Source organism: Argiope bruennichi, chromosome 9 (assembly GCF_947563725.1).
Source record: "Argiope bruennichi chromosome 9, qqArgBrue1.1, whole genome shotgun sequence".
In the NCBI taxonomy this organism is placed as follows: domain Eukaryota; kingdom Metazoa; phylum Arthropoda; class Arachnida; order Araneae; family Araneidae; genus Argiope; species Argiope bruennichi.
Genome location: NC_079159.1, coordinates 67,518,476 through 68,095,191, shown reverse-complemented (window position 1 = coordinate 68,095,191; position 576,716 = coordinate 67,518,476). Strand labels below are relative to the sequence as shown.

The 576,716-nt window shown below is 27.7% G+C and overlaps 7 protein-coding genes and 1 non-coding gene across 15 annotated transcripts; 3 read left to right on the top strand and 5 right to left on the bottom strand.

The window, feature by feature from the left end:
• Positions 1–8,240: 8,240 nt before the first annotated feature.
• LOC129983701 (ribosomal protein S6 kinase 2 beta-like) lies at positions 8,241–49,392 on the bottom strand. 4 transcript variants are annotated; one of them, XM_056093290.1, is made up of 21 exons: positions 49,033–49,392; positions 48,715–48,834; positions 45,250–45,312; positions 43,365–43,418; positions 42,764–42,910; positions 41,231–41,312; positions 39,790–39,870; positions 37,617–37,696; positions 36,914–37,020; positions 36,023–36,200; positions 34,458–34,528; positions 32,580–32,668; positions 32,173–32,340; positions 31,210–31,334; positions 28,218–28,352; positions 27,365–27,454; positions 26,223–26,381; positions 21,090–21,328; positions 17,277–17,394; positions 16,875–17,015; positions 8,241–13,027 (listed from the first exon to the last, which is right to left on the bottom strand). In XM_056093290.1, the coding sequence occupies exons 2-21, from the start codon at positions 48,715–48,717 to the stop codon at positions 12,902–12,904; spliced, it is 2,256 nt and encodes a 751-aa protein (XP_055949265.1). In that variant the 5' UTR covers positions 48,718–48,834; positions 49,033–49,392; the 3' UTR covers positions 8,241–12,901. The 4 variants fall into 4 exon arrangements, with proteins under 4 accessions (XP_055949265.1, XP_055949266.1, XP_055949263.1 ...); XM_056093291.1 differs by lacking the exon at positions 48,715–48,834 and adding an exon at positions 43,569–43,606; XM_056093288.1 differs by lacking the exon at positions 48,715–48,834.
• A 9,448-nt stretch (positions 49,393–58,840) lies between these two features.
• LOC129984574 (ubiquinol-cytochrome-c reductase complex assembly factor 2-like) lies at positions 58,841–59,558 on the bottom strand. Its single transcript, XM_056094489.1, has one exon. It carries the CDS (start codon positions 59,501–59,503, stop codon positions 59,141–59,143), a length of 363 nt encoding a protein of 120 aa, XP_055950464.1. The 5' UTR covers positions 59,504–59,558; the 3' UTR covers positions 58,841–59,140.
• Positions 59,559–59,938: 380 nt separating this feature from the next.
• On the top strand, positions 59,939–60,010 carry Trnah-gug (transfer RNA histidin (anticodon GUG)). The gene has a single exon. It is a non-coding gene; the product is annotated as a tRNA-His (tRNA).
• Positions 60,011–200,472: 140,462 nt separating this feature from the next.
• LOC129984204 (protein lin-28 homolog) lies at positions 200,473–441,481 on the top strand. 3 transcript variants are annotated; one of them, XM_056094027.1, is made up of 4 exons: positions 200,473–200,911; positions 298,944–299,059; positions 423,580–423,752; positions 439,724–441,481. In XM_056094027.1, the coding sequence occupies exons 1-4, from the start codon at positions 200,896–200,898 to the stop codon at positions 440,103–440,105; spliced, it is 687 nt and encodes a 228-aa protein (XP_055950002.1). In that variant the 5' UTR covers positions 200,473–200,895; the 3' UTR covers positions 440,106–441,481. The 3 variants fall into 3 exon arrangements, with proteins under 3 accessions (XP_055950002.1, XP_055950000.1, XP_055950001.1); XM_056094025.1 differs by lacking the exon at positions 200,473–200,911 and adding an exon at positions 277,939–278,060; XM_056094026.1 differs by lacking the exon at positions 200,473–200,911 and adding an exon at positions 291,496–291,550.
• Positions 441,482–481,496: 40,015 nt separating this feature from the next.
• On the bottom strand, positions 481,497–485,326 carry LOC129984433 (40S ribosomal protein S19-like). Its single transcript, XM_056094312.1, has 5 exons — positions 485,189–485,326; positions 484,797–484,867; positions 483,538–483,638; positions 482,406–482,589; positions 481,497–481,605 (listed from the first exon to the last, which is right to left on the bottom strand). The coding sequence occupies exons 2-5, from the start codon at positions 484,865–484,867 to the stop codon at positions 481,536–481,538; spliced, it is 426 nt and encodes a 141-aa protein (XP_055950287.1). The 5' UTR covers positions 485,189–485,326; the 3' UTR covers positions 481,497–481,535.
• A 338-nt stretch (positions 485,327–485,664) lies between these two features.
• LOC129984669 (uncharacterized) lies at positions 485,665–503,841 on the top strand. 2 transcript variants are annotated; one of them, XM_056094596.1, is made up of 8 exons: positions 485,665–485,744; positions 488,368–488,546; positions 491,139–491,312; positions 493,625–493,858; positions 495,210–495,354; positions 495,674–495,906; positions 498,996–499,137; positions 500,371–503,841. In XM_056094596.1, exons 2-8 carry the CDS (start codon positions 488,371–488,373, stop codon positions 500,665–500,667), a joined length of 1,401 nt encoding a protein of 466 aa, XP_055950571.1. In that variant the 5' UTR covers positions 485,665–485,744; positions 488,368–488,370; the 3' UTR covers positions 500,668–503,841. The 2 variants fall into 2 exon arrangements, with proteins under 2 accessions (XP_055950571.1, XP_055950570.1); XM_056094595.1 differs by lacking the exon at positions 485,665–485,744 and adding an exon at positions 485,788–486,053.
• Positions 503,842–504,783: 942 nt separating this feature from the next.
• Positions 504,784–528,398, bottom strand: LOC129984100 (tRNA dimethylallyltransferase-like). The gene is made up of 11 exons (XM_056093881.1): positions 528,208–528,398; positions 527,183–527,320; positions 526,535–526,633; positions 524,386–524,609; positions 513,544–513,686; positions 512,365–512,473; positions 509,304–509,422; positions 508,520–508,597; positions 505,683–505,792; positions 505,242–505,356; positions 504,784–504,926 (listed from the first exon to the last, which is right to left on the bottom strand). The coding sequence occupies exons 1-11, from the start codon at positions 528,361–528,363 to the stop codon at positions 504,832–504,834; spliced, it is 1,386 nt and encodes a 461-aa protein (XP_055949856.1). The 5' UTR covers positions 528,364–528,398; the 3' UTR covers positions 504,784–504,831.
• A 6,787-nt stretch (positions 528,399–535,185) lies between these two features.
• Positions 535,186–556,347, bottom strand: LOC129985248 (uncharacterized). Of its 2 annotated transcripts, none has more exons than XM_056095207.1 (7): positions 556,150–556,347; positions 548,032–548,130; positions 546,270–546,483; positions 541,671–541,884; positions 537,934–537,999; positions 536,022–536,198; positions 535,186–535,570 (listed from the first exon to the last, which is right to left on the bottom strand). In XM_056095207.1, the coding sequence occupies exons 1-7, from the start codon at positions 556,197–556,199 to the stop codon at positions 535,563–535,565; spliced, it is 828 nt and encodes a 275-aa protein (XP_055951182.1). In that variant the 5' UTR covers positions 556,200–556,347; the 3' UTR covers positions 535,186–535,562. The 2 variants fall into 2 exon arrangements, with proteins under 2 accessions (XP_055951182.1, XP_055951183.1); XM_056095208.1 differs by lacking the exon at positions 535,186–535,570 and adding an exon at positions 535,577–535,945.
• Between the last annotated feature and the right edge of the window lie 20,369 nt (positions 556,348–576,716).

The following is a 576,716-nucleotide window of genomic DNA, read 5'->3' as shown; positions in this document are numbered from 1 at the left end:
GTTTTTCTTGAACACTAAAAAACAAATTACTCGATTACAATATTCGAAGATTTATAATAATGCCAGTTGCGTGAAGAAACTTACATAAAACAAATAAATTATATCGTTTGCATTTGATTAACTAATGTAGATGACATGCTGAAAAAATAAATAAATCGTTTGAAATACAGTTTATCGTCTGTTATAACAACGTAAAGATACAAAAAAAAATTAATGATATATTAACTGATATGAAATTTAAAAAGCTATGAGAATAGATAATACAAATAAATGAAAAAATAGCTTATTAACTAATATCATGATTACGTAGCTTTTTTATCGCCTACTAACCGCCTTTGATAACGAACTGGTACACCAATTTCATGGTCGTTAATTTTTTTTTTTTTTAAATATTTTATGTAACTTGTTTTTAAAGGTTTCTTCAGCAAAATATTTTAAGCTTCAATTTTTGATAAATATATAATTCGTATTGTTTTATAAGTATTACGCCACTCTGTTCATTTTATCAATAACTTTTGTGCTCTCCGAAAGCTTTATGTTTTTGTATTTTTCGTTCGTAATATATTAATATTCGGTTAGAATTCTTATATATATTTATATTCTTGTTAGAAAATATATTTAAAATATTATTTAAAAATTGTTATTTAAATATAAATTAATTATTAAAATAAATAATTATGTAATAATATAAAAATAAAATAAATATAAATAATTTTATAATAATATAAATTTATTATTAAAAATATTTTTTAAAAACTTATTAAAAATCTAAAAAATTATATAGCAAAAAATTGATAACATTGAAGAGATATTTTTTCGCAATTTTGCAATATAAATCGTATTATAGAAATATTAATATATTGCGAACGAATAATACAAAAACATAAGGCTTTCTAACAATTTCTAATTTAAGATTCAAAAGTGATAATTTTTTTATATGTTCAAAACTAAGATTTTATTTAATGTTCAAAATATAGTCAAGTCTACTTTCTCGTATACATAGTATAGAGAAAATATAGTTATCGTCAAAAAATTCGAACTCGAGATTTTGACAAATTTCCACCTTTCAGATCACCCCGAGTTCGAAATACACATTATTGGAAAATATCCGTTTATCTGTTTGTAACAAACACAAAAATGCTTTGAGTTAGTCGGCCGAAATTTGGTATTCCTTTTTTTAACCATATTTGCGGATTTCAATAAATTTTGTGCAAAATCCATTCAAAGCAAGTTGGTCTGGCCAGCTACTTGAATATAAATTAACACAATAAACAAAGGGGTTGATGGTCTGTCGGCATAAACTTTTAGAAATATGCAACCGTGATATCTCAAAAACACATCAACTTAATTATATAAAATTTGGTAAGGTATTTTGTGACTACATGTGTAGTTCTGCGTCAAATTTTAATTTTAATCGGTTGGGAAAAAACAGTTATAAAACACAAATTCGATTTTCGAATCCTCATACCACAGATTAATCTAGAAAAAAAATCACTAAGGATGGCCAGACGGATTTAATAAAAATGCTAAATTCATGCCAAAAGTTAATATTTCGTAATTATTAAACGCCAGTTGACAAGGCTTTCTCTGGGATAGTTTTGGGAAGACTGGTTAAAATATTCTTTATCAGTAAATAAACCTTATCTGGCTTGAAAAGCAATCATAATTTAAATTCAACTCAGAATAAACTTTCTCGCATTCATATTTCAATATCCTAAAATTATTTCTTTCTGTCGCTTTTATCATAGATGAAAATATTTATTGAAATAAACTATTATCTCTTTTTTTTTTTAATAAGTCTCTACATTTACATCTGTAAATGTACCACACTGATTAACATTGTAGCTCTTTTATCATTCAAATGAATGGTCCTTTCAGACAAAATATAAATATTTTTAGACGATAGATTATCATAATTTCATCACTTTATTTCATATCAGGCGACATTGGTATAAAAATAGGCATCTTTAGAGAGATTTTGGTAATGATTTTCCTTGATATCTTAAAGAGCTTAACTTTTTGTCTGTGAATGACGTTTCTGTTGCGTCAAATAGAATATCGTATGCTGTAAATAGACAAAATTACGTTAAATAAATATCATCTGGAAAACAACTGTGTGTGAAAAGACTTGCAAAACTTGTCAGAGTATTTCATAATCCCTATATTGCCTACTTATGAAATCATATTTATTCATCTTCTGGTATAAAAATGTTTATCCAAATTTCTATCAATACGGTTATAATGCCAAAGCTCACCTCACAGATTTAACTGAATATAAGTATAAATAAAAGAATAAACTAGCTTAACTCTGACGTCAACAAATGTCTTGGGATTATAAATGGAAAAGATAGCAATTGGATAAGGTAAAGGAGGCTATATATTGCTTGCAAATCTAAGCCGAGAATTTTTTTTATAGAAGTAAATGCTGAATCAACAGATGCAAAGAAGATGAGAAAATAATACAGTGAAATCAAATCATGCATGGATGGGAATTAGGGCTTATTGCACAGAGGAGGAATTAAAATATGACATTCAAGATTATTTCCTTAAAATAGATCCTTTTGAATTTCAAAACAGGTAAAAGCTGTATTTGTTTCGTTTTCTGATAATAATCTCCAAATGTCAAAATATTTTGGTCGATTTAAAATAAAAGAAATAGTTTATATTGCACAGCTGAATTTGAATCTAATGCAATTTTTAAAATGTTGAAGTTCCTAAGTGCTATTGGAAGAATATATGCTATTAGCTGCGTTAATCATGGCTCTGTGCATTTATAAGACATCGTAATGCTAATAAAATGGAATTTTTAGAACTATAAATCGTCGAATCTGCTTCTAGATTTGCCTAAAGATTGAAAAAAATGTCGCGAACTTGCTGATAGTATCCCATTAGTTCTTAAGTATAATCAATTATTCAACTTAATTGTTTAAAAATTTAATCATTCTATTTAATATCAAAATATTACTTTTAATTTAACATTTTTATCATGTGAGAACATGATGTCGTTTTGGTTAAGGAGTTTGAAGCTCGAAATCGAGTAGGCAATGAATATTGAACCTCAAAATCGTGTAGGTAATGAATAAAGCATAGATGACAATTTTCATCATCATCTTTTAATCGCATATATTTTTTACCTGCTTTTACCAGTATTGCATTATTATTATGAATGCTTCTTTGAAAGCAGATGCGTTGTCATAGCTGTTATTTCATCTCAAAATCGGTTGAGATCCAAAATTTTGTTTGACAGCTAGAAAAATTGAAAATGGAAGTTTAAAAAAATTATCATTATATATATAGAGAGAGAGGGGGAGAGGGATAGAGACGGATAGAGAAGACTTGTGATTGTTTCAAACCATGGTTAATGACTTAAATGAATTAAGACAAACAATGACATAAAAAATAATAATGTTCTCACATGATAATTTGAAATTTGCGATTGTAAATTTAATTTTAATTTTTATGCTTTCTCTATATTACGTACACGAGAAAGTTAAAAGGACAAACTGAAGATCGAGAGAAAGTAGAGGTTATTAATCCTTGTTTTAGAATACCCTATATCAGTCAATCAAAAAGTCCAAACACTAAATCTACCATGCTAAATAAAATAATAATAATAATCTTAATATATATAAATTACGTGTCACGTTGTTTGTCCGCGATGGACTCCTAAACTACTTAACCGATTTTAAACCGTCAAATTTATTTGTGTTAGCTAAAGACAGGTTAACCAAAAATATTGTGCATCGATTAATGCTAAATTACATTGAAATTAAAAGTATTTATGATTCAAAATAATAAACATTATTGTCAAAGATTTAAAACTATCTGCTCTACCTACCTCATTTATAAGTTTAAATGTTACGTGTTTTTTACTAACAACTTTGTAATGTACTCATTTATTACCAACTTGAATACAAAAAATAAAGAAATGTATATTTATTTTTTTTTGTATTGATTTTTGCTCCATATCAACGGTACTAGAAAATCAATCATGGAGGTCCCCATGTTTTTTTACAAATGGCATCTGTGTAAAAAAGCATGGTGGCCCCATGACCGTGTTCTCCTACTGTTTCCCTTGAATAGTTTACTACTATTTAATATAACAAAAACCTTAGCCACAGCAACGAGTGGCCGGGTCTGCTAGTAATAATAATAAAAATTAAGCATTATCATCGATAAATTCAATTTTATTTTTTAAGGAAATTTTCAGCTTTTTTATGGATTTTCTATTCATTTTCATAATAGCTGAGTTCTTAGCACTTTTTTTAGTTTCTCTCACTCTATCTATCTTCTGCCTTCATAAGAGGAACGTTGTCCAAAACTTTTTTAAATCTAATTTCTACTCAGGCTTGTTCATAATCCTTCCTCTTCAGTACCCAAGAATTTCTTCATTTGGTGGACAGATATTTTGGACGGACTTTTCAGATCTTCAATGGCGTTTACAATCCATCTGCGAATTTTTTTGGCTTTTCGTTTGATTGCTTATTAACTACCGTTGTTTCAATGATTCATTTTTTCTAAATGAAATTTAGAATGTGTTTAAGATAAATAGTAATTATATTCTACTGAAGATAATGGGAAAATGTTAGATTAAGATTGTAATGCCGCATGGAAAAATATTTGAACTAAAGTTGTTTCCAGGTGTTTATGAGTATTGAAACGTGTTTCATTTATATATGCAGCGCAAAAATGGATCATCTAAATATTTAAAATAATTAATGAAACGAAAGGAACCAATTATCCAACTCCAAAAACTAGCTTGCTTCGCAATTTTTTTTAAATTTTTTATTTGAGAGTTCAAAACACCTTGAAATGCCATGAACGATCTCGCAACTTTTAATATATCTCCCCTCCATTTTCAAGAGATTTCGAGAAAATATATTACTTATGGGGGAAAATGCCGACAGAGTACATTAATCAATATCACTGTACGGATTTTTATTTCGTTCATAAATTCATCACCCCTAAATATATTATTAATGGACATCTGTCCCGATGTCTCCATTTTTTAGGAAAATCTCAAAAGCACTATTTCTCTACACATTCTCTATCAAAAACAAACCTCGACAGAAACTGAAGTTCCTCAGTTTTTATTTCATATTACTAGCCTTTGGCGACCAGCTGGTTTGCAGGAATTAACTATCGCAAAAATTTTCAATGAATTATTTTATGTCGCTTGGCAATTATAGCTTCTTCAGCAAAATGTTTTTAAGCTTCAAATTTTAATAGTCCAGTAAACTTATAATTGATCGTTCATCATATAAATCGTTCTGTTCATTGATTTATGTACTTCTCTATGTACTGTTTTATGTATTAGTTTTTTGAAATCTGCCCTAAAATTTGAACTTAGATTTGAAATGGAAGTGGTTAAACTTTAAATAATGAAAATATTTTTTCCTGAAAATAATTTTATTATTATTATTATTATGAGCGCTGAAAATAGAAATATTCAGGATTGAGATCTTACAGTATTACAGAATTTTTTTTTTTCTTTAAATTTATGCAATTTCTTAAAGGCGTACGGTTTCAATACAAAAAATCATAAATGTCTATCTCATCGTACTATTCTGTTTTCAATTTTACTTTCAAAAGGATTCAAATGAACATATGCAATAATTCATTTTGTTTCAGTCAATAAATGTACTGAAAAAAGAATAAAGGTTAAATTTTATGTAGTCCATTATATTATGAATCATATTCAGCAATAAATTCTCGACACTCGTTTTTAAATTAAAAAATGTTTCAATATTTTTTGAACAAATCTGATCATGTTAAGAGAAATATCATTATCTTATTTCATTATTTTAGACTTGTCAAACTGGATAAACCCTGGCCATTGATTATTCTATATTTTCAAGCACGGTCAATGGAGTGGTTTTAAATTTGCGTTTTTATAAAATAGTGATAATCATAACTCAAATTAATTTTTGTCGCAAAAGAGTGGACTTTTTTTTATTTAAGTCTCAAGAATATACTATTAAATATGACTCAAAGGACGAGAATCTCTATAAGAAATTGAAATACTTTAATTCATCAGAGCTTTTATTGAATCAAACTGCACAAAATAGTATTCTTTACATCATTTAAACCATTTTTCTTATTAGATGTTTCTCTATTATTAAAGGTTCAGAAACTAGTTATTAAGCCGTAATTAACATAGATTTCCAGTATTAATCAAACCATGTTAACCTTTAATAACAACGCATTACTCAATTATAATACAGATATATTAGTTAAAAATTTTCTCGAATTTATTTTTCTCGAAAATATATTCATATTTATTTTATTCCACATAAAATATAGAAAAATTAGACTTTTAATTAATTAGTTTGCAGTTCAATCTTTTAATTTCAACTTTTGTAAACGTCACGTTTTTCTGCTTTAGGTCAAACGGTCTAACTTGTAGAACGCCAACATACATATATACAAAAATACCCATTATGAAGCAAATAAAGATGATAGCTTGTATTCGGTGGTCACTTTCTCAGCATTTCGTTTTTGTATATGTGCAGAGAAGTCATTTCATATTTTCAGGGAAATAAGTTTTCCCATGTTGCATGCACAGACAATTAAAAAAAAACCCGCACCTGAACGCTGCTCTTTACTCAAAAGCGCGTTTTGACTTTCTCTCGTCCTAGTTAAATACAAGGCCGCTACCAGATTGCTGTTTGAAACTTTTTTTACAAATTATAATGCCCAATTTAGAATGCAAATTCACAATTTCTAGATTTAATTAACAGGATTGCTTTTTTTTTGTGTGCCATTTTAAAGAAACAGATTTTAAAAAATGAAATTTGAAAGCTAATTTTTTTTTTTTTTTACTTCATGGCGTCAGGTTGTAGAAAAAACGTTACTTAGTAAGGCTCCAGAGCGTAACAGTAATCGAAAAATGAGTTCAGGCTTAATAAATCAAATGAAGTATTGTTTTCAAAATTAATTTTCAGCCCTATTTCTGAAAATCCACCATTTTAATACCTCCTAAAATCGCTGAAAAACCCTTTTCGAAAAAAAATTTTTTTCCCTCCCAATATCACTGAATTTGAACAAATAAGTACTTACAGACATATGTCTCGAAAAATAATAGATATCGATGTGAAATTTTTAATAGCATTTTTTTTCTGTGCAATAGGTATTTAAATATATACAAAAATTTCTCTCCAATTAAAAAAAAAATCTTTTTTTTTTATTTACTCTTTAAACTACCTTCGTTTTTTATGTATGCTCTTTTTAATTATAAAAAATTTTTATTTCAAATTTTCCTCTTAGAATAATAGTTTTTCATTTAAATGAAAAGAAATAAATATAAAAAAAAATTAAAACATTCACTCCTTTATATGGTCTCACATACAAAGAGCAAACATATTGGCTTCTTTAGAGTGGCCAACCCAATAAGTAAAAACTAATTAAATCGCTGTTATGCATTTTTTTTTCACATCAAATACAGTTGAACTACTTCATGAGCAACACTTGTACATGAGACTGCTTCATTTTACCAATCCTAACAAAAAATTTACAAAGCATACAAGCATAATACAGTGAAAAAAAATGCCATGAATGTTTTAACATTTTTAGTATTAGTAATTAATTTATTGATTTAATTAATGGTTAATACCCCAATATTTAAAATTATGAATTGTAAATTAAAGATTACAAAAAAAAAGTAATTTAAATAAAAAAATTTAAATTTTAGCACAAAAATAAAAGCATGTTTAAAAAAAACAGGACTTATTAAATTTATTTCCAAATCAATGAAAAATAAAGTATTTTCCTATTTAATTAATTTTGCTGATACAGAATGTAATGTAACAAGCCTCCACGTGGTGCATCCTGGTTAATGCTAAATCTGCTATGGCTTTGCCTCCTTCCTTGTGTCTATGACATTTTACCAAGAAATGCTATTCATCTTGACTTGTGCTCTGCAACTGCTTTTTTAAATTGTAAAGTTCAGAAATATTAGAAGGCAAGAGATCTAATGGCCTCATAGCCAATCTTCTGAGCAGTATTTGTAATAAATAAATAAATTTTGCTGATACGGTAATCTTTGCAATTTAAAACTGCACAATATTAGTAAAATAATTTTGATTGTTTACTTATATATTTTACATAATAAATGGTAATCTTATTTCAATTTTAAAAAATTACAAAATATTCTTTCCTTTCTCTTTAATTGTTTTGCATAAAAATAGGAGAAACAAAAGAATATAAATATTTGATGTAGAGTAAAAAAAGAAAGAACACAATTTGTATTCAATATTTTATAATACTTTCAATCAAAAGCATAAATATACAGATTTATGAAAACTGCAACAGCAAGAAAATATTAACATGAAATGCACACTTCGAATTTTTAGTCTTTACAACTATTTAACACTCTTTGAACATTACATAAACAGGGTGACAGATAAAACAAGGGAGATACTAGCAAGTAAAAATTAAAGTACAATTATATCATAAATATATTAGAGTAATTTTTTAATTTAAATATATAGCTTTTTAAAAAACTACTTAATATTAATAATTAACTTATTTTCATCATCAGAAGTGCATAACTGGGCCCTATACTATCCTAAATCATATCAAAATAATTTTACTGAAAAAATTTATTAAAATATAATTTATATTATATGAATATAAAAAAGAAGAAAATCCTGTAATTCAAAAAATTCAGCAAAAAAAAAAAAATTTAATTTGTGCAGTTGCAGGATAAATGCAAATGTAAATGCAATTTTCAAAAACATATGTTTAATTAATAAAATAAAAAGAAAGTCAATAAATTAATTCCTTTTTAAAAATATAATGAAATGAAAATAGCCTTATAGCATTATTATGGCCTTAAATATTATCATTAAAATTTTCTCATAATATAATTATTAACTGTTCTGCAACAAACATATCAGAATCAGAGTTTCATATATAATGCACTACAAGAAAACAAGAGCTTTAACTTCGCATTTGTATTCCCTTCATCAGATTAAGTTAATATAAAAATATTTGTCCACATTAAAGAACTGTGAAGGGCTAATTAGCAATTTTTAGACATTTCTATGCTGAATAATCCCCCCCCCAAAAAAAAACTGAGCATACTGAGGTTAGAAGGACAATGATTGAAAATGAATATATGATTTATTTCATGTAAGTAATTAATATATCTATGATGATCAAAATTATTAAATAGTCACATTGAAGCTGTTAAATTCTGAAAATGCACCAAATGCTCGTCATCAATTGATGTAATTTCCTGGCAGTATGATACCAAAAGTTAGCATTGAAGCATATTGTACTCTTCAATATACTATAATAATGCAATTATTCCTCTGTATAATAACCTATGAATCATGTATGAATAAATGAAATTTCATTAATATATTTTGATTCAATTGAGAGAACAAAAACTGAACAAGAAAGAGATAAGCCTATAAATGCATTAATTACATCTTAAAAATTTTGATATTTAAAGATATCTAACAACTATTTTACTTAGAGAAATAATTAACTTTGAGAAATAGATACTTAGAGATTAAAAAGAATAATAGAGCTATCTGGACCCTATTTATATAATCTTGGCAGTGATTTAAATTAATTCACACACTTATCAGCAGCACACATCACACTTTAAAATTAATACACTAAATTCAAAGTGTTCTCAAACATTTAAATGCAATATTTATTTACATCATGAATATAGAATATCAATATATTGCAGGTATCACATTTAGATTTAAAACAATAAAATATAAATATACAATTTAGAGCTGCTACATTACAGAACATGTAAAAATGACTACATGACTTTATTCTCAAAATCCAATGAATCATAGGTTAAGAATTTGTTCAATAAAATAGAAATTTGATTACATATATGTACAGAATCAGGAAATACACATAACTCCTACTAGCTAAGCATAAAGAATTGACTATAGAAATGCAAATAATACTTCTACTATGTATTCTAAAATTTGAAAGTGCAATACAAGTATAAGTAATGTATTTAAATTTGACTTGAAAGTACTATAAGTGATATAAACTAATTGGATGTATAAAGAGTACCTCTGAGCTGCCATTATTAATGAACAAAATTGAAAGAATAAAAGAAATACTCAAAATAAAAAACTTGCATGTAAAATGGTTCATAAAACAAAATATAACATACCTTTAAATGCCAATATTTTTTTTTTTTTTTAATCTAGAAGGTCTTTTAGTTTCAATGTTAAAAATTAATTTAAAATATAAAAAAATACAGTAGTTAAAATTCCTTCGATGTTCATATGAATAAATAAAACCTACGAGCTTTACCACAAGTTATTTATATATCAAAAAATTTATTGCTTCTTGAAAATAAATAAAAAAGAAATAGTATAGAATTTATATTTTGTTAAAAGAAACAGGCAATAAAATTTTTATATTAGATTTTTCCCATAATTTCAGGGTAACAGAAGTTATTAAGTTCAAACTGATTATTGGAATTTGGGAATTGCCACATTATAATTATATTAACTTTAAATTTGTGGTTGGCATGTTGCTGACATAAATTTCAGGTTTTCCATGGCCATTTATTCTATCACTATTTATTATTTTTTTTTTTCTTATCTAAGTGTTCTATAAAAGGAATTTAATTCTGCAAATTAGGAATAATATTTTACCATTAGAATAGATATATCATTAAAATAGCTTTCTTTAACTATGGATTAAAATAGCTTTTATTTAACTTCATTAGAAAACTAATAGCTTCAATTATTACCTGCATCTTACAACATTAGTCCCTCAATTAGTATTTCATAAAAATAATACAATTACTGCATATTTAAAAAATTAACTTTTTAATTAAGTAATCAAAAAGTAAAATGTAATAGTAATCAAAAGTAGATGACATAATTATATTTTTAAAAAAACATTTTGTATACATTAGAGTTCAACAGTGAAAATAAATTAATTTAATAATGCTTTAGTCAATTATTCTATACTTAAACAGATAATTTTAAAAATTAACATTCCCAGTGAAAAAACCTTTACAAAGAAACAGACAAATTAACAGAATCTTTTCAAATTCTCAGATATGAACAAAATAGTTCACCTTTCAAGTTTAACAAGATTTATCTTGCACTACACAAAGAATCTTTAATTATTTTACCACTATTTTCTTTAATATTATAAGCATGTTTCCAACTAAGCTTTAACAAAACAAATATTGTATTTAAACAAGGATTCGATCATACTTAGCAACAGAAGGCTATGCACCAATTCAAAACATGTTCAATTATTTTACAAGCCATTTAATTATTATTTATGAAATGAAAAATTATATTCCCAAGTTCAATTTGTAAGAAACGACTTTTTATCAATATTAAAACAAAAAATAAGTTAGTTCTTTTGTTAAACGAAATTGTTATTCATTTCTAGACAATCCACGAATGAATACAAAAATCATAAAATTAATAACAAAAATATTTTAACAGTTTATATGTAAACAACATTTAAATTAATGCATTTTGCTGTGTCTCAAAACAGGTTATACTTAATTTTCTTAAAAAATAAGAATAGTATATTTCTTTAAAGAACAAAATAATGCTTCTTTATAAGGCACTTAAATATTAATTTGTCACAAATTAATACTGGAAACTTAGTTCTATGGCTGCAAATATTTTGAATAAAGTCAATCACACACAAATATTTACTGAATAAGTAAATGTTTTTATTGATGCTAAACTGACCAATTAAAAATTATTTTAAAAATATTTGGAAATTTGTTATTTTCATTTTTTACCAAATTATTTCAGTGCCATTTCCAAAATATGTTCCAAACCTACACTATTTCACTTTTTATCAAATATAACATTATTTAAAGTATACCCTTAAACATGGAAGTTTTACATATAAATACACAGCCCAGTGCATTATCAATCATAACCGATTGAATTCCATATTGCTTAAGTTTGAATAACCCAATATTGAAATTACTGAAAAGCATGATATGTTTTATTTTTAAAGTAAATATTAAGATATTTATATTCAAAATCTTCCATAACTTTGCAATTGTTCATTTCAGTAATTAATGGGAACCAAGTTGCTTTCATTTCATTTTCTTGTTGCATAAAACAATACAAAAAAAATCTGAAGAGTTACACTTTTTAAAATGTAGTAAAGCTAAGACCCAGTGTGAAACATCTTAATTAACTGTAACTTTAACTTATTAAATATATTACTTGCAGGTAACTTTCAAGAAGAAATTCTTCCAATTCAAAACTTTCCTGGTTATACATTCATGTATAAAAAGAATAATAAACACACATTAGTAAATAAATTGTATATAAAATATCCCTGTAGTTGCATAAATATCCTAAATTAACAAAAACTAATTTTGATTATTTTTAAAAAATTGTAAGTCACCTCAAAAGCAACAAAATAAATTCTTTAAAAATTAATAAAAATTTCCATTTTAAAAGCATGATAAAAAAAACAAGATAATCATTAAAAGTTAAACAGTTGTTTAAAAAATTAAAATCACTCCAAACATTTTCAAGAAAAATGTGTCAACTTCTAAATGCATACCTTGTTCAAATGAAACAAATTCAAGAATAAATGAAAGTACTGATTATTCACATCCATAAATAATACTTGAAATTCTGATCTTGCCAGCATGGATATTGAGATGAAGAAGTCTGAATCAATGAGATAAGCTATTTCGAGCAGAATAGTAAGTAAATTGATGGGGAAGAAAGGGAATGATTATTCTAAATCAAAAATAAATTAGAATGATTTCAAAATCAAGTTCTGAATGAAAGCCACGAATATCAAATGTTTCTTGTCCAGGACCAAATATAAATCTGCTTTGAAATGAAAGCCCTGCATGTTGGCTTATGTCACACATTTTATAAAGGTTTGGATTTTTGAGAGAGGTTTTTCATCAATCTGTAGAGGATTTGGGGCGACTTCTCTGCCGCCGGCGAGCCAACTTTGAAGCTTCTACTGGTTGTAGAGTAGGTGAGCTTGGAATAGTGTTAATGGCACGGAATGTAGCTGCCATGGCACCCTATTTACAAATAAACAAAATTTTTATAAAAAGCATTTATATATTTGCTAAATACTACAACAAAATTCAACGGACAAAAATTCTTCAAAGAAATATTTCATTCCTTTTATATTAATTTTCAAAATCAATTTTTAAAAAGTATATTATCATTCAATTAAATAACAAATACTAAAAGAACTAGAAAAAATTTTTGGCTCACTTTTAGAAAAATTAAATTTCCAACAGGTTAATATGAATAATTTTACAAAATAATAGCTTTACTTCACTGATTTTATATCCTTACATGACTAAGTAATTGTGCTTGTGATACTTTTAAATGAAGATAATAGTGTATAAAGATAATTATTAATAATGATTTAACTTAATGCTGACCAAATTATCAAATATATTATTTCCAAAAATTTCTTAGAAGAAATTTTTATTTTGAACAGAAAATATAATCTTCGTCTTTTAAATGCCCATAAGTAACCCAATTTCCATTTCAATTTAACTTAATCATCATTTTACCCAAAGTAAAACCAGGGGTTTTTGTGGGACCCCAAAAAATCCCCTGAAACTTTTACGGTCTTACTACCGACATTTTGGAGTTTCGAGAAGGGGGGGGGGGAGAGAAATGAAAAATTACAATTATGAAGTATTGAATGACCTAATTATAAAAGTTCAATGAATTACTTTTTTTGCAAAATTAATAACCATAAATTTTGAAACATATAAACTACTACATTTTATGTAAATATTTTAAATTACCTGAATTAATTCTTTTAAAAAAAATTATCTAATTTCTGCTACTTTTTTTTTATTTTCTGATGTTTGTGGGCTTGTCTTTCTTTTGTGGTGAACTTCATAATTGCAGGAAGGTTGACTTTTATTTTCCTCATTTACAGTTGAAGAAATTTCCTCGAGAACTGCACATGCAGAGGTAGAAGCAGTTTGCTTTTCTGCTAATGTAGAAGGTTTTTCAGAGACTTTTATAGGTGATTCATCTGAAATACATGTTTTTAAGTCCTCTTGATATGTTTTCCAACTTCTGTTCATATTGAGTAAGAGATCTTTGTGAATTGGATCAGTCATTGGATTTTTTTAGCCATATTTTTCACATGAGGTTTCTTTAGAAGCCATTAAATCATAATTAATAGTCTGCACTGCATCTAGGGAATCAACTTTAAGAGAGGTTCTATAGTCAGTGACAAGTGTATCCATTAAGTTGAATGCACTTTCCACTAATGGGCCATGGAAGCAGCTAAGGCAGGCTTTGACCAATTTAGCCAATGTAGGATACTTATAATCATTTGTGAAATCATCTTTTAAATTAAAAACTTTAGACCAATATTTATCAATTGTACACTTGACTTGATTTCCACTTTCATCAGATGTGTAGAGCATTTCTTTGGTGATATCAATATCATTCTGGTATAACCTTATTTCAGCTTCTACTTTTGACTTTTCATCATCACTAAAAATATGGGACAAAAAAGATGATAATTTTTCAAAAGCTAATATTGTACTGGTTTTACCTCTTAGCTCTGGATCTAATGCTGTAAAACTAATTAGATATGAATTTTTAAGGGGTAATTTCTGTTTCATATGCTTTGCTGTATTAGTATAAGCTTTCATCAGAGAAATTTGGAATTCTTTTGCTATTGGATGATTTTTTGATAATTTCTTCAGGAGAGTGGAAGCTTCTGCACCAGTAAATATTACTTTGCTAGGTAGATGGAATTCTGGATTTGTGACATCAACCTTTAATAAATCATCATAAGATGTGAACTCTATATTTTCTGGCTTCATAAAAAAAAGAGAAAAATTTTGCCATCAATTTATAAATACTGGAATGTATTAAATGAAGCATTGATTTTATTTGTTTCAAATAATTACATATATGTGTTGAACTCTGGTAATACTGCTGAATATAATGCCATATGCAATAAAGTTTTGTTTTGCATAACAAATAACCCATTTAATATTCTTTTTATCCGAGCTAAAGCATCCTTTGTGAGTTGTTGGGAATGCAAGCAAGAATACACCCCTTCAACAATTTTTTTTGAGCTGCAGAAATATTTCTTTTATTGTATACAGTTTCAACATAAGAAAAATAATCCCCTTTATCAGTTTTATCCAAGTAATGAAAATACAATGCAATAAGAGCATCCCACAGATCTTTGATTCTTTCTAAAACACATAAAATGTACACCCACCTATGGTCTGGTCTCTTCAAGGGCTTAAGTTTTTTAATGGCAAGGGATTCACAGATTTTGAAAAAATCTTTTACTGCAGCTTTTCATATCAAAATAGATGTCATCAAACAAATCTTCTAAGTATCTGTCAAAACATGAAGCAAATTTTTTTGCACAGTTATTAGCTGTGTGACATGTGTCACCATCAATATCTAATAAGTGGGGTGCTTTGTTTGATTGTAGTCTGGTTTCAACACCCTTTTTTTTTCCCACGCATGGTGTTACATGAGTCCATTAATACAATAATTAAGTTTGCCCATGGAATATTATTATCTTCAACAGTATTAACAACTGCTTTAAAAACAGCTTCTGAATTGCAAGATTCCATCTTTAGAGATGCAAAATGATGAACTACAACTTCATTTTGATTGTTGTCATAAAACTGCACCAATATTGCCAGTATACTTTCTTGAGCATTGCTAGTACTTTCATCCAAATTTAGAGAAAATGGAGTCTCCTTTAAAATTTTAATGATATTTTCCTTAATAGTTTTTGCAAGCCCATATTTCATCTTATAACATGCAGTAGTCCTGGACATTTCCAACGAGTTTAGTGCCGTCTGATCGCGCCTCAACTGTTTGCAGAGTTCAATTAAATTGGGAGCTACATTGACAGAAAGAGAATTCTCGGCGATAAACGAAGTTATTAATACCTCTTGGCGTGCTTTTCTTGTCACTATATCCAATGGCCGAGCATCAGTCTCCAGTAAGTCATCAGTATTTTTTGAATTAGCATAATTACTTAAAGTCATTGAATGTCTAATGCACTTTGAATATTTTATGTGCGTCACAGTTTTAGAATGATTTGTGAAAGCCTTGAATCCTTCCCTACCATACTTCAGCAGTGAGTTACAAAAAACACAATATGCTTGTCCAGCAACATTTATTTTCTTGCACCATGTGCCGATGGTATCCCCATTACCATCTCTCCGTTTAATCCAATTCCACCTAAATGCATTCCGGACACCTTCTTCTAATTGTATAATATCACTATTTATATCGAGAAATTTTATCGTGAAATTCTCTTGCGTACATAAATAAAAAAATATTTCAATAAACGAAACGAAAAATTTACATGTGCATCAATAAATGAAACGAAAATTTTACACAGCGGAGAAAAAAAAGTTGCGAAGCGATCAATGACAAATAGCTAATATGGCGAAAAATCCCCCTTCTCTACTTATTGGCGCCACGCCAGGAGAGATAAGACATTTGAACCCACTTGCCGAAAAGAATCCAGAAGAGAATGTCCGAGAACCGGGGGAATGAGTCATAACTCGCAATAAGGAAAGAACAAAAAAGAAGTTTTTTCCCCCTTTTCACGCATTATCACTGCCTTTGGAGAAAGAAAGGAAAAGTTTTCACCACCACACACTGACCTTGCGTTTTCTGCTTTCAAAGCAAACAAAATTACCCAGATCAAAATAAATAATTTATTATTATTCCTACTTCCTTTTGAACGACGATCCCCGGAATTTCCGGGTATCGAAGTTCAAAATCCCCGGAGCACAAACACCCCTGTAAAACCCAAATTATAGAGCTAACCAAGAATGAAATCAAAACTTCAAACCAAGCTAGAAACAAATGAGAACAAAAAATCTGAAATATGTGTACCTTTACAACAGAAGGTTCTTCTTGTAGTGCTAACTGGCAGTCAGGAAGTTGGTCTTTATTTACTATCCAAGCATGATTCAGAACATCAGCAGCTCTGTACCTTTGCTTTGGATCCACATGCAACATTTTTTGTACTAGATGCTAAATATGAAAATTGTACATAACAATATTAGTCTATGCTTAAAATTATTAATAAGAAATGAATTTAACATAAAGACACAAATATAAAATTCAATAATTAATTCCTTATGTCAACATTTTAAGCATTAAAAAAAATTTTAAATGCATCAAACATATATGCTAAAACTAAAGATAATATGCCATGAAAGCACTGAACATTCTTAAGTAATTTAAGATATAACAAAGAGTTATCAAGAATATATATAAGAAAAATAAGCATACTTTTGCAGCTGCAGTGATATTAACCCAGTTTCCAGATGTTAGGTCGAAACGAGCTTCACCAATTCTTGATAATATATCACTTGTCTTATCTGCTGGACCATATGCAAATGGAGTATGTCTAAAATAAGAGATTTAAAATATAATAAAAGTCATAACAAATCAACATTGAGAAATTCAATTACACCAAGACATCAAAAAAATTACTTTTTATAACTGAGCAACTGACAGAAAGATTCATAATATTAAAAAAAAAAAAAAAAGGATCCAATTGCTTAAGTTAGAGTACACTCCCCAATTAATAAAGCATAGATAAATTTCTTGATTGAGGTTAGTAAATACATACATAAGTCTTGTGTTCATTTTATAAAACAGAATTCTTGACTAATTGAACAAAAGTCATTCAAGAAAATAAGATAAAAACTCAAAATTGAGATTTTATTTTATGTCCAATACAAAAATTACAATAAATCAATATCATTGCATTAATAAACAAATATTTTCAGCAATATAAAGACCCATAACTGTGGCACTTAGCTAAATAATTTTGAAGCTAATTTCAACTCTGCCTTAATAAAAACACTTTAATCATTTGTTACATAGCATTATTCAATTGATTACCATCAATAATTCAGGCTATTTTTTAAGGTAATTATCGGATAATTTTAGATAATAAATAGAAAAAAAGTGAATAAATATTTTTCCGTAAAAGAAAAATACAACAGAATTTTAAACAAAGATAAATATTTTTCATGTGAAAATCATTTATAAATCTAAATTAAAATCTAATATGTAAAAATCTCATGTTGCGGTGTTTGTGTTCATACTCCTCCGAAACGGCTTGACCGATTTTTATGAAATTTTTTATGTGTATTTGGTAAAAGGTTCAATCAGTCTAAGAGTGACCAGTGCAGTTGTGGTGGGATAGGCACCGCACTTCATTATGCTATGGAATGCATCTTTACAATCTCCTGGCATATGAAAAAACCATCACCAAGCCATGAACAGGAATGGCTGAAAAGAGTTGCCAACAACTTCATTTCCAGGCAAAAAATCCACAGTATAATCAAATTTATAAGTGAAAATAGAGACCTATTCTTGCCTCCATAGCTCTCAACATCAAGTCTCATACCAAAAAAGACTAAGGGAGAAAACAAGCACCGCAGTCTCCTGTCACACATTTCAATCAATCAGAGATTGTCTTCGTTTCCATTTCTCAATTTATTTTCTATCTGATTTTTTTAACTGCATCCTGATCTACTATATCATAAACAATAAGTAAACACAGATTATATGTATATTTTTACACATTTTATCTCTCAGCACTATATTCCTAAGTTTATTACTACAAATTATATTTCAAAGTTGAAAAATTATGTAAACGGTCTCATTATAATAAAATTTCTTACATAATTGTAAAATCTGTATATAGTTATTTTTGTTTCATTTTCCTACTGTAAATATTTTGTTAATTAAATAAAATTCCCGTAACATGCCCACCAAACCGTTCAGTGACCAGAATGGTCATGGTTACAGGGGCATGAGACGGCGTTCTGTTCTGTGTATTTGGTAGGTATGAGAGCAGGTCGTAAAGTATATTTCATAACGCTAGGTAATTAAGGTGTCCCTATCCAGAATTTTTTTTCTATTTTTTTGACAATTTTTATTTTTATTTGGCATCAAAAAATATCTATAGCTCCAAATTTTCACCCTCCCATTTTTTTATCGCAATTTTAGTATTTTTGTATGAACTATATCCAAATAATTAACCCATCGTTAATAAAGCTCAATGTATTTGTGTGTGTGTTGGCGCTCTACCGACCATACCGTTTTACCAACAGCTGAAAAATTTGGCATGTTTATACCTTGAAGGCAGGATATGTGTATCTTGGAGCAATTTTTAAAATTTTTAATTAGAATTTTAATTAATTAATAATCAATCGAAAGTTCGGCACTTTTTTGCTATAAGTTCCAAAAATATTACAGCACAAAATTGTTTTTTGCATCAAGTTAAAGTTCAAAAAATTGTCTTTTTAATGATACCAAAGTTTTAATCTATAAATTAAGTTCTTATTTTTAACGAATTTTTAAAAATATATTTTAACCATATTACCAACCAACACTATAAAATTTAACTTGCACAAGCACGTTATGTGTGCATAAGAAAAATTATCTAATTTTTAGCTTTTATCAACATGTTGCCATCATATTGACAAAAGCTTAAATTAAAAAAAAAAAAAATGTTATTGTAAATTAAACATACAAAAATGTAATTTCGAGCATGTGTCCATATGAAATGAAATAGGATATTTTATAAAAAGTAAATGCAAAGTGAAGATTTGTATGACCTTTTACAATACCTACATTATTAATTCCATAAATCAGTTATACTTAAGGCAAACATGGTTTAATATATATATCTTTTCAATTCTATGCCCAACGGCTAATTTATAAACCTTTAATAATAGAAATGCATGTAGTAAAATTGTCAAAATGAAGTAAACAATTATATTTTATATAAGTTGAATCTATAAATACTCTAATAAATGACGAATGTTTATCTAGATCCTCTGTTCTGCAAATCATATTTAACAAAATATTCTTGAGATACCAATATTTATAATAAAAGCAGTTGCTTTCCAATCAACTAAATTAGTCTCTAAAACTGACTTATTTATGAATATTTAAATAACACTATTTAATAAAAATGGGTGATTTTAGATCACTTCATTGACAGTCTCAAAGATGATATCTCAATCAGCACCCAGGGTTTCTCAAGACCTATTGGCCTAGGATTATGATAATGTTGATTGTTCTAAACTATTCTATTCAAAAGTTCATAAATTGATCATATCTGACAGCAAACGCTAGATCAATTACTTATTTAAAAGTTGCAGTGCCAAGAATATTTCGAGATCTCTTAGGACCAAAGGACTGTATAAAATTTAGATTTCATAACTTTTATAAGTATATTTATGGATAAAAACAAAATAAAATATATATATATATATAACATTTAAATCCTTTTGAAAATAAAACTAAAAACTGAATTTTATGATGAATCTTTGTAGAATAATTCTTAAGATACTACATAAATTATGAAAATTATTCTGTAGTGCACACATGATTTAAATACTGAACAATTCTATTTATGAGTACTCATATTTTTAAAGAAATGTGTGGTTTCAGTACTCATATTTTTAAAGAAATGTGTGGTTTTAGTAAAAAATGTTTTTTATATTGATTGCAATTTAATCATTGACACTGTAATTTTATGAGTACTGATTGAAAATTAGAGAGATAGATAGAACATTATGGCTTAAGGTCGTTTTAAAAGTATGAGTGAATTAAATGACTATCAAAATGTGAAGCTTAAATATTTTGATGAAGAAGCAATTGAAAACACAAATATTTGTATAATATTGTATAATTTGTAAAATATTTGTATTTAACTTGAAATTTTAAGGAGCATTAAGATCGGTGAAGCGGCTGGTTGCCAAAGGGGGCTAGTTAAATTTATGGAATTTTTATCAAGCATTATGCAAAAAAATAGCATTTCTATACCCAGATATAGTTTATATTGTGAAAGTAAATAGTACCTTTTTTTCTCTCTTGAGCAAATGCATAAAGCGTTTCCATTTTATTATTAATATTCCATGATATTTAAAAAGAGAAGGGAAAAAAATGCTTCTTCAAAAGAATAATTTTTAGATCAAATGTAACAATTTTGTAACATTGTGGCATGTCCTTTTAAAATAATAGACAAAAGTATCAACAGAACATATATCAACTACAATTTAAATTAAAATTATTTACCCTGCAAGCATAGTATAGAGCAAAACACCCATACTCCATATGTCACATGCTTCATCATAACCTTGTTTCTTTAAAACTTCAGGAGCAACAAAGTTTGCTGTGTAACATGGGGTCATCAACAGACCATTTTCAGCACGGATCTGTTTTGCAAATCCAAAGTCACAAATTCGTAAAGATTCTGCACTGCCAGATTGATCTGCATACATTATGTTAGATGGCTTTAAATCTCTGTGGACTACCTGAAGATGTTAAACAAGTTTTAATTAGCGAGCAAAACGGAATCTTTAAACTATGAATGTTAATATTACCATTATAAAAATAAAAACTTGAATCAATAATTAGGATGAATTACAATTTTGTTACAATTTAAATGTTTTTCATGTTTAATATTCAAAGACAAAACACTTTAAAAAATCTCAATCTTTAAATATCTGAAAGTTATTTGTATATATTTTCACAGAAAAGTTCCAGAATCAGGAAATTAATGATCCTACATGTTCATATTTTATTATGCAAGACATTAATTTTAAACGTGGTACAACAGCCAATTTTTAAATTGCCAGATAGGTATATATTTTCAATTAGAAAAAATGTTCTAAAAGATTGCATTTCATGCTGTTTGAGAATATAACTGTACTGCGGAAAAAATTATTTTTAAATTTGTATGCAGTCTTTCAGCCCTATTTGACAAATTTAGTAAAATATCCTTGACTAATTAGTATGTTAAAAAACTTTCATCTGGCCCAAATTGACTAGGTTCTGAAACTTTGAATTCTATTATTTTTAGGTCAGACCAATCAATAATTGTCTCCAGAAAGCACCATGAATTGCCAGGCAGATCTTCCACAAAGTACTTATAATGATTTAAAATCAAATATCTATTCAAAGCGATATAAATAAATTTTGGATTGCAGAAAGTGTGAACTTTTTTTTTGTTTTGTTTAAAATTATAAGACTAGAAAAAATATAAAAACTTAGGCTTAGTTCTTCTCAAAAGATTTTTCGCCTCATACAGCATAAAATACAATTCTTTATATTATTCTGCAATTTATTCCAAATAGATAAATGCTCTATCTCTAATGGTTTAAAAATTAACTATAGAAAAAAAATTAAAGTATTCGCTTCATACATATCTTATAATTTTGCATTTCATTCTTTAATTATATTTTAAATTTTGATATGTTAGTAAATATACTGAGGAATACTTCATCAAGAAGAGACTACATGCTTTAATATCTGTTTCCTTGAATGCTTGTAGGAAATAAAAGAAATTATTTAATACTACTTCAATTCAATACTTTCCCCCCATTTGCATGTGGCTTACAGCTTTTAACATGCAACTTCAGCATACAGCTTCTAATACTTATATTATGAAAATAGGCGCAGTTAATCAAAATCAAATATGAATATCTTTCAAACAGTAATCTTTATTGCATGTTATCACTGATGTGTATTATGATAATTGGTTGTTTTAAATTTTTAAAAAATGCAAATCCGAACTATTATTCAACTCAACCTACACCTTCAAACATGACATAAACAATGCTTGCTTTTTTTTTCTTGTATTTTTCAGTTTAATGAAGTTTATTTAAAACATATTAACTAAAAACTTTGAAAGAATGTATACCATAATTCATTTTCATTAAAATAAAAGCTGCAAGATATATTCAATTTAATAGCAATTCAAAGCAAAAAAAAAAAAAAAATAACCTTCAAATATTAGTTAAATAGATATTTGAGTTAATGCTCAAATAAACTGGTAAAAACTGTCAAATCATTTTTTTAATCATTTTTACTTTTGAAAAACAAAACACAGAGCAGTTACAAGGGAATTTCTACAAAATTCATTAGTTGCTTTGATTTACACACACAATACTTGTCACTAAATATTATATAACCAAATCAGTAAAAATACCAAGTCAATATTAGCAAAAAGAATAAATATAGAATCAAAAAGGAAGAAATTAAGAATCTGGCCTGAAGACTTTCTCAAGGGTCAGGCAGGGTTTCAAAGAAGGGATTTTTTTTTCTATGAGGGATCTGACTTATTCCAACAATATTGACACCTCATGACCCGAAAATCCTCTGAAATAAAGGCCTTAAGAGAAAAACCATTTTTCACAGAAATAAAACAACTAATTACAATCTCCAATTTAAGCGGAAATTATAATATAAACTATAAAAGAACACCCACAACCAATTATAGAAACCAAAAAGGAAAGAACATACCAGTAGCAGGTAAAATCTCTACAAAAATGGCTTTTATCATGTTTTCTGCATCCTTACTGCATAAAAACTCCTGTCATTCAAAGCAATAAACAATTGGAGGTTCTCAACGCCATCTATTGAATTAGTTGACATGTAACCGAAAATCTATTTTTAGCTGTGCCAAAAGGTTAGCAATATGTCAATTCTTCTCTTATTAGAACTTCTATATTGCAATACTTTCTGGAAAATTCATTAGTAGTTAAATTTTTAATAAGATTATTTATTGCTTCAATATAAGAAATTTTTTATTACAAACTCTTTTAATCCTGTTAAATTGTGAGAAATTTAGATTTTTGAAAATTTTAGAGTTCAGATTAGAATGGTAATTACTAAGCTTAATTATTTTAAATTTGAATTCATCCTTTTTATCATAGATACCAACCAATGTTTTACCATTAGAAATTTCGATTTTTAAATCCAAGTAAGTAGCTTCAAGTTAATTTTTGTTTGTTTCAGTTAGCGCTAAATCATTTGGATAACAATTAGTAACAATATTAGTATTATCTAAGTTAAACAAAAGCAAGTCATCAATATATCTCCAACCAATTATTAAATTGTATGTAATTATTTTTTTTTCTCATAGTAATGTAGGAAAATATTGGCTAATGCAATTGTAGCTGTAATAAAGAAATCTATAAAGATTATATAGATGCTGATAAAGGCCATGTTATAACAGGAAATTATTGATTCCAGCTCTTTAGCAGATTTAATGGAAACAGGAACCAAATTTAGATTGAGAGAAAAAATAAACAATAAAAAAAAATCTTAATTTCTATTGGACAAAATTTGGATATTTTTATTTCTAAAATTTCTAGAAAATACCATTACCACCAGAAGGTTTTGGAAATGGAAATTGAGAATTTCAGAGGAAATTAAGACATTAATGAATATAGATATTTGCAGAACAAAAAAAACGAGGGATTTACTTTAGCAAAACATAAAATGTAATTTCATGAAAAAAGAAAAAATAAATTTTATAAAAAAATAATTTTAAAAAATTTAAAAGAGAAATTTGTTATTACAGTAATAGATAAATCAACAAATAATTTCTGTTTAATGTGTAGATATTATTATAGAGAACTATTAATTAATGAATATAACTCTAATGCAACTTACATTTTAAAGAATAACGGAAAAAAGGAATTACATAAAAAAATGCTAGCTTTTGAAAAAAAAACTAAAATTTTAAGACTTGCTCTTTAAATTATCAATATTAGTTTCCAAAAATAAAATCTCATAAAAAATCGTTAAAATTTAGATTTGTGACTTGTAGCACTGGCAGTTATAATTACTATACGGGAAAATATTTCTTTAAATACTTGAAAATTATCCTAAATAAAATAGAAGATGAAGACAACTTTATAACTAATAGTAACAAAGAAGTTTTGGATTTTATAAAAGATAACAACATTAATAAACTTAATACTTACGATTTTGAAAATTTCTACACTAATCTGCCTCATGAAAATTAATACATGTCCGTACCTTTATATAAGACGAATATTTAAATGAAGGTATTATTACAAAAAATAACCGACTAGAATTGTGTAGATTTAATATTACAGAAAATTAAGTTTTTAATGGAATTATTTTTTATAAACAAGTAAAGAGCATTTGGAAACAGCTTTCTCAAGTGTATTAGCCAATATTTGCCTACATTACTACGAGAAAAAAATTATTAAACATAATTTAATAAATGGTTCGAGATATATTGATGACTTGCTTTTGTTTAACTTAGATAATACTTATATTGTTACTAACTGTTATCCAAAAGATTTAGTACTAACTGAAACAAACAAAAATCTACTTGAGGCTACCTATCTAGATTTAAAAATGAAAGTTTCTAATGGTAAAACATTAGTTGGTATCTACGATAAAAGGGATTAATTCAACTTGAAAATAATTAAGCTTAGTAATTACCATTCTAATCTAAACTCAAATTTTCAAAAATTTAATTTTCTCACAATTTAATAGGATTAAACGAGTTTGTAATAACAAAATTTCTTATATTGAAGCAACAAATAATCTCATTAAAAACTTAACTACTAATGAATTTTCCAGAAACTATCGCAATATAGAAGTTCTAATAAGAGAAGAATTGACATCTTACTAATATTTTGGCATGGCTAAAAATAGATTTTCGGTTACATGTCAACTAACTCGATAGATGGCGCTAAGAACCTCCAATTGTTTATTGCTTTGAATGACAAGGCGTTTTTATGCAGTAAGGATGCAGGAAATATGATAAAAGCCTTTTTTGTAGAGATTTTACCTGCTGCTGGTGTGTTCTTTCATAGTTTATATTATATTATCATAATTTTTGCTTAAATTGGAAATTGTAATTAGTTGTTTTATTTCTGTGAAGAATGGTTTATCTCTGAGGCCTCAATCTCAGGGGATTTTTGGATCACAACAAATTGTTGGACAAAGTCAGAACCCTTACAGAAAAAAATCCCTTCTTTGAATCCCTGCCTGAGGGTGACTCTTGAGAAAGTCTACAGGGCGGATTCTTAATTTCTTCCTTTTTGATTCTATATTTATTCTTTTTGCTATTATTAATTTGGTATTTTTACTGATTTGATTAAGTTCATCTGTGTTTTGGTAGTAGCAGCATTAGCACCCTCTAAATACAATTGTATCTTTTTTAGTTTATTCAGAAATAATTTTATTTTAGTTTAGTTTGTTTTCAGAAATAAATTTTAATTGAAATTTTATGATGCATATATTTTTGATTTTCTTATATATATATTTACAAAAGCAAAAATTTGTTTTTTCTCCATACAGTTGAAGGTGAAGTAGATTCTTTCTAAGCATAACATCTCAGTATTAATAAATAAATAAAAGTATCATTTCTAAAATACTTACCCCATTATCATGAAGATATTTAACAGTGCTAGCAACTACTTCCAATACAGAACTTGCTTCTCTTTCATTGAAGTACTTTTTACTTAGAATTTTATCTAACAACTCGCCTCCATGTAATAGTTCCATGATGAGGTATACTGAATTTGAATCTTCATATACCTGTTTACAAAAATATATTTAAAAATCTCTAAACCTGAAATATTTTGTAAAGTAGTCAATTTTTTTAAGAATATTATATTAAATGCAAATGATTAATTCAGATAACTAAACAAATTAATATTAAACTAACTATATGTAATGTTCTCAAATAAGAAAGAAAATCTAGAATAGTTACTTGAAAAGAAACTTCTGTTTTTAATATTTGTTTAATCAAGTTATCTTTCAATTTTTAATCACATCATGAGTGAAAAAAAACATACAAAAGACAGTCCATATAATGATAATTGATAAGGTAATGGAAAAAAATGTTCTATACAGGCACATGTTTTTTCTTTTTCAGCATAATTCTGCCAACATTAAGATCATCTCTCTATTTGTATTATTTTGATAAAAATTGACTGCAATGTTTTTACAGTGTTATTTTTGTAACCGAATGTTAATAATTTAATCTGAATTTCCAAAATTATACACAAATTGTCTTCAAACCTCTGAATTCTGCATTTATATATATTGCATTCAGCGCTTATTTTTTTTTTTTTATTACAAATGTTTCATTTTAAAAATGAAACCAGTCTGTCAACTATAGAGAAACAAGAAATACAGCTTGAAGTTTTATTTTCCAATAATGCTCAAATCAGACAGACACAGGTTATAATCTTCAAAACTAAATAGTAACAAATATTCTTAGTATTAAAATATTACAAAAATTAAATCTTAATAATTACAACTATTATTTTTGAGCAATATATTTTTAAATTTTTGCTTAATTTCTTGCATTTTTCAAAATGCAAAAAATCTTTTAGTAATATGAAATTATGCATTAAACAAAATATATTAATTCCATGTAAAAAACCTTGCAATATTTTATCTATTTCAATGCAAAGTCTACAACAAACGAATGCATATTAGGAATGTTATATGAATATAAAAAAAGAAAGATTGAAAAAAAAGGAAATTAATTAATTATAAGAATTATAACTTACATCATATAACGTAACTATATTTGGATGCTGTCCATATCTCAGTAAAATTTCTACTTCTTCATCACAGTCTCTTTTAGATTTGTCAACTATCTAAAATAATTCAAAATTCATATATAATTACTACTTTTATATTTAAATTACCACACAAAATACTTTATTTTGCTAAATTATCACATAAAATCAAAACAGCAACTGAAATGAATAAAAAGATGCTATAAGTAATTTAAATATACTATAAGTTGTATTAGAAACTAATAGCACAAATCAAAATATTCCAAAATTTCAAGAGGCTTCTGGCATTATATAATATAAATTCTTAACAGCATAATATATTCAATTTATCCACATTTGTAATCCACTTAATGGATCTCAGATAGCAAATACCTCAATCAAAATGTGACTTAAGGTGATTCATTGTTTTTTTAAATAGATAGTTGTTACATGAGAATATACGTAATTTTATGCAGATTTTAAAACGCTATATTGACCATTCCTGAAAAAAGTGAATGTAATTAAATGTTGAACTTTTTAAGTATTTCATGGATTTTAAGAATAGGTTTTGCTCACTTTTATTAATTTTAGAATGAAATTCAACCATTATAAAACTGGCTCAAACAACAATTATCATCAATCAAATATTCGAATTGAGTTCAACCATCAATTAAGCCATTTCAAACAAAAAAGTTCATATTAGGTGCAAAATTGTAGTATTTAATACAGCACTTGTAAAAAAGAAATATTTTAAACACAAATGATACTAGAAAAATAGCAGGAAAAAAATTGGATAAAAAACTTTTTTAAAATTAAAACTTTGGAGATATTAACTAGCTGGCAATGCATAGTCAATTCTTACTTTAACAGCATATTCTTTTCCATTTTCTTTATATATACACCTTTTACACAAAGAATAAGATCCTTTGCCCAAATCTTCTTTGAATTCATATTCATTAGCAATAGATTTTTTCACTTTGAAACTTCTTTCAGGTTTCTACAAGAAAAGGAAAAAGATATATAATAAAAACTAATTAATAAATGCAAAAATAGTTTATTCAGTGAAGATTACTACTTACACATTGCACTTCAACAACCTGTTTATGGTGTGGTTAATACTTCTGTTTGTCATATAATTATTAGTTATTATTTAGTATATTCTTTCATATATTCAATGATAAATGTAAAAGAAATTTATAAAAATTGAGGAAATTATAATAAGTTAAAATATTTATAAATAATTTTACTACAATTTTTTATATACGTAAAAGCACGAGTTTCCTTTCTATTATTACATTCAACATTTGTCTATTTTTTTTTTCTAAAATTAATTTTTATTTACAAATATTTCTTCAATTAAGAAACTTTAAAATTATTACATTTTTCTAAGCTAGCAATTAAAATTTTACCTTATACAATACAATTCATTATTTATTCTCTGCAAATTATTTTTCTGTGATAACTATAAAAATTCTTATATGAATCCACAAAAATTAGAAATTTTGATTCAATAATTTGTTACAATAAATGAAACTTCATACATAGTTAGTTACTTGTTTCTTAAATAGCAGATAAATATCACTAACCCTACTATATGATGGGTCAAATAATCCTTTTTGAACTTTTTGTTAAAAATTCTTGGAATAACAATAGCACTATCATTTGAATTCACCTTTACTAAAAAATATATGAAATGTGTTTTTCAATATTCTCACCTGTCTTATTATTATTAACAAGAAATATATGTAATTTGTCTTTACTACAATAGGTCATTTGACCCATAAAAGTATTTATATGAAATGCACATTTGAATGAATAATTATATCCCAAACCTATTGGATATACATTTTTGTTACTGTTTATATAAGTTAGAAGAAAAATATTTATAAATTCCAAGGAAAGAGAATCAGGGAAAAAGAAGTCAAAAAAGCATTACCATACAAATCTGTAGCATTTAGGAATACATCACCAGCTTCAAAATTACTGCAAAAGAAAACTTTTATTGGAATTATCCAAGCAAATAAAAGAGAACTGCCAACATCTACCAAGCAGGTGAAAGATAATATCCCACATTTTTCATCAAAATTATATAAATTGACCACTGTGTGCTGTGGTATTGTATTTACAGATGCTTGTGATAAACACAAAGCATAAAACTATAAACACTGAAAAAAGTAACAGCATACGTGAAACTATCAGATTCTATAATGGAACAAAATTTGGTGCAGATATGATAGATCAGATGATAAATTACTCTGTGAAATTAAATCTTTGAATTGTCCCCCCCCCCTCCCTCCAATATACTTCATCTGGCTGGAATAAATTCATCAGTGTTGTACAGAGAAGTGACAGGAGAAAATCTTATAAACAGTTTTTATTTAAATTGGCTGAAAAACTTGCCGAAGAATATCAACCTTTTGAACGAAATGATATCCAGAAAACTTCAGCTACTTCCAATTGAAATAAAGGTGAATGAAGAGAAATAAAGAGTCAAATAAGGTATTGCAAAGAAGAAAATTGTTTTTTTGCATCTGTTGCAAATGCAAAATAATATGTAAACAGAAAATGTGTATTACAAAGTCCCATAATTTGCAAAAAAATATGGTGAACATGAATAAGCTTCATATATTATTTATTCCAAAATTTTGAGATTTTTATGTTTCTTTCAATTTCATAAGGAGGATGGAATTGTTATTCATAAAAATGTTTTATATAAGTTATACACTATAAAATACATTTTTTAAACATGGATCCTTTGAACCTCTTGTGGTAGGAATAAGTATATATATGAGATGTAGACAGATTAATAAATATATAATAGTAATTAAATGATTTGGTACTAATGCTGTTTGACTTATTTATCAATGATATTAAGAGTGTGTGCTACGTAACGTAATTACAAAATAATGCAGTTTCATGTTTTAAAGATTTTACTAAACATTTAGAATAAAATAAAGCGTTTGAGATTCATGACCAAATACCTTCAAAGTATGGTTGGATTTTAATGCCCCAATAGTCTTATTTTAAGTAAGAAGTACAGAATAAATAAAATAGCATTTATATTAAAATCTTTCAAAACTGAAATCTAAGTAACCAACATTATTAATATAAATACAACTGTTCGATTTAGATCTACAATAATATATGGTACTTCGAAATTATCCCATCGACCTGCCAATGCTTGCAAAAATGCGCCAATCCTTTCGCTATCTTTTCACTGCCTTTAGGCGACAATATCGGGTTTGGCAAAAATGGTTGACGGGATAATCCGTAAGTACCTAATATATATTATGAGTCAGTGAAACGCAAGTTCAGATTTGAGTGAATGTAAACAAATTCTATTTCCATTATAGTTCTTTTTGATGATGACAAAACAAACATTAAATATGAAAAAATGATGAACATGGAAGGAGATGTAGAAATTTATGAAGATTTCAACCAAAAGATTGCACTTTCAAGAAATTTGCTAAACATGAATCAAAAACATCAAATCAATTTTTATAATTTCTGCTCTATCAAGTAAATAGGCACCAATGTCATTACATTTAAAAAGTACTTAAATTTTATGTAAAAACACATATGATAGTTTTAAAACTATATTAATTTTTTTTAAAAATAAAATTTTATATACTTTAATTTTAAGAAATATGCATGTTTTGAATATTTATTCAATTCTGGTTTAATGGAGAAATAAACAATCAAAAGACATTGCAATATAAATTTCTAAAGATAAGACATTACAAAACATGAACAAATAAATTCCAGTGATATATTCAGCTACCTGGGGAAAAAAAATCTAACACATCATCAGTGAGATCTTATTGTTGCTAATTAAGATATTCCATTATTCTTACCTGATTCTGATTCTTTTGATTATTTTCAGTGTTCTTGGCACTATTTTCATCTAGACTAGGAGCAATGAAACTGAATCCTCTAAAGAGTTCATGAGCAGTGGCACTAGGTGGGCAACCAGGGGAATCTATAAGAAGCATATATTTGAATATGTATATATTTGAAATTGATATTGTCTTATCATTGCTTCAGTACACATAAAAAATATCATACCCATGAAGAATGTTGTCAAAAATTAAAATTGTATATTATATACATTTGTAATTTTAGCTTAATTTAAAAAATACACAATGTTTAAACCTCAATTATATCTAATTGGATCAACAAGTTCCAATATGTTTGTGATACCAGTTGTATATCAAATAATTTTGTAGCTCCTTGACATTTTTGTTGTTGATGTTGTTCAAATTTATTTACAACAAATTTTATTTTAAAAACTTTTTTTTTGGGGGGGGGAGGATTGTGAACAATGTTTAAGTGATGCTATATGCTATATGAATACAAATATTAAGTTAAATAATAAACCCAGGTCGTTTTTTTTTTTTTTTAATTTTCTGGTTATTTGACAAAGAAGTTACTTCAACTAATGACCCTCCCCCCCTTTTTTTAAGTACAAAAAAAATCAATTACATATGGCATTGTTCATTTTTTATACATAGCTCAAATCTCAGGAACACTTAGAGATTCTAATACTTCAATTGCATACAAAAAGCAAATGGTGTCAAAAATATTTTCTTTGACCACTAGACATTTTATTTTAATAATATAAAAAATATCAATGAAGCAATCAAATTATACTTATCTTCTAAGCCATTAAATTATTTTTTTAAAATATATAACACTTTGCTAACGCATTCATTTTTAAATTTGAAAAATAGAAGTCTGGAATTTTTACTCAACACAATATTATTTAAATAAAATTTATTTCATAAATACCAACTATATAGTTGCTGAAATATAAATACCTTCTGGAGTTCGAGTTGTGAATTCTTTGTCAAAATGAGCAGTATGATCTGATCTTGAAACCGCAGGGATGAACGGAGGTTTTATTTCTCGATTATAAAGCTTCACCCAGTCTATTGTTCCAAAGAAGGGATGAGCTTTCATTTCTTCAATACCATTAGGACCAGAAGCTGTTAAAAAGAAATTTTATCATTTTCATCCATTATATCAGTTTTAATTTGATAATCTCATCAGAATTAAGTAAAAAAAATTTAAATTCTTAGTCAAAAATATTCAAATAACAAAAAAACTACAATAATAATTTTAAATCATTAACAAAAAATAATTTAACATATGAATTATCATTAGCATGTAATTTATTATTTAATAAAAATAAGGATTTTCAAAGAAAGTCTAGAAATTTATTTACCCAATCTGTTTGCAGGATTCCTTTTGAAAAGAGCTCGCAACAAACTCTGTGCTTCAGGGCTTAAAAACTGGGGCATCCCTAATTTTGCTCTGCAAATAAAAACCACAATAACAAAATATCTCTTAAGTTAATAGATAATTAATCCCAATATCACTTCTAATTAATGGAACTAATTATTCAAATCTCTTTCGAAATGAAGATAGTTTAAGTTTTATTTTAAAATATTTTAAACTTTCTATGTGTAATTCAGATTTGTCTGATAAATATTATTCCTTCATAAGAATTTTATATAAACTAGAAAATAATACACTATGTAAATAAGGTCAAGCTTCCCAAATTCTTCATTTTTCCTTTTATGTATGTAGCCCTAAGAATATATATATATATATGATTGGAATAGGACAATAATACTAAATTTTTGCAATGAATATTTTACCACTTATATTTTCAATCACTCTGTATTCAGATCAACAATTAGGGATAACGTTAAAAAAAATGCAATAATTTCTAAAATCATGAGCTTCATGATGATATAAATTCTTTAAAATTACCCTGCAATCATTTACGGATATATGAAACGATAATGATATATGGATGCTTTCTAGAGATATGTCTATTATATATAAAAAAATTATGGTGTTATATTCACTTTATTATTGGTATATAGTGAGTCACCTGAGGCATTTGAGGTTTGTTTTGCCAGTATTGTTTGAAATATTTAATGAAAATTTTTATTACATCATCATTGCACTTGATTGCAATATGGTGGTAAAAAAGGAAAACAAAGATTTAACTAACATCATATTATAAACAATAAAATTAAACAATATTATTTGTTAATTTTACTTTAAGATACACAGTTTATGACAACATTAATGAATAGCTGCCAGGTTTGTTTACCTTTTTTGATTAAGGGAAATTTTTTGCCTCTCAGCTAGAAATCGTCTGAATATCTACGCAATAATGTTTTACCCTGCATTGTTTTTGTTTTTTTTTTGTTTGTTTGTTCGTTTTTTTTAAAAGCAATGGGACACTCAGTGACGACAGAAGAAAAAAGTCCAAAGAAAAAGTTAATAGTTTTAAAAAGTTATTATTTGCTTTTTTTTTTTTTTTCATGTTTTAATTCATTCCAGCTGAAAAAGTTAAAATTATGCTGCAATTTCTTCATAATAAATAACTAATACTAAAATATCTCTAAAACAGTTTCTTTCTGTTTACTTTTGTTGCTTGGAGAGACGGAATCAATCCCACAGGAAACTCCACTAACCTGAGGACATGCATGAATCTAAGACAACATAGGGGTTGGTGAGCAAAAGCAAGCAGGGGGCGAAGCTTTCTAGTCTTTTAATAAGAAGAATATGAGAAGCACAATTTTGTTTTTCAAAGTAGTTACTACTTATTCACCACTCAAATAGTATTTAGTGTAATGTAAATGAAGTGAATGAAACTTGAAATATGTCCTTCATTAGTTTTCACAGTTCAAACATTAGCCAAATACTAAAAAGTGCTTATAATTTCTTCTAAAGCAAATAAAATGCAATTTTAATAACAGGTGCTCATGAAAAATGCTTTCCCTTATGCAAGAGTCTGGAGATTTTAGAAGATGTTTCCATTCACAATTTAACAATTGCTTAGTCACAACTGAAAATCTCTAGTAAAATACCTTGCATTGAAACTAACCACTCATTAACAAATAGTATAAAAATCATTTCCATTATTAAAGGCACTTATTTATCATCAAAGATTCAATAAAAATGCATCCACAATTAATGTCTAAATAAAATTGAGTATGCAATTAAATACAATAAGAAATGGCAATTATACAAACATCTGTTTAATATTTGAAATTCAAATTTAAAAACATTCCAAATTATTTACTTCAAAATTTGCATCATTGTTTCTTTCCTATTTGCCCCTTGGAATGGCAATGCTCCTGTCAGCATTTCAAACTGTAAATAAAAATATTATATAATGTTGAAAATTTTAATAACAAAAGGCACATAAGTAATTGCATAAAATATAATTAACATAAAATTATATTCTAACAATTCTCATCTCATGCAATAAACCCACAGATATGCAGAAATTTTTAGATTTAGACTAAGGAGCTCTACTCTCAAAATCTATAATATGCATGGATCAAGCATTGTGTTAAATAAAAATACAGTAAAAATTATTCACGGGGGAAAAAAACAAAAAAACTGAGACACAATATAAAAAATAATAATATTTTTAAACAAACTAAATCAATGATTTTGAAAAGATCTCTAGACTATTGTTACTCTGCTAAGACAAAATAAATCATTAAATAATACACAGATCTAAATCAAAAGTATGTCCAGCATGAATAAAGCCCGTTTTAAATGCAATGCTCATTATACAAAAACTATTTACAACTCATCTAAGAAATAATTTAATACAATGTAAAATCATTTAAAAATTTTAAAAATTCTGAGAAAAAATAGGCTGTTCTTATGATCAATTATTTAAAGTGCCATTAACAAATACATGATGATTGAAAAATCAATCACTAAGAGAACAGGATACAGTATTTTTTTTCTTTTTAAATTTATAACTAATATCAGAAATTTAACAAAAGATTCATTGCTTATTTACCTTGCATAAATTTTTTTTTTTGTTATTGTTGTTATTAATAATTTACATCATAAGAAGACAAAAAGAAGAAATTTTAAAAATAACAATAATTACAAAAATTTCTGGTATCTTGACATCAGCCAAAACAAATTTTAAATTGAAATATTTTCATATAAATTTTATTAAAAGCAAAAAGTTATTTTTAACTGTTCCTGTTTTTGGTACCAAATTATTTAAAGACAAAATTTATTAATGATCAATGTGGTTCTTATTATCTCAAATATATTTTTTTAAAGTAGTCAATTTAAAATGTATAAAAAAACAGTGGTTATGATTTTCCTAACTTTACATGAATCTCAGTTTTAACTCAAATAAAAGTTAAATAATAAATCTCACTTTAATCTATCGTTAATTCAATATAATTTCTTAATACTAAATTGTGATAAATAGCTACAACAATTTTATATTACAAGATTGTATATTGTTTTTAATTTTAAATTTCAGCTCATTGTTGTAATCTTTACAAAATTTTAAAACAAAAATAAACTTCATGAATGATATTAAAAAAATCTCAACTAATAATAAAGGGAAAAAATCATGTGTCTGTAAGCATGATGACACTCTACAAAACAGATTCAACCTAGATATATTAAATTTGGGATAGATAAGTCTTGGATAGTCAAAAAGTACATTTTGGAGTGATTTAAAAAAAGCATTAAGAATGTTAATGAAAAATTAAGTGAGATTTAAGTTTTTCTTGCAATAACTTCTCTCCCATTATTATTGCACAAAATAATGTTTACATGTTTTTAAAATGCTAAAAAAAAAGTTTAAAGCAAAATATGTACCATTAGGACTCCAAAAGACCACCAGTCAGCAGCTGTTGTATGCCCTTTTCTGTTGATAACTTCAGGAGCCATATATTCAACTGTACCACAAAAGGAATAAGCTTTCTGATCACTTAGCGCTTCCTTACATAAACCAAAATCAGTAAGACTTATGTGACCATCTGCATCCAGAAGAATGCTGCACAAAACAAATTCACATTATTTAATGCTTAAAATTTACAATTTTGAAAAAATTCAAAATGAAAATTGTTGTATTTTAAAAGCAGCCTATAATTAACGAAGGAAAATATTTGCATAAGATGATTTTATACAATTAAGTGTGGTGGAATGTAAATATTCAAGAATTATAACAATTAATTTTGGACTTTTTATATGAATGCAAATAGCTTGCAGAACAGCTAGAGCAAACAGTAAATCCAATTTTAAGTTATTAATTTTCATAATATGGCATTATTTAAAGAAACTGATAATCTATTTAGATTATTGAATCTTTTATTTTACTTTGTACACTTTGCAGTTATGCATTATGAGAGGGATTCCTACAACTTGAGAAGATAAGGTAGAATGAATTCAAGTTGCTTCATTCTCATTTTCAAGAAAAAAAGAAAAATGTCAATATTGTCCAACTACATCTGCAAATACTTAATTTACTTAAATTCACAAATACAATTATTTTGCTTCCTTGAAATGTTTTTTCACCCTTTTTTGCAGCAAAAAATTGTCAATTTAAATAAAATGTATTCTAAAGTAACAATTAAAAATAGAAATACTGACTTATATAGTACACTTTTTTAAAAAACTGAATTTTCATCACTATACCTCAATATTATAATGCTCTTTAGAAGAATATTCACACCAGTGAAACCCATTACTTTTAAATATTAGACTTACTTTTCTGGCTTCAAATCCCTATATATAATACCAAGACTATGCAAATGATCAAGTGCAAGTGCCAGTTCTGCTAAATAAAATTTTACATCTTCTTCTGTGAACATTACCTGCAAATATAGCATTCTGAATTAAGAAAATAATATGGGCAGAAAATAAGCTGAGAGAAAGAAAAAAAAAATCCATCATTTTTTAAATGATAAGTTTTGAATCAAATGCATTTTCAAAAAATAGAAGTATTAATTTCAAATAATTTTTCAATTTTCAAATATACAGTTTTACCATATACAGAACAATGACTTGTTAGATTCATTTAAAAATTACATAAAGACTACTGGGAAATTAAAATAATTTGGAATTGTAATTAAAGATGTGAAAATGTAAGCCAATATCCTCTGATATTCTAAATGGCCAGTGAAAATCAAGAAATAAGCACCAATATACAATTTGATGTAATATAAAAAATAAAACTATCATAGTAATACAACATATTCAAATCAACAGATGCAAAAATTGGCAATTTGATTAGAAGGAACTGGAATATAAAAATTGAGAAATGAGAGAAACATATATAGTTAACTTTCAAGCATAGTTTTTATATTAATCTTGAATAAAAAAAATTAATTTGTATGATTTAAAAACGTGCAACAATTTGTAAAATAGACATAAGATGAAGTAATTATATGATATTGTAAAAACTACTTACTTCTTTACTCAGTCGAGTAAAGAGGTCTCCACCTTTTAAGAAATCTAATATTAAATATAATTTACCCTCTGTCTGAAAAGCTGAAAAAATTCAACAAGATGTTAAATAATTATAAAATTTAAAAATCTTTTGTTACATATCGATCAGCAATTTTATATAAATCAATACATTAAAATCAAGATACTACCAACTAAAAATATTAATGGATTAATAAAATAATTTGAAACTGCAATCTTATCATGTTTACATCATAAAACAAGCACATTTGCTTACAATAAATAAGAAGGCATATGTGTCTGTATGTGTGTTGACACTCTACAAAGCCAGACTATTTGACCTAGAGCTACCAGAATTGGTACATACATGCTTTGAAACATTATTCTTGAGAGATTAACATTTTAACTAAAAAGAAAGGTCTATTCTATTATAACTAAAATTGAGTAAGTTAAAGAAATATGGATATTACTATTTTATAAAATAAAAAAAAATGTGATTTTCAGATGGTTCTGTTGGTTATCTCAAAAGAGATAAGCCAAACAGCACCCAGAGTTACAGCAAAGCTGATTAGTTAATCATTATGAAATCGTTGATTGTCCTAAAATAATGAATTCAAAATTTCATAATTGAGTCTGATTTGGTTGTAGAGAGTAGAAGAGATTTGTTTAAAAAAATTTATTTGTAAGTTGGATGTCAAGAATATTTCAATAATATGACTCAACAGAACCCAAAAAACAATAAAATTCAGACTTCATAATTTTTTCAGAAGTACATTTATTGGCAAACAAAATAAAATATTAAAGTATACTTAAAGTAAATATTAAAGTATTATTAATAAACTAAACTTTATGATGAATTAGAAATTTTTTTATTGAACAATTCTTTGAATTATTATTACATAAATTATAAAAAAATATCTTGTAGTGCACATAAAACTTCAATGCTCAACAATTCTATTTCTTGTACTTATATTTTTAAAAATCAAGCATGTTTTTTTACAAAAGAATCTTGTTTTGATTGAAGTTTAATCACTTAAGCTTCAATTAAAAATTCAAATTCGATGGAAGTTGACAGAAAATTAGCGAGATACATAATACAATTAATAGAATTTGCTAATTTCTCTGAGGAATTTTCTCTCTAATTTTCTGTCAGCTCCTGAAAATTTGAATGTTACATTGAAACAGGAACAACTAAAAGTTCAAATTTGATGGGAGGAATTAGTGAGATACATATTAAAATGAATAGAGCAGCATAATATTCTCTATAATAATGAGTAATATGACTAATAAAATTTGAAGCTTAAAAACATTTTGCTGAAGAAACTATTAAGAGATCAAGTCACATAAAATAATGAAAAATAATTGAAAATTTAAACAAGTATTAATCTCCACAAACTTGCTGATTACCAAAGGTGGTTAATTTTGAAAATAAGTATTAGCTATACAAAATAATAATTTTAAAAAATACAGCAAATATAATGCAACTGTTAACTTTATGTAAAAAGTATTATATTTTATTTGAAAATATTTTTAAAAATTGGATTTGCTTAGTTATTAATTAAAGTTTTTTATAATTATAATTATTTAAAATTATTTTTAAGAGTTTTCAAAAATGGCAGATTCTTTATTATACTCCAAAGGGGTGATTATTTTTCAGAATATTTTAGGCAAACGAATGTGTTTATTTGCATTGAATCATTTTGACTCGGTACATTTTCAATATGATAGAAAGAGAAAATATTCATAAAGGTAATTAGTCACTTAAAATACAGATCTATAATATGAAACTTTTAAATAAACTGGAAATTTAGTAAAATACTTGGAGTATTCAAACATCATTTGCCATATGTAGTTTGTTGATAAGTTAAACTAAAATTAAAACATTAACAAAAATTTACATTTTACATTAATAAAAAAAAATACATTTTTCTCATTATGAGCCACTGAGAAGTTTCTTTAAATATAGGACTGGCTATCAGCCTTCTAGAATGAAAATCTGTTCAAATTTGTTAAAAAAAAAAATTGTATTTATATTCAATATGCTCAACATATTTATTATATTATTTTTTGGAAAAACATTTTTATTATTCATACATTACTATATAACTCCCCCCCCCCAACCAGAAATTTTTTGAAAGATTCTGATGAATAAAAAAATAAGAAATTGTGTGAATTACCATAATGTAATTTCACAATAAAAGGATGCCTGATGTCCGCCAAAATGTCCCTTTCCATCTTTGTCCGCATTCTGTCTCTGACTATATTGATAAGATAAGGAGAAAAAAAATTGATGAAGAAAATACATAAAATTAATAGCTAAATTATTCATACATTTTATATTAGGAAACTTTAAAATAAAAACATATATATACATATTTTCAATTAAACTATTATATTTATTCATGGATAGAATTCCACCTATTTGAACTCCATTTACCCATCCAGATTAATAAGAAGAAAAAAAAAAATCTCCAGACAAATCTTCCAAAATAAAAACAACAAAACCAGAAATTAATATGTTCAAGCAGGAATTTTAATAGACAATGTAAGCACACAAATTGCAAACAAACGGTTTAAGCAATCTTCAAATTAATACCTTATTCAGAATTTTTTTCCCGAGATATTTTAACAAATTTATAAAGATATTAAATTCTCAGATTACAGCAGATTCTATTAATCCCTCAAAATTCAATTCTGTTTAAAATTATTATCAATAAAATGATGAATTATTGATTATCACATCAATAATGGATTTATCAATGATTATATTAATGTTTATCTTAAACAATACTTATTACAAAAACAAAACATATTAAAGTTGATTCCAACAAATTCAGAAATTCTGTAGGTTATCAATGAGTAAAAGGTCGGCAATTTGAAATAACTATGATTATTCAAAATGCAGCTTCAAACAATATATATATATATATAAATGTTCATACATATATTTTAAATTATAAGTTAAACAATAAGTATAATTTCAAAATATTAGTTAAAAATTGTTTAATTATATAAATTTTTCAAAGTTATTAGTCTTTTTTGAATTATAAACATTAAAAAAAATAATTTTTGATTTTTTTTTTTTTTTTCCTGGGGTTTTAGAACATTAATGTGCTTTTACCTTTAAGTTATTCTAACACTTTGAAGTTATTCAATAATTCATAAAGTTGTAAATATTAGACTAGAGTCTGAAGAATACAATTTGCAAAATGTTGAAGATAAGGAGGAGTTGCTAGCAATAAATATGCAAAATTTCATGGAATATTACACTTCTGGTAAAAAGGCAAATTTTCATTAAATCATTTTTTTTTCCTTTTTATTTTTAATCAACAGAATCTTGAAATGGATTTTCAGGTTCCAAAAAATGCATTTCAGTTTTTAAAAAATAAGTTTTCACAATTAGTACAATGCTTAGACTATCAAAATCAAAAAATGACTGACTGAATTCTGTTTTGTCAAATTTTATGATTCATCTATGTATGATTATTTTGGACTAAAACATTGCAATGTGAAAAAGATAAGTCATAAATCCAGAAAATTTGTATCTCAAAATGAAAAAAAAAGTAAATCTGGAATTTAAGCTTATCTCTGCATTCCTATCTTAATTTGCATACACACCTTTTAATGTTGCTTTCTTTAGAACTTTCATAGCATAAAGAGCACCAGCATCAGGACCCACAACTTTCTTTACAAGAAATACCTGCAAGTAATGATTGAATAACAAAATATTTTAATAAAGAATAAAGATGAGTTAAATATAAGTAAAAATAAAAATTTTAGAATGTTTAAATTAGAAAAAGATGAAATTTCGCAATTTATTCTTTAAGTAACAAATTTTGATGAGCGATCTCTAGCTCCTTGGGATTATCTATTTTTAAAGGTCAATAAATTTGGCAATCAACGAAAGATCAAGAGATTAAAATTATCTCAACAAATGATTAGAAGAACAGAATACTTGCTTTACATAGGGAATGAAATTTAAATGGATTAATAGTACAGCATCACAACCAATCCCATGGGCAAAAGAAAAATATTCATTGTTACAACATTTATACCATTAATAGCAACAAAAAAAAAAAAGAAATTTGTAAAAGAAAAGCATTTTATATTTACCTAGAAATATATCACAAATATTGATATTCTCATTATATGAATTTATTAATGAATACAGTATATTTATAGCTTGGTTCGGTTAAGGTGAAAAGCAGAATTATAAAAAATTGAAGAAATGAAAGCCAATAAAAATATTCTCACTTTTTCATATATTTGCATAATTTAATGTATTTAATGTTTTGTAGCAAAAGAAGAAAAGCACTTACACATTTTATATTTCTTCCCTTTGATCAATTATCTCTGGAATTTGATAAAAATTTACATTGTTGGTAATAAGATTATATACTGAATATCATTTTGAAATTATGACTAATTTTGTTATTTTCATGATATCGATGGTAATATGTTATTGATTCAGATAAATTTTATTTGGATAATTCATTCCATCACGACTTTGATTTTTATCTGATTTAATGATGCATGTTGACTTCAAAATGAAAGTACACACACTTACAGTTTATTAGCACACATAATTAAGTGCAACTTAATATATTTGTCACATAAGAAAGAACAACTTGTCAAAACACAAAAGGTACTGATTGAATATATGAAAATTATTTTAGAATAAAATCTGTCATTACAAACCTACTCATTTTAGAACAAAAGAAGTATATTTATCAATTATATGGTATGAACCAGAACCTACATAGGAAAATTAGTTCTCTCAGATTACCTACTTAATCATCTTATATTGAATCTATAGATAAAAACAATTCTAAGAGGGAAAATATTTTATGGTTGCATCAAAATCAAACATTAAAATAAGAGAGCGGAGAAAGCATTTCAAACATTATAAAATGATTTGATGTTATTTATCTTCAACTATACAAACATAAAAACCAATTCAGAACAAAAGAGAGAAGAAAAAGAAGAGAAAGAGTAAATTTACTGAAAAAAATAGTTGGGATACAAAAATTTAAATTAAATTTAATTAAATTAAAACCAAAAAAAAAAACCTACTAAACAAAAATAATTTTTTTTTATTTAATATAGCCATTTCCATTACTTAACACAAGCATTTTAACAAAAAATAAATACCTTTCCAAATGATCCTTGTCCAAGCACTTGAAGAAGTTTAAATTGATCTGGAGCACCTTTAGGATGCCCTTCCTTAGTTATATCTCTCAATTCTATTTCATGCAATCCCTCTACTACTTCGTTTGTATCCATATCTTCTTCAGTTTGCTAAAAAAAGAAGTCAACATTTATCAAAAAGTTATAACACAGAAATATTGTATAGAAAAGAAAGTTATGGCACCTAAATTAACAAAAAATTATAGTCTATGCCATTAAACTTCAAAATGACATATGCTCAAAGGCATTAAAAAGACATTTATTATTATTATTATTTTATTTTATTTTTGGCTTATATACCAGGAGTAAAACACTTCATTAAAAATTGGCATATACCAATATTAAAGTAAATTTATTTTTATATTTAATTTCTAACTTATTCATTTTATATTTCTTTTCCTAATTTTAAAATCATAAAAAATTTCAATAAAAATAAGATTCTAATAATTATTCGAACTTGAAAAAAATATAAAAAATTTATCATATCCAAAAATGTTATCTTCATGATTGTTATATATTCAATAACAATATTCCAATAAACAAATAACTAATTTTTAAAGAATACCTGTGGCATCTCTTCCAAATTCTCCTCTGCAGCCATAGTTTCTGTTTGAGGAGTCTAAAACGAAACAAATTAAATAGCTAACATAACTGAAAAAGGCCTTGCTGAAAAATATAAAAGCCTAAAGTTTGAATTTCATAAATGGTTGCTTTTATTAACATCACACACAAAAAAATGAAGAAAATAAACCATTTTTCTCATTCATACTTTAGGAGACTTGGTAGCTGTCAGATCACGTCTCATTTCTGTAAAAATAGAGTAATCAAAATCCTCAGTATTCAATTCAAAATAAAGCAAAAAAAAAAAAAATTAAACTTGTAAGAAGGGGTGACTATCATATTTGATCTAAAAAGGTTGTTGCAAAATCATGCATTATTTTAACCTAATATATCTATCATACAACTAATAAGTATTCAGCATAAATTGCATAGAGATATTCATTTAAATAGCTTTCTTACATTCTGTTACTTCCACAATAGTTTCAAAGTGATTATAAGTGCCCCCAATTAAACATTGAATATCTTATAAAATATAAGTGGAGATAATTTAAATAGTCATATAAATGATAATATAAATTATTATTAAAAATAATGATAAAGGTCACTGGAAATATACTTCTAAAGAATTAATCCAAAGAGATGAGATCGGTCATTCATTCAAATCATGCAAGTGCAGCAATTAAACAAAAATTGCTTTATCCGTTGAAATCTAATGTATTTAACCTTTTCCGATTCGCTTTACAACAAAGGATGTATTAGTGTATCTTAACTTATGACTGAATTCTGTTTAAACTGACTAAAGCATGATTTATAATTTTTATGGTGATTCAAACAGATTATTAAAATTATATATAAAACATAAAATCCAACTTGTATAGCTATTATACATAAATACAATATGTATTTTATTGTAGGCATTATAAATAAAAATACAGCCTGATGATAAGTTGTGTTTTTAAATCTAAATTTATTTTTAATCAAAATTGAGGTTGCTTACATGAAAAAGATAAATTGTATTATATAATATTATATAATACTGAAAAGCAGTATTCTGTAATTCTAATAAGTAATCCTACTTATCAAGAAAATGCATAACAAAGTAATAATTCACTAACATGGTCTATGGCAAAATAATACGCAAATGCAAAAGTTTTAGTGACACTACTAGTTAAATAGGAATACAATGTAGTAACAAATTTGCTTTGAAAAGAGAGTAATAAGTGTTTAAATGCATTATTACAAGAGAGAATTATATATTATGAATAACACAGTACTTCTAAACTATGGCATTATTCTGAGTGTCTCAAGGAAGCATTTAAGAGACAAAAGCAAAATTCTTAATTTAAAGCAAAATTCTTATATACAGATTTCATCTAATGAATTTCATGAAATACAAATAATTATATAATATGCACAAATCATTAAAAAAAATGTGTATTTTCATTATATCTATTTTTCATTTACAATATGTATTTTTCATTTTAAAAACTATTTCTCATCATTGTATATAAATAAGTAGAAATGTGGAATGCTTATTATTTCCTAGTGCTATCTCAGTTATGAACTAATATTATTAATGGATCAAATCAATTTATTTGCATAGAATTGTTATTCAGTGGATTTACAGAGAAAAATACATTGTAAGATATATAGGCAGTTTTAATTAATCAATTAATAAGTTTAAATTGTATTTCATCATAGCTGCAATGTTTAAATTCTTGTTAAAGCAAAATTCTTGTATATGGATTTCAACTAATGAATTTCATGAAATACAAATAATTATATAATATGTACAAATCATTCAAAAAAAAAAAAGTAGGAACAGCAAAATATATTAAACGCAAAGAAAAATCAAAATCTTAAGCAACAAAAACAAAAAGATTTCTTACACAAGATTTTTCATCAATAGATGGAGGACCACAAATTGCAGGGTTCTGGTTATTCATAAAAAACTGAAATATAGCATCATTCAAATTTAGCTACTGGCATGCTTTAGTAATGTTGCATAGCTAAGCATTATTTCATATAAAAGAAACAGCTTATTTATGCACATATTTAAAAAAAAAAATGCAACAACAAAAATTAAAATTTTAACAAAATATAAAATAAAATTTGCTTTAAAACAAAATTAAAGTGCATGGCCAATATATAAACATAAAAAGTAAAGAAAAATATACATTTCATACAGCATTCTTGCAGTTATTTAGCTTTTTTTAAACATTTATATAGCTTCTATAAAGGAAAAGAAAAAAAAAATTGCTTTCAAAAACAAAGCTTGAAATAAATGAAAAAAGACCAATAAAAAAACACTGGCAACCTGACAAAAATATACAGCTGATTATACTTTAGATAATTTTGTAATGAATTTATTTCAAAGTTTCTACTTCTAGAAACTATTTAATAAAAAAGTACCAAGTCAAATATTAACAAATGTATATTTGGGAAATTAAATAAAATTTGATTTAATTAAGAACAACTTTTTAAAAAAAATTGAAAATATTTAGTATTTTAAAGATTATATATCTTTAAAATACTAAATATTTTCAAATTTTAGTAGCCCAATAGAAAGCCCAACAGAAAATAATATTAATTTATTAATTAATATTCACACATCTACTAATAATACTTAATGCTCTGAATATATAGAGGGCTTTCAACTGACTTATATTAAGTATAATAAAATAAGTAGAACTGAGTATCTAAATGATGCAAAATTGTTTCATACACAATATATATCTTTATTCATCTTGAACATTCTAAAAAGTCAGTCTAATGTTTTCACAAGAAAAATCATTACTTCAAATAACATTAAATGAACAAAGGGAAAAATTGTTGTGGTTTCTTAAGAATTTTTTTTTTTTTTTTACCCTTACATGAAATTTAAGTGGGTGCTTGATATCAAACAGTTATGTTTATAAAATAACACATTGGGCCAATTCATTTCAATTAATATCTAGGAACCATTGTAAGATTATTCTAACCCCAAATTATAATTATCAAAGACAGATTGCATTTTTAAAGTCTATCTTATATTTCCAGGAAAAAGCAATTAATACAGTAGAGTATAGTATACAGAAGGGGAGAAAAAAATATATTAAAATATATAAAATCTACTCAGAATGCTTAAATACAGCATTATAAATTAAAGTTCCTGTCTAATTAACAAAATTTCTCTACAACACTGTATAAGAACCTCCAGCAAGTTTCTAATTTATTCTTCCTTATCTTTAATTTCAAACACTAGAGTAATTATTGAATTTACAAATTGTAGGGGACAATTTTAAAAATAAAGAATATCTTTTAGACAATTTCACTGAAGATTATATAATGAGCTGTAGAAGACTTCGCTAATGAGACATGAAGATTCATTCTGCATTCAGGTATAAAAATTCATGTAATGCCATGAAAGATTAAATTTTATATTAAATCTTTCAAAAAGTATGAATGAAATACATTTTTATACCTAAACTGACTTGAATAAATAGACTGATGATAAAAATAGTCAACGAAGAATTTCTTTACAGATATGAACAAAAGTAAGTATTTTATAAAAGAAATCTGAGACAAAATCTTAAAATGAATAAAGGTAAAAAAAAATAAAAAATCATAGGATTTTTTTTATTCTTAAAAAAACTTTACTAAAATTTAAATATGGCTTTTTTTTATCATACATACCAGCAAATGCCTTTAAAAAAGCAAATAATTTCAACCAGATATTAAAGAAAAAATCTAAATAAGATATCACAGTAAAATGAATATAAATAGTACTAGTTCATTATTAAAGATCAGTTCATTATAAAGATAATCATACAAGAAAAAGGAAAAAACATGTACCATTTTACAGGGAGAATAACAAAATGAAAAATGATTGCTGAACTATCTTGAATCAAAAAGATATATAATATTCTTGTAATCAACAAAGGCTATTCAATCCCTCACCAGGTGTTTCTTATTAAAAATCAGCCTCAACTGTAATTGTTTTCATAACATTTAATTACAATGGAAGAAAATATATTGAGCTTTCTCAAATATAAATAAATCAATGTTGTTGTTGTTTTATAATTAATCAATCAAGCCACATAAAATTTTTAATAAAGAATTTGTTTATTAAAAGTTTACAGTTTCTTAATTTAAGAACTTCAGAAAAATTCCAAAAAGCAAAAATTGCTCATTTATAAAAATTTAAATCAATGAAGATTAAAAATTATCTATAACTAAAAAAGAGAGAAAAGATTATACCTTATTAAGAGATATTTAGTTTAATATAATTTAAAACACACAGAAAAAGTTATATATAATAAATTCTACACCACTTTTGAAAAGCACTTTTTCCCCCCTTCATAAAAATTTATGTGCAGAATGACACAAGCTTGTTAAACATTCTTTGTGGGTTTCTTATTTGTTTTTTTAACCCTTAATAACTTTTTTTTATTAAATAAATAGCATCTTTAAAAAACAGTTTGAATATTTATATCCAATCAATACAAATTTTGAAACAATTATTATAACAAACTTTCATTTTAAACTTAAATCAAGCATACAATCCAGGAATAAAAAAAGATAATCAAGCTGGGGAAAAAAGTCGCATTAAGCCTGTAATTTCATTTGTTTGAAATAAGATGTTCAATTCCAAAAAAAAAAACAAAATTCATAGGAATAACTCACAAGATACATCACATAATTCTTTATAAATGCTACACTTTTACACATAATTCTTTATAACATCACATAATTCTTTATAAATGCTACTATAAAAAATATAATTTATTCAAATAAGTTTTGCCTGATTAATTTTTTTAAATAAAATTTTATATAGCTGATGCCAAATTAATAATTAATACAATAACTATAATTTTTAACTGGAAAAGTATGAAAAAATTAAAAGTATAAAGGAAAAGTATTTATGAGTTTATGACTTTCAGTATTTTAGAAGCCAACAAAGATAAAAAAAAAAATTATTGAATTTCATTAAAACTACAACTGTTTGTTGTATTTAAAAAAAAAAAAAACAGCATTTGTACCTACCATAATGATACTATTTTAAATATAAAAATCTTAGCGACCTTTAAGTGTGAAATACTACAATATACTTCAGCAGAGAAAATATAAATTAAATTTTAAATATTATGATGAATAATTATTTACAAATTAAAAATACAGACAACTTTTTCAGAAATTCATCTTTTTAATGGATGTTTGTAAGATTTTAACTATCATTTCTTTTTATACTTTGACACTGTAAAGCACAAAAATGATAACATCATGAGTATTTTTGTTGAAGTCTTTGACAGATAAATGATATCACACAGAGGAAGTAGATATATATTATGTGGAAATCAGGAAGAAATATTTACCATCCTGTAGATCTACTATTATGAAATAACTCCTAATCAGAACAAACGACAACCTAATTTCTAAAAGATTCTTTTCGCTTCACCGTTCTTCATCTGCTAACCATACGCACATATGGACCACTAAAATTTAAAGACCATTCATTTTAATACTCAGAAATGTATCTTTCGAAGAAATGTTTGTATATGAAAGACAGAAAAGGGTCCTATAATTCTATGACATTAATAATGTATGGCTCATCAAAGCTTTACGGTAATGAAAAACGCGAATGATATAAGAAGTTACAATGATTGGCAGTTTAAAGAAAGGTTTTTACAAACCTTGGCTCCAGTTTCAGCATCTTGAATTTGCATACGTTGCCAAGGATCAGATATCAATGCGAGAGGCATACTCTGTTTTTCTGCGATTTTATTACCAGATCTCCTGCCTCGCGAAAGAATTCTATGCCCATATTCTGGGCGCTGTTTTTCCTTTCGCCAAACTTTCATATACTTTCTAGTCTAACGATCAAAAACTATTTCACCTAGCTAACTCTAACGCCTACAACAGCATTGGTTTGAAAAGGAGTAAACCAGAAATCAATCTCAATATGTTTGACAGTATTCAGAGATGGTCATTCAGAAATACGAGCGATTGATAACCGTACACAATTTCCCCCATTCAAGATTTCGGATCGGATTCTGCTGTTGAAAGACACGATATCGATTTTCTAATCGATGCGCGCGCTTGTCTGATTCATCCTAGCGCTTCACAATGAAACGTAAACCAAAACCATTCGGAAAATAATCTTCTATGTTAATTCTGACTTTGTCAAATTCATTCTAAAAATACTTGCTTTCTTCCACTAATCCATATGAAATTACATTGAACGATGCAAATCCTTCAAATTGTACTGGTGTCCCTTGAATTTAAAAATTCATCATAATTCAAGATAAATCAAATTGATTTCGAAACGAACTTTTAATTTGATTGAGCTGAACCATATGAAACAATCACGATAAATAAATGAATACAAATAGAATACAATATTATACGTGAGAGATACAGTTGTTGATCAAAATTACACTAAAAATATTTCAAAAGGAATGTGCAAAATTCGAGGTATTATTTTTCAGCTTCACATCAAAATGACAAAGATAATTTTAGTGGTGGTACAGTTTTACCCACATTTTAAGTTTCTGCCTTAAAAATTATCACAACGTTTAAAATGCTTTCTGATGATCTACTGAGATTGTCATAATTATTGTAAGAGATTTCAAGCAATTTAAGCCCCATCCCACTTCAAACACACACCACTTACATTAGTACTCCTTCGGTCCCTTTAAAAACGTAAAATATAGTATTTTACGAAAACCAAACTGCCAATGAATATAAATTTAATGTGAATATATATGTAATAAATTTATATTGTAATAATTAAGACTTAAGGAAAGGGTTGGTTTCTTGCTAACAGTCCAAAACTAGCAAAAATTGCAAACTTAATTTACTACAAGATTGTCGGGATTACCCCATTTGACTTAAAATTGTAAATAAATTTGGAAGCAATTGAACTCAAGACCTTATTTTTTTTAAAGCAGACAGTTTAAATAAGACATATGGAGAAAATTGTGGCACATAAAAATAAAATGTATCTTTTCTCTTCACGAAAATTAATGGATTCCAAAAAAAAAAAAAAATTATATTGCAGCAAGAAATGAAATCCTAAAAGTAATGAAATTCCATTATACGGATGAAAATAATAAAATTGTAATGAAAATGATTGAATGAGTAATCCTTTTGAAAATCAAACTAAGAATCTAATATATCTTTCACCTGAGAAACAAGCATTTTTCATTTATGTCAGAGATGAAAAGGATGCCCCAAAATTAACACAAGATTTGAATTTGCTACCATTTGAACAGTAAAGTTTAGAATCTCTATTTTAAAAAACCATTTGATAGTTAATAGTTTAGGGTTATTAAAAATAGAGTGTTACACGATAAAACAAAGTGTTAACACAAAATTTGAATTATTATTGCTTTTTTTTATTGAATTGTAAAGTACACAGGATAGGGGTATGGAATAACACATCGGGCAAATGGCTTCCATGGCTTTGCTGACTTATACAGACTATTTTGTCAAAATTTTCCATGACCATTTTGGATAAATGCGGCTGAATTTCGTTGATGCAGCGTTTCCTCCTTCAATGCAGGCTTGGTTGTGGGCTTGTTGGTATAGATCTTTGAGTTCAAATAACCCTATAAAAAGAAATCCAATGGTGTTAAAACACACGATCTAGGGGGCCAATTCTTAAATTTACTTATTACTTTCTTTCCTCTTCATTTTCATTATCGCGCAACAAACGAAGCATTTTAGTATTTAATGTGCTCCTGCCAAGGTTAAATTTCCTTCTTTTGGGGATAAGGAGCTTTGAATAGCTGTTTAAGATCAGACGTAAACAAATGTATAGCATATGAATATCACAGCTCTTGCTATTTGCAGATGCGAAGTTTGAGATTTCGCGCGTATAAGTGCAAAGTACAGATACTGCTGCTTTACGCATGCGCAAATCGTAGTAGGAAATAATTAAAATCGCAATTATAAAACTCCTTTTTTTTTTTTTTTTTTTGATATGACTTCAATATACCAAAACCTTCCCCAATAAATGCCCTACAAAATGGTACAAATATCTCCAAAATTAGTTAAGTATTTCTCAAGTTTTTAAGGTTTTAACATATAGACGCTTTCAGAAGACTTCATTTTATACTATGTATAGATATAATGTAAGAACTTCAAAAAGTAGAAACACATTTTACAATATTCGAAACAAAATTCATTGCCATTGATCAGCATATGGCACTGACTCTTTTTTATTGCAAATAACTAAATCAATTTAGATTCAACATTGCTTTCAACCAAGAATGAATAAAAGTTTCCAATACTTTTGTATAATTTCAATTTCAATAATGAGCAGATAACATTATACAAGTAGGAAAATATTTTCATCACCAATAATCCCTTGTAGAATTCGGTGTTGTTTTACACTGTCAGTCGGAAGTATTAGTTTCCTATTTAGTGTTTCGATTTTTAATGCGATTTCCTATTGCGCATCAAAACAGGAATTCTTTTTTATTGGATTTTCAACACAGGATGTATTCTTTATTCATTCCACAAAACCATTGCTAATATTTAGGAGGGGATGTCTATGTTAAAATATCCGTTTTTCTGTTAGTTCATTCATTTACAACAGGAATTGTTAAACTTCTTTGGATTGCATTTCAAATATATTTCAAAGATATAATTACCATACTTTAAAAGTTATCAGATCATAGAAAAAAAACTTTCTGTTTATAAAATAAAATGCCATATATTACTCCTCTATATTGTAATCTTCTTATAGGAAAATACAGACTATATGCTAAGATAAAACTAGCCAAATTATATAATAATCATGATCATTGAGTAAAATGGAATATAATGATGCCTAAAAAATATAAAAGATTATATTATATATACACACACAAATTTTATAAAGCTTTTCTGCTTCTATGAGGTTTTTAAAAATTCGATTTGAAGAGCAGCTGAGTTCTTGATCCCTTATTCTGTAGAAAAATATTTCATCTTTCTTGATGAGAGATCCCTATCTAAAAACTTTTTCAAATTTAATTTCAACTTTGATTTCTCGAAAGCACTTCTTATGTAAAATCTAAGAGCTTGTGGATCTAGTGCCCAATGGTTGTTTTTCTGCAGCCTTTTAATCAAATCAGAAATTATCTTTCGTATCTGGTTGTTTTGACAACAATTTTGAATAGCTGAATAAAGTTGAAAATGCTCTTTAGACAGTTAAATTGGGTTTGTAACAAAAATAACTTGACTATCATGTTTGACTTGCTATATATCAGTAGAAAATTCTGGTTTTGCGGTGGTACTGTATCTTTCAGTTCCGCCATTTTATCAACTTGTATTGATATTTTAAATGTTGAAAGTTTTCAAATTTAAAATGTTGCAATGATAAATAGTCATAACATTGTTCGAAAATTGACAAAATTTAGTATATGGTATCAGTATATGGCACCTCATAATTTTATATTCTGGCATTGTCCTTCAAAATTTTTATCAAAAACCTAATTTTATACTTGTTTGCAAACCAAAGAAATTCAACTTTCATCAAACGGAAAAAAAGTTGGAACATACTATTAATATCTGAAGTAATACAAGCACTCGCGTCAGAATTTAAACTGTAAATCTATCTTTGAACACGAAAATTCAAAAGCTCTTTGAACTTAATAGATAAAATTCGATATATGGTATTTATACCAAAATTCAGGATTTTTTTTTTTTTTTTTTTTTTTTCAAATTTTGAATGAAATCCATTCAGAAGTTTGTCTGGCTGGCTGTTCTCATAGAAGAGAACGCAATAATTACAAAACATAAAGAGTTAGATAAAATTTCATACACAGGTTTAGTATCGAAAATATGAATTTTGAACCAAATCTGTTAGCGCCTGTTGCTTTATATTTTAGCATGCATGTAAACGCAATGGCTTAAATAAACGAAATTCGGAATAAAAGAAAACGAATATCTTAAATAAACGAAATGATCTTGTAACTATAACTGTAGTACAGTGTCAAATTTTGGCCCCAATTCTTCTGGTAAAAAAAAAAAAAAAGAAAAAGCATCTAGAATACTTATTCGCATGATCGATTCAGTTAATATGCTAAATTCATGTAAAAATCTATATTTCGTTCTCTATAGAATCTATAGTTCGCTAATTTCAAGACCTTACTCAAGGTCTGTAATTCTTTGCTGGTGGGAAGCGGGATAAGGCCTTTATTAGAGAGTATACGCGAAAGTTTCGGAGAGACACTACCGCTGGCTTAATAAAAAAAATTTAGAGATTAAAAACAAAAACTTTAAAATTATGAGGTTCTGAGAACAATACGATTAGCAAATTCACCTTCAATAAATATCACAAAATAATTTTCTTTTTTGAAAAATGGCCTTTCAATAAAAATAAAATATTCTATAAATGCGATTAAAATTCCAATCTACTCACACTTTTTCGATTTTTCTTAAATAAAAAGAGTAATTTATTACATTTCAGTTTTCTTATAAAAGCTGCCTCTTAAAAGGTTTTTCTTTTTTTAATTTCAATAATTTCAAATTTTATAATTATTACACTTAAAAAAAATCAGATACTTTTCATGTATCATATAGCTTTACGCCAAACGATTTGCTTATTTTATATTAATTCATTGGCATTCAAAAAGGTCGTGCATGCAAAAAAAAAAAAAAAAAAAAAATGTAATTATTATTTAAATGATTATTTTTTACATTAAGTCTGGAAATATAAATAATCTGGATGCAAAGGAAAACACAATTCTAAATTTTGTCTAGGTCTCCGAAGAAGATAAATCTGAGAAAAAGATCTATATTATAGCTATTATATTAAAATTTTATAAAGCAAAAACGACATTCAGCATAACACGCAGAATTTTGATAAACCAGCTGGAACAACAAATGTCCCTCAATGGACTGGTGAATAATGACTACAGGGCGAGATATAAAAGCACCAGGCACCAATTTTAGGACTCGACATGAGAAGAGAATGTATTTACATAGTTTTTTTTTTTTTTTAATAATTATCATAAGGGGGGGGGGTGGCGAATAAATATCGCTATGCTTCGGATGTCATTTACTGTTGCTACGCCACTGCAAGTGGCGAATGTTGTGACAATGACAACAGGACAATGTGTTTAATGAAAATCTTATCAAATTACAACGTTTTTCGTATTTTCCACTATAGCGTAAATCTATGTTTAATTCCTTGTATCTAAACTTCGGTAGTTTCTTCTACCAATCTCATGCTTACGTATTTCATTTTGGTTTTGGTTTTAGCAAAAAGAACATTTCCATCATCCCTATGACAAAAATCTTTGAACTTTGAATCAACAGAAAACATTCCGATGGGAAGGAGGGGGGGGGGGGGAGGGGGAGATATCAATTAAAAATATATCTTCCAAAAAAAATGTAAAAAAAAAAAAAGAGAATGGAATTAAAAAACTAGATGCAGGAATTTTTATTTCAATACTTAAAATTTCTGTTAAAAATTAAATATATTTGAAAATTCAGCAAATAAAATAAGAGGTACAAAACAAATTTCTTTAGAATGACAATTATATGTTCTCTTCCGACGGTGAAGTAATTTTTTTAGAGTTGACGGAAAAGCTATTCAGATTAAAAAGGAAAAGAATCCCCACAAATAACACAAAATATTAAATAAAAACATTTTCTACAAAAATTTTTAAAATGTATGCTTCGAAACACATTGAATATCCATAACCTTGAAATCGGCCAAGCAATTATTTGTGTGCCAAATTTTAAGAATGTAATGTGCGATAGAATTTTCTAGACATACCTGATACAGATGTGTATACACAACTCTTCCTTTTATAAGTATAGATTATAAATCAATAATCAGTAAACAGAAAATTATTGAAATAATTTTTTTTCCATTCAAGTATTAGAATTTGCTTTCCAAAATTATTAAAATTAAATTCATATTTATTAACTGCGATGAAATCTATCTAAGATAATAATTTTAAAGAAGAACAACCTCTTTAAAAAAGATTATATTAAATTCATATACGTCACACTTAACAATATCACTATTTTCTAAGAACAAAAATAATATGAGATTTCAACATCATGACAATATCTAAACAATAAATAGCATTAACTTTCGTATTCACATGAAAAATAATGAGATAAATTTTTGTTCGAATCTTTAAATAAACAGCGGTGCGATTTGAAGGCAATTTGCGACGAGTAACTATTCAACAACTATCTATCATCACAAAATAAAACGGAAATCTTACATGACAAAAATGCTTACACGGAAGTTTTTAAAAACATCAATCCTTATTTCGTCAGTTAAGATAGAAAAAAAAGCGGAAAGTTTATGGCAATTGTTCGATAACGGAAATTTATTCTAAATGCCTCACAAATAAGAATATTTTAATTTTGTTTTTATTTTCTCGTATTTGAAGAGGAAGCATTGAAATAAAAAATAAAAATCGACCTAGAAATTTTGACGAATCATTAAGTTTAACGCGTTCCCTTGACTCAAACTAATGTTTTATATCATACTTTAAATAAGTAAATAAACAAATAGAAGGATTCGACAAAACAATAGAATTTCGAATAAACAATAGAACCTTCGACTTTTTGTATACTCAGACAATATACTTAATTTCCTATCTACCATTTTATACCATCTTCTTTTCAAATTTTTAAAAAAATAAAATCTTTTCCGGGTATTATGAAGGGAGGAAAAAGGTGGCAAATCCAAGGTCACATTAAATCCACAAAAGATACAGTATTTTGTATTTCATAGCATACTGAACAAAATCGAGTATGAAGTTTAGACGACGCCTACCTTTTGATCAATTTTTGAAATTTTTTTATACAAATATAAATTTTGGCCCTAAAACAGCATACCAAATTGCTGTTATCTAAGTGGCTGCATTTTTGAGTTGTGTTTATACATAAGTGAATACATAATCACACAAACAGACGCTCTGTTGGCAGACTGGGTACAAAATTTCATATATATCTATATTTCTGATCATAAAATTATACACAGAATTTTCCACGTGTCTTTCAAAATTTCACACTTCAATGTATTTCATCCCAAATTTGATAGAAATCTGAACATTTGATGTTAAAATTCACTTATTGAATTTCATTCGTCTAATTCAGTGCATTGTTAAGTTAATGAGCCTACAGACAGACATAGACATTTTTAAAAAATGAATCTGTTTATTATTTTACATATCAAATATAAAATTATTCAATTTGATTTCAAGAAAAATTATCCTAAACATGAAAAAAATGCCCACCCAAACTAAAAACAGGTACGTTTTCAGTATGGAAAAAATATTTATATTATATATAAATTCTTAGTGCAATGAAATTTAGCAGAAATTCTTCTGAAAATGAGCATTTTTCAATTTTTTTCTATAAGAATAAAGCTTCAATATTAAATGTACAAAGATAGTTTAGATAGCAAGTTTGATTTTTATTTTAATGCTTTGCAATTTTTATTAAGGTTTCTTCCATGTTTTTGAATATTTATTAATATATAAAGTAATCAGCTACTTTTGAATAATATGAAAAGTAAATGTATCATGACTTCTCTATACCTCTTTTCCTACAGATGGCTTTTGAAATCTTTGGTGCTGATGGCATATTATTGTATTACGGCACAGTGATTAAGCAGTAGAATTCAACTAGCAAGATAATGTTATTAAAAAAAAATTAAATATTTCTAGTGCATTCATAAAAATCAAGAAGCATTTTAATTATGCTTTAATAGATTTTATCTGTAATATTGTTCAGAAATCATCCATCTTAAAACAAATTAATTTTTATATGCCTGTAATATAGACCCATTTGAGTTCTTTAAATTATTAAATTGATAAAATAAATTAAAATACCCTGCATTGAATATTAAATGAAGTCAGAAATAATTTTAACACTGCAGTTATTCGAAGTAAAAATTCAAATTAAATTTTTTCTTTAAAAATTAATTTACTAATACTGTTCAGAATTTAACTAAGCCCAACATTCAATGTTTCATACTCATCTGGTTTCTTAATATTTAACTAATGGCATGATGAAAAATAATGAATTAATATGTCTTTCAATAACTGTACACATCAAGGGTATCAAACTCGCTGCCAACAATGAATATCTTTGAGATTCAGTAAGCCTAATAATAAGTAACAAAATTTTTTAATTTATAAATTTAGTATTTAAAATTCTAAATTATACATAATTAGTAACAAATCATGGCATTTGAAACAATAATTAATTTCTAGTCATATTACATTAATGCACTATTTCCCCTACATATAGCAGCAATCAACTCCTGCAAATGGAGGTTAATTGAGATCCAAGGTTGTTCAGATTAAAAGGAAAAATTTAGTGAAATCGGGAACCCTGTTTTGAAAATATTTGCCAATCATTCTTGAAAAACCTCAAAACCTGACAAATATATTTATTGCTTTAAGCATGTTTTTTTTTTTTTTTTTTTTTTTTTCAAATATGAAAATAAATAAATCTGTCAGTTCAGAGTGCCTGACATTCACTTTAAGCAAGTTTCGAAATTAACAACAAAACAATTGGACAAAATATCATTCCAAGTAAGAAAAATAATAGAGATAAAGGAAGAAAATATTAATTTTGCCACTGCCCTTGTTCTTTTCCATATTTTGTTTTTGAAATAAACCTTATGCAGCTATTTGTTTTCTTTATATTTTAAATGGTTATACAATCTTATTAGGCATAATAAATTTACAAATTTTATTTAAATTATAATTACTATTCTTTTTAAGCATAATTTTTTAAATATGAAAACTATAACATTAAATAATATAATAATTAAATATTTTAAAATGTTTCTTTCTTTCTCTCTCTCTCTCTCTATATATATATACACCTACTTGACAAAATCATGTATTCAAATTCAAGGTATATGCATTATTATTACTAGTTATATAACACTCCTTTACAATTCTTATTACTCTTATTCCAGTATTATAATTTGAAATTATTTAATATAGATACATACTTATAAAAATGAAGCATATTTACTAAAGTTTAGAAATTTCAAAGATAATGGTTGATAACTTTCTACAATATATATCAATCTTATTTAGCACACAGTTTGGTTATATTTTTTATATATGAACATCATTATTAGAAAAAAGATAAAGTTGGAAATTAATCAAAGGAATTTTCCAAGCTTATTAATAACTAAACTACTGTAATAGCATGATAAGAACAACTGTTTCCGTTAAAAAGAAGAAGAAAAAAATTACAGAATCATTAAATATTCCCAAACTGCCAAAGTACTACATATTTTATAATATAGAATGCATTACACTGAATGAAAAAAATCAAATTGCTTTACATTAATTAATAAATTCACCAATTAGTTTTTCATACATTAATTATCTTGTTTTTAGAAAATTAAAAAAGAGCATAATGTTTTTTTTATTATTGAATATCACAAAAAATTCTATATATTTAATTTTTTAAATAATTAAAAAATATTAAATTTTGATATGTTAGAAAAACACAAAATTTTCTGAATATTCCTTTATTGTCATGTTTTCAAAGCCACACTGCAAGAAAAATAGCAATAAATATATTGTTTTCTACATAGAAATAATGCAAGCTCTCCAAATTTCAAATATAATTGTAAATTCTACATCAACAAACTTAATGCCTTCTCTTAAAAAATATAACAATCCATGTAAAAGGTTTCATTAGCGATGATGAAAAGAACAGTTCTAATGAACTTTAGTAATGAATATATCCATTGCAATCGATCCAATCGGCGAATCTATTAGTTTAGCTTTTAAACTATTCTTTTACAAGCAATTACACAGGCTTTTTTTCTAATAATATCTTGACTCTCTCCAAAAATGAGAGCTTAGATCGATTAATTTTTTGCAAACCTTCTGTAGAAAGTACTTGCTTACATTCCTCTAAAGTAAGACCAGTTGCAGTAGCATATTTAGATCTTTGGAACTGTTTTCCATAATAATTAGAAGCTATTCGATTAAGACTTTCAAGTTTCTTTTCACATTCTTTCAAATTTTGAATATTTGAAGCTTCGCCCCGATTGAATTCCTTGGCAACTTGTTGTCGGATGAATTCACCAAGGTCTCGACCCTTCTTCGTAGGATCTACACCCCATTTTTCACAAACTCGTAAATAATTTTTATATAACGCGCCAGCCATGATACTTTTGCACTGCAGAAATAAACAAATCAATCCGTTGCGGTTGGAGTGTAAAAAGGAAATCATGCAAATTGTTAAACACATTTCTATGGGAAAAAGATAGCTTATACGACATAAAGAATTAAATTCCGAAATAAATAAATTTAATTTTTAAACTAATCAATACAAAATTCTCTCGATATTCAACCTATTTTTTCAAGAGAACAGGAAAGGCGTAATAGCTAAAGACATGCAACATAATCAGTAATGTTGGAGGATAAAAATACTTTCAACCGAAAATAAATTCAGGCTCTCTTTATGAATACTAATGTATTAGTATCTTATACACAAATGATATATAGTTAAAGCACAATTAATAACCACATAAAAATAAATTCATGAAATTTCGTAATTTTCAACAAAAGTTTTAACTTTAATTTTGTAAAATTTTCCGTGGCCGTGATCGTATAGTGGTTAGTACATTGCGTTGTGGCCGCAATAACCCAGGTTCGAATCCTGGTCACGGCATTTTTTGCAAATATTGAATATAATTCTATTATTTGACACGAAAACTTAATTTACATTCCTAAGGGGGTGAATACTTTTGAAAATTTTTTGTAGTATTTCGTTATCCACAAATAATCATAATTTTAATCTAATAAGGATATTTTAAGTCAGCATTCAACTGTTTTATATTTCATGAAATAATCTATCTAGTCTATTAATGTTAATTAAAATAATCAAAATTTTTAATAATATATTATTATAATTATTTATGATGTCATACCATTATGCACAGCTATTATTACATACTGTATAATTAAAACGAAATAATTAAATAAAAAAAATCACGCAACTTTTTACATGACTTTAAAAATTTATTTTTGCTGCGAAAGTTTTCTAATTTTTTTTTTTTTTTTTTTTCCTTCTGTAAGTTGGAAAACAAAATCAATTTTGCTTCGTTAGAAATTAAACTAAAAATCTTTAAAAAAAAAATAAATTTCCTCTTTTTTTTCTTTAAAAACAACAACAACAACATGTTTAGAAGAAAACATTGATTTACTTTAAACAATATAGGCGCTGAGCAGTCCCCCCCCCCTTAAATCTATAAACTATCTCGATATTGAGTTATTTTTTATCTCCCAGTTACTATTGACATATTAGTATATGGTTTAATTTCCAGGTATTTAATTTCCCTAGAATCAAAGATAATGATGTGCACATTTATCTTTTAATATCAATTTTTCAGAGTTAACGTAGTATTTGTTCTATATCGTATACTTATATAATGTAAACAATTTGTAACAGAAAATTTTAAATTGAGATATAAAATTTACTAACGTTGATTTATTTTCTCTGTAGCCATTTTCAAAATAAATGCTTAATGTAAAATAAATAAATAATTGTATGAAAAATAGAAAAATTTATTTCGATTACTAAGAAAGAATTAAAATCACCAATCTCTATTAAAATTTACTCATTTACTTTTTTATTCTAATCAATTTTTTTATGCTCCTGAGATAATTTTAAAAAATGAATTAAAAATGAATAAGAAATGAATAAAAAAATGAATTAAATCAACTAGAATCAACTTAAGAATGAATTAATCAATTTTTAATGCAGCATAATTCTTCGTTTGAGCATATTTACTTACATGTGAATGAAAAAAAGATATAATTATCTAAAAATAGAAGCTATCAATTTTTTGATCATATTGTTACCAAAACATTTCTATACACATTTGAAAAGTGGACATTGAGGGGAATTATTTATTTGATCGAATACAGTTCGTACTATAATTAAACATAGATGGCAGCATCAGCGTCAGAGAGCCATCTTTCGTGATGATTTTCAAACGGAAAAATTAGAAGACGGATCTCAGCTGAAGTATTTAAATCATGTCGTCATATTAGTTTTAGGTGAAATGTATGAAATGATCACAAATGATAAAATAAGAATTCATAATTTCTTATTTCATTATAATACTATATTTATGAAACTTTTAAAACAGAAATGTCATGTGAAATTTATTTTGTAGGTAATTTGAAATTGAGTTTGCTTTTCTTAAAAAAATTTAAGAAATAACAAAAACTGGACAAAAGGCTGGGCCCAGAACATAATATGATTTTTTTTTGTTCTTATCATCAAATCACATCACACCATCCATATCCGTTTTTTTTTTTTTTTTTTTTTTTTTTTTTTTTTGTATTAGAGCCAAAAGGTTCCCTTCCAGTGGATGGATGGAAAATAATTTTCTTTTGTAAGTGAATAGACAAATTGCAAGGAAAAATAACAAATTGAAAGACATCTAAAAAATATAGTACGTGTATTTGTATTAAATTTACGATTTTTTTTACTGATTTCAAAGCTTAAAAGAAATCCATTCAGAGGAAGTCTATATTTCAGATGTTCGAGTGGAGTGAAAATGACAACTAAAAAACGTCAAGAGCTTATAGATAAAATTTGGCACACATTAACATCTAAAATGTAGATTCTTATCAAATTTTGAGACAAATTTTTCAAAGATTTGACCTTCTGTCTGTTTGCATTTTCATATGCATGTGAAAATGCAATGCCTTAAATTAATGAAATTCGATATGTGATCTTGTTACTACAACTGTATCAAATCTTGGTTTCAGTCGGTCTGAAAAAAATAAGTTCAAAATAATATTCGCGCAATAGATTCATTAAAAATACTAAATTCAGACCGAAGATATTTTGGAACAATTATTCTCTAATGCCATATAAGGCTCTTGTGGCCCTACTCATAGTCCACAACTTCATACCGGGCGGGGGCTGCAAGATTTTTATTGGCGTATATTTTAGAAAGCATTTAAGGGATCACTTCCATTGATTTTTAGAGTATCAGTTTCTGAAAATATAAAAATTAGAAAATCAAAGCTTAACTGCATCTATTTTCATCGTAGTGGAAGAATTAGTTTTAGATACTTTTTCAACATACTTTTTTTGAATACCAATTAAGATGAAATCTGGTTGCACAGCAATAATTTTTGTGCCAATAACATATTATAATAACATTCATATTTGGAAATATACGAGAAAATAGAGGAAAAAAAAAAAGACAAAAGAGTGCTGTTTTACAGCCAAACAAATAGATTCAAGAGATAATAAGTAGTTTGGGGCTCTAGAGACCATGATCGGTGAAGAATTGAAGAAATTTTCCCTAAGTCTTACCATGAGAACCATTGCAATAGGTAATCTTCTTATATGAATCTACCTAAAAGCGAGTTATTGAGTTACGTATACATTCCAAAATTGCGGGCAATCATGAAATGTGGTAAGATTTTTACGTCCATATAAATTTTTTTTATCCATTAATTTTCATGATTTAATAATTTTGGCACATGCCAAAACAATACAGGAACAAAATTTTACCGGCGACAGTTGTGAAAAAAGTTATTTAATTCATCGTGAAAATAATTAAAAAATCAATCCATAGAGGTATTTTAGTCGATGTCTTAAATTAGAAAGAAATGTTTGAATAATTACCTCGAAAATTTTTGGAAAAGATCCTAGAAATAGAACGTCAGATTCATCGTGGAAATAGAACATCAGATGTAGAAATTTCAGTTTTAAATTTTAAAATTTTATCGGGAATACCGATTATTTTCGAAAATTTATTAAAATACAAAACAAATTTCGTTAAAGGACAATTAATTGGTTGCTTATTTTGTTGGTACAAGGAATTTTTTTTCCGCCATGATAATTAGAATCCATATAACGGCGAGATATGCGCAAAAAATCATTCAAAATTTTTTTACATTGTATTTTAAAATTTGGAATTCGAGATGCATTTAATCACTATTACTACTATTTGGGTGTCAAATCTCATGGCTGTAAATGCGATGGATATTTTTTGGACATCGCCGACAGACACATACACAAACAAATACTTCTTTTTATATGTATAGATTATATTGTTTTAAGATATATCAAATGAATGAAAAGTTTAATATTATCATTGTTTTCGTTTCATAGATAAATTTAAATTTTAATAGAACTACTCTGCTTTATTAAGCTACTAACAATACCCTCACAGCCTTGCTCTTGGCATAATATTCAAGAGAGAAAATAAGCTTTAAACTTAAGTGTGATTCATTCTGTCTAGGTAATTCAATTGCAGTGCGATTTAAAGAGAGACGGTTACTTCGCTAAACAAAAGATTATCCATCCCTAAGTATGGACGTTCTTTCTCTGATATTCGCTAACCGAACGTTTCTTTGATCTACATTTTCATTATCGCGCAACAAACGAATCGTTTTGGCATTTAATGTGCTCCGGCCAAGGTTGGATTTCTTTTTTTTTGGGCTTAATGAGTTTTGAATCGCTGTTAAAAGTCAAACATAAACAAAGAAATGTATGGCATATGCAAACTACAGCTTTTGCTATTTGCGCCTGCGCAAATTGAGGTTTCAGCACATGCGCGTATTAGTGCAAAGCACAGATACTGCTGTTTTACGCATGCGCGAATCGTAGTAGAAAAATAATTAAAATCGCAATTATAAAACTCCTATTTTTATTTTGATATGACTTCAACATACTAAACCTTCCCCAATAAATGCCCTACAAAATGGTGCAAATACCTCCTATGTCAATTAAGTATTTCTCGGGATTTTCTCTTTCAAACATACAGACGGTTACAGGAGATTTCATTTTCTATGCTACGTATTGATTAATTCAATATATTATCTGTCGCGTTCTTTGTGTCTTTGTAGAATTTTTTTAATGCATATTCTCCTTTTTCTTTCGAGAGATAACCACTGTCCAATAACTATTTCGAAATTAAATTGAATGAAATTCTATTTAGAATTTCTCCCTGTTTGGAGACTGAGAACTTCTGAATCTGTTGGGTGATTGTGCTATTTTTAAAATCGTCATGACAAAGGTTCCCAGACTTTTAAACATTGCGATCCACTTTTTAGTAGTAGAATCTATAACTGCCCACCTCATTCTCAGCACAATAAAATTCTATTTTTGAGGTTAATAACACCCGTTTTTTCCGAAAGAGATTTTAAGATCTATGGTTCAAAAGGAAATGTTTGTTAAGAAAAAAAAATTACAATTGAATGTAACAAATTTTTTCATACATGATAATCTAGCTCTTGTGTACGCAATTGAAATAAATGTTCATAAACAAAAGGTGGTTGTCGTGGCTGGTTCGTGAGTGCTTTGAAAAAAATAGGCAAATAGAAAACTTAACAAATTTATTGCAGATTCGTTCGAGTTACTCTGCTCAGTAACTCCTTCTCCTCCAAGAGCCAACACTCGAATGACATCACTCTTTGAATTACACTCGCGCTAGTTGCCTAGCGCCATCTATGAACGTTTATTTTCTTAACGCTTCAAAATCCAATCACTACAGTGGTATTGACTAAGAGGGAGAAGCCTAAGTTAACACTTGTCGATTGTTGCACCTTTTGCATGTCACGTTTTTCTTTTCTTTTTTTTTTTTTTTTTTTTTTTGTCTGCTTGCTGTTATTTGGCTGGATGAAGATTTTAAGCCCTCATCACATTTTTGCAAATTGTGGAAAGATACATATAAATTCAAGGTCTTGCCATGATCCAGCGAAATATTGACTAATGACTCATCAGTGAGTCTGGGAATCCTTGTTCCATGGCTTTTGAAATCCATCCGCTAATGTTTACTTTTATATTAAAGTTGGTTATTATATATAACATTGTTTAAAAAATAAAATTTAGAAAGCGCCCTGTTTAGGATGTGTGAAATGATAAATAATATAGATATATGCTTGCAATTTAATGCTATAGGGGGAATTTGTAAATTCCAGCCCCTAACCCGAAGCTATGTAGAATTATAATATTTTAAAACTTAATTTAACTGTTTTTGTTTTATTTTTGAAATTTACTTTTAATTGCATAGCAGCGGCAGCATGTGCACATACACAAAAATGTATTTAATGTTATTGGAACACATGTAAGTATAAATCAAGTAACTATGCAAATGAATAAAAGTTATTATAACACATCACATGGTAGCAGCTCAACATAAAACATAATTAAAAATATTTCTAAAAATATATTCAATAATAAATTGAGCATAATTGAAATTGAAAATCCATTTTTCTGATTTTTAGAGCGGCTTAAAAATGATTTCTGTGCAATAGTATACTTCAAAGTTTACTTTAATAACTTTTTAAAAAATGTTATTAATTTTTAATTTAAAAAAAAATAAAAAAATATTTTTAAGTGTATAAATGTATAACAAATATATTTTAATAAAACATTTTATTTTATAAAAATTACAATTTTAATAAATGTATAAATAATGTCAGTTTTTTTTATCAAGCACTTTGCACTTTTTTTTTATCAAGCACTTTGCACTTTTTTTTTATCAAGCACTTTGCACTTTTTTTTTATCAAGCACTTTGCACTTTTTTTTTATCAAGCACTTTGCACTTTTTTTTTATCAAGCACTTTGCACTTTTTTTTTATCAAGCACTTTGCACTTTTTTTTTATCAAGCACTTTGCACTTTTTTTTTATCAAGCACTTTGCACTTTTTTTTTTATCAAGCACTTTGCACTTTTTTTTATCAAGCACTTTGCACTTTTTTTTTATCAAGCACTTTGCACTTTTTTTTTATCAAGCACTTTGCACTTTTTTTTATCAAGCACTTTGCACTTAAGAAGTATCTACGTGCTAAATTTAGTTGAGCTAAAGTATTAGGCTTTGGTAGGCCTAGCGATCTGTTCCTGTACAGGATTTCGAAGCGATTATTTTAACATGGATATCATATCATGTATGATGACAGTTACATGCAGTCTTAGCATTCTCATACTAATATGTGAGCAAAAGTTGTAGTTCAAGTGCTTATGTCTTCAATATGTTTCATTTATATAGGTAGTAAAGAACGAATTAAATCTTAATTTTACATCAAAATTAAAGCTTAGTTCACATTATGGCAGACAACTGATTGAATAATAACGGTGACGTTCTATTACACATTTCTAGTCTATTCAAAGTGTCATTGCGTCTTCACAATTTTGATTATGTCAGTTACTAGCAGAAAACAAAGCATTTCCCGTTTATATTATATTATATTATAATATATTATATATATATATATGTAATGATATTTTAACTCTAATTTCAATTTAATTAATTTTCAAGATTTTATCTTAATTTAGCCCATAGTAACTTCATTCTAAAAATATTCTCTTATTTCGTGATCCAATTCCACAGTCTCTACTTAATTAATTCAAGAGAAGCTTTGTTAAATTGTTGAATCAGCTAAAATCTAAGTTTCCCACACCGCGCGTGAAGAGATAAAATACCGCTGATCATGCAAATTCTTTTTTAAAATCTCCCTGTGTTTCCCCTACCTTCTCCGCGCCTGTAATGAAAATCCCTATCGAAATCTCATAATACATTAGCACTGTGAAGAAGTATTTTCCCTATCAAAATCATAGGTTATATAAGACCAGGGATAAAATGTCCAAGAGCTTTTTCCTCATTCCTTTCTGTGTCGTTCTGTGTGCTCGTCGCTTGTACATATGCTTGCTTCTTCATAATGAAATAAAACGACGTCACAAAATTAAAAGTATCTTCACTGTCTTCAAACTGCATCATGCTTCACAACAAATAATATTACATATATATATATTGTGTGTAGGGGTGTGGAGAAAATAGAACAAAAGCAATGTTTTGTAAATACCGTAATAGTCACAATTATCTTATTAAGAGAATAATTCTCAAGTTACAATGAATTGATTTATGAGCTAATTCTATGAAGACTCTGTAATTTTCATACATAGTAGTAGAAATATCCGGACCAGGGCCCGACTTAGCCTAACTGGGGCCTGGGGCAAAAACGTCGTTGCCCCCTCCCCGCCTCTGCTTCATTACTTCAGTGATGAAGAACCGTGCATAGAAGTGCATAGAACTTGCCTACTGTATTTTTCGTTAATTAATTCAAAATGCTATTTAAACTTAAAACTAAAAACACTCAACTTGCAGTACTATATTTAACCATTGAATTTAAAATGCAATCTGACAAAATGCAAAGGCAGGATTTATATTAGAATGCTTTCTACAACTATACTAAGCATCTGTCTATAAGAAAAAGTCCCAAATCTCATAAACTAAATATTAGTACAATTTTAAATGAAAAATATGCAAATTTCTCAACAGTTATTTTCATGTGTAGGGGCATTTAATTATTTCTTGCATTTATCGCATACAACCAAAACAAACTTCATTATTTAAGAAAGGTAATTATTTTATCAGTCGCATTATTCAAATTCCAGTAAAAAGATCATTTTAATGCGCATGCGTTAAAGATAAATTTTACATCCAAGGTGGATATATATTTATATTCAATTAATTATTGTATGCAAAACTTAAAAGAAAAGGTGGGAGGGGAAAGATCGTATTTTCATAAATATATCGCATTTTGCGATGTAAAAATACAGGCTTTGATTGATCAAATTTGACCACCGTAATTGCGAAAATTTAACTGAATTCCACCCTAGAACGCTATGGATTTACAAATTATAGATTTTTTTTGTGTTCATACGATAGATTATTGAAGAAGCTATCATAAAATTGACGGATTTTACACTGCACTGATATTTTGTTTAAAAAAAGTTCATCAAAGAACGAAAGTTAAAAAAAAATTCTATTCGATTTGGGTGTCCCCCTCTGAGGTGCGGGCCCGAGACAACTGCCAAGTATGCCCCTGCCTTAGTCAGGCTCTGATACGGACAATACTCTAGGCGGCTTGGTGAATATCCGTGAAACCAACGGAATTCTGTCTCTCTGTCTTTCTGAATCTGTCTCGAAAACTCCTTAATAGACGTGGAGTTCATCCATTACATAATATTGGACCTTGCAAAAAGTCGTAAACAACTATTACTCAAATTTTTACTTTTTCGTAAAGGAAATATTCAAAATGTTGCATCAAAAAATATCGAAGAATTATAAAATAATTAAATAAATAAAATAAAATTGGTGAATCTTTACATTTCAACCCATACCGAATTTGAAAAACATTTTTGGAGTTATATCTGTCTGTCTGTCTGTGAATACGATAACTAAAAAATCTCTTGAATTAGACGTCAAATTTGGCCTACACCAAATTTGCAGATGTCAAATTTTAAATGAAATCCATTCAGAGGAAGTACTGTTCTGTTGTCCGAGTATAAGCGAAAACGATAATTATAAAATGTAAAAAGTTAGACTGGCAAAGTTTATTACATCTACTTAGAACGTGCAATGCAAAGGCTCCTCAAACTTGTCACTAAGTTCGTTAAGGGACTGACCATCGGTCGGTCTGTACTCTTGCATGCATGCAAACGGAATATCTATGGAGATCGCGAACCTGCGGACCAAACCCGTTACGTTAGGTTCCGCGGTCACATAACATAACCACTAGACAAAAGCGATCACCTCAGTCCGGAGGCTGTTAACTGGCTTATGAAGCTACCACCACATATTTCAAAAGCTTAAGAACTTAAGTAAACGAAATTTGGTCCAGAGTTTTAGCATTTAAAGTATCAATTTCAAATTTTGAGCCGAATATTTCAAAGGGTTGACTATACTTTCTGATGCATGATAACGCAATAACTCAAAATCGCCATCTCTTAATAAAATTTGGTATACGATTTTTTGTTATTACAATTACAGTTCTGTGGCAAATTTTGACTTCAGTCGGTCATGAAAACGGCGCCCAAACTACATACTCGATTTTCTCGAATTAGTGAATTAACAGCCTGTCAGTGATCATTGCCCCCCAAAATTAGTAAAATTATTTAGTTAGATCAAGCCAAAGAACGATATTTCTTAACTATTATTCACAATGACATACAATTAATGCACAAGTACGGTTTTTTTAAACTTTATTACGAAGCACACAACCCTCATATGTAGGGCTATGAAAAGAAAAATCTGAGCACTAGTGGAATTCATTGCCTTGACCAAAGACCATAATTGTATGTGTAGGAGGACAAAGACCGTATCTTTATTAGAAGGTTGCTTTGGGAATACCATTCCCAATGGTTATTTTCAGTTTAGTTTAGTTTAATTAACGTTTCGTTTTTAAAGCAACACTATGGCTATTTTGGAACAGACCTCGTAATTTTGAACCGTGGTCAGATGACAAGGACGAACGCTTGGGTTGGCACACCCATCTGAAATCACACCTTTCACACCACACCAGCGGGAGGGCGTTTGGCCCCCATGGATTTAGTGTGCACCAAACCGACGGTTATACGACGATTCTTGGGTAGAATCGGGTCTCGAATCTGAAGCTCTCTCTTTCCGAGGCCTTACCACCAAAGCACCGCTGCGTTTGGTTATTTTCAGAATTTCACAGATTTGTCCCGTATTTTATACTATGACAAAGAAAATGGATTATTCATTTTGAAAGCTTTTTTCATTACGGAATGAAGCCAAAATAAGAAATACATCTACAATTTTAGTACTAAGATAGTATATCAAATTTCTTTTACTTATGTCGTCGTATTTTTGAATAAATTCGTTTATATGCTTATGAATGTATAGACCGATACCGAATGTATAGACAGATTCTTTTGTCGGGTGAATCAAAATCTGATCTACGGATCTACGCTCTAGATGTTAAACCTGTGAACAAACTTTTAACCGGTTATCATGTTTTCCTACTCTATGGCAGAGAAATAGACTATCTGCAAATGAATTTCGCTCAAAATTAGAAATCTGCGTTTAACATAGTCTATATAATCAGTGCAAAAACAACGTGCCAAGTTTCCTTCGCGTAACTTAAAGTGTTTGAGTTCTAGTGCTCGCAAAAAGATAAGCGTAATTAAAATATGTTTTATGACTGAGAAAGCTTTTCCATCTGGCTCGCATATTGTTTTTAAGATTTATTAAATATTACCTGCGTAGTTGATTCGTCAGGATTAATAGTTTTAAAAGTTTCAATTAAATATTTAAATAAATTGGTTTTAATGCTTTCCTGTTGGTCATAAATTGATTTATACGTTTTTAAATCTCAAATTTTGATAGACCTCAAATTTTTGGTAGAACAGATCATTCTGTGCATTATGTTACCCATATTATTAATTTTCTCTTTGTAGGTTCTTACATCCAAATATAAGTGCTTATCAAAATAATGGAAACACCTTAGATTTATAAAGAATCCTTTATTAGTATGGTGTAGGACCGCCTTTGGCATGCAATACAGCTTGGATTCGCTTAGGAATCGATTCATACAAGTTTTAAATAGTGTTTAGAGGAATATTGTCCCATTCTTCTGGAGATATTGTGAAAGTTCTGTGAGAGATGCCGGTGGAGGATATTGATTTCGTATTGAACGCTCTAAAATGGATCATAACTGTTCAATTATATTGAGGTCGTGTGACTATGCGGGCCAAGGCGAATGTTTAACCTTCATCAAACCATGATTGGACAAGTCTCCCTGCATGAATAGGTGCATTATCATCCTGGAAAATTCCATCTCTTGCAGGAGACAAAGTTTGCACCATAGGATGGACCTGGTCAGATAAAATTTCTCTATACTTCTCCCCAGTGATCCTTCCTTTTAGGGTTACGATGGGTCCAGCAGAAAGCAACGACATGGCTGCCTATATCGTGACAGATCAACCTTTATGCTTGGCAGTTGGAAGGAGACAATCACGATCACGCTTGAGCAGGTGTCCTCCAAACGTGCACTTGTCCTGTTGTAGGGAAAAGTGTGAAACACGATATGTAAGACCATATTACTTTCTTCCGTTTATCAATCGATCAGGTTTCAGGTTTGTGTGACACCACTGTAGACGATGTTTACCATTAATTTCTGTGGCAAGTGGCTTGGGAACTGCTGCTCAGCCATAAATGTTCTGTTTATGAAGGTATCTTCTGTAATCACTGACGCTTGAGAATCCAGATGGGTATTAAGCTCTGCGGTCACTTTTGCTGCAGTTGTTCGCCTTTTAGCCATTACAATTCGCTTCAATACCCGTTTATCTCTTTTCACTGAGCTTCTCTTTCCACCCACTATTTTTCTTTGCCGAGCTTGTCTTACCGCGCTGTGTGTTTGCTGTCATGACTTTAGACACCATACCTCTAGAAACGCTTAAAAATTGAGATGTTTCGGTCACACTTGCTCCAGATAGACGGTCTTCGACAATTTGGCCTCTTTGAAAATCTGAGAGGTCCGACATTTTATGCGTTTGAAAAGAATCCAAGAATTATAAAACTTCAATAAAACTAACACTTATTACCAGAATATATACATAGCAATTTATAAAAAAACCTGATGACTTTTATTATATTTTAATGTCAGTTTTATTCACAGGTGTTTTCATTATTTTGATAACAACCTGTATATCACAGGAAAGTTGCAGTACTTTCAAATGAGTGCAATTTTTCAAAAATTTACAATTCTTAGTTATGAATTTAATTCTTAGTTAAAGTATAATAAAATTCAAAATATTTGTCAAAATCATGCTTTTAATTCCGCTAGTAAAAATCAGAAATCTGAAACTTACTCATGCTGGAAGCATAAGCTGAATATTCTTATATTAATCAATAATGGAAAAAAAGCTAGTTGATATATTAGTAGCAATAACAAAAACTATTAGAGTTTTATTTCAGCAATGAAATGCATTGTTATAAAATATGCTTAAAATATTCAAAATTGATTCAAAATTAATTAAAGTTATACGGCAAAAACGTTAGTATTATATAAAAAAAAATGTTTTGAATTTTAAGATTATGTAAAAATTATTCTTGTACTGTAATATTTTCGGAAGTTATTGTGAAACAAGCCCAAAATTTCACTTCATTTTTAATTAATTAAATTTTTGAAAAATCGCCTCGAGGTACCGATTTTTATCTTCTGAAGAAAATACTGCTCCATGTTCGAAATTCTAAATCAAATAGTTTAACCTGCAAACACATAGAAATGCAGAAACACATTCATCTTTATTATTAATAGAAATATTTTCGTTTTCAGGTATGCGTTCACATGTCTCATCCAGATCAAAAAGTTATGAAAGGCAATGGACAAAGCTCGCCCCAAAATATCTTTGGTTTGTAGGTAAGTAATAATATTAAGCGAATCGAATTCATATCTGCGACATTGAATAATTCAAGAGAAAAATATTGTAAATCACAGAGTTGAAGATAAACTTCAAGCCTCCATTTAATTTTCTCCCGACCATGAGGCGATGACAGTATCAGTAGAACAAACTGTCATTTCCTCCGAACAATTAAATTGCTTAATTAACTTATATTAACGGCCCGTTGTAAAGCCACATCATGTGCATTGTGGGACGGTTCTCGTAATTTGGAGCTACAGTCAGATGACGAGGACAACATCACAGCTGGTACCACCTCTCCAAACTTCTGCACCACACCAGCGGAAGGATGTTTGGACCCCATGTATTTAATGTGCCCCAGGCCATCTAACTCGATGGTTCTTCGGTGGAATCGTGGTCCGAACCTGGAACTGTCCGGTTCTGAAATTCAAGACCAGGCCATCACAACCCTTCAATAGTATTGCAATGGAAAACTTTATTTCTTTCAAACCCAGTGGGAATGCAAATATTAAGTTCTCCTAATCTAGATAGCAACGTTAATAAAATGGTTAATTTTCAATATTTGTAAAATCTGATTACAAATTCATTTCGCGAAAATTTAGGAATGGTGCATTTACATTTGTAGCTGAGTATCAATTTAATTTTTTTAGAGCCAGTTTTACAAAAACAACAATTATTAGAATAACTGACAGGTGTATGCAAGCCTCGATTCTCTCTTATACTTAGACAATTTAACACTTTTTTTTTTGTTCTTATTTTACCCCTTCTCTGTATCCTCTGAGCGTTTAGTGGGGCAAGGGCATTATAGAAAAAGAGGAAGAAGATCCAGAAAGGGCAGACGGGGTCGCAAGAGTGAGCCCTTCCTTTGGACTTCTGCGAGTAGTGCTGCAGTATGACGCATTTTTTTGCTTCTTGGTAAAATAAAGAAAATTGAGTAATTATTTTAGGTGCTTCTTTATTATCGATTGGATCTAAAACTGGACACAGATCTACAATACCGAGTATCAAATATTATTTATCTAAATTTTTGCGATTTTGAATTATCACATTCACATACCCTTGAATAAATAGAGAAAAAAAGTGATCCCTATGGGCAGTTACTTTTGGTTTAGTTTAGTTATATTAACGCTCCGTTTTAAAGCCACACTAGGACTAGTTTGGGACAATGTCGTCATTTTCAACTGCGGTCAGACACTTGGGCGACGACGACGACAGCACTTGGGCTGGCATCCACCTCCTCAAGTTTCCACATCACGCAAGCGAGAAGATGTTTAGCTCCGACGGATTTAACGTGCACCAGACCCGCTTACAAGACGGTTCTTCGGTGGAATTGTGTCTCAAACCTGAAATTCTCCCGTTTCGAATGCGAGACCTAGCCACCAGGCCACCGCGGCCCGCTTTGCAGATTTGATTCAAACTTCTTATACTTTTCATGATTAGTCCGTACACTAAATTTTATCCATATAACGTCTTGCTTTTCCGAGTTATTGTATTCACATGGATACCGACAAACCGACACACTTTTCTTCTTCGGATTTCATATGAAACTTGACCAGCCTATTTGGTGTTGAAACTATGCATAAAATTTTATTGTTCTAGCTCAATGCCTTTTTGAGTTATGATTTTAATAGACAAGCATAGATCATTCTAAAAATGTATTTTTTCGATTGAGAAGGGGAGGGGGTGAGATTTAAAACATGATGATTCGTAAAATTCTAAGGGATAAATTTTTGACAATCATAATATTTTCTCGCAGCCTTTCTCGCAGAAATTAAAAACAGTTACAGATGTTCACTGTATGTCAGGCCCTATTTTCATTTCGGCTCCGAATAATTTCAAACACAAATTTTAAATTCTTGAAAACTATTTTTTGCTCGATAAAAGATGAGAAATCGAAATGTATCATTGATAAATTTTCTTCAGGTTTTTGTTTGAAAGTCATTCTGAAATGCTGTTAACTGAAATATTTCGGTATACATTGGTACATTGCAGATCTATAATACTATGATTGGTACAAGCCTATCGTATTTGATTTTACAAACTGAGGAAATTAAATAAAAGTAACTTAATTAAAATGCAATTAAATTACAATTAATACAATAAAAGGCACTACTTACTTTCATCAGAATTATTCTTATATTCTATTTTATTAAAATCTTTCTTTATTTGTGGAAAATCTTGACGTTTCTGATATAATAAATATCTCAAATAGAATGTGCCATCTAACTAGGATATTAAATAAATTTGTCTGTCAAGGAACCAAGATTACATAGTCAGTTTCAGAAAGTTGTTTATATTTCCAAGAATTAATATTACCTATAAGATAAATAACATTACATATATTCGGCTGATTAACTCAGTTTGTAATAAAGAAATTTTAGCTTTATTACAAACCTTAAAATAAAGAAATTTAGTTTTGTAATAAAGAAATTTCTTTGTAATGAAGAAATTTTAGTTTTTATTTCAGAACCTTAGAAGTTGATTTGAATTAAAAGTTGAGAAGCCATGGGGGTGGAAAAGGCTCAATTGCGGGTTTCAAACTCAAGCAAACTCATCATTTTCAAACAGCAAGCACCTTTTGGAAATGTACCAGGTATCACAATTATCTCATACGCAAGGTGACATTAAAATGAGATAAATTCATGACCACATACATAATCTAGTCCATTGCGCTTCACCGATGTGATTTTGGAATTGCATTTACTAATGGAAGTATCACATGATATTGCAACGTAAACCGGGTATTGTTCATTTCAGAAATTTGAGCTTATCACTATTGAGCGATTTTATGCAAGAAAGGAGCGATAAGCAGCAAATAAGATGGAGGCATTTCCAGATTGCTTTGGTAGATTTTTTTTTTTTTTTTTTTTAACATTTGCTTGTTTTGAGCTGCATTTATTTTATTTTAAATCAAAATTTCTGCATTTATTGCTGGTTTGGCTAGTTGAATTTTATGGATTACCCACGTTAGATTTACCATCTGATTCATCTGTTAATAGAAGTATGCTGCATTGCTAAATGATACGCAAACATCTTCCCCTCCATCTTTCCTTTCACATCTATTTTGATGAAACCAATGCCTCTTGGCGCATGCGCACAAGCACAAAAGTTTTCAGTACCTGAGAATCGACAGTAATTAGATAACATGGCTGCGTCGCTTGATATTTCTGTATTATGTCAGAAAATTAATCCTATTACTAAAGTAGGAAATAAAGGGATATACAACCGTTGCATCATTACAAATTTACTTATTTAAATAAATGCAGAAGACGAAGCGGTTTTTACATACAGTTGTATAGATTTCATATTTATTTAATATGCATAAAATATTAAGCAACAAAAAAAAATCGGAGAAAAGGAAAAAATATACAAGTGCAAACCTTCCTCCCATTAAATCAGCTAATATTACTAGAAACTTGAAAAAATTTATTAGGCAAAGTTTTGAAATATTCTGATATTTATTTTATATGGGGTGATTGCAATTACCCCTCTGCCGAGGATTAAATCTATTTTGGCGCTTTATAAACTTTCTGTTGGAGCATATTTCTTGATTTCCATTATATTTTGTTTCCTTTGATTTAATGGAGTCATTTTTAGAACATTTCTAATAAAATTTTGCGAGCTTTGGTAATTAGCGAAAAATTAAATTATATGCAGCTGTAAAAACTTTGTAGCTGCCATAAAAGTTCATATGGCGCTTTACATTTAACTGTTGCCATTTTGTCATAAATAATAGGAGGGAATTCTATACCACATATGTTAACGCTTCTCTCTCTCTCTCTCTCTCTCTCTCTCTATATATATATATATATATATATATATATATATATACAGGGTGATCAAAAAAAAAAAAAACTTCCCCTATATATGAAACCCTAGCGGCCTATCCGCTCAACCAATCGAATCAAAATTTCAGACATGGTTGTTTGAGGGTATGCGCTGGAGATTGTGATGATTCTGAACAACTCAGAGCTCACGGTTACGGTTACAGTGCAAGAATTTGGAAATTTTCGAATGGCAACACCCACTTTTTCCTTGCGCAAATTGATCAGCGTATTGAAAAATCACAAATGGCTTTGGAACGATTAGCGTGTGACGAAAATTGCCGGCGTAAAGCATTTGTAAAGAAGAACTTTATAAAGGACTAATGAGAACACAGAGAGGAGGAGCTTTGACGCACTTTGCATAATTCACAGGGTTAGACACAGGGTAAAAGCACCAGTCACAGAACACCACGTGCAAAGCAGTGTGGGAAGAGTGTTTCTTCAGTCAGATGTTCAATTGTGCCAACAAGATGGCGCTTACAAAGAAACAATGAGGTGAATTGATAAAGCTGTTTTATCTGAACGGGAAAAATGCTGCCGAAGCAATTTCGAATTTATCGACGGAATCATAAGCTAAGACGAGGCCCATGTATGGTGAAAAGTGTACGTGATTTGATAAGAAAATTTGAAGAAACTGGATGCACTTGCGATCGACCTCGATCCAGGCGACCATCTGTTCCAGTTGAAGTTGTTGCGGAAGTGCATAACACGATTACTGCAAGTCCATCGCATACTGCAAGAAGCGTTGCTCGCAATTTGGATTTACGAAAAACCACAGTTCTCAGGATTCTGCGCTCTGTTCTGTGGATGTTTCCTCATGGGTTTCAGTGCGTCCAGATGTTGCAGTCTGGAGATGAGGAACTGCGTGTGGACTTCGCAAATTGTTTTTTCATCAGATATGATGAAGATGACAGACGGCCGCTGCAGATAATATGGACGGATGAGACACACTTCTCTTTAACTGAAAGCGTTAACACCAAGAACTGTGTTCACTGGGCTGACAAAACCCCCCACGATGTGGCACCAGTGCCTTTACACGAAAACAAAGTGACTGTGTGGTACTGCATTGTTAGCACATTTGTACTCGGTTCGTACTTCTTCGAAGAGGTCACTACCACAGGTTTGAAATCGTGCGCTGTCACAAATGCTCGGTATAAATCAATGTTGCAGAATTACGTTATTCCTGAATTGCAACAACGAAATGTCATTAGTAACATTGTATGGATGCAAGATGGGGCTCCTCCACACGTCTCCCAATGTGTTCGACCAGTGCTGCAACAACACTTTGGTGATAGAGTCATATCTCGTAACTTTGCAGTTTCGTGGCTACTGCGATCTCCCGACCCACTTCTATGGATTTCTGGTTCTGGGGTTATCTGAAATCTAAGGCGTACATGCCTGGTCCACGAGATGTGTCAGAATTGCAAGATGCCATAACACGTGAAGATATGCAGATTCCCCCTTTCATGTTACGTTCGACATTGTTGTCCACAATCTCCCGAATGCAATGCCTTGTCGCCTGTGAAGGTGAACACGTTGAAAACCTGTAATTATAACTTTCCATTCCAATAAAAGCTTTTTTTTCTCTTTCCTCTCTGTGCTGTCATTAGTCTTTTATAATGCTCTCCTTTGCAAATGCTTTACGCCGGCAATTTTCGTCCACGCTAATCATTCCAAAGCCATTTGTGGTTTTTCAATACACTGATCAATTTGCGCAAGGGAAAAATGGGTGTTGCCATTCGAAAATTTCGAAATTCTCTCACTGTAACCGTAACCGTGAGCTCTGAGTTGTTTAGAATCATCACAATCTCCAGCGCATACCTTCAAACAACCATGTCTGAAATTTTGATTCGATTGGTTGAGCGGATAGGCCGCTAGGGTTTCATATATAGGGGAAGTTTTTTTTTGACGACCCTATATATATATATATATATATATATATATATATATATATATATATATATATATATATATGTAATGATATTTTAACTCTAATTTCAATTTAATTAATTTTCAAGATTTTATCTTAATTTAGCCCATAGTAACATTATTATAAAATATTCTTTTATTTCGTGATCCAATTCCACTGTCTCTACTTAATTAATTCAAGAGAAGCTTTGTTAAATTGTTGAATCAGCTAAAATCTAACTTTCCCACACTACGCGTGAAGAGATAACATACCGCTGATCAAGCAAATTCTTTTTTAAAATCTCCCTGTGTTTCCCCTACCTTGTCCACCCGTGTAATGAAAATCCCTATCGAAATCTCATAATACATTAGCACTGTAAAGAAATATTTTCCCTATCAAAATCATAGGTTATATAAGACCAGGGATAAAATGTCCAAGAGCTCTTCCCTCATTCCTTTCTGTGTCGTTCTGTGTGCTCGTCGCTTGTACATATGCTTGCTTCTTCAAAATGAAATAAAGCGACGTCACGAAATTAAAAGTATCTTCATTGTCTTCAAACTGCATCATGCTTCACAACAAATAATATTATATATATATATATAAGAAAGTTACACGTTACACGAAGAATAAGATCTTGAAGTGATATTACCTTAAAATATAATATGCAAAAAAATTGCCTAGGCTCTTAAAATTTTAATATTTTTTATGATGCCATGAGCCTTGATTTCACTCAAAAACTCATGTACACAATAAACTGAATCGCGTAATGACTTTTAAAATAACTCGGTTTAAATGCCTAAATTTGCTATTTAACAAATTCTTTGTTGGTGGATTCATGGACATCAAGTTGCATAGGAGATTTAACTGAATTTAAACACAGCTAATATTCCAGGCGAAACAACTGATTATCATGTGCGATTTGTTAGACCTAAATCAGACTTCTATCTCAAATAGTACCCTGCATTCCAGAGTCGCTTTGGCAACAGATGAACTCTTGGAGAGTGGTAACCATTGAATATGCTCAGCTGCAGTAATATGGAGTAAATATTTACGTATTAGGATTATTTATTACATATCTAAAATATGATTTAACAATTCCTATTTAAAATTCGCGTCCAATCCATATAACTAATTTTGTATGGCAAACCATCTGATCAAATGTCCAGTTGGTTCTCTGGTTAGAGACAAGAAGGAGCAATTCAGGAACTTCATCATAATTTCTCCTAGTGACTATCACAAACTACATCCGGTTATTTGATCACCAGTGCCCCCCCCCTCCCCCTTCAAAAGTGACTGTATCAGGAAACTATTCGAATAAATAGCAAAAATCAGATATTTTAATTTAAAAACTTGCTTTCTTATCTGTCTGTTTGTTTATCTGTTCGGTATAAATTTTGAAATGGATTTTGAACTTATCTGATATTTGGGCGTATAAAAACTTTTTGGGGGGGGGGAATTAATTTTAAAACATTTTTATTAACTTGTTTTCTTGTCTGCCTGTTAATTCGGCATGAATTTTGCAATCGATTTTAAACTAACTTCCCTATAAGCCAGATACTGAAAACTTTAAAAATAGCTCAGAACTGGATTACAATGCAATATTAATTAATTTTCTTGTCTCTTCTCTACTCATTTTGTCATTGGGTGCAGTTTATTGGAAAGTTAGTTTAAAATCAATTGTAAAATTTCTCATACACGAGAATAAAAAGAATGAAGATTATTGTTTAATTACTTTTAATAACTACGTTTTTAAAACAGTATAAATAATTAGGAATTTTAGTGTTACAGTAAATAAAATCTCTGTGATTGTGAATTCTTAAAATTCACAATCACAGAGATTTTATTGTGAATTGTGATTGTGAATTCTTAAAATTCACAATCACAAATTTTCAGCACAATCTATATGGGGTGTTAAATCTGTATAGGACTAGGGGAAATTATTTTAAACTTTTTAGTCCATTTTAAAAACGTAATATATTAATTATTTTTTTAAATTTAAATAATTATTTTGGAAAAACTTGGACAAAATGATTATCATGCAGTCAAGAAAATGCCTTAGTTTTGTGATTGGAAATCACTATTTCTACTACTAATAAAAAATGAACGTGTTTAAGTGTTAGCATTCTACAAGTGAGACTATCTGACTTGGAGCTATAAAACGTGGCACATATATATTTCAAAGGGTAGAAAGGTGCACATCAGAACAGTCTTTTAATATTTTAATTGTAATTTAATTGATTAAAAGTTAAGAAAGATTTTGACGATTTTCACTATAACTTCTGAAAATATTACAGGAAAAATATCATATTTGTATCAACTTAAAATTCAAAATAGATATTTAGTCCAGTCTAGTTTTTTAACGCATGATTTTTTTTTTTATTTTTAATTGTATTTTAAAAAAGAACTCAGCGTTTTTACAATAATATATTTTATTATTCAATTGAAATTTAGATCGTTTTGCATTGTTACTAAAATTTCACTCTGCCTTTTTTTTTCTATTTTTGAGAACCAAGATATAAAGATTCGTCTTATTTTTATTATGGTAAGTAAGTTTCAGAATGAGGCAAGCTTTAAATAAATCTTATGAAATTTTATTGTACTTATAATTAAGATTTGATTTCAAAATCAAGCAATTTTTAAAGTGAATCCATTTTTTTTTAACTCAACTACTATCTCCTTTCATATAATTGGATTTATAGAGATATCGACAGAAAATGAGAGAAATGAACACAATGAACACAAAAATGCAATTTTTTTCAAAAAATAGTATGTGTTAAATGTCAAACAAAATTTGAAATTTGAAAAGACCAAGTTATTCAAAATATTTAATTTTTAACACATAAATCCCGGCAAACCAACTAAAGGTGTCTAATTTGTAATATTTTATATCAATTTTTGAAAAAAAAAAAAAAAACCCATCAAGATACGTATTATTTCATATAATGGATGAGTGCCAGAAAATTAATCCATCTCAACTCTTCGTGCAATCAAAAATGACATCACATTTAGTTTAGTATGGCTTCCCACCATTGTCTGCACACGATTCTATTTGCGAAACTGCAGTTTAAAAGAATCCCCTCATTTTTTCCTACTTACCCTGCCTCATTGTTTGTTGCCAACCCCACCTTCCATTCTTTTTCCCTCCATGTCGTTTGCTGTTTGCCTAGAACCAAAAGCAATTATTTGCACGTTTCTCTTCTCCTTTGCCCGCATTTTTTTTTTGTCGCATTTCGTATCGGTGGGTTTCGGGGAAGAGAAAAGGGGGGTTGGCAGCTGAGATATTCGTGTCACAGTTTTTGATTGGTCTGTTTGCTGCATGCTTTCCGCGCCTTCCTCTGTGACAATAGCAGGCCGCATGCCTTTTTGTCGAATCAACTCGCGGGGGAATTATCATACGAAGAACTAATTTTCAAGCGTTAATGGTGGAGTTTAGTTTGGGGTAGAGGGGTGGAAAGAAAAAAAAAAGTATACACATAATTCTCTCTCCTCCCAGGGAGGGTTCGATTCCCATAATGTTCGGAGCCACCCCTCTGTCGGTGTGAGAATTAATTTTGTGGAATGATTCAAAAGACTAAAATTTATTGCTTTTGTTCGGTTTGGTTTCAATTGTGTTCAAAGTTTCTTTCCATTCTCACAGTGAATAAACACAATTTGCTAAGGAAAAATTTGCTGATAAGAATAGGGACACGTGCCAATGTATAGCATACAAGCGATAGTATATATTTCATTTTACTATTTCCTCTGGCGTAAAAGCGCACAATGAGCTTGTTCTCGAAAATTCTTCTCTGAGAATTCGATGAATCCTAACTTTTTCCCCTTCCTGACTCAGGAACAGACCTTTTGGAATTATTTTGTCTGTGAATATGATAAAGAAAAACGCAAAGAGTAATTTGGATAAAACCGAACCGAACATATAATTTTATAATTAAAAATGTAGATTATTGTGACACGTGTCAATGTATAGCATACAGATGGTAATATTTATTTCATTTTACTTTTTGTTTTGGCGTAAAAGCACACAAAGAAATTGTTCGCTAAAATTTGTTCTTGAGAATTCGATGAATCCTCACGTTTTCGTCTCTCTGAGTCCGAAGGGCCGCGGTGGCCTGGTGGTAAGGCCTCGGCTTATGAGCCATAGGGTTTCAAGTTCGTGTTCTGATTCCACAGAATAACTGTCGTGTAAGGGGGTCTGTTGCACGTTAAATCCGTCAAACCAAACGTCCTCCTGCTGGTGTGGTGCGGTGTGGAGAGGGGGATGCCGGCTCAGGTGTCGTCATCGTCAACTGACCGCGGTTCAGAATTACGAGGTCCATCCCAAAATAGCCCTAGTGTTGCTTTACAACGGGACGTTAATATAACTACATAACCCTGAGTCCGAAACGCACTTTTTGGAATGATCGAGTTTGATAACTCAAAAACGCAAAGAGCAATTGGGATGAAATTGGACATATAATTTTATGATGAAAAATGTAGATGATTGTAAATTTTTAAACAAATTCGTCAACAGAACGACCATCTGTTTGAATTCATGCATGTCAAGAAAATTACTCACAAAAAAACAACAATTGAGATGAATGAAATTTGTTTGTAACCAAAATTATGGACGTTTATTCAAAGATGGATCCAATCATTCGGAAGAGAGGTGTCGAACAGTCATACTCAGTTTTTTTCATTATGTTTCTAAACACAACATTGTATATTGAATCACAGGGCGAAAAGCATATGAACTTGGAAGCTTGCGGACTTGGAGGGTTTGCAACCCATCTATACATCGCATTTCCATGATATATTCAGGGGATGCAGACGAAAAGAAGGTGCTATACGAGAAAATCGAGGGAAGAATTCTCCCACCTATTTATTTATTTACTTTCTTACATGCGAAATATATAAAAACATCGGGGGGTGGTCTTCACAAAACTTCCTCTCATACACTCTAATAAACTTGTCATGTCAGAGAACGCCTTAGATGGCATTGGCGTACAATAGTTACGGAATATTAACTTTTAGCACGAATTTAACATTTTTACTGAATCTATCGTGTCGTCTTAGGCGGGGTACTTGGCGCTTAATCCCTGGCACGCGATTAATAGTATTCGAAAATCAAATTTGTGTTTTACACCATTCTTTTCAACCGATTGAAAGAAAAATTTCAGGGAAAGTTACACGTGGAGTCACAAAATCCCATACCAAATTTGATATATTTAAATCATTGCTTGTTTGAGTTTTCGCGCTTACATGTTTAAAGGAGCTATTAAAAATTATGTACCTATTTTCCTGCACTTCTTAATAAAATAACCATAATATTTCGTATTTCTGTGTAGTTAACATTTTAAAAACTCCAATGATTCTTTGTATAACTGTAACTGTTGGGAGGAATCCCAATAGTTTTGTGTTCAGAAGTACAAAGATTGCTCACGCTGGAGATATTCTGGCAATCATAGTCTGGGGAAAAGAGACAGTAAACTTATTCTATTGAGGATTTACTTCGTTTGACGCTTGATTGACGACTAGTTGAGAAGTATATTATCGCAATTTTATAAAGAAAGAAACACTATTAGAATTGGTTATAATGAGAATTTTAAAAGTAAAAGAATGGGTTTACTCTTACAAACGGAGCAAAAATGATTATAAAGTCAAGGTAAAAACCCTCTGGATTATTCGCTTCCAAAAAAAATGGCAAAAAAATTTGCAAATTTTTAAACAATTCTGCCTATTTTACCATGTTTTTAGCTCACATTTTAGAAACTACTGTTGATATTTTGGCATTTGATGTCTTTGATTTTAATTTTTGACCATATGCATGGCGCAGTTTAGCCAATTATGGCTCTTGCGCCAAAAAACCCCCAAAATACCAATACCATATCCTCCAAAAAATGGCAATTTTTTCGAAATTTGTCCTTAAAAAGACTGATATAGTACTTTTGAATCATATGAAACACTAGTTTCCTGTCAATAATATGGTGTGAAGTTCTTTTAGAGGTAAAGGAAAAAAGAATCAAGTATTTTCCATCACTTCTTGCATTGGAGGAATTGATTCGTCTGTTCCCAAGACAGATCGAAAGCAAACGTGGAAGGAAAAAGAATGCATTTCTTGAATTGATTCTCAGGAATAAATTTATTTAGTGAATTGATGGGTACAGTGAATTTATTACATGAATCAATGCTTAGGCGACATTTTATTTACCATTAATCATACTAGGAAGAAAAATCCTTTCTTATTTTCTTACTGACTAAATATCAATTGTATGTGGAATATACGACTACAGTAATAATTATTGATTAAAATTAGAATAAGATTAAGTCATTTCCTTCTGTGTTAAATTATAGAATGTAATATCATTTTGTCATTTCAAATTTTGCTATAATTTGTTGTCAGGTTAGGATATATATATTCTCCAAAGATAGTATTTTTCCTATCAAGTTATACGTTTTCTTTTAAATGTGCAGCAACATTTATAATTAAATCATCTGAAGAATTTCACATTTATATCACACACAAAAAATTTGCAATAAGTGCTAATTTTACTTTGCATATTCATCAACAAAAAGAATGGGACATCCCTGTAACTTTGCATATTATAAAATCACATCTTCACAAAACAGCTGTAGAAGGAAATGGCTTAAGTGGACAGGTCTGTTTGGATATATATATTGATTAACTTAGCTAATTAAAGTAGTTAATAATTAGTATCTTGAAAATTTTCCATTAAGCCTATATTTCTTTTTTCGCTGAATCGATTACTTGTCTTGGAAATAGCCTCCAAATTTTTCTGTAAGTTCATGATGAAAATTTCGTAAGTTATAAAGTTTTGAGAAAATGGTCTTTTTATTTTGAATGAATCATGCAATCTTTTGGTGACATATCGAAAAACTATAAAATAATTCTCAATTTTTTTTTGGTTCATTTAAAGAATATGATTTTGCGACACAAATGGATAAAATTTATTAAATTAATATAACAAAAAAATATTAAAAATTAAAATTTAATATTTCAAATATAAATAAATATATATATATATATATTTGCTAATTTTAAAACACGTCTGTAATAAAAAAATGAATTGTAGCATAATAAAATTTTTATATGGAAGTAAGTCTGGGATACAAAAACATTGGAATCCAAAAAATCACATTCATATCTATAATATTTTCTGAAATATTTCCAAAAAAATTTCAACATTCCCACTGTCGATTGGAAACGTCTTGACACGTGCACTTCTTCAAGGACTGTATATTATTTCTAATTATTCCTTTCTATCTTCTCGTTGTAATATACAAGACTTTTAACTACTATTATAAAATCGCCGTTGAATAATTTCCAGATCAGACGATTTTTGTATCAAGTGGAATTTTCTATCCAAAATAAATATATAATAAACGATAAAAAAATTTCTTTTAAGAAGAAAAAATACTAATTTTGCTGGATTGTGATTTATATTGTATTATCTTTTTTCCTAAGATTTATTGATCGATGGCTATTTGTGCAAGTAATGCATATTTATAAAGTTTTACGCAAAATTCAAGCAGCAATCCTATAGTTTAAATACTTTCAACTTTGTTTGACATAAGGATTTCAAATAAATCCGATAAAAACTGTCTTATATGTATATATAGTGATAAATAGTTACAAATCGTCGAATTGTCCTACCTACTTGGCCCCCACCTCTTGAACTCTGCGATTTCAAGCAGCTGCCAAATCGGAAATCCTCATCTAAGAGAAGCGAATTCTTAAAACTTCCGAAAGGAACTATTTAATACTTGCCTCCTAAAGTGTTTAAGATGCGTTGAAAATAGCACAGAAGGTGTTTTGCTTAATATTTCTGATAACCCTGCAATGAGGTTATTGAAAAACAGGGTAGAGGAGGGGTCCAAGTCCATGTCCTCAATAGTATTTATCTGATAAATATGGATTAACCTTCTCACACAGGGATTGGATGGCATCAGCTCTTAATAGCAACAGACATTAGCTTTTTTTTGAGAATATGGTGGTTGGTTGGATGGAGTTTATTTGATAATTCATTGTAAGCATATTTACAATATTTGTTTGGAAAAATGAATTCTTGATAATAAAAATATTGATAAATTGGACTATTCTATGTTTAAAGAAATAAGATTGTCCAATAAAAGCATGTATTTGTTCAGAAAGTCATGATACAAAAATCGTTTTGGAAACGAAATATTTTGCCTTAAATTATAAAGATATTAGCAATTTATATCTATAATATAAAAAAAATTCAAATACAACAAGAATATGTTTAATCAAAAAATTGGATTAATTCGAACTAACTTTTGGAATTGCATTATAAAAACGTTTTTGTTTTATGATTAGTGCGGAATCTAATTTTAAAATTTTTGTGTTGTTATCACATAAGGAGTTATTTCATAAAAACAGATTTTTTTTTTTTTTTTTTTGCACTAAGATACATAAACTGCCCTTAAGAACTGATTCCTAACTGCAAATATAATCTTACAGTAAAAGTCGACAAATTAAGAATTTGATAATATTTGATTTTTCATATTGTTGTGTTTCGAGGTTTGAATTTTAATATATGCCAGTGGCGTAACAGTTTAGAGAAGATTGACGGACCCACCATACTTTATTTGATACAGAAACTTATGAGAAGCACTTACCACCTACATCTATACCAAACCAGAAAGGGGCCACATGAGCTCTAGAAATGGAAGTTTGGTGAGGTGTTAAGATGAAGAGCACTCAGTTTAATTGGACATGAAGTAGTCAAATCATTAACGTGAATATATATGATTGGGTTGATGGATGACACTTGTTTCTTCCTTATTTGATAAACCCTTTTCTTAGCAAACAACTTTAGTAGTGGCACATTTTTTCATGAAAAATGCTAATATTACTGGCATGGACCCCCGCTCCCCAAGGACTTCTTAGGTATGGAGACGAGAAACTTCTGATATGGTGGTTGGTTCTGGCCGAATTGATGGGTATAATAACGATGCAAGATGACTCCTGACGATGACGAAAAGTACCTCCCGCTGGAGGGATTGTTGGCCCTTAGGACTCAATCATAGTTGCGTTTATCGTTTTGGTGGCATCATGATCATTTAATATTTCCCTGTGCCTTCGCGTAGGGGTAGGGTAGCTCTATTATACTTACTATTGTTGTGAGATTAAATTGAACTGAGCATCATTTGACGTTAGTTTTCTCTTCACTTTTTTTCATTCAAATTATTCAACACTTGCTTATTCCGGCGTCCTGGCTTAGGGGTAGCGCGTCTTCCCTGTGATTTGGGCGTCCTGTTTTCATAGCGGTTTGGGCATGGTTGTTCTTCCGTGAATCTGTGAGGTGTGTGCATGTGCCCTCCTGTAAAAAGGGGTTGTACAAGCGAATGGGTGATGCGTGAGTAGCAAAGGCGTATTCTTGGCCCTAGTTGGCACTACTTAAAAAGCAAGAGACGTTCCCCCCACAGGCTTAAATCGCTGCCTTCGTAACAGCGGGCTTGTCCATGGCAAGTGCCATAAGAAACAACACCATTTGCTTATAATTTGAGATAACTGTTCAGCACTTGTGTATAATTCAAATCTCTCCGTTGCGGCGAACATTAAGTCATGGTTGCACCGTCACATGGCACAAGTTCACAAACATGTCAAATTTCCTCTGAACACATCACAATCCCATACTTTCACAACCTCATTTTACCCCAATCTCGTTAGTGAGATTTTTTTTTTTTTTTTTTTTTTCATGTAAGTAACTTGCTTGAAGGAAACAATTCTCAAGTTCTAAAAAAGTGCTTCAACGAAAGAAAAAAAGTCTGGTAATCTGCATCTGCATATATGAACAATGGCGAAGATTCATAGCTACACAAACAAATGACTTTGTAAGAAACGCTAAATAAAGAAAATTTATGTGTATTAATTTTTTCTCAATAAAATAATTTACGAAACATTTGAAATTCAACAGTATTTAGATGCGCAAAATTTCAGCAAGATAAGATAATTAAAATGAAGCCTAAATCACTAACAATAGGAAAAGAAACATATTAAAAATACATTTGCTACAGAAATCGGCAATAATTTTCATCTTCTAACCCTCAATGATATTTTGTCTCGAGCACTATTCATCAAAATTACGTCGAATCGTATAACAACGCGCAAACGATAACTGAACCGAAAAACTTATTACTCAGCTTGGAGGGAAAAAAAGGAACGATGGCTTGCCGATAATTTATAAATGAAAAACGAGATTGTCACATGGAAGAAAATGGTCTGGAACACAGCGCAAAATGAGAATGTTCTTAAGGGAAAGACCATCCCCCATTTTTTTCGTCTCCCTCCCTCCATTACGGAATGGTAGATTGAAAGTATTGATTCATGGCGAAAGGAGAGACAACAAATCACAAAAGAAGACCTGTTATCGATTTTTTTTTTCTATGTCGGGTTCTTAAAGCGCTCCTGATTGGTTGTGAAATCGCTCTTTCCATTACCCCTCGCGGACATTATGACAACCAATCAAATACTTTTTTCGTCCGAGAAAGATCTATGTAGGTCGAACCGAAACACGAATACCCTGAAACAATGCGTTGGATGGGAATTCATTTTTGGTCGGATCAGAAAGTTAAGCTGGAAATAATCCCCAGGAGACAATTAAAAAAAAAAAAAAGGAAGCAACAAAATGTTCTTTTAAAGGGTCATCGAGAAAGGTTGAAATCATCAGATGTGGTTATATTTCCTACAGAGTTATTCGATCTCGAATTAGTTTTTTTAAAACAGCAGAGCCTTGAAAAGAATTTTTACTGTACATTTTATTCATTTGTTATAACAATAGAACAAAATGAAAAGGCAGTCTATATTAAAATTAAATTAGAGCGTAGGTCAATGTTTCCGTGCGTTAGAGTGTTTGAGCGTTAGAGTGTACAGGACAGGCTACTTGACCAAAATTTACTCAATTTGGAATAGATATAATTTGGAAGATTTAAACCTCGGAGTTATTTCTTAATTTTAATTACTTAAAAATTAAGCGAGATTTTGGCTTTTTTCCACGACAACTCTTGAAAATTTTGTTTGATTTCAATTAATTAAAATTAATTACACTTTAAACTTAAAAAAACTATCTTTTAATGATGCCAATTTATTGTTTTTCTGAAATTTGGCAATTAATTATTATTTTTTTTCTTAATTGTGTAAAAATAGACTTTAACCCTTTCTAAGGCCGTAGGAAGTATGCTTCCTACCAAATTTATCAATCTTTGTATGAAATTATTTAGGTCGGCATAAGTTCTGACAAATTTTTTTAGAAAGAACTTAGATGCTTCTTTATCTCACACAAAATGATGTGTCTTGGTTTGTCACTTAATTATTAATTAACCAAATTAATTAATTAATCAAATTAAATTTATATAATAAGCTAAATGAATCCCTTTTCTTATTTTAATTTCAAGCCTAAAAATATTTTAACATAATATGACTAAAAAAAATGTCCCTTTAAAGGGTTAAAATAGTACTGAAATTGAGACCATTTTCGTTGTTATCAAATATGTGATCATAAGATTTAGTTCCATTGTTGAAAATTAAAGAAGAAAGTTTCTAATTAATATCTTTGTATTCTATATGAGGATTAAGAAAGTGATATTACATCACCGTAAAGATAGAACATAGACTTCCCGGGAACTTATCATAGACTTTCTGGGAGGATACTTGAATATTAAGCCATGCATAAAATATTTAAAATAAAATTATTTCCCGAGAACCAGGTTATTACAAAACACAGTCATTTTCAGGAAGATAACACAATGAGTTCAAAGATATATTTAGAATAAAACTTTTGTAGGATTTTTTAGGAGCCTTTATAAATAATATTTTACCGATTCACCACCTCTGACGACCAGCTGGATCGAAAGGAATATTAGTTGTTTTTATATACGTTAAATCTCCCATTCATAAAATTGATGCTGATGTGTTCCATCAACAAAACATTTTTAATCATCAAATTGATAGATATTAGAAAAGTGCTATTTCAGTACCTTTACACTTGCTCAGTTTATTGTCAATTGAAACGTCCTAATGGAATAAAGTACCACAATATCATAGCGCCAATGAATATGAAATTGCCCACCAAATTTATTTTTTAATTGAAAATTGTTTTTCCTAATCCTGTAATTACTTTCTTATTCTTTATATAAACTGTGCAAAAAATAAACAAATTCTTTTTCTAGCTTTCACCGATAAAAAAAATAATGAATATTTGATGAAACAATGAAAACTGTTTCATTGCCATAATGAAATACATCGTTAATAGCTATGCAAAATTGTTTAAAAAAATGCCTAAATTCAGAAATAAAAGTACGAAAACTAAATTCCCATCATCAAAAAGGTGATTTTATTTTAAAAATTAAAAATGGTGTAAAATTATTTTTGTAAAACAATGCTTTTAGAAATTATGGCAGATAAACGCCAAAATCCCACTTATTTTTTATTAACTAAAATTTCGAAGTAAAAGTTTATTCTAATAAACCAAAGTATATTTTCATCAAATTTGGAAGCTCTAGATGAAACAATCTAGAACTCTAATGGACACATACAAGCGATTTCGTCTTTATTATTAAGGAAAGATATATTGCTGTAAATTTTCTATGTGGAAATTTCTGTGAAAAAATTAAATTAATTTACCATTGAAAATGCTTTAAAAATTATAATTTAATAATAAAAAAAAACAATGTCAGATTTCAAACTTTTCTACCGTCTGATATAACTAATACCAATTTAATAATCATATTTTTTCTAATATATAAATATTGAAATTATTAGTATTTGTCATCTCTTATGCATTATGATTCGATTTTGGAACAAAACAGTTACACTATCATTAATGTTAAATACAGGGTGTCCCAAAAAATGTATACATACTTTAAATAATTGTAAATTTGGGGTTTATTATAATTCGAATAATTTTCAACATGTAAAAGATTCTACAAATATCACTCTATTATCTTGTTATCGCTGATTGCATATATCTATTGTCTTGTTCTCAAACTGATGTCCGTTCTGCTCCAGACACTGCTGACAACGCGAAGCGATGGAATAGCACACATGATGGAACAATTCCCTTGGGATATTCGTACATTCATGTTCAATGTTTTCCCTCAATTGAACAACTGTTGCAGGTTTATGGACGTCCTGAACAGTTCCATCAGCTTCAAACTTATCACTAATTCGAGTGATGGTAACTCGTGTAGGTGGTTCTTTGTTAAACTCCCTCTTAAATTGTCTTTGCACTTCTACTGCATTTTCATACTTCCAGTAGCATTTTAGAATAAATTTCCTTTCTTCAAATTTAAGTCTGTCTGCCATCACTCGGTTCAATGGGTTCAGTATGTAAAGAAAGAAGAAATAACTTAGTTATCAGCTGCTAAAATGTGTATACATTTTTTGGGACACCCTGTATAATACCAAATTTGGCTAGTTTCCGTTTTAAAAAAAATCTGAAATCTGACATATCATGTTATAGGGTTGGCAATTTTAAGAAACTTTGGCTAACTATATATAAGTGTCAAATCTATACATAGTATAAAATGAAGTCTTCTGAAAAATGTCTGCATGTTTGAAACAGAAAAACTCTAAAAATACTTAACTGATATAGGAGATATTTGTACCATTTATAAGGCATTTATTGGGGAAGGTTTCAGTATACTGAAGTCATATCAAAATAAAAAAAAAGAGTTTTATAATTGCGATTTTATTTTTGTACTACGATTCGCGCATGTGTAAAACAACAATATCTGTGCTTCGCACTGTGCTTTGCTCATGTGCGAAAACCTCAAACTGCACATGCGCAAATAGAAAGCGCTGTGGTGTGCATATGCGACACATTTCTTTATTTATATTTGATTTTAAACAGCAATTCAAAACTCGTTATTCCCAAAAAAAAAAAAAAAAAAAAAGGAAATCCAACTTTGGCGGTAGCACATTAAATACCAAAACGCTTCGTTTTTGTTGCGTAATAATGAAAATGTAGAGGAAAGAAACGTTCGGTTAGCGAATATCAGAGAAGGAATGTCCACACTTAGGGAAGGAGAGTCTTCTTTCAGCAAAGTAACCGTCTGTCTTTAAATCGCACTGCAACTGAATTACAAAGACCGAATGAATCTCATGAGGAGCGAAGTGATTGCCCAGCCAATATAGTTTACAACGAAATCTTGTAAAGTAAGCTGAATTTTATTTTCATATCAGATTAAACAGAGTTGATAAACAAGTGTGGAACAGTGGGTACAACGACTTATTTATATATCTTTAAATTTTAAAACAGCTTTTCTATTGTATATTTTCAGTGAATTGTTTTGTCTGTGAACATGCCATATTTTTACCTTTTTAACGGTCTAAATATTTCTCAATGTGTGCTATAAAAATTGGTTTGTAGTTATTTTTGATGATTTCTAAATATATCATTATGTTTGTTTGATGCTGCGTGTCATGCCCATGTCATATAGGGTAGAGGCTAGATTTAAATTTAAAACTAATTTTCCCTCTTGGATTTTATGCCACGAGCAACGCTGTGCGGGTACTACTAGTTTATTACTATATTTGGTCAGTTACTGCTTGAATAAGAAATCACGTTTGATGAATTTATCGTGATTTCAAGTGAAACCAAAAAATTACATTAACCACCATATAATATTTTCATTCCTTAAAAATTAGAACTGATCTTTCCTCTAATTCACGTACAATTCCAAATAAGAACCTCTTTCACTTTATGCTATGAAAAAGAACTGAGCTGAAATCAAATCAAAGTTCTCATCAATAAAAATATTCTAAACTGGAACTGTTTCTTTAGATAGGAAATTGCCATCTTCAGGTTTGAGTTTTGGCACTATCCTATTAGTGACAATTAACATGAACCAAATTATTGGGTTTTCTGCTTTTATCAACGGGAATATCAACATTAGTGTAAGTAAATACAATAACTGTTCTCGCCTTACTCCCTGAATTTCTCATACGCTTACACAATATAGCAAATTTTTGTATTTAATTCATAGCCACTTGAAAAGAATTGAATATATATGTTGGAGTTTTTCTTTTGAATACAAATCCACAATTTTGATGTGAAGAACGCATATCATATTTCTCCTATTTGCGTTTTTAAGTATCGTGTTTATATTGACAGAATAGGTAGGAAAGCAGAAAGTGGTTTGAATTTGGGAGAAGATCACATATGGATATAATAGTATAGCAATTAAAATATCTGCTCAAATTTCACTTATCATTGAGTTTTTGATATTAGTGTTCGTTTTGCTCTCAGCAATACAATTACTGCAATACAGCGATAGACTTTTCGTTGATAATATCCAGTTTTGGATATAAATATTCAATTTAGGCATAAAACAATGCATCAAATGTCATGCGTCTAATTGATCTTTTTTTTGAGTGTGTGAACGCATTCACTATCAGGCATTCCAATGTGGCCCATAGCATCAAAAATGACCCTGATTTTTTATTATTTGGGAAGATTAAAAATAGGATAAAAATATTCTTCATAATCTTGAAGTCGAATTTTTGGATTAATTATAATTTTTGACGGTTTGCTCGGTGTATATATGATCGTACAATAAAAAGAAGAAAAACTGCTATATTCTTGCTTAAATGTCTACAAAAACTTGTTTTATGAATTTTAAACTTTTCTACGATATTTTCGATCTGAATTAAAATATCAAAATATATACTAAAATGAAAAGATTTAGACAATGTTTTAAAGACAAAATTATCATTAAAGAATATCAGGCGGTAAAAAAAAAGGCGTTTTTTTTAAATCAAAGTTTAACAAATAAAACATTCATAAATGTTCTTCAATACTTGCTAGAAATATTTCATAATTTCAAATTCTACATATCTTTGTTCAAAGCATCGGTGTACCTGTGTATAATACTTAACGGTACAGTTCTAGGGACGGGCACTATTTGGCGATTTTCCGCCAAATGATTATTATGACTATTTTTGCGACTTTATCTTTAAAGTTTGGAGCCAAATTTGGCGGTACCCGTCCCTAGGATTTAGCCATACTTAACTATAATACTTCTAAAATTGCATTTCGCCCCAGCATTTATGTGACTCTAAGTAATGGAAAAATGCTTGCGAACGAAACAGAGAAAATAGTTCTTACGACTGCGCTAACATCGGAAAAGTTACATGTATTTGACCATAATAAATCGCATGTTGAAAATTCTTATGCTAAGAATTAAATTTTGCAAAGTTTTCATATTTGGTATAATGAAGACGATTTAGTACTTCCTTTAATGCCAAAAAGGCAGCCGTGGTTATTTTATCCTAAGTCAAACATCGTTACCCTATAATATTACAACGAATATGCTGTAAACAATACTGTAGACGCAGTTAAAGAGTAAATTTAACTTTGAATATCTACTCTAATCAGAATTTCTTTATTTCCTATTTTCTCATTTTATAATCCTTTTACAAATTTTTAAATAGCTTGTATGATTCTATTGACTACTGGATGCACACTAGAATTTTTTTAAAAGCATATTTTTATAACATTTATTTCTTTGTTTTTACATTTGTATTATTTCCAAAATTTTGAGTAAATCATGTATCTCTTCGTAAACGCGTTCAATCAACACGAGATCTGAAATCACAAAGTTAAAATATGTCAGGATTTTATATCAAATCTATTATATTTAAATCGAATTCCATCGCTACATCAATAATCTGCTCCAAGTACTCTAAATTAATCTACTTACGAATCATTGCCCCAACTTTATTTATTTGCAAGTCCTATTCAAAACCATGACATTATCCACTGCTGACAAATCCAATATGCGTAAATGGATTTTGATGGTTGTTGCAAGTGTCAAAAGTAGTACTGGAGTGACCATCCAACGCATCAAGAAATTCTTGGACTCCAAGCAAGTTGGAATATCCAGCAAACCTGAAATGAAACTCACTTTGAAAAAACTTCTGGAAACTGGCCATTTGGGCAAAAAAGATGGGAAATTTGTTATAAAAAAATCCAGAAAAAAGATTCCTATCAAAGAAAAGAAAAGGCCGAAGTTATCGCCAAAAAAGAGCGGAAGGAATTTAAATTATTCCAAGTCTGTCACCAAAAAACCCATACAAACTGAGAAAAACGAGAACTAAAGTTGTATTTAATTAATAAGTAAAAATACTACTTGGATAAAATACTACTTGGATGTAATAGGAAAGTCCGTGTATGCTAATATTATATTAAATAAAGCTGTCATTCGCTCTTTGTTTACTATCTGTTTTCTTAATTACTTTTAATATCCTTAAATTTTTTAAAATAAGCTATCTCCATTGTTTGTTTTTTTGGTAAGACTTAAGGCTACGATATAAGGTTTTTTTGCTAATTTCTTTGATAAAAAAACCTTGTTGAATGTCTTTCAGGTACAATTATTTGATTTAAGACATTTCGAGAATTATCTGGTACAAGTGAATTTTAGTGTGCCTCTTGCTGCGCCAGCAATGCCAAATCGCCAATAAAGATGACAGACAAAATAAAAAAAAAAAAAATACTTCCGCGGAATAGTTACGGTTACCATTTCCCGCCATATAATTAGGACTTTACTGATAAGTACTTTTTTTTTCAGACTGCCCGGTGCCTTCTACAGATGCCGAAGGCATCGGGCTGCATTTTTTAACTTAAAAAAACATTCTACGGCTTCGCTAGCAGCGGGAGCAGGAACCTAGTAGCTTCACTAGCACATTGAACATAAGGACTGTGTGTATAATAGAAACAGTACATAACCAAAAGAAAAAGAACGGAGAAAGAAGCAATCGGAACATTCTCCATACAAAATTTCAAACAAACATCCTTTTCCCAAATTCATCAACTCGTAAAAAAATATATTCCACTCACCCTTCATCCATTCTACCGGTTCGATATCAAACCATTCTCAATACAAAATTTCAAACAAGCATCCTTTCCTAACTTTATCAACTCGTAATATATATATATATATATATATATATATATATATATATATATATATATATATATATATATATATATATATATATATATATATATATATATATATATATATATATAACTCACCCTTCATCCATTCAATAAGTTCGAAACACTGCCGACATAACAAATTATGAAGGGAACCAACCGTTTGAACACAAAAAGAATTACGAGAACTGCGAAGAATTCCATTGCAGCTGTCTTTTAAAGTTAGAATGCAGACGATTTTTTAAAGCGCATTCTGACAGTTAAAAATTGCAAAAGAATAAATATTTTCTGTTCGTATTCACATTAAAAAAAAGAAAGAAGAAAAGAACATTTAATTATAAGCTTAACTTTCTTTATTTAATAAACTTTTAATTATAATAAAGAGCAAAATTAAAATCTTTAATCGATATTTTTTTTAAATATTTTTAATTTAACACTTTTCATAATATAGTTGTAGTTCAACTCGATCATTGCAAAAAGTAGTAAACAAAACAGCATTTGGGTTGCTAGAAGAGCGTTTCGAAGGGTTGCCATATTGGCGACAAACTCGGGGGCACACTGTTCTTCACTTTATCCAATTGTTGTACAGTCCCACCGGACATTTTTTTCTTTGCTAGAATATATTGAACTATATAGTTAAAAATGAAGAATGCGGTACATATTTTCTTTTTTTTATTTGGCACTTTTTGCCAAAGCGTGCCAAACAATAGAAAATTGCAAAATACTAAAGAAAATAGGTTACTGTATTTTGTAATTTATCACAGTAAAAATTTACAGTTTTGCGATTCTAAGGTATTCTTTAGTTGATATATATTAGATTAATAGGCACATAATACAACTGGGTTTTAACTGAGCATCTCATTACTTTTTGCAATTATCGAGAATTTAAGATCAAATCATTAAAAAAATAAAAACAAGAATGTCAGCTGAAATGTAAGATGGAAGCAACTTTTATGTTTAAAGATAAGAGAATCTGCATGTGTAAGGTCACCGAAGAGATATAAACTGATGAATTATTTTAGCACTTTCATTACCTGTATTCCGGATGGAAAAAGGTTAAACAGAAGTAACTTGAAAGTGGGTGAAATTTTGGGGATTGTAATCATTCTAGAAAGAAGTGTAATTTATTTAACGAACCTCTTTTCTGACACTATTGCTAGAGACTTTATTACAAATGGTCTCACTCGAAGGAATTTTATTACAAGATCTTGATGGAAACTAGGACACTAATCACCAAATTAGAAGAAAAAAAAAGTTGGCAAGCAAAGTACTAACATATTCAAACATATTTCTGTCCTTTATTATTAACTGAGATAAAACACATTCTATAGATGTTTTAGAATTTTAATTTCTTATTAATAAAGATTAAATTTTTCTCTTTTTTTCTGTCAAATCGATAGACTAGTACAAATGACAGCCTAAGAGAATTTGCTTCCATCAGAATGTCTCTTTTAAAAGATAATTTAATAAAAATATTCACTGAAATTGATAAATTCATTATTAATCTCATTTAAAAAAAATTAATTTAAAAGTTCTAAACGCAAGACTTTAAAATTTTTTCATTTAAAAAGGAATAAAGGCACAATTCGGTTATAACAGCAACCAAAAACAGCAAGAAAAAATTTCGCGAAATTATAAAAATATACTGAAGTGTATTATTATTTATTATGAAAAATTTTGAGCCTGCGAATCTCATGCTATACAGTTTCCGATTGAAATCGCCAAATTGGCGACATTTTTCCTTGGCTCTTTTTGGTCGCCGTTACAACCGATAAGTACTGGAACAAAATATTAAATGTCCTACACAAAAGATTTACTTTATTTTCTGAAAAGTATTTCGCCGTATTTTACACTCATAATTAAAAATATTTCCATCACTGAAATTAAGAGCCAGTTTTTTTAAAAAAGAATCTATATAATTGATATTATTATGAGTATGATATAGATGGAAGTCAAAAACCAATTGAAGCACAGTTTATGTTTAATATTGCCTGGAAAAATTTATAAGTTACAACTATTCGAATATTTTTTATTAACTCACAATTAACTCTCAATTTAGTTTTTAATAAAAAAAAGGTTAAATCCAACAAATAAAAATGAGCCAGCAATATGTATTTAAATATTATATTCAATAAAAAATAATTTATCACACGCATATATAAATGTCTACAAGAATTCTTACTACATGAGAATACTTTGTATTTATAATAATTCACATTTAAGTATTTAAGTAACATGAAGGCTGCTTTGGGGCAAATATTGTAATTTTAAACTCTATTAATATGACGAGGACGGCGGGTGAGACGGCCCCAATTTCCCTCACCATATCCATGAGTGGCCATTTAATCTTCAACGTCACATTTCACTAGCCCCAAGCCCACATACACTTTGGATCTTTGAAGAAAAAGGTTTCTAACTTGGTGCCCTCTGGTTCCCAGGTTGAGACTTTATCACCAACTAATTCATGGCGGTTTTGAATTCTGTTTCTATGGTATCCACTTTAGCAGATAAAAGTGGCGTTCATTGTGCTGCGTAAATATTATTCAATAAATAGCAGAATTATACAGAATGACGAAATTTTGAATATGTTATTTAATTTTTTTGACATATTAAAACATTGGCGGTATTTGATTTATCTTATGGGAACCATTTTTCATCGCAAAAAGAGCCTGTCAGTTTTTTCTGTATATCTTTCACGGTTATAAAGATTTCTCTTTAAAAAAAAGCTCCACTTGATATGCTACTAGCAATTTTCCTTCGAGTTAAAAAGTGCTTAATTTTGCGAATTTGATCTAAAATGACGGATGAAATAACATAAATACATTTTAAAAACAAGTTGTAATGACAGTCGGGAAAGCGATCAATTACTCGCCGGCTTCCACGGTAAGGCAAAAAAGGCCCACCCCGAACAAAATAACAATATTTGACTGCGCTGTGTAAATGGGTGTTGGCGCCACTTGGGCGGCACGAAGCGCCAACTGCCTAAAACCGCCAAAGTATGTTCACGCTCTGTCACACTCCAGAGCCGAAAACCACAATGAAAAATTATCATTCCGTGAGCTATTTATGGCAGCAAAGCGAATACAAACCGCATAACAAATGACCGTGGCTTGGTTCCATTTTTAAGAAATTATTCTTCCCGACTCTTTTTTCTTTTAAAGATTTAACTGAAGGCATTTATTTCCGTAAATATTGGAAGTTTAGGTTTGCAAACCGTGACGTTGGCTTGCGCTACTTATAACTTGTCTATAAATAAATTTAGAATAATAAAAGGAAACTGAACTCTTTTTTTTGTGTTGTTTTAAAAATGTTATTAATAAAATGTAACCTCGAAATGATGTCGGTTGCATTCATACAAAGAAATTAAAGTAATTGCAAACATAAACAAATTAAAGTAAAATTTTGATAATTTTTAAAAATATTTTTGTCATTGTCATAGGAATGAGAGAATGGTTTTGTTAAGTGAAAATCATTTTTCAATTAATCATATCTGACAACGTACTCATTTTTATCCTTTCTTTTCTTATAAAATCCTAACAAAAGAGCAGAAATATATAAAAAAAATCCACTTTATAATTATAAAAGAAAATTGTAGACAAATATCATCGAAGGTATTTTATTTATTTACTAGCCGTCTTTGGCAACCAACTGGCTCGCCAGTATTAATGCTCGCTAAAATGCTCAGTTAATATTTTATGTAACTTGTTCTCATAATAGGTTTTTCAGAAAAATATTTTTAAGCTTCAAATTTTGATAGTCGTATTATTCATTTATACTATTACGGAGGCCTTTCTACTAGCGGCCATAAATTTCAGTTTTAAATTAAAGTGGAAATAATATAACTGCAATTAATAAAGACGTATTGTAGAGAATACCAGCATGTCTTTAAAAAAATGTGAGAAGTGAAAGCAGAGTCGTTCGGCATTGAAGTCTTATGTGCACTACAGAAAAATTTCACAACTTATAATATCTCAAAGAATTATTCAACAAAAATTTCTCTAATTCAATGAAAAATTCAGTTTTTGGTATTTTTGGTTTATTTTTAAAAATATATAAACGCTGTCAATAAAAATATTTTACTGTTTTCGATTTATAAATAAATTAAAAAAATCATGAAGTTTAAATTTTAAACAGTCCTTTGTGTCCTAAGGAATCATATTCTGCAAAATGTTCTTGACTTTCCAACTTTTAAATAAATAAATAAACGTTTATATATTCCGCATTCAAAACTGACCGATTTATTAAATTTTGAATTTTACAATATTGGAACAATCAGCATTTTCCTAACCAAGGCCAATCACTCTTGAGAAATTCTGGGAGATGATTGGCTTCTTTGAGCCGGCCGATGAAGTAATCTATAATCATCCGTTTTTATTAGAATAGTGATGTTGAAATTTTCATAAGTCGGTCAGTTTTAGTGATTGATTAAGTTGATTGAAGTGTAACTCTTTTTTATTTAAAATGTTAGCATCTCAAGAATATTTTATTAAATGTAATTCACAGGGCAGAGAATATATGTAAAAATTTAAAATTCATAATTCATTAGCATTTATTAATTCAGTTTACATAAAATAAAATTATTTATTTCATTTAAACCGTTTGTTAACAGCTGTGTGTCTGTTACTAAAGGATTACAAATTAGCTTTTAGGCTCCAATTAGAGTAGATATCTGATACATATTAAACCATATTTGCCTTAAATAAAACTGTTTAATTGAATTAGTAATATAGGTATTCTGAAAGATCATAGAAAATGTTTTCTTGCATTTACTTTTCAAAAAATATCATAATTCATATTTATTTAATTTCATACAGACACGTTCTGAAAATTACATTTTTATATATTTAATTTGGAATGACAGTTAACTTATTTTTTTAATTTGAGCTTTTGTCAATATGATGGCAACACGTTGATAAAAGTTAATTTTTTTCTCCTATTAACGAGCAACCTGCTCGTGCAGCTTACATTTTATTTTTATTTTTCGTGAAATAAATTGTTGAAAAATATAATTAAACTATTTTTTAAAAATTCATTAAAAGTAAAAATTTAAGTTATATGTTAGTATCATTGAAAAGATAATTTTTTGTTCTTTAATATGATGTAAAAATCAATTCTGTGCTGTAATATTTTCGGAAGTTATAAAGAAATAACGCCAAAATTGCGCTTAATTTTTAATTAATTAAAATTCTAATTAAAAATTCAAATAAATTGCTCCCAGTTGCAGATTCCCGACCCCTCAAGAGATGCACGTGCCAAATTTAGTAGCTGTAGGTAGAACGGTCTGGCCTGTAGAGCGCCAAAATACACTCACAGACACATACACACACACATTGAGCTTTATTATAAGAATAGATTTTTTGCTTTCAATAATATAAAAATATAAAAATAATATTATTAAATGAATAATAAAAATAAAACGATATTATTTTGTGATATAAAAATCGTCTGCTAAAGAATTAATTCTGATCTTCCATATTTTTAACTTTAATTTCTCTCTGGTAGGAATTTTCACCAGTCAATGTATGCATTTATTTTTTTGCTACGAAATAAAATTTAATATTTTTTTATATCTACATTATTGACTTCTGACACAAATGTATTGATCGCATGGTTCTAAGATGAACTTTGAAAAGTGAGTTTTATTTTAATACCTATTGGTGGCAGCTAATATACAAGCAGACGATTTTGTCAACCAACTAAACAGAAAAATTCGATGTTATCAGTTTATGTGAGTTGTGTTTATTCCAGCAGCTGAAATGTGATATTTTGTTTTATCCACTATGGTAAGTCAATTTAAATGAAATAATTTTAATATAAAGATTAACTGCTAATATATTTTCAGATAGAGCTACTAACATATTTTATGACTCGCTGAGCCATAAAATATGTTAGCAGTTCTATCTGAAAATGAATTTAATTTAAATATGACTCATTCCATAGTTCTTAAAGATATGGAATAAGTTATTTCTCGTTTGTTGTTTGTGATTACAAATTAATTCTAATCACATTAAAGAAATTATAGAGAGAATTATCAAGATTTGGGTAAAAAAAATAGTTTTTTTTAAAAAAGAAATGAGAATTATTTCAGGAATTGTTTATGATCGCATTTGTTATTATGACTTGTTTGCAGTTGTAAATAATTTTGTCTATAATGTTTTGGCAAATAAAAATTGTTTTTAGGAAAAATTCTTATTTTAATATTTTACATTTGGCATTCGAGGTAAGAAGTTTTTAATGTAAAGGATAAGTATTAAAGGAGATAAATAAAAGACATAAAACTGTGAAGATTATGATAGTTAAAAGAATTTTATTCCACTATTTTAGATAATTTTTTTACCTACTAATTTGAATGAAAAGTATTGCTATAAAATATAAAAATAAGTTTAAATGATTTCTAATTCACATTATAATTATTAAATATTAAATCTATAATTATTAAATATTAAATCTAAAACTCATTGTTTATCAATTTAAATTAAGCAAAGATGCACTTACGCTTGAAATGTCTTCGAAAAGTTGTGTTTTAAAATAACATTCTGATTTTTAATCGACTCTTTAAAGTTAAAAATCAATAGATAATTTTTTGAATATTATGGCGGATTAATAATGAAAAAAATCCTTTTATAATGAAACATTATGTTACTATAATTCTGTTACATGTATTCAACTGTAAAAATTAAATGAAATAGGAATGAAATCATTGTACTATTCATAACATCATTAAAATTAAAAAAATAAATTCTGACAGCAAAATTAAAGAAATTGAACAAAAATTTGAACTAAATAAAATGAAGACATTTTAAAAGTTTGTTGCAAGACCTAGATAAACATTTGGAAACACTGACAATAATCAAGGTCTAAATCAAATCATTTATAAAAAATAATGGGAAAAAATTATGTTTTACATTGCACGTTGAAATTAAATTATTGATATATATAGAAAACAAAAAATAGACATTTTGCCATAAAAATAGCTATTAAATTTTTAAAAAATAAATAAATTAAATAATTATAATTAAAGTCACATTTCACTATAGATTTTGAATAAAAGAAAATTAGTTTTTTGTTTTGTTTATTCCATTACGTTAATATCTACTTTAAAAGCTGTTTAGGAAGTGGTTTTCTTTCTTTTTTTTTTCAGCAGCTGATTGAAGGAAAAAATGAATTATTTCCTTCTATATTGTTATTGCTTACTTTATAATTCAACGGTTTTTGGCAATATCCATATCAACAAAACTTCGAAGTAGGTAAATAATAAATACGCATGTAAACAACCGTAACCTACATCTTGTGTCCTATTTCACCAACTGAATTCTATTAAGTACAATGCCTTATTTGTCACATCCCGAACTTGTAAATTGCGAACAAAAAGAAAAAGAAAAGACTTAACGGCACTGAAAACGGAAATACAAGGAAGGAGGTGGGGGGCAGTGAATAAAAAGAGCAGCTGGAGGCTAACCCAACTTTACTTCCTTACGAAAGTTAGGGGGTTCAAGATGTGAGAAAAAAATAATGCGAAAAAAATGTGTAACATGACGCTAGACGCGTGTGGTGCGGTGTTGGGCACGTGGCAACACTGCACCTGTGCTTCACGCGACGTATGTTCGCAAGCGATAAACAACATGGGAAGCATGCGTTACGCGATTTATATTTGTATTTGCTTATTCTACAAACAATTTAAAGTCACCACATAACAGTGACATCTCATATCTGGTCTGACTCTTTTGTAAACATTTTCGTTAATTAAATTCAAAGAAATTAAACGACGAATTTGTGTTACAATTACTTTTAAAATTCATTTTTTAATTAAGTAGATTTAAAAATATTTTTTATTCACTCTATAAAAGTCCACATCATCAAATATCCAAACGCATCCTCCTTTTCTTTGCTTTCACTTTTTTATGCTTATTGAAATGGAAGGATTTCATAACTTGTTCTGAAGAGTTAGTTTCAAAGTAAAAAAGTCATTTTATAATTATGTATTTAAAAAAACACAAAATGAGCTTACAGTTTCGAAATTATTTGATTTTGGACATTTTGTTTTGACTATATCTTACAACATTTATTTTTTTAATGTTCGTTTCCATTAACTTCTATAATCTCAGATACATCAAATACGAGCTTTCTTTTATTTTCATCACAGATTATCTCCGAATTTGGATTCTTGGTCCGCATATACGTGAAAAGATTAATTGAAAAAAAACAACATGTAAAAGTTTACATATAGCTTACAAAATAACACTACAGCAACTTAAACAACATATAACTAAGAAAAAAACAAAATTGGTGGGGAATATGAGTTTATGGATTTTGATGAAAGGTTATAATTGTTTGGAGAAGGGCTTGATTGAGGAAGTCTATGAAACAAATTATTCTCAGTTTCATATTTTCATTATGCTGCAGAAAATCCACAAGATTTTTAAAAATTTTATTTTGGACATTTTGTTTGTCATCAGGTTACTCCACCAGATTCGTTAGAAGTCATAGGAGGGTTTGCTAAGGTGAAAAGACGACGATAGGATAGTCAGTAGCGTAATGAAGAGGATCGCTCACACTCCGACAGCCACAGTGGCTCGAAGTTTTGATGTGGAATCGCTGGGGCTATGACATGTTGCAAAGATTATCTCTTTTTAGTTCTATGGTTCTGGGTTAGAAGCGACTTTGTTTATGATTTGGTAAATATTTCTTCAAGTTGAGCTGTTGTCCCATTCTTCTTGCCATTGTTGTATGCACGATTTATTTAGTATACTTTTAAGGAAGCTTCTCAAAATCGGATATTATAAAGGGAATCTTTAATAATGGCCTGTTTGATAAAGGAATCTGCAACTTCTTTGCTGGCGTGGCCCACATGTGCTTTCATCCATTCCAACTCAATAGATGGTTGGCTGAGTAGATTTATTTGTATTTCCAGCGCTATTTGGCTTGAAGATGAAGATGAGTAGATCGCCTTTAAGTTGGATTTGTTGTCGCTCCATGTCTTAGCGTTGTTGTCGAATTCGTCAACCTATTTACATGCTTCTTTAATGACTATCAACTCAGCCCGAAAGACATAATTTTTTTTCATTTAGTTTCCCAAGGGGTAAGTTGGCTGAAGACAATTTGTTCCTCAATTATGAACCCATCTGTAAAAATATCAATCTTATTTGAGGGAGATTCTGTTTCCAGGAAAGAAGTCTGAAGGATGAAATTTCGAGTGGGAACATTTGATCTTAAAGTTCTCAACATGGAATGTTATATTCTTGAAATGATTAAGCAATTTAAAACGATTTATTCTAACACAGATTGTTTCTATTTGCACTTTATTGTGGAATGGGAGAATTTCTCCGATGACTAGGAATGCTGTCATAGATGTGCAGAAGGTACCAGAAATACTGTAAAGAAACTTTCCTTGTAGAGAGTTTAGGATTCTTAATTGTCGAGAGGAGAGAGAATAAGCAAAGACTGATGTTCTATGAATTATCATTTTTTTGAGCAACGGTCAAATAAAGATGACACCTGAATTGCTTTTTCTGCCTCTACGTGGACTCAGGAATTCTGCTGAGATTTTGATATAAGAGAGCTTTGGTTTCTTTGTTTTTGATGTTGAGGTAGTGATGTAATTTTTTTTAAAAAAACTGACTAATTAATAGTTATTATTTTATATGAGAATGAAGTGCCTTTTTAGAAGACTTTGCAAGTGAAAAACACATATTCATGGTTTGTAAGATTGAAAACTTGCAAACACAAGTGCAAACAAATCAACACTACTAATAACATTGCCGTCTATGAATGTTTGTAATTAAAAATTTCATGAATGTTGCAGACTTGTATTTTTTGCCTCAAAGATTAGTGGGATGCATCCTGCTATGTCTTGATGTACCAAGCTATAAATTATTTCTAATTGGGGATCAATTTTATGCTATGAACATAACTCAAAATTGAAATCCGTTAGAAGAAAACGTATCTCGTTTTTTTCCCTCCCAAAAATTAACTATCCCCGTAATGCAATAAATTCTTCAACTTCTACCTTATTTAATCGATAACATCAAAATGATGTATAATAAAGACATTGAGTGCCTGAATCTGTGATTTTGTTCATGAGATTAAAAGTTTTATCTATTATATTGGTAATCTAACTATATTCCTGATCGTAAACTTTTCTGAATGTCAAAAACATAATATAGAAAATGCTTCATTGTAAATGTAATGAATTTTCAAAACTTCCGGCGGCGATCTTTAAGCTTGCAGACATCTGAAGTTTCATGCTATTCGACTGATAATTCTGTGACTTTTATAGGATAAAATATTTTGTAATTTTAAAATGTTATTTTTTTAAATATAAAATCTTGCAAAAATATCCTGTATAAATATTATGGCTTTTTATAATCCGTACCATTTTAGGCATTTATTTATTCAAATATGTTCAATAGATTAAAGAATGCTATCAATGAACTTTGAATAATGCCACAACTTTTATAGTTACCAGTTACCAATGCAAAACAAGATCAGGGAAAATCTAGAAATATGTATTGAATTTTTCACAAAAATTTCCTTTCTGGGATTTACGAAATTCCACCATTGCCGTTTAAGGAAGGTTCCTTATTTTTGATGAAATTCAGATCGCATAAATAATGGAATTTTCTTGCGTGTTTGCCTCGTGCATGATTATTTTTGGTTATCAGTATTGTGAATTCTAAGATTCCATTGATTTGAACTCATCTTTCAGAACAATGCAATTAAATGCTACTTCAGTTTAAAATCTTGAAGTTCATGATTCTTCTGTGTAATATAACTGATGTCCGTTTTATATAGCGTTATTTTAATTTTTATTGTAACTAATATTTTCCTCCAATTTTTTTATCGATCTAAAAAATGCTTTGTATATATAAATAAACAAATTGTAAGTTCTGTCACTAAAGGCAGATAAATTTCTTAGACCCCGTCAAAATTTTGAAATTCAAATGGGTCGAAAATCTAATGTAGATTTCTAAACCGCTAAGCAAGACTAAACTCTCTAAACATTAACAAGGTTAATGTTTATGGAATCAATTCATTATATTTTTTGATGGCGTTTGTATTGTATAGAGAATATTTTTGCTTTAAAGTCAGTTTTCTACCTTTTAAGTGTTTCAGTTTTGAGAGCAGAGTTGTGTTTTACGGCATTTTTAGGCATTTCTCACCTTATAAACTTTATGTTTCATTTAAAATAAATTTTCCTCAGTATGTTATTTACATTTTTGTATTTCATTTCTTCTTTCGTTTATCCTAATTTGCATGCATTTTAATACATCGTTTCACACCAGAATGATGTTTTTACAATTTCATTCCGGTGTTAAAGAATCGTATTGAATTAGATTTATTAAATAATTATTTCTGTTGAACACTGTTTTGCCCAACTCGATATAAAATTTCCCCCTTCCTTATATTATTTGAGTTTAAAGTGAGACCAGCAGACATTGAGCGATCCCTTTGGTCTTTTCCGCCCCATATCCTCAACATGGTTTAAATAATCATAAATATTACTATCAATGGGGAATGGATTAATGTTATGTGTGTGCGTCTAGTAAAGAATTCTAGTTCGCTTAAATTTTAACTCTTAGGGAGATTTTAAAAAACATTCCTTTACATTTTTTTCTGCATTTCTTAAGCAGGGCGGATTAAGTTTATTGAATCTCCTCTGAAAAACATCATGGAGTATAAATTTTGATTTGTTGTCCAATGCTTTTAAAAATAATATAATTTAGCATGCCTTTAGTCATATTTTGATTATTATTCATTTCATTTTGTAATTCTGTATCGTTTAATTTTTTAATTCACCTAGCTTAATTTTGTTTATAACTAAAATGATTTGGTAATAATTTTATGTTTATTATTAAGTTTATGAATATTTACAATGGTATTATTTATAGAATATAATGATTCAATGGCGGTTCCAAGATACATTTTAAAAATAATGATCATTTCAAAGTACATTTTCAGCAAACTATATTCTATTGCTGTAATGTAAGAATTTAAACTGACCATTAATTTCCTATTTTTTTTCTTTAATACTCGATTGTTAATATTGCCATAATATGCTTTTACAGAAACATCTGATATACGTTTTTGTAAAAGAAAATATAGGCAAGGGATTTATATCTTCCTTTATTTAATAAAATATAGGGGAATAATTCAACAATCGAGTACTATGATTATGAAAAAATTTGGATGGAATGTTGATAAAATGGTCTGTAATTAAATTTCAATTACATTCAATTTCAATTCTAATTCAATTCAATTTCAATTCTCGATTACAAAGAAAAATTAAGTTGGAAAACTAAATTTTTAATAAATGTAATAATATCACTTTGAAATTAAAATCAAACAATGATATTTGAATGTCACATTTTATTTAGTAACTGTGTCTGAAAGAACGGCAAACTTCTTATATATAAAAATATTCAAATGTTTCGGAATTTATACGACTTTACACAAATTAGAATTTCCTTTCTTAAGCCAAGCCAGTTGATAAAATTGTTGAAAAGCAGTTTCATGAAATATTTGCTAACGAATATAATATATTAATGAAATAATAAAAATAAATTATTTGGTTATAAAATTTTTCAGGTTGAACCAGTTTGTTCAGTAAAAAAACTGACGATTCCCCACATGTAAAAAAAGTTCGAACAGTTATGTAAAATGCAAAAGATATTCTGGAAGAGGAAAAATAGTATATCAGGATTTCTATAACCTATTTCTGTATTAGCCATGATACTGTTTGAATTTCGAATAGTTTTGAATGGTGTCATTTCTCAAATATTTTTAGTAAGCCATAACTTCTCCCATTTGAACACAACCTAAAGCCTTTCAGATAATTGCTTATATAATGAGATATCTTACGTTCAGAGATTTATTTCAATATTCTGATTATTATAAAAAGTATTTATAAATAATATTGAAGAATATTTCCAAATGGCAAGCTATATGTTTCAACAGTGGCGTAAAGATGGAATGGATGAAAATAGGTAGTAATGTTTGTTTTTTTCTTACTCGACTAGTCAATTTTTCGAATAGGTAAAGGGGACTTTCTTATCTGCTGAATAAATTCATTACTACAACTAAGTACCGAAGTATTTGATCATTGTTATAAATTAAACTCCACATTCATTTTAATATTTAAAATTACTGTTCCAAAGGATCTGTGGACTTTCGAAAAGATTCGAAACTAGAGCAATATTCAAAATAAAAATACGATCTTTTTCATTCCATTTTTCAGATTAGGCCTTTTGGAGCCTTGGATCTTAAACTGCTCCGTCTCTTCAGACTATGGTTTAAAAAAAGAAAAACGTGGAAAAAATAAAATGAAATAAATAGTGTTTTTAAACTTTTAAGTAGAGAAAGATAATTCAGTATATTGAAACTGTCGGAAGGATTTGTCATGTATCTTGTTCATTTTTCTCTTCAATTGATGCCAAGTATTTTTCTTGTATTTGTAGATTCTATCACTTCAATTTTCTTCAAACTGAAATATTCGTGTTTTTATGGTTTGTTCTTTCCGACATATACTTTTTTTAAGTACCTATCTGTGTTTTCTTTTTGTACTCCACAGCGTTTAAATTTGTTATTTTATATAACGACAAGAGTATTTTTAACAAACGTTTTACTTTCTCGAATACAGAGATAATACTGCATTCATCTGTAAATTCGTCCTTGAATTTAATGAACTAGTCTCTTCAAGACTTACTGAAAAAAAAATCGAAAATAAGGAATACATCAGCACATGTTAACTTTAAAATGTTACTTGACCAATTTATTTTATTTACATTTTCTGTTTGTCTGGTTAATTAGATATCAGTAAATTCAAAAAACAATGAGACATTTTCTACTTAAAAAAATATCCACAAAAATTATATTATTTTCTAGATAATTTTCCTGTACCTTTTTTTGTTATGGATTTTTTTTTTAATTTTACCTTTTGCGAAAATTATTTACTTTTTTTCGTAATAGAAAAGTTTTCAAAAAAAGCAGAATGAGAAAATTTCAATGTAATTCTAAAATGCCCAGTTTCGTTTCTAAAACGCAGTAATAATTGAAAAAAAAATCTAGAATTGAATCTATAAGATATCAAATCAATCATAAAATACAGCTTTTCATAGATTCGTTTTTATTGCTCTATGGTATAATAAATTTGACATATATTTCATTCAAACCTTATACTGGTACTCAGAGGTACTTGAAATCTTATACTGGTGCACTCAAAGTACTGCTGAAATTCACTTTTCAATAAAATTATTGGATAATGCAAGAGTTGCAATTTTGACATCAAAGAAAAACCATTTATGTTCAATGAGACGAAAATACTATTATTTCTGTAAATCTGTTTGAATAGTATTTTTAACTATACTGTAATCAACAAATGATCTTAAATTCTTAGCAGAAATGTATTAAAAATCTAAGAACATTGTTTCTACTTTGATCATTCAAGAATTAAACGGAAATAAAAAAATGAATAGGCCAGAAGATATTCCTTCCTTCCATCACAATTTGTTTGTCCATACGTAGAGTATCTCATTGCTATATTAAACAGTAAAATTTCCTTTTCACTGTAGTCCCAATTATAGTTAAAATACCATATGTTAATTTTTTACTGTGTTTACAAACTTTTGAGAAGGATAGGTAATCCAAAGATGAAATAAAGGCAATTGTATTGAAGAGTTCCTTTTTTTTTGTTTTAAAATATTTTTTATTCATTGAAGGACCAAAATGTTAGGTATACCATTAATTCAAACTTTGCAGCATGTGTACTAACATTACAAATTAAATTTGGAACTTAAATATCCATCCCTTAGTCAGTAATGACTTATCGTCTGTTCATGAGGACGACCCGATTGCTGAAACAAAAAAGACCAGTTCCAATTATTTTCGAAACTTACCCCACAGATGAATACCTCAGATATTAGAATGAGACTCTTGGTTGGTATTCACTTCCTAATGGATTTAATAATGGTGTGGGGTATGTTGACCCCACTCCACTAACGGATCGTACTTCTGGGTGAGGATTAACGCATGAGGGCAGTGGGATTTAAAATGCACTCAGCACAGTTCCCATTTTGATTTTTAATAGACGCGGTCGTTCAGATTACGTAGGCGCTAGAGGAAGAAGAGAGTAGTTCCTTATGGTTATAGCTATCTCCAAAAACTTCCATTCTTTTCTTGCTCTTTTTTGTTCTTAAAACTGAGTGACTTGGGCCTTCAAAGAATGTCAACTAAGGAAAAGTAGGCGGAAATCTCTTGTGAATGAAAGAGATACCAGATTATTGGCATACATTGCGGTCAACTATAAGAAAGCTGCAATATAACCAATTACAGAGAAATAAAATAGAGAATTTCCTTTAAAAAAAATTTCATCTACAAAGCGGATTTTACATCGAATAAATTTTTAAGATTGAATAGTTTAACGAGAGCTTTTATTTTTCAATTTTTTTTACGAATCCAATAAAAAAAAGATATTAGTGACTGGAAAATACTATAACTGGAAATTTCATGAATGGGAAAATAATGTCTTATCTGATAGATTGTATTTCTTCCCCATTACATTGATAATAAAGGACTGTGCATGTAGTATTTGTGGAATGAAATGGAAGGAGAATTAGTGGAGTAAATTGAGATCACCAGTATCCAATCTGAGGAAATTAAGATTTGTCATTTTATTATTCATCTAACATTTTTTTCAAGCAGTTTCAGTAACTTTTAGAATTCCTGCAAATATCAGTATCAGAAAATTATTTGTTGCTACGCCTGGCGAATATTTTAAATCCAATTTAAATAACTCATTTAAAATATCTTTAATATGCTGTAAATATTTTCATTGCAAATAACTCAAAAGTCTTAATATATCTTAAATGAATTAAGTTTATTCCTTTTAAAATTATCCGATATTTCACAAATAGGTTTACTTATTAAGAGAAGACGATGAATTTAATTTAGTGTTATTAGCATACCATTTTCAAGTGAAGCGAAGGTTATTTTATGACGAATTTTGTAAGTTTAAATCGTGACAAGGAGGATGCTTGAGTTGGGAGCCTCTTTCAAAGCTCCAGTACCACGATGCCAGATTTGACATGCACCTGGCACCTTGATTCCAAAAATATCAGCAACTTGTTGAATCCATAAAAAGAAGAATATCGGCTGTGGTTTGAGCTAACGGTGAATCAAATCGTTTTTTCGAAGATGTTTGTAATTTTTCAATCACTTAGTGTATGTCTGTGTAATAAAGGAGTTAAAATATAGATATATTGCTATTAATAAAAGCATATTTTTCAATTATAAAAGATAATAATATTGTTTATTTATAAGAAATCAGGATTTTTCCCACTTTTATATTATTAATCAAAACTTCACCACTGCCTACCTTTATTTTGAGAAGGAAAGGGAAGTAAATAGAAATTTTTATGATAATTAACGAATTTGTCAAAGTTTCGGCCCATTTGGTATAAATATGAGAATGCCTCTATGAAAATGTCCCATATAACATTTCATTATTATTTACAAAAAAGGATTTTTTTTTCATTCTCTTGTAATATTTGGAAAACTGAAATAGTTGATGTCCCTTTTACATAATCATTTTGTACTTTGGAGCGAGCACTGATTTTTTTAATAATTCACAATTTATTAGATGAGACGCTTATAAAAAATTTACAAAAATATATTTACTAAAAAAAAATCTTAATCTAGACTACCATGATATTGTGAATCAGAAATGTGGAAAAGGAACTTTTTTTGATAAACATTAAGAGTTTGTTGGTGCAATGATATGATGATGAATTTTGCATTAAAAATAAATAGCATCATATTTAATATTGTAAGCAATTAATTTCATACCACGGTATTTATGACGAAATTTCCTTCTCTAAAATCTTGAATTTAACTATGAATTTATTTTTCAAAATATTTTAAGTATTTTATTATGTGTATTAAAATATTATATAAATATATTTTCAAAATATTTTAAGTATTTTATTATGTGTATTAAAATATTATATAAATATATCTATTTTCAAAATATTTTAAGTATTATTACTTATTATGTGTACTCATAATGAACCTAATAAAATAATATTCTCTGAAAAATTTTTTCTCTTTTACGTCAAACCATAAATCAGCTTGTTTTCTTCTTTGACAAAATTTTGAAATTTTTCCTATTTTAAAACATACATTTCCCTTGCCTAATTTTCTGAACCACTTACGTAGATGGTACAAATTTTAATGAAATATATCTATTGAATTTTATTTTCTCAAATGTATATACGAGTTCTTCATAGTTTTCAATGAAGATTATCGGAAATTTTATTTACTTAAATGAAGATAAAATTCTAGAATGTGTACTTTTTATACATGTATTAGGGGAAAATTTTGTGATTTCTCATTGTCTTGAATTGAACCTCGAAAATTAAATTGTTTCTATATATATGATTTAAGAACCTTACAGAAAAAAAAATTTAGATGCTATATTTTCCAACGGTAATTATTAAAATTAGAGTAGAACTTTTTAAACTAGAAGTAGCATAAACGCTCACGTGATCTTATTAAACAATTTTATTTGTTTTTAAGAAGTATAATAAATAATAAGGATTTTAAATAAAGAAGGAATTCTGTGATCGAAGTTTTATTCCCTTCCTGTATATCAGATTTAAGAAATTCTATAAAAATATGTGTTATGAATAACAATACATTTTTTTATTATTTTCATATTCTAATTATCAAATAACTGCTAAATTTATTAGCATTTCAATTTATATAAGATGGCGCACATAATAATGAAAAAAAAAGGGTTTCAAGATACCATAATGGTTAAAAGAGAAATTATATATTCAACATAAAATGTATAAAAATAATTAATATAAAGAAATTTTGTAACTTCTCGATCAAAAGTAGGTTTTTAAAAACTCCTGAGATAAAATCTGCTTAAGATTTTGCAGCATTTGTAATCAAAAACATCATGAAAAAGATGTCTTGTTTGACAAAACTTTATTTAATTTCACTTATCAATTATTTTTAAAATCAATTTCGTTTTTCAAATTTTTCCAATTTTGTTTCATTAAATGGTTTATTTACTTATTAATGGTTTTCAAACTTCGAGTTCGAGAATTTTTTTTTGCTATGAAAATGGTATTTTCATCATGATAAATGTAATTTTTTTACAGGGAAAGGTTGTCCCCCCCCCCTGTTTTTAAAGTAGTATATTGTGCATAGATTTTCCTTTTGCTAAATTTTGCTTAGTAATTTTTAATACATTAATAATTAATATGATATTCACAAAAGGCTTCTGGATTTATATAAATTCCTGATAACTAGTACTATAGTTCTGGTTTAATAATTCTAATTTAAAAGCTGAAATCTTTGAACACAGAATTTTTCATTCCTCTTTGGAAAATTTCATTTACTATTTCATACTTCGTCGCAATATTCTGCAACATTTTTTCACTTTTCAAATCATCCAGTTTTCGCAACCAAATTTTTGCCTGTCAACCTGTCTTCCGGAGAAGGACAGAAACACAAACAAGGCAAGCTTCCAAACACCTAGGTGGGTGTCGCCTACAGAAAGCGACGTGTTAATAACTCAAAATGGCGCGACGAAAATAATAAGAACGACGATGACATTTTGGCTGCGAGGAATATGAAGTTTTGTGACATAGGATTGAACAAACGCCTGGTCACAGTTCCAGTGTCACTGACAGTCATTCGTTCATGTCGCTCAACGTGCAGCAACCCCCCTGCTTCCCCCCTTCCAAAAGAAAGTTCTATTTTTGGGGGTCCCTCTTCTTCTCTTGGCTTTTTCGAAGATAATGAGGTCATCAGGAGGATATGTCCGCCGGCTCATCTTTTTTTTTTCTTTGAATGAAATGGCGACAGAGGGCGCCTACAGTAATAATAGGTTGTTCAAAGCATTGTCTCCGTTTTTGTTTTGTCTTTGCCTCCTCCCCAGTAATTGATGGTTTCTTGGGACTCAGAGGGCAACGAATTAGCGGCGGTTGGTGGAGGAGGTCGGATAAAGATGAAATCGGTTCACCATGCTTTTAGACCTGGGGAGCCATATGAGGTATCCAGGTTGAAATTTGTTCTGATTTTCTGGGCAATTCATCTCGAACAGAACGAAATTTTAAGAAAGGTCCAACCTTCGTATCTTACTCTATGACAAGTTCAAACTATTCTTGGATTAAAAAAAGACAGTACCGACGTTTCCCATAAATTAAAAAAAAAAAAAAAAAAAAAAAAAGGGAATGCAATAAATAAGATCATTTTATTTTAAATTTATTTGAAGAAATTTCTGCATCTGTAAAGAATATATTATTTAATTCTATGGAAGTTGCAGCAAAATGTAATCTTACCTTTCCGGTAAAATATCTTTATTCTGCCATTTTATTTTATATATATGGCTACACTTCAATTTATAAAAAAACAAGATTATAAATATTCTTTAATGTCTTATAGATTAAAAATATTATCTAACTCTATATTATGACTGAATAATTGTATTTAAATATCTATTGAAATGAATGTATGCGATTATATTATATACTACTTTCTTTTGTTGTTTAGTTGGATCCACCGGATATCAATTATCTAGTGTTAATTATTAGGGACCATCATCATCCATATTTCTAGCTGAAATTAATAAGCAAGTGAACAATTGATGAAACAAACAACAATTTTCTAACAAAAGAAGATAACCTTACAAGTTTCATTTAAGAATTAATTTTAAAAAATAAACAGCCAGATTTCCTTTTCGTCACTTAAACCCCAATATAAAATTGCGAAGTTCGTCCCAAAATAGACATCTTCAAGCTACACGCCAATTTAACTAAATCTAACCCAATAATTATACAATAACAGAATCAATATCTAAGAAGTTTATAAGCATTTTATTGTATCTCGAATTAAAAATCGCATATTAGAAACAGCAGAAATTAATGATCGGACCATTGTATTTAATTTGTACCAATATTATATGCACGTCAAGTGTTCCTATTATACATCATATAAACTTTTATCATATATACTTTTAAACTCAATTTGAAAAATAAAAATTCAGTATTTGTCTTAAAAACTTCCATCTTACTATTTCTCCTTTTCAAAATGACAGGCTTTATTTCTAGTCCTTTTTTTAATCAAAAATTTTTCTTGATACCTAATCAGATTGAAAAACAAGATTTAAACCTTATGCGAATAAAGAAATTATCAGATTTTTCTTTTATGAATTTGAAAAATTGCGGTCAGCTAAGACAGTGGTAATGGAATGAAATAAGAACTAAAGGCTGAGAAATTTTCTGCAAATTCAGAAATAATAGTAACTTGTTTTAAAATGATAGCATGCACATTTAAAACACCACCATAATAGTATAATCAATATAACCAGTCTAATATTAGATAATAAAGAACTTCTAGAAACGTAACCCCAATTTTTTTCATCAAATTAATCTCGAAATTTTTTTTAAATAAGGCTTTGAAGTTTTTATTGAGCTTCATAATAAATTACGTTGATTAGTCAATTTTAAACATAAAAACTTCTCTTATCATTTTGATAATGCTATAATTTTTTCTCACATAAAAGTAGTATCTTTGTTTGAGAGAGCATAAAATGGAAATCCAAATAAATGATTGAAATTCAATATGCTCTCATTTCAATGATTACAATGAACAAGAGAAATCATTTATTTGTGAGACGCATTCCTGCTTGAAAAAAAAATAGAAGTTGAAACTTTGATATCTACTGGTACACGCACATATTCCAAAAATGTACTCAAAATCCCAATCATGCTATAAAAAATTTGAAATTCAATACTGGCCCGAAAACTTTTGTCTCAATATGAACATGATATAAGAAAAAAAAAAACTTCTGAATTACCTTGGACATTTTATTTAGAAACTAGAAAAGAATTTTTCTATACGTAGAAAAACAACATTTACCAATAAAGCTTTTTATGTGTACTCATTAACATGTGTACTCAAATATAAAGCATTTCTAATTGCATGTTTATCTATATCAATTAAGAGGGGAGGTATTTAGAAATAAACCGACCAAATAAACTTGTCAAAACTGTATTGAAAATTATGCTATATGATTAATTTCTGAAATAATCATTTAAAATTTGTTTTTAAACTATGAATTTTAAAAAAATTGGTCATAATTAAAAATTAATTAGAAATTTAATTAATGGTTTAATTAATACTGGTTCTAAATAAAAATTAGTTTCTGTTAAAAATGTTTTATTTATCTAAAAATAAAAAGGAATAATTGAAAATTTGAATTCGAAGATCATTTTCTACGTGATTAAGCGGTACATTAATAGTAAGATTCGCTATTAACTACTCTAATTCTATCAACTATTCAAATTATTTTTAACGTTAATCAATTATAAGATTTATTAAAATTTCTTTTCAAATTATCATTTAAAACGATTGCTAAAATAATAGAAACAGTTTTATTGATCTTTGTACGACCCTTCCTGCCTGTTTTGAGAAATTAATTCATGTTTCATTTGCTAATTATTTTTAAAAGATATTTTGTGAGAATACGATTAGGATTCATTACAGTTAGAATTCAAGCGTTTTTTTATTATTGCAGAATTTTTTTTTATTTAATTTATTTTCAGTTCAAAATAGGAATAAAAGTGATTTTTCCCATCCACAAAAAATAATTTTTTTAAAAAAGTAATTTGTATCATGTTTAAGTAAAGAAGAAATAAATTTGATAATTGATGGATTTTTAAGAGTTTTTTTTTACTATTATTAAATTGATTTCTCTTATTTGTCTTTACATTATTCTTTTGAAAGTGCAATTTTTTGAAAATTTTTGTTCCAGATTATTTTCTAAGTATTTTTTTTTAAATTTGAAATTGAAGTTTTTAAACTTTTAAACTTTTATTTGTAAATACTTCATATGGTCATGTGAAACTGAATCAAAATTGGAACAGACGAGTTTTCTTAATTTGATCTTTTGTGGTCAGGAACGTGTTAAAAATTTTAAGAGCTTTGAACTAAAATAATTTGGCGCTCTTTCAACATCTTGACTAGGAATTTGAATACACATGATCTGATGAAAATAATTGTCAAATAAAATAATTCTGGAGCAGCAAAAGCTACCTATTCCTTAATTATCGGCAAATAAATTTTTTAAAAATCAGCGTGGCTTCAATGTAAGATTTTGCAAATGAGATATTTTTTCCACGAACCTCGATTGTATACTTGATTTTAATTAGTTTTAATGACCGCATTATAAAATTTTTTAAATTCTATTTTATATAATTATTCAACATTAATAATATAATAAACTTTGATTTAATGTAACATAACATATATCAATAATTTTTATTTTATGAAATCTTTTTTAAAATTATTTATTTCATTGGTACAAAATTAAGCATTTTAATTCTTAGTATAAATAACAATTATTAAAGTGAAAAAGAATTTTTAAATTTAATATATAAATTAATATAACAATAATTTTATATGTATAAACAGTACACAGTTTGTTTAATACTTTTACAATTATTTATACGATTAATACAAATACATTCATACGTACGTATTCATTGATAATTTTAATTTGGTCTCTGTTTTCCTATACATTATTTTCCATGCATGAAATGTTTAAAAATTCTTCATTTAGATTCCCTAAAGATAACTAATTTGACTCAAAATTAAAATGAAGTTAGTAATGGAAATTTTTACTCTTCCTTAGATCAATGGCGCCTCTTGTCCTCAGGTTTATTACTTATTGGATAATACATTCCTTTTGTGATGCAAATACAGAATCTTTGACTATAAAGCTATTTAAATAATACTTACCATTTTGAATGCTTACATTTCTTTCTAAAGAAATTAGGTGAGAAGATTTTGATATATTTTTACATTTTAGACCTTTATGAATTTAGAAAAAACTTTTGCATTTTCTTATACAAATATAGAATCTTTATTTATAGCTAATCAAATAATACCAATCATATTGAATACTAGCTACATCCACTTCTAAAGAAATTAGACCATGAGGTATTCCAACATTTTAAGCTTCTTTGAATTTGAAAAAAAAAAAAAAACATTTTCAGAAGTGAATATAATCACAATTTAAAAATACAAAGAGTTAGAATGAGGAAATTTAATATATACTCCTTCCATTAGAAATAGATCTGGTATGCCAAATTGTTTTATTTGATATTCGTGTAAACTATCTAGAACTGATCTGGAATTCTAATAAATGTGTTCACATGATACACGTAAATTGTATTGCTCCAATAATTTATGAGGAATAATAAAGTTAACATATAAGTTAAGAAAAATTATATGAGAAAAATTAATATAAAATAAGTTATACAGTCATTACGATTTTTATGATTCATTCTTTGTTACGAATTTTGTATCTGACTTTATTCCATTTTTATTTTTATTTAAAATCAAAAATACTTTGTTGAAGGGGCTATGGATATTAAATAATGTATTAAAAATTAACTGAAATCAAACAAAACATTCCGGATTAATTAATTTATTTTCAAAGGCAATTGGCGCAGAAAAGAAGTTGATTTTTATTAGTTATTTAGTGACAATTCAGACTGTAGTTACAAAATATAATTATTATTGGAATTATTGTTTCATTTTTATAGACAGTTAGTTACAACTTACTGCATTCCCATTAAATTTAATTCATTCACTCATTCATAGTCAATTTTCTATTTTCTTAAATTTTCCATTGCTTCTGTTAAATTTAGATAGCTTCTCGAATTTTGTTCACAGTTTTGTCATTTCTATTGAAATAAAATTTCTCTACCCAATAAATTTTGGTTTTAGCTATAAATACGGTTCGTATAGTCTTTAATTACGGTCGTATTAAGCAAACTTTAAATTTAACTTCAAAAATTAATGATTATTTTCTCCTAATAGCGTAATTTTGATTCATTTTCAGACAATTTGGACTTATTTAAAAAAAATTATTTGATTCGTTTCATAACACGAAAGTTAAAATTATAAATCAATTTTTCATTTGCGTCTTGATATGCAAGAGAATTTAAATTTTATATAAATGTATATTTTATTTAATGATACATTATTTGAATGTTTTCCGTAATTAATTATCAATTAATAATTAATTAAATCACATTTTGCTTAAGTGCGAGTAGCGGTATCATATAATGAGTTTGAGCAAAAATAAATTTAAAAAAAAAAAAAGAAAATAATTTTTAGATAAGAAAATTTCTTCCTTTCAGTACACTAAAAAAGAGCATTTTAAACCTTTTTAAATAAAATTAAAAAATATTTCATTTTCAATTCAGTCAGGTGATTTCTGGTACATTGACTATCTGTAAAGTTTTGGACTCGTATAAAGTATTTTGATTTCTTATATTATGACTTTCATTTGCTTCATGATATTTATGAATATTAAATTAAAGGAGCGCTCTTCTCACATTTCATTCTTTTAGCTTTTTATCTATTGCTCTCTTCTTCAGTTTAATTGAATTTTTCTAATTAACATTGAATTTGTATAGTTTTGTATAAGATTTTATCTTTTGCTATTTTAATTGTAAAATTTTAAGGTCATTTACAATTCTTTATTCAAGTTTAGGGAGAACAAGCTAATCGCTTAGGTGGCTCATTGTTTTAATCACAAAATTACTAGTAAGAGTTGTTATTGAGATTTTAAATAGATATATCATGGAATTCTTAGGTAAATACTTTAAAAGCATAGCTAAATGACCTTCTCAACTTATTTATTTATTTTCAAAGAAATGCTTTAATTTATTTAAGGTGAATTAATTTGAAATAATGAACATAAAAGAAAGCTGTATTAGTGTAAAAATCGAAATCTAAAAAGGTATTCGTAATGAATTAAAATTAAAATATTAAAGTTTTAGTAATAATTTTTAAATTAAGGTTACAATTTTATTTTTATTTTTTGAATTGACAAACTAGAAATTAAGTTTTCTCAATCTTAATGTTTGATTAACATTGAAAGGTCTTTTTGCCAAAATTTTCCGATATAAAGCTAAATCTTTTTTAATAAAACTTCAACGAGTGTTTTCTGATGTAGAATGTGCTTTATTATGCTTCCTCCCAAGAACAATAAGTGAAAAATTTGAAAGTAGTTTCTTCAGGTAATTTCCAGTTAGGCAATGTAACTTGAATGGTGTCAAATCACCTGATACCACAGTAATATGGCAAATGTTTTAAAATTAAAAAAAAAAGTGAAATTTACATAATAAATAATGTACATAAGTTTAAAGAAATAATTTATAAAAGATTAGTCAATAAAAAATATCAATAAAATTTAAAATAGATCTACTGTAATAATTCTTAAATACACGAATGAAATATGAATTCGAATATAAATAGAAAACTTTATTCGATAAATCAAACAAGTAAAAGGGCAGAAAAACAACCACTCAATTATTTAGGTTGTAATTTAAGAAATAGAATTATATTAACAAAGAAAATATTAAGAAGAATAAACAATTTTTAAAAAGTGAATAAATAAATAATAATGTTTGAAACGTTAAATGCAATTACTTCACAATGTGAGTTGATTCCGAATTCGAAGTGACTAGGATCATTTTGTACTGATCAAGTGAGGGAGAATTAAATCAATAGAACGAATTTAAATTCTTCTGAGATCTTTCATTTATTCGTTTAAAAACAATGTATGCAACAAAACAACTTTGGTAAATGGGATCAACAGACACAAGAGAACAATTTTCGTCTTATACTGATGGGAAAAAATTATATAGGTTTTGGTGAAAGAGTAAATGAATACAACTAACTAAATGAAAGAAATTATTCTGGTATTCATTAATCATTAAGGTCAAATGTATTTTTTACAATTCTGTTACAAAGTACAAATTTTATCGTTAGCTTTATCTTTTGCATCGAAGTATATTCTTTATTTTCTCTTTCTTAAACTCGTAAAGTTTAAGAAGGAAAATATTGAAGCAATCAAAAGTTTAATTACGTTATATTGATAAGCTTAACGATTTAGATCTTCAACTTGCATTGAAGTATATTCTTTATTTTCTCTTTCTTAAATTCGCAAAGTTTAAGAAGGAAAATATTGAAGTAATCAAAAGTTTAACTACGTTATATTGATGAGGCAGGGCAATTAAAAAAATCAAGGAACTTGATTAATAAGATTTTTTAAGTAGATATTAAATCAAACTTGCAATACTGTAACAATTTTTTAATGATTGGTTCTGCATTAAGATTGTTTGATTATTTGCCTATTTATTTCAATGTGATGATTAAAAATACATGTCAGACTTGATGAACAATCTTTTAACATCGTATGATAACTTGATGACGATCTTAATTTCTTGTAATATTAACATCGAAGCAACCAATTTGTATAAATTTTAAAACAAATTATTTATTTTTCTAACTATTAATGTATTTGTGTTAAATAATGTTCAACGGATGAAAGTTAACATTGCAAATTTGATATGCAACAATTGGAATCGAAAATTTTTGCTTAATTTTGGATTAAACTTATCTAATAGTTGATTTTCTCTTTATTCGGGTGCATGTCTGTTTTTAATAGTTTCTTAATTCACAAATTGGGATTAAAAATGATATCGATGGCGAATAACAATGTCTCAAAACTTTTCACTTAAGATTCTTTACCACCTCTAAAGAAAAATACTTAAAATTAGAGCTTTAATTAAAAATTTTCAGTAAAACTTTAAATAATTTTTTGAATTTTCTATTAGTTAACGACGATTAAAACTTTTCTGACATTCATAAGAAAATTTTAGATTAGTGTCTACAAATACAGCTAAAGTGGAGAAAATTAAGAAGATCTGTAATAATATGCAATCTCAGGAACTGTTGTAAGTTAAATCTAAATTGATAAAACTCTGAAGTCATTTTTAGAGAAACACACGTTCTTTAATCTTGGATTTATTTGAAATCCTGGGTGAATTGTGATTTTGGACTAGTTAAATTAATATTTAATTAAAAAATATATATTCTCTTTATCCGAACATGGATGAATTACGGTAAAGCCGATGATAGGCAGCGTGATTTGATATTATATAAAATAATATAATATTATATAATATCATTAAATATTAAATTATATCAAAATATTTAAGATTTTCAAAGCAAACTGCTGCAAAATCGCATTTTTCATTTCATTTATTGCCACATTCAGTGGTTTAAATAAAGATGCGGTAAGACAAGGAGACAATGGACTCTTTAATCAATGTCTTTGAAATCTATGGCAAGGACGCGAGGATGATTAATTCATTTCACAGCTTTTGTGTTTACATTCTATTCTACAACCTGAGTAATATATATAGAACTAACTCTGGACTCTATAGATATTTAATTTAATTCTAATAATTTCAAATGAAAATTTTCATTGATAATTTTAATATAAAAATTAATATCTTGGTTTTAATATAATTTGAAGTTTACAGAGATTTATCAGTCGGAAATAAATGAGATTTAAGTTAATATATTTCTATTTCGTGGTATAATTCTTTATTATTTCTAAGGATGTGAAGTTGTAAATAACTGTTTAATAATCAAATTTGGAAAGTTAAAAATATTTTGACTAGTGTAAAGCCAATTATTCATTATTAAATGCTAATATTGATGTGGAGATTTAATACATTCAATTCTAACAATTTATCTGAGGTTATTATAGATATGAATATGTGCATATTTGATTATTGATACTTTACAAGCCTGACCATTGTATTTAAATGATCAATTTTCAAATATCAGTTATCAATTTTCATCTAATCATATTTTTAAAGTTCATAATGTATGCTTTTAATTAAAAGTGAAGAAAGAAAATCTTGCATTTTTGTGCAATATATTCCCAAGTTGTTATTGCACAAATTGATTTTTACAGCATTTTTAGATTTAAAACATTATGATTCTAATGTCACACCTATTTTGTTGAAACTTCGCATTTTTGCTGGTAATTAGGGCCAAACCGGGATTTTGCGTTTTTATAATACCCTCCCCTCCCCCCATAAATACGCTTTTCATCGTTGTGGTAATTTGAAAGTACAGTCTATTAAAAGTAATTTCTCAAATAGTGCAATGATACTATTTTTTTTCCTGTTGTTAAAGCAATGGATAACTAAGTTTATATTCTTTGATATATTAACATCTGAGCAGCTTTTGACTACAGTTACCGTCATTCAATTTTTTTTAATTTTGTTTTTCGATTGAAAGATGAGGTTCTAATTTCATTTGATACATTTTGCTAAGTAAATATTTTTCGCATCAAATTGACGCTTGCAATATTTGCATAATTTAATAGATTGCATGTAATTTTCTTTTTGTTTTCTAATTTATTTTTAATTTCATTTCTATTTTTTTCACAACCGGACTAAAAATTATCAAAGAAATGTTTTATTTTTGATAATATTTAACATTTGGAAGATTTGCCCTTCTTTAACTTAAAAAAAATAATATGTTTATTCATTTGCTATTATTAAATATGATTTTGGATTATTATTAAAATTATTTAAAGAATATTTTGACAATATAATTTCGTCTTCAGCCATTTCGCTTTGTTTTTCAAATTATTTCTTTATTAAATGTACATAAAAATGCGAATATTTTGAAAATTTTTTAAACAATTACTTTTTTGCTGTTAAATTTAGCATTAAGTTGAAATAAGTTTCAAAAAGCTATAATTAAAATGCTTATATTTTGGAAGCAAGACTAAAATTAATTTAATATTTTTCATCAATTTTCATTAGATTAATTTTTTTTATCATGTTAAATGATTTAAGAAGAGTTTTAGATATATATTCCATTATTATTAATGGACAGAAAAGCAAACAATTCGGCTAAGAATACTAGGTAGCTAATATAAATAAAAGCTTTATATCTCAATGATTAAATAATCAATACGCCTTTTCTATAAAATTTCAAAAATGAGAAAAAAATCACTTTTGCTATCTCTCTACCCCAAATAAAAAAGGTTCAAAATGTACATCTCCTGAAATATAAATTAATGCCTTTTTAATTATGGGGGCTTAAATCTGGATGTAAAAAGTTATAGAAACGAACTCTCTAAAAAAGATTTCGAACTTTAAAAAGATTACAACTGAATAATTTCTAAGGAAGTATTACATTGTTAATTATTGATTTCATTCTTGAATATAAATGATAACTGAAAATATTAAATGCAATAAAATATAAACTATAGTTAAATATCAGGATGCTGAATGTGCATAAACAAGTTTATTCCTTATGAAATTATATAAGGTAATGCACTTAACTTTAAAAATGTCAAGTGTATTGCAATTGTTGAATGGAATGAGGCAAATATAAGATACGAGTAATATTATGAGAAACAATGTTCGAAATATAATGTAAGAGACTAAAATTGTTTTGTGTAACAAGAGAAAATGTAAGAAACGATAAAATAAAAATAATTACATTCCATTAAATTGTATATTCAGTGTATTCAATTGTATAGAAAGTGTATATAGAGTCCAGAAAAATTTAAATTGCTTTGAAATTGTAGCAGTTATCCTGAGTTCACTTTCAAATGTGTTTCAAAATTTATGAAAAGTTTCGATTTCCTTTTATGATACGTTTTTGTTTAAATAAACGCAAAATTTCATGCTTTTGAAATGTCAAAACAACAAAACATTCAATATTCAGTTCTTTGCTGAAACAGGCCTTTACCTTTCAATGTGCCTTCCTAATGAAAAATATATTTTTGTATGCATATTTAATAAATAATATAAATGTTAGCTTTAATGTGAAAGCGAATATTTATGTTTAATGAATCTCACTAATCACAAGCTAGTAGTAATGAAATTTACTCATGAAAATTAGAAAAGAAATAATCAAATCATTTAGTATCAAAATTGTTATCGCATTAAAAGTTTATTTTACTCTCATTTTAAAATTTTAGAAGAATTTTGTTAAAAGACTTAATATAAAACACATTGCACTAGAATAAGAACCTGAAATTTCAAATTAACACAATGAAATTAAATTAATTTTAAAATAAATGATTATTAATGAATCAAATTATATTGCAAGAAAAAACAACAGCGATTTGTATCGGGTTAATAGAAAAAATATTATCATTACATTTTAAAGTTAATCCTTAATCAGTTCAAAATTAAAAAAAAGACTTACGAAATTAATTCAAGACATTTTGTTATGAAGCCCATTTTTTAGTAATAATGGATGTCAGTATTTTTTTGTCTGGTTTTAACCATGGATGAAAAATACGCGATTAAATATTTTTAAAAAGAATAAAATCGTTTTCATTTTCATGACGATACTTAAAAACGTTATTGTTAATTATATTAAAAACTATTTTTGGTTATTTTTCTAAAATTGGAAGTAAAATTGCCAGAACAATTAAACTTATTTCATTGATAAGAGAATTTTTAAATTTAAAAATTCAATTAAAATTGCTTTTTAGGAACAAAACTATATTCAACGATAGCCGAACGTCTTGATATTCATGTGTGGGATTTTAAATTAAATTTTGCTCGCCATTGATGAAGAAAATTTCAAAGCATCTGAAAAGTAAGCAAAGCAATCTGATATTCAAGTTAATTAGTCATTTTAGTAAGATTTTAGAAATTAATGTTACATTTTCTTAAATGATGTAGTTGGCAGTTTTTTTGAAAATGGTACTAAAATTTTGAAACAAAAAAACCGAAGCATAAAATGAAAAAAGAAAATGCATTTTTAGAACTCGAAATTTTTCATTTAAATATCTTTTGCCTATTTGGCTATTAATTTAATAATTGCAATCCATCATATCGAAATTAAGCGATATTTGAGATTTTAAGGAAGATTCTGTATAAAATCTTCATAGCCATCACATGATCTTGCATAAATGATTCGATAAAAAAGTATCTAAATTGCTTAGAAAATCAATTTTGTGAAAAAATTAATTGAGAAAATAATTGAGAAAAAATAGATTTTTTCATAAAATTATTCAAATTTTTGCATTAAGATCATTTAAAAGAAGTTATTAAAATTAATGAAATTTTTTCAGTGAATTTTATCTCAATAAAATCAATGGTGAAGCGATCTTAAGCATTTAAAACCCGTTCGTATAACTATCTTAAGAGTTATTAGGAAAAATTATTCAAAAATATGATCCTATTTTATAAATCATATTTCGAACAAGAAATTTAAAAGAATTCGAATACATATTTTAATATTTCATCTGTTAAAATTATACTGCCTACTCTCAGCTTTTGAAAAGGATAATATATTCGGATAATCGTTCATTTGGCTTATCGTTCATTTACCTTTTGGAATTAATTTTTTTCTGCTATATTTAGCAGAAATAAGGTTTAATTAAGGTGCCTGAATAATTATTTTGCCATTGTTTATAATTAATTTTACGTATCTAAAGTTTGATAGAATTTAAAGATTGCTTGGAGTGCACGTGCTTTTCTACTTAATTAAAAAAATGTCATATATAATCCTTCCATTAGTAAATGAATATACAACTAATTTCTAATATGAAATAAAAATTGTCACTTCCATTTTTAATCAGCAGTTCATTAGATTTCTAATTGTTTAAATATTTGTTAACTTTAGTGCAAAGGATTTTATAAATGCGATTAACATTAAATTTAAGATTTTATAAAATATGCGATTTAATTATTAAGTATAACAAATGTAAATTGTTATGTAAAAAATAAGATTTAGAACAATAGTCTCGTTAGATTATATTTCACTTGGTAAGTATTCCGTTATTTTGCAATCTCTTTACATGACTCATTTCAGATTTCCATAAAATACTATAAAGTATATTTGGTGATATGAATTTTATGTTTACAGTAATTTAAATTACTTCATTATCACTGGTTCACATTTGCTAAGTATAGAAACCGATATAATAACTGCCTCCTTACAAATCTTGTTTATTTATTAACACAATCATACATACAGTAAATAAAATAGGAAGGGAAATTATTAGCCATTAATATATGAAAAGGAAATCTTAAAATAGATTTAATATAAAAATTTGGTCAAATTTAAGAAGTCATTATTTTTCTCGACTCCAGTAATTTCATATGTATCTACTGTTTAAGATGTTGGAAACTGAAAACAAATTAATATTTAAAATTACGATAAAAATTAATAAACTGTCTTTTATTACAACAAATTTGCTTTATGTAGTACTATATGCGCTTATATTTTTTATTTACTGTACTGCCCAGAAATTCGTAGCTGTATATTACCCAGAAAAATACATTAATTTTTTTTCATATTTTAAGTTTTTTAATACATTTTTTTTATCTAATGTGATTATTTCATGTTTGTAACAATAGAATTCCAAAACAAATTTTTCACTGACTTAATTATGTGCTTAAAAAAATTATGTACATTATTGTTACTGTTTTATGAATTTAATTATTAGATAAAAGGTAAATTGAAACTTATCCTCACTATTATTACTATTTTAAAAACTTATTTGCTAAATAATCGACTAATTAAGTTTAATAACACCACTTTAATAACCACACGAAGTCAATAACACCACTTGATAGAGAGTTTAAAAAAAAACTGATTTTAAGATTCCATAATATTAATAAATTATAGATTAAAAATAAAAATAATTAAAGTAAAACATTTTACTTAATGAAACAATAAAAATGTAACTTAAAAAAACATTTTTGTTTGAGTTTGCATAAACATCTATTTTCTTTTGATGAAATAAAGAAGATTTAATTCGGTCTGCCGACTGACACAGATAAATTTTTTATCATCGGGATGCGCGTCAACACTCTCCGTCTCCAATCCGCGGCCGGGCACATCAAACAAACCCCCTCCTCAAAACGCAATCGTCCCGATGACGCTCAGTGCATTCCGTCGGCGGCTCCTGCGTAAACTGCCGATTCATCAGACGAAAAAGCGTGGCGAAGAATGCAAGGGTCAGAATCGTTAGGAACATCTCTATTTCCGAAATGGAAGGACAAACAGACGATTGGTTCCTCCCTACTACCGATGACGCAGGCATTCCCTTAATTCTTTCTTCCGTTTGACTGACTTGACTCGATTTTAGGAGACCAAGAGATTTGGTTGTTTTGGAATGATTGTTAAGATCGCAGTGTTGTTTGTGGAAAGATCTAGTGCTCTCTTGAAGTTCTGAAGCATGTAGCATTAAAGGGTTGAACAGAAAATTAACTTTTTTTTTTGTACAATTAGTAACTTAATTTAGAAACTGTATTGAGATCTAATAAAAATGGGCAAAAGCTTTTAATGCGTATACGATTACTTATAATAATTAAAAAGAGATGGAATCTATTTAGAACCAATTAGAGTATTTTCCTCAGGAATTTCTCGCAATTTTCATAATTAGTTTATTTTTGAACTTAATTTCAGGGCATAATAAATCCCTATATAAATTTTGGATCCCTTCTTTTTATTCGATTGAGTCAAAATTTTGATAAAACCTGTAATTTGGTTTGGAGGCAATGTCCAATTTAGAATTCAAATCGTTCCTCTTTTCCTTTCTGCTGTATCATGAATATATATTAAGTTGAAAAAAAATGTTTGTTGGAATCTTATGGACTGATTCAAACGAAATTTGGTACACACTTTTCTTAACATCTAGAAAGATTTATTGCGCTATTAAAAAGTTTCTACCAGCCTCGAAAGGATTTAAAATAGGGATTTAAAGATTTTAAGTTTTTCTCCCACAACTTCTGAGTAAATCATTGCACTAAATCTCTTTCACACAATTTGAAGACTAAGAAAAATTATTTCGTTAGTTTAATTAGCGTACTATTTTGTCTGATTTTTTTCAAAGTTAATTTAAGCACATTTTTTTTTTCAGTTCCATGTTTTAGTCGAAACATCAAACCTATTTCATTATTTAATACATACAATCAAATCTCGCTGAACCAAACATCTGTCATAACTTGTGAATTACATAATGAACAAGTTAAAATGTTAAAAAACGGTGGGAGGATTAATGACGAATGAAATGATGAAAAAAAGTCCCATTTCAGGAACTTTTAAAATTTTTAAGGATTTCAGCTGTCATGTCATTTACTTTTCTTTACTGTTTTTCAACTAGAGTTCGTAGTATAAGATTTTATTTTTAATTTGATAAGTTTGCTAGTTTTTATTAAATAACTATATGTCAAATGACGAAACTAAAATTTTCGTTATTTCCAATGCTTTAGAACAGTAATCAATTAATTATTATTAATTAGAGTTAAGGTTCCTAAAAACCCTTAAGAGATTAAATATAAGAATCAAAAAGCATAAGAGAATGTATTTTTTTTATTTTTCTTACAAACAAATAAAATAAATAAAGGAAGGTGAAGTCGAGGATCTGCAATTAGTTGCAGATAAAATCCTACAAACATTTCCGTTGTAATAGTCTTCAAAATCTTGATAGAGAATTTTTCGATGACAATGCTTTGGGTATGAGAAACGAAAACAATTTAAATCAAGGATGTAAATCTCATTGGGTTAAGGAGTTCAAACAAAGTTCTTTAACTTATGGCTTAAAAAAATAACAGCTTAACAGTATTTTCCTGGAAATGGAACCAATTCATTTGATATTATAATCATATGATAAACAAAATTGCGCGCATCATTTGCGTGAAGTGTACATTATTCCGTGGCCTCTTATCAAGTACACGTGAGCTGTTATTTGGCACGTGTAACGGACTGCGTCCTTTTTTGAAATCATTGTGTTGTGCAGATAATTATTTTCTTTTTTACAGAAATGAAACTCAGGTGAATAACTAATTTCTATGAACAGAATTAAATATATTTCAAATCTAAATGGAAGTACTTAAAATTTAGATTAGATTAATAATACGAACTTGACTAAATAATATAGAAATAATTCAAGACCTGATAAAAAAATACAAAAATAAATCATTTAAAAGCTTCGAAAAAAGAACAAATATCTACAATATTTGAAAAAAAATATATAAATATAAATTGGAGAGCGAATGTTGCGGTTATTACACAAGCATGAGATGCATTTTAATCCTTTTTCCATCTTCTATTTTAACGGAATTTCGCACTGAATATTTACATCCGAAATTGGCCTTGAATGAATTTATTTTATTACTTCTTGCAAATCCAAGAAATACTCGAATTTCTTCTAAATACATCAGAAACAAATTAACCCTCTTACTCCTAAGATCTTTCGAGTTCAGGCACCTCAGAATGTTGAAATGCTCGCATTTTTCTTTCATTTCTCTCTCTCACCTCAAATACCGAAATAACAATCAATGATTAAGCAGTTGATATACAAAAGAGAAACTTGCTTAGCTGTTGGCTACTAAACAATTATATGATCGGACGTGCTTTCAGAATTCTCAGAAAACTCCCTATTCTCCCAAATCCATCTGGACTAAGGATCTAACGAACAAAGTTCCGGCCATGGGTATTCACTCAATCATATTTCAGTTAGTTTATGTGATTTACTGTATTTTCTAATGCCCTCTAGAAAGTTGCCAAACCTGTCTTTCCCATCCCTGTCTTTCCCTGCCAAATGTATCCCATCTTCCTCAAAATTTTCTTTATCTTAGATTCGGATTTATTAGAAATTCTAGGAATTGAAGAAACAAACATTTAAAGTTTAACACATTTCTTTAGTTAATTGATTTAGATCAATATGATTAGAGATGAGGTGCTAGAAAATAAAATCTGAAAAATAAAATTTAAGAATATTTTTCTCAGACACTTTTACTAATTTAATCACAAATATACTTGCTTGGATTAAATATTTCCCATGGACCACAATGGATTTATTACTGAAGCTAAGTTTTGGAAAATTTCTTATTTGAAGATAATATCCGGATGGATACTGAAAGCAAGATATTTATTGTTTAAAATAATAATAATAACAATAATAAATATTTGAGATTGCCAAGATTTGAGATTGAGACATGATTCTGAAGACCAATGACAGAATGGGACATTGTCGAGAAATATTATTTTGAGGCTAAAGAAACTGTGAACTCTTTATAAGTACTATTAAATAAGATTGTTGCCCAGATGTCCCCTTTAGCACCAATTGACTGCTATAGGGTTAAATCTTAACAAAAGTGGACTCAGACCAGCATTTTAGGAGGACTCGTGGTCAAGAATATAATCTTGGGCATGGAATTTTTTTGGAGGGGTTTGGGAGTCAAAATAAAGCACCAAAGGTGCTTGGGATTAAACAGTGGCATTGTAAGCCGTATTAGTGCTGATATTTTAAAACTCTAATTAATTCATTCCATTGAAAATAAATTGAAATATTAGTATAAATCTTTACTTAATGTTTCTGTAATTGCCAATCGTCGACTATAAATTCACCCTAGGCTTCGACCGTACTATACTTTATATCCATATATATTTTATATATAAAGTATATTACAGTTTCTTTGATAATAAATAATGCTCTTTTATAGACATGTCGTCTTGAATGTATTTCATCTAACGCTTAAAACAGTGATTTTACATGAGAGCTTCAAGCGGCGAATTGACTGTTCATCAATGAAATTTTATTTTTTTATACAACGGTTGGAAATGTAAGACCACAAAAAAGATACATCCTGTCTCTACGATACAGATATCCCCCCAAAACTGTCACCCTAAGCTAAAATATCTTTTACAAATTTTTAGAAGTTATTCAGATGTATTTTTAAATCAATTTATTTGGTTTGGCTAAAAATTATCTGAAAATAAATAAAAAATGTGTAAAAATTTAAAAAAAAAATTAAAAATCGCCTGACTTTATTTAGAAATATTAAGTTTATATATTATATATATTTTTTCAGCAGTTGGTGATCTATTTATATTTCTTAAAAACATTTATCCTCTGCAGTTTTTTTATTTGTTTCGGCTTATTGCATGATTCTTCGGTTTTTCGATTTTTCTACAAACAAATTGATGTGTTTTTTTTTTATAAATTCAACAAAATATCTAGAGGTAAAGAGATTTCGAAAAAACAGATCATCAATATCTTGGATATAAAGATAATGACCGAAAGATTTACCCAGGATTTTAAGAAGATCTTTAAAAAGTGTTTACAAGATTTTGCATAAGAGCGACAAGTGGTTTAGTAAGAAAAGTTCTTGTCTGCAAAGAATATCATCTATTCGCGGAGACAGAATCATTCTAAGCTTGGATTTTAGAAAAATATATATTACTACAAATTGCATCCAAATTTGGAGTATCAAAAAATAACATTTACAGAAGAAAAATGAAATCATGAATAACTACCAAGAAACGGTTAATGAAACCACACTCAAAAGTATACCACAAAACTGGATGTTTAAACTGGGAAAAATAACAATAAAAAGATATAAATTTTACTAGCATGATTTAAGAAATGAATCAAGAACCATTAATTGGATAGCAAGGTAGAGGAGCAGAAATGACTGGGATGGTTTTAGATTTAATGGACAAACATTTTTAATAGTTTGTAGGAAGAAAATAAACTCCCAGGACTATTAATAAATACTCGAGGATCATTTTATTCCATTACAGGATTTGCTGGATTCATCAAACTGTGTGTTTCAAGAAGACAAGGCACCTACCTATTCATACGTCTAATTCGACAAATATGTGGTTCAACATGAATAATACCATGTCATGGATTGACCATCGCTTCATCCAAACTGAAACCCAATTGAAAAAGTGTTGGGACTTCTAGAACGAAAAGTATATGAAAATGGAATCCAATGTTTTCCGACCAAAAACCTCAAAGCAGTGTCACCAGAGATAATGAAAATTTCTTTCGATAAAAATACTCTACATTTGAAAAGATGAAAGGCAATGGAAATACTATTAAATATTAACATTCATAAATGTGTTACTGAACCTTAAATATAATCTATAAAATAAATATTGTTTATAATTATGGAACACCCTATTTTCTGCTTATCTAAATAAATTCAGCATTTGCATTTTTTACTAATAAATTAACTCTAACTTGTTTTCATGTAGGTTTATAATTATATACATATGAAAAATATTTAATCCATTTCTTACTTTTATCGAGAATTGTATTTTATGCTTTTGTCTATATTTTTGGGACAAAGAGTAGATTATAAAGATACATCATTTTATTTGATTCTTTTAGCTAATCGGTTTCGATCAAAGTTTTGAAGGTTAATTATCGCTTCTACCTTAGGTGGTAATTAACCAGTTGCGGAATTTTTTTCAAGCCCTTCATGTCCCTGCTTTTAAAATAAAAGGATGACGCAAATACACGTCAGACGCAATAGTTACGTAGTATATTTTACAAAAAATCATAATAAAATGAATTCGATTTCCTTTTTATTAGATAAGAAAACATGAACGGCGTCAAAATGATTTTGTTTAACGTGTATACGCATCGAACGCACTTTAGTTTAATGCTACACAATTGCTTAGACCAATAAAAATTGCCATTCCTTATTTTTTTCTCCTGAGTGTTTGACTTATGCATTTAGTTATATCAAGTAGGATCAAACAAAACCCATGCAAATTTCTAACTTAGAAAATATTTCACAAAAATCGTAACTGATCTTATAATTGAAAGCTGTCTTGTTTTTTGAAATTCTGTTCGGTACACTGGTCTTATCAATACAAAATAAGTATTATAATATGAACATGGAACCAATATCTACAAGGTAGTTTCAGTTAGACGAATCTCATATAGATAGTGGATATTTTACATATAATGCAAATTGGATGTTTAATGGTGCTTTGTCCTATTTGTTTCATAATGTAACTTTTTTGTAGTAGCAAAAGTAAAAATAAAATAAATGAAAACTAATAAATTATAATTGGTATATTTTCTTCATAATATTTTCTTTAAAAGGTCAAAAACGATATAACAATTCGAGTATGGAAATTAGCTTACCACTTCTCTTAATTCTGAAAAAAAATAAATAAAAGCCTCAAAGAGAAAATTCATTTCATCTTTAAAAAAATAATTCATTTTATTATAGAAAATATACAAAATAATATTACTTTATGTTGGAACAATACTTTTTTATATGAAATTATAAACTATATTATAGGTTATATAAATTATATTATAGGTTAATGTGATTAATCAGTTAGTACTAATTACCCGTTAATGTAATAAATCAATAAATATTGGAAATTATTTATATTAAATGACCAATTATAATGATCTTAGCATAGATATTGTTTAAAATAAATAGCACACTATTGGGGGAAACTAACCTTACATTGACATTACACTATGAAATAAAAAAAAAACATTTTCGGTGTTGTGTTATCGTTTTGACTGGAAATGTAACCCCCGAATTTAAATATTGAAGCTAGTAATGAAGTCAGTACGTGTTCTTAAACAGCAAGAATGTGAAAGATAAAAATGTTATTGCAATCAAAATAAAGTAAAATATTTTCTAAATGTTTGCCAGTAAAATCATTTCAATGAGGAATTTCAGTTTAAATTAGTGGTACAGCGTTGTTCAAGTGGATCATAGGAGGTACAGATGTCCCGATTACATGCCATACAGGATAATAAGGAATCAAAATATTGCAGGCTATGTTAAAGGCTATTTACAATGAAATACAAAGAGGAAGAGAAAAAATTATTCTCTTTACGCTACTATTTTAAATATCCTTAAAATGTCTTTGTTCTACTTCAAGCTGATATAAGGACACTTATATTTCAGTGTCAACAAATAACTACGGTTTAGGATACCGAACCTGATAACCGTTTTACCATCGGAAATCTAGCAAGACAGAGAAACCTAAGGGAAAGGGATTTATTTTTTCTTTTGAAAAAAAAAGGGAGGAGGGGGCAGCATGGAACGTGAGGTCGTATGGCCGTCGCGTGACTCATGTGCGAAAACGGTAAACACTTTTGCCCTTTCCTCCCTTTTCCGTGTGCAGCGGGTAAATAAGCCTGTTTTTGAATCGGAAATCAACATCCTCTGTTGCAGAAGGTTCCAGGGAGGAGAAGATTGAAAATAACGGTCGATTTCCTCCCCATTCTCATGAAATAAATGACGGCTTTACACTTCCACTACAAATTTTTCCCACACTAACTCACTTTGAAGAATAAAAAGGAGATTTTTTTTTTGTTCTGTTCAAGCATTGTAGTTATTTTATAATGCTTGAATGCTTCTGAAGAAATGATTTTTATTCATGTATTATTCAATTAGCTTGAATCGCAGAAATTGTTTAAACTATTCTAGTATTTTCACTTCTGTAATAAAAAAATGGTTCAGTATCTTTTTGAAATTTTGAAAATTAAGAAATATCTATGTGAAACAAAAAAAAATTATCACAAAAACAATTAAAAAGCATTCTGTATAAAAAATTTATTTAAAAGTGAAAACTTTTTATATTTTAATAAATTAAAAATATACACTAGAAGCTACTATAATTTAAAAATTCGATAATGAAATTTAAAGAATTCTCCGTATTTTAGCTCTTTCATCATGCGAACAAACTTTTTGGAATTATGATTGTCTATCAATATCAACTCATAAATATTACAAACTTAACAAATGAAATTTATTCTGCATTTTTTACATCAGATTTGCTGAGAGTTGCAAAATTTTGGACGAAGTTTTTTGTGGAAAGTTTGTCTGTTCTTCCATATGCATAGAAACACAATAATTCAAAATTATAACAAATTAAACTGATGGAAAAAGTATGTCTATATAGATAAGATGCTAATGTATGTGGCGCAGAAATCCTTCTTATTACTTATCATCGAATGGCAATAGTCAAATGTAAACAAATGTCATGTGTTACTGTTTGTATGTTTCAGGTTGCTTCATTGAGCGCTTTTACATTGCACTTAATTCAACTCTTCGTGTAGTTAATTAATGGATCTTCAAAGTATTATTACGAATGTTCGGGAAAACCTGCGCCGAATTCAGTCATAGAATTCAGAACATAGATTCAGTCACCGAAACCTAGATGCTGTCAGAGGAAAGAACTTGCGAAAGAAATCAAAAGCCGTCAAATAGAAAGTTTAATAGAGCATTAAAATATGCTTAGTCGTCACCAGATAGATAATCGTTATGACTTACATTTTCAGAGACTATTGTCTCACAAAAACTGCTTTCGCATTATCTTAAAATTCTAAAAAATACCGTTTTAATAATACCAGTTTAATTTTCTTGCATTTTTTCTCTGCTTTTAAAAATTTAATTTGATACATACTCTGTAACAATGGTTTTACTATTAGGATAAAATTTAATATCATCCATAAAAACATTCAGACCAATGCTTTCGAAAAAGAAAAAAAACACCTGTTTCTTTGAACTTTAATTCTAAAGTAGGATTTCCACTTCAGCTTATATTTCACTTATATACACTTCAATATTAATTCTACCATAATGAATTCTGTATAATAGTTTAGCGACCTAAAATTCAACAATATGAACGAACAAACTGGTCGTCAAAGGTGACTAGTTATGTTTATTATCTGAATTGCATATTTGTATCAAATTTTGAATTAAATCTATCAAAGGGATGACCTTCTATCATTTTGTATACGTGTTTATGCGAACGCGATAATATAAAAATTCTAAATGATGTAGATGCATGAATTTTTGTGTATTGTTTTGCTCTCAAAATTGGTGAAACATGAGGAATTTTGGACATATTAAATCATTCTGCGCATTTAATCCTGTACATTAAATCTTTCTGCACATTTAATCCTGTACATTAAATCATTCTGCACATTTAATCCTGTACATTAAATCATTTAACTTTTTTTCTGATTTTTTTTTTAAATTGCTGTTTTAAATTCATGCCATATCTTGCATGTTTGATATCACTGAAATTTCTGTTTTTGTTTCCAGTATTTTGCTTGAATTTTATCTAAGAACTAGATGATATATCCGGCATTGACCAGAATAAAAAGCTTTTCAAATACAGTTTTAATATAAAAACTACTTTTTTAGAAAATGTTATAATATATTAAATCCTTTTATCATTTGAAATATCTTTTGATTAAAATTAAAAGATCATTTGAAGTAGATGGTTTTAAAAATCCTCTATAACTGCTTTTCTCTATAAGTTAGTAATATTTGTTATATATTAGCACTACAAATTTTGTTCAAAATATGCTAAAATATATGAACAATTTAAAGAATATTTTGAGATAATCAGTTAGATAAATATCTTTCCATTATTAAGGGATATAAAAATAAATTAAATCTATAGTTTTTTGGATACAAGTTGGTATTAATCTGTCTTTAAAGTTTTCTCTTAGAATTTTGCTGGGCTCTGACAACAGTTCTTCGGACGTATTCTTGCTCATTCACATTAAAAATATTTCATTTATTCACGAAAGATCTAATTCCTAGCCCTCGTTTGAATTTGAGTTGTGCACTAAAGTTTTCTTTTGATCATTTTAAAATTACTATTTAAAACAAATAAAAAACTTTGCCTACAAATATGTATTGAAATAAAAGAGAAATTAAAAAAATAGGGATAGAATAGCTCAAAGGCCTCAATTGCTTAGCAAAGCAACGATATATTCCATTATTTCAGAATCATCTGCGTTAAATTAAAAAAAAAAAGATACTAACAATTGAAAAGAAATGTACACAAATAAAACTGTTATATTAAAAATTTAACATTTTGAATTTTAAGATGATATAAAAATATAGTTTCTGAGGTAATTTTCACCAAAGTTATTATAGAAAAAGAGTAAAAATGTTGATTCATTTCTCATAACCTGGAGCCACTGCAGCAACTAATTCATTTACTGGCAAAGGCTATTCTTTTCTTGACTAATTTTTAAAGAGAAAATATTTTCCCTTTTAGGCAACATTAAATCACTATTTCAAGGTCTTCATTAGCAACATCGAAAGAAAGGTATGTAAAGAATAAAAGAAGAATTAAAAGAATAGTGGTAGAGATCAGAGTCTTATTTATGCTTAACAAAAATGCACCTATCTATAAATTTTACTTATTTTCATAGCTCTTGTGTGCCAATTTTTTTTTGAAAAATATTATACAAAAATAAAATCTGTATCTTTCAAAAGTTAAAATTTTGATTTTCAAGATAACGCAAAAATATTATTTCGAAAATATTTCCTTAGAAGTTACTTTTAAAAAAGAGTAAAATTTTAATTAATTTTTTTTAACTTGATTTATTTCTGCTTCGAAGAATTGATAGCATTATTTTCTCTTCCCTTTAATAATAAGTGCGCCAAATTCGATTGAATTTGGCTCTTTTGCTTAGGAGGAGACAAAGAACATGCATACATATACAGCCAAATGACTTTCCTATATCAAATTAACAATAAAAAAAATCTCGTCGCATTTAATACGCATAATAGTATGTTAAAGAGAAATTTAAAGTAAATTACAGAAATATTTAACACTTTTTCACATTCTTTCAATAAAACAAATGATCTCAAAAGTGTTATTATTAATATTATTTTATAAAGAAAATCATAAAATTACTCCTGATTCCACGATAGCTTTAAACTTTGCGCAACCTAAAATTTTTAATGAAAGAAAATTTTTCATATAAATGAATTTCAATACTGTTTTATCACCACTTCCAACTGTTAGATTAATCCATATTGGACACTATTATAAATATAGGTAACAGTTTACTCATGTATTTTTGAAGTATTTAAAGGATGTATGAACGAAGAACGAATGGAATGAAATAGGGGTTCTTCAGTGGGTGAGCATCGATATTTGGAGTAAAGAGTAGTAACAGCTGGGGATGAATTGTATATAGTTAAAAAAAACATTGCGCATGTTCATAGATACGTCGAAGCAAGACTAAAAAATAGCCTATGTCGATCTAATATTTTTTACCAGGTTGATATAATATCACCCGATAGAAAATGAACGAGATCGAAGATATTTCCACTTGGATCTAAAAATATTTTTTAATTATTGCAATTAGAAATTTTTTTTAATTGGTTACAAAATTATTACCATTAGTAAAATGATGTTTTGGGTTTTAAAATTGCGTAAAAATAATTTTTCATGCAACAATAATTCGAAATGATTGCAGAAAAATGCCTCAGTTAATTTCCGTTTATTAAATAAAATTCTAATTAAAATTCCAAAAGATATCTTCGAGATGCTCATCTCATATCTAAAGTATAATGTTGTTAAATTTCGTAGCTCTAATATCACTACATATACACATGCATGCCTATACTTTTACGTTTATTATTAGTAGAGTTTGGAGTTAATTACAGAATAAAATCATACAATTTACATTGACAAATAACATATTTTTTTATAGTAATACAATTTTTGTAAATAATTTTAGAAATATGATGAAATTTTTTAATTTTATTTTATCCTGATTAAAAATCATCATCAAGGGTGTTATTTTTCATTATTTCATTGGAATGTTAAGAGCATATTTGACGGAGATATGATATTGTTTTAATCAATCCCCTAACCTCGAATTGCATCTAAAATTAAAAAAAAACTAATAAAAGTATTCCTGATAATTTTTTTATATTTGAATAAATTTTAAAGATATTGTAAACGATACCTTACGATATTTATCTATTTCTTTTTGTTAACGCATGCACATGCAATGTATCACAAGTTTACATAAAAAATATCAAGTACAACAAAATCTGATCTTTTTTATAAGGATATTAAACAACAGTTTGAAAAGAAAAGATTTTAAATTTTTAAATTGTGAACTTTATTGAATGATTTCGTTGGGTATATGCTTGCTTTATATAAGTAATTGCTCTAATTTATTACAGTTTTGCAAAAAATTTCTTGATTTTTGTAGTTTTACAGATGGAATTTAAATATTTTTAGAACAATTTTGATAAATAATTTTAAAAACCCAAATGCATTGAAATAAGAATTTCTAGAAGCAACTTATTATATAAAATTGGAAATACTCTTTTACTACTTTCAAATTTTTTCTCTTTCCAAAATGTAGCATGCAAATAAGTTGTGGATTGAAGAATATGTTTTTGAGCTTACTGAAGATAAATATTCCTATTCAATGATTCAAAATCATTGTAAAATGCTTGGCATTAAAATTTCTAACTGCAAAGTAATCAACATTATTAATAGGAAATAGAAAGATGCATTAATCATTATTTCTATATGGAAAGAAGACTTCGAACGAATACTCGTAAAAAAGTATGTGCGGTTTCAAATATTTCTGAAGTAAAATTGCTGATAACAGGAGAAAGTTCTATAACGTAGAAGTCAATTGCAAAATCTTTATTTTTATAAAACAATAAATAATGTTTTAAAAAATGAAATTTTTTTTACTATTTAAAAGAGTTTAAAAACAGGATATTTCTCAAGTTTTTACCGAGGCATGTGATTCAAAATCGAATAATTAATTTGTAGACTATAATTTATAGAAGAAATCTAATTAATAGGAAATGAATTAAAATACATTATGACTGTTGAAATATGGGTTTATCTAAGTGATTGCAATAAAAATAGGGTTATTTACAATAAAAAAATGAAGAGAAAAATTTGTGCAAATCAAGCTCCAAAAGACAGAGAAAATTTTAATAAGTTTTTTTTGCAATTCTTGCTGGGTTCATCTACAATGGAAAATTAAAAGTAAGAAGGGAGCGGGGGTAAAAATGTTGAAATAAACTCTATGTACGATCAAGGGAAAGGTTTACATCCGATATTTGCTTAAGAAATTTTATTTCACTATTCCTTTGATTTTCAGAGTGATACTTTTCAAGACGAAGCAACAAATCATACTTTTAAAAGTATCCTGTATTCCTTAAAAATGAAGACTAATCCATGTATGTGCATTTTTAACGCATTCGTAAGAAGTCCATTGATGCTTCAATTATGGATTATTGTGTCTTTGATTTGCTGAAAAGTGTTCTTCAATGCTATCTTGATTAGAAGACTCTGGAAAGTAATAGAAGATGAATAGAAATTAATACCCTTTGAAGCTTTAAAAGAACTCTTAGAAAACTCCGGGAAATCACGATGCAGACTTATAGCCCAGAAAAAAGGCTATGATATCGAAAATTAAAAATATAGTGTTTACATTTTAAACATTGATAAAAATGGTTCTAAAGACGTTCTAAAAATAAGTAAAAATATTTTTAATTCCTGATTCTTAAATTTATTTCCTAATGAAAAATATTCAGAATTTCTGTAGGAATTGCTATTAATCTAATTCATCTTGTAATCAATATTTTTTGCAAAAGTTTAATAAAAAAAAGTTACCTGAAATAAGCAGATTAATTGTTGAAAAAAAAAGAATGATTTTAAGAATTTTTTTCAGAAAAAAGCCTATTTCATAAAAATATTGTTAATAATCTTTTGATAATTTCTTAAGAATCATTTACTTCATTTCTGTTTATGAAAAGAAACAATACATGTTTATTTAACTCAAACAAAATATCTTCAACTAATACGATTCAAATAAAAAGTTACTTATTATTCAATCAAAGCCATTATAGTTGATATAAAAATGTTAGGAAAAAGGATTCTAGAAATGTAGAAATTCTAAAATATAGATAGCTATAGCATCAACCATAAGGCCATAGAGCTGAAAAGCATGGTTGTGTAACTTTTGAAAACGTAATATGAAGAGGGCTTGAAAAATGCACGTCTCCAATACTGTTGAATAATTGATGAAAGCCTTGAACAGATATCTATCAAACTCCACAAATGAAATACCCCAAAATGTCGTTCTCAGCCCTAGTGAACGTTAATTAAGCTTTGATCGACTGCCTTTCCCTCAGGAATGTTTATGGAAATATGGGAGGGAGACTCCCAATTCAGGTGTAATCCTAATCGTTTTACCGAGGAACAAATTCATAAAGTCCGTTATGTATACGTCCTCGTATAATCTCAAAATAGTATGAAGAACATAAACAGTTAAACTTTCATTCCTTCTACAATCAAGCACCAACTAATTCATATCTGCCCAATTTAGATGAATAATCTTTTGTTATAAATTAAAAAACATTTTACTGAAAAATTGAAATGAATCAGAATTTTGTACTTGCGACAAAGTTTTTCATTTTAAGTTGCTATTTTCTTATGTTGATTATGTATTTTCTTGCAATATATTTTGATTAAAAGAACTAAAATCCAGAGAAGTCAATACAGGTTCTCAAAAATCTTAAGCTTTCAGCTCTTTTCTGTTATAGAACTTGAATCTGACACACCTAATTTATTCTCTGCGATTCAAATTTTCTAAACTGGAAGTCGTAACTCACACTGAGTCTACGACTTTTTGAGCGCCTTCTTCATTTGTAGCATTTGTAAGGAAAAAAAAATTATTAACGAAATCTTTTGACTTAAAAATTTCTTTAAAGATAGTTAAAAAATCTATTTTTACTTCTTCATTTTCTTTATTAATCAATGACTTTTATTAAGCATTAATTTTGAAATTTTGAATTTTTTTTCATCGAAAAAGGATGAACATTCAAATGAAATCCTGTTTCACAACAAAACGAAGTATTTTTGTTAATATTTCGTTTGATTATTTTAATGTCCTATTTTAAAAGAGCGAGGTTGCTTTGCAAAGAGAATTTTAATATTGAGTGTCTAACTTAATAAAGAGAGAGACATTTAAACTATCCTCTCTCTTTCCAAATTACACTCGTGAGAGGACAATATATTTTGCACAAATTTGGAGCACTACATCAGATCATGTGAACAGTAGATATTTCATCTGATTGGATTTAGACTCGTGCCCTTTTGTGAAATTCATTGCGCTGTTTTCTATTATACAGTGGCGATTCTCAAGTCTGATACTATTTTCAAATCTTTTTATATAAAACGCTTTTGTGGACTCAAAATCAGGCTGAATTAGTTAACTGTCATTGGGCAACAGCTCGCACTTTCGGCTTGTTTAAATACATATAGAAAGTTTAAGGTAACGCTATTGTTTCGTATTTGGATAATACGAAAAAAAAATGAATTTCAGTCGAGTAGTTTAGATTATAAATCGAAATCTTCAGTCAAAGCAGTTAATTGCAATGTTAAGTCAATTATAAAAGGATCCCGTAGGAATTAAGGAAACAGAAGTGTAAAGCGTTTTTGTGTGCGTAGAAAAATTTTCATACTGAAGCATCATTAATTTTTGTTGCCAATTAATTTCGATACTTTAAAGTGTAGCTAACTACACAGAATGCTTTTATTTATATTCGCCATCTTGACCGATTAATTCGGCGTTATTAACATTATGATGTTTATTTTGAAGAAATACATCTTGTCGAAAGATGGAAAAAGAAATAAATTCAATTTTGAATTCTAAATATCACAGAATTACAAATTTGTCTTTAAGCATTTACAAATACCTTTCATTGTTACCAAAAATTTCATTTTAAAAAACCACTAATTTAATTTTTATTAATTGATGAATTAATAAAATTATTTAATTAATTGTTAGTAGCTCATGCAATTTAAATAATCTAATTTTATTTTTTTATTCTTATTTATAAACGCATTTATAAATTCTTATTACTAACATAAATACATAACTAATGAAAGGACTATGATTATACAGTAATCCCAAGATTCACAGCGTTATTCTTCGGGTTGCTAAGCGGAACGAGATGGAGGTATAACTTTACATGAGAAAATTTTGTAATAAATAATTTCTAAGTTCTCTCACCTGATAATTGCCTGAATATCTGACCTGATAGAAGCTATTATTTTGAATTATTATTTGAATGGATAATGTACTCGTAGAACCAAGAATTATACGGGAAAGCTTTTCCTAATCTCTTAAATATTAGATTAATTTGCATGACGATTTTTTGCTTGCCAATAATTTTATGAATTTTGAAATTTTGATTAATTTTAATCAAAAGAATATTTATGTAACTGCATTTATTTATTTATTTTTAAGATGGTATTATATTTTTATTTTAACGCAATGCTATCCTTGAGAGGTATTTTTTTGGTAACGGAATGCTTTCCTATGTCAATCCTTGAGAGGTATTTTTTTGGTAACGGAATGCTTTCCTATATCAATACTTGAAAGGTATTTTTTTTCAGCCATTTGTCCTTAAATTTTTTTTCCTGAGTCTCAGAAATTGGAAGTCCCCCTTTAAAGGAAACAATAATCTGTTCTTACATTGTTGAATCAAATTGTTTTTTTATCGTCTGATAAAATTATTATTCATCAAATATTCAACTCAACGCATTATCATGACGAAATAACCACAATCACTTTATTTACTTTCTGCTAATATTCTTCTGGAACTGAAATTCATTATGTTAATATTTTTCTAAAGCTAATATTCTTCTAAAGCCATAAAACTGACTTCTAACAGTGTGTGTGTGTGTTTCCTGGCTGAAAATCAGCTTCACGAAAGAATTATTATTTTTTTCTACTGATCCAGAACTTAAGATTATTTCTTTCTTTCCTGAAACTGCAAATTGACTCTTTAGTCTCGTTACAGAAGTTTTCCTGCTGTAATAGATGAATGACCACATATATTGTCAAAATAAGGCTATCCGAAGAGAAAAACATGCGTGATTTCCACCCTTATATCGTTGACTAATTATAGTAAGCTCTGAAATATATGAGTGGCGGGAACGGTAGGAACTTTGTATACCTTTTAAGAAGCTTCGAATGTATCTTTAACGATTTTCCACCTCCCTTTTCTGTGAGTAAACAAACAACAGATCGTCAGAAATTCACGCTTAGCTGACGACGGGAGAGTTATTTTTGGCAAAAAAATTCCTCGCCCCCATCCATAGGTACCAGCTGCCCAGAGTCCGTCTTAACGAGCGTGACAGACGATTACGGAATCAGAAGATTTTGGAGGGATCCTTTTTCCCCGAATATCCTTGTTTTTGCGCAACTCATGCCCCCATGTGTCTGTCTGTCTGTCTGTCCCATCTGGTCGCGGCGGATGTGGTGACCTTTCAGCTTTTGCTGTCGCCTGGTGTTATTCAAGCCTTTGAGGGTAGGCTAATATTTATGAATCAAACGATAATTTGGCTACTTCCGTATCTAAATGTTACGGAGGGCTTGAGATAGAAGCGGTTCAACACCCATGGGGATTCTACGCTCAGGGAATGAAGAATGGTTGGAGTGAGAGGGGTAGGGGTGATGGTTGAATGAAATGTGTGTGGTCGTGGTTGCTTTTTTTTATACGCTTTCATTTAATGTGTTTCTGGTTTGCAAAAACTTAGATTTTTTAATAGATTGTTTAATCACTTTTAATATGCTAGAACTTTGAAATATATTATACATTATGTGTTTTAAATAATATTGCACTGTTTTATTATTTTCAAAGTTCAATAATCAGCTAATAGATTAATTTAATTTAATTTCAATTCGATATGAATAGCACCACAACGCAATTTATTTAGGAACTAATTTCTAGATTCCGTTATATATATAATAGTGAGTTATAAACGAATGAGTAAAAATCAGTAAATAATTAAATAATAAATTTCTACTTTTCAGTGTAATGAAAGTTTGCAGTTATTATCTGGTTAAATTTATTAATAGAAATTTTTTAGCTTGAAGCTTTTTTTTTTGTAAATTTCAAATTAATAATGGCATAAATGCAGAAGAATAAATATTAAGTTCCATGTTCTAGTTTGAATTCTGTAATGAAATAATTTTACTTTTTAGTGCTGCAATGGTAAGGAAATAATTTTTGGATTTTTTTTTTTTTTTTTTTTTTTGTAAATTTCAAATTAATAATGGCATAAATGCAGAAGAATAAAAATTAAGTTCCATGTTCTAGTTTTAATTCTGTAATGAAATAATTTTACTTTTTAGTGCTGCAATGGTAAGGAAATAATTAGGATGAAAAATGTTGCTCTTTGTTTCATTTAAGTATGTATTAAATAAATAAAAAAAAAACCTCCCAAAATTGTTAGGTTTTGAATGATTAAAGTATTTTTTTTATATTTTATCACTTTATGCAATAGAAATGTAACTGTATAACAAAATCTTGTCCAAGAAATTGATTTATCACATCCACTTAAAGCAATAATTAAGGGTTTTTTTTTTTTTTAAAATTTTCGGATGATACATGAAAATAATCTTTTTAAATTGAGAACATTGAAGGAATAAGTGTGATTAATTTTTTATATGGCTTTATTTTGAATGAGTATCTCATTATGGTTAAACTAATTTACATTTGATTTTAAAATAGGAGTTCTTAAGATAGGAGCTTCTTTTTGTATATAAAGCATGACATTTTTTGATTAAGTATAATCGTTGAAACATTTTTAGATAAAAGTGTGATATAAATTACTCACTTAATAAAAATTGAAATCCAAAATGGTTTTCTTTTATGGTTGCTCATCGAGCAGAACTATAGAAGATATTTTCAGAACAATAAAAATATTGTGGTTAAAAAATATTTTTTTTTTCATACAGTCGCTAATTTCGATTTTTTTTTTAATTAGCTAAAAATTTCCTTGTACAAAATAATTCTGATTCATTTCTGTCTCATTTACACAATTGTAGAGTCATATTCCGTTTAATACTGATATATTGTTGCATACAAATTTATCATTAGATATTTAACAAGCACATCCTATTATCGTGTGAGCAATGCAATCAGAAGATTTGCGACTGAGGTTCGAGCGAGGATCCTGATATGACTGTGCCGAGTCAAGATAAATAAATGATTGCAGTTAAGAAAAATTCTAGTCACTCATTAATGGTGGTATGCAAAAAGAGAATAAGATTTGGTAAGTAATCTTGTTGACAAATAAAATGCATTATAAAATTGAAACGCACAAGACTAAAGTAATCAAGTAATAAAAATATCATAAAATGAATATAATATCATTGCGGATAAAAAGTCTAAAAGAAGATCCAATTATGTATATTAAAGTCAATAAAATATCACTTAACCTGCTTATATTTTATTGAAATTACGATATGAGATTACCTACATTTAATACCCAGGTGGCGTAACAAAGGATAAAAGGTTATTAAGATGTCATAGCGCCAGCATTTAAAGGATAATCGTAGAAAACGCTTTTGAATTTCTTTATTTTTTAATTCATGAAGTTGAAAGACGTGATTGGAATGGGAATTTAAACATCCGAAGTGTTATTGATTCGCGCAACACCATTGCTCAAGCCAATCATAATGCCTTTCATTTTAATTCGTTCACAGGGGTATCTGGTTGATACATGTCTATTGATGTGTTCATATTTTTGAATAAATCTTCCAATCCGCTAATATAGCACATTTTCTAGTAATTGCTAAGTACAGCAGAATTATAATAGTTACAATACAAATAACTGGTAAATATTTATTCATTTGCAAAATGCAAATGTTATTGCTGCAGTATTTTTTTATCTCTTTTTTTCTTAACGAGGTTAAAATTCAAACTGTTTTCATCAACCTCCAACATAACTACAAACGAAAAACTTACATCTATGGGATATCAATACATAAAACAAATTAACTACTCTGATCAAGGATATTCTGGCGATAAAATGAAACTATCTTTCAGGACTATCATGTCCCGACATATTAGATAATAGGGATTCTATTTTTAACACAATGATTCTGGTTTTAGCCACATAAGAAGATAGTAGAACTTTAGTTATTCGAACAACTATACCAACATTTTTTTAAAATTATATTTCTTTTTAAAGGCGCTTACCTTTATTCGTTGTTTAAATAAAAATTATTTCCATGAATATTAAGGAACTTTCTTTGATTGAGATATACGACATTCTGTTTTAAATGTATTCTGGACATACATAATGCATTTCATGTTGGAACATTTTTTCTAGAATAAACCATCATAAAAGACGAAATTTTATTGTTAGTTTTATTGAGTAGGAGTTATCTGAAGAAGAAACCGATTCTTTGAATTTTAATGAATGGGGATAGATGATCCATACCGCAATTGCTGCAGTGTTATTAAATCTAAAGTAAATTTTCGCTTCTTTTTTTAGAAAAGGCACACCCTAATCAGACAAATATGTTTCATAAGTGTGACCTTTAAATTTCATTCAAACCCATCTGTGCCTGCCGAAAAGAAGCTGGTTTGTGAATTGCGAAAAACTATGCCCATTAATGAAGTTACTTTTCTTTGTCTTTTAACTTTTTTTAAGGTGTTTCTGTATAGGGTTTAAAATGCCCTTATATTTATTTCTTAAGCCTCATGTTGTATATTATGGTTATGAGAAGTATTTTATGTTGTATATTGTGGTTAGAATATTTCATGTTGTATATTGTGGTCATGAGAATATTTTATGTTGTATATTGTGGTTATGAGAATATTTTATGTTGTATATTGTGGTATGTGAGAAGTATTTTATTTTGTATATCGTAGTATATGAGGAATATTTAATGTTGTATATTGTGGTATATGAGGAGTATTTTATGTTATATATTGTAGTACATAGGGAGTACTTGTATATCGTGGTATATGATGAATATTTTGTATATTTATGTTCAACCATAAATAAATTAAATGTTGTAGGATGACATCAAAAGACGAGAGCTTAGTATATAACCATATATGGGTAGCATTTTGAACAATTTATTTATTGACTGTCTTTGTCTCACACTTTTTTGGCGTTCTTTTTTCAGTGAAATGAATTTATTTAACCCACTTGTTCTTTTGCATGAGTATAACAAATCACAGCATATGTGATTAAAATACAATGTTATTTTTAGAATAAATGATTATACACCATATCTTTTATCGCAAATATCTTTTTTATATAAATCAGATTTGCCTTGACATTGTGGTTAGACCTTGCTCGCAAAAAGTAACAAGACACAAATGGAAAAGCCTCTTTGCATTCTCATTCTTCTATCCAGATCCACTCTTCAGCACTCTCCCTGGGTTTCCTTCATGTGGTTTCTTCCTCCCCAGCTGTGGTGTAATTCCATCCCTTTGGGGGAGGCAGGATGTCAGAAGCGTGCCTTTCACGCGCCGGCCACGCGCTCTTTCTCTTCTTTTTCTATTTCCTTCTTTTTCCTTTTTCTCTGAAATCATCTGGAACTCCTTCTTTTTAAGATTGCGGTTCATAAACGGATTACGGTGTCGTACCGATGTGGCAGAAAAAAAATTGTGAGGAATCAGCCTGGTGTTTCATGGCTGGTGGGTTTGTGGAGAGTGCGGGTTTGATGTGAGACGTTGAGAAAAAGAAGAAATCTGAAGAGGAATCTACTGTCAGGTATTTCTTTCTTGATTCATTTTTTTCGGTGGTTTCTCTTATATGACAGATTGAGTAACATGGACAGATGTCTGTTTCTTTAAATATTATGATAAGGGTAAATGGCAATATTATGTAAATTCGCTTTTGGCATGAAAGTAGAATCAAATTAGTGCGCTCAAGTCAAATCATAAACTAAATTTAACTCCAAGTTCTAATTACCTGTTTTCCTGTCCATTTTCCTGGTACAAGAAAATACAGTTGGTTTGGCGTATTTGAAATACTTGTAATAATTATTTATTTACAAGTTTCTGAAATTTCCATCTGCAAATTGCTATATTAGCAATTCTTAATGTAAGACAATTACCTTCTAGTTCTAAGGGTTCTTAGAACTAGAATGTCCGTCGGTATTGATTGGACACCGGAGGCTGTTTAGTTTGTTTTCCTTTCCTCATTTAGCAGGGAATTTGAAAATTTTTTCGTGACTTTTAATCATTTTCTATCGTGATTTCATAGAAAAAGTTTTGTGGTTCTAGGTTAATTAGGAGAGATTTTATTACTAAATATACCTAGAACGTCCGCTGGTGTCGTTTCGACACCAAGGCAATTTATTATTATAAATAAATGTCGTTCAACAAACAATTGTTCACAAAGTAAAACAAACTTTTCAAAGTACTATCGCATATTTTTTTTGCCTTGAATGCAGTGTTATTAGGTTCACAGCGAAAATGTACCTGATGAATTATTATGAATCTAATGAATTATTTTAAAATGTTTGAGTCTAAGTGTTTCATTACACAGCATTTGCTTATCTGCTCATAAAAAAAAATCATTCGATTTTCGAACCTTGTGCATAGCAGACACCCTGATACCATGGCTCGTAGAAAAAGTCTAAGTCCTGATGAAATTTCTAATTTGTTTCGAGAGCTTTCTGAGAAGGAATCGGATGGCGGTGGGCTGTCTTGTTCTAATTTAGATTCCAATGAAGATATAAGATTACATGAAAGTCAGTAACTTGTTTTGTTACAGTTTTTTTATGATAATATATGATAAATACATGAAATAATATTAAAAAGACTTAAGGAGTACGTACACACTTGAAGATTTTTTTTAATTTTAACTTTAAAAATCCAGTTTTTTCACAGTAGGTTATTAATATATATTCAACTCATTTCAGTGAGAAAAAACCATATTACACAAATTATTAATTAATTAAATAATATTTAATGAGCTAATTAGCCTATTTTTTGAAACACGATATCTTAAATTCTAATTTGTACAGACACACAATTCTAGTTGGAAATGATGCCTAATATTAGTCTTCATGTTGTCTGCCACAAGCAAGTTATAAAAAATGTATTGTTTTTTGTAAACAATTTTTTCATCAACGATGAATAGAAAAAGCGAGATTTTTTCTGTAATTTGAACTTTTAAACAACTATTAAAAATTTATTTCTGTAAATATAAATTTGATTGAGGCGCAAAACATCCGCAATTTTATACAGATTATTTTGATATATAAATAACTGTATTTGGTTCATTTCTTGTTGAGTTATAATTGTTTGAATGAAGCAACATAGTGGAAAAATATCATTCTTCATAAAACGAGTTTTAAAAACACCGTAACTAGAGTTTTAAAGAAAGCACCTCAAGAAAAATAATTATAACTCGAGAAATTTTTCGAATAATTACAACATCTTGGTATCATTTGAAAGCTAAAGGATCAGAGAACATTATTAAGCAATACAAAAAATATTCGATATTTTGAACGATTTTCGAAGTTTCAAGTGTGTACCTTAAAACTAAACACTATTGAACAATTATTTAGTTATTACAATTATTTTATGCATTTTATATCGCAGTGTGGAAAACGACACCGGCGGACGATTAAGGGTAATCGAAATCCTGGCCATTCGAGTGTTAGTTTGGGAGACATGGTCCCAATTAGGCTGGGAAAATCTTGAAAATCCCCAAATAGGCTTGAGTCTGGAAATTTTGAAACAAATGTTTTTTCCTTCAAAAAAGAGACATGAGTGCGAAAAACTTGCTAATTCCTAATCTGTGTCATTCTTTCTCTACGTCAAAAGATGATCACATTTTGTGGTTCTGTCTTTTTTTTAACGTTATTTCCGTGCTACATTCCACTTTTTGTAACTTTTTCCACAGCGACATGCAATTCTTTCCTCGCGCATAGCGCAAGAATCGTCTTGAAGGAATGCTCCACTTGAAATCACCGGTTTTACAAATGACAAGAAGACAATTTTTCATCTTGTCTGCGAACAGAAAATGTCAACTGACTTGTGAAAAATGGTTTTCTTCATTGCAAATAAGTATAGCTTAAATCTCAATTCAATTTTAAATTTTATTGGCAAAAACAAAGAAGAACTACATTAAAATAATATAAAAACTTTTGAAAATGTATAATATTTTATTTATTCGTTGTAACTGATATTATATCTATGTGAAATAATTAATAATAAATTATTTTTCTGCAAAAACTTTAATAATTATGTTATATAAAGGCCGTAAAAGGCCTTCCAAGTTATATGGGATTTATAACATTTGGTGGTTCTAATCTAATGCCTATAACTAATAGTGTATGTCTGTATATGTGTGTTTACACACTTAAGGACAAGCCATTTGATTTAGAGATTTCAAATTTTACCAAGATATAATTTGGAAGGTGTAAAAATAAATCTCGGGACAAATTTTCTGAAATTATTATTGATTAAAATTAAATCCAGGTTTTTGCGTTTTTGCGCGATAACTTCCTAAATACTTTATTGCATAAAATCGATGTTTACTGCACAAACAATAATAATACACACAATAACATTATTTTACTATACTAAAATAACTATTTAGAAATATAACTAATATTAACTATTTACAAATAATAGTAATATTATTTTGTGCAATAAATATTTTATTGCAGTAATGATTTATAATTTAAAAACATTTCTTTAATGAGGATAATTTAGTTCAGGAATTTTTTCTGAAAATTTAAGAGAATTCTTTTGTATAATTTTCAACAGTACATTTCAATACTGCAATAAGACAACCATTTTCATTACTTTATTAAGTATTCATTATAAGAAAGGTTGATGAAAGTGGAAAAATATCAAGCAAAGTTAGAAAAAAATGCTTCTTCTTATTTACTGTATAGTTTACAATAGGGAATAAAAAGCAAGATTACATTATTTGAAATGAAAATATGAAATTTGATATAAATTACAAAGTTATTTAGACTTTTATGAGCGTATGATACAATGTGTCTATTATCTAATTAATTAAAGTCTATTATTTAAAATAGGTACACAATAAACCTAATAGAGGAAGTCTATTATAATAACGTGATTTTAATTGCTGTCATACTTCAATGTTTCAAAGCAATTTATTGAGTGAATAATGAACATGAATTGATGCATAAGAAATTTAATTGAAACCAAGAGCAATCAATATCGAACTGGATGGTTTCCTACTAGTTACAAAGGTAACTAGTAGGAAATAAGAATATGTAAACAATTTGATAAATAAACAAAAAAAAAATATTATATCAATTCAACGAAAAATATGGAATTATAATAATTTTTTACCTATTAATGAAGGAAATTAACTTAAAATTTCTCTGAATTAACTTAAACATTTATAATAACGCTTTTGCTATGAATACACAGAATTTCCCCATATAAATCTTCCCGGAATGATGGAAAAAAATGCAGAATATATTTCGGAAAGTTGTATGTTAAATAGGATTGAAATTAAGTTGTTATTCAAGAAAGATTTTGTGAGCTGAATATAAAATAATGTAAATATATTAATTTTCTAATATTTTTTAATTCAAAGAACCGTAAATGATTAAATTGAAATTGAACTTAAATTGAATGAAATGCCATTTGGAAGAGCAAATATTTTGTGAAAATGCAAAGCTGATATGAAACATTCTATGAGAAAACAATACTTAATTTAATAAATTAGAAATTACGAATTATTTAAAGAGAAAACTAAAAAAAATAAATTGTAATTCCGCATGCTGATTAAGAGAATTGATCTTGCAATGTTTCTCAAATTTAATATTAGGGTTTTTCAACAAAAAAAAAATTAAGCATTACCGTTTAATTTTATTCTCAATTCTAGACTAATTTTTTCTGAAAATTTTTCTAAGGAACAACTTTTTATTATTATGCATTAAATAGAGGAATTCTGATAGGCGTTTACAGTGTCGTCTTTCAGAATTCGTCACTAATGTATATTAAAAAACTATAGTAAAACGTTTGTCTTTGATATTTGTTTCAAAACTTCCATGAAAGATCTTCAAAGCCATGAATTTTCTTTAGAGGTAATCTCTTATTTAGATATGAGAATATGGAGATTAGTATCTGAGCTTTTATTCGTTGCACAATTAACCTTTTTTATAACAAAAGGGTAGAATTTAATTTTAATTTTTGGCTTATTATTCTGATAAACAAATATTATTGTGCTCAAAACAGGATAAAAAGTATACCCTAACAACTTTTTACAGCTAAAAATTCCATATATGATTTTGAAAATTTTCAGTCTATTAAAATATCTTAATATAACATAGATTTTCATACTATCAACTGAAAAATCATCCTATCAATTTTTTGCAACTCAAAAATTCATAAATGAGTTTGAAATTTGAATCTAAGAAAAAAACCATTTCATAGTAGCGCTTTTTAAACTATCATTAAGAAATTGAACTATGAGATTTAAGAAATTGAAAAATTATTTTGAAATTTCAATCTGTGGAAAAATTATTTAAGTACAATGTTTTTTAAAACATTTTGCTTTGCAACACTTTTGTGTTAGAAAAAAATAATATTCGTGCATCCATTTTCATTCCAAAAAAACTTACTGGAATTTCAAAATTAATCAATAAATAGAGAACTGCTTGTTAAAAAAGCAATTAATAATAATTAAAAGATTTTTTTATTCTTATTCAATAAATTTTAATAAAAATCCTTACATCGAATTTTTCAACCATTTTTTTTGCAATTATTGCAGAAAGTAAATAAAACTGTAAGAAATTGAGTGCAATGCTGAACTGTGAAACAGAATTATGTGGACAAAATGGGATAGTAAAAAAACCTCTTAGAATTTTGCATTTTTTCCAAATTAATCATTTTATTTGATGAAGAGTGCTATAAAATGGACTAGAAGTGACGTTTTTACATGCCATATACACACATAGGTACAATTTCAAATTTTTAATTAAAAACAGAATAAACTTCTGCATGACGCTAGATTACATAACTCCAGTCAATTTTTATCTCTTCTCTTTAAGTCTCAAATCTGTGTCTTTGAATCCATATTCTATGAAAATTCTTCAACTAATTAAATTTCCTCTATGATTTCTCTATCACAACAAGAGCTGTTCGTTGGATTGCACAACTTGGCTACGCATTCCTGGTCTGATTGCAAAACCGCAGGCTCCAGTATTCTGCAAGTGATGTCGTAATTCGGAGCGCGCGATTTGGCGGAAAAAAGGCGATGCCCACAAAGAGAGCGTTGAGGTCGGTGTCTTTGTGAGTCAGGTGCGTGAAGCCTCCCCTGCCAGCCGACAATTGTATTGGGTGACGGCACCAGGAACTATCTGCTGCCGACCCGTCTTCTCACCTTCCCCAGGTAGTGCTCAAGAGATCTTTGCAGGTCGGAATGCCTCGAAATGTTTAAGAGACAGCTTTAATTGATTTTGGGGTCTCCAGTCAAGGTCATCGTGGGTTAAGCTTGAGAATCGAGAATTCCACCTGCAACGAAGCATTTCTTTGAGTTTGGCTGAACTGAGGGAAAATCCAAAATATTTCCATCCTATTGTATGAACTAAAGTTTCATTTTCAGTATTTTGTGTGAATGTGATCGATAATAAATTTTTATTGCTAAATTAGAGACGCATTTAAGACTAAGTGAACAAATGTACTACAAACGAATGTAAAAATGAACATATCTATCAATTTGAATTTATTTTTAACCTAGTGTTCTTGTCATAAAATAAAAATAGAGTTCTTAAAATGAAAGAAATATCAAAGGAATATAGGATTTTTCTTAGATCAGATCCGGAAAAGAATAATGAATGTATTATTTCTTTTTGATTCAAAATATAAAATAATCGAATAGTAATATTTTTAACATATTATTTAGAAAAAGAATTAAGCCTAATGTGATTAAAATTACAAGGAATAATTTCTAAATGTCACCAGTCAGAAAATATTATTTATTAAAAAGATAAATGAATAAATGCACAAAAATGTACAAATTTTGATGTAACAAATTTTTTCCCGATAATTCAAGCAAGAGAAAAATGCAGATATTTCTTAATTTTTTTAAAATTTAATTTTTATAACTCTTTTTAAGTTTAAAGAAAAATATTGGATTGAATTTATTTTCAATCCATTGCTTTTCTGATAAAATAAAAATGTGTTCCATAAAATGGGAGAAATATCAAAGAAATATAACATCAATATTTTTTACATCTGCTAGATTTACCTTTAGGATAGGGGAATTAATTATTATTTCTTTTTGATTCATAATGTAAATTGGTACAATAGTAATTTTTTTTACATATTTTTTTAAAAAAAGAGTTGCGCCTTATATGGTTAAAAATACAGAAAATAATTTCTAAATGTTGCCAGTTAGAAAATATTATTTATTAAAAGGATTTTTCTCTGTGTTCAGAATAATGAAATTTCAATATTCTGTGAAATTAGATTTTCTAAAAACAATCTGAATCTTTAGATTTGAATAAATGATCTAAATGAAAGTTTTAAAAATCCAGTGAAATAAAATTATGTTCCAACTTAAGTTATTTCTAAGTAAGTTAAGTCTTAGACTTTCTTAAAAGTTATTTCATAGCAATTATTTCAGCAGTTTCGCATTTAAAAATTGTATTTCAAATTTTATTTTTAATATAATGATATGATTATTCTTTCTCAAACAGTTATAATATCACAATTAAATAACGCCAAGCAAAAACAGAATTTCCCTAATGAAAAAATGTGTATTTCTGGAAAAAAGTACCTTTGAAATTCGTTGGAAACATGTACACACTCAACTTAAGTATTACAAAATAATATGAACAGTTGTCTAAATATGTAAGTGTTTACTCCAGTAGTAATGAATACTATCTGAAATTAAAATTAGACACTAGGCTTGGAGATGACCGAAATTTATATATATCATGCTACATATATCAATATTTCTCGATATATTGGGATTTCATTATTTATTGATTGCTATTATAAATTATAAGTATTATTTCTTAACTTACCGACTAATTAGAATGACACCAAATAAAAAGAATTTTTATTATATATAATTAAATTATTAGTGTTTTTTTTCTATAAAAATATTTAAAAAATAAACGAATGTTGAAACTCCTCCAATAAAGTGAGTCAGTGTCAAAATAATGTTTGCATTTTACAATTTAACATGTTCCGTTTTCTCTATAATGAAGTAATTTTTAAAATTTGACCTTTTTTACTACTGATTTCGAAAAAGTCATTTTTTTTTTCATTCATCATAAAAAAAAAGGAAAAAGACATAATAATAATTTAAAAAATAAAATTAGGACGTTTCAATAAAATTCGAATTTGAAATCTGAAGTCTAATGTCTTGAAAAATAAATTCTTTATATGTATTACATTAATTTTTATTCTTATTTTGAAACTGTAATTGGCAGATTTAATTGAAATATACATCAGAGTTTTAAATGTAGGTTGATTAGATAATTAAAATTAAAGAGTCTTTTATACAAGTTACTTTTTCAAAATTAAAAAAAAGAGACAAAAAAAGTAATTCCGAAATGAGTAAAACATTAATAAAAATGTTATGGTGCGTAAATTTATTTACGGAAGAATGATATAATAAATTTAAAAAAAATGTATATGTTTTCCAATTTTCGTTCAATTATGAAATAACATGATCAAATATAAGCAAAATATACCATCATGCATTATCATTATTATAAACTCAACATTATATGCCATTATTAAGCATTCTATTTTGGAATATATAGCATGTTTAAAGTACATATTTTTGCATGATACAACATGAAAATATTTATAGAAAAATTATGCGCAAAGATGATCCCTAAGCGAAAACCAAAATTAATTGCGAGTATCAATTTACATCGGATTTTAATCGTACCATGATTCATAATTATGATGCCGATAATTCGATATTTTTCAAAAACTGATATAAAAAGATGGATTTTTAAAAAATATTGATTTTTTTCTCAATAAATCGGAAATCGGTAAAGATCTATTAGATACCACGAAAATAGTTAGAATAAAACACAAAGAAAATATCAGCAGAATTGAGCAATTCATTGCTGTTGAAAGCCTAGTGGTAAGGTCCCAACATAATCAAAAAATCTGGAGTTTGAATTCACCCGCCGCCCTTGTAGGTTCCAGATCACAAAAAATTTGACGCATGATTAAATTAAATCTACCGTCAAAGGGAAAGATATCTCACATTTGAACGGAATTTGGAGAATATTATGCAAAATCAGTTGGAAGATCTTACTATGCAATGAACCTTTAACATTATGAATCCATTCTAAAGTAACTTCCGTGTGACCACTTTAAGGAAAATTAACTTATCATTAGATAACATGGAAAATTCTACAATATCTGAGCAGTTGAAGAGAATTTCTCTTATTTTAATGGAATTTAAATGGAAACGGATTTTTTAATTAAGAGCGTTGCATTCTTTTGTCTACACATGTTAAGGATGTCGCATCTATAGCTTCGTCTAATAAGTGCTAGTTCCATAAGTTAAACAAATCTCCAAATTCGGTTTTAAATTGAAGATTCTTTATTCACTATATCGGAATTCTATAGTCAAAATATAAATATTAATTGTTTCTTGTAAATTATTATAAGTTGTTTTCAATTTCAGATATTTGATATAATTTCAGAAATTGAAATATTTCTTTCTCACTATGAATTTTCATAGGATTGAATAAATTTATATTTTCCTGCCTATCAATATAAGTAGTTGAGAAAAATAAATAAATCTGACTCATCTGATTTCTCTTTCGTAGACTAAGTGAAATTCAAGTATTCATTAATTTAAGTTTTAAGTTAGTTGATTTTAGTTATTGGTTAAATTAACACAAATGGAAACAATTAAGTTAAGAATGATAACCGAAAAAAACAAAACATGCTCTTTGCCAGTCGTGTATAGGTTGTTTACCAACTTCATTCTAGATTATAAGATTCTATGAAAACAAATTTGTAATCAATTTATAGAAATATAGAACATTTATAGAATATCTGTAGAATTTATATTATTATAGAATTTTATAGAATTGGTTCTCCTATAAACACTATTGGTGTTATAGAATCTATGGTTTATAATTCATAGAATTGTAATTTATAGAATTATCTATCGAATATTTAAAGAAATATTTTTTTGAACACAAACCGAAATTGAATTCAAAACACGTTTCAACAGTTATTATAATCGCAGTTAACAAAACCATATTTAAAACACTTTATGCATAGTCAGGAAAGTTCACAGGTTAATTACTCTCATTAAAAGGACGAAAAATAAAGCAGCATCTTTATTATATGATTTTGATTTTCTCTAGCGCAATGTAGTAATAATTTTTCATCTAGAGCAGAATTTTCTTTTATTTTACCTTTCAAACTTTGATTATGAAATATAAAATTGAGAGTTGATATTTAAAAACTAACTTGCCTTCTAATGTTAATTTTTGGTAAAAAATTTGTTTAGAAACAATGATCGAAAACAGGTATTTAAGTGCAACAAAAAAAAGTAATTTTTTTTTTAATTTTAATTATAGATTATTTTTTAGTTTTTAACTTAAAATTCGTTATTGAAAATATTAGGGAATCTAGAAATCTATTTTTTTCTTATATTGATGACAACGGAACCAATTTTCTTATATTTTCCAAACTTTAATTAAATTAATCAATAGATAATAAAGTTCTGAATTTCTTAAAAAAGAGTATTTATTGCTATCAAGAACACACTCATGTACAAAATTTCAAAATTCTAGCACATCAGGAACAAATGTAAAAATTAAGTGCAATATTTTATCTTTACAAACTTGAAATAAGTTTTAAAAAAGTTTTTAAAAATAGCCATTTTTGATTATTAATTTGTTACGAGAATATTTATACCAGGTTTTTTTCACAGTTAATTGAAAATGTCCCCCACAACCTTTTATATTTATCAGAAAAATAAAAAATAGCGGAAAAATATATAATTTCAAGTATTCCCATCAAAGGCAATAATCTCTATCTCTATTTCTACTACTAATAAAAATGAATATGTGCGTGTGTTTTGGCTCACCATAAGCACCATTTGACTTACAGCTACAAAATTTGGCATATATGTACCTTGGAAGGTGGGAATGTGCACTTCTGAGTGATTTAAAAAAGTAATTAGAATTTTAATAAATTAAAAATTAAGAAAAAGGGCCTTTTTCAGCGGTAATGTTCAAATATAGAATAAAATTTTCAATTAAAAATAAATTCCACACTGTTTTAAAATTTAAAAAAATCTTTTTTTATGATATTAATTTAATAGTCATGCAAATATTTACCTAATTTTTTTTCAATTAATTCATTTTTTTCAATTCGTTTTCATTTTTTTCATCCAGTATTAAATCGTTTGATTTTCTTCCATTGTTGAAAGAGAGAGAAGAAGGATTGGGCTTAATATCTGCAAAGTTTACAAGACGGATAAAAAACTGAAGTTAGATTACATGAAATTCAGAAGAGAGACGAACTTATATTAAGTTTTTAATAATGCTATAGGTTATGGGACTGCCCTCCATTAGAAAATTTTATGACATAGTAAACAGAAGATAAGTAAGACAATTAAATTAAAATGGCTTTAATTTCTGGTAGTTTGACCAAATCATAGACATGAAGTTTTATCTAAAAGATTTAAATAACTTGAAATACCAACGATAAAAGCCCAAATGAGCCGGCAGTCAAAGACAATTAGTAATTAATAAACTACATAGTGTTGTGTTTTAACATTAAATCAAAATCCTTTCAAGACGACATCCACCGTCAAAATTTTTTCTGCTCAAAAGGGGTAAATTCACAGTTAAGTAACAATCAAGTGATGTGAAATGCAATTTTATTTATCTATCGAAATTTAATTCAAGCTTTTGCTTTTCTTATTTGTTACTAAGCAAAGAATTATTCCAGTTCAGACTGTAAAAATGAATACACCTAACATAGCAAAAGTGGCGGCTTCATAAAAACTTGTCCAATATACATCACCTTTTGAGATTGAACGGATCGTCCGAGCTCATTTAGTACTTATTGTAATAATTAGTACTTCAATACATATTACGATGTGACATTTGCAGGACTAATTGACTGCCAAATATATTTTGGAGAAATCATAGTAATCATAGAATCATAGTAATTACCTGACTTAAAGACTGTCTTCAAAGGTTTTAACAGTATCGAAACTTTGAGAATGAATAAGAGGTACATTGATGTTCCGTAAGTTAGTCTTAAAGATACCGGGAAAGGAAAGAAAGAAACATTTTTTTTCACCTTACAACAATAATTTTATTAATGAAACAAGAATACTAAGTCCCAGACGCGCCTGATTTTTCCTGGTTATGCAGCTATTTTCTAGAGCTTGCAGGGATAAAAAAGCGTAATACTCTAGCAGATGTGATGTTGTAGTTTTTGAGACTGAAGTAGGGAATTACAGCTTTATTAAACTCTGAATTCTTCTCACTAAACTCTGAAATTGCAGAAATAAATTATCAAGGATATCTGCATTGTGATGCTGTATTTCGGCGTTTGAACAGGATCGATTTGAAAAGTGAGAATAGAAAATTAAGTAACAGAAAATTATGAATACATATTTGCTTAAATGCTATATAATAAATGATATTTTAAAGGAGATATTTACTACAGAAATATGAACTGGTTTTTTAAAGGCTGAATTTTATAAGGCTGCTACAATGAGGAAATTAAGTTTTTACTCTCGTAGAGATCACAATTCTAAAAAATTAAGAAAGCTTTCAGTCTTAACTTAGAGTTCAAGGGGAAAAAGAATTTAAAGTTAAGCAAATTTCATATTAATAATAAAATTTATTTTTTTCTCATTGCTATGGTCAAAATTAAAGGACTTTGGGTCAACACAAAATCAATGTACATTTTGATTTTTATCATCAGTGTAAAAGAATACAAAATTTTCCTCTAAAATATCTACTCACAATAGAATATCTACTCAAAATTTTATTTTGAGGAAAGAACCAGTAATTATTAATGCATTAAAAATCAAAAGAAAATGATTTTTGTGAATGCAAAATTTTATTATTATTATTAATATGATGCAACAACATTTGAATATTACTTATTTTTTTATTAATCATAATTTGCGATGCTACGGTGTAGTTTCACATGCCAATTTGTAGCAAAGATATAGTATTTAAATCTATATTCAGGGTAATTTTTTAAAATTTTACTTCATAACAGTTTTAATTTATTATGAAAATTTTAATGATAATCATGATTTTGGAAAAAGTTGTATGTATTTCAGAGAAAAAAAAAAATCCATGGGTTTTTTAAAAATATATAACATTTTGAAAATATATGAATATTCAATAAATATAAAATATATAAAAATTATTATTCAAAATATATAATATATAAGAGCATTCCTTTAGTTACTGATATAAAATTTTGAAAGAAATTGTCGCCAGTGATGATGAGTGTTTTATGTATTAAAACTTTTCTTAACTTCATTTCTGATCGGTTTTTAATTTTTTTTCTTTATATTTGCATACAAAATTTCGTTTGAATGGAAAATCAAAACAAACAACGACAAAAACACATGCAAAATAACGTAACATTTGTTTTATTTATTTGTGAAAGATCGTGAATAAAGAAAGATATTTAAGAAACACAGCTCAATGACGGATGGAGTGACAATTGTACTGAGCAGACAGCCCCCCTTTTCGCAGAAGAAAACAATAATAGAATGTCTTTCTTTCTCTGCTTGAGAAAAACAACCGAAGAAAGATACTTAAAATCCTCTTTTTACCTCACTTTCATTCAAGTGAGACTTTTCTTCACACCGAACTCATCCAAACCTCTCCTTTTATTCCTCATGCAGGATTTTCAGAGAAGAAGCATGAATTCCAGTTGCAGAAGTTGCACGAATCTGAATGGAAACTCGAAAATTTTCTTTCTGCTTCACGTCTACTGGAACTATGATTCAAGGAAAGAGAAGAAGTTCTATTCTAAAGAAGAAAAATGTTTCATACAATGGCTAATTTTATTTGGGTAAGTGTATTTAATCTTTGATTTGATAACTTTCCTTCTGTTTGTTAAGTAAAGCAATTTTGATTTTTATATAACCAAATTGGAAATATTAATTACATTTCTCCTAGATGTTTTAATATATAGATAGCTTTTTAATTAGCACTTGCCTCATTAAAACACACATCCAACATAGATGTTTAAAAAATATTTATACAGATATAGTTGGTATATTTTTTATCATTACTTTATCGCAGTTACTATTAAAACTCTGTTAACTAGAAAACCAGCTTATTGCAAAAATAAATTATATTGGAATCAATTCAAATAAACACAAAAGTTGTAGAGAATAAATCTTTTTTACATATATAACTAACAAATATTAAAAACAATAAAAAATTTGCAATTTCCAATATTTATTTTTGATTGATTAAAATAATCTTTGAAAAAGAAGACGCACTTATATTTGAGCTCTAATGCCATATATGTAGAAAAATTTATACAAAATAGTGCTGTGAATTACATATTCTCATCCAAAACTAAATATTTAATCACGGCCTTTCATTTTGCATTAGACAAGGGGTCACTATCTGGTCCATGAAATAATCAGCTATTTGATTCTGAAATAACTTGATATTTCCAATCCTGCCAACAAAATAAATATTATAAGAAATCTGTCATTTCGAATTTTGAAACACATATGCCTATAAGATCTAAACACTTAATGTCTCACTTAATTCCGAATTAATTCTGATTTAGTTCATAAACGCTTAAAAAATTACGAATTAATAAATAAATAAGGATTTGAATAGAAAGAAAGGAATATAAAAAGTATGCCTTTAAGATGAGATAAAGAGGCAAAAATATTTTTCTAAAACAGCCGTATAAAAGTCAAGCAGGTATCTTAGTTAACGTTGTATATCTCAAGACAATAAACCATTTTCCCTTGCGCTGCGACAGGAGACAGTGATATCTCACTTTATAAGCTCTGTTAAGTTCTCAGTTTAAAGAATAAAACTGAGTAATTAAGTAAGAGAAGTATGTCGTAAGACCATTTAGACAACATTAATTGTTCTTAACAACGTATTTTAAATACAAAAGGGCTTTATATACTAGACTTCTTACGCACAAAGAGTTGAATCAAGTTACATCAAAAATAGTTGAATCTGCTATTGCGAAAGGTTCTACTTGTATTTTTCGAAAACACATACTTAAGGTGTCTAGTCTTAGAAGCATTTAAAGCCAATTTTATTTGCATTGTCTTAACTAGGAAGAATGCCAAATCTTTTAATTCACTGAAACGAAAGAAATGAAGGGTTTTAATAAAAAGGTTATAACCAGAAAAGTATTTGCTAAATAATTTATCGCCTATTTAGATAAATCATGCGAATTAAAGCCTAATAGTGCAAGTATCCAAGGTTAAGATCCATTAGAACAGGAGCGGTCAAAACTTCTTATATAATAATTAAGAAGTTTAGACCTATAGTCATTTCTCTTTGAAAATAATAAACACAAAATTAAATTTAACTACAATAATAATACACAGTATTTAAAAAATGTTAATTTTAAATGCATTTCTATGATATTAAAAAATGACAGGATAGTGTAATAGTGATAAAGGGTATAAAATATTTTGATGATATTATAGAGCCTGGATTATTCTGAGCTTCATTGGAAAAGGTTCTTTGTCAGTTAAATTATTAGCAAAAAATCGAAATGTATTTTGCTTTTTTTTTCTAAATTCGTCAACAAATTTTTTCAGAATAGGTCCAAAATTAACAATGGACCAAATTTTTCAAATACCATAAGTTCTAAAAAATGTTATCTAGAAGTGAATTTTCGTAATTCAGTAAGTTATTTAAAGAAAATAGAGTTGCAAAAAAGTTTTAAAACCCTTAAGAGAGTAAACTCGCATTTCTTTTTTATATATACTTTTTTGCAACTCTGTGGGTTCACTAAGCCGAATCGAAACCTCTTTTTATTTTTATAGGACAAGTAGAAATGTTTGGGGACAAATAGAAATGTTTATGGGCTTGGAATGTAAATTCTGGAAAGGAGAAATAAACACTCGATTAATATGAATCTAGCCATAGATTGTATTGGGATACGTATTTGCACCACTGTCATTTTTCAGGTTTTTTTTCAATTACTTTTTGAATTTTTAATATGAAATATTTAATAATAAGATACTTGTTCAATTGTTTAATTTAACTTATAAGGGGAAACAATATACAGAGAATATCATCCCAACAATATACAGAGATAATGGAAAATTTTTCATTATATTACATTTATAGGTACGCATTATATTGATAAATGATATATATTGAAATATTTAAAGCTCTGTACTCTCTTGTCACCGACTTTGTTATAACTCAAAGCTTCAAAGACAAAATGATGTATTTTTATTAGCTAAATAATTCTCATATAAATCTTTGCTATTAATAAATTTGAATGTATGTGTTGGCGCTCTACAGGCCTTATGATTAAAACAATATGATTTAAACAATATCCCAGCAACACAAATCACATTATAACAATCCTGCAATAAAAATAAAAGTGCCTTTTTTACCAATATACATTTTCCAATGCAAAAAATATTTTATGGTATTTTTAAGGTAGATCTCTTTATACAACAGCAATCTTGATATTTTTCTAAGTTTCCAGTTTAAATCTGATTCTAGTACAGCTATTGCCATATATCTGTCTTTTCTATAAATGTTTATCAAAAATCATTTAAAAAATTATTTCCAAACACTCATTGTTGCTCTTGCGAACAGTCCTGCGAAGCTTATAAATAGAAACAAAACGTGTAGTGTTTGAATATTTGATTGATTCATGGACATGAAGTTACATCTAAGCGATTTACTGATATTCATTCCCCTGGTAAATCATCAACATATAATAGTAAAATAAAAGGGAATTGTAAATATATAAAATGAAATTATGAAAGTACTTGTAATGAGAATATACTAAAAAATGCAGTTAATCCAAAAATGAGTAAGTATAACATGTAACCATTTTTATCTAATATTGCCTTTGAATATTGAGAAAGAAGTAAATCTTAAAAATATAATTTCTAGCGAGTTAATATTCCATAGGGGCATTTGCAACTTCCACTAACATTAGAAGGATGGACTTTATCTTATTTTATTTTAATCCGAAGTATAGAATAGTTTTAAATATTTTTTTCTAATAAACAAAATCCCTAATTTATAATATTTTAAATGCCTAATTCTAATTTAAACAGTTTTTTTTCTAAAAAAAAAGACTCGTATTCATCTTACATCAACAAGAAATACCAATAATTTGAGGGTCGGGTAAGATTATGGTGCTAATATCAAAATTTGCATTATTGAAAATTAATTAAATTTTTCCCCTGCATGTTATTTTTCATATAAATCTCAGAAGATATCGCATAAAAATTGAAAATAAGCTAGCTTTCTGATGTGTTTTTGTTTAATGTTTCATTGCTATTTAAACAAAGCAAACTTAGGGCAAATGATGCTTTAAAAATGTAGTTTTAAACAAGTGTAGTTTTTTTTTTTGTTATACCCAAATAAATAAATTAAGACTAAGAAAATAAAATATTTGAAGTTTAAGGACATGCTTTGTGAAGAACAAAATGAATGGTAGCAAAAAATAAAATTTTAAAACCAAGTTTGTGGCTAAAATACTACCTTTTCCCGATCTAAAAGTACTTAAAGTATAAAAAAAAGTATATAAAGTACTTAAAGTAAAAGTATAAAAATTAATGCTTAGAAATATATAAGTATATCTTATATATTTTTAAGCGAAACATTTAAAATTGTTTGTAGAAATAGTTACGTTTAAGATGAAAATCGATTACATTTTTTGAGTTCGATTATCATTAAAAATGTGAACAAAATTAAAAAATAAAGTTTCTAGACACATGAGTGTGTAAATTTTTATTACAAAAATATAATATATTGAGCAACAAGATTTTAAAACACCGAAATTGAACAATTTTTAACAGATTATTACATTTGGGTAACTATCTCGTATTCCGGCCACTGCTCGGAATTAAAATATTTTAATGTTTAATTCCTTTGTAATGCGCAAACTCATAAAATAAATGAATTTATATTTATCCGTTAGATAATCAAAAAATTCCAGATGGTGCAAAATAATTTTAAAAAATTACCTAAAAGTATTTTTTTTTAAATTTTTAAAGAATGATACAAAATTTAACTAAATATTGATAGTGATACAAGGAAGCAAATAAATAATTGAAAATATTCATGATATTTTTATTTAATGAGGATGGCGATATTAAAGATAAGATAATCTTTTCTTTTCACAAAAATATATCTTTTGATTATTAAAAAAATGAAACAATTATTTAAATTGGCAATACTGTTCACTAAAATTCACTGAATTCATATTCTTCATAGTATTTATGATCAAAATTTTAAGAAACTATTTAGAAATTTTCCTTGTTTATAAAATAGATTTCTTTTATTCTGTCATCATATGAAAAAAAAAAAAAAAAAGGAATTTCTAATATATTCTTAATCACAAAAAATCTCTACGCAACGAAATTCTTCTTGCGTTATTTTCTGCCTTATCCCTACATTTTTGTTCAATCTTTTTTTTTAATAATAGCATTGATTTACTACTGATATAAATGTCAAATATTTAAATGCTCGCTTTATAAGAGAAAATAATCCATTTCCTTTATGCACAATTTAAATATTGTTATCTTATATTATGAAATGTTTTTAGTACAAAAAAATTTTTTTCCTCAGACAATTAAGAGTTGTTTTTTTTTACAAGATGTGGTTTTTCTGAATGGAGGATTATTTTTACTGTTTGTTAGAAATGAGTAACTTTTAAAGGAAAGAAATATTTAAAATAAAATAAATTTAAGTAATTCTCTGAATTTTTAAAATTTTTTTTTAAATAATCAGCAATTTTAAATTATTTTGTAATAAATTTATCACTATTTATGCATTATTATTAGTGGCATTGAAAAATGATGAATCCAGATTGACGTTTTTAATTTAAATAACTTTAAAATTTAAACTAGTCAAATATTTAAAAAATGGTAAAAAAAATTACTTTTTTATTCAAATTAAAAAAAAATTACCATCTTTTGCTAAAAATTACGAAAAATATCGTATATGAATGGAGCAGATATTAGTATCAAACTTTTAAGGTGTACGTACACACTTGAAGATTTTTAAAAAAAATTTTTACTTTAAAAGTCCAGTTTTTTCATAGTAGTTCATTAATATATGTTTAATCTCATTTCAGTGAGAAAAATCCATATTACACAAGTTATTAATTAATTAATTAATATTTAATGAGCTAATTAGCCTATTTTTTGAAACATGATATCTTTAATTCTAATTTGCACAGACACATAATTCTAGTTGTAAATTATTCCTAATATTAGTCTTCATGTTGTCCGCCTCAATCAAGTTATAAAAATGTATAGTTTTTTTTAAACAATTTTTTCATCAACAATGAATAGAAAAAACGAGATTTTTTCTGTCATTTTAACTTTCAAATAGCTATAAAAATTTATTTCTATAAATATAACTTTTATTGAGGCACAAAACATCCGTTATTTCATACAGATTATTTTGATATATAAATAACTGTATTTGGTTCATTTCTTGTTGAGTTATGATTGTTTGAATGAAGCAACAAAGTGGAAAAATAACATTCTTCATAAAATGAGTTTTAAAAACACCGTAACTAGAGTTTTTAATGAAAGCTCCCCAAGAAAAATAATTATAACTCGAGAAACATTTCGAATATTGACAACTTCTTGGTATCGTTTGAAAGCTAAAGGATCAGACAACATTATTAAGCAATAAAAAAATATTCGATATTTTGAACCATTTTCGAAGTTTTAAGTGTGTACATACACCTTAAGACAAAAAAAAAAAATTACCGGTGTTTCACCTATAAGTATGATACATGTAAGAATGTTTCCTTAATTTCTGGAGAATCGATGAAATCAAAAGAAACATTTAGAATACTAAACTGGGATTTATTCAAGATCATTGAATATCTCCTTTATCAAGATCATTGAAGTATATAAAAATTCGGTATATTACAATAAAAGAACTGATGCTTTTAGTTTAGAAAATATACAATGAGTAGAATGTTCATGCATTGAAAAATGGGATGGCATATAGTATTTAATCTATGTTGGAAAGGGACTACAATTTGCTGATTTTCATAAATCAATGAGATAAGTTAATACGGTTAGCAAGTTTCATATTTTTAAAAATCTACTTATGTATTTTCAAAATAATATAAGATATAATCTTTTCAATGTCAGACAACCTGCCTGTATAGCATTGGAAAAAAGTTCTAGCTCTTTTCCCTCTGCTTAAGATGAATCGATTAAGAAAGATTAATCGATGCACTAGAAATGATCATGATCGCCAATTTTAAATTTTACACATCGTATTTTTTTTAGAGAATGAAGAATAATATATTTTTTAATTAATTCTTTTAAATCGCACGTTTTTTCTATGCCAGCCTAAGATACAGATAATTAATCTTTAATTCACTTTGTCAAACTTATTTTCAATTTTTTAATAGCAAAAACATTACAAAGAATTGTATTTATTTCTGCATAAACAAAATAGAACCAACAAAATTATATGTAATATAATTTCAAAGTTTTCGAAACATAGCATTCATTTAAAGTTAAAAATAGAAAGAAAGAATTCACCATAAAAAGTTCAAATGAAAAGCTTTTTGCATATTGTAGCACAATTTTGCTAAAAAATACAAAATAGAATTTTAAAAACTATGAAATCTATTTTTTTTTTAAATTCAGACAAATCTACAATTTTTGCCAGATGATTACATTCTGAATTTCATTTATTGTGCTCACTGAATCTCAGTTCAACGTGCTTGAAAATACAAAGGAAAATATTCTGTCCTTCAATCGATTTCATATAAAGTTTTTTTTCACGTAATAAACAATAGGGTCAAAAAACAACATGCCGACTTTCACCGCTCTAGCTTGCGGCATTATTTAATATCTTTTCACATGCATGTGAAAGAACGGATAGATTTTTATCTACACCGGAATTCCACCCACAATTAAAAGAAATCTAAAATTTATATGTAAAATCAGCATGCAAAACTTCATCCATCTAGCTTATAGCTTTTTTAAGTTAAATAGTGTATTCACAGAGTGACATATAGTTATAGCATGCCGAAAAATCATTGTATCTAAAGAATATCAAATTTAAAATTTGGTATCCAGTGGATATAAAGAATGAATCCTCAGTGGATATAAGAGTCAGTACTGTAAATTTGAGGTATTTGGCCAAACAAAATGGATTCGATCTATTTGAAATATTATTGGATATGAGAGTTTTTCTTTTCGGTGAGTCCACTCTCTAGTAATAATAAAAGAATATGTGTGTGTGTGTTTGTATCTGTGTGTTGCAATGGCACTCTCTATGACATATTTTATGTCACTTAGAGCTACCAAATTTGGCAGAAATATAATTTGGAAGGTATAAATTTGCATCCTTGAGCGAATTTTTTAAAATTGTAATTAATTAAAATCTAAGTCAAATTTTAGCATTTTTTAACAATAATTCACGAAAAAGATATTACTCAAAATTATTTTTTATACCTTTTTAAAATTAAAAAAAAATTACTTTTTAAGTGATAGCAATTTACTTGTCATTAAAACTGTTCCTAATTTAAGGAAGATATTAAAAATATTTTGTGTATTAATTTTCAGGACTAGATTTCATTAAGGAAATGAAGTTGAAACCGCTATCCTTGATTTATTCAATATTTAAATAGAGGGATTTTCTTCTATTGTTGAAAGCTAAGGAAGAATGACTGCTTATTATTTTTTGGCATGACAGTTACGTTAGGAGTCGGAAATAAAATAACAGCATAAAGCATAAAATAAACCATAACCTCTACTAATAATAAAGATGAAAGTGCGTGTTTGTCTGCTTATGTATGTATTGAAGCTCTTAAATTTTTCGCTTAAATATTAATTTCGCTTAAATATTATTCGCTTAAATTTTTCGCTCATTTTCGCTTAAATATTTCGCTCATAAATTTTTTGTAATGTGTATCTCAGAGCAATTGCTATTGAAATTTTAAATAGAATATTTGTTAATTAAAAATAAGCCGAATTTTGTCATTTCACCGGGATAACTTCTGAAACTATAATCACACAAAAAATTTTTACACCGTTTCAAAAGATTAAAAATTGTCTTTTTAATGGTACCATGTTAATAATCATACGAATTTTTCTTAAATTTGACATTTTTTAAAGTATTGACAGTATTCTTTTTGCCTAGTTTCTAGCAATAAATTACATTATTGCCCTAAAGTTCAAACTGTTTTGATTGTTTCTTCAACTATCTGATCGTGTAATTTTCTTTCTTTAGTGACTGTTAAAGAAAGGTTTTGTCTAACTCTATGCAGTTTGCGAGACAGATAAAAAAATTGGAGATACAATGTTGAGAAATTTTGAAGATAGATGAACCGGCCTTTACGTTTTTAATAACGCTATCATGTAGTAGCTTGGTTTTCATTAGAAAGCTTTCTAATTTCCAATAGAAATTTTCATGTACACAATGAGAAAGTAATATGAAGGAAACTGAAGTAACTATCCGCCTGGCAATTTCATGGTATCATAGATATGAAGTTATATCTAAACAATTTAATTGAAAATGAAGAAAACCAGCGAACCAGCTGGTAGCACATATATATTGTACAATATAGTAGCACATATATATTGTACAATATTGTTTGATATTAAACAATATTCACAATATTATATAATATTGTAAAATATTGAATAATGTGATATAATATCGCAAAACATTGTCAATATTGTGCCACAACTTGTGCTATCCGGGGGGCTGGTTCGAATACATTACCTAGACATTAAAGTTTTTAATACCATTATGATACCATTAGGTTCGTCTCAATTATAAAAGCCCATGAGAAGAATGAACAAAACAGGTGTATGGCTCTTAAAATAACAAGTCCTTAATGTCCACCACAATTCGATGCTTAAAAATTCTTTCTCGAAGAAATAGTGAATGAGGATGAGATGTTTCCGGCATGGTGGTTGGATCTCGCCACCCTGGAGGGTACACTAGTGGCCCTTAGGACTGAACCACCAATGTTGCTGTTGCGTCGGTCCGGTCATTCAGTTTTATGGTTTAAACCGTCAAAGAGTTAGATGGTTGACTTGACTTTTCGCATGTATACTGTGTAAGGAGAAAATATCGTTAAAAAATTCGAACTCGAGGTTTAGATTTTAGACGAATTTTAAACCCCCTTAAGTTCAAAAAACATATTTCTGGAATTCTGACTGATTGTAAACATGATAACCCAAAAATGCTTAGAGTAAGATGGATGAAATTTGGTATATGGATTTGATATTAAATTTCTATATTTCTATATAATTTTGATCAAAATCCTTTCATAAGAAGTCTGTCTGTCCAGGTGTCTGAATGCAAGTTAATACAATTACTACAGAAAGAACAGATCTAGGTAACTAAAATTCATTCACATTTTCAGTATTGATTTAAAGTATTTAGAGTATTAATTTTTTTTAAACTTTTTGAATCAGATTTTTTAGAAGATTGACAGTCTATACTTTTACCTGCATGCAAGAGCATTAACTCAAAAACGTGATAAATGAATGAAATTTGGTATGTCACCTTGTAATATCGATTATAGTTGCAGTGCAGATTTCGATTACAATCAGTCGGAAAAATGGCTTTCAAAATAGAAATTTAACCTTCCAGTACTTATGTTACTAGATATTTATCACCCTCAAGAAACACCAATGATAGCATTCTAGATTCAGTAAAGATACTAGATTCTCGCCAAAGATCGGCATTTCGTAACTATTATTTGCCAAGTCAGTTCCAATGATCTTACTAAACTATGAAACACATATTTCTCATAAATGGAAATTTGAAAAGAAAAATCTAAGTACACGTAGTTCTCACGGCTTTATTTAAGTTTTTTGCAATTTTATGTGGGAGGAAAGTATTATCAGAAAATCTGTTAAAAACTCTTGGGGAAACCAGGCTCTTTAGTTAAATGCTAAAATTCCCTCATCCTTTAAAAACATTTAAAAAAAACTTTTTCACTTAAATTTATTTCACGTACCATATTGGAAAAGAATGCCTTTTATAATTGTCTTTTCATTGATTTCTTGAGATTCTAGAGTTTTTAAATTTTCATTAAATTTCTTTAAAGTTATGCATTTTCGATGACAATGAATTAGTTTAATGTTTTCAGTCCAATTATTCGTTAATATAATAATTTAATTACATTATAATTCCATATCAGAAGCATCAAGTAACTGTGAATTTAAGGAAAAATATTTCATAATTTCACGACATTAATGATACCGTATTAAATTAGAAATGAAAAAAAAATGGAAAATAATAAATTAAAAAATAATGGAGGCTTTCTATAACACTCTATATGTGTGTATGAGAGAGAGAGAAAGGTCTTTAAAACGATACTCAAGATTCTAAAAATTTTCCAGTCACTTATTTTATTTTTATTGTATATTTGTAGCTTTTTAAAAACTTTCATGTTAATTCTCTTGACTCGAATGGCAATGATTAATTAAATTCTTTTAAAGATTCTTCCATGTTTTAAAGGTGTAACGTGAAATCACTTAAATAGCTTTAAGATTATTGTTAGTACCTCTTAATAAGTTTGTGGATTACATCAAAAATTTTCCTGAACTTCTTTTCTTAATTAAAAATAGTAGATTTCAGATATTATGAAATAAAAAGAAAAAGGAAATCCCTATAGCTGAAAAAAAATCAAAATATAATTTTAATTTATAGGTATGCAATTCCTCTATGGTTTCATCTATATATAATATATCTGTGTGTATAAATTCAAACATTGATTGGCTGACTATTTTAAACAGCATTCTATGATAAAAAGCTCCCAAAACTTTAAGCCTTATGATTCATATATTTTAATACATAAAATTAAATGTTGCTGCATTACAAGAGTAGAAATTTTATAAATTTTAAACATACTTGAAGAATTATTTTCATTTTGATCATTTCTATGTATTACATAAAATATTGCTCTATCTAAATATAGTTATTAATCTTAAACTTGCATTTTGCTTAAGATGGAATTTTTAAAATGATCTTTTAGAACTTGAATTTGTAAGTACCTTGTAATTTTTGATGCTACAACAATTCATCTCCCTATTAATAAACATTTAGATCATTTTTAAGATATTTTATTTTTTATTAGCTTTAATTTATTGAAAGAATTTTTTTTCAAAATTTCTGAAGGTTATTGTCGACAAAATTAATCCAAATTAATTTCAACAAAGTTAATTTCAAAATTGCTTTAGATTAAAATTATTCCTATAATTTGAGTAAATGATAAAAAATGTTACAAGAAAAGTTCAAAAGGCAAGTTTAAACATTTTTTTAGAGAAATAATAGAATTTTTAAAGAGTGTGTTTCCATTTTTCGTATTAATATTTCCTTCAATTTCTTTTCTATGCTATTTTCAAAAATTGAGTTTATGCATATTGAAGCTGTGTAATGTTTTATCATTGCATAGATAATCGAATAATGAACGATATTTAATATTTTTCATTTATTTATTAATCCATACTCATTTAAAGTACAAGTAAAAAAGATTAAATATATGACTTCTTATATTCCGCATTTAAAAATAAACAAGTTGTAATAATAAATCTTATTAGAAAAAAAACATATATTTTGGGTAATATTTCCATGAACTTTATATTGATCGGCTTGTATCAGCAATAAAAATCCATAACTTTCTTTATTTTGAATAATATTTTCACAATTACGAAAGAAAGAGTTAAAAATATCTGAAAAATAAATGCAATTATATTTTTCTAATCTTAAATTGCCCAAAAATAAGATTTTATTATTTTTATTTTTCAAACTTTAACTTAATTAATTTAATTCAAATATTTGCTTTTTTATTTATGTTGACAAGATTATCATGTATGCAATTAATTAATTGCAACTAATCTTATATGTATGCATTTTACATTAATCATTGAACTATGTTCATTTAAAATCGTCTGATGTGTTAATCTATATCTTCTATATCTATACTTATAATAAAGCTCAATGTGTGTGTGTGTGTGTGTGTGTGTGTTGGCGCTCTACAGGCCAGGTCATTTGACATACAGCTATCAAATTTGGTACATGTATACCTTAGAGGTCGGGAATGTGCACCTGGGGTCCCTTTTTTTGAAATTTTAATTAGAATTTTAATTATTAATTAAAAACTAACTTTCCCGCCAAAAAAATCTTTCATTTTCCCCACCGCCAACTTTTCCGCCAAAAAAATCTTCCATTTTCGCCATCGCCAAATGAGTAAGGCTTCCGGGGTTTTTTTCTCCCAACAGTAATGAGGCTAGGGTTAGTATTTTTCGGCGGATTATTTCAAACGATTCTGTTTATTTTCTTAATGTTTGATGCATTTAAAATTAAACATTGTTAATTAATCGATCCTGCAGATTCATTCTGAAGAACTTTTGAATAAAAATAAAACAGAATAAAGGAAATTAAAAATTTCTAATCCGCATAGCGTTACCCCAACTGGCGTAGAAAAAAAATCACGTATTTGCGTTACGTAACTGGCGTTGAAAATTCACGCATGCGCTTTGTGTTCTGAATTTCGCATTGTGTTGACGAATTATTATCAACCGATGCGGACTGGATTTAAATTTTTTTTAGGTTCGTTGCATGTTTTTGTAATTAAAATGTATTTATGTTAGTTATATATTTTTTGTATATGCTTATAGTTTTAAGTGCATAGTTTTTTAAGTAGTTTTTTTAAAACCTGTTTTAAACCGTCTATTTTAAACGATTCGTTTCATTTTCTTAGTGTTTGATGCATTTAAAAGTAAACATTGTTAATGAATCGATCTGCTCATGATGAATCTAAGAAAATTTTGTTGACAAATTCCTGAGATAATACGTAAATTGAAAAGGATATTCTTTAGTGCCCATAAAGTTTAAACGCTGAGTGACTCTATTTTCATTAATCAGATTATAAAAAAATTCTTTGTTTCAGTAAAAAATATTATTATATTAATTGCAGATTAATTCTTTCCACTTTAATTTAAAACATAAATTCTACGGGTGTTAACAGAAAATTAGAGAGATACATATTACGTTATGACTGAAGGCCTTTATAATATTATTAGTGAATTATATGACTATCAAAATTTGAAGTTTTAAAATATTTTGATGAAGCTATTAAAGTAGGAATTGCATAAAATATTTAAATATAAAAATTTTAACGAGCATTAAGATTGGCGAACCGGTTGGTCGACAAATTCTTGAGATATTACATAAATTAAGAAAGATATTTTTTAGTTCCCATAAGGTTTAAATGCTCAGTGACTCTGTTTTCGTTAATCATGTTATTAAAAAAATTAACATTTATTGACGAACACGAACACACTGATATTCACCGTTACTCTGATTAGATATTATAAAATCTGAATGGATAAACATAAACGTGTAAACAGCTGTGCGCCGGTTTCTATGGCAACACAGCTGGAAAGGGAAAAGAAGTTTCCGAAGAAAATTCACGCATGCGCATTGTTCTGATTGTTGTCATGACAACCACTTTCAACAGACGATTTAAATTATTTTTAGGTGAGTTACATGCTTTTGTAAGTAAATTGTATTTATGTTAGTTATATATTTTTTGTATATGCTTATAGTTTTAAGTACATCGTTTTTAAGTAGTTTTTTTTAAACCTGTTTTCAATGATTTAAATTATTTTTAGGTTAGTTGCATGCTTTTGTAATTAAATTGTATTTATGTTAGTTATATATTTTTTTGTATATGCTTATAGTTTTAATTACATCGTTTTTTAAGTAGTTTTTTTAAATCCGTTTTAGACCGATTATTTTAAACGATTCATTTTATTTTCTTAGTGTTTGATGCATTTAAAAGTAAACATTGTTCATTAATCGATCTGTTCATGATGAATCTGCGAAAATTTTGTTGACAAATTCTTGAGATATTACATAAATTAAGAAAGATATTCTTTAGTGCCCATAAAGTTTAAACGCTCAGTGACTCTATTATCAGTAATCATATTATTAAAAAAAATGCTTTGTTTCAGTAAAAAATATTATTATATTAATTGCAGATGAATCATTTACACTTTAATTTAAAGCATAAATTCTACGAGGGGTAACAGAAAATTAGAGAGATACATATCACGTTATCACTGAAGGCCTTTATAATATTATGAGTGAATTATATGACTATCAAAATTTGAAGTTTTAAAATATTTTGCTGAAGAATCTATTAAAGTTGGAATTGCATAAAATATTTAATTATTAAAATTTTAACGAACATTAAGATTGGCGAACCGGCTGGTCGCCAAAGGCGGCTAGTGCATAATAAACTCATAAATTTGAAATACGTATGGAGAGAAAAGATTTGAATCATTAATTACTGATTTTTACCCCGCGGAATGTTATTTCTATTTCTAGCATATTAAGAATATTTTATAAAGATGATAATAGTTTTAATATTGCATTTCTCATGGGAGACATATTACTTTCAATATATTACTTACTTCATATTACTTTTTCCACATATTACTTGACAAATGTTTTTAAATAAATATTCCAGAGTGATTGATACCAATTAATTGATTTGATTAAATTTAGGTACCAGTTAATTCGTATGTTTCTCTAACAATTGTTTTGTCTTTATCATTTCTACATGATGTGAGATAGATTTGAAATTTATATTGATTTTAAGTATTACATACGATCATAGACTGAATTATATTCCTTTCTACACTTAGGATTTCAATTTTCTCAAAATCATTTTGACAAATAATACTTATTATTACTTATGTTTGAATTCCAAACAAACCGTTTTTAATCATCTAAAAATATTTTCAAATTTTCATCTACATCTAAAAAGGCCAGAGATTAATGACATTACTTCTTTATCAAATATGAGAGTATATTCATTTTTGCATGTTGAAATAAATAAATTCTAACAAACTGATAGCTTTTTTTTTTCTTCTCAAAGCTGATTTTTCTAATAATATAGCAGAAATTAGTCTCCAAATTTGCAAATTATTTTAACTAATGGTTGTCTTAAAACGCACTTTTTGATTCTGGAAATTCCATGAGAATTCTGTTGGACCAACTTTGTTATTAACATGGATGGGTTACGTGTAAGTTTAGTTGCATATTAAACAAATCATTATCATAAATTTTAATTCACATAAGCAGAAAATATTAGTATCTTATTAAATTATATATAAATTTATGAATATTATTCATTAGTTTTCTGTGTTATTTTTTGCATAAACGTTGTGATATGATACAAAATAAAGATATATTAATATTACGATTAAAAATTGCATTTAATAAATAATCATAAGTAACTAAGTGCCATTAGATATTATCTTTTCCACAAAATAAAATTTGGCTGAATTTTATGTACCATAAATTACAGATAAACCTAAGTTTAAATAAATAATTTGATTTTTTTTTTTTGCTTATTTAATAAAAAAAATTTCGCAATATTTTGTGTCTGCTATTGTATTTTCCCTGAGTTTCACCATACATGTAAAAGTTAACTGGAAACTGATTAAAAAGCTAGGTTTATTTTAATTATATTAACTTCCCGCAATTTGAACATTAGTGCTATTTTCGAACCTCAGTCAGATGACGAGGACGGCACTTGAGCTGGCACCCCTTTCTCCGCACCACATCAGCGGAAAGATGTTTGGCTCGGACGGATTTAACGTTCACCAAACTCGCTTACACGTCGGTTCTTCGGTGGTATCGGGTCACAAACCTAAAACCCTCCGGTTACCACCAGACCACCGCGGCCATCTTAAAAATCTAGGAATAAATGGAGAGCTATTTAATTCTTATTTATGAAAATCCCTTTCAAAGATAACATTCAAATCCTTCTTTGTTGAAAAGAAAATATCTTTAATCAAAAATGGTGCAAATGAAAAATATTTCCATTTGTAAATGTTAAAAATTCGTGACATCTCAGATTTATTATGATGCATCTTTTTTCTTGTTATCTATTAAATTACTTAGTGCTTCCAAAATAACGTTTTTGATATAATTAAGAATAAAAACTGCATCATTTTTAACTATTTATTTTTCCTCCATTTTTAAATAGAAAAGTATTTGTTTGTTTTTTTGTTTATTTTCCCTCTTTTATCATTTAAAAAATAAATTCAATTTTTTACATTAGTGCAATAAATTATAGCCTGTTAAGAAGTATCTCTGAGTAAATTTTAAGATCAAACGTTTTATATTATTCCTTGTATTTGATGTTCCGTTCCCTTTTTGGGGGGATTTCTAAGTTATAGAGTTTATTTCGGAAATTCCACCCTGATCCATTAATTTATAATTGTAATAGTAAGTTCAAAAAACTTAAGAGTTGAGAAGAATTTCACAATTAACCATTTTAAATTCAAATTAATTATTTTATATTTCATGTTTTAATCATAAAATAAAGATAATTTAATCTATATAAATAAAAGCGACAAATCTTTTAATAGTCTGTGCGCAATAGAAACAGAAAATAGTGTGCAGATTTCTTTTCATGAACATTTATTCAAAAATATTCAGGAAAAAATATTGAAGAAATATTGAATATATTCCTTAAATGTAAATCTTAGTTGCTATTTCTATTAAATGTAAATATTATAGTTATTTTAAATTTGTTTTATTACTTATCTCTGATTTGCCTTTTTTCGCAAGCTTAAATTGAATTTTATACCATTCTTTGAAAACTAATAAGTACTTATGAGAAATTTTAATTCTTAATTTACTTACATTTTTCAGCAAATAGTTAAAAGCTGTTTCTAACAAGTGATATTCCTATTATAATTAAATGTGAAGCATGAGATGATTAAACAATTTTGTGTATTATAACTTTTATAATACTCAGAATATCTATATAAAATCGTAATAATTTTTAAGTCTTTCATAATACTTCAAGTCTATATAAAGGGCGTATAAACTCTTTTTATAGACAAGAAGGAATTTTCAATTAGAACAACACCGAGTATATCAATTGTTTTATATTACATATAACTTTGTAAGAACTGCATTTTATTAAATATATTACGTTAAATAAATCTAATATTTATGCTAAATTAAAATAAATAACAACGAAATATCCCATATCTACATGAAAATAGACAACATTGAAACTAAATAGAATCTACGCTAGAATCTAATCTAGTTTTTGTTATTAAAAACGAAATGATATTTTAATTATAAATATTTTGTCAAGGATTCTTTTTTCTTTATTGAACAAATTTTTAAAAAATAGAATTTTGTGCATGCATTGCTATCTGCACATCTATAGATCTGTATCTCACTGGAATTTTTTTTATCAATGTTACGCGGATTTAGTATACAAAATCTTAAATTATGATTTAAGAAAAAGGTTAAATAACCATACATTGTGCCAGATTCAGCATTGTAAAAATCAGAAAGTAACAAACTGTGAACAAAGTTCTTTTTTTCCTGCTACTTGAGTAAGCATTTGGCTTGCACCATGACAAGTTGTCACTCAAAGTGTAAAGCGAAAACTAAATCTTCAAGTCGGGTTACTTTCATTCTATTTGAATCTTTCCCGCCTCATAAACTGAGCAATGAAATAAAAGGATGTACTTCTAAATACATAATTTATGAGACTATTCTGGGGGAAATTTCGTTCTGATTTCAGCCAATGTCGGATGGCAATTTTCTCTCTCTTTTCTGTGCTTCACTAGAAAAGGTGACTTATATTGAAAGGAGAAAGATTATTTTATTTCTGCATTTGAATATTCATAGAGCACCCCTCTATACCGCATATCTGGAATCATAATATATCCTTTTATAAGTGATTGGGTAGATACGGAGAGAATTTTTGTTTTTGAGTTGAAAAAATTATACATTTTACATTACAAATTTCCGAAAAGCACAAACTTGTATGTAAAACCTTATAAGTTATCTACACAATACGCTGATTCATACATGTTCATTCAAAAAAAGTTCATGATGTCCATAAAATATTGCAGAAAAAGAATATTTTTACAAGTATTGTAATGAAATTTAAAAGTAGTACAGGGTGTTCATTAATTATTGTTGGGGTTTCCGTACCTCATAATTTTCGAATAAAAAATATCACGCAAAAACCGATTACGTATTCGTAAATTACAACTCAAAGAATTTTATTAATGATATTAAAGTGTAAAGCTTGCACAATTTGCACTTTGTAGGCATTCAGCTGAAGGCGATTATGTATTCGTAAATTCGCTGAACAAATTTTGACTCGAATTGAGGATGATGAAAATTACCTTCGGAAATGGTTCTTCAGTGACGAATCCACTTTTCATGTGTCAGAAAAAGTAAATAAACATAACTGTAGAATATGGGACTAGGAGAACCCTCACGATTATCAAAAGTCAAAATTTGTTCAGCGAATTTACGAATACATAATCGCCTTCAGCTGAATGCCTACAAAATGCAAATTGAGCAAAATTTACACTTTAATATCATTAATAAAATTCTTTGAGTTGTAATTTACGAATACGTAATCGGTTTTTGCGTAATATTTTTTATTCGAAAGTTATGAGGTACGGAAACCCCGACAATAATTAATGAACACCCTATATATTGAAAATACCAAACCCGTTTTAAGAAGTTTAGCCTCACGAGAAGTCATTACTGGTCTTTACATGTTAAATTTTCCTTTTTTAATAAAAAATGATGAAATATAATTAAAAAAATTTCAAAAAAATCTGCTGTTATCAAATTTAAATTGAGTGCCAAAGATAATTGCTGAACCTTCAAAATTTTCTTATTAAATTATAACATGCTTTATAATCTATAAACTGAGGTCATTATGCTTCAAGTCTGTGCAATTATATTTTATATAAATAACTATTATATTTGTATATTTAAAAGAAACATTTTTGAATGTTTCTTTACAAACAAGCAATTCATTCTAAATCTTAATTCAGGAAAACTGAATTTGTTTATAGTAATTACATTATGACACTTAAAAGTAAGAAATTAATACGATATTGAGTATAAGAGATATTCATTAGCACAAAATTAGCATCTGATGCTTCAAGATTAGTTTTTTAAACAATGTAATGTTAAAATTAAATGTTTCTCATAAAAGTGAAGGAAATTTTAAAGATTTTTTTCCGAGCTTATTTATACTAAGATCATGTTGAATCACCTTTTATACTTTGGAATAAATCGAGAGAATTAAACTGAAATTAAACTGTTTATACATTATTTAATACGTATCTTTTAATTAATTAATTCAATAATAGCTAGATACAAAAATAAATTATTTAAACAAAATTTCAATATTAGATATTTGGATTTGGATTTTAAATGTAAGCGTTCTGCTAGCAGTATTATTGATTTAGTTTAGTCATATCAGCATCCTATTTTGAAGCGATATGATGGCTTTTTTCAGAACGGACCTCGGAATTTTGAACAGTGGTCAGATGACGAAACTAGCAAATTATCTTTTCAAATTTCGGTTCAATATCAAACGGCGCCAGATTTAATGTGAAACAGGTTAGCTTCTTATTACCTAGGCATCACTTTCCTATCAAAATAATTGCAGGAAAATTTCTAAAGAAACCAACTATTTATAATTTCTTCCTTTCTTTTATATTTAAGCCCACCGGATTTATTTCTTCTCAATTTCCTTTAATCTGTTTTATATGCTTTTGAGATGTGAATAAACAGAAATTGGAGTTCAATTTATTTCTACTCAATTTCCTTTAATCTGTTTTATATGGTTTTGAGGTGTCAATAAACAGAAATTGGAAAGTATTTATACGTTCTGAATAATATTTATTTACATCCGAACTTTCTTAAATAAAACATCATTTTGTATATCTTATGCACGATAAAGTTAGAAACACATGAGGAATTGTGAAATGATTTATTATGTCACAGTTTCATGTTTTTCGCTTTGAATCCAAACAGTAGAATTTTCTTGTTGCAAAAATGTATTTTTTTAGGAATTTCCTTGCAGCATATGAAACGCATCACTCATCAGTTTAAGAGAGTAAAAATCCCCGATACATGATCTTCATTTCCTTCGAGGCAATGGAAAATATAAACAACACAATAATTTCTTTTACTCTTAATATTTTAAAATAAACAGAATCCCAGTAATCGATTTTCTTCAAAATAAAATTATCGTTTAAATGGATAATAAAGAAAAATTTGACTTTTAAGTTAGGGATGATGAAATAATGTACAAGTTAAAGCAATATTTTGAGCTGAAAGAGAAACGTTGAATTTTTACAGAATTTGAGGGGGAGGGGATGTTTCATAGGGCAAAAAGTATAAGAAAAAATTTAAAATGTATAATAAATAATAAAATACATAGACTGCTCATAATGCAACTAAAAACGAGACATAAAGCAACAGATAAATAAGAGATAGCGAATGAATCAGGGAATAAACAGAGATATATCGTGATAAGTTGCAATGAGATTACGTTTTCTGATAAGGTTTCATTGCAAACAATCAAATCCTAAAGAAATATAGACTCTTTCAGTTACATGTTTCGTTGCAGCTGACATTATGCAAAATTTTTAAACTTTATAAATAGGATCAAGATTTAAATAGATATTATGTGAATGTTAAAAATTATTTTGAAAGAAAAGATAAAATTATTAATAAACAGATACCTATTAATAAAATATCTATTTTGAAAAATTCAATGAGACTAGATTTTTGCAATAAAAAGTGGATTAAAGGAAGTAAATTATGCAAAAACGACATTTAATAAAAACGATATGTTATTACTGAACGCTGCTACTAATGGTTTATTCGTTGAAATATAAATCAGTATTATTTATAATTACAAAAAAAGGCTTAGTTCCATTTCTATCGAATTTTTAAATCATTATATAGCAGTTTTATGCTTTTACGATGGATAGATTAGGATAGATTAAATAGGTAATACAATTTCAACTTTCTTAGATGAAAAGTATGAATTTATACCCACATCATAATAAGTTTACTAATAATATTTTAAATATTTTCTCTTATCTCTCATATTCAAATTTAAAACAATAAAGATGAGTATTTATTAAACAATTGATATTATTAAAACAATAATTGTAAGATTCATTTTATAAAACTGAGATATTAGATCTTAAGAAAATATAAGAGTAAGAAATAAGAGAATAAAAGAATATAGAATAAAATTGAGATATAAACTCTAAAGAAAATATAAAAGAAAGAAATAAAAGAATAGAATAAAAGAATATATAGAACTGAGATATAAACTTTAAAGGAAATATAAAAGAAAGTAATAAAAGAATAGAATAAACGAAAATAGAATAAAATACTGGAATAAAAAAAAGAAAAGAATAAAAGAAAAGAAAAAATATAACTTTAAAGGAAATATAAAAGAAAGTAATAAAAGAATAGAATAAACGAAAATAGAATAAAATACTAGAATAAAAAAAATGAAAGAATAAAAGAAAAGAAAAAACAAAACTTTAAAGAAAAATATTAATAATTTAATAACTGTTTCATTCTCTCTGAACTAAAGACATTTTTTGTAGCTTCTCTAACAATTAAAAAAAAACTTTTTTTTTTGTAATTTAAAAAAAAATTCTTTGATAAAATTTCTTTGATTGTAATCACAATTTTTGTTTCTTTTTAAGATAATGTGCACAAATTTTACTTTAGCAAATCCTGAAACATTTGGGGTAAAACAAATAATGTATAAAATGATATATATTCACTATATGGTTTTATCTATCACAGCAATAGTAAAATAGTGTATCTGCACACACATATGGATGTGTGACTGTAATCTACAAAATACGCCGCTTGACCTACGGTTAAAAAATTTGGTAGATGTTTGGGAGATATTAACATCTACATCGTAGTGTTTTTTTAAAATTTGAATTAACTAAAAATTAAACAAGATTTTGTCGTTTTCCGCAGTAACTTTCGAAAATATTGTTGCACAAAATTCATTTTTATGGTATTTTAAAATTTATAAAATTGTCCCTTTCATTATAATAATTTATTTATTAATTTTTTTTTATAAATTTTGCTATTTTTCAAAATTATTATTTTTGCATAATTTTCAACGACAGATTTATTTTTTACATTGAAATTCAAAGTTTTTATTGTTTTCTAAACGAAATATATTTTATCGTGTTATTTTCTTCCATTATTGGAAACCAAAGGAGGATTCTATTGAATAGTTGAGTCTTTTATATAAGGAATGCAAGTAGAAATTACTGTATAATAAGAGTAAGAAGGTAGATGGACCAATCAGTTATGCTTTTAATAGACATTTAAATATATTAGGATGGTTCATATCTATAATGAGCAAAACAAGTGCAAGGCTATTGGAATAATAGCGGTTTAATATCTATTAGAATTTTATACTTAAAAATATTTTCTTAAGGAAATCATGAATATCAAATTATGCATCAAAAATTTAATTGCAAATAGGCAAGTTAATATTCCCTTTGAACTAGATGATCAGAAAAGTTTGCTAATTTTAAAAATGAAAAAAAAAAATGTTGTAATGAACCAATTTTTGAAGCTAAATAGATGATCATTAGTGAGTAAAAAAAAGAAATCTAAGTTATTAAATTCATTAGATACGCATTTATTAATAGAAATTTGTTTTCACGAAAAATCTAAATAGTGAAATTTAGTTTAATAGATCATTAAAATAATTTAAAAATTATAAATTAATTAAATCTCTTTTTGGTCAGAAGTTTAATTCATAAATTTCAACTATTAAAATATCACCTGAAACCGTATAACTATATTGAAAAAATTGTATTGAATATGATATAACTGTTTAAATTTTTACATGTTCGGGAATCAGTTTTGAATCACAGCTTTATAACTGAATGTTTATGTAAAAATATGTCAGATAGATTATTTCATTCAGTTAGACATTTCTATTTTCTTTCATTTTAGCATTTATTATTTCATTCAGTTAGACATTTCTATTTTCTTTCATTTTAGCATTTATTATTTCATTCAGTTAGACATTTCTATTTTCTTTCATTTTAGCATTTATTATTTCATTCAGTTAGACATTTCTATTTTCTTTCATTTTAGCATTTATTATTTCATTCAGTTAGACATTTCTATTTTCTTTCATTTTAGCATTTATTATTTCATTCAGTTAGACATTTCTATTTTCTTTCATTTTAGCATTTATTATTTCATTCAGTTAGACATTTCTATTTTCTTTCATTTTAGCATTTATTATTTCATTCAGTTATTCATTTAGACATTATTATTACAAATGTAAAAGTAACTGCATTACGTACAGAATATTCAAACTAGTTATGTTGTGCATCTAAAACGTTTTTCCTTAAAAAAAAGTATCGCTTTTTTTAAAATTTCTTTTTACAATTTTGTTAAACGACACAATGACATTAATTTATTTTGACATTTTGTGAAAATTAGAGCTGTTAAATTGTTGAATATGCTATTTAATTTGATCTAATATGCGTATTATTCAATTGAAAATGAAATTTATAATGGTATTGTAATTCAATGCAATGAATTTCAATAAACTAATACTAAAAGTCAGAATTCAGCTTTTTTAATGATAGTCATGTTTTATAGTATGAAGCATAGAAAACACTGTATGAACAAAACAACAAATGTGAAAATATAAACAATTTTAAGAAATACCGCTGAACATTTCATCAATAAAGGCGCGAAATTATTTCCCTAAGAATTTGAAATGATTATAATAAACAAGTATTAATAACATATCAGACACTGAATTAATTATTTATTTAAGTTTTCTATAATAAGTGGCGTAAAAAACTTTAAAATGAAATACTATTATCTGTACTAATAATAAAGATGAATTTGTATGTGTGAGCGCAGGGTTGTATGTTGACGCTCTACAGACCAGATCGTTTGATTTATAGCTACCATATTTAGTACATATATATATTTATAGAGTAGCAATGCATGTATCCATGCTATTATTTTGAAATTTTAAATTACGAATTAATTCAAATTTAAGCTAAATTTAGGCATTTTTCTGCATTAACTTCCGAAAATATCAAACAAATAATAATTTTTATGTCATCGCAAAATTCAAAAATTTATATAAAATAATTAAAAAGAAGGATTACATTTAGAATATGTGGGGATTACAATACTAATAAACCAGTAAAGTTATAAAAAAGGTGAAAATAGAAGAGAAAATTTCCTTTTTAATCTCGTTGTAATGTCATGGGACTGATCTCCACTATATAAATGCATTATTGATATAAAAAATGTATAGTATAAAAAATGCATTTATTGATGTAAAATAATAAAATAACATGATTTGAATGTTTGATAAAATTTTACAAAATACTGGAAATGACATTATGACTAAACAGTTGGACTGAAATTAGATAGAAATAATATCCCTGGAGAACCGGCTAATCCCCAAAAATGACAGTATTAAATAAACAAAAGTAATTGTAAAAAATTGTATGAAATTATATCTCATTGGATCTACAATATTTCTTTTGGTAGTCAAAAAAAAAAGGGATGGATTTACTTTGATTTTGAAAGAGCAAGTTTGATTTAAAATCCTTAGAAATTCATATTTTGGAAATTAGACTGAATAAATTTCTGCATGAAATATTTTGTCAGGAAAAATAAGTGAGCTTCTGTTTTTTTCACAAAGCTAATAAATTGTGCAATTATTTATATGTGTTGAATTTTAAATTTGGACTTAAAGGATATTCAAATTTCTAGCAATGCATAAAAGTAAGGAAAGCCATAAAATGTTTCTTAAGAATATTTAAGATTTATCCGAAAATCAAAAATTCATGTTCACTATTGAACTACATTTAATAGGGAAGTTTTTGCTGTGTTTGTGCTGAAATTTTATCTTCATATTTAAATTTTATTCAAATTTTCGAGAAATGTTGAAACAATAAATAAAGTAAAGTATTTTATTTCCAACTAGATTTAAAAATTTTAGAACTGTAAAGCATTTATGTATAAAATGATGTTTAGTGTTCTTTTCTCAAATGTAAATGTAGAATAGTATACATATTTAAATATTTCGAAATTTTTTAATGATTTAAAAAAATTAGCTAACAGTTATCTAAGGGCGAAACAAGAATATATTTACTTAAAATAAGTTTGGAGTTTATCTATATAAAGAAAATATTTCATGCCGAAATAACTGCCATGCTTCATTTAAATTGATAATGTTTTTTTTTTAAATTTTAGTCTATTTTTTATTATTATATAATATCAAAAACTTTCATTTACCTAACCCCTTTCAATGTATGAGATCAAATTTAATGGAAGAAAATTTTGAAGAAAATGTTTTTTGATATTTTAAAAAAAAGAAAAGCTAATGGACGAGAATGCAAACATTGAGAAATATTTAAAATCCAATTGTGAATACAAAATCTTTCAGGAATCTAAAGTCTATGATATAAAGCTTGTAAACGAATGCCATGACAATGTAAATCATAAATGAGTTCCTACTGTCGTGTATATTATAACATTCATTTTATATAAAACGAAAAAATATGTCTATTATGTTTAAATTATATAAATTTCATTGAAATAAAATAAGCATGAAATGAATCATACTTTAATAATGGCAATAACAAAATGAATATATTATTCGATTGAGTGAATTAAATTTTCAGGTGTTTTATTTCATTTTTAAACTTTTTTATTATTTACAAAAAGTAAATTCAGTATCTGAAATGAAATTTACTTTAAAAATAACTCTTCTTTTTTTCAATTTCTCAAAAACAGAATAAGTAAAATAAAAATGCTGAATATGTTCCTAAATGCTTATTTATTTGATAGCATTTTTGATTCCAGCACAATTTGTTTGATAAGCTTTATTTTGTTTTTATTTTTTTCTTGATTTTCATTATTCAAAAAACATATTTAAAATTATTTTCTATTAATAATTGATTCATCTCATTCTGCTGGATTACAATACTACTTTTTAACTTTGATATGTTTGTATTATACTTAATTTGAAATATTCTAAATACAAATATATTGAAGCAAAATCGTACATAACAGTTGACAGGAAAGCAGCCATGTTGCTTTTAGCGATATTTGATATGGTTGTTGGAAGACGGAAGCTGTAGAAATAACTCAAAAGTTGTTATTTTGTATTAGAGAATGTGGACGTTTACTTTCTGACTGGAAACATCTGTTGCATAGATACCAAGAAAAACAAAGTATTTATGAAATTCAGACGCTTTCTTAACATTTGCTTTAGCAATTTTGAGGTTTTCTTTATAAATTTACAACTATTATTTTATTCTGCAAGAAAATTAAAATAAATAACAAACCCATGCATATATTCTCTTACATCAATGGCATTATTGAATTATTCATAATAAACTAAAATATCCAGATTCCCTTTTTTTGTGTAAAAAAGATATTTTCTTTATTTGTAAAAAATAAAATTAAAGATTTATATTAATGCTCATTTGCAAGAAAAAAGGTTCTTCTACTTTAAACTACAGAAAAAAAATCCCTTTTTAATAACTTAATAAATTTTAAGAAAAACTATTTTCGTTTTAATAATCCTTTAATATTACTCATAAATTAAATATAGAAATGGTATTTTTTAAACCTGCATTATAAATTTTTTTATGAATTTATAACTAAACTTTTTTTTATCTTATCTTTTCATAAAATATTAAATCGTTAAAATTTTTGAAAATGTGTCAAAGTTATTGACATAATATCTGAATGATATTCATGAATCAATTATATAAGAATTCAATCAAATATATACGAGCAATCAAACATTAGAATTCTGTATCTATTGTTATTTTGAAGTATAAATTTTATAAGTTATTTTATAAGAAAATATTTAATGCATTTTCATTTCTCTTTACGTATTTAAAATTCACCAATTTCGTACTTAAAATTAACACTAATAAGATATAAATAATTTAAATTCTTGTGAATATCTGAAAACTATTTGTCAATTTCTTATAAGTTATTTTAATTTTCACATTTTATAATCGTCATAAAATTACCGTTGTATACATTTTCTGAATCTGAATTTTTTTTTTGGTTTTCATTTTTATCATTTGTAATTCAGTATTTTGGATTATTCATTGAGTAAAATTTTGACAATATAGATTTCAAAGTTTTCATTTAAAACTAATCGCTTTTCATAGTTTCTTCGCCAGAATTGATAGTGTATAAATTTTAATCAAATATTTTCTTTAGATTGCTCATACTGGCAACGTCATAAAGTATCTTTGATGGACATTTAATATGCACTAAAATCGAAATCTTACACCATTTCATTTCTCGTTCTATACATCTCTCTTTTTTTTTCATTTTTACTAAATTTTGAACTTTAATTTAACAGATGAAAATAAACTTCTACTAATATTTTAACTTTCTGACTAAAACTACTTATAAATGGATGCAATTTAAAAATTATTTATTATTATTTACGTACAAAATTAAATTTTAATGGCAACATTTGTATAGTAAAATTTTAAAAAGCTTATAAAAAACATATTTTAAACAAGAAACGTACTTATTATGGAAAAATAAGTCATATATTTATATTTTCAAGTTAATGTTCCTTAAAAAGATGAAGGATAGATTACTTTTTCAAAATAATCGTATTAAGTTAATTAACTCTTTCGACCCGAATTTTGAATGATTAAAATTATAAATGTCGTGTAAAAATGGTTCCAATCGGGAGTGAATACTGATCTTTAAACAGTATATGCACATTACGGTGAAAAGGTTAAAGAGTTTAAAAACCTTTTATTACATTATTTTAAAATGCTACAATGCAAATGCATAAGAATATTAGATATGAAATAAAAAAAGTTTGCACGTCGCTATTTCGAAAAAAAAAAAAAGCAGCAGTTAACAAAAGAGGATCCCACGATAGATTGTATATATGAATTTAACTAACTGTCATTTTTTTACTGCCATAAAAAATTTTATTAAACGAATAGAAAATGAATCGTTTTTGTAATATTAGAAATTTATTTCGATTTTTCAGCTCTTTTACCGAAATAATATTAAAAGAGGAAAAAGGGAGAAATGAAATACTAAATTGAAATTTCAGTCTTTTATTTTTTAAATAATTCATTATGTTAATATAACTTCTGAATAAATTAAACTTATAGAAAATTAAAAAAATAATACACTATTATAAGGGGGACAGTACCAGACACTTTATTAAAATCAAGCATTGAAATAAGATAGATAATGAAAAATTGTCTTACTCTTCATTTAAATAGATAGGCTAAATATGTCATGATAAAAAATGAGAGAATATCTATATTTAAATGTATAAAATAAGCCTCCTAGACTAAATAGTTTAGAAATAAGGCACAAAAATTCATTTCAAAGTATATTTAAGAAACATGCCCTCAAATCAGTTTCATATCATTGAATCATTTTGTGTGAAGTTAAAGATTTATCAAAACTGATTTACGATTATTAAAGAATTCATGATCACATAAAATTGGAAGCAATAGAGGAATTATTTTTCAAAGGATAATATAAAAGTAACTTTCAATACTTTTATTAATATATGATAATACTTTTTAATCGAAAAGCTCACTGATTTAGAAAAATTTATTAATATATCTTTTCTAGAATTGAAGCATAAATCATTATTGGAGATTAGTTGACAGTCGAGAAAATGATTTCCCAAGGGATTTCATAGATAACTTTCACATTTTATTAAAAGATTCTCTTCTCGTTTGTGGTTAGAAAATCTTTATTTTGCACACAGAAAATATTCAGTAAGAAATTCGATCGTTTATAATGTTTCATATGAAGCTTAATTTAGTAATATTACTTTTTTTTCTCCAAATTACGTTAAAATGTTTTCACCTGAATTTTTTTTAATGAAATTTTAAAAGTATGCGTAAAATTCTCTTTCATGTGAAGCTTGAAATTAATACATTATTATTAAGTTTGATGGGTAGTTATTTTTTATAGGTTTAATAAGTGTGAAGAACTATTGTATTACTGAAATGAAATACTATTGTAATGCATTATTTACTACGGCATTATTTATATGGAAACTAAGGCAACTTATGTAAAAATATGTGTGTATTTTACTTCTTATAAAACATAAAAAATGTGCTTCATTTTATGCCAGTCGTTAATGGGGACCAGTTGGTTCACCGTAGGTATTAGTTATATTTAATTTCAAATAAATTGTCTCCATAAAACTTCAAATTCATGATTCCGTAAAATTATCAGACTTCAAAGCCATGTTATTTTAATAATCTTACATATTTTCTGCTCATTGTGTATATGATTTTTTTCTAACGGAGGTCAGTTGAATTATATCGTAATATTGTTATGTCTCGTTCAACAATCATCTAAAAATCACATGTAACTTCACTTTTTTAGCCGTTTTATAAATTACATAGATATTAAATAATATTCTTATTTAGCTTTCAACAATGGAAGAAAATCGCATGATCAAATATTGGAAGAAATAATGGACAGGATTTCAGTTTTTTGGCACAATAATGAAATAAACTTTAAAATAATGTTTAAAAGTTAATTAATTCTAAATTTAATAGTAAATTAATTTGGCATCATTGAAAATATAAATTTTTGGACTTTAAACCAGTTTACAAATCATTTTTATACGGAAACACTTTTTGAATTTATTGCGGAAAAACATCAAAACTTATATAGCTTATTTTTTAATTAATTAGAAATCTAATTAAAATTTTAAAAAATATCTCTGAAGTGCACATTCTCACCCTACAAAGTATATCTAGGGGAAGTTTGGTAACTCTTAATCAAACGATCTGGTACGCAAATTTATTTTATTTTATATTTTATTATATTTATAAGAAATAAAATCTCTTATCAACACTTAAATTCGTTATATAGAATCACACAGTGTTCCACTTTAATTCAAATGAAGCATTTAGCAATATTTATTAAAAATCAATGTATAGTAATGTTTTTTATTCAAGAATGCTATTCATTATCAATGAATATTAAAATAATAATTCATTATCAATCAATATTAAAGTAATAATTCATTACCAACCAATATTATAGTAATAATTCATTATTAATCAATATTATAGTAATCAATATTTTAGTAATGATTCATTATCAATCAATAATTATTATAGAAATTAATATTTTAGTAATCACAGTGTGTGATTACTGTAGGATTTTAATTTTTTTCCATTAAGGAATGAATTTTCTTTTTTCAGCAGGCTTTAATGATGTTTTAATATGAATATTTAGGCGATCTGAATTATTTTACGGATGCCGAGTTTCTTTTTAATGGAAGTAAATTAACGGCCTGAGTAGATTTATTTGTGAATGATTAATTATAAACACAAAATTGAGTCAAACTTCATTATTATTTCAAATTATTTTCAATGAATGATTTTTATGAATTTCTTTAATTTGTAATTGTTTTTGAATAGAATATAGTTTCCCGTTTAAGATGAAAATTGTCTTCTGAGAATATACAGTTGTTAATTTATTTTAATAAAAGTTTATTTTTATGGTTAAATGCTAACATAATCGGTATGTTAATTTTAAAAAAATGAAAGTTTAGTGATTTTATTATTATTTAATGTAAATTCTGATTATGAAATTCTTTATTTATAGCTTTATGAATAATATACTTCATTAACAAAGGAAACAAAAAATTCACAATTAAAAGCCAGATACGAAATTAAACCCTGTGCAGAAAATCTTTAAACATATTTTTCATTCCAATGGGTGCTTACATCTAAGTTTTCTTCATCATGAAAATCTGAAAAGAAATCAAGCACAAATATTTTAAATAAACTGATTGCAATAATTCCACTGAAAATAAATAAATAAATAAAAAAACATTAAGCTTTTATTACTCAGCTGTTAACGGGAGCTGTTATTACTAATGAAGAAGTTAGGTTCGCCATATGAAATAAAAAAATGTAATCTGATATCCAAAGTTTTATTTTCTGACTGTTCAGTTCGTTGTGCATCTTAATACATATTATTCCTAATAACATTATTTTTTAAATGATAATTTTACAAAAAAATTCCTGAATGGATAGAATCTATTTCTAATCCTATATAGAAATTTAAAAAGGTTCCTGTTGCATTTTTGCATTGATTGTTTTTATTTAAATAATATGAGATTTAAAAATATAAAAATATACTTTTATTATATGTCTTCTCTAAGGTGTATTTGAATTATAAAAAAACCATGAAGAATTTTTATACAAAAATAATTAATTAATCTGAGTTTAAAATTTCATTTTCACAATTTTTGGAAAATATGCTTACAAATAAATAAATAAATAAAAAGCTGGAAAAAAAATCTTTAAAAAATGCATTGTAAAAAGAAAAATTTTATTTTGACTATTTTTTATAAAATCATTAAAAAGTGTATGAAATAAAGAAATTGACAAAGAAAACTACAATCTAAAAGTGTTTTGAATTCCAAAAAGCTAAGTAATTTAAAAATAAATCAGTAATTCTTAAACATTTGTTAACTAAGAGAAATGGCATTCAAATGAAAGTTCAGATTATCTCCACCTAAATTAGATGCGAGATTCGCTTTTGTGGGGTTCGAGAAAAATTCACATGAGATATCAGTTTTATAAGAAGAATTTAGAGGTGGCACCTTTTTGGTGAGTATACGATTTATTAAACTTAGATATACATAAACATTAAAATATAAAAATTACAAAATTTTCATTATTCTGTAAAATTAATTATTTAATGCAATTAGCTCTCATTTATTTTAAAATTCTATAAAGATTTAACTCATATTTTATATTTTTCCGTTTAATTTACTGCTTTCTTATTTGCTCTCTACTATTTTTGATTGGAAATGATTTTGATAAGAATAGAGAAATCATAAATTTTTAAGAAAGTCTGTCGTAGCTATTATGTATACAGAAAGCATAAATCCTATCAAGATTAATCTTATATTTTTGATAAAATTTTTCCCGTAAATATTTTTTTTAGAAAGTGTATTTAAAATATCCTCTACAACTCATATTTCATACAAATATTATACACACAATTATATAAACTCTTTACTTAACATTGTACTAACTTTGTAATTTGAGGTTTTATTATCAGTTTTGAAATTTTTATTCTATAGTGACCACATTCTTTAGGAAAGCATTCGATATATTAAAAAAAATTATATTTGATAAAAAGCAAATATATGAAAATTCTTTTAAGTTCCTAATATTTTTTTGTTTCTGTTTTCATATTTTAAACGGGATTTAAAAAGAAGTTCCATTAAAAAGTATTAAATACGTTTCCTAAAAAGAACAACGAATTGAATTTTCTCTTCTAAATTGCAAATAAGTTATCTCAAAAATACAATGCTAAAACTGAGTTTCAAAATTTGCATTTTGAATATTTTTTTTATAACCAATAATATGGAACTGCTTTCGTATTTCTCCTCTGCATCTTAAACATGATTTCATACTTACCAAATTATAGTTAGCATGAAACTGTTTATCATAAAAAACAGTTTCATATTGAAAATACTGAAAAATAATTTAAAAGTTCTAAAATATACTTTTTTCTTATTCTAAACTAAAGTTCTAAAATATACTTTTTTTAAAATAAAAAAGTATATTTTAGAACTTTTTAAAAAAATGTATTCATTTGAATTTTAAGATTGTTTCTTCTAAACTTCTTTAAGTAGAGAACCTGAACACTTTTCCAGAAATCTTTCATACTGTTTGACGCGTAGTAATAAGTTCTGAATTATTTTAATCAGCTGTAAGCGCTGAAAATGATCTGTGTTATCTCGAACGTTTTCAGAAAATATTTTTTGTTAATATGAAAAAGAATTCTACTGTCTTTATATTAATGAGGAATGTTGTTATCAAATAAAAATATTGTATTTGAACGATATTATTAATACATGCAATCTAAAAAAGAACGTGTAACGAAGATTTCTTCCAAAAATATAAACAGTTTTAATCAAATAGTTGTTTAATTATTAATTTTATATCATTTTTATTCATTAATGCACATTTCTATGGAATATTATACGATTTACAAGAATTTCTTTCTGTTCAAACGATAAGTTTCATTATTCTATCCTTATTTTAATATTCTGAATTGATATAGCATTTTTTAAAATAAAATAATTTTGGAAAGAAGCAAGTAAAATGTACTAGCTAAATATTTATCTTTAGAAAGAAAAAATAAAGCCTTGGTTTCTTTATACAAGTATAAAAATATAAAGAGATTATATATAAATTTTTGGCAGATTACATAGATTAGATACAGCCATTATGATTAAAATAATATAATTGTTTTATATTTATGATACATGTAATATATGATATAATACATTTCAATATTATATATAATATATTTCCAATTTTATTATAAACAATTTATTTCTACTTATAAACAACACAGTTCACAATGTTTTGAAATAATTAAAAAATGTGTTACTGAAATAATCATATTTTAATCACAGCCATATAGGTAGAGAGTAGGTAGATGAGAAATGACAGTTATAATCACAGTGAAACACGGTCGCATGAGAAATCAAAAGCTTTATGTCATATTTATTTTATCTCTACTAATTTTTAATCATAACAATTATCAGTTGAATTATATAATCAATAAATAATCGAAACAATTATTAACAATTTATCTCTACTAACTTTATCTAAACAATTTGTATCTTGGTGTTTCAGTTTAATGAAAAATTCATTTAATTACTTTAAAGAGATAATAATTTACACTTTAAAGAGATAATAATTTAATTACTTTAAAGAGATAATAATTTAATTAATTAATAGTGAATCACTATTAAATTAATTGAATTAATGAATTAATTCCCTTAATTTTTAGTTTTGTTTAGTTTAATAAGATAATTTGTAGATAATCTTAAATTGAGAAATTCTTTAATTATGATGTGCTATTTGGACCCCATTTATACTATTTGCTGTCCACTGAGATTTGATTAATAAAAGTAAACGTTGTCAATACCATAACAATTTTTAGTATTTTATATTCATATTTAGAATTGAAACGAAATAAATGTGCTGTTATTTTGTTTTCGTTACTCTTCTTCTTAAGACAGAAATTGAGGCTTTTGCATTTTCTTCGTGCATTGTTCATATACAAAATAAACATGAAAAACTGAAAAATAGCTATAAAAAACCATATGAAATAAATTATTTTGGAATAATAATGAAAATGTTAATTAATATAATTAGATGCATATTTAATTACTATATCAAATGCACTATTATCAAATGCATTTAAAACACTTGTAGTAATATTCTTTAGTATATCTCGATGTTAAAGAAATATATATATATATATATATACACTTTATTCCAAGTTTTGAAGTATAAAAAAGAAGAGAAAATCGTTTTTACTAAAACTTTCAAAATATTAATACTTAGCAAAAGAAATATAAAATATAAAATATCTCATTTATATATATATATATATATATATATATATATATATATATATATATATATATATATATATATATATATATTCAATAGTTTTTTTCTATTTGTGACTGAGTTGAAACGTTTTTCAGTTTAAAATTTAATATAAATGAATTTTTTTTAAAGTTTCGGCATTTAAAAATAATATTAAGTTGATTATTGAATTAATCTTAAGAATTTATTGTTTATGAAAACCTGATATTTTAAAAATATTTAAAACATATCGATATAAAAATTGTTTACTATTAAATCGATATGGACTTCATTAAATTTGACCGCTGCAATAAATAAAAAAGTGGATATGTGTTGGCGTTATGTAGAACAAGCCATTTGAATCAGAGAAATCAAATTTCGCTCAGATATATTCTACAGGATAGAAATATGCAATTTGATACGATTTTTTGACATTTTTATTAATTTAAATTTAAGCAAAATTTAGAGGGTTTTTTTCCCTCCAAAATTGCTGAAAATATTATTGGACAAATATGAAATGTGCACCAATTTGAAATTTAAAAAAATGTTCTTTTTTGCAGTTATATCGATTTAGTTGTCATAATTTTTATTTTATTTTTTATTAACTGTTAACAAAATATGCCTTGTTATTTAATATGTAGTAAAATATGCCTTGTTACTTTGGGTATATTTTACTACAATGCGAAAATTTCATTGCAATAAAATTCAAATCATTTTCATTGTTATAATAATTATTTCATTCTAGATTTTTATAGCATTATTGTTAATGATGACACGAAGATATGACTTATTTTTCCAAGCTAAAAAAGGCATACTTTTTTGTATTTACAATTAAAATTAAACTTTAAAAATAGGCAATCATGAATTTTTTTAAAGTTCATCTAATTTTAAAAATGGCTTCTTTATTAAATAACATTACATTTTTTTTGTTGAATCAAAGAAATTTCTGATTGTCAGAGGCATCATAAATTATGTATCGAATTAGATCAATGTAAGGTTTTTTTAAAAAACAGCACGGTTTACATATCTCTCGAAATTTGAACTTTGAAATTACTTCATTAAAGAAGCCAATATGATCATATTACACAAACATTTATTTGAAATTTTCATCAACTATTAATCTTAGAGAATCAACCAGCTGCGAAAAATGGGTGATACACTGTATATAGTATTATTACTTTTTCATGAAAATTGAAACTTTTTTACATCTAAATACATTAAATAGTTTTCTTCAGATTTCTAAAATAGAATAATTAGGCTGGCATTAAGAATAATTAAACCTGTTTCTATTATTTTTAATGTCCATTATAATTCTAGCTCAAACCTTAATTTCCATACCAATAGAAATATCTTTTCATCCATACTTCTCTTATACTATTTTTTAATTAAAGAGCTAAGCCATTTATTAATATTCCTTTATATTCTTTTACTGAACAAACTTAATTAAATAATTTCAAATCGTCATGAAATAATTCTGAGTACCTTCGTTAATGAAAAAGAATTTTTTTGTTAAAGAAACATGCGTTTTTGATATGTATGCTATTAACATAAATTGTTATGAGTGATATTATGTAATTCATTGTTTCTAAGGGATTAAAAAAAATTTGGGGGGAAGGGGTGCTGGGGAAATTGAGCTTTTAAATCTTTATAAACTTTTGTACTTATTTTCAAATATGAGAGAAGATAGTGAACAGAATTTTAAAATTTATAATTACAACAAAAATTAATAAAAAATTATCTATTTTAACAACATATTTAATTTAAATAATCATAAAAAATATGGCTAATTTGTAAAAAAAATCAATTGAGTTTTTAATATTTTAATACTAAATCTATAATGACAAAAGAAAGTTCAACTGTGAATGGTAATATGCTTTATTATTCTAATCGCTTACTATCAAACAATCTCGCGAAAATCGCATTTGAAGCGTGCAATTTACGCGCCGCCTCCTTTTTTGCATTGCAAATCGTTTTTCCTGCACAGCTCACACGCCATACAGCGTTGAACGATTCACAGGCGCAAAAACATACTTCTCTTCTCCCGACCACGTGTTTTAATCTAGGCGTGGTTTGATATCAATCCTGTCAACCAATCCCCCTCCTTGATTCCCCGACGGCGCGTGCGCGGCACGCGACTCACATCCAATGGGATCACTCTTTTGGAACCACATCCCCCCCTTTCCCAACCTGGGGAAGTTAGTATCAATCTCAATCATAAAGACAAGCTGCGCTTTCAAGAGTTGGAGGTTCAAAAATAATTTTTACCGCTCCCCCCTCCCTCTGTGTCATTTCTTCCTTCTTCTTTTTTTATTTCTTCTTTTTCTGGTTCTTCGTCTGCCTGCTTGCTCCAAGTAGTGTGTTGCTTGTTTTTATTATGAAAGAAGTATGCGGCGTTGCAGCACAGCAGCCGAAGATGTTATTTTGAGACAGCTATGTGCCTTCTCTCGTCAAATCTGCTGCCTTGGCTCGCCCGAATTTATTCAGAAGAACAAATAAAATAAAAGGAATTCCGGCGAATTTTTCTTTTGTTATAGCCAGTCTCTGCCAGACTTGCAAAAAGGTGTATTTAATGTAGACAGCAGCCAGCCAGCCAAGTCCGAGTTATTATTGGAAGTCAACGAAAGAAAAGATAAAGAAAGGGAGGAAGAGGAGTGTTAAAACGGTGTCTTCAGAAAAGGATGGTGACTTTGTCCTCCTCAGGCGGGGCTGCTGTTCCATAACTCTTCGAGTTCGAGGGAGAAGTTGAGTGTCGGTGTGGACCGGTGAGGAAGAACCCCCTTTTCAACAGTCGTCTGCCGGAAATCTGTCCCTTGGCAGAGGAGTCTTTAAAAGGACCCCAGAGAAAGCCGTCAAAGGATCGCAGAATGGCTGATGACAAAGGTAAGTGTCATAGTTCATGTGCGAACAATCTTGATTAACCCTTCCTATAACTATCGTCTTGTTAGCATTTCTTTAATATTAAGCTTTAAAAAAATTTTCCATTTAATTTTATCATGCCCAATCTTGTACCATAAATAATCGAATTTCAAGTTAAAATGTTATTAAAATAATTAAGTATTATTAAAACAAAAATATGTTAATAAAGAGAAAATATTTCTATAAAATATGTTTATTTATAAAACGCTTATCATTTTCAAAAGGGTAATTGCAGATTACCAAGCTGCTATTCAACATAGATATATAAATAATACAATAGTTTTCGTTTTTCAGTTTTAAGACCGATAACAAGCTTTGCTTACTTTAATCATCATTCTCTATAGTTTTATAGTGATTTTTTTTAAATACAGTGTAAAGCAAATAGACAAAATCGTTTGTTTTCAAAAAAAATTAATTTAATAATCGGTTTGTTTCTTATCATTTTTTCCTTATTAGTTTACTAGATATGTCTTACATAATAAAATAGCCTTCGATTTCAATTTATTATTTAGCTAATTTTATACAATAAAAGTCATTCGATAGTTCATCTTTAACACAATGTCTTATAAAAATTCTCCTTTAGCTCTAATTAATTGCATATTATGCATTGCCAATCTGCGTATTAACTTGATTTTTCTATTAAATTAATGATTTAAATTTTTTCACAAGTCTTTGCAACTACTCGAAAATTTGTAAAATGTTAAATTATGAAAAAAAAAATGAAAGTTATAAAATTATGTTTGAAGACGAACTAAATATTACATTGCCATTTAAATGATTTATTTATTTTGAAAAATTGTTCAACTGTAATGTTTTTGTTATAAATATATTCTACAGTATTAAAACTGATTTAAAGTAGTTCGAATTTCGAATCTATAATGTATGGGCCAAAAACGACTGCAACTATTATTTAACTAATATTTGACCGAAAATGTTAATAATTAATTAATTTTACAGCTTCAAGTTCCATTAAAAAGTTTTTAATCTAAACATTTTAAAAGAGAATTATTTTTTTACATATGGTGACTATTTAGGAAATGCATGAGTAGAAGTAATATTTATCTATTTCTGTTCACCCAAGAAAAAATATTATAAACAAAATTAATTATAGCAAAAACAAAGCACAAAAATATATGATAACAATATTTTTTTATCTTTTTAAAAGCTTTAAAGAAAATGGAATCATATACAAATTTATTTATAAAAGATTATTGACTACTATAAAAATATAAAATGCTTTTTTCATGTACTTACAAAGGATTGAATGGTTTGTGAAATCTATAATTGCTCCAGAAAAATCAGTAATATTCTGTAAAAAAATCTGATCAAAAATTATAATTCTACAATTGCATTATAATTCATAATTTTCTTATCATTGAGATGAATAATTCCCTTTATAATGCTTAATTGTAATCTAAAGAAAAAAAAACTTTTTAGTATAACTGAGCATGCGCCAAGCTATCTAATCTGATTCGAGAGGAATTTGTTTTATCTATTTAGTTACGAAATCAAGTGATAGAATCGAAGAAACGAATAAAATATTACAAAAAATTCAGTGAAAAGTTCAGATATAAAGAGAAAACATTTAAAAGAATAACTAGAAACGTATAAAAGAAAACATACAAAATTTATTTTGAAAAAGTGTTTAGTTAGAAATATTTGAAATCATGTAACTGTTATTTTAAAATAACTTATTGATGCGAAATAAATTTCGATCTTCTATATTTGTTCTTATTTATTAAAGTCTTTTCATAGAATAAACGTAATAAATCTATAAATTGACATTTATACTTTTATACATTTAAAACATTTTTTATAAGTAGTTTAAATATGTAATTTATTATGTTTAATTATGTAAATTACTGCATAAAGGAAAAAAAATAGTTTCGAGTTTTTTTCTGTATACTGATTTTTATTCTATTTAAAATTATTGGATAAATTTCTTATTTTTAAGAAGAAAAAATTATTAAAAACGAAACCCAGCTTCTAATTACAACAATAAGCAACCTTTAACTTCAACAGATTAATTTTTGCATCCAGAAGAGGAGGAAATTATTTATATTTCTTTATCTACTCATTTTTTCAAAAGTAAATATATAAAATTAAAAAACATTTCTAAAAAAAACCTTTTATTACTTTAACATTTACTATTTCAACACTTTTCTTACTTGAAAACTGAAACGCGAATAACAATATTGGAATTCATTTGTACATATAAAAATCTTTTTCATAATTAGTTGGATCATAATTGTTTACTTCAAGGTGAATTTTATACTACACATCATTGAATATTATATAAATTGTAGCTCCTAGATTCATTTATTTGGAGTTAAAAAAAGTACAAAGGCAATAAAATATTAAAATATGCAAATTAATAAGTAAAAATAAAAATAAAAAGTGCACAAATAAACACAAAATCATTGCAAACTTTTTTTCAAAGTATTTACTTAGGAATGCATTGAAATTGAATAATTAGATGTATTATTACAATATTATTGATTTGAAAAAAAAAATCATGAATTAGAAACAAAACAAAATCAAAGAGAGGGAAGCTAGGAGATATTGGTAAATATATGTGTCATTCCGGAAGTATCGATAAAGTAATCTTCTGAGGTCCAAACGTATAAATTAATAATGCAGTAAGTTAGCAACTATAAGAATGAAATCAAGAGTTTCTTGGAGCAAATGAAATGCAAAACAAGTTATCTCGCATAGAAGCCTTGCATTTTAAAGCATAAATTTATTTTGAGACCACTAAAACGTCCTTGATGTGCATTTGATTATGGTTAATTTTCTTGCAAATTCTTTTACATGATTTTATGCTTTGAAAGCAAAGCATCTTCTTTGAAATTAATTATTTTCTTTAAATTTTTATTAAAAAGTACTTATTAGATAGCAAAAATCAGATTTCAATATTTTCGAAACTTCATACACTTTGCTACATATTAAAAAAAGATTGGATGGTATTTATATATATCCTATGCACCAATATTAGCAATGCGCATATTGAAAAATTATACAATATATTTTAGATCCAGGATTTTTATATTGAAATATAAAAAATTATTTTTAAGATTAAAAAAAAAATAGGAATTTTAATTTTGAAATTCCAACTCAGAGCGTGAAAAAAAAAACACGAGTACTATGAAAAAGGAAAGGGAATGAAAAAGGAAATGGAAAAAGGAAAAGGAAAGGAACATTTTAAACTACTGCGATTACAAAAATGATTTTTTGACAATTTTGATTTCCGGTTTAATTAAATAAGCAGAAAAAGATGGGTATAAAAATCTCAAGCCTTTTAATTTAATATTTCAAAGAAGTATTTTTAATATTTTCTATCATCTAATCCAATAAAAAAAATAGAAGCAGATGTTAAAACATAATATTTTGTGATTATTTCCTTTAACAAGGATTAGATGCTGCAAAATAAAAAAAATAAAAAAAAAATAAAAAAACTTCAATGTATGTAAATGTTTGGCAAGCTTTTACTCCTAGCTTTAAGCACCCTTATTAGTTATTTTTAAGTATTCAAAACTGATAAATTTATTAAATTTTGTTAAAAACTGATAAAATTATTTAATTTTATTAAAAACTGATAAAATTATTAAATAAATAATTATTTACTTATCTAGGGGAAAAAATTAACCATAAAAAATATATCATCTATTCCATTTCTGTATATGCAGACAAAAAAAAAAAAAACATGTGATTTCAGGATCCTAGCATTGCCAATTTCCCATACACTTTTTTTTTTTAACTTGAATAAACTAGTTTCAGAATTACATCAAGATCAGGTACATTAAAAATATAGTGAAACAAATCTATTATCGTATAGGCTTCTATATTTCGTTGTGAATTTCGAACTACTTTTTAATAAGGATTTTGAAGTTTAATTTGATAAAATGTTTCTTTCATATACTTGATTTCAAAGGAACAATGTTATAGAATTTTTTCTAGTGATAAAAGCAAAAGTGTACTTGAAACGTCTACCGGCCAGATCGTTTGCTCCAAAAGAAAAAAAAATAAGCTCAGATTTATTTTACAAAATTGCTAAGAATTCATTGAGGACATATTTAAAAAAATTTTTAAGTAACTAAAAATTTGGGTAAATTTCAGCTTTTCTTGGCAATAACTTGCCAAAATAATATATTATAAAATTATTTCGGTACCATCTGAAAATTTAATTAATATTTATTACCTAATATAAATGAAATTGCTGTGATTTCATTTATATTAGTGTAATTTTAAAATGCGAATTGAGGGATTTTTTACATCTATTGATGCAAGTTTTACAATACTTGTTTGTCTTCTAATGAATTTCAAGCCATTTTTTATGCTTCGTACAATTATTTAATTTCATGAGTTATTCCATTATTAAAAATGATAGAATGAAGATATTTTTTTGCGTATTCTGTTGCGTTATTGTGATGAGTATTTAATTTTCTATTTCAATTTATTAGTTTTTGATAAAACCTATGAACCATATCCAGTAACCTATTTGAAGTTGTTATAGAAACATATTTATCTTGATGAGAAAATTAGTCCTATTTCTACTATTCTTTAATTATTTTTCATGAACGAGTTTCAATCCATCAAACTTTCAACTTTATAATTAAATGTTTAAAAATTTGCATTACAATAATTTGGGCTTTTAAAATAAATTAAACATTCATTTTTGTTTATATAATTTAAATTAAATTTTCATTGAAATAATAAATCTCCAACTTATCATAGGCATAGAAAAGAGCAGGTATAAGGTTTCTTTAATAATGTGAGCTAAGTTTCTTTCGGGATCTGTAGCTAAATAAATGTCTTGCAGCTGTAAATATGCAGAGCAAGATATAATATTTATACGCGAAGTAGAAACACTAACGAATTTTTTCCGGTAAAATTCTAATAATAATAAAAACAAAAAATATGTGTTTGTCTATCTTTTGGCGAATTAAAGGGCAAACTTCAAGCACCAAAAAGAGAGAACTAATATTCAATATTTTAAAATATTAAATAGGAATATTTTTTGGTACAGGAACATTATTCTGAAATATTTTATCACTTTTATAAGTCTATTTGGATTGTCATAATAGCTTAAATTTTAGGGGTTTTTGCCTACTGGCATTTAGAAAAATTCAGAAAAGGTGCTAGTTTCGAATTAAGGTATAATATGCAATTTCAGCTGATGAGTAAACTCGGGATAAGGGATTTAATTGAATCAATACCCAAACCAACATTCCAAAACAAATAAATTGCCTCGAAATGTGATTGACTTGATTTTTAATTATCTTGCATAAAATGATGCAATATTATTTAATCTTTATCTATATTGCTTAATCATATAACAATTTTTTAGACAACAATCAGAGTTTCACCTCTGGAAAAAAGTAATATTTCACTCCATTAGATTTTTATTAAAACTTATTGAATAGATTATCCCTTATTCTATTGGATAGATAGATCCAATAGATTTCTTTTAATATCTATAGCTAGTGGTAAATCTTGATTTTCTTTATAATCTAAGTATTTATAATATATTTTGATATCTAAGCTCATCTTAAAGGATTCGTGGAGATTCGCTATTTTCCTTTCTTTGCATGAAAATAAAGTTCTACAGGAATAGTTGATTTAAAATGTAGCATTTTAATTCTTCGTAGCGAAATCATATTTCTAATGTTACCTAAAATTTTATCTATTTTATTACCTTTTTATTAAACCTAATTAACTTTTATATAACTGTTGGGATTTTGATAGTTCAAAGATACTCGTATTATAATTGTTATCAAACTGCTATATTTGTCTAATTAACCACATAATAACTTCAAATCTTCAAACAAAGTCGTCTTACTTCAAATTTTAAGAACATTTTGTTCACTTTATTTCTATAATTTATCATAAAATTTTGGTGAATTTTCCAAATAATTATGACAGTTGAAAAACAGAGTAGTAAAAACTTTTCATTTTCACATACATTTTTTTAATTTTATTTGTCTTTTACCAGATCATAATTAAAATTCAAACAACTGGACACGCAGTGATATGAAATATCTATAAATCTGATATATTCCTTTTGAAAACAAAATCCTTTTATTTTTTGCACATTAATTCTTTTCGTAAAAAGTCAAATGACCTACATTTGCTTTCAACCTTTCTTCTGCTCAGCTTGAAAGTAAAAGTAAATTCTTCCTCCGCTAAATATGACCTAGTTTCCTTTTAGGGAAGCCCCTGGAGGGGGTGCAAAGAAAAGAAAGGAAGGAATAAATAATAAAAAAGCGGAGGATTTAAGAGTAAAAGAGGAGGTAACAGGGCAACACGAGGGTAAATTAGGGAAACTTAGACAGCTAACGCGTGCTGGGTACAGGTGGGGTCACAGTCTGCTTGACTTCTTGGGGGGCTGTTTTAAGGAGGTGCCCCAAAGAATAAGAGATGGCTTTTTAGGAAAGTATGCCTCCACTTACCGAAAAAAGAAGGAGGACTTATTCTAGGTTCATTGTCGAGCACCGCTGAAAGGCCTAGGCTTTGAGTCATCGGGGAGTAGGCCACGGGGTAATGAAGGTATTTTCAGAGGGGGTGGGGGATCAATATTCGCTGACTTAGCTCAGCAGAAAATTTCCGGGGTAATCCTTGTACAAACAACTCGTCTGGAAATATTAAGATATTCCTAAGAAAAATCTTGCCTTTAGGAGAATTGCTGGTTTATCTTCCGGTTCAAGAGTTGTCAAGAGAGTGTCAGAATCAAAAAAGATCATTTTAAAAGTTAAGAAAAATATCATGAAATAAAATATGGACATAACTACAAATAATTCGGAGTATGAATATCATACATATACTTATAAGAGAACATGAAAAAGTGCTTTCAAAAAATAATAATTTTCAAATAATAAGTAAGGAATTAATCCTCTGGAAAGTTTTGGATGCTCCTAGGAAAAATCTTACCATTTTAAAAGTTCATAAAAATACCATGAAATAAAATGTCAACATAGTTACAAATAATTCGGAATATGAACAGCATATATTCTTATAAGAGAATATAAAAAAGTATTTTCAAATTATTTCACTAGTTAAACAAAATAGTTATTTCACTAGTTAATTAAATTTAGATGCATTTTTAAATTCAATAAAAAGCTATTATTTCATCATTTAACTAACTTGTTCACCTTTATGGATACTCAAAATTAGAATTGAATCGCTCATCTTTTTTTTCCTTTGTAGAACTCTTCCTGTTTTTAATTGCGTTTATCATTCCATTTGCTGACAATTAAATACAACGTATGATCAGTAAGGTACTTGATTTGCAAAGCACAAAGTTATTAATTTAAAAAATTTTTTTATTATTATTGACTAAAAAGTTATTATTATTAAAATTTATATGACTTTCTTAAAACTAAAACGATTTGCTTAAAATAAAGTTGATTTGTTAAGCACAAACTGCACTTTACCTTTTGTTGAGGAGGAGCGCTTGCAGGAAAAGAAACACCCATAAAATACTGAGAGTTTTTGTAGGCCTTTCAGATATTCAAGAAACTGTCATTAAAATCTTTATAAATTCAATCTTGAAAACGATTTTCAATGATTTCACTGATTTTGATTCATTTCACCGATAATTTTATTTAAGGAGAAATTTCGAAATCTTTGTTCTGGGTGTGTTGGGATTTTTGCATCAAAACAGCATGTTAGCTGTCAAATATTCTTTATATTCAGGATTTAAATTCTGTCTTGATATTTCACATGTAATCAATTTAAAGGATATATATTTTTGACCAAACTAAGAAAATTAGAGAGTCCTAATGACATTCATTCGAGGGAAAAAAAACAGTTTTAAGGAGATAAAAAAAAAGAAAAATTCTGGTTTACATTTGAATTTTTAAATTCATCCTTAATGGCATATTTCTTGTTCACTTTTTTTAAATAGATAACATAGGTCTCATCAGATGTACTTACTAGAGTAATTGTTCTTTAACTGATATATTTTCTAATGGAGATCAGTTCCACGATATCATATCTCTGTTATGTTTAGTTGATCTGCCTTTTAAGTTTAATGGAACTATAGTTTTACTTTTTTATTTGTCTTGCAAAATGCATAAATATTAAATAGAATCCTTCTTTAGGTTTCAACAATGAGAGAAACGCCCGATAAAATATTTGATGAAACAGTAAAAGCAGTCAGTTTGAATTTCAGGACAACAATGTAATCCGTTGTTGGAAATGAAGCAAAAAGATATTTTAAAAAATTGCCAAAATGTAGGAAAAATTTGCTTGTCTATTAAATTGGTATCATTAGAAAGACAATTATTTAAGCTTTCAAACAAAGTAAAATTTAATTTTTCTCAATAGTATTTTTGGAATTTTTACGGGAAATGCCAAGATCCTGCTTAATTGTTAATTAATAAAAATTCCAAAGAAAATTTTTAAAAAATCACTTCGATTCACACATTTTTCTGCCTCCAAGGTATATATAGCTACCGAATTTCAAGTCAAATGATCTGTCCTGTAGAGCGTCAACGCACACATGCACACTCATTTATCTTTATTATTAGTAGAGATAATAACAGATAATTCACATTGACCTAAATAAAAACACAATATATTTTCATAAAATTCTAAGCAAGGAACTAATGTTCAACAGCAATAATTTTTATTGCATTACAATCAGTTGGCTACTGAAAATAAATTTAATTATAAAAGAAGGTGTATAGCCATTTATTAATTCTTTAATATAGATTTTACCTCACTTAGAATTTTATAAACCAAGGAAAGAATATCTAAATGGGGTTCAAGAATATATTACAATGGTATTGATAAAAAAATTAATTAATATGATGTTTTGTTCATCAAGTAAGACCACTCGGTTGAAAAGGATTAAGAAAACAAAAGATAGAGCGTTCTAAAACCATATATAAAGAGAATGAAAAAAAGCAAAATAATACTACGAATTGAGAACATTTGCCTTTGTTACAACACTGAGAGAACTTTTTAAATTCTATATGAATACTAATTCTAATCAATATATTAAAAAAGTGTTAAAATAATTTATCAATAGCAATTAAATAATCTTAATCTATATCGATAACGTTATTTTGTCGACAGTGAAGTCACTTTTATTTCATTTTAATTTATTATTTTCAATACTTTTTAATACTAAAACTGCATCTTGTTCATTAGTCTATCTAATAAATTTCATGTTTTACTCTTATTTGATTAGATACAACAGGTAATTTAGCTTAACATTTTCGATGTTTTTATTAATATTCCTGAATGGGGAAACTGGAAAAAAAGTGAACAACGGAAGGAATTCATCCTCAAAATGAATAAAATCATTACACTGGGTATCCAAGGACGCACCAAAATCAAGCATTTACTCTTTTAAATATATAAATAAAAAATAGAACTCAAAAATAAGAGTTATTTAAAAAAAATATTCATAGACAGAAAGCCATCAGAGTGAGTAATTTTACTAGATTTACTGAAATAATTCATGAACAAATATAAAAATTTGAATCATAAATTGCGAATGTTCTCCTTCACATACCGATTCTTGAATCATTAGGAATATAAAAAAAGTTTATATATTATTATAAAGTGATAATTTAAATAAATAAATAAGTAATAAAGTGATTATAAAGTGTTATTATAAAGTGATAATTTAAATAAATAAATAACTAATAAAGTGATTATAAAGTGAAAATTTAAATGAAAAAAAAACTATCAAAGTCATTTTTGGAAGGTCTATGGATATATGGCTGTTTAATTTCGGCTAATTTAATTAATGGTTGTTAATCACAAAATTCTACTAACTATTTTAAATGCAATGTTTATAATAATAACTCACTTTAATTAAAAAGGATGAATAGTGAAAATTGCTGAAATTAAGTTCATCCTCTAGTTTTCTTAGTTTATTTCTTTATACAGATCTATAATCATATTTTATAGACCGGTTTGTACCCTTTTCATTTCTATGGACTTAAACTTTATTAAAAATTACAAGTTGTTAAATTTTCTTAGCTCGAAAAATATCTTTTTTCCCCGACTCATTTTAATAGCGTAATTCACCAGATTACTAACCTTCTTATTTTCATAAATCCTTTTTGACGATAAAAAATTTCATTGATCCATTTGTGACTCTAAAATATTTGTCCTGGTCTCGAATGCATTTACTAACAAAATATTTAAATTTAAGAATTAGTATAAATATATAATTTTGTATAACTATTTGATAATTTAATAGAAAAGTTTTAGGATGAATTTTTTAATGAAGGAATTGAAAAAACAATGCCTTATGACTTTTCTTTATTCCATTGTTTGATATTTAAAGGTGCGTCTGAGCATCGCTTTGCACTGTATTACTCAATTTTCAAACAAAAATATTTCTCAATTTTTAAAAAATTTCGCTCTGCATAGCCCCAATTTTTTTTATATATATACGAATTATAGCCCAATTAGGGGCCATAATTCGAGATAAAAATGGCGAATAATCCTTAATTATTTCAAATATTCTGAACTTCCTAATAAATCCTGAGTTGAATCAAAATGGCAACTTAAAACCCCAAAATGGATATGTCATCTAATTTCTTATTAGAAGAAACAAATCTGAAAGATTCTACATTTCTGTCAAAAAAAATAATAATAATATGAATTTTGAAAAATGCCTCCGAAACAAATTTTAAACATTCCTTTTATTTTTAACAATTAATGAATATTTTAAAAAATCAGGTTTTTGTAAATTATTTTAATTTATTTTGAATAAAAATTTTGAAGTACATTTCTTATGTACGGCAAAAGCATTAAAAATCTAATTTTACACTACAATCATGTAAATTAATGTAAATAATTTGAGTCAATAATGGTTGCATTTTTTTAGTAATAATAAATTTTTAATGTTAATAATAAATCTTGCAGAAGACGATTGTAGTAAAAAGTAATAAAATAGGTTCATTTATAAAATTTGTTTGAAAAGTTCGCATACTTAAATAGCACATCGGTTTTCAAAAAAAATTACAAGTTTAATTTTTATAAAAAATTGGTAATTAAATTACTTATGCCAACTATTAAGAAATTCTAAAAGCTGCATTGTTTCTACACACATGGAAACAAAATATTCACTGGATTACAATTTATTTACTATATAATTTTGAGGCTTAAATTTCACTAATCATTATTAAGTTTAAAATAATCTGGAGCCATTTTGATGGTCCAATAAAAATATCAGAATTATGATTCATTTTATTTTATAGAACCATGATAAATAAAAAGGATTCTTTAGTACCAACCCGAATGTAACAGTTTTTGAATGCAAACATAAATATTTCTTTTTATCAGTTAAGTTTTTTTTTCTTTCATAAAAAACCGTTTTATCTGGAAATTGAAATAATCAACTTAAGATATATTTATTGGAATAATTTACATCTGAGGTTGAAAAGCATTGTTTTAAAACTTAAATGAATGCTAAATACTCTGGGCAATTAGACGCTAATCGAAATATAAAGGGTTAAAAAAGGAGTAGTGAATTTTGTTGAATGCATCCTCTTAATAAGTAAATGAAGAAAAAAATGATGCGGCTTGTTGAATCATTAATTATTAATTAACAAGACAAAAGAATTTTCCTTAGAAAACAAGATGGCTGTATTTAAATTAAATAATATATCATATTATACAAGAAGGTTTAATTTTATTCAAATAATGATTGGTTGTCAGAGAATTTCGTGGGGAAAAATGATCAAAAAGTCATAATTTTAAAATTTATCGAAATAGAGAGAGGAAAATATACATAGGAAAAGATTAGCTCACTTTTTTACTAGAGAAAGATGGTTTTTAAAAACTTTAATAAATTTAAATAAGATTAAAAACAATGTTAAAAAACAAAACTAATTATCTCCCATTATTTCGGTCAGAAAAATATACAGAAAGAATTAATTGATGAAAATAGTCTTAGAATTTATTTAGACCTATAAAAATGTTTTAGTTATATATATATATATATATATATATATATATATATATATATATATATATATATATATATATATATATATATATATATATATATATATATATATATATACTTTAAGTTTTTTTTTTTATCATTTTGCAGGGCATAACTGCCCTCCAGTTGTGATGATCGCAAGATTTAACTTTTTGAGAGATTTTCACACTAAAAAAGAACGGTGTTAGTTGTTGACATCTTGGCCTCATAAGGAACTTGATATAGCCAAAACAATTTTTGTTTTTCTCTGCTTTGTGATATCGTGTCCTTTCCCATCCTGTAAGATGTAAAAAGGATTACAAAACTGTCGTGTTACATGATGATATAAATCAGTCCAATATATTGTATAGCTTCAGGTTTTATATCCTTTCTCTATCTATCATATTATTTATAATGAATTTCTGTTTCGCTGTTTTTGTTTTTTGAGACTAATCTTTCTTTCATAGAGTTTCCACGGTGATGATGAGGCAGTACACATAAAATACATAAAATAAATTCAATCGGTAAAGTAAATGCCATATTATTTTCCATTATAAAATTTATCTTTAAAAAAAACAATTAAAAACTGTGCAGTAAATAAAATAAATATTAAGTATGTTATATTTTTATAAAAGTTAATTAATGCATTATTTTATTAAATCATTTATTTAATACTATCCGTTTAGTGAACATTTGTCTCTCCCATAATATTGGTTGTGTTTACTTGAAATTAAATCAACTATGCTTCATTTCATGTTCATGAATCTCCCAAGAAATCATTTTTAAACATCAGATTGTGAGAGATATCAAAGCCTTGTTATTTTAATAGCATTGCACTTGTTCTGCTCATTATGTATATGAACCATCCTAACATTGTAAAGTTCTATGACCTCATACAGTTATTAAAAATTTAACTGTCTCGATTATTCATCATCTAGCTTTCGCGGTGTAATTTCACTTTTTTATTCTTTATTCAAATTATGTAAATATTAAACAGCATACAGTTATTAAAAATTTAACTGTCTCGATTATTCATCATCTAGCTTTCGCGGTGTAATTTCACTTTTTTATTCTTTATTCAAATTATGTAAATATTAAACAGCATACAGTTATTAAAAATTTAACTGTCTCGATTATTCATCATCTAGCTTTCGCGGTGTAATTTCACTTTTTTATTCTTTATTCAAATTATGTAAATATTAAACAGCATACAGTTATTAAAAATTTAACTGTCTCGATTATTCATCATCTAGCTTTCGCGGTGTAATTTCACTTTTTTATTCTTTATTCAAATTATGTAAATATTAAACAGCATACAGTTATTAAAAATTTAACTGTCTCGATTATTCATCATCTAGCTTTCGCGGTGTAATTTCACTTTTTTATTCTTTATTCAAATTATGTAAATATTAAACAGCATACAGTTATTAAAAATTTAACTATCTCGATTATTCATCATCTAGCTTTCGCGGTGTAATTTCACTTTTTTATTCTTTATTCAAATTATGTAAATATTAAACAGCATACAGTTATTAAAAATTTAACTGTCTCGATTATTCATCATCTAGCTTTCGCGGTGTAATTTCACTTTTTTATTCTTTATTCAAATTATGTAAATATTAAACAGCATACAGTTATTAAAAATTTAACTGTCTCGATTATTCATCATCTAGCTTTCGCGGTGTAATTTCACTTTTTTATTCTTTATTCAAATTATGTAAATATTAAACAGAATTCTTTTTCTTTGACTTGCAACAATGGCAGAAAATCACGCAATTAAATATCTGAGTAAACAATAAAAGCAGTTTTAATGTCATTTTGATAATACTATAAATTTTGCATAATAATATTTTTATAATTTAATTACAATTAGGGTAAAATTTTGCAGAAAATAAACAGATTTTATTAAAAAAAGATATGTTGAATTTTAAATCCGCTTAAGAATAATTCTTGCTCAATAATATTTTCGGGTGTTATTCCTGAAAAAAGCCAAAATTTCATTTAATTTTAATTAATTAAAAATAATTAAATTATTGTTTATAGCTCTTAGATACACGTTTCCATTCTCCAAAGCATATTTATGCTAAATTTAGCAAATTTTGGTTAAAATGTCTATTCTGCTGAATGCCAACACACACACGCAAGCATACAAAGAGAAAGAGACAGACAGACAAAAATACAATAATCAGTGTTGGCAGAAGAAATAGAGACAATTATGTTAAACTAATTCTCGGGGCTAAAGGCATTGATAATAAATTAATGAGTAAACATAGCTGTAGGAACAGTAGCGAATCTATTATGTTATCCATTTTTCGTCAGTTTGATACAAGGCTCTCCAATAGTTGATCAAAATGCCATCTAATTAATCTTCATTTTAAAATCGCAAAAATTCTTTCAAAAGATCTTATTTATAAGAATTCTTACAAAATTAAGATTAATTCTTAACATAAGAAGTTTTACAAAAAAAGGAGAAATAAGCTTTATCATTTTATCTAATGACTACCGCATATGCTAACCATCAATCTTTTTGTCCAAATATAAGTATTAAATTCATTCTCCTGTTATTATTATGAAGGTTTTTGTTAAGATTAGCGAAGTCACGCAATCTTATATTTTTTGCAAATAGCGATATATAGTATATAACTATTTAAACTTAACTTTGAAGCAAGAAATACTTTAAACGAAAACATCTGATAGCAGAACTTCCTTTAATACTGAATTTTTTGCTTTCGTGCAACAACTATAAATAAAATTCGTATCATTTTTTTAATACAAATGTATAGACAAGTTCACATATTTGTCTAATGTTTCTTGTTTCCCTGAGGAAATAGTTTTCTGATCTTACTGCCTGTCTTTAATTAGTTTACTTCTTATCTTTACCATTCATAAACTTGTTTTGGACAAATATGTGAAAATTAATTCCACATTAGGATTTAATATTAAACAATTATATAATTTAATAACGATATTCTAATGCTTTCCTCCCATGTCATGTTAAACGACGACTTGGTTCAAGATGTGCTATTAAATTTATTTATTTATTTTTGCTATGTTTCAAACTAAAATTTTGGCATTGTCCTCCCATCAAATTTTCCATGTCCTTCCATTAAAACAAATGTATTTATAAGGAGAACTATAAAATAATATTGTGCTGTTTTTGACATTATTATTAATTTAAATCCACCGAATAGACTATATAAGCTCCTAAACCTTTGAAAAATAAAACAATGATAAAATAATTTTGAAAACCTTATCAACAATTAAATATAAGCATGGTGTAATATGAATTTGTAGGGACCAATAGGTTTTATACTTCATGCGAATTTGGTAAACTGTGTTCTTGATAATAGTAATTCATTTGACATACCTGAATCATAACAAAACATAAGCAGTACCCTCCCCATAATTGTCCCTGAATGATCAGTGATGGACAGAATCACTATCAGAAGAAATGATCTATATTTTATAGAACCTTCATCTTTTTCAGAGAGAGAATTTCAGCAAAAATTGAGAGTTTGCATTCGTTTGCTCAACAGAAACAGGTTTTGAATAGAGCAGCAATTGATTGTAAGTCACAATAACAGATGAAGGTATCAGAAGCTAAACTAAAAAATCTTATAATAACCTATAACCAAATTTAATAGTTATCTAATCGATGTACGAAATTCTGTCTCTATCTAAATACTTGAGAAATTCAAATCCTTTTCGTTGACAATGTGATATAAGCCAATAATTTCTGTACTATAGACCACAAATAAGTAAGCATTTCTGAATAAAATGTTTACTGTTGACATAGTAGCTGCCTGATGGTACATTTTATTGCCGGAAAAAAGGTTTTATCATCTTTAATCTCGTTCTATGTACAAGGCAGAGTACAGAGTCATCAGTACAATAACTAACAGAATTTTTATAAATTTTAAATGTGTGTCCAACGTAGAAATCAGTTGTGAAGTCCAATAGTGGGTTTAACTCAAAGTTTCAGAGAGTAAAATTTTACTTAACAAATCCGGCGCACTCAGATATCGAAGAAGTCTGGGCTAAATATTTTTTTGTATAAATTTACAAAGATGTTGTTTGCAGCTCTTATATACGTGTTCAACATACTCAGATTTGATTTCATAATGACTCAATGCTTGCTGAACGTATAGCTGGTCTCTAAGTCCAGTTATGATTATAATAAAATTGGCAGAAAAAATCCTATAATTCCCTCGAACCTTTCCATCGGAATCAGCCGCACCTGTCATTTGGCTATCAACTTTTGTCTGCACATCTAAATTATATTTGAAGAAAGTTTAAAGAGATATTCTTTCTTAACTTGTGAAGATTTGCTTAATGAATTTGTTTTGCAAGGAAAGCGATATCTACAGATTTACCTGCAAAAAGAAACTCTGCTTTGAGTTTATTTCTTCGACTTAAGGATAGCAGAGATTTCATGCTGTTCACTGTCACTAAGAATCTATTGACATGATTGCTCTAGATGAAAATATCTTTTAAATGTGAGGAGCTAGGTCACCCTTACTAAGCACAAGGTAATTACGATAGTTATAGCAAGGAGCAATTGTATATTTTTGCAATAAAATTCTTCAGGCTTACATCAATAAAGTTAATTCTAAAAGAACGTAAAGGACTCGATGTCTGCTTTCTCATAATGTTGTTGATGGTGCCGCCATTTCCTTATAGAGCAGTATAAAAAAAAATCCATAAAAAACAAAACTGCGGTATGCCTCGTATAATATAGTTACAATAAAACATGGAATTTAAAAACTGTACGTTAAACACGAATCGAATTTAACTCTAAATTACTTTAATTTCTTAAAATGCATTTTATGGTTATGAGTGCTCTAGTATTGAATTATTTGCAACGGTAACTATTAAAATAATGAGCATTAGGAACAAACATTTTTTAAATCACTTACAAATGTAGTGGAAAATTATGATATCAATTCGATCTGGAATCCAATATGATTTCTTAAATCATGAATTCTTTACATACTTTAAGCAATTGTTTAAAGTTGCCCTTATGAGAAAGCTGACCAAAACACCAATGTTAAAATTTTCTTTTGAGAAAAAATGAAATCCATTCATCACTGTAACGTCAACAGAATACTAGACCACACAAGAGTCCAATCTCCCATTTCAAACAATGATTTGAGCAAAAAAGAGTCCAATCATTCCCAAATCACGCAGAACAATTCAGCTTCTATAAATGAATCAGTTTATGACTCTCTCTCCCCATCAGTGAGTACTGTCCATTTAATGAATGCATTTGCCACAAAGGTCCTCAGGATAAGAGTGTTTGTTGAGGGGCATTAATCTTTGATTGTTTAGGGGGTTGGGATCCCATCCACCCCTGACAGTCATTCGCCTCGGGCTCTCACCGTGAGAATACATTCTGGGATTGGACAAGTGATTGCTGCTTCGGGCGATCAGGGGATGAGGTGGATTGCTTGCTTTTCCATTGGCCCACCGCCACTCTGAATCCATGAGCAGCATTCCACCCTTTCTAGGTAAGATCGCTTCAATTATTGACGATATGGGAAGGAAAACATGTAGGCAATGATTTGCTTTCGGAGATGAAGGTAAGGGCCCAGAGAATGATTGGCATTCCTCCATGAGTATACCGCAGAATATTTCTAACGCCAATATTGTGATTAAAATATCAAGGTCCTGAATCATCAAGATATGTAGGTTTTCATTGTAAGTTCACTTTCGATCTTAGTGTGAACAAGCTCTGTTTTTAATTTAAATTTTAAAATTTGTTTCAAAAATTGAATTTTAAAGTGTGATTTCATATAATAGTAAAATTCTTTTTTCTGTTGCGCATGGTTGTATTTTGTTACTTTGTATCCCAACAGAGAGAAATCAGAAACAGAACAAACTCATAATCTAGCAACTAAAGCACTATACTATACTATAAGCATAAATATTACTGCATAGTATCTTTACGAAATACAAAAATGAAATTTCGAGATTTGTGTTTTTTCCTTGACAGATGATAAAAATGAATTATTGCTGCAGGTGTAGTTTTTTTTGCAAGTTATTTTGTTAGATATAAACATATAGAACTAAGCGAAAATTTTACAGATAATTGAAATTTCTGCTTAATATTCCTCAATAAAAAAAATTGTAAACATTCTGTTCTGCTTCCAAGTTGATAAATGTGTTGTGCATAACTTTTTAATATATATTTAAGAATATATAATTTAGTGGCTACAATTGAATTCAACTGCACAATAACAGTTGAACTAATTTTTACTTCTAAATATTTTACATCCAGTAGTAGCCAATGAAAAATTACTAATCTTTATTTATCTCTAAGTTATCATTGAAAGATGTCGCATAAACCAAAACGACGATGATATCTAATGTTGTTCTCAGTCCAAATCAATCACAATTCATTTATTTTGGACAGTATTATTGGTCCAATTTAAATTTATAGTGACATTTTCTTTAAAAAAATATAAATAATATGCTTTTATTAGTCGATATTGTAGATAGAATTTCATGGTATAAGAATCAATTTGAGGAGTCTTAGGCCAGATTTTTATCTGTCAAATAAAAGAATTATAATTTTATATTAAATCGTTCTATGATGTGCATTCTTAACCCTTTCAATTCGAAAAAGTAATCTGATGCATAATTATTCACCTAATACAAGGGCGTGTTTATTGTTCCAAAAAATAAATATATATATTTGTTTTAAATTGAATTTCTCTGAAAAATGAATCTACATATTTTTACCATTCTATAGGCGATTTTAACATTCAAAATTGAAAAATAAATAAATAAAACGTCAAAATGATGAATGATGAATGTGAGGCAGCATCCGAGTGCAAAGGGTTAAGTGATATATAAGGAAATAAAGATGACAGCGCTTAAATTTCTTTTATTTCAGGCTTACATAGCTTTTTCTGCTCTCCTGTCTCAACATATATGAAATAAACTTTTTATCCAGTCATATTTTACTACAGCTTCTTTTGTAAATAATGAAAATGACCAAGTTCTTTTGGAGATTGGTTGAAAGTTTTATGACTTTCCGGAAATCATTTTTACTCTCTGGAAACTTAATATAATTCCAAAAAGGGTCAAATGCTTGTCGAGCTGTAAAATGGTTAACTAAGAAATAACACAATGAAGAATTACCCTTTCACTACTGACCTGGCCCTAATCCGACCGTGCAAATTCCATCCTGACTGGCAAGTTTCTGTTCAAAATTCCATTTGGATGTTGTAGAACGAGTCATCACACACTTTGAATCGTGTACCTATAATTTCAAACAAAACCCGGCACTCCTGGATAATAATTGCACGGCTGGTTGAGAAAGGTCTGTAGTGAAAGGGTTAAATCATCAATGATTTTTTTAAAAAATAGAGTATTGCTGAAATTTGTGTAATGCAAGACAAATAAATATACTGCAATCATAAGGAATACTCTCCTCTCGACATTTCTCTTTATCCTTAATGAATATATATATCTCTAATAATATATATAAATCCCTAATATATATATATATATATATATATATATATATATATATATATATATATATATATATATATATATATATATAGAGAGAGAGAGAGAGAGAGAGAGAGAGAGTGAGAGAGAGATTATTTAACAAAAAAGATTAGCGAATTTTTTATGTTATTAAAAAGAAATATAATATCCACTTCTGCAAAAGATATGCAAAACAACATACAGAATATATAGAAATTATGCAAACAAATACCGACACTAGAAATGTTATTTCTAGTGAAATAACAGAATTGTCGTAGTAAGAAAAGAAAATATTTTTTAATTCTTTTTCATTCTAAAGGAACATATATTGCAAATATTCTTCTTTAAATTTGAAAAAAAAAATGTTGACTGTCGTGTTTAAGGCAACTGAAATTATGTTAAACCAATTTTCTATATATGTTTTATCGATGTATTAGAGGAAAAATTTTAAAAATATTTATAATTTTTCTGCCTCTCACATAGATTTGAAAGAAATTATCTTTAATCATTTAAATACACTTTATTAAATCTAGAGCTTTCTTATCAAGATTACAAAATTTCTTCCATTGAAAGGAAATTTTTTTGAATGAAAGCATAGTTCATTTTAAAATAAGACTGTCAAAAATAGTACGTTATTTAAAATTCTATTGCAAGACGACAAAGATTTTTCAAATTAGTTACCAATTTTTTATCCAAATTTAATAGTTAATCATTTGATTGTGTTTTGTAACATTTTCATGTAAATTTATTCGGATAAAAATTTTAACTTTTTAATAGAAATTATAAATAGCTATTTTTTTTTATAAAAAAGAAATAATTGAACATAACAGAAGCCTTGCACCAATTATAAAATTTTAGCTTAATTGCACAATTTTTCTTATTCAATATGCATATCCTTAACCATTTGGATGTCAAATTTCAGCCATTGCGTCAATTCATTTTTCAAAAATTGCCACAATCAAATATCGAACATTTGTTTACATTCTAAATTATTATGCACAATTTAAAATAATCTTATAATTGCCATCGCGAAAGAAGAAAAGCTCTTATTCTGAAAAATCTCTGACATCTCTCAATTGTTTTAATGGAAGATTAGAAAATACAGCTAAGTAATTTATTTAAAGCTGTGAAAAAAAAAATTAGTATTTTAAATGATAATTTTCATAATTAACGATGACTCAAATGGACTTGTATAAAATTACAATCAATAGTTTCATCAATAGTTGGCATAATATCTGTTTATGCTTGTTTTGGGCATATCGAGAAAACATTGTGAAATTTTTAACAATTTCGTGTTAAATCTAGAATTATTAAAATGTCAGTTGTTGGTTTTTGAAACAAAATTGTTATTCAATTATTTTAAATACATTATTGTCACATTCAAAACTATTGGACAATGAAACGCCACCTGTCTTCCCCATTTTGTTAACTCGAGTTTGATATCATTTCTTTCAATTTATAAAATAAAAATAAATTTAATATAAATTTGCTTACCTGTATTTTTGAATATTTAATTTCCATCAAATAAATTCACCTAAAATTTTACGAATAGTTTAATGTTTTAATTTGAAATGTCAATAAGTAAATACATGCTTCATTTATTTCAGAAGAACTGCAAAACAAAAACTTATATCTGTTTTTTAATGGGATAAAGAAGCCAAATGAGCACAAAACACTTTTCAGATAATATAGAAATTTGGGAAAAAGTCACGAATATCCCACTGCTTTTAAAATCGCCAACTTGGCATACTCACCTCCAGAGCACTGAAATCCGGTTAGGATACACAGATGGCGTCATAAAAACGCCAAATAAATGGGCAGTTCCTCATTTTATTATTCAAACTCATTAGATATTTCAAACTTCAAAAGATGCAATTAATCATTCAGTTTTCACCTTAAAGAGAAAATGTTAATCATATATTAGGGTAAATAGGACGCATTTTTCGAATGGCAATACAGCAGAGAAATGGGGAAAATATCCTTTAAACAACTAAAATTTCGAAATTTTTTTCTTCGAAAATGGAATTCTAACTTTTTCTGTACAAAATTTGTGCCAACATAGAAAGCAAATGTTTCTTGGTACACAATCAGAATTACCGCAAGGAAAAAAACTCATCTTACCATATCAATATCTCTAAATTTTAAATTTTTTTTAAAAAAGAAATATGTTATCAAAAATATACAAGGAGAAAAACACTAATTTAAAAATATCTCTTACTGATAAAAATCCACATTTTTCTACTAAAAGACCTATTTTGTTTATGTCGAAAAATGTAGCGATATTATTTTGTTAAGTAGAATGGTTTCCAATGTAACGAAAAATTTTTATGTCACACTTAAAGAAAAGCTCTGTAGTCACCTACAAAGGTGACTACAGAGATAAGCATATTTTAGAATATTAACGATAATGGTTTGCAATAGTAATTTTGAATGCTCACTTTTAAGAGCATTTATTTATATATAAAACTGAGATGTCACAGTAAGTCACATTTTATTACTAGTTACATTATTTATTTAAAATAGTAGAAATGATAGTTATTAAATGGTTCAAGGTTTAAAATACTGAAATTAGTTCATTTGTTTTGTGGTAGCTTCTCTAATTTTGAAAAAAAAAGAAAGAAAGAAAACACAATGACTGAAAAACTTCTTTCAAAATTGATTTCTTTAAGTACATCATATCCCAAAGTGGTGTTTTTAAACATATTATCTACTAGCTTTTACCCGCGACTTCGTAAGCGTGGAAATAGATTGGAATTTATAGCATCAATGGATTTATCTTTTGTTACTCCTGCGCATGCGTGAATTTTCAACTCCAATTGGGGCAACACAAATGTATGAATTTTCTACTCCATTCGGGGTAACGCAATATAGATTATAAATTTTAAATTTCTTTTATTCTGTTTTATTTTAATTCAAAAGTACTTCAGAATGAATCCGGAAGATCGATTAATTAAAAATGTTTAATTTAAATGTATCGAACATTAAGAAAATAATCGTTTGAAATAATAATCAAAATCATGTTAAGCCTAATCTCATTGACGTGGGGAATAAAAACCCTGAAGCTTTACTCATTTGGCGATTTTTGGCGCGAAAGTTAGTTTTTAATTAATAAACAATTAACCACTCAATTAAACGGAATAAATAGTAGCCTATGTCCTATTCCAGACTATAATCTAATCTATCCGCTAAATTTCATCCAATTCTGTTCAGCTGTTCTGGCGTGATTGACTAACAAACATCCATCCATCCATACAAACTTTCACATTTATAATATTAGTATAGATTCTTTTCTATGATGGTTTCATTTAGACTTTTCCTAAAACGCTTAGAATTTAAGGTGAGATTTACGATGAAATAAAAGTTAACATTCCCCCAAGATTTTTACAAGCAATAAAATTGTCATTTTTTTTAAATAAAAAAAAAGTAACAAATTTATCAAATGGCGTTTTGCTTGAGATTAAACGCTTCTTTCGTTTTTTCGCGAAACCATTATTTCTAACACTTAGGTGTTTTTCTTTCCACCACTACTCTAAAGGTCCCGGAATGTGTCCATCTGAAGAATGCACCCCGAGGAATTTCGTCAGGACGGGAGCAATTGAGCTTTCTCATTCAATTTGTTCGCATCAATCGTGGTGGAACTGTTCCCCTATTTATTAATGGGCGCCTCAATTTTTAGAGTTCATCTCAGACCGAAGTCCCTAATGAAAAAGATAAAGAAGAAGACCTTCCAATCTTTGATCCGGGAGCAGTTGGAAAAGACCTAAATCTTTTATATTTTCTTGGACCCTCTCGGGAGAACAAGAAGATATTGCACTTCAATCTTCATTTCCAATCTTCACTTGGAACAACTTTCCGTTGTTTCTAGAATTCTTCTTTATTCTGATAATCGCAATTCAGGATCTTATTTCTGATTGTGTTGACAGCTTTTTATTATTTTTGTAGTTTTGATTTTTCAATATTTGACACTCTTCTTGAATTCTAAATTGTGCTTTTACCTGAAATTCTTATGTATCAAAATTATACTAAGTGAAATCATCATACTTAAGTCAAAAAATTCGTATGAAAGAGGCAATTCATAATGGAATATGTTTATTTAATTTATTTAGATTAATGTCTCGTTTTAAAATTACAAGAAATCTGTTAAGAATGCAATCCCGAAATTGTGAACCATTGTTGTATAAAGAAGACGACTTTTCATTATATGACCATAAACATCCTCACCACAACAACAGAAGATTAGTTCCCGGATTTTTTTAATTCCCAATTGGGTTTTTAAACAAGTTTCTTCTCCTACCTCCCTCTGAATAGAATATAAACACGTCCTTTAAAGGAAGAGAAATACTCATTCCAAAGTATGTTATTTGAGAATTGCGTTATAAGAAGTTTTTGTAGTTTTTTTACAATGCTCTGTGTTTCAGAACAAGGAGCTCCCCTTCTCCATTTTGCATTTACAAAATAATTTAAGTAGTTGTGTAGTTTCAAAAATTAAAACGGACATTGTGAGGAATCTCCATAGCCTTTATTACGGTACTGCTATTGCGTTTGGCCCTCACAAAGAAATACGATCTATCATCGAAGTGGTAATATCAAGCCCTCACATCATTATCACAGCAATCAGATCAGTGAGAGTCAATTACCATGTTGGAATTTTCTTATTTTGTAATGGTCTCTGGTGGGAATACCATCTTTTCAGAAGTTTTACTCAACTGTAATCAGAAACAGCTGAAGTTGAGAGTGGACATAAATGTACTCAGAGCAGTTAACAGTTAATCACTGTCGAATGATATCATTCTTGTTCCTACAGATTTTAGATCATTGTGAGAATTCTAAAACATAAAACCTTATTCTTTTCAAATATAAATTTCCAAGAAAAAAAAATTAAATTAGTGATATTTAAAACAAAACTCCGATAGAAAAACACACTTATTTATACAAAATTTAGAATTGCGGTTTGAACTATTTTATTGATGTCTGGTTCATCCAGACATGTTGTCAACATGATTTCTCCTTAAATATCTATTAAATACAAGACTAGGATTTAAGCAAAGCATTTCCTTAAAATTGCGAGATGAATGGATTATTACAGTAATAATATTCTTAGCCAATTTGTTTCTGATGAGAATAATTTCATTTGAAATTTTTAAGACAGTATAATTCTAATCTAGCTGTTTTGTTCCTAGTTCTTAAGTTAAGCTGAGTCCATAAAAATATTCCTTGAAACAATTTAATAAAAAAAATGAATCGTTTTTAATAGATTGATGTTTTTGCAACAATTGCTTAGCTATCAACTTTAATTTTGAAGGAAAACTTTTTCTCAACTGCAGTTAGAAATCTATAGCGGATATCTACCGTATTCAGTATCTATCTGTGAATATATTTTATTTGAGTTACAGAACAAAACATTTTAGTAGAAAATAGATGTGAAAATGAGTAATCAAAGTTTAATTGATGTGAAACTGAAAACTTCCAATTTTTATCATACAAATAGGTTTTTAAAAAAAAACAATAGTCAAAAACAGCAATAAACTTAACACACTTTTTATGAAGCTTTCTTTGCTACATCGAGGTAAAACTTGTTTGTCTCGATGGGTAGTTTCAATTAATGCAAGATCAAATCATTCGATTTTAGAGATTTGAAAAAAGATTAATATCTATTTATAATTTTAAACAAATAATAATAAAGTTGAGTATTTTGTATGCCAAAATAACTTCATACAGAAATGTTAAATTTATGGAATTTTGCGAAGTTCAGATATCTCATACTAATTGAATTTTGACTTAAAATCGGAAAAGACTCAATGATATCGAAACCGTATGACAAAAGCAGCAAAGAGTTTCACCTAAAGTCAAAATACATGTTATATTAAGACGCGTTGGAGCATCAATTCCTTTTAATACATGCAAGATATGCAATGGATATCAAAACTGAGTAAGCAAAGACCATCTGACATGTATCACGTGAGCATGAATTGACGTTATAGTACTTAAACTAAATTACTTATGTTTGTGTAGGTAGTTATTTTCGGAAGAAATCAAAAAAGGCAACAAAAAAAATCTTATCTTATGCAAATTAATATCTAATAATCATGATTTCAAATGATTTAGTTCAATAACTAAAAGATTTTATCGCTTATTTTGAATATATGTTTGTACTGAAATTATATCTGCTATAGTTGCATATAGAAACATATGCAACTATAGCAATTTTAGTAGTATAAAACATTGATCATATGTATTGGCTAGTCTCTCTTAAGCTTGATTTTTTTTAAATCAGGGTAATGTTTTGTTGCAAGAATTATAAAGAATAAATTTCGTACACATTTAAATCTTAAAAATTCTAAACCCAATTTTTTTTAAGAGCTGATAAGATATTTTTTAGTTGTTCTCTTAATATCTAAAAACTTTTGATCAAGAGACTTGCTGTAATTCGTAAACGAAATGTGAGTTTTTTTATTCACTTTCAATGTCTTTGTTTTAAAAATTTAATATCTCGAGAAATTTATATATTTCCTTATAAATGAAGCAATACCCTTTGCAATTATATAAAAAAAACAGAGAAAATATAGAGCTCGTTAAAAGCTTAAAAGTAAAAAAAAAATTTAATGTTATTACATATGCAAAGTATAAATCAAAAGCTATTATAAAAAATATATGTATACAGACGAAAATTGTAATATAAAGATTAGTTAGAATATCCTTCAGGCTAATATATGCCTAATATTTGACAAAAGCATGTTTCCATTTTGTAATTTGTTATTCGGTAATTGAATTCATTAGTTGAATTCGTCTGATAATTTAAATCATTCTGATGTCTCCGATTACATGACAAACATTCTAACAATGAAATTGAAATGTCTCTGCTAACATAATCTCTTTTGAAAAAACAAAAGTACCAATGGCAAAGCTTTGTTCACCAAGTATTGATATATTTTTGTATCTATCTAAAAACCGCAATATTACATTGATAAAAATTAATCAAAAGCTTTAAAATTTTATTTTTATCAAGATTTTTTTATCAAGAAGTCATGCAATATTTGCGGTGCAGAAATATTGAATGTGGACTGCATTCAACATATGGATTGCGAGTTTATTAATGTTAAATAAAGAGTTTTTATAATTTTCTAATCCCGTACTTTGAATGTGGCTTCATAATTATATGCAGAAACCAAATTATATCGATGTCGAAAAATTCTACATTTATAAAAGAAAGTGTGTATGTATTTGAAAATCATTAGACTCAGCTCGATTTATCATTCGACTTAAAACCTTCAAATTCAACATAGGTATATTTTAGATATTAATAATTCACACCTCAAAGAAATTTTTTGACATTTTAATTAGAATTTTAGTAAAAGTACTATTTTAAATTTTTTAGGTCATAACTTTCCAAAATTATTATAGCATGCATTTGATTTTTATATCATCATAAAACTAAAAATGTATTTTTTAATGAAATCAAATTAATTGTTTTGCAGTAAGATAGGATACTTTAAATATTTTGTTGAATAACTTCAACAATAAATTTTATTGTTGAATAAAATTAAAACTTTCCACTGTTTAATTAAACATTTAATTGTGTGATTTTCTTCCGTTGTTGAAATCTGAAATCATTGTTTTCTTCTAGTGTTGAAAGCTAAAAAAGAAAGATTATGTTAATTGTCAAAAGTATTAGAGGACGAATCAGAAAGAAAAATAACATTATTGCAAGATTATTAATATAGTTAAATTAACTATATTATATAAATATTAATATAGTTAGATTACGCAGGAATTAGAATTTTTAATGGCAATATGAGTCTATGATACTTTATCACGCAAATTCTTCCTTTGGTGAGCATGCATCGGATTGTATTAATATATCGGATGTTTTTACATAATCCTTTATAAACTCTAGAGGAATTCTTTATCCTTTTTTTTTAATTTCTTGTGTACAAAGTGTAGAGAAAATTCTTCAATCACAAAAAAAAAAAAAAAAAAAAAAAAAAAAATCGAACTTGAATTTTTAACGAATTTCTATTTTTCAGAGCTCTTTGAGTTTGAAAAATGCATTTTTCGCTTGATATCTGTCTATCTATGAGCATGATAATTCAAAAAATTCAAAAGGCTATGAGGTAGGCTTAAAGTTTGGATATGGACTTTTGACAATTTTTTAGATTTCTGTCAAATTTTGGAATGAAATCCATGGCTGTCTGGCTGTGATTAATTGCAAAACACAAATTAATTACAAAACATACAGGGCTAAATAGATAAAATTTGATATACAGGCTTAGTATCTAAAATGTAGAATCTAAACAAATTTGGAACCAATTCTGTCAAATATTTAATCGCCTTCCGTCCTATACTTTCGCTTGAAAGTTAACGCACTAACTCACAAACCTAATGACATAAATACATGGAGTCCGGTATACGATCTTGTAACTATAACTGTAGCTCTTATCAAATTTCGCTTTCAACTGAAATAAAGATAGTGCTCAAAATATATTTTCGCACAAGGTATTCAGTAAAAATTTTAGATAGTCGCCAAATATTTATATTTCATACTGAATTTGCGAACTTGTATTCGCGAATATAGGCACAGGTTTCACAATTTTATGTATGTGGGGGGAGAAGTGAGATTAAGCCCTCCACCTCCGTTTTTTTTATAGAGTATGCGACAGTTTTTAAATGAGACCATTTCCTATAATTGCCTAATATTTGAAAATATAGTTGATTAAAAACTATTCGAAGCCAACAGCTTGTTAGAAAAAGAAATGCTAAATTTGATAGGTAATTAATTCCTGGATTGTAAGCTCTCAGTTTAAAAAGTTATTTTTCCAGATTTTAATTAGATATTTAATTAAAAATTAATCAAATTTTTAATATTTATCTCGATACTATCCGATCATATTGCACAAAAAACGCTTTTACATTATCTCAATTTTTTTAAAAATTACCTTTTTAGCACCATCAATTTTACTTCAGCACAATTATTTTCTATAATTTTAATAGGTTTTAAGATTTCAGCATATTTTACAGCAACACTCTTCTTTTTATTAATAATTTTGTTTATATACATTTGTACTGTAGTTTTTATGAGCATAAAAATATGTTTAAAATTTTCACATGCATTTTTATTTCCATAATTTTTATTACAATATAAATACTTATTTTGGTTCTAGCACTTCAATACCTCACTAGACAGAGTAAAATTTTTCTTTCTCGTATAAAAAGGACATTATTACCATAACAGCCAGAGTAAAATTTTTCTTTCTGGTATAAAAAGGACATTATTATCACAATATCCAGAGTAAAATTTTTCTTTCTCGTATAAAAAGGACATTATTACCATAACAGCCGGAGTAAAATTTTTCTTTCTCGTATAAAAAGGACATTATTACCACAATAGCTAGAGTAAAATTTTTCTTTCTCGTATAAAAAGGACATTATTACCATAACAGCCAGAGTAAAAAATTTCTTTCTCGTATAAAAAGGACATTATTACCACAATAACCAGAGTAAAATTTTTCTTTCTCGTATAAAAAGGGAAAATATTGTTGTAATTAAAAAAAATTCTAACTCTATAATTTGGTGAATCTCTAAGCTTCAGATATCCCTGAATTCGAAAAATATTTTTTTTAAATCATGTTTGCCTTTGAACACGATTAATAGAAATTGAATAAAATTTGATAAACAAATATAACAAAATAAAAATCTGAGCACTGATGCCTTCTCGACTTTGCCCAACACGCGCATTTTATGAAAGGAGAAAGCAAAGAACCCGTTTATTTGCAAATTTTAAAAGCAAAGAACGTTTATTTGCGAGAAAGTTTCCGGGAAACCACTCTCTCTCATTTCTGCAGTGATGCATCACGGAAAATGAATTGATATAACCCAATTTAATTGATTATAACCCAAATCATGCCCAGGCAAAAAGTTTCAACGCCTTTTGGAAATCCAGTTTTCATATGCGAGCAGCAGGCAAAAAAAGCATGCCTTTTCTTTTCAGTGCAAGAAACCTGCATATAGTTAGCACATGAAATATGGAGTTAAATTTTTCTGTCATTGTGGTGTCATGCGAATCGATTTTCTTGGATAGGTAATCATAACAGAAATTTCCCACTAGGCATATTTCCTCTTTTTTGATCATCGGACATCCTGACCTCGGAAATCCTCGACTAAACATCGCTGATCTCCGAGGTGTCCAGTACCGTAAATTAGATCTTGAGGGATTCCGCGCGTGACCCCATAACGTGATGCTTCCCACAAGGTCCGATAGCACCCAGAGGACAGATACAACTGCCTCGCGTTCTCACTCTTTACGGGATCTGTGATCGAGGCTAATTTGTTCATTTCCTAGGGACAAAATTTAATAAAGGGCAAATGAAGATATATAGGGTCCTTTTTATAAAATGTCTTGAGTTATTTTAGTGCATAATATATTTAATGATTACATTTGACTGCAAGTTTGAATACGTGCTCACAGAAATAACATATTTTTTCTATACGGAAATGAACTACCAAGGTGATCAACTGAATAGGATGTTGTGATGGTGGCGCGTTTGATAAAGTTTTAAGATATCGTTTTTTGAATTGATGAGAAATTATCTAAATTAAAGCAATTTCATCAGAAAAGAAAATACATTAAATAAGCCTTTTTTATCTTCTCTGCTCATTAACACTTTAAATGCTTATTTATTTTCGAAACAATATATTAAGGGTCTAAGTTTTGAAGCAATATATTTAAGGGGTATACCTTGAACAATATATTAAGTCTATAAGTTTCTAAACAATTAAAAAGGAACAATATATTTGGGGATTGAGACTGATTTAAGAAAAAAAAATACATTTCATTTTATCAATATAAATACATTATGGCCACACATATGCCATATTTAATGGTATCTGTAAGTACCACCACGAGTATTTGACTACATAGGATGCCCTAGATATGTGGTTAAACGTTTGATAAATTTTGAAGATAACGTAATAAATATTGAAAAATTATTCTGTTTGAATAATTTCAACAAAAAAGAAAGCTTATACTGAATAGCTACTTGTAATTGCTTGTATATTTATACGTTAAGGGATAATTTTTTTAGAAATAATGCATTAAAAAAAATTTGAAACTGAAACTGATTTAAAAAAAAGCTATTCATTTCATCTATTAGATAAAGTTGATTTGAATTATAAATTAATTTAATATAGAGATTTTTAATTCACAATATTGGGAATTACAAGTGTTGCCATTCAGGTGTAAGGAAAAATATATAAATTCCTTACCATATCATTTATTTATGCTTGCTTCTCCATTGAACTTCAAGAAAATATAAATTAAATAATTAATTAATACTTTCACTCATATTCACATTGCAATGAAAATATCAAATGCATTTATTTAGAAGCATATTGCTGCGGATAAAAGAAAAACAAAACTAATTAAAAACTTCAAAATTCGGAAACATAACATTAGAAATCAAAAAAATTATTGAAATAATATTAATATATTTTTCTTCCTATAATCTAAAAGAAATTTGAATATCAAGATTTCAAAAACTAACAAAGGTAAATCATTGAAATAAAATAATTTTGTTACTTTTTGAAATTTTTACTGATACCTTATTGCAAAATTCCGTTGCAAATTAAAAATAAAAATTTTTATATCAAAATAGAAAGAAATTTGATAGGATACCCTCGTCTCATTTATTCATTCATTTCTCGTCTCTATTTTCATTTTCAACTCGGATGTGAAAAAGGGTAGTCTGTATATCTTATTTAAATCCTTAGAAAGGCATTCGAAAGTTAGCAAGCACTGTTGGTTTGAGATCAATTTATCTAATAGCACAAATAAAATTAGGAATTTTTTTCTATTTTATGCATACTGGAATTTACGAGAGAGAGTATTAGAGTTTTTTTTCACATAATGAAATAATGTAGTTTTCATGCCGATTCTTCATCGCAAAATTAAGTCCAATTTTTAATTGTATTTATCTTCGTGAGATTCGTTTCCAAAACAACAACAAAAAAGGATTATAAACCATCCAAATTTTGGATATTTCCTTTATTAAATTATGATAAAATTCAATACTTCTGGACAAGTGCCTTAAAAAAACTGTTTCAAATTTTAAACTGCATGTACAAATATCAAGATGTAGAAACCCAAAGAACGACAAAAATGGAAATAAATTGTAAAATTTAATTAAAATTATAACAAATCGTTGTTCTTATATTATTTATTTTGATAAGAAATTATGTAAATTCTGATATAAGATGAACGTATAACCTTTTAAGAAAAATGGAAATGTTAGTTTTTTAGTTCATTAGAAATATTAATTGGTAAAATGGTAATGTTAGCTAGTTAGTTTAAACACTTATAATAGAAATACTTTTCTAAGTATATTATTCAATGCTCTAATTGAATTAATATACCTAGTACATTTGAAAAAAAGCCAAAATTTAAAAAAAAATATTTTAAAATGCGCTAAAAGTTATAATAAGTTAAAAAATTATAATGAACTTAACTAAAAGTCATTAACTAACTGTTATAATGAATAAAGTTATTTTTTAAAAACAAACAATTTTATATTTAATTTTTAAAAATTATTTTAAAATAATAAAAAAAGAATTCAAGCATTATCTGTTTATTATAGATAGTTCTTTCTCTATTGACATTTCACAGAAAAGAAGAACGAATGTCTGTTGAATTAGGGAAAGAATACTCATTCAGAAATCTTATCAGTATTTGCAACCATTTTTCATTCATAGTTCTTGAATTTATTAGCTATTTATCTCAAAGGATATTCAAAACGAATATACTTTGAGATCATTCACATCACAACCAAAAAAATTCATAATATATATTTGTATACAACGTTTCCAAATAAGACATTTTTTAAACAAAGTAAATGGTTATCTAAAATAAAAACATTTTGATAGAGTCGTCTGGGAAATCGAATAAATTATTCGAGATGCTATTTTTGTTTTCCTCCAAGAAGAAGAATTTTGCCACAAAGATTTGAATCTTTGAATACTTTTTGTTAATGAAATTGAAAAAAAAAATTTTTTTTTAGGATTCAGCAATGTTTTGTATTCCGTATAAAAATTCTAAATTTTTTAATTAAAAATGTTGTATATGTATTAAACTAATAACGCTTTACTAAATAACTGTTTTTAATTTAAAGAGTACTTATTTGTCAGATCTGTAATATTACTGAACAAAATTCCAAATAAAAATATTGGTATCATTTAATAGTTCCTTACATAATGAAGTATAAAATTTATTTTTTGTAATTCGGCATGAATTTAAAATATAACAATTGATTGAAAAATAATCAGGCCATTTCAATCAGTAATACTAATACTTCCGTGCATGAAGTAAACGGTTGCTGAAAATAAATAAGCCTAAATCCACTTGTCATCATTTCATTTAAATCAAATATTTTAGCGCCAAACATAATGTTACTTTGTTTAGATTTCCAACGGTATTAAAGAAAAATCAGTGTGTCTTCTTTAATGTACTTTTTCTTCTTTAAATACATTTAAGTTTTAAATTGATTCTTAAGCATAAATGTGGAGTCGTCTATATCTGTTATTAGGCAGATTATATTAAAATAAAGTTCTAGAAATAGAGCAAAGAATTAGTATTTAGGATTCGATTTTTAATTTTAAATTTTCAATTAGGACGTTGCTATGTAATCATGAATTTCATTTAATAGGTAGTTTTTAAAATTAGAAATATCAGTTTAACATGTTAATCAAATTTATGCCTTAATTAAATGTTCTTTTGAAAATTAATTTTGTTCACTTAAAAACGTTGGGTTTCCCCCCTACAATTTCTGTTTTCCTTCATTGCCATAATTACAAATTCTATTCAAATTTGAAGCATGGAAACTATAGCTTGTTTCCATACGGCATGGTTTTGTTTCGCAAATGCAGTACGCTCCCTTACTGTCCAAATTGTAAGATTTTAAAAGTGTTACAATTTTTAAAAGTTCCTGATTTGATATATATATATATATATATATATATATATATATATATATATATATATATAGAGAGAGAGAGAGAGAGAGAGAGAGAGAGATTTTAGCAAAATTGTATATCTGTATCAAATTTTTAAAAAGTTCAAATTGTTTTTCTTCCTTCATTATTTCAAATATAGCAATCTTAAATGATATATAAGGCCGATTCAGGATGCATTATGCTGACTAATTAATAAATTATTCAGAAATTCAGTGAAAATCTCTTTTTAACTTTATCACAAAGGACGAAATATCCAAAATTATGAAATATATATATACGGAAGAAGATTTTTGTTTGTTTGGAAGCATTTAAAACTCAAGAGCTTGAAGACAAATTTCGTCGTGGACTTATTTAAAACATTTCTTCCATTTATATTTCTGAAAAATATTCACTTCACCCAGAGCTTTTCCTGCAATACTTTGATTGCGCAATAAGTTGATTTCCGTTCTCGATAGATGGCAGCACAAGTGCCAAATAAAGCTTCACTGTGAAACAAACTTTCCAGCTTTTCTGTGTTCGTAAAGGAATCGTCAGGAAATGCACCGACAGAAGAATCGCGGGAGGGGGGAGGGAGAATTTTGTATTATTTTTCTTTTATCATATATTTTTTCGCTATTCCTAAATAAGAAATATATAAAAATGTATGCTTGGAGCCATTTAAATAATTGCTTTTATAGTTATGTATTAATAAATTACATAACATGTAAGAAGTAAGAAATTCGTATAGCGAATTTCTTACTTCAGTTGTGTTAATTATAACACTTTATTTTTTATGAAATATAAATTTTGATTTATAATTTTAAAAACTACTTTGAAGAAATTGTTGCAAATATGCAGCCCTTCTTAAATTTCATGCACGTTTGTCTAAGAATGTGCTTGGGACATTGGAATAATATTGAAGGTAAATATAAAAACCATTATCATTTTATTTATAAAGTCTTGAAATATATTATTCACGCAATAATTATTTCATTTGTTTTACAGATTTTGTAAAGTTTTTTTAAAAAGTATGGCAATTTCAGATTATTATAATACAGCAGAAGTTTTTGACACATACTATGTTTTGAAGAAAAATATTTAATGCAAGAAAATATTCGTTATAGGTTCTTGATATTTTTGATTCTATAATACAACGTTAAAATTAATATTTTTATAATATGGATTCTAGTAAAATGAAATGGAATGTCAAAGCTGTTATCGCCAACTTGGAAGTGAAAATAAATAAAAATAAATGAAAACAAAAAGTTGCCATAATAATAATATTCTAATGACTAATAAAAACTTTTAGTGAAAAGGAAAATTTGCTGTTTCCTCTACTAAAAAAATCATGAGAGCCAAATTTGAACGCGTTTACTTTTTATTTTAATAAATATATAATTATTATTCATTATAATATTATTTGAAAGTTTTTTAACTAGCGAGAGTACTATTTTAGCACTCTAAAGCTCACTGTTCTCTATGCAAAAGTCAAGCTGTAACATAGATCAAATTTTCTGAAATATTAATATGTTTGTGTTTAAATATTAATTCTCATTAATAATCTTGAATTGCATCTATAATTTAATTTTTAAAAAGTGTGCTAAATCAGAAGATAATCTTTCCTTTATTGTTTTTATATGTATGTGTATGAACACAATAATTTTCTCAATTCGCTTCCAAGGTCAAAATTGTGTGTGTGGTGGGGGGGGGGGGGGGGTAGTGCGGGAATTTCAAAGATATTTCATGAAACTATCCCTATTATTTTAGGAATTGATACCATTAGATATACAAATAAAATCATTTAAAAAAGGTGGAGGAAAGATGTAACCTACATCTTTTATCAGAGATTTAACTGCCATCAGAGGTAAAACGGTAATCATTCAAATTCTCTCTATATGGTGAAAATTAATATGTTTTTATTACTCTTAAATACATATGGAAGGGTATTTTTTTTGTCAGTGCTTTCAATAACTCAATGTTGAAAAATTCAGGGGAAATTAGCTGAATAACTACGTATAATTTAACAAAAAAAAATTTAATTCATTAAAAAAATTTCTATTGCTATCATATTATTTAAAATTATCATTTAAAAATGGTGGAGGAAAGATATAACGGCTTCCAACAGACGTAAAACAGCTGGCATCCAAATTTTGCATAGACTGTGGAAATAATATTTTTATATTATACTTAAATGCATGTTCAAGGGGTTTTTTTTCAGCGCCTCTTAACAACCGATTGTTAAAGAGTTCAAGGGAAATTTGATGAATAGCTTTGTGTTACTTACTAGATTTTTTTAATTCCTTTAAATTTCATTCTATTGTTCTCATAACTCATAAAAAAATGTTAAAGAAATGTTAACATAACTCATAAACAAATGTTAATGAAATGTTAACATAACTCATAAATAAATGTTAATGAAATATTAACATAACTCATAAACAAATGTTAATGCAATGTTAACATAACTCATAAACAAATGTTAATGCAATGTTAACATAACTCATAAACAAATGTTAATGCAATGTTAACATAACTCATAAACAAATGTTAAATGTTAATGTTATTCCATTTTAAGACTGTTTCATTTATCATCAATTTTAATTTACGCTATCTACACTCACAAGAATGATATTCGGGAGGATAAGGAAAAGAGTCCGAAACCTTTCAGTCAGAAAGTTTTTGAAAAAATTTAATTAAAACACTATAATTTTTCAAACAATCACATAATGAACACGATGGTGTAAAACAAGAGGTGAGTTTATTCTAAAAATAACTTTTGGAACAAAGAATTATTCGAGAAAAACAAACCTTTGAAAATTCAACACTTATTATTTAAATGCCATTTATAAATGTAATGTATTTCCGAATTTAATAGGAAATGTATTTCCGAATTTAATAGGAAATATATTTCCGAATTTAATAGGAAATATATTTCCGAATTTAATAGGAAAGGAATCAACGGAAGAAAAAAATTCGAACAATCCAGCTTTATGTCAGCTCAAACAAATCAGGCAAAGAAGGAAAATGGTATTTCAACAAGATTATTTTCAGATCTAATCTGTATAAAAACTTTTCTAAACAGAAACTTTACCAATATTCGAGAACTCAATTTTAAAGATTTCAAAAGGACTTACCGGAGTATTAATAACATCTTTCTTTTCAAATTTTCCTGATTGTTTTTTTTTGTTTTATTGCATATATAAATTCATATGTAAAGTATAAAAGGGTAAAAATTTATTCTTAAGTTTTGAAAATGTAGTAAAAACGAGAGTAATTAACAATTTTCGTACTCTTAAGTGATAAGTTCATAATATTAAATATTTAGCGTTCTTAAACATCAACAGAATTCTTGCAGCTGACTTATCAATTATTATTGAAACTGATAATTCTTGCTGCTTATTATCAATTGTAAATGAAAAATGTATTTTCATTTTTATATGAAGTCGGTTTCTTAAATTCCATTAGGGGAAAATGTAGTCTTTTAGTCATTATAAAAAAATTAATCTAAATAAAATAAAATTTAATAAATTAATAAATAATAATGATAATATAAAAATTAATAAATTACATAAAAAAATCAAAAAGTCTGTTAGTTGTTCCTTTATGTGTGATTCCAAAATAGAAGAAAATCAATTGAAAGCATAATTTCTTATAATCTGAATAATTTTATTCTAGAAAAAAAGGCGAGGATTTGATTAATCAATCACGCTTAGAGAACGGAGATCAATAATTATTCCCTATCTACCGATTTTAAACTTTCCAGTTTCTTTTCAAAATTCATGCTATTTCTGCCCTCATTATATAATATGCAATAACTCCCTAAAAAAAAAAAAAAAAAAAAAAAGAACATTTAATGTATGTCAGCAGAAATATTCTTCGCATCAATAAAGATTCCAAAGCGAAATTAATATTTTAAAATGCTTCTCCCCAAATGACGTTAGAGGGCTTTAGCAGACCTATCTTTATTTCAGACGAACCAATCAACGATCAGTAAAATAGCCACGGATCAATATTCATGGAAGACATCTTCGTAGAAATTATTTAAAATGTTACAGTTTAATTGCTTCAAATTTGGAGCATTTTTAAAAAGGCATTTGCGTAGTTTTTTACACTCCTGAGAAAGGTTTACTAATACTCTAGATTTCACCTTTAGAATTGGATAAATTTTAATGTTTCGGATCGCCTTGTGATTAAAGAAAAACTTTATTTTACAGGGTTGTTTATCTATCCGTGTGTAGGTGAACGCAAAAACTTAATTAATTTTATAAAAACTGTTTCTTAAAACAAACTTTTCTTAGAGTACCAAAATTGAGGAAACATTTCATTTCATGTTTTGCCCGTGAATGTTTTATTTTTACTTCATTGTAATAAAAAAATATGATTTCTTGAAATCAAATTTTTCTCAAACTCATTACCAGGTGCCTCAACTTGTATAGAATAAAAATTTACTTTATTCAATCAATAATTAAACTCTGAAAATATTAAAATAGTTTACTGCCACACAGAATTAGTAAGTGCATGGAATTTCGAAACTCTGTCACATCAAAAAATGAATTAAAAAATCCAACTTTACAAACATGAAATAAGTTGAGTTAAATATAAGTAGAAATTAAATAAGGGAACTACGAAGTTGAATGAACATTTCATTGTAGAATTCGTAGTAAAGACATACATCAAAATTCATATAATTGTTTTGTACGCATTTTAATTGAGAAAGGCTCTTTTTTTTATCCTAATTCTTTTAACTTTTTTTCCTAAATTTGAACTCCATTTTCTGAACTATATTATGAAACCTCATAAAAGGAAAACATATTTGTGATTATAGTTTTTTAACTTCTTTTAGTGTGTTCTCATCATTCTTAATTAAAATGTTCCATATTTTTTAATATTTCCATTCCCATTTAATTGCTAATTCTGTGAAATATTAGATATGTTTTCAGTTATAAGTTTATTTATATATGAAATGACACTCTGCATAATGAAAATTTGAAATGTATTATTTTTTATGGGTTATCACAATTAACACTGAAAATAATCTCTTTTGAAAAATGCCTAGCTCATTAAAAATATTACGGCAATCAAACCAGCACCATTGAACTCAAAATTTTTTGAACTTCAAAATGGTTTAAAAGTCGCTTTCTTTGCTTGATACATTTCAAAAATTTTACATAAAAAATATGAAAGTTGCGAAAAACCCTCATACATTAATTAAACAAGTGATTTTGCATTCCTTTAGAATATTTATATTGATATGAATTGAGTACTTTTGATTATTTGGAATGTTAAAAAAAAAAAAAGAACTTTGTTCATCGATTCTAAAGTATCGCTTCTAACATGCATCGAGTTTCATTCTCATCACAAAAAATAAATAATATTGTACGAATAGTTTCATAGTTTCTATACAAATTTTCCTACAATCAATGTCCTAAGGACATTTGTTGAGTCCAGAACTCACTAATTTAGAGAAATGGTGCATTAGGAGATTAAGGATTCAAAAAATCAATTTTTGTTAAAGTTTTAATGTTATATTTTGTTTAAAAAACACAAAAAACTTCTATAATGAAGATAGTCATAATAAATCTTTATATACATTATAGAAGTTTTTTATGATTAAATTAAAATCAAAGATTATCCTTAAAATATATAAACACGTTTCCGTATATTAAAACTGTTAGGAAAAAACAAAGATCCATTTCCTAGTCCAACCACTGAACGCATATTTTTGAAATTTATTTAATATGAAAACTCATAATGTCTAGATATATCATCATAAGAACCTTTCCAGCCATTCCTATTACTGAAAGTAATATGAAAACACTACTTTGTTACACATTCTTTACAGAGAAAAAAGTACGATAAAATTTCCAAGCCCCAATAAATGTACCGATTTTACCAATTTTCATTTCATATGAAAACTCAGAATTTTTAAGTATAACATCAATGGTGTCTCTAATTTCAAGATATATCACAAAATAAAAATTTGACAAATCCTCCAACATCAGTAATTTCAGTTTTAATCGCCAATTAAATTCACCATTTTATAAATGCAACTAACTAATCAGAGAGCTATCTGTATATTACGCAAATATCATATTAATTATTTTTTTTTCTGCTGCGAAAAGTTGTATTCATTAAAGTCAGTTAACCTGATTAAATTAATGCAATTAATATGGTGGGAAAAACTTGGTGGCCCAAGGCACTTAGTTTTTAACTATATTTGTTTTACTTTTTAATAATAATAGAAATTACATTCTGTTTGTACTTTTAGTTTGCAATTGGGGAATCTTTTTACAAAAAATAAAAAACAAACTAAACAATCTTGGTTTATGAGGATAATTACTAGTTTTTTAAAAATTGTTTATAAAAAGTGTATTTTATTCAATGTAAATTAATATGATGGGTAAAACTTGTTGGGCAAAGGCATCTAGTTTTTTCTTAAGTTCATCTATTTTTTTTAATAAAAACAGATTTTAATTTCTATTTGTACTTAAAGTAGTTTGCATTTGTGGAATCTCTTTTTAACAAAATAAGAAAACAAATTAAGCAATCGTGGTTTATAAAGACAATTATCAATTTTTTAAAAATATTGTTTCATATATTAAATATTAATGCTCGAATTAGCAGTAATTTTTTTTTATTTGGCTAGCTTTCGAATAGTTTCCTTTTCTTGAAATATTTTCCATTCTTTTTTCATCTTATGGATCAAAAACAAATGTTGTTTACCTTCCTTTCTTGTCTGGTAATGACGTCATATCGTTTCCTACATTAAATTCAAGCCAATTTTGTAAACAGTCTGTTTTCTGACTTATTTTTAGCAGTGCTATTTTGCTAAATTTTAAATAATTCTTTGTTTAAGTTGTTTTCGAGCATTGCAAACATTTTCTATCTTTACACATTTTCGTTACAGTCTGTTTATTTTCTTCTAGTTAAATGGATTTTAAAATAAAACTACGCTGAGAAATGTTGGTTTCAGGGTTTTTATCTATACGGAGACATGTATAGAAAACAACTTGATTTTTCTATACATGTCTCCGTATAGATGTCACTTTATAATTCATGGCCTATTTTATTTTATTTATGTGTTATTCAACCAAACCAACTTGGTATCTACACAGACACTAAAATTAATCCAAAATTATCTTTTCCATATATAGGTTCCATCCGATAATTTCTGGTTTCCTAAATTTCAAAGTAGCTAGTAATAAGTTTCAATCATATGAACCAAAAGAAACCGAATTGAATACTATCTTAAAACTGAAAAAATAAGAATTGAATGATTCACATTTTGTTGCAAAGGAAATGTTCTCTGATTTTCATAAGTTTTGAAAAATATTTTAATTATATTCTAAGCAATTATAATACCAATAAATGTACTTCACGGTCAAGTAAATTCAATGAATCAAAGTGTATACTTTTTAGATGTGAGTATCAGTTCTCAAAGAGAAACCGAGGCAAGAATTAAATATGTATAAAGTATTAGCATTTAAGGTGAATGAATACGTTAACGTCAGTATAAGTGATTTCTGGGTAATTTCGTTGTGAATTGCAGAAACTTGTGTCAGGTTTTGAGAAACCTTTCTCATACTATTGAAAAATTAGTTAGAGATAAAAAAATTATCCAAATTAGAAAAATCATTAGCAACATAACATAAAGTAGAGTTAAAAAAATTGTTATATAAGTACTTCTTAATTCCTTTTTGAATTATCGTGTCCATATATACAAATAAACATAAAAACATAATTTTGCTTATTTCCAGACATGCAAAACTTCGAAATTTATCAAAATATTGATGTTTTTTTTATTATTAAATATGCTTTTTGAATATTTTATGTATTAGATTGTAAAAAAAAGGGGATATCTGATACTGTGACCGAACATGAATGGGCATAATTTAGTTTTGCACTTTTAGCACTTTCATGAAATTAAATTATAAAAGTACAAAAGAATTTTACCTTCTTTTTTTTTATATTATCAAAAGATTCTCAGTTTGATTTTTCGACTATGTCGAATCTCCGCATTAGAAGAAATTGAATTATATATTAAATCAGGTTCTGTACTAGGCATCGACTTTCAAGAAAGATGTGTTGAAGGGATTATATGCTCAGTGACCTGTTCAATGAAAGCAGTTATATAAAGAACATTTGAGTTTTTCTTTCATAATTTTAGAAATATTATTATCACATACTATTTCTTCAAAATCATAAATTAATCATAAGAAATTTCTTAAAATATTTTATTTCTTTACTATAGTTATTTAAAGATGAAATATTTTCATTTAAACTCAAGTATCTTTTATAATATCGGGTAACTTATCTTGAACTGTTTTTGTTTTCTAAATAATAGCCTTCTATCTTAATTCGATTTTTTTCCCATTATTCTACTCAGATTAAAACTAATAGGGTTACTCTTCAAAAAACTGATGAACAGAGGAATAAAAAAAAAGTAGTAACATCGGAGCAACATTTAAAAAAAGAATTTAAAAAGTTCTCCTAATATCTTTTTCAAATTATTTTTTAAAAAACCTTATAAAACTATCAGAATAAATGTACCTTAACAAGCTTTCTCTCAGAGGTCACAATAGCATATTTTTTTTTATTAGAACAGAATAGTACTATTAAGATTTTTATGAATCATGTTAAAGTTATTTAAACAAAATACTTGTTTTCTAACTGCAATTATATATCGCTTTCTCTAAAAGATTGTTTCGAATAACCTCTTTTAAATTATTGCTCCATAATTTGGCCATTTTATACCCCACATATTTAATAAAATTGAATATTTGGCACCATTACACCGAGATAATAGTCCGGATTTGGCAACTCTCTTCAGTGAGATTTGGTGTATTTATAATCGAAATTGCAGATCTAAATCAAATTTTGTATTAAATCCGTATATAATGTTGTCTATCGCTCTATTTTTTTATGTCTTTGTGAATGCGATATCTCAGAAATGCCACAAGGTAGACTAATGAATTTTAGTATGTGATTTTGTACCATATTGTTATATATGTGTCCAGTATTAAAACAAAACTGTCAATGAGAATAAATAAGATTATACTATTTGTATGCCGTAAATAAACAATAATAAAATGAAAATAAAAGTTAAATTAAAAACAATCTTGAGTTTTGATTAAAATTAAAATATTCAAGATTGTTTTTATTTTAGAACAGAGTAATTTTAGAAAATCAAAATATTTATATGACGTATACTTCCAAGCAAATACTTTATAAAAGAAACGTACTTATGACAAAATTAAATAACTAGTTTTTACTCTCTCATTCCTAAGATCTTTCGTGTCCGGGTTCTTAAGAATGTTAGAATGCCTGAATTGCCTTTTCAAAGTTAAGAAAAGTTCCCTACACCTTTTATTTCAGGGAAGGGGAGGTGTCTTACTTTCTTGTCTAGCAAACACATCTAAGAGAGCGTCTCTAACGAACAAGGAATGCGCCATGGGTATTTAATAAATGTCACTTCGTGAAAAGGACAGAAAAGTCGCAATGATATTTAGATATTTTGGTTGCCCCTCATAATTTCATTTAACGCATGTTTGGAGCCTTTCGGTATTGATAGAATTAACGCGTTTTCGATATTTTATACGTTGTTGAGTTCGAAAAAGACAATCTCTAAAACTATGTCTCTCTATGTCTATTGTTATAATTGTTGTAATTTTGTTTCCCGGTATAGATATTCTCAGAATAAAAAAGAAAGTTGTACCGGTTACTCCAAAGGATACTTAATGGAGGCATATCAATGATCCATGGTCTTGACAAAAAATTTGGAGATGAATTTTCTGATTTTAGTGACACAAATGGAAATTCTCGAAAATACAGGAATTAACTGAATATTAGGACTGCAAAACCAGCGTTTGCTCTAGAAAGTTGTTTGCCCTGTCATAGAATCTATATAAATCTAAAAGGGAAAGAGAGTAAAATAAGCCGTATGAATTCTTCCTTTGGAGTGTTAATTGTGGTGAAAGCTCTTTAGTCGCCTTACTTCGGGCCCTGTTTTCCTGTGAAGCTATTTAATTAGTAATTTATTATCTGCTAATATGTTAATGATTTATGCAAACATTTGTCTTTGTGAACGCTTCGGTTGTGTTTAGGATTAGGGTTTTTAAATAGATAATAAATTTAATTTCCAGATAGCATTAAACGTATTTTCTTTCGATAGTTTGCGAAACTGTTTTTAAAAATAACAAAGTATTTTTTTTCTTAAATTAGAAGTAACAAATCATTACAAGAGAAGGGCATTTCAAGTATCCAATTCGAAAACTTTTGGTTATGTTGTTATAATCATATTTTATCATCGGCTGGAAATGTTAAACACGAAAAACTAGGGAGAAAAAGATCCCGAGTTTTTAATTTTGCGAATTTCTAAACATTTTTTTTTTAAGTCATAACCGAGGAAACTTATTTTATGGCAATCGAGACCAAGTTTTGACTGTTTTAATTTACCAGCCTTGCTGCTATTATATTGTGTTATTATGAGAACGCCTTAGAGATGAGATGTATAACATTTAAGATAATTAACATTAACACGATATGTAACATGTTATAACATTTAAGTCCTGTGAATTAGATGAATTGTTTTCGAAAATCATTATTTAAATCCGCAATTAGATATTAATTATTTTCTCCCATTACATTATTAGTGAAATTTATTTATGCTTATTTATGTATCTGAAGCAATTCGAAAATTTTGGGAGGTGTTATCCGAACTAATACCTATTGGCTATTAATGAGTATGGAATGAAATAGGTATCCAGAAATTTTTATATGATTACTAGACAGCTTTTCTTAAATATAACGAAAGACACGTTTTCTTTGAATGGTCTTTTAATTAAATTTGTAGTATACTGATACATTTATAAGACATCTTTAAATAACTATATATATATATATATATATATATATATATATATATATATATATATATATATATATATATATATATATATATATATATATATATATATATATATATATATATATATATAACAAAAGTATTTTGTTAATAGGAAAAACAAAAAATCAAATAAAAATTAAACCAAAAAAATTATAAAAAAATATAAAAAAAGAATCCGCCTGAAGACTTTTTCAAGGGTCACCCTCAGGCAGGGATTCAAAGAAAGGGATTTTTTCTGTGAGGAAATACAGACATTGTCTAATAATGATTCCTCGTGACCCGAAAATCCCCTGAAATTATGCTCAAGAGATATACCATTTTAACAGAAAGGAAATACAAAACAACAAATTAGAAGAAATTAACCACAACAAAGTAAAAATACAATAACAAAAATAAAAATAAAAACAAAAAATAGCACTAAAATTAAAAATTAAAAACGAAAAGTCCAGTACATACCATCAACAGTCAAGGAAACTTTAAACTATCGATTGTGATTCCCTGTTTTTAAAAAACTAAGGGTAAATTATGTAAACAGATGTAGGCTCCCAGCGCCATCTATTGAGTGATCCAATATGCAAGAAAAGTTCTATTTTTATTTAAGCCAAAGGATTAATCCCAAACCATACCTTGTTTAATTAAAAAATTGACATTACAGTAATTTCTAGGAAATTCATTTTTAATTAAATTTTTAAGGAGGTTGTTTGATGCTTCAATATAAGAATTTTTATTATTGCAAACCCTTTTGATCCTGTTAACTTGTGAGAAAATTAGATTTTTGAAAATTTTAGAGTTTAGATTGGAATGGTAGTTACATAGTTTTGTTATTTTAAAGTTGAAATCATCCCTTTTATCGTATATGCCAACTATTGTTTTATCATTAGCAATTTCGATTTTTAAATCCAGAAAGGTAGCCTCAAGTTGATTTTTATTTGTATCTTTTAGAATTAAATCTTTTGGATAGCAATTAGTAATAATATTAGTATTGTCGAAGTTAATCAAAAGTAGGTCATCAATATATCTCCACCCGTTTATTAAATTATATTTAATTATTTTTTTCTCATAGTAATGCAGGAAAATATTAGCTAAAGCACTTGAGAAAGCTGTCCCCATTGGAATGCCCTTGACTTGTTTATAAAAATTAATACCATTAAACACGTAATTTTCAGTAATATTAAAATTACATAACTGAAGCCAGTTATTTTTAGGAATGATCAAAAGGGTTTGCAATAGTAAAAATTCTTATATTGAAGCATCAAATATCATATATATATATATATATATATATATATATATATATATATATATATATATATATATATTATTTTTAACCAATCAAACAGATATCTTGGAAGAACTTTCCCTTACTTAAAAAAAAACAACGATCAGTGCAGAAATTTTTAATTCATCAAGATAAGTGTCGGTCATTTATAATTATTATATTTTACCAATATTCGGTTGATTAACTAATATCTGCTGTAACATGCTTTATCTGTTAGGGAAAACCAATGACGAATATGAGTGCTGACTGAACGGGGATGGACAGATCAGATTACAGGTACAAACGAATAATTTGACTTTGAAGAACACATGCTCCCGCCTCTCCTCCGGAATTATAAGTCCTTTGCCCATGTAAATAAAAATGTAATGAGAGTAAGATTTTCAGCTTATAGATGGAAGACTGACGGTTACAGCTTGAATCAAATGCTGGTAGAAAGAATGAGAATCATGTAAAACATCTGCTCTCACAAGGTTCTCTAATAAGAGTATTTGAATTAATTTTATTATTAAGAGTATTAATATTAATTAAACATAGTTAAGCAAATAAGAACTAATTTCCATAATTCAATATAACTATTTTGCAAAATAATACCAGAAAAACTTAAGTAATATTTTTCATAATTCATTATAACATCATTCACAGTTTAGTCACATAATTATTTGCTATAGTGAGTTCAGATTCATAAAATGGCTGATTATTCAAGCTGTATAAAAAAAGCAAATATTACATCCAATTGAGTCAAGTCATATGCGATCTCAATTTTTGTTATGATTAAGGTTAATTCATTACCAAAATTTACAATTGAGTAAAATTCGTGATCTCAAAATTATTGTGAATATTTAAGACATTTCATTAGGTTGAATAGCGACATTTTTATTATAACTGAAATTTTATTGCATATTTGAATCGTTTTGTACTTAAACTTCGTTTCTAAAACACATAAAAGAAGAAAAAGCAATAACGTAAAAGCTATCATATGCCCCTGTTTCAAGTCATAAACTCCATAATCTCACTTCCATAATAGAGGCAAGCTTCCCCATTTTCAGGGTCAGTCGTCCCGTCCGAAAACCCGATCGGAATAGCGAGACATGGTCAGTTTCTTATCGAAAATAGCCGATGGTCAGTCAAGGGAGGAGAAAGAAATCGTTGAAGAAAAAGAGAAGAAATTTGGCGCGGGTGGAGGCATGCGGCCAAAAGGGAACATTAATTTGAACAATGATGGTGGGAGAATTTGAGATTGTTGGGGCTGCGGGGACCATACATCATTTCCACTTCGAGAAGCGAGTCCACCCCACCTCCACCTCAGCCTTTTTTTTCTTTCTTCTGGAGATAAGGTTTCTCTTTTCAAATTCCCCTGCACAAACTTTCATTTTCTGTCTGATATTTTATAGTGTCGGGTGGCAATGGTTATTAAGGGTAATTCCCAAAATGAACATTTTTGCTTTAGTTTCTGAGATTTGATGCTTAAAGAAGAAGTCAGATTATTTTCTCTGGTCAGATTGTTACAGCATTTGTGCTCACTTTTACAATTAAGTGGTGTAATTATTCTTACATTGTTAAATTATATTATGCAATATAAATTTTAAATGACGTTTGTTGTTTTTTATGTTATTTCTGGCACCTCAGAGCAACTTTTTGTTTTATGTCATACCAATAATTCTGTTTCAAATAAATAAATATGCATTGAAAGGCTTTAAAATATATGAATAAATGAATTTGGTACTCGTATTGTTTATATAAAATGTGACTTAGATGAAATATTCTTTTAATATTAGTAAAGTTTTAAAAATGGATATATTTCTTAGTTTATCCAATACAGATCATAATTATTCCACATAAATTAACAAGACATGCCTTCAAAGTTCTCATAAATACACACACTTGGGTCATTACAAAATATTTTATAACATCCCAATGATATTATTTGAGAATATTCCAAATAAATACAAATTTAAAATACCCTACGATTTTATCTAGAGCTAGCAAAACTTATCACTTTGATTTTCTCATTTTCTAATAGGTTTTACATTTTATTTCCCAGTGTAATAAGCAGGATCTTGTATGCATTTTGAACTTTAAATCTCTTTTATTTGACGAAAGCTATATCCCAAATAGTACTTCCATCTCCAAGCTTCCTCACCAAACCATTGGGAGGACTTTCAGCTTTCAATGCCAAATTTATCGAGCTCGAGGTCCACAGATACGATAAATTGTCAATAGAATCTGCATTTGAATGTAGGCCTGGAATGCATTTGAATGTTGAAATTCTGGCCCGATACCAAGACCATACCGAGACATAATCTCTTGAATGCAGATGGAATTTTTCACTATAAATATAGAAAATATAGAAAACGTTCAGAACTCCAGATCTGAATATTATGCATTTCAGAATATAGAAAAACGAATAAAAAATGAGGAGGAAAAAGAAATATTTAAAAAAGAGCAGAAATTTTTTTAAAAAGAAAGAAATCATAGGATAGAAACAGCTATTTAAAAAAAATTGAATGTTTTTCTTTTATTTTGCTACAAAAAATTATTTTAGATATGAGATTATAATAAATACATGTTAGATATTTATTATAATCTATAGCATTCCATAATGCTTATATTTCATAATTAATATGCATCATGACAATGATTTATTTATTTTTGATGATAATTGTATGCTTATGATAAACATTTTTGATTCTCTCTTCATTTATAGCTAACTTTTGGCACTTTTTGCATAGTTCTTTTCCACATATTCTGAAATGCATGCGAATCGTGATTTTGTAGTAATTTATTCTATAAAATTTTCTAAATGGCAATAATTTAATATCATCATCATATTATGACACTATTGAGAATGAGAATTATCAAAAATGGGAAAGGCCATAGGGTACAAACATCTAAATCAAATGGCAAGAACACAAAATGATTGTCAGCTCTACTTAATATTATTTCAATAGTCAAAGGAAAGGATTTTTCATGTAACTCAAGATGTAGATTATAGATTAGAACATAAAAGTATTTCAGTACTGTTAAAAGAAAGGCCTGAACATAATCGTTAAACAAAAACCACATTCCTAAACTAATTTTGGTAGTAAAAATGGTTAAAATTTATGAGATGTTATGAAATAAAACAAAAATAATAAAATGCAGAAAAAATTATTCCCACATATGATGAATTACTACATTTTGATATCTGTAAATAATTTACGAAGATGCACGAATTCTATATTGTTTTAAAACAAAATCTCAAATATTTCTTAAAAAATTATAAAATGCTTACTAGTAATATCTCTTTATTTTGAGAATTTCTAAGGAACCACAGAAGGATTGAAGGCATTCAAGAAATTAATTTTTAAAACAGTTTAAAGTTAAAACTAAGTTAGTCTTATGTATTGGTATATTTACCAAAAAAATGAAATGATTATTAATCTTTACCTACCATAAGACATAATAAAAACATTTTCATAGGATCATAAAGACGTTTCCGTGCAAAGAAAAATATAGTATAAATTCATAAAAGAAGATAAAAAATACCGATTAATGCCTGATATGTAGTTAAATTCAAAAAATTATCTTATGAATTCTGGATTTTACGTCAAATTTTACTCACCATGAATGAGTAATTTAAAACTTCCCTTTCTCATAAATTTGTCTATGGTAAGAAAATGTTAACAAATTTTTTCAAAAGTGTTTTTATGTGGATATTTTTTATTCTTGTTACTGGGGATGAATTTGTACAATTTTAAAATAAATGTAACTGATTGAAGGCTTTCGATATTATTATCTTCGATTCCGAAAAAACGCCTCTTTAAAGGAAATAAAAATATCTGTCTTCAATACGAAATGATAGATTAATAATAATGAAGATTCATAAAAATATATAAAAATTTTAGTTTGATATTAAAAATAAACTGTCAATATAATTTTATGTTATCAAATAAATTCATTTATATAATTAAACTCACTTATAAAAATCATTTACATTTCTTAAAATTATTTGCCAATAAAAATTGCAATTCTTATATTAACATATTGCATGGAATGATGAAGTGAATAATATTTTCCAGGGAGCCACATAAAACTTTATAAATTTCCGTTCATTTTGTAATAGAAATATTGTATGATATACGATTTGGTTAAATTGTTTTAATTTTTATCAATTTTTTAGCTTATTTTGAGGTCGCTTACATATGAACATCATAGTGCTCATATATTTTATTATTTTATATCTACGAAAATCCTATTTCAGTGGTGCTTCTTTATAGCCCACTATATCAGATGCAGATATAAACGATATTATAGTGTTGCTCTGTACGTCAGTGCGATGTAGTTTTGAAAGTGAAAATGTCCATCGCAAGCGTGTGCGAATCAGTGATGCGAACTAATTTATTAAATATAGAATCGAATTCGTTCTTGTATATATAGTTAAATAATTTCTTTTCTTTTAAAGTCAATCACTTAGTCAAATTAGAAATATCAAATTTATGTATATCAAGCATCACTTAAAATCTATAAAATGTTTAATATTTTTCATTTAAAAAATGTACAATAAATATAAAAAATATTTAAACATATTTTAAATAATATTTTAATAAATTTATAATATAATTTTAATAAAATTATATATTTTAATAAAATTCAATAAATAAAAAAAACTATTTCAAGTACTTAATTCGGCTTGTATTGCAAAGCAATAAACTGATAATATTTCCTAGCTACCTAATTTTTTGAAAGGGACGAATCTAAGATCTTCGACGGCTTTGGATGAGATATAAGGAAAACTGTTTATAGTTACTTCAAGAAAAGGGTCTGAATAAGACCATAGATCATATGAACACAAGATCTAGTTGAACAAAATTTAATTCTGAGAAATAATGATCGATTTCAGTGCCGTACAGTTTCTATTTAAAAATAAAATTTGTTTAAATTTCTTGAGTTCTTTGCGTAACATTGGCATGTAGAAAATCGTGTAAAGTTCATTCAGTACTGTGTATGCCGATATAAAATTTTCTGGGCTATAAACCTGAATTGTTTTTGACTACAATGAGAGCTTTTTTTAAAGTTCTTTCACATTTTTTTTCAAAAGAGGCAAAATTTTTTTTCACAATTTCTTTGGTTAACAAACTTTTGTAAAAAAGAAATTTTGCACATTTTTTTCTTTATCTTAGTTTGCTAGTAACTTTCTCGAAAAACAAAAAGTGAATGAAACAAACAGCAATTACTTTCTTGTTATGATTTTCTTGTAGCAAGTTTTAATGCGAAAATTAAACATTTTAATTTTTCCATTAAATCCATAAGAAAAACTATAAAATTTTGTGCTTAAGTTTTTCTCAAGTTTCCATTTCTTTTTGGTATTCGAAATTTAAATAGCAATTATTAATCCTTCGGCATAGAAGATAATATGATTTTTAGAAGGATTATCAGTTCAATGATACAATGACTGCAGTTTCAATACTCTATTTGAAGTAAAGACACTATTTGCTAAAACAGAAGCCCTTTATACTTCAATAATCTATTTAAGCATTCATATTGTTTCAATTTTAAGCCTTAAATAGAAAGTTCAATAGGAATTTTAGAGAAAGAAATTGGGAAAGGTTAGCAAATATAATTTTTACTAGAATATCAAAATTTATTGCGTACTTAGTTCAGTAAAATTGCTATAATTCCTTTGAAATAATTCTTTTTTTATTTATAATTTATCACCTTTTTTTAAGTTGCCTATTAAGTAAAGTGAAAGAAAATGAAAATGTTTTGGAACTAGTTTATTTACTTGAATTTTAATCAAAATTTAATGTAATATTTTGACATATTTTGTTTAAAAAAGAATTTTTTTTTCATCTATTAAAATAATTTCTCCTAGTATGGTGAGCAATTTTATAAAGTTAAACTGTATCATTCCTTTTAAATACTTAAATTTACACCCTTTGGTTTATAACACAGTGTCTTTCTCCAAGAATAAAATTTTCCTCAATAAAATGAATTTTTCATTAATTCATATTTTTGTAAAACTTGATTGTATTAACATTATATATATATATATATATATATATATATATATATATATATATATATATATATATATATATATATATATATATATATATATATATATATATATATATACATATATATATTATATATATATATATATATATATATATATATATATATATATATATATATATATATATATATATATATATATATATATATATATATATATATATATATATATATATATATATATATATATATATATATATATATATATATATATATATATATATAATGTTAATACAAACATGAAATAGATATTGATGGATGCACATGGTTTCCGGCCCTAAAATATTATTTTTGGGTTTATGTCTGGACATCTGTCTTTTTGTATATGGTTAAATATATTTCTAAAAGGAGCTGGACGGGTTACACGACATACAAACATGGTACGAAATCTGTGAATTTCTGCCAATTCAGAAGCAAATCCGCTAAAAGTTAAATTTTTAAAAAACTTTGTCCGTTTATGTATATTATAAAAAGAAGACGCAATCATCTAAGTTGTGGAAATTTAACACTAGACCTTTGCAAACAAATTTTCGATTTCTGTCAAATCCTTTATTATGATGTAATTTTCTGAAATATATTCTTGATTTTTTTTTCTTCGTGGTATAAAATCAAACATAAAAGATTCACATTTCTGAATACATAACTAATACGCTAGTTGAGCGCTTTATTATGATTCATAATAAGAAATGAATTTAAATAATTTATTCGGGAACTAAAAAAGAAAATTACTCTTTTATCAAATGTGTTGCTTAATATATATTTTTTTAATTTAAAACAAAGAAAAAAGATTTTTCAGACAACAAATTTCATAGCAATAGGTGTAAATCCTTCAAATAGCGAAATCAAAAGATAAAATTTATGTGCTATAAGCGAAAAATGATTTTTTATAATTTTTATTATTTTTAATCAAAAATGTTTAAAAATAATTTTGATTATTTGTTGTAAATTCCATTGTTATATGGAAATATAATAGAAAACCAAGGAGAAATTGCTTTCGATTAAAAACCCACCATTTTCAAAATTTACTTATATCCTTAATATAATGCAAATATTAATTTTTTAAAAAGTAGATCAGAGGAAAATAAAACTATATTATTTATTTATATATTCACAATTTTAAATAAACAGTATACATTTAGATTAAATTTATATTACACTAACAGTTTACAAGATGTAACAGTAGTTTATTATTACAATTACATACAAATGAACTCAAAAAATATTAAAAATTTGAAACTTATTTATTACTTGAGATAAAAAAAATAATAAATAAAGCTGAAACTCTTTAAATAAAACTGAAATGCAAATCGATTTGTTTGTCACTCATTTCTCATTGTCACATTTTCTCACAAATATTATAAGCCTTAATGGTGGATTTTGGGCCAATTACTTAAAGGATTAATTTAAGACTATTTTTGTGTCTCTCATTGCGTTAGCAAACAGCATTGCAGTGCCCAACATTTTTTCAATAAACAGAATTATAAACAGTCAAAAACCAAAATACAGAATTTTTTTTTAATTTTTCTTTTCCTTTTACATATTGAAAGATGTCTTTTTAACTAAAAAATTGTTTAGAAATTTCCTTTTTTCTTAAAAATGGATTTAAAATAGGATTTCTTATTATTAATGATCGATGAAAATTCAGATTTTCTCTGAAAATAGCTGCTTCCCTATTCTATATTAAATACATTTTTAAGTTGTCAATCAAATTTTTTAATTAAATTTTGTGTTATTCTTCATAAATTAATCGTAACTTATTGAAAAATTAACTTTCTGTTGTTTTAAAATAAAGTTTAGCCCAATCTGTAATTTTTCAAAAGATATTAAAATCCAATGGTACAATGCATTTTTTAAAATTTTAATTAAAACTAAAGCTACAAACTATAGAAAGATTATTTTATACAAAAAAATATATTATCTATATAAAAATATAATAATTTTATATAAAAAATATGTTTTTAATATTTTTATATTAAAATATCTCCTACGTTAAAAATAATTTTGTATATGATAAGAAGATTTTGTATGCATAATAATATTTTGAATAACAGATTTTTTGGTATTGAGAATTTTATATGCATTAAAAAGGTTTGTGCTGGGATTTTTTATGATACTGTTACTAATATTAAACAAATTTTTATTTCCTGGCGTAAGACGTTTACACTCGGTTGTTTTCAACAATTGATTTGATATGCGATAACTTTAACCATTACTATAAGCATTTATTGTAGTATATTTCAAATCTTGCTCAAAAATGCAAAAATTAAAAGGAAACTTTTAATAAAAAATTTTTTTAATTAATTATGTAACTATGCTTTTATGAATTAAAAAAACGCGCTTTCATTCCGAATGATGTTTGCATATATCAGCGCAATAATTCACAAAATTCATTGCATTGAAAAAAAATTATATTTTTTTCATTAAGGCTTAATGTATGCATGATACTGAATCAAATTCTAATGTAACTTATTAATATTTGTTAATGCACTTTTGAAGATAGCTAATAGTTTATTTATTAGAAATTTTTCTTCATCACAAAAATCACTTCCAGGCCGATTATATTATATAAACTTCTGTCTAATTTCGTTTACGACATCATGTATGTTTCCACGGTATATTCTAAATATATTTTGTTAGTTTATTTTTTTATCCATTTATTTTCAAAAGGAAGCCATTATATCGCAAAATGTCATAAAATATATCTAAAAAGATGTCACAAACAGGTTAATATGAAATTTACTTAAAATATTTCTCATTTGTTTAAAACAATAATAACAATAATAATTCATATAATTTTGAATTGAAAATAATCTATCAATGCATCAATTTGCTTTTTGAGATTTCACGTAAAGAATCGATAGAATATAAATTTATTTTTCGCATAGGGCTTATTTTTAAAAATAGAATCTTTGAAGAATTATATAATTTTCCCGCAGAATATTTTTAGTTTAAAATGCCTAATTTAAAAGTACTTTACTTGAATCAGTTCTGCAATTTAAAAAAAAGGCCTTAAAGGTTTATATAAAGAACATTATTTTCCAAGGGAAAAAAATTACAATTCTAAATAATAAATAAAGATATGAGAATTATATTGGATTTGGCCAGTATGTCAATAAGTAAGCAAAAGCGAATATGATAATAAATTTTTTTTAGAATTGTATAAACGAGAACAGAAAAAGTTGGAAAATGAGAATTCAATGAAAAATTTTGTAAATAAATAGAAAAAGAAGATTTATATTTATTTTGTTTTTATAAAAGGATAAAAAAAAATTAATTTGTTTTTTATTTGAAAGCACTTTTCTAGTCTTTTTACAGAGAAATATTCGATATAAAATTGTTATTTCATTCTATTTTCCTTCAAAAATTAATTAATAAGTGGAAATAAAATGTGAATTTTCGTTTTTTTTATAGTTTTGTTTTTAATCATGATACATTTAATTCTTTGAAGATGAATTTAATCACTTAGGGAAACTGATAATATAATTGTTTGCATTTTAAATTGAAACATAAATTACAATAATATCCTGCTATCTATAAAAAAACAAAACAAAAAAATAAGACCAAATTCCTGATTTAGAACTGCTTTAGAAACAAAAAAAAATATTTTATTTATTTTTGTTGCCACTCACACAGAAAAGTCATAAAAATAAAACACATACTCCAATTAATCATTTAAATGAAATTTATTATGAGTATATATTTATGAAAAATAAAACAAATGAGGGATAAAATATATTTATAAAGAATTCTATTAGCAAAGCTACAAAATTTCATTTAATATTTAATGGTTATTTTAATCATTTTATTTTTTAGAAAATATTTGATAAAAGCTACTTTCTCAGATCTAAATTAAATGCAAACGATATTTCAAATTTAATTTTTTACAGCAAAAATACAAATTACTCAACTTAACTTCAAACGACTTTCGATTTGAAAATTCCATTTTCTTTAAAGGAAATGTAATTAGAATGTTAATTTGTGTATTAGAAAGAATATGATCCGTTTCTGACAGTGAAATTTAGTGATTATCAAAGAAAAAGGCTGATGAATTATGAAAGAAAAATATTTATATTTTGTCAATTACTTTATGTGAGATAACGATTAAATTTTTTCTTCATTATGGTAAGAAAAATTACAAATGAAACTGAAAATGATTCCATAATATTTGGAGGAATTGAATCAGAATTTACTTAAGGTAAAACAATTTTATTCTATTTTTTATGTTATGATTCCATTGAATAAGAGTAACTTATAGTTTTATTAATAATTTTTCTTAAATTTTATTAATTTTTATACTTATTTTTGATTGTAATTGGCATTGGGGATACAAAATTCTATTTAATTTTAAACAATATATTAACCGCAAACGTTAGATTTTAAAATTCTCTAACTAAATGTATAATATAACTCATTTGATTTCTCACAATAAATTTGATTAAATTATAAATTTAAATAAATAATAATTTTCTACTAGGAAAACAGTAGTTTTTAATATCATTTTCCAATATGAAAATTAGTGTATTAAATTTATATATCAATGTTCAGCAGATGATCTTTTTAAAATTGGTATTTAACTTATTGCATGTTTTAAAGATGATATTTTGTTATTGATTTCTTCCTCATTTCCAAATACATTCGAGTTTTGGAACTTTATAAAATTATGGTTTCTTTATAAGATTAAAATATTTTAAAATTTACAAAACTTAATTATCAATGAATTACTTCATTTTTATTTAGTTTTGATTTAATGCAAGGGCAGTGAATTCGAGTGAAAATTATTATAAGAATGTAAAAGATTTTAAAAAAATGGATTGTGCTTTGTATAAAAGACAAAATATAAAATATAATAAAAGGAAACTTTTAAAAAACATTTAAAGTATAATCCTCTGAGGATACTGGTGTACTAAAATGCAGGAAACCTTTCTGTTATCAAAATTCTGCTGATCAAAGTAAAAATCACAAAATGTGTGAAGAATGCGAAAATTATAGAACAAAGAACTTAATCAATAGATATCAGAAAGAAAATTATTAACTACTCATTAAAATCTAGAATAAGGCAAAGTGAATAAAATGAACAGACGAGGTAAATCGAATAGTATACCTCATACTAAATCTATAAATTTCACTAATACCATACTAATGCTAAATCTATAGAAAATTATTTCATTTAACATGACAAAATGTCAGTATATTTTTACATTTACTCTGTATTTTTGTATCATCAATAATATTTTTAATTATTTTTTTATTTAGAATAATTTCTTTAATACGAAAAAGCATAATTTTAATTTTATGTTCGACACTGTCTATATAGATTTTAAATTTACTTTACTTTACAATTTTTGTCATTTAAAGTTCTAGAAAATTTGATGATGCATTGTTGTCTCTAATTCCAAAGAAGCATAATTCTATGCCTAAGGAAGCTTTATGTAGTGTAAAAGTAGGCTATATAATCTAAGATAGTATAATATAAATTTTAATCCAAAAAGCTGCAAATATTTAACTAATTTAAGAAATATAATTTTCGAAAGTTGAAAATAGTCAATTTCATTTTCATTTTACTCCATTTTACCTTATATGGTAATTACAAAACAAATTTAAATCTTGTTGTCTTGCTTATAGAATTTTACTTAAATATATTTTATTCTTCAGATATTTTTTCATAAATATATATTATTTTTCATATATTTTATTTTTCATAAATACATTTTATTTAAATGAATGATTTGAATAGATATTTTATTTGCTTAGAGCATTTCGGTTGGCACAGTATGTTTTTGGCTGAAACTAGATTTTTCATTACAAATATTTTTGTGCAATTTAAAACATTCCTTTTAATATCTTTTTATTTGAATATAAATGGTACCATTTTATTATAAATAACATTATTAAATAAAACATAAATAATAAATATTAAATAAGGATGAAATGTCTAATGGTTAATAGTATTAAATACAAATATTTTTATATCAACCATACAACCTCTTAATGTTCTTTATTGTTTGTAAATAGTATTCATTTGAATCCTTCGGTAAAACTCCTCTTAAACTGCTGCCGCTTTCTTTTGTATTCACATAAAAAGCTGACACATTGGATTAACACAGGTATCAAGTTGGATTTAATCTTTAGGATTTATTTTTCTCCTTGCCAACTGTTTCTTGCTGTCCGTTATTCTGAGTAAATGTCTTCTTTTTGACATTTCCTGGCGGCTTGCATTGTATCAGCTTGTTATTTAAATAAGTGGGAACACGTGTGAGTGTGATTTCTTTTATTCTTTTCTGTCATCTTCTTTGTTGTGGCTTTCAACTTAGATAAGTGAGAATGATAAAGAATGTTAAGTGTAAGCAGTAGGATTAAAGAGAATTATTGCATTAAATAAAAATGTATTAAAATAAATTTTTCTATGATATGCATCGTTTATTTATTTTCTTTTTTTGAGAACATTTGAGAAAAAAAAAATCTATGTTTAAAGATATCTTTTTCTAATAATGGTTGATTTTCACTATTCTTGCATGCTCAGAAAAAAAAAGTTACTTTCAATTACTTGGAAAAATTTTGAATCTCTTTAAATAAAATAATTCCCTTAAAAAAATCATACTGAAAAAGCTATAGGCGAATTAAAATCTTGCTTCACTGTCCTAAGTGAGGTTAAAAAAATGTTAACCATTTGTAAAAGTCTTTAAAAAATTAATTACCAAATATTATTGGCAAATACATCTATCAAAATCTACAAATGCCATTATAGAATTTTAGTCATTACATTGAGAAAGTCCTGAAATCTAAAAAAAATTAAAACCTTTAGAATTATATTTAAACCATTAGAATTTTATTTAAAACAGTTAAAAAAAGTTATATTATAAAACTTCTCATTTAGACATAAAAAATGGTGTTCTTGTGCTTTTATTTTTGCAGTTTTGCGAATCATTGGGAAAATGACTCGCTATCAGCGTCACATTTAGTGAACTCTGATCCCTCCGAAATTAATGCGATTCCGTGTAATGCGAATCGATGCGACGGTTTAACCGTATAATCGCGGTGGAGGAAAGCGAGCGCTTGGAAAAACACCCGACTAAGCATCTTCTCATAACTTCGGAGATCATTTTCATTCCTTTCAATGGCGTAATGCAGCGGAAAGCAGAAAACAATACCATTAAGTTGCTAGAAATCACCCTCCGCTTATAATGTACTGCACTTCATTGCAACGGAAGTATGTGTAGCCGAGAAATATTTCCAATCTCAAACCACCTCACACACCCCTGCCTGCCTATCCAGGCCTCTGGTATAAACGAAGGTGTCTTTTTTTTTTCTTTTATCACTATTATACTTTTTTTTTCTTCTTGGTCCCGAAGTTTTTGGAAGAATCCAGAATCGAGTAATTTGTTGGGGTGCAGTTCAGTAGAAAGAATTTCGACACCATTTTTGTTTTCGCTTTCTTCTGTTTTATTATTGTGTTACTTTTTTTCTTCTTTTTTGGATTATATAGTTGCCGGCTTTTGGTTTCCTTCCATTTTGTTGGAAGTATTTAGGTTCCACCGTTTGAAGAGAAGGAAAAAAAATGTCTTGGAAAAAGCAAGTATATAGTATACCTCCTTCTAAGTGCGTCATCCATAGCCGTAGAGATTAACGAAAAGAACTCGCAATTTTGTGGAGAAAAAGGAGTTAGAATAGCTTTTAGGACAGAGCGTTAAAATGAGCTAACTGTTTATTAAGCGTCGCTGACTATGTACCAAGCGAGACGACCTTCTTTTTTTGGCTTGAATTACGGTTTATAAAAAGAGAAGTTGATGCGCCATTGTTGAATAACTTCGTATTTTAGAAACTATTATAAGTTCACATCTAACCTAAATAAAGCTTACTTTCATTTATTCATTTCTCAATATTTTGAAATCGCAAAATTAGATGCCCGTGGAACAAAGTTTTCTGTCCCTTTATTTTATCAGTATTCTTTAAACTATTGAAAATTTAGAAGCAACATTATTTAAAGTTGTTTGAAGAAAATTCCTGAAGATTCTAAGTGATGTCTAAATTTTACTGCGTGCTTTACTTTACAGGTATTTTATTATTACCTATATCTTTAAAACTTAATTTAGAGCATTTCTATCTTCTCTTCCCTTCACATTTTGAAAATAAACAAAATGTCTTTCTAAAACTGATTTTTAATTATTTCAGCGAAAACTATATCTTATTTCACGTTCTTTCCAAGTATTTTTAAACAAAAAGGCTTTGCACCTTTATAAAACCATGTTGCATTCTTTTATACTATTTATAATTTTTTTTTCACTCAAACACTTTCTTAGAAACAAATCCGCTATATGATTCTAAGCACCTGTAAATTATCATTTAAAACTGTGCATCACTTTTTGTAGAAGGTAGATTTTTAAAAATTATTCTATGTAATTCAATCTTGACCTTTTCAAAAATGTATCATTTATTCTTAAAAATACATAATGCTATAGTTGTGAATTTCTCTATAGTTTTAAAAATATCTTGCTTTAGTATTAGTGTTGCACAAGGTTTGCCATTCTTCTTATCCTGAATAATAATTTAAACTATCTTTTACATTTTTATGTTATTTTATGTTTACTTTTAGAATAAATGTTAGTTTTTTTCTCTTCAAATTGAATTTAGATCAGTGCTTAAAAATTACAAATTGTTTCAAACAATAATACGTTTTTAGAGATAATTATAACTCTATTTTATGTGCTAACTAGTTAGAATAAGTTTTTGAAGCATTTAACAGACTCCACGTGGAAAATATTAAGCGTAATTTAGAAGTAAATATGAATAGAGAGTAATGCTTTTCAAAGTACAGATAAATTTTCAGAAATTACTTAAATTAATAATTTTAAAATAATTAAGAAAGCCTTTATATTACTTGTACCAAAAAACCAGTACTAAATACTAGAAAAAAAGGTAAAAAAATTCAGAAAATGTTAGAAAAAAATGTAGGTAGAGTTGTTAATTTCAAAATATTTATTAATAAAGGTCAAAGTAAAAATACAGTTATCAGTTTAAAAATACAATTTCTGAAAAAGCATAGAGTTTGCTATAGAAATATAACAATTATCAGTGAAATAAAATTAACATAGAAGAATCGTCCAAAAGAAAATGGGCATAAACTGCGATTTCAAAGATTATTTCTTTCAGAACATCCATTATGTAAATCTAAATATAATACAAGAACATCTCATCAAAAAATTATTTTGACAGATACTTTTCCTTCCTAAATCAAAAGAAATGTCTTCATGTTGTAGCCAAATATTAAATTAAAAAAAGTACACAATACATTTATTTAGAAATAGCAAATTATATATATATATATATATATATATATATATATATATATATATATATATATATATATATATATATATATTGCTTAATTATTTCCAAAATTACGTTTGATCATTTTTTGACAATTATCAAATAAAGTGCTAAGCTGCTTTGATTTTTAAACTATGCATTGTACAAATTTTTATTTATTACTTGGAAAGTTGCAACAACAACTTCTGAACACTATGCCCCTTGTTCATTGCATTAAAAAAATTAAAATTCTCTAATTCCCAAAAAGCTGCAAAATAGCAAAACACAGGCTTATTTTAAGTTCTATAGTCATTATGATAAATAATTTTTTAAAGCTGAACTTCAGAATTTCATAAAGAAGTTTATAACAAATAAAGCCTTTCATAATTCCAATTCTAAGTTAATAAGCTATCTCAGTGAAGTTATTTAGAAATTGTTCATTTGATTTCGTAAGAGCTATAATCTGTCAGACAGGCTTTCTCATGAATGAAACAAAAAATGAAAAAGTTTAGAAACATAAAATGAAAAAAAAAAAAAAAACTACGAAAAGCTTTGAATGAGATTATAATAAGAAAATTCCATGCTGTCAATATAAAAATAGAATGCCAACTATTATAATTAATTGATGCATTTAAATTATGTAAAAGTATTTTAACACTAAAATTCCAGAAATTATTGATAAATTTAAAAAAAAAAAAGAAACTCTCCATAAGTCATTTGAAAAGACGCACTTAAAACTGGTACGAAAAATTAATACTTAAATGCAAAAGCCCGAGAAGAGCTGCGCTGAGCCATAGAAAGAAAGAAAAACAAGAGCAACAGGATAACCATTTATACTTGTTGCATTTGCTCTCTTAAGAGCCCAACCATTAATATGTCTTAATTACAAATGATTCTGGAACAGGAAAAGAAAGAAAGAAAAACGCCCCATGCACCCTTCTCATTTCCCCCTCCAGTGTCGAGCTTCTGTCTTTACCTACTTTACATCGCTGTTCAGTTCCGCGTCCGATTTCTGGTTCTGTGGTAGCGGGAAATCGTTCTTCCGTAATTCTATAGCCCCGCTCTTCCTTTCTTTTTCGTTTGCTCATCTTCTTTTCGCTTTGATTCTCACCGCGCCGACTGGATTCTCCACATTAGTTGTGGTTAATAATGAACTTTCTTCCCCATCGGCTCGGGAAGGTAGCAGAAAGCGAGGCTAAATATACTAATATCCGAGCATTTTCTGCAGCGGCATGGAACCTTTTGTCGACCCGCCCCCAAACTAGCGCTTTTAAAAGCTTCCGCGAGATATTGGAGATAGCTCAACTATGCTAAGATCGGTTTCTTGGTTTTTGAGTTAAGAGAAAATTCTCGTGTTTTTGTTTAATGTTTTGGAGTGATTTATTTATTTGGTAACAATTATGCACGCTGTATTGATGCAATACGCTAAGCCGCTTTTAAAGTACTTCTCTGTAAGTAGTAAACTGAATTTTTATTTGTTTACTGTTTTTAAAAGTCATCGAAAAATATTTTAAATTTCAGGAAAAGGCATATAACTATTATTATCAAGATTTCATTTCTAAGGTATTAAAAAGCATCGAAAAATTTATAAATAATTTTCAATTGACCTTGAAAGTTTGACCTGAAGGAAACTACTTTTCATGAAACAGGAGCAAGCTCACAAGTTTTAAACTAATGACAATGCAAAAATGAACATCAGCCAAATGTTTTTGCTAAGTGAGCTATATTTATAAAAACTGTCTTCAAGCGCTGAAGTAAAAAAAAAATTAAGCCTTTTATAATTGTTAATTATCATGACTTGTGTTCTGGCTTGATAAAACTTCCAATCCGTTTTTATATGAATTAAAAAAGTTAAATTTCATTGCTGAATTTACGTATGTGCGAATATAAAAATGGTTAACAATCTGACATTATCAATATTGTTTGAAGAACAGGATATAAAGATTAATACAAAAACTCAAGAATAATCAGGGACTTAGACTGTAATTTTTCAATTTCATAAAAGCCTATTTGTAATTATTTTAAAGTACTTAGATAAATTTGTACAGTATACTAGCTAATCTTAAATTAATTTCCGACTTATATTTAGTTCATTAAAGTGTAATTTGTTGACGCAATGTTTGAATATATTGAATATGAAATATATTGAATATATACGCAATATTGAATATGAAAAATAATTTAGCTTAATATACTTTGTATAGGATTTAGAATCCATAAATATTTTCCAACAAAATCATACAATATTGTTCAACAAAATCATGTAGTCTTTAATAAATTTAACTTTAATTGACATTGTTTCAATATTTTATAATTTATCTAATATTTTACTTTTTAAAGACTTGCAAAACTATTAGTCCTTAAATGATTTATTAAATAAAGCAAAATTGAAAACTTAATTCATGAAATTTGTATCCAATTTTTAATTACAGCTGAATATATGCTTTTTGAACTAAAAAAAGCGTTTTGGTATGGCATCGATTAAATTTATAACATTGGATATGCATAATCTTTCTATTAAATATCTGTTATTCCTAAATATTTGCAAATGTGAATTTTTATTTCTGTCGTTTATTTTAATCGTCTTGCAAACTAGATAAAAATAAATCTAGTTCAAATTATCGAAGATAAAGACATTTTTCAGGAAATTATAAATAGTTACACATTGCTGAACAAATACCTTTATGAAACTTTCTTGATTCACTAAAACTAGATATTGGTTCTAGGTTCAGCGGAAATATTTTTGTAAAATAGTTTTATTATTAATATTATTTTGGTTGAATTATATCTATTCGTTAAAAACTTGTTTCAACAAACAGACTTTTCACTATATGCCAAGTTCTGCACAGAATTTGTAGTTTTAATAGATCTAGCAGCTTTATACCTATTTATTAGTATAGAAATTAATTCACTTTCTAAAACAAAAGCATCGGCTATAAGGAAAAGATTTTATATCATTCTGAGAAAAAAGAAAAATAAAAGATATTACTTTTCTCAAATAGCAATTTCTAATGCATTTCTTGCTAAATATATTTTTGTACTAACAAGTATTTTGTGTTTAAAATTATGTAAAAATCTCGGAATAATTTTCAATATTGTTAGTTGTTTTCCAATCTAGGTTATAACATATATCATTTCTTTAATTTTGCTTAAATGAGATAATTTTTTTAGATATGATACAGAATATTTTGGGAAAAATTAATGCTTATTTTATTTAATAAAAAAAGTGTTTTGAAAATTAATATTTGAGTGAAATAGTTTTAAGCGATAAATTATGTAAATAGCTGATTTTAGAAATTCAAAATACAAAATTTTATTTATTATTCTAAACATATGGATTTCTGATAGCACTTGATATTCTCATTTAATGGACTTATTTCTTACTATAAAAATTTGAAAATGAGCTGAAATTTCACTAATTGTTAAGTTTGTTCTGAATTTTGTAAATTACTTACAATACTTAGTTTTTTTAAGTTAAAAAAATACCCCAAAAATTGTATCATAATTTCCTAGAATGCACAGTTCAATGGTGAAATTTATTCTTAATTTTCATTCATTTAAAAAAAATTCAGTAAAATGTTCATTTTTTTTAAAAAAAAATTTCATAAGTAATTTTGAGAATAAACTTCAGTAAATTTAAATATGTTTGTAAAAACCACTTTAATAGATAAATTAAAAAGCACATTTTTTTTCTTTAGTCATTTCTGTTCTGTGAGCTTTAATTTATAATCATTTATTATAAATACTATAAAATACTGAATTTTTTTTATCAACTGCTTTAACGGGTGATGCTATTCATCTATACTTATAATAAAGCTCAATGTGTGTGTGTGTGTGTGTGTGTGTGTGTGTTGGCGCTCTACAGGCCAGGTCATTTGACATACAGCTATCAAATTTGGTACATGTATACCTTAGAGGTCGGGAATGTGCACCTGGGGTCCCTTTTTTTGAAATTTTAATTAGAATTTTAATTATTAATTAAAAACTAACTTTCCCGCCAAAAGAATCTTCCATTTTCCCCACCGCCAACTTTTCCGCCAAAAAAATCTTCCATTATCCCCAGCGCCAAACGAGAAAGGCTTCCGTTGTTTTTTTCTCCCAACAGTAATGAGGCTAGGGTTAAAATTTTTCGGCGGATTATTTCAATCGGTTCTGCTTATTTTCTTAATGTTTGATGCATTTAAATTTAAACATTGTTAATGAATCGATCTGCTCATAATGAATCTAAGAAAATTTTGTTGACCAACTCTTGAGATATTACATAAATTTAAAAAAATATTCTTTAGTGCCCATAAAGTTTAAACGCTGAGTGACTCTATTTTCAGTAATCAGATTATAAAAAAATGCTTTGTTTCAGTAAAAAATATTATTATATTAATTGAAGATAAATTCTTTCCACTTTAATTTAAAGCATAAATTCTACGGGTGCTAACAGAAAATGAGAGAGATACATATTACGTTATGACTGAAGGCCTTTATAATATTATGAATAAATTATATGATAATCAAAATTTGAAGTTTTAAAATATTTTGATGAAGAAGCTATTAAAGTAGAAATTGCATAAAATATTTAATTATTAAAATTTTAACGAACATTAAGATTGGCGAACCGGCTGGTCGCCAAAGGCGGCTAGTATCGAATAAAAATATAATTAAACTAATTAAGTTCTGAAAGTAATAAAATCGTGTAAAAAGTTTGGAGATCTGAAAATAAGGGAAAAGACATTTTTTAAATTCCGCATTTGGAAACATGTAACAGGAGAAGTTAAATAAAAGATTGTAAAAACATGCCATTTATATTGATTTGAACAAGAATATTTGTCTAAAGATAACTGACATAAACATTTCAACATCCTCTTGTATCAAACGGTTTAGAACTAAGATCATATTCCTCATACTTACCCCTTAAGAAAATGTTGCACTAACTGAAATTTATAAGAAATATATTCATCATGCAATTATAAAAGATTAATCTTCATATACTTTATTGCAAATTTTATATTTTCTTGTTCTTCGTTCAAATAAATTTCAATATATATAAAAATTATTTATGGGTATCGGTCGTACTATTTTGAGAGAAATGTTATAATTTATTGCTTCTTTTTGCTACAAAATTTAATTGAAAAACATATTAAATACATTATGTTCATATTATATCAAATAAATATACAAAGCAAATTACTTATTTTTTTTTCAGCATTAAAATAACACAGTTTTAAGATATGGGGACATAACAAATTTCCTCTTTTCTGTTTTGCTGTCTATTCATTCCGATATTTTAAACAATTTCAAAATACCCTTTTGTAGAAAAATTGGAATTTTTAAAATCAGATCTAATGGAAAAAGTAGTTATTTGTACACATTCTTCTGAAAATTTTCTTCATCAAAATAAACTCATTTTAATAAATTTTTTAAAGACGAATTGATCAACAAGCACACAAATCTTTTTATCTTCCAAAATTGCACAAATCAAGTATCTCATGTTTATAGTCTCATTATTTTGTATACCTATAACTTGTTTTATGTCTCTTTTTTAGATTTAATTTGAAATCTGCCTGTTTAATGATTCTCAGTGCTAAACTTATTCTATTCTATTTAAACTTATAAAAAGAGAGATAATTTCTTTTAACTTAATAAGTTTTTATTATAAATTTTTTTTTAATTTAAAGACAAGCGGCGAATTGCAATTAAAATGACAAAGGATATAAAACATAAAATATTTTAGATTTAATGAGATGTCAGAGATATAAATTGATTTAAACCTTCAAAAACACTTTTAAATACTAAAAGAGAAAAATCGAAAATAAATAACTTGGTTTAAATTAAATGATTTCTAAGTATTAAAACTTTAAAACAATTTATTAATACACGGAAAAATTTGGTTTCATAAAAATCTGAAAGATTTTTTTACGAAATTAATTTAATTACAAAAATTAAATCTGGAACAACTTTTGTGAATTTCTCCTTTTCATATCTGTAGAAGTCGTCTTCCTTACAAGAAAAGTAAACTTATAATATATATTTTAGTTGAATAACATCTTAATTTATAAAGATGAATGTTCTTTTACATGATTTTTATACAAATCTAAATTTATGGCCTATCTTGATGAAATTTACTACATGCATTCTTCAAGACAAGGGAAAGGGGAAGTATGCGAGTTAATGAATGTATAAATTAACTAAAAATTAATTGAGAATGAGTTTTTCCTCTGCTTTATTTACCAAAATTTTATCTAAAAAGCATTATTTTTAAACTAATATAAAACATTTAAAAAAAACTCTAAACTAGCGAATTACTACCTCTTTATTGGTACCAATTACATTTTTGCAGCATTTTTTTCCTTACGCCAGGTTTACACTAGGCCAGTTATAAGATACCAAATAGGCAGTGCATGCATAGAAAGGCTGAAAAATGCTGTTCGGTCGATGGCAAGTAGTTATCCCACCGAATGAGCTGCAAGCCACTGTATTGTATTTTTTTTTACTGGGCATGGGTTTGTAGAATTTTGCGGGGTATTTTGGCGTGAAAAAAACTGATCACTTATCGTAGATTAATTCCGACACTTTCTGTCCTTTGCTCTTTCTGATGCAAGGTTGTGTGTGTGTGTGTGTGTGTGTGTGTGTGTGTGTGTGTGTGTGTGTGTGTGTGTGTGTGTGTGTGTGTGTGTGTGTGTGTGTGTGTGTAAGTGTGTGTGTGTGTGTGTGTGTGTGTGTGTGTGTGTGTGTGTGTGTGTGTGTTTCTTTTATTTGCCATTCTTCCCATTTTTTTCCAAATTTAGGTATATTAAATTTTTGTTTTATTTTACCATGTTTCTTTGTGTAAAAATGCATCATTTTAATACTATACGCAGTGAAAAAGAAAAATTCAGAGACGCCAAAACAGCAATTTATAGCCAAGCAGGGAAAGCTTGAATCTATCTTATGAAGTTGTGGCAAACATAAATCAGTTTCTTTCTACGCATGCGCTGCCTATTTGCCATCTTATAATTGGCCGAATGTAAACACTGCATTAATTTAACATTTTTAAAAATTTAATATGGTACACGTTTTTCTTATTAAACAAATAAATCGCATGTTTTCTACCAATATTAAAATTAAGATTAAAAAATTGGTTTCTTTGTTTATTCACTAAAAAGTAAGATTTCCGGTTTCGATTTTATTAAATAATATAATATACTCTTTTTTTATTTTTAATTTGCAAACGCAGTAATTTGTGATGGATCGATTGCATTAAATTTATATTTTGCAGTCTTATCAAATATTTAGGTGAAATAATAAACGCATTTCCTATTAATATTATAAAACTAGGAAAGAAATTATTCCGAACGAACAAGATGGCTATCAAAAGTGACTAGTAAGAAATAAAAGAGAAAAATTGATAAATGCTCTGCTTTATAGATTTCCAAAAAAGATATCTCTTGGTGTATTCTTCAATTATTTTTCTTTCCAAAGACATGAAGTTACATAGAAATAATATTTTTAATCTACTATATTTTCGACCAAAATAAGTATTATTTTTCAATTTTTATAACAATTAATTATTTGCCATATCTGAAGTATCAAAAATTTTCACTCAACTTCTTGATTAATAATAAATGAACGAAGCGTTTGTCTTCCTGCATACTGTCAGTAATGTTTCAGAATATTAAATATCATTATTGTTTCCAGTCTTCCATAAAATTATTTCATTTTTGCTTTAACACATTCTGCTCACATTGGATTTTATCGGAACTTGACGTGTATAATTCTGCAATTATGGTAACAATAATAACAGTTAAATTGTATTCACAACTTAATCTATAAAATAATTCTTCTTTCACACTTCGCTTAACGCCACATGTCAAATATCCTATCATTATGTTTCGACTGCTCAATTGAAAACACTTTAGGCAATGTTATGAAATATGTACTCAGCTATAATAATTTTACCTTGTCACGCACTGTTAGATTTGCAATATCTTCTTCTGTTGATTCACACCTTTTATGGACATTAACATTCATAATGATAATATTTCATAGAATGAAAATTGATGGTTAGAATGGAGCTTCGCGTGTTCTCTTTATTAAATGCGTAGCGTTTAGAATGGTGGACGAAGGATAACTTCAACTACTCCATGGCGTTTAATTTCTCTAAATGATTCACTTAGTGAAAATTACGTTTTTACATTATTGAGTTGTATTCAGGAGGCGTCAACCTGGATGAAGAGGATTGAATGACGCCAGATTTATACATCAAAAAGTGCCTTTATTAAATATTTTCTACTTTAAAGATAGTTTTATTTTAAAGGAGTAGGACTACATCTAAAAATAGTTCTTTTTAAATGTTTGAAGGAGAGGCATTAATTCTCAATATTTTATGTTATGAATTTAAATATGCATAAAAACTAATCCTTTGATAAACTTTCCAAAAATATATTTAATTAGACAAAATAAATAATATATTGTTCATTAGTATAATTTTTTTTTTTTAGTTTCGTTACTTTAATTCCTGCTTTACTTATTTCTTATTTATTTTGTTAGTATTCTGTATTGTTTCTCATTGTTGAGCTCGAAATTAAAATTAAAGATTAGGAAAATTCGAACTCAAGATGCTTGTGATTTGCAATTTAATTTTTATAAATACAATAAAATATACCAATTAGATTACATCAAAGATTAATATTACAACAATAATAATTTCGCAAAATTTATATTACGTAGCAATCCCAAATATGTGCACATATTTTGAATAATATTTTTCATAATAAGCTAATAACACACAAAGAATTTCGTGTAATACAAATTAATAAAAACAATAGCTACCATTAGAATTAATATATTATTTAATTTTAGTTAGGAACTAACTCAATTCTTGTGTTTGGGCAATTCAAGCGAAAAAGAAGACCAGAATCATCTTCCTCCCTCCATCACCTCTGCTCGAAAGACCGAAGCATTTTTTATGGGAAGGCGGAATACACATGAAATAAACGATTGATATCACAAGATTAGACATAATCCACATGTTAAAATATCTATTAGTATGCCCAAATATCAATTCATATGTTCAATGAAATTTACAATTACACTGGCATTTCCTGAAAAGGAATATTTCCACTATGTTCCTTTATTGACAAAAAAAAATCTCTATTTGTGTTGTGAAGCTTCAATGATTGTTTTTCATTTTTCATAGTAATTGTGAAAATGTTAACAATTTTTTGGAGAAGTCTCTTTATAATATATTAGATATTATGTGGCTTTTATCGTTTGATTGAATCATAAGAAATTTTTGCATGCATTTTCTATTATTTATCATATAAATTTGCAAAATAAATTTATCTGACATTTTTATATTATGATATTTTGACATAAATATAATCATATTGAAATAAGCTTTCCAAACTTCTCAGTTACTTAAATTTTCTTAATCTTTTTCAGTTTAATTTCATGATAAAAAATTTGAAAAATATAATAAAATTTTTGCATATCGATATCACGTCCAATCAGTTTTAAAGATAAGAAGTTACAACTTCTATTTAATATACTTTACAGATATTAAAGATATTATTATTATTATAGATGTTTTCTTCTTTCGGAATACGAAACTATGAAATGAAAAGCAAATGATTTCTATGAAATGATACTGCTTATTTTATTTGTGTGTCATCTTATATGATCAGCAGATATTGGACGTCTCTTTTTCTGTCAGTTAATACTAAAGAATTGTTAAATGTTCAGAAAAAAATGGTCATTATTCTTATCTTGAAGAAGCCATCGAACTTGATACAACTATTCCTTATTTATCTCATTCACTACAATATTATTTTCTTTTGATTTCTGGTATCCCATTTATGTAGCATCTCATTTAACACAAAAATTACACAAAGAATAAAAAATTTACAACGTCAGTAGCAATGGGTTTTATCTTATCAGTTGGCCATTTTATATTGATTTTTGACTCTAATTATACAAAAAGTTAAAAAAAAAATATCAGTATTATGGATAAATTACTCCTGTGTAAAATACAATTTGTCTTGAGCATTAACTTTATACTGATTCAAACTTGCTTCTTTTCAATTTTAGACTTCTTATTAAATAAATCACTTTCTGATTAATTATATAACTGATAAATGAAATTAATCCCTTATATAATTAATCAGATAATTAATTTTATACATTAAATAATAATAGATAAATTTTAATTAAATAATAAAATATTTTAATAATTATAACTAATAATGAAGTTCAAAATAAAATTCGTAAATTAATTTTCTTCATTTCTTAATTTATTCGTATAAATAATTCATAACGTTGTTTAAATGTTAAGTATTTCAACGTCCAGAATCAACAATTAAGTAATTATTTCCGATATTATCAGCCATTTATTTAATAAAATATATTTTTATATTTTTTGTATTTCTATTTTGAAATTTTAACTTGGATACACTATAATTTTCCTTTAGCTAGAATGGCTGAAGAAAAATTCATATGAGATAAACGGATTCGGAACAGCAATAGTATATTTCCATATGTCTAGAATAGCTTTATTTCAATTTGTATAATGGCATATGAATAAATTGTTATAATAAAAAAGTAGAAATTCAACAAAAAATTTATGAAATATTAATTTATAGCAATACAAAAAGATATAATTTAGAAAATAGTGTCAATCGTTCATCTGCAAATAGTTTTGAAAGATATGATTAGTAATTAAAAATAGTAAGTTAATGCTTAAAAGACTAGTTCAAAGGACACAAAAATTTTGTAGTTTAGTTATATTTCTTTTTAAGCTTTTATACCAATAATTTCAAATGATTATAACTTTCAAGTTGTTTTGGGAGACTTTGAAATAGACATTTACCAATAATATTAATTCGTAGACAAGGAATATAAAATATAATGCTAAATCATGAAAGGCTTTAACCTAGAGTTATTTTTTTTCTGCTTTCCAAAAGTCAAGCAAAAAAAGTCGTTTTTGTACAAGCATGTAAAAACCTTTATTTATTCAGGTTTCATACCGCGCTAAATAGAAACTAATATTTTACCGTTATATTAGTAATTCAAAACAATAGATTTGTTATTTTCACATTTCTTTCTTTCTTTTTTTTTGGATCTTCTTACCCGAAATAAAATATATACCATAAATAGATTCTATTTATTAAGAATCTTCTTTGCAAAAAAATCCATTAAAAGAGATGAAGAAATGAGCAAAATTTACATTTCGTTTCCAACGTAAGTCACTTATTACTAAAATATTTTCATAAAATTTTAAAGAATTATACTAGGCCCTTTAACTACAAAGTACTTCACTTGTGATACGTTAATAAACAATCAAAAATTATGTATTACGAAATCTTATTTTCTGTTTAAAAAAAAGTTAAAAATCAATACAAATCAGAAAATACAATTAAAGTAGTTTCCTTCTGGATTTCAGATTTTCTGCTAAAAAAATCTTGAAAATACAAAAAAAAATGGGTTACTAAAATAATCGAGTTATTATGACAATCATATTACTGAGTACTTATAACCAGTATGTTCATAAAATATCAGAAAAAAATTGCATGATTTCGAAAAACTGTATTGCTCTGAACCTAAGAAAACAAATTTCAAAAATATATATTATTAACAATTATTCCCTTTTTTAAACTTCTGATAGGTATGATCTTTACAGAGTGACATCTATGAATATGACAACGCCAAAAATGATGAAAACTTCTGAAGCCTCTGAAAATTAAAATCGCGTTTTCGAAAGAAAAACTGTTCTATAAAGATTTTTTATTTCAGCATTTTTTAAAATTTAATTTTTTTCTTAATGTTTATACCGAAAAAAATTCTTCAAATGAAATTTTTTCTTTCTTCAAATTTAGAATAAAACCAATTCTCATCTTCAATGAAAAAAAAAATTCTGTTTCAAATGAAAATTTGTTTTTTTAATTTTCTCTTTACACTTTCAAACCTTTTTTCCCTTTCATATGTGTAAGATTCTTTTATCTTAATCATTCAGTGACTGTTTTTTAAATTTAATTTTAAAAGGTTTTCGACTTCTAGTTCTTGAATAATCCAAATGAAAAATACTTTGAAACTAATTTTGTTTGATTATAGCTTACTGTTAATAACGTATGGCCAATTATCAACACTAGGCTTTAGTTGAAATATAGGCTAAATACTTTACTTTTCAACCAGGACTTTTTAATTCAACATTGAAGAATGAAGTATTGGATTCCCAATCCTACGAGCAAAACCAAAATTACTTGTAGCTACTATTCATTTCATCAGTAGGTACTTGTGCTAAAGCGTGGATGCTATAAATTGATTTAAAAGCATTTTCAGTATATATTCTATAGGCAACAATAATTGTTACAGTTTCAATTATATTCTCATAATATTTTAAAAAACAAAATTTGGTATGATGTTTAAAGGTAATACTCAGAGCTTAAAAGTTAATTTCCTTGTGCAATTTGGAAATAACATTGTTAAAATAACTAAGAATTTTTCCTGTTGTTAATGACTAAAACTTTACCTAATTTAAAAGCATGAAAGCTACATTTCAGACATTAAGTGAGAAAGATTTAAATTTAATGAAAAATTTGATTTCAGCCCAAATAATCTTCGAATCTCAAGATTCGTTCTTTCTTGAATAAATTCTAATTCATTCTGACTATAAAAATGAAATTGTTTAGACTTAGTTAATCGCTTTAATTCCTCTGGATAACGGAAATTTTATCAATTTTAGTATTTCTCTTTTAGTTTCTTAATGTTGTTTTAATTAAATTAGCTTCAAACATAAAAAAGCTTTCATTCGATATCATAAAGCGACAGTGAATTTTTAAACCGTTAATCTTGGGAATCAAACAATATGTCTAAAATACTAGAAAATTATAGAATGGTAGCAAATAATATATTAATAAAAAATATTGCTAATATTATTAAAAATAATCTTAATTCCAAAAATAAATTTGTCACATTTCAGTTTTTGCAAATGTTTTAAAATGTGAAATGGAAAAGTCTCATTTACAACAGAAAAGAGATTTTGATACAATGTATTTTCAAGACTAAAAATAATTAGAAACAATATAATATTTTTGCATTACTTAAAAACCTACAAAAAAAAGTTGATTACTGGCAACTTTCCTTTGTCTTTTTAATTGATATTACAAAGTTCTTTAACCGCTTAGTAGTTTTAAATGATTTACAAATTGTTGTTATTAACAGAAGTTCGAACTTAAAGCTTATTTCAATTCGATTTTCATTTAAAGTCAAAAGAGATTTGAATTCATATTCATAAATTAGTGTATGCAGAGAGCTTAGAAATATATTCATTACTGCTTAATAGAATATTTTCATTTAGGAACGAAAAGTGCATTTCTGAAAGCAAAAGTTCGAATTTGAAATTTTGAAGTATTGAATATAGGTTGAAATAAACGGTAGAACATATGTTTTGAAGGAATGTGTTATAGATTCGAAAATTATTTGCATTCTTTTTAGGTAAATTGTAAACGATTATTTATCACAATTTTTCTTTTACATACATATTTCATTCAGGAAAACAATCTCTAAATAATTATGAATGTTTATTGAGAAAATGATTTAAAAAGTTATTAATTGATATTTTTAAAAGTAATTAATAATTAATTTAATATTTATTTTTTACAAGCTAAAGAAAAAAGTATAAAACCATATTCTTAAATGGTCTTATTTTGACTCCTGCTACAAAGAAAATAACAACTGTAACAAAATTTTATTGTTCAAAGAATTGTGCATTGAAATCCACAATACTATTTATTAACAATTTTAAATGTAATTTATAATTTATTGTGATTCCTCTTTGATATTAGCTTTACAGCCCAGCCATTAAAGTCTTTATTTCCATTTTGCTCCCAGGTTTAATGATCTTAAATTCTTAAATTTTTAATATTTGATTACTTTCAATACCACTTCGTAATTCCTTTTATCAAACTTTTAAATTTGCTATTCTGTAAACTTTAAATATATTTCATATTCTATCCTCTTTACAAAATTTAGAGGAAAAGGTTTAAAAAAGAGAGCATAAGAAAATTTTGGGGCATTGCGAATATATTGATTATAAACTGAAATGTGCTTGAATAATATAAATAATTCATGTAAAATAACTGCCTTTGAATTTCCATAATACATAAAGAACTTATTTAAATTCTGTAAGATTCTTGAATAAATAAAAAATATTACTAAGAAGAAAAAAGAATAGTCAAGATTATTTTCGATTTCTTTTTTATTGATTTTTTTTATTAAAGAATCCATAGCTATTTTTTTAAATAAATTATCCTGAAATAAAAAGTTATTGCATTACAAAATGACATTTGTTTCGGATTTTATTGCACCATGTCTACTTTTTGTCTTCTTGCTTTTTTTTAAATATTAAATCCAAGCCTCATGAGAAATTCTGCATTGCCTAATTCTATCTGCTTTTTGTAAATCAATCCAGTGACTTTTAATAACAATTTTTCTATCAATTTCGTTTGAATTATTTTATTCCTAAAATCGCGAGCTACTTATGGTCACATGAAAGACAACTTTTAAAAACTTTACTAGTCTTCTTTTACTTTTTTTATGTTAACATTAAAATATCTGTTTATGAAAATCACTTTATGCGATGGAATGCTCTTTTACAAATAGTTGTCTCTTTTGGATAGTGGTTATGTGAGTGATCAGACTTTAAAATGTCACTTTTAACACATAATGAAATCATTTAATAACTCTTCTTATTACGTGTAATTTCTAATTTTGTAATCTTAATTTTTTTTAAAGTTATCATGCATGCTGAAAAGCATTTTAGGGTTATAATTTTCCTTGCAAAAAAGATTTTTTTTATGTAGTTAAAAATAGCACAAAGCCTTTATTCATGCTTTTCATCAAAAAGCAAATTTTAATCGAGTTTCTTCTCTCTGAAATGTATGAGAATCGAATTCATTCTTTACAAACAATTTGGTGGCTAAAATGATGTTCATTTATATTTTATAAAATATTTATTTATATTTTAAATTTTTAAAAAAAAATTAAAATTGTGATCTTTTTAAAAAATTTTGTGAAATTTTTGTTGCGATTCAGAAATATAAATGATGTATAACCTTATTATCTTTTCGCTTTACCAAATATTTGTCAAATTATTTTATTTCAAAATTTAGTTTCTTCAATTATTTGAGAGTTATTTTTATTAGTGAAATCTTGTATTTTATATTTATTTTGTTTCATCATTAATATTTTTTTTAAAATATAAATGGAACAAGTATCTCTCAATCTCAAACATAAACTTATTATTTATTCCTTTATTGTAAAAATTCTTCATCAGAATGAATGAGCATTAAAAGCACTAAATTAAAAAAAAAATTCTTTTTCTGTTTTCGAAAATACATGAACAAAATCTCAATGAATTGCTTTCAAAAATTTATATAATAAATTTAATCTTTCGTATTTAAATTAGATATCATTTTAAATGAGATTTCAAATTAGTGAGATTCACTAATTGTCAATTAAATTAGAATTATACTTCACTAATTACATTTCTTTAATTGAAATCCAATTCATTAGAACTAGATTCACTAATTGTCACTTAAATTATATTTCACTAGTTGTCACAAGTACTGTAATTCATACAATACTAGTAAAAACTTTACTGTACAAATATTGTATGCTATAAAATTTATATTTTCCTGAATATGCTTTCCGGGTAATTGTAATGCAATATTTCAAAATAAATAATAAAAATAAAAAGTTATCATATCTCAAGCAAAACTCTTCCGTCGTAAATCATAAAAGAGCAAAAAAAACAAAAACAAAAAAGCTTTAAAAAGTGGGAGGGGAAGATGAAACAAGCAGAAAAAAGGGGAGAAAAAATAAGTAAGCGAAACATTCTTGCCAAGTACCGCACGCGCCGTCTGGAACGACATCTCGGATGCGAGTGATGAGCGGTATTCATCCCCCTGTTTCCGAAGATGGCCGGCAGGGCGCGTTGCTACCGTAGCAACCAGTGAAGCAACGGATGGGATAATGGGACGGAGCGCGTGCCTTTGGTTTGGATTTGTGGTCAAGAGTGGTCACTGGCACACGTGCTGACCATCGCGGACAGTACAGTCGCTCCTATCTCTTCTCCAGTGAATGACGATGTGCATTACAGACACTGCTATGAACGGAGCAGGTATGTGTATTTATCTTTCGAGCAGAATTTTGTATAAATAAATAAAAGAGCAGGTATTTATATAGATAAACCAGTAACTTTTGAGATATGAAAACTGAAATGATTAATTTAATTTAATGCTTCGTATTTTTATGCAAATCTATTTTATACGTACGCAGATGCATAAAAATTAGGAATGAAGAATTTATTTGATTATAAATTTCCGTAACTATGTTTCCTTAATTTGCTTTATGTTATTTTTGCCATTTAAAATAAACGATTGATGAGATAAATTTTAATTTAATTCTGCATAATTAAGTCAACTTCAAATCCATATTTAACTTTGGGAAAATTAAAAATACTTACTTAATTTCAAATGTAAATTGTAGTTTTAATCTTCCCAGATTCTGGAACTATACAGAGTAAACATCGAGAAAATACAAATAAAATTTTACCGATTTAATTTAATGCATCGGTATACATACGAAGATTAAATTAAATAGGATTTATCAGATACATACGAAGATTAAATTAAATCGGATTTATCAGATACATACGAAGATTAAATTACCGATTTAATCAGATACTTCCTATATGCATACGAAGTATCTGATATAGGAATAGTTTTCGAATAGTTTCTATTCTACAAAAAGAATAGAGGCATTTATCTTTTATATATCATGTTTGCGTCGCTATAAAATCTCATTTAAAGGCACGCGATATTAATATGAATTTTATTTTAATCGCGATATTTAATTTTAATCCAATTTTAATAAGTAATTAATTCTACAATATTATGCGTTATATATGTTCATAAAAAGGTTGTTATTGCGAGAATAGTAGAACTATTTTTAAGGGAATTGAAACGCATACTTCCTACATTTTATTTTTATGGAACTTATTTTAGATTGCTACCAATGAAGAAAACCAAACATGTTGCTTTTTATTTGATGATGCATGGTGCTAGCTATTCGGTAAATAATTTTCTGGCTAAAATGTGTAAACTTTTTCCAACTGAATAATTGAGAGAATGTAAGAAATTTTTTTATATGACAAAAGAGACTTCAAAAGTTGCCATATTTTTCTGCTATGCCTTTTCTTTTTGTGGCTCTGTAAGAGAAAGAAAGATATTTATTTACTACGCATTTATTGATTTCTTAATAAATTTGTAGTTTACTTTGAAGTAAACGATATTTGTAAATTAATTTTTCGAGAGGCTTCAACCAAACGATGCTTAAAACTGGTATTCGTCATTTGTTGAAGTCATAAACAACATTTCTATTTTAAACAATCATTCGTGTTTATTGATCAAAGGGGAACATATACTGGGCTTTCAGCACTTAATTAAGGGTTAGATAGTAATGTTGTTATAACAGTGCTTTTTCTGAAAAAGCCATATTTTACCTTTTTTTTATGCCGTTATACCTTTTAAATAATGACATAAAACAACATATTTCTATTATCTTAATCTGCAGTTAGATGTTGCGTTCATAACTTTGTCATTAGTATGATTTGTGCGAAAACGTTTTTGTAGTCTAACATTATTTTGGTAAATATTAGTATAATAGCTAGTATTAGAATTACTAGTTTATAACTTAAATCTGATTTTTTTGATAAAGGATAATCACATTAGTATTCTGCAAAAAAATATTCACTAATGATAGGAATTAAAAATTTAATTATTCTGAGGTATTTGCCAAAATATGCAGCTTAAAAAATATGATTTATTTTATTATTCTTTCACCTAACAGTTGTATAAAGATTTCCCGTCATAAGGTTTCAAGGATATATTTTAACTTATGTCTCAGTGAAATAAATTAGCCAATGCCGATAACAAATTTATAAATTTGTATTTCTTAACCAGGCAAGTAGCGTTGCCATATATGAACCAAATGTCAAAGCTACTTGCTTGACCAATCGAAATTTTTATTTAAAAAATCAATTTTTTTTCACTTATGCATTTTTTTCCTTCAAATTTGCTTTCAGTTGTTAAATATTTCGTTTGTTTTGACGCTGTCAAGTGTACAAGATCGGTAAATGTTCAAATATGGTAAATAAAACCTTTACTGTGGTTTTCTATAATATATTAAAAGCTTTGAAACATTAAATCAAAGTCGTCATTGTCATCGCTCTTTCATAAAAATGCTTAATTCCTAAAAAAAATTGAGTTTGTATTTCATTTTATTGAATTTTGAAATGTTAATATTAGAAAAATCATGATCTGACATTTAACCATTTATGTTAATATCACGACTTTTCTATTAATATACATTTCCCACTTCTACTCAATGAGAGAAATATTTTGCTTTGATGTTTTTTAAGCTTCGAATCACATGTCTTATAATACAATTTTTCCCTTGAAAACAAAGCCACCATTTACTTTAAACGATGAATTCTTTGTGAACATTGAATGCATTCTCATTTCCTACATTTGTATCCTATGCCGAATCAATGTAGGTTAAGTGTACCAAACAGCAGGCCGAGGTCGACAACAAACGGTAAACTGTGTAGAATGCCAACATCTGGCCTTAACCTTCCAACACATCCTCCCCCACCATCCACTCAACACCCCCATGCTCCGGAAATGACGTTCTGAAGTTCCTCTGTGCACCCTCCATTAAAAATATCAACAGCAAAAAAAGACAGAAAAAAGGAAACGGTTTACCACCCTCACTTTGGGACTCCTCTTTGCTTCGCTATGCAAGGGACTCAAAGTGAACACCCCCACCTCTCGTTTAGGCGATTCGCAAGGGGGTGTAAGCTCTCGGTCAGAAGGAAATCGCTTAAAAATTTTTGCATCTGGAGATCTGAAGTAGATCGGTCATGTCGAGTTGTTGACTAAAAAATAACGACATCCTGGTTCAGGAAGGCCTCCCTTTCTGGTGGTCGGGGGTGGAGATAAAGGAGTGTGTGTCTGAGGAAGTGAAGAATTCTGCAAAACAGGAAAGGCAACTTCCTCCTTGAATGAAACAAGAGTAGTGATCTATTCACAGGTTATTTAAACAGGTTTGGTTTAATGATTTTGATAGTGAAAAATAATTTTTAATATTTAGATTAATGTATGATTTAATCTAAAGAATTAAATAATTTAAGTTTGCATAATTTTTAATGAGAATTATTACACGAAATTATTTTTAAAAAATACCAGGTCTTTAATTAAAAGAGGAAAAGTTGGAACCACCCCCAATTTACATATGTTATAAACTTAATGCAAAATATTCTAATTTCTGTTTAAATTAAATTAGTGTATGGGCATCATATTATAGAGATATTCGGCAGTGTAAAATCAATTATGCATGTCTGACCAAACTGTTGTAAAATCATGAAATTAAAAAATATATTAAAATTAATTAGATAATCTGTTTTTCTTAGACACATAGTGATTGCTTCTGAAATATATACATTGATTTAATAATTCTCTAGCAAACGGCACTTTGAAACAAATGCATTTTATAAGTGAAATGTATAGATTCTACAAATAAAAGAGCATTGTTTTGGCTGAGAATAAAATTTTACATCTTTTTATTTCAATACCTGTTCCTAAAATGAGCTATGACTTCTCAGAAAGAACTTAACAGACTTTATACATAATCTTTATCAGATATGTATGTTAAGAAAAAATCTTTATCAGAAATGTATATAAATTCAAAATTTTCCTTTTGTATCGGAATATCTTATACACTTAAAATATTTGATAAAAAAGTTAATCTTTTCGAAATATTATGCTTTTTGTTCAAACACTAAGATACTTACAAAACAAGAAATGACCAGTCATAATATAATTTAGAAGTGCGTCCTGTTTTATTTAAATTAATATTTCTTTAAATTACATAGAAAAAAATATCCTTTTACCTTCATTCCATTCAATTCTTCAACGATAGACTTAGGCTTTCTTTTGTTGTAAAAATTATTATTTCCAAAATCTTAAATTATGTTTTATCAAATTTCTAAAAAAAAAAAATATTTTTTTTAGTAATATATCTTCTGACTAATGTTAGATATAATGTGAAAGATATAATTCGTTGTCCCCAGCATTCATATCTCCCTCCTTATAGCAAATATATTAATTAAGAATTTTTTAAATGCCTAAAATAACTACAATCTTTTTAGAATTTTATTTTGTATAAATAACGTGATGCAATACAAATTAAATTCCAAATTCCCTTTCTATTAATATGAGATTTTTTTTTCACATCATGGTAGTTGAACAAAAACATTGTTAAACATTCTTTGTTAGAATAAATTTATTTTTAAAATGTTAGAAATATTGGTCTCTTATAACAGTTTCTACTATGCATAAGTATTACATCAAACATTATCCATGCAGAAACCGAATAATAATTATCGAATCAAAACTTAAATTGAGACGATAGTCTGAGATTAGTAAATTGAAATTTATTTTTTTCTTTAGAACAATGCAACAGAGTACGTCATTTCACTGTTTCAAATTTAATTCTTTTAATGTTAAAATAGTCATGTTTTTAAATATATTTATACTTAAACTACTACGTAAAAGATTCATTTTGCTTCTGACTGCCATTACGAGATTGATTAAAATTTAGCAAAATATGTATAAAGGACGAAAAAAATAACTAAACAATTATGAAATTGTAATTTTAAAAATGTGTTTTGAAGAATAAGGATTCATAATAATCATCATAAAGGATCCAACTTTTTTCATGTTATTTGTATTGTGCTTCATATAACGTTAACGTCATCTTGTGCCCCTGATGCTTATAACGCTGAGTTATGTGTACCTTAGCTTAGTTAAACTAATCAATAAGTTCAAAGCTAACTAGCATCTTACAATTCGACTTTAAATCTACATCTTTATTAGAAGAATTAGTGAGAACAAATATCATTGAAAAATATATCCTTAATATTCGTGTTTAAATGGCAATAATTAGATAGTAAAGTAAATGATAGTATGCTAGTTGTTTTTCCTATTTAAAGACAAAGGTTACTTATGTCATAAAAATTGTGCTTAATGCTGTGAAATATTAAATATACGAATCGCATGGAACTACTTTAATATTGGAAAGTATTAAATATGTAAAACATTAATCATATAAAATCCTGAATAAATAAAAATTTAGGCATTGCGAAAATGTTTTTAAAGGGTTAAGTATTACTTTAATGATTTAAAATATGTAAAACAGTAACCAAGCAATTTTATTATGCTGCAAGCAACATTAAACAATACTGTAATGTTGTTACATCATTAAGTAATTAAAGCATTGAATACTGCTACAATACTGTAAAGCATTAAATGTTAAGAATTCTGCTATGTTAATGCTTTTAATGAAGTCTGCTGTGTTTTTGATGTCTGAATTTTTTTATAATCAATATTAAATTTAGAAATTTCAGTAGAAAATACTATTGCTATTATACCTGACTTTTGCATTTTCCTTCATTAAACATGTAATTAAAAGTTCAAAGGTAATGAATACAGACTCTAATCATCAATCAATCTTGCAAGAAATACGGTGCTGATTTTGAGAGAAACGTAAGCCACTGCAAAATAAAGTAAGAAAAAAAAATTGTGGCAAAAAAAGGGGAAAAAGAGAACCTTACACCCCAAAAAGCACCCCTCTAAAGATGGATAAGGGAGGAGACAGTTTAACCTGGCTCTTAGGTAATGCACCCCACTTCCTTTGAATGCTTTATGCGAGAAGCACGGTGATTTAACGTTGATTTCATGTTCGAGTTATATATACTGAGAGGAATGGTCTAAAAGTAAAGTAATTCGTTTGAAATTATGTATTCATTGGTAAATGCGTTCGTCGTTTATTGCATTAGCATTGGAAATTGTGAAAGAGAAAGGATAAAATTTGTGAATAAGTTTTAACTGTGTATTAATAATGGATACGCGCAATCCACTGTGGAAATGTTTCAAAGTCGGTAAAAAGAGCATGGTGAGTTTGTATTATGGGTTTTTTTCTTTACTAACTTGTTTGAAAGACTTATAAGACTAACTTATATTAAAATTTGATAAGGCTGATGCTATTTTAATCTTAAAATTTGGTATAACTGAGCAGTTTAAACGAGATCATTTTTTTGTTTTTGGTTTTTAAAAAGATATTTTTGAAATTTTAACGGCGACCAATCATTATTCAGAAATTCTGAACTGTATTCCATCATTTGCAATTTATTGTTTTAGTAAATGCTTTTAAATTGACATACTAAAATTTAAGCCTTTTAATGACTAATTTATTAACTACTTTTAAATGTTTACGTTCAATTCCATTGTTATAACTGACTATATATACATTTCTGTTATGAATTCTATAAGTACTGAATTAATTCTAATAATATATCAAAAGGGAAACCTTTCCATACTGGATTATATATCCTGTCCAAGCTTTTGTTAACTTTTTATAAATTTTTATATTATTAATTTAACAAAAACAAAGAACTAGTAATAAAAAGTATTTAACGTGAAATTTGTTTATTTAAAGAATTAAACGAAAATAAATCAATGAATATTATAATTTTTCATAAAGTTAAAATTATTTCTTTAAATAGAAATCGTTATTAGAATTTCAATTCAAAAGAAATTATGCAGCAGAATTAATTTTAACTTATATATATGTTTTTTTCAATTCATTGACAAAACTGGAAAATAATTTAAAAAAAGAGAGATGGATATGCTGAATGATACATATTTGGAACGATACATGTTCTACTTACAGAATCCTTCTTTTTATTCATAAGTTTTAATTAAAAAGAGAAGATGCAAGCATTTATTTCTTGAATTCTACTTTACTGAAAATTTCTAGTGGCTATGATAAGAATAGATGTATGTGAAGTATTGCATGAGCAGTTTAAAAATGACCATTATCATATTTATACAATGTATCATAAATGCATTTTATACATAATATAAATGTATTGTAAAATATCAACAAGAAGATATGATATTGAATAAAACTGCGAATGCAACATGCTTTAAAACATATGCGGCTTGCATTGTTCCCGTAAAAAATTAATTCTTATCTCAAGGCAAGTGATAGAAATCACTTGATCAGAAAACTCTGCAATAGGTGTAAATTTAAGGATAATTTTAATCATGACATCAGTTTGCATTGAAAAAAATTAATGATAAGAAAAAAACGAAAATAAATTTTGAAACCAGAAATAAATTAAAAAGCGTACGAAATCAAAACAACGAAGTGAAATAGTCAATCTTTAGTGATTGAAATGTTTTTACTAAGAGTTTTCATCTAGTTATTGAGGTATTCATATCATGCCTATATTGGTTTATTAGTATAGTATTATACTGAATTATTAGTATAATATTATATTGAATTATTAGTATATTATTTCTGAGATATTCGTGCAAACGTCTGAAGGATTTTGGAATCAGGTAAAAATGCAAATCAAACAAAAAAGTTAGGGAAAATTCTGACATCTCTTTTCCCCTTTGAAATGTATTTATTTTTCAAGCGAAAAATGAAATTTTAAATTATTACGCACTCTTAAAAAAATGCCGAAAAAATATAGATATTCTTTGAAACTTCTTTATCTTAAATTAATGATTTCTGTAAGCGATACTTATATTCTTTGATATTATACTTAGCACAAGTTAATTAGCGTGCCCCAAAAATAACAATAAAAAAAGTCTACAAAAAAAAGGGATAGAAATTTAATCATACTTCTATAAGATTAAATTTATTACATTTCGGGCTTTTAAAAAGAAATAAATCTGAAAGTTTGTTGTAAGGAATTCTAATGTAAAGTAAAATGCAATGATTATTTAAAATGCATTTAAAACCTCGTGCCAATTCAGATTACATTTAATACGTCAAAATAAACAGCTAGTATTTAAGTTTTTACTACACATAGAATGAACTTTGAAAAAATGATCGGAAAAATTTATTTTGTAGCAAACTAGTTAGAAATCATTGTGACGCTTTGAAAATGATTAAAATAACAGGAAGTGTGTTATCCACAATTTAAATGTTTTGGTAAGTATCCTTATATTATGCAAATATTTCTGTGTGAAAAACCTGGATACGATTGAGCACTATTATATATATATTGTGCATGGATTAATATAAAATAGTCGCATACTATGTAAATTTGAAAATGAAAAAAAAATATCTGAATATATTTGTTAGATTTTTTTATGACTATACCTACCATTTCTTATTTTTATGCTACAAAATTGGTAGAGACAGTATAAATACATTAATAATTACATGCACTTAATTTGTTACAAAATTAAAAGCAGGCTTTTAAGGAAATCGAATGCAAGATTATAAAAACTTGAAATATATATATTACCAAAGAAGCAAGATTTATTTTATTTTATTTTTTATCCTAAACATTATGGGTGGTATATTGTTCAAGATATAATAAAAAAATTCAAGGGAAGAAATGTAAATTGAAGAGGTCTTCAATAAATTTTAAAAGTATGTTCGTAAGCATATATATATATTACGCAAAATTTATTGCTGACATCGTCATACTAACGCTAATTGTATTGAATGCATTTATTTGTTATTTATTTGTAGCAGAGTTTAAAAACTTTGAATTCCTTTAAATAAATTTGTTTTAGTACTTAGAAAAGTACAAAGTATACATAATAATATTTCAAATTTTAGCACAGCACTTTTTTAAATTGTCTTTCTTTAGTTTTATTCACTTTTTGCTACAGAAAATAAACCGATAACTGCAAGAAGTTAAAAAAATACTTATTTAAAAATTTCTCTTTTAATTGTAACATGACTAAAAGTGAGTAGCAAAGAAATATCTTTTTTCCGTAGAAAGAATTTCAAAGATAAGAATGAGCCTAATTATTCTCAAACAGCTATTAAAATGAAAGTTTAACTTTTATATTTGAAATATAACTTTTTTGTAAACACAAACAAAAATAATATTCAGTGTTCGAAATTTTTTTTATCATTTCTCAATAGCCTATAATATAAAAATGAGGATAGAAGATGATTTTATCTTTTTCAATGAACAGGGTTTCATTTTTTTTTTCTTTTCTTCTCTGGCTGATCACCTCGTTTTATCACCTTTCCTTCTTTTTTATTTTTTAATAGAGGTCATTTTTAATAGCTTCGTAACGTTTTTAAGAAGAGATTCTTTGTGAAATCTTATCTGATGGACAGCAATTAAGCTATCAAAATTTATTTCATTGCACTCCGCTATCCGAATTTGATATATATAAGCAATTAAATAATTCAACTCAGAATCCATCCTAAGCTTCTCGAATTGAACCGGGCCAAAAAACTTTTTAAAAAAATAAATATCCTACTTTGATAACATATTTAAAATACAAGAATTACATTTAAATAATAAAAAGGGTTATAAGAATTTTTTTAATTATCTGTTTGAAATTACTCATGGAAAACAATTCTTATTTATTTGATCAAAGTCAAATAAATAGTGCCAATTCAATTTTGGAATAAATTTTGCAATTTACAGGAAAAAGAAAGACAATTTTGTTACTGTATATCATGGGAAAACATGCAGTTTGCAGATGATAGTAAATCGAGTTGAATCCATTTAAATTGCTTTCATTCAAAATGGTTCAATGATAGTTAATAAATCTATAAAATCTTACTTCCGAAGTCACTACAGAAAATACATACAGATCTTATTAAATACGGTGAAACTTTTTTCCCACATAAATAAAGAATGTTCAAATTGCTTATTATGTTAAAGTAGTTAGCAAAATTTAAGCTATTAAGCGAAAAACATTTCTTACACTTCCGTGTAATTTCTTTAGCTATTTAATTATATACTTAAATCTACATTCCATAATGATCAAAAATATAACTTAAGATTCAGTATTCTTTACTTTTAATCTCACGTAAAGAATTCAAATTGTTCTTCAAAATTATAATATCTTTAATAACTTCTTTGTGTTTAATATTTTTCTGTTCTTATAACAAAAGTTAATTTTATTTACTCAATGTTTTGATATATGTTGCTCTTTTTAATTTAGTCATATAACTTTATTTTATTTATCTTATCATTATATTGATCACAGATTTTATTTTATAAACTAAATAAATCTGAAAAATGTATCTACTTAAATAAGCAATTTGTTTCATGACATTTTAAAATACGAAGATCCTATTGATCACATAATATAAACCCTTAGCAATAATTTCTATTTTTTATTACAACACTACATTTCCTTCTTAAAGTAAACTTCTGCTAAGCAGAAGATTGTTTTTTCCCAAAATTCATGTTCTATTGAAAGATTTTCATTTACATCGACATACATATTTTTTAAAATTCTGCAAATGAAGTATTCTTAATAATTTAAAAATTTAGCGAACGAAAAAAATTCCGGTTTATTTACTTAAAAAACTAATTTTTCAAACCATAAAGTTTTTAGGTTAAAATATTTAGATTCTTAGAGGATTTAAAAATCTTTATTTATGTGAAAATTTCTTAAAATGAGTGAAGCATTCTTAAAAAGTGTAAAACAGATTAGGTTTGAAAACACACCTAAAAATTGAATTTCCTGCAGTAATTTCTAAAATTTTGAATTGAAAAATTAACTTTGGTTAGAGTTTTTCATCATTAATATGATTTTTATTAACAGTTGTACAGGGTTTCAAATCCCTGCTAATTTAACCTGTTCAATATAAAAATCATTATTTTGTAATTTATTAAGATGGCATGCAACCTTAATAAGAATGTGTTTACATATACTTAAATATTAAGTAAATGTGAACTTACATGCAGCGCATTGGGATAATCTAAGACTTATAAGCAATTGAAAAGGTTTCTTGGACACTGAGGTGATAGGGACTTAAATATTCAGCTTTATATGATCAACAAAGACAAAAAATTCTAGACTAAATATCTGTGTAAATAAATAAACCGATTTCATACTTACATATCTTAAAACAAAGCAATTTTTTTATTTTCAAATACAACTTTGTAAAGTAAATTTAATGAAGACAGCATGGAACAGATAAATTTTAATCAAAAGAGTTAAGTTAAGGAATCTTATAGTGAATTACCGTAACAATTTCTTAATCAGGAATTCTTAAATAATTTTGAAAATTATGGATACATTTGGTGATTATTTTGATTTGCGAAATATAATTTTTCTAAACAAGGATAAATTTATTTTAGAAAAATTTCTAGAATAAATTTTTTCTCAATAAAATAGAAAATAGAAACAGTATTTAATGAATACTTTCTAAAATTTTGAAACATTAACGTTTGAAAAAAAAAATAAGAAGAATGATATTTTGTAAAATTCAATATTTCTGTCCTGTAAGAAGATAATGTTGATATTAACCAAATTCTCTAAGATTTTTTTTCGAATCTAATCGATTTTATGTGAATAAAAAAAATCATTACGTGCAATAAAATTACGTATAGCATTATTGTGCAGATTTTATTTAAAATCCATTATTGCGCTGCTTTTATTTACAGTCTCAATAAATTACGTGCGTTTTTTCTTAATCTTTAGCTGCGTTTGCGCATACTGAGCTATTATTGTAAGATTTTCATTAAGAATCTAGATTATTATGTATTGATTTTATTTGCAGTTGGAAATTCAGAATATTAGTATACGCAATCAGGTATTTTAAGAAGAAGAAAATTTTTGAACATTTAAATGATCAAATCATGTGTGGTATAAAATTCCTGTAACTAATAGTGATTATTTTCAATAACTTGAAAAAAAAGATCTTTGGATATATGGCATGAAAGTGAATAGTACTCAAACTAAAATTTGTGATTCTCATTGGTTCCCTGAAAAATAAACTTTATAATTTTATCAGATCATGTACTATTTTGATTATGTCTAATTTCATTAACAGATATCGTTTTGTGTAGTTCTCTATTTTGTTAAAATGGATTTTTTTTAGATTAATGCGTCCAGATCTAATTTTATATTTAATTAAATAAGCATGTAGTAAAAAACTACTAGCATAATGAAGAAGAAATTTCAAAATTTGCTATTACTTTTTTCACAAATATGTTACTTAATATTGGGATATATAATTAAATAAATATTTGGAAATATATTCAAAGGAAGTAAAAAGTAATAATAGATAATCCAGAATTTAGGTTCTATAATATGCAGGACTTTTCTTTCTGTGGGCTTCTGTAAGGACATGGTAATGACTTAAACCTTCATTATGATCAATTTACTCATCAATTCCATGCTGGAAATTAGAAGGAACGATGTTATTGTCGCTATTGCAGAATGTGAATGATTACAGTTATTTTTGACTGTCATTATGTAATGACGCTTCACAAAGGATTTGAAATTTAAACATATAGTTAAGCATGAAGCTATAGTTTCCAATTAGAAATTTGATACACGCAGGAAACTTTTTTTTTTACTTATAGCTTTTCTTGAATCAGATTATGACTTATTTAAAGTTGGATTCAAAAGGAAATCTAAGCTTCTACTTTATTCTGCAAATTGTAGAATACAGTTGAAGTCACTACTTTTAATGCTACTACTTTTAAATCACTAAACACTTAATCATGCACGTAACTGTGGTTATTCGAAGAACAGAATTTTCGACCCATTATAACATTTGTTATAGTGACAGACTATCAACGTTAATCGAAATATTTTTTTCGAGAGTTTCTAAAAATATATGTGGATGTCACAGTTAAGGATTTTAAGATGAGTTTTATATTATTTGGATTGCATTCCTATCAGTAAATACCAGATTAAATTGGAATTCTCTATTTTCACTGCTAGAAGGGAAAGGAAAAAATCATTGACATATTGTAAAAATAATATAAATTATTCATTAGCGGAATTTTCACTATAAACTACAGATATCATCTATGTTTCAACAATTATAAATGTTGTGGATTTATTATTCCGATATTTTAGGCTGACGATATGTTTACGAAATATTTTTCCTATATGATTACACTGAATACATACATATATATGCCTGAATATTTAAGATAAATATAATTCATATTAACATGCTTCTTTACAAAATAGCTATGATTATTTCATCTTCTCACAACGAAGAAAAATGCTTAATAGTCAGAAAGGACAAGACGCTGAGGGCAGTACCATTAAAATGACAACAATTTTCAATTCAGAACGCTGAATTTAAAACTTCAGCATACCAACTTTTTATCTTTCCCAGACCAAAACGGCATCGAAGCCCTCCCAGCAATCACAACAATGCTTTCACCTTGCCAGGAAGGATAACTGCGTAGTTGCTCGTATATAAATACCACCGAAAAACTTGAAGATATTTAAATCCATCTCGCATCATAGTCGGTCTGTCAAGCTGGATGAAAGTCAACAAACTTCGTGTTTAAAAATGCGAAGGAAGGCGGTTGTTAGCACGCGCGTCATAGCCACTTCTGGGGCCAATGGAAGTGCTTCGTGTTCTTGGCCTCATGCCTCTTGTTGAGTCACTGAAGTGACAAACAACTCAGTTATGTAGAGCCGATGCCTGGGCGGGGCTTTGTTCTCGGAAAGAGGCTGTGGTTTGCAGAAGAGGTACGCTGGAATGCTTCCGGCATGAGATTGGGATCGAAGAAAGGTATGCCATCCTCACTCGTCCCTTCACGCGTTTGTTCCCCCCTTTTTTTTCTCTATAGGTGTGTGCGGTAGATAGGTTCAGATAGAGTCGCTGGATTGAAACCGGTGATAGGTTTAGTGTTATCGTTGTTCATTCTTCCTTTGAGCGGAATTTTGAAAGGAGTTGTGAAATTACTTTTGTCCCCTTTCTAATTTTATGATAGAAATTGTAGCAATTTTTTTTAATGTCAGAAATTTAAATTTTAAGTAATTTTCTGCCGCTTGATAATGAATGTAACAATTTCAATAATAATTCAAACTCGATAATTGATTTTTTTTTTTAAATATGAATTGGCTACAAGAATATTCCAATGTATGTGTGTCAAGAAACAAGGTTTAATTTTAGTGATGGTTTCTCACTCCATCATGCTAGACAGATAATCTCTTTAACTTTATTGAAATCTCATGGAAAACTTAACAACTTGCCGATGAAAAAAGAAAAATCTAAAAACTTTAACTAATTCATGAGAATCAACAAAGTTAGCTACTTTTCTAAAATTTGTAGAATTTTAAAAATTCTAAATATAAATGTATAATTCCTCTTCAATTAAACACAAAAATAATATTTAACTTTAGAAACAACTTTAACAAATATAACTCTCAACTTTAATAAATATAACAAATAATAACTCTTAAGATTAACTAGCAGAAATTTGACACTCTAATTAAAATAAAGGATTTTTGATCAATTGAGCATTCATTCAACTAAAATAAACACGACTTTTTATTTTTAACATAATTATATTTTATTTATTTTTATTTATTTATATCTTGGAAGAAACGTTCATCAATTTTTACCTGGGATATTCATGTCTGAAATGCAGTGCAAATTTATTCGCGTGATTATTTATCGATATTAGAAACATGTAGACTGAATTAGCCACTAATAATAAGATACATTCCATTTTTTTATATCTTAATTTCTTCAAGAGAAATTAATATTACGAATTTAAAGAGATTTTAGGTTTGAACATTTGAGATTTAAATTTGTTCTTTTAAATATAAATTTCAGAATTTATATATATTTGGACTTGTGACTAAAAATATTTTTTGAAACCGTTTAACACAAACACATCTAGCTGCAAAATTATTCTACCTTCGGAAAAAAATTATAAATATGATTACCAATGCTCAAATGAGAAAATGCAGGTTTTAAACTGAATAATAATTCAAAATTGAAATTATTTTTAAAGATTTTTTTTATTTCTTCTTACTACACGACATGAAAGAAGCATTAATAAATATAAGCCATACAAACTAACAGAAAGAAATGTTAATTCCTTTTAGTAAGAAAAATTGTATATACATTTTAAAAATTTTGAATTCGGGTAAATTATGTATTAATTTCAGAAAATTCTCTCTCTCTCTCTTTCATCTACATATACCATGTAATATAATAGCATTATATAAATTTTTCATAAATGATTCATTACACAGTATATATAATCAATGGGAATTGGTTTTTCAAAGAATTAAGTATTCATTGACATTTTTTGTATTGTTCTTTGTCAGAACTGTGACTGTAATATATTTCTTATTTTACTTTTTTCTCTACATAGATTTCAAAAATAAGGTGATGTATCACTCTTAGCTAAGCAATAGTAGAAAAAAAAAATTTTTAACTTTTAACCTTTCCTTGTAGTATTAGTTTTTTTTTTTCCTTAAGAACTTTCTTAGAAAGAAAACAAAATGCTTGAATCAATATATTAAATTTAATGGAAGAATTATAGTTGAATATTTATTTAAAATTTTAATCAAAATACTTCTTTATTTATAAATAACAACTAACATTTAAATGTAAATTAGCTATATATCAAACTAAATAAGATACGAAGCAACAATTAAGTAAAGAAAATAAATTTATATGTAAAATCGTATATAATATTTAAAATGCAGGTTAAATCATATATTATTTCTAAGCTTTATAGAAAGTGTTTAATGGATTGAAATTCAAGATACATCTTAAGTGATTTGGAAAACATTTTTAAAACTTCAGATAGTTTAGGATATTTGAGTCACATTGTTAACAATTATGCCGAGTGAAATAGGCTTTTATTTAATAATTTGTCCTGTTGTGCTTAACTGAAACCTCATTTTAATTTTAATCTTTAACTACTGACTTGTTCAATTTTTTTTGAAACTGAAAGAATGAATATTTTTAAATATTAAGTTATTTGAGTATATCCTACTGTGCACTAGAACTTTTCATTTTTCCATTTTAAATGCAATATTGAATTGGTATTTTACTATAAATGAAAACGGCAATCACTTTTATGCATTTTAAATGGTTACTAAAATCACGTTTGATTAGAAATACAGATATTGTTAATTGTTTTGGATCGTTACAACATTAAAATGACTTAATTTTATCTTGATATATGTATGATTTAATAAATCTTTCAAACCGTACAATATCAACCATACTTTCTTTCAACTATGTCATAATTTATGCCTATGTCATAAACTATGCCTTTAATTTTGAAATAAAATCACTCAAATATAGTATCTTTGAACGCAATCGAGAAATTTCTTGGAAAAATAGAGATTATATCAATATTATTGGTAAATTTGTATAACATTTAAATAAATGACTATTTTTTTCAAAAAAAAAAAAGGAACAGGTTTTACTCAATAAAATATACCAAACACCGAATAAAAATTATTTTTACTCTAGATTGTTTTTTGTAGATGTATGTAGATGAGCGTGTTCTGTAATTATTTCTAACTTAGAGTTTTACTGGTAAATGCCTAACTTTTTTACATATTTACTTTTGAAATCTTTTATAAAATTATGTTTCAAGATATATTTATTTCTCTTTTGAGGTATTTCATATGAAGTTTTTATTTAATAAATTAAATTGTCAAGTTTCAGAGAATATATTAAAACATTTACGTATTCTTAGCTCATCAAGAGAGTACAAAAATAAATTGTGAAAAATGGAAATAAGCTATAATATGATCTAAGGTAATTGAAAATTATAATCTTTTGCTAAATTAAAGATTATGAAGAAAAATTTCAAAGTAGATAATTACATTTTTAATTTATTTTAATCTTATTGCATCTGATGGGTATTATATCTAGCTCTATTTTTTCCTGAATGCCTGCATTGCTTATTCACATTTATTTATTTATTTGAATTCTAATTTTTATGATATCCATTTATTTTCCATAAATATTCATTATGAAAAACATCAATAATCGAGAATTTAGCATTATTTGAACTTCTCAAATTCAAAAGTACCTTTTTTTTCGCTGTACCATGCTTTTGTTATAGTTTGTAACGCAAATTATGTTTGTTTATTCTATGTAAAAGTTACAAATCACCCTTATGGAGAATTCTCAGAGAAACCAAAACAGTGGCGAATTTCTAACAAAGCAGTCAGAAAGTTAATAGGGTTTTTAGGTTCAGAGGAGGACAAAAACAGGTCAATTAAAAGAGCTTTAATTACCAAGTAGCCAAATAAATATTTTTGCTAAAAGTATTAGGATAATATAAATACTTAATGAAAAATAATTGGTTAGGTTCTTATATTCTTCATTACATTCACTTAGGTATAGAATATTCTTAAACGTTGAATATTTGCTTTTAATAATATTGTGCACAAATGTGAATTCAGGGAAATATGTAGTCATAAGAAATAAATAAAAATTGATATATATTTACAAAGTTAATAAAAAAAAATATTAATTTAAACGAATCAGTAACATATTTGAAACGTGGTGAATTGTGAAATTAAATGGTCCCTATCATCCCTATCATAAAAAGATTGGTATCATAATGTACACTGCCTGTAGATGGAAAATATCTGCCACTGAAAGAAATAAGAATCGTATCGAGTGAGAGTATGGAAATTTTCATTCACAAAGACTAAATGACTAAAAGATCGTTCTTATGCTTCGTTGCGGTAAAAATGTTCGTTTTTACGATCCCGTGCCGAGTCATTTATCTATTCCAAATCTCAATTTCACAACAATCACCGTAAAAGTCGCAACGACAGAAAAATCTCTCCCCAAAACGTCCGCCGACAAGCGAGTGCGGCTTCTCTTTGGGGAAGGCAATACAGCAGACAAGGGGATGCTATTTTTACGGGATAAGACCAAGGGAGGGGGCAAGAAAGGGGGGCACCATTTCCTAAGGTCAGGGGCGCACCGGCTTTCTCCCTCGTTCTCTCCGAAAAAAAAATCGGGGCACTTTTAGGGGGTGTTCAAAGCATGTTTAGTGACACTACTGTTCGTAAGGCACGTGCTAGGCCCGTTGCTGAGATTCTCGTCTGAATTTTGGGGTGGAGTACTCCTCAATCAAGATTCCCATACTTCGAGTAGAGGGGAGATGGGATTTTTCTTTTTCTTCCCTTATGTACATAAGCTTAAATTTATGTTGCTACTTAGGGCTGCAAATTGGCTTCCACAGGATCATCCCCTTTTTTTGCTCTTTTTTCGTTTTGGGCTTGTTAATTTTTTGCGCTCACTTCCTTACTTTATTGCCGCAATTTTTTACGTCGTGACGCTCGTTATTAGAGACGTTGTCTAGTATTTATGTTGTTCCGCCAGGCTATTGTAGTGTTGTTTTTCTGTGCCAATGGGACTGGCTTTGAAGGACGTTGGTTTTTCTTCCCGAGATCAACGTTTAGGAAATTTTGGAAAGAAGGGGATTATGGAATCAATGAGGATATTTTGTTGTAACAGTGAGAACTTCAATATTTAGAGACATAGACATGCGTTTGTCAAGGTACCTCATGCTCTCATTATATTATTTTTCTGTTCACTGGAAATTTTAAGAGAATTGGCTTAAATCCTTGGATAAGTACTTTCTTTATAGGCTAAACATTATTCCTCGGGATGTTTTTGTTCAAGTATCCTAAATATATAAACTAACGAAAGATTCTCAATTTGAATGGTATTTTCAAGATAATTTTGCAAAGGAAAAAAATACTAAATTAAGATTTAAATATAAAAAGCATCGAAGTCTACTGGTTCAAAAGAGAAAAAAAAATATTTCAATATAATTTCGAAATATTAAATTTCGATGTTAAGAACAACAACAAAAAATCAGTGGCCTTCTATTATCAGTTATACCAGTATTAAGTTAGATAAGATTAGTAGAAATAATTTTTTGAATGCCCTTTCTCAAAAAGAACATTTATTTTAAGAAAGAAGAAGAACAATTATTTAAAATTAAACGTGAACAACATACATAGAGTAATGCCCTTTCTCAAAAAGAACATTTATTTTAAGAAAGAAGAAGAACAATTATTTAAAATTAAACGTGAACAACATACATAGAGTATTCTGATTGGTATAGGAATGTCTACACAATTGCAAAAGTTTCGAAATAAAAATTGAGGCGAGTAGAGATTTGACCACTATTGATAGCATATCTAGAAGTCATGAAATTTTAAATGAAAAAAAGATAGTAAAATTGGGGCAGAGATTAGAGATAGATGAATAGATCTATTGTTTTCTTATTTCTTTAAAAATATTAATAATTAGAATAAAAACGTATTACTAGAAAATAATAAATTTCCCTCTCCTCCACGAATAACACTTAACTGCACTATGATTTTGATAAATTTATTTTCCGTCTGTTATGCAATATGAAAGATCAGCCAATAATTCTTCAGATTAAATTTTTAATAAATTTATCTGAAGCTCTTCAGTTAAAATTAAATGAATTAAAATATTTGATTTAGTTGCAAGGAATGAATATTTACTAAAAGCTGTAAAATCTTTCCTTTCTAACATTAAACACATTCAAATCGCTTGAATATGAAGGTCAGTGCATATTTATTTCTTCCATTAAAATGTAGAACTTAATTGTTAGGTTCCGGTTTGATTTCTATTTTTTTATATTGGTTAACCTCGACAAATGATGTTAACGATTACTATAGCATATACTGGGATCACAAATTACCATATATGATTCCTATGAAATTTGAAAACCAAGATATGTCCGTCTATATCCATTACTTTTGATCATTACTAACTTGAGATATTTGTACCAATTGCAAAATACTGTCTATGAGAATTTCTTCTGTTCCATAGGAGAAATATGGACGAATTCTTATTATTATAGCTGATTTCTTTTTTCCATGTTGTATTGACATTGACAGTTTACTTTTATTTAATGACTTCCTGAAAATATTATATTTTCGGATCATTTTATCATATTTTATTATTTATTATATTTTGGATCCTTTTGTTCATGTTCTTTTTTTTCTCACTATTTCTACTAAAAAAAGTGAACTCCAGAAAAAACATTTCAAAAGTAGATAATAAAAGATTGTCGATTTCTGAATTCTCCTATGATTAGAACAAGGACAATAAGTTTCACAACTGCAAAATCACCGTTTTCCTCTATTTATTTGTCATTTTAATATCCGTACTTGCCGATTTTTCGTACATTTCTATACTGAAAATGAGAAAAAATTCTAACAGCAATTTCGATCAACATTTTATATTATTTCAAGGAAAAGACAATAAATTTTCGCTTGCAAGATGTGGATATAGGATGCGATTGAAGTGTTATTTACATATTGAATTCAATGTGATAATCAAAATTTTAGTTACAAAAGTTCGGCAAAAATTATCAAAAATAAGATAATAAATAAATTTTGAAATTATTGTAAGGGATTATCCTTATCCTATCCCTTCAAACTCATCCAAATAAGCTACAATTTATTTGAAAGTGTTACTTCCGTTTTAAAATACTCAGTTATATTTTATTATTCTTTTCAGTTATAATTTTTTAAGAATTGAATTTTTATTAAATATTGTTAATTTATTAGAATTCATATTTTTTAGTCTTATTTTTAAATTCATATATGGAAATTCATAACTTCACGTAGTAAAAAATTGAATCTATTATATTAAGACAATTACCAAATGTTAATCATCTTAGTAACAGATAAGCATTTTAAATAAGTTCTTAAAAAATAATTTTCTTTTGTAAATTTTGCATTTATAACCACTTTTTTTTATATTATGCGGCAGGACGTCTTATCTTAATATCTTGCAACTTAGGTTCAAGAGTTTTGCACTTCTTAAATAACTGTTGGGAGAAACTGTTGTCTTGTTACAGGATCTTAAAAGTTGTAAAAGATCTTGTTAAAAGAACTTCGAATGACTTAATCTTTATGACCTTTTAGGAGTGAATAGAAATAAAGACTGATATTAAATATTAAATGCTTTCTTTCAAAATATAATTTTCTTGGTGAAATTCACATATAATTTTTATCCAAACTACTATTACTTTAATTGTGTCCATAGACATGTTTATCATTTTATAAAAAAATAAATAAACATTTTATGCATAAATACGTAAATTATTTAAATACTTTTCATTCATGTTTTTCAGGAGGCAACGGAAGCTTTCTTGGTAGAAGGAGGGGTAAATGCAAGTGGTTCAACGTAGCCAAAGGATGGGGTTTCATCACACCCAGCGATGGAGGACCGGATGTTTTTGTTCACCAGGTCAGTCTGCATGTTTGCTGCTGGTTTTTTTTTTTTTTGTTGTTGTTGCTTCCCTTTCCAAGACGTTCCATTTTTACCCTATAATTGGATATCGACTTAATAATTTTTTAATTGATGTTTAAAACAGATAATAATTTTTTAAGTGTAGAAAAGCCCTGAAGTGTTCTAAGTGCAACTACGGAAAAAGGCAGCAAGTCGATTTGTAGTCTTCAATATTTCCATTGCATTTATATCGTCACACGATTTTCTTGCATTCGATTTTCTACCAATAGCAATAACATTAATGTATTTTATTTCGTTATAAATACAAAACTCAAATATGAAACATATCTATTTTTCATCAATGGAATATGATTTTTTCCTATCTTCTTTTCATTTTCCGTTTCTATTCTTTCTCTTATCCCACTCCCCCTCCCCCCGTCTCTCTCTTTATAAAGTAGCTTTTTTTATTATTAAAATTTTTATGATAGCATTTGGAATATACATTTAAAAAATTTCTATTTCCAATATGGTTTATATACAGATATGGAGCTGATTTTGAGATAATATTATTTGTAATTTTTGAAAGAATTTTATTTTTTTATAAAGAGCATTTAAAGTGTTTTTAAAAGAAGCTTAGTTCAATTTGAGATCAATTCAATTTCAATTCATATGGCAATATTTTTTTCTTTTATCTCCTTTCCAAAGTGAAATACTTTTCTTACGCTTGTAATGAGTCATCCTTGGTTTGGATACTTAAATTTTGTCGTTGAAAAACCGGCTATGATATAGAATTTGAAATCATGGATTCTTCTTACCTAACGATATACGACTGAAATATTAAAAATGACCTGACAGTTAATCATCTTCATTTTCCAAGCTATTATTCAATAAAAATTACCAATATTTTTTCCAGATTATTTTAAGACAAATAAATAAAACTATACTTTAGATATTCTTTAAGAATTTATCATGAGTCTAAAGGAAGTTTTAATCTTAAATTTTGCTTCGTTTCTCCAAAGAAAAATTATAAAATACAAATAAAATTTGTATTTGATTCAAAAACTATAATATCTCATATCTGAATATTTTGTTATTATATCTGAATATCTTTTATAATTTCATTGGCATGAAAATTTTTCCTTATAAAATTACAAAAATGCTAGTTTTTCATTCGTAGAAATGTTTAAAAATATTTTGTAGTAATAGAATATGTTGAGATAATAGAAAGAAAAATGTTAAGATAATAGAAAGAAAAAAACACTGTGTGCGAAGAGCAATCTCTCCACACCTTCGATCAGCAGGTGCGCTAGCACTCATCAAATCCAATAGCGTCGCCATCAACTCCAACGTGAGGTCATTCCGCAGATCATAAACTGACCCTCCATCGAAAGTGGGAATCCCAGGACGTGCACAACAAAATGGCCACGGTTGTTAAAGCTCTTCTCGCTTTTAATCCAGCCGTTAGGTAAGCCACCGCACTTGATCGTAGCGGCGACGATTTGTGGTAACAGCAGCCAATTGATGTAATGAGCGAAGATCTGACTTTAAGGAATCTACCAAAATGAAAGAACACGATTCAGTCAGGGGGAAGGAAGGAAAATGAGAAGTTTTTTATGTGGCGAGAGCTAAGAACAAGCTCTGAGTGTTTTCCAAGTGGATTAATGCTATTTTGCAACTCAAAAAATAGAAATTGGTCATGATTCCAAGAATTCATCAATATTTATTCACAGACATGTGTAGAAATTATTGAAATATGGAGGAAAGTTAACATTATTGTAATTTAATTTAAAATGATTATAAGCGAATCGTAAGTTTAGTAAAAGCAGAATATTAAAAAGTTTGCTGAAAAATTAGCTTACCTTGTATATTGACCTGTTTATCTCTTAAATATATTACTATTTCAAAGTTTTTTTTTCCCACTTAGAAAAAAAATTATTTTTTTTATGTAAAGAATATGAAGGTGTATTACAGATCATCAAAATATAAAATTTCTTCAAAATTATTAATTTTTTATGTGTTAATGTATTTCTAATAAACATTTCTAATAAGTGAAAGAAGTGCTGATGCGTTTGAATCCAAAAAACTACTTTGAATAACGAAGATTTGTACTTTGACCTCGCATAGCATAGTTATTATTGGTTTATCTTAAATTTATTTAAAAAAAATCAGGTAGAATTTACCCTTGACTTCCCAACTCCCTAACTATGACTGAATGGCCGAATCACAAATTAGTGAATTATTTTGAATTTCTCGGTGATAATCATTAGTATAACTATTTAAATATGATTTTCGTCAACTCTCCTTCATAATCATAGATCAGGCCAAGGATATTATAGTTACTTTTAGTAGTCAAAGTTAAGATTAATGTACATTTAAGACTTCATAAAATGTGCACTACTTCTTTATTACGTATTTCCTTCCTTTTACTCACAAGCTTATTGAGATTATTTATTAAACTCAATGAATATATTTTTCATTCACAACTCCGACAAACTGTTTCACAAATTCAACACAATCTACCAGATTCTTTCCCCTTGCTATCTCCAGGGATCAGTTTCATGTAGGGATGACTTCGCAACTGTGGCATAGAAGAGAAGTCAACATATCCACGACTGTGTTTGACTTGTTCCAACTAACACCGGTAAATTGATTTTACTTTAGACTTTCCCTCGGATTACAAGCTTTCGCGATTCGCGATTAATTTATTAATTCTGTTTGTTTAAGATCAAACCACCCCACTCCCTCGCCGAGACTTTGTTTCCTTTTTTAGTTGATCGACGTTTCTTTAAATACTCGCAGCTCCTACTTTCATTAATAATTCCTGATAGATTTTTCTTTTATTTTCATTTGATTCAATTAATTTCTCTGGATTTGATTTTGTTTTGATTCTTTGACTGATAATTATTTTTTACTCTCACTTTTCTTTGGATTAAACTTCTACGGCCAAGAATTTTTCCTATTTTTGTATTTTCACTGAAACCTTTATTCTTTTTATTTTTCGAAACTCGCTTGAGATATTATCGTGTAATCAGCATTTTCTTTTAACTCTATTGTCTAAAATTTTCAACTTTTTTCAAAGCAACTACAAATTTTTAAAAAAATTTCTAATAAAAGATTTCAGAAAAATCTACTTCTTCACATCGTTTCAAAAACCTAAAAATTTACGAATCCTAAAATAATCACTTTTCTTCAAGGTATAATTTTTAGCTTGAAACGTTTGAAGTAAATTTCTTTGCTTTTTTTTTTAATTTTATCCCTTGCGACCTCTTTGTTCATGAGAAAATTTCTTTTGTAATCTCAAATATAATTGCGAATAAAAAAAAATAGCATCACACATTGACATATCAAAAAATGCATGCATGAAAAGGCATTGATAAATTAAGGGAAAGTTTTTTTTAGATCAATCAGCTTGGTATTTTAGAAAAGTACTAAATGCGCACTCTAGATCCACAACACGAAGCTGCGAAAATGTTACAGAATGAGTATATGATAATAAATATGTCTTATAATTCTTTTAAACATGTAAGTACTGATATCATATTTCATACATTATCCTTCAAAATCACCCACCGTTAAAAAGTAAAAACTGCCATCAGCTTTTATATATCTATATCAAACCTACGGAATATTTTTACAACTTCCAAATTCTGAAAACAACCAAATTTTAATAAATTTAAGCATTACAAAGCCTATAAGAATAAATTAATTCAAGCGACATGCTCACGGGATGACAGTTTTGCATTTTTGCTATGATAATATCAAAAACATTACTCATCCAGAGCTGCTTTCTACCATTATCCATCTATCGAAGCTACCCCACAAAGAGGGTCTCCGAAGACTCCAATCCATCCAATTACGGCTTATCATCAGGACTATCATCCGTAGGTGGCAAAAGAGGGGGGCACAATATCTTGTACGATCAATGTCGATAAAAGCATTTTGGTAGAAAACACAACAGGATGTTTGTAGACAGATCCTCTCATTCAACAAAATGTTTCAACGAGATAAGTTCGCGCGGCCGTAAGCAATATATACAACTTTTTGTCGAAACTTTTCTAAACATAACACAGTATATATCAGACAGTTGAGATAAAAGTAATAATATCTTAAATCATAAATTTTATAATTAGAATCTAATTAAGAGAGGAAAGTTAAAAACGAAACTAAATTTAAAGAAGCCTTTTGCCAATTTCCATGTTGACGACTCTGTCTCACATGTTCTTTTAATCATTATTAATTCTTTGGTAATATGTAAAAAAAATGGTGCTGTTCTTGAATTACTGGGACTTTTATTCATCCTGGTACTTGTCTTGCTACTTTCTCGTATGGGAATATGCAAAGAGAAAGTATTCAAAATATTTGATCAAAGATTTCAATGGATTTTCACGTTTTTACCTCCTCAAAATTAGAAAAATCTTCTTTGGAATTATGCGCTTCTGACTAAACAGAAGAAAGTTGTCATATGAGCTAATTATCGTAATTTCAGATTCTTATCAAATCTGAGAAATATCCGTTGACAGGAAGCTCAGCTGCCTCTTCGGCTGTGTGCACACAAAAGTGATGATTACAATTTGACAAATCTTTAGAATTGTTGATCTTTTTCAAAAAAAAAAAAATGCAAAACAAAGAAGTGACTATGAATTGACTGTCATTGTTATGTAATTGAGATATGTTTTTTAAGTTTCGTATACTTTTCTTGATATTTGAATGCTGCTTTTGATGTTCAATATCCTCAATTATTTTTCAGTTTACAATTAAAAGTTTTTTTTTCTATTTTCTTTCAGAAAGCAGACGAATAATAAATAACTAAAATTTTTAGAACAGCTCTTAATAGGAAAAATACATATAAAATTCTTATAAAAACATTGCATTACGCTTATTTTAAATTTTTTAAATGTAAACTACAGCAATTTTAATAAAAACTTTATCGATTTTTCTCTTAAAAAGATATCCTGATTATTTTTACAGAATCTTTATTTCCAGATTCTCTAAAATTAGCGAACAACATTTGCTTCAGATTTTATATGCATAACTTATATTTATTCTGATACTTATATTACAAATGTTGTATTCATTTGATCTCTCCAGGAAAGGTGAAAAATATTTTCTAATAAATGCCGCCAGTTGTAATTAAGGAAAATTCCAAAATAAGGGTAATTTAGTTCTTAAAAATAATGGTTAGTTCTCTGACGTTTTATATAAAATGTGCATGATCCTTTATTGAATCCATATTATTTTTAAATGCTCTTAAAATGAATTATTTTAGCTTTTTACACATTATTGATGTTTATAATAGTATTATAAGCTTGTCATTTACAGTCAGACATTATGAAAAAATATATCCGCTTAAATATTGCTTTAATCATCTAGCAAAAATCAAAAATTAGGGTTAATTTCTTTGATGCTTTTTTCTAAAACTGACTCGAATCCTTGTAGAATTTAGGTTTTAAACTCTCTTGAACTGGCGAAAAACGTTGGTTTCAGATTTCTTGCATACTTTTGCTGTTCGAGTTACCAGATTGCTCTTCATTATCAATAACAGTTGCGGCGGCCAGAATGATTTAAAAAAAATAATAACGCATCCTCATAAATATTGACACAGTCAGTTAGCGAAAGTCTAAAATTAAGGTGTATCCACTGCTGTCGTTTCTTCATGGCTCAGGAAGGCAGGATAGACGTTTGTCGTTGGACCGTCCCCTGCCATGGCAGAAGAAAACACAAACAGACACAACTGAATGCTCGCGATTACTGTCATCGAAAGAGACAGACAGACAGTGCATGGTTTGAAGCGTCTGTCCGTACTTTGTGTGCGGACTTGCACAGGACGAAAACAGCTGCTAACAGCTGAAGAAAGATTTTTATGCGCTTGTTGTTGACGCGGCGCATCTGTTGTATCATACCTACCTACCTACCTACCTTTCCTCTATCCCCCTCCCTCCCTATTTTTTCTGCGGGGGTGCGCTTGGTGGCTGCCAAAAAACCAACAAAGAGAAGAGATATATGCGTGTAAATGCACAAACACACAAGTAAATGGGAAGCGACTGTCAGCGCGAGGGCGTTATGTTTGACATTCTTTTGTGCGCTTCTTTCTACCGATTTGGGAAGCCCACAAAAGATTTGAAACGGAGGTTGTGGAGCCTGCAGTTGGATGTATCCATATTTCAATAATATCGCTTGGTAGTTGATTTTTTTTCCCCTTTTACTATTGTGATTTGCATGAGGTCCGGTTTCGCACACATAAATTTGGGGGATACAGCATTTCATAAATAAAGTTATCTTCAAATAAAGTAAAACAAAGCAAAGTATTTAAAAAAAAGAAAAATAATGATAAAAAAATCAAAGTTTTTTTTATAGAAATAAGATAGAAAGAAATTCAATGTTAATGATGTTTGATTTTCTTTTTTCAGCTTTCCCAGTCCTTTGCTCCTTTATTTCAGACATCTTCTCTTTTATTTTCAATATTTCGTTCATTTTCTGTAATTATTATTTAAATATAACATCAATAAAATTTCTGTTTTTTTTTAACATTTAGGTAAATGTTGTTCTATTAAAAAACAGCAATCTAGGAGAATGAATAAAAATAATCGTAAAATATATTGACATTTGTCATAATATCTATTAAGAATTAAAGAAAATATATAAGGAGGGTGTGGTGACAATCTGTAGATCAATTCCTTTAACTGAGAACTAACAAATTCGACAGATATATACTACAGTGAGTAAGAATATACATTTAGAAACGAGTTTTTTGTACCTTAGTTTATTAATATTTAAATAAGATTTTGGCATTTCCCCATGATATTAGGAATTATTATACAAATCTAACAAAAAAAAAGAGTTTAAAATTCGTGATATTGACATTTTGATGATGCCAATTCATTTTTAGTGTAATTTTTTTCTAGATTTATTGTATAAATTTCGATAATAGTTGTCATGGTTGCAAAGAAAATCAAACTGTTTTTATTACTTAATCTATTATTTAATTACTTGATTTTTTCTAGTTTATACGAGAAATAAAAAAGAGAAGTTAGAAATACTTGATACAGTTGGAAAATTAATTATCACTCAATTAAATTTTGATGGTAATATGATGTCGAGGGGCTTAACTCCAACAAAATGGTTCATGTGCACACAGAACAAAATGGACACTGGCTATTAAAATAACACGACTTAAAGTTTATCACAATAGGATGCTTAAAACTCTTTCTTCAGGAAAACAAGAACTGACTATGCAAAGGAGATTTAACTGAAATAAAGTCTTGCCAATGTTCCCGGCGAACCAACTGGTCGTCAAAGGCGTTGCATTAATTCTTTTAGTATTTCTTTTAATATGGGGTAATTATGAACACTTAGTATGTTTTTCTTACAGTTTTTTAAAAGTAACAAACCTGAAATGAATTTTAGGGGCAAAAAATAATTCATTTCTTTAAAATGTTGATCTTTCAAAAAATATATTTTAGCTTTCTTTCAGTAAATATATTTTAGCTTTATCAAGTTTAAATTCCAAATACTATTTCAAAGCCTGTGCTGGAGCTTAACTCTGAAAATTGGATTCTTCCTCGTAACTAAATAAAAGCCACTCGTCTATCTGAATCTTCTATAAGATGTGAAAATATTTTTTATTTTGATGTTGAATTGTGTTTCTTGAAATTACTGGAAATGTACTCAGAATTCAGATATTTTTAACAAGTAATTACAATAATTGTTGATAATTAATATCAATAACGCTACAAAATTGCAATCACATTTGAGTGAGGCTGTTTTTTGTTTGTTTGTTTAATCTTCTTAATAATTAATTATGAAAACGTATTATAGAAACAGTTGAAGATGTTTGCTCATAAACGGACTGTTAAAATAATTACTCTCTTATTATTTGCCTTCTTTTTTTTCTTCTTTTTTTTTCAACGTGTTACTGAATATTCACAAAACATTTTAGAAAGAAACGAAAACTTCCAAAATTCTTAACACATTATGTTAAAAAGCGCAACAGTTATGTTATAAAACGCAAATTCTAGATTTCTCAAAAATGTATCGTTAAATGGTATATAATTATATAGTATATTCAGTCTAAGATTTTTATATAAATGTTCTACTAAAAATAATTCTTTTCAATGATAATTTAGCTGTTTCAAAAACATTTAAAGTCTCTAAACAAGAATTAAGATAAAGGAATTATCTAACCATAATTACACCAACTTTCTCTTCCTTTACTTCACACAAAATTATTTCTCTCATTCTGAAGATAATGCAGTTTTTCTTCTTACTGGATAAAAACTCGTCCTCATAACTGTATTATGCATACTATAATTGCCTTCTCATTACCATTCCAATGATTTCTTCTTTTATTTCATGGCTTGTTTCAATGATTCGTTGAGCCCATTTACTAAAAGAAAATGCATGGGAAAAAACTGGAAAAAAATAACTTTCTGGATCATTTAACGGTTCTCGTTTTTTGTAATCCATTAGCTATTCGCAAAAGAGCTATTTAAGTGGCAAAACAGTGTCATTACGTATTCTTCTCCTTTTTACTGAATACCCTAAGGTTCATTTAACCACAACACATTTGGAACTAGGAATGGTTAATTAGGAAGCGAAATTAAAAGTATGATATCGGCTTCATTAACGTTTCATTGCGGCTTTAATTAAAATATCGTTAAAAATAAGCGCGTCCCAGTTAATAATCACATTTTTTCCCGTCTCTCCAGTTTCAGGTTCAGTTTTTTTTGTGGAAATTTTTGCTCACGCTTGAATGAACGGAAAGATACGGCGAAATATGAGATTAATTATTTAAGTTAAACTGTAACGGATTCTCGTTTGAAAGAACTTTTTTTCGCTTTGTGTATCTTTTTTAGTTGTCACGGTGCTGAGATTTTGCATTAACTAGATCCGTCTGTAGAAAAAAATGCATACCATTTCTATACTTCATTGGGGTTTCGCACTGACTCATAATCCATTAAAAGAAAAAAATCTTCTTTTTTAGTAGAATTCGTGAAAATAATGGATTACACGAGACGAACTCAGGCATTACGGCTTTTGAGTATATTCATGGGGCATGCTGACCTGAAGTGCAAGAATCTTGTATGCTTAGTTATTCAATGTATTTAGTAAATTTCCGAGAAAATGATCATACTATTTTTAGTGACATAATAAAAAGAAAAGGTTCTTTAACATTAACTATTCCGAGCAAGTTATAGTTGTAGTTAATAACTAATTTTATCTAAAGAAATAGAAGGTTTCTCAGGTCAAAAAGATCCCGATAAGTACATGGTCATCTTGCATACGGATTGTTGAACAAAATAAATTTCAGCTGCGATTGAAGAACATTTTTCTAATATTCTGTATATCGATGAAAATGTATTGTCAAAGAGATGAGAGGTTTACACTTGAAGATTAAAGCATCTATTACATTTTTCGGAAAAATATTAAAGAGGAAGTGTTAATTTTGGTTTTAAATATTTTATGGTTCTATGCAGTACACATCATGAGGCCTCACTTTCAATAAAACAGTCAATTTCATTTCACATTTTGCTCATTTCTAATATATTATGATTTCGAGTTAATATTTTTAAAAATTTTATTAACTTTGAGAACATATATTTGCTTACAACTCGAAAGCAGACATCCACGTTTATACACAATATTATTGAAGCAAATATTCGATTTTATAAATATTCTACGAATGAAGCGAACGTAATGAATTATACAGGAACCATCTAATTAGATTTTATAGTGTTAATATTTTTCAAATATTTTATAATTCCTGGAATTTGCATTTTTTACAAACTTATTTACTTGGCAAATAGAGTAATAAGGTTTCTATAATCTATCTCTTAATTCTTTCTCTTATCCTATTGACCCAGTCTAGTAGCTTAGCTGGAAATCTGCTACTGGAAAGTATTAATAGTCAGTTATTGATGTTGTAATTACAAACTGGTGATACTCTTACCATCATATTAATATTCTAAAGTATAAAAAGCAAATGAAAAATAAGTGTTATCAGATTTGCTAATGAAATTAAGGGACATATTGTTGACTAAGAAATCTGTTGATAAATGTTTTTGATTATTCTCTTCTGTTAACTTCGATAATCTCATTAGAGGGGGGGGGGGAAAGACGATGAACGAGAGGCATGCGAATATTTTTTGCATTATTGAATACCTTAAGGAAAGGACTAAAATAAAATCCATAAGATCTGTATATCAAAAATCATGGATCTTCTCTATCAAACATCATTTCACGAACCCATTATAAACGCTAAAATTGAGGAATTTGATTAGAAATCACTCACTTGAGACTGTTGATGGTACAATTAAAGGGATATATTGAAAAAAAATTTCAACTTTAGTAAGTATTTTTCTGTTATATTTATTTAAAAGGCTTTTGGATTTTATATAATGGCTATATTATTTGTTGGATTTGCAGATTAGGCAGCAGAGTTGAGAACAGTTCTAAATAGATCAATAAAAAACAATACTATTTGCCTAATTTCCAAATAAATATGTTTGTAATTCTATAATTAATTAGAAAATATTTTGGATAATTATCCAAATCTATTTTAAATTAATTAAATCTTATCCTTCATCATTCATACGGACATTAATACTTATTAAAAAAATATTATCTTTTCTATATTTTTCTGCATGCTCATAAGTAGTAATTATTATAAGTAGAAGTATTTTAGAAAATGAAACTTTCAACTCTAATTACTAATCTTTAAAGTGGATAAACCATTTTCACATTTTTTACTGCAATAAAGCTTCTCAGATTCAAAGAATTCTTCACCCAGGATTTTTCCGAAAATGTGGAAGTACATTATAAATTTTTTGGATTCACGATTATCATAAATGATATATAAAAATAATTCGGCTATTCGCTTCAAGTTTTAAAGTAAAATAGAAAAAATGACAAATCATTTAAAGTGAAATAGAGCAGGAGCGAAATATTTGCATACATTTATTGAATCTGGGTTACATTTAATAGATTAAGACCAAATCATCATTAAATTAAATATTTTATTAAATACGTTGAATAAAACATTAATAAAATATTATAATTCTTCACCATTCTAGTTTGTTTCAAACAAAAACTGAGGTATTATTATTTATAGATTACAAATCGTAGCTGAAAAACTGTAGTTATTAAGAAAGAATCTCTTCCTTAAATTATGGCATTTGTAATCTTAAATTATCAGACGAACTGAGCTTGAATCCTAAGCTACTAAGTCTATGGTTGCGCGGGGAAATTTTAACCATCTCTTTACTCCTATGTATATACTTCAATCGCCTTACCTTGTGTATTTTTAGAAAATTTTACAAATAATCTATAAATAATGGTGTTCAAAGCAAGAATTCCTCATTGATAGTATATACTGTGACTATAAGAGTGGTGTACTTTTTAAAGAAAAATACATTGTTCGCTATATCTACATAGAAATAATCATACTTCAAATCTTGGTAAATAATAGTTTTCTACCCAAATTCTTCTATAAATAACTGCATTGCTCATTCAAAGGAAAAATCCAATTTTGAAACGTAGAAATTGTTATAACTCAAATCTCTTTACATTTCTCATAGTTATTCGATTCATTTTTATTGTTCCACCATTTTTAATATAATATTCTTATAGTAAAAACCTCTAATAAAAGATTTTGAAAACAGTGATAGCAGTAACATTCACTGAAAGAGTGAAAATGCAAGTGGTTTCAGAAGAAATATATTTAATACTATTTATGATAAAAAAATTTATACTAAACATTTAAATATCTATCTTCTTATAATTTAAATTTGTGAATATTTACTAGTGTGATTCTAAAATTATTTGCAAATAATTCTAACAATATAATCTTTTCGAAAATTAATAAATGATAAAAACAACTAACGTAAATCAATACATAACTGATATTCTTAAATATTAAATAACATAATTGAAAATTAAATGTCATCTGATTTTTAGTGTTCGAGATAAAGGGAAATCAACTCTTTTATTCAATAGAAAACTGCTTTATAATAAAAGTTCTCTGGTCATTACATCTATTTAATTCCAAAAAATAATGCGCATAATTTATTAAAACAGCAACTTGATCTTATATAAAATGCACTTCTTATAAAATCAAAAATACTATATTTAATTTATTAAAATCAGTAATTTTATATAAAATCCATCAAGAATCAAGACTTACACTCAACATTTTTCGTTTAAAATACCTTTTCAAATTTTTGTAGTTTTCGTATCGTTACAAATTTATTGAATTTATTTACTGAATTGCAATGTTTACCCGTACATTTTTATATATTCCTTTCTAAAACATTCATAGAAAATATCTTGTATGTATATAAAAAAAAGTGAAAATACTAGAAGATTTTGAATAAAGAAATTATCTTATATTTGTTTAAAAAAATTGTATCATATAAGAAATCATTCGATATACAATGCTAGCACACTTGTATTTACTGAATTTTTATATTTAATTCTTATAACAATTTCTACCTCTATTAGTATGTTGAATTCGTAGTATAAATTCTAAATTCCAAGTATAAATTAATATTTTAAAGAAAGAGTTTGTGTCTCTCCAAGAATGATTAGTCTAATTGATTTAACCACTGTCTGCCAAAATATTTAGAATTAAAATCTTATTTCATTAATTTTTTCAACCTCGCACTATCCTATTCTCTTGTAATGATTCAAATATTGGTTTGCGTTTCATTGGCAGCGCCATCTATCGTTGATGAAAGCAGAATAATCCATTCGAAAATAAGGAAAATTCATCTCCTCCCCTTCTTTTCAATTTTAATCATCTTTGGTGGGACGAGGAAATAAAAATGCTAGATATTATGAAATATATTGTTTTATTTATTAATATGACGATCAATATGCTTATATTTTAGTTGAATTAATCGATAACAAAGTTAATGAAGAAATTTGTCATAAGGATATTATATGTCTAAACTTTTGAACAATATTCTATTGCACCGACAGCTATTCTAATCTGTTTTTAGACATTTTAGTAAATTATGATGTGTCAACTTGGTTATTTTAAACGGATAAAACTTTTTTTCGCAATTTCTTTAACAACTTATTTATTCTAACAGCTAAAATTTGACTAAAAGATAAACAGGAGAAAAAACAATTTGAAAAATATCAAACCATCTTTGCAATTAAATTATTCAAATATCATCGCTCTATGAGGTGAAATCAAATGAAATTCGATACATAATTTTAACCCTTTAATAACTGCAACTGCAAGCAAATAAGCTGGATAGATACAACTTTTTCCAATTTCTATTTTAGGTTTATTCTTTAAAGACAAATCTGGGTATTTTAGTTGTTGAAATTAAAATATTTAACATTTAAAACAAAATTCTAAAAAAATTTTTTAGAAATTCTGATACTTGGTAATTAATTTACACTGTCTTTCATATTGTTAAATCATAAATTCCTTATTGATGTAGTTTCTTCTTTTCAAAAGAATCAATGCAACAACAGTTTAAACTTTTATTAATTTACATGATTTCATGTATTATTTCATGTTGTTACAAAACAGTTTTGCATCCTTACCATAACTTAAAATTTTAAAGTAAACAATTACACTTGAAAAATTACTTTATTAATTTATTTCAGTTATTGATGATACATTTTAGAATAGTTTTTAATGAAGAAAAATATAGTAGAGTTTCTATTATTAAAAAAGAGGTGTTCAGAAATTAAATAAAAAAGACATCAGACATAGAAAATTTTAAATTTTATTTATACATCCAAAATTAACAATCATAAGTTACAGAAAACTCTAAATGTTATAACATTTATGTAAAAAAATGGATTATAGATTGCTTTAAAGTTACTTTAAAACAATATTGCTTAAATTAAGATTCATCTATCAGGAAATGAGCCTTCAAAATCTCAGATGCTTTAACTATTACTTTTCCATTTTCTGCATTTGGTCTAATATTGATTTTGATAATCAGAGCTGTTTTGTAATTAAATTCATCATTTTAAAATCAAAATATTTCATTTCGTTCTTTATCCATCATGAAGTTAAATTCATTTGAAAGATATAATTAAATTAAGTTGTATAAATAAAAATTAATACTAAGATTAAATTCAGAAATTTTTTTAACCAAGTTAATAATTTCAGTCATTTTATTTATAAATATCAACTTTCTCCTATATTTTTCGAGGAATTAATCACCAAAAATTGTTACGGCTAAGAAAGTGGAAATGTGTTTTCCGATTCTTCTAAGAAATATGAATGATGAGGTTATTGACCGGAAACCCCCTTTTCCGGTCTGCCAAATGCACCCTCTCATAAAAGACCCCTTCTCTTATATTTCCGAGAAAGGGGGAAATCGGTTTATTCAAAACCACGGGGATGTGGAGCTGATACATAGAAAGACCCAAGTAAGAAATGACGCTGGAAAAAAACATGTTTATGTTTAAATGAATCATTACGTTGCCCCAGTCATTTTAAACATATATATAATGCATGAAATAGAAAGGTGCTGTAAAAAAATTAAAATATATTTCTTTAGGAAATGTCATGTCACTTTCTGTAACATGAATTTTGAGAAACTATATTTTTCTTCTTTGTTGAAGCTTATTTTATAAAAATGCAAATATTTACAGAAGAATTCCATTTTAGTGGCAAAGCTGAATTCTAATACAGAAGGGCAAGTAAATTTTAATTTGCCATCAGTATTTTTTAAAGTCATCATAATTTTTTTAGAATAACAAAAGGCCAAAAAGATCTTCCTGAAACATCAAGTGCCTAGTCTGAGATTATTGGCTTATTATTGGCTTCATTTGGCTTATTATTGTGAATCTAAATGAAGCCAAAACTATACACTTACATTAACTTTTTCTAACTGATGAAGTTTCATATTTTACAAGTAGTTTATATCCTTATTAAATTCAAAGAAACAACATAGCATATTTAGGTTTTAACGCTAACTTAAAACAATAAAAAAAACATATGCTGGAAGTGATACATGTTCGAGATTGATATTCATTTTTAAAAACTTTTATGAGGAAATAATTGTGTTTTTGAAGTTCAGATAACATGCTCTAAATTGTACCTTCAATTTAAATTTCTGCAGCTCAAACAATATTTCTGTAAATACGTCACATTTAAAAATTCAAATTGATTGTTGTGATATGGCTGAAATCAATCTTTTTTTCCAAAGCACTAAAATATGCGTATTTTCATTTATTTATCTTAAGCTTCTTGAATGTATCAGTTTTGTGATTCAATTTTTAAGGTAATAATTTTCTCAACCGCATTTTAACCATAAAGGTTGATCTCTGGTCTCGAAAGTGGAAAATGGATAAGAGAACAAAGCACTAATTTATAATAATGAGGAAAAGTAATTAATAACTCGCCAAATTTTTACCATTACTATGTCGTTATATCAAGACAAATGTCATAGTTTTTACATAAAAATGTGGCAGAATCAAAAAGAAAACAGTGTAAGAATTCTTTCCTTTCCCCTCCTCTTTTTTTTTTTTTTTCATACGAGCGACTTAAATGGTGGTTTTGATGCCATGACCTATAATTAAGATACTCTGATTCAGTCTAAAAGCTTTGACGGAAAAATTAAGAAGGAGCAATTTCTTGTTTAAAGAGTATTGTTTAATAAAATAATTGTAAATGTCATTTATAGTCTGCCTCTTCTCCTATTAGTCTGTCCCTTCAATTGTGTTATCACGTCTGATCGTCACGTCTTGCCTGGCCTGAGCAAAATTTCACAGCTATAAGCTCCATACATTATTTTACATTCCTAAACTATTTTTGATATCTCAAACTGGTGTTGACTACTCTTTTGGAAGTCTTACAAGTGACTAAAATATCCATAAATGCTTAAATGTAAGCTTTCATGCATTCTCACGTTCTCTTCTGGTGTTGAAAATTCATGATGAAAATTTAAATCCCAAAGGCGATTGCTGAAAAGTGTAACAATCTTCAAAGTCTGCATGCTAGTCTTTAATGTGATACAGTTTCACTTCTTATCAAAGATTTAGCTGAAACTTTCCTTTTAATTTTATTAAAAAAATTGTACTTGACTTTATGCTAAGTAAGATATTTAAAACAAAGATTTTTAAATTAACTTTCTTAGGTATTAATACGTTTAAGTAGTCATGTTAGAACAATACCAATAAAAATTACTTTAATTTGCGTACTATATTTTATATTCCAAACATTCCTAGAATTAATTATCTTCCTTGTCACTTTGATATTAATATTAAATATAAAATGTAGTTAAACACTAATTATAATTTTCCTTATACGTCATTTTCACTTAAAACTCTTTTTATCACATTATTCTGATGATTTTCTAACCATCAGAATGATAAAATTCTTCAATTATAGGACATAAAAAACGCAAAGATTAGATTACACAATTTTCTCTCTTTCTAGGTTCACTAAGTTTTTGTTAATTCGCGAATTTTCTGAATTAATAGTATTAATTTCTCCGTACATACTAAGTGGAAAATTTTTATCTTGGCCAATATGACTTCCGAATTTTTTACTATTGAGAAGTTAACAGAAAACAAAATCTTTGATATTAATTTAAGACATGTGGGAAGAGAGGATAAGAACTTATTTTACTTTTCTGTAAAGACGCAATAAATTGCACTAAAAAATTCAAATTTATTTATTTGTCAAAAGAGAATTGGGAAAAAAAATCAATAAGCTTATTAGATTTAGGATATTGCATTTTGTACTCAAAGACAATCAGCATTTCAAACAACGATTAATGATATTTTTTAATTAAAATACTACTTACATGCTCATAATTCGTATTAAACAGAATGACCTTAATTCTCAAAATATATAATAATGTTAAGTTTTTCACCATTTTATGAAAAATGTTTTATTTGAACATTTAATTATATTTTAAAGTTGTGATTAATATATAAGTATTATTTTTTTTATTAAAATTATTACTTTTGAACGAATTTGCATCAGTAGCATTAAGTTTATAATATTATAAGTTGTTCTATCGTCTTTCATTTATATGTCATTTTGCTTCAATTCCTTGAAAGATACCTAAATGGTATTTCACTGCATGTACATATTTATGAAGATTTTGTAGAAAATCAGCATTTTATGTTGATCAATATATAAACTATTCCTTTGTTGTTTGTTCTAAACTATTTCTTTTTAAATTAAATATTGGATTTGTGTTAATATTTTTGATATGATTTTTTAGATAATCAATTTTAGTTTTACATTTAAATTAACTCCTTCTTTCTAATTATTGTATAAATTGCATAATAAATTATATTTAAATAATTTTATGCAAAACAAAAAATATTTTAAATATATGGAAATTCTGGCAATAAAATAATATATATTTTTAGGCTTCCATTACAATTAAAGAGAAAGAAATGCAAAGTTTCCTGTTGAATTTCTCATCCAAAATTAGTCATATTTCAGGTTAAATTCTTGTAGGAAAATTTTAATTTATATTACTGGTAACTGATAAATAATATTAAACATTTATGCTTAATTCAATAAATTGCAAATTTGTTGAAATTACACTGATATTCTTTTCCAAGACGATATACTTCAATTTTCATATTTTTACGTGAAGAATAGAACGCTGCGAAACTATTTTGTTTATCGAAGCTTCATATACCTTCTCTGCCTAGCGAAAAAGTTATTACTCACTTCTTTAAGCCGGGAAAAAAATTGGAAGTCATTCAGAAACATTTTTCTGTCTCGAATATTTCTCTTCATCTCGGGCCCAACCGCAAAAAGCTATTAATAACTCGCCTTCTACCCCATCCCTCCCCCTCTAACTCATTTGCGCCTTCCCAGACAGACACAGGCTCTTTTACCCTGAGTTCTTTTGTGCTGTTTTGACATCGACGCATTTCGCAAAGAAGACGCATCGATTCTCTGGACCCCTTTCTCTTTTGCTTTTAAAAAAACTTGACTTAAATGGGACTGGCACTCACTTAATAAGCTTCCCCCACCTCCTGGGTTTTTTTACGAGAATGCCGCACCCCTCCCACCAGCGCTGGGGAATGGGAGTCAGCTGAAACAGTAGCAAACCATGTTTCAAACGAAAATAGCTTGTAATTGTATCCACGGGGTGTGTGGGAATCGAACGAGCAAGAGCCAAACGAAATAACTGATGGCTGGCATCTGATTCCTTCCCTAATTTATCAGGAGTGGGGCGCTGTTCGTAGCACCTGTTGAAGGATCCCGATGCGTGAGATAAGCATGACGGATGCTTCTGAAATCACCATGAACGGCCTATTTACCTAATGGATCGGCTCTGCAATGTTTTACTCCGGTGTGGAAATGCATCATCAAAGGACCCGTTTACATGTGATAGTAACAAAGGGATTTTTGAAAATGGCGCACAGAGTATCGCTTACTGGCCCTTAACTGTTTGGCAAAGAGCGCAAGAAGGTTGTTATCATCACATCATACCTTGCTGTATAAGGTTTCACTGCTGTAAGCTACAAGTTAAACGTTTTACATTCCTCAACTGTTCTTGAAATCTCAAATTGGAGTTGGTTGTAAGTTTGGAAGAGTAACAACTGATTAAAGCGTCAGTGAACGCTTTAATGTAAGCTTTTAAATAAAAAAAAATAGAGCAGAATAAAAGACTGAGATGTGTCAGATTTAATTCATCAGGTGTAAAACTCGTACTCCTGATTTTAACACTTGATTTTGTAACCACGATGAGCAAACCGCTACATGATAGATTTCCTGAAAACTTTTTGTTTCTTTTGAAAAAATAGATTTAATGTACTTGCCGCGGAGAACTTTTGAACACTATTCAAATTTGAAAAAAAAAAAAAAAAAAAAAAAAAACGAGCATTTAAGCGTGTATAAAAGGAGAATGAGGCTTTCAAAATGCTTCTGATTAATATCCAAAAAGCTATTAAAATTATCAGACAAGAGAACCTTATTTTCAAAAAAAGTTTAGAAGAACAACTACGTGATTATTATTCTTTATTTAGAGGCAAAAATAATTCGTTATGCATTAATGTACTTTACTTATTTCTTTGTCCCATTAGTTATTTATTTCGATCAAAATCGTGTAAAAGAAGTAGGGAAAATCGTTAACCAAATCAAAAATGTTAATTTACAAACAGCGACAATAATTAATTATTACCATTATTATGCATTTTTAACTATTAAGAATACCTAGATATAAAAGTATTCCCAGATATTTCTAGAATATTTTATTTATTTATATTAAAGTATTGAAAAAAACTTCAATACAATGTCTTCAAATATTTAACTGCGGTTGCTGAATTTCGCTTGCATACACGTCTGTGAGAAAAAGTAAGCAAAATTACAATTAAATTTAGAAAATTCTTAGATTGCATTCATTTTTGAGTAAGTTTTTCAAAGCAGAAATAAGCCCACTTCATAAAAACCGGGTACACTAAGCATTTGAATTGCCCTGGACTATATCTATATATTCAACTGAACTTCTGTCAAAAAAATTGCTAGCATTTCTTTGTATTTTTTTCAATTACTTTCCTTTGTTTAGAAAGAATTAAAATACTAAAATTTTTATCCTGTTATAAATTAAATTTTCTTCTTCCTTTAGATACTTTTATACTTAATCGTTATTTCGTCTGCAGTGATTTTCTATTGTTACGTAAAACATTCAAAAGAGAAATTTTGTTTCTCTAGACATTGAGTTTCTAATAATTCACTGAAGAACTATAACAATTCTGCAATGGCTGTAATTGGTCTTACATAAATTATTTTTAGATTAAATTTTGTTGTACATAGTTATTTTGCTGCGCGCAAAAAAAAAAATGACTATGTAAAAAGTGACTTTTATACGGGCTGTTAAAAAGTTTGCTCCCTTTATGTATATATACGATTCCTCTCTTTGATTTTATGTTACCATTGAGCATAAATTCCTTTTCCGATAATATAATTAAGCCTAAGCAGTTTGTGGTTTTTTTTCGTAAATAATAACTAACAGATTATTGTATCTGTATAGATAAAATCTCCATTAGTGTGTGTGGGGGGGACTGCAAAAATCAGCTAAAATGCTGTTTGTTATTGTGAAAAACTGAAAAAAAATCTTAAAGAAAAAGTAACGAAGAAGCAAGTTTGATCTTATTTTAAAACTTTATTTCGCGATTACATCTCTGTTCTATTTTTCAAAGTTGCGTACGCTGAATAATTTTTTTCATTTGATAAACTTACATTCATATACCAAAAAATGATACACTTTAAATAAAATCAATATATGCTTTTCTGGATTTTATTGTTAAAAATGGTTAACTCAAACTTTCGTTCCTTAATAAATTATCTGCATCACAAATGGTTCGAATTTCTTTTTATAGCCTTCTGGATCAGAAAAGAGATTTGTGATGGAAAACAATACTGGGAATTCATACTAATTTCCTTTAATCAGTTTTTAACTGTTAAGAAATGCTCAATAATACAATTATCTCAAATTCTAGTAATACAATTTCTTCAAATCAACGTACTATAACTGTAGAGTAAAATAAGATTGTGAACAATAGGAGTTTAAATAATATGACTTCTATTTTTCTATAAAGGAAAAGAAATATGAAGTTCTTTAAGGAAATGTAGATTTTTTCCCTCTAAGAAAGATGATCAGTTTGACTCTCATAGTTCTTCTTACGCTATCAACAGGAAAGAAAAATTTGCAACAATAAGCAAAGAGCAGCATTTCAGTGATTAAGAGAGAAAACAAAAATTCGCTTTGTTGATGCTGAAGTCTTTAAGAATAATCAAATGTATTAAAATGAACTTGAAGCTGACTAGAATTACATTACCTTGAAATCTAAATACAAGAATTTTCTCCAAAACAAAATTCCTCTTGATTAATTCTGAAAGAAAAAAATAATACTGTTGCTCCAACTTTTAAATCCATTCACTTTCTGCTACAAAATTCAAAATCAAGTTACAAATATTTAGTTAGTTAGTTCATATATACAGTGACGGATTTTTATTTAGGTAGCTACCGTGAGACCACTACTCTGAGAGGATTCAGCAGCAGAACAATTTAGAGCATCCTTGTTCCTAAATAAATAAGTCTGTAAAAAATACAAATTTTAAGAGTTATAAAATGTTATGATAATATTAATACTGTATTAAATAGAATTCGTCATATTCCTATGCTTACATATAGTTTGCTTACATATTAAACTATTTCTAAAATTGGAAACTTCAAAAATAGTGTATTCAAAAATGGGGCCCGAAAAATCTATAATCACAATAGATAAAAAAATACATACTGGTAAATTTAATAAAATAGCAAATATTAACTTAAATAAATCAGTAAAATGTTAACAATGCACTAAAATATGAAACTAAATTGACTTTTTACTAAAATAAGTACATCATAATGTATACTACTTAGGGCCAAAAAATATCCAAATCCGCCGCAGCTTACATCCAAGATTCTTTATTTTCAAGAAAAGTGTTGTAATTGTCTGTCTATCTAGAACAATCCTTTTATTGCTAAAGATTAAAGGTAACAAACATGCTTCCAGTTCGTTTGTTTCCTAGAAAAACATTATTATATTATTTGACTGCATTTGTTTTGAATTATTTTTCTGGCCGAGAAAAATAATATTTTGTGTGAGTGTGTGCCAAATTTTCAAACAGATTTTTTTTTAAATGTAGCACTATCCACATATTTATTGTTTTCCTCGCCATTTTAAAGCTGTCTTCAAAAAGATATAATACAAATGTCATAAAAAATAAATTAACCTCGGCAATTTATTTTTTGGATAACATAAATTTAAATTAAAAGACGCACGTTCTTCTGTGTACTCGATAGTTACTTTAGTTCTGTTTCATGATAACTTCTAATTCGGGCACACATGAAAATCAGTAACTGGATTCACATTTCTTGTCGCAGCTGATTTTACTTACCGTATTTTTTCGAAATGAAGACAAATTTATACACGCGAATTAATGCTTATTTTTAATGGATAATTAGCCTTTTCATAGTCAATAATTATCACTCCTGTTGACTATAAACTTCTATTAACTCATGTATATATGAGAAGAAAATCTGCATTGACTCAATTTCAGTTAATTCATTTTACTGTTGAGCATTGAGCACTTTAAAGCCAGAATTTTGGCATCTTTTAACACGATTCACTTAGAAAGACATAAAATTATGTGATAGTAAATATTTTGTCATTAAAATAATAACTTATTTTTTATAGATAATAATATTATTTGTTTATGTTTTAACAAACTATATTACTATTATTTTTAGCTTGTACAGCCTCAGTGAACCAAAAATATTAGTTTAGAGCTAAGACTTATATAAAGGCATCTTAAAAATCATGGCAAAACAAAAATTCTGGGCTTTTAGTATCAACAATTTCCATGCCAGTCTCAATAACTCCTTCTTAATAATGGTTTTTGTTAATTTCCTAACCCATCCGAAAATTTCCACAATTTTAAAAAATTAATTACAAAATATCTATTGCGTTACTTAAAAGCATTTACAGCCTATAAAGTTGGCAATTTATTTTTCTCATATTTGAATGCGTCAATTTATAATTTGATTCAAATTATATGTTTTGCTAATTTTTTCACTATCTCTTCTTTTGCATCCATTGTAAATTCAAATAAACAAACCAACTTGAATGGGTACTCCTTACAGGATGAAAATCATTGTAATAGGCTTATATTCAAAAATCACTTTTATATATATATATATATATATATATATATATATATATACTACCACAACGACAAAAAACTTAAAGTAAATGACGGCCGTAAAAAGAAAATCAATGAAAGATTCATTCTCTGTGCATAGAATGTTCCATTCCTGCTTTTACTTCCTCTTCCGATATTAATGGATGTTTAAAAAAAGACAAAAAAGACTCCCTCAACAAATGGAATTCGAATTAAACGCCCTTCGTCAGTACTGCTTCGGTTCATCCGTATCGCTTATAAAGTCATCTCTTTCCGACGCATTCCTTTCCCTCATAGTCATAACTATACAGTAGCCGCAGCCAAGCGCAACAGGTACGATTTCTTTTTTGCAGCTTCCGCACAGTACGAAGGGAGTGCTCATTTGTCACCTGAATGGCGGCACGCGCTGATTTCCACGTCTTCTTCTGTTAATGTTCCACCCTATACTCCCCCCACCTCCACTGACACTGTCGGCAACTGTTTACATATCTGAGACAGAGTTTCCCGCTATTTTTTACCGCACTCTTGCCTAGGTATTACATCAAAAATAACTTGTCTACCTAAATGAGATGAGAGCGGCAGATATGAACCATATTGTTTCGTTCCACTTATAGCATTGGCATTTTTCTCGTTACATATTTCCAGTAACGCACACAGCTCCCTCATTTTTTTCCAAGCCTCTTACCTGAAACATCAAGTTATATTTATGGAAGCTCGTTTTTTGGAGAGAAAATGTAAATATGACGAAAAAGTGCTTTTTTTTCTGTGTCTCTCTCTTTCCTTTTTCTCCACCGTTTTCTTGTCTTAATTTTTATTATTCTTGTTGTTTTAAATATCTGTGGAGTTCACAGAAGAGTAATCTCCGAACATATGAGTCTTCTCCCACCCCCTTCCCCCTTCTTCTCGTTTCTTGCCGAGTTCACTGTTTATCTTATAGAAGTATGTTTATGATAGAAGAAAAAAGTTTTATGATTGCTTTCCAAAAGTCTTTCAATCCTAGACTACAGTAATAATTTTTAAGTCTAGCCGAGGAAAAAAAAAAGAGAAGCATCATATTTATAGACGTATACAAGAATAGCTAATGACGACATTTTTTTTTTTCTCAAAACAGCAGCTATATTTTTGGATATAGAAGGATTTTTGTTTTGTTATCAGTAATGCGCAAATTCCATTGCCGTATTTATATTTGAAATTGCTAGCGTATTGAGTTACTGGCTCATTTTTGTCATTTTTGTTCACATAATTCCTTTTTCGCATGATCCTTTAATATTATGGTTCTTATTGTACCTGTACGCTAGTACAGGTACAATAAGAACCATATTTGCTGATTTCATAGAACACATTTGGAAAGCATTTATATAATATTTCTCATTTAAGTCTACACAAGTTAACATTTTTTAACTACCTGAAGGCCTGCAAGAATACTGTAGTGCTGAATAATAACTATTTTTATTTCTGGATTAGTCTCTGGTTTTCTGGGAATATAGGTTGTATTCAATTTCAATTAAATCTCTGAAGTATGATGTTCGCGATTCCTTCAATAAAGTATCTTTAAGCAAAAACTTATGACAGACATTAAAGCTATATTATTTTAATGGTCTTTTACCTGCTCTATTAATTATGTGCTTCAGACTTCCTAATGAATTCAAGTTCCATGATATTATATCGTCATTAATATTGCATAGTTCCATGATATCATATTGCATGAAAAGCTTAAATATCCGAATAAATCATTTCAAATCCGATTCAAGATTTAACATGAAAATTATGCTATTAAATATTGGATGAAACAATGAAAACGATTTGAATTTTACCACCACAATGAAATTTATTTTTAAAAATTATGTCAAAGGTATTAAAAATGGCCAAACCCGGCGTCCTGGCATAGGGGTAGCGCGTCTTCCCCGTGATCTGGGTTCGAGTCCCGGTTTGGGGAATGGCTGTTCTTCCGTTGTTCTATCTGTGAGATGTGTGGATGTGCCCTCCTGTAAAAAGGGGTTGTGCAAGCGAATGAGTGATGTGTGAGTAGCAAAGTCGTACTCTTGGCCCTAGTTGGCGCTACTAAAAAAACAAGAGACTCACCTGCACCGGCTTAAAATCGCTGTCTTCGTAACAGCGGGCTTGTCCATGGCAAGCACCATAAGAAACAACAACAACAACAAAAAAGGCCAATAGCTCAGAGATATAAGCTCGAAGTACGTAAATATTTTTTTTTAATTTTAAGACGGCGCAGAAATGAATTTTGTATAGTAATATTTTCGGGAGTTATAATAGAAATCATCAAAACTTCGCATAATTTTTTATTAATCAAAATTTCAAAAAGAAATCTAATCTCTCCTATGTGCATACTTCCATCCTCTAAAGTAAATATGTGCCACTTTTTATGTCTAGTTTAAGAGATTTTTCATATAGAGCAACAAACATATTCACCACATTCTCTTTTATTATTAGAAATGATTTGCAATAAAAAAAATTAAAAGTAATTGAAAGGACAAACAATTAAATTTGAACTTTAAAGCATTATTTTATTTAGTGGAATAAATATTTATAACTCTGAGAATTTGAAGGATTTTTTATTCCTTAGTATAAATATTTATTTAATATTTTTAACGGTAAAGAAATTAGTTCGAAGCGTGTAAAAAATTTGAAAACCTTAATGCCATTTACAATTTTAAAAAAGTGTGCGATTGCTCTTGCAGTCTCCATGTAAATAAAAGCATTCGTCTTTATTAAACAATGAATCTAACATTAAAGAAGTTATTAATCGTGCATTTACTTGGATCATATTTCTCAGTTCCGTTAAATTGTATGTACTGTAGAATAATAAAAAATCCTAACAATAAAATGCAATAACTTTATAAAATCAGGTGAATTTTTTTCAGCCTGTGTTCTATAATAATATCCTGGGATTCATCATCTAAAATGTGCCTGAATTAAAAAAAATAATAAAAAAATTCGAATACTTTATATATTTTTTTAGACATATTGCCGTGTGCCAGTTCCATAGAAGTCTTTTATTTAAGTATACCAATTTTTCCGTACTAAAATAAATAATTAACATAAATAAAAGAAAAATTGTGGTTGTTATAGACCTATTTCTATCTTTCGTACACTAGAAGTATATGGAAATAAACGAGATCTGTACAAGCTTTTAGAAATAATGCATCTTGAAACATTCGAATTATTAACAATTCATGCTGGATTGATTCACAAAGATAAATGACGAATTAAAAATGGAAACACCTGTAGGATCCTCAAAAACCACCCATGGCTACGTCTCCCTTCGCTTTCCCTTTTTCCCAAGTTTCATTGCTTGAAACCAATTCTTATGCGCGCGTGCTTTTGTTATTTTGGTGCTGGTAGTTGCAGAATAAAACACCTGCTTTGTCCCTTCAGGGAGGGTCGGCAACCATTCCTCCCTTCAAGGGCACATGATTCTATTAACAAGAAAGATTACCTTTTTTTTTTCCATAAATGCGCGCCCCTTTCTCCCCTCTTTCTTGGGAGAGAGCAGACTGTGCAAAAATTATTATGGGAGGAGAAGGGAGACAGGCGCCGCACTGCGTATGACAGGAGACCTGACGCGAAATATTAGCAGCAAGTTGTTCTGCTTCTTCGTGCCGGTTTTTTTTTTTTTTTAATTATTTTTAGTTTGGAGTATTTTAACTCCAAGATACTTTTATCAAATTGTTGCGAATATCTTAATTGCCACTGTTCTTTTTAATAAAAGATAAAATGATTTGTAAAATGCGCGAAAGCCAAATAACATATATAAATTGTCCTCCCATATCAGTTTTACTCGTTCCTCTTTTTTTTCCATTGATAACTTTAATTATGATAAATAAATATTTAAAAAATAATTTTTTATTGTTTAATTATTGTCCATCTTTAAGGGTGACGTTTTATTTCTTCACTAACACAATTTATTTGAACTTATTTTTATTTAATTAAAAGTTTTTTTTTAAAATAGCTTTAATTTCTTCATATTTCCACAAGGTGCTGATTTAATTAAAGATATCTAATAAAAATTATTTAAATTGTGTTTACCGCTTTTTTGCTTGATCTTACATATGCATAACATTGATCTAAATGCATTAAATCCATGCCGTGGCTTTAGTCTATCTTTTTTATTAAATCAAACATTAGCTTTGACTGATAGAACTTTAAAATGTGTCACTTAATTTTTAAACATCGCAAAGAATAGAATTATAGTTTCAGTGAGAGGGAGAATGGATTTTCAAATGTCTATGGTCCTTCAAAAGTTTTGGTACAAGATATTTAATTAAAAGCGAGTGAAGCTTCAAAAAGCGAAGAATTCAAGCATTTACATCATCATAGATCATTGATTCAACTGAGTTGGAAAGCTGTAGATATAGGTGCCCCTACATCTACTAATTCTACTGCCCCTAAAAATAAATCTGGAATCTACTACCCCTAAAAAGTATTGAAGAAACAAATCAAATTTATTGGCGTTTCAGTATAATCGGAGAAATTACAATATCATCCGCCACTTTGGCGCTTTTTGTTCGAAAATGAACTGATACCATGCACGTCATCGGGGGTTTTTTTTAGAGCAACAACATCAAATAATTAAGTGCTTTAACAGGAAAACAAGCCTCTTATTCTTGATGAAGAGTTTTAATGGATTTTGATAAGTTAAATAACTTACAAGATTCGAAGTTACTTAAGAACTATTTCTGGATCTCGTAATCTTAGACAAGGTCAAAAAAACTTCCTTCCAAAAAAACTTAAGGTCAAAAAACTTTAAAACTTCCATATCACAAGAGGTTATTTAATCTATGAAAATTTATGGCGTACAAAACTCAAATACATGGCCAATTAGTTCAATTACTCCTAGAAATTGCTATCGTCCATTTTAACCGGATGACCATTAGGCGAACGATACTGAATAATTCTAATTAAATACGACAAATCCCAATCCCTACACTGATAAAGAAATGCTGCTAATTGCGGCTTCGCCATTTCTCATGATATTTTAAAATGCAGTATGTGTAGCAACATTCTTATTATATGGCAGTGGACAAGTGCTATGATAGCATACGCAAAAAGATTTATTTCATCATATGTAAGGGTGCCAATATCTATATTAGTTATGTACTTTCACTTCAACGCTTAAGATTTTATCAAATTAACTAATCTATTGTGAAAAATGTTAATTTTGTAGATTTCATTACTCTTCAAAGCTTGCTTTTACAATTTGCGTTAATAAATTATTAGCAGTTAAAAGCCTACTTTTTCTCGTAATTTCAATGAAAATAATTAAATATCTTTAAATTTCTTTAGATAGTTGAATTGGATAGTCCAGTTTGGATTCAATTATGAATAATTATTTTCATATGTGAATCCGCGTTACTATTTGTAAAAAGTATTTCAAATGCATATTTATATAGTGTGGTATTTGTAAAATATATAAGCAAAATTTTCCTCAGCTTAAAAGTTTACAGCTTCAGATAATAAAAGCTGAAATAAAGTCAAACGCTTTATATACTGCCACATTGATAAATAAATTGTTTGTGGAAAGTTGATTCTAAATTGCGATTTAACATAAAATTTTAAAAATTCAATAAATATATTTCTTTCTAAATGACTTTAACGTTTCTTTAGAATTGTTTAATCCAAGGGCATTTTAAAATTTAATTAAAATTTTTGGTACATCTTCAATATTCTCCGTTCCATATTTGCCACAAGATTCTTTTGATATGTTATCAAATAATAAATAAAAATATGGTAAATAAAATTATTCGAATTAATTTTTATTTCGTCGTAGAGAATACATAATTTATTACTTATCTGTTATAAAAATGACCAGTCTGAGAGTAATAAATATTTTACCATAGGGATCTGCAGGATATTATAAACGTACATTGAGAGATACGTTATTTTAATACCAGAGTTTAATATTTATTTATAAAATAGAATGCAACGATGGCATCTTCAGTTACAAAAGAAAATATCTTAAAGAAAAGATTTTTCTACCAATAGTAGATCAGCCATTTGTACTAAAAGATGAACGATGTGCCTGGTGAACAAAAAGAAGTGACTCTTTGTGAATGAACCTGTATCAAAAGATAATCTGTACTCCAAACAATTTAGGAGGAATCTTTTATTGGAACACTTTTCTGAAAAACTGGCTCCAGTTTTCTAATTCATCACTTGAGAAAAATGACTGAAACTGGTGTGACATTTTTGATATCTTGCGAAAGTACATTCGGAATGGAATGAAAGTGAAGTATGAATCATAAACCATGGTGAAAAATAACACTTAGCTTTTGTCTTGTATGTAATTTAAATTTGAAAAGGAAAATGCTTCTTTTACTATAGCGAATTGAAATCACCTAAATATTATCTTATTGGAAAGAAAAATATGGGCCTTTTTTATTTTCCCAATTCAGTTCGTTACAAATAGACTAAATCCTCTGATTTAGCTTACTTAGCCAAAATTTGTGATTTAGAAATCTGACATTCCAATCATTCGTTGTACATACACATGATTATTATTTACTTCATCGAGCAAAAAGATCATTTGAATACTTTTGGAATATTTTTAAAAGCAAATTTTGTTTGACTCTGTTTTGTTCTGTCTATCAAAGTTGAAAGTTCATCGACCTGATAATAGTTCTTAAATTCCCACAACAATTACCACATGATAATGCCACACTATATAAGACTCGTAGAATATCGCACTCACCATTGTCACAGTTCAGTTGAAAGACTTTTTTTAAGTGATCGATAAAGCTGTCTGGCTTTTGTGGCATGATCGATTTTCAATTTCTTATTTTTCAAATCGATAGTCATGGCCAATCAAAGCAGGAGGGGAGTGAGACTCCCTACATTCCGATGTTTTTCTCCCTCCCTTCAACCGAGAGAGGAGCAAGAGAAAGTGATTCAGGTGGCGGCACAAGACACCCATAAACCTCCCCGTTACCTAATCCTATGACTGATCGCCAGGTGTGTCGTCTGCGTGCATGGCACGCGCCTTTTTGGTCAGCATCCCCCCACCCCAGATCTCTCCGCATCCAACAGGGAGGCTCGGAGGGAGGTGACGACATCCAGCGGTCGGCAAAGCAAACCGCTTGGCGTGCTCCCACGCCCACCGCCATCTCGCTTGTTGACGATATTTGTGTCGGGGTGTTTTGCATCTCATTTGGCATTCGACCAGCAGTTGCCGCACGCCCTGTTCGCAGCGCCCCCGTCCACGCTATGGCTGTTTCTTAGGCTTAACGCAGACCACTGTCACAGCTGGTGAGATTTCAACGTTTTACTATTCATTTTTTTTACCCAAGATTTTAAATTTTCGCATTTCGGAATGTTACCGGCAATGTATAAAATTATTTTTTTTGTACAGCATTACCATTTAGTTGGTAAAATACCATATGATTCTAATTGCGTAACTAGATAATCTTCGCAGGGGAGAAATTTCATTTAGATAATAGCCTAGAGCCACTGGACTTAGAAGGACCGCAGCAAGTACAATAAAAAGTGTTATTAGCTTAGTTGTCAAATGAATTAATTTATTTAAAAAATCTATGAAAATATTAGGATACTGTGAAGACATCGTTAGGTGTAATTTATCAGAATTTTATGTGTTCCATTACGCTCTCTTTGTTTACGATATTCAGAAACATCAAGCGCCTGTTTAAATATAATTGCGTATAAATGTAGATACCATGCAACCATTAATCATAATCAGTATGTGAATAAAAGCGCATATTTATAAATAAGTTACTAAAATAAAAGTATTAAATAATTACATACTGATTATTTAAAAATGTATTTGAATGTGAAATTAATTTAATGAGTTTATTAGATATGGGCAACTTAATGTACCTTACTTAGGGCCACAAAATACCTAATTCTACCACTGGTGTTCCCCGGCAAATAATTAAGGTGAGACCTTTAGAAAATTAAAAACGTAATTATCACTCATTATGAAATACTACTTCATTTTTTGAAATCATTATTTAGTCTTTAAAATACTCCTAATTGATTAAAACAATTATATTTATCAGAAGATATTTGAAAAATATCTTTATTTATCTGCAATGCTTATCACAATACTTTTTTTTAATTGACAATTTTTCGAAATTGTTTAAATCGAGTTTTAGTTTCAGCAACAATGTTTATTTCTTCTTTAAAATCCATTTCTCTGCCAAAGATTTAATTTATTCTTACGTAAATTTTATTACCTCCTGAGATCCCTTGCTAATGCTAAGATTCCTTGTGACTGTGCATTCCTTGTAATCCGCCGTTCAATGAAATATTTCAATACAAAGGGATATTCACAATCATTTTTTGCTTACTAAAATGAAATAACTCCAAGAAATACTCGAAGTTAATATATCTGAGTATGCGACATCATTTAGGCATGTGACTGTTTTAGAATCGGCACCAATAATTTAAGAAGCCGTGCTTTATTGTATAATTCGGAGAAGTATGAAATTTTTACTTTATTCCAATATTCTACATAGCTATCTTGCTCATTTCTAAGGCTAAAATCTGAATTAATTTTTAATGGACTAAACTTAGTGTAAATGAATTGTCATTTCATGTAATTTTTCTGCTTCAGAGAGCTCTGGATTGGTCCTTTTATTTCTCTTTTAAAAATCTTATAATTTTCATTTTTATTTCGAAGGTGTTTTTTTAACTTCTGAATTTCTTATGCGTCTTTGGAAACAAGTTATCGTTTTGCATGATGCTTAAAGATTGTGCAGAATACTTTGTGGGAAAAAAAATATACAAATTATATTCAATTATCAATTTTATTTGCAAATGTTACTGCAAAAAACCATATATGCATCATTAAATTTCTACTATACCGAAAAAAAGTGATTTATTAATTCAAATTTATTTTCCTATCATTGAAAAAAACTATCGTACTGAAAGCAGTTTTTAAAACTTTTTGTTATATCTATTTTAAATAATTTATTTGTATTATACTGAAAATCGTGCTGGTATAATGAATCTCCTAGCTATAAACTCTTAACTTTAGCTAAATAAACTTAAATAACTTAGTAAATAATTTTTAACTTCTTATCTTTTTTTTCAACCAAATATTTTCCATGTTTAGAAAAAGCATCTTATGCAGAGAAGTAAATTTACGCTTTCTTTTTTTTTTCTCCATCCAAATATATTGTTCCTGAGTTCAAATATGCTGCTTCTAAATATATTTTATATATTCTAAATATATGCTGCTTCTAAATATATTTTATATATTCTAAATATATGCTGCTTCTAAATATATAATATATTTTATGATGATCAAATATGGTCGATTTAAATATTCAATACATCTCACGGCATGAGTTTTTAGAAGTGTCATATAAGAAAAAAGCTGGACTTTCTTATAGAGTTTATAGAATTCTTCTTAATACATTATGTGAGGAATTATTTCAACAAAATATCCATTTCAAATTAATCAATGATTTCATTATTAAATGTTTTATTTTCATTTCCTTCATAATCATAACTTTTTAATGACAGAAAATTCATTTTAAATTCATAAGCAATAATCCATAAGATAACCGATAAATGTTAAAAATTGTGGATTAGTTTGTGTAATTATGAGCTGAGCAAACAACTGCATTCATATGAAAGCATCGTTTTAATATCAATAAAAAATTTAATCGACATTGAACAAACATTACCTCCAAATACAATTTTCCAAATTGTACTGAAATCGGATAACGTAGAATTTTATATTAACAATAACGAATGTGATAGCATACTTTCACATCTTAAATGTACAATCTCATATTCCTGCCATATGGGGAAAAAAAAAAAAAAAAAGTCTCCCATATCCGTTATTGGTTGAGGGAAAAAAAAAAAATTTTTTTTCCCTGTAAAGTTAGCAAATTGAATAGGTTGTTTGTTAAACCACGAAATAATTCCAAATATTTTTTGATAAAATGTTAAAAATACTAAAAATTAAAGAAGTAAATATTTAATTCATCTGACGTCACTAAAACTAGCCAAATGTTGCCCGCCAGTCATCTAATACTTATTACACGCTGTCGTATATTGTTCTAAGGTTGTCCTTTTACCCTCCATAAATGTGCGGTGAATTGAAAAATAGAATCGGCATAACACGTTTGGTGTATAATGTATGAACATAAATTGACTCCAATAAAACTGGTGACATATAAAAACTCAAAAGGTTTTTAATTTAGAATTACTCAAACAATGGTATTCGATAATTATAAAAAATATGATCAAAAGAATATTTTCTTTTACTATTCCTACTATTCCTTTTTTACTTCCTTGCATTAAAATATTTCTTTCTATACTATTTCATTTTAAATTATAATTTCTTCATTTTGTAAAAGAAAAAAATCAGTTTATCAAAGCTGTCTACTAAATTTCATCCGTCAGAAATGAAAAAGACCTTCCATGCGAGCTTCGCTTTCTAATTTGAAATCATTCGATTAAAACCTCGTTTCGTAATTAAGTGTAGCAATCGCAAACACCTTGGGCTCATACCAGGTGGTCTCACAGGAAGCACCGTGGGAGGCAAATAACTGCCATTCAAAAAAAAAAAAAAAAATGGGTTGATCGGAATACTGCTGCTGTCAAAAGTAATAGCCAATTTTCTCCTCATTTGTTTTGTTCCCCGCCTTTTCTCGTTGTTTTTTCGCTTGTTCTCTGTTAAGGGGGAGGAGGAGTAATTTCCAAATGTAGTCATTTCTTTACTCGTAACTTATTCTATTCTTATACTACAATAGACGTTCCATTATCGAATATGAATTGCACTCCATTCTTTTATTTTAAAAAAAATGCTGTGCTAGTTTTTTTTGGATGAGGGAAAAAGCAGATGATACCAAATCAAGATATTATATTATTTGTAGGCTATTAGAAATTGAATGACATTAAAAATTTTTATTAGAATTCTGGTTACTTTCTTTTTGTGAGTTATAGAAATTTATCCTCATGCTCAAAAAATGTATATATTATCAAAAATGTTTCACTGTTTCATAAAATACATGCGCTTCAAATAGTTGAGATACCTTCTAACAAAACTTTTTTCATACAAAATAAAAATGAAGAATTTTTGATATTGTTACAGCCTAATAACTTTAATTAGTTAAAATATCATTTACGCACGCGCGCGCACACACACACACATCTTCTGCGTTTGTAAAGAAAATTGATAGCATGAAGCCGAGGACGACTGACGAGCCCCTGAAAGGAAAAAGCCAGTACTTCCTTACAGTAGTGTATCCTCAAATATATACAGGCACATAACTATTTAATGTGCCAGTATACATTCTACTTATTATGTTTTACTACGAACTCTATCTAAAGAATCCTGAATTCAAAACAATTTACACTCATACCATTACCAATTAGAACGGGTAACTTTTGTTCGATGGTATCTGCAGAAGAGGATCTACCCCTCCCTTCTCCTAAGGCAGCTGTCTAATTCAACAGGCATACTTCATCAGGATATATACGCAGAAGCTTTTCAACTTACTAATTATGCGGTTTTACCAGTTCCTCCTAATCAATTGCGATTGCTTTCAGGTCCTTTATTACCAGTTATCTCTATCCGACTTTCAGTAACCTACTTTTCCCAAAAATTGGTCATGCAATAGAGAATTACTCTGAAATTTAGAGACAGGTTGCCTTATCAAAAATATCTGTGTTATTACGCAAAAAAAGAAAAAAAAAACTCATTTTGTTATCCTGCTAACAACAAATAATACTTGAGTATTCAAGCAGATATCACTATATAACAAGATCTTTAAAGTATCACATTTTAAATGATTTTGATAATGAAGAAGTTATAGTTCCATCAACGTCTGTCTCTCCCTAATGTAATGTACGATTTCGTGTCAAGCTAAAGACTTTGCTCTGCTTTTATATATATTAATAAAAAATTATAAATTTTATGTCATTGCATTTTTTAAATCACGTACATATTTAACAACATCAGAGCCAAAAATTAACGCCCAATTAAGTGTTGTGTATAGTAAAAATAACAACTAAACAAGAGAACCACTCAACGCAATCGTTAAAAATTTTTCTTTCCAAAAGCCAAAGAGGAACTTTTACCAGAAAGAAACAATGGCAGGAAATAAACAAAAAGAGAGGAAAACTTTTCTTCTCACCCATAAAACAAATATACGACTCTGAGGATTTATATTATATATTTCCTTCAACGCCCGGGTGTAAAACGACGTTTATAATGATGGCCCCGCTGATGTCTTTTTCTTTTACCATTTCAATCATAATTCCACCCCACGTCGTGAACTTGTGCTTTTTGGCCAGTTTTTGTTCAAAGGAATCGATTGGCTGCTTGAAATTCAAGTGCGATTCTTCCCTACAAGACAGCTCTATCGAATTTGTTCTTTTCTTTTACTCGGCTCTACACTCCCTTCTTTTTTTCTCGCCTTTCTTTTTTTTTTATATTTATTTTGATTATTTTTATTTTTCCTCATTCCCTTTTATTTCGCCTTTCCCTGAAGTGAAGAACCGCCACGTCACCACCCCCTTTTCGAACGATTTTTATTTTCATCCAATCGGCTTTGATTTTTTATGTACGGAACTTAACATTTAGGGCACGTTGCTTCTAAAGTCGTTGAAAAATCTTGATAAGGGACCAATCCCAAACTGAAACAGAGGTTTAGATCATTTGTCTAACTTTCGAGGAGAAATTTTTATTCATAATATTTTCTTCTATTTTGGTATGAATCATAATGAATTAAAGTGGAACATTATTTAATTTAAAATAGACGAGAATTAGATAGTACCAAATTGTTAACTAGTAATTTTATTTTTACTTCTACTAATTTTTTGTTTTCTATCATTTTATTTTTTATAAATTATCTGCTCATTTTGTCATAATATTTATTGCTAAATTTTCTTGCTACTATCTTTGTTGTTGCGTTTGTTTTTACTATCTTTAATACTACATTTTCTTGTCATTATCTTTATTGATACACCAAATTGCTACTTTCTTTATTTCATATCTTTAACAAATAGTTAAGTGCTTTTCTGTCTTGTTGCATTTGGCACTGAAATGACTTATGCATATTTCTTATGAACAGCTCGAATCTATTTCTTATCTTTTGGATACATTTTTCCCCTTTATTTATACTCTCTTTTAACCATATATTCTCTTTGAATTGGTCTGGTTTCTGTATTTTGGATACTTAATTATATATCTTTCTTTTTTTTATCGCCACATTACAGTATTTCACAATATTTTTGATTAAGACAAAAGACAAACATTTGCAAATGATGAACTCCTAATTACTACAACAGTTTCTAGTTTTCGGGCTTGAACATTTGCTCACTTCCTACTAATAGCTTTAATTGACGCTCCAGAATTCGCATCTCTAACTATTAATGTTGTCATCGCGCAATGTTGTTTATCACCAAATCCTATTCGTATTTCCCTGCATTAAATTAAGAAAAAAATATTGGTGATTTTTAAAAAATCAGTGTTTAAATGCATCATGATATTAGGGTGTTTCTTAAGTTTCATTCGCACTTTTAACTGGCTCTTTTTATATAAAAATTCAGGCTTACCTCCTGTTAATTGTTTATGGCATCGATTTCAGTCATTCCGTCATTTTAAAGTACGTTTCATTCAACACACGGTCTCTTTTTTAAAAAAAAAACCGCAGTGACCGTACAGCAAAGCTGGATACGGACCATATTAAAGCTGTGTGTGCTGAAAATCTATACAGCGTTATATAGTGTTCGCAAGATAACATTAACATTCTCAGACCAATGGTATATAATGACCTGTTCAAAATAGGACATGACACTCGATATGAAATTAGGATTCAATACCTAATGATGGAGACCGGCCTTATGAAAAGCGAATCTTTGAGTGATTTGCTTCTTTAACGACATGAAAATAGGTTTTTCCTTAAATAGACTTGTCACTGGAGGCGAGACTTGGACTTTGTGACAAACTATGCATCGGAAACTCATTTGGTCTAAACACAATGAACTTCTAACTGTTGTGAAACGTGGACTTCACACGTAGAAAGTTCTTGTCCATTTGACTGGACTAGTGAGACTAAAGATGTAAAGAGCTCACTCCTCAAGATGGAACCATCAATTTTGTTAAATATTGTAATCATCTAGATAAATTTAAACCCAGAATAGCAGAAAAGTGAGCATTATTAGCGAACCGATGAAATATCATTTTTCATCAAAACAAAGTAAAACCGCATATTATATTGTCTGTAAGACAAAAGATTACGCCGTTCAATAGAATACAATTTGATTGTGGCATTCGACAATCTACAACATTCTCTGTACTCCTAAGACTCCTTCATCCCATTATCACTTATTTCGCCAATTAAAATATTCTTTTCATGGTAAATGATTGTTATCCATAAGCGAAATATAAACGCCCTTCGAAGAATATTTTGGAAGCAAGTTAAAATAAATTTAGAAATAGAGAATAAGCTGAGTAGAGCTTTAAAAATATCTGAATAGAGGCTTCCTGAGAGATAGAAAAAGGTTGCAGAGTAGAACGAGTTATATAAAATGCAATAAATCGCACTCAAACAGCAGTCATTGTGTATACATATCCTGTCAAAAATAGAAATAAAATTTGGGACTTCTTAATATATACATGTAACATTATTTCTTAAGTAAATCAAACTCAATCTTCTTAAAATTTTTATTTAATCCTATTAACAGTAGATTTTTTAAAGTAATCAAATAATTAGCTAAAAAAGTTTGACATAGCATTGTTCCTCCTTCTCTATATCAGAGAGTTGCCGGATCTATTTCAGACTGAAAAATTAGTGATGCTATTTCAAAATCTGTACTAAATTTCAAGCATGGTGTTTGAATTCGGTAATGCATCACTGTCCTAATTTGTATTGTATATTTAAGAAATCAATACATTTTCACAGTATTTTCGATGATATTTTTGAATGTAGCGCCTCCGAAATCATTAAATAACTATCCCAGTAGATAACTATCCCTAAATCGTTTTAGATACTTAATGAGACATACAACAAGAAAATTATTATTCTTGATTGGTATAAATATGGATCAGTATTCAACAAGATAACTTATCTTTTATTGTGCGATTAAGAAAAATAATCATGTGTTGAATAATGAACGGATGTAAAGAGCTTACTTATATAGTGAACAAAAAGTCTCCTTACAATAAAATTTTAGATAAATCCTCATAATTTTCGAAATGGATTTTTTTTCTTCGAGAAAGTATTTGGTATTGTGTGTCTGTGTGTGCATGTGCTTGCGTACAATCAAGATTTTTAAAAATTCCATTATCAAAGTTTTAAAACACGCAAAAAAAAAAATGAATTTTACTCACTAAATTTATTTAAACGAGATACATAGTAAATAATCCACAGTTCAAATTTACAGATAAGGGATTTATTTAGTATTTTAAAAACTCAATTCCAATACAAATAAGAGATATATTTGGAATTTAAAAGAATGAATTTTGAAAAATTGTGAAATTCGAACTTGAATACATTTGACATTTTTAAATTCATAATAACTATGATTTTTCACAAGGAAGACTTGCGTCAATCTCAAAACACAAATGTCCTTTATTCAATATATTAAAAATGCTTATTATGTCTGTATAAACATCCAAAAATATAAGATTTTTGGATGTTCATTGATTCAATTCATTCAATCTATTCATTGATTCAATAAACTGATTGCAATGAAAGCTAAACAGTGTAATTCAAAAACAAATTTTATTAAAAGGTAGCCACAAAAGTTTCTTCTCAGAATCTAATAAATCAGAAATTAAACAGTGATTAATAAAAAAATAACATTGAATTTAGAAAAATTTTGCTTACCTGTTTGAAATACCAATTATACATAGATGAAAACTATATAGCTCATTAAAAAGGCATCCAGAAACGAAATTAAAAGAGTTTTGTTAGAGAAGCGTTCAGATTCGTTGGATATTTTGTTTAAAATTTGTAGTATCAACAACATATTATACTTAAATTTAGTAATTTAATTTTTTTACTCAAGTGTATATTAATATATATTATTGTGATTTTATTGTATAACAATTCAGATTATCTAACGCATTAAAAATCTTATAATTTTGTATTATTATTATATTACAGCATTGTTTGCTGAAGAAATAATATAATTCAAAATCCATACTGCAATATTAATAAATACTAATTTTATATTGCTAAATTATATATTTATAAATATTTTCTTAATTTTATATATAAATTTCGCTTAAATAATATTCAGGGCAGGGACAAAAGAATTGTAGTGATTCTAAATGAACGTGGACATGAGGACATCTAAAATACACTTCAGTTTTCTTTCCCAATGCATGCAGCATACTGAGGAACGATTTAAAGTAGAAACGTTTATATTTTAGGATATGATTTAGAATTGGCGCTTACGTACTAGCAAAGAAAGATTATTTTTTCTCACTGTTAAATAATAATCTTCAGAATAAATTGTAAGATTATTTAAGAATATTGTGCTCGCGAGATTGCCTTATAAAATAATATGAATATCCAAAAATATTTTAGAGAAAGAAGATATTCATACTACATGATTTATAAAATGGTTTGCATTTCTTGCTCAAGAGTAGGAACGAAAACATTAATACCTATTAAAACTGCTATAATCCTGTTAGAAACATGTGGATACTGATACGTATCCGGGACACTAAGAAATGTTTGTTGGATTGTTTTTTATTTACTTTAATGGTGATGAACAAGTGTAAAAATAATCCATAATGGTCTAGGAACAGCTTGAAAAAGCCTAAAATCATGAAGGAATTCGTTTTCCTGCTATAATAGAAATAATATTTACTTCCCATTACAATCGTACAGTTTTATAGGAATTTCGAAAAGCATTGATTTTACTTTTCTGAAAACATTCGGCATTTCAACTATTTTCTTCATTTCTGTTTCTAGTTGACATATAAATGTGGCCAATATGAAGTTAAAAAAATCACAGAAGAATGAAAACAGCAAAATCTGCTATTTCAAGGTATAAGTGTTAACCTCATACTTTTAAACTGCAAAAAATCTACTGAAACATTTAATTTAAATATAAAAATTTCCTTGATTTTTTTTGTAGGACATGAAAATGTCATACTTTTTAGGGTTATTGCACTGTACAATTGAAAATATTTTAAGCCACCAAAAATTGGATCATTTCAACAACTTTAGAGAAGTGGGGTAGGGGGAGAGGAGTATTCTATATTTATTTTGTATTTGTTCTATAAAAAATATGTTGTGACTATTTTAATACCTCGTATAAGTTCATTATTGATATTTTATATTACTTACGAGAAGATTAAAAAATTTTGCTGAGAATTTAAATTCGGTGCAAATTTATTTAATTGATAAGAAGTGAGGTAAAAAGAAAATGTTCAAAATTTCTAAAATAATCTTCAGACAGAAAACTAATTTTCAAATTTTATTTTTGAAAAAGTACAGAAAAATTTTATTTTCTAACAGAAAATTGTAACGATCGATTAACATTTATTAGGTGAGAAAAAAAATCTTCTAGACACGTTTTAGGATTTAAATAAAATCTATAAAAACGCTGTGCTAAAAAATTATACTAAAATATTTTAATTTGTAAATCAAATAAACAAATTCCAATAATTTATTTAATTATCCAAATTCAAAATTTCTGAAACAAGCAATTTTAAAAGAAGAAATAAAAAGAACATTTGTATGAATTTTACTACTACTGCGAGAAATACAATAAAAGATACCCTTTAGTGGGAAAAAAAACTTGAATTTTATAAAACTACAATAGAAAACAAACTTGACTGAAATTCGAAAAAATTACTGAGCTTATCTTCATATATTTTAAAAGCAATTGTATTTCATACTTTAAATATTGTCTGTTTAAAAAAATGTTTCTAATGGAATGCTGTTTTTAATAATAAAAAAATTTCGGTAATTTCGGCAATTCAACTTTACACACATGTCTCAAATTTAATATAAACAATTTCGTGCTTTTTTGACTTACAGAAGAATTTTTTTTTTTAAGTTTTAGTTCTTTTTTTCTTTCAAAAAGCATTTTTTTTTTTTTTTGTATTTGCAATAATTTGGCATTTCAGTTACATTTTTAATTATACTTATTAAGATAAGATAGCAAAATATGACATTTATTCAACAAGGAAATTGGTGATAATATTTATTCTTAAAATTATTATCACCAGTTATTTATTTATTAAATTTCATCATACTACCACAAGTTATCTGGATAATTTTATTTGAAATATTGGGATGAAACTTTATTAACACCTAGTTAAAAAATTCCATATAAAAAGATTGCTTTACTGTTGAATTTCTTTGATTGGATGTCGCTTATAAAATAATATTATATAAATTTCTGTTTTTCTTCCTAAAAGAATTTTACCAGTCGTTACTTCAAAAACATAACCTGAATTTGAGTATAAAAAGGGTTTTAAAATGAGACAATAAATGAAAAAAAAAACTTTAGCTTTTAAAATAATTACAGATCAGATGTTAACATTTAAAATGTTGCCAAGTTTTTGTCAACATGCAAGTTGAGCAATTAACTTATTATAACAACTCGAATATATATCTTTAAAATTATAACTGTTTTTTAATTCATAGATGGCGTTAAGTTTTAATTTCTCTCGAATAAAAATTAAAATGCTGCAACGTAAATTATCAAATAAATTTCTTAACTTTTAAATCTAAATAACATTAAAAGCTTTAGCTTTTAGTATCACAACTTTTTCAACATTTTTATACGTGCTTTAAATGCAGTAAATTGTGTAAAATATATGGTAGAGCATTTAATGAAAATGCAATATTTAACAAATGTAAATAATATTAACTAAAGCTTAAAAATGAAGCGGAAATTAAAATTTAATATGTAAATTATTTCAAATTCTTAAAACTATTAAAAATATGGCAAAATATTTAGCTTGTTTATCATACTGTTTATATATTTATTATTCTGAAAAATTTTAAACTATATATTATATTTTTTTAAGATTTACTAACCCTTTATACATACTTAAATAGTTTCCATTGAGAAGATTTTATCAACACAAGAAAAAAAATTTGTAATTAATGCTCAAAACTTATTTTAAAAATATGACATGCCCTGTTAATAAATTTTAAGAAGATCTAAGATATTTTATACCACACCTTCAAAAAAAATATTTCCTTAATCTTATCTAAAAAAAATACAAGAAACAAAAAGGCCTTATTATCGGATGTTATTTTCTAGAAAAGTCGGCCACCGACTTCCTTTTCAGAGAATCGTAAATTAAGCTTCCGCATTTTCGATTCCCCCGATTGAAAAACTGTGCTCTCGGGCTTCCTCGATCCCCCGTTGCCATAGCGACTCTTCACTGTTAAAAGGTGGAGCTCCAAAACCCCGCCTTTCTCTACCCAAATAATGAAAGTCGCTTCCCCCCTCTCATTCTAAATTATCGATCCAATGTCTTTCCTCCTCTGCCATGTTCTTTTAGACTTCCGGAGCGCTCGCGGTGAGAAAAATGCAGGGATTTTAAAATGAAATTTCGCTTTTCTTTCTCCTTTGGTCTCGAAAATAGTGTGAAAGATTTCGAATAATTCTATTTCGATAAATCACTTCTTTGCTGCATCACATATTTTTCATTGATAATTTGAAAATCGATAAATCGAATTATTTAACAAGATCATGTAAATATCAAGTTGTCTTTCATATTAAAATTCCAAGGAGGACTTCTTTCTGTTTTTAACACATTTTAATGCTTTTACTTTTATATTATTTATTTTAATTAAAAAATTTAAATCACTACGGTTGCAAAATATTCTAAATTGGGGAAATGTGAACATCCAATTTTCTATATATTTAACAAATGTTTGTCTGTTATAAGTATATAAAGTGATACTGTTTTTGTTCTATATACTTAGTATACAGAGCAAAACAGTTTTTGTTCTTATACTCTCTATACAAGCACAAATATTTTCATGAGTATTTTTCATTCATTGCACTATTATTCCTATATTAACAAAATTATTATTCTTTCTCCTATATAACAAATATTAAAAAATATTTATAATATGAAATATATTATAAAATATATTTTAAATATATGAAATAATAATTCTCAATCCTCTTGATTATTTTAATTGTAAAGTTTTGCAAATATTGACATTAACACAATGACAGCAAATAAATACTACTAAGTTTATCACAATCATGTTTCTGCAAGATTTGTTGTCAGATAAAAATATAATTAATTCATCTAACGTTATAAACAAATGGCAGCTTTATCTACATATGACATGTTGTCTCTCTCTATCTTGAGATGTGTTATAATTTTTCATCCGTTTTTCTATCGATAAATTTCAAAATTAAACTGGCCCATTGCATTTGAAGCATATCATGGAAACTTGAATTGGTATCATTGTTAGTGACCGATATGCCTTTTTATTTAAATAAATTATCGTTTAATGTTACATTCTTCTTGATTTAATGATATTTATTAATTAAAATGAAAACTTAGCATTTTTTAATCTTTTTAACATTTATTACATTTTTATTCCGAACTTAATATTTCAGTGCATTATAAGATTTTGTAATATTAATAATAGAAAAAATGTAAATAGAAAAAACAAAATCAGTAGAGTGAAATTGTGACTTCTAAAATGAATTTTTTACGATTTTACTGCGTTCATTTCAGCTAGATGCATAAAAGCCCAAAAAGATATTCTAGATGCGAAACATCCAAAACAGTTTTCATCAGATCCAAATTAATTAATCAATTAATTAAAAAATAATCTTATTGTTAAATCTTTTAAGCATTTTCAATATCTTTGTAAGCAATAAACAATAATTAAACTGACGATAGTTGAAAGATTTTGTTTCATTTTGTATAAGTGTTCATAAAAAGGGGGGAATTGAAATTTCTTGCCGAACATTTTAAAGAGAAATATTAAATTAAACAATTTTGTAACCATTCATAATTTATAAACTTTGCAAAATTTTCTCTTAATAGTTTAATTTTTTTAATTTTGAATATTGAGTTTTTTGGAAAAAAAATGGATGAAATTTTCTTTTATTTTGAAAGATCGCCAAACATTTGAAATAAAAGAGTACTTCATAATAATTTAAGAATTAATATAGAGATATAGGAAATTTTTTTACAAATATGGAAATTTTTTTAATGAATATTAGAAAAAGTAATAAAATAAATTCCATTTTTTTAACATAAGTTGAGGAAACTTTTATTAAAACAGGAAAAAAATCTCACGCAAATGTAAATTTTTCTCATAAATTTTAATCAATATGCAGAGTGAGCTTATATTTTGAAAACCTTTCCTATTGGTTGCTTCTAATTCGCTGTAAGTTCTGAAATCGGTATTTAAATAGGATTCTTTGCACATGATTACATAATTAGTAAGATAATGAAAAGAACTAGTTTACCTCGTAATAGCATTAATAGATCATACAGAGATAATGAGTGAAAGTTTCTTCCACCCCAAAATATTTTCACTTCAAAAGCAATACATTTTGCATATGTACAAAGGTGTAAAACCTTTCTTGTGAAAATGCATCTTTTACGTTTGTTAGAACAAAAGATAAAAACATGCATTTCCGAAAGAATTTTGTTGCTTATTCTATATTATTATTTCCCTTATTATGACTTTTTTAATGGAGCTTTTTTTTTCTGTAATATAAATTTTATGGTTCAAAAAACAAACTGGTATAAAAAAATTATTACTGAAAACTTTCAAATAAACCATTTCTATTCTTAGAAATCAAAAAGTGATATCAAAAATGATTTTCATTTAAAAATCAAAATAAAGTCTTGAATCGCCGAAGAGTATACTTTAAATTTCCTTTTCTTTTCCTCTTCTTAATCCTCTTTCTTTTCATCTTCTTAAAGGTAAATGCTCTTTCAATGGCAGTAAAAAAAATTCAAACTAAAAATTGAATAATTTTTTTAAATTAAAACCAAAAATTTGTAATTTTAATAATTTTTTAAATATTTTTTGTTTATATTTTTATGGTAATTAAATTTCACTGCGCAAACACTTTTTGTAAAATATATATTATTTTACGATGAACTGTTATGGTTTCGCAAATTGGGATATAACAATAACAATATAATTTAAAATTATTTTTGTGGCAAGATACTGACAAAAAAATGCCAAATCAAAGCTTCTTTGTTGCATATATACGAGCGGAAAATTAAAATTTTGGAAACGTGTTTTCATACATTTTAGGTTCGCATTTTTTTTTTCAATCTAGTATCTGAGCATGTAAATATTTAAATATTGTTATGTTATCTATAAACTGGGTGAATTGATATTCATGGTGAAAGCATTAATCAAAAAACTTTTTTAGCAGATCGCTTTACCTAAAGTTTTCAAACATAGCGTGTAGGTACTTCTTGTATAAGTAGTAAGTGTTTCACCAAGAAAAGAGTTTTAGAAATTTTTAAATTTTTCGAGTTTGCTGCACATTGTGGCACAAAAACCATTTTTTCACCAATTTCAAAAAATAAGATTTTTATTGATGTCAGTTTCATTTCCTTACTTTTTTTTACTAAATTTATTAATTTTAATAAATTTTTCAAAATATTTTAAGTGCATCTTACTTTTGTTATTTTAGTTATTGAATTTATAAAACAGAGCTCTACGAGGATATTGAATAAATCTTTTGTGCACATTATCATTGTTGCACAAATAATATTAAAAATAAAATTAAAATAAATAAATCAAGACTAAACTATGATCACGCCACGAATTTTCGGACTAGAGGTTCTGATGTTCTGTAAACTTTTTGAAAATAAGTATAAAAAATAGTTTTTATTATTTTCTAAAATAATGAAATGAAATTTCTGTTTCAAAGTATTAAAGGAACTTAATTTCTGAAAATTCAGCACTGCAACTCTAATATTATTCTGTAAGCAGGAGTTCAGTTTTTCATTATATTTTTTTTGAAAAGTATTATTTAATATTAGAATTTTGAAAATATACAGACCCGAATATATATTATCAGAAACTTTAAATTTTCAAAAAATAAGATTTTTCTGTGTATCAATTTTATTTCCTTACAGTTTTTGCTAATTTAAATAAATTTTTCAAAATACTTTAAGTGCATATTATTTTTTTTATTTTATTTACTGTATTTATGAAATAGAGCTCTACGACGATATTAAACACAATTTTTGTATGCACATTCTCGTTGTTACATAAATAAATGTTAAAAATGAAATAAAAATGAACAAATCAAGATTGAATCATTATTATGCTATGAATTTCGGACTAAAAGCTTAGATCTTTTTTTAATTTTTTTGAAAATAAGTGTAAAATACAGTTTTTATTATTTTCTAACATATTGAAATTAAATTTCTGTTTCAAAGTATTAAAGGAATTTAATTTCTGAAAAATTAGTACTGCAACTCTAATATTATTCCCTAAATAGGAATTCGGATTTTCATCATACTTTTCTGAAAGGCACTATTCAATACAAGAAATTTCAAAATATGTAGACTCGAATATATATATTAATTAGGAACTTTGACAAACCTCGTATCATTTTCCAATCCACAAAACCCATTCTTACAAAACAAATCTGCAGCTAAAGATTTCTCATCTTTAGAAATTCCTTCTTAGTGCTAGCAGACCAAAAATAAACAAATAAAATAATAAGGAAAGGTGAACAAAAAAAAAGCAGCAAGATGAAAAGAATGGCGAAATGTTCTCTAGGGAATAAATTTCCAGCGTCATTTCAGAGCTAGGAAGCCCGGGTTTTCAAAATTGGAACAATTTGCGAGGACGCTAAATGCTCGTTACAGAGAACCTGGCTTCGACAATAAAAGTACTCCATTCGTTGCATTTAGGACTTCCCTTGAGACGGTGACGAGCGACTCGCTTTTTTATCTTTTCCCCCTCCTCTGGAACGATGTTATGAGTTCCAGCAGTTTGTCCGCCTGATATCGCGTATAAACGTCAAGGGACGCAGGGAACTGCTAGCCCGTATTTTGTGCTGCTCTCTCAGGATCATTCTTTAACGGTGTTTTTTTGTTTTCTTCTTTCGAATAAAAAACTCTGATTTCACTCAAAACTGCATCACTCTTTTGTGATTGTTAAAGTCATTTTCATTCAAAATATGTGAAGTTCGTTTCACTACAGGCGTGGAATGCTCTTAAGAATCTCTCTTTACCCACCCCAACCCAATGAACCCCATTAACCGGCATTTTGGGAAGCAACTCTTTAAATTCAAAACAAATAAATAAAAATAAATTTGGGATTTTAAAAAGTATAAAATGGTTACTTTAGAGGTTGTATAGGCTTAAATAATGTAAACACTTCTGTTACCTGGACTTTCTCTCTTTATTGCTATGAAGTAAAAGAGCATGTATTGAGAAAGTAGAAAGATAATGTGGATGAAAGAAAGGATGAAAATGAAGACCAGACGTATGGTAAGAAAGATAAGTGGTGAGAAACAAATATAATATTGCTATCTTTCATGTAATTTATCGGTCAATGTGCCTCTACATCAGTGTGTGATACGAAATTAAAAATTTTTGTGCAATCATTTTTAAAATTCTAGCGACAATTTTACAGTCAAATTTGCATTCGAAGCTCTACACTTCACGCTCAGATGTGTGTATGTGCGTGTGCGTGCATGTAACTCCCTATTATTAATACTAACCATGGTTATTACTAATAACTAGTCGCTATTGGATTGTTTCGCTGTAAATACTGATCCTATTTAATTTCAGTTAAATCGTTTAAATAAAATTTCATGTTCATGATTCTGACAAATTTTCAGTCATTAAAGCCGAGTTATTTTAACAGTTCTACATATGCTCTGTTCCCTGTGTATATGAACTTTTTTAATTGAGACCAGTTCCATGACATCAGAGAGCTGTTGTAATCCTGTTCTCTGTTTTCTAAATTTAGCAGTATTATAACTTTAATTTTTTATACGTCTCATTTATTATTCGCTACGTAGATAGATATTAAGCTGAATCTTTCTTTAGCTTTTAATAATGGAAGAAAAACATCAATCAAGTATTTGATAAATACTGAGAACGATTTCGATTTCATTCGTAGCAATGAAAATATTGTTGTGAAATATATTTAAAAAGTAATTAAATCTAGACTAACAAATTTCGTAACAACTAAAATGACATCATTTAAAAGATAATGTTTAGACTTTAAAACGGTTTGAGAATCACTTTTGTGCGGAAATATTTTCCTGAGTTATTGTGAAAAAACATCGAAATCTAAATTATTTTTATTTAATTAAAAAAAAATTTTAAAAATCGCTCAATGGAGTACATATTTACCCTTGTAAGTATAACTGGGACGAATTTGTTAGTTCTGGATCAAACGGTCCGCATTGTAAAGCATCCCCCACACACACACACAAACAACATATATAGGAGGATTTCAAATTGTTGTTTGGTTTTAAAATTCAAAACTACATATCGACGACTTTATTTTAAAACCTTGTAAATCCAATTTTTAAAAAAAAATGTGGTTTACTTGGAAATTAGTAGAGAAAAAAATGAGATATTTTATTTTAAAACAATCATAAATCAGTAATCCTATATTGGCATTTTAAAAACTTTATTTATTGCTCCTAGCGACATTCAACACATTTCTTAATGTCAAAAATTTGGAATTTTCGACTTATATGATTTTGAGACTAAGCTGCCAATAGATGAGTTATAGCTTGAATTAACTGGACAATCTTCAACAATATTTATTCAATTTCTTATAGATCGAAAGCCGTAACAAGCAGTCCTTACATGCAGGAAATTCTGCAGATGGCATCATAAAATATGGACAGATAAATTCTAGAAACACGCATTCTGTAATTCGGAAAATATATATCTTCCGTATCACCGAGATTCCGTTGGTGGAAGTATCTAAAAATTGATTACTGTATCTAAAAGTTTATTTTAAAGTATCTGAATACAACATACATAATTCTAAAAAATGCAACAGCTAAAGCGCCTTTTACAAAGATAGCATGTTATACGAGTAAAGAGAAAACGGAAATGATTCATTTCAGAAGGCCAAGCGTTTTTATTCGCCAACAATTATGTTAATAGAAAGAATCGCGAATCTGGTGAATAACTCTCTTTTTCAGTGAAGGCTATTGATCGGGCCACGCGGACCACGAATCTTTTTTTTACACTCGCACTACAGAATTCAGATTTTTTATTTATTTCTGTAGCTAACGTATTGAAAATTAATTCTGAAATAACGGTGCTATTAGGAAAAGCAGTGTGCGTGCACCAGAAAATGCTGCAATCTTTGTCAGAAATCGCAAATGAAAATAATTGAGGCATTATTATTTAACCTTTCACTTCATATTATATCAAATTTCATATATAATTTATTTTATGTTAATAAAAATGAGTGAATAGGAATGATTTAAAATTGAAAATTTTTTAGAATTTTTAAAATAGGAATTTAGAATAGATTTTAGAATAAATCGAAAAAAATATTTAGAATAGATTTTTTTTTTCAAAATCCTATTTTGATTTGTGTGTGTGTGTGTGTGTGTAGGTGTTTGCATTTCTGGGAAACTTCCCTTGTTAAAAACATTTTTTTCTGTTTTGAAATTTAAAAATAGAATGCTGAAGGATTAAGTGTCTCATTAGTAAATATTTCTCATAAATTGCAAATATTGTCAAAATTACGTGTATCGTGTTAGTATTAAAAAAATTGGATGGTGATGGAATTTTTAAAGGTGCCATTTTCATTACTGGACCTTGTGTATATTTTATTTACCCTTGCGTTATTTATTTTGTGTTCCTTGAAAATATTATATAAACTTTAACATTTTTTTCACTAGAAGAAATGAAAATTTTTTTCATAATATTCATTTTATGGAGTTACAATGGCATTCCAAGATTATCATAAAGGATCAAGATTCATCATAGTATAGCTGAGCGATCATGTAAATGTTAGGTATCCCCCCCCCAAAAAATACCACACAAATATGACTACTGAATGAAACAAATTCAATGATACAAAAATGCAACTTAAGTAAAAAAATACATTAAGCTTGCCTTCTAGTTTATTTTTTTATGTTCATTTTTATTTGTTAATAAAATATTGTAATTGTTCATATAATAAAATCCATTTGAAACTAGGATTATATTAAAAAATTATATAATGTCAGAATAATTGCTGCAAAATCAATGTTCAGGGCTGATTTTTTTTTTTAATTCAAGAACTATAAATCTTATTGCACGTCGGCATCTCACTGATCGTAACGAAAATTTTTATTGAAAATTCTTGAGAATTTCTCATTTTATATCTTAAATTAAAAGCGGAATCACTTGCCAAGGAGCTAAAAAAAATAGTAGCAAATATCCATGTAGAGCATTTTTTTTATTGAAACTCCAAAGCTAAAAGGATTTTTACTTTCACAAACAAAAAGTTTTGAGTGATACTGCTGAAAAGAGATTTTTTACATGAGTATAATGAACATTAATTATGATGGAAACCTATATTTTAAAATTTATATAGTTTAAAAATGAAAAAAAAATATGATTATTCAATATAAATTTGTTTTCCCTCTAACGATAATGAGTCAGAGATAAATAACAGAATGCATTAATTATTTTTGAATCAGGTAATCTGTTCTTGAAATATAGCATATTCCTTATATAGCATATTTTCTCACATTCCTCCATGTTGGAATATAAGAAAAATTGAAAAGAAACTATGAACTCTAAAAATATAAGAAATGATGAATTCTAATATAATTTAATTAATTAACTCTAAAAAGTCTTTTCAGTCCTTTGAGTCACTTTAATAATATGTTTAGATTCATTTTATGTTCAATCGAATATTCAGAATTTTATAACATCATTGTTCAATCAAAATATAGTATGCTAAATTAACAAACCATTTTACTGATTCAAAACTCTTGAATATGTTAACTACTAACTAACTATAATTTAATCTGAAATTGTTGCCTGTGTTTATGATTGCTGGAGAAAAAATGTCACTTATGTCCTCAGGAAATGCCTTACGATGCTAGTGGTCTCAAATGTTGCATCGCATAAAATTTCATCTGTTTCTCTATGTATGATTTTTCACAAAAAATATTTTCACATAACAGTGACAACAGAGGTTTCAGATTTGCTTTATTGGAGAGATATATGCCAATATGCGGTAACGGTTGATGGAATTTTTGAATTCAATGACCTTTTACCTCCGAAAATAAGTATACTAAAAATAAAAATATCATACAAATTCAGTTACATTGTGGAGGCAGACATTTTGGGGTAAGGTGTTACATAACAAAAGGGAGAAAATCAGAAATAAAAAAAGAGGAACATTAAGGAAGAGAAGAGATTTGCATTGCAAAAAGTATCGGCGATATTAGTCAAATAAAGATGTCATTCTTAATAGCAAAAGTCCGAAGTAGACTGGGAGAAATATATAATCATGGATCGAAACTTATCAGTCAGCGAGTAAGTTTAAAGGGGCGTGACTCACGAATACAGAAGTGCATTAAGAATGATGAGAGAATTTCGACTGCATAGTTGCAATGCAAATTCTCTCATTTGTGAGCTTCTCTTTATAAAGTTTTTAATCTCCCACTACCGAAATGCGGAATCTTTGGAAATCAAATACCAGCTTAGCAGTCTTTCTCGTCATCTGATCACAACTCACGGGATGTTAATCTAACTCAGCTAAATTATCCATTTTTATTTTCTAGCATACAAAGAGGAAGTATTATAACTGTCAAAAAATTTGAACTAGAGATTTCGTTGAATTTCCACATTTTAAATATCTATGAATCTGAAAAACACATTGTGGAGATATATTATCTGTAAAACGATAACTCAAGGTATTATGTATTCATAACATTCCAGCGATTAGTCGTCAAAGATGGCACACCAAAAGGATCTTTCGGAGCTATTGTCCGTTAACTGCATGTGGTTAGTAATATTCAAGTATATTTATTAGAAAGTATATGAGAACGTTTTAGAAAGGCTATTTCCGCTGGTCCTTTTTTGAAATGAAATAAGAATGCTGTAATTCGCAATTATTAGTTCTATTGGACATTTATTATTATGTTATAAATTTAATATAATATATTTCAAACTATTACACGCCGAAATATAAATTTAATTGGAGAGTTGGTCTAAGAATAAGAAGTTTTTAATTCAAACGAGTTTTCTGTCCGATTCAAATAATTAAGAATGCATACTTTTTCTTGGTCATTTTTAAAAGTCTTCTTAAAAACAAACATTTCAAAATGAAACAAGATTCTTTTAAAAGCAAAATGCCATTTTCACTTTACCGTTCAACCGGTATTCTTTTGTGAGAGTATTTTTTCAACAAGATGCCAGCGGAGGTATCTTTTGTTCCTATTCTAGGCACCTAATCTCTCCAAAATACCATTTTATTGCACAGTTTAATTTCTTTTAAGAATCGAAGATAAAATTTACTGCTCCCCTATCATTTATTATAACGTAAAGTGCAATTTTCAGAGCACACAGAACTAGTCAGGAGAATTATTGTAAACCATAAAATCCTATCGTATAAGGGCATCCTTTTCTAAATTCAGGTCGAGTCACTCCATTTCTCCCATAAGCACCATATATTTTTCACCGTAACCGTAATCCCCTTTAACTTAGAAAACTACCACCCTCCCCACCCTTTCTCTCTTACAGCAGGGTGGGGGACATATCTCAAAGCTTTACCTTCCTTCCCCCCTCTCTTTTTCACTCGTTCTTTTTCGGCTTTTATCGGCTAGAATTTGAGAAGAGGAAAAACATAGCAGCTATTTCGTGCTCTACTTGACACGTCGTAGATTGGAACGAACGTGTAAGGAATTTTGTCCTACACTCTATCACTCTTCTTAACCTTTTCTTCATTCATTCTTTCGCTTCTTCTTCCTCCCCTCCTCTCTTCACTTCACTTCTCCGGGCATGCCTCTCCCTTAACAATGTCCATCCTCACCTCGCCCCCTTAACTCGCCCGCTCTAATCTCCCACTTTTTCCTCATACCGGAGTGCAGCTCCTGCCTCCCGCTGCAAAAACTTTTTACAGTAACCATCGATTTTCGAAACGAAGAGAGGGTCGTTATCTTTGCTTCGTTTGCTCCGGGTATAAAAAAAATGGGTTTCTTGGATCTCAAAAAAAAAAAAAAAAGTAAAATAAAAAAAAAAGTGGAAAATAAAAGTATATAAACAAGAACCTCGGAAGAAGTTGAAGGAAAGTATAAAAAGAGGAAGGAAAAAAACCCTTCGAAAATAAAGAAGTAAAAAAAAAAAGATAAAAGAGTTGAAGTAAAAAGAAAGAAAAAAAAATTGGGAGGAGGAGGAGGATAAAAAAATGAAATAAAAAAAGACTACAAAATCCTTCCTCAAGACAATGGCTTAGAGTTTCGGAGAGTTTACGTCCATGCCGGGGGGTCGAGAAACGAAGGAAGGGGGGCAATATAAACTGTGCTGGATATTGATTGGTTCTGAATTTCCAGGGATCAAACTGGAATTGTAAGCTTCGTTTCTTCTTCCTCTTATTTTTTATCCCTGTTTTTTCTCCTTCGTTTGACCAACCAACTCGAGTCACCCTGGAGATAAATCTTTTTTGTTCTCCCGCCCACTACCCTTCTTAATCTCTAGACTTTACGTTCCACCCTTCTTCCTACCCTGTTCCCTCCACTTTTCTCTCCCGCACTTTCTTTTTGTGAAGACTTCCTGTCTTTTCTTTAAAAGCAATTTCTCTAATTTTTTCCTTCAAGAAAGTGCTTTCCGCAGAATCCCTTTCCAGTTTAAGTCATTCCAGATGCAAAGCTCTAGTTAAAATTTGATTGGTTCTAGTTAAACTTATTTTCAAGCTAAAGCGTCATCAAACATTAGAATTCGGATGCAAACATTAGAATATTATGCTAAGATCATAGTTCAAACTTGTCAAGTGCGTATCCAAATATTCCGAATGTAGCTTCAAAAGCCATGTTATCTTAACATAATTCAGCCGAACTTCGAAATGAAGATCAAAACTAGTTTTCATTTAAGTTCAAAAAGTAATTTTATTTACGCAAATAAAACAATTATTAAATCTGGTTTAGAATCAAATAACTATTTAAGATGTTAAAAAAGAAACTTAGGTACTTAGAATAAAATTGAAACGTGATGCTATTTATTTATGATAATAAAATACAGTTTGAAACTGTAAACTTCCTGTCTCTTTTTTTAAAGCAATTTCTCTAAATTTTTCCTTTGAGGAAGTGCTTTCCGAAGGATCCCTTCTGAGTAAAAGTCATTCTGGATGCGAAAGTTCTCCTGCAGAAATTTTAAGAATAATTCCTTTTAGATTTGGTGGATGCCAATGGGAATATGTATTGCCTTTTATTCAAGCAACAAATTTAGTAGTCTGTTTTCTTTTAAATCACGGCATTATTTAAAGATTTTATTAAAAAATACTTTATTGATTATAGGCTTCTAGAAACCGCTTTTTTTCTGTCTTAATGTTCTAACCTTCAGATCCTTCTCATTCTGTGTTCATAAACAATTATCTAGGAAACAGGAAAAAATGAATCCAATCAATTGATACTGATACATAATTTGAAAAATGTAGTTGAAATCTGGAGAATGTGGCATCTGCAGAGATGCCGTTTTCTTCTAACTGTCTCAATTCTGGATAACGAAATTTATCTCAAATTATTTCAAGCTAAAATGGCATCAAAGATTAGAGAGATGCAAATGGAAATATTATCCGCGGATGACAGCTCAAACCTGTCATGAACGTCGCCAAATACTCCGAATACAGCTTCAAACGGTGCGTTATCCTAACATAATTTAGCCAAACTTCGAAATGAAGGTTTAACCTGATTTTCGTTTAAGTTCCAAAAAGTAATTTTATTTACATAAATGAAACAATTATTAAATTGGTTTTAGAATTAGATAAAATCAAAGGTGCTAAGAAAAAAAATGTAGGTATTTAGAGAGAAACTGCAACAAAATATTATTTATAATAATAAATTATAGTTTGGAACTGTCTTTCAACATTAAATATTTAATCATGCAGTTCTCAAATTTTAGTCTATTTAAAATTTTCCTTTTTTTCCTAAAAATTTTTTAAATAATTTAAATATACATTATACTCTATTTGAAGTGCGAAAGTATACTTTTCTGTAATAAATGAATGGATGCTGTGGTTCATTTGGAAATTTTCTAGGATTTAGAATCTAATCATTACTTTCGTTTCATTGAAAATAATCTCATTTTGTTGATTACACGTTTATCTTTTTTAAAATGTAATCATATACGAAATATAAGTCATTTAAATGCCCTTTCTCGTTGATTCCAATTTTATTATTATAGTTTGTCAAACTTTTAGCCAAAAATTTTTTTAAAACCTTCGATAAGGACGAAACATAAACATTTCTAGTTTCAATATTAAACCAGTGTAAAACTTCATTCAGTGTCATTCATTTTTCCACAAATATATATATATATATATATATATATATATATATATATATATATATATATATATATATATATATATATATATATATATATATATATATATATATATATATATATATATATATATATATATATATATATATATATATATATATATATATATATATTAGAAGAATATGCTTCACACGCTTCTTAAAAACTAACAAAGGCTGAATACTTAAATGAAAGATATTTTTCTGAAAATACCCTGAGAATGCTGCATGGCAAGCTAATCAATTAAAAATATAGAGCATTATCGAACGAACAATATAGTAATAAAGATCTTACAGGTTGATATAAAAGATATCCTTTGAAATGACTCTTTAAACATTTAGGATTCCTATCAATTAAAATTAAAATTATAAAAAATAACACATTTCTATCAAGGAGTAACAGTGTAAAAATCAAATTAAGTTTCTAAGTTGGAAACTAATTAAGTTTCATAAAATAAATTTATTTGCTTTGAGTCAGTAATTTTTTTAGTTGCAGCTGAACAATTTAAACGAGAATGATTACTGGCTTACGACAGCCCTTTACTTACGCAACCATTGTAATAATAAACCATACAATGTTACTGATTTCAGGAAATTGATTTAATTAGAAACGAAATAAAATCAGCATATATACTGGGTGCCAATAACTTCACGTTTCTCCACACTAATTGCCTTTTGTAGACATTGTTATTAGAAAGTTTTGTGAAGAGGTTAAATACGCATAAAAATGCGATTCTTTTTTTTACATTGTCTGTATCTAAATATTTTAAAATCGAAATTAGAGTTTATAATAGCTTTATAAATTTCTTAGCTGAACTTTAGTATTTATATCAAATTATTCTATATTAATAAGCATTTTTTTTAATTTTATAAGAAAAAATTTAATTTGAAAGTATTAAATAGTTAATATATTTGTATTAAATAAATAATTTACATTTTACAAATATAAAAGTTTTCCATTGCAAACGTGATTTTAAATATAATGCCATTCTATGTCTATAGAAACAAGGACCCAAAAAATTGATGTTATAAAATAATCTCGATTATCTATATTACAAGCAGTAATGTTCTGTTTTGCGACACCATTAAGTATTCTTTCCTCTCAAATTGCATGGCATATGTAATATTAGCCGCCTTTGGCGACCAGCCGGTTCGCCAATCTTAATGTTCGTTAAAATTTTAATAATTAAATGTTTTATGCAATTCTTACTTTAATAGCTTCTTCATCAAAATATTTTAAAACTTCAAATTTTGATAGTCATATAATTTACTTATAATATTATAAAGGCCTTCAGTCATAACGTTATATGTAGCTCTCTAATTTTCTGTTAGCTCCCGCAGAATTTATGCTTTAAATTAAAGTGGAAAGGATTAATCTGCAATTAATATAATAATATTTTTTTACTGAAACAAAGCATTTTTTTTATAATATGATAACTGAAAATAGAGTCATTGAGCGTTTAAACTATATGGGCACTAAAGAATATCTTTCTTTATTTATGTAGTATCTCAAGAATTTGTCAACAAAATTTTCACAGATTCCTCATGAGCTGATCGATTGATTAACAATGTTTCATTTTAAATGCATCAAATACTAAGAAAATAAACAGAATCGTTTAAAATAATCGGTCGAAAACAGGTTAAAACAACTACTTAAAAAACGATGTACTTAAAACTATAAGAATATGCAAAGAATATATTACTAACATAAATACAATTTAATTACAAAAGCATACAACTAAACAAGAAATCATTTAAATCAAGTCCGCATCCGTTGATAATAGTTGTAAACAATCAGAACACAATGCGCATGCGTGAATTTTCAACGCCAGTTGTGGTAACGCTATGGAGATAACTATTATTCGAGTATTCCATTACCAAAATGATTTAAAGGATCAATGTCCACTTTAGAGGAATAAAAGCAGTAACATTTTTCCGTCTTGAGACTCATTTAAGTAAAAGTGGAAATATTGTATTTACTTTGATTCATTTTTGGAAGTTAAATTATTTCCATGTTATCTTTATAAAACGAATGAACGAACATTTGATACAAAATAGCTCAAATATGTACAACTTATAAGAAACGTAAATGGTATAATATTAAATCTTAGTATTTTTTGAGGTAAATACAACACATTCCAATAATGTATGAAAAATTAGCCCAAAAGACAAATTTTGATGGTTTTTGTTATTGATTATTGCTCCTTTTTTTTATTCGAACCATCTATTGTTTGTGGAAACTCTTAGTCTTCTGTGTTACACCCTCCCCTCAATTTCCGAGCAAACAAAGAGAAGAGGAATATCCCTTTCCGATCCTTTTCACGAAGCGAATCGAGACTCCACGGATCTCTTTCTTTGCTAGCTTTCAAATGGCGGAAACATGATCCGAAGTCTTAAATCTACATTATATGATCCTTTTTCTCTTTCAATAAAAGTTGTGTAAATTAATATGTATATAAGGAATATAAGAAAGGGTACAGAAAATCTTGATTCCGAATGAAATCTCAATTTTCAATTAAAATTAACTGATTTAAAAACATTATTTGCTTAATTAAAATTTATTTTTAAAATTCTTTTTCCAATCAAATCAAAAAACAATAAAATAATAATTTGGTTATTGATTAATGAATTACTCAAAATTAATTGTGTAAAACTGGTAACAATACAGACATGAATCCTCTATACACTTAGAGTTGATCAAAAATTAAGAAAGATAAGAAAAATACACGTTTAGTAAAATAAGTATATACATGTTTAGTAATTTTTTTAATTAAAATTGCTGTATTAGAAAAATTAATTTTAATCTGCTGGGGCAGGAATTAAAACAAATGAATTAAAGTTTTTTTTTGTTTGTTTTTTTGTTTTTTTGCCTCATGGAATTGCTAGTAATTTCATATTAATATCCAACCATCCAGAAATAAAGTTTAGAAATAATTATTTATACTTTAAAACATCACACTTTAAAAAAAATGAAGAATACAGTGTTTTGGGTTTTTTTTCTAAGTATTTATAAACTTTATTTAAATGCCGTTATATTATAATAAATTTTCAAAAAATTTAGGCAAACTAATATCATGTTGTTAATAAAGCTTTCGATAACTGCTTTAAAAATTCAAAAAATAATACTTTTTGTAAAAATAAAAGCTAATTAAAAATTATGCTTAAGAGAAATTACATGTAAGAGAATTACTATTAACTACGTTTAAGAGAAATACGATATAGGATCAAAAATTATTGATTCATATTTATGAACGAAAAAAGTTTAGTTAAGAATTAATAATAATTCTTTAGTGAGTCAATGAATGAGAAACGTATTAAGTGAACATTAGAATTATATTGAAAAGAGTTAAATGCTGCGTTTAGTTACAAGATAAACTTTTTTTTTCTTATTTATTAAGTATCTATAATACCAGTTTTAATTCATTTAAATATATTGCTCTTTAAAAAAAAATGAGATATTTAAGCATGCGTGAATGTTTAAAATTAGATTCAAAATTAGAAGAATAAATACTGATTTTAAAATCATTATAGTATCATTAAAAATATAATTATCTCAAACACCTTACAAAACCCAAGACTTACTCAACCAACCTCTATACCAAATTTTTTTTTAATATCTCACAATTGTTTATCACACCATACAATATTTCTTATATCACACATCGAAAGGTTCAGGATTTATATTAAAACATATTAGCTTAAACAACTAGATATAAATTTTTAAAAATGTTTATTTTAATGCGATTTAACTTATATAATATAAACTATTAGGTTATTAATATAGTTATTAATGGTAACAACTTTAGTTTGTTAGAGAAAAGAAAATTTAATTAATAACTCTTTCAAACTTCCGTTGTAATTGGAAAATCAGTTACTTCCTTTTTAGAAATGCATGAGAAAAAGTAATTTCATAGTTTTTTTAGTTAAGTCAAAGAGAATTTTAAATAATTTTATATTATTTCTGTCCTTAGCATAAGAATAAAAATGAAAAGACTTATTAGAAATGGATTTTAAACGTAGTGATAGCAAAGCATTTTAATAAGATTAAATAAATATTATGAAGTTAACAGATACTTTATAAAATTCAAATTTGAGTGAATCATAATAAACTATAAAATATTTGTTTAGATATGGAATGTAATAAAAAAATGAACTAAGTTCAATATTAAACTGAATTTAATATTATTATCTTATATTCCCGGGACAGTATCCTTTAATTAACATTTATTTGAAATTTTACTTATCCTTCCTTTTCTCCATTGATACATACTCAGATTGCAGATGATTTTGTTATGTAACACAAAATTCGCATAGTTAAACGGAGCTTTAAATTCACGTTTATAAAGTTTGTCTTCTATAAATGAAACCAAGGAATATTGACAATCTGAAATATTATATCAGAGCTTGTATTGCCATTCTGAACAAACGAGGTTTTGCAAGTCAAATAATTCATGAATTAAAGTAAAAAGAACATAAAACTTTTATTTAATAATCTTTGTCAGAATGAGAATGCATTTAGGGGTGAAACTGCTTTTATTTATCTCCATACAAATACATTTTAATCGATAAGAGGATCATATTATATTTGCGCGTGCACTTCTGAAAAATACACACGTATATTTAAAGCTGATTTCATAACATATTTTATTATTATTTATAAATAAAAACATGCTCAACATAATATTAAAATTTTATTTTCTATAAACTACTGTTCACTCAAGTTGCGTGTAGAATTTAAATATTTTCCAATAATTATGCAACAAAGTTAAGTGCTGGGAGCATATCAGTTATAATAAATTTACATTTTTATACAATTTAAAATGGTAATCTCAGTTGAAGGAATTGAAAATGGGCGTGAACTTTTCTCAACGAATGAAAGTCGTTTCCTTCCTGGGAATTTATTGGAATAAAAACCAAACCCCACTTCCAACTGGAATTATTGATTTCTTTTTCCACCAATCTGAAGATAGACAGAATAAAAATGGATTTTTTTTTTCAGCATCAGACACGCGTGTGTCGCTTTAAGGCCTATGGGGACACGACTTCTACCTAATCCCTGGAGGGGGGAATGGGATGACGTCACAAAAAAGTAAATAAATAAATAAAATATCCGGACAGTGAAAACGGTCTGTCCGGTAAAACTCTAGTAATGGGGTTTCTTGCGGACGTAGAAATTGAAAAAGAACCTTTTCATGTACTTGCGTCAATAATTCAGAAGGGAGAGAAGGCATCTGCTTTTATGAAAGTACGATTCATGGGTAAAAGCTTTAGTGTTGAGGAAAGAAATTCAAAAAGTTTTTTTTTCCTTTTACTCCTTCGTCTTCTTCCGTAATCTTTAGTGTCCAGAAAAGAAATCGCTTAAAGTGCTTTTTCTGGTTTCAGAAAATCTTTTCAGAGACTTACTCTTTGCTCTAAATTAAGATTTATGTATTTGTGTCGGTACTTAAGTTTGCTGTTTCATTTTGTTGTTGATCTAACTTATTATAAGCGAAGACCAGTTAGAACGAAAGGGTTGGTCTCACATTTATAAGGAATTTCTAATGGTTTCTTTAAAACTGCTATAGATTTTAATAAGCCACTGAAAATTAATATTCATTATTTCCTTTAATTATCGCACTGAAATTTCTAATTTAAGATAATTTTTTATTGATATAATAAAAGCAAATTTCTTTAAAATATTATTTAATATCGTAAAGCTTTATTAATTAAGTCAAATAATCGCTTTATTAATTAAGTCAAATAAAGCTTTATTAATTATTTTTCGGTAATTATTATTCATCAACAATTTAAAGAAAAAAAATCAAAAATTATATTTAAAATTAACGATTTCAACAAGAAATAAAAATGTAGTTTATTTTTTATTTTGGAAATATTGAAAAAACAAATAAAGAATATTTCAAAAAGTAAATCTCACTCTTTCTTTGTTTTTCATTTTATATTCTTCGTTAAAGAACAAAGTGAATGATAAAATTCTTGGATAAATTCTATATTTAGGTAACTACAAATCAATCGTTTAGAAAAAAAAATCTCAACTGATTGTTAATATGACAATCCTCATAAGCTGACATACTATCTTTAAATTGCATAATGCTGGAATTATTCATTGAAAAAAAGGAAGAAAAAATAATAGCGTCATAAAGAGTTCGTTGTAATTCGTTGTAAGCCTACAATACCTTCTTATATCCAAGGTGCTATCAAACTTTAAAATTTACAATGAAATAATGTATTAATCAAAAGATTCGAAATTTGTTTTTTATTTCGTATTTTTTGAGAAATTATGAGAATCTAAGTGAAATTAACTGCATAGCATCTAGGGATCATCTATAAATGATCATCCAATTTTAATATTTAATGAGCATTAAGTAATGACACCTTAGAATGCACATAATCATAGTTACCTATGAAATTATGCTTAAGAACATGAGTTTTTAAACTATCAATTACTTGGCTAATAGTTACTCTTTTAACAAAACAAAACCGATGCGATACTTTTTTCTCTTGCCAGATTTATGCATTCAAAAATATGTATTGAAATTTTATAAACTTATTGAGGTCTTTGCTCACATTACAATTTAAATAATTAAAGAACATGTGCATGCCATTTGAACTAATAAAAGTTGTTTAATGCTGTCTCTGGCAATTAAAACATAAAACAATTTATTATAAATATTTCAGTTTAAGCATCAAGCAAGAGAATAAAATATTTCGGTTTTCCTTATTGTTAATCTTTTGCTAATTTGCCCATGGCATTATTAATCATTTTTCAAATTAGAAACTTTTATGAAAAAAGACTCCAAATCAAATTTTAAAATTAATAACACGTTTACCTATCAAACACTTACGTTGAAATGCTACATGGGGGGATGAGAGGTGAAAGAAAAGACAAATCCTCCAAAAATGACTTAAGAGTATGATTAAGCATTCCGATTCGCTCTTCCGGCCCTCTTATGTGATCTTCTCAAATCGAGTGGGTGGTAACACAGATTAGCCAAGTAAAAAGAAAAACTAGTAATTCCCTGATCTGATTGATCATTACTATCGGCGAAGTAACTTAACGCATGACGGCGCAAACTTGACGTTTCCTCAGCGAGAGGAAGGGAGAGAATATGGAGGGTTGTAGCTAATCCTCCAACGTTTGTTTCAGCCGCAGTAATTAGAGCATCCTTTTCTCATCTCCGGCAGGCCGGCATCTTTACGAAACTCTTAAGAGGGTCTTAAGAGATTAGGCCCTCTAAGCCCGTGACGAGTGTTGATGGACTTCGGAGTGGACGATTTGTCTGGATTCTTGTCCCGATTTCGGTCATCAGATGTCGCGCGCTGTAAAATATTGCCAGCTCCGACTAGCTTCCGCTAGGCGAAAGGTTCGGAAGATAAAAGGAAGGTTTTATCCTGTTTTTTACATCGTTTGTCAATGATTAGAGCGGCCGTCACACTGAAGTATTGGAAGATCTCTCGACACTCGATTTTAACGCAGAATGTATATTAAAAAAATGCCCACCGGCAATGTTTCTTGCATCACGTAGTTAATATTGATAAGGTAAACTTTTATAACGAAAGTTTGCAATCGGTTTCAGACCTGAGGCTGCAAGTGTTCAATAATTAGAATAATTATATGCAACTGCTTTAAATTTCATTCAGTACTATCTTAAATTGGATTATCTTTTAATATAAATGTAGATTAAGTTTAATTATTTATAATCCTGAAAGGTCTTATAGGTTTTAGAAGAATTTTTAATTTTTTTTTTTTTTCTTGTCTTGTGATAAAACTTGTCTTGCAGAAAATTACATTTTGAAATGCTACTTTTGGCATTAATCTGAAGACAAGTTTCTTAATTCCAACAAATGCATGGGTTAATAATTTTCAAAGTTGTCCACTTAAAACCCAACATGTTTATATCATCTATTATTATTGAATTTATTACTTTTCCAGTTGAAAACAAGCAACTTTAATGCTTTTGCAATTGATAATTTTTTCCTACGAAAGTTATTTCCAATCTGATTTTACTAATGTTAACATGATTTTATTGCTTTGTTTTGTTTTAATAAAAACTCTATGCTATACAAAATGTTTCTAGGATAGTAACCTGTATTTCCTACTCTGTAACAAATTTAAAATATATATAAGACTTTAAAATGATATGCTCCTGCTTATGATTTAACTATAATATATACAAAAAAATACTCCAAAGATAAGGTACAATTTTGAAAATTGAAATGGTAAAATAAATAATACAATACAAGAATTAAATCTTAGAAACAGATTTAATTTTTTCCTAGTATAATTCTTTTATATTTAATATAGTCTTATGCGTATTCGAAACAGTGTTTCTTCTTTATCCTTATTTAAACAGACGTCATTTTTTCTTCTTTTTTCAAATGATTTCTTTCCATTCAATAATTATTAAGTAACTATATGAATCTGGATCCATAATATATATCTACAAAGCGCCACAATTGTTTTAGTAGCTTACTGAGTGAACTTGCCCATAAACATGCCTGCAATTTTACAAGTTTTCTTTTTTTAAGCGTCCGTTTATTTGCATCAAATTACTTATCATGCTACAGGAAATGCATATTTCATACATTTGGCAATTTAAATCATATCTAGATTATAATGCAATCCAAATTATCAATTATTTCTTATATTAACTAAAATATAACAATTCCAATTTTGAACAAATAATTAGCCTAAATGAAACTCACAATGTATAAAATAAATCGCTAAATGTAGTTCATTAAATGTATAAAAGCTAGTATTTCTGCTGATGTTACTTTCGAAATGTCTATTAAAAATTAAATTAAAATTTTGAATTAATTAATTCATTAATTAAAAATCGCAGCAAAAATGGATTAGTATAACTTTTATAATTAGATTATAGTGGTCCATATCCTCTACTTTCAAACAATACTGATTATTTAAAACCTTATTTTAATACTAGAATCTTTTTATGTGAATTTAAATTTGACAAGTTTTCAAAGGAGAATTTCATTGGGAGAAATATTCTTATTTCTAGGGTCAGAAAATGAGGATCAAGATATAAAATCTTTCTATTTTTCACTTCTTTTTCTTTTTATTTCTAATAACGCATTGTTGGTCTTACATCCAAATTCCATGATGGTCTTACTAATCGATTTTCCTAGGAACATACCATAAAAGCAGAAAATACTTTTTTTTCCCTAAAAAACATCACTTACAATTAACCACCTTCAAAAGCATGAACTTTTTATCTCCGGACAGCAATAAACTTAAACCATCTGCTGTCCAATTCTCCAGTTAACCGAAGAAAAGTTCAACGATGCAGTGATAACTTCATTCGTCCCCAATATCTTCTTCACACCCGTCAGTGTCACACAACTACTGTATCTTAAGGAAAAGACTTATAGTACATATCAAATCGTGGCATCTAACTTCCAAGACAAACTATTCCATTATAGACTGCGTGATTGGAACTTTTTTTCTTTCCTTTTTTTTTCCATGGTGTTTTCTTCCTTCTGACGTTGAAGAATTTTCTCCTTCATGTTCGACAGATACAGAGGCGATCAACCGGGAAACGCAGGTTCCACGTGGCACGAAAGAGATTGAAGAGGAAGATGACGACGACAACAACAAAAAATATATAGAAAAGTCAGAGGAAAGATCAGAAAAAAATGAAACAGAAGTTGCAAAAGATGAAGCGGCTCCTAAATAAAAAGAACATAAAAATGTACAGTAGCATCATTAAACAGAAACATCATAGATCTGATCTAGAAATCATCTTTTCTTATTTTTGCTATTTTTATCTGCGGTAGAAGGTTAGAAAATTTCATGGTTGAAGAAATCATTGAATGCTCTGAATACGAGCTAAGTCGAGATTAATAGTAATCAAACGAGATTTATAGTTTAAAAGTGCTAAATGAAAGAGCTGTCGATTACTATGAATAGAAACTAATATGAGATTAATAGCAATAAAATAAGATTCGCATTGATTTACTTAAGCTCAAGGAAAATGCTGTTTCCATGTACCATGAAAGAGATAGAAGTGGAAAGTGATGACGATGGCTACAAAAAGAGAGAGAGAGAAATCAGAAAAAAAAATAAAGCAGAAATTACATAAGATGAAGAATTGGTGGGATCATTAAACAGGAATGATATAGAACCGATCTGGAAATCATATTTTCCTTCATTACTTATTTTTCTCATCTGCAGATGATTAGAAAATTTCATGGATGATGGAATTGTTATTTACTACGAAAACAGACTAAAATGATATTAACAGCTATAAGATGATAGTTGTAAGTTAATCTGAGTTAGTTAATCAAGCGAATAACTCAAGTTCCTTGTAGTATGAAAGAGATTGAAGAGGAAGATGATGAGAATAGAAGAAATAGAAGATTCTGAATGAAAAACCAGAGAAACTAATCATAATGCAGGCCATTTTTATTAAGTTTCTAGAAAATAGTTTAAGGACATTCGAACCTCTTGTCCGAAGAATCGTAGCATAATAATGTTTTGGTAATGTTTGTCTATCTTTATTTTATTTTTTTATTTGTTCTTTATTACATTACAATTGTAGCGTGCGCATAAAAAATATTTAATATCATCGCAACATAAGTGGAAATAAATTCGCTAACCAAAACAATGAAAAGCATTTTTATAAAATATATTTTTAAAAATTTATTATGACTGATAAAAATATTTTATGGAAACAAGAATTTTAAGAATCACTAAAGCATTTTTTTTATTTTAAAGTGGTATAAGAATGATTTTTAAGTATTAAAATACTCCGAATTTATTCAGAAAGGCATTAAAAATTTGAATTCTTTTTTTAAAGTTGACTGCTACATTCGTGACAATTTTTTTAAAAGGTTATTTTTCAAGTTTTAATTGGTGTTTTCTAGTTAAATAGGATATAAAACAATAAACATCTATAAAAAAAGTTTCTGTGATTGTACCATTTTTTTTTTTTTAAATTGACAAATTTGATGTAAATTTTAGCAAAATTTAACCAAAACGGTTAGCACTCTACACAAAATTCTAATTCAGTAATTAAAGTTTTCTTTATACATAACATTTAATTAATCTCTTAGATTTTAGTTCAAAATGAACTAAAATCTAAGAGATTAATTAAAATGCAAAAATATTATGAAGATTTTTATGTTGCAATGTAGACGTTATTATTAAATTTTCAACTATTTTCTAACAAAAAAGACTATGAATAAAAAAGTATTTACTGCACATTAAAACTTTTAATTTATTTCATAGACAAAAGTATAAAAAGCATTTCCTGAAAATTTCATAAAAAAATATTAATTAATGCTGGAGATATCATGTTAAAGATTTACAACTTCTATCGAAAAAATTATTTTGAGAAAAATGAGTTTAAAGTTTACAGTTAATGTAAAAAAGCATTTCCTTTTCATAAAACAGTCTAAAATTCTCCACATTTATAAGTTAAACCTTCCCTTTCTTCATGCATTGCACATTTTTTCTTTCGCTGAGCTCTCATTTTTTTTTTCTGTTAACTTTTGCAGCTGGTAATGAATGTGTTTTTGAACTACAAATACGTTCATAGTCAAAAAGCTTTAGTCCTTTATGAGTGTGACTACCAACTTCTATTTGCAATTGATTTAACACACTTTTTATACCATTGCCACCTTCATTAAACTGAAGTACAGCAATATAGGACCCCAAAGACAGAGTTTGGAGCTCAACGAAATGTTGTTTCGGGACTATATTCCAGAGCAAACCATTAAAACTCACATTAGCGTTTTGTGTCATTCCATGCAAGCATTTCTTTAACAATTTTTGATCACAAAGTTGCTTATATACATGCTTTATGATGTTTATAATGTTTTGCGGAATTCCAATGGATTTCCCAAGAAAAGTTTTCCCCCTGCGCCATCGAAGGACCGCGGTGGCTTGGAGGTACGGTCTCGACTTCGGAACTGGAGGGTCTCAGGTTTGAGTCTCGATTCCACCCACGGGCCTGGTGCATGTTGAATCCGTCCAGGCTAAACGTCCAGCCGCTGATTTGGTGCGGTGTGAAGATGGGGAGGGGTGCCAGCTAAGGTGCCGTTCTAGTCATCTGACAGTGGTTCAGAATTAATGTGTTAAAAGTAAAATATGTGTACTTACTGTCAAAATAAAACGTAGGAAAAAAATAGATTTATGTGATTGCAAAGAATAATAAATAAGAATCGAAAAGAGAACTACAATGAAAACAGATGCTCGAGAGAGTGAGAATGTTGCCAGTTGCCATCAAGAAATTAAAAAAAGGGAATGTACAAAAATTATGGCCGTGCAACATCATAAAATTATTATTTGCATTTTAAAACTAAGAAAAAGGGTAAAAAATATGTTAAAAGGGGCATTTTACAACAACTTCCGGTTGCAGACTGAGACTTCCGATTAATTTTCAAGTACACTGAACTTTTTTAATTTGATATATATCGGCTTCTAGAAGACATAAAATGAAAAGAAAAACGTTTTGGAAAGAAAAATGTTTGAATTAAAATATTTTTGCTAAGATTTTTTTTTTTTACCAAGATGGTCGAAAAATGTCATTTTCAATGTTTTCAACCTTAAAACAAATATATTTTTGTGAACTACTCCAATAGTTACTTCACACCAAATTTGGTAACTCTGATTCTGCTCTGTAGAGGATTCAAAAGATTTTTTTCCTTTAATCCATATCGGATGATGCGTTTTACATATAGTATGACAGCTTATAAGCATTTTCATGTTATAGTGAAGCAGAAACCACAAGAGATGCAGGTTTCACCGAAGCAAAAGAATATATAAAAGCTACAGTGCCATCCTTAAAATGAAATTTCATAAATCAGATATGGAAAGTGTCTTTTCTTTTATTCATTATTTTGAATCACTGCAGAAGATTGCAAATTTTTATGAATAAGAGACTCGTCGGTGACTATGAATAAGAGGTAACATTAACAGAAATTTGTTTTAAATAAATTTATTTGGAATATCGGAAATAATAAGAGGACCTCATTATTGCATTCATAATTTTATTAATAAGTTTATAGAACATTTTAATAACTTCTCGTAGATAATTGTAATGCCTCTTAAAGTTATTAAACAGTGAAGGGGTGATATTTTGAATGACGGATTTAACATTTCTATTTTTAAATTATTTTTTTCTGGTCCAATGGCTTTATTATGTTTTAAATTAAATAATTTTTCTTTTTTTCCAAAAGTATATAAATAAAATATATTATCTATTTAACAACAATTTCAATAATATCCGAATTTAAACTTAGGCGCCATTTTAACTCAAGTCTGAGCTCACGTACTTTTATTTCTCCTCTATACACGGTAATCCTCCCCTATCGAAGCAGGTTGTTCCCATTCCTAAAACGGCTTTGTATTTCGAAAATCCTGCAGTTCCATGCAATCAATACACAATCCAAAATTCTGACTCCCTCCTACAGTCCGAACAGAAGAAATATGACATCCCCTAGCTCTTTCTCCCCCTGTTCCCTAAGAAAGCGACGTTTTTAAAGTAATGACACATTATCTAGCGTATAAATAGCTATGCCACCGCAAGGCGGGCGTGCTTACGGGGAAGGGCCAGAAAAATCGATATTTTGCAATCAAGAGCACTCCCACCCAGCGAGGGCAGGGGAAGATTTTTTTTTTTTTTTCGTCCATACCTCCCACTTATGAGGGGGATTGCACATGACATCATCGACCACCTATTCCACGAGCTACCGTTATTGGGTTGAAGTAATTTTAAAAATTGATTCGATGAAAATGTTGAATGGAAAAAGGGAGGAGCTAAAAATTTACCACGCCTGAATTTTTTTTTAAAAATGCTTTAAAGAAATTTATTTATTTTCTAGGAGTTATTTTATAAGTTTGTCTTTCTGCATTTTCTGACTTCGTTTTCTTCGAAAAATTTAAAGAATAAGATTATTTAAGCTGCTGATATTATCCGTATATAAACTTTTTTTCAAAATTTTGTCGGCTTTTCTGCTTAGTATTGATTTTATTATATTCATTTTTGAATGCTTTTATTGAAGTTGAAATGCGTAATTAACTTTTCATTCATTTCTTAATGTGTCACATTTTTGAAATTTAACATTGAATTGTATTTCCTCAAGACATTGCTACACATTATTGTTTTCAGTTATTAATTATAGTTAATCGATTAATTTCAATTAAATTTTGATTCCAAATCAATGATACCATCTGATTATAATTTTCAGGAAAACTGACCTTAAGATTGCATAATATTCATTGCAAGAAACAATGAATACATTTAAAACTATAAAGCAAATAATAGTAAGAAAGTATTTTTAAAATACACTTTTATCAAGGTAATAAAATTTAGAAATACTTTTAAAAAAAAAAAATAGGGTGTCAGAATAAAATTCTTAAAACGACAGGTCATGACAATGATGAGAATGAGATATGAAATAAGAAAGAGATTCTTTAAACATTTTTTGGAAATTAAAAAGATCATAAAAGTAATCAGAATTTCAATTTTTATCGAATAACAATTTTTTCACACTTTTGCGACTTTGTTTTGTCATTCCATAATTTTGATTAAAAAAAAAGATTAAATAAACATTTACTCCTTTTTTAAACCTTTTTTAATTTTGGTTAAGGAATCACTTAAAGTTTGTTTTGATAATATAGAAGCATAATTTTAAACGTGACTAAAATTTTAGTTGTTTGTAATAATAGAAGACATTGCAATGTATTAGGTTAATATTAAAATACAAAGTTTTAAGTACTTAAAAGAAAAATTGTTTCCGAAATAAAATAAAAAAAAAAATTTTTTTCTTTTGTAAGAAGCATTCTTAAAATTAAAAAAAAAATGTAGGCATGAAATTTTATCAAAAAAGTTGTTAATTTTTGTAAACAAATTATTTTAATATGTTATGTTAACCCTTTAAAGCGCATTTTTTTTCTTTCACGAAAACTGTTGAAACACGAAACGTTTTTTTCACGTTCGTTGCTTCATAGAAGAGTAACCATAAAATTTTAAACGCCCGAGCTGAATTCAGGCTTGCATTAATTTGCAAATCCCGAATCGTACTCGGGTTTAACGCGTTAAGTGGTTAAAATTCCTGTAAATCTTCCCTTTAAATGGAATTATATTCTGAACTTTTAAACGAAAAATTCTTGTAAAATCTTGATAAAGGAAAGTGGTACTTCTTAAAATCCTTTTAAAATTCAAAATTTATAATAATTATTCACTTAAACAAGTTTCGATTTTTTTAAATTTTCAGCCATAAAATGAACCATTAACAAACGCTTTGTATAAATGTTAGTTTTTTGGGGAGACAAAAAAAGCAGGCATTGATTCAAAATTAGATGTTTTAAACCCTCTTCATTTAAATGAGGAACAGTGAAGTGAAATGCCTCTGATGAAAAATACTTGTTAAAAAATTTGAAATGTCTGGTTTCAACGATAATGTTTCTATTTTAAAGTGCATTGAAATCAAATTTCCTTAATCCTATTTGTTTAGATAATTAACTGTATAAAGAAATGTATCCCCAATTTCTCGCTACCTTATTCAAGTAATTTCGTTGTATAATAATAAAATAATTTGTAAATTTCGCCGTACAATTAATTCAGTTTCCGAAAAATTCTAGATGTCTATGAATTTCAGTGTAAAAATGACCAAGAAATAAGTCGTGTTTGTGTTAAAGATAATACTTTGCAAATGCTAGTTATAGAAAATAATATTTACAACTTTACAGAATTAAAAATATTTTTAGGAGTTGCAGCCTTTCAAAGAGTAAAAATTTATGGAATTCATAAATGAAGTTTTAAAACAATGAATAAAATCGATATTTACACCAAACTAATAGCTATGTTTAATAATGACAGCCATGCTATTATTGGAATATTTCAGAATTGTCAAATAAAATAAATGTAACATAATTGCATTTTAGAAAACAACTAACGAATGGGATTTTTTTAGCCAGCCTTCAACCAACATCTTTCAAAGGAATCTGACACGCAAACTTATTTGTTAAAGACCTGTCTCTTATACCTTATCTTTGTGTTCTGGTGCCTTCAAAACAAAGAGACATCACAGAAATCTTCCGAATCCAAGCGCTTGCTACTGACTGAACTTTATTTTCTAACGCATTCTCCAGGATCAGGTTCATTGAAAGACCCAAAAACCAGAGGACTTCTCTTTATTTTTTGTAAAAAGGGCAGAGCAGATTTCTCGTCCTCCCGAGGACGACATAGAGGCTGTGGAAGTTCATAATGGAGGTAGTTTTATTGTCCAGTCATTGTGTGCCTTAAGGATCGGGTCTCATTGTTGACGTCGTCCTTAGCGGACGGAAAGTTATTGTTACTCCGTTCAGCTCCCCGAAGAAGAAAAACGTAATTGATCAAGTACGATCCGGACAAAGGTAGTCCTTATTAGAGGCATTCCGGTCTGGATAAACTGCGCTGGTCGCAGTTAACAAACACTGAGCCCCCTTTAGATTTTATGAGGAGGAGGCAATAGAAGACAATAAAAACCTTCTCTCGCATGGAGATTATTTATTTTATCGATATCTATCGGTTGCGGAAAAGGAAATGACATTTTTTCTCTAATTACTTTCATGAAGCAGTTTGTTTCTTCCTTATCTGCCCTGCCAGCGTAGAGAATCAACATCTCGCTGCTCTTTGGATTGTTTAGGTTTGAAGGAGTTGTAATTAAAGAAAACAATGTATCCTAGCAAGCAAGAGCTTAAAGTAGTCCGTATTAGATATATTCCGGGGCAATTTATATTTGGCATTTACGTTGACAATGCTTCTAAAAATAATTATAAGATTTTTTTGTTGTTGTTGTTGTTGTATTCATAAATTTCAAATTCGTACATTTTTTCAGAAATTGTTCAGTTTGAAACTATATGCTATTTCAAAAATAAGCGATGTAATCGTTTATATTTTTTAAAACACTAACTGATCTTACAAATGAAATAAAGCTTTCCTTTGAAATAATGCATGATCTGTTAAGAAAGGATTCAGGATTAAATCACACATGATATACCATTAATATTTCTAACGAAGTGAAAGTACTGAGCGGCTACTGGTTAATGTAGAACATTTAGCAAAAAATCGATAATGTAGCTGATTATCTTCCGACAATAAATTGCATTCAAAGAGATTAAAGAAATCGATTCCTATCATAAGTTGACTCTAAGAGACAATGTATAAATTTTCATTTCACATCACAATTTTCAAGCTCATTTTACTAAGTGATTTTTTCCCTCTGACTGGATTATTTTTCCCACAAATATCTCAAATATGTTTGAAATTCTAATAAGGCATTTGGAGTACTACATAACATTTTTAGTTTTCATAGCAAACATCAATTAACTAACTGCTCGAAAAAAATTATTTTCAGTGCATTTCTCGTTCAATAATGATTCTTTTTTTTATGATTTCTTGATTATAAAGAATAAATATTAATATTCACTAAGAGAAAATGTCAAATTTATGCACATATTTTTATATTGATATGCAATATTTTCAAATATTATGGGCGTTTTGTTTTATTTATATTTTTCTGTGAAGTAAATTTTTTGGGTAAATAATTCAATTTATCACTACCACAAAATATCATAATGTAATTATAAGTTTCCACTTTTTAAAATATTGACGAATTTTTTTGTTATTAGTTCGCTTTGGGAGTGATTAAAAATATAACTGAATTTTAAAAAAATCCAATATAGTATTTTATTTCCAATTAAACATTTTAAAAGTATCAAGTTAACTTTTTTAAATCTTTTTTTCCCTAAAATATCTTAAAGATAATACAGCATTTTGCATTGAATCTTTACCTACTTCTCTAAACATAAATCACGCAACTTTTACTGAAACAAATTACTTGAAATAAAATTCGCTTACAGAAATAATGCAATAAAAACGATCCGTTATATTTTAATGAGCAACACATAAAAGTAACAATTTTACTAAATGTAGTAACTTTAGTAATTGGATGGAGAGGGCAAAGAATACAGAGCTGGTGATTTGTTGATGTGAGGTTTATATATTGCTTTGTTCTAATGGATTGAGGTGGCAATAAGAATTACGAGCAACAGGAGGTCAATCTGGGCCACTGCGTCCTTTTCATCATCGCTAAGTTACCACAACCACGCATTGGTATCTATGCTTGAAAACTGTGTTTCCTTATGTGATGAGAATTCGATTATGTTTAATTTTGCTTAGCATGATTTAACAAATTTATCCCTATAATAGGTTTTCAAAAGCTATTAGAAGGGAAGGGGTGGATGATCAATCTTATTAGAAAACCAGTGTTCTTAAAGAATGACATGGATAAAAATTTTGTTGGTTTTATAAAACTTTTTATTAATAAGATTTACTTACTGTTAGTTGGTATTAGTTATACACTTTTTATAATATTTCATTTAAAATAAATTATTCATTGAAAATCAAAATATTTTTTTAAGAAGTTAAAAAAACAGAGAAGAAAAAAGAGCGAATTCGATACTTCTAATAACTATTCAGTAGAAAGATAATTTGAATGTAAAGATTTTCAATATTTGCTTTTCTAAGAAAATTGTTTTCTTGGCTTTCAAAAATTAAAAAGCGAAAACATACAAAAAACAACAACAATTCATAAAACAAAAAATTTACTTCTTCATTTATATTCTTTCCATATATGTAAAGTTTTGAGCGTGCTGTTAGTTTGATTGAATATCCGATACTACTACTTTATTTTAGTTAAATTCTTATTTAACTATACAAAACAAGTCTGGTCTGCAGAATTTCCAAAGGGATTTGTTGAGGTCGGCTTGATTTATTTTTAAATGGTTTGTATAATTCACAGTTTTTGCTCTGCTGATTCTCGTCAGGAAGAATTCTTCAATAATTCTCCATCTTAGGTGATAGAGAAGGATTTCCCATTCCAGTTATTTCTCTTTTACATCCAAATCATTTTTTTTTTAATTTTAGATTCTCGCTTTCTGTCTAGATATCTCAAGATGTGGCAAGTATTAAAATCTGCTTTTGCTTTTTTCTCATTTTTTTCTTCTTTATTCTTCGATTTTTTTATTAGACAATATAAAATTGTTTTATAATGAAGAAAAAATTCCACTTTTACTATTTCGATATAGTTTATATATATATATATATATATATATATTCAATTTTCTATTTATTTGATTCAATCGAATAAATGAGGGAGAAGGAGTTACTTTTTTGTAGCTTCTTGTAAGATATCCATCCACTCACGCCTTGTGAATGTGAGGCTAAATATTAAAGATAATTAATCTCACTGATTAATAGAGCTTTTATTATTATTTCTTAACCACGAATAAAATCAGCTTTATTATAATATGATTCGGCATGTTTGGAAACTTGTTTCTAATTAACCAGAAATCCCAGTTAGTTAGATTAACGTCCCGTTTTAAGCAACACTAAGGCTATTTTGGGACGGACTTCATGATTTTGAACCGCGATCAGATGACGAGGAAGACACCAGAGCTGGCACCCCTTCTCCACACCAGCGGGAGGACGTTTGGCCTTGACGAATTTAACGTGCAATTTAACGTGCACCTAACGGTGATGTTTTGCAGTCAGATAAAATAAAACGACTGTAAATTTTTTTTCCCTTATAGAATCCTTCAGGAAATGAGTTTCTTCATAAATCCACTAGTTCTCAAACAATTAATTTAATAAAATATGCATTCAAAATAGAAACATTATTAATCTTTAATCATCCTAAATCATTAATCATTTTTAAAATTCGATTAATCGATCAACATATTAATTTGATTAAAATTCGATTCGAGGTTTTGATCCAATTGACAGGGAATTTCTCAACCCCTTTTCTCGGAAGATATTTTATTCATTTATTTGTTTTCAACCATATATGAAGTTGAAATTCAATATCTCTCAAATATTCAGTCTATTCATTTGCAACATTATATTCTATCCATCTCACCAATAGAATAAACTTAAATATGGTTTTTAACTGATTTTAGCAATGACCACAAACGAATATAAATCAACCATCTCTTATCATTTTGCTTTATATGAATTACCATAGCATTTTCTTGGTATTATCTGAAATACCAAACATATATATATATATATTGAAATGCTATGGTACACACTTTAAGATTTCCTTTTTGAGTCATATTCATTATAAGAAATTTAAACCCAAGTTGTTTTAAAATAAAATCTCTCTCCCAATTAAGAAAACGCTGCTTTTTTTTTCTCTAATAAGTCAGCACAGTTTTTATGCGGAAGATTTTTCTTCAAAATATATAATTTTTTCTATATAGTGAAATTTGACACATTAGAATTTCGCTGAATTTCTGTTTAAATTTTACTTTGATTTTGAAATAATTAGTTCGAAATTTAAATATCATATAAATTTTAATATTTTTTAAATTTTATTTTAATTTAAAAATAAATTTTCAATTTGATAGAAATATTTGAATTTTTAAATTTGGGCTGTTTTTATGAAAGGTCTTGGAAATTTAATATGTTTATTAATTGATTTCTGGCTGAAATTTTGAAATAAAGACAAAAACTGGGGTTTTGAAAAGACTTCTAAATGATGATAGATAAGGACAGGACAATAAAAAAAAAATCCCAAAAAGTTGTCGTTCTAGATTTAGAGGTGAGTTGAGGAGGGAGGTGATTCTTTTTCGAAGGAAACTGAAGACGCATCACGTGACCTCTTCTTCTGCCAGTCACGGCCGGTCCAGTAATTGGCTGACTCCGAGAATCCATGAATTGAGTCACCCAACTTGAAGAAACTAATCGAACTTCACAAGAATATCAGCGCAACAAAACTACTGCTACGAAAAAAAAAAAAAAAAAGAGTCAAAGCTAGAAAAGAGAGGGCGCAGTAGAAAGGGAAAAAATGTTCTGAAATTCGAGATGAAAATCTTTTTTTCTTTCTCTTTTTATGTCTTTTCTTTTCCTTTCGCTTCTGGTTCTCCCATATATATATATATATATATATATATATATATATATATATATATATATATATATATATATATATATATATATATATATATATATTATTTTCTTGTATATATTTTTTATTCGTTTTGATATTTCTGAGGTATTTTTCTTTTTGTTGTCGAAAGTGCAGGAAGAGTACTGAGGAGTGTAAGACGAGAAAATAGTAAAAGGAGAAAAAAATGAAAAAAAAAAGTCGTATAAATGGTGAAGAAAAGGTATTGGAAAAAATGGTCCTAAGAGGGAGGGAGAGGTTAAAGCTATTCCGATGGAACGCTTTCATCTTGGGTTTCAGAAGTTTTGTTCAAAGTTAATAGGATTGAAGATAGGAATGAAACTAAAGCCTTCGTCTCCTTTTTTTCTCCACCACCTTATCTCGGCTCTTTTTTCTTCTTTTTTATACACTCCCTTTTCTTCTTTTTTTTCACTCTGGGCGAAAGAAATTTCTTGATTGCTGACAACAATTCGTAGAGTAATTGATTGAACTTTGACGAAGATTTTAGATTGGAGAAAACGTATTTGAGGAGACAGAACCAACCAATAAGGATGTAAGTTTTGGGCTTGTAGGCGGGGCTGCTGTAGATTTGTTTTTCATTACTTCAATTGCTTAAAGTATCTTCTTGATTTTATAGATTTTTAAGAAGAGTAATTTAAATCACTTTAGAAAATTTTCGGTTATCGTTTTAATTCAAGTATATTTCAATAAAATTTATATAGATTTTATTTATATGAACTTATTTAAACTTTAATTCAAATTTCATAGATATATTTGATATAAGAAAATGTAATAAATGAGTTCACATCACTATCTTTCTGAAATGATAGAGATCTAAAAATGGAATTATTGAAAATTACCAAAAATTCATTTACTAATTTTGAAACAAAAAATATTTTCATCGAAACAAAAATTATTTTCTGAAATAAATAATGACTTACAGCACGTTATTTTCTTACGAACGAATTAAAAGTAAAATAAAATTTACAGAAAAAAGGATTTGAAACATTCAACATGCCAGTTTTCTCCCTTTTTTTAAGCAAAAATTCATCAATTCATCATCGACAATTCATTCAAATTTATATAGTTTTAAATGAGTTTTAGACTCAGCAAAAGTTTATGAATAATTAAAAAATTCTGCAAATGACACCTAAAAATCTACGACTATGGTAGAATGAAGATCATTATGATTCATGCAATGGAAGAAAGAGGACGTATATTTTCGAGAACATTTCTTTAATGATCATATTTCACACAAACAAACATAAAACACGAAAGAAAGGACAAGACACTAAGGCGCGCGTCTTAACTGAACAGCATATCATGTCATTAATTTCAATCGCAACTCACTATGGAATGCGATTATCAGGCATCGCCATCTATTATCCAAAAGAGAGGATAAAGTAATGCAAATGCTACATGATGCTTTTTCATATTCTACTATACAAGATTTATACTCATCAGATGATAACATTTTTATACCATTTGAACAAAAAACTAATTTAAATTCAATAGAAAAGCATAAACTGAATAAGGGCTCATAAACTGAATTTTTTTATTTTATTTTAACTGTTTCTTTTATTTAAAAACTAAGACAATAAAAGGAAAACTTTAGCCCTTTTTATTTTTCATATAGAATAAAAATATAGAACTATTCAAAAATTTTAAATTATATGAAATTCCATAACTGTCTTGCACGATTTAGAATTAAGGGTCATAGTGCAGAACTTTAAGTCATAGATATGCATTTGGGAGAAAAAAATAATGAATGCGTTGCTAATTTAGTTGACATAAAATAAATCTTATTACAAAGCAGTTATTGCTATTAATCTAATTTTGTTTTCTCCTCATCTGATCGAAAGAGTAAGAATGACACTTAGTGGCCCAACATTCTGAGAAAACCAAGAGTACCCATAATAAATTCCTTGAACTAAGAGTATCCATACTAAATGGAGTTGCTAAAATAATTTCTCTGGTCGAAAAAAGTAAATGGGACCTTCTTTTAGACTCCTAAAAGCAAAATTAGTTAAGAAATTGCTTTAACATAAAACATTTCAAATTGACGGCGTCCTGGCATAGGGATAGCGCGTCTTCTCCGTGATCTGGGCGTCCTGGCTTCGAGAACGTGATGAGTCTTCAAAATATTGAATTCGTATTTTTTTGACGATTTCAGTATTTTCTTTGTATTTCTATATGAGGAAGTAAAAAAAAATCCAGCAAGTTTCACCTCTCGGATTTGTCTCATATCTTACCGAGTATGACATTTTGAGGGTCTCAGATTAGTTAGTGAAGAAAATATTTGACTGTCCTGCACTTTGAAATGTTTTATTTCATATTGACTAACTTGTTCCAAAATTCGAAACTATTTTACAGTTTTAATGTAAAAGTCAAATACTAAAATTCACGCTTCTAGCTAATTTCGCTATTAAATTATCTGGATCTTCATATCTGCCCGCGTAAATGTTAATGAACAATGAATTCAATCGTGGACTTGAAAAAAAATCGACTCATAACTGCATTTCTGATAATAAATCCTCACCGAATTATCCCGTTGATATTTTGATTTATCGTACTCTCATGAATATGTACAAACAGAAAGTTAGACAGACTTATTTTTGAGGAATTTCGTCTGAAATTTGTAAATGGAATATATCAATAATTTTGATATCAAGAATACAATGCCAAAGTTTTTTCTTCTATCTCTTTGATATAGTACAAGGGGTGTTCAAATGAAAAGGTACGAATCGACACTATGGGTATAAATGAGGACTTTAAACGCCATAGGCCTGCGCACAACGATTCCATTGATTAACGCGCCGAATGATTCCTTGTTCCCAGAAATCCTATGGCCGTCACGAGACCCAGTCCTTCATAATGGCCTTGAGTTCGCCGTCCGAGTTTAACACTTCCCTTTCAGACGTTTTTTCAGGGGACCGAACACATGAAAATCGCAGGGTGACATATCCTGGCTGTAGAGCGGATAGTCGAGCTGCTCCCACTTGAACTTGTCCAGTTCCGCGTGTGTGACCCTGGAGGCGTGTGGACGCGCGTTATCATGGAGCAGAACCACACCCTCAGTGAGAGTAGCCCCAGTCTTTTGTTCTTGATGGACCAGCGTAGTCTTCGGAGTGTCTCACAGTACACTTTGGAGTACACATTTTGCAATGAAAATGCCATCCTGTCTTCACATTCATTGCCACGTCAATTGGACGGCGCTCTTTATAAGAGCCTCTGTTCTCTCCTGCGCATGCGGGTGCCCACGCATGCTGCTATCTATGCCGGGGACTCTAATCGCATCTCTAGATTCTCTTTACGTTCTCCCATAGAGGCATAGGCAAATATTTTAACGGTTACGTTGTCACGACGTTTCGTACCTTTTCATTTTAACACCCCTTGTAATATTAATTCGACTGGATGATTCTGAAATTAAGATTTAGGAGGTATAAGATGCAAAGGCATCATAATTTCGTGGCTGAGTTTTTTGGCTATTGCAATATATTCTATATTTGGTAAAGGAGAAAGTAAAAAAATAATAAAGAAAATATTGTCCGTGCTACTGGCCATCACATACTTTGCGTTCATTAATAACAGAAATCACCGTTAATAACCATAGTCGAATCGTCCAGTGTGTGTCCTTGACATTCTGATGGCGCAGGCAACAGGAGAGCATCACGTCCATAAAACAACAACAATCCATCAATCTTCGGCAATCTGAGGGGAGTGGAGGGGAGGGAAGAAATAAATCTATCGGCAGAACCGCAAGAAAAACGCAAGCACGCGCGCGCATAGAGTGCCGGCCGCTGCCGTATTAAGCCGAAAAGAGATTTAATGCGAAGAAGGAATAGAAAAAAAAAAAAAAAACTAGCGATGAGCATTTATTTGGTGGGATTAGGGACCATTATCTCTTAAGAGAGTTTCAGTATTCGAAGCTCCTTTTACCTGAGAGTCGAATGTCAACGGTCTACAGTCTATCCATCATCATCTTGGATGACAGATTCTCCCTTCTTTTTCCTGTTTTTATCGCAATCGGATCTCTCTCTCTGCTCCCGTTTCAAGCCCAGGAACTGTCCTCTTAACCGTATTACCATTCTCGAATGAAGATGACGAGGAGGATGAAAAAAAGTAAGGTTTGTGTATAATGATGAATAAGCTGTAGAGGATGAATAAGAGAGGATGACTCTACATCCGGAATATCGCTTGTAGTAATTGCTGGGCAATCGGCGGGGAAAAAAAAGAAAGCTGTGGAGTGGCCTTCGGAAGGTGATAGCTTATGGGCTGGCGTCCTCGATTAATTTTGATGAATGTACTAGGAGGGACGCCAGCTTCAGCATGAGAACTAGTCATACTTTCTTTCTAATACTGATGGTATTATAATTTTGTCAACTAAAAATTTTCTAGATGTGAAGAGGAAATATGTTACTTAACAAACGGAAACTGTGTGTTTACTTTTTATCTTTAAATGATTTTATCGATTTTCTTTTAAAAATAGTAAAATGTTTTGTATTAAATTAAAATATTCAAACCCTCAAAATTCGTAAATCTTCAAATTCGAACGGAAACTAAATAACTGGTTTTAAAGATATTAAAAGTCCAATAGTCATAAAAAAATATCAAATAAAAATTATGAAACTTTACAGAAAGTAATTGTTAAAAAAAATCGTGATCATAAACTTTTAAAGTTTTTTAGAGAAATGTAATCATTATTTTTTTAGAAATCAGTATTGTGAATTCTTTCATGTAATTTGTTGCCAAAATGTTTTAAAATTGCTGTTTTATCATATCCAGGAATTGTTAAATTTGTAAGGAAGTAAAAAAGTTGATTTTTGAGATAACATTATTCTTAATTACTTAATATTTAATTAAATTTATATGTAAAGAATTCCCAAAAATAGTCAATATTATATGGAATAATTTTTGACACAATACGCAGTTAAAGTGTCCAGTTTTAAAAATGAATTCGATAAATAAAATTTTCAATTTACGTAGACTTATGGAAACAGAAAGTTTTGAATTTTAAAAAATTCCATCTAAAGAAACACAAATGTCATCAAAAACAAAATTAAATGCTAAATATGCTAAACTTTATCAACGATTGATAATAAGGATGATAATAAACGAAAATAAACGCAAAAAATTTTCAAAAATAATTAAACGATTTTTTTTAGAAAAAATTTTTAGTTTCGTCCAAATTACTTTAAAAAAAAAGGTTAAGAAAAGTTAAATGTTAAAATAGAAGTATTTAATCTCAGAAATTGTAAGTGTTTTCTTTAATGTTTATATTGGTACTAACAAATACAAATTTGATTTGCTTATTTTAAATAAGGAATTATTGTGTAAGAATTAATTTTGTAAGCATGATGGAATAATTTGTTTATAGTTTTGAATAAGTACGACAGTAATCATCGCTTGATTATCTGATAGAAGCCTTGATACCATCAAAATTGCATCGCATAAGCATGACAGATGTGAGATGAATGTAATCTTGGACTCATGCTAATATAATGCCTCATTAATTTAAAGACATTTTATATGTAATGTGAAATTTACACAGCCTATCCTGATATATTTTAAACTAAAGATTTATTGAGTAGAAAACTAATCCTAATATATAACGAAAATTCAGTGGAACCAATAATATTTTTTAAACTAAAGTGAGCAAATACTTATGTTTATACTAACCGTAGGATTTTAAATATATTGTAATTAAAAAATGCTTCTGATAATTGTGGAGAATCATCTAAAGTAAGAAAAAAACTTTACAACTTTTTAATATGTAAATCCTTATCGAAGTTACGTATTTCCAAATATAAAATGATTTTCTTGTTATACTTTTCCCAATTTGTCATTTTTCATTTCAAATGTTTGCACATGTGATTTTTTTCTCACTTCTCAGCAATTTGTCAAATTATTAATTTTTTTTTTAAAAAAATGAAGTGATTTAGAAATTTTTGCTATGTATATCATAGTTTTTATTCACTTCTATTTAATATGATTTTTTTTCGTGCTTGAAAGTATGGATTTTTATAATTGATTTTTCTCTTTCTAAAGTTTTGAAATTTTGTAAACTAATGTATTGTCGATTGTAGTACACTATTTTAATATTTTTAGAATTCTATTTTAGTCCTATTCATTGTTTCAATAAGATTAGAAATCAAACGATTGTTCGTGCAAAATAAATTTGTCTAAAGTGGGATTCCTGTTAATAGCTCAACAGGTTTTTGGTTCAATCATTTTGTGCTTAGAAAACACATTAATTAAAAAGAATATATTTGGCTAAGTTTGATTTTTAAATAATTATTAAATTAAGACTTCTTTTGATTAAGATTTTTAAAATCATGTTTTATTATGAATTCTACAGCTGATTTCCTGTTTCCCTGTATCGTTTTCAATATTGAGAGTTTTAGCTCCTTTTCCTTATGGATTAAAGAGCAAAATTTGGTTGTTACTCTATTCCATCTTTTTAGTTTGAATAAATCTTTCGTAAAATAAAAAATGCATGTATGCTTTGAGAAATGAATTTAGACTTTATTTAATAATGATTCATTTCAGCCTTTATTTCAAAGATCTATGGAAATCATTTATAAAACAAATGTCTTTCGAACCTACTTTAATGAAATCATTTTTAAGAAAATAACACTTTAGAAAAAAAATTGTAAATCATACACAAATAACGAATACAAAACCTGAGACACAAAGCAGAATCTTGCTATGGATATGATTCTTTCGACATTCTTTGAAAAATATATGCTGGCAAAAATAAACGACCTGAGACTATTCAAAAACTAATTTTCATCGTAAAATAAGATTATTTTAATAGAAAAGAAACAGTCCATATTTTACTTTTAGAACTAAATCAGAAGAGACTGCATAAAAAAATTAACTTTGTGAAAGATTTAGCATCATTAGTCTTTCTGTCTGCATTCAAGCATTGAAAAATGGCCGTTATTATATTCACTTTATTAGCACGAATTGTTCAAACGATGCCATTAAAACCGTCTGTAACATAAAATCCAATTTTGTCGAATCGAGACGCTGAAAGTCATTAACAGAAGAAAGACAGGGTAAAACTTTACATCGCCTGATGTTTGTTCTAAGGAGGTATTCTTTATTTCTTTTTCATGGTGCTGGCCGGTGGCATTAAAGGAGGGTGTAAGAGGGAGAGGGGGAGTTCGTGAGAAATCTTCTTAAATGACAGTAAGTTTGGGCGCGTGAGTGCAGATTCATGTTCAGCAAAGATTTGTGCCCAGAAAATGGGAATTTTTTCTCCTTATGATGGTGTCTTCAACTGCTTACGGAATCTTTGTTTTTGGAATCCAAAGGAGGGCTTACGCTTAAGCTCTTTTTAACTAGGAATTTGTGATGTCTCGGTGGCAGCGTTTTCTACGAGGAGTTTTGTTGTTCTTTTCCTGAGGTAATCCGTGAGTACACATCAAGAGCTTTTTATATTGGCTTTCACTTCCTCAAGCAAACTACGGAGATAAAGAGGAATGGGATGAAGAGTAAATATTCTTTTGTAATCTTAAGAGAATTATTAGCCAACCGAATTGAAAAAAAAAATTATTCTTTTCATTTGGAAATATAAGATTCCTATATACAAAATAAACACTTGCAATTGTATTCTCCAATTATGGTTGAGAAAGGTTACCAGGTTTCTTTTCATCGATAAACTTTTGATTGAGATTGCATATTGCATTTTATGCTAATATATTTCTTGTAAATTATTAACAGATTGACAAATTATTCTTGATATATTTTCAAATTTTGAGGAGATAATTTGTAAGACTATTGAGAACTTTCAATTTTGGATTTAATTATAATTAATGTGTGAGAAACATATTGCTAAAAATTATTTACTCATAATATAAGAATGAAAATAAAAATAAAAATTGAAAATAATTTTCTTTTTATACATAAAAAAAATTAAATAACTCATAATACTATCTTAAGGTTGCTGAAAAAATACATATTTTCATATTTTGACAAGTCATGCATTTATTGCATTATACAATTTCAATAATTATTATTATTATATAATTACTTTTCTAAATCTAATCTATCCTAAAAAGAATCTATAAATCTTGAGATATTTTGATCTCATTTGATAAAAAAATATTTCAGTACTTTTTTCAAAAATTATGTTTCCAATTTCAAATGATAACACATATACTTTAGGTAATGAAATACTGCATTAAAGCGATGTCTGAAAAGTAAATAGCTTTCTTATTTCACATACAAGGCCCTTTTCAAAATACGAAAAAGACTTATTTAGGATCAAGATAACTTTTTATCATCATTTTTCCGAAGCGACATTAATTCTGATAAAACATTATTTTCGAAAAGAAATGGAGAGAAATGCTTCTTGCGGAGGTTGAATAAAATTAGTGAATCCTTCTAAAGAATCAGTATAAAAAGGGGAAAAAAAGAACTTTTTTTTTTCCTTCAAAAACCAAGTTTCAATTCTAATTTAAAAGTTCAAATGATACCCTATATAGTTTAATTAATGAAATATTTTACTAAAAAGATGCATAAAAATAAAAAGCCTCCTATTTCACAAACTAGATCCGGTTCAAAACAATAAACAAAATGAAAAAAAAAGACTTCTTCGGGACCGAGATAACTTTTTATCATCATTGTTTTCGAAGTAGGGAAGTAATGAGGGAAATACTTCGCGTGGAGATCAAATGAAATCAGTGAATCCTCCGACCAAATCAGTAGGGGGTGGGATGGAAAAAAAGGGGGAATCACGCGCCGTTCGTTTCGGTGGAAATTTCCCATTAAATGAGCAATGGGAAACTTTTTTCGACAAAAACTTGTCGCTGAAACTCTAGTTTCTCTAATCGAATTACTTGAGCGTCCTAACTTTTCGACCCCGTCTTAAACTCGGTTAGCTTTTCTTTTTGAGGACGAGATTAATCGAACATTGTTAAACAGTATACCTTCAAAGTAGTGCTGTTTATTTTGGTGATTTGATCTAGAAGTTAGTTGATAATTAAATTCATTTTAGTAGATCCCGTTCTAAACGTTCTCTTACTTGAATTTTTGGTAAATTATCCGATTCCACAATAATTATTTTCCCATTCAAATGTAAAGTGTATTTTCAACGAGTCAAAATTCTTCATTTGTAATTGAAACACTTTTTTATCTTTCATTTTACTTTTTTTAAAGTGTGTTTTCATTCTTTAAAGAGTTTTAACTTTTTAAAAGTTTTTATCATATTTTCATAACTCTTATTTTTAACCGAAAGTTGCAGCATGGAAAGTTTAATTTTAATTTTTTCCTACGCTTTTTTTTCTTTCTCTTTTTCCATGATGCTATAGAACTCATTTCATTTGGAGTTTAATAGAAAAAAGCAACTTGAAGCCTTTTAAAATATATATGTAGTTTATCACAAAATCTTCAAAACACCTTCTTTCTGTGGTTTCGAATGCAAACTTCTTTACGAATGCGAATGTTTTTTATCGTTTTATACAGATCAAGTTTAATTCTTCTATATAAACCATAATAATATAAAAATATTTAAAACGATATGTAATAATATCGGTATAATAGCATCTAATAATTCTTTTATTTTATAATACAAACGTTTCAACTTAAATATGCATAAAGTGACAAATACTACTTCAATATGCATTAAAAGAATTTCATTTAATGCAATATTTCATAAAAATAAAATGTTGGGTAAAACTACCTAATTCATTAACAATCCAATCCAAATGAAAAAAATCTGCTCATCAATGAGACATTGATATTCAGATTAAAGATATCAATGGAGAAATTTCATTTGATTTTTTAGGTTGTTATTAATTGGTTTTTCGTGCTTTTATAAGTTTTAATCGGTGGCAATCAGGGTTATCTAAATAATCTATACTTACTTAAAAAATTAATGCTTCAGAAAAGAACATTTCTAAGAAAATTGAGTGCAGTCTGAATAATTTGGAAATCATGTAAAGACCATCAACATGTATTTACATATGCAATGTTTTTTTTAGAAATCACAGCTACTGATATCTAACTCCATTAACGCCACCGTCTAATGGTCAACCTATCCTAATAACCAATTTACGTGGCTCCAACACCCTTTAAACGCAGTTTGAAATTCTCAGTACCGTCAACTTCTAATGAGTACACTGAAATTTAAACTATAATCTTGGAAAAATATCTTACCTCTAATAAAATTTATCGAAGAGCTGTAAGAGTGCATTTTCAAGTTTTTATTTACCGCATATAGAGAACAGTAGTATGCACAGAAAATGAATGCGTCGGTCAATGTTAGATGAAGTAGGCTTTGCCTTCTTCCAATTAAAATGGCCGGAAAACAGCTTTTAACCTAACGGACAATTCCTATTAACTATAAGAAACATTTTTCGTTATTTTGAATATTGTTAAAAATTTTAAGCAGTTGTTAAATGCTTATGTGTATCCTGAAATGTCAACTGTAAGCTGAAAACTCATGTTGCATTGCATTATGCTCTTAACTGTCAAACCGCTTTAAGCGTTAGCTTTCCTCAGTTTTATTCACCACAGAAACACTATTGAAACAGAAATTTGCATGAGGTATTCCCGGTGTTAACTAAAGTTTCTTTACTTTCTCTTTATTACAATCGTCCGAAAGCAACTTTTAGCATGATTAGCAAGTCCTAGTAATCCCTATAAATGCTTTCATATACTCCAAACATAATTTGAAAATCAGACCTGAACGTTTATTCTGAAATATGAGCCACAAGCTGGAAAAGCATGCTACGTTTAGTTATACAGATAAAAACTATCAAAGTTCTCTAAATCACAATCAAATTGAAAACACCATTAAATCATAGAAATTTGTGTGAGATTTTTTTCAGATAAAATAAGCTTTATCTTCTTTTTATTACAATTATAGGAAATAACTTCTAACACAATAAGCATACCCAAATAACTCTAATAAATCATTTCAGTAACTTCAAAAGGTGAATTATAGTCATGAAAATGTATTGTTTCGATTCATACTCAATTGAACTAACAATTTTTTCAAAGTTTAATTAACTAACAAAAGAAAGCATCAATATGCACAAGTATTTTTTTGAGGTTCTCTTAACTTTAAGTAAATTAGGTTTTTGAAACTATTATTAGAAAATAACTTTTAACGTAGTCAAAAGATTCTAGTAATTTCAATTAATGGCGACCTCAAATGTAGTTAAAATCCCGAGTCACTGTCAAGTACAACTGTGCATAACATACCGAAGATTAAATTACTAGCTTGGAAAATATACTACGTATGAATTATCAATCTCTTCAAGACCTGTTTTTCTAAGTCTAATTCTCTACAAATTAGAAAATATTTTGAATTGCAGAGTAATTTTTTTAAATTTACCTCAATAGGCTTTTGGGTAAATTGGGCTTTACCGGTGTTTACTACTATTGTTAGAAAGACACTTTTACAGAAATCTTTCAGATATATAAAATCTATTTTATTACATAGTTCCGTTGAATCCTTAACCGCTTTTATTTATCTGTTTCCTAGAGCTTATATCTCTAAAAATTATATATGCCAAAGATTGATTTTTTTAACGAAATTATTATAAAATAAAATACAAATAAATGATTTTAAAAAATACCATGATGAAGATTTAAAAGTGTGTCAAAGATTATCATGTTATAGAAAATGATTAATCAGTAGTTACACAGTAACAAACTTATAGATTTAGGTACTTAAATTCTGCCCATTTATTTATTTGTTTATTATTTTACATTTTGAATGATATTAGAATGAGCATTATAAAAATGAATTGCAGTTTAATTATTTCATTTGATTTTCCGAAAAGATATATTATTCTGTACGAATTTACTTCTTATTTATATAAAGTAATTGAATATGCGTGTGAACACAAACACCAATGCAATCAAGAATATCTATATCTTATTACTATTAAATTGGAGATACTAAATTCAAAAGTTCAATTAATCCAAAGTGTACGCTGAAATTTTTTTCTGAAAAAAATATTCATTGTCTGAATTAAAACTCATTTTCAAGGATAATGTTCTAAAATTGGTTTATACTTTAAATCGGATTAACCAATGCTCTTAATTCTATTGTTTGTCTTTACCATGCTGACTATTTTAACTACTTTTATATCACATTTATGTAATTTAAAGATTAATCTTCTTCAAGATAAAATGAGATTATCCAAACAATTTACAACACAACTTAAAACTAAGATTCTAAGAAAATTAATTTATTAAACTTGAATTAGTTTTTCTGATATCCGTTGTACTGCTTAAAATAGTGGATGAAAATGGTAATTTCTCTTACTTCCGAATTTCTTTTCAATTAATCGGCAAAACGCTTTCATTCATTCACCTTAGAGTTATTTGTATTATATAATATTTGAGAAATTTCTTCGCATTTTCATTTTCTTCTGCAAGAACACTCGATCACTATTCAAGATTATTTCAACTTTGCTATCTCAGTCATCGAAATTTGAGAGAATTCCCTTTTTCCTCCTAGGCTAAGAATATTTTAAAGGGCAGGCAGTGTATCTACCAATAGATGAGGAAGGGTACACAGGTTTTCTCTAAGCCGGCTATCTGAAGCCATTAGCAAGAAAATATCTTCTTCGGCTTAAAAAAAGCACACAAAAAAAAGAAAAGATTTTTTCTCCGCGAGGGGTAATTTTCCCCGGGTGCCCTTTTGTTGCAGCCATTATTTACAATCCCGAATTTCGGGTAAGAGCCATCGCAACTCTTAAAATAAATTGTCGTTATCGTTCCAATGGGCAATCCTAAGCTCTTTTGATTGCCAGCATCAACTTTTGTTTGGCTTTGACTTTAGAAAGTCTTTCGCTGTCTCTCTCCCTCCTGCAAATAATAAAAACACAACAAATAAAAGAGAGAGAGAGAGAGAGAAAACCCTGGAAAAGGATGAAAGGGGGGGAATAGAAATCAATAGAACGGGAACTACCGCCACCGGGTAGATTTATACCACACTTTAACTGCCATTGGACGAAATCGAGAGCTGGATACTAGAAATTCCTTTTAGCCTAGCAGTTTTTCTCAACTCGGAATGTAATTGGCTGGCGTGGGGGTGGGGAGGAACTGTGAGCCCTCGAAGACGGAATCAAAAATCGGGGCTGCCACGGGTGGCGCGGCCAGCGCTCTTTGTTTAAAATCCCCTTTAAAGTATCATTAGATTATAATATGTGTTTTATGCTAAAAACATGGAACATATATGGAATATCTATTCATTTATATTTACCCATGATAAATAATTTATACTTATTTTAAATTAGTGAAATAATGGAAAAGTGCTAGATATTCCATATATGTTATATATATGGAATATCTATATATATGAACGAAATTTTAAAAATTACAGCAGCAATAATTAACCAAATTTGAGAGTAAGGAAAATATGAAGATGTTATTTTGTCAAAACTTTTCTTTAATGCATTTTCTAAATTCTCAGCTCATTTTAAAAATAAGAGTGTGATAATATTTGACGAAACTATCTACGTCATCAGTTTGATTTCATTTTAAAATAATCCCACTTTAAACTAATTTTTGCGAATATTGTCTGTTTCAAACTTGCATTCAATAATATTATTACAATGTCAACATTCTCTTTATATTTTTCTGAGTATTTTCAGCGCAAAAGAATTGGTACAAAGCAAAAATGCCCAAAGCTTTTTCTCTAGCATAAAGTCAAGTGTGACTCCGACAAAAAAAAACATTTTTATAAAATAAAATATTTTGTTAAAATATCCCTTTTACCATATAATTCTATAATCAGATTGTCTCTTTTTGTAGCTGCTAAATAGCATATGCAAATCTATTAATTAATAAATTAGCCAACCATTTAATGGTATCCTTTAAGAAAAAAATAATTTAATGAAAAAACTTTCAACCCAATAAAAGGAAAGAATCGTTGTGATTTATTGCATTGACTAATTAATTTAGCATTTTACAAAATAAGACATGCATTTATAGTATCATTTATTTTCTTCCATCAAAAGTAAAAAGTAATTCCACAAGCATTTGGTGAACTTCAGTAAAAGTATTGACGATTTATTATAATTGGTAGTTTATCAATTTCTAATGTCAATTTGTATAAAAAAAAAGAAATTTCCATCATTGATAGTTTCAGTGGGAAAAAAATTAGATAGACAATTAGATCCAAATCTAATTTGTCCCTTATTTGAAAAATAGTTTGCTTTTTTTCAATGTATTGATGTTATATGAAAAAGTAAATTTAGAACCAAAAGTTTTAAATTAACCTGAATAAAATTAATTTACCCTTATTAAAAGACATACAAAAAATGAGACAATTATTAATGAAGAATTTTAAAAAAATATTTATCCATATTTAATTCAATTTTTACAAACAATCAAAGATTCTAGAATCTTTTATTGTTATTAGTGATATATCATTGTCTTTATTATTAATCTAGCTGGCTCTCAAATTTTTGTTAAATTTAATTAGAATAGTTATAGCTCATAAAATCAGAAACCCAAATCTATTTTTGATTATACATTTGTCCTCCACTTTCTTACTTATTTAGTTTCATTTTATTTGAGCTCTTATCAAATTTTTTTATTTTAAAATTATCTTAAGCATTTAAATTTATATATTGCTTTTTAAATCTACTAAACTCTATAGGTAAAAGATGAACTCTACTCGGAAAAAGTAAATTTCTGTAACCCAAACCATAAATATGTAGAAAATTAATTTTAAAATTGCATTAAATCATATAACATCCCACAGATATAATTAAAAATCAAAATTAATTTATATACACTTCTTATAATTATTATTACTATTTAATATTATTAAATAATAATAATACTATTGGCTGTTCTTTTCTTTTCGTATATTTACATATGTAATATACGAATATTTACATATGTAATATACTTTTCTTTTCTTTTCGTATATTTACATATGTATATCTTTATCTATAATTTTTCATAAATGTTTTATAGATATGTTTTTATTACGTTGTACCCAAAATAAAAGGTTTTATATAGAATAATTTTAAATGCAATTTTTGGCCGAATGAGTATAAATTTCAGATTCTGAAACATATGAACAATATTGTATATTTAATATTAACATATTATAATATAATTAACATATTTAAATATTCTTGAACAGGAACACAACTCTCTGAAATTCCACTTCTTCCGCTTTTCCTTCAAATATATTTTTAGAAGAAGTAAAGATGTGGGATGTATTTTAATAAAAAATATTATTCATATTATATAAATAAATGTTTTTAAGAAATTATAATATCTCAAAACTTGCTTCACCCCTTGAAATCTTCAAGATGCAACTTCTTCAATAGGTAAAAAAAATCCAATTCAATTTCAAACTAAATGTAGATCTAACAACTGAATATTGCTGAATTGTCAGCAACCACCACTGTGTTCGCTATGTAATTGTCAAATGTCTGTCCAACATATATTGTTAGACTGCCCATATTTCAATACCCAGCGTTTACAATTTTTACAGCGTTACAAGTACTCCATTATATTTCTTGTATGATAAGATACCTCATGCCCAACTATTTGCATTTTTAAAGTCCATAAACTTTTTTCCCTTTATTTAAATCTTGATCACAATTTAGTTTATTTTTCTTACATTCCCTTCGATGACTGTTTTAAAATCACATAATTTTATTTATTGTTTGGCGCAGAATGGTCAGCCTCATGGCTCTTGCGCCTGAAAAACTGAAACAAATCTGGCTTGTCAAATCTATTAAATGTTAGATGCGAACTTCCAAAAATCTGCGTTCTTTCTTAAATCTATCGCAAATAGTCTTTCGGAAAATAATAGATAATTTTTAATACCTATTGTAGCAGAGGGTATCTATTTCCTATTACATAAAAGAAAAGATAGCATGAAAAAAGTTTCCAGTTCTAAAAATTCACGTAAAACGGAAAATTAATGTATCTTAATGATAATTTGGCGGCCCTTTTTCTAGCTTGTGAGGGAACAAAGGTCGAAAGTGGCAACCCGGCTCTATTGTAGCGGGGCCACAATGCAGAGCAAGAGAACAAAAAAAAAGAAACCATTTTACCAAAAAACGGCGAACATTACTGCGTATTTTCTTGGAGCATTCAAGTGAATGGGAGAAGCAAAACTCCTCCTTTTTTCTGTTAAACGCGAAATAACTTTCGATCACTCTCAACTTTAATGAGCGACTCATAAATTCCCTGTAACCATTTCAGCGGAACATTCTTCGACGCTGTTTTCCAGAAAATGTCTGCAGTTTCCTTTTTTGCGCCCTCAATCTCATGTTTTCGAAATGGAATTTGTTTTGTCCCTTTTTTAAGAGAAGGGATCTTCCAAAGATTTTATAGTTAGTTTGTTTTCCAGAGTATGATTAAATTTAAGCTTAAAACGCAGCGTTTGGCGACGACGGTGTTACGTATTTGATATGTTTTGAGGCTACATTTAAACAGTTATCCTTTAAAGTGTTATTATCATGATTAAAAACCTGTGAGAGTGGCTTCTCTCACACATTCACCCATAAATTTTTAACCCCCCCCCCTTTCCTTCCCATAATGTTATGGACTTTGGGCTGTAAATACGTGATGAAAGATAATTGCGAAATATAAATCTCTGGAATGCCACCGCCGTGACATAGGGGTAGCGCGTCATCCGCGTGATCTGGACGTCCTGGGTTCGAGTCCCGGTTTGGGCAAGTTTTTGTTCAATCTATGAGATGTGTGAATGTGCCCTCCTGTGAAAAGGGGTTGTGCAAGCGAATGAGTGATGCGTGAGTGGCAAAGTCGTACTCTTGGCCCTGGTTGGCGCTATTAAAAACAAGAGACGCACCTCGGCTTAAAATCGTTGACTTTGTCAGCGAACTTGTTCATGGCAAGTGCCATTAGAAACAACAACAAATCTCTGGAGTGAATTTACCATTTTTATTGAATCTATCGTTGAATATACATTTCGGACGCTGTCTTACCGACGATTGGCAACAGAATGTGGTATGGAATTATAGTGGTAATCACAAGATAACATATCAAGTTTCATTTATTTGAGTCATTGCTTTTACATGCATGTAAAAATACAAAAGAAGAAACCGTCAGTAATTTGATGGATTTGGTTCAGTTGATAAAAATCTATATTTTAGATGTTAAACCTTGTACCATATTTTATCTAGCGCTTTGCATTTTGTAGTTATCGAATTTCCTTGTACTCGAACAGACAGACAGACAGCCTTTCCGTGACTAGATTTCGTTCAAAATCTGATAGAAATTTAAAAATTTGGACGTTATTCAATGTACGAAATTCCATCCTTGCAACTCAAATCGGTTTTGAGTTGTCAGGTTTACTGACAGACAGACCAACTGAGAGGTAGACGAAATGCCAAAAAAAGTTTTTTTCGGTCCTAGGAAAATCAAAACCGTGGTCTATACTTCGTGTACGAGAAAATATTAGTTTACTAGCGAAATGAGACTTGAGTTCTGGTATTATTAGCATTCTGTCAATTATTCAAAATAGTTCTGTTTTTATGACCATCTTAACTTTAAGTTTTTCTAGTGGATGAGCCATAAAAATTTGGTATTAAAACGGTTGACAATTATGTGTCGTTAAATTAAAACGGAATCCCTGGACAAAACAGTAAGTTTTGCTCCATATATTCCACCAAATAGCTAAACTTGCAGTAATCCATTTTTTTGTTGACAAAAAAAAAATAAAAAAATAACGAGTTCTCATTTACCTTCGCATATGTACAGGATTATGTGTGAATCACGAAATGCTATTATCTAACTGTGAAATAATTTTTCACTCCAATATCTGTGATTTATCCTGTCATAGAATTGCAGTCGTGTTCACATACCCATAATTAAAGTAACAGCATCATCGGAAAATTTATCTATAGTAATCATAAATTGATTACCATACGTTATAAATATCGGTTCTAATCGCATCTTTTTTTTTATTATAAATTAAATTTGAAAAAATACTTGATCAAATCTAGGACTTGGATCTTTTAGAATGTGTAATATTCTTTCCCCACTTCGCTGATATAATTTCAAAAGCTTTTAACTAGAGACAAAACTGTACGTCATAACCATTTTGATATTAACTTGATATTCCTACATCACAAATTGAATTGCTAAATTATTGATTTCTGTGTTTCTAAAATATTATTTTAGCAACTCAGAGAAATAATTTTTGGTTCTTAAGTTAGTCTTGAAATGTGGAATATTACTACGTACAAAATTTGTGTTTTTGAGCTGAGAGTTCTTTTTTTTAATTTATTATTTCGTTTCATTTGTTAATTAAAATAAAAATTTGCCGTTTTCCCCAAAAATTCGTATTATTTGAATTTTCAAAAATCACTGCTTCGGTTTTTAACTAAAGAATGGAAATCCCAACTTTTTTGAGAAAAGATTTATCAATTTGGAGTCGACTTTTGAAAATATAAAACAAAATAAGTTGTCAAATATAGGTATTTGTGAATCCGATAAAACAGCAAAAAAATCAGATATGCAAATTAAAATATGAAAAGACAATGAAAAGGGGACAAATATTAAAAACTAAATAACTTCCAACAAATAATTCTCTTTAAAAGAAAAATATTATGGCAATAAGAAAATCTTAAATAAGAAATGAGAGATAAAGAAATAAATCAAACTCAAGTCATCACTTATTTTCTATGTTTTTTGTGAAATAAGAATAACTCCCTTTTCTCATCTGGAAGTAAGTTTCTGTAAAAATGTGGTTAACCAATATTTCCACCGACCTGTTGAATAATCATAAATAACTCCATCATAACCTTCAAGAGCACTGGAGAGAGAAATGCCTCCTGCTAATGAAGAGCCAATCCCATTCGATTCATTTATAATACAAATTGATACACCAGTATATCTTTTCTTCACTTCCATGAAAAAATAAGATCATTCCTCCTTCTCGTTTTATTCATTTATTTATTTCCTTTTTCCACTCCTCCACTCAATTATGTTCATTATCGTCCCGCGCTCAATATCCCAACTTTTTTTCGGCATCACGCCTTGATGGACACGCGCGAAAACCACGTGACGCAAAATGGCGTCTTAATTGACGTTGCGCTCATTGGGTCGTGCCAACTTTAAATGGGCTTTTAGAGCTTCGTTCCCCTGTCAACTTGTTCTTTTCTTTCTTGTGATTGGATCAGCCCGGAATGTTCCCATTTAGGACTTTCTTTTCTCTATCTCCTTCCATCGGCCCGGCTGCTGTGTTTATCTTTGGCAAAGAAGAAGGAGTCCGGCTTCTTTCCAGTTGCGCTGTGACGGATCGGGGCAGCTATCCGGGTCGACCGAGTCCCGGATTGCGTTCGGATGTTTGAATCCGGTTAATGAAGTGTGAAGAAAGATCTAGTGGTTCGGATAAGAGGGAGGGGTGGAGTTTTGCTATCGGGTGATTTTTAAGATAATTGTCTTTGTTTAGTTATAACTGCCTACCAGTGTATGTTTGACACGGTTTTAATGAAATTTTACTCTAATTGAATGACGGTTGGATTTAAAAATATCAGTTTAACATTAGAATAAACAAAATGTTAAGACTGTTATAATTACTTAGCGGCTTAATTTTTTAATGATAAAACCTTTTTCCACTATTATGTTATATAAAATGACAAATTTTCATGTTTTAATTTTATTATGTTTTCTATAATGGACATGAAAAATAGTTAATTAGACGAATTTTAAATGATGGTATAATCTGAATTAAATAGGGGAGATTTTTAAAGAAAAGAAAAAGATTAGAAGTTTTGTATTGAAAATCGTCTGAATGATCACACCAATATTTCTTTAACCGTATTGTGACATGGATGAATTTAGGAATCACAAAAGCATTGAAAACCATTTTCCTTTCTCATATGCGAAGTATAGAAGGGGGGAAGTGTTGTGATCTTCAAAATATTCGAACTATATATTTTGACGAATCTTCAAATATCAGACCTCCCGAATCCGAAAAATAATTTTTTTATAATAATGTGAAAAAACTATGAACGTGATTAAACAAAAACTCTTTGAGTTAGATGGATGAAATTCGGTGTATGATTTTTACATTAAATTTCTGCTTGATGAAATTGAATGTTCTATATATTTGAACGAAATTTATTCAGAGGAAATTTATCTGTCCGGCCATCATAACACAATGACTACGAAACGAAGAAAACTACATGGATAAAATTTGGTACACAGATTTAACTAAACTGTAAACTGGTATGCATTTAACTAAAGTGTAAATACGCGCCAAATTTGGGACCAAATCTTTCAAGAGTGTGACTATCTGTCTATCTGTACTTTCATAATCATGTAAACGCAATAATTCAAAAAAGTAAAAGCTTAAATTTATGGCAGTTGATATGTGATTTTGTTATTACTATTGTAGTTGTATATCAAATTTTGGTTTTAATCAGTTGAAAAAAAATTCAAAATACACATTCGGTTTTCGCGTACCTATGTAGGAATCGCATCCCAATGCCAAATCAATAACTGACAAAGATTGTGCACTCCAATATTGTTCGCCGTTGGTATCGATTAATAATATACAAGTACATTTATAGGCCAATATACGAGAAAGTGTTTTGGACACCACTCTACTTGGTTAATATTCGTAATTTGCTGCCTCTTGATTCGAATCATTTATTACATTTTTTACTAATAATATATTTCATTGATTTTTAATTATCTTACTTAATGCTGTAATTTACAAATTTCTTATCTAATTTTTTTTTTACTTATTACATTGCAGAATAAGTTATTAACCGAAATGGGAAGATGTAAAGAAAGTCATAAAGATCAGATTTAATAATGTTAAATTTCTGCCGTTAAACTTGTCACTGTTTATCTTTGCTTTAAGTAGAAACAGAATAACAAGATATTTGTTTATGAATTGTGAATTCTTCATATTAATATGAAATGGAAAATCTCCACAGTTTATATTGTCTAACCGGAAATTAGAACGTTAAATCTTCATTTTTTAATACCCATGGAAATCTCGGAATGTCACAATAATCATATAACAATTTTGTTAATCTATGAAATCTTTTCAAAAGAAAATAATAATAATAATAATAATAAAACTGCTTGAGATTATTTATATTTGGACAAATACTTTAAATCTTTAATTTTTAATTGATTTTTTAATATGAAGTAACTGATATTTGATAAAAGTCGATTGTTACATATTTGCATACAATGCTACAACTTTTTTTCACTTACTCTGTGAAAAATCTGCCTAACAGCCATTTTTCTACGCAAACATAATTGTTACTATATTAAGAATTAGCATTTTGTTATTGCTCACTGTTGTATTAAATGCATGTACTCTTGGCCGCTATAACTCGATTTTTGTATTGTTGAGGCTTTGCATTTTATAACATGTATTTGAAAATCTTTTTTATTTCAAATTAAAAGTTCTGAATAGGAAGCTATCATAATTAAATTCTTGAATATTTATGGATTTTTGTATTCACATATTAACTGTAACTAATCGCTTATTTGTTTTTTTTAACGTGATATTAAATAAAAAAACTACTGTTGACTCTTATATGACTACATTTAGCACTTCTATATAAGCAAGTACGTGTACTTAATAATTTTTTTATACCTGGTAAGTTAAAAAAATTATTACATTTCATAAATGAAACCACTGATATATATCAGCAACATAAAAACTATTTCAATGTAATTAACTTATTAATACTGTAAAATTTTTAAAAAGGAAACAAAGCTTAAGCTCCTAAAGATAATATCAGAAAATTAATACTTTTCCATACATTAGCATCATATTGATATAAATTAAAAATCATTCTAATGATTAATTCAATTTTTTAAGACACTGCAATTTTTACTTAAATATTAATTGTGATTAATTACTGATAGTAAGAATAAATAATTTAAATTTATAATTTATATTAGTACCGGCTTCATAAAACAAGAAAATATTTCCATTTAATTTAGTTATATTAACGTCCCTATCTGGAACTTCTCAAAACTTTTTTGGGACAAATTTTGTAATTTTTGAACGGCGAGAATGACACCAGAGCCTTGCACCTCCTCTCTAAGCTGTGGGAGTATCTCTGACTGACTACAACAGATTTAAAGTGCACGAAGCTTACATAAACAGCTAGTTTTAATAGAATGAATTCCTCTAACTCCGATACTGTATACCTTATCACTAAGCCATGCAACTCTTTCTGTTGTTGGAAACCTAAGCCCGATTTCAGTTCAAACTTAACATTATGTAATGCCTGTTCCTCTGCTCAGGAAATGTATTTCTAAAAACAGAATTTGAATAAGAAAAGCACATATTTACTTGCTTTCAAGAATTTCACGTTTAACAAACTAATGAGCAGATTTTCTGCTGTGAATTAATACTAATCATGTTAGTTGTCGTAAACACAACAACCCCTATATAAAAATTATGTCATGGTTAATTAAATATCGGGATCTGAAAGCATTGAAATATGTTTTGCTTTACTTCTTTAGCTACTAGAAATATTTCGATACTGTTGCAAAATCTCTGACTTTCAAAATAAGGAGTGCAAAACCACATCAAACCATTGTAACATCATATTCAAAATTATATAAATTTGAAAATGATAGGAAAATTTATTACGAACCACATCAAAGAATTTTTCAAAAATAATTTTAATGCAGATTTGGAATAGTGTATCAGCATTTGCAACAGATTATTATTTAAAAAAGAAAATGCAGCTAGGAATTACCTGCAGAATTTTTTAAACTGGTAACTACTTAATGATATTTATTTTATTCTTAATGATACAATGATGTATCTGTTTTCCTGTTACAATCATTAAGTTGGTTGGTTGATGGAGTTTATTGGCGCAAGAGCCATTTTTGATTAAACTGCGCCAAACATACGGTAAGATGTAATCCTATTTTAAAATTTCTTTCTACATTGCATCATTTTCAAGAACTTGTCAACCTGTAAAATCTACAAAAAGTAATAGTATGGTAAAACAGAATCTAAGAGTAATTTAAGAATCAAATCGAAAAGTAAAAGCCAATCATTTTTTAAAAGGTAAAAGTTACAATCATTATGCAGTTTCTTCTTCTATATCACAGCATTTTTTTTTTGTAGGTACCGTTCGCTCTCTCTATACTTTTAATCGTTAACATTTCTTGCCATTCCTCCATGTTAACAACGAAAAAAAGTCCACCCATTTAGGCGGCATGCAACGTACAATTTATCGCTACTTCCTTCTCTAAGAAAAACATTATCCCTCCCCCCAATCTCCAAAACAATTGAAAAACCGACCGAATAATCAGAGCTTTCACATTCCTTTATTATCTCCCTTTACGCCCGAAAAAGAAAAGCCAAAAAATCGGGTCCCGTTGCAAGCGACAAGTCACCCCCATTCTTTTGATTTACGCAAAATATCTCGGGGAGCGGGCATTATGGGAGAACGGGCCTTCAGATACTTTAGCGTCAGAAAAGTCAAAGAGCCATGATTTGAAGACCAAAGAGAAATAATAAGAATAATAAAAAGTGCCGGGCTGCTCGTGACGTTGGAAAAGGCCATTTTCCTTAATGTCTTTGCGGGGGCCGTGTGTCAACCGGAATAGGCAGGGGGACCAGAAGCTAGTTATGAGTTAACAGTTGATTGAATTGAAACCCCTCCTGTCTAAAGACCGCCATCTTTTATCCGCGGCCTAAAGTCGTAGTTGACATTTTATGACGCAAAACGGCATTTCCTATTGGTTCTGAGATTTCTCTCAGCGTTCACCTGATAAATCCACTGGGTTTTTTCATGCACCGAGCGCTTTGGCGGTTTGTCTCCCGCTTTGGCGAGATTTGAATTGTTTTGAAGTTTCAGAAGTAGGAGTGGCGATTTTAGAAAAGAATGAAGTGACTGTGGATGAAAGAAAATGCATTTTTAACTCGCCTGTTTTGAGGTATATCAAAGTAGATAATGAAATCTTGGACAGATTCACTCTTTATAAATAATTTCAGTCACTTCAAGTAGTGATTTAAATTTATTTTGGAAAATTTATATTTTAAAGTTTATCAATACTATGGTATGATTATTTTTAGAAAAGGCATACAACACAGAGATCGCAAATACGTACCTTATTCAAAAACTTATACATATTTTAAAATAATTTTCAAAAAGAATAAGGCGTTATTAAAATTTTTTTTAAAAATCATGTGTGTTCCGTTTTAATGCAATTATCCAGAATTTGAATAAATCAAACATTGAAAAATTAAAATGCCGTTATTCAGAAATTGAATAAGCATAAAATCTTTGAGCAAGACATTTGATGTGTCTTCATTATTGATTTAAATATTTGATAATCAAAGGAAGTGCTAAACGCTAATGAAAATAAACAGCGATTTTAAAATTAAATACTTATGAATCAAAAACATACATCCCTATCGCATTATATATCTGGTAAAGACTTTCGTTTAAAAGAAGTTTCGACGCATAGTTTGTAGACATAATTCTATGAATCAATCTCGTAGGTTAAAGGGTTTAAGAAAAATGACAGGCATAAATTACGCTTCGAATTTCAATAAACGATTCCTGAATATTCAATAGTTAAATTTCGACTATATAAAGAAACATTAATTATGTTATATCTATTCTAGCTCGTTAAGAATTTCTTAAAATTTTTATTTGGAAGGAATCTATTATAAGAGAAAAATATAAAAGAAATACAGCAAAACAATATATTTTATCAATAATATTACAATTAATACATCTACTGTTTGTATTATAATGATTCAGTCACAGGATATCAAATCTACGATTACGATTTAAATTAGTCTCATTAAGAAAAGTGTTTAGTATTATAGTAACAGAAAGTACAAATACTTTTGAAAATAATATGAACATTAAGTAATTCGAATTATTTTATTTCGCATTGTACTTTTTTTGCTTTAATTTGCATTGATTAAAGAAATTGAGATTTTAAAATTTCTTCAATAACATTAAATTACTTTTTTTGCAATATTCCTAAATCCTGATTTTTGTTATTCTTTTTACCTGGGGGAATTATTTAAAAAAGGCTCAATTTCGATGATTTCAAGTGGTTTAAAGATATTTAACTTGCAATATGAAAAAAAATTTCTGAAAATACAGGTGTCAGAGGCATAAGAAAGTGGGACAAATCATAATGGTCCTTCATATAATATTAATATATTTGTTATACACTTCCCAATTTTACATGTACATTTATTTATTTAATAATTTGACTGATAAATTGAAAAAAAAATGCGTATACATTCCACAAATTTTAGAATTGAATTCTGTAGCCAATTTAATATATATATATATATGCGCAGTAATTTCTCTTTAATGTATGTTGTAAAATAATTTTTTAAAAAAACAATTTCCTAAGCACTCGAACTCTGGTTTCATTGTAACTTTTAACTTCTGAGTTGCGCGGGCTTCTATTTTCCCAAAGAATCAAAACTTATTGCATCCATAAATCATCCCATGATTTGCTATGTAAGCAAATTCCTTTCTAAAACTAATGAGTTCTTTTTTTTTTCTGCTATCTACCTTGGTATTCTATTTTCGGCGCTGTACTCATCATCGCTTTCACAGAGAGTCATGAAAACAGAGTTTTAAGAAGTAAACTATTTGCTTAAAATTGTAAAGAATAAAAATCTTTAGGGAATTCCATGCTTATTTCTTCAAAGAACGTTTTGCATAAAAATATTTATAAATTTTCCATAAAATTATCATTATCGGCATGTCTTATCTTTTGTCTTAAAAATTTTCTTAATCAACTAGGAAATTAAATATATTTTTATTTCTGCAATGAACAAATGACAAATAAATTCATCTTTAAATAAAAGAAAATAATATTTTAAATGATTTATGTGCCATTCTTTGAAAATTTAATATTTTGTCCAAGAAAATAAACTAATCAGCTATCAATGGAAGTTCGTACTAATGTGAGAAATATTTTGTTTAATTTATTAATTTATAGTGTCAATTTCTGGTTTTAAGAAAAGAATATTTAATAGTTAAAAATGAAGTCATAAATCAATAACTCAGCTTTTATAGTTCACAGAAATACATATTTCTTTACTCTTTTATCCGAAAAACATTGATTTGTATTGCATTGCAACGTTGTATTGTAAAAACATTGTATTGCGACGTTCTTAACGGAATTTCATAAAAATGAAATTTGGTTTGACTACGTTTACCACGAAAAACGCAGTTTTATCACATTACTGTAACATAATGAGGGGGCTAATAAGTATTATTAAATAAAAAATACCATATTTAAATTACTCATTTAATAACTAATACGATGAGAAAATATTTTTAAAAAACTGCTACATGATATCTGGATATTGAATTAATTTTGTTAAAAAAGTATCATTAATTTTCATTAATATTGTAGATTGTTAATCTTCTCAAAGTCTAATTTCGGCTTAATGTATTTTCTTTGATCTGAGAATTTTTTAATCTACTCCCTAAAGCACGTAATCTCAAATTATCAAAGTAATTAATTTTTAAAAATCATTCTTTAAAAATTATAAATTTGATAATCAATTATATGCTTCATTTTTTTATATTAATAGTACTAAAAATGCGACTTTTAAGATGTTTTAGACTTATTCTTTAGTATTATATATATATATATATATATATATATATATATATATATATATATATATATATATATATATATATATATATATATATATATATATATATATATATATATATATATAAAACTTTTTTTCAGCATAAATTTTATTTTCTGAGAAAAGCTGACAGATTTAATGCGAAATTAGATAAATGTCTTTTCGTTTTTACAAGTTTTTATTAAAATTTATGTTAGAATACTAATTTTGAAACATTTATTTAATTCGATGTCAGCATTTAATAAATTTAGCGGAAAATATGTGTTTTTCCTACCATTCTCTGAATAAAATGATTAATTTAATTTTGAATCAAAATCCAAAAGATTAATACTTTTATTCAGATAATAAAATTAATAATTTAATTCTGCTAATTATTTTAATGCAAAAGATTAATAATTTTATTCTCTGAATAAAATTATTAATTTAATTTCGGGTGAAAATTCTACCAATCCTGGGAACTGATTGGTGCTTCGAATCTGAGTTGGCGAAGGAAAAAAGCGGTCGGTTCAAACGTTTTGCAACCCTTCTCCCACAGCGTCAAGTTTTCCGAACGCAAAGGCAGTAGCAACTAAAGTCATTCGCAGACTTACGATTTCAAGTGTCCAGTCGAGATTACGGTGCTATCTCGACTGCTGGCTCCGTACAGGAGGCCCTCTTTTACAAACTACAACGATTTTGGGGCTTTTCTTTTCTTTTCTCTCTATCTTTTTCACTCGCTTGTTTTTTGTGCTACACGTATATATATTTTCAGCGTCGGACATTACAAGCGGATATTTATGGCCAAGAGTCCCTTGTGAAATGAGTGGAAAGAAGATATAATTTTTTATTTCGGTGGTGCTTAACACTGCGCCGCCGAAAAAAGAGGGAAAGTATAAATTTTATTTGCGCCACAGTTTGAGAGCGAGAGATAAACGCAGCCAGGTTATGGATCCTCGCAAATTCTTACGCTGGGTGGACGCCTAATGTTTCGACTGAAAATATAAAAGGGAAAAAAAGTATTCGGTAAATAAAATATAAAAGGGGAAGAAGAAACTGTGCAGAAGAAAACTCTTTGAGAGTTAAGAGTTGCCGCACTGACAAATGGCGTCCTTAACGACGCTCCGTTAAGCAAACGCACTTTCTTAACTCAGATTTTCAAAGGGTCTGGCAAACGGTTGTAATAAAGGGTAAAGCTCGGCAGTTTTTCATAAAAGCAAACACATGTTTGCTGTCTCCCCAAGCGGGAAACTGCTTTTTTGCTCCAACCCCCCACTTTTTGCTTGTCGGATTCTTTCTAAAATGCTTACACTATCAAACACGCATACACAAATGGATTACAAACATATGGCAAATGCTTTACGAATATAAAACGCTTTCATTTCTAAACAAGATTAACTATATTCTTTTTACAAAATTATTTTGAAAAATTTAAAAAAAAAAATGATCTGCCTTTTTATAAATAATATGTTTGATCTTCAAAATAAAATTCCTGCGGTAAGAATCCGAGAGTTAGTCATTAAGAATGCCTTTCTGTTTAAATTTAATCTACTTAAAACTGAAATAGCTGGAAAATAAAAAAAAAAGATTTCAATTCTCTTTAAAAACTCAAAATTAAACATTCGTAGAATCGTATATAATAATAAACATTACATTATTAACAAGTGAAATAAGCATTGCAAACAGTTATACATTTTAAAAATTTTTTTAAAATATATATGATACAATTTGCTGCAATTATACGTCCTTTTTTTTAAGCTATCGATAGCCTGATATTCTCAGGCAGATGTAGTGTTTCGATCTCAAGGAGATGGAAAAAGTGAAAATCTCGATTCATCTTTTACAATATGCTCTTTTTCCATACGAGAAAGTAAAAATACTGATGTAAATTCTTTCTAATATCATGATATAGTAGAGTCGACAATTATTAATGAGTTTTAGAAAACTGATCAATATTGTTTTAAAACATAAAACAAATATTGCAAGAAAGCTCCCCTCACTTAACCAACAGCAGTGGTCTCCCCGAAACTTTTATGCGTACCCTCTAATAAAGTTGTTATCCCAGAGAAAACCTTGCAAAGCATTGGCGTGCAATTATGAATTACTAACTTTTAACATGAATTTAGCATTTTTACTGAATCTTGTAATCCTCGTCTTATTTTTTGGCGGGTTGTTAATAGTATCGAAAATCGAATTTGTGCTAAGATGTGTTTTTACCACCTAATTGAAAGAAAAATTTACCCAAAAATACACTTCTAGTCACAAAATTTAATACCAAATTTGATGCTTTTTTGAGTTATCGCGTTTACGTATTTCTAAAAATACAAGCCAACAGGCAATCAACCCTTTATTTCTTTTAGTTAAAAGTTTTATTTGATATCTACACTATAGATGTTAAATCTGTGAACCGATTTAACACAGATTTTATCCATCTAGATCTCTTCATTTTGTAGTTATCATGTTATATTCTAGCAGCCGGATAAACAGACTTCCTCAGCACGGATTTTGTTCAAAAGTTAATAGAAATCTACGTAATTGGTGTAAAGACTGTATACTAAAATTCATCATCTAGCTCAAAGCGTTATTGAGTTATCTTTAACTCAGACAGACGGATGGACATTTCCCAAAATTGTGTTTTTCGAACTCTGAGAATTCTAGAACGTAGAGATTCGTCAAAATCTGGAATGCGAATTTTCAGACTATTACTATATTTTCTCTATATTATAAATGCGAGAAAGTAAAAATTATTACAATGTAAGACAGGTTACAAACTGCTTTCAAAATCCATTGATTCACTTTTTTGATATCTGTTTTGATTCTTACAATTTTATCAAAAAATAATCTTGAACATCTACGTCTTAGATTTCAGTAAAATTACTTTCATTCCAATGATCTATTAGACACTAGATGGGCACACAAACAACTAAACAAAACCAAAAAAAAAAAAAAAAAGCAACTCCGCTCGTATATGCGGGGATCAAATATGAATCTTGAGTCTTGTGCCTTGCGCACGAAGCAGACCATGAAATTCGTCGTCTTTGTCCCACTAAGCGTGGGGGGTCACGATTATGGCATATGATAAGCCTCGATGTTAAGATATCTGATGCTCAGATGAAGAGAGGGAGGAGAAAGTTATGGGAGAGGTATGAATAAGAAAGCTATTTACTTTCCCTTCGTCTTTTCATGCAAAGACAGCTAACACCTGCTTGCCAGTTGCTTTTCTGAAATCATGTGTTTGAGAAGACGCATCACGCCTTTGCAGAATGACTGATGTGTTGTAAAATCTTGTATGTATTTTTTGTAGATATTTAGTACTTTTGTTGTAAATATCTGTGGATATATTTAAAAAAGACGTGATTTCATTATATATATATATATATATATATATATATATACTTGTAACCTTTGGCGACTAGTTGATTCGCCGGGATTAATGGTTGCTAAAGATTTCCTCAGCAAAATATTTTTAAATTTCAAATTTTGATAAAGATATACTTAGAAAACCTTACAGCGTTCTGCTCATTGTTCTTTACATTTTTCTAATTTTCTGTCAGTAGCATTTTAAAACCAATCATATCACAGTACAAAGTAGCAATGTTTAAAAATAGGCACCCAAAATCTTCACCATTGTTTGATTCTGATAAAAAATCAAAAGTTTATTAAAATTTTCTGAAACTACAGTATTGAAAAATAAGCCGAATCTTCCTATCTTCGCACAATTATGGAGGAAAAGTCAGAATGAAATATTAGTTGTAACATTAGAGTTTCATTTCAACAATAAAATATATTGTTGTAAGATACGTTTAAAATATTTTAATAAAATTAATTAAAAATAAAAAAATATGGCAAAAAAATTAACATTAGTGAAGGATTAATGGGTAATACAATTTTTTAATAATAATAAAATAATTTTTTGAATTTTAACATGCTGTAAGAATCAAAATATTGTTTAATTATTATTTAATTAAAATTTTAATAAAAATTTCAAAACAAATATCTCTCTTTATTCTCCAAAGTATATATGTGCCAAATATGATATCCATAGATCAAAGGTTCTACCCAATGAAGCGACAATATATATATACACACAAATACATTTTCATCTTTATTATTAGTAGAGATATAGATATAGATATCGGAAGAAACAAATAATTTAATACAAAACAAATTTTTGTAGCTTTTTTCTATTGTGCAAAATATAAATAGGGGAAATAACTAATTTTACCGTAAGAAAAGAGGAAGAGATGATGATTTGTAAAACCCTTATCTGATTAGAAATTCTTCTTTCAAATGATATTGCGAAAATTAATAACAGTTGTTCGCTTATGAATTTTAAATATTAAAATCTCATTTTGACTGTTTGTCATTCTTTTTAAATTTTAAGCACAGTATCTATCTAAAAATGTTAAAAGATTTAGTTAATGATAAATTGTTGGGTGGTTCTAAACATTTCTAAATATACGCATTAATGACGAGAAATATTTGTTATACACTTCAAGTTGTTTTCCTTTAAGCATAATAAATCAAAAATTCATTTTTTGTATAATTCTTTTTAATAGAAAGGTTTAAATGCATGCTGTGATAACATTTTAAAAATTAATTTGCTGTAGAAATTTTAATATTTTTTTTAAAATATTGGCAAAAATATATATTGTAAAAATATTTTTACGGATTTTTTTAAATACATATTTATGAAGAAAATATTCACTTTAAGATGATTATTAATATGGACATTATCTATCCTTAGGACATTATCTATCCTTATGGACATTATCTATCCTTATGGACATTATCTATCCTTATGGACATTATCTATCCTTTGATCCTTATTATCAAAATCTTCAGTAAATAATGCATTGATATTTTAAATATGCTTTTTTTTTTGTATCTGCTAGCCATTTTCATTTCTGTTTCTTTAGTAACTTTAAAGGATAAAGTTACCGAATTAGTATAAATAATATACTATTAATATATACTATGGATAAATCTAAAGAATTAAAATTGAAAAAGTAATTTCACTGAACTTCATTCCTTGAATAATCTGATTTTAAGTTACCTTCATGTTTTGCTCCTGTTTAAAAAGCATTCAATCTGATGTTTGTGAAAATATATGAAACAAGTTTATCAGCGCCTATTTTGCTTAAAAGTCTGAATACAAATTCAAAGTAATGTAATCCTCAGGCACTTTAAAATATAGTCTCAATATCAAATGTAATTGAAGCAGGTCAGGTCGGTTTCAGAATTATCAAAAGTACTACTTTCTGCTACAAAAGTACTATGCCTTTCTTCTTGATAGCACTCTTACTTAATTTACTTATTTTATTTTTCAATATACGAATAAATAGTATTGCAATCGTCAAAATATTTGGTTGTGAATCTTTATGAATCTCTCTGAATCCTGGAGATAAAAATTGAAGACAGAGGGATTATATGTGTTTGTCAAAACATGGCAACTTAAAAATCGTACTCGCTGGATAAATGAAATTTGGTTTGTAATCTTGAGACACCAATTTTAGATCTTCATCAAATAGGGTCGATGGATGCGAAAGAAATAACTTAAAGTCACCATCAGCCCGGTGGGTAAAAATTAACGTTTAGTTTTATCATTAAAATTTTTTTTATCTATGTCGAATATTGATCCAAATCCGTCAACATTAACCGCTTAACTGTTTTGCCCGTATGCCGTACGTGCATCGATTTATTAAATTTTTTTAATTGTAAGCAAAAAATAAACCATTCATAACGATTATAATTCAACACAAAAATTACTTCGAATACATAGATAAGTGAAGTGTTCAATGGATTTCCATTTGAATCAAAATAAGAAAATATTCCCAAAATAGAAGGTATCATCTTATTAGATAGTAATGAAAATAAAACAGTTAAGTGGTTAAATGTCTGTCGGTCTGTCTATTCTTGTATTGTATGTAACACTATAATTCAGAAATATATGGAAACAAGATGATGGAAAGATAGACAGTTCGTGATCTTTTAACCAAATTTATTGGTATGTACCAAATCAAATCACGTAATAGGAAAAAGTATTGTCCCAAAACACATACTCAATTCTCTTCATTATGGAGCAAAGTTACACTCAAAACGAGCTACTTTGTAAAAGGACACCAAGAAAGTGAAAGGAAGAATTCTCTTTTTAGTTTTAATTTCAATTCATTTTTTTAATGCAAAGACATTTTTCAAAGAACGCGATATTATTTTTTCCCCAAATTATTGTTTAAAATATTATTTATTGAAATACAATATACTTACTCGCATTATTTTTCCTAGAATCAAAATCCATCTCGATTGATACTGTTTGTTTTGTCTCTTCATATTTTTTTCGGAAATTTATTAGCTTGATTATCTATACATTTCAGAAGAGTGAATAACTCTGACCAATAAATCGACTCTTACAGTCCTTGGTTACCCATATTTCTGACATTGTCCCGAAAATTTCCAAATTAACGCATTCCAGAACAATATTAGAGAATTCCTGAATCTACCTCTCAGCTTGTGCTGGAATGCCTTTAAAAAAATTAACACTATCTGTTATAGTAGAATGCTCCCCTAAACGTTCCCCTGTATGTCACTATAAATAACTCACCCCCACAGGACCGTCCCTCACACCTTACATTCGCCCCCCCCCTCCAGCTGCCATGAAAAAATACTTCTATTTTTAAATTCAAGGACAAATTCTAGTCTACTAACCGACATATTTGAAGGTTAAGGGGACCCCTTAGAATACCGTCCTCCCTGGTATAATAATGATGCATTTTAAGCGAAAGTTGGGGGAAGAGGTCCTTTAAGGCTGGGACACAAAGAAGCTGTAAAGTGGGGGGAGGATTAGGAGTTTTAAGAAACAGAAAAAAAGAATGGTGGTAAGGAATGTTTTTCATGCCTTAAGAAAACGCGTTCAGTCCCCCTCTCTATAGCAACACGCGTGGCGTGCGTACGCCATGCGTTGGTATGAGAATTAAGCTAATGTTGGGTAGGAAAAAGGAAAAAATAACTTTAGCTTTCTCTTTAGGAAAGTTTTAAACTCTGATTTATTAACTAGTGTGATATTTTCGTTTCTTAGGTTTCTTAGAAAAGTAAATCAGGTTTCGGGCAAAATGTCTTGTGCTTTCCTAATTATCTAATTTGGCAGGTTGCTTCTGGGCAGAGGTAAAAAAAAAGAAACTTAACAGGAAGGGGAACACTGAAGAAACATATTCATGATGAGCTCACATTCTTAAGAAATAAAAAGTCTTTTCAAGCTAGTATTTGATCTAATTGGATTTAATAAATTTAGTATTAGTAGCATAATGATGTATTTAAAAATTCTGTATTATCCCATTCACTTTAGTTCGATTCGATAGTTCAAATATTTTGAGATACAGTATTATTTATAATTATTTAAACTAGAAGTGACTGATTTTTTTTTCTTCCTTTATTTCTTTTTATTTCTTTTCTTTCTTTCTTTTTTTTTTTTTGCTATCTTAATTACTATTTTTATATACATATTTTCATGCAGATAAGATGGAATTTAATTTTTAATTAACTCTTAATTTTTTGAGAGGATTTTGTTAATTTCAATTAAAATTTAGGTCTTATTTATGTTCTAAAAACTAATTCTTAAAAGAATATAATGAATGTGTGTGTGTGTGTGTGTGTGTGTGTGTGTGTGTGTGTGTGTGTGTGTGTGTGTGTGTGTGTGTGTGTGTGTGTGTGTGTGCGCGTATATATGTGTGTCTGCGTGTGTGTGAATTCAAATGAGTAAGTATACAGAGTATTCATGATCTTTATATGGTTATTTCTTTCGCAGTTATACATTCTGGCTGAACACAAACTTTTAATTAATTAACACTTCTGTCTATTTCGTGATACAAAAGAAATAACCATTGAAATAATTATATATATATATATATATATTATATGATATAGATATCAGTCATTAAAATTTTTTATATTATCATTTGTTTCCTTTTTCTTTCTGTTTAGTCGATAATAAATTAAAGTTTCCCAAAATAAACCCACAATAAATGCAAATATAATTCAATATAATAATCAAATATAATAATAACCTTTTTGTTAAAACATGATTTCTCAAAAACTTTTATTTGTAAGAAAATAAATTTTTACCCAGTAGATCAAAAATATCAACAATGAAGAATTCCCAAAATGATTTATTTTCATTTATAAAAGAGACGTTTTTTTCTGCAATGAAGCAATAACCCTGCAATGAAGCAGGATGATCACAAATGTAAATCCTCATGGTAATTGGAATTTTAGAAAAAAAAAAAAGAATCATAAGAAGGAAATACCGAAAATTGTTGACGGAACTCAAATAATTTTTTACCTGTATAGGAGCTTTCTAATACTAGAAATATATTTACTAGATATATTTTTACAGGTTAGACACCTATAAATTGCGAGAGGTGACAAGCACGAAGTAAGAAAAATCGTTGAAAGTGTTCCAAAGAATAAGCACTCATCAGAAAAATATATATTTTTCAAAATATTTTATTGGATTTCTTTTTTTTTTTTTTTAATCATCAATTGACATTTTAACCTTTTTTAAAAAAAACTTTAGATCATATTATTGTGCAAAAATAACTTTTACACTACTTCAAAATTCAAAACCATCTTTTCAATTATAACAATTATGCTCCAGTGCCTTTTTTTTTTCTCTCTCTGATTTTGTTTTATTTTTAAATTTATTTCACAACACTTTTTTAATGTTTTAAATCATTAAATAAATTATTAAAGTAATAATTAATGTTAAAATCAATATATCAAATAAATACATTTTTATGTGCATTTTATCATTGCTATGATTAAAAATAATTACTAATCAATTCTAAAATATTATTATGATTCTAAGTTTTACTCGGGAGATTCGAATATCCTATGAATCCTTTTCAAATAAAATTGGAAGAAATCTCCTTCAGTGACTGTCTCCCGATTAATACCAATCTTAAAAAAATAATCAGCAACAGATGGCGCCCAATTGAAAGAAGCCTAAAGCATTTGCGAAAAAATGGGACCATTAATGTTATGGGAGTGGAAATTTCAAAGAAGTTGCAGCCTACTGATCAGGAGGAGGGTTTTTGAACGGCACGCGCACGTCACGCAATTCCCACTTTCCCTTTTCTTTTTCATTTCCTCCTCTTTTTTTTTTACATTTTTTTTTTATTTCTCGTACGAGGGGGAAGGATGGACCCCGCTTCAGACGTAAACATATTAAATCTAAATTTTGCGTTCCTCTACATCTGGTACATCTCGCCCGCTAGGGGAGGAAGAGAATTGGCTTGCTGTCTTTCCGCAGTACATTTTTAAAGGGAGGGGGAGGATTTTTCCTTTCTATTCTTTCTGTTCTTTTTTTTCTCTTGGTATTTTTACGATGGCCAGTTTTCACTCTCGCTGGCTCCTCTTCCAATTGGCCTCAGCTGTTCCGCCTTTGTGTTAGAGGTTTATGAATTATATATTGCCGAAGTGCGCTCGTCCGCACCTGGCACGTGTTTACAGTTAAGTGTTGTTATTATTATTATTTTCTTTTTTTTTTATATATTCTTCTTTCCCCTTCACTTATGTCTGAGCTTTATCTGACACAGCCATTCGCGTTTTTTAACGTTTGCTAAAGTATTTCGATGATCGTTTAAAAGAGTTCTTGATGGGCATGGTGTTTTGAGTTATGTATTTTTTTTTTTTTTTACTTGAGTTTTGTTTGTTTGATTTAACAAAACATTATTAAGGTTCTTTCTAGACAGCATTGAAGTGTCGATTCCAACATTTTCGTATGAACTCACATACCTTAACCAGTTAACTATTACATGCATTTTTTTGCATATGAACCATAAAAAATGCCGCCTCTTGAAAACATGAAAAAAGGACCCTCATCCTGGGTTTTATTACCAAGCGCGCCACTTGTTTAATAGTCTAAAACAATTTATGGTTGAATAATTGCTTTTGGGATGACTAATACAACATGGCGATATATTTAAGAAAAGAAATTCATATTATATATGGTTGCTTTTTATAATTACCAATTATCTTTTATTTGTTCCTTTGATTTCGACTTGGCCTCAAAATATTTTAAACGTCTTGAAATTTACGAATATGTTCGAGTTTTTACTAAAACTGTAATTCAAATTACAAACTGTCACTACTTATTATTCGTGATAAATAAACTCGTCATAACGCAAAATGTCGTACGTTTTCCACGACAAGTATACTCGTCAAAAACGGTTATCTGGTTAAAACAATTATATAGCGAAGGTAATTACTGTCCAGAGCATAATGTAGTCTCATGAACTTCCAATGTAAGCAACTGCCTAAGAGCACGAGAAATTTCAAATATGTTATTTGAAGACCAATCTAATTTTGTAATTTGGTTTCTTTTATAAGAATCATGTACTCGAATTTATTTAAATTGAAATCAAACATCATTTAAACTTCAGAATAGATTCGCTGTTAACCGATTGACTCACAACTTAACAGTTCTGACAAAATTTGTGTTACAGTATTTAGATGGTGTTAAAAGAGTATTATGTTTTAGTATTTTATTTAAAATTACTTAAATTTAAATATTTTTTCCAATTATACACTGAATTCAACTGTCCTCAAAGTGACCTGTAATTAAATGTTTTTTTTTCGATATTTAATTCCAAAAACTGATTATGTAGGAATTAAATTAAAAATCAATAAAAAATAGATGCTTTTGGAAGGGAAAGGTTGATTCTGAATCTTGCACTACGTAGAGCCTCCTACAAGGTTAAATCTGATCCTACTTTGATCATATTTACAGTAATTAGGCAAATAATTGAACTTAGGTTGCACTTTTATATTACTACTAATATACACCTGTCATGGACAATTAAGTCTTCTACATCTCCCCCCTTTTTTTCTCATTATTATGCCAATCTTTTAATAGTATATCTCTTTTTCGAAGCTTACCTTAATAAAAATTAATCCATTTAATTGTCTGCCTATAGCCATTGGCTGAAAAAGACAGCAAGCATATTAACTAAAGAATAGTACCATTCTAGTTGTCAAATAAAGTTGTGGAAAATATAAATTATATGAATATAAAATATTTGAACAATAATGTGCGCTTGCATTGAATTAATACAATCCTTATTAAATGTAATAAAGTGCAATTAATTACATATTTACAACAATATCCTGGAATTTTAATTATTCGTTTAACTGATTGTGTTGTATTCTTTTTGAGAAGTCCAGTAAAATAATTATTTTTAATATTGTATATGTTTGAAATTCTTTATTTCGTTATAATTGGTAATTAAATGTTTTAATCTGTAGATGAGAAAAATTTTAATAATTCTGACAATTATTTAAGAATTTTATAATTTTAGATGTTTCTCTACGACTTATTCCATTATGTACACATGAAACACACACACACACACTGAAATAAAAAATTGAATAAAATGAATCGCTAACATATTGATTAATTAAAAAAAATTTTAAAATGTGAAACTAAATTGTCCAGTTATTAAAAGAGGAGTTTTATAACGTGCACTACTTGGAGCCACAAAGTTCTTAACTGGACTGCTGTTCTGAAACGTATAGGAACTTAACCAATTATTCCTAAAATAAAGAAAATAGTAGGTACCCAATCAACTATATAAAATAAAAAAGGATGGAGACCTAATCACTCATAATAAAAAAATTTTTAAAAAAATAGGAAAGATGTTTCATTGTGTATTAAAATAAATAAACAAACAAAAACATTATCAAAAAATGTCGGAATATTTTAACATCTTATAATTGATTGAATTCATATTTTTTACAAATTTATTTCTCAATTGGGTTAATGAAATCTTTTTAATCAACAAGCTTGCCATTTCTCTCAGACCAGTGGCTTTAAGCAGCTGCTTAATGGAAAAATTCGCCACTGAGTATCACGAGTTGGTCTGGCAAACATTCATAACAACGTCTAAACTCACTTTGAGCAGAAATAGCCGATTGATAATGGGACATCAAAACGAATTGAGCTTTCCCCTTCACTTAACCTCATTATATCGTTAAAAAATGGGGGTTTTCTATTAACGTTTATCGAATAATTGTGCTATTTTTTCGAAGATTAAAAAAAAATAAAAGCAAGGCAATGCAATGAAAAAATGTGTCATTATTTTCTGAAAAAATGTGTCATTATTTTCTGAAAAAATGTGATATGATTATTTTCTGCTGGCATATCTTATGCAATCGAAGGAAGGCTTTTCTCTCAAACTTATAATTTTAATTTTTGCCAGATATATTATACTGTGTATAATGATACAAAGCTTCATTGTAATTAATAGAGAAATTCAAATAAAAATTAAGTATTTTAATATTTTTATTCAAAACTTCCAAAAATTATTAGATCGCATCATCCAATTCAGATTTCAGCTCTAGGATCTGTGTTGCAAATGATGGCAACGCAGATTTTCATTGCAATTTCTGCAAATCTTTTCTTTTCAATGCAAATTTTTTCATTCAAGAAATAATTTTAAAAAATAGTTTTTCAAAAATAAGGCATTTGAAAATAACGAAAATATTTATTTGAAAATCTTAATTAAACCATTATGCAGAAATAAGTCTAATTCTTTTAATATTTAGTATATAAGCATTCTTCAAAATAAATCTCGTTGTAAATAGTTATGCGATAATTCAAATTTAAAAATTAAAAATTTCATTTTATGGTATCTGCATAGAAGAAAGGTGGTTGCATTCAAAACGCAGTTCAGTATAAAACTTTCTTGTTCTTAAACACTAAAAGCTTGCAAAAAAAAAAAAAAAAATCTCACAGAAACTAAAATTTTTATAGAAAGAAAAGATCTTGATATATTTTTTGTAAAAAAAGGTGTCAATTCGGAAAAATTTAAGTTCGCAAATAAATACTCCCTACGCAACACTTATGAGATGGAAAGTAACAGGCCTCAACGAAAGTAAAGTGGATAAAAGAAATAAAAAAGGAGCGAACTATTTTTAAACGAAATCCGTCTGAACTAATATCTAATCCTCACGTCATATGTATCCGCTTAAAAATTATATCTCCTTTGACATTGAAAATGACTTAGGATACAGCAAATTATATTAGCTTCTTATATTAGAAGTAGTCTAAATGCATATGTAGTCTTTGATGCTAGTATTTATTATTTTATTTTGCACTGTCGCGCTGTCTTTCTTGTTCTGTTTTCATCCATAAGAGCCAAAACAAAATATTCTATCCAAAAGTACTATAAATCTTCCCAAATGTCAGTAACATGTCATTTTCTTTTATTTTCATTTAAATACTACCTTCGTGCATCTTTATATTTTTATTTTAAATTTAAAATACGCAGTTTATCTATAGACGCATTATCATTTTTTTTTGTTTTAAATTTTTAATTCAGCTTTAGAAACTTTAGATTATTTAGCAATTGAAAATATTCAGCCGGCGTCATGGCATAGGGGTAGCACGTCTTCCCCGTGATCTGGGCGTTCTGGGTTCGAGTCCCGGTTGGGCATGGTTGTTCTTCTATCTGCGAGATGTGTGAATGTGCCCTCATTTAAAAAGGGGTTGTGCAAGCGAATGAGTGATGCGTGAGTAGCGAAGTCGTACCCTTGGCCTTAGTTGGCGCTACTGAAAAAACAAGAGACGCTCCCCCACCGGCTTAAAATCGCTCTGTCTTCGTAACAGTGGGCTTGTCCATGGCAAGTGCCATAAGAAATAACAACAAATATTCATGAAAATTGGATTTTTACCTGCTCTAAGCTCTTCCTACTTCCTATATACACTGCACACACACATGCATGCAAGCACGCATGCGCACTAGAGGTTGCAGTGTATATCGCAAATTTAACAATGAAATCATTGTAGCGATAATTCTAAAGATTATTTAGTTTTTTTTCTTGTCAAATTCTTAATGATTTAAAAGCAAGAATTCATTTTAATAATACATCATTCCTATTTTTTTTTTATTATTATTATTATAAGCATCATCGCTAATTAAAGTAAATTAAAATTCAAAGCTGTTCGCTATGATTTAACTAATAAAATAATAATAATAATTTTTTAAGATGTCTTATTCTAAAACCATTGTTTTGAAAATTCATTAGGTCGCGTCATAAATCCCCCAACCCTAACCTGCACTGATTAATACCAAAGTCTCTTCAAACCACTTCTCTTTCCGACCTAAATCGAGAAGATGACCCTATAATGTGTCACACACGTTCTAAAAAACGAAAGAGGACCCCGAAGAATTATCGCTCCTTCGACACTGAAAAATATAGCCCGACGGGCCTGTAAATTGACGTAGGCTTACGGATTCCAGAGGCATCGTTAAAATAAAAGGGGCAGCAGCAAGAAAAAAATAAAACTGGTCAATTTTGCAGCGAGAATAGGTCCGGCCTTAATCCCCCAGATGTCCGCTGCCACGGCCACCTCTTGACAAATGCGACTCCCGAGAAGTTGATCCGTTCTTTCGAAATGAAACTCACTTGACAGCCCAACGCCCATTTGGAGTCTTAACACAGCTTACACTCCTTCCATCTTCATCTTAATTCACTGCCGAAAATTTTTCTTCTATCTTTTTCCATCTCCTCCGCGTTTTTTTCTTAAGATTAAGGAGAAGAGAAGTTGCGAAGACTTCAACTTAATCTTTTCTTTCTCTCTCTTATTTTTTTATTTTTATCTTGATGCTTTTTTTTATTCTTTATTTTATTTTACTGAACCCTCGAGATGGCTTGACGCAAATACGACATCTATACGATAGCATCGGTTTTGCCCAGTGACTGTCAAGCGATAAGACAAAGAGAGGAGATGTATCGGTCGTAAAGAAGAAGTTGGGGGTTTTTTTTCTTTCGTATTTCCAGGATTTGTTTTAAACATACAAAAGATAAGTTTTCACCTACAGGAGATAGATCGTCTTTGGAAAGATTGAGGGTGCACATACCACAGGAGGTTCTGGCATCTAAGCTTCCTGTCATTCGATAAATGCATTGAGAAAGATTATGGTGTGCTGATTTATGAAAGAAAAAGGAAAACCAAATGTTGTTGTTTTTTAATTTTCTCGTATATAATATAGAGAAAGTATAATAATCGTCAAAAAATTCGATGTTAACGGATCTTCGTATTTTAGATCTCCCTAAGTTAAAAAAAAAAAAACACTTTTGGGAAATGTCTGTCTGTGACAAACATAACTTAAAAATACTTTAAGTTAGACGAATGATATTTGCTATATGATGTTCTACCAAATTTCGAGCAAAATCTATTCCGACTGTGTTCAGCTGACCGAATATAAGTTAACACAATAATTACAAAATGAAGAGAGTTAGACAGATAAAATTCCGTACACAGATTTAACATCTATAGTGTAAACATCTATCAAATTTTGAGCCAAATGCAACAAGGGATTGACTGTCAGTTGGTCTATGCTTTCACAAACATGTAAACGAAATAATTAAAAAACACAGTAACTGAAATATATCAAATTTGGTATGGGATTTTATGACTACAAGTGCAATTTTGTGTAAAATTTTTGTTTCAATCGGTCGAGAAAAAAGTGTCTAAAAGGCAAATTCAATTTTTGGATACTCTTAATGCATGCTAGGGATTAATTGGCAAATAACTTGCCGGAGATCACACGTCACATGTCAGATTCAGTAAATTCACGTCAAAAGTTAATATTTCGTAACCGCTCTACGCCAATGTAGGGCATTCTTTAGCGTGACAAATTTATTGTTCTTTTAGCATGACAAGTGAACATTTTGGAGATACCACTACAACTGATTCATAAACTGCTGAGCCTTTTCTCCATTAATCATCTCGAATAATAGCAACAAAATAATCAAAAGAACATGACTAAAAAAATGTTTTCATTAATAATAATGTCTTTTTTTTCCATTGAACAAATTCTTGATTTGAATTTTCTAGATTTTTGAATGCATAATTTTTTATGCCTCAGTATAGAACTATAAAGATAGGAAATAACTGATTGTTGAAATACTGAGTTATTTCTATAAAAGACCACAAATCGGAGAAAATCAGGTTGCAATATATTCAAGAAAAATTTTAGAAATACACTTCAAATACCAAGTAATACAAATTTTTATAACAAGGTTTAGATTTTTGTTTAAATAACATTTATAGTTATAATGTAAATAAAAAAATTAGTTTTGTCAGCTCACATCAAAGTGATGAATTGTAGAAAGTATTTGTATTACCTGTTGATACGTTTGTATTTCTCAACTATTATTTGGTACTTAATGAATATGATTTCTGTTCACAAAAAATCTTGATAATTCAACAGAATTTATTAAATTATATATTATTTTTAAATTTGTTTTTCGGTAATAGTAGTCTTAATACATAATGAATTAAATATAAAATAATTAATTAAATTAATAATGTATCCATTCTTGAATGGCTACATACTTAACGGTTAATAGTTATATGGTTATAATATACATATTATGAATTTCTAAAGTAACCATAGATAACATGGTGGTTTTTTTAATTTATTTATTTTCATTGTGGGAAAAAAAAATCAAGAATTGAAAAAATTACTATCCTGCGGAGAAATTTTGTCAAAAATTTGGTGCGTATATGTAAATTTCATGTGAAAAACCACATGCCAAATTTCAACTATCTAGATCATTTTATTTAGTTATCTTTCTCATATAAACAATAATGTTTTCCAATTTTTTTTCTTCTTTTAAACCAAAGATCTCCACGGATTGAAACTTAAACCACTATTGAAATCACGAAATCGAAATTTTGGACCACTTACGTATTTTCACTTTGCATTTCAAAAAAAGTATAGGTAAAATAAGACTATTTAATTAGTCAGAAAATCTTATTTTAAGAATTTCATTTCAGACGCAATGTTTTATTTTTAGAAATAGAATAAGCAGAGAACAGAGCAGATCTTTGATTTTTTAACAATATTTATGCCCTAATCGACGATTTAAAAACAATTGAAAAATGTCAGATAGTATCTGTTGATTGGAATCATTATTTTAAATTATTTTTTTCAATTACAAATTATTTTTATGGAATGGCTCTCTTGCGTTTTCTTAAAATAATTAACACAATTATCTCTATTTTCTGATAGTTCTTTCCTGATATATGAAATCGATAGAAAGAAATAGGTACTCTTTAGTTATAAAATATTCAAAAGAGCTGTAAACTTCGTTGAAATATTGTTGAAGTATATACATGTAAACCTAATTTTTTAAGCAGAATCCAGGCTGAAAACAGAGAAGATACTTTCGAGTTTTAAATATTGTTTTATCTCATCCCGGGTGGCAGGATTTATTTACAAGAGCGCGGGCAAACTTGCGTCCATCCACTAGCGATACAAGAGCAGAATAGCGTAAAAAAACATTTTTCCCAGTGTTTATATATTGTGAGATTCTGATAGGGATTTCTTTACACGTGTCGATGTAGGTAGGGGAATTTAGATATCTTTTAAAAAGAATGTGCTTGGCTGGACAGTTTTTCATCCCTTCACTCTGAGTGTGAGAGTCGCCAACCCAAGCGGTTTTACAAAGCTTCAGTTGAATTAATTAAATATAAAACGTGGAATAGGGTCAGGAAATAAGAGAATATTTTAGAAGGAAGCCAATGTGGGCTAAATTAAAATAAAACTTTGGAAATTAATTTGGATAAAATTAAATTTTAAAATATCATTACACACATATATGTAAAAACCCAGTGTTAATTGTTAACAAATAAATGAATAACGCTCCATGAAATGTTTTTCAACTTCTTTTAAAATGAAACAAATAAGCCATTCTGCAGAAAAAAAGAAACAGCCTCTACGGCAGTTGTCGACTTCCCCCAGAAGTCAAGTCCTGGTGCTAATGAATCCCGATTTCCTTAATCTTCCAGCTAATGAAACTCGTTCCTGCGAGCCGGAACTTCATTGGCATCCAATGGGCGTAAAGAATCAAACAATCTGCAACAGCTAAGCAGATTCCAATCAGCGGCCACTTTCAGCCAGCCAAGTCTCTCTTTTACGAGACAGTCGATCAGCTCTGATAAGCCTATAATGACCTGTGTGACCACTCACCAGAGCTTAATGACCGATAGATTGGCTCTGTGGTCACAACCTCTGGGGAGTCAATATCCTTCAAGTGCTTAATGTAAGCAACTCTTGAAGGCTTCCTCTTTTTTTTCCTTTTCCCTTTTTCCTGCTCCTTTTTCTCTCTCTCACTTGCTTTGCCCCGGGACTTCAAGACCTCAATCAAGGATCATGCATCCACCGACCTGATCGAATAATAAATGCTTCGGAACAGTGCTTAAAAAGCACTCGCCAACTTTTTCGTAAAGTTTACAACCTCCTATAACAAGTAAAGCTCCTGGTTTAATAGCGTTTGATAAACGCTTTCAGGTCCCGAGGACAGGTTGGTGCCGCTTTTTTTATGTGGTTTTTATCTTTTGTGCCCAAAAAGTCGTTTCAGTTTTGGTGTGAGATAGGTGGTTTGGATGAGAAAGGTATGCGACAGAGGAGAAAAAAAGAAGCCATTTTTACTACGGGATTTTATTGTGAAGTTGGACCAGCAGATACAGTTTTATTTTCATAGATAGAGTGGAGTGCCTTTCTTTCTTTTCCCTTGTCTTTGGAGTTAGCTCTTAATATGAATTTTACCCAAAGTTTGGATGTTAAATCCTTTACGCATTCACTAAATTTTGTTTATACCGTTAATGAGTATGCATCTTCAGGTCTTATATTTATTATCGATATTCTTATTTTTTTATATGCAAATAATCATTAAATAGTGGAAAGTTATGATACTTGTTGGGCATTTTTAATGACTGTTAGTCTTAAATGTTGTCTCAAAAATTAGCACAATTTTAATCATTCTCAAAAATTTGCCTTTTATATTTTGAATAAATGACAATAGTATTTAGGGGTATTTGATACTTAGAATTATATTTTGCAAAGATTGAAATTAATATGACCTAGTTTTAAATTTTTACAATATGAAATCAAAACCTTTTTTTTAAAAATTACCTGAATATGAAATGTCATTTAATATAATTGTCAACATCCTGATTAAAAAGAAATTACAATTTATGCCCTTCAGATCTATAATTTAGTGTTCAAATAAATTGACTGGAACAAAAGTTTTAAAACGTGTTTCATAATATTTCTTTTGATTCAAAATTACTAGTAATACATGAAAGCAACTTCTTAATGAAATCAAATGCATACAAAAAGTTTTATTTAATTCCGGTTTCTTATTATAAATTTATTAAACAAAAATAATAAAAGCTTTCAACCTTATATACTTAAGATTAATCTAATAAATTAATTTTAATCAATTTAATTCGATTCTAAAAGTTAATTTTGATGCTGCAATAAAATAAATGAAAATTTAATATTAAATAAATGAAAATTCGATATTAAAGAAATGTCATATTAGATTATTTCAGAGGTTTTGAAAAAAGAGTTTTTTCATCTTATTTCAATTTGAAGATATTTTTTGTAATTGTATTAAATATTTAAACATTTGTATTAGCATGCTTTAAAAATAAACTTCCATAAAAGCTCTAAATCTCATTAATATGATTTTAGATTCTAAATAAAATAATATAATATTTTAATTTTTTTTAATAATATAATATAATAATATAATATTTTTTTTAATAATATTTTACACATATTCGATTAACCTAAATAAAAGTTGCTCGAAAAATAATCCTTCAGTTGATTTTTTTAATATATTCCAATATTTTTATTTTTATTCTTTTTCTCCACAAGTGTATTTCACTTATAAACAGCCTAATTTTCTTTATTCTTTCTTTTTTTCTTTTTTTTTTGTTTGTTTTTCTTTCATCTGCCTCTTAAATAATATTTATCATTTTCCATTTCCTACTCTACAAAGAAGGAGAAAAGAAATGGAAAAGTTAAAAATGATTTATTGAAAGCCAAAAAAAGCAGTAGTAATAAAATCTTTTTAGTTCCAAGGGATATTAAATCTTCACTTTCCACTAGTATTCAATTTTGAAGTTATTTTCTTGGACGTCGGCCAAAAAGGGTCAAGGAATAATAAAAGGAATTTTCCTTACTTTCAAATGTCATTTGTTTCTAAGATTTTTTTTTCTTCGTTTGGCATTCTTGAAAAGAGAAAATGATTACCCCCAAAAATATATAAAGGAAAATTCATCAGATTCAAAAGCTTTTTTTCTCGATCCATTTTTCTTGATTCTTTTATGTGCGTTTTTATGTGATTTATTTTTTCAGAGCTGGACGTTGAATGATTTTGGCGTCGCATTTTCTGTAAAGAAATACTTCATATAAATTTCCAAGCTTCTTATAAATTTTGATTAAAAAAAAAGTCGATTTAAAAAAAAATTAACCCAAAATACTTTGAAGTTAGTTATTTTGGTGAGGCAATGACTATTATAACTTTATTTTAATTTTTATCATAGGCTTACAAAGGCCTCGATACTTAAGCCATCACAAATAACTCTAGCTTAGTCTGCCAAATTGATCTAAAACATAAATTTCTGCCAATTTCTTTTAAATTATGTTAAAAGTATCAAAATTATATGACATGAAGTAAAGTAAAATTACGAAAACACTTTTGAGAAAAATAAAATAAAATTAATAGAGATACATTAAAAACTTTCAAAACATCGCGAAATATCAAAAAATAATGATTACTTTGTGTTTCTTTGCATAGGAAAAGGAAAATAAAAATTTCCTTTGTCAGCATCCTGATTTCAAAATCTGGCCAATGAATGGTCTATACCAGTTCATATAAGTCTATTAAGGGATTTCTAAATCTATATTGATTTGTCAGCCAAAGAATAATAGAATGCGATCACTTTAATTAATACAAAAAATGTAAATAAATGGATCTAAAAGTCTTTTCATAAATTCTTGTAATAACAACAGATCAGAAAGGATTATTTGGCACATAATATCAATTTTGCCATAATTTGGTACATTTGTAATACAGACGAAGAAGATACTATGAAGGTAAAATAGACAGATCTGAGATAAAAAATGGAAATGCTATAATTCTTCCGTTCATTCTAACTACCTATTATTAAAAAATATTCCAATCTTCTTCCTTCGTAAGAGTATAAAGTTAAAATTAATGGGCCCTTTTAACTTCGAATGGAATATTGTCCAGCATTTTTCTCTACAATGGCATACTTATTGGAAGGAGCAGGAGTGAAGGTATACATGTCCCCCAGCGCCAATCATAGGGCAGATATAAAATATTAATGCATTTATGCTTGTTTTTAGAGTCAAATACGATGAGAATATAAAAAATAATAGCATTCCCGAGCGCCATTTACAATTGCTAAAACAATGATGGGGCCAAAAAGAAATCTTACTTTTCTGGGGTACAGTTCATCTTTATTACACTACTTTTTTTTTCGTATAAATTTGTGTAAACAGCTCTTTCTTTCTCTCATGGACTTATACGATTTTATTTTTGTCTCCATAAAGTGTATTTGCTGCAAATTTTGGTTTAAACCATTTAACTATTTTACTTTCTTTACTATCTAATAAGATGACACCTTCTATTTTGGGAATATTTTCTTATTTTGATTCAAATGGAAATCCATCGAATACCTGACTTATCTATGTATTCGAAGTAATTTTAATATTGAATTATAATCGTTATGAATTGTTTATTTTTTGCTTAAACTATCAAATTTCGATAAATCGATGCACTTATGGCTTCTTTGCAAAACAGTTAAGCGGTTAAGGTGCTTAAATGAAATGGCTTCTTCTAAGGATGAAATTTTTAAATGTACTTTTCATTGTTTTATTCTCACATTTTGAAATTATCCCATTTTAGTTATAATTCTTTCCAAAGCACAGAAATATATCAATTATTTTTATAATTGCTCCAGTAGTTCTTAATATTTATTTTCAATACCTCTTCCAGTCTGTGATCCAGATGCCCGGATTCCGCAGCTTGGGCGACGAGGAGGTGGTGGAATTCGAATGTAGGACGTCCGATAAGGGCCTCGAAGCCACTGCCGTCATGGGACCGCAGGGGGAGAACTGTAAAGGATCCCACAGGAGGCCGATGTCCAAAAAGAGATTCAGAAAGATCAGGTAAGAAAATCACATCTTTTATCTTCTTTTATGCTCAAAAATATTTTAAGAGTAAAAAAAAAATCGAGCTTAGAGATTTTTGAAAAACTATTTTACACCCTTTTGAGAGATAAAAAAAAGAAATGTTTTTAAGAATTTATTTGTCTTATCAGTATTTTATCAGTTTTCACGATTGTGAATCTTATGATTCAAAGATGTTATACGTCATATGGATGAAATTTGTTTGTTGTTCTTGCATTAAAATTTTATAAAATTTGAGGCCGAATTCGAAAAAAAATATCATTTCATTATGTTTCAAAAACTTATTGTCAGTATTTGCAATGCCACGAATTAATTATTTTTTACTATTAATTATTTTGTTTAATTTCTAATTAATTATTATTTATTAATTTTTAATAATTATTTTAAAAAATATTTATTATTTTATTTAATTGCTCTTGCACCTGCCAATGAAAATATGATAGACTTTTTGGATGACTGTCTTTATTTATCTTTCTGTTACCATTTACGTCTAAGGAAAATATTACATATGCTTTCATTTACTATGTATATTTATGTATACATTGCTTCTCCATCAAGGGAAAATATTAAATGCTTTATTTGTGCTAAAATTACCTAGGCTTGAATTAAGAATTATTGAAATAACAGAAAAATAGCTCTGTAATCAAACTGGTGTCTTTGAATAATTTTAATTTTAATATAAGGTAAAAAAATTTTTTTGACAAAAAATAGATGTTTCCAAAACTTTACCCAGAAAATGTCAAAATAATAAAATCGAGAAATAAAAATAACGAACCATTAGCGGAAAAATTAATTTTGGGGAGTCAAATCAAAATTGTTTAGTTGAATAAATTACTATTAAATAAATGCATTAATCTTTGCCATAAGTTATTAATGCTATATGGGAAATTTCTCAGGGAAAATATAGTCTATTTTTTTCCATCCAACATATTTAATCTGTAATTAGCACAAGATGTTTTAATTTTATCCAACTTTTTTACCGTTTGTGTCATCTGCTTGTTTTCCCTAGCTTTTGACTGTGATTGAAAACGATTAGTAAATGTAGTAACGCATTAATTGTCTTACGCAGAAGAGATTAAAAACAATTTACAATTATTTTGGGGAGATTCGAAACCAATTATATATGATATAAGTTTAATTTTTTTCCATAAACCTTTTGTTGTTATTTTTTAAAATTTGTGCACAATTTCGTATGAGCTTTAAATATAAATAACAGACAGATTATTTATTATTTGTACTTATCTCCTCAAGTTACAAGTGAAATTTTATAGAAATTGTTAGTTTGGTATAATTGTTTTTTTAAATACCTGCAATTTTAATTTAATGCCCTTGAAAATTTAAAGTATGAAATTGTTATTGATTGCTCATTGAATCTAAACGCTGTGAAGTGACAATTGCATGGCATGAAGGAAAGAAAAACGGCAAAACCTCAAGTTAGATATACATACAAATATATGGAAATATTTCAGTGCAAAACTTTGTATTGTTTTGCAATTCCTTGTATTTGTATATTACACATAAAAATTTAAATTCTGAGAACATAATTGATCAACTATACATTCAAGGGATTCATTTTCATTTCTCTTCAAACAAATCGACACTTTGCAAAACAATAAAAAAAATGAGCGATATATCTCGAAACAATATGAGCGATAGAATTTTATATGACTTTTTTTTTTTTTTTTTTTTTGCAAAACTGATATATTCTCTGAGGATTGATTTGAACTGATAGAGGAACTGATATATCTGAGGATTCTTGCATATTGCTCTATAATATGAAAAACTTACATTTCATCTCTTTAAGTAATCAATGAAATCTTCTCTTGACAGTAAAATGTTACGGAATTTATTATCAGAATAAAAATATATTTATTCATTTTTTCCAACACTTTATTGTTTTTGGCACAATAGCTCTACTATTTTTTCAAGAATAGCAAAGCAATCGCATAATTGATTTGACATCTTTGAGTATGTAACTTCTTATATGTTAAAAGTAACCATCCCCAAAAAAAAGATAAAGAAGTAATTTTAGTGTGTATTTCTAACGGTGTTTCCACCTGTAGAAATGTTTGTTTATTGCATCTTAAAGCAAAAACAAGTTGTTCTACCAACTGTAATATATTTTCCTTTCCTGCTTACATGCCTTTACTGCGCAAAAATACTTTTACAGTTAACACGTTTTAAATTCGTTATCTATTTGTTTCCTGTAGACGTGTTTTTTTTAATAAAATCAATTAATTAACTTTGGCATTTTTACGCATTTATTGATGAAAAAGAATATTCTTATTTACATGCCTTTTCGAAATTCCATTAAAATTTTAAAAATGTGAATTCGTTGTGATTTTTTTTTTATTTTTTAAACATCACAATTGAAAATCTGTATTATAAAAGAATAGCATTAAACAATAATTCAATATAATTCTGTATTCTAAAAAACAAATTCCCATTTACATTTCTCCATTTTATGATACATTTTATTTCACTATAATATTGCAAAATTTTAAAGAAGAACTACCTTTTATATATTTTTCGAATCTTATTTTTTTATTAACATTTGCAATTTTAAATCTGTCTTTTGAAGAAATATAAAATGAATTTTCGATAGATTAGTATCGAAACATAATAAAGATATAACAGAGAAAAAGAGAATCGTATGCATGTAAAACGTTTGTAATGAAATTATTGAATTTTTAAATAAATCTCAAATACTTATGAAAGCGTCTAAAAATATCCATGTTTAATAGCACTTGAGTTTAAATTTTAAAAAAAATTAATGAATTTCTTCACACATTCGACTGTCCTGCGTTATAAATGTTTATGAACATTTGATTTCAATTATGATAAACATTTGGTTGTATAATTTTCTTAAATAAAATTTTACTCACTTTCTCCATGAGCTGTTAACCAAATAGTTATTAATCGTTTATATATACGTTGTAATATTATTAGAGCACATTTCGAGGAATATCTTACATATTAGTATTTCAAGATACAGTGTTGTTGCTTTCAGAGGCATATTATTATGGCTGACATATTGCGTCATTGAGTATAGGTTTCTGTGGAAAAAGTAGCCTCCAGTACGAATTCCAATGAACTCAGTGAAAGCTGTAGTGATATAGTTGGAATGTTGTGTGACATCAAGAATTCTGTGCCGGTTTTTCTGTACAATAGGTTAATCAAGGGAACCGAAACGTTGAATCAATGCATTTCCTATTAAATCATGCAGCGTCTCTTTCTAAAACTTTTCCGCAATAAAAAAAGAATAGATATATATAGAAGAAGCTTAATATAAAATAGAAGCTTTAATAGCTTCTATAATAAAATAAGCTTAAAAAAATAGAAGCTTTTATTAAATAATTGAATGATGTGATATTATTTTTCAAATAAACGCATGACAATTATTTAAAAAAAAAGAGAATCTTTATTCTTTACTATACAGCTTTGGGAGCACTTTTTTTGTTGTTTTTGCTTTTGTAAATTGTTCCTAAATTTTTCAATAAATATAAATTTATTTAACTTATAAAAAATTGAAATTAGTTTGAAGTTTTAAAAAAGATTTATTGCAATAAACCAAAATAGAATTAGAAATAAATATTAAGTTTACAGCCAAAAATCAAAAAGAAAGATAAAATGATTTGATTGATAAAAGATTTTGATTTTTGGCTGTAAACTTAATATTTATTTCTAATTCTATTTTTATTAAGCTGCTTATTTGTGTTTTAGTTGTAGCAGCATTAGCGCTCTCTAAATACAATGTATATTTTAGTATATAGATTCAGGAAATTTTATATAGATGATTTTTCATATTGATTATTTCTGGATTGATAGTTGCTTATTACAATAAAATTAAATTTGTTAATCAATATTTTTTTTTATGTTTTTGAATGTTTTTAAGATGAAGTTTCATATCATTGTAATAAATTTTATACCTCCTTGATTTAAAATTTAGATTATAACGCTTAGTTAATGATATTCATCGATATTTTTTTTCACAAATCTGATATGTTTTTATGAGTGTGTATGCTCTACGTTACGATAATACGTCATTGAATTTAGAAGATACTAGCACCTTTTGGTGACCAGTTTGCTCAACAAGAACGTTGGTTGTTGTTGTTTGTTAGGGCACTTGTCATAGACAAGCCCTCTGACGAAGTCAGCGATTTTAAACCGAGGGAGAGTCTCTTTTGTCAGTAGCACCATCTAGGGCCTAGAGTACGTCTTAACTACTCATGTGTCACATTGCTTGCACAACCCCTTTTTACAGGGGTGGGGACACATTCACACACCTCACAGATAGAATGCAGAGGAAGAACAACCATGCCCAAACCGGGACTCGAGCCCAAAACGCCAATATCTTGGAGAAGAGTTACTAACCCTATGCCAGGACGCCGGCAAGATAGTCGGTTGTGCTTCAAACCAATTAAATCTTTTATAATATTTTTGTTGACTAGATTCTAAGTAAAATTTTGGAATTCCTGGAAAAGGCTTTTTTTTTCCCCCTTAGCTTTATAATTAATAGTCTTTTACATTAAGTCGTAAGGAAGTCATTGTAAATCAGGAAAAGTGGAGTAAAGTTAACTGATGTTTATTGACGGGTGTTTATATGTATGGAAATAACCCCCTTTTCTTCAGAAATGTATGAAAATTTTGATAAATTTCCCCGAGTATGAGCCAAATAAAGAATCGTATATATATATATTAATGATATCAAGTAAAAAGTTTATATATTGTACTTTGCTTTTATTCAAAAAATGTAAGTAAGTACTTTCAAAACAGATATGCAATGTCACTTACCAATCCACTGCAAATCTGACATTCCATAAACACCCCCGAAAAAAACTTAACCATTATTTACTCCACACTACATCTTTTCGTCAGATAGCCTTTCAGAAGGGAAGACAAGAGAGCTTCGAAAATGGAGACATTTCTCTCGAAAAATCTTTCTTTCCTTCTACAGTTTCTTATTGAACATTTATTTATTTTTTTTTATTTGCTGCTCTTTCTTTCTCTGTATCAACGTTGATGCGAACTTTGAAAGGTTAGAAGAACTCTCTTAGAAAAAGAAGTGGGGAGGGGGGGCTGTGTGAGGGAGGCTGCTAAGTGTATAGTGGCAGGGAATCATCGAAAGAGTAGTTGGGGGAGGGGGGCTAAGGCTAGGTTTTAGTGAAGATCTAGTAGGGGGAGGGCTTACTACTAACAAGCGCAACGTATGTTCGTGTGTGTGAGTGTATTGATTCTACTCACCATTTAGATGGAAGAGGGGGAAGAAAGTTTGAGGGGCGGGGAGAAAAACTCTGTCCAACTGTCACTGGCCATTGTCCACCAGAAAGTAGAAAACTCGCCGTCAAATGTGGCATTGCCAGGGGGTCGTTTTTGAAACGATAGACCTGCCTTGATGGCTGCCGAATCGCTCTTTTTTACAGACTTTATGCCTCTGCGATTAATAGGAATTGGAAGTAATGATTGGGCATTGAGATGGAATTTAAATTCTCCATGTCATGTTATCAGTTTAAAATTATATTTAATTTGAAAATTCATTCCATTTGTATACATATTTTATCTGAATAAAATTATGTCATATTATATATGATTGATTGCAGAAAGTGATTATGATAATAATCACCTTCGATACGAATACCTGTTCACTATATTTTTAACCATTATTTACTTTTTTAACTATGCTCCTTAATGAGTATACTTGCGTTTTAATTATTAATCTATAAAAAGAATAGCGAAATATCTTTTACATTTTCCTGAATCCAGATAATTACCACTATAATGAAGAAGAGTGCACCAAATGAAGTGTAAAATTCAGATTATCTATCTTTGTTCTGCCATTTCAAATAATTGATCATCATATTACATGCCATTGCATTCATTTTAATTAATCCCTTGTAGATATACCAATAACGGTAAAATAATGATAAAACTATGCTTTTTTGGTGAAACGTTTGTCACATTTTTTCCCGTTTACGAATCATAGTTGAAACAATAAACCTTTATAAGTAATTATTTCTTTTTAATGAACTTTCTTCTACTATTTGCTATACATTTTTTATTAAAATTTTTTTTTTTGACCAGTGATCAATTTCTTGAAATTATAAAATAATCACTGAATGAAAATTATTTTTATAAAATATGGTAAAACAAAATTTGTAGTGGGTTTACGACAGCAATTTAGAACATTTTTATAAAATAATTTTTCTCTATATAATAAATATTTGGTTTTATATCTTTTATATGAATCTACAATTTTTGTCCCAGCTTGATGAAATATAGCATTCATGGTCTCCAAGACAAAAAGCAGATTACTTTCAATTACTTCAATTCAAGTCCTACAAATTCAAATGATTATCAATTAAAAATTAAAAGCATTTTCATACTTTTCAGTTATATATTTTGAAATTATTATCTCACAAAAATATTTTTTGTATTACCTTAAGAATATAAAAAATTCATTTTTAGTGATACCAATTTTATTTCCGCAATTTTTTTTCTAATTCTATTAATTTTTTAAAATTTAATTTTGATATACAATCTGTTTCAATGTTTTTATGATGAATTACGAATTAATTTCCTTCTTTCAATAAACTATTCGATCTCTTAGTTTTACCATTATTTAAAAAAGCTGTTAAAAAATCTTTAATTGTTTCTTTTGGATATAAATTTTGAAGAAAGATTTTCGCTTTTATTTCGTCATATATTTATTTCTTAATTTCCACGCCACTAGTTTGTAGCAAACTGATTCCATCAAATTCATATTTTTTCATTCTTATCAGATAGCAAGGTGAAATTTTAAATTGTATTTTATACTAATAGTTTAACAACCAAAAGAACTAATATTCTAAGCGAAAAGTTGGGTGGCAAAGTCATCTAATAAGCCTAATCTATAAGCCTAAGCCCATATAAGCCTAATCACAAATATTTGAGTTGCTCGAATAATATCGCAACATTGGTTTTCCAATAAATAATGCATTTCCATTAAAAAAAATGCAGAAAATATTACTTCTGCAACCATGAATAACAACAAACCTTCTAAAGGAACTCTTTAACCTTACAAATTTATCTATTTAATTAGTTTCCTGTTACCTTTCTTTAATGTAATAGAGTTAAGAAAATTTTCATATCTAGATTTTTTATGGAAATTCTTTATAAATAGATGGAAATTTTGGTAAACTTGTTCAAGCCCAGATTCCATAGAAAATCCATAGACATAATGAGCTTCTCCAGTTTAATTTTATTTTATTACTGCAAAACAGTGGATTCTGTTCCTATTTTCTGATCACATTTTGTTCCAGTCCAATAGCCCTTCTCTTACTCTCCATCTAGAATATTAACCATCCGTTTACATCACATTACGTATTTAATACTGTTAATTATGACTCCATCAGAATTATCAAATAAATCGTTGTAATTTCATTTCTCTGATGTAATTAATCTATGGCATCTCTAATCACCCCTGGATAATTTTTAGGCTCCTGTTCGATTGTTGACTAGAATAAGGAAAGCGTGTAGGAAAAGAATAGAATGGTAATGTGACAATTGAATGAGAAAGATAACTTGTCTTGTCCTCCAGCCCCTACCTAGGAAAGGGGTAAAACGTTTTCCACCTTCTTCATTCCTATTTCGTTTAAAAAGGAATTTAAAAGTAGGTTATTGTATAAATGGTATCATATAACTCATTATTTATTAATTAAAATATTCAGTATGTGTGCAATCGACTTATCTGACTTTAAAACAAATGTCCCACTCCCTGAGCAGTTATGGCAGAACTAAAAGCACAACTCAAAAAATTGGCGCCACTCCTGGCGAAGAAATTTTTTTACTTGGGCAACCCTTTCTTTTAGATACTAGATCCTCGCAATTTTTCTTTTTCTCAGTTTCTCGGACGTTTCCCCTTCCATCGGGAAGGGGGAGGGGAGCGTCCCTCTCTCTCTCTTTTAGCTGCTTGTTCTCAATTTTAGAAGTTATTGGGAAAAGTGACGGCTAGAGAAGTCCATACCTCTTATTTCTTCTGTTTTTTCATCGGAGGAGGAGGGGTCGCCGTGACGACAGGACATCAGAAAAAGACACATTAATTGTATTGTTAGGCTTTTGGATGGGTGGTCTTCGCAAAGAGACAAAAGAACAAATATATATATAAGAAATTGGAACTATTGGAATGGGGGAAAGCATTCCTTTTTCTTGATACAAAAAGCGACATTTTTTTTTTTTTTTTATCATTCTTCTTTTCTTCTCTCAGCTTTTTAGTCTTGGTGAGAAAGTTTGGGACTCCAGTTTTTCGTTATTAAATGATTTATGACATCGATGGGGAATTTTTTTGCTGTCATAACAATCAGTTTCTGAAATGGAATTCATGCTATTATTTCGGAGGATCAAAGGGATAAAGAGAAATGAGAATGCATAATTTTGAATATAGAAAAATACTTCTAACCCATGTTAAATGTATTCTCTCAAAAGTGTTCTTGTTTTAAACATATGATATAATATCATGAAAAGTTAATATAAGTTTGACAGGATTTCATTGAAATTCTTGAGATTTGTGTGAACAGTTCCAAAAACTCATTCGAACATTCTTCATTAAAAGAGATAAGTCAAATATTTTTCACGATATTTTAGTTTCCTTAATTAGTACGGTGCTATAGATGCTTATCTATATTACGAAGTGAATTTACTAAAATCTGAATTCATAGATTGTTAAATGTTATGGAAAAACAGGAGATTTTTGCATTTTTAATGAAATTATCAAATCGAAACATACATTTTTTTATTTTGTTTCGAAACACGCTTAGGATTATCTAGAAAACAATAACTTCATTGTTTTCATTCGCAAATTCTTCAACTGGGTATTATGTCCGAAAACCTAGAAAGTGAGATTTTTTTTTCTATTAAAATAAAGTGCTAATAAAACTTTCTTATAGAGAGAAAAAAAATTGAAATTAATTTGGTGGTGAGAAAAAATTGCTCTTTAATGATCATTTTGGTTATTATCTTAAGAAAAGAATTTAATTAACTTCCAAAATCAGTATATTTGAAGCTATTTCAATGATAGTAAGTAGAATATGAATTGGGGAATCCATCATCAATCTTCTTCAAAACATTTTTGCATTTTCTATTTTTAATTGGAAAAATTATCACAGAACAAATGTTATTGTAACCAACTGTGGCTCAATCACTACTTTATCATAAGATTATAATATCAAATATACAATTTTCTAGAAGCATCCTTAAACTGACAAATGCTAATTTTGTCATTAAACACCAATTAACATTTTGGGGCAAAAAGTGAAACTTTGAAATTTTTGAGGAACACCATTTAGATTTCGAAATAAAGTTCTTAATACATATTCCTGAGTATTTCTTAGTCAAAATATTTAAATAGGATAATTTAGTATCCAGCTGCATGTGTTGGCGTCATTTTTCTGGATAGATAATTTTTTTAACAATATATATATCTTTATTAATGTGAAATGTCTAAATATACTTATAATATTACTTTATAAAACGTTATTAATGGGAAAAAAATTCTTCAAAAACTGTCTGGAAAAGTACCATTTACTTGGAAATTCGCATTATCTGAAATCTTCCGTTATTCGCATAATTCATTTTATAGGGGGTTGGCCTCGGGTTTCGATTATGGGATGGCGGGGGACAAAAGAAGCATTTCGAACGAGACAGGGGATTGAAAATTAAAGTGAGGGAGGACGCAATTGAGCAAGCCAATGGCCGACTCGCGTGCCATGTGTTAGGCTTTTCCCGTCCCGCCCCTGTTCTCCGAAATCCCGTGTAAAGTGGTTTTGCTTTTCAGCATCCTCCTGTCCAGTTCACGCGAGGGATCCCCATTGTGAATCTGTTGTTTACTGCCCAATACAAAGCCATGACCCTTCAACATCGTTCCATCTGCTGTGTTTAGTTAGTGCTGCAGTTGGTCTTGCTCTCAAACCAGTAGACACGTCAGAGTGGAAAGTCACGTGCCTCTTCCGTCATCTTTTAATTGGATGATGAAGAAATATACTTTTATCTATTAACTCATATAGTGAAATTATCTGCAAACTTAGTGTCTTTATAAGACTCTTTATTCAAATGAGATAAATGATTTTTATGTTACAACAGTGAGTTTGATTGAAATACTATCTAGATAGAAAACTGGACTTAGTTGTTTCATTTCTTCCTTTCCTGAATAAAGCAAAAATTATGACCAAACATCAAAAGCATTGTTTGAATATGTCCTAATCAAATCAAGATAAACATTATCAAAAGCTACATAACAGCTAATAAGAAGAACGTAACAAATACAAAGACATCAAAAATTAAATCTCTGCCTTATCTCTTCAAAGAATCGAATTTAGTACACTAAACTGTCGTATTACTGTAATATTTTTGCTAATTTGTATCAATTTAATTCTTGCACTTCGGTTTAATTTAAAAATATTTTGTAATAAAGCACCATTTAGTTTGAATTAGCCATTTCGTAATATGAATGTTGGGAAGAAAATAACATTTTTATTATTATTTTTCAATATTGTACAAATTTTATGTTAGTGGAATGTGCCACGCTTGCTTTTAATAGCAAGACATATAATTTATTATTAGGAAAATTGTTCATTTGTTTAAATAATTTACTTATATGAAAACGAAGTAAATGCCGAACATTTTTAAAAATATCCAGCATTTCACGTATTTGCTACTTTAATGCAAATTCGTATAGTAACTAGAATGAACCGCGATTTCTATATTATATTGATTGAATTTCCATACATAATGATAAAATTATTGTTCCTAATAATGTCCATTACAATTATTGTTCCTAATAGTGCTCCATTGTACAATTCCTGTAAGCCTCACCCATTATTTCTTTTAAATACCAGTGATTCAAACGACTGTTAGTTTTCAATGTCCATTCGCATACTTTGTTACTAAACTTGTTAATTTCTCCATGTTCCTATTAAAATTGTGGCCTTATTTCCACGGCATCCTGAATATTGTTTGCCGCAACTAATTATCACTTCTTTACATTACGGTCTGATGAATTTTAAAAGTTCTTTAACTTAGATAGTCACATAATGGAAGAAAACTTCATTGGAACAAGCTGTTAGTCGGCGTTTTACTGATCCTTCAGCAAAACCACATAATCTTTCCTCTCGGCTTACCACGACGTTAAAAGAGCCCCACAATTTTTCTCAGTTTCAAATCTTTCTTGCACACTTCTAGTAAACTGCAATAAAATATGATATACGGCAGCATGTTCCCTATGTCCTAAATCATGATAAAAAAAATCGTTTACGCTCAATTTTAAACTGCTTTGAAAAATCATTCTTTTGTGAAATATTTATGAGGGTTGTTTACTCCTCCTGGTGGGTGGAATGACGTCAACAAGCCCCTTCCATATTGCACCGGCTCACCCCTAACAGCATTGTTGCATCTTTTTCCTTCTTCCAGGGGTGCAGCAGATTCCCTCCCCCTGGAGACAGCTGCAGACTCATGGGGAGGGGGGGGGTGACCGTGACCCAGTGTGGTCAATGGCGTGAAAGAGGTCGCATCTCCAGGTGATAGTAGTTGTGGGTGCGAGCTAAGAGTGGTGGTTGGGAAGCAGGAAAGAATAAACAAGTCTGCAGGGTGGGGTGCTTTGATGAAAGAGAAATGCCGAAACGTTATATGATTTTACTTTCTTTATTTATGTATCTTCATTTTTTACAAGCGTAGCTTTGAAACATTTCATGTTTGTTTCAGTTAATTATTATAATTTTAAAAAACGGTGACTGAAAAAATTTAAAAAGTACTCAGGTTTTTTTTTTTTTTTTTTTTTGCTTATTTGTAACTTTGTTTCTCATTTTATTTTGAATACTATTTTACATTAAATGAAAATGCTTACATTTCATTTTTTAAGCAACAATTCCAAACCCGTAAAGAGAATCATCTTTTTTATTTCAAAATACTGCATGGTTAAAAGCTATAACTGTAGTTATGATAAATCTGCGCAGCGAACAATGTTTAGTCAACTATTCCTTGTTTTTTTTTTATTTTTTTTTATTATTATTATTACAAATTGGCATATTGGTATCTGCTTCATCTAAAAGAGCTAGAAAAATTTGTTACATAAATAAATATCTTTGAATGATTAAGCTTCACTGCGATTTTTTTATTTGAAATTTTAGTGAAATTTTAACTATGCAAATACTTTGTTAACAAAGATAAGAATACCAGAACTTCCAAAAACTTTAAATTTGAATATTCTGTTTCGTGACAAAGGATATAGTTTTAATGATGAAAAGAAATTTCCACAAAAGAATACCGGTTTTAATTAGAGTTTAAATTCAAAAATTAATGTATCAATTGTCTACACACCTAAATGATATGTAATGAGATAACTGTCAAAAATTTGAATTAGATATGAATTAAGAGTTACATTTTCGAACATTTCGATACTTAATATACAGTACAATAACTAAAGAAATCATATAAATATGCTATATACATATTACTTCAGGAATTCTACAAATATGGCCAATTAAAATTAGATTTACTTTTTGAAGTGTAATTTAATTAATTAATTAGTTCATTCGGCTGTAATCAGGGAAAAAGATAATACGGCGCTCCCGGTGGCTAAAGACATATTAGAGTTTATCGGTATTTAATAGTCCTATTTTTCTGCAAATTGTTTGTCCTCAGATTCGATAGCTAATAATCCTTTGGTAGTTTTGTTCTGCAAATAATTCGATAATTCAAAATTTTTTGTAGAAATTCTAGTTAAAAAACGTTCTATGTTGAAATGAAAAATGAAATAGAACATTCAAAAATGCTATAGAAACTTATAGGAAGTTCTACATTTTCCCCAATGTAAACACTTTCAAAAATATTATAGAATAATCCCAAATGTTCCAGAACTTTTCAAGATCTTCCAGACTATCTCATAATGATAAGAAATGTTCTAAAATATGTGACATGATCGCTTACTTTCAAAAATTCATAAAATGATCTAGATGTCTCAAAAATATAATAATTATAAAAAAAATTATTCGACAACGATCTAGAGTGTGTCGAATGTCCAATAGAAATCTTTTCCATTCCAATTCTAAAATCTTTTAAGAATCCAGAAAACTTCCAAAATGCAACTGTTTTCGAAAATATGCTTAAATATTCCTTAACTTTATCCATTCATAATGCCATGAAATTCGCACCCTTCCCATAGCCATTGAGATTAGGATATTCCCCACAGTATTTCTTCTCAACTTGTAAGTAATAATTATCCCAGATCTAGTGAAATCGATTATAGTTGATTTAAGATAAAATGTGGAACAATCATACATATGATAGATTTCAACTGTATTGAGATGAGAAAATTTTTGAAACGCAATCTTCTCTATTAATTCAAAACAAAGTCGGTGAAAAATAATGAAACTTCTATTTTTCATTGCATCTGAATTCTTGAAATCTGTCATTCTTCACGATGTAAGTTGCTATCGGGGTATTCTGTATTTTGTACTCGCTTTCCATCTGGGCGAGGGAGGTCAGCGGAGGCCATGGCTGGCAGAGAATGGGCTTATTCGCAACGGGTCTGTCTTGGGCTAACGGCCCAGTCGGACAACAAAACAGGCCTGATTGCTGGATGACAGCTGGGCCCGTGTTTACTCACAAAGAGGGGAGGAAGAAGGCAGCCGCACAATCGGTCAATCACAAACAAGTACCTTCCATACAAAGCTGCGCGCGTAGCGGAACGGGAATCAGAGAGAGGGTTTTGCTCAAACAATGATGTCCTGCCCTGATTCACTGATACCCCTTATGAATACACGAGTATATCAGTAAGGATTGAAAAAGAAATATTCGAATACGATCAAATACAGTTTTGTGCTGAATGATAGTTTGAGTCAAATCAATAAATTGTGTTCTATTAAATTCATTCAGAATCTTCTGCCACATGGCATACATACTTCGTGTGTATACATACATTTTGTGTTATTTAGAAACTAGAGGAGGTATCAGCAAATATCGCTCCCATAAAAAATAATATTGAAAGCACCACTCTCATCAGATAATCTTATTAATGTTATATGAAGATGAATGTTCCAAGAAACAACTTCTTATTTTTATGGGGTGGGTATTGCCATCTCCGACTCGTTGTTTCTTTATAAAATATAGAGGTGCATTCTAATGAAAAATCTGAATTGTAGTGAAGAATATTTTTGAATAATGTGATTACTTGTCGTAAGTTATAGCTTCATTTAAATTGTTTCAATAATATTCTCATGATATGCTTCCTAAATCTGCATTGTGTAGGATGATAACCTGTTAAAATTCTTTATTACTTGGTTAGTGGCAAATGTATTTTCATCCCATCATTACATAAAAAAAAAGATTAAATTAGCATTTCTGAATTTTTTTAATATATCGCCATTTTTTAAATAGCCCAAGTTTGCTAATATTTATTTGAAATTAAGTGTATCAAAATGCTAAATTATATTTTTAGAAAAATAAGATAGAAAAATGAGATAATAAAACAGCAGCTGTTAAAAAATATAAAATTTTATAGCCTGAAGTGAATTTAGAAATGCTGTAATTTGTTACTGTAAGCCTTTTAATTTAAATACCAGAAGGTGTGCTAGCTTAAATAAAAAGAGCTATTTTCATTTAAAAATAATTAATTATAAACTTGCATACAAAGTAATTACTCACTTATTTTGTTTACTCACGGTTTCTTTTTGAGAAGAAAATTTCTTCGTAAAATATTTTGTTTCGAAAACATTTATTTTAATCTGAAGTAGAAAAACAAATATAATAATAACAAATCAATTAATGATAAATACAAAAAAAATCATAGTAGTTATATTATTAATTAGAAGTTTTTATTAGAATTATTTTAGGAGTTCAAATTATTTTTTATTTATTTATTTTTGTTTATGCATGATAAAAGTTCTAAAAATGCAAGGAACTGTGATAAATTAAAAGACACATTAAGTTTGAGTACACTGTTCAAAAAGTACTCTAGAAGACCACAGAAATTTGTTGTTTATCATACAGATTCCAGATTTAAGTATCCTTCTGTAAACTGAAGTACAATGATTTGAAAAAGCAAGTTATTTCTCATTTTCACCCTCAAAAGTTAAATTATTTCTTGAGATGATATAGTCAATTTCAGTAATATTTTGATTCGTATTTCATGGATTCCATGTACAATTTGTTCAAATATTTCTAAACTTGAATGGGATTGTGGAATTTAATAAATCAAGAACCATTATCTGTCTATACTATGGCAGATGCTAAACATGAAAGGTTTAATTTTAGTCTTTAATTATTTAAAATGTGAAATTTCATAGATAAATTCCAATTTTTATAAATCTGTAAATAATCTAAGAACCTGGTTTTGATTATTTTAATTTTTTGGCATTCTTATTTCTCTGAAAATGGAATTTGTATTCCTTATATCATTAATATTTTACAATAAATTTAAAGCTTTATTTTTTTTTATTGACGAAGAAAATTAACTTTGGATTAATATAATTTATTTTCTTAATTTTCCTCAGCTGTGTGCAACATTACTGGCTGTTTCCTTCTGCGAACTCATCAGAAACTGACAAAAATTATTACTTATTTTCTTTATCTAAGGTTATAAAAGTAATAATTACTGAAAACTTCTAAATATTAAGGTTTTGTAAATCTGTTTCAATAGTAAAAAAAAGTTAGAAAAATAAACATTTTCTGGCCTTATTTCAAAAAATGTGACATGACGTCTTTCTTAAGAAGCGCTGGAATGATTTTGATATCAAGAATTAATACTTATTTTACCTATTTTAAATCCCTAAATTATTTTTTTTCTTTATTTTACTCTATAATTTGAATGAATTAATAATATAACTTAATTATCTTTATTTCACTTTTTCAGCAAATAAATTCCCATTGTCTAATTCATTAAGCAAAAATGTCACTTTCTAATCAATCTTTTTGTTTTTTTCCAGGTGCTATAACTGCGGCGAATTTGCTAACCACATTGCCGCTAAATGCAGCATGGGACCACAGCCCAAACGATGCCACAACTGCAAGTCTGTAGATCATCTGATCGCTGAATGTCCAAACCGACAAGAGGGAAGCAGCAGTAAGAAAAAATCTTCCACAAATAACAATAACGATTCCTGCGATAATAAAAACAACGAGGACGACCCCCTGTGCAACACTACAGTCCATCACATGGGCAACGGTAACTCCTTCAAGAAAGGGCTTCTAGAAGAGGACGAGGAAGACGACGAGGACGTCCAGTTGCATGATCACAGAATCCACTGTTCGTCCTCCCCAGCTTCGTCTTGCGGAACAGGCTCGCCTCTTGGAAAGAGGGAGCTGTAGCTACGATAGAAACGATAAGTCTTGAGCCACCTTCTGCGCAGACAGGTGGTCATGCTTTTCGTCGCCTTCGAGCAATGATATCCAAATGGACTATTCCCAAGAAAGTATAAACTTGGTACATCTTCTCCTGTGTCCTGGTGTAAAAAAAAAATGCATAATAATTATAAATTCGAGTGATTGGAAAAGCTGGGAAAGGTATTCTTTTAATGGTGAAAAACGATAATAGTTGTTTCCAAATCATAATCAAAAAGGAGGTCTAAAATGGAACAAGCATTCATATGGATCCGAAAATGTCAAGCTAACTTTTCGGGCTATTCAAAATTAATTGTCTGGTCTGTTTGGAAAGTATAGAATTCTCATGAAATCCATCTTCGTGATAGCAAAGAGAAAGTGAAGAAATTCGAAGGGATATGGCACAAAGAACAGAAATGCCATCACGTTTGCTGGTGAATTTTTAATACTTTTTGGAATTACCATCCAACAGTTGCCTAACATTGCTTTTAACCTTTTAAATTTAGAACATTCTTTGACATTTAAGATAATATTGTCGTTTTACAATTGCTTGTAGATAAAAACGTGTGTAAATAATGAAGAAAAAAAAAGAATTTTGTACATATTATGACATATTACACATTCAGTTGACATTTGAAGCATATAAATGTAATTTAAAAAATATGTTTGCTCGCTTAAAGCCCAATAATAACATTTATGGGAAAAAGAAAGTGAAATATTAATGGTATAAGTTTTTCTGAAACATTTCTTTTGCCAATTTCTAATTCTAAACAAATATATTTATCTCTTTCTCAAGTGCAGAATTTTTTAAGATCCAAAATCTTTTAATTGAATGGATTTCAACCCAATTCAACTGGCATTTCACAACACATATTTTTTGCGAAAATTATTTAGTTTTATCTCCAGTTTTAAATCATTTCCTATTTAACTTCTGTATTGGGCTTTTGTGATGCAAAATGTAAGCATAAATATTCGAATAAAAGCGTTTCTTCATATATGCTATAGCAAATGAAAACGGTAAAAATTACTTACATTTCGAAAAAAAATGTGTGTTACCTCAAAGAACAATATAAATATAATATGTAACCAGTTTAATTTTATCAGATTGCAGTGCCTCATAAATTGTTTTAATTTTGCATATTCATTTTTTTTTTTTGGAACTACATTTGTGGTAGCAATTATTAAAAAGTCTATTCTAAAAGAACTCTTTAAAATATAAGCAATTAAATTTTTGCACTTATTAGAATTTCTTTCTTTGTAAAACGTTCTATAAAATCCTCTGCAATCACTTATAGAAATGTTCATTGCTATATATGATTGTTATAATTTGTTGCTTTCAATTTTGCTTTTAAAAAATTCGAACAATCCTTGTAAAATTGTTTTTATTTCAAAAGTAATTCCTATTTTAAATAAGCTATTCCTATTTTAACAATTTTAAATTATTTACTCTCAAAATATGCAGCAATTTTATTTCAAATCAAAAAATTACAAATGCGGTATGCATTTTTTTAAGATTTAAAACTAAATTCAAATATCAGTTCAAATTATTATTAATCCTTATAGCGATTTAAAAGAAAATTTTCCCTTCTCTTTCATAATGAAAATAAGTTGTTATTTTTTTTCTAGTCATGTTAACGTTTTTGCGGAATAAATTTGTTGATTATTCTGACAACAATTTTTCCACCTGTAATTTATTGCTTAAAAAATAAAATGTTCATTTAACTAATTTAATTATTTAGTCATTAATAGATAATCGTTTCTAGATCTAGTCACTGCATAGACACTTCAAGAGTTATTTATTAATATATTTGTTAAATTTATATACTCTAGATTTCTCATGAAAATTCTAAGCAATATTCGTTTGGGAAATTAAATTTTTTTTACTGTTAATTCGACATATTATCACATAAAATGGCTTTTCTCTCATGTTGCCAAAAATAATGGAGACGGTGGTTTAAAACCTTTCATAAAATTTATAATTACGTTCTGATATTCAGTCATCAATTAATTTGCTTTGCATTGTTCTCTCTAAAATCGGAAAACTTTAAGCAATATTGAATATATATATATATATTGATTTCGTAAATGACCATTTTTTTCTTTAATACAAAATTTTAAAAAAAATAAAAATATGATTTTGCTGGTTAAAATTGCATTAATATATTTCTATATTTCATACATTTATCACAGAAAGCGGGCCATATAAACAAATTCTGGAAAAATTTCTTATAAATCATTTTTATGTTATTCGGCCATCAAAATGAATTAAAAATAAGTAAATATTTCTTTCTGTTTTATATTAAAAAGCTTTTTAAAATTGTGGTTTCAAAATTCAGCATATTTATTTCTGTAGATTTTATATCCAAATTTGATACCATCAGTAAAAGTATTTGATTATTAAGTAATGTTAAATTTTATTTAGGACAGAAATATTATGAAAGCTTCATCTTTATAAAAAAAAATTCTGGATCTTTGAAGAATGAATAAATTAATTAAATGACAAAATAAAAAATAATTAAATATTTCGTCAAAAAAGGCTTCTTTTTGCTTGATGAATTTCAATATCTTTTGAGCTAATGTCTTTCCTTTTCACTTTTTTTTGTTTTGTTAAAACCGTAGTTTATGAAGTTTATGAAATAATATCTCATTAAATATGCAATTAATTTTTGTTTAATCAGGCGATTTTAAAATGATCTGAAACAACAATATGTGTTTTTAGATCATAATGTTTCTGCACGGTGATCTCATGTAATTTTTTTACAATTTTTTAATGAAAAAAGTACTTACTATCATATTAACAAAAATTATTGCTATCTGTTCTGTTTGCTGTAAAGAATACTTAAACTTATGATTCTAATATGACATAAATATATTTAAATGATATTTTTTCACATATCAAAAGAGTGTGTTGTATTGTTTTGCATCGATTTATGTATTTAAAAAAACAATTATAGTGTGATTTCTTTCTGTTTTTGGAGTATGCATACTAGTCCTTGCCAACCAAAGAATGCTGTGAAACGTAGTGGTTATGAAAAACCTTCTAATCTTATATGCGCGTTTTGAAAAAGCATTTAGTTGGTTTCTAATGAACAAGAAATATGGAATAAACTTTTATTCTGACGCTTTTTAAAGACTGAGTGTGGACTACAGAATGCTGTGAGCTGTGACGCCAAGACTGCCAAATTAGCTGGCTCAATGAGCGTCGGATAGCGAAAAATGTTCAGTAGCAGCTTTTGTATATATTTGGAAAGATACTTGAGAAGCTGCTTAAATGTCTGTAAGAAGCGCAAGTAAGCTATTCTATATGTGTTGATATTATCAAATAAAAATGGAGTTATGTGTGTGAAATATAAATAAAATGTCTCTCAGAGTTAAAAAATACTGTGTGTGTTTCATTTCTTAAACAATATTTTAGACACTTTATTCTCAAAGCAAACTGAAATTTAAATTTAAATCAATGAAACGTTCATTGCACTCACTTCATGCGTTAAAATAATTAATGCAATCAAACATAAATAGTCGATATTCTTTATATTAAAACAAAACGTTTAAAATGGAAGCTATTTTATTTTGAATTCCTTTCATATAGTATGTTTCTCTTAGAAGTGTTTAAATATAAATAACTTCTGCCAGCAATAATGAAATTTGTCTCGTAATGTTGATAGCATAATTCTGGAATCCTGAATCTGGAGCATATTAAAACCGTCTTCCTCTTGTTGTAACGCAGAAGTTTGAAGAAGTAGATGCCATCTCTGATATCGCCCTCGTCATCTGAATCACGCAGATAAATATAAGGGCTTGTAGCTTTAGTATTGCTTCGAAACAGAATATTAAACTAAACTAATCGCATATCAGAGAGTTGTGGATCTAAGATCCAAATCCATTGAAGATATATTCTGTTCGCGAATCTGGTGTATGTTAAATATATCGAGTCGAACGCCATCTAACAAGTAAAATACGAAAATATAAAAAGAAGAGGTATTTTCTTATTATAGTGACTATAAAATTATGTGAATGTATCATTCTATATTATTTGAACAGGGTCCAAGATTAAAAGATTCGTCCCAAAATAATCTTCGAATCGCTTCAAAATGAGACATTTATCTAACTACTGTTAAATTTATAATTTAAGTAGTTATATCTTCCTGCATATTTTAAACTCGAATCGCTCTTGACAGTAATTGACATTACATGATTTATTTATGCAGTCCGTTAAAATAAACTCGATTCCTACATGGATAAAAGCAGATAAAGCACATTTTACTGCAAAGACATAAAGCAAAAATAATAATAATAAATAAATAAACGAAAGCAAAGGATTTTAAAAATGTTACTTTTCCTTCAAGCACGAGAAACAAAATAACAAAATTCAAATACACTGATAGTTACTGTAATTTGCATCATTAATTAACACTCAAAGATAATCAATCCTGAATCGATTAAAAACAAAATCAATTCAAAATGCGCATCTATTTCATTCATATCTAATGGCGAGACTGTTGGAATGAAGTGGAAAGGATCTGTGGCTCCTGAACCACCAATCAAAATCTGAAAATTCAATAATGTGCAAAATATAGATTTAACTTTATATTCTCTGTGAAACTGAAAATTATTTTCTCTTCTTTGCGTATCAAAAGTCCCCCAGAATCCTTCAAATAATCTTCTATCATAAGGTTTAACGAAAAATTAATGTAATCATAACTACAAGATATAATACAAACAGCCTAAACACAAATTAATTATTGAAAACCGAAATAATGCCAAATAGAAATCAAATCAAATGCTTAGGAATTTTTTTCATAAGATTAAAAGTAATAATATTTTGCATTTCTTTAAATACTTTGAAAAAAAAAGAAATTATCAAAAATATTTGAAATAAAAGTTTGAGGGTGGAAATTTCTTTACAACATGTTCCAAAAGCATAGAATTCTAGTGTTACTTTTTTTAATACTGTAAGTTTAAAAACTGGCTGGAGCCAAAATGCGTCAATCCACTTTCTTCAATCCACTCCAATGACATCAATTAGCATTTCTATAAATTTATACATAATTAAAATCGAATATATTTTTGAATTAAATTATTAAAGACTTATAAAAAGTTTTATCAACTTTTTACAAAAAATGTTATTTAATAAAGGAATTACTTCTTTTATTGATCTTGTAATTAAATTAATCCTTTCTATATAAAAATATAAATAAATCAAAAGTTTTATATTTTTATGAAATGCGTTATATTGTGTTTAATATTATTTACTTCAAAGGTTATACGATTTTATTGAGATGATTCATTTCAATATTTTAAAATCAAAATGAACGCTCAAGTAACATTGTTAATAATTCCTTAATTTTTTTAATTGAATTTGATCTCAATGCTACAACCTCTATTTAATAAAAGGATTGTGGCGAAACAGTCATTCAGTTATGAAGCATAATAATTTATTTCATTTTTTCATTGTTTTTCTAGTTTATCAGTTGGCCACACTAACGGCACATTGTAGTTGGATAAGTATGTTGATCCATTCTAGAAAAAATATATAAAATTAAAAAAAAAACTTTCAAATTAAAAATGACATTTAGTTATTCAATGCCTTTTTTAAAATAAGAATGACGACATACGATTCATTATGAGAAGAATTAACCTTTTGAAAGACTTTGTGATACATAAAACGTAAAGATATCATCAAATTTAACATTCTATCAAGTTTTTTGTTAGATTTTCTATGTTAAAATTCCGTTAAATGACAATTAAATTAATAATTTAATTTAAAAGCATGCAAGCAACAAAATTTAGAGTATAAATTCGTAATTTCATTCATTGTTTCATTCTTTTAACCAATAAAGGTTTTCCTTTCATTGGATCTTTTTTTTTTATTTTCTATACCAACTCAGCTTACCTAAAGAATATAATCGTTGATACGAATTAACGGAAATCAAATTTCAAATGAGATATGCTACAACCAAAAAATGGATGGAAGTTATCAAAATATTGATGAATAGAAACATAAAAAATAGATATAAAATTAATAATATTAACAAAGAAACATACTACTGCCAAAATAGGAAAATAATAATAAAAAAAAACATTAAACAAAATAAATGAAATTTATGAGATAATATGTAATCTTATCTAACCGAAGTGAGAAACAGTATATGCATAGAAAAACATCATATAAAAAAACCTTGAAGTTATATCATTTAGAAAACAAGAAAGCAATGTTCTTAACAGAGTTTAGTAAGAAAAGAAAGAGCTATGCCTACTTCATAATTAAATAAATAATTCACATATAATTTGGAAAGGGAAAAATTAAAAATGTCAATCACTGTGATAGTAATATATAAAAGGTTTTGTATTAATATTCGTAAGCACAAAAGGTGGATAACAAGTGGGATAAATATAAATAACAATTTAAATAATCCCTTGTGTTTTGGCTACATGGAAAGATATCAACTGTACATAGATACAAATTCGACAACCAGCTATTATTTCAGGATTTTGAGATCGCTACTGCAAACCTTAATATATGTTTAATTGGCCCAGAAAAATTTAACCAATCACAATTCGTTGTGCAAAACACCATAAAACGCAATATTATTTTGGAAAACCGCAGCAATAAAATTTTGCTTGAAGCGATTAAAATAGCTCAACACTCCCAAAAATTGCCTTTTAAAATTAGTTTCCAAATACATAATGTGTCTGATTGTAAATATATTTGATATCGTTCTCTTTTCTTTCTTTTTTTTCACAAATTAACGGATGCCCTCTTCTGTTTCGTTTAATTCATAAACAAAGCCCTAAAGGATTTTATCTCTTGAATATTCTGTTCATGTGCTTGCCATAAAAATATTTATTACACAAATTGTTTTGTTTGTCTTTGTTTAAACAAGGCAAAGATAAGGAAAAAATAATGGACTTTAAATGATTCAATCCAGTTACTTAATTTTGGTCATGAGTAGAAGTCGAAAGATAATTATTAAAATAACCGCATGAATTATCCGTATTTTTCCATGACCTCATTGTTTTTGGTCATTGTTTTCTTCACCTTTTGTTAACTATTTATTTATTCAATACAGAAAAGAGGAATTCAGGTTTTTTTTTCATACTGAGTGTTGTGCATATAACTTAATGTTTCTTGTCTTTATAAACTGTTTCTACCAATGCCACATAATGATGTAATTCACATTAGCGAGAGTGGTCTTTCTGAAATATCAAATAAACATATTCCGTATCATTAACTGAATGTCTTTGACGAAACATAGCTACGAAAGAATTTATAAAAGAGCGATCTTTGGCAATGAATTGCTAGGATGCGATTAATACACAAGAAACAGAAAATCGTATGCGACTTTTAGACGCCTTTTTTTTCCGAATGATTGGAACTAAAGTTTGACATAGAATTACAGTCAGAATCATAAAATTACAAATTAAATTTCGCATATTTAAATATTGCTTTTTTTAGTTATCGTGTTTATATTTTGTGAAAGTGCAGATCGACGCACGATCACCCCATGATGTTGTTGGTTCCAAATTTGTTATGAATCTATACTCTAGCTGTTAAACCTGTCTGCCAAATTTTATATATTTAGCTTTCTTCATTTTGATGTTATCGTGTTAACTGGACAAACTTCTTTTGAATGGATTTCATACAAAATTTGACGGAAATCTACAAATTTAGGTTAGAAAACATGTACCAAATTTCATCTATTTAGCTCAAAGCATGATTAAAATATCCTGCCCATAGATGAACAGATAGACGGATAGATTTAATTTCAAAAAAGTGTCCAGGGCGGTTTTGAAAAGTGACGATTTAACAAAATCTAGAGTTCGAAAGTCTTGTCGATTACAATACCATGTATTTGCGTGCTTTGCATATGAGAAAATTACAAGACAGAATCTTATGTTTGGTTTTCAAAAAAAAAATGTTTAAGCCTTGGAATATTTCCCAAAAGTTAAAAAGAAGCACAGAAAAGGTCAAAATTTTATTCAATTAATTTTTTTGTTGCTTCTCTCAAAAATTTAAAAATTACTTAATCATTTTCATTAAAAGCAGCATAGCAATGTATTAAGTTATTTTTAATCCATTAAATATCGTTTTAAGTTTATTATTAAAATGAGTAAATAAAAATATTTCTGTCAATCCTGAACAATAAATTTAATATTTTCTTTAATTTATTTGAAATTTAAAGAATTATATCGTGAAATGTATAGTGTGGCCATAAAATTATTTTTTCTGTTTGGAAACGTCGATATCTAAAACTAATGAAATAATAAAAGTGAATTTCATGAAAAGACTGTTATAGGTATATCAAGAATGCCTCAATTATTATTACTTAAATTAGTATTAATTATTTAAGTTGGAAACATCAGAAATCTTGGCGTTGTCAAAACAAAGAACGGATCAGTCATTTACAATGAAGACATAGAAAATGGGTTACACAAAGTTCATTAAAATTTAGGCGATTAAAACTGCTTCTACAAAGATGAAGGACATAAACACGAACTTAGAGAAAGCAACATTTTATTTCTTAACTTTAGGATGCTTTGTCCCTAGTGCAAAGTATGCGCTGATTTGCCCTTGTGCAAAAACTTTTCGTATTAACCCCCTCGCTGCGTATCCACGAACAACGTAGAAGTAGCAAAATTTGCGCAACCCGAGATTTCAGCGGGTGTATATTTTTCCGTCTTTTTAACTATGATACTAGCTCTTTTCCCGTTTATGGTTTCATTTCGGATTCTCTGGTTTCAATCAGATCTGGGTTAACAGGAAGCCTTAGTTGTCCATGGTTCTGCAAATATACAAGCATCAAAGATGTCTCGCAGGAAACGTTTCACAATTTTTGAACCTATTTTGATAAAAGAATTATGCAGTGAGAGGGTTAATTTCTTCTTCCTTTTTCCTCAGAATTTGTCTCCCTGTGCCTTCCAAAATGTGATATAAAATCTGATTTCATTCTGTTCGTTAATTTTAGTTACTTCTATAAATAATAAAAAAAAACTACTTTATGTTCAGCATATTTAGGAAATAAATATTTTTCACAATTTAGATAAGTTTAATCTTAAGAGTTTACTATGAGTAAAAGCCTAAGGCAAAATATTGCATCTTATAATAGAAAATTTACAAATAGGATATAATACCCTAGCAAAACAGATAAAGAAAATTACAAAGAAAAGAAAAAAGAAAATAGACTAATAAAATCTGAACACAATTTCCTCGTTTTAAGAAAAATTTTCTTTTGTCACAATAAATATTATCAACATGCGAACATATAAATATGTTAAACATAAAATTAAATATTATTTATTAGTGAGAGTTTAGGTGTGTTTGGTACTACATATGTGTATAATGGATGTGCTGTTTCCAGTGTCCATTATACATAAAGCTAGATTGAGCTTTCAACAGTTCAATTACGTTGTCACTTTGTACTAATTTTATTAATTCTGTCGTTAAAATTAGAAACTCGATTACTTGCATTTTCAACGATATCAGTAAATCCTTAAGCATATCATTTTACAAATGGTACAAAAAAACAGCGCGAACCCAAAATGTGGTTTTATGTAAGCATACCCTTTCTACCATGATATAATAGTTCTATCATTTTTCACAAATAAATTCTATTTCCTAAAACCGAAAAAATTTCGAAAAATTATTTCCGGATAATAAAAATATTCACTGAAATATATTTTATATTTTAATATTATTTATAAATATCCGTAATAAAACTAATTCATAATTGCCTCTAAATTCTATAAATTTAGAGGCAATTATGAATTAGTTTTTTCTAACCGAAAATAAAATATTGAAGTACTGAACGGCATATATTTCAACGGAATGCTATAAGATAATCTGGAACTTTAATAAACAGTCCATTATATTTCTATTATAGTGCCTCAAGTAGTCCAAAATGTAAAACCCGTTTCACTTGAGGCATACTACGTTAGCAGTGAAAATAAAAGGCTAAAGAATGTAAAGTATGTTTCAGTGTAAGCATATACATTTTACTGCAAAAAACAGACTAAAGGCTATAAAGAATATTTCACTGCATGCATATTCCTCCTGCTGTCAAAAAAATCAGCCGGAGAGATCTGCTGAAACTTTCTCGCATGCTCTCTAATAAAGGTCTTATTTCCCTACCCCCATCAAGTTTCGGACTTAAAATAAGGTCATGAATGCCTTGTATGGCATTAGCGAACAGTAGTAATGAAATATAAATCTCAAGCATTTCACTGTATCTAACATATAAATATGCGCTTCATATTTCATACATTTAAATCATTGCGTTTACTTAGATGCCAAAATGTAGATCAACAGATAGACAACCTTTCTACAAATTCATTTCAAAGCTCTATAAGAATTTATATTTTAGATGCTAAAACTTTGCACCAAATTTTATTTATCTGTTCTTCACGTTTTGTAGTTATCGAATTCCTTTATTCTCAAATAGCCAGACGGACTTCCTGTGAATGGATTTCGTTCAAAAATTAATAGATTTACATTTAATAGATATAAATTTTTCGCAATTCCATATATTAAATTTTTATCTTTCACTTGTTTTATCACTCGTTTTATATCTTTCACTCATTGCATGAGAAAGTACGGAAAGACAGACGGACAATCCCATGATTAATTTAATTCAAAATTTGACACAGATCTACACTTCATAATTTTAATTTGGGTATCAAACTTTATTCATCTCTTTACGTTTCGTAGTTGTCTTGTTCTATGGCACTCGGATAGTCAGGCAGACTTCGTTCAAAATTTGTTTGAAATCTACAAATCATACCAAATTTCCTCCTTCTAGCTCAAATCATTTTTGAGTTCGTGTTCTGAGACGGATAGGCTTAATTCTAAAAATGCATTTTATGAGCTCATTGAAGTCAAAAATGTACAAATTTATCAAAATCTCAAGATCGAGTTTTTAATGATTGCAAGACTTTCTTTAATTTGTATATGATAAAGCAAAAAGAATGAACTTACTAAGGTAAAATATACTATCTGCCTATCTGCTTTAAGGAATGTATATATATATATATATATATATATATATATATATATATATATATATATATATCCATAATAACCCCTTGAAAATGATCGATTTGGCTTCCTTTAAAAAAGTCTTAGAATAACCTATGCTAGAAACTAGGGAATGTTACATCCTTAGATTTTTGAAATGATAATCAAATTCAGAGATTATCATTTCTAACAATCAATCACACTCATTTTCAAGAAACTAGAAGATGATATCATTATAATAGCTGAATTCAAAACTAACATACGGTCGCCAAATTTGAGTTTCGCGCCAAAGGCAATCATGACGACTATTTATACAACGCCGAAAACTCTTTTTACCATTTCTAGTATCCACCAAAAATGGCGACCTTTTGGCAGTTCTCGGCCGATTGATACGGTTTTGAAGTGTTTGGCAAAAATGTATATCTCTATCAAATTGTGCATTAAAAATCATTAAAAGATAAAAACAGAACAAATTTGAAAATTGTCCGGCGCATTTAATATGCATCGCATTTTAATCACTAAAAAAAGGATCTATACTTGGAAACGGTTTTAATTAATTCATCGTCAATTTTATTAAATGAAAGTATATGATTTTTATATAATTATTGAATAGTATTACTTTTCATTAATTTTTCTTAATTTTCTACACATTTAAGAAGAAATTACACTAACTTATATTTATATATATATAAAACAAAAAAATCGTTCTCGAAAAATTTTGACGAATTTCTACGTTTTGAACGTCCCTGAATCTATAAAACTCATCTTGAAACTATATTTGGATGTCTGCTTGTGACCACGATAACTGAAAACCATTTTGATATAGTTGAAACATGGTCTTTACACCAAATATATAAATTTGGTGTAAAGTATAAGTTTGGTGTAAATATATAAGTTTGGTGTATACTGTGCATGAATCCCTTGGAAAAACACAACAAACTGGATAAATGAAAACTAGTACATGATTTAAACATCTAAATTATTATTATTATCAAATTTTTGTTGAATGTCAAATGACTGTCTGTTTGCCAGTCTGTACTTTCGCTCTAAAACTCAAAGTGCAATGATTTAAATAAATGAAATTTGATATGAGCTCTTTATACTGAAATTGTAGTTTCGGATTAATTTTTGTTTTCAATCGATCGAAAAAAAGTGACCGAAATGTATAACCGGTTTTCTTTACTATTCTAGTGCGCAGAAACCCCTCATGTGTGGGACTCTGAAAATAAAAAACTGAGCACCCTTGGTATTCATCATCTTTACCAACATTCTCAATTTTATTCAAAGGGATGGAAGGTAACACTCTTAAAGAGAGTATAAGAGAAATTTTCGGAGAGATCACTCCCAAACTGTTACCAATCACGTTCAAGGACAATGACTGTATACTTTTAGCTATAACATGTGTTTATACGATAATTATTTCTCCGTCTTGCAAAAATTCAGTATTTTTAAAATGATAATGCTTTTAGAATGGGATATTTTATATCAATTGCTTGATTTTTTATGCAAATATTATTTAATCGTTGAACAACCAAGTTTTACATGTTGTTACTTTTGGGGCAATAGGTATGTTGTAAAAAAATTATTCAATTTAAATTACATTTTCAGTTATTTCTAAAATAATCGAAATTCTAACATTCACCCCCCAATTACTTGGAAGCATCTTATTGCAACAAAGACTTTTTAACACCAATTTATAACACTTTAATTAGAAATAATTAAAATAATCTTATTAATTTTTCAAACTTTACCATGCAAAGACTGAGACAATATATTTTTGCACTTCATTGAATACTAAAATTCTTAGCAGTTTGTTTAACAGTAGATCCAGTTTTCTCATCTTTATCTTTAATTCAAAAATAAAGTAAATTTATGTCTTAAAAAATATTTATATTTCTAGCCTTGTACTTTTATCTGAAGCTGTATGGAAGTAAGTTTGTGTTGTTTTCATATAATTTTATGAATTTGTAAACTTTAGTGATAAAAACAAAGTTAATAAATGATGCTTTTTAACCTGTTATTTTAATATAATTTTCTGAATTCATAAATTTGGTAAAACGATGATGAAAATATATTATAAAATTGCACAAGTTAAAATGAACGATGCTTTTTAGCATAATAGTTGTTTTTAGGTTGTCATTTGTTCAGTAAATTATGTGATATAAAAATTGTATACATATAATGCAATGGTAGATGCTATGAAACCAGACGAAAGAAACACCGACTTATCAATCTTGAAATTTTACTATACTGCAATGTTTCGCCCCAAAGATTCGAATTTCTTTCTTTTTGTGTGTTTGTGTGTAAAACTCGTCATTATTACAGTTTTTTTTTTAATTTTAAAAACCACGGAAATACATTATAATAATCGTGATGTTTTCTATTCCGTTTTAACAAATCGCTTCGCAATTTAACTATTTATTATTAGTAGTCAAAGAAATCCATAGATTCAGCGGTATCCTCTTAAGATATCAGAAACCAGAAGCGATAATCTCCTCGAAACTTTTTCGAATATTCGCTAATAAAAAAGTTGCCCCCTCTCCTCCTTCCCTCATAAAATTGAGAACCTTGAGAAAAGACTAGAAGCCAAGAATGCACAGATTTTTATTTTTAAAAATTACATGTGAGAGTTTTAAGTTTCGTAACATAATGAAAAAAATGTGAATATGCATTTTGCGCAACTTTTTCCTGAAAGATTGAAACCAAAATTTGACACAGAATACAATTTTAGGAAAAACGACACATATTAAATTTTGTTTATTTAAGACATCGTATTTTTGATTTATTGCATTTACATGTATCCGAAAAAACAGATTAAAAAAAAGTTCAAACCGTCGCCAAATTTGATTCAACAGTTTGCTATAAGTCTGTACTTTAAATGCTTTAATTATGTAATGAATTTCATTTATTTATGCTGTAGAGTTGTTACGTTTATGTGAATGCAAAAGTACATACCGTCAGATGGTCAAACTCTAGGCGGAGTTAGCTCAAATTTGATAAAGATATACCTATTTTATGTTCAATCTATGTACCAAATTCTACCTATCTAGCTCTATATACGTTGTAGCTATTGTGTTTAACTATATTCTTACAGCCAGACTTTCTATGAATGGATTTCGTTCAAAAATTAATTAATATCTAGAAATTCCATGTAAAGATCAGTTATCAAAATTATCATCTTCACTGGCAGATAGACAGACATAACTCAAAAACTGCATTTTTCTGTTTCAAAGAGGTCTAAAACGTATAGATTCGTCAAAGTGGATAATTCTCTTGACGATTACAAACTTTTTCTTTGCATATAAGGAAGCAAAAAAGAAAAGAAAAAAAAGAGTGATTAGGGTGTAACAAAAAGATGAAAAAACAATATACTTTCGATTTACACAAACTTTCGTTAAAAAAATTAATCGATAAATACATGGTATGAAGATGACATTCTAGGGTTGTCTATTTAAGTCTTCATTTCATAAGTGACGAAACTAATCATTGATTAACTTGCCCCAGCCCCTGAGGGGACTCGTGGGATTTCCTAAAAAACTCATAGCAATTATCGAAAAAAAAAACTGCGCACTGTAACACATCTTATAGAATTTTTTACAGGCAGTCTCATTAGCAGAGAAAAAAAGAATTATCAGTATAAACCTTAATGAAATCCAGTAGTATATTCCTTTATAATTACGTCGGAAGTATAGTAGAACAGGGAAAAAAACGTTATTAAAATAATTGCCCCAACTGTATGCTTATAAAAATGATACGAGAAACGATTTGTCATAATGTGTCATGGGTGAGTACGGGTTTTTTTATTTTCCCTTGGAGGTATTTTTTTCCGAAGGGTGTGGGTAATGATACAAAAAAATTACCTTTTAGGTATGGTTATAGAATATTATAAAAAGAGGGTATCCAAAGTTTATCTAGGTAGCAAGAACACATATTAATGATATTACTTTCACTAATGTGTGTGTGTGTGTGTGTGTGTGTGTGTGTGTGTGTGTGTGTGTGTGTGTGTGTGTGTGTGTGTGTGTGTGTGTGTGTGTGTGTGTGTGTGTGTGTGCGCGCGCGCGCGCGCTCGTTGGATGTGTCAGTTCCAATGCCCATTATATTTTAATGAGATTAATATATATTGAAAGCTGAATCTAGAAAAATTGAGCTGTCAATAATTCAATCATGTGATCATTTTTTATAAATTCTGTGGTTAAAATTTGTGTGACCGAATTTTATACAATACTGCCACATCATACATACTTTGGAGAGTGGGAATATGTAACTAAAAGATATATATTTTTAAAAAATTGGAATCAATTAATAATTAGGAGAGAATGTGATATTATATTATGACAACTACCTAAAATATTATTGCACAAAACGGACTTTTACACAAATTTAAACTCAAAAAAGATATCGTTCTAAACGATTTCAAATTAGCTGACATGCTATTTTTTTCCTCAATGCTACTAATTAAAAAAAAATATTTTGCATATTTTTTTATAATTCTTTTCAATGTTGTAAAGAAATGCAACTTGTTTTCATTCGTCCATCATATAATCAACCTTGTGATTTTTCCCTGTTGGCGAAAGCAAAGAAGAACGTATTCTGCTGATTGTATAAGCAATTTAGAAAAAGAATCAGAGAGTGGAATTATCTTTATCGTAAAAGATGACATATAATTTGAAACAGATTATCCAGACACATTTTTAACGGCACTGTGATGTCATGGAACTCGACACCATTAGAAAATTTATGTACACAATAAACAGGATAGATGTAATGTTATTTCAATAACATGGCTTTGATGCATACTTTGTTGAGAGAATCATAAATATGAGATTATCAATAGAGAATTAATTGAAAATTGATCCGCTGTTTGCTATGTGAACTTAAAATATTTGGAAAACATTTGTAAATATTCTGAACCAATTCATGAAATAATTTCTATTTGCGAGTACTGCTTTGAAATGAATCTTAGTACAATTTCACTTTTACATTCTATTTCTTGGTAGCAGAAAATAATGTTGAATACTGCCTTTCATAACAAACATAAGGGCTCAAGATAAATTGCAACACACTGAAAATTCCTGAGATGTGTTGATAATGATCATAAAAGCCAGACAAATTGGATATTTTGTTAAATTTTATTCTTAAGATGTTATCGATTATTTTCATATACTGTTATCGATTACTTTCATATGCTGTTATTGATTACTTTTTATTTAATGCCTCTTCAAAGTCTATGAGAAATTTAAACAAAATGGCTCTCTTCACAATCATTCAATAAATTTGTCTCTGAAGTAATCGTTAATAATCAGCCTAAATGATGTTTAAACCAAACTGCATTTTTGGTTCACAATGTGTTTCCAATATAGAATTCAATGCAGCAAGCTCATCAAATTGAAAGTGGACGGTGAGTATTTCTAATATGGCCTTTCAATTCGCTGTAGCTTTATTCAGCCTGATAGTACAAGGCCTTATAATGCTAGAAAAATTATCCATAAAACGCCAGAATTTTAACTTCTGTGTTGTCTAGTAATGCTTAACTGAAAGCATGCCTTTGCTTCTGATTGTCGGACTCAATGTTATTGAGTTGAGGATTTTCTAAAACTGTTTGTCATCCATGGCTTGAACTTCCATAAAGTGGAAACGTATCCAAAATGTGGAAAGAAACTAGTGAGAACTTTTAATTGAAGAATATTTTTCGATTTATATGATTGGTGACACTGAAAGCAGCTAAAACTGCGATATATCTTGATGAAAGCAGAACCACTTATATATCAACTGTTGTCAACACTTTATCAATATATAAGTGTTGCTTAGATATACATTTTCTCTTTATCATTATTAAAGGCAAAATTACTGTTCGAAGATTTAGCATAAAAATATTAATCTGTTTCGACGATTTGTTCAATGTATTGATTTTTTTTATGGTGATGGTGATAGTCTAACGAATCTAAGCCATGCAATATTAATATAAAGTAGTTAGATGTAAAAAGTTTAGAAGCTTTTTTATGTCAGATTTGACTCTCCATGTACGTTGATATAAGTCTGCATATAAATAAATTTTATTTTTGCACATTTGTTTAGCATTTAAATTTAATACCCAGTTTAAAACTTCCTATTTTATAATTATTTTTTCTTTTGTTGATAAAACTATTATTTCTCTAATAATAGTTTTTGTAATAGAATAATAGATAATAATAATTTTGTAATAGTAATAATAGAGTAAAACTTATATTACTCGAAATACGCTTTTGACCGACCTGTTGGTTCGCCAGGATTAATGGTTACTAAAAATTTCAATTGAATATTTTGTGTATACTATTGTATGTTTTGTGTCTAAATAACAGAATATTGTGAATTATCTTAAGAAAATATTTTAAAACTTCAAATTTTGGTATACACTTAACTGATTCAATTTAGAATGACCGACCTGTTGGTTCGCCAGGATTAATGGTTACTAAAAATTTCAATTGAATATTTTGTGTATACTATTGTATGTTTTGTGTCTAAATAACAGAATATTGTGAATTATCTTAAGAAAATATTTTAAAACTTCAAATTTTGGTATACACTTAACTGATTCAATTTAGAAGTCTTACACCATTCTATTCATGGTGCTATACATTCATCTTATTTTCTATCTATATCTTTATACATCTAATTATATCAAAAGAAAGAAACGCCGTATACAAAGATGGAAGCATTATAATTTTTTTTTCCATTTCTTGGTTCTGAAATTAAATTTTAATTATAAGAACAACAAATTTTTTTTTAATTATCAAAAGCGTGATTTATACTGAAAATTTCTCAATTTGGAAAAAAGTTAGGATTAAATAATGGTAACAATAATGAAAGCGGTTCAGATTTCATTTCAACAATGAAATATATTTCTGCAAAAAAAATCTTTAAAATATTTTTAAAAATTAATTACAAATAAATGAAAGCTTTTACAAAAAAATGGCATCATTGAAAAGACAATTATTTTTAATCCAAACATGGTGCAAAGATTATTTTTATGCTACAATATTTTCAGAAGTTCTTACAGAGTAATGTCAAAAACTCATTTATTTTTTATTGATTACTATTAATACTATTATTACTAACAATACTAATTATTCTTATACCATTTATTAAAATTACTATAAAAAATTTTTAAAAACAGTGCTCAAAGATGCACATTCTTACTCATCAAAGTACATATATACTATGTTTAGTAGCTGCCATGGGTCACACTCTAACTCAAACATTTTTGTCTGTAGAGTGCAAACACATACAAACATTTATCTTTTAATAATAGAGATTATAAAGTAGTCAATTTTTAATTGCTACTTCAAAAATTGTAGAAACTGGTTCAAAACCAACTGAATCAAAAATATTACCAAACTTACCTTATTTAATTGTTCATTGTTTCGCACTCATGCATTTCTATTTAATAAAAAACTATACAATCAGTATCTCAGATTATTTTTAACAGTAGTTTATTTTTTAAATGCCTGTTTTCCCTTATATTAAAAAACTTAACTATTGTTGTATTGAGCTTGTAAACGAATTTTATTGTCTTTATGAGAATTTATTCCGAAATGAAATGACTCAGTAGTAATCAAAATAAAATGCTTTATTGATCATGAAGATACGTTTTAAGTTCATGACATGGCAGTCCCGTTCCCTTGGTATTTCGTCTTCCAGGATCAAATTAATTTCTTCGCAACACAATACTTATTCTCTTGTCTCATTTGTCCTTGTTTTTGTTCGTTTCGATTCGACTCTGGAACGCATTTCTTTAGATTTGTATTTTTCCTCTTCTTCTTCTTCTCTCGTTTCTTTTGTCTTCTTCAGATTAATGTTTCGGCCGTTCGGTAACACAAAGTATATCTTTAATTATAGAGAAACATCTCTCTTTGCGAGAGTTTCAGTTTATACTTGCGTTCTCTAATACAGCTGTAGTTTTTGTTTTTGGTTCTTTTATTTCTTTTTTTTTTCGACCGTTTTTCTACCGCAAAGGCCCCGCACTCTCCGTTGTTACTTCTCAAATATTTATCTTTGTAACTACTATCGTCTGCGTAGAGCTTGTGCGTTGCGTTTTAGTTCCAACGGAATGGCAACGCTCTGAAATCACGTGGCCATCAAGAATTAATAAAGGCGGGAATTTTTTTGCGGCGTTCTCAAAAGAGCTCGGAGAGAAATCCGATGGGAAATTAAAGTTGTATATTACCGAGTTATCTCTGCTGATTTGTAATTTCGCTTTCTTTCTTTTTTTTTCTACAGATGTATAAGCCCGTGTGGAAGAAAAAAGGAAATGTTTTCGCAAATGGCAAAACTTAGCTATTCCAATTTCTCTTCGCTAGAAACGCAAAGTGGAATAAATGTGAGTTTCTTGCACAAAAATAAGCAAAAAAGGAAGGCATTATTCTGAATTAATAATGATTTTTACCCTGAGTTTCTCGTTTACTTCAGTTTCCTAGTCCCATGACTCATTTTTAGAACTAGAAAACGAATTTCATTTCTTCTCAGCTACTTTTAAATTGCCTAATTCTTTCGACCGTATTTAAAAGAAATAATTTTCTTTATTTAAAAGCAATATCAAGAGAACGTAGCAAAGGTAAGTTTGTCATTTTTACTTACTTATTTACTTATTTTTAGCGAAATCTTTTCACAAGAAAAAAAAATTATGAAATTTCATACTCTTTTTCAGAACATTTTGGTTTGATTTATTTAACTGATATATTTTGATCTTTATAAATGAGAATTTTCAAATTCCGTTAGAGATAATATAAAGCCATTTTTCCCCCTTCAAATCTTGAATGTGTGAAATATAAGACAATTGTTTTTACTCAAATTTTTATGAAGATTAAAATATTATTCTAAGATTAATAATATTGGTGATATTACAGAGAAGTATAGAGCATTTTAGTATAGAGAAGTATAGAGATTCTCAACTAACCTGTTGAGCAGACTGATAAATATTATTTATCCATTGGAGAGTTTTGGAGTAGAAAAATCCCTTTTAAGCTATCCGACTACATTTGGAGTAGCTGATATTTCCGACTTTGCTCGGATCAGTACTACTGAATGTGTAAACTTTTAAATACACATATTCTTTGCACTTTTTATTAAAATGTGAATATCGACTTCAAAAATCCTTCAAATTAACTCTACTATCTCAAAATCAGTGAAATAAGAGCAAACGATAACGGATCAAACATTTCACTCAATTAAAAATATTAAAGAATAACTTTCTAACAAAAAAAGATATGACTACAAAATCGTCACAATTCATACTAAACATTAAGAAACTTCATAAAATTACTCATTAGAATGTAAATAACTCTCTAGGCATATGAAAAATAAAATAAAAGTTAACTTTAAACGCCTTTATGAGCCAATAAAAATAGATGAGAAATTTTTAATATTCTTTATTCTTTTTTTATTATTATTTAATTCAGAAGTACATCATAATAAATCTGAAAGATCGATTAATTAACATTATTTAGTTGTTATTGTTTAAAACAATAAAAAAATAAATACTGTTTTTTGAAACAGTGGGCGGAACACTTTTTAAGTCTTGTCTCATTGGCGTGGTATAAAGGTGGAAATATCATGTGTGTATCCTAGAGAAAGTGATTCAATCTAAAGAGGAATGCACAATTCAATCTAAATTCAATCAAAGGGGTCCAAAAATGGAATTGAGACATTCTGATATTGCAGATATGCATCTATTTTGAGGAGAAATATGCAAACAGAGATGCATTTGAAATGTTTTTGAACAAACGCGTGATTGTTAATATTCGACTGCTGTCTCAGAATTCCAGTGCAGTTTCATCCGATTTTAAGATAATTTTAACTGTAACTGCTAGCCCGCCTAAAACTACTTACTGAAATTTGGGAGCAGAGGATTCTAATTTGAAAATAGAATTCTATTGAAGATTCATAATGTATATATCCTGTTGCGCGCTAAATCAGGTGTCGAGAGTACAACGACCTCCAATTAGCTTGATGTGGAAGTTGAGAGAAGGGACAAAATGTCATATACTCAACATTGGAGGATAGTGTATGAGAATCACTTCATCCTGACCACGGTTCAAATTTACGAAGTCTAGCTTTAATTAGCCTTCTTGTTGATATAAACAGAGACATTAATTTAAATTAACGTAATTTCATGACCAAAAAACGCCTTCTGTAAAACATAATGTCTTTTCCGCCAAAATGATATACAAAATTAATTTGGTATTTGTAATGTATATAAATTCTTGTCTCATCAGTAAGAACATAATCATAAAACTCTAAAACATCCATTTGGTCTAACTTGCGATTAGCAAAACTGTTTTTTATGTAGCTTGTTTTTATCTGTTAGAACGGATTTAAAAGAGGAGTATTTATACTTAAAATGCTTTCGTCGTTTGAAGATATCAAAACATGCAGACTGAAGAAAGTTCGATGGCGAAAGGCAGATAACGAATTGATCCTCGCCGGTTAAATGGGAATATCTTTAATTTTAGCGAAGTTTCTAGAATAATCCTTACCTTTCCTCCGTCACAAATATTTTTTTCTTTGTTATTTTTATTATATTAAAGAAAAATTCCCACATTTTACTTCTCTCTATTACTTTTCTGCTGCTTTCCAAATTCAAGAAACAGTCAAGTGATTTACTTTAAATTCAGCTGCAACTTTATTAATAGCCCCATGCTCCAGATTTTGATCTTTCTCCAGTTATAATAACCTTCGCAATACACGCTCGCTCACTGTCAGTTAATTGCTTTGATTTAGTATTTCTTCTTAGCAATTCAGTACTAATTTCATTAAAATTTCCCCATTTTTTTTATAATGGGGGTAACGATATTATATTTACTGCAATAAAAGCCTTTTATTTAACCAAAAAGGAATGCATGCCAATAAAATATATTATTTGTCAAAAACTGTCACAACTGCATTTCTAGGTTACCACATTGTTTGCCTGCTTCAATAATTTTTAACGTGTTTTAAATTGCATTGTTTTAATTTGGCAGAGGAAATACTTTTTTAAGACGAATTGAAAAAAATTTACATGACAATTAAAATTGTATGATTTAAAGAGAATTTTTTAAAATAGTACAAACATTAATTTTGTACAATAATATTTTCGGAAGATATTATGGAATATTACTCAATTTTTTAATTAATTAAAATTGCTAGAAATATCTTTAAGAAATTTCTAGCAACTTTTTTGTTAATTGTTAACACTAATCTGCACATTTCCAATCTCCAAAGAATATATGTGCCAAATTTGGCTTGTGAAGTGCCAATACACACACACAGAGACATAAACTTTCCTTTTTTATTAAGAGACTGACGGCCTTCTCTTAGCTCATAAAAGAATATAGTAATAAAGTAATGTTAATATATGAGAGTAAAAAGAGATTTTTATATTTGCCGGCGCTCTACTGTAATACCTTTAAGCCTAGAATTAACAAATTCAACACATATATTTTAGAAGATGACCATATGAATTTTCTGTAAACGTTATTGCAATAAGCCAAATTTTATCATTATTTTGAAATTTAAAATAATGTCATTTTAATTATATAAATGTAAATTTTTTAATCTAGATACCAAGGTTGAAATTGGACTTATCTTTGTTTCTGTAATTGGCATAAAAAAAATTCAAAATGTTGATAATTTTTTAAAATATTTTACATGATTTTTAAGCATGGATTTTATTGCCAAATAAAATTCAAATCGTTTTCCTTGTTTCTGCAAATATAGAATTGTGTGATTTTTCCCATTGTTGAAACCTTTGGAAGAAAGTTGTATTTAATTATCTTTCTACCCAGTTTATATGAGAAATCAGAAAGGAAAATGACATTAACATAAACGTTAAAATAGAATACCCAGACACTTAAGTTTTTAATGTCAGTATGATGTCACGGGAATTGACTTCGTTAGGCAAACTCCCCCTTTGTTATGAATGAAAATCATGAATCTCAAATTATGCATTAAAGATTTAATTAAAATTAAGCACAATAAAATATTCCCGGCAAATTAGTCGGTCGCTAAAAGCGGCTAGTAAATACTAAACAGTTTATTCGATTCAGAAGAATAAATTAATGTTCACTTGACACATGTCAAATGCATCTCACTGATATATTTTTTGAAATCTATTACACATTTTACGAGAGGAAAAAGAGGTGAAGGGACGCACAGCGAAAGTGGTATACGATTAAGTATTGAGATGAGAAGAATTTTTCTTGTATAGCAACCATGATTGTGAATTAGCTTTTTATTAAATGCTCCTTTAAAAAAAGGAAATAAATAGTTTCTGGAAAATGGTCATATGCATTGCCGAGTTAAGAATATCCCATTTTCAAATTCACTGTTATTTCAAGAAATTTGACAATGTTGCATATTCATAAGAGCTCAGAAAAGTAATAATTTTCTGAAAAGACTTTCAAATAATATATGACGTGATGTATTTACAAAAATTTATTTTGAATATCTGAAAGATCTATTATTTTAAATATTATTCAGAATATATTTTAGTTTAGTTAAAATAAAAGGAACTCCAAAAAAAATCAGGGAGGTTTTTGAAATGAGAAAAAAATTATGAGGAAAAAAAATTATGAGATTAGATTATTATGATATGAAATTTAATTATGAAAAAAAATTTAATTAAATATTATCGAAACAAAAGGACAATTAAATAAATGTAAATAAAATTTTAAAATATTAAAATTAATTTAATATGTAACTGAAATAATAAAAATACATAAATAAATATTATAAATAAAGCTATAATTAAATCTAATTTTGATTAATTTGTTATTTCAAAGGAAACTCGTAATATTCAGTATAATCGAGTGAATAAAAATTCTGTAAATAAAATCAAAATATCAACCATCGCAGTTTCGAAATCAAAGGGTCACGAATTCACAACTAGCATTCATTCAAGATACATCAAACTTATGGATTTGGTGCATATTAAATGAGTCTAAATCAAATAATAAAACAATTATAATGCTAGAACCAAATAAACCTAGGTTGATTTTGATGGGAAAATTTGAAGGAAGGATGCAAATGTAGGTTCTGTATCTGTTATCTGATCATGATTCAAAATTATTCTTATTCCTAAATAGCTGTAAAGTATCTTCTATACGGAATGATAATCTAATCAATTTGGAATTATTTAATAGTGGAAAAATGACTGAATTCACATTCTGATATTACAAAGTTAAAAATAGGGAAATATTTATACCTAGAAAATGGGAAGATAAAAGAAAATGTCTTTTGATATATTTTAAAAAATATGACTTTGAATTTGTTCGATAAAATGTATAATAATACAGTAAAAACTGGGAAACATATCAAGTGAGATGAAATTCTATTCAAGGAATTCAGGCTAAGAAAAGAATAATGATATGTCAAATGGGTATATTAAAATTTTAAAAGTGTTCAAATATGAGATAAAAGTTCTCCAAATAATTAAAAATAATTGTAACAATTTCAAAAGACGGTGTTTAAAGGTAAATTTCTGTACTTGGAAATTAAAACTTTTGTTTTTATTCTACATAGTAAAAAAATGAAAACATCGGTAAAAAGCAATGAACTTCGGTTAGTGTGCCAGTTATACCTTCCAGGTGTTAAGAATATATACAATAAATATTGTTCGAATCTACCAAAAGGTTTAGGATTATATAAGATACAAACAAACAAATTGATTTTGTCATTTGTTGGCTTTTTGTTTCCTCTTCTGATCACTTTCTTGATTTTATGCCCTTTTAGGGTTAGGTTGGTCAAGGTGAACATCAAAAATAATAATAATAATAATAAATAAATAAAGCAAACAAATAGAAATTCATTATTTTGTTTTAAACTATTTGTTTTAAACTCTATTGTGAATACCATGCTCATTTTCATTCTGCCTGTTCTGTGAATTCCAAACTTAAATTGACGTTGTAAATCGCTAAGCATGGATTGATTGTTGATTAGAAGACGATAACATAAAGCAAATTAAATAATATTTAAAATTCAAGGAAAACAACTTAAATGGAAGAAATAAAAGGAAAAATTCACAAATTCTGCTTAATATGAACTAGTTCTACTTATTTCCATTTTTTTTATCATTGTTAATAACTGTTATTAACAAAACTATTTTTTAAAGTAGATTAAAAAAGTTATATAAATATCACACACATAATTATCTTGCTATAGAAAAATGCACCAGATATACATAAAAAATCAAATGATTATGGGAAACGTTACAAAAAATAAATAATTACAAGTAGCATTTCTTTTGCAAAAGTTTTGCATAAAGATTTTTCGCTTACCTAAAGAAGTATCCAAATTTCTCTATGCCGTATAAACGTACGTCATGAAAATAATTCACTCTGTATTTAGAAAATTGGTATCGCATTTTAGGAGTAAATTCACAGAAACTGTTCGATGATATTATTTCAAAATGTTTAATAATGCAATTCAAAGTTTAATAAATTCTCTTTCTCTGTAAATAAGTCAACGAAAAAATAAATAAAAATACTAATCGTTTGCAACTTCTTTCACAAAACATAAATAAATAAAAATCGTTTGCAATTATAAATGAGCTAATATGGAATAAAATAATAAAGGAAAAGAAAAAAAATATTTTCTTGACAAACAGAATGTTCAAATAAAATTGGCTGCCACTTCCTATAAACAGAAAATCAAAAAAGTAAGCTAAGTATGATAAATGGTTTTTTAAATATTTTAGAATGAGCAATGTAATTTAAGGAAAAAAATAAACAAAAAAATTAGCATAAAAATTGGCCTGTCAATTTTTAAACGCAGAATTGCATGATAATAATGAAATCAATTTATTTTCGCTTTGTAAATTTTAAATGATTTAGAGCAATTTAAATTTGGAAATTCACTGCTCTTCTTAAGAATGAAAAAGAATGTGCCATTAAAGTACCTCATAATTAATAGTTAAAAGTAAATTGACTTTCTCACTTATGTCTGTCACATCAATTAACATTATATAAACAGATTCCATAAAATATGAACACACAAAGTTATTTTTATAAGCAATTCGTTGAATTCATGATTTTGTAGCGGCATTAATTAATTTTTATTTCATTCTGAATTACGATATATTTGAAGAGGTTACCTATGTATATGTGTTTCGTAGACTTTTAAATACTGAATGGAATGATTACTTAATTGTCTAAGTAAAGATGGAGTGTCGTTATTTTCAGCAACAGTTATCACGCTGTATCTGTTTTTTATTCCTCCAGCTAGACAGATAGGGAAGAAAAACAATAGATTGAAATTGAGTAATGCAGCAATAGGGAATAAATAGGTCTTTTAATCGATTCACTCTCCATCTGGATCAATATCGTATATCGATTGGAAATTTTAAATTTTGTTCTTTTCCAAAATTGATCTTCTATTACTGAAACTTTGTACACATCAAATAATATTTATTATTCAGAAAATGATATCGATGTGAAATTCTGCATTTGTAAAAAATTCATTGCAAATAGTTTTTATTTATAGTAATTAATGTTTTAATTAAATTTTCAATACCATTTTTTATGTATTTACATTCAATTCTTGTATTTATTTCATCAGTTAATCGCTTATCACATGCATCTAAAGAATTTTGTGAGATGTGCGGAAGGCAAGATTTATTGTGGTATTCTTAAATCGTTTGCAACTGATGACTTCATAAAGAATTTTCAAGTTTTTATGAAGATTGGATAATTTTTTTAACTTATGCTTCCTCAGTAAAAAACAGACAAAGAATTATCTGACTCAGTTTTGTAATTATGTGTTGATCTTTCAACCGTTCATGTCATTCGAGATTACATATTGAATGTTGAGATGTGTTTCTTTATAAGAAATATTGGTTGTTCATCGAAATGATATCCTTGGAAAATTATGTGACATATTTCACTTGATTTAGCGAAAAAATTGTCTTCGATCATTTCTAATCAGCCATCTGACTTACGTAATTCACTTTTAGCATGCATTTGAAAAACAACGAAATTGTGCATTGTGATAAACGAATTATAAAGCTTTTGTGTGAATGTAAGGAATATATGGTCAAGAAAGGTTGCCGTATGTTGTAAAACATGATCTGCATTATATGACTTATAAGCACCGTAAGAAATATTTGACATTTTGTAAAACAGGGGAATATCATTTTTTTTTTCTAAATTGAAATTGTGTCATATTGAAATAGAACAAACAGCAATATTAGATGTTAGATAACAGCATTTGTCAATTAGTTCATTTTCATTGTTAATAAAATATAATTCCCTACTCATTTTAGGCACAGACTGTGAATTATTCTATTCTAATTTTAATTTCCCATTTTAAAACATAAAATTTCGGCAACAAAAACAGAAAAAATTGAAAAAATTTTGCAATTTCCAAAAATATATTGATTAGTCTATCATACAGGAAAAACAATTTTGAGAAGCGATCAACTGACTTGTTTCACAAAGGATAAAACAATTCGAATGTTCGTAAATTAATATAAATATCTTGCATCAATTCCAGGGTTATGTAAGAAAATTTGATGTTGGAATTCGATATTAGAAATTTCTAGAAATAAGTTCTCTAAGTTCTCATTATATTTCCTTCATAAAGGGATTGAGAATTTCATATTTATCCAGTCAATCTCGACCAAACAATTACCTCTGATTTGTGGCGTTTTTTTTTTTTAATTTTCACCTTTGTGCGGTTTAAATCATATGAGTAAATAGACCATATTTTTTTTAAAAAACGTAAAAGTAAATAGTTTAGTTTTTAAAAATTTCCATAGAATTTTTCTTTCCATGTTTAACTATATGTAAAACAAAGAATTCTTCTATTTTAATGAATAATAACATTATAATCCCTCTGAATATTTTTGATTTATCTTCATGGTAAACTAATTATGTATATCATTAATGTCGAGATAAAGTGACTGGATATTCAGAATTAACTCTAATTATTCTGAACATTTAAGACTCTGTGCTTCGAATTAGAATTTTCCTCCCACAATATCTAGAGAATATGGTGTTTCCCTTTCCCAATACCTAAAGAACTCTGATTAAATTTCAGAGAAAAAGCTTAAAATTTAAAAGATAACTTAAGCCTAACTTTGCATTCAGTAAATAACTGCTGCCATTTTGCATATTAGCTACATAATGTACAAATCATTTTTTTTTTAAATCTTTGTCATAATATTAAAGGAATCTTACAATATTGACGGTTAAAAAAATTTATCAGTTGAAGTGACCTAATCAAAATTAAAATTATTTAATGTATTCAAGCCATTTTTAAATATTGTCTCTGTAATAGGAAAAATAAAGGATACTAATATATCACCAATATACAAGCTATTCTGTTAACGGACTGACAAACCTAGAAGGTTGTTAGTAGATATACAGAGAAACAAATATTACAATGTAACATGCTGTTTATCAAAAGTTTATTTAATTTAATTCCTGATTAAAAATTATTTAAAGGTTCGGAAAAGTATGTAATTTGTTCCATTTAGTTAAATGCTTTATGGAGTGCTTACGTGCTTTTAGTGTGAGCCTGGTTCACGTTTAATCCGCCGTTTTACAACAAACCTTCACACATTGTGTTTGTATTTCTATTAATAAGCTAGAATGTTTACTCAAATAGTACTCTTCTCCTCAGATTACAGTCCAAAATTACTATTTGCATAACAACAATCATTACATAACTTTGAAACGGTGTTTTGGTTACAAATTAATAATTATATTATATTAAAACCTAATTAAACTAAAAGGATTAGAACTATGTGATATCGATAGCAACAAATATTAGATAGATAGGATTGGATTTAAATTTGATATATATCTATATGTTAAATATGTGTACCAAATTTTATGCATCAAGTTCTCTTCTTTTTGCAGTTATTGTACTAACTTTTATTCGGATGGCCGGCAGGCAAATTATATTGAGTAGATTTCGATAAAAAAAAATTATAAAAATCTACAAATTTGGAGTCTAGATCATATTCCAAATTTCATTCGTCAAGCTCAAAGCGACTTTGAGCTATGGCATTTACAGACAGGCAGACACTATTGGAAAATCGTGTTTTTCAGAACCAGGGAGGTATAACATGTTGAGATTCGTCGGAACATTGATTCCGAGCTTTTTGACGGTTACAATATTTCCTCTTTGTATATATGATACTTTACTTTACTTTACACAAATACTTTACATTTTCAACTTTAAGGCCAATCATAAAATGCAAATACAGTGCAACATGTCGATTTAATTTTGAAATTCAATTCTTTTCTAATAAGAAACCAGCGAAAGGTGTTTCCTCAAAAAATTTTTAGCATACTCTCTAATAAGTATATCTGTGTATTATTAACCCTATTCCAATGACGAAAGAATCTTTAGAGTGCGCCCCTTGATTATTTTTGACGATTCATCCAAAATACTGTTAATATACAAAAACTACAATATCGAATATGTTTTATTTCAGACATTGAAACCAAACTTACACATAGAATTACAATTGTAATCACAAAATCACATACTAAATTGCTCATATTAAAGCCATTGTGTTTTGGAGTTATCGTATTAACATGCTCGTGGAACACACACCGACAATTCTTTGACGGATTTGATTTCAAATTTGATGTGTATAGACACTTAAGATGTTAATTTTGAGTACCAAATTTTATCCATCAAATTCTCTTCGTTTTGTAGTAATAATATTGACTTTTATTCAAATCACTGGCCATTGAATAGATTTCAATAAAAAAAAATTACAGAAATCCACAAATTTGGAGTAGATATCATATTCCAAATTCTATTCGTCAACTTCAAAGTGATTTTAAATTAGGTGTTCACGAACAAGCAGGCATAATTCCAAAATCGTGTTTTTCAAAATTATTGAGGTCCGATAATAAGATTCGTCAAAATATTGCTTCCGAGCTTTTTGAGGGTTACAATGCTTCTTCTTTGTATGTATGATTCTTTCTATTCGTGTATGATAAAGTAAAATATAAGTACCATCAAGCTATACAACATATATTTTATAATAGCAAAGTATATCATGCTCTACAACATATACATATGTTATTAGCATTAACTATATTACAACATAGAATCAAAGCTATCAACAACATTAAACACATGCGCAATTATTCTTCACATGTGACTGCGATATCATGGGAAAAGATTCCATGGAAACATAATCTCGAAAGCCTTTTAAGTATGTTTCAGAACGGCCAATTGAGATAAAACATAAAATGATAATGAATGGCCACATAATTTAAATAGCATATTTTAATAAATGTATTTATAAAATTTATTCTTAATGAAAATTCAGTGATTTGCGGAAAACATAATTTTAAAGCATATGACTACGTTCAGGATTCTTTTTTTTATATATAAATGTCATAAATGCTTATATATATTTTTTTTAATTTTTCAATAAAATATATTAAAAACACCTATGAAAGAAAAATTCATTAATGAAAAACCAGAAGAATTTTGAAAATTGGAAGAAGTATGTTGTTGTCGTTACTTTAAGACTAGAACGCAAAAACTTACTCTTTAGCTTTTTATATAATTACATATTCGAAATTTTATAGATTTTGACAAAAAATACATCAACTAGTTCTAACCAAAAAATTAGCCATATTTCTATCCAATCCTTAAATATCAGAATTTGAATAATAAAAAAAGATTTTTTTTTTTTTTTTTTTTTTTTTTGCATTTTAAAGCAAAAAAACTATACATTTTTAAAAACAATATATTATAAATTTTAAGAACTATAAATTTTTTTAATGAACTGATCTCTTATTTTGTAGTTCAAGATCTGCAGAATGATAAAAGTATGGATGAATACGAGAAGATTTTATAGGAAATTTGAACAAAAAATTATATATTTTATCTCAATTAATGAGATTTTTCGTAAGATTTTGCAAAACTTTAGAATTTGGGAAGGTAGCATTTAAAGTTATAAAATATTATTAAAACATAAATTAAACAAATATAAAATGAATGTTCTGTCCCAAATAATAAAAGCATAAAAAGCTCAAAAAGTTTCACAAAGAAAAAACTGTCCAGTAATTAAGAATATTGAATTAAAAATATATTCGATATTTTCAACAAAAATTTACTTATTTGCTTAAAATGACTTCAAATCAATTGAAAAAGACACATTTCAATTCTGACATAAAATTAGACCAAATGCGATATAGTTTTGTAAAGGTTTGGGCAAATTGCAATTCCAAATAAATAAACAAATATTTCGCATGTAAAGAGGCATAGTAATACATTATTCCTAATAAAAATTAATTGTGCATTCAAAATAACATCTAAGTTAAAAAGGCCAATCTAAACTGAACCAAGACTTCACGCCCAAAAGCTTTTAAGCCATTATAAGACAGTAAAAAAATTGTAGTTATGCTTTTTACTAGACACTATAGAATGAAGGAATGGTTGATTACCAAATCAATTAAAACTCCTTTAAGTCAGTTCAGTAAAAATAAAAAATAAAAAAGATTTAATCAGGTAAGCAGTAATTTTTAAACAAATAAAAAATATTTGATGTACAAGCAATATTTAGGAGAAATGCAAACAGTAAATCGTTTGTTTACAAAATTTTGTCGCAATATCTACACTATATGTGACACATACACTCATCCTGAATTAACGTTCACAAATCTTTTATAATATTTCAATATTTTCACCCAATGTTTATTTACTTTTCCGAAATTTTCGCAACAAATACTCGTTATTCAAAAGCAAGACCGCAGTTTCCAACAATACAGGAACATTTCCTCCCAACCTCACACGACGTTCGAACGTTCTTTCGAATCACAATCGAATGATATATTCTGCATATTAGCGCATTGTCACAAATATCAAAATTTAATCGAACTGTCAGAACGTCATATCATTTTCTTTTCACAGCACGATCCCCTGCACACGTGACCTTCCTTTCATACCGTCTGTGTGTGACTTGTGCTACGATTCCACAAAAGAATCATTCAATGCTGCAGACGATTCGTTATCAATGCTTCTAACTGCTGTGTCAAAAGCTATTCAGCATTCGTTCGAATGTTCCATTGTTGAGAGATGTCCGCAGTCCATCGAAGCTTTCAACGCGCTTTGAGTACTAAAAAATATGTTTTGATTCGCTTTCTTTATATATTAGTTGTTCTATAGAAATAAAAGAAGAAAGATGATATAGAAAAAAAATGTATATATGCGTAAAATTCTTCTTAACCTTTAAATGCATGAATTTTTATTATTTAATAAATAAAATTTATAATTAACCGAGAAATGGGTGCAGTTAACGGAAAAAATGCAAAAAAAAAAAAAGATATTGATATATTTCTATGAACAATCACTCCTGCGTACAATAATACAATATTTCAAACATGAATAATGACTCACATTACATTACAAAATATGAAAATTCGTGAAACAATCATTTTTAGCATTTAAACGTAAAGGAACATCGCATTTGTTATGCGACCACTCCGTTAATATAGAGGAATTTTACTTCTCAATCTGTTTGAAAATATAGGCCAGTGACTATCAACGTTGTCTTTTCGTACATCCATAGACGGCAAAGGATCAGATGGCTCTCTAGGTTTAGTGAACTTAAGCAGAAACGTTTTTACATATTGATGTATTTTTACATCACAAAAAAAGCTACATTTTTCTAGCATAAATTTATCAGTATAAGCAAAACTTATAAATATTATTTGTTACTTTGTTTCTACATAAAAATTATTTTTCCTGTATATTTTTATTACTTTTTATATAAATAATCAAAATTCGTAACAACCAACTAGACGTAACTCCGAGTACAATGAAATTGTACTAAGATAGCGCGCCAACAATGAAAATTGGCACAGAAAGAAATAAACTATTAGAGATTCTAGTTGCGTTCGGAAGCAATAAAATAGATTTGGCAAAATTAAAATTTAAAAAAAACACTATGCAAATGTTGCTACATAAAGATATATTAAATTTTAAACACACGATGCAGATCTACATCGCTATGCATTTAAGGGTTGATTTACTACTTAATTTTGAGTATTCTTTAAAACGCAAAATTCTAAATATGATCTTAAACCACTGAGTCTGGTAGAAAATAGATATATTATAACTAAGAAAATTATAAATAATCTCAAATATTTTCATTTTCCTCAAAGTATTCAAATATCAAAAACTTAGCATAGATCGAAATGCTTTTATTTGAAAGTGTTTCTTTTGATTTTTCCCATGCACATGGCCAAATTTCAAATATAAGAATATCTTGTATTGTTTTTAAACGTTCGGAAAAAACGAAAGCGAATGCAGGTCAAGCAATCTATGACTTACAGTAATGCAAGGTTTTGAGGGTTAAAACAGAAGTTGAAAATATAAGGCCAAAACCTTTCTTATTGTTACGAATCTGTGATGATGCTTCCCAGCATAGTTGGATCCATCATCAGAAAGACTGTTTTACAGTCATCTGTATTGGACGGAGTCCTGGTGTCACGTCGGAGGTCCCGGAGCTTAGCGACAAACTTGGCGACCATTTGGCGACTTTGGCGCCAAAATAGATTATACCCGAAACATCGAGAATTTTCCCGATCCTTCCATTAGGAACCGAGATATGCCTCGAAAGTTCCTGATTGGTTGAGAGGTTTCTAGCCCCGCTTCCTGAGACCTATAAAAGGAGGCAGTCTGCAGCTGCCGGCAGTAGGCGGAATCGATGGTGAAGAACGATTCTTCCAGAGATTAGCAGAGCAGCGACGGAGTCAAGCTAGTGCTGAACTAAGCTGTGCGCTACTGTCTGCAGTAGAGTCTTGTTGTGTGCACGTCTCGGCTGAAGATAATTGTCTTCTCTATGCTGTATATAGTTGTCGTCTTTGTGCTGTACTGTGTGTCTTCGTGTAAATAAACGTCGTTGTTTTATTTTCTACTGCGACCTGCTGATTGAGCGTTCTCCACACCATATAACTTCCACTATCCAAACGAACCCGGAAATTTCGTAACATTATTTAAAAATTTCAGGATTGACATTTCTTTCATGTCACAAGGATAAAAATAATTTTCAGAAAAATGCTATTTTACATGAAAAAATTTTGCTTTAGCAAAATGGCAACACAATTAAGCACTATATGAACAGTATTAAATTTCATAGTGCTTACGATTTAGTGCGTGATCTAAAACTCCAATGAACTAATTTTGTTCAACCAAGCGATCGCAGGTAAGACTTGGCAATATAAAAATTGCATTTTGTGATCCATGAATAATGACCATGCATAAGAGGCTATAACAGATAATATATCATACTCCTTATACACAAATATTGAAAGTTACCAAATTTACAAAATTATGCAAAGAGAAGTAGCAGATTTGAAATATTTATCTCTAATAAAAAAGACAATAAATAGAGACACATACGATACATCACTGGATACAAAAGAAGTCAAATTTTTATTTTATGTATTTGAATAATCCAAGTAAAAATGGCGTTTTATTTAAGAAAGAATGCTACGCCTCAGGAAATATCTCTTTATGTACAGCAGTAAGCAAAGGATGAATCCATTGTTGCAGTGCAGCATGTATTTCATTCAAGTTCAACAAAAAGCAGCAGCATCATTAAGAGAGTTACAGTTGGTACAAGAAATTCGTAAAAGACGGTTTCATACGCATTGGTCGTCCTCGCACTCGAGATGAAAACGTTGAGCTTATCCAGGCTTCTTTCGAACGTAGCCCTATCTACCGAGATGGAAAAAAAGCAGCATATACTACCTACGTTAACTATTCTTCAAGACTGTTACCTCAAGCAATGAGTTCATTAACCAGGGACAATATTGCTTCATATGTGCTGAGAAATAGACTTACGATTCGATGTTTGTCACATAATACATATAAAGCTGGCGTTGGATGCATAAAATAAAAAGTTTGAACTCTCTTCCGCCTATATATCTCTATCGTTTATTGGAAATAAACATTTTAAATTTCCTCCTTTTTTTTCAAATAACCCTGTATATAGTAAATGTTGTAGAATGTACACAACAGGATATACTTCTGATCCAAGGAAGTATAAAAGCAGATAGATTAAGTTTTACCAGATGCAGTATTTTGCTCATGGACAACATTATGTAACCTTTTCAAGGCCCACTAATTCTAACAATGGTTTTTGTATGAATTACTGAAAGTGGTAACCCCCAACAATCAAGATTCTTATATTCTGAAATTAAACATTCTGTGCAAAAAGGTATTATAAGTTTTAAGCCCATTAACATCAACAAGCTGTCTTTAAATGTGAATTTATGTATTCACTTCGCAGTGTATTCAAAAATCCAGCAAAAAACTAAACTTTGTAGAAAAGGAGGAAAGTTAAATTTGAAGTTTCACATGGATTTACTGATCACACATTATTTCAGTAAATTAGAATACTTCGAGAGACGTCTCCCATGATTATATTTGTTCCAATTTAAAAACCATCTTATTCGCAATTGCATATTTAAGAAAGAAAAGGAAAAAAGTTTTATAGTAAATATTTTAAGAAAAATATTTATTAAAATCTTTTTTTTAATTTAAAGAGAAACATACACCTTTAATGCTTTAACAACTATTTTTTTTTCCTATCTCTTTCTCTCATCGGCAGGTGTTTCTTTGGCTATTTTCTAGGCATCATATAAGAAATAAATATAAGTACTTCAAACTAATTCAGGGCATGATAAAAGGAATCAATAAAAAATTTCATTCAATATTTTATTTTTAATGTAGGTAATCATGCGATTTCTACTTTGATTTAATAGCTTAAGGCAATGATTCTCATCATGCGGAACATTCTTCTTTAATAAGAGGGAGGCACGAAACAGGAAGCTGGAAGAGGTAAAAAAAGATTGTAAGAAAAAAGAACGCTAATTAATAGAGTTAAAAGAAGACACTAACAACACTGATAGAAGAAGAAAAAAGAAATTCAAACAGTGACGTCACGAAATAAAATATAAAATATGCATGAATTGTATTTACACTTGATTTTTCTTCCTCTATTATAAAGATGTTATAATGTATGGTTCTGCATTTTGATTTTTTTTACAAGCTACTAGCAGCCTTCGGCAACTAGCTATTCGCCCGCCATTTTGATAGTATTAATTTAGCAAGACTAATCAACTTTAAATAACTACGTCTTATCGTATCAAATAAAAATATTATTACATAGAGCATTCTGACTGGTTTGCTATACATAAAGTGGCGAAATCGCTCTAATTGTTGAGGCAGGGGGCTGTGTCAAGTTTTTATTTTACGATACCTCATGAGAAATGTAAGACTCGAGATAAGGGGAGGGGTAATCAAAGATGATGTATTTGAATGTCAAGAGCTTACAAATGAAATAAAATTTGTGGAAAATCATTATAATTACCCTTCAATCTATAATAATTAGAATTGAAGAGTTCTATCATACGCGCGTGTGGCCGCACGCAGGTATATGATTATACAATGAAGTATAATTTCTTCTCTCAAACATGGAAGGTGAAGGGAAGCAGATGATAACTGATTTGATATATATATTATTGATTTGATTGATATAGCAGATTATATATATATATATATATATATATATATATATATATATATATATATATATATATATAATCTTCGTTTTTGAAATTTCTCTCAAAAATGGTTGGCAATGGGGGCTAAACGACCATTTATGGCATACATAGGGGTCATGCATTTTCAAAGGAAACAAAAATTGGCGAAATCTGGCAAGTAGTTGGAGCTGGGGAACTTATTCTTTTCTATTCCTAATTGTTTTGAAATATGTAGATTGGCAAAAACCTTACACTCATTTATATATATAACATATATCTATAAATACAAGTATAATTTACAACTAAATCTCTGGTGGATTTTCTTCTTTGTGCTCAAATATATACTATTGCTACAAATGCATAATATAACAAATATACGATATATTTCTACATAGAACAATACCAAATATATTTTTATATAAATTATATTGAATTCAAAATTCAAGGATGAGAACCGTAACAAAATACTACTGGAGTTACTAACATTTAAAAGTTCGCGAATTTATGCTATAAGTGAGATATTTTGTTCTTCCATTTTAATAGGAACTATAATGCAATAATAAGATCGCAAGAGTTTATAAAGTTTCGTTTCTTCACATCTTTCAACATTCGTAATTAAAAAAAATAGTTGCGAAAATTGTGATGACTTAAAAAATTTTATTAATATTTTCAAAACAAATATTTTAAATTCTATCATGTCATTTATCATTATTTTACAATTCATATTCGTATTTCGAAACTGCTATAAAATTTTCAAGTGGAAAGCAGGTTGCAAAAAAAATTGTCCGCCCAGTCTAAAATCTAATGCTATTCAAAATGTCTACGAATCATCAGGTGTGTTCTACCCTAAACTTTTCCACATACTATCTAAGTGAAAGGTGTTGTTTCTCCCGCTCACACACACAAAAGTGTTCATGATCGCGACGAGTGCTCATGTTTTTATTTTTGCAGAGTCTCCCACATGAGAATTTTGTACTTCCTAGCTTAGTAAAGAAAACATAATATGCCTTTTGAACGTCATTCTGTCTATTTATTAAAAGCAAAATTTGGCACAGAGTCGCAGTTTTGATAGCACGACCACACACCGAGTTTTATTTATCTAAGTGATTGAGTTTTTAGTTATCGCATTTATATAACGAAAATCGAAAATAACAAATCGATAGATGGTTTGATACAAGCGATACGATGATACAGAACTGCACTTTAAATGTTAAATTCAGCGCAGCGAATTCTATTCATCTAGCACTTTGTTTCTTGTTGTTATAGAGATTTCTTGCACTCGTATAGCCAAAGAGATGAGATTCGCTCACACTTTGCTCGAAATCTACAAATTTGGTATAAAAACCAAGTAAGTTTCATTCATCTAGCTCGAAACATTTTTTTAATCGTTGTATTCTCAGGTAAAAGGTATGATTACAAAAAATGTGTTTTCGGACTCGGGGGGAGGGGAGGGGGGGGGGGTCTGCAAAGAAGAAATTCTTCAAAATTTAGAGTTCAAATTCTTTGATGATTAAAATAATTTCCCTCAATATAAAAGTTAAAAAAATAATATAAAAAAGATTAAATCAAATTATTGTAATAACTCCACAACATCTAATAAAATATAATCTAATAGTTAAAGTAAATAAAGTTTACAAAAATGGTTTGAAATTAAGATATCTTTCATTTTTCCAATAAAATGCAGTACATCATCTCAAAAAATATTCGTAGATAATGCTGTTTGACATAAAGATAAGCATGAAAAGCATTGCACTCAAGAGTCAAGCAAGGTTACATGGAGCCTACAAGCAGAGAAAAATTTATGTCTTTTAACGCTGTATATTCACACACATATTCATATTCATATTAACAAATATGAATGCAGAATAATTTTTTTTTTTTTTTTTGTAATTAACAAAGCAATGCTTATATAGCAAACAAAAAAATCTCTAATAATTTTCAATAAATATAACTTAAAACATTAACATTTAATATACTTATTATTATACTTACAATTAAATACGCATTGAAGTTTAATATTTAAGAATGAATATTTATGAAGTTAATTAGTTTCATTTTTCGAAACACTGTTCTAAGGAATCTTGCCTGATGGATAATTGCTATGTTGTTGTGAGGTCCTTATGGGGTTGTATAGTGCTACATAATGGTAAAACCGGTCCTAATTACATTTAGAAATTATACTTTTGCTATTCTGCTTTGAAGAAAAGATTCTTGTTAACACAGGAACACAATAATTAGCGAATTATCTGCTAGCTTTCATTTTACTTAATCGTTTCACTTGCCTTCATGCTTTTCTAGTTACGGTGTGTGTGTGTTTTTTTTTAAAAAGATTAATTTTGTTTTTAAAAATGTTAAACTAATTAAAAAAATGTTTAAAAAATGATTTTAAGAGCATTTTCTTAGCTATTATTCTTATTATTAATCAAAATATAAAATATTCGAATTAACAATTGTTTCACTCCAGGCATTCACTATTCTTCGTGTCGCCATCTATGAGACAAGAAACACATTAACGCGTTCCTTGCCAAGTTGAAAATTGGAAAGCCGTTTGGTGATAACTCACATCACGTGGTATCGGGTAAATGACAATTTACATGTTAACAAGCATTTCGCTAATAGGATCGATTTACCTTTAGATATCTCGTTTCTGTGCAACAGGAGGTCTTTATGGAAAATAAGATATAATCGCAATTTTATACCATGTTTTTATAGATGGCAAATGCACACACCACCAATGAAAAGATATTTGCCTACGATAGACAGCAATCATGAAATCCACTTAACTGCGATTCTCTGGAGTCAAGTTTCGAACCTGAATTCCTCCTAACTAAAACCCGACGCTTTACCACCAAACCACCGTTTCCTCATTAACTACTTCTTAACAGAAATAGAAGTTTACTTAATGTAAAAGAATTTTTTTAATGGAAATAAATTATTCAGTTAATATTTTAAACTAGAAAACCAATTGCAATATGAAGATATTGAAAGGAGGTGCCATGAAAGTTGTATGGTATACCAGAAAATAATCTATAAATTAAGCACCTATGAATTCGATGTGCTGTCCTGATTACCGAAAGTTAACTTCTTTTGTGATTTAAAAGAACATCCATTTTCATAATAGCATACAATGTAGCTAGCGGAACCACTATAAAATACTCCTTCCATAATAATTACATTAAAATATTACCCTCTCAGGTTGAAAGGAAAATAATTTCTCTATTTTTAAATTCCTCTCACTTCGACGGGTTTCTATAGCTTCCGGTTGTTGAGATTTCATGATGTATGTTCCTTCTTTTATTAAGAGACAGAATTAGGTGTAGCAATTATTTTTATAAATTCAGAATTTGTAAATCAAAATTCATTTCGACCCCTAATCTCATTTATTACAAGTAATTTCGCCTTTTAAAAAAAACAATTTTGCTTTCTGCAAACAATTTAGGCTAAAAATACCATTGAAGTATATTTTTACATAACGCTAAAATTGTTAATTACTTCGGGAGAAAAACACTTGCACCATTTGAATACTCATCTAATACCTGCCTCTTATAACAGTGAGTTTTTAACAAAGTGGGCAATTGATTATTACAAAATTTTTTTGACACCTGCTACTAGGGCTGGGCGATGACGGAACTTCATCGCGATAAATCATCCAACACGTATCGATATTTTTCGAAATATCGTGATATTTATTTATAACAATAAGTTAAAAACAGTATCACTTAGCATATTGACTGATCGAACGACTCCAAATGAAAGGAAGTTTCAATTTATATAATACAAATTTTTCTTTAGTATCAAAATAGAGTTAAAACTCCTTTAATAAAGGGTGTCAATGCCTGCAGTTGTAATTTATAATATTGCGCTTAAAACAAGTATTTTTATATTTTCGAATACGACAGTATTTATAGAAATATTAAAAACTGTATAAAGGATAATAAGAATGAAGAGCACCAAAAACATTAACAGGTAACCAAAACGAAAAATGTGAGTATCGATTTATTGTATCCCGATTTATCGCGAACCGCTAGGCGAAATCGGAAGTATAACGGATTTTTTTTAATGCGAGCTGCGAATGAAATTGTGAATTCAATCCGAATTAATCCTTTTTGCTTTTATTTCTGAAGATGAATATGTAGCGATTAAACAAAGGTCATCCTATATCCTTTTGATAACCGCAATTATTTATCCATAATGGTATCATTTAGTTAGGGAACAGAAAACAATTTATTCCAAAATGACATGCTTAAAAAAGTATTTATATATATTAGAATATGACAATATTCACTAAAATTCTGTATGAAAGTTAATAAGTATGAAGAGCAATAAAAATAAACGGTAGTAAAAACGAAAATTAATAGTGAATATCGATTTATTGTATCGCGATTTATCGAAAACTATTAATCATGATCATGATTTCGATATTTTTCGAAAACTGGCATCGAAAAATAGATCTTTCAAAAATATCGCTTTTTTCCGATAAATCAAAACAGCCCTACCTACTACTGGAAATTAGGAAGAAACTGGGATAGACAAAACATATCAAACGAGACCAGCACAATATACAAATAAGCCTTTAAAGGTTAAGTTATTATTAACAGAAATTTTATCTAAAAAAAAATAGTGCATATCAATCATTTGTAAATTTGAAAACTGGCATTGCATGTTAATTTTAGCATTAAAATAAAACTTGGCACTAACAATTATTACAATTCCTATACTCAACTAAAATATTGATTTTATCATACATTTCTAATTATATATTGAATATTTTTATTATTCTAACACTGTAGAGAAATGTACACAAAATTCTGAAAAATTAAGCACAACAGAAAGTGGGTTTTTTCAATACTTTATTTTTCAAATAGTATACATTTATGATTTCCTAATTTGGCTGGCAATTCTGTCCAAATCCCTTCGTCCTTGGTTAGACAACTTCCTTCCACTGAAAAATAGATTACCCTTGGGTTAAAAAACTAATTATCTATGAACTAGAATTATTTTTTAAACATTCACTAATTAATGTAAGCATATAAATACAACAGTACAATCATTTATTAGAATAATGAATTGATAGTCAAACAGACCTCTAAACATCAAATGCATTCTATGAACTTTTATTAATAAAAAACCATTGTGTTAAAACAACAATTTCCATTATCACAGTAAAATAAGCAAAAAACAAATCCGATTTTTTTTTAATTTCTATATTGCATTTTTGGTTTCACTTATTAAACAATAAAGATAACTGAATTTGTACTTAATAGCCACCCTGCTGAACAATTTGTATCAAAAGTTGGCAAAGTTTCTAGACTTTAAGAATAACAAAATGCAATGTGCCAAATGCTACTATGCCCAACATACACAAGCATATATTAACAACAGTTTATAATACAAGATGAAATTAAATCCAATCCACAATTAAATTCTCAAAACCTCCCAAATATTATCTGACCAACTAATTCTCCTTTTGAGTTATGTTCATATACATGGATATATATATAATCTAAAGCTTGCACCAAGATGTTGTGATTATATTTTTAAAAAATACTTAATATAAAAAAATTACACAAATAGATTTCATACTTCAAACTAACATTTGGAGGAAAAGTAATTCAAAGGTAATTTAAGTTCGACTGCACTTCACTAAAATGTCAGTGAGGGAGGACAAAAATAATAATAAATAAAACTCCACTTCACAATCCTGTCAAATATCATGTAAAAGAAATTATGCATTTCAATTACCCATTAGCATCTAGTTCAACCAATTTGAGGTTTTCCAAAGCTTGTAGGGCCTTTCGTGCTACACTGGAGGAGCCCCTGCAGAACCTAGAGGGTCTAGTTCCTCGTCGGTACCTTCCTCCGTAGATCTTAGTAAGAGCACCTACACCAGCAGGTGATCTCATGTACAGATGTCTTGCTACTGATGCTAAAGATAAGAAATAATCAATATTAAAACAAAACCAAAGAAACAGAAAATGATTTGCATGCATGTAATAAACAAAAGATTTCAACAGTAAAAATATTCAAAAGAAAATTTCATACTAGATACACTACTTTTATTCATAAAAATTAAAAAAGCTAAATAAAAAACCAACACTTCCTAATCAAGAAAATTATTCAATTTCTAGTAGTATAATAAAAACACTAGAAAAAGCCAATTTTAACATTTTTTAAAATTTCCCACAATCCTCACCCAACTCTTTCTATAAGCTTAAATCTTTCTATCAAATGTATCTTTTTTTTAACATAAAACTCCTAATTCATTGTAAAATTAAAATTCATTAAAAAAATCTTTTTAGTGAATTTTAAAGTTTTAGGGTGTTTTTTTTTTCTAAAGAAAACAAGAGCTAAACATTACAAACTGGAAAATGAAGATAACCTAGAACACAGTCATAAATTTAATAGAAGGTAAACCAATTTCCCCGAGTGTTGTTGTTTCATTTGAGCACAGACGTGTAAATCAGAAATTGTTTTAAACTATATATTAAAGATAACCGCCCGGCAAAATTATAAACAACTATACATAATGTACCAACATATATAGTTTATATAATTCCAAAGCCTAATTTCAGAGTTTAATACTCAATAAAACTTTTTCCCACAAAGTGTGTACTGGAGTTAAACCCTAATTGCACTAGATCATACAAGCAAGAAATATAATCACATGAATTGCTAAGTCAAGCATGCAAGACTGGAATGTAACAAGAGAGCCAGACAGTACTGTTATTTGTCAGACTATTCATCACTTTAGTTGATAAAAATATTTTAAATATTCAGGTAATTAGAAAAATTAGAATGAGAAATTTATAAATAGAATACAAATAGCTTAAAAAACAAGTTTGAGTAAGCAAATATAATTTCAAAATATACTTACCACATCTGGTGTAAAACCAGTCTTCATCATATGGGGCAAGTTCTTTATGCATACCAGACTTGACTACATCAACCCATTCTGGTACTTTTAGTTTTCCGGATCTAAATAAAAGATTAAAATAAACGTTAATTTTATAGTTCAAAAATATTATTACTTATCTTAAAAATCGATAAATGTACCAACACTATTCATATTATTAACATTTAAAGCCTACTTATTTATGTTGCATAAAGAAATAAATTTTAGAAAAATCGTAATTGTAATACAATTGATTCTATTTATAACAATTTTATCCTAACAACTTATCGATAATCTATATAAGATATCAATATACAAAGCAGATGTAATTCGTATCTATTTAAAAATTGGTCATTTAAAAAGCAGAAAATCACGTCTCATTACTACAAGAAAAAAATTCAGCATTCCTAATTAAAAATAAAAACAATTTTTTTAGAAAATTGATTTTTAATACTAATATCAAATATTATTAATTAGGAGAAGAAATATGAACAATTTGCTCACATACATTATAGTAGTAAATAAAGTTACAGATGTTACCAAGCGTGTCTACTGACTATTCACTTCCAAAAGTTAGTGCAATTAACTTTACAGAAATTAGAATAATTGAATTTCAAATTTTATAACAAGGACAATATAATCCTGAATGAAATCCAGTAAAGAAAAAAAAATTTTAATACCCTATTCATTGTCTACTCAGCTTAATTCCGTAATTCAAAGATGAAATACTCTTCAATTATAATTTAACACATTAATAATGTGGGAATTAAGTAAGCAAGAAGCTTCTAAATTCATATCAAAATTTGTGAATTACAATAGTTTATATTAAAAATAGCCTGAACTAATATTAAAATAAATGGAATTTACAGGGTCATATATAAAAATTACTGAAATATTATTTCGAAAACTTGAATAGCAATAGAACACATTTGATATCGAATTTTCACTCTATAGTAGTGTTACAAAGATAGAACATTTATATAACAGCATAATAATAATGACATGGAATTTTGCTTTAATCAGGCAAAAACAAACTTAAAAACAAAGCATGATGAATTCATCAGAGCAAGAATGTTGAAACATACAATGAAATTGTTTCCAATCACGAAAAACTGGATGTTAACTGGATTATATGCTATTTACCACAATGTAATAAAATATTAATCAATGTTATAGGTATAACAGATTAAGGCTGATTTGTAACGTCCCAAGATTCCACTAATAATGACTAAGAAACTTACTTTTTCAAGTGAGCTGCAAGTGCTTTGACAAATTCGTGCTGATTGACATCCTTAACACTAGTTGAAGGCATCTGCAATAGAAACACGATTACAATGAGTACTGAAGTAAATCAACGACTTTTACACACCATACTATTGCTAGTACCAAACTCAAAGCATAACATATGTACTAAGGCTAAATTTTAAACATACAATGATCCATCCATAAGCAATCAATCCTCATTTACAGTTATAAAGAAAACAATACTTGTAAAACTCACAATATTATCCCAATAGACATTAGGCCTAAAAGCGGCAACACGTGAGCATATTCAAACCTTCTTATTATTATTTCTCAGTAACAAATAAAACAAAAATAATTTACAGAAAACGAATAAATATAAACGACTTACCTTTATAGAGGGAAATCTTTACTATACAATATTCGTTAGTTAATAATACAAAAAAATTTAGTTCCACGACAGCGCGAACGCAAAGCGGAGAAGCGAACAAGTCCAATTTGTCTTGAATGAGAGTTGTAGTAATTTTCTAGAATTTACATCATTTCACTTCGAATCAATAGGAAAAAAAATGATAATTTATTGAACAGAATTCATTGTTTTCATAATAAGAAGATATAGAAATTTCAGTAAAATTTATAGATAAATATTTTAATCAATTTTTGATTATAATTTTATCGATAGTAAGAAATTGTTTTCTTAAACTTTTAGCTCAACAAGCCAAAATTTTTAATAGGAATATTAGTACAGTAAATATAAATACAATCTGTTTAAAATATCCCATAATTTTTTCCTTTTTAAAAAAAAAAACTTTAAAAAAATCTCTTTTATTTACATAATTATATCTTATATCTGGCTGAGTTCCTTTATCGCCATTCACAATAGGTTTTCATTTCAATCAATACAAATTTGTTATAAATTTATATCAGTTATTTCCATTAGCAATTAGGTTTGAAGAAAAATTAAATTATTTAATAATTTTTTTATATTTATTAAATTTAAATAACTGTTTTTTTTTAAATTAGTACGCTTGAAATTAATAAAACAAATTTTTATGACACATGCAAATGTTTTTTATAAGCAAAGAAAAAGAATAGCTAAATAATAACTATAATTGATATATTACAACTTTGCAATAGTTGTATTATACCAACATTATAATTCAGAACAAATCACTGAAAGAAAAGTTATAGGGAAATATAATTATATTGAAGTCACATTATAAATGCAATTTGTGTATTTAAATCAGTCTTAAAAGGTATTTTTCTTAATTTTAATTTTTTAAATACGTATGTTTGTTTTCTTGAATCGTTTTCCTTATTATTTAGAATGAAGTAATTTCATGTTAATCCATTTTATCCATCTAAAATGTTTTATCCTTCCAAGAACATAATATTCTAATCATTTTTTTTTTTTTTTTGGTAAGTTAGGTAGTTTTATGAATGATGCACACATATTTAAAAACAGGCTTTTCTTAATTGGTAGACTGTAGCTGTGATAACCTTGGCTTGATTATCATAAAATTTAAACTGAAATGCAGCAATTTGTACTAGTGATAAATATAAAATATGGGTAAACTGTTTTTAATTACTGATATGGCAGATTTTTTTCGGTCTAACTGTGAAGTTTCCCTCCTATTATGTGAATAATCTGTAATATTTTTAATTAGCAATAAATAAATTTACTTTACTATCATATAATATTTCATATGACTGTTAAATAAGAAGAAATAACAACAGAAGCATTCAAAATGAAGTACAGATTATATCTTTAAATTATTTGAAAAGACAAGATATTTTATTACTTCTTTTTCCAAAATCACCATCGTATAAGAAGAGAATACTTTTCAATTTATAATGTAAAAGTTAAAAATCCATTTACCTCATGTTCATATGACAAAAGCTTAAAAATGGAAAATTATAGTTTTTTACTAGTTAAGTTACAGAAGTCTAGATTAGATTTCTAGTTTTATTTCTATATCAGCATAATTCTGAAATGAATCTGCAAATCCCATTTGTAAAATTAGGGTTTTTTTTGTTTTTTTTTCAATTTATCTTGGCTTCTATAAATAGAACTTGTAATAAAGCTGCAGTGTTTTCACAATGTAACTAGAATAAAGTTTTGCATAATGCATAAAATTGTTCTGTAATCTGTTTTATTTTGTACATAAAATGGGCATTTATTTTAATTTTTATAGTATTCTAATTTCATGTACAAGAATCTTTTTAAAGTATTTTAATTCTAAAATATATCAAATAAATGTTTTTGGTATCATGTAGTCTCAGATATATTAGTTTATTATTAAATATTTTACTGCTTGCTATAATGAATATGATGGATATTCAATAATAAATGTTTTGAATAATTACTTTATAGATTTACTATAGCAGATACAAACTGCCCTTATGTTAGGGATTTTGAGATCACCATTTCTGTTTTCATTAATAATCTTTGACATTTTATAAATCATGTATATTAGATTCCTAATTGGCTAATTTTATTTGGCAAAAAAGGCAAGTCAGATAGCAAAATGTCCAGACATGTAAAAGTTTTATAAACATTGCTACTTAATATCCCATCAAACCAGTTTGAAAAGCAATTTTCTGATAACTGGGTTAGAATAAAAACATTTTTACTTTTAATTATTTATTATTAAACCTCACATATACTGATATTTTCTAATTTCTTAAAGAAGTAGAACAATACTTTATAAATGTTTGTGATGATCTGTATGTTTAAAAAATGTTTTACTGATAAAAAGTTCAAAAATAAGATATTTTAAACATATTAAATTTTTTTTATTATTGTTTTTGTTTTAAATATATTTTTACTTATTTGCAAGAAATGTAATATCAAAATAGATATACTAATATCAGTATAAAAATAATATATGTACTAAACAAAAGTTTAATGCCAAAGCTTAATTATTTAAATAATTATTTCAACTTATTTTACTATTCATTCACATTAATGTAAAAAAGATAAGTCCTAGATGAAAGAGCCAAAGCTGACATTTTGAAAAACAAAAGTTTTTGAAAAAATCAAACATTTTGGTGAAATACATTATTCCACAGTTTTTATTTTAGAACATCATTTTTTTTTATAACTACACCAACAAGTAATTAATATAAATAAAATATTAGAAAATTTTCTTTTGCTTTTTTTTTTCCTTTATGTGACTAATTTTTTTAAATCTAAGGCTTTTTTAAGGCATTTCTTAATTTTTTTATGATTTTGTTATGTTTGTTATATTTTTTTAAAAAATAATATTTGCTGTAATTTTGTAGTATATTAAAAAATTGGTATGATTTTTATTTTTCTATGGTCTTGGTATTTATTATTTAAAAAAAAAAAACATATTAGAAACATTTATTTTAAACATAATTTTCTTTAGTATTACAATTTTTAAATTTTTTTAACTATTTGAAATAATGTTTTGAAAAACTTTGAATTCCATTTTAAAAAAAACTATGAAATATAGCTAATAATTTTATACTAATATTTTTGTTAAGAATATCATTGTAATGAAACATAAATTATTTTTGTATGTAATATTATAATGTATTTCTCAGAAAATGGAATACAAAAGGTTTCAGAGGATGAATTATACTTTCAAAAATGCTGAAGACGCTAGGAGAGTACTGGGAATCGAGGGAACTGATCCTTCAGAAGTTTTCAGTTTGACATTTTTTGTTCCACTGTGCTCACTTCTTGTTTGGCTGATTGCTTCAATTACTTCTATATCTAACAAGTATTCTTTTCAATTTTACCTTAACAGACCTTTATACACATTATTGTATAAGCATTTCTTCATTTTACAAGATTTAATCATTGTTCTTTTTAGAAAACATTACTTAATATATCGAATATACCTAAAGTCCTTGATACATATTAAGCCTAAATATAAAATGTTAGGGTTTTTTTTTTTCTTTTTTTCTAGAATTTATAGCACAAATTATATATACAGTCTTCCACAATCAGTGGTTGCAGATATCTGAATAGAATTGCAAAACATTTATTAAAATTAAAGAACTGTTTCCATGCCATTCATTGTACAAATGACATACAATAATATAATTAAAATGCAATAATAAATTACAATTAAAATAAAAACAATTAAAATATTGTATTAGATTATGTTAAGATAAATGCTCAGTTATTCATTGCAAGGAGGGGGGAAAATGTGATTGCTTTTTTAAAATTTTATACTCAAAGTTTCACACAATCTTGAGAAAATTCTAAGCTAATTTTTTTTTAAATTGATGAACATTTTTATCATTATAAGTATTTTAATGGAAGCCACTATTTTCTATACCAATTAATTCATTTTATATTAAATTTTAAAACATATCATGGATTTTTCACATACTCTGTTCTATAAATTCTCACTTCATATGTATTGATCTTTGAGTGTTTCAATTGTTAAACAATCATTTTTTTATGTTGTAACATGGTAATTTATCTGCATTTCCTAATAAATCTAATTATCCTATTATAAACTATCAGTGATTTGTTTCCTGTATCTCATTTATATAAATTAAAAATACAAAGAAAATAAATTATTTTTTCCAATTAGAGTAAAGTACTATTTACGCACCTTTCAAGGACTTGATGCAAACTACAGACAATTAAAAAACATTTTAATCAGCTGCATAGTATTGAGAACAATAATTAAATTTTAAAATGAAAAATGCACCATGAAAATGAAAAAAAAAAAGTATTATTTTTATTGCATATTTTGAGTACAAGTTATACATACATTTCTTATGGTTCATGTCCTTGCAAGTATAAATATTTAATTTTTAAAAAATAATCTTGAATCATCATCTCATATACTAATTGTCAATGAATATTAAATAGGACTTTATAAATTGAATTAAAAATTCATGAAGTGTGTTAACAAACAAATATTGAAGTTTTTCAATCAATTAATATTCATTAAAAGGCTATAATTAATATTATTGAAAATCCTTCAGACCTTTATATAAGATAGATCAACATTTTCACATTCTTATTCATCATTATTTAAACTGGAAAGAAATGTCTTTTATTGATTCATCAAATATGTATAAATCGTGATATGAAAATGTATCAATAGTGATTTATTCGAAGTCATATTTAGCAAAATTAATTTCTGCTCTTATGAGATTCCAATCTTCCATCATGTTCTTTTCTTTTTTTCTAAAATGTATTGTTTCTCATGGCAAAAAAAAAAAAAAAAAAAAAAAAAAAACCTAATAAATATGGAGTTTAGAAAAACTCTGTCACTTTTTTCATTAAAATATCTAAACTATCAAGATTCCAGCAATTTATTTAATTCAGGCATTTCTGTATCTGTGATATCTGAGCTTCAATGTTAATGTATGGCAATAAAGTTTTAAAAATTCCTCATATTCTGATAGTCCAATGCTGGGACTTCATTGCAACCATATTCAGGATTTCCATTTTGAGAAGAAAAAATTATACTAGTATGACTGTGTTTATAATCATATATGTATTATAATAAATAAATAATTTATGTTGTACTATTACTCAAAATTGCTTTTTAAAGTTTCGAATAAATTATAATGTTGGCATCTTTTAGCTATAAGAATTTAACACTAAATGAATGACTCAATGAAAATTGGAAGTTTCTCAAAGTCCACCTTAATACTGTGGTAATCAACTTGACAATAACATAAACATTGACTAAAAGATAGACATGCTGCAAAAAGTCATATTTGGCAGCTAAATTGGTGCAATATAGTCGATACTATGGCTTTTGCACTATTAAAATCAGAACTATCCAGTCATATTCTGACAATTAAATATTCATTAAATAATATACTTTTAAGCTTGGCAATACCATTGAAACTTAGAATTCAGAAATCTCATTTAATTTTCTCCCTATTTTTATTTCTCTCATTCTAATAGCATTTAGGCTCCTTTTATGGCTGCCATCTATTGTGTGCTCTTCAGAAGAAGATGCAATCGACATTTTGTACTAATTATAATTCCCATTTAAAAAAGCATGTGACATTATTAATCCTTGTATATGATGTTAAAAAGATTTTTCCCCCTTTCTAATATGATATACATACATACACAAAAGAAAGCAAGTAATATGACAACCAGACCCATTTATCCAAAGATTGCTGTTCATGAGTGGGACCTCCTATTACTACTTCAGTAATGATTTATTAATTATGACAGAAACTATAGTTGATTTACAAATTCTAAATAAATATATGACATAGTTGCCCTTTATTTCACAAGTTTGTAAAGTATCTTATCAAAGTATATTATTAGAATAAAAAATATGTTTTAAGTATATTTATGTTTTAATAATACTGTTTTTCCCTAGGGCTATTCAACTTCTAGAATTATGTTTACTCAATATAATTATGCTCATGGCAGTAACATTGTTTGAAGACCATCTTCAAGTAGTACTTGGAATTCTTGTGTTTCTAATTTTTGTCCTGCTTTATATTTCTGTTTTGATAAATTCTGCCAATAAGGAAATTAAATATGTCTTAAAGTAAGTAATCAGCAATAACTACTTATAAAAATATTTGAAATTTATTAGAAAATGTGTGATTTAATATGTATTTCACAGGAAGAGAATTAAATTATATTCTTCTATTTCCCCTTTCCTATTTTTTATATAATGTAATATTAATAAAAATAATATTATATCATGAAACAAATTGAAGTTCTCGTAATTTCATTTTTTTTTTCCTTGATATATATTTGAAGTTTTTATATAAGAATATAGATAGTTTAAGGAATTATTTTATGGTTATACAGAGAGAAAAATTTAAATATTTTAAAAATTATTTTCTTGTAACAAATGTTGATTTTTTTTAATATTCTTTATTTTTAATGCCCTTTTTTAAAAATCATTTTAGATTGTATTTCTTTAAATAAATTCTTCATTTTCTTATAATAATCTTTTTAAAAAATGTGACTGATTTTAGCATTATTTGGGTAAAATATAAAATTTTAAAATATTAGTCTGTTTCTTGCTACCTTTAACTCAACTTCATGCAGTAGTATCAGTAATTGTGGTATTTCATATTTTTTACCTTTCTTTTCATAACTCTTAGACAGATATTCATAATCATTCACATATGCCAATGTAGTGATGGTACTCCAAGATCTATTGTCAGTATTTAAAAGGGCCGCAATGGCCTGGTGGTAATGTCTCGAGCTTAGATCCAAAGTGCTCCAGATTCGAAACCCGATTCCACTGAAAAACTGTCGTGTAAGCGGGTCTGGTGCACGTTAAATCCATTGGGGCCAAATGACCCCTTGCTGGTATGGTGTGGAAGCTTAGAGAGGGGATGCTAGCTCGAGTGTCTTTCTCATCATCTGACCATTCTTCAGAATTATAAGGTCGATCCCAAAATAGTATTGCTTTAAAATGGATATTAATATAACTAAGCCCCTTCCCCACAACAGAAAACAAAATGGGCATGGACTGGAAGATTGAGTTCCACACTATGCTAATATCTTGACAATCCATTTTTATAATATCATTTAAATTGGGTAATGCTAATTGAGGATTAAGAAACTGAGGATTTGGGTGCCTAGAGATAGAGGGAACATAGAGGAATGACCTTTGGATTGGATTTACATGGATTGTTCATGAATAGCCAGTTTAAATGAAGAGGCAGAAAAATATTACAATAGGAAATGCAGCACTCCATTGGCAGAAGGATCATATATGATTTATAACTCCCCTCTTAATTACTGTTCAATTAGATATATGGAAGAATTCCATATTAATTAATTAAAATTTATTTGGTAGCTTTCATATAATAAAAGGTTTATAAAAAGGACCTAAATGTTTGCCTGGATGTTACATTTTTAATCTCAAATAACTTCACTGATATGATTTATTTTTGTCAGCTAATAATGAAGTTTTTCTTGCTATGTGAAATTAATATGTGGAATTATTGTAGTGGATATTGTTGTTTTTTCCAGCCATAGGAAATATACATTTGAAAAGTATAGTTATATCTTTGAAAATCTTGTATGTTAGGAAGTATACTTATTACCAAATTCATGAAATTTTTTCAATGTCTTCACTTCTGATTTGAGCCCCTGTTGTTGAATAGAAACCACAAAATATTTGATAAACTTCAGTACATTATATGACTTTCACAATCCAATTTTTTATTATTATTATTTTCTTGAAATATTAATGTGCTAACATCTAACATAGAAAAGATCTGCATAAGCTTTTTCAAAAAATTTTAATACAATAGAAACTTGAATATTGTAGTTTCTTATGGCAAACCATAAAATATTGTAATATATTTAAAGTTTAATAAATCAAATTAAATCTAATAAGCTAATTGGATTTCTTACCTCCAATTAATATCTACTCTAAAATATTTTAATATACTATTACTAGAAAAAAATGTCATTTTTAAGTATTAATCTGAAAATATGGCTTCTTTAAAAATCAGATTATTTTGTTGCTGATACAATCTAAAATGACTAAAAAATATTAAATTGAAAGGTGCTTGCTATGGGAAAACTATTTCCAAATTTGCAGTTGATAATCTTGGGTCCTAAAATTTTTAGAAGCATATATAGTTAATAGAAATAAATAGAATACAAGGTAAATGTAATATTTTATAAGTAAATCTCATTACTCCTGTCAAATATCTTAAATAAAATTTGATGGAATATTTGTTAATATATTAATAATAAAAATAAAACTATAAGCATTTTAAATCATTGTAATCATTTGGGGATACCTTGTATTTAAAAAATGCTGTAAATTATATCTTATATATCATTCAATGTATTTCATAGAGCTGTCTCTTTTTATCTTTTCAGGGATGTAAGCGTGCCGAAAAGAAATATCAACAAAGATTTTGTTACAGGTTACAGAGGACATTTACTTTTAGCAACAGCTACTAGCATTTTAGCTGTTGATTTTAATTTTTTTCCTGTACGTTTTGCAAAGACTGAAACTTATGGATGGTCAATGATGGATGCTGGTGTTGGTTCTTTCATTCTTCTTCAAGGCTTATGCTCTTCACATGGAAAAAGTTTAACTGCTCAGCATAGGTGATTTTCATTATTTTTTGTGATTGATATATTAAAAGCAAACAATCCAACTATGTATTAAATTGCTCTTTTTAATAATTATAATTATAAATGCTCTTATTAATAATTTTTATTTTCTATTTATTTAATTTTATACAAAATAACTATCTAATAAACTTCTTGACTACAAAAATTTTAATTATTTAGTACCATTTTCTTTTTTTAAATATAGAATTCATTTAATATTCTATATGAAAATAATGAACCATAATTCTGGTGTTCATAGTTTTCTAATTTAATGCATAAATTTCCGTACAATATTTTATGAAAATCTTTCATAACCAGCAACCAGTAAATCAGCAATATCAAAATAACAGCATTTGTTAAGGTATACAATTAAATCTGAAATTTAGACTTTTGAACTAAAAAAATATATATATGCTGTTGATTAGTAAAGAGGAGATACAAGTTGATTGGATATAGATTTTTCTGTTGCTATTACATTGTTCCTTGATGATGACAAAGTAAATATGTGTATATATAAAAAAAAGGAAAGAAAAAGATAATAAATGATGATGATATTCAGACCAAAAATGGGAGAAAACTGATGTTGGATTCCAAACTTTCATAATATTTGCCCAACAGTGCTTATCAAAGTCAGCACTTGATATTATGAAGCTTCATTTTGTAGGCAATGAATTCTTAAACCTTCAATGACTATCTGAAAATTGATAGATATTTGAAGTTGCATGTCATTTTATATCTGATTACATACATAGCAATTTTAAAAAGTTATCTAATTTTATTTTTCAGGAATATAAAATTTCACATAAATATTTTAATTCTCTCTAAATTGTATTATTTTATTGTGTATTTACTTTTTATGTTGCTATTACCACAGATATTATCATAAAACATCATCACAAACAATTCTAAAGTATGAATTCTAAGTTCTGGAAACATAGTTTGTCAATTATCTAAAAAGTCATCTTTCTGTCATCAACAGTATCCTGTTTACTGCCTTCATAGATAGATTCTACTGTATTGGTTTTACTGTTTGTTGGTTATACTGTGCATATTTTGCTTTGCATACTTGTTTTTGAATATAAAATTTTAATGATTTTTTATTTCCGTATATGTGTGTGTCTGTATATATCATTAGATAATATTTTCATATTTAGTGAAGAGTTTATGAAAATAAAAAATAAAAAATCTTTGAAATAATTTTTATATTTTATAATCTTAAATAACTTAATTTAATTAATAGAATGTAGACAAAATTCCAGGAAAAGATGATTACTAATAAATAGAAATTTAATTATAAAAATATATCATGCTTGTGTATTATTTTATTAAATGTATTGTTTTTTAGTCTGAAAAAATGCTTCATGTCTTCATTTCCTATTTTTTTAATTGGATTCATTCGACTTGTTACCACTACAGCAGTTGGTTATCATAAAGTTGTACCTGAATATGGTGTACATTGGAATTTCTTTTTTACATTCGCTTTAACAAAGGTATTTGCATTTTGTATTTATCATCATTTTTAATATTGCAATTGTTGAATAAAATATATAGATATATTAAAATAAATTTAAATGTCCTGTTTTTGATAAGATTTTCTATTTTTAATTATTTTTAAAATAAAAAAAATGTAAAAGTGCTAAATTACATTAGAATTATCTATTCTGATGAATGATGTTTAAAAAATATTGTTTGCATAATTATTTTCAACATTTTTTTCTTCTTCGTTAATTAAAATTAAAAGCTAAAATAACCACATATTTTTTATTGCTTTCCTAAACTTTCATTTAATTTGGATCTTCTATATTTTAGATGATATGCTACACTATATTATATGCTGTTAAACTTCCTTCTGGATTGTTGGCTATAGTTACAGTTGCCATTCATCAGTTAATATTATCTAAAGCTGGCTTGGCTACCTTGATAGTGTCTGAAACGCGCCGAAACTTTTTCGAAGCAAACAAGGAAGGCATTGGCTCTTTGTTAGGTTTCGTTACTTTGTATTTTAGTGGTGTTCAACTTGGGAAGATTGTATGGAAACAAGGGTAAGAAGTTTTTATTTTTGTAAATAATATTGCCCTTGTAAGAGGCATCATTAGTTATCACAGAAATGTTTAAAATTATATTTTCAATCTGAAAATTATAATGGATGTAAAAAATGTGTAATTAATGAAAAATTAAATTGCAAAAATAAATTTTCAATAATTCAAATTTTTTATTACAATTTTTTTTCTATCTTGTATGCAGGCTGGCATGTATCATCATATCTGGTTGTAAAAATGTTAAAATTCATTTTCTTTTCCTATTATAAAACCGTATATTTGCAATGACCATACAAATTCATACAAGGATTTAAGAATAGATAAACGACTCCATAGGTAGAAAAAACAAATGACAGGGTTTTTTTTTGTTTCATTGAGTTCTTCTGTCCCCACCCCTGAAAAAATATGATAAAGCAAAATGAAATATTTGAAAATATCTAATGATTAGAAAAATGCTACCTTTACATTTAATCTAAAGGTAAATTTGAATGTATTAAAATTATAATTTGTATTATTTGCTTGGTATGAATGAGTAATGGTTTCAAATATAAAATATTTATCTTCTTATCAGTTATGTCTACTTTGAACTATATACATTTATATGTATATATATAAAAAATCAGTTCAATTTTGTGATATCTGCATCTTAAAGATTGTACAATTAAGCATTGCAAAATATATTCTGATTAATAAAGAATTTTTATAAAATTTAATTGTAACTTCTTTAATGTGATATTTTAAGAATAATACATGAGGCATTGGACAATTGTTTTGTTGTATAAAAAAAAGAGAACTTATCTTACTCTTTTGTGCTTTATGTTAAGTTTTTAACCCATTTATTTTAGACTAGCTGCCTTTAGTGACTTTGGTTGCCAGTATTAATGCACATTAAAATTTTCAATTAGTTTTTTTATATAATTTGGTCTTATAATAGCTTCTTCAACAAAATATTTTTGTTTAAAATTTTGATAGTCATATAATTCACTCATACCATTATGGAGGCTTTAAACTATTCTGTTCATTTTACTATGTATCTCCCTCTCTCTCTCTTTAATTTTCTATCAGTTCCCATAGAATTTCAACTTTAAATTAAAGTGAGAATTATTGAATTGCAATTAATATAAAAACATTTTTTTAGTGAAGCCTAGCATTATTTTTGAATTGGAGCATTATTATTATTTTTTTTAATTTGAGTATTGAAAACAAAGTCTTTCAGCATTGAAGTCTTATGTGCATTACAGAATAATTTTCATAATTTATGTAATATCTCAAAGAATTATTTAATAAAAATTTCTCTGATTCACATTAAAATTCAGTTTTTAGTTTTTCTTTCAAAAAGATTTAAATGATGTTAATACTAATATTTTGTTTTGGTCTATAAATATACCCCCAAAAATTATGAAGTCTAACTTTTATACAGTCCATTGATACTAAGGAATCATATTCTTCAAAATATTTTTGACATTGTAACTTTTAAATAAATAAATAAACATTTATATCTTTTGGGATCAAATCTGATCAATTTTGAATATTACAATTTTAAAACAAGCAACATTTTCATAATCTTAGGTGAGTCAGTGAAACTTGGGCGCTGATTAGCATATCTTCTTTGAGACAATCGATGGTCTAAAATCACCTATTTTTATAAAATAGTGATAGTCATATTTTCATAAATCAGTCAGTTTTAATGATTGATTTAGTTAATTGGCGTATTTAAAATTTAGTGTTTCAAGAATATTTTCTTAAATATGATTCAGAGGTTAGAAAATCTGTATAAAAATTCATAATTCATCAGACAATTTATTGACATTTTGCATAAAATATAATTATTTACTTCATTTAGACTATTTTTTTATCCAATGTATGTCTATACTGAAATTTACAAATTAGCAATTGGGATATCCTAGATATATTAAACCATGTTTGCTTTAAATAAAACTGCTTTATTGAATTAATGATGTAGATAATGTAATAGATCTTAGAAAACTTTTTCTTCCATTTATTTTTTAGAATATATCTTATTTAATTTCCTATACATACATGCTGAAGATTATATTTTTCTGGGTTTAATTTGTAGAAATAGTTAACTTATTTTTTAAAAAAAATTTGAATCTTCCCATGCACTCTAACACGCTCATGCAGGTTAAATTTTAGTTTTATTTTGTGTGAAATTAATTGTTGAAAAATATGGTTAAAATATTTTTTTTAATTCATTAAAAATACGAACTTAGTTTACAGGTTAAAACATTAGTATCATTGAAAGGATGATTTTTTTTTAACTTCAAGATGATGTAAAAACCACTTTTTTTGCTATGATATTTTTGGAAGTGTCATGGAAAGATGCCAAAATGTTTCTTAATTTTTAATTGATTAAAATTTCAAAAAATTCGAACTTAAGGTGCACATTTTTACCATCCAAAATATGTATGTGTCAAATTTGGTTGTTCTGGGTCAAATGAACTGGCCTGCAAAGTGCCAATACATACATACACATTCATCTTTATTATAAATAAAGATTGTGATACTTAATTTCTAAAAAATCTTGTATGTTAGATATAGCATGCAGGATTTTAGGTTTAAATTATTATCATTTTTAATTTCTTATATCTTCAAAATTTCTTTCAAATATTTATGAATCATAAGTATAAATATCATCTTTCAAATAATTAATTTTGTTATTACATTCAGATCTGCACTATATATATTTCTTCTGTGTTTATACGGGGAAAAAAATGTGTTCAATCCTTTTTTTAATACAAATTTGATTTATCACTGCAGAAATAGCTCATTTAATATTTACCAAAGAAATCAGCCTCCTTTTTCAAGCCAAAAGACAGAATATTTTTCAGTTATGTTAGCAAAAATTACGTAATCTGTTCTGTTATACTGTACTGGTTAATAAAATTTTTATCTACTATAACTAAATTTCATTAACTTTTTCTACTTACTCTTTTTAGTAGTATAATATTTATTATTAATTATATTATTTTAATTATTCAGTATTATTTAACTGCACATATTCAATTATAATGTATATATATGTATTCAATATACCTTCACATATATTTTCTAATAAAACTTCCTATTTTCAGATATAAAATTAGCGATTATATAAAACTGCTCCTAAAATTATGTGCAATTGGTGCAGCCGGTTGGATATTGATGTATATGTTTCATTTCTCTTTACAACCAGTTTCCAGAAGAATGGCAAATTTGCCTTATTGCATTTGGGTGGTAAGTATTCTTTTTTCAGTGTAAGAAAACATATTAACATTGATTGTTATTCTTTGTTAAAATATTAATGCATTATTTTTGCATTAGTCAGATTTCAGTTATGAAAAAAAATTCAAATTAGTAAACTTCTAGCTTTATTTATAACAGAATATATAAAAATAATCAATTATTAAAATGTTGTGATGAAAGTAAACATGAATTTGTAAATGTATAAAAGTTTAAAATTTAATGAAAAATATAGAAAAGATGAGAAAAATTTAACCATAATAAAATATTCTAACTAAATTCTGTTTATAAAATTTTTTAATTTTATTTTTTAGCATTTATTTTATTATTAAATTTTTGTTTAAATATTCCATATTCTCAAAGAAATCAAACTATAACATTTATTACTTTCTCATAAAATTGTATCTAACACAATGAATAAAATAAAATTAAAATTTGTATGCTGCATTTAAAAAAAAAATTATTATAGTGCTTATTTGAATAACCAGTATCAAATGGTACTTAATAAAAAAAGGTATATGTTATAAAAACTCTCAGTGTTTATATTTAGAAATGAATTATTTTGTATTTTTCTTTTGTTCTTATTTTTAATGTTTCATTAAAAATAAGCAAATAATACAATTGGCAGGTTTATATTAGTTTTAAAAGGGTGATGCATTAGGTCATAAAATTTTTTTGTATATGAATTTATTGCAAACACAACAGAATTTTTTGAAAATGGACATTACAAAATGAATGTTATATTATAGAATTATATTACTATAATAAATATCTATTTCAATATGTTATACAAGTATTAAATTTTTATATATCTTGCTTGTTTTTTGTTTGTTTGTTTTGTTTTTGTGTGTGTGTGTGTATGTAAATTTGTGTTTGGTGAAACATTTATAAAACATTGTTTAGCAAATTAACTGCTAGATATTAAGAAAACATATATATGCTTGATGTATTTAATTTCAAAAATCGCTATAGTTCCATTATAGGTAATTTCTGTCAATATATAAAGCAAATTATTTGTGCAATCCTAAGCCATTTCTTATTTTGAAGTTTGAATAATAAAGATCAGATTACATAATAAAAGATTGAAAAAAATGTTAATATTTTGTATTTCAATAATGATCTTGGAAATCTTATCGTGAAAGAAAAAAATTATGTTTTATTATATTTATATACTTATATCTTATCTTTACATCTAATGCATGTTATTATTTTATTATTTTTTTTTAGCTAGCTCTTGTAAACCTACAACTCGCAATTCATTTATGCCAAGAAATCATCATTACCATTTTATGTAAAATCCTCAAAAACAATTACTGTGAATATTTATTATGGAAAGTCCTCAACTACAATGCACTTTTTTATTTCCTTTTCTCCAATCTGTTGACAGGATTGGTTAATCTTTCTGTAAACACTGCAAAAGCATCTACTTTCAAGTCAGTTATAATTTTGATATTATATCAAACAATTCTTACTGCTGCATCCCTGGTTAATTATAAATTTTCTATTAGATTGAAGTTTTGGTAAGAAACATAGTGTGCATGCTTATGCAATATGCACACATATCAGTTTTGGTCATTTGACAAAATATTCAATGACATTTTCTTAGAAATGTGTTTCTTTCACATGGCACAGCACAGTTTTTTTCCCTGTGTTCAATTATTTCCACTGCTTTTTTAAATACAGCCATTTTTATTATAGTGATTAGGTTGTATTGGAGTAGAATATTTAGTTTAAAAAGTTATTTAACTCCTGAAAAGAAATGAGATCATAACAAAAATTTCAAAGTAATTTTGTTTACTTAATTTTAGCATTACAATTATAGTCTTATGTAATAAACTAGCTAAGAAAAGAACATTTGAATGGGAAACTGAAAATTTATGTATCAAGGGTGGTAGAGTGATTTTTTACTATTCATAAAGGAAGATTTTAAAAAAAATGAGTAATATATTTGAATATAGGAAACTGCAAAAATGATATCAAAAATATATTTCAGAGCAAAATAATAGATTAAATATTATGATTACAGGTGCATATGAAATTTAAATAATATTGATATATTTTAAATCACCAAACAAATTTGTAGGTTAAAAAAAAAAAATGTGGAAAAATTTAGAATTTTGTTTCATACATTATTAGTTTATAAACACTAATATAGCTCTTTTGACTTAGTGAGCATGCATTTTATATATACTCAATAAACATGGAACTTTTTAAAAAAATAATTGCTAATTGTGTAGGATTTAAATATTGTTGATTATTCTTATTTCATTAGAGAATTATGTAAAATTTATTACTGAAGAAATTCAAAGCATGGCAAATATTCAACAAAAATTATTAAAATTAATTAGCACTAGAACTACTACTTATCTATGACATTGACATAGATTCAACCAGAGATCATGTCATTTTGACTGGTCAGTAGTTCCAGGGTTAAAATAACAATAATAATATTGCAATTATAAAACACAATTATTATTAATGAAAACAAAGATAGATGGATAGAAAGTATACAAAATCATTAATATAATTTTAAAACATAATGGTCGGCAAGTTAGAATGTAGAAAAATATTCCACATGTGTGAAATGTGGTATATTTTCAGATGGCTGCAACTGGTGAGAGACTTCCAACAACTTAAACCACTAATAAAAGTAATACTTTTAATGATTTCAATATTTTTTAGGATTAGTTGAAATTAATATAAACTCTAAAGAAATAAATATAATTTAATAAAGTTTAGAAAATATTCAATTATATATATATATATATATATATTATGAAAAGAGAAGGATGGAGTTACTAATTGACAACAATAAGGTAATGCAGATAATATGAACAAAATCTGTGTAATGTACAAGTATCAGTTGGAGTATATTTATTACTGAATAGGCAATCAGCATATAATTATTTATTATATCATAGAGATCAGGTGGTATGCAAATTTCTACTTTCTTTGTTCCACTAAAGGAATTTGAATGCTCATCATTTGATGAAAGCAACCAAAATTGATGTGTATGCAAACAGCCTTAAACCAATCTATGCAATATTATATAATAGGAACATTTGTAGTTATATTGCTAACATATATTTATAAATGTTGAAAAGAACTTTCACTAGAAATTCACAGATTTTTTTTCTGATAGAATATGTATTAAAAGATAATCTAATCTTATTGTTTTTTATATATACATTATTAAAATCTTTAAGTAAGAAAATGATTTATTTTTATATGTTTAGGTTGTCCATGTTGCTGTATACAGTAAACTTTTTTTATTTATTTATCTGCAAAAAACACAACCGAATTTCATATAGAATTAATATTATGCAAGGACACAACATTAATTTAATAATGAAATGATATGGCGTGTGAAGTCATATGTGAATTAAATCCAAGTTGCAAAAAAAAGACAGTCTTGTTACCGCATACCAAATCAAAAAGAAAAATTCAATGTAAAATAAAATTCAGTACTCTTGTATTAAATAGTGTCATGAAGTAAAATTATGAAGAGTGTTCTACATTGTATCATAAAAACTAATATTTACATTGATATTTTTTTTTTAATTAGGTAATAAAAAAATTTCATTGCAACTATTATATTTAATTGCTCGTTTCTTTACATCCATGTTGTGAAACTTTACATTATTTAGCAATTTGTAGTACTGATCCTTTTAAAGTTTTTTTTTTTTTTTTCTTCTTCTTCTTTGTAACTTTTGTGTTAAATTTTTCTTCTTTTTGAAAGCTATTACCCTTTGACTAGAATAACCTACGCCTTTCCTGGCATAGTTGTAATGAATTCATGTGCATAGAAGTTCTTATGTCAATTGCAGATGTATATCAAAATCTGAATTCTTATATTATTTAAATCTTTACCTTAATACTATGTTTTTTTACAATTTGTTCTGTTGTCCACTTGAAGTTGTGATGGCACTGTCATGGAAATTATTGTAAAATAAAAATTTAATATAACAATTATATAGATTTTCTCAAAACTACAAATTACAACAGAGTAATTGCTATATTTTCTTTGAATGTATTTATCATTGTAATTGCAGTTTTCCATTAATGGTGCAGTTTTGTATAAATATCCAACCAGAAAAGTTTTAATTTGAATTTGTTAAATTACAATTCTATTTTGAAATTACATAACTTTTAAAATTATAAAAAAAAACCAGATTAATTTAAAACTATTATCAAATTACAGAGATAAAATTTGGATTAGTCTCTTACATTATATATTAGTCACACATATATTGTGGATTTTTGTGAGTCAAGATTTGTCTTTTTATAAAAGATCTTTTGGTGATAAAACTAAAACTATACCATGAAGTCAATATAGCTTTAAACGCTACTTCATTATAATTATAATATTTTCTTGATCATAATATATGAATGACTTTAACTATACATATAGCCAAACTGTGGAACCTATTATAGATCTAGTATAAATCATTTTAGAAAAAAAATTAGATAATAAATATTGCTTTCTCTTGATAAAAGTATCCTTTTTCAGTATCATGTGCAATATTTTCTTCATAATACTATTGCTTTTTGCAAATATTCAAAGACTAAATAATTATTTGATGATTCTGTGATTGTTTTTACTTAAAATGCTTTTTTGACTGTGATAAACTCATATATAGTATAAAAGAGTTAACTACATTCCAATTTTGTTAAGAGTTTGATATCTTTATACAAGAAAAAGATGGCATATTTTTATAAATGTAAAACTTCTTATTTTTCTTGTGTAATATATTGGTTTCTTTTTATTATCTAGTCTATATATATATATATATATATATATATATATATATATTACATTTTCATATGTAATTATTCTTGCAAATTTTATGTCTTGTAGTTTGTTGATTTTTTAATAATCAAAAAATAAATATATCTTCCAAACCATTGATGATTAATTGCAAGCATTCAAGCAGGAAACAAAGAATTTTAAGTAATAGTGTGTTAATTTATACCTCTGCTTCTGAATCAAGATTTATCTAATTCTTATTTAGTCGAAAAAATTTTGTCTTTTCTCCATAAAATAATAACGCATTCCAAGCTCCTTCCATTGAAGAAAATTTGAAAATAAATTCCCATCTTGTTTATTTTAAACATATTTTCTCATTTAAAAGTGCAGTAAAATAAAAACGATTTAGCTTTACATGTTACTGCCACATTCTACTAAAGTTAATTATAGTTTGATTGCTTTTTCAGCAGCTGGATTCAAAAATTGAATCTTGAAAAAAATAGGATGTAATTTAAGGAAAACTAAATACTTAAATTAAAAACAGTATCTCTATACTTAATAGTAAAAATTAATTTCTTAAGATTGCCAAATGTTATTATATATTTAGCGGAAATAATCAAGAACGTATCTATTTTACTAGATGTTTTGTATAACTTTTCTTGACTTCATCTTTTTACAAACCAAACATATTTATATGTATATAACTTATATTATTACCATTCTCATCAAAAGTCAAGCATCCATTAATGAAAATCAACTAATGCAATTAATATCATTTTGGTTGACAAAATAATTTATTTAGTTTTATTAATTGCTAGTTAAATCACTCTGATATGAACAGCTTTTTATTATATAAAATTCAATTTGTATAGTAAAAAGAACAATGTAATAAATATTACTTTAAAAATTTTATTACATAATATATTTACACTTTTTTATTCTCAGCTGATGTTAGCACATTCTTGTGTATTGGATTTCTTGGATACTTTTTGTAGCTTTGCTTTCCTCTTCTGATGCCTTTTAGAACTTAGATGTACTGAAAAAAATGTTTTTAATAGAATGAATAAAATAACATTATATATTTAAAGTACAAAGCAAATTTATCAATTCTGAATTTCCTTTTCCTTATTTAATCAAAGGAATGAAATTACAAAAAAGTAGTAAACTTTTTTTGTGGAATTAAAAAAAAAATCTTAAAGTATTTAGAAGAATGACTAAAAATCTAAATACAATATTTCTTAGACAACAAACTAAACAAAAAGTTGTTATTATAAACAAATTTAATTTCATAAAAGCTTTTTGAGTAACAAAATTTCAAAAGATAATTCAACTAAAAGAAAAAGTGACTTACTTTTCCATACATTTTGACCTAAGATTAGTCTTTCACACACATCACAATAATAAGTTTCTTTAATATCATTCAAACCTTCTTCAACAGGTAATGGTTTTTGAGAAGGTTCTTTGTCCTAAAAAATTAAAACTCTTTAATTATGCATAATAATGGAGAATGTCTGATTTTTTTTTCTTCTATCGCCTATTAAATAATAGGGGTTTTTTACTCTTGATTTATGCAAAAATAACTTAAGAAGTTTAAATTGTCTTATTAAGTTAACTAAATAAGTATTATTTATATATTATAAATACCAGAAGATGGAAATGACATCTTTTGGTATCTGTACATTAATAACCAGACAATGTGATTCTTTCTTGTTCACTACCCATGAGTGTTAATTTCTAAAAAATTCCTCAAAAGAAAGAAAAAAATAGGTCTTATCAGTGAATGCAATTTTACCTCTATGAATGATTGAACTATGTCAATAGCAGGTTGTAATGCATTTTCATTCCACTTGCAGAGGTCTGTTGCAGATAAACCATAGACTGGAGGTAACTGCCTATCTGGTTCTATAAAAATAGAAGTCATTTTCAATTACTATTGTCAAAAAACAATTGCACCAATATTTAATGGTAATTATCATAGACGATTAAAGAATTATCAACATAATTCAGTAATAATGTGATATTTACATTATTTATACTGTGTGTGTAAAGATGTTTTCAAAAACAAAAAATTAAACATCCTACATCACCATGATTCTCCCCAATCTCCGTAATCAGGAAAATTTTAATTAGATTGTATTTACAACTTATAATTTTTCACAAACTTTATTTAAATAAACAAACTTTAATTTAACCATAACTTAATTCAATAACTTACTTTCAGTTTTTAACTACACACAAAATGCCATAATATCACAAAAATGTGAAAAAAGCAATAAGAAATGCAATGTAAAAAAAATCACTCTAATGGATTGTATCATTGAATCTATTTTGCTCATTCAGCATTTTAAATAGATTCAGAAAACATATTAATAGTTAGAGATAATTATAATAATATAAAAAAAATCTTGTAATTGATATACTAGAAAAATCAGAATAACCTGTAAATTACTTACTGCATCTCATTTTGATATTGAGTTTTGCAATTCAAGTAAACTAGCATATTCCCACATAATAAATAATATTATTTATTTCAAAGTTTTTTTTTTTTTTTTGCAATAACAAAAATGTGTGATCTTTTTTTCATATTTAATAAAAACAAATATAATCTGATGTTCATATTAGATATGAAAAAATGTTATTCAACATTGATTGTGAAAATTTTAGTTTTTCCTTTGCTTTTGTAAAACTGAGATAAGCGATTTCATTTATTAAGCCATGACATAATAAATTGGTAAAGATAAACATACTTATTTTACCAACATAATAAAAATTTTTTTAGAAAATAGAAAATTAAAAGAACTGGAATTGAGAAATCATTCTTAAAACACTTCTAAACAGCAAATAATAAGTTATTGAATAATAATAGTGCAAAAGAAACAATTGGATAGAAATTAAATTGATGCTCAATCATTAATTATATTAGAAAAGAAGATATTATTATGATTTGAAGTAAAAATTAGTCCAGCTTAAAGTTATTAAGATTCCTTATTGCTAGAACTGCTCTGGAAGTCGGGGTTTTTTTTTTTTTTTTTTTTTTTTTTTTTCCCCTTCCTGTATGCCTAAAATGTTTAAATTAGAATTCACCTGTTTAACATTACCTCATAAAAGATAAAAAATTGATAAAAAGAGTATCTGGCACAAAAGAAACGTTTATTAAGGAATCAATGTAATAGAAGGAAATATGTTGTATAATGAATAAGAATTAATTAATTCCATTTTATTTATTGGAAAAGGGCACATTAAAAATCAATACAAAAATGAAAAGAGTAACATTTTCTCATAAACTAAAATTTGTTTTGCCTAGAATAATAAAATGTTGGTGCCTTGGTAATGTGTCACAGCTAAGGCAATTAAAACATTCTAATTTCAAGGCAAAAATGATAAAACATCATGACTCATTTTGTTTCCAGAATTAATATCCTTTTATATCTGTTGATCATGCACATATGATTCTACAATCTACTTTACAATAACTATTAAAATATTTCCACAATAATGCGATAGGTAATTATTTATTGAGCCAAGAATTATATGATATTAAAACTCATTTTCATCTATAAATAGAGTCTGTATTTTGTCTAGTCGGGATTTCCAAAAAAAAAAAAAAATGAACTAGCAATTTACATTAACAAGTTTTTGTTTTATTATTACCATCCAAAAGACAACAGCCACTTTTCTAATGATCACTTGATAGTCCCCCCCCCTCTCCAATATGAAGCTCCAATTAGTACATGAAAATCCTGTGACAGTTAAAAAAAAAAAAAGAGTGACAGGGAATATGTTTGATATTAAACAACTAAGTTCCATTCTTCAGTGACTAAAACTGATTAAATTATGAATATAACTATTTTAGACCATTTTAAAGGTCATCTTGAAATCTAAAGTAATGAAGTTCAAGGCTTCATAAACCAGTCAGTTTTAGCCACAGAAGAGTGAAATCTTTTTGGTCAAAGTATAAAGAATATTTCACTAAATATAATTTCTAGGTATGATAAGACATATAAAAATTAAGACATAATTTTTTTCAGCACATATATTGATTCAAATAACAAAAAATATATTTCTTTATATTGTTGATAACATTTTTACAATAGGAAACACAGAAGATTTTTAATGATTTAAAAATTAGCTACTGAGTTCAATTGGGATGGGCTTTCAGTATATTACCATTTATTTATTTATTTGTGTGTATACATCTCCCCCCCCCCATTCCAAAAACAGAATTCTCTAAAATAAATATTTCTTCTTCAATTCAAAGTTAGTTTATTGCATTCTTTAACAAATCACTTTCAACTCGCAGAGTTCATGTAGTCATGTTCTGAAGTCATAAAAGATACTGAAACTGATTATATTGTTTGATAATATTAAAATTAATTCAAGTGGCATGTAAATGAAATCCTTGCAAACTTGTTCAGCAGTGTTGAACTAAAGTCTAACCTTAAAAACTAAGGTCATTACAAAAAAAAAAAAAAAAAAAAAAAAAAAAAAATCAGTATCTTGGGAAATTTTTTTAAGACATGACATTTAAAGCAAATAATATTTGATGCTAGATATTAAATAATAATAATAATAATATTAGATTACAGTGATACCATAATAGTTTTAAAGTTAATGAATAAAAAAACTTACTTTTCAAAAATCTATTTATAATCCATTTAGTCTGTTTTCTAGCATACTGTCTTGTTACTAATTTCATCTCTTCTATAGCTATGAAAATAAATAAGAAAAATGTGCAAAGGCTATAATTAAACAAAAACTATTTTAAAACTGTGCGAATACAAAATTTATTATTGTAGAAATAAATGCTCTGGTCTATAATACCAATTTTTAATAATCCTGCAATGCAATGATTTTAGATGCATTATAAATTGATTTACAAATTAATTTCTATTTTATATTGTAATCAGCATATTTCTTATATGTCTCTGATATTCTTGAAGAGACATTTTTCCAAAAGTATCCTTTTTAATAAAATACTGACTGAAAAAAAATTGCTAAAGAAAATATCACCATCTAAAAATCCTAAATTAATCAAGAGACCTGTAAATTTTCAAGAGGTATTGCATACAAAAACATAATAGAATAGTTTAAATAGAATAATTTGGAGAAAAAATAAAAGCTTTGTTAATCGTATAGTTATAGCATTTCATTTAAAAACATTTAAATGATTACTTTGCATTTTTTTTTATTTTATTTTATTGATTAATAATTAAATTATTACATTTTATAATTAATACTCTGAAATAATGCAAAATTAAAATTACATTTTTTATAAATATTAAAAGCAAATTCAAAATGATATTGTATTTAATGATATTTCATTTTAAAATTTGATAATCTGACCAAAAAATGTAAGATAGGAAAAAAAAAAATAAGAACAAATTTGCCATTAAGAAAAAATATAAAAAGTAACCTTTTTCAAGTATTCTTTGGCCTGTATCACTATTTTTTTCTTCTTCAGATAATATTAAATATTCATGAAATTCCTTAAAACCAATTGACTGAAATATTCCTTCTGAATATCGAGGATTCCTAAAACAAAGAATTTAAAACTAACATATCTTTTAAAAACACTTCAAAAGGAGAAAATATCATTAAATATGTAAACTTTCTAATTAAATTTTAGCAAAAGCTACAAGAGAAAACTATAATCAGTAGAATTGCAAACTGGATTGTATATTAAAAATAATCATAGACAAATCTAAATTCTTCCCCTTTACAGGAATTTAAAATGTTCATATACAGGTAATAAAAAAATAATAAATATCATTCCATTTATTCAAATATTATGCATAATATGATCATTTAAAATATGGATGTTTTTTCCTCCCATTAATGTAAGTACTTACATTTACAAAAACACCCATTTTCTACCAATGCATACCTAAATTATATAAAATATACATTGTTTTAATAAAAATTCCTGTAAAATCTGTTTTGTTCACAATTTTATTTATGGCCCACCAAGACTTCGCAAACTGAGAATCATGACAATAAGTGTGGTTATATAAAAATATAAGGGTGACAAAAAATTCACACAGAATTATGTAACCCCAATAGTCACAAAATGTTAAACTAATATCGTTTAGATTCTTTTATTCAGATTCTTCTACATTTGTTAATAAAAACTACAAATATATTTATATATATTCAGTAAATTTTTTTTCATAAATTTAATTTATGAAACAATTTCTTATTTTTAATTGAATTTCTTAAGTGATTACTATTTCCTAATTTACTTTCTAATTTACAAGTTGCAAATGTATTTCTACAACAAAAAAAAATATTAAAGTTATGGTACAATACAATAGAACTGCAAATTTAAAAATCAAAATTTCTTTATACTTGTATATTTATATGCAGCATTTTCACTTTAAAAATTAGCAATGGCATCATGAATAAATCTTTAGTTAGACATAACATTCTAACAAAAAATGATCTAAATAATATAAAGATATTTTATGTTATTTGGGCCAATAAATGTAATGCTGAAAAAAATTACAAAGACTAAATATTTATATAGTCCTTATTATTCCACTTAGAAAATAATTATTTTAAATGATTTCTAATGGTTCCAATGGCCCCTTGGAGGAAGATCAATCAATCTAAATGTGGTTGATTGATCTAAAATAAAATTCAAAGCTTAATAATAATAATTCAGTCAGTTTTAACTAACTGCAGGAGAATAAATCTGTAATATATATATATAATATTTAGAACATTTTTTACAACTGGAAATACAAGCTTATCTCTAACATTTAGAAATTAGCTATTTGTTCATATTTAGTATAGATGTAGTATGTTGACAGATTCTTTGAACAAACTGTTCTGACAATTTATTTTGGTTACAGTTTCTATTTATTCAATGATTTATATTAAATAAAGCAAAACAGGCTTTTTTTTTCCATCATAATTTTTTTACATGTAATATACTGATATGTTTCATATAAATTCATATAGATGAACAGATTATAAGCTTTTAAATTTGATAATACATAAATTTCAGATTTTTATTAAATCTTAATATGACTAGATGATAAAATATGATTTTTTTTTTAATTTTTTATTTTTCAGATATTTTATATCATTTTCTCCATTTTTATCAACTTAACAAACTACTAACTTTTAAATTTTAAAATGCACTTATTAATGATGAATCTACAGGGTGAGCAAGAAATAACAGGAAGTATTCGGAGCCTTGTAGTGTGTTATGTACTGGACGAAATAAATCAAAATTTGGCTACCATACACATTAAAGTATGCGGTTTCAATTTATCAAGAAAAAAATAATAATACCAAAAACGCCGATAGGGGAAATCCTGGCTCTGCAAGCGCCTAATGTGTGGGAAAAGAATGCAAATGCTAATGCAAACAGTAAATAGAAATACACCAAACACCAATGAAAAACGTGTATTATAGTAATTTACAAATTTGGTTCAAGCTGACCATCAACTTGATGTTCCAATAATTGCATGCGGTACGAAGTTTTCGACGGTAGCTCGCATCATATCGGCATTTATTCGTCTGGCATCTAACGTTATTTGATCTAGTAGGAATGTCAGGAATGTCCTTGATACACAATGCCTTTCAAGTGAACCAGAACCGCCCCACAGCCGGGAATTGCCAAGATTCAGATCAGTGTCATCAGTTAATGGGTGTTATCTTATAAAATTTCAGTATCTTGCTCAATATCTTCTGCACCGTCGAGAACGGGATATCTGTTTGTCGTGATATTGAACGTGCACTGCTAGTACCCCTCCTATTAGCTATCGCCTAATCCATAATAATCCAACTTCTTCAACTTGTTCCTGCTTGATACCTTTAGTCCTCGGTCTTGAATTCTCGGCACTGCCAAGAATTCCTGTTGTTTCAAATCTTTCAACCATTCTTCGTATGTTAGTTATGGTCATCGGTCCTCAACGTAACCGCCGGTATTCACAAAGAGCAGCACTGACATTTTCATCTCGCTGATAAAACAACTTGACTATAGTCTGTATATTTTCTGTATTCCTATTGAAAATACACAGATTATAATAAGGTACATTCACGTAGCGACAACGCAGAATAACTTAAATTTCCACAACCCTTCCTTTTATCTTTGGTGTCATGTCACAAAGTACCCATTTAAGCAAATTACATAATAAAGTTTTCGATTGCAGCGCCAGAATTTCCCCTAACGGCGTTTTTGGCACAATTTTTTTTTTCTTGATAAATCGAACCCGCATGCTTTAATGTGTACAGTGGCCAAATTTTGTTATATTTCGTCCAGTACATAACATGCTACAGGACTCCGAACACCTCCTGTTATTTCTTAATCACCCTGTATATTATAAATTAATTCTAAAAAGAATATAAAAATAAATGTCAGAAATATTTAGTACAACTAAAACATGTTAAAAATGCATATATTTTATGCAGTCTTTTAAAATAATAAATTTAATTACACATGTAAAAATAAATTTTCATTAACTTACTGAATATCGATCCTCTTTTCATTATAATCTTTGTGAAAATTCAATAGCTCTGAAATAAGACCTCTTTCAAGCATTTCATCAACACGGTCATCTAATCTTTGGTTCAAAACTGAAAAATAAATAAATATTTCAATAATAATATAATTTTATCAACTTAAAAATACAATAATACTACAAATTTTTCAAATAAATAAAAAAAATTCAATTTAATCTATACAATGATGCTGATCCATTCATTTATTAAATGGAAATATTTAGATATAGAACATAAGATTAGAAATTATTATTTTACTTTCAATTCATCCAGAGCATATTCATTAAACATAAAACATTTCTTAATTCTCGAAAAATGAAAGATTCAATAAAAATTTCAATCATTGGTAAGACAATATATTAGAGCATCATCTACTGAATTATTAACATATGCAAGAGAAATACTTATCACGCCAATAATGTAATTTCGCAAAGAGCATAAACTCAGGTTAAAGATAGATTATCATAATATGTAAAACTAGGATATATAAAAATATTAGATTGTTATACGGAATAAATTATTATTGGGCTGATTACCCAGTTTAAATATACAAGGATTTTGGGGAACAATTATCACTATTTTAAATCACTGCCAAATGTTAAGAATGATTTCCAAAATAGTAACTGAGATTCCCTATTCCAAGACATCCTAAACTATGTAGCAGCTCCAAAGGAGCCATAAAAATATTAGGGAAGTAAAAATTCTCATAAAGTCTTTTAGATTCTCCAACCTTTGCAAACAAAGATATTACAAAGATATTCTCAATAATAACAAAAAACATTTAAATTTTCTAAATAATGAATTTCAAATAAATTTCTTGTCAAATTGTAGATTAATATTCTATCTTCTTGTTTATTTTACAAATTTGTAGTGGTAACAAAGCTTTTCTTATGGAAGTGGGATTCAAGGAATCCTGTACTATTCTGATTTAGATTTTATACTAGTATTATAGCATTTCAGTGATACCAAATGTAATTATAATAGCAAAACTAGAATAATATCACTCTTTCTCAATGAAATTTTGTATAATTTTCATTAAGTAAAAAATCACACAGAAAAGTCTTTTAATTCTTCATAAAAAAAAAGGATGAGTTTTAAGTGACTTTTTTTGTTTAATTTGCTTGATAAAGCATACTAGTATTTACCTTCTTTATCACACTGCAACCAAAGCATAACAGTATTTTTGAAACGTAGGGGCCCCCCTAATGATGACCCTCCATATTGTGAACGTTGTTCTTGCAACAATTCACTATGCCGACGTCCATGCTGTTGATACACTTGCAAACTCCTAATAAGATGAATAAAAAAAGATCTAATATTACACAACCTATCTAATACAAAAAATAATATGACGATTGAATGAAATACAACAATATATAACGACAATAATGCCAATATTTTAAGATTTTTTTCATTTTCAATTTGGTGAATTAAAGCTATTTGGAGCAAAATAGCACAGCAGATTCTTATATCTAGTCACAATTAATCAAAATGAGATAAATAATCTTGGCAAATTATTACATTAAAAGTAATTTTCACCTGCATTTAGATATTAAATTCATTTTTACTGTTAGTTTCTTTCAAAAATCAGTTTTCAAAACCAGAAATATATCTTTTAAGATTTCTGTCTTCAAATAATAATAATAATTTTGAAAAGCCAAAAGTTCATCAGTTAAGAAAATAATTCAATTTTAGTTTTGTTTTTATTATTAAAATTGTTTTTCTTTTCAGTAAACCAATATATTCTGAACCAACATCAAAAAAGTCTATTTTTAAACTAAAAAGTGATTGACTAAATCTGAACACTGAATTTTAACAATGTGGATTTTTTGAACATCCATTTCATTATTTCCATGTAAACTTTTTTTACATACATGTTTGACCATAAATTTCAATTGCCACTTGGTTTTGCTGATTCTGGCAGTTTATTAGCTTAACTAAATATTAATCTTTTATTGCATACTGTTGCCTATCTGTCAAAAGCTTTTTATTCATTTCTTTTGAAAATTAATTCAGGAAATCTGCAATGAAAAGCATTTAATACTTCTTTGAGTTTCTTATTAATAAATATGCAAATTTTTAGAAAGCAACCCATAGTAGATGGTTTTTAATAAATAACTTGAATTTAAATTATTGAATTTTAAAATGAACTCTGAAACCACATTTAAATAATCACCATCTATAAAGTTGAGAGTAAAGCAATGCTAAAGCCAAAAATAACGATGGTCATATTTGAAACAGGCATTCAAAATAAATATTTTGATTTATACTGTAGCGGTATGTTATAAGCAAGGATAGAACCTGGGACCTTTTAGTTCACAGCCCAGTAACATGACCACAATACAAAAGCAATTGCTCGTGTAGTGTAGCTGTTAACTGGCTTATAAGCTTTCACCACAATACTATCAAGAATAAATGTTTGAACAAAATTACACTTTCTTTAAGCATGTCAGTCACTAAAATTTACAAAGATGTGGTAAGAATGGAAACTTTACATTGGTGAAATATTTCAACAAGCAATATTGCCATGCATGACTCAATCAGCATCAACTTAGGTAAATATCATTAATAAATAAGAGACATATTTTTACCTGCTAGGCTAACTAAAAATTAGTAATTACTTTAATTTTAAAAAAGAGGTAACAAGTAAAAAAATTTCGCATGACAGTACATACAACACATGTACTTAAAATAAGTTATAAATCATTTTTGATTAAACTGAATTAATTTTCTTTATTACTAATAATAACTCTAAACTATTAATAAATTTTTCTATGAAACTCATTTATGGATTTTCAACTAGATAACTGCCTAAGGCCTTTAGGCTGAGAAAGGATAGCAGGCAATTTGATTAAATCAATTTTCAGCCTAGTAGACACAAAAATAAAATTATATAAAATGCAAATTAAATGAACCATAAAAATATTAGGACTACAATATATGTTTGCATGGAATTGTTAAATTATTGAATAAATTAAAATATAATTTTTAATCTATTTTTAACCTATATGAATATTAATTGTTGCTATTCCAATATGTTAACACAGTAATGTACTGTACTTGTCTAATAATATTTTTTAATGTTATTCTTCTTCATTATAACTAAATATTTTTATTTATAAGTAAGGAAATCATTAACTAATAATTATGGTTAATTTTTCAATATTTTTCCCCCCATTTTACACATACTAAAAAATAAATAACACATTTTCACATATTTATCAAAACAGAAATTGAATTAAATTGACTTGTTAATATGTTGAATACACTAAAAATTGGTTTAAATGTTATCCTAGATTTTTAAGATATTAGAAAGGTGGACTTAGGTATTTTGGTTGGAACTGCAAAATACCTAAAATTTTATTCAGTATTCAAGCAATTCTAATTAATAAACACTCTCAAAATATAAAAGAAAAGCATTCTTTCATCAAATATACTGATCACATTATTTATCAACAACATATATGTTTTATTTAGATTTATATTAGATTTGTAAAATGTTAAAACCTACCTTAAAATATCAGAATAAATAGGAGTAGAGTCCACTCCTATCTATACCAATTCTAACTTTTCTACATATTTCAGCAAGTATTATTCTTCGATATTGCAATTATATATTTAAGCAAAAAAACATTTAAAATATATTGAAAAATATCATGCTGCAGTTGTACGTATTACTTACAAATGCTGATTCTAAATATTTCCTAAAAATGTAAATGCTGGTAAAGGGAACCAAATTACCAGATTTTTTTTAATGAAATGTGTGTGTGTGTAGATAAATAGAGTGCTATGGTAGAAATACATAAATATATAGAGGATACTGTCGAAATGTACTCTCATTTGACAGGATGGAGTGGATCTATTCTTTATTTAACAGATTTGACAAATATAAGCTAAACAATAAGGATGTAAAGTTTGATACTTAGGAGAACTGAAAAAAAAATGCATGTTCAGTTAAAATTACATTGAGCCAATGACAAATTTATAAGCCAGTTTGTTTATTGCTGCTAGGATGAAACATCAGATGTTTTTCAGAAGCATACCAATTCATGCGCTTTCACTATGAATCTTGTAATAGTGTATGAATTGGTATGAACTTTTGAAGCATTTATTGTAAAAAATTGCATATAAAAACTATTTGTTCATTCTGACTTTATTTATTTTTATTATTTATATATTGTTCATAACTACCAGCTATTATTGAAATACTTGAACCATTTTCTTATTATGAGCCATTGCAAAATCTGCTTTAACCCAGAGCCGGCCTGCTCTTTAAAGAGGCCTGGTGCAAGAAGGTATTTGGGGCCCTAATTTTTTTGTAAAGCACACACACACATTGAGCTTTATATATAAGTATAGGTGTATATTTATGCAATGCATGTTTTTTTTTTTTTTTTTTTTTGCTAATACATTAATTACTTCAGAAAAATTACAATTTTTTTGCAATTTTTTGATGTTTAATACAGCAATTGCATTTATGCTAGACCAAAGATAATTCTTTTTTAATTTTAATTTGCTGAAAGAGCGTGCAGGACTTGCTGTAGTAACTGGCAACATGAAGACAAGTTTTATCACAGTTAATACATTTAGAAGTAACTCATTATAATTATTATTTAATATGCATTACAATATGTCTTGTGCATTATTTACATCTCTTTCATTCAAAATCAAATCCCGCAACAAACAAATTTCTTGGATTAGGTTTCCATCTACATCTGTGTCATAAAACTTTACAAAGTTTTAGGAACATTTCTCTAATTCATATTTTGTGTCTAATGACAAAGTCTGACAACAGCTACACAAACACCTTCAATAGCTCTTAATCTCTCACTTAGAATAAATTTCAATTTTTCTGGCGTCTTTGTGTTCCTAAGGGTTTAAGATTGAAATCATGTATAAAACTTAAAGAATAAATGTAAGAAGAAGGTATATAAGTTATTTATGTCATCATTTTTCAAAATATTGTTTTTTCATGTATAAAACAGATTCCTAATTAAAGATGAGTTCAACAGAAAATGAAAAAAGCTACAAAATACTAATTATATTTAATACATTCCATATTATTAAATTTTATCAAAATGCATTTCCCTTTTCAAGTTTTGAGCATTATTTGTGCCACTTGTCGCTTCAATTCAGTTTCTGGATACTTTTTATAGTAAGACACAGTAATTAAATTTTCGGTAAGACTTAAGATTAATGTCCAGTTTCTTGCAAAACATGACAAAATCGTGCCAACTTTCTGAAAACTCGTCAACAGTCAATCAAGTATGAATGGGTTGACGGTGTGCCTAGCCAAGACTTATAATAGTTGAAAAATATAGTTTATATGTAATAGTTTAAATATAGTTCTATAGTTTGCACTTATAATAGTTTTTAAAAAATTGGAATTCCATATTTTGACGAATCAGCACGTTTTAGATCCCCTAGAATCTCAGAAACTTATTTTTTTTAAATCACGCCTATGAGTGAACACAATTATTCAAAAGCGTTTTCATCTTGATTAATGTAATTTTGTATATGGTCTCTACTTCAGATTTTTAAATTTCTATCAAATTTTGAACAAAGTACATTCAGAGGAAATTTGTCAATTCGATGGCCCGAAAGTAATTTAACATGATAGTAACAATACGAAGAACGCTAATGAGTAATAACTGATGTACAGATTTAATATCTGATGATGTCGTGACCGCGTTACAACGAAACAAGGGTCAGCTAACTTCTGAGGGTAAAGACCCCTGAACACCCGAGGGCAGAAATCTGACTTCCAGCTCATATGAAAATGTCATTCACACACTCGCTTGCACAACCCCTTTTTACAGGGGGGCTCTTTCACACACCTCACAGATAAAACACAAGGGGGAGCAACCACGCCTGAACCAGGACTCGAACCCGGGACGCCAAATCACGGGGAAGACGTGCTACCCCTCGGCCAGGATGCCGGCGATTTAACATCTAAAGTATTTCAAATTCGGATTGACCATTTGTCGATCTGCTAGTTCACAAGCGTGTAAACATAGTAACAGCGACTTAATCTGATAATTGATGTTATCATTAAAATAGTTTGGTATGGAATTTTGAGTTTCATTTGGTTGACAAATGAGCGTCCAAAATGCATTATCGGTTTTCTTCATCATTCAACGAAACACTAAACGCTTATGTAAGGGATTTTTGAAAATCGGTGCTTCTTGAATTGATGTTTTTTTTGCATTAGTTTTGCATAAATTTTATTTTTCAGCATATTTTTGCGCGTTGCTTCTCTTTTTCTTTCACTTTTCTTTTACCTTCCACTTCCATTCATATAACTAATTACTACACTAATATGAGATGGCAATTTACTTCAAATACAGCACACGACAGAAACTTATTTCTTAACATATTAAGTAAAAAGGAAATTTGTTCTTAAATTTTACTCAACACATTTTATACAAATTTTAATCAATTTCAATTTCGATCGATAGTGTTCGTTTTAAATCCCTAATGAAAAATCTAGTTAATATTCGAAAAAAATATATAAATTAAAACCCACATAATTTAATTAATTATTAACTCCCCTCTTTGCCCCCTTCTAGTATTCTATGCTTGATTATTAGATTTATTCCATTGTTAACTTAGTAATAATCATTGGTTAAACTTCAATTGTTATTGGATGTAGAAGGTTTCAAAAATCATTCTTATTATTGTTGTTAGCAGAAATATTACTGTTTAATGTTAAACAAAGGTACAAAATACAAACAATATAATAGATGAAACAATGAATCCACCTTCTGCTGCTCTGTTGAGAATCATTTCTCTTTTTGCAACTGGTCGTTGTGTGACTTTTTTTTGCTGAGCTATGCTTGGTGCGTTTTGTGAACATTTCAATGAGGCTACGGCCATCATTGGATGGATCGTCTTTTGGATGATCTTGGAACTGTTGAAATATTACATGTTCCCTCACTTACCCTCAATCGGAGATCTGATTTTCGATCCCGATTTGGATCAGGATGTTTATACATCACCTGATTCACCTGCGACAATAGTGGAATCCGTTCCATTGGTTCGCTCATACATGGTATTTAAGATTTGCCAGGCTTTAGAACTTCTAGCGAAACTGGCTCCATCTGCAACCCAAAAGTCAGATATCCCTGTTGTAGAATCATATACGGTCTACAAGCTGTGTTCTGCTCTGGGTTTGCCTGCACGGATGGCTCCTGTAGGAGTGCCAGTTGTAGAATCTTTCGAGATCTACCAGTTCTGCTTAGCCTTGGATATTCCAGTGAGATACCGGTCGCAGAAGGACGCAGTTTAACATTAAAATTGTCGTCTGCTGCCCGATGCAGTTTTACAATCAGAACTGTCTTCGGATGCAGCGATGGAGGGTGGGTGGTCGGGGAACGAAAGTAGCCCATCTCCACGTGGTGGGCAACGGTGTTCCCTGGGCAACGGTGCAGTTCTCTGGAATTGAACCGGCTAAGAGGCTACTCAAGTGTGAAACAAATAAACAAAGAACATTGTATTTAGTTTGACAAAATTACACACCTAATTTTGGATTTTAATGCCACAAAATTTGAATACAAGCATCAAATTCAGAATATGCAGGATATGTATTTAATGGTAGCGATAGCTGCAATGTTCTTTAGATATACGTTAGAATTATATATTTTTTATCACAAAAATTAAAAAAGAATTTAAAATATGTATTTGACAAATAATTGTTGTATAACTCACACATACAGAAAATCAGTAGCGTTGACAATCATAAATCTGATGGAGGAATCTCATAATGACTTAAATTTGAAAAATTATAGGGGCACAAATTTATAAATTGATAACATAATACGTCACCATATATTTTTAGCCGGTTATGACAAAATAGATTAAAGGCCTTATGGTCAGAGCCGGCCTTCTTAGGTGCAAAAAGTCATTTGGAACCCTAATTTATAAAGCAAGAAAAAACAAATCTGAACATATATTATTAATGCATGCTTTTTTTTATCTATTTTTATTCTATTTACTTATTTGCTAATCCACCAATTACTTCAGAAAAATTACAATTTTTTGCAATTTCTTTTTCGATATTTAATAGAGCAACTGCATTTAAGCGTTCTGAACACATGCTTGACCGAAGATAATTTTTTATTAATTTTAATTTGCTGAAAGAGCGCTCAGCACTTGATGTAGTACCTGGCAACGTAAAGAAACGTTTTAACACAGTTAATACATTTTGAAATAATTCATTATAATTATTAATTAGTATGCATTACAATATGTCTTGTGCGTTATTTACACCTCTTTCATTCAAAATCAAATTCCGTAGCAAACAAATTTCCTGGATTAGGTTTTCATCTACATCTTTGTTATAAAACTTTACAAAGTTTTTGGAACATTTCTCTAATTTATATTTTTCTAAAACTTTTATATTAGTGATTAATTTGAAATCAGAAATACTATTTAGTATACTTTTAAGCCTATCTTCTATTTGTACAATAATAGTACCAATTACAGTGTTAAAAAAATATCTAAATTCCTCTACTGTTTTTTTTTTTTTTTTTTTTTTTTTTTTATATATAACTTCGGAACATAATCTTTTCCTTTTTCGAATCCGTTTTTGAGGAAAATATTCAAATTAAGTGCTAGCACTTTTGCTTCGTCGAAAAATGTGTTCAAGTTTGTTCTTAAATTTTGGATTGCAGTTTTAATTTTATTGACTAAATTGGAAGCCAAGTCAAGAACAATTGTTTCTGTTTGAAATAGTTTATTGATAATGTTAATTTTGGAAAATATTACAAACAATACTATTAAACATAAAATAAATGACATTTCTTCCACCTTTTAAACTTTTAGCTTCGGATACCGCTGTATTATCGTTACTTACATCATCTAAAAATCAATAAATTCTTCTAGGGCATTACAAGTTCCTACACTGCTTTCACCTAATCTATTTTGGCTTCCCAACGAGTGTCGCATAATAGTTTAAGAGTAATGTTTAAATGCTCTGCAGAATTTCCCCCATCTTTTTCCCATTACAGAAAATAAGCAATATAAACGTTGTAATATCCCCCTAAAGTTTTTTTACTATATATATTGCTGGAAGTGGCATCACAAATTAATAAATTAAAGGAATGTGATAGGCAAGAAACATAAATTGCATGCGGATTTAGAGAACGTATTCTAGATTGCACTCCTTTATATTTCCCTTTCATGTTACTACTGTTGTCATATGCTTGCCCTCTATAATTCATAATATCTAAATCAAGCTCAGTAAATCTTTTCAATAGAGTTTTTGTTAATCCATCTCCAGTCACATCAGTTATTTCAATAAACCCTATAAATGACTCGTTTATAGTTAAACTTTTCTCTTCAAATTTTACATACCTAATAATGATTGAAGTTTGTTCCTTAAATATCAGGATTACAATCCCTTTGAATACTATAGCCCATGGCTGCTTTTATATCATGTTTAATTTTGTTAAGAAATTCATTTCCTAATGCAGAGATAATTTGTTCTTTTGAACTATGTGCTAAATGATGCACAATTCTATTGTTACGAACCTGTGATGCTGCTTCCCAGCATAGTGGGTTCCATAGGAGGTCCCATAGCTTGGCGACAAACTTGGCAACCATTTGGCGACTTTGGCGCCAAAATAGATTATACCCGAAACATCGAGAATTTTCCCGATCCGTCCAGTAGGAACAGAGTTACGCCTCGAACGTTCCTGATTGGTTGAGAGGCTTCTAGCCCCGCCTCCTGAGACCTATAAAAGGAAACAGTTCTGCCGCTGCCGAGTAGTCGTGGACCGGTGGTGAATTGAGTAGTCGAAGAGTGATCGGAAGCGACAGAGAAGAGGAGTCGTGGACCAGTGGAGTCGAAGAGTAGTCGGAAGCGACGGTGAAGAACTCGTCTTCCAGGGACTAGCGGAGGAGCGACGGACTAGAGCTGCTGAGTATACTGTCGTATGCTGCACATCTCGGCTGAAGAAATCGTCTTCTGTGCTGTCCTGTGTGTGTTCGTGTAAATAAACGTCGTTGTTTTATTTTCTACTGCCGCCTGGTGATTGAGCGTTCTTCACACCATATAACTCCCACTATCCAAACGAACCCCTGGAAATTTCGTAACACTATTTTTCAAATTTATTATTTTGTTTATATGATCCATTAGCACAGAGTCATATTTACTTAATAATTCGATCAAACATAAAAAATTTCAATTATTAGGCTATCTTTTTATTTCGCGATTTCCTCGAAGTGGAAAATTAGAAAAATAGATTCATTTAACTTGATTTGTTTTACCAATAGTTGAACGTAAATTTAGTCATTTTAGTAATTCTTCCCAAGTAATAAACGAATTAAAATGATAACTAGAACGCTTATGAAAGCTTTCTCTAGTTATTATAGCCACTATAAATCGTGTAGTTTGGTTATCTCTTCTTCTTTTGGAAAACAGCATACAACAAAAACAAAGCACGGAGTCTTGTGTTTTTGAATAAATTAACCATCTGTGAAGTTCAGTTTCACCATTTGGCATTTTTTTAAAGTAGTACGTAGTGGAAAATGATCTACCTTCAGCATTTTTAGCAAAAATTCCCTTGTGTTGTACAGGTCTGCTTTAACACAAAACATTCTAAATTTATCAGTTATAATGTTTGGCCATAAATCAGGATCATTTATACTCTCTTGATCGTATTTGTTATTGTCATTTCCGTCATTATTTTCCTATTTCGATCATATTTTTATAAACACACGGTTCTTCAACAAATTTCACCGTTTCAACATTTTCATTGCAAGACTGTGTAGTTGGAGTAGAAATTTGTTCTTCAGTTGAAGTTATGTAATTTCAGAAGCCAGAATTACTTCGAAGCCAAGAAAAGTGATCTACTTGTGAAGTATCAGCTTTTCTTCTTTTCTGATAATTTTCTTTTATATTATTACTTTCAGTATTAAGCAGTTTATAGAATGAATCTCATATTAATACATGCTATACTATACACTATTATCTAGTAACTGAGATAAGTGACTGTAAACCCACTTACCTTATATTAATAATATTTTCACACTTACACTAGACTATAATATATACTGTAAACTTCGTATATTTCCAAATCTGTCGACTGCTTCATTTAAACTTCTTCCTTAATTCTTATTAATCCGGTCGTGGCCGTTGAAGAAGTGACGCAGTGTGCATTGCTAGGAGTTGATCGTTTAATTTATCTTCGTTTTACTTTTTGTTTCAACAACTTAATATAAACAAATATGCACACATAAAATATATTACATTACATGTAGAAAAAAGTAGATAGTTGATGATTTACAACCCAGTTACATTTGAACCCAGCCTCAGCCACGACTACTGACCGCCTCTAGCGCCGAGAAGTAGCGCCGCTCTGTTTTCACATGTGAAGGGGATTTCTTTATTTATAAATCAACTCCCCCTCCCCCTTTATAGGCATCATTGCGTAATAACGGCGTCAGTCGAAGCTCAGAAGCCACATGGAAACGAACTTGTATACTTTCAAAATGTGTAAACGCTATTAGTGTACAGAACACTATATTAATTCTTAATCACGGTACCCTCCCCCTCAGTCGCGTAGCCCGTGAGCATAGCACCCGCCACACAACCCAGATGGCCGGTCTTGCTGTTACATCTGCTTTCGTTTCAGAAGTGTTTCGGTATATCAGGCCCTTTAAATCTACCCGATTTCTTCTTTAATTCGGTGAATTACTCAAAAAAAATGATAAAATCCATCAGCAAATATAGTCGCATTTTAAAATATTTATTTGATTTAGACGCAACATATTTTTATCAATTCACACTCACAACACAGCTATGTACAATGTTTATATACAATCAGTTACAAAACATATTTTATATTGATGGAACAAGATCACGCAGGTTCGTGAACAGTCCGTTCACTTCAGTTTGTTTTTAAACGTAAACGGCTTTCTTCACACTTGCCTTTACCTATTTTTTGTATTTTTGTGAGATGATATAACCTGACTTAAGTACTTACCTAATGACTTTTCTCCTATCTTCAGGATGCACGCTGTTGGCCATGTCAGGATCGATCTCTTGAAGGCTCTTGTGTAAATCCATATTGGAAATATCTTCAAATGAATCGGCTGTTATTTTTTGTTTGAACAAATCTTGTGTAGATAGGCTGACATTGCTGGGTATAGTAAGTGAATCATTTTCAATGCAAGAATCATCATCAAATAAAAGTTTATTGTGTTCCTTCTAGGTATAATAAGAACAAGTATTAATAATTACAATTTATATAACAAAATAAAATATAAACAAAACAAACAGAACAAAACTATCTTATTTAAAGGAAATGAAAACTAAGAAACTTCCTTTCAATAAGAATTTTCAATAATACCCTAAAAATTTGACCAAAACTTCCATTTAATACAAAAATAGTCAAATTCTTTCCATTTTTGTATTTATTATATTAGATAAATAGTTCTAAAATAACATTTTCGCTTAAGCAAATCAGTAGGAATAATGAAATAATAACATTTTTAAAGAAATTATATTTAATAGCTTTATCCAAATTAAAAATGTTTTTAAAATGTTTAAAATTTTTGTGGTATCCATATTAAAAAAAAAATGTGAGACAAATTAAGGACATAATATAAATGTAATCTAGTAAATCTAGTAATTGCATTCTAAAAGCTGAATCATGAAAGTTAATGAATAATATTATATATTTTAGAATACATATATATGCTTAAAAAACAAAATAGCTCAATTTGTGACTTTTTTGTTCAGAGAATTTTTAAAAAGTAAAAATTATAAACCGCTGCAATAATTTTGTAAATAACATTTAAAAAAATTTTTCATTAAAAATAGCCATCATAATTAATTTAAAAAAATAAATTTCAATAAGGTTCAGCATCAACATCTTTTATATGAAAAAAATTTTATTACATATAAAATAGGTCATTATTTTTTTTTTATATCCATGATGTTTTTAAAAACAAAAGTAGTTAAAAGTCATGAAAACATATTTATATCAGCCATCTTAAGAGAAAGAAAAAGAGTAATGCAAATTATTTTACTCCATAAGTTAAATGCTTTTAATTTTAAATTTACTGAAAAATTAAATTCAGAGAAATATATGAATTATTTCAACAAAAATTAGAAATGCAGACAACAAATTGCATATTACAAAAAACATTACTAACCTTTACAAGAAATAACTTAAATTTATATAACATCAAAATTTATGCATTTGTTATAGATTATAAAATTTTCAAAAAAAATATATCTAATTATGTATTTTATTTTAGCACACTTATATAATGAGAGTGTTTTCAATCTTAAAAAAAATGCAGTTATATACCTTTATAAATTATGCATGATATATTCTTTTCAAAGAACTACTGCATATTTCTGAATAGAAGCAGATCTATCTATATATGTATATCCAGAGTATAATTATTTATCAAAAATTTATCATAAATTCAAAACCATCATATAAGTCAAAATAACTTTTTTTTTTTTTTTAAATTCTGTGGTTTTCAAAAACATTACCAAGAGATTGAAAATATTGTCAAGTAGGTAAAATGGATAGAATATTTCATTAATCAAGTTGCTATAAAGTAGAACCAAGAGGTAATGATTATAACTATGGCAACTCCATTTAAAGAAGCACATTCTCTATTCATTTGCTGTCTTATATGTGATCTTTTGTATCTGTACTCGACGTATATATGGATTTTTTTTTTTTAAGAGATGAGCAGGGTGATAAATTTTTATACAGCAAATTTTAAACTACAAACTTTACAGCATTCTTATTACAGCAAATTCAAACAGCATAGCTGCACAGCATTTATCTGCAAATGTTGCACTGAATGTAACAAAACAGCAATAATAAATAATTCTAAAAATAAAACAGCTCATTTTAACAAAAAGAATAACTGATTTCACCCAAAATCTTTTCTTTAACTTCAGAACTATAAATTATAGAAAAAAAAGTTTATAAAACTAAAGAAATATTTAGCAATTCAATGCTTACATGTGGTAAATAAAACCACACCCAGATCTATTGTATTAGCTTACATCCATTGAATTTAGAAAAAGTTTCAAAAATGTTCAACTTGTATAGGGAAATATATGATACATAAAACATTTACATTTAATACAAATTGTATTCTTACCTGATTTGATATGAGAACTTCCCACAATAAAGATTCAATGTAATAATTAGTTCCTCCAACAATTATGGGCAATTTGTTTTGCTTCATTATATTATTAATCTAACAAGAAATGAAGGAATCATTCTATAGTTGAAATTTTGTTTAATGTTAAACTTTCCAGCTTGAAAACCATTTTAATAACTAAAAATACAAATATAAATCAGGAATTTCTTTATCTCCCTTTAAAAAACAGCATTAATAAAAAAAACAATGCATTAAAGGCTATATTACATTGCCCTTTCTAAATAGAAATAATGAATGGAAATTATGTTAAAATTTGCAATAGCATAGTTATCTAGAAGAAAAGAATTCAATATAAAACTAGTATTGTCGATATTTCTAAGGTTGAATTTTTAACTCATAATGAAAATCTACTAATTCTGTCAAGTCTGTAATTAATAAAAGAATATTTCTATTGATTCCCTTACAAACATTTAGAACAACATGTGGAAAAATCACTGCTAACTTACTCATAAATTGAATGTATTGAAAAGTTTAAATTCAAATGAAGCATACCAATATATACAATGAATCTATCACCTTTGATAATAAGAAATCATAAAGTTTTCATTTAATGTAAAAGCAATAAATTTAAAAAATAAAGGATACAATAGGAAGAGCTTGATTTCTAAAATCAACCACAGTATAACGACTAAGAGGTTCTATGCAGTTTATACAATGGTGAACAGCTTCTTTTTGTTCCTCAGGTGTGACCTTATTTGTAATAATATCTAATCCCTTATAAACCTGTCAAAAAAGAGAAATGCATTAATTATTTGATTTCATAAAGCAATAAATCATAATTAAATTTTTTTTTAAATATAGAAAAATTAAAAATAAATTAAAATTTTTTTCTTTACAATTTTTTATTTAGTAAAAGCATTTCAAAATGCAAGATGTTAAAAATATAAAAAAAGATGGGGGGAAATATAGAAAAGATGGGGGATTTCAAAATTTTGGGGAGAATGACAGTTTTTAAATTTTTTTCTCTTATATTTATTGAATACACTTCTAGTGTATGTACTCTCCTTACCTGGATTTGAAACTTAATAACAAGAAATCAAAAAATATCAAAAATAATGGCAAGCTTGGATTGAGTTAAATTCACTTTTTATAATATAGGAGAAAATAAAGAATCATTCATTGATTTCACAATTGCTAAACTGACACCCTCTCAGGAACAGATCTGCAGTTAATTAGAGTCATAAAAAGCATTCCACCCCCTTAAAAAAACTCTTGCCAAATAAGTGGCGATTCTTCACATAAAAACACAGTTTCTATATTTCTTTAAAAAATTGAAAACTGGATATCTTGTCATTTTTTTTTTTTTTTGGAGCCATTAATTTGCTTTATCTGAGCAATAATTATATTCAATAAATGAATAATAATTCATCACCACCACTGTAATAATTTAGTTTTCATCAATTAATTATTTGAAATGTAGATAGTATACAAGTATCCACATACATGAAAAAAAAATCTGATATTTAGAATAAAAAAGAAATAAAGTTGAACAAAAAGTTTTTGTAAATAGTAATAACAGCTGTATTATTAGAGTACTAATAAACACGATCCAGAATGATATTGGATATGATCAGATGGATGCAAATTATGACGATTTTATTCATCAATACCTGCATAGAATCTGCACTAATTATTTCTCCATTAAATCTTTTAGCTAGTTCAATGGCAAGTTTTGATTTGCCAGTACCAGTACAACCTAAAACAGTTACAACAGGAATTTCAGATATCATTGCTGAGGTTTTAAATACTCGCACAATGTTCCCCATTTACATGATCAACTGTAAACAAACAAAACACGGCATGCTCTATTCAGTTGCGGTTGAAGTGTAACATTTCATTCTCTTTCTCTTAAGTAAATTTCGTATTTTTTTAAAGCAGATTTTAAAGAAGATTCATATTTTTCAAAATAAAATTCCACCAAATTTATATAATAGTGTCTATAACCTTTAGATAAAGATACTGTCTACAATTCAAACGAGAAAAGAATCGAAATTATAAAGAAGGAAAAAAATGAAAGACAAACTGGTTGCTAAGCAACTATGGATGAGTGAGATGTGTTCGTGTGGTTTCGAAACCACAGACCCATTCCGATGTCTGGATCCGGAACTCAAATGGAATTATTGCTCAAAATTAATAAAAACATTTTTACTATTAAAATTTTCATAATAAATAAATGAATTATTATTGACAATAGTATAATATTCATAATATTAATTAATACTTACATTAATTAACACTTTTGCTAATTTTTAATTAAAATTAATAAAAATAATAAATAAAAATTTCTTAAAAATAATTTATATTATATTTTTCCTCGTTTTTTTTATTAGTAATATATGTTACTTGCTACAATTTTCAGTATTTCGACACCTTAAATCGTATTGTACGGTTTTAAATACAACCTTTCTAAGAATTTGTTTTTATATTTTTGGAAACAATTTATTCACTGAAGCGTTTAATAATGAAAGTGCACTTCAAATTTTTAATCAAATCTAACTAGCTCCATACTCTACAAAATGTCTTATTTATCAAGAAACCTTAAACCATTTTTTGCAATTATTGGAAATCATGTGCTAGTATTCAAAAGTTTTAATTTGTTAATAACCATATAGATAAAATTTTATTTTCATCGATTTGTTTAAGAATTTACCTAACACTAAAATTTAAGCAAAATACAGAAATTGTTTTAATATTTCTTAAAGGATTTTTTTTTTTTTTTTTTTTTTTTTTTTAAGCACATTAGCAAGCTCGGAAAAATATCAGAACCTCCTTCTGATATTTCTCCTTCTCTGAGATCAGAACTCATTCATTTTATTACTACCCTTGTCGACAATGTGATTAATTTTTTCTAGAATTTAAGTTTCGAAAAGCTTTTTAAAATTTTGCCATAAAATATATTTTATTCGTTTTTATTCTTGTTTCAAAACCCAGACTATTAAAAGAAAAACATAAAGTAATTCCTATAGTATACTAAGCTCCCACTCTTAGCAAATACTTTAAAGCAAAAAGTATAAATATTCGTTTCTTTCTATCATAATAAAGAAGTATTAAATAGAACAGAATGTAGAATAGTTGCAAACAAGGTTTTGTAAATAATCTACAATATTATCGAAAACCCCTATCCATTGATAATTCTGTGCCCATGCCATTTTTCCACTTTTTTCTATACAGATAAAAATTCAGCTGTAATTTCTAAATTGATTTTCTACTTGCTTGGTATTTTAAATTCATATGCTAAAGATATTCTATTATTTAAAAATTAAGGACTCGGTATTTTACTCATCACTATAAATATAAATCTCATGTCAACAAGTTTATTAATCTTACTTTATCAGGATTCTTAAAGAAGAAGAAGAAAAAAAAAATACATTTTGTGTTCATAATTTACACTTAGAACTAAAAAAAATTTAAGGCATGTTATTCTTTTACTCAAACATATCTTGAAGACAACAGTTTTTCAATTTTTAAGATATGGCAACTGTAATTTATTTCTCACTATATATATTGAGATCTGGGAATAGCAAATTTTCTCCTTATACAAACCTCAGTTAGAAGTTGGTTTCTCTAATTGCTCGAAATAGATCTTTCTCTTTGGATTGGAATTATAAGAATTCTAAAATGTAATATGTTTAGAAGAAATTAGCTCTTAACTTCGATCCAAAGAAAAAAGATATCGATTCTATACGTAAATATTTTGATGCTACTTGTTTAAAATTTTGCTAATCATTCATAGTAAATCAAAAATCGTTATTTCAATTTAAGAGCAACATACAAAAATACCATTAAGATATGGCAACTGTAATTACATACATACAACATACAAAAAAGTCTTGTGGGTGGGGGGGATTTAATTTCCTTTGAAATAAGTCATTATTGAAACAAAATTAACCAAATAAATAAATAAATAATTTTTTTAAAAAAACCTTTTTAGAGTAAAGAAATTGAACAAAAATTCCACTAAAAAAATGGCCCTTTTTAAAGTTTAAAAAAAAATTGAAAAAGCAGAAAGAAACCGACTTTTTGCAGAGCTAAAAAATTGAAACAAATATTGTTCTGATAGTAAACATGGCACTTTTGAGAGCAAAGCAAACATTTCCTATTAGAACCAAAATAATTTTAAAACTTTTCCAAAGCCCAAAAATAAAAATGGTTTTGTGTTTGTCACTAATATAAGAATTAAAAAGTATAAAAATAAAATAAAGAATTCAGAAAAATATTGTTAGAAAGAATCTAAAAGAACAAAATTGAAAGGAAAAAAATGATGCGAAGTGTAAACCATACAAAATAAATCAGGGGAAAAAAATTATCAATTTTCCAAGAATCATATGATTTAAGAACCCCCCCCCCCCAAATTTCAAGTGTTAATTCATTTAGGTGTAATGTAAACATATATTTATTAAAGCTTAAGAAATTTTTAATTTATTTGAAAATAGAGAATTTTATTTCAAGAACTAACCGCCTTTGGCGACCAGCCGGTTCGCCAATCTTAATGCTCGTTAAAATTTTAATAATAAAATATTTTATGTAATTCCTACTTTAATAACTTCTTCATCAAAATATTTTAAAATTTCAAATTTTGAGAGTGATATAATTTACTCATAATATTATAAAGGCCTTCAGTCATAACGTAATATATATCTCTCTAATTTTCTGTTAGCTCCCGTAGAATTTCTGCTTTAAATTAAAGTGGAAATGATTAATCTACAATTAATATAATAATATTTTTTACTGAAACAAAGCATTTTTTTATAATGTGATTACTGAAAACAGAGTCACTGAGCATTTAAACCTTATGAGTACTAAAGAATATCTTTCTTAATTTATGTAATATCTCAAGAATTTGTCAAAAAATTTTTCTCTGATTCATCATGAGAAGATCTATTAATTAACAATGTTTAATTTTAAATGAATCAAACATAAGAAAATAAATAGAATCGTTTAAAATAATCGGTCAAAAACAGGTTAAAAAACTACTTAAAAGACGATGTACGTAAAACTATAAACATATACAAAAAATATGTAACTAATATAAATAAAATTTAATTACAAAAGCATACAACTAACCTAAAAATAATTTAAATCAAGTCCGCATCCGTTGAAATTAGTTGTCAACAATCAGAACACAATGCGCATGCGTGAATTTTCAACGCCAGTTATAGTAACGCAAATTTTTCTACATTAGTTGGGGTAACGCTATGTAGTTCAGAAATTTTTAATTTCCTTTGTTCTGTTTTATTTGAATGACAGATCGATTAATTAACAATATTTAATTTTAAATCCATCAAACATTAAGAAAATAAACAGAATCATTTGAAATAATAGGTCGAAAAACGCTAAGCCTAACCTTGTTAGCGTGGAAATAAAAACCCTAAGCCTTACTCATTTGGCAGTGGGGAAATGTGTTTTGGGCGGGAAAGTTAGTTTTTAATTAATAATTAAAATTCTAATTAAAAATTAAAAAAAAAGGACCACAGGTGCATATTTCCGACCTCCAAGGTATACATGTACCAAATTTGGTAGCTGTAGGTCAAACGGTCTGGCCTGTAGAGCGCCAACACATACACATACACACATTGAGCTTTATATAAGTAAAGACAAGTGTTCACATTTATTTATTAGTACCTAAAACTGAAAAAAGTTGAATAAGTTGTACAAAGATACATTAAAGAAAATAATTTATAGAGAAAATATACCAAAATTTTCAAATTCAAAATATCTAAACAGAATAAGGACTACAAGTAGGACTAAGGACTACTGAGCATATTTACTTGAACAAGATATTCTTTTATTAATTAATATTTACAAATATTGTAGATGTATAGCTAACAGAGACCAAATCAAAATCTCTCTTAATTCCCCTAAGGCCCTTTAGCAAGCATACATTCGTTGTTTACATTAAATGTGAATGCTATAAAGGAAAGAAAAATGTTGCATTACCATGAATGCAACAATTAAATCCTGTATTTGCTAATTAAAAGGAACTTTTAATGGCATTCTTTAAAAATTAATGTTTTCTCAATCATAAATTAAGCAATAATAATTTCTGCATATTTTCAAATTGCCTTACTATTTTTAAAGCACAAATATTTAATTCAATATATTAATGTTGTTGCTACTTATGGCACTTTTTACAAGCCCGCTGACAGTTATCTGTCGGCGATTTAAGACGAGTGAGCGTCTCTTGTTTTTTCAATAGCGCCAAGAGTACGACTTAGCTACTTCATGTGTCACATTCGCGTGCACAACCCCTTTTTATCAGGGAAGGGTGAGGCACATTCACACACCTCACAGATAGAACACAGAACAGCTATGTCCGAACCGGGACGCAAAGATCACGGGGAAGACGAGCTACCCCTATCCAGGACGCCGGATCAATATATTAATAAAATTTGTTTTAAATAATAGAAGGAAAAAAGATTGAACTTTGAAGAATACTTCATAATGAAACAAATGCAATTTTCAAAAAAAATCAATGCATTTCTTTTTACGTACTCACCGAAATTTTGTTTTAAACTAATTTAATTTCTAACAAGATAGAAGAATTTGCAATATGAAAAGAAATTTAAAGTGTCAAATCCAAATTGGATTCATCAAATATTATCTTAATAATTGTTTCTTAAAACTTTCCAATATTCTGGTGTTTAGCAATTGATAGGAAGGGAAAAAAAAAAAAAAAAAAAAAAAAACACAATAAATATTTAAAAAAAAAAAAACTTAATGTAAACTGAGCATCTGTCCTAGTAATTACTGGGATATCAATCAGAGACAGTGGAAGGAGAAACAATCATTCTTTGAAAGAAAAAAAAAGGAGAGGGGGGGGATTTGTATATGAAATTTCAACCATTGTTTGGCAGTTTGCATGACATGTCATATTGACAATTAGGAGGTTAATTTGTTATAATACTAGCTGGTACATGGCGCATTGCTGCTGCAAAAGAAATAATTTTAGAAATATCAAATGAAATAACTATCTTGTTTAATTAGAAATGACAGAAAGAATATTTATTTTCTTGTTGACAATGAATACATTCATTTAAATTGAATGATATATAAAGGAGAAGTATAAAGAATTTTTATTCTATTTTTTAAAGTTTATTATTCAAGTTCTTTAGGGTAGACAATATTTTTTGTTTTTCCGTCTTCAGTAAAAACAAATCCATTTCTCAGCGGTTTGACTCTTGAGCATCCAACGTACAACTGGCTATGTGAAAAACATGGATTTTCCAGATTTAATCTATACTTGAAGTGATTGGCCATGCACTCTGTTGATGATTATTGAGAATGCAAGTCAAATGAGGAACTGCAGTCGTTTGAAATCAGAAGGCATGTCAGTGGAAATAATGGGAATGCATAGAATGAGCACACCTTCTCCATTTGGCTTTCTGTCAAGAATAGTTGCCTCATTCTTGCCGCATGTTGGTCTTGAGATTTTGAAGGATGTGAATTTGCTATTCGTGAACGCACCAGCACGCAATGAGCGTGCTTGTCGTTCCTCATTTACTTAAGAAGCTGGAATTCGCTTAATTCTACATGCTACGCTGGTAGATCTATTAAGTGACGAACGTTTTGGGGGTATATATTTTGATAAAGTAATTACACTTGCATAACCAAAATTTCAATTGTCAATTTACTGATTAAATAGAAAAATTACTGTTTGCAATGGAAAATTTCCTTTGCCCATAACTTACCTTGATCAGCAACGATAATAATAATTCTATTTTGTATATGTGAGATGAACTCTGAATAATATGTGTGATTTGTCGAAGCCAAAATAGTGTGCCCATTTAATGACAATATCTTGTGTAGATGACTATTCATCGACAAAAGGAAAAAAATTGGCATTTGCACTAAATACCTTTGATTTCATTTCACTCACATTGATTGGAATCGATGATAATATTTTTATTTTGTTTGATATATGTGTGATTAACTCCGAGTGACATGTGTCGTTTGGAAGTTATCAATTTTAAAATAATGTTGAATATTAGAAACGCATGAAACAATGTTTGTAAATTTTATTGTGTTCATAATAAATGCTAATAATTGTACTATGCCTATAACCTTTGCGCAAATGCAAGCAATAAGTTAGCAAAGTTTTATTGAAATCAGATGAACGGTATGGCGGCACATACGAACAAAGAAAAATTCAATTTCAAATATATTAGATTTGTTTAACCCTTTAAAGGACCATATATTAGATAAAATATTTTTAGGCTTGAGATATTTTTAGGCTTTTAGAATAAAGAAAGGGATTCATTTAGCTTATTAGATAAATTTAATTTGATTAATTAATTAATTTGGTAAGTTAATAATTAAGTAACAAACCAAGACACATCATTTTGTGCAAGATAAAGAACTGAAGCATCTAAGTTTCTGTCTTTCTAAAAAAAATTTGTCAGAACTTATGCCAATCTACATAATTTCATACAAAGATTGATAAATTTGATGGGAAGCATACTTCCCACGGCCCTAGAAAGGGTTAAGTTAAATTTAGTTTCTTTTAAAGTTTAATTTCTTTATTAAATAAACAGCTAAAATATCTAGCAGTAAAATTTAAGAATAGAAAATCAGACTTCCTGGACATGAAAGATAGTTACAGAGAACACATAATTTATTATAATTCTCATTTTTACAAAAGAGCATAAATAAAATAAAATGTTACAAAAATCACTAATTCAACACTGAAACATATTTTATTTTAACATATGACTTATACATGAACAGAAACACATTGCATTACACATTCACTTCTGGTATATACAAATAAAAATTTCAAAATATGTATTTTCTCAAGTTTTCTTTTAATGAGAAATTTAATGAAGAGGATTAACTCTTCATAATTCATATTTTGCAGTGAAATACAATCCTGTCATTTATTTTATTCACATTTAATGAGAAATTTAATGAAGAGGATTAACTCTTCATAATTAATATTTTGCAGTGAAATACAATCCTGTCATTTATTTTATTCACATTTAATGAAGAGGATTAACTCTTCATAATTAATATTTTGCAGTGAAATACAATCCTGTCATTTATTTTATTCACATTTAATGAAGAGGATTAACTCTTCATAATTAATATTTTGCAGTGAAATACAATCCTGTCATTTATTTTATTCACATTTAATGAAGAGGATTAACTCTTCATAATTAATATTTTGCAGTGAAATACAATCCTGTCATTTATTTTATTCACATTTAATGAAGAGGATTAACTCTTCATAATTAATATTTTGCAGTGAAATACAATCCTGTCATTTATTTTATTCACATTTAATGAAGAGGATTAACTCTTCATAATTAATATTTTGCAGTGAAATACAATCCTGTCATTTATTTTATTCACATTTAATGAAGAGGATTAACTCTTCATAATTAATATTTTGTAGTGAAATACAATCCTGTCATTTATTTTTATTCACCAGAAGTTGAAGGTTCATCACAACTTCCATCTGATTGCAACACTTTTCTAATATATTTTTGTTCTTTCTCTAACAACCACAATGGAATTCCAAGTGGGTTGAAACTATTTACGACTTGCCGATGACATGTGAGCATCTCATACAGATTGATTGGAATAGGAATAGTTCCAGGTTCATCTGATAAAAAAGAAGCAATAATAATAAATCAGATAAAAAAATAATAAATCAGATCTTACCTTACTTTTAAACATGCAATTATTATTTTACTATACAATTTTTAAAGTAAACAGATATTTTTTGGTGTTAGATAAATAAACAATTCTGTTATTTCCCAATTTCAATTAAAATATTAATTTCATTTAAAATACTTTTCATGATTCAAGACTATTCCAATCTCATTTATAATCACCAAATGTGTGTGTGTGTGTGTGTGTGTATATATATAAAGTTATCTTCATTACATACAGTTATCATATTTTAGGTTTGTTAAATCAACATCCTGTTTCAAAACAACTTGGGCCATACATCTTAATTGAAATATGGTTAGATGATAAAGAACTGTCCACCCTTCAAACTTTGAACTAGTTCTGTTGTGCTGTTGTTGTTGCTTATCCTCAAAAAATCTGGCAAATGTCAGCTCAGCTCCAGTAGGTTGTTGACTGCCAAAAAATCTATAATAATAATAATAATAAGAGGATCGGATGTCAGATCTCCCTTAGAAAGTCCAATGCAACTTAGAATGTGATCCAGTGAAGCTGGATGGTCACAGTATTTTTTTACAAGTGGGATGGGTTTTTCTACCACTTTCAAATTAAAGAAAATTAAAGTGGCCACTTTTTTGTCCAGCCAAAGCAGTCTGGGAGCCACAGTCGCATTTAATTTCCAGCAGAGTACCACTGGATGCTCCCATGTACCATTGGTGCCCTGGTGGAATACACCATATTAAATTGAGTTCTGATCTTTTATTTGAGTATAATTCTTCATAAGTAAGCGAAGAGCCAGTGGCTGTTTCATTCTCGCTACCCTCTTTGGACATTCTATTAGTGATGTCATTAACATTAATGTTTAGGTGTGATGGAATCCATTGGAGGCGGACATCGTGGTTCTGAAGGATCTTTCTTAGTTCAAGCAGAATCAATCAAGATCCAAAAATCAAGACTTTACCACCAGACCACTACAATTTACAGGATTGTAACATGAGCTACTTGTGAATTACTGCACAAGTCATGAGGTCACTGGAATAGTAATAAATTTTCCCTACACAATAAGCACTATCTTTCACACATTAATAAGCAAATCCCACACCATTCACAATAACTGTTTAAGAGTACACATGCTAATTCATAGTTTTTTTTAAAAAGCATTTTATAAATTTGACAGTGTTAGATATACAGAATAATTATGTAAATGAGTCAAATTATGTAATTAAATGCAGTGGTTATTTTCCTGAGTCAATACTTATTCACAAACTTTCCAAATTCTTCATAATTGTTCCAAAAATTTAACCAAACCAAAAAAAAAAAAATCATACAATTATATGAATAACCTGGCTGACAAAACATAAAATTGCAAGAAACCAAGCAAAACTTTTTGTAGCTTTCTTACAATTTTATAATGCAACAGATTTAAATTAATTATTTCAACAATTTTACAAACTCATCCCCCAAAAATATGTTAATTGCACACTGAAATGTATTTATGTAACGTTGCTAAAATGTATTTATTACATAACTGAAAAAATAAAAACAAAACTGCTAAAAATATATACTGATTTACTTATTCTACATAAAATATTTAAATTGAACATGAATTTAAATTAATGATTTTTAATATACTAAATATAAGTTCTGATAGAGAAAGAAATATCTATCATTCTGGTTAATATTTTACAGTTATGGAATATCATACTCACAGGAAACATTTTTCTTGAATTCATCCTTTACTTGAGCAGGAACAAACTGAATATGTTTCCGAAAATCTGAAAGAAGAGAAACATTTAACTATATCATTCCAAACATTTTCACATTTCTCTGATAATAATAAGAAACTATTAATTATAAAACAAGAAAGTCTCATTACTAATGGATATAATTTCCTTTGAATGAATAAAGAAAAATCACTTTTAATGAAGCATTTAATAAGTCAGAGAACAAGACAGATTGTTATTTATGTATAACCATATTGAACAATTATATTGGCAATAATTTTTTGTTTATGAATAAAATGACTATAAAAAATTTATTTATTACTTTTCTTCTATCACAAACAGATAACGTGAGAAGACATATTTTATTAATTTAAGCAACCTTTCCAAATATTTAGCAAACATGACATAAGCTTGGAGGAAAAAATAATAAAGTAATGAATTGTTGCAAACATAAACACTGAAAAGTAAAATATGATTAAATAAGCAATAAAATGAACACATTTATATATTGAGTATCTCAGCTATTAAATATATTGTAGAATTATTATATGAAAGAATATTGATCACAGTCAAATACGATTCAAAAAGTGCTGAAATCTGTTTCCATAGAAGTATCATATCCAACTTAGTTTTTGAACACTTCTTGTATATTAATTTTTAATACTTTTTATTCAAAGAAGATGAATACAACCAGTGTTATTCAATAAAATACCTATGCAACAGTATTTAATTAAAAATTTATAAAAATTAATAATATTTTGATTGAAAAAATTAAAACATTTGCTTTGAATAGAAATATTGGAAGAGGCTTTAAGAATATCATAAATACAATTTTTATATATTTTTTAATGTTTATTATTAATTGATTTTTACATACAAAACCTTTTCAAGTTTTTTGGCATACGAGATTTGAACAGATCAGTTTATCTTTAAAATGTTATTATTATACTATTAATGAACATATAAATTTAAAGGTTTTTTTCCTCCTTTTCTCATACCAATTGTAAATTTATGAATAATTATTAAAATGCTTTGTTTAGAATTCATTCAGGCTTATCAATTCATTTATTTTATGATTAAATGTGTTAACTACAGAAAAAAAATCAATAAAAATATAACAAAAATAATTTTTATTCATTTAGAAAAAAATTGTCATTAATTCAAGTTAAAACCCTCTCTATACACAATTTGAATCGTCAATTTATTACTAAGTATCCAGACTCAATTAAATGACTACTTTCTAATTTAGTGTCTATTTTATATATATAAACTTATATATTTAATGATAGAATACTTTTTCTGTTAAGAAAAAAAAAAAAAAAAAAAAAAGACATTACTTACTGGGAGCAGAAAGGATTGAATAATATTAATTCAGTAATCTCTACTACTAATAAAGATGAATGCATATGCCAGTATATTAGCAGTCTATACTGACCTACAACTATCAAATTTAGCATATATAGACTTTGTGCATACTAGAGTGAAAATGTGTATATTGGAGTCCCCTCCCCCTAGAAATTTCAATTTAGATTAATTTTGATGCTTTCCTCTGATAACTTTCAAAAATATTATTGTAGAAAAATACACTTTACACTGCTTCAATATTTTAAAAAATTATCAAAATGGATAATTTTGTAAGCATGCAAAATTCTGAAAGTTTTTCAAAAAAATTTTTTGCCCTAATTTCCAACAACAGATTACATTACTGTCTTGAAATTGAAACCATTTTCACTGTTTCATCATGTGATTTTCTCCTATTATTGAATGCTAAGGAAGGATTTCATTTAATACCTGTGTAGTTTACACACAAAATTAAATGAAATGGAATTACAACATTGTAAAATTTAGAAGAACTGGCCAATTCCATTTTTAACAATGCTTTGTTGTCATGGGATTGGTCTCCATTAGAAATATTCATTGTATAATGAACAAGGCATATGCAAGAAAATTAAAATAATATACCTTTAAAGTTAGATAATTTGATGAAATCTTGAACATGAAATTATATCTAAATGATTTAATGGAATAAAAAATAATATCCTTAAATAAATGTTCTCAAAGGTAACATACGTTATCTTTATTATAAAAAATTTGATTAAAAGTGTGACAAATGCAACCTTTATTCTTCAATTTTTTAAATATTGAAGAAATTGAAATTGAATATAGTTTAATGTAATTTAACTATTTGTTCAGCCAATTTTCTTACTGAATATAAACTGACATATCTTATCTCTGCATTCATTTGTTAAAAGCCAGTCTTATCTTTTGCTTAATATATGAACTATTTCACAATCACAACTGATCACAATCACAACTTTTACATTTTTATTATGGTGAACAGCAGAGAATACGGTAATTATTTCAATATATATATATATATTTTTACTATGATGTAGAGAACGACAACATGGTTTGGCCTTTCTCAATTACACAATATTATATATAATAATAAACTTATCTAAAGTGATTTTTCTTTAAAAAAATTTAGACAAGATCTAAGAATTTTTTTTTCTTTCCCCCTTTACATTGAGAATTTAATTAATATAAAACAGTAGACTAAAACATAAATAACTATAATTTAAAATTCAAACAATCAAAATATTTTAAACATTTTAAATGCTTATAAAGAAAGAGAAAAAAACTGATAAAAAAATGAAGGAAGACATTAAGATTTAAAGCCTTCATCTAAGGTTTTTTCTTTTTGTAGTTTTTTAAACCTTAATTTCTTAAAGTTCAAAATATAATACACTGAAATAACATTCAGAATATTGCAAACAGATTCATCACTACATAAAACCATATAGGCAAATAATTAAAGTTTTAAAGATCTTGATAAAAATAAATATTTAATGCATTCATTAACCTTTCTATTAAGGAAATGATTTTCATAACCGTAAAACTAACAGGGGGTTCTTTGACCTTCTTGAATATTTAAACAATACAGAGCTTTTATCTTTAATTTCCTAGTAAGAATATAGAAAAATTATATATTTGGATTTTTTCCATTTAACAGATTGGCTAAAATATCTGATATGGATAGATAATTTTGGGGTAATGAATGCATACCAAATTTCAAGTATATAGCTTGTAGTGGGTTTGAGTTATATCCAAACTTTACAAATAATTAAGGATACAGTCATTTCTTTAATGGATCTGATCAAAAATCTGAAATTTATTTACAAGTTCATGACAAAGCCAAATAACAAATTTCAACATCTGTTTCTTATTGTGCTTCTGAGTTATTGAACTTCCATGAATATGGAAGAAAAGGCAAGATTTGTGATTGAAGGATTTTTGTCCACATTTTCAGAGAAATCTAAACTTCTGAGTTACCTTGATCTATGTTATTTTAAGTTATTATTTATTTTTTTCTCTCTATTTTTGGAGACAATAATTCGAAAAATCGCTTTCATGTTTTCAAAGACAGTTAAAACTGAAAATTCATCTAAAATTTTGAAGCTGTTTTTTTTCTCTCCTTTTGCTTTGTTTGTAACAAAGACAATATTTTAAATATACAAAAAAAAAAAAAAAAAAAAAAAAAAAAAAAATATTTGATGAAGTGATTAAGAACTGCCATTATATATTTTTTAAAAATCTATATTTCAAATTGGTAATAATTAAAGAAAATGTAAATCTTCTATGAACTTTGAAATTTTTAGAATCACAAACTTTTTTTTTTTTTTTTTTTTTTTTTATTATTATTATTAAAAAAAAATACTTACTGTGCATAAACTCAAATTCCTCACTAAAATCGTATTTCTGGAACATGTCCCTCAGAATTCGAAATAACACAAGAACATAAGTGCTTTCCTTTATTGGCAATTGGCTGGGAATCTGACCAGAGACACATTCTAACATGAATTTATATATAGCTTTCACATCCAGAATTTGAGAATTGGTAACTTCTTTAGCTTCTTCATAAAATTTTTCACACAGCTATATTAATTGTAAAAATAAAATATGTCAAAGATAAGTAAATAAAATCAGAATAATTTAAACATTATATGAAAGAAATTTCATCTTTCACATTACTTCCTTTTAACAATCATATATTATAAATTGTCTTTTAACAAATAAAGCAAAAAGTAATTAGTATAAAATCTATAATAAAAATATTTATTTTGCTTAACCCTACAAGTTACCAAGTTGTCCTTTTATATAGTTAAAGTTTAGTCCAAAGCACATCAATATTTATTTGTAAATTTTCTTAGCTGTAAATGCACAAAATATATGCACATATCAAGGGGAAGTACATATATTATAAACAATTATTTGTGTCAGCAAAAAATTGGCTACATGATATGCTTTTACCCTTTTTAATAAAAATAATTCCTTTTAAAATATGAAAAAAATGATGGTGACAATATCTCAAAGTGCGGTAGAATTTTAAACATTTCAGTATTTTCTATAAGAAAATAAAATTATGTAATGAAAAAAAAAAAAAAAAAAAAAAAAAAAAAATTACACAATGAAATTTTCTTTAGTTGTCCACAATTGAAATACAAAAGCAATAATCTTTACAATCTTAATTAAATAAGTTCTTTCTAAAACACAATCTGTAAACTAAAGTCTTTATAAAAATAATTCAACATTTAATTAATTTTTTTAATACATTTATTAGCAGACGATTAAAAGATGATCGGCAGATGATCTTCTACTCAATATGCTACTTGAGTTAAACATAATATATAGTAAAGGTTATTCCCTATTACAACTAATGAAATTCAAATATTGTAAATCAGATTTAAAAATAAGATTCATAAACTATCAGTTGAAAAGATGTAAAATATTAATTGCAAGTGCAATGATTATAATTGAATGAACAATATCACATCCAGCAATTTAAGTGTGGGAGGGGGAGGGGTGGACACATACTCGAGAATACAGTTTTACTCTCTGAAACATTCATTTCTTTTACTAATAAAAAATTTTCCCACCTTTTACAAAAACATATTTTAAAGGTGTTGCATAAAAAAAAAAAAAAAAAAAAAAAAAGACAAAGTAAAGATGTGTTCTACTAACTTTTCAAAATTGTATGCCTTTTTTTCTATCTATCCCAATTCCTGTGTTTGTACTCAATACCTGTCAGGAATAATAAATTTAAAAACTATTTTCCTGATCAACATATTTAATTTAGTTCAGTACTTCCATATTTTCATCAATACAATAATTCCTATTTACACCAAACTGATGCAGTGAGCTACAATAGATGTATGCCATTTAATCCAGTACAATGCTGCTGCTGCTCCCAAGATATCCCCAACTTGGGCATTGAAAAGCATTTCTGTTCTTTAAATGTTCTCAGCATCGTGTGACCTTTAGTCTTTCTCTTTTCATTTGGTGGCATTAGTTATAATAATGTCCCATTTTAAAGCAACACTAGTGCTATTTTAGGATGGACCTCATAATTTTAAATTGTGGTCAATGACGAGGAAGACACCTGAGCTGGCACCCCCTGTCCAAACTTCCACACCTCAACAGCAGGAGAATATTTGGCCCTGATGGATTTAACATGCACCAGACCTACTTATATGATGGTTCTTCGATTGAATCGACTCTCAAACCAAAAACCTTCCAGTTCTGAAGCCGAGACCATACCACCAGGTCACTGCAGCCTTTCAATCCATGCCTTTGAAGAATAACCTATATCAATTTTCTGTCTGTTGTCTGGCAGAAGTTTTATTTTACAATTCAATATTTGAAATTTTATTTGGCTAATATATTTCAAGAATTCTTCTGAGGGCAAGTAATTTGGAAGGCGTTTAATTTCTTTTCTTGCAATTTAGTAAGCTTCAAGCTTAATAATTATACTGAAGGATTGCTAATACTGTTGTATTCAATACATACAATTTGCATTAATTGTTTATGTTTCAGCTTTTCAAAAATATAAGCATTGTCCTGGGTTAATGATAAGCATTTCTAATTTAAGTTTCTATCTCTTCACCTGTGCTCCTCATTTTATCTTTTGCAACTCCAAAGTATGGAACACTCCATAATTTTATCTATATTAAAAGAAAACTATGTCCTAAGCAATTAAATACAGCTTTATATCATAAGGAAAAAAACTAAAATGATCATCTTAGAGTTTGCCAATCTCTTCTTTTGTTCAAGCCATCTTTCCCCTCCCTACCACTTTGTTGCCAAGAAAAAGAAGTTAACTTATCCCTTTCAACTGATGAACTCATAAAGGATAACTCATCCTTCACAAAAATATCTTTGATGTAACGATCCTCAGAATTTATTAACAACAAATATGAAAGTCAAGTTTTTGCCAAGCGTCTTCATTTTTTAGTTGAAGCCTCTTGAGCATGTGAACTAATGTAATAATAACTGAACTTTTAATTTAATCATTGGTAAGGATGACAATAGGATATTGATAATGTATAATGCAAAGACATGAATGGCAGTTATCATAACTGTTATTCATGATAAGAATTATAAAATGCTTTCAGTAATGATAAAACGTTTGAAAAGACAAAATGATCTTTCATCATGATATTGATTATTCGAAAAATTCATGTTGAATATATATGTTGGTAAATAAGCACTAAGGTCAGGAAATAAACTGAAAGCTCAACGAAAAAGTTTTAAAAAATGTGACTAATTAAATATTTTAAGATCTCTTTGAGCCAGACAACCAGTTTAGAATTTACACTGGAATAAATAATGAGAATAAATTATTAGTATTATAAATAATGAGAATTATTTATTCCCTAAATTTAAATTTTAGGAATAAATAATGAGAATTTCAAATTTAATGATTGAAACATTCATACAAATACAATCATACCTTGCTTAATCATCACTTCTCCTAACAAGCGATTCAGACAACATGCAAAACAAAATGTTAAGACATACTCAATCAGTGATGTTTTCCAGACTTAATGATGAAGAGAAAATGTGACCTCACATGCTGGATTGGCCACTATATCAAGCATGAGCCTGTGTTGAGCACTTTTTTAAAGACAATTCTTATATCCACACGATAGGAGCTTGGCCAAATAATATTGTTAAAAGAGATTCTGAGAGGTTTGAGCAAGTGTCGGTGAAGCCTTAATCAATAAGATTTTATTTAAAACAAAGATTATGGGGCTGTAAGTGGATAGAAATAACACTGATTCTACTGAAGAATTTAAGGAGTCACGTTATATCTTCAAGCAAAAAGCTGTAAATGAGAAAAGCAAATTGTAGCCTTAAGATAGTAATAACCTTTCAGCGAAACAAGAAAGATGTTGAATGTTTAGAAAATTATTATTTCATTGCATGTTGAGAAATATAATGGGACAGTAGCCATAAGTGATACAAAATCCTTTACAATATTGATATGCCTCCTTTTTGGTCACTTTTGATTTGATTTTGGATTGTTATGTTGCAAGAATCATAATTGGTTCTGAATTAAAGAAATTTCCAAGTAAAATCTTAAAAACATAGTTAAATAAATATATTTAGACAACTTTGTTCCAAAAAAAAACAAAAAAAAACACATATATTTTAAATAATAAATTTGAGTACTTTTTCCAGAAAGGAATATATTGCACAAATTTATATTGTTTCCTTTGGAAAAAATTATTTCACAATACATACAAGATTTGGGAATGAATAATGCTTATTAAGTGAGGTTCTTTAAGAAACTAACAAATCTACAAATAATATTTATTAATATAAAAAAAATGAAATACAATTTCTGAAGAGTTTAATTATATCTCATATTTTAAAAAATTCTTTCCATAATAAAAGGAAGGGAATACATATACTAACATATCAATACATTTTTTTAAAATGAAGAAAATTTGATAAATGCAATTAAAATTCTGAAATAAATGAAATAATCTGTTTTCAGATAAAGAAATATGAAATTTGTTAGCTGCAAAGAAAACAGAATATCATTATTTTAATGTATTTGATTTAATCAATAATTTTCTGCTAAAAATACAACCACCTTTTAAAAACTACAGAAAATATGTAATATATTTTACATTTAAGCATCTTTAAAGAATCAATTTTAATTTTAAAAAAACTTTTCACAAAATTTGAAATTATTTAGTATTTCAAGAAATTCTTTAGTAGAAGAGAGAACTTTAAGGTAAAAATTATAGATACAAAAAGACACCTTCTATGGCATTTTGATATATAAAAGAAAAAGTTCATAAGCTCTTTTTTCAAAAAAATATAATTATATATATAGTTAAACTGCATCAGAGAATTTAATTACTTTATTTATTTTATCAATGGCTTCAAAGATGCTTTTAATACACAATATACAAAAATCTTGTTGATTCTTGTTTAAATGAAATTTTCTTCAGAAAATATATATACATTACTTCTTTTATGATGATTCGGCTATAATCTTGTTTGACAGCAGACTGTGGCAATTGATTCTCTGCAATTTTTTTCCACTTACGAACTGGCCTCCAGTTCTTCGCATCTTCAACGTTTTTAATTGTCCAAGAATTTTTTACTCTTCTTCCAGTACTTTTCTTTTCTAACTTAGTCTTTGCAGTTCTAATTTCCTTAATTCTACGAAGAATATATATCCTGAAAAAGAGGCAGGAAAAGATAACTAGCAAAATTTAGGATACTACAACTTTGGATTTTCTAATAAGTGCTCAAATGTTAAAAATCTTATTACAAAATTGGCTTTTATTTTTTAAAAAATCCAAATGTTATTTTAAAATTCTAAAACTTTCAAATTCCTCATAAAAAATAATTCTGACAAAAAATCATCTTATTTTTTTAAGCATTTTCAATTTTTTTTAACTTTTTAATGTATAAGAAATTGCTTTTAAGTAATTTCAATAATTATTGTTATTTGATATGAAAATACTTTTGACAATATATTCTTAATAATAAAAAGAAAATACAATCAAACCAGACCATAAAAGATAAAATTTATTTCTAAGTCAGTTTAAGCTCTTGCAAAACATTTTTCTTAACATAATTAAGCTAAATGAAAACACAGCTTAAGTAATTAATTTACGATGTTGAAATTAAGCGAGTAACATGCATGCACATACACTATAAAACACCTTCAGCGCCTTCTAAAAAATGACTAGATTAAACATAATTCCTCTTAATTAAAACATTAAACAGAATTTCCTCTTAATTACAAATTTATTACATAAAAATCCTTAAAAATATAAATCAAGATATTTTTCTGCATATTATTTAATTATCACTATATCAAGAAAAATAAAAAATAAAAAATTATTCAATCATGCTGTCATTAAAAAATATATATATATTAAATGAAAAAGTTACCAAATCAAAAAATTTCTCTAGGATTTTCTATATAAGTTCAATTCTCCATAACCTCTCAAACTGTATATTTATCATTAGTAGCACTTCTTATGGATATATTACATTTAATGTAGTATCAACAAATTATTGAAGAATAAACATTTCCAAAGAATTTTAATTAACTAAAATGAATATTTTCAAACATTATTCAAAAATATTTAACAGACATTTATTAACTAAATATATAAGCGAGATAATTTGTTTTAAAAAAATCAGACAATACAATTTTGTTGATCAAACAAATTAACATAATTTGTTAGACGTTTACAATCTTTCTTCATTCAATAGCAAACACTTTTGCTGATTTTTAAGTCATGATTGCCCAGTTTAACATCATAATAAACTCCCATATACACTATGATATGTTTACGAACAAGATTCTAATTTTTTTTTAACCATGCTAAATTCTTTTGCTATCAGCACTGCAAGAGAAAGGTTTCAAAAAGAAGTTATTTTCGAGATTGTTTTAGAAATTTCCAGTATATATATGTTTTTTTTTTTTTGTAATTTTTCACTATATATCCATAACTCCATAATATTCACCTAATTTCCATAGCAATTACAGAGATTCCATAGCTGTTGAAGGATACGATTCTTTGATCAAAATTAAATTATTAAATAATTACAAGCGGAAATATCAAATACAAGGTATTTACATATTAATTGCATAGCAACAATCGATAAGGAGGGAAAACCCACCCAGACTACATGCTATATTAGGGTTTTTTTTTTTTTTTTCATTACTAAAAAATTATGTTCACCCATGGCATGTGTTAAAATACATACCTAACTGCAGTTGGACTTTTAGTTTTTATAAATGCTGATATTTTCTGTGGGTCACCAAATCCATATGTCTGTATACCAGCAGCTAAGTCCATCAATTCTCTGGAATATAAAAGATTAATTTATGCATTGTATATCATTATACAATAATTTATCATTTTAAAATAAAAAAATAGTTTAAAAGGAAAAAACAGATTCAAAAGTAATTTTGTGGAGTGTTTCATTATATATATTGTGATAAAACAACTCAAGTCTAATAAAACAAATATTTATTTAATGATTAAAAACTCCTTTAATCAAAAAATCTTTATACTCTGAAAGTAGTTTTCAACTTCATATCTGACACAATACACATATATGCCACTGAATATTCCAATCACCAAACCACTTTTTGCAATAGCTTATACGAAACTTTGTTTAATAACTACAAAAGATGTGAAATGGCCAATTAAATTTAAGAAAACTAATATTTTTATTCTACGGACAATATGCAAAACAATAACAGAATTGAAATGCATACACATAAACATTTGTTTGGTTAGGAATAAATTCGTTTTCCAAACTTTTTGACTTAAACTGAAGTTTCAAATTTGGAATTGATGAATATAGATGAAGAACCCACAGATTATACATATGTCAGAAATTGAATCAAATAGTTCTTCTTTAAATTCTAAACATCATTAGTAAAATTAAAAAAAAATTTACCCAAGATTTGCATGTTAACATTAGCCAAATATTTAATCAATAGTGTTAATTGTCATTTAACATTTTATTAAATTTTTCAATCTTTTTATAGCCTTATAATCTATTTTTAGATTGTTTCAATACTTTTTAAAATGATAAAATGATTTAAAATGACCAGCTAATTTGCATGCCACAGTCATCACTTTCAACAATCTCATATCTTTATATTTTCCCTACCCTTTTGCCACAATCAAATCTTTACTTCACATCTATTGAAAACATTAAACAAAATTTGGCACTATCTATAGCAAAAAGTTTATAAAAAGTGACTTGGTGATTGGATTAATCAATGGCATATGTGTATTGAAGATAAACTAAAGCTGTAAAAATTTCTTACAATCTAAGATAAAGAATAATCTAAAAAAAAAAAAAAAAAAAAAAAAAAATGAAAATGAAAATCAAGCTCATTTATAAATATACAACAAATTAACTATATAACTAAAATATACATTTCATAAAGCATCAATACATGTGTGTGTGTGTGTGTGTGTGTGTGTGTAATGTTATTTTAGTTGAAGCAGCAGTGAAGAGACTTAGTATTTTTAATTTCATTTTATTTTCTTTCGGGAGGAGGCATGATTATTTAGAAGGTGCATTGCGGCACAAAAGCAGAAGTAAGAAAAGGGATGAACAAATGATCACTAATCTTATATAAGATGGGATTTCTGGTCACGTGCCGATGGAATACATGTGTTGACCTTTGACAAAGGCAACGGAAGTATCACTTTCATTTGATACGTAGTACTGATGGTGCATTATTTCTACAAAGGAATTAATTAAACCAAAAGTGAAATTGGATCATGAAATAAGAGAATATTTTTAGAATGAAGTTACTATGGACTAAACTAAGATAAAATCTTGGAAATTATTTAAATTGATTATATAAATATTATTGAATATTATATATATTATCATTACATATATATATATATATATATATATATATATATATATATATATATATATATATATATATATATATATATATATATATATATATATATATATATATATATATATATATATAAACATAATAAATTTTGAAGCAGCAGGCAGTTTCAAAGACACTTTGCATTTTTAAGTTCACATTTATTGCATCGTGGGAAAGCACATCCATTCACAGCATGACACAAAAGCAGAAAAAGGTAAAAGAGAGAGAAATAAGTTCCCCTTGGTCTTATATAACATGAGATATTGATAGTGAAAATATTTTTTCACAGTACTTATATACTATTAAGATTCTGATAGGGATTTCTCACACGTGTCAATTCTGATAAGGGAAACAGAGCGATCTTTTAAAAGAATGTGCTTGCTGGACATTTTTCTATCCCTTCTCTTGGATCATATGAAAGTACAAATGTAAGAATTTTTACAAAGCTTCTCTTGAATAAGTTAAATAGAAAAAGTGGAATGGGATCAGGAAAGAGAATATATTAGAATGAAGTTAATAAGGGCTAAATTACGATAAAACTTTGGAAATTAATTAGAAGTGAAATTAGATTTTAAAATATCATTACACACACACACGGAGAGAGAGTCAAAAATAAACATTAATCTTCCAGTTTAAAAAAATTTAGTAATAAAATGAACAGTTAAAATGTTGAAAAAAAATACCTACTGAATAAATAAAAAATATACACATAACAATCACTGCAGAAAAAGAAGAGATTATTTTTAATTCAATTGCATATTTTATTGTTCTTAATAGTTAGAAATTTTCATCTTAGCTACGAGTTTTTGAAGTTTATAAAATTCGCAACTAGAAGTCCAAATAAAGAGCCTCTTTGTTAAAAAACTAAAAGAGACAGTATATAACAAGATCAAGACTTTTTTTTTCTTTTCTTGTTTAGGTACTTGAAATCAAATTTCTCACTATTTTGAAAGTAAAAATTACAGAAAATGCTGATTTTACAATTCTCTGAAGGTTCTGATGCTATTTGCATGGCCAGATTGATGTCAACATTTAAAATTATGGTAGTTAAATTTTGAAAGATGTAGAAAAAGAACATAAAAGCCAACATGGTTTTAGAATTAAATTAAAAATGTTTTTATTCTTGACTTTAAATTAAGATTAAAAAAAATATAAAATTGGAAAATGTAGAAAAATTAATTAAAAAAATATTTTTTTCTTAACAGAAAATTTTTATATGCTAAGAATTAATATTCAAATCAAACTTAAAAGTTAATAAATTAACTTTGCCATCTTAGAGTTCATATTTTGATAGCCTATCACACACACCATAAGTTTTCAACCTTTTTTTTTTTTTTTTTTTCCCTATAGAAGGAACTAGCTTTTCCATGCCTTAATAAATTTATTAAATTTTCTTAATATTTTCTAAAATAATTTTTATCAATGAAAGCTTTATTTCTCACATTATTCTTCACATATGCTAAAACTGTTCAATTTCATACATTAGGACAATGAATGAAGTTAAATTTAAGCTGTAAAAGTGCTAAACTACTCAACTAAACTAAGTATATACTGGTGTATATTTTGGATCTCAACTTTCAGAGACTATTTCATTACACTCTTGCTAATTTTATCTTTCAATATATGTAAGCAAACAAATTCATCAGTTTTATAGTCTATAAAAGTAAATTCACCAACACTCACTGCCATAACCTTTAAACCATTTTGAACTCAGCTGCACATTGAATTTTAACATTATTTTCTTTAGTTTTGCAATTTTTTTTATGAATTATTTATTTTATGGATAAATAAATCAAGTTTAGCTGCTTAAATAAACAATTTAATCTGAAATCTCTATAGCATTGTCGTCAAGATACTTGATAAATAGCAGACATTTCTAGCACTTAGCTTGCTTGCTTGGGTTATTATTAATTCAGTTCTGAAACTGAGTGCTTTCTCTGTAATAACACCCACTAATAATCTTTTTAACAATATTGCTAATATCTTTAGCACATATTAGAACCTGTTTAGGGATGGATTAAGCTATCTAAAGAGCATTTAGATAGCTTAATCTTGAAGACCTCCTTTCCCTCTCATGAACTTCACAAATCAGATACAAATCTACTGAATTTAATTTAATCTCTAAGTATTAAGTTTTGATAAACTGAAATACTAAAATATTAAATTGTAGATCACTTTAAATAGATTACGTTTCAGTACCACATATTAAAAAGAATGCAAAATTTAAATTTGAAAGTTATTTGATATATATATATATATAAAAGACAAAAACTTAAAAAATTCTATCAATTATATTTTTTAAAATTATATAGCTATCTTCTGTTTTTATGAATTACAAACAGCATAATATAAAATTCATTAAAGAATAATATTCCAAAATTTAAAATTATTTCAAATTGAATAAGCCCGAGTCCAATTCAATAAAAGTTCAAAATTAAATTACTATAAAAATACTGCAAAAAAACCTTAAGATTTTGGAGCTCCTAGGCAATGGTTTACTTTGGCAATTTAATAACTTAGCTTTGAGACTGTTCAATATTTTTGTGAACTATATAGATTTTGCGCCAGACAATCTTCTTGATCATTCTTAATATTAATGTATTTGATGAGTATCAGTCACAAACTTTCTTGCAACAATACTCTGAATAATATGAATAACAGATTTACAATTCCACTAGTTTCCCTCACAATAGTATTTTCATAATAGCTCTGTATATATTTTCATTATTATTTTACAAGTCATATCTATACTGCTAACAATATATGAAATTAATGTAGCGAAGTTTCATTTTATCTAACTTTCACACAAAGCTATTTTATATGTAACAAATGTGATTTCATAACAAAATAGGAAAAATATCCCATTATTTTTTATAAGTAGATTTCGGGCATTTGTTAAAAGCATGTGTGTGGTGTTTCTTAAATAATATCCTTTTTGATTTTATTTAAGGAAGGTTTAAGTAAGGTATGATACAATGTGTTACATTTTTTTCAGCTGTATTTTTAGAAAAGAAAATTAGCAGTGATTTGTGCCTCCTTATATACATGTAACATTTTATTAAAATATAAAACAGTAACCAGATTTCCAATATTATATATATATATATTGCTTTTGAAAGTGATGGGCACTGAATAGAATTATAAAGAATGGGCTTTTATTAAAATTAAGTTGAATTGATATATACATAAAGATTCCTTAATTAGGTTTAAAAAAATATATCATATTTGATAAGTTGATATCAAATTGAATAGCTTTAAATATGGGGGAAATTATAGAGACTACAGACTTCAAGTCTATTTTCCTCTCATTTGGTTTATATATTCTGTAGTCTCTATAATTTACTAAAATTACTCTAAGAAATACTGTATATAACAAAAAAAAAAAAAAAAGATATGCAAGCCTATACAGAGAAAGCACTTTTACAAGCACATACAAAGAAAGCAAAAAACATGATCTATTAAAAGTTAATTAGGGATGAAGTGAAGAATAGTGAGCCCCGAGTTTGTCGCCAATATGGCAATCCATCGGAACGCTCTTCTAGCAACCCTTATGCTGTTTTGTTTACTACTTTATGCAATGGTTGAGTTGTATATGAACTACAACTATATTATGAAAAATGTTAAATTAAAAATATTAAAAAATATTGATTAAGGATCTTAATTTTGTTCTTTATTATAATTAAAACTTTATTAAAGAAAGTTAAGCTTATAATTAAAAGTTATTTTCTTCTTTCTTTTTTTCATGTGAATACGAACAGAAAATATTTATTCTTTTGCAATTTTTAATTGTCAGTATGCGCTTTAGAAAATCGTCTGCATTCTCACTTTAAAAGACAGCTGCAATGTAATTCTTTTGGTGTTCTAACGATTGGTTTCCTTCATAATTTGTTATGTCGGCAATTGTGCAAGAATGGATGTCAGTATTTCGAACCTGCAGAATGGATGACAGGTGAGTGAAATATGTATATATATAAATTATCAATTGATGAAGTTAGGAAAGGAAACATGTTTGAAATTTTGTATGGAGAAGGGTTTGATATCGAACCAGTAGAATGGATGAAGGGCAAGTGGAATATATTTTTTTTACGAGTTGATGAAGTTGGGAAAAGAATGTTTGTTTGAAATTTTGTATGGAGAATGTTCCAATTGCTTCGTTCTCCATTCTTTTTCTTTTGGTTATGTACTGTTCCTGTTATCCACACAGTCCTTATGTTCAATGTGCTAGCAAAGCCATAGGATGTTTTTTTTTAAGTTATAAAATTCTGCCCGGTGCCTTTGACATCTGTGGAAGGATCTGGGGGAGGGGAAGACAATACTTATTAATAAAAAAGTCCTAATTATGTGGCGGGAAATGGTAACCATAACTATTCCGCAGAAGTATATATTTTGTCTGCCATCTTTATTGGTGACTTGGGATTGTTTGCACAGCAAGGGGCACACTAAAATTCACTTTTACCATTAATTAGACAATCACATATGTAATAATAAGTCCACTCTGACATCACTAGTAAAAATTCTTAATAATTATATAATCAGAAATCGGATTATCCATTTTAATTCTATAGAACCCAAACATAATTAGTTTTATTACCAAAACATTATTTATTTCAAAATATATACCATTCATGAGTTAAGAGAATATAATTACATAAATTATTTTTAATAAATAAAAATAAAGATTTACTTAATGAAATGTAATTAATAATACACATTTTTCTAAAATACATACATTTTTGGAAAGAAAGATGACAGACAAGATTTTAAATAAATTTAAAGTAATGACATCACTACTTTAAAATGAAATTCACAGTAATATTGGGAAAACACAAAAGTTGAAAAATAGATATAAGCTCACATTTTCAATGATCGAAAGCAATATAATAAATTAACCAGAATTTAAATGAATTTATTAAAAATGATTTAATTAATAATTCATTTATTTTGAAAATTTTTACAGTGACCCAAAATAAATGTTGTAATAAAAAGTTATAGAATAAAAATATGACTAAATCTTTTAAAAAATAAAAGCATACTGGATTCAGATGAATTCTTAGTTTCTGGCATTTATAATTTTAAAATAACAGTGCTCTTCATGATGACCTACAATAAACTTAATAACATATGAATACATTTAATTAAAAACTAAACTGATCCACCATATTTTTGTGCCTTAGCTTTAAAGTGGCTTATAATTGCAATTCAGATACTTTTGATTCTATTTGCATAAATATTCAGAATGGGATCTTTGAAATTCATCAAATCAAACACAACACAAGCTCAGAACAAAAAAACAAAAAAAATTGTAACTTTATAAAACAATGGTTTTAAAAAAGCAGACACCAAAAATAAAAGAAGTTTGATTAATTTGAGAATGAGATGGGAGATTTTGCAAAATTATTACATAAAATAAAATTAGTCTCAATAATGGTAAAATTCAATTTCAAAAATGCTGATTTCTGCAGAAATGAGTCATGTCTATAAATTGTTGTTAATGTACTGCAAAGTCTTTCTCTGCTAATGATTTGCAAGAGTTCCACAATCCATAAATACAGAGCTGCCAGGCTCTGCTTTTATTGATATATATATTAACATTTTTCCCATTCAACCACCGTCAGATCAGAAATATATTCAAATTAATTTATTTTGAAGTTTTTTTTCCACTACAAATCAATCAAAATCTCAGGTGGATCTTTTTAAACCCACTAACTTTTCTTAATATAATAATGGTCACCATTTTTTCTATAAACTCAGTTGTAATCATAAGAAAAATCATTTTGGTCAATCAAAATGAAGCCTAGAATGATTGAAGTCACCCTAGCATCAAAAACATTACTTCTTTTACGTAAAAATTAATCACATCAATTTATGGGCTATTAAAACATTTTTAAAAATTATACCCACCAGCACTGGCTTCATTTGTACATTGAGTTTTAATATAAGAAGATACAGTGGAATTACAAAATTTGGAAAACGATCAAAATTGATAAAAAAAATGTGTATGACAAATTCTATTGCTACTGACTAAGAGCAAAAACGAAATCGTTATCAACATTCAAATTTGCAGTCCCCTACGGGTTATAAAGTTAGTTTTAATGTTATTGCATGTTATTGTTTTTAAACCAAATTTTGACAACGGTACCATACAATTTAGTCTATCCTTTATGTGGCATAATTTCTCACGAATAAATGAAACATGTTGATACAAATTTCAAATTATAATCCAATATGTCACTTTTTTAGATGGATATTGTCATTTTAGATTTTGACAATAAAAATAATGTAGTGACCATAACATGTACCTTAATCCATTTTATGCTTAAACAATAAAAGAATTTTAAAAATATAAACAAATAGTCAAAACTGTACATTAAGTAACATAACTAACCAAAAACATGCTACATTTTAAAACTTGACTACAAAACAAATGTATTAAGAAAGCAATTTACTTAGCAGTCCAGTGACCACCAGAGGTCTTATGGATATAAGTTCGTGGCATATTCGAGTTTCAGAAGTCGAAAATCAGGTTTCATTCAAATTTGTATCAGAATACGTTTTCAACAATCAATTCAACTTGCATGCGCACAATGCTATTTCATTATTCCGTTCACCACACAAGACTTCAGCATTCGAGAAAGAACGAACCAAACAAAACGGATCATAACAAACGAATCGGAACTGAACTATTTATTAGACTCTACAAATATGTCACATGATCATCAGCTGAAAGTTGGCTCGTTAACTTGTTTTTGTTACAGCATGTTTATTTTTATTTCTTTCATTGATCCCATATATAAGAAATTAAATTTTTATTTATGTTGCATTAAATTCACAGTATGCTGTTTTTTTATAAATTATTCCCTAATTAAATTAAATTTAACAAACTTTATCTGATATATTTCAATCTAATTTCTGAAAAAAATATATATTTCATTAACTTAGGGCAAACTAGGCCTTTTGTTTATCAAAAGTTCGTTAATTTTATATATAATAAATTATATTAAAGAATGTGAATAAGAAACGGCATACTGTTAAAAGTATAATCTAAAATCAATCACAGCTGTATCTGAAAAAGGGGGAATTTTTAAGAAGATCAATACTTTCTAAACAAAGTAAATAACATGCAATCAATTTAAATAATACTAAAATACGTTTTATTGTTTTAAGTTTTATTGTGTGTGTTTTTGAAAGAGTTTTTGGTATCTCACATCTAAAACTTTTTGTAAACAATGAATTAACTATCTTTATTTGAATGAGTAAATAGTTGGTTAACTTAAAGATATGTAAAATATAGTTCTGACAAATTTGAATAAAAGTGTTATCGACCGTGGAAATTTTAGAATTGATATCATTTTATGAAAAATGTGTATGATTCTTGACTAGTGAACATTCAGATCCATATGAATAGTGCAAATCATATTTTCAAATTCCCCACTGTCGTAAAGTATTTCCTACTTTCAAATATACACACTGCTGTAAAGTATTTATTTATATAGCCAAAAATTTTTATTTAAAAAATAATATTCCAGCCTTTAAAAAGGGCTAATAATATCATTTACAGCTGAATAATTATGTTAAGCTTTTGCTATTTATCATGAGCTGCGAGCTTGACTTGCCTATATATAACCTGTAACTGACTTGCTTATTTTCGTTGTGTAAGACGCCGCGCTTCCAGAACTTTGGTTCTAATTCCAGCTGCGGGTTTGGATCCGAAACTCAAATGGAAATATAGTCAAAAATTATTTTAAAGTTTTTACAGTTAATAATAATATGATTTTGTAAAATTGTTTCAATATTTCTGTTAATTAATTTCAATCCTTAATTTAAATTTAAATTAATTATAATAACTTTAATTAACAATTTTCTTAAAAATAATTAATTTTTGTTCTCTTGTACTTCAGATTACGATTTTTTTTTATTTACAATAATTTTTCAGCATTTCGACATCCGACACTTTTGATTCGTATTGTTTAGTTTTGAGTGTAGCCTTTCTTTGAGTTTGTCATTAGGAATTTTTATTTACTGGCGATAACTTATTCTGTGAAGAGTACAGTGATGAAATTTCGAATGAAATTTCTATCTATATAAATACAAAAATCTAGCTATATACTCTTCAAAATGTCTTATTCATCCTGGAGGAACTTTAAATAACCTTTTACAATTATTGTAGATCAAGTACCAATATTTAAAAGTTTTAATTTTTTTAATGACACCCTAGAAAAAAAATTTAGATTTATTGACCTTTCCATCAATGAATTTACAAGCATTAAAATTAAAGCAAAATATTGTGCCCAGTTAAATATGCTCTGAAGTTGAATGTCATAAGTGTACGTTGTAGAATTTTGAGAATAGCAGAATATTAACCTCACCATCGCATCCCCGAACTTTGCAAGCAAAGTTTGCAGACTCGCTTAATTTTTTACACTTCTTCATCTGTCTTCAGTGTGATTAATATTATTAACAATAAATATTGGATAATCGTTTTAAATTTTTATCATAAAATGCACTTCATTTATCCTTATTCTTTTTCGTCATAAAATTTATTAGAAAAACTTAACGTTAGAAAACGTTTTGAATTATCACGTTTACATCTTTCTGAAAATACAGACTGATAGATGCTCAACTTTTTGACAGGTGTTTACACTAAAGATGTTAAATATGTTTACCGAATTTTATCCATCTAGTTCTCTTCATTTTGTAAATATCGCGTTTACTTATATTCGAACAAAGGACAGACAGATTTCCTCTGAACAAATTCTGCTCAAAATTTGAAAAAAATCTCCAAATTTGGTGTAAAGACAGCATACAATTTCAAACTTCTAGCTTAAAGCGTTTTTGAGCTATCTCTGTCACAGACAGACTGACAGACATTTTCCAAAATGTGTTTTTCGAACTCATGGAGGTCTAAAACGTGAAGATTCGTCAAAATCTCGAGTTCGAATTTTTTGACTATTACTACTATATTCTCTTTATACTTCGTATATGAAAAAGTAAAAACCACTCACAATCTCGTGTAAACAAAAGTAAATTCAAAATTTCCAATAAATATTTTTTGCAATTAAGCATAAATTGTAGTTGATAAAGTGGGGATTAATATAACACAGCAATAATAAAATCTTTGCATGATTAATGTCTGGCTAATTGTAATTTAATACTCTCTGAATTAGAATAGTTTTAAAAGGAACTTCTTAATTTTAATCTGTGGTTAATGGCAACAATGAAGCCTAAGTTGGAACTCAATTTAGAAACTACAACACAACGGGAAAGGAAAAAATTGTAATGACAAACAATTTGTGTTGCATTCTGTTGTTTGTGACATGTGTGTGGCAGAATGTGATGATTATTTTCATAAAAAATCATTCGTTAATTTCAAGAATCCCTCTCTATGGGGTCAATTCACGGTCACGTGCCAAACAAACCGTTTCTGTTCAATTTTCAACCGTTCTGCGCATGTCATGATGTCTGCCGGTAACGTTGATGAAAACTTCGTTTAGTAAATATTACGCTAGCCGATTTTTTTTAAAAAAGATATTATTTTGAATTATTTAATCCAAATTTTCATAGTTATATAATTTAATTTCTTATATTAAAATTTTAATTAGTATTTTCAATGGAATTATTGTTTTTGCATAATTAATTAACATTGCTTTTTAATTCGTTTGGTGCCGCTTCATTCTTTCCTTTCTCATATCCCTTCCTTTTTTATCCAAAGGATACATTTTGACAAATGACTATGGCAGTGTTTTTGAAAAATTACATGTGTTCTTTTTTACTTATTATTTAAATATTATTGAATGTTGAATCTTATGAATATAATTCTTTTTAAAAATAATTATTACTCTTAGATAAGTTAATAGTTTAAAGCTTACTAATAAAATTATTACATTTTTTTCTTATGTAATTATTTTTATTAATATTGAGACTTTGATGTTTTCAGTTTGCTCAGAGGGAAGAACATGAAACTCAAATTAGTATATATTGAATAAATTAAGTTTACAATTTCAAATTATGAAACATAAAAGGCATAGATACCTTTTTTTAAATCTATGCAACTTATGAATCAGTTATTTCATTTTAATTTGTAGAAATCTTTAAAGGAAAACAAACAAAATCACATTTTCATAATTTTTATTTACATATTACAAAAAAATATATATATAGATAAAATATATATGATAATTATTTGGAAAAATAGGATCAAATGGATGTTTTAATGCACTCACTAATTCAAAAAAAAAAAAAAAAACCTATTTACTATTTATCAACATTTATTTTTCTAGACACTTAGAAATAATATAAACACAGTATTACAAGAATGTCAATGCAAATGATGAAATCAGTTTTATTCAACAGAAACATCCTAGATACTAAAGAACAGTTTTTTATCACCAATAAAAACATAATGTTGAACAATATACTTTTAAAGCAAAATATTTATGAATATTTTTTAATGCTAGAGTTACATTGATAAAAATTACATTGAAAGAATATCGTAAAATAAAACAAAAACATATAATACAGTAAATTTAATAAACAAGAATAAGGTCATGATAAATATATATATAGAGAGGGAGAGAATTAAAATAAGATATAAAGAGTAGTTGAAAGAAACCCTTTTATGTTTTTACAGAATTTTATAATTTCAAGATTGATATGTTAAAGAAATAGAAAAAAAAAAAAAAAAAAAAGTCCAATATTTTCTGGAATGAATCTCTTTCTTTCTTACAGAATTCTGAAGTTCTTGTAGCTCATTTTGCAAATTGCTGATCCTGTCGATTATTTCAGAAAAAGTAATAGTCTGGGAAGAAGCAGAGTACAATCCACTGAAATCAGAATTCATATAATTTTGCTTAGTAATCAATTCTCTTGCATTTTTATACTTAACTAAATGACTTGTAATTTCAAAACTTAAATATATATATATATATATATATATATATATAGCATTCAATTTATCAAATTAAGAGCCCTTTTAATAAAATACATCAATTATATATATATTATAACAGTAACAAGAAAATTGGATTTTCAGTAGTTATTAAAGGATTCACTTACTAAATAAATCTTTAAGAAATTTATTCACTTCCACCTAAGTTCAGCATTATAGAAGTTGTTATTTTTGCAACAGGAATTTGTTTACTTACATTAATTAAATTTAGATAAAATTTTGTAGAAAAATGCAATGTAATATTCATGTAAACATTTAAAAACCTTCTAAGCATATTCAAAATTATCAGAAATTTCATCAAATGCGAATAAAGTAAAGTAGAAATGCACTCATGTTTTTGATGGCAAATAGCTTATCGATTTCTTTTTCTTCGAAGAGTTTTTCCAACAAATTACTGGAACAGCTATATTTAATAAATGGACACTCACTGAATGAATTCTTCAAAATGATCGGAGCATATCACCGCCTTCGAAGGCTTGAACAAATCTGTACCAAAGCTATCAACCCAAGTCAGGATTGTTGAAAGGAAAATAAGAAAACATTTTATCATGACAGTCACTCTTGTGTTTCGCATTAAAGCATGCATCCATCAGCACACCAGTATTTCCTCTGTTAACACATAATAAGAGCAAAGAAAATGACTCAAACATTATAACTGCCAATGTAAACAAAAAATCCGCTTCATACTTGGCGAAGAACGCTAATGGCAGACTGCTCGACGAAAGCGGTGCGGACGAAACTTAAATGCCATGCGCAAGAAGTACATGACATGTGACTTTTACGTCACATGAATTGACCCCATTCTTAGAGCATATTCTTATCAAATTTGTAGCCAAATATGCCAGCAGATATATGCCTTTGCAAACTTGTAAATGCAGTAACATAAAACGTAGCGATTTAGATAAATAAAACTCGGCATGTGACTAAAATTGTAGTTCTCTGTCAAACTTTGTTTTCAATCCCTCCCTCTTACCCCAAACAAAAAAGAGGTCCAAATTGCATGCTCTATTTTCTTCGCTTTGCTACAAGATACAAAATGCTCATGTATGAGAGTGAGAATAAAAATCTGAGCTCGTATGACATTCAAGGCCTTGCCCATGCTCTTCAGTGTTATGTTATAGAGGGAAAGATAACACTTTTACTAAAGAGTATACAAGAGAGAAAATGACTCCTGTAGATTGTTTTTAGAGAAACATCATCAACAACTGAACTGACATAGTTTTCTACAGACTAAAGTATTATTCGATAGCAGCTGTAAGAATTTTTTATAATTAATATTTATATGCATTTTATTCTTACATTTTCAAGTATTTTATGTAAATATAATACATAATTACTCATTTTAGACAAATTTAACGTATGAGTCCTGCATTTTAATACATTTTTTATAAGAGCAGTTAATTTATAAATTATTATAATTTATTAGGTATTTTATATGAATTACAAATCAAAATTAAAAGTGAAAACAGAATATGTAACTTGATGAATGACTCATTAATTTGTTTATATGGGGATGAAAACAATGCAAATTGCTGTATTTTGTGCATTCTCTTTGCTTTTCCATCTTTATCTCCTCAACCTTTTCATATGTTTTAAGCACTTTACTTCTTTACTCCGGTTTACCTTCGATTACCACTTTATTTGTTATTTGGGTTGTTACATTTTTTTATGGTTATAATTTACATTATCATTTTTGTTTTCAGAGGTACAAAATTAGTAAGAAATTACTATTTTCATTCTTCAGAAAATTTATGTGTTATTCATTCTGATTTGTTGCAATGCTTGAACTTATTTTTTAAATTTTGAGCAAAATTTCTTTTTAATGAATTTTTTGAATTTATTCTCGGTTATCTTCAGTATAAATGGAAACTAAACCGAAAACGCCCCATATCATTTTAAGCCACCTGTCGATTCTATTTTTTATTGTTTAATTAGTAATTCGATGTTGAAAAGATTATATATAATCTGTTCTCAAATTCAGTACCATGTGGCGTCACTCATATGTAATTAAAATTTATTAATATTAATCGATTAGCTGATTGTTAAGTTTTTAAAATATTTAAATAATGTAATGCTACCGAAAATACACACTCAAAATTTCAAAATGCTAGCACATCAGGAAGTAAGTGAAAATCGATTCTAAAATTGCGCTTGTACAAGTCGAGTTAAATGAAAGTGAATAGAGGATGTTTGTAATCTCATACGAGATCTTCAATTTAAAATTCTCTGTTTTTAAGATACCAGATGCTAGTGCATTTGATGTGGAATACATCATGAATGTTATAAAATAACTGAATACTTGGACAGAATGATGATTTTCGAGCATTAAAATTGTTCCAAGATGATAAATTTATAAAAGTTATTTTTTTCTGAAGAGCTAAATAAATAAATAAAAAATACTGGTTATTTATTTCAAAAAGTATCACGGAAGCTTTCATTTTGGTACGAAAATATCACATTTTCATTCATTTAAGAGAAAAATTAATTTTGCTTCAAGTAATATTTCCTTCAGAAACGATTATAATAAACTTATAATTTAGTATGAATTCCTGTTTGTTTGAAGAAATTTTCTAATAAAGAGGAATTTTTTGATAATTTGTTTCAAATTAACAGTGTTAGATATATGATTGTCAACTATAATACTTCACAGAAACAGAAAGTCCCTTTTTACTTTTTACAGAAAATGTTCTATCATTTTGTATTTGGCGCATCTAATTGCTTAAAAATTGTCTATTTCTACACTTTGAATCAAAATCAGAAAAATTAAACATCCAGTGAAAATATTGCTAGTGTCTCCATCTATGGGAAACATTGTAAAGTGACAAAAAAAAGATGCATATTCTTGATTGTGGCGTCATCTGTTGGAAACTAAATTGGAGAAAATTTCATTCATTATTTAATATTGAAAAAACACGAATAACAATGTCGTGTTTTGGATGAGAACAAAAAGTGTTCAATGTCAACAAAAATTATTACTTTATAAGTTTTTTTTCTAGGAAGTGTAGATAACAAAATACTTTTTGTTATTAGCAGGATTCTCATATTTCTTTAGTTATTAATCTTACCAAAATAATAATTAAAAAAAAACACGATTCAAAAATTTCGGTAAGGCTGAACTTTTTCTTTATTCAAAAAAAAGTTTATTTCTTTAATTATGATCTTGCATCATCCAAGGCATTTTCTTTGATTGTTTTCCATTTTCAAAATTCTATTTATCATAATTATTTTCATTTGCTCTATCAAAATTATGCTTTCAATATATTTTATAATGTCTAATGGCTTATTCAAGAAGAAGAAGAAGAAAAAAAAAGAGATTAATTTATTTTAAGAATTAAGTGTCGATAAAAAAATTTGCAATCTCATTTTTTGAAATTTTATAAATTTTTCAAAATTCGTCTAATATAAATTTTACAAGTTTATGATTCAAAAATAGAACCATGATTAGAAAATCATTACTTAATAATCATTGTTAGTTTTTTACGAATTTTATTACTTTAATCATTTTTTTGCGATATCACACACACACACATGTAATGATATCTCTTAATTTAACTTAAATCATTATTTATAAGTTTTATCTTAAATTAGCCCATGCTAACTCCATTTTAAAATGTTCACTTATTTCCTGATTTAAATGTCATATTTTTATTTAAATATTTCTAAGACACTCTCTTAAAAATATTGCTGACTCCGTTGTTTACTATGTCGTGAGCGGAGGGATAAACATCCTTAATACCTAATTATCTTATCCAAAAATATCTAAGATTCCGCTGCCTAAGTCGACACGAGTCGAAGAAATCCCTATCAGAATTTCTTGATAAACTCTCTAAAGGGAAAAATTCTGCCACTTCCCTTTTTGCCTTTTAGTGCGAACATGCGCATCGCGATTTTGTTCCTGCGTGTAAAAAATGATGCTTCTGATGGTTAGTTAAACTGAAGTTCATTCAAAAAGTCTCTTCCTTTAGTCTACGTAATTGCTAAAATTATACTATAATTACCCATAATGCGAAACTTTCGAAGCGAAGCCATTTTTCCTATATGTATCGATGTAAACTAGGACAATGCGTTCCATTCCAAAAAAATATTCAAGCAAATTTGTAATTATGTAATTTATTATTTATAATGCATGTTTTTACAAGAATTTTGTCCAAAGACATTTGTCTCTAGTTACATAGTTACACTTCAAAATTTGGTGAAAATTCGACAAAATGCAGCTCCATAAGCTCTTTGATAGTTCTGGTTTGTTTCTTCACCTGCTCAGCGATGTCGTTGTTATCTACCTCTAGCCTCATAATCTTAGCTAGAGACACGGTCTCTTTTGTTACGACTTCACAGGCACTTTTTCAAATCCCTCGGAGTAGCTTTCTCCAAATCTTTCTGGTCAAAGTTTCTTCCACACAGAAATAAGGATTCTCTCCAAACAAGCGATCAATACACAATATTATCTGAAATACAGGCCAATCCTGCATGTGACGTCACGATGCCTCTTCGTCAATTGTTCAAAGAAGCAATACTCGTTAAGAAAGCAATTAAAAAAACATTTTATATTTTTCTTACGAATCACTCTTCATGGGAAGTGCTTGTTATGCGAGGTTTGACTGTGTTAATAAAGCTACTAAAATTAAAAATTAAATTAAAAGGATTCAGTAACGTTAATTAAAATAAGAAATAATTGAAATGCGAAATTGAATTGATTGATTATTAAAAAAGAAGCTTCATAATGTGCACTGCCTAAGGTGTGTTGCGTATACACTCTCTCTCTCTCTGTATATATATATACTAGCCGCCTTTGGCGACCAGCCGGTTCGCCAATCTTAATGTTCGTTTCAATTTTAATAATTAAATAGGTTGAACCGGAGTTTAACCCCCTTCTTCGCCAAGTTGCAATAACGCGTCAAAGCTGGCAATCTTTATTATGCACTATAATTGAACATCTGCTCCTTTGCTTTTGAACATTTCGAAAGGCCGTTGTTGGCGATTTTTAAAAATTTCGCCAAGCAGGGGGTTAGACTCCGGTCGTACCATTAAATATTTTACGCAATTCCAACTTTAATAGATTCTTCAGCAAAATATTTTAAAACTTCAAAATTTGATAGTCATATAAATCACTCATAATATTATAAAGGCCTTCAGTCATAGCGTGATATGTATCTCTCTAATTTTCTGTTACCCCTCGTAGAAATTATGCTTTAAATTAAAGTGTAAATGATTAATCTGCAATTAATATAATATTTTTTACTGAAACAAAGCATTTTTTTAATAATATGATTACTGATAATAGAGTCACTGACCGTTTAAACTTTATGGGCACTAAAGAATATCTTTCTTAATTTATGTAATATCTCAAGAATTTGTCAACAAAAATTTCTCAGATTCATCATGAACAGATCGATTCATTAACAATGTTTAATTTTAAATGCATCAAACACTAAGAAAATAAAACGAATCGTTTAAAATAATCGGTCGAAAACAGGTTAAAAAAAACTACTTAAAAAACGATGTACTTAAAACTATAAGCATATGCAAAAAATATATAACTAACATAAATACAATTTACTTACAAAAGCATGCAACTAACCTAAAAATAATTTAAATCATCCTTTGATAATGGTTGTAATGTCAACAATCAGAACACAATGCGCATGCGGGAATTTCCTTCCCCAATTACGGTAACTCAAATGCGTGAATTTTTCTACGCCAGTTGGGGTAACGCTATGCAGTTTATACATTTTTAATTTCCTTTATTCTGTGTTATTTTAATTCAAAAGTACTTCAGAATGAATCTGAAACATGGATTAATTAACAATGTTTAATTTTAAATGCATAAAACATTAAGAAAATAAACAAAATCGTTTCAAATAATCCGCCGAAAAATGTTAACTCTAGCCTTATTACTGTTGGGAGAAAAAAAACTAAAGCCTTACTCATTTGGCGGTGGGGAAAATGGAAGATTTTTTCGGCGGGAAAGCTAGTTTTTAATTAATAATTAAAATTCTAATTAAAATTTCAAAAAAAGGGACCCCAGGTGCACATTCCTGACCTCTAAGGTATACATGTACCAAATTTGATAGCTGTATGTCAAATGACCTGGCCTGTAGAGCGCCAACACACACACACATTGAGCTTTATTATAAGTATAGATATATATATATATACTAGGAAGTGCTTCTGTATCTATTTACATTTTCGACCTAGTATAATTCTATTTTAACTACCTCACCATTAAGGTGCAATAGCCTTCGCCCTATTATATTTTTGCATTAGGCTTAATTTTTTTTTTTACTGCTGCAGATTATTTGTATTAATATTTATAAATACTGACTTTCATCTTTAAATTCTTTTTTTTTTAAATTTCCGATTTCTTCTCTCATCAAACATAATTAATTCCCAGACGCGAATCTTCAAGTAAAGCATCACATCTTCAGATTAGTTAATCGAACTTATGATCTTGTTTTTAAATCACAAAATAATGATATTATGATTTAGCATATCTGTTGGTATGCCAGATTATAATATCAAAAGATTATTACTTTAATGGAAAACCCCTGTCTATTCGATGGAATAAATTCCCTAAAAATGCCGAGTGAAGAATTTTAAATAATTATAAAATGAATTAGAATTTAGAACTAAAATCTAAATTCTAATTATGAATTATAATTTTGATTTTAGAATTTTATATACCGTCGTATGTTTGGCGAAGCATAACAATATCTGGCTGTTTCACTTATAAAAGTGCAACATTCATTGTTTTATGAGAGCATATTCTAGTGCTATATTTGGTAGTCCAGCAAAGCCATCAATATTCTTGCTCCATGAAACCTCGACAATTACTTTCAAATTCATTTGAGAGTATCGTTTAGTCCCATATTTGGTAGTCCTCAAAGCCATTCATATCTGTTCTTGCGCCATGAAGCCCCAAAAATTACATTCACATTCATTTGAGAGTATCATCTAATCCCATATTTGATAGTCCAGTATAGTCATCTATAACTTGCTTTTGAGCCTTTAAAAAACATTTACACTTCCTAGACGATATCATCTATTGTAAGCCAAAGATTCTATTTTATTCACAAGACAGCATTGGAGATTTTGCTGACAATAAAAAATTCTCAATATGGAAATGTTTCTCATAAAATAAGAAATCACTAACAGTATAACATTTTGATGCACACACTATGTCTCTACATCGATTTTCGAACGTCACACAAGAATATCCGAAAGGCATGTTTACACCTTTAATAAATCAGTTAAAAAATGTCATGTCAGCTGCTATCTTAAATTTCATTTTTATATTGCAATATAAATTTTGATTACCGAAAGCTGGATCTTTAAACCATAGTTGGTCACACGAAATGCATTGAGGAATTGTGCGATCCGAAATATTTGAAGATTATAGCAGGAGTGAGATTTCTGCTATAATCTTTCTACAAATGTATTTTCAAGAATGAGAGAAGGGTTAAAATTAAATGGTGATAACATGGAATCTAATCTCGTGTATTTTGAACTGGGCGTGTTTTCTAATATTTTATGTTTTTTATCGTTACGATTTAAAGAAGAATTCCATAGTTCCTAATTTTGGATGACCCATGGTCTTTAAATTTATATTTGGCCAATTTTTTTCAACATCCTAAGCCCCTATATCAAAACAGCATCATGTTGTCATATGATAAACTAGCAGGTGTGGTTTATCCAAAACTTTCTCGCATTCTCTCCAATGAATGTATCATGTCAAAGAACGCCATGGAGTACAGTTGCTCAAAATATTAATCTTTAGCTTGAATTTAGTATTTTTACTTAATGTGTCGTGCCCTCCCTGACGAGTTATTTAATGAGTAATCCCTGGCATACAGTTAATAGTATAGAAAAATTGAATTTATGTATTAGAAATGTTTTCTCAACTGATTGAAACAAAGATTTGATACAAAACTGCACTTGTAGTCAACAAATCCCAATACCTAATTAGATATATTTAAGTTAATATGTTTTTGAAAGTATAGTTCAAAAGATAGTCAGTCTGTAATTGGATTTGGCTCAAAATTTGGCAAGTTTTTTCTCTATAGATGCTAAATCTGTGTATCGAATTTTATGTATCTAGCCTTTTCGTTTTGTAATTATTGTGTTAACTTATATTCGAACAGCTGGACAGACGGATTTACTCTGAATAGATTTTATTAAAAATTTGATAAAAATCTGCGAATTTGGTGTAAAGTTAGTATACCAAATTTCAACCGTCTAGCTCAAAGTGTTTTTGAGTTATCTTCATTAAAGACGGATATTTCCTAAAAATGTGTTTTTCGAACCCAGGAAGACTAAAAATTGGAGATTTGTGAAAATCGCGAGTTCGAATTTTTTGACGACTTCTAACGCTTTCTCTATACCAGCTATAACAGATAGTAAAAACTAATTTTTACAATTTTTACATCATTTTAAAAATTAGAATTTTTTTTGATACTAATTTATTTGTCAAGAAACACTTTCCTGGGTTTGGTTATTTTTTAAAGATATTTTTTCGCAAAGTTTTCAGCAAAAAGTTTCATGCTTCTTAAATGAAATGAAATTCAAATTGTTTTCATTGGTTCATTAAATATCTGATCGCCAAAATTTGTTTTGTTGGTGAATGCTGTATAAGAAAGAATCTACTTAACTTTTCGCCTTATAATGATGTGCAATGCACGTCACTATAAACCCTTCTGCCAATTAATTATTTTGAAAAAGGTTAATATTGTGTAGTTTACATGAAGAACAAGAAAGTCAAATCTCTGAACCACGAAATTTAAAAAATAGATGAACTGGACTACATTCAAACTCATCCATAAATAAAGGGGGCCCAAAATGAATGCAAGATTTGAATTTGCCACCATTCGAGTTGGTAACCCTATAAAAAAAACTATTTGACAGCTGATTGTTTGGGTTTAGTAAAAATGGAGTGTTACACGATAGACAACGTGTTTTCATTGTTGAGCAATTCTTCAAAAATAATGAAAGTATGCCGCAGTTCGAAAATTTGAGAATTGGCCCCCTAGATAGTATGATTTAACACTAATGTATTTCTTTTCATGGGGTTATTTGAAGTCAAAAGTCTATGCCAACAATCTTACAAGCACACATGCGCTGAAGGAGGAAATTCAATGCAGCATCAATGAAATTCAGCCATATTTATGCAAAATTGTCATGGAAAATTTCGGCAAAAGAGTGCGTATGTGCCATCAAAACCGTGAAGGCCATTTGCCCTACGTGTTATTTTATACATAACCATATCCTGTTTGCTTTACGATTCAATAAAAATATGACAATTTAAAGTAAAAAAAAACTGCTTATTTTATTTAATGCAAATTTTGCATTAACAGGTTGTTGTATTTTGTATCGCTTCATTTTACTAATCCAAAACTATCAGATGTCAAATGGGGTTTTTTAATAGGGTTGCCAACACTTTACTGCACGAATGGTGGCAAATTCAAATCTTGAGTTCATTTTGGGACATCCTTGACACTGAAAAAGAATAGGTGTAAAACTATTTAAATAATATAGTTTTAATGTCTGTCACTATATGATGTTTAACAATGCTTAATTAAAAGAATCATGATTATCAATTTATACTTAAGAGATTCAGTTAAAAGTAAACACAACAAATATTCCAAGCGACCAACCACCGCCAAAGTTCGCCAAAAGTGGCAATTATATAAATAAAAGAACTTTTATACACTGTTTATTGAATTAAACCAAAGGGAACAGTCTCGCCAAAATTTTCTTGTATACTCTTTAATAAAACTATTGTTGGGAAATTTCCGGGATTCGTTTGGATAGTGGATGTTATATGGTGTGAAGAACGCTCAATCACCAGGCGGCAGTAGAAAATAAAACAACGACGTTTATTTACACGAAGACACACAGGACAGCACAAACACGACAACTATATACAGCACAGAAGACGATTATCTTCAGCCGAGACGTGCAGCAACAACAGAAGCATATAACAAGACAGACAGACAGTAGCGGACAGCTTAGTTCAGCACTAGCTTCACTCCGCCACTGCTCCGCTTATCTTTGGAAGGCCAGTTCTTCACCGTCGATTCCGACTACTCTTCGACTCCACTGGTCCACGACTACTTGGCAGCTGCGGCTGCTTCCTCTTATAAGTCTAAGGAGGCGGGGCTAGAAGCCTCTCAACCAATCAGGAACGTTCGAGGCATAACTCTGTTCCTACTGGATGGATCGGGAAAATTCTCGATGTTTGGGTATAATCTATTTTTGCGCCAAAGTCGCCAAATGGTCGCCAAGTTTGTCGCCAAGCTCCGGGACCTTCGACGCGACATACGGACTCCGTCCAATACAGATGACTGTAAAACATTCTTTCCGATGGTGGAACCAACTATGCTGAGAAGCATCATTACAGATTCGTAACACTATCCTCTTTCCTCCAGCATAAAATTGTTGCTAAGACCGCGAATTCTTTGCATGGCATTGGCGAATAATGGTAAAGAAATATTGAGTGAATTTAGCATTTTTACTGAATCATCCTTAGCAATTTTGTGGCGATTAAATCTTCGAATTTAGCAATAGAACACTGAATTTGTGTTTTAGACTCATTGTTTCCAATCGATTAAACCCAAATTTGATATAGAATTCCAATTGTCGTCATAAAACCACATACCAGATTTGATATATTCATGTCATTCGTTATTGATTTATGACATTTACATGCTTGGAAAAATACAGAACTACAGAAAACCACTTCTTTGATGAATTTGGTTCCAAATTTGATAGGCATTTGCACTTTAGATATTAAATCTGTACACGAAATTTGATTTGCTGTTATCGCATTAATTTATATCCGGATTGTCGGACAGACACACTTCCTCTGACTAGATTTCGTTCAAATTTGATAGAAATGTACAAATGTGGTATAAAGAACATATACCAAATTTCATCAAAACTTGTTCAAGTTATCTTTGTGACAGACAAATAGATAGACAAAATTCCTAAAACGTGTTTTTCGGATTTGGGAATGCCAGAAGCATAGAAATTAGTCAAAAACTTGAGTTCGAATTCTATGATAATTACGATACTTTCACGATAATTCAAGTACGAGAAAGTAAAAACTGCTCGTGTATATCTTTGTTTTCTTTAAATTTTTTAAAATGTAGAAACACTTTTAGTGCATCTTTCATTTCGTATTTTAAAATGTTATTCTTTAACTGTTCAATATTTACCTTAATTGTGAAGTAAAATTTATCGGAAAAAACTCCTCTATTTGCTCCTCTAACATTTTTAGAAGATTCGAATACAATTAATAAAACATTAATTAATATTATTTTTACCTATAGAAATAAAAGCAATTTTCCAGAAATTTAAATATGATTAATATTGTCAAAATAAGGTGTAAGTCAGCAACTGAAGAATTTCATAAAGATAAAAAGAAACAAGCGAAAAAAATAATTAAATAAAAATTAAATGCAAACTGTACAAAAATATATTAATTAATGGTCAAAGATAAAAAAAAACGACATGTAAAACGGCGCAATTAAAAAAAGCAAGAGTAGAGAAAAAGCAATTAAAATAGTTGACTGCATTTATGATTAAATTTTTTATTTAATTTTTTAATTACTTTTGAGTTTTAATTACTTTTTGAAAAGCTCTTTAACATGTTGATTGCTGCTGGAGTTAATTAACTGGTTCCTGACACACAACTATTATCTAATAAGACTTCGTCTTTAATACAGTTTACAATTAAGAGAAGGTGTCATCTAATTAGATAAAATGTTCTAATCGCAAAGCATGAGTGATGACAAAGGACGTATTAAAGTTAAATTAGTCTTGGTATAGAAGAACTATTTTCTTTATTTAATATATTACAAAACAAAATAGGAACTCAGGCAACAAAATTTCTTTTTTTATATCATCATCCATAGGCTTGCAGTTAGCCCATATTAATCAACCTCGCTCAAAATTAGAGATAGGTTTTGCGCTGTTTCAAAACGGGAAGTTAATATGAATTAGAATGAATTCTAAAATTAATCTTTGATCCACCAAATTAATTAATAAAAGTTTATTGCACTGATGTCAAAATAAGAAATCCGTCCCCAAATAATTTTTGTGCTGTTTCAAATTGGGATATTAATATTAATAAAATGAATTCTAAAATTGATTCACCAAATTAATTAAAAAAAGTTTATTGCACTGATGTTAAAATTATAGATCCATCCACAATTAAGTCTTGTGCTGTTTCAAAGCGGGAAATTAATATTAATAAAATAAATTCTTAAATTACTCGTTGATTCAATAAATTAATTAATAAAAGTTTATTGCGCTGATGTCAATAATATAATTGCTACTGTTTTTGTAAATTTGGTAAGAAATCTGTGCTGGGTTGATATAATGCAACACAGCATGCTAAATAACATTTCACTTACTTCAGCTAATAATCCAATCTTACTAGTTTTGTTTATTTGATGAGAAATTCATTAACAATCAGAGAGAATGTTAATCAATTTTTTACTTATTTACCAATTCCCGCTGACCAGTTTTTTTCTTACACAATGCTTTGTTGCAAAGTATACGAAGAGATATTACAATAGCTAAAATTCCACTTTTTACAACTCCCTAAGATCGAAAAAATCGTTTTTGGAATTCCGTCTGTTTGTCCGCAAATGCGATAACTCAAAACTGCTTTGAGCTAAACGAATGAAATTTGGTATATAGTCTCTTCTCTAAATATAAAATTTCTATCAAAATTTGAACAAAAACTGTTGAGATAAGTCTGTCTGTCCGGTGGTCCGAATATAAGTTCCACGTTTCACAACTCCCTAAGATCAAAAAATTCGTTTTTGGAATTCCGACTGTCTGTACGCAAAAGCTATAACTCAAAAACGTTTTGAGCTAAACGGATGAAATTTGGTATATGGTCTCTTCTCTAAATATAAAATTTCTATCAAAATTTGAACAAAAACTGTTGAGATAAGTCTGTCTGTCCGGAGTCCGAATATAAGTTGCCACAAAAACTACAAAATAAAAAGAGTTGGTTGGTTAAAATTTGATACAATTATTTAATATCTAATATGTAGATATGTCTCAAATTTGAAACCAAATCTGTTAAAAGTTTTCTGCAGGTCTGTACTTTCACAAAGGTGATAACTCAAAAATACTTAGCGTATTAAATCTGATTTGGGATTTTGTGACTACAATTGTAATTCTGTATCAAATTTTGGTTTGAACAGTTTTTTAGTACTTGTGTATTAATTGCGTACCCGCAATTAATTGTCAAAGATCGCATTCTAAAAGGCTCTTTCGTAATTATTGTTTACCAGTGACACATGGTTAATTATGCACAAGTTTATTTATTAGAAATTCTTCGAGAAAGTTCCAGAGAGATTTATGAAACTAAACACAAAACTCAGATTCACTTCCGTTGATTTCTCATTTAGATTATTGCCTAGGCTCTCTCTGTATTTAAACAATATGCTGATTTTTTTTGTTTAGTTTTGCACTGTGATGAAGAAAATAATGTATGTATTTTTGTTCCATTAACCTTTAGCGTTTCAATCCAAAATTTATATAGACCTATAACTATGGTAGCAAGACTAGATTTCAATATTCTGTCTTCTAATTTGCTTTGGGGGCAGCGGTGGCCTATTGGTAAGGTCTCGGCTTGTGAGCCGTAGGGTTTCAGGTTCGTGACCCGATACTACCGAATAACCATCGTGTAAGGGGGTCTGTTGTACGTTAAATCCGTCAGACCAATTTCCTCCCGCTGGTGTGGAAAGGGGGTGCCAGCTCCGGTGTCGTCCTCGTCATCTGACCACGGTTCAAAATCGCAAGGTCCGTCCCAAAATAGCCCTAGTGTTGCTTCACAACGGGACGTTAATATAACTAAACTCAACTAAACTAAACTCTAATTTGCTTTGTTTTACAATTTTCGAGTCCGTATGTCCACGATTAGACATACAGAAAAATAGCCAATTTTTTGACGGACTTGTTTCAAAATCTGACGTATATTTATAGTCCAAATAATAAAACAATATACCAAATTTTATTTATCTACCTCATCATGTTTTTGAGCCGTTCTATTCAAATCGGATGGACAGACGTACAGAATTTCTCACTCATGGATTTCACTAACACTTTTTGGGAAATCTAGTTATAGTATAAAGACTGCTTATCAATTTTTTTTTAGTCTAACTCTTAGCACTTTTGATTTATTCGTGATCATAGACATACATAATACCAAGGATGTTAAATCTTTTGAGAAGACATGGAAATTCATCGAAATTTCGACACCACATTTTTTAACAAATACAATTTTTTTTTGCATATTTTAAATTAATCTTTGATTCTGTATATCTCCATTAAAATTAATTTATTTACTTACTTGTAGAAACAATTAAGAATTTTAATGCTCCATGCAAATTAGCAATTAATAATATTTCCTTACAAAAGTGCTGCTAAAGATGCTACTTGCAGAAGATGAGTAGAACCTCAGCTAAGCTTTAGTTCTCGAATTAATTCATTTAAGGGAATGATTTAGAAACCCGAGAGTGGCAACACAGTCTAATGGGATGACGCAGAGAACTCTAACTTGTCGACGCAACATCTCGGAATGAGCCTGATGACTTTGACAGGATTACACTGAGGGCTTGGAGACAGGACGCCTCATCCAATTATTCAGCGAATCTCTTGACGGATGACCAACATCCTGCCGTCTCTGAATTAGGAGTCAGTGCGTTGTCTTGGCGCACAATTGGGTTCTCGGATAGAGCTTAGGAACTTAATGTGCCTTTTCAGATTCAGAAACAGTGGATCTTCTCTGGACTATTTTTGAACCGCAAGGAAAGTGGAGTAATTAAAGCACTAAATAAAAGATAATTAGAGAATAAAATTGTACAAGAATTGTTCTGTATATACGTAAGTCAAAAATTAATGCCTTTGTTTTGTAAGATATTGTTGTGTTGACAACAAATGGTTTTAAAATTTAAGAATTTGCTATGGTTTTTCAAATAAGCAATAATAAATATGCTTAGTTTAATTTGGACCAGTAAATAGCACTTTAATCTAAAAAAGTTCAAAACTTATTTTATTTTATAATGTCACTAAGGAATTAAGTAAAAGGCATATTTGTCACAGAATAGTAATCTAAAATAATTAATTAATATGTTTTTCTTATTAAATTTTTCAATTCCTATTATTAGCTCTCTCTCTCTCTCTCTCTCTCTCTCTCTATATATATATATATATATATATATATATATATATATATATATATATATATATATATATATATATATATATATATATATATATATATATGTGTGTGTGTGTGTGTGTGTGTATCTTGTTCAAATTTTCAATCGTTAATAAAATACTTTTTATTCATCCAGTCAAGTTCAAATACATTTTTTTAAACTTGTAGTGGATGACATTTTATGTTAATACAGTTTTTTCAAATATTAATTAATTAATTAAATTTGTTCAGTAATTTCAATTTGGTCGCCAAAGTCGCCAAATGGTCACCAAGTTTATCACCAATTTTGTAATTATTTAATAAAAAGTAACTAAATTAATAATAATAAAAAAATTTTGACCGACAATTTTGCAATTGACTTAAAAATTTTTGTTTTATGTATTACTTGTTATCTGTGAATTTATTAAATGAATTGGCATTGTTAAATTTAATTAAATTATGTAACAAAATGAAGAGTATAGTTTTGGTAAATTGTTTACATATTCATTAAAATAACACACACACACACACACACACACACACACACACACACACACACACACACACACACACACACACACACACACACTTACACGCACGCCCTCTCACACACACACACACACACTTACACGCACGCCCTCTCACACACACACACGCATCTTATTTTTATTTCATACATAGAGATGCTTCCTCTATAGTTAAAATATTTTCGAACTCTTGATATTTTAACTACGATCCACGTTTTAGACTTCCCTGCGTTCGAAAACACATTTTTGGAAAACAGCCGTCTGTCTGTAACAAAGATAACTCAAAATCGCTTTGAGCTATGCGGTAGAAATTTGGCATATAGTCTT

Bases quoted from the DNA above. Each gene is read 5' to 3' on its own strand.
- LOC129983701 (XM_056093288.1), bottom strand. From the start codon at position 49,200: ATGAAAGTTTGGCGAAAGGAAAAACAGCGCCCAGAATATGGGCATAGA. The intron at 45,313-49,032 runs GTTTGTAAAAAC...GCTATATTTCAG, and splicing joins ATGCTGAAACTGGAGCCAAG to TTTTTTATGAATAACCAGAA. The intron at 37,021-37,616 runs GTAAGTAGTTTT...CTATATTTGCAG, and splicing joins TTACTCGACTGAGTAAAGAA to GTAATGTTCACAGAAGAAGA.
- LOC129984574 (XM_056094489.1), bottom strand. From the start codon at position 59,503: ATGGCTGGCGCGTTATATAAAAATTATTTACGAGTTTGTGAAAAATGG.
- LOC129984204 (XM_056094025.1), top strand. From the start codon at position 278,021: ATGACGATGTGCATTACAGACACTGCTATGAACGGAGCAG. The intron at 278,061-298,943 runs GTATGTGTATTT...CATGTTTTTCAG, and splicing joins CACTGCTATGAACGGAGCAG to GAGGCAACGGAAGCTTTCTT. The intron at 299,060-423,579 runs GTCAGTCTGCAT...TACCTCTTCCAG, and splicing joins CGGATGTTTTTGTTCACCAG to TCTGTGATCCAGATGCCCGG.
- LOC129984433 (XM_056094312.1), bottom strand. From the start codon at position 484,867: ATGCCTTCAACTAGTGTTAAGGATGTCAATCAGCACGAATTTGTCAAA. The intron at 483,639-484,796 runs GTAAGTTTCTTA...TCTTTTATTTAG, and splicing joins CTTGCAGCTCACTTGAAAAA to ATCCGGAAAACTAAAAGTAC. The intron at 482,590-483,537 runs GTAAGTATATTT...TCTTATCTTTAG, and splicing joins CTGGTTTTACACCAGATGTG to CATCAGTAGCAAGACATCTG.
- LOC129984669 (XM_056094596.1), top strand. From the start codon at position 488,371: ATGGAATACAAAAGGTTTCAGAGGATGAATTATACTTTCAAAAATGCT. The intron at 488,547-491,138 runs GTATTCTTTTCA...GTTTTTCCCTAG, and splicing joins ATTACTTCTATATCTAACAA to GGCTATTCAACTTCTAGAAT. The intron at 495,907-498,995 runs GTAAGAAGTTTT...TCCTATTTTCAG, and splicing joins AAGATTGTATGGAAACAAGG to ATATAAAATTAGCGATTATA.
- LOC129984100 (XM_056093881.1), bottom strand. From the start codon at position 528,363: ATGGGGAACATTGTGCGAGTATTTAAAACCTCAGCAATGATATCTGAA. The intron at 526,634-527,182 runs GTATCCTTTATT...ATTTCTTGTTAG, and splicing joins GAAATCAAGCTCTTCCTATT to ATTAATAATATAATGAAGCA. The intron at 524,610-526,534 runs GTAAGAATACAA...TATTATACCTAG, and splicing joins AAGTTCTCATATCAAATCAG to AAGGAACACAATAAACTTTT.
- LOC129985248 (XM_056095207.1), bottom strand. From the start codon at position 556,199: ATGCCACGAACTTATATCCATAAGACCTCTGGTGGTCACTGGACTGCT. The intron at 548,131-556,149 runs GTAAATTGCTTT...TTTATATTCCAG, and splicing joins GGTGGTCACTGGACTGCTAA to AGAATTGATGGACTTAGCTG. The intron at 541,885-546,269 runs GTAATGTATATA...CAATTAATATAG, and splicing joins GCCGAATCATCATAAAAGAA to CTGTGTGAAAAATTTTATGA.